We start from the raw sequence: 409,523 nt of genomic DNA, 5'->3' as shown, positions 1-409,523 counted from the left end.
GAGAGACAGATGGTAGGAAGTGACCCAGGAAAGGTAACTCTGGTGCCAGACATGGTTGACTTTCATAGGGTTCTGGGTCTGAGCCTGCTGGAGGGGCATAAGCCATATTCCAATCTTACTCCCCCTTTGATAAGAAGAGGGTGAGGACATTGCAACCTGAGAAGAAGCTAAACCTCAGGTGAGGAACTGGACTGAAAGGCCTTCCTACTGACAGGTGATATTGTGTGCACTACCCACTAGACCACCTGGCCCTCCATTACATGGAGGATTCCACTAAGCGGGACTCATTTAATTTTGAAGCATGTAAAAAGAATTAACCTCATGCAATAAGAAAAGGTATTGTAAGTAAATACCAATCTTTAGAGAAACTTACACTATGAAGTGGAATGCTAACAAAGGACTAGGAGATGTAAGATAATATCAAGGCAGGAGAATTTTACCAAACTGTTGCAAAATGTAAATATATTCCAGTGTTCACCTGCTTGTTTTGCTTAATATATTTAATTACAAGGATTTCCCTAAGGTAACAAATAGGCCTGCTTAATTTGATACTTTGAAGTCCAGTAAGTATTTTGACAATTATGTACAATCAGGACAGGCCATGGATTAACATAACATCTCTTAAAAAGAAAACCAGGTTGTTTCAGCCAAAAAGTTCTCTGCAGACTTATAACACACAATATTTAACATTTCTGCTGAACACCAGCATAAGGACATGACATCAAGTTGCTGGCATTTTTAATTATTAGAAATGATACATTTTAAAACAAAGAAAAAGTTGAAATAAGTCAAATTCGATATTTATAAACAGTAACAAAAACAAAAAGATGAAAGGACTTTGTTTCTTGCCTCATTTAGAATATTGTTAATATTGCCGGTCTCTAATCAATGTAATATTACATATCTTATCTTACTAACTGTGATCTAAGGTAATTCCAGTATGGTTTGATTTGTCCCTTAAGGACTACTGAAAATTAAGAACCAATAGCAGTGCATGTTGTGTTTGAAGCAAGATTTATAATTATTAATCCAGCCAATAACTGATTTTTTTATGATGTATGCGTTCAAGTATAAAATGGAAAATATACCTAAACAGTATGAACTGTACAATGTAGCAGTCCTATATGGCATATCCTTAGCCCTTGTCAATGCTTAATAATAAATTAATACATACGACTTTACTATGTAAAATCAGACAATTCAGTTTAAAAAAAAAATCCTTTACTTCCAGAATAGCCTAAAACAATCAAGACAAATTTTGGAATACCATTAGTTTGCACAAAACAACTAATAAAAGATAAATTCAGAAGTCCAATGTTGGCATGAGGTAAAACCATGTGCATTTATTTAATCTGCATTTTAGAATTAGTAAGCATAAAATTAAATACGTTGACTGTAATAATTCAGTCATACAAGTGCAAGTCTTCAGCTATAACGTATTTTATGGCAGATCATTTAAAAAATGTACCAGTAAATCATAAAAGAGGGAGCATGTCCATTTAACTTTTATTGAAGTATACAGGAGGTTTTCTTTAGAAATCAAATATGAGCATGAAGATATGGCCAAACGTAAAATCTATCAAATTCAGTGAAAATTTTCTGACTTTAAATAGTAGCTGTAAGAATGACCAATATATATTCTTTGTTACATCCGCCCTCACTCTACAAGTAAAAAAAAAAAAAAAAAACATTCAGTAAACATTCTTTCCTAAGGTAGTTTCCCTTATATATCAGTGATTTATCCATTTCTTGTATACATAACTTTTTAAACATACCAATCAGTGGTTCTCACAATTGAAAAATAAAAGCACAAAAAAGTTTACACTGTTGTACAGGTAAATAAAAGATCATCTTGAATTAAACTGTATATCCTTAAGGGCATAGTATAGTTTCAATTTCATTACCTATTACATAATTAGCTTCTTACATACAAATATTGACATATTTGGCTTGTGCTTCAAAGCCTCTGTATCTGTAAAGTCCATGTCAATGCCACTCATAATTTGAAATCACTGGAGATGTCTTTACTGCTGCTAGGTTTAACCTGGTCATGCAATATCGTCTCCTCAGAACTTGTTGTGGCACTGCATTTCTCAGAGGAATCATCAGAATCTGGATCCAAGCCTTCAGGGGAGGGGAGTTTTAAAAGCTCTTCCCGGAGTTGAGCTGTGTGACGCTGTGTGTACAGATATTAAGATATTGATTAAAACATCATTACTTTTCACAATTCTTCTAAGAGAGTAATTTTGATGCATATTATCAATCAAATAATATCCAGGAAAAAAATTATTATAAAAATGGTCTCCCACAAGTTGAAAACTATTTCTGTGGCTGTTGACCAGTCCAGCAACAGGTTTCAGAGTAGCACCCATGTTAGTCTGTATCTGCAAAAAGAAGAGTACTGGTGGCACCTTAGACACTATCAAGTCTCTAAGGTGCCACAAGTACTCCTTTTCTTTTAGTCCAGCAACAGTAATGGTTGCAGAAATTCACATATCCGCAGAGTTCTACTGAGAGTGGAGGAAAGGGGACAATGGGATGCCAATCTGCAGCAGCAGGGCATTTGGGGTCAGCAAGGCAGCAGTGGAAGTGTCCTGGCTTGTCCTCCTGTGCATCACAACTGTGTACTATCCATGCTCATAGTTGGTGCTGGGCACAGCAGGAAAAGTTTGGATAATTACAACTCACCATCAATAAAAAGGTTATGATAAAACACATACTACAGAGATATATAATATAAACAGTATGGAAAGGATATTCCTCTAATCCAGGGGTGGGCAAGCTTTTTGGCCTGAGGGCCACATCGGGGTTCCGAAACTGTATGGAGGGCCAGGCAGGGAAGGATGTGCCTCCCCAAACAGCCTGGCCCCTGCCCCATGACTGCCACTCTCAAAAGCCCCAACCCATCCAACCCCCACTGCTCCTTGTCCCCTGACCGCCCCTTCCTGGGACCCCACCCCTATCCAACCCCCCCGCTCTCTATCCCCTGACTGCCCCCCAGGATCCCATGCTCCTTATCCACCCCCCCCCCAGCTCCCCGCCCTCTTACCATGCCTCTCAGAGCGCCAGGACTGGAAACCACGCTGCCTGGCCTGAGCCAGCCAGCCATGCCGCTGCGCAGTCTAGAGCACCGGGGCAGGCCAGTGGCTCTCGCAGCCGCTCTGCCCAGCAGAAACTCGCAGCCCCACCACCCAGAGCGCTGGTGGCACAGCAAGCTGAGGCTGTGGGGGAGAGGGGATAGCAGGGGAGGGGCTGGGGGCTAGCCACCCCGGCTGGGAGCTCAAGGGCCGGGCAGGACAGTCCCGCGGGCCAGATGTGGCCTTCAGGCCATAGTTTGCCCACCTCCACTCTAATCTGTTCACCATAAAAAGCAGTGACCCTCATTTTAAAGCTCAGTTGCATTAAAAGAATGTCATTCTAGCAACAGAAAAAGTGTTCCCCAGCAGTAAAGCCACAAATTCTGCTCTTGTCCAAGCAAAAAACAAAGTTGTTAAGTATTATATATTTTGTTAATGAACACTGTAAAATTGCACTGGAATGTTAGATGTTAAATATACAGTTATTTGCTTATCTATGAAAGGAATTGGTTTTCTGGAAAGTTTCCCTTTAAATCTGTACTGCAGACTGGTTACAGTACAATTTTATCATATCCCATACATCCCAAAGTAACACCAAACTGCTCTAAAAGCCTTCTGAAGAAAATTAAACTCTCACACTTGCATGGGATGGAACAAACTACATAAGAAGGAAATAAATTCCATTTGTAAAATATTTCATAAACAATCGTCAAGAGATGCATTTGTGACGGTCAGTTTTACAGTTTATTTTAAAGCTTCAATCATGTTCAACTTTTTTTTTTATTAAAGATCGCTATTTTTGCTTGTACTCGTACATGCAGGATAGTTCGTTAAAGTGAACTGTTGCTTCATGTTACCTGTGATTATATTAGCATGCCTCACCTTAAGAGCTGCTGCGTGATGAGACATAGTCCTGCCTACCCGTTTGTCACTGCTGTACTGCTGTATATCTGCTATCCACTCCTCACACTGGGCCATGATTTCCACTCTCTTCAAGTAAAAATGTTTATGTATGACCTGTAAGAAAATATACAATAGAAGAAGAAAAAAAATTAATCCCTGGCTTCCAACCACCATATGCTTTTAAGAACAGCAAGGCTGTGAGTTTTGACCTAAAAATGTCAAGTAGATCAGTGGTTCTCAACCCTTTTGGGCTCGGGACTAATTTGCAAATCTTGATAGCCTATCATGACCCCAAGAGAGCCCTACCCCCAGAAGCCCGCAGACCGAGTCCTCACCCCAAACCCTCTGCAGGGTTGCAACAAGGGGGTGGGTGGCCTCAGAACAGACACTGAAGCCAGCTGTGAACAGCAGTGAGCTGAGATATTCCCCCCCAAAATACAGGGCCCCCCCTCCAGTCCATAGGGGGCAAAGTAAGGGGTGAGGTGAGATTTGGGTGCAAAGTGGTCTGGGGGAGAAATTCGGTAATTTGGGGGGTAAAGTGGAGTGGGGCTGGGCAGCAGGATGCAGTACAAAGAGAGGGTATTACATGGCGGAGGATAATTTAAGGGGCCAGTACTTACTAGAGAATCTGCCAGCACTACGATTCATTCCCTCCCAGCTCCTGTCCCATAGGGCTGGTTGGGCTTGGCATCCTGCTCTGGGCATTCTGACCTCCATGGTCACTATGGCACTCAGGTTTGGGCTGGCTGGACCAAATTTCTGAGAGTGGCATTATAACCTGGTGCATAGGGTTGCAATGCCAAGAGGGGAGGTAAGCCAGCCAGCCCCATGACCCTTTTATGCATTCTGGCTACCCAATTTTGGGTCACAGTCCACAGACTGAGAAACCCCAATGCAGATGAGAAGATTGTCATTTAGATATTTTGTGTTATATGGCTGAAGATTAAACAAAAACCTAAATACAAGACTTTCCTGGATGCTAAAATACTGACAGTTAGTAAAATGGTAGCTAAATTCCCTGACCATACAGAAATCCCAGATGTATTTGCAATACAGGGCATACATTTACACACAAATATTTTCTAATCGGGAAAAGAACAGATACAATACATGAGTTTTAAAGCCACTGCCCTTAGAGCAGAATGTGTTTGGGGTCGGATGGAAGGGGAAAGAGTAGCACTTACGTCTCCACTCAGTGCCACTTTCTGCCTGAACAGTACACAGGTAGGCAGAACTTGTATTAGCGAGTGAGTGTCTGGAAGAATGTCAGTTGTGCAGCATGTTCTTCCCCAGAGCTGGCCATGGACCATCAGCTAGTGTGGAAAGGGGCAAGGCCATAGTTACGTCCCCTTGAGGTTACCACCTTTGGTGGTACTAAAACTCCCTATAACGCTCTTGTGATTTTAGAGTTCAAGCATCAGCATTCAGGCTGTCCCCTACACTGGTGGGAGCCAGAATCTGACCCTATACCTATTTTGGTGTTCATGTACAGTTTTAGAGACCACACAAAAGTAGTCCTAACTTTTACTAATGGTATGAGACTCTTAGCACTGACTTTGTCAGAGATTTCTAAACCCTAAGTGGGGTCACAGATACGTAAAACTAGAGAACTACTCTAAAATAATTTCCTAAAGAAGTTTACTAAGCACACTGTCAATTACTTCAAGGCTGAATATTTTTGCAGTACAGCAGACATGGGGCCATATTCTCCACTGCTTGTTTCCTCTTCTCCTTGTTATTCCTCGTGGGGTAAATTAATAAACTCTACCCCGAGGGTTTTTTTCCCCCTCATTTATAGCAGACACCATGAATAAACAGTGTGTAGAGTACTTAATTCCCTCCCCTACTCCTCCCCTTCCCAACTCCTCCCCTCCCCACTAATTGTATAGGCAGCAACCTAGTAGTGCCTATTTTCCTTCTTAGGCTTCAGGTGGAACAGATGCTTGCCTTATCCAAAAGATGCTTGTTTGGTTTGACCAGACTCTAATTTATAGGGATAGCCATACTCCCTCTAAGCTAAGGGGCCAATAAGTCAAACAGTTGTTGATGCTTCTGCACTGAGAAAAACTGTGCCTGACATTTCAGCTATTCAAGAGAAGATTTTAGAAATTCTTTGTCCTTTGGGGACAGCCTGAATGTTACCTTCTTTAGCGATGACAAAGAGGATTGGGAAAGCTGCCAACATCGTCAACATTCATCCCAATGTCCTCTGAGGGATCAGGCAGTTTTTTAGGCAGTATATATAGGATAGGAGAGGGAGAAGGAACCAACCCAGGGTAGCTAATGGCTTCAGAGATAGAAAGGCTCAGACTACATCCCTAGTAGTAATGAGGTCAACTCCAGAAGTCCTTGGTTCCAAGACTTTTATTCTGAGAAAGCTCTTTGAGACAGTGTGTGTCATTCACTAAATATTTGTACGTTGCCTAAGACAAGGCCCAACCTAGTCGAGGCCTTTAAGCACTACTGAAATATAAATGACAAAATAAGCTCCCATTCAGATTACTTAGTAGGTGTCACAGAAGATAGTGCTTTGCTTAAAACAAATCACAAATAAAAAGAAGGGGTAAAGATTGCACTTCCCAGTGCATTCCCCAGATCCATGGTGATGCTTGGGAAAACTCCATCACAATGGAAGTGGGAGGCAATGAGGCATCGCCTGTGACTACTACTCATTACTGAGGACTCTCTCAAGATGGTTCCCCTTGATAATCAAGGCTCTTAACTTCTTTCTGAAATCAGAGTGGGAGCCAGGGGATAGATGGTACCCCCCTTTTTCACGCTCTCAATACTGCATAGGAAGCAGTCAGATGTGAGCTGCTAGTTCTTAGACTTCGTAAGCTTCCTGGATGCCTTTGCACCTTAAACCTTACAGAAAGAATGATCTAGTGGTTAAGGGTGCTAGCTTGGAATTTGGGACACCCAAGTTCAAGTCGCTCCTTCTATCACAAACATCCAATATGACGATGGACAAATCACTTAGTCTCAGTGTGTCTCACTCCTCATCTGTAAAATGAGGATAAAAGTACTTTCTTACCTTATAGGGGTGTTGTGAGGATAAATACTTTAATGATTGAGGTGCTTAAATACCAGAAGTACAGAACCTACTATACACAGATCAGTCCATCCCTTGCCTTGCCTTTGAGTTGGGCAGTTCAAGAGGAGATTGACACTGACTCAGCTGGAAAGTTTTTCAAAGTCTCTTTCATCAGGAAGAACTGGAATTACAATTAACACACTTTCTTCGACTACAGATTGAAATTAGCACAAACAGTGCACCTCTCAGCTAAGTGCCCAGGCACTTGCTATGTGGATCAGGAATATTTAATTCTCTGAAGAGGGTACCACCTGAATTTAGTCTATTGACTAATATATGCTGGCTAACATACATATATATATTATGTTGATACTACTACCCACAATATATATTCCAAGCATTTGAGTTTACATATTAAGCATTAATATAGCAGTTATATAGCCCAAATTGGCTTGTACTTTTATTACAAGCCTGTTAACTTATGGAAAGTATCCCATAACACCTTGCATTTGCTAAAGCAAGCATTTGGCATAAGCAGATGATAAACTTGTCAAAAGCAAGATACATTCTTTCTGAGTCTTAGTACAAGCTAGGGAAGTACCTTCATGGATCAGTACCTAGAATGCTAATATCCAAAACAAAGATAAGAACAGAACAACAAGTTAGGGAACTGGAACAAACTGATGGGTTGGATTTTAGTGATGTGTAAAGAAATGTGTAACTTGTAAAATCATATAAATCATACCATTTTGGGAAGCTCACCTTCTGCATAAGGTGAATGTAACATTGCTGCACAGGACTCCTCTTCGGATACTGGTATCATACAGAACCTTTTCCCTGTACAATTAATACACCTGACTCACTCTGGTTATTTGGTCTCAAGTATAGTTCATAACTAGTCAATTGTTTGACCACACTTTGGTTTTACAGTATCAACAAGTCGTCTTCCCAGATTGAGCCTTTGGGTTGGACTAAACCGGACCACGACAGTATTCTTGTCAGCAAGTTAAAGAAGTATGGGCTGGATGAATGCACTACAAGGTGGGTAGAAAGTTGACTAGATTGTCGGGCTCAACGGGTAGTGATCAATGGCTCCATGTCTAGTTGGCAGCTGGTGTCAAGTGGAGTGCCCCAGGGGTCGGTCCTGGGGCCGGTTTTGTTCAATATCTTCATAAATGATCTGGAGGATGGTGTGGATTGAACTCTCAGCAAATTTGCGGATGATACTAAACTGGGAGGAGTGGTAGATACGCTGGAGGGCAGGGATAGGATACAGAGGGACCTAGACAAATTGGAGGATTGGGACAAAAGAAATCTGATGAGGTTCAATAAGGATAAGTGCAGAGTCCTGCACTTAGGACGGAAGAAACCAATGCACCGCTACAGATTAGGGACCGAATGGCTGGGCAGCAGTTCTGCGGAAAAGGACCTAGGGGTGACAGTGGCCGAGAAGCTGGATATGAGTCAGCAGTGTGCCCTTGTTGCCAGGAAGGCCAATGGCATTTTGGGATGTATAAGTAGGGGCATAGCGAGCAGATCGAGGGACGTGATCGTCCCCCTCTATTCGACATTGGTGAGGCCTCATCTGGAGTACTGTGTCCAGTTTTGGGCCCCACGCTACAAGAGGGATGTGGATAAATTGGAAAGAGTCCAGCGAAGGGCAACAAAAATGATTAGGGGTCTGGAACACATGACTTATGAGGAGAGGCTGAGGGAACTGGGATTGTTTAGTCTGCAGAAGAGAAGAATGAGGGGGGATTTGATAGCTGCTTTCAACTACCTGAGAGGTGGTTCCAGAGAGGATGGTTCTAGACTATTCTCAGTGGTGGAAGAGGACAGGACAAGGAGTAATGGTCTCAAGTTGCAGTGGGGGAGGTTTAGGTTGGATATTAGGAAAAACTTTTTCACTAGGAGGGTGGTGAAACACTGGAATGCGTTGCCTAGGGAGGTGGTGGAATCTCCTTCCTTAGAAGTTTTTAAGGTCAGGCTTGACAAAGCCCTGGCTGGGATGATTTAATTGGGGATGGGTCCTGCTTTTGAGCAGGGGGTTGGACTAGATGACCTCCTGAGGTTCCTTCCAACCCTGATATTCTATGATTCTGTGATTCTAATTCCAAAGCAGGTAACCCAATGCAACACAGAACCTGATGCAACTGACCCCTTGGAACTGGGCTACAGAGTTAGTTATAATTACTAACTAACCAGAATACAATTATAATAAAATCTGAAAAACAAATGCACTGTTTACACTAAAACTGTACTTACATGGTTGATAAACTGATGCCCCGGGGGGTGGGGGCGCAGGGAGAACCAGGACCAAGGGAGTCATTTATTATGGTGGTTGGAAGAAACCTATGGGACTAGGGAAGCAGCAGTTTATATACTCCTGCACTCAATGTTGGATTTTGCATAGAAGCATGTAAGGCAGCACCAAGGTTACTCTACAGAGGGATCCAACTTTACATAGGCCCACCCAGAAGTGGGGATCTATACAGATAATACTTGGAGAATAAGAACAAAATCTATTTATCATAGTGTCTTTTAAAGGCTTTTTAGTTTAAAGAGAAAAATCTAGTGCTAGGCATGTCCTTGCTGTACTGCAAAGGGACGAAAGACATTTTCAGTGTAATATTAGCTTTTTAGTTATTCTACTGATAAATCAATGATTCAGCTCCCATTGCTCGCTCCAAAAATTATAAAATACCTTAGTCAATGTCACACCTAACATAACAAGTAAAGTGGAAGAAGAGAAAGTCATGAGGGAAAGTCAGGGCGTTCCATATGATTTTGTGAGTAGCAAAATATTTTATTCTTTTGGTGGCCCTTTGACCACAAAAGCCAGATACTTTCAATGTAAAACATATTTTTGTACAATGGTAGGATAATAAAATACTTATTTAATTCCAGAAACAATAAGTGCCCAATTTATCAAAGATAATCTATCTTTATTGTGAGTATTCTTTTCTTAGTCAATGTGTACTATCAGATGTTTCATAGAAGTCTTACAATCAGTTGAAATGTATCATTAAGCCTGCTGTTGTAAAAACCATGCATTATTCCTACCACTTCCAAGTGACAACCAGAAGCTGACATTATGACAAAACTTAGCAATTTCCTTCCTGTTTTACATAAGAAAAAGGTTCAAAGCAGGAAAAAGTAAATGAGCATAAATAATGTGTCATGGGTAGGTGGTCTAGCTGGGAGTTTAACAGAATTTTTTTAAAACCATATTCAAACTGCTAGTATGGCATTAATCACACATTCCACTTTTATTAGAAATTAGGGAAGGGATCAATTTCCACAGTTGCAAGTTACCCTTAATTTGATACACACACTTTCACAGTTTAATAGAGGTGTGAAATTGTCCAAGAAAAATTATGACAAATATCAGATTTCTTGCTTGGCTCCATAGCAAGTTTCTTAGCAAGTTTCTTAGCAACACCAAATATAAATGAAAAAAAGAGGAAGAATATCATCTGATGATACCTTCATTAAAATGTTGAATGAAGATTAAATTAAATGAATTGCCACATGCCATGGACAATGTACATTTCTTCTCATGATGAAAGACTGTCAGTGAAAATCTTATTTCCTAAGACTCTACACTCCCCCCAGATATTAGTATTTCAAGGAAAAAAGAAGCTACATTCTATTATTAAATTAAACAACTGAAACTCCATAGAACCAATTCCTGTGCCATACCATACCTCGCTTAGTTTTTTCATTCTGTATTTGTTTCATGATCAGCCTTTAGATATTGCCTAAGTAGTTTTTTCAGTTTTGAGTTGCACATGAAAGAATTTTATTTAAACTTAAAATAAGAAAATGCAAATGAGAAATGTGTCTTCTTGCAGACATGTGTATCCTTTGCAATGCGTTAAAGTGCAGCTTGCTAATTTGCACCTCACTACTCTGGATATGCAATAATTCAACTCCCCAAAATGGCAGGTTCTCTACAGTTCTTGACAAAGATCAACTAATGTTGCTGTGAAATCTCAAAAAATTCCATTAATTTTACAAAATATATTACAGAATATTACTTGTAAACTATTAAATAATTACAGCTAGCATGAACGAATAGGTACCATTAAGGTTGAAGGAGTTTCCTTTTATAAAGGGCATTTCCATTTAACTACAAGTCTGCACACTGTTCATCTTTCAGGTTCCCCAACCTTGCCAAGCTCAGCATCAGAAACAAGCTCCCTACAGATCAGGACCCACTGACTCAAAGCAGAACTAGTCTCTACCAGAACAACAGATGCAAAATCTCCACTGCTTCAATGATCAACAACTCCTGTAACAGACGTTTCAAGACCCATGAGTCCTACACATGCCTATGCCAATGTGCTATACCTCATCCAGTACATCAAACACCACAACAAGAAGTACGTGGATGAAACTAAACCATCACTATGCTCTCGAATGAACTCACCCAAAAAAATGATAAAAGACAAAACACCCCTATCACCAATGGGTGAACACTTCACGAAACTATCACTCCATATCTGACCCCTCAGTCCTCTTCCTCAAAGGAAACCTGCACAACACCTTTGAATAGGGTCACCAGATGTCCTGTTTTTTTATACGGACAGTCCCATTTTGGGGGACTTTTTCTTATATAGGTGCCTATTACCCCCCACCCCCCGTCCCATTTTTTCGAAGTTGCTATCTGGTCACCCTACCTTTGAAAGATGAGCATGGGAACTTAAATTCCTAACTTTGCTAGACACCAAAAATCATGGACTTATTAGAGGCATTACAACAATCTTCAGGTTTCAGAGTAGCAACCGTGTTAGTCTGCATTCACAAAAAGAAAAGGAGTACTTGTAGCACCTTAGAGACTAACAAATTTATTTGAACATAAGCTTTCGTGAGCTACAGCTCACTTCATCAGATGCATTCAGTGGAAAATACAGTGGGGAGAGTTATATACATAGAGAACATGAAACAATGAGTGTTACCCATACACACTGTAAGGCGAGTGATCACTTAAGATGAGCTAATATCAGCAGGAGAGCTGGGGGGTGGTGGTGGTGGTGAGAGAAAACCTTTTGTAGTGATAATCAAGGTGGGCCATTTCCATCAGTTGACAAGAACGTCTGAGGAACAGTAGGGGGTGGGGAAATAGTTTTACTTTGTGTAATGACCCATCCACTCCCAGTCTCTATTCAAGCCTAAATTAACTGTATCCAGTTTGCAAATCAATTCCAATTCAGCAATCTCTCGTTGGAGTCTGTTTTTGAAGTTTTTTTGTTGAAGAATTGTCACTTTTAGGTCTCTAATCGAGTGACCAGAGAGACTGAAGTGTTCTCCAACTGGTTTTTGAATGTTCTAATTCTTGACGTCTGATTTGTGTCCATTTATTCTTTTACGTAGAGACTGTCCAGTTTGACCAATGTACATGGCAGAGGGGCATTGCTGGCACATGATGGCATATATCACATTGGTGGATGTGCAGGTGAACGAGCCTCTGATAGTGTGGCTGATGTGATTAGGCCCTAAGATAGTGTCCCCTGAATAGATATGTGGACACGGTTGGCAACGGGCTTTGTTGCAAGGATAGGTTCCTGGGTTAGTGGTTCTGTTGTGTGGTTGCTGGTGAGTATTTGCTTCAGGCTGGGGAGCTGTCTGTAAGCAAGGACTGGCCTGTCTCCCAAGATCTGTGAGAGTGATGGGTCGTCCTTCAGGATAGGTTGTAGATCCTTGATGATGCGTTGGAGAGGTTTTAGTTAGGGGCTGAAGGTGACGGCTAGTGGCGTTCTGTTATTTTCTTTCTTGGGCCTGTCCTGTAGTAGGTGACTTCTGGCTACTCTTCTGGTTCTGTCAATCTGTTTCTTCACTTCAGCAGGTGGGTATTGTAGTTGTAAGAATGCTTGATAGAAATCTTGTAGGTGTTTGTCTCTGTCTGAGGGGTTGGAGCAAATGCGGTTGTATCATAGAGCTTGACTGTAGACGATGGATCATGTGGTGTGGTCTGGGTGAAAGCTGGAAGCATGTAGGTAGGCATAACGGTCAGTAGGTTTCCGGTATAGGGTGGTGTTTATGTGACCATCGCTTATTAGCACCGTAGTGTCCAGGAAGTGGATCTCTTGTGTGGACTGGTCCAGGCTGAGTTTGATGGTGGGATGGAAATTGTTGAAATCATGGTGGAATTCCTCAAGGGCTTCTTTTCCATGGGTCCAGATGATGAAGATGTCATCAGTGTCGCGCAAGTAGAGTAGGGGCATTAGGGGACGAGAGCTGAGGAAGTGTAATTCTAAGTCAGCCATAAAAATGTTGACATACTGTGGGGCCATGCGGGTACCCATAGCAGTGCCGTTGATTTGAAGGTATACATTGTCCCTAAATGTGCAATAGTTATGGGTGAGGACAAAGTCAAAGTTCAGCCACCAGGTTTGCCGTGACATTATCGGGGATACTGTTCCTGATGGCTTGTAGTCCATCTTTGTGTGGAATGTTGGTGTAGAGGGCGTCTACATCCATAGCGGCCAGGATGGTGTTTTCAGGAAGATCACAGATGGACTGTAGTTTCCTCAGGAAGTCAGTGGTGTCTCGAAGATAGCTGGGAGTGCTGGTAGCGTAGGGCCTGAGGAGGGAGTCTACATAGCCAGACAATCCTGCTGTCAGGGTGCCAATGCCTGAGATGATGGGGCGTCCAGGATTTCCAGGTTTATGGATCTTGGGTAGCAGATAGAATACCCCAGGTCAGGGTTCCAGGGGTGTGTCTGTGCAGATTTGTTCTTGTGCTTTTTCAGGGAGTTTCTTGAGCAAATGCTGTAGTTTCTTTTGGTAACCCTCAGTGGGATCAGAGGGTAATGGCTTGTAGAAAGTGGTGTTGGAGAGCTGCCTAGCAGCCTCTTGTTCATATTCCGACCTATTCATGATGACGACAGCACCTCCTTTGTCAGCCTTCTTGATTATGATGTCAGAGTTGTTTCTGAGGCTGTGGATGGCATTGTATTCTGCACGGCTGAGGTTATGGGGCAAGTGATGCTGCTTTTCCACAATTTCAGCCCGTGCACATCGGCAGAAGCACCGTATGTAGAAGTCTGTTGTTTCAACCTTCAGGAGGAGTCCACCCAGAATCCTTCTTTTTGTAGTCTTGGTAGGAAAGTCTCCTTGGATTAGTATGTTGTTCAGAGGAGTGTTGGAAATATTCCCACTAGCTCTCCTTTCACCTATGACTGCATAGGTGTTAAATGCCCACTTCATTTTGAATGGTTTCTTTCAACACCTCATGCTTAACAATCTGTTCCACCTTGTATTTAGCCTTGACACTGATTACCTTTCCCAGATCTGAAGAGGAGCTCTGTGGAGCTTGAAAGCTTGTCTCTTTCACCAACAGAAGTTGGTCCAATAAAAGATATTACCTCACCCACCTTGTCTCGCTCATCTTTCAGGATGACAGCTTCTAGATCTCCTCTCTCCCCAGCAGTGAAATTTTTGGGAACATTTCAGAATTAATAGTTCAGTTGTTTTAGTGTATGAAGAGGAAAAAGTGACACTTCTGTCACTCTGTCTTTTTCAGATCACTCTAATGCTTTAGTAGGGATGGGTGGAAAGGTGAAATTTGGTGGAAAAGATAGCCTCTGGGTCTGAAATGTACTTTTCAGCTATGTAGTGAAAGCCTGTTTAGATTTGGATGAGTTATGAGGATTTTAAAATGGAACTTGTGTATGCAAAATGTAATGTACGATAAGGCTTGACTTTTTTTCTCCTGCAACCTACTATGGTTTCACAGGCACTGCACACGATTGTTTTGGTTGAGTAAGGACAACCAACCTAATTCTCAATTATCGAGGGACAATCTCCACTCATTTGATATATTTTGCTTTCCACAACCAAATCTCTGTACAACTTTTCATGAGCGATGAACCCGAGAATTCGGATTCTAATATCTAAACTGTATTGTAAAATCTATTCACCTAAATTTGGGTTATTGCTGATTATGTACTCTATGTATCATATGACTTTTAGAAAACTAACTTTATATTTGTGGGTAATCTAAACACTATACCCAGATGTACAGACACTCTTTTCCCAACCTATCTATTATATAATTTTTTTAACATTAGCTTTAATAAAAATTTTAAATCTGTTTCTCTTTCTATACACTATCCCTAAACATTCTGTTGGCTGGGCACAAACAGCAAGTTATCTCAAGTGCCTATACGCAAATGCAAGAAGCCTGGGAAACAAGCAGGGAGAACTGGAAGTCCTGGCACAGTCAAGGAATTATGATGTGACTGGAGTAACAGAGACTTGGTGGGATAACTCACATGACTGGAGTACTGTCATGGATAGATATAAACTATTCAGGAAGGACAGGCAGGGCAGAAAAGGTGGGAGAGTTGCACTGTATGTAAGGGAGCAGTATGACTGCTCAGAGCTCCGGTATGAAACTGCAGAAAAACCTGAGTCTCTCTGGATTAAGTTTAGAAGTGTGAGCAACAAGGGTGATGTCATGGTGGGAGTCTGCTATAGACCACCAGACCAGGAGGAGGAGGTGGACGAGGCTTTCTTCCGGCAACTACTGGAAGTTACTAGATCGCAGGGCCTGGTTCTCATGGGAGACTTCAATCACCTGGATATCTACTGGGAGAGCAATACAGCGGTGCACAGACAATCCAGGAAGTTTTTGGGAAGTGTAGGGGACAATTTCCTGATGCAAGTGTTGGAGGAACCAACTAGGGGCAGAGCTCTTCCTGACCTGCTGCTCACAAAGAGGGAAGAATTAGTAGGGGAAACAAAAGTGGATGGGAACCTGGGAGTGACCACGAGATGATCGAGTTCAGGATCCTGACACAAGGAAGAAAGGAGAGCAGCAGAATACGGACCCTGGACTTCAGAAAAGCAGACTGACTCCCTCAGGGAACTGATGGGCAGGATCCCCTGGGAGAATAACATGAGGGGGAAAGGAGTCCAGGAGAGCTGGCTGTATTTTAAAGAATCCTTATTGAGGTTACAGGGACAAACCACCCCGATGTATAGAAAAGAAAAGTAAAAGGTGGATAGAAAGCTGGCTAGATTGGGTAGTGATCAATGGCTCCATGTCTAGTTGGTAACTGGTACCAAGTGGAGTGCCCTAAGGGTTGGTCCTGGGGCCGGTTTTGTTCAATATCTTCATTAATGATCTGCACCCTCAGCAAGTTTGCAGATGACACTAAACTGGAAGGAGAGGTAGATACGCTGGTGAGTAGGGATAGGATACAGACGGACCTAGACCAATTAGAGGATTGGACCAAAAGAAATCTGATGAGGTTCAACAAGAACAAGTGCAGAGTCCTGCACTTAGGAAGGAAGAATCCCATGCACCGCTACAGACTAGGGACCGAATGGTTAGGCTGCAGTTCTGCAGAAAAGGACCTAGGGGTTACAGTGGCCGAGAAGCTCTATATGAGTCAACAGTGTGCCCTTGTTGCCAAGAAGGCCAATGGCATTTTGGGGTGTATAAGTAGGAGCATTGCCAGCAGATCGCGGGACGTGATCGTTCCCCTCTATTGGACATTGGTGAGGCCTCATCTGGAGTACTGTGTCCTGTTTGGGCCCCACATTACAAGAAGGATGTGGAAAAATTGGAAAGAGTCCAGCGGAGGGCAACAAAAATGATTAGGAGACTGGAACACATGACTTATGAGGAGAGGCTGAGGGAACTGGGGATGTTTAGTCTACGGAAGAGAAGAATGAGGGGGGATTTGATAGCTGTTTTCAACTACCTGAAAGGGGGTTCCAAAGAGGATGGATCTAGACTGTTCTCAGTGGTAGCACATGACAGAACAAGGAGTAATGGTCTCAAGTGGCAGTGGGGGAGGTTTAGGTTGGATATTAGGAATAACTTTTTCACCAGGAGGGTGGTGAAGCACTGGAATGGGTTACCTAGGGAGGTGGTGGAATCTCCTTCCTTAGAAGTTTTTAAGGTCAGGCTTGACAAAGCCCTGGTTGGGATGATTTAGTTGGGGATCGGTCCTGCTTCGAGCAGGGGGTTGGACTAGATGATCTCCTGAGGTCCCTTCCAACCCTGATATTCTACGTTTCTATGTAGGAAAAATGATTGGAATTTCTCATCTAACATCCTATTCCACATGCATCATCTATGCATGGGTCTGTAAAAGGAATAAGTTCTTCAAATGGATCTCATAATATTTCTAAGGCATCTGGTGCACTGTATTTTGCATACCTTGCAACAAAAACTTTTAAGCCAGTAATACTTTTAACTGCACCGAAAATGTTAGAGCCTTTTTTTTTAAATGACCTTTGAGCACCTCACTTTGAGGTATACCCCAAAGAACCATGCTTAATTCACATTTTGCACACTTTATTGGATGTTTATAGAGATGGGACCTAGAGTCTAGACTATTGGAGACCAGGTTGAGGAAGAGCTGGAGGCTATTGGAGAGTTACAAGAAGAGAAAGGGACAATTGGAGGATCACAGTTTGGAAGATGGGGAGGAAGGAGAAGGGATATCTTATCCAAAACCTGAAAATAACCTTCAATTCAAAGCTCAGGCCATTTCTCTCCATTAAGGTTCAATCCACTGTTAATGAAATTACTGATGGGTGTTTCATATTATACCTCAGACTTTGTTTGCTTTTAGTGGGATGAAATCTGCCCCCAATGTTACTTTTCACTTAGTTGTTTTGTGGTTTAATGTAATTCAGGTCCAGGTACAAATCTCTAGACACTAGAAACAAAATAACAGTAATAAGTCATTATCTTCTCTCATGAATGATTGCGTCTCTACTGGATAAATCCATTTGAATGCACCTTATTCCTTCAACTTCTTAAGAAAGGGACAGGATGTAGGCTTATGTGATATCTCCCTTATAAAAGCCATTAGCAGACTCTGAGCTATACGCAAGTGTATGAAAAATACCAAAATCAAATTGTGGGTGCTTTTAATATAAAAGACAAAAGTACTAAACAGGAATCAAGGTATTTAGGAACTGAACTGAGCTTTACAGTACATCCAAATGTATAGCTTTAATTTAAAAATTATGATGGTGTAGTTTAGTATCCTTAATTTCTAGGCTTCTGTCTTTTTGAAGGGTAAGATTGTGCGTGTCTTGTAGGTTGCAGAGAACTTCACTGAGATATATATGAAAATGACTAACATTCTACCACCTTTAGTTGTTTAATTTAAATAACTACAATTTGATATTTTTCTTGGAAGAGTAAAGTTGTTACAAATACTTATAAAAAAGGATTTATTCCCAAAGATCAGAGTCACAGTGAAGGGCACTATTACCTAAACTATTACATAAAATTTCAAAAGTCAGTTTAGAGGAATATCAGGGGCTCTCTTATTATATTTATGTCTTGATTGACAGGGCCAGAATATTCTGCATATATGTTTCAGAGTAACAGCCGTGTTAGTCTGTATTCGCAAAAAGAAAAGGAGTACTTGTGGCACCTTAGAGACTAACCAACTTATTTGAGCATGAGCTTTCGTGAGCTACAGCTCACTTCATCGGATGCATACCGTGGAAACAGTTTCCACGGTATGCATCCGATGAAGTGAGCTGTAGCTCACGAAAGCTCATGCTCAGATAAATTGGTTAGTCTCTAAGGTGCCACAACTACTCCTTTTCTTTTTGCATATATGTTGCTATTCAGGTATGGATGTAATACTCTGTCCCCTCTCATGTAAATGGTTGAGTGTCTGGAATATGCACTTGTGTTTGATTACTTCTTCCATATTCATGTGAACATTAAAATTTGTTCCTGAAGACACTCAAGCTCTTTCCATTCTAAGGGTAGAGATCTATTAACATGTACTTTGAAGAAAATGATTAACTCATTCAAAGAGAGGTATAATCTAGCAATGTGAGTAATCCTATAATATGTTGATTTTAACAATATACATTTTTATGACACTTTTCAGCCAGAAAAAACACAAAATACTTTACAAACTCATGTACAAACTGTACGCAGTACTGGGAATCACTTCACCCATCACTATGGTGCAGCCATCTCTGGAATGAAGAGCTGCTGCTGTTTAACTCACAATAAAACACTTCTTTTCTATGGACTCTGGTGATTAGTTGGTCAAACAAACAACTTCACATCTTCCATTAATGTCTGTACTGATTATTTTACTTCTTTCTTTAATTTGTCATCAATTTCTTCAATTGCCACATCTAGTAACAGTGTCAATCCGTCTGAAGGAGTATAACCAGGGAGAAATATTTTCTTTAATACCTCATTCTGCAGTACACTGAAGGCAATATCATTAGCAGAAAATTATCGAGTTCAAGTTAATTGTTTTTATGTCAATTGATCTTTGCCTTTCAAAGACAGACAGTGCTCCTAAACCAAACTGGCGATGTTCAGAGCTGGAAACTGGTTTTCTGTACTTTTTGAAATGAGTACAAATCCTAGGTAGCACATTAATTAACAGCTCAAGAACATTTATAATTTGCTTTTGAATTACCTGTTTTCATTACTCTAGTCCATTCACTCACTCATTTCCTGCCACTTCCTTCGTTTAAGGATCTTGAGTTAGATAAATTAATACACTAATGTTTGGTAATCACTAAACCTTTAGTACCTATTTGCAGTATTGATCAGCAGATTTTGCATGTAATGCAGTTAGAATAAGAAACAATACATCTGATGCTGTGAAAAGTTAAAAATACAAACTAGCTAAGCTTCACAGAACCACATTTTATCATATTTCCCACTCATCTTTTTTAGAAGTTTCAAGATTCTAGCAAACTCATCTAATAAACTCAACTTCACCAAAGCATCACATTTCTTGTTGTTTTCTAATAAGTATAGCAAGAACCTTGATATTCCCATCATTTCTCTTTCAACCTTTTTATATAGTTAAAGTTCTCATTCAACAAGAAGAAAATCAGTGGGGAAACATGCTCAACATCTTAGATCTTTATAACACAAATGCAAGGAGTATGGGGAATAAACAGGAAGAAATTTAAGTATTAGTGCATAAGCTAAACATGGTGGCATAAAGCTTATGACTAGAATACTGGTACAGAGGGGACTTTGTTCAGGAAGGGCAAGCAGGGAAAAAAAGCAGGAGATGTTGCATTATACATCAGGCATATAGACACATGTTCTGAGGTCCAAGAGGTGAGAGGCAAACCACTTGAAAGTCTCTGGATAAAGGGGGAAAATCAGAGGAGTTTTGTCATGCTGCAGTCTACTATAGACCATCAAATCAGGAAGAGGAGGTGAATGAGGCATTTCTAGAACAAACAACAGAAATATCCAAAACGCAAGACCTGATAGTAATGAGGGACTTTAACTACCAAGACTTCTGTGGGAAAAGTAATATGGCAAAACACAAAATCTCCAATATGTTCTTGGAATGTATTGGGCACAACTTTTTGTTTCAGAAAGTGAAGGAAGTAACCAGAGGAACAGCCATTTTAGACTTGATTCTGACCAACAGGTAAGAATTGGATGTGAATCTGAAGGTGGAAGAGAATTTGGGTGAAAGTGATCAAGAAATGATAGATTTCATGATTCTAAGGAAAGGAAGGAGTGAGAGAAGCAGAATGGACTTTAACAAACTCAGAGAATTGATAGATTTTCTTCCCACGGGACCTGACCTAAGGGAAACGGAGTTGAGGAGAGCTGGCAGTTTCTCAAGGGGACAATATTAAAGGCACAACTGCAAACCATCCCAATGGGAAGGAAAAATAAGAAGAATAGCAAGAGGCCAATACGGCTTCCCCCGGAAATCATTAATGACCTGAAAATCAAAAAGGAATCCTACAAAGAGTGGAAACATATACAAATTGCTAAGAAGGAGTACACAAGAATAGCATAGGCATGTAGGGACAAAATCAGAAAGGCTAAGGCAGAAAATGCATTACATCTAACAAGGACATAAAAGATGATAAAAAGCAGTTCTTTAAATACATTAGGAACAAGAGAAAGAAGAAGGAAAGTGTAAGTCTTCTACTTAGCAGGAAAGGAGAGCTAATAACTGATGATATCAAGAAGACTGAGGTGTATAATGCCCATTTTGCTTCAGTCATCACTAAAAAGGTATCTAATTGTGACCAGATACCAAGCCAGGAAGTATTGCGAGCACTTTGGAATACAGGATTAGAATTCAAAATAACTTTGACAAATTAGAGAACTTGTCTGAAATCAGTAAGATAAAATCAATAAAGGAAGGAAAAATTAGATGCCCAACTACAAAATGGGGAATAACTGGCTATGTGGTAGTACTGCTGAAAAGGATCTGAGGGTTATAGTGGATCGTAGGTTGAATATGAGTCAATGATGTGATGCAACTGCGAAAAAGACTAATATTCTGTGGTATATTAACAGGAATGTATGTAAGACATGGGAGGTAACTGTCCCACTTTGCTTGACACTGGTGAGGCCTCAGCTGGAGTAGTGTTTCCAATTCTGGGCACCACAAGTTAGGAAGGATGTGGATAAATTAGAAACTCCAGAGGAGAGCAACAAAAATGATAAAAAGTTTAGAAAACCTGACCTCTGCAGTAAGGTTAAAAAAAACTGGGCACATTTAGTCATGAGTAAAGATGAGTGACTGGGGACCTGATAACAGTCTTTAAATATGTTAAAGGCAAAAGCCAGTGTTTACTTTGTTTCATAATACCTACCTCCTTAAAACATGGTGAAGGGTTTCTGATTTGTTCAAGCATAGCCCACTTGACGGTTGCCTGTCGTATATTTCCATCATATTCTCTGGAACTCTGTGTACCACTAGGAGTACCTCTAGATCTTTCATATCCCGGTTCATTAAAATAGGGTTCTGCTACCAATATGAGGGACTGGACAGACACCAACACCTGTGGAGAGAAGCAGTAAATGAGTAAATGAAAAATAATTCAGTCCATTACATAGTGACCACCACTTGTTTTTAAAATATATTATATATTACAAGCTTTGTCTTCATTGCAAGAAATATTTTATGACAAATTAATTAATGTATGCTGTAAAATATGAATATTTCATACAAGTGGGGAATTGTGTTCCATCTGAAACAATTACCATACTTATACTAAAAACCATCATCCACACAACTGTAAACCTAGTCCAAGAAAAAATAAATTAGAAAACTGTACCATCATAAATATGTAAAGACATATTACTTCCAGAGCTAAACATTTTTTGAATAAATAGGCCTGGCCCCACGTGGATTTTTAAGCCGTTTGAACAAACTAACAATGGTTTCTTTTATTACATTTAAAAACTTAACCATTGTTAGTTTGTTCAAACTGCTTAAACATCCATAATCAATGGAGGTAAAAATTCTAGCTTTCAGGTCCAAGCATAGCACAGATGCAGCACATAAATTTTGAGACTAAAAGCCAAGCACTGTAAGTATAAATTGAATATTTATAAAATGAAAGAGTATAAAAGTTACACAACACACATTAAAATTAAATAGCTGAAGTGCAACTGCTTCACTATTACCAGTCACACCCTGATTCAGGATTCTGTGGTTTTCCTGCCACATCTCCTGATATTGCCAATGCCTAAAGCACCTCTCCCTAAAGTAACTTCGCTATTAGTGCCATGGTTAATTACTACAGAAGAAACTCAGCTCTTCACAGACCAAAAGTAGCTAAAATGAACTTTCAAAGTCGTAAAAAAACCCACAGAAGTTCTATAGGAAATACAAACTCAGTGTTCAGTAAGCTGACTGCACATTCACTATTCATTTTATTGGGATTTATATACACATGAAAGATATCTAACCATATGCACTAGGTAATCCTCAAAAAAACCCTCAGAAGTACCTACATGAAACACAACACTCCAACATACCTAATGTGCAGTAACAACATTCAGTTAGACCCATGGCCAGCAATCAAATAGATATTTAATGCTAAACTCCCTCTCCAAAAATTCACCATCACCACAATTCTCCCTTATTTTCAAATACCTAAATAAATTTTGGCTGAAAAAAATGTAAATTTAACAACCAATCACAGATGCAGGATTACTGAGAAATTTCTGAACACTTTTGGCACAAGAAGCCTACTAAAACAAATTGCTGAAAATTATTACTTTAAAATTAAGAAAAACTGATAAACATTTTAATGCAGAAGTGCCTACGAACTGCAACTCTAATTATTTGTTTAAGTATCTAAGTGGCCACAATTTTATCTATAAAATAAAATTGTGCTGAGTGTTTGCCAATCACACTAAGTCAATATTAGCTGCGGGAACTCAGCACCTCTGAAAATTAGACATCTGTTTAGGTGTCCTAATATGGATTTAGGTGTTGAACTTTAGGCATGCAAGTTTAAAACTTCTGATCAATATCTAGTGCAAATTATAAGTGTATGTCTAAGTAAATGGAAGCGAGTTAGTTTCAGTGGAATTCCCTATGTAGCTTACTACCACAAAACATTATACTCCATTTGACATGGGGAAAAAAGCTTTGAAATTTAGATGCAAAGAAACCATTTAAAAGAATAAGTAGATGTCTGATCATTCTCTTTTTAAAAGAAAAAAGTATTATTTCAAAGTTTTTAGATCTACTGATATTATATTGGCTATATAATATAATGTAAATTGGTACTTTAGTTATTTATTTGTAAAGATTATGGTTAACTGAAAGGGCCCAAATATTCTTCTCAGACACACAAAACAAATATGGGGACAGAATTTGGCCTTGGCTTCCCTCTTTTCACCATCTGAACAAGAAGAAACTCAATTCTTATTTGAAACAGAAGTTTAAACAATCATTTTAAAATATTTTAATGAAGTATCAGGTGAATGAAATTAGATTTTTGTAGACCCATTCTCATGATTGTTACATCTCTGATGATCTGGAGGTCATTCTAGCATTTGATAACACAAGGAGGAGTGGGTAAACCTATTTTGATCAAAACGATTCTTGTTATTGAATTCATTTGCACCACAAAGAAATGAAGAAGGGACAGCATAGTCTAGTGCACTGGTTCCCAAACTTGTTCTGCCGCTTGTGCAGGGAAAGCCCCTGGTGGGCCAGGCCGGTTTGTTTACCTGCCGCGTCTACAGGTTCGTCCGATCGCGGCTCCCAGTGGCCACAGTTCGCTGCTCCAGGCCAATGGGAGCTGCTGGAAGCGGCAGCCAGTATGTCCCTCAGCCCACGCTGCTTCCAGCAGCTCCCATTGGCCTGGAGCAGCGAACCGCGGCCACTGGGAGCCGCGATTGGACGAACCTGCGGACGCGGCAGGTAAACAAACCAGCCCGGCCCACCAGGGGCTTTCCCTGAACAAGCGGCAGAACATGTTTGGGAACCACTGGTCTAGTGGGCTGAGCGGGGGACTGGAATCTCAGAATATCTGAGTTATAGTCTCGTTTGGCCTTTAATTCACTGAGTCATCTTGGTCATACTGCTTAAATCTTTCTGTGACTCAGTTTCTCCATCTCTCCACCTCTAACTCAGTCACGGGCTGTTTATGTATTTAGCAGTTCAAACATGTTAAATGCTATTACAACATACTGTATAATCAGAACTGCTAAACAGAACCTCTACAAAAGTTAGCTGCCATTGCTGCATATGAAATAAATACTTGTGAGCTTCCATTCAGGTACTTTTCTAATGCAGAAAATGTGTTATGTTTTCATCTCCATATCAACATCAAAAGTCATTTCTCTTTAAATAAAAATTCTTGTGCTTGTTGAATATAAGTTAGACTATATTCATCAAAAATGTAGGCTAACAAACATGGATGCCCCTCCCCTCCCCAAGGAATCAAGAGATACCAAAAAAGGGGTGTGTGTTGTTAAGATTTATTATAAGGCTGTTGTCTTGCTATCTAGTTCTTTCAGTATCAGATCTTAAACTGAGTCAGCTTGTGGTTGCCCTACCTAATGGATGTCATGTTTCATATAAAAAAAATTATTTTGGGTTCTTTTTATCTACAAAATAAAATTGTGGTTTTTCTGTTACAATAAAGAGTGGAATTTTCACAAGTGCTTACAGTCAGCCTAATGCTGCTCCCCCTGAAGTCAATGGAAGCTGAGTTTGGTCAATTCTGAAAGCGTTTGAAAAATCCCACTCCAAAATGCTACATGTCAAAACTTGTCATAAAATCAGTGTTGAACTTATAGGATTCACTATATAAAGACGACAAAAACTCTGCCATATATACAGTTCAAACATCTTACATTCCGGGTATTTTAAAATTTAGACATAGTAGACACTGAATAGATATTAGCTATTCATGGCTTTGAACATTATGCACAGTCCTAATTAATAAGCAGATTTGCTGCTGTATAATATGTTTTCAGCTACCTACCTACAATCTCTGAACTGAATTTTCCACTTTCATCTGTGTTAGAAAATGATAAACTCCTGAAACATTCTGGGTGGTCTAACAATAGTTTGATCTTTGAACCAGGAAAACATTTAGTGCCTAATTGTTTCCAAGCAATTTATTTAGTCCTGCAGCTGCTTTCCATTTAATAGCTATAAAGTATTTTTATTCCTCACAGTGAAGAAATTTTACAACAGTGTTCTCTTACTACCTTCAAAATGGAACCCTGATAAAATAAAATAACCAGCAGACCATGGATTTCAATATAAAATTACAAACTATTTCTAAACTAGGTTTCTTTGTAATAATCAAATCTAACATTCTACAGAAACATACTACTAATGATCGCCTCCCCTCTCCCAGATGTAATCTGTAATTACATAAGTGAATAAAGAAAATGTCTGTTGAACTAAATTAATCTAAACCAAACGAGGATAAAAGGCCTCTGGTGAACTCAGGGTTTCTATCATACAAGCCTTTATTCATTAAGTTTTTAGTTAACGTTTTCCAAACAAACATTCAGTTTATCCTATTTTTCGTCAATTAATGTTTACAAAGTAGTTTAAAATGCAAAGAATTATGGCCCAGATGGTCTCTATGTATGAAAAACCTAGTCTGGAGAACAATTTTGTCCAGAAAAAGCTTAAAGTACAAGACTACCTCCGATCTGATCAGGACATAGGAATAAAAGCCAAGGCCTAATGGGAAGGACCTGGGGCAGAAAACCACCCTGTACAAGCGAAAAACCACTTTGAGGTGAGGAAGAAATTAAGTAAGGGCCAGGAAACCCAAACAAGCAATTTGAGTACATGAACGGACTTTGCTATAGTTTTTATTTTGCGTGTGTGTAACAACTGGTGAATTTATACAGGCTTTGTATTAAATTTCCATAATATTCTGCCTAAGTGTCTGTTTTATGTTCGTCAACTGCAAAATCCCATGCTTCCTGGTCATTGCTGGATTATTTTTAATCCCCATTCGTTGCTGTGGCTAACATATGAGCTTTATTCAGTTGATTTATTAGCAGGTTTTGGAAGAGCTTCTTTATAGTTATGGATAGCACATACTTCATTTTCCCATCCATTTCTCACTATTTATGATACTATGAAATTTGGAGGCTGCTTTGCATTCAACATAAACACCATGATATAGATGTTAAATGATTCCTGCAAGATAAGAGCTCAATCTCCCATCTTTTACGTGCCTAGCCAAAATCAGCACTTGGGTGAAAAGCAGCTGTCTAGAGCTGAGCCAAGACAGGCTGAAATAATGTGGGTAGGAAGAGGGAAGCACTTTGAAGAATTGCCTCCTCTATAATATTTCTCACTAGAGAGAGCAATTGTCTTCAAATAGTTCAGTCAGTTTGCAGTCTGAGTGCCCTTTGGACTCCTCAGTACTACTAGATGTCCAACTACCCCCTGCAGCAACTGCTGCCAACTTTCAGGTGCAGACAAAACCGCAGTGCTCCCTGTAAGATCTCCAGGCTTGATTACTGAAACTCAAATATAGGAGTGAAGCCCCACACCCTAAAAGTTCCAGCTGGTACAAAACATCCATTCTGCTTAGCAACACAACTGATGGCAATCACCCCAGTGCTCTCCTTTCTGTGCCGACTCCCCACAGGGTGCAGAGTCCAGTTCATGGTCTGTCCAAATATGCAAAACCCTCCAATGGAATTGGCTCTCACTACCTGAGAAATTGCTTCTCCCTGAGACCATGAGCTCCCATGACAGCTAAGATGAAACTGTTGACCAACAGGGGGAGGCTTGTGAGTGCAGGAGACAGAACTTTCACAGACTCTGCTCCTTGACTATGGAACTCACCCCTACAAGAAACAAGAATGACCAGTGAGTTACCAGTTTCAGAGCTAAATGTAAAAATTTATTTCTCTGGCTTCACTTTTCCTCAGTAATGTCTTCCCTCACACACTTAGACACAATCAAACAAGCAAGCAAAGCCAACATGTATTTATTCTACAGACTTGGAAGGAAGAAATAAAAAATGCTACTCCTATTTTTTTTCAGAGTAGCAGCCATGTTAGTCTGTATCCGCAAAAAGAAAAGGAGTACTTGTGGCACCTTAGAGAGTAACAAATTTATTTGAGCATAAGCTTTTGTGAGCTACAGCTCACTTCATTGGATGCATTCAGTGGAAAATACAGTGGTGAGATTTATATACACAGAGAACATGAAACAATGGGTGTTACCATACACATTGTAACCAGAGTGACCCTGTAAGGTGAGCTATTACCAGCAGGAGAGCGGGGGGGGGGGGGGGGGGAGGAGAGAAAACCTTTTGTAGTGATAATCAAGGTGGGCCATTTCCAGCAGTTGACAAGAACTTCTGAGGAACAGTGGCGGGGGAGAGAGCGGGAGGAAGGGCGGAAGGGAATAAACATGGGGAAATAGTTTTACTTTGTGTAATGACCCATTCACTCCCAGTCTTTATTCAAGCCTAAGTTAATTGTATCCAGTTTGCAAATTAATTCCAATTCAGCAGTCTCTTGTTGGAGTCTGTTTTTGAAGTTTTTTTGTTGAAGAATTGCCACTTTTAGGTCTGTAATCAAGTGACCAAAGAGGCTGAAGTGTTCTCCAACTGGTTTTTGAATGTTATAATTCTTGACGTCTGATTTGTGTCCATTTATTCTTTTACATAGAGACTGTCCAGTTTGGCCAATGTACATGGTAGAGGGGCATTCACACTGCTATGGGTACCCGCATGGCCCCACAGTATGCCAACATTTTTATGGCTGACTTAGAACAACACTTCCTCAGCTCTCGTCCCCTAATGCCCCTACTCTACTTGCGCTATATTGATGACATCTTCATCATCTGGACCCATGGAAAAGAAGCCCTTGAGGAATTCCACCATGATTTCAACAATTTCCATCCCACCATCAACCTCAGCCTGGACCAGTCCACACAAGAGATCCACTTCCTGGACACTACGGTGCTAATAAGCGATAGTCACATAAACACCACCCTATACTGGAAACCTACTGACCGCTATGCCTACCTACATGCCTCCAGCTTTCATCCAGACCACACCACAGGATCCATCGTCTATAGCCAAGCTCTACGATACAACCGCATTTGCTCCAACCCCTCAGACAGAGACAAACACCTACAAGATCTCTATCAAGCATTCTTACAATTACAATACCCACCTGCTGAAGTGAAGAAACAGATTGACAGAGCCAGAAGAGTACCCAGAAGTCGCCTACTACAGGACAGGCCCAAGAAAGAAAATAACAGAACGCCACTAGCCGTCACCTTCAGCACCCCAACTAAAACCTCTCCAACGCATCATCAGGGATCTACAACCTATCCTGAAGGACAACCCATCACTCTCACAGATCTTGGGAGACAGGCCAGTCCTTGCTTACACACAGCCCCCCAACCTGAAGCAAACACTCACCAGCAACCACACACCACACAACAGAACCACTAACCCAGGAACCTATCCTTGCAACAAAGCCCGCTGCCAACTGTGTCCACATATCTATTCAGGGGACACTATCATAGGGCCTAATCACATCAGCCACACTATCAGAGGCTCGTTCACCTGCACATCCACCAATGTGATATATGCCATCATGTGCCAGCAATGCCCCTCTGCCATGTACATTGGCCAAACTGGACAGTCTCTACGTAAAAGAATAAATGGACACAAATCAGACGTCAAGAATTAGAACATTCAAAAACCAGTTGGAGAACACTTCAATCTCTTTGGTCACTTGATTACAGACCTAAAAGTGGCAATTCTTCAACAAAAATACTTCAGAAACAGACTCCAACGAGAGACTGCTGAATTGGAATTAATTTGCAAACTGGATACAATTAACTTAGGCTTGAATAAAGACTGGGAGTGGATGGGTCATTACACAAAGTAAAACTATTTCGCCATGTTTATTCCCCCCCTCCGCCGCCCCAAGTTCCTCAGAAGTTCTTGTCAACTGCTGGAAATGGCCCACCTTGATTATCACTACAAAAGGTGTTCTCCCTCCCCCCCCACCGCTCTCTTTACCTGATCACTCTCGTTACAGTGTGTATGGTAACACCCATTGTTTCATGTTCTCTATGTATATAAATCTCCCCACTGTATTTTCCATTGAATGCATCCGATGAAGCGAGCTGTAGCTCACGAAAGCTTATGCTCAAATAAATTTGTTAGTCTCTAAGGTGCCACAAGTCCTCCTTTTCTTTTTACTCCTATTTTTGTACAGCTGGGAGGCAATCAGATATTACCAGTGATGGGAGCCATTTAAGTACCTACATAGTGCCTCTTGTTTTGAAAGAAAAAAACAAATGACACACTGAAGAATTTCTTTACATGTAGTATTAAGTTTTACAGGTGTGTTTATTTCCTATCTCCACACTTTACATGAAAAGATTGTTATGCTTATCAGTTACGATAGTCTAGCCTCTGGTCTAGGAGGAAGATAAACTTTAGTGTAGATTTCGCACTTTACTACCAGTCCCCCTTGTGATACTGCCAGATATGTGACAATTATATGTTTTCCCACAATTATTACCATATGTCCAGTCATATTCACTCTTAAGGAGAAGGAATATTGTGAGAATCAGAAATACATTTAAAGTCAGAATGATTTTGTTGAATTACCTCCCCTATAACTTCTTATTCAACAACTACACTCCTCAGGGTGTTGTGTATTCATATTTTGATACTGTCAGAAAGAGAAACTTTCAAAAAGTCGCCATAGAATCTGGATTTCATTGACGCAGATAGTAAAACCCTATGTCTCAATAAAAATATAAACAGATTTTGTAGAATACATGGTACTGCTCTCCTGATGTTTGAGAAGAATCTCAAGCCTTAACTGTTTTAAAAAAAACAAAAAAACCCCAAAAAACTACACCCCCCCCAAACTGGACTTTTCCACTTATATATTTACAGAATGAAATTATTTTCTAAAGTTAATCGTTTATCTACTGTGCTACTTTACTGTCCAATCCCATACTCAGCAAAAAAAAATATGAAATTAAAAAACAGATTCTTGCAGAGAAGAAAATTTCATGTCATTAGCATACCAGGATGCTAAAGAAGGTAATCTGCAGCAAACATGTCCATGTTAAAAAAAACCAAAAACCCTCTTAACTGGTACTATGCTTTGCAGTCATTTCAAAATGAAAATTAGATGGCTCTGTTGAAAACTAAGCTAATCACCAAAATTGAAATTATGTATTTTCCCCCAGAACATTCCTTTTATAGGAAAGTATTTGCAAAAGTATTAAGAAAAACTTATTTACAAGCATTATTGCCCATGAATCTGGTTAACTCCCTATAGTCACAAACCAGTATTCTTTATTAAATGTCCAATTATAACAGCCTTTAGGAGTGTATTAAAATGACTTAACCACGGCTGCCTTTAGCATTCTGAAAACTAGTAACAACTGTGTGTTAGAGCATTGTGCTAATTTTTTTTTAAAACAGGAATTACCTATTCCTGTGAAATCAACCAGCTAAACTTAGATTATCTACACTGTACCAATAACAATTTGTCCTATGTCTTGTATAATTCATTCATCACACAGATTCTGCACGTCTTCCCACAATATACAAAAAAAGAGGGACCTAAACCTTTCGCTATAGATATAAATATAAAATATATGCAGGCTCACACACACATTCTCATAGTTTATGCTGCTTGTAACAGATTTTAGCATACTCATAAGTGAATGTACAATGCATACGCCACCAAAAAATAAAAGTAAAAAACAACAACTAAAAATAGAAACAAGTTCAAGAAAAAATTACCCCATTACCTCTTGGGAAGGAAATAAGTGAGACAAGGCTGGAGATCTAGGCCTTTTTCTACAACATTGAGAAGCCTAATGAGGGAAACAAGGAACCTGCCACAACACCATAGGGTGGTAAGGCACAAGATCATACCATGGGGCTTAGAAGGATTGAGACTAAAAACTCCTATGAGCACAAACCAAGAACCTCAATCCTTGTTCTAGGAGCTGTCTAGAAAGACAGGCTGCAAAGTACATCCCAGATGGCACTGTGCCCAATCAAATTGTCCCTGAAACCAAAAGCCCATAATGGGGGACAAACTAGTTTCTTGATCTATCCAGAGATAAACTGGCCCTCAAAACTGATAAATCTAGGTATTAGCACTAGAGAAGTGAGGTCAGCATCAAGAGAAGAAGCAGATGGTGTCTTCAGCATCTGCATTGGAGAGAGAGAACATTTAGAACCAAAACTTCCAGCAGCAAGGACTGGTCCCATCTCTGATTCATAGAATGATTTTTCTTTTTAGAGCACTGGATTCCCCAGGCATCAAGGAATTTTCATTTATCTGCTTTCTCTTAACTTTATGCTTTACAGCAGAGAACAGAAGTTTCCAGGGCCTCCCCCCCCAGATTTAGAAGGAACTAGAGATGGCTGATGACTTACTGCTGTTCAGAGAGGACTGAACCTCTGTAGCTTTCTCTAGTGCTGCAAGTATAATTGGTACCAACCTTTGAGGTTTCACCAGGCACAGTCACTGAAGAAGGCCCTAGCATTGAAAGAGCAGCACCAGCCAACTCCACCAACTTTGGAGCTGGAGAATGGGTCAAGAAAGGCTTTGGTGCAGCAAGAGCAGAGGACTGAGTCTCCCCTTTCTCAGAATCATAGTAGCTATAATATGCTCTATGGTCACAAAAGGCTCCCAAGGCTTATGGTGTCTCATCACAGTGGGACTATGAAGAGCCCATGCTGAAAATAATATTATTTTCATCCTGTAATCCATTTTGTCAACTCTGTAGCTAATACGCTGGATACAATTTAAGCAGTGGCTGTGTAGAATATTTCAACAGCTTTATGAACAATGCCCTTTTATTTTTTACTGTTCATGTGTTACAAAAAGAATAACGTTTCCCTGTCCTTCCTTCTGAAGTCTGAAACCCCATTTTGTATTCTCAAATCAGGGACTGTATCGGTTTCCAAGATGTGTAAAAAAAGTATTGGTCACTTTCAAATAATTTCTTCTGTCCATTTGTTTACAACTTTTGGATCTATCTTTTCTGGCTCTGCTAATACGTAGTTAATTTTATGAGGTTTTATTGAAACTTTGGCCTCCTCTGAACTGTCACCTGTATTTGCTTGCTCATAATTCCTCTTCCTGATTTTGTTTAGAATTGGAAAGGTAGTTATTTACTACTTCAGCCATCCTGGATTTCTCCATTATTTGTTCCTCTGACTCTTGAAAGAGATCTCAAAGAGAGGTCTTATTTTTAACTTAACTATACTCTAATCCGTAGGTTTCATCTGAAGTCTGTTTTTTGCTTTTGTTTTTTTTCTTTTTTGGATCTCCAAAACAAGCACCACATTTCAGCACTGGATGACCCCTAACAGACCTGTTTAAGTTAAACTTCTCTCTGAAAACTGTTTCTCCACTATTGTGACAAGTAACACTTAACATTATTGTAACTGGAACATTAGTCAGTTTACTTTGCTTTTGACAACACTTTGTACAATCATTTTTACTGGTTTCCCTGTTAATGTGAATGCTTCATATACAATAGAAATAGAAAAAATAAACGATAGGAAAATGCGGCAGGAGGAACTGAAGTACATGAAATTACTTTAGCTTAAGTTTTGAATTTGTCTTGATTTTAAGTTGACAGTTCCCCTGTAACTAGCATAATTTCATTTTTTAAAAATATATACACATACACATACTTACAGTATGTAAATTTAAGCATGTGTGCAAATCTTTGCAGGACTCGGGCCTAATTTCAGACCTCTGATCCCCGGAAGGGAAAATACCTCCATAAATCTACATGGGGGAAGTTGAGCAAATGCTTGAATATAAGTCAGCTTTCTATGCACTGAATCTCAATCATTATCAGAATGACTTTCTCCTCATACAAAAGCATTGTATGTTAAATTGTCAAAATATTCACTATGCTTTTAGCTTCTCTTATGAAGTAAAGTAGGATGTCAAACCAGGTTCCCAGAGACAAAAGCTAGCATATAAACAGTAATATTTCCACTGCCTTCCATGCTTAGTGGACAGGAGTCCTCCCTCTTCCTTTTGGTGTCCAGATATCTCCCCCTATTTCTACCTGATTTCTACCCTTCCACCCTCAAAGGCCATAACTGCCATCCTTCTTTCAGCCAAGAAATGAACTGGGACTGCTTCCAGAACCTGTCAGTAATGGGACAAGGGCTAGCTCGAGTAATAATTTTCCTTGGCTATGCTGTTCTTGCTTCTTCTGAGGCCAGGTCTACACTACAGACCTATATTGGTATAACTATGTCACTCAGAGATGTGAAAAATCCACACTCCCGAGCGACGCAGTTATACCGACCTAACCCCCCAGCCCTCTCACACGTAGACAGCACTATGTCAACGGGAGAGCTTCTCCCATGGACACAGCAACCGCCTCTCAGGGAGGTGGATTAATGATGCCAATGGGAGAAGCTCTCCTGTTGGCATAGCAGCATCTTCACTAAAGTGCTACAGGGGCACAGTCACACACATGAAAACAAGCCCTCGAAGTACACGGAATTAAAAGACTTAACTAGATCAACTAGGTTGCCAGTAATTTACATTTAACTCTTGAGCACAAGAAGTTAGGATTTCCCAAGAGTAACAAACTCTGACTGTCAAGTCCTAAGATTTATAAAACAGATACAGATTTAGATTTTTTCTTTTCCAGAGGTGCTAGCCTCATGAATATTTGAATACACAGGTATTCACATTATTAGTTACAGTGCTGTAATTCAACAAGCTACTTTCTTTTGTTATTTGCAGCTGTTAAGAGATACTAGAACAAAAGTCACAATATGGACAGCTATAAGAAGAGGATTTTAAAATTTAGGTTTTGCTAAATAATACATATTAGTATTTTATTTTGGGGACTGTAGCTGCTAGCTGGAAACTGGCTGGAAATAAGTACATAAAGATTGTTATAGTATCCCATACAGCTTCTGGGGTAATGAGTGAAAGTTTACGTAGAAGAAATCAATGATAAGGAGGTCTCACTCAGTGTGGGACATTTACAGCATATTAATTCCATTCCAAAATAATAAGAAATCTAATTGATGACCAACAGTCGTTAAATTTTCCACAGCACTTTCATTGTTCAGTGAGGGGCTCTTGGTTAGCTACAGGTTCCCACAAGCAAAATGGAAAAGTAACTAAGAAATTTCTTTTGTCCATGGTATTTTATGAAGAAAAAAAGTTGTTTAAAGTTCTAAGGTAGAAAAGCTAAGGAAAGAGCAGACATTTTTCTGATATTTATTGGTTCTTACACAACGTGTTTTGAAGAGGAAGAAGAAATGCTTACTTGCAAAAAACTTGAAGTCTGGGGATTCCACTTCTCTTCTGGTCTTCCATGCCATGTGTTAAGTATGCTTAAACAGACCTGCAGATAAAATTTTTAATAAGGTCGGGCATAAAATGCACAGGGACAAAATCTGCATAGTTAAATTAACATGACGTTTAGACTTAAAACAACATTTTTAAACTAATAGGAATTTGTAGGGCATCAAAATATATTGTGAACTATGACATATTAGATCTTTTTGAATATCAAACTTTGAAATGGTAACCAAATTAAAGTATACAAATTATAGACAAAGTTCAACTAGGACAGTATGCTAGCAAATGAGTGAAACAGAGAAATTAAAAAAAAATAAAAAATCATAGAAAAACGTCACAAACTCTGGAGGTTCCAAAACATATGCCTCACACAAATTCAATATCCCTGAGAATGTAATGACTTCTTCCCTGCCTTCCCTTAAAAATACTTTTTTTTTTTAAAAAAGGAAAAGGAAACTATTTAGCCAAACAGTATAGATGAACACGCTCTAACACACACACACACCTACCTATATCAAGAGAGCATGAACATTCTTGAATGCTTATGACTGATATGGACTCTGTTTTTCAACAGCACTTTTGTATTTAAGACAGGGGAATGTCTGAAACTAGATCTAAGACTGGAACAAAATCAAGGAAAGGGATTGAGTCGGGGTGCATGAGAGTAGGAGTTCAAGGAGATCCTGAGTGTCAGAGGTTCAGCCCAAATGAAGGCCATTCCTTAAATCCCATACACTGAAAAGGGGCCTCCCTCAAAGCGTTCTGAAATATGTCAGGTGCCACCTGAGGTGGCAGGTGACCATTGTCAACAAGGTCCCAGAAGTGTGTCTGCTTTAAGCAGCCTCTTTCAGAGTCCCTGTAGCAGCGGTGGAGGAAATTCAAGTATGACGATTATTAAAAATTACACAAAAGTACTTTATGGAGAACGAACAGTTTGCATTCCTCTTTCACACGCAATCACCACCCTGGGACCTATGCAGAAATCCCACCAGTGAGCATCCCCAGATTATTTTGAGCACCTCTCTTTAAAATTCCCACTGGAGAACGGAAGAATTAGCTGCTTGTTGGTTTCTGAGGAATATTGCTAGAGTTCTTAAGTAATCTATCTATTTACCTACTTTAGGTAATTATGTGGCCTCCATTACCAAAATATTTGAGTGTCTCAACACCCCAGTGAAGCAAAGAAGTACTACTGTCCCTATTTTACAAAATGGGCAACTGAGGCAGAGAGACTAAGGGTAAAATTTCCAAAAGCACCTGACTGACTTGGTCTAAATCCCATTTCAAAAATGACCTGGCAATTTAGGAACACAAGGCCCTTGACTTTTAATAAAGCTTATGTGGTTTTGAAAATTTTACGCAAAGATATTTAGGAGCCTACATCCCATTTTCAAAAGTGACTTGGGCTCTTTGGATACTGATAACATAACACAAGTGCTCAGCCTATGAAATCTGGTGAGGAGGATGGAAAAGATGATGACCTTCTAGTGAGGTTTGCAGTTCTCCCCCTCAGATACGTGGTTGTTTGTTTGTTTGTTTGTTTTGTTTTTTTTAAATATTTCCCAATTGTTGCAATCTGGTCCATACCATAAGGGAAAAAAGCCCCAGGGTAAGTCATCTCTGGCAGTATACAAAGAGGGGGTGAAGTCCATTAGTAATAGGGAAATCAACCCAATTTCCTTTCAGTTTGGAAGGCAAATTTTAACAAGAAGCTTCTGGGAGCCCTTGAGAACCCCCACCAACATATAATCAGTCAAGAACAGCTGATAACCTTGGCTTCTGGGAGGAAAAATAAATTAGCACTTCTGCATATATAGTGCATAAAAGAAAAAAAGAAAGTTATATTAATAATGTATGCATAGCACAATTAATGATAAACTGTACTTTTATTAAAAGTTCTCTCTCGCATGCAAAGGCAGAACACAAATTTTCTGCACAAACCTGCAAATTTCACACTTCCTTTCCTGGTTTGCTCTTCCTCTGTGCAGCTGCTGTGATTTACAGTAGAGAAATTTAAACTAACCTTCACCTCTAAAGTGCAGGTTAACCGTGGTTGAGACAGCATGAGCGAGCACAGGCACAAGCAAGATTCTTGTCCATTTCACTTTGTTCCTAGCACAACACAAAGCAGGGCAGCAGGACAGACTGACCAACTGACCGACCAAGAAGTATACTTGAATACTGAATTTCATCATGAGAACTAAGTTCAATGCACATTACCTTGCCATCATTGTAAAGATTTGGATTAAATCTCACACTATGGCCTCCAGTTGTTTCCAGATTCACAAGTGGAGGTGAATTCGGATAGTCTTGTGGAAAATATACATCAAATTCAAAGCAACCATTTGCATAAGGGGTGTCTGCTGGGCCAGTTATGAGCACCTATCATATAAAAAGAAATGTGACAAATTGCAGTTTTAAACATTTTATAATTGGTATCTTGAGAGGTTACAGGATAAACTTATTTTTCACTTCCAGTTCTACTTTGAAAATAATGCCTACATAAAAATGTCATAGTCTTACAAATCTGTCTAACCTAGTTGCATTAGTGATTAATCTAAGTTGTTAATGCCTCTCTCTCCTGGTAGCACTACCCAGCCAAAGCAGTTTGGAAGCTAAGTCTACTCCTTTTTTGTACGTCATTAATAGATTGTTTACTAAATACCAATTACAGGGTCATTCTGAGTGCGTCTACACTGCAGTTAAACACCCTTGGTTGGTGCATGTCAACTGACTCCGGCTCGCAGGGCTTGGACCACAGAGCGTTTAACTTAGATGCAGATGTTCAGGACTGGACTGGAGCACACGTTCTGGGACCCTGCGAGGGGGAAGGGTCTCAGGGCCAGCCCGAGCCCAAATGTTTACACCTCAGTTAAACAGCTGATAGCCTGAGCCCTGCAAGCCCTAGTCAGCTGACATGAGCCAGCCACAGGTGTTTAACTGCAGTGTAGATATACCCTCAGTTACATCTCTGCAAGCCAACTGAAGGCAGTGCGGTTGAACAGGAGCCACTAATGGTATACTTTGAATGTAATGGGGTTGCACGAGTATATGTAAGGGCAAATTTTGGCCTGCAGAATCTATTTCTAGTGACGAAAAGGAGGAAAGAATCTGGCTTGACTTTCAAATCCTGGGCTAAGTCTCAAGGCTAGTAATTAGAAAAGAGATGGCTTTACTTGTAAATTGAGCTTATTTTACATGGAAGTTATTGAGAAATTGATGTAGAACTGCAAGATACCATGTTTGTATCAACTTTTCAGAGCAGAACCTCACTTTAAAAAAAAATCCAAAAAATAAAATTATGCACCTATTTCTTTCATTAATCTGGCCCTTCTCTCCAGTTTTAACAGGACTTAACACACAGAGAATGGGTATGGAATATACACCAAGTTGCTAGGACTCTCGTCACCTACAGGAAGTTTATAGAAGTTACAACTGGAAACGATTAAAATGGTAAATTGAATAGTCATGTTTCTCATCAGTATTTAAAAATATTCTCCTAAATGTTTGTTCTACTGAGTACAGAGTCAGAAAGCGCCTTTGTTTCTTACCTTCATGATATCAAGCCGTTCCTCATCACAGCGTACAAAGACACTGGATGAAGATGAAAGTGGCAGTGATGTTGAAAGAGTCACAGCTTCTTGAGCAAGACGTCGAGCCCTGGCAGCACTGTTTGCATCACTTGCATTTTTCACCTGAGACATGTAGTGGTAATTTACTTTAAAAACTAGTTTTCCATCATCAACTTCAGAAACCATTTCAAATGTATCTAGAATAGTGAAAATAATATTTTTATTGCATTAGAAAAATAACGTTACTAATTGATTGATGGTGAATAAAGTGTCAAACTGATACCCATTGAAAAGTTACATTCCATGTAATCAAAACATTCTGCCCTTTCACGCCTCTTTTCTAGGCAGTTTTGTGAGTTAATATAGTGACCACAGAAAATGAAGCATAAGCAGTACTGGGTAGAAGAATCAAGTATAGTTCAGCAGGTTTATAAGCTTCCATGCACAACCATGTTAATGTACCTCAATTCTGATCTATAAAACGTCCTGTTATTCCAGACTAAGCACATTGTGGTCCTAAGGAATGAATAACAATAATTCTAGTCATGGCTCTATTTGGAGCAGACTGCCAACTATGTTTAATATGGGAAAATATTCATAAATATTAGAATGAGACCAGATTTTTTGTCATCATTTGTCATTAAATGAAATTTGATACTTGGTGCCAAAGGTGAAAAGATAGCACCAATAACTCTCCCAGCTACATTCTCTGTTTTCATTGGCAATAAGCTGAAAATAAAATTGATACTAACATAAAAGATAATGTAGCCAAAATGACAACAAGACCTCTATTTGTGACATAAACACTACTCTCAAAATAACAAATGATTTGTCAAGCCACCTTCAATCCTAGTCCTGGCTTCTTTTTCTGAACCCCCACCACCCAAACTTGTATGTTGTGTAACAGAGGAATAGCAGTGAATTCCATAATTAAGGTTATGGGAGCCTTTCGACTAGAAGACTGACTTTGATTCACCATTTAAATATTCTGAGAAAGAGAACTCTTCTGTCTGAAATTCTTCATGCTCTGAGGCAAGAGGCAAATTACTGGGGAAATGTTGAGTTTAATTTGAAAAGTGTTTTTTGAGACAAGGGACCTAGAAAGAGTGCTTTTTCACTTCTGCAAGATGTGTTGGGGGGAGGGGGTGTTTGGGGTTTTTTTTGGACAAAGCAACTTGGTCTAAATACTACAGCTTTGTTTTGAACCATGAATTACTGTACTGTTTTCTTAGGGATGGATGAAAAGCTTTGGATTTAGGATGCAAAGTTTTGAATCCTGGGAGCCTCAAGAAGGTTTCTGTGATTATTACAAGCTCCATGAAGGGTCTTGTAAATATTGGATTGGAAATTTTACAAGACCAAATATCCTACATGATTTCTAGTACTTGTTATTTGAAATACTGCAGGAACATTCTCTCATACAGTATTTTGACTCTTGGTCTTAGATGGCCAGATTTTTAGGATAGTTTTATTTTTTTCTGGAATCACATGTATTTCATGGACCTAGTCCTCCAAACCCTTAGTCACCCATGTGAATAGTCCCCACTGACATCAAATGGGCTACTTCAGATTACTCACGTGAAGATTTATAGGACTGGAACACATTAATTGATCAAATAAAAAAGAATTTTGTGTATGAGCCAGCAAGAGCACCTAGCAATAAATTATATTTAAAAAAATCTTTTTAATGCTACTCATACATTTTTTAGAAATTCAGGAAACATTTTCCCACAAAAAATCTTCACTGAAATGTTCATTAAAGTTAATAAGAATTATCTTTAAAATATTACAGAAATCCACCGAAAAGGTTTGTATGTATTTTCACTGATGAACCATGCTGGGAGACATGGAGGACAAATGCAAAGTTATGGTTGATTTTGCTAACTGAGGGTCGGATCCTGGAATGGGATCCACATGGGCAGACGGCTGTGCTAGAGTGCAGTCCTACCGAAGTCAATATGGGCCTAACCATACTGAGTCAGTTGCAGACTTTGGGACTGAGGTAAGGTTTTTGCAAAGCCTAAGGCTGTGACCTCTGACATGGACCCACGTCCCTAGTGGCTGTTGAAAGCTTGATGTGAGAATGGGATGAACTATCCACAGCCAACAATTTATGAATGCGTTTAGCCCCCTTTTCTGTTTATGAATTATCCTTGAAAGATTGATTTTTTCCCTAGTTTTTCTCTCATTATTATTAGAGTGGCTTATGTAAAAATATCTGAACCTACAGATAGCTCAGAAACTACTCACACAATGACTACTGCTATGACTATTCCCGATTCATAAAAATCGCAGAAATGCAGGACTGGAAAGTACCTCAATATGTCATCAAATCCAATCTGCTGCACTGAGGCAGGACTAAGGCCTGGTCTACACTGAAAAGTTAGGTCGAGCCAGCTACATCGCTCAGGTGTGTGTGAAAAATCCACACACCAGAGCGTTTAGTTAAGCCGACCTAACCCTCAGTGTACACAGCACTAGAGCAACGAAAGAATTCTTCCATCAACCTACCTACCGCCTCTCAGGGAAGTGGATTACTTATGCAGATGGAAGATGACCTCATGCATAGATAGTGTCTACACTGAAGTGCTACAGTAGCATTTCAAGTATAGATAAGCCCTAAGTATTATCTAGACATCCCTGACAGGTGTTAACTAACCCGTTCTTAAAATCTGCCAATGACAGACTCCACAACCTTCCTGGTTAATTTGTTCCAGTGCTTAACTACCCTTACAGTTAGGAAGTTTTTCTTCATGTCTAACCCCCCTCAGTCTTCTCTGCTCCAGACTAAACAAATTCAGTTTTTTCAATCTTTCCTCTTATGTCACGTTTTCTAGACCTTTTATAATTTTTGTTGCTCTCCTTTGGACTTTCTCTAAGTTGTCGACATCTTTCCCAAAGTGTGGTGCCCAGAACTGGACACAGTATTCCAGGTGAGGCCTTAATAGTGGTGTGTAGAGTGGAAGAATTACTTCTCATATCTTGCTTACAACGGTCCTGCTATTATATCCTGGAGTGCTGTTTGTTTTTTGGCAACATCATTACATTGTTGACTCATATTTAATTTGTGATCCCCTGTAACCCTCAGATCCTTTTCTGGAGTACTCCTTCCTACACAGTCATTTCCCGTTTTGTATTTGTGCACTTGATTATTCCATCTTAAGTATAGTACTTTACATTTGTCCTTATTGAATTTCATCCTAATGTATTTCATGCAATTATTAGTCACTTAAGTCCCATGTTATTGCTTCTTCATTCTACCAAACTCAGAGATTTTACAAGAAGGCCCACAAAAATTTCTGGTGTGAATACCCAGTAACATGAGTATTCATGACTAAGGCTGTTGATTTATCGCAGTTAACTCCGGTGCGTAACTAAAAAAAATTAATCACGGTTAATTGCAGTTTTAATTGCACTATTAAACAATAATAGAATACCAATACAAATGTATTATAAATATTTTTGGATGTTTTTCCACATTTTCAAACATATTGATTTAAATTACAACACAGAATACGAAGTGTACAGTGTTCACTTTATATTATTTTTGATTAGCATTTTCACAGTGCAAATATTTGTAAACAAAAGAAATAGTATCTTTCAATTCATCTCAGACAAATACTGTAGTGCAATCTCTTTTTCATGAAAGTGCAATTTACAAACGTAGAATTTTTGTTGTTACATAACTGCACTCAAAAACAAAAAAAAGTAAAACTTTAGAGCCTACAAGTCCACTCAGTCCTACTTCTTGTCTTAGTAATTGGCTGAACAAACACATTTCTTTATATATATGGGAGACAATGCTACTCGCTTCTTATTTACAATCTCACCTGAAAGTGAGAACAGGCATTCACATGGCCCTTTTGTAGCTGACTTTTCTTAAACATTCACATGCCTCTTCGTGCTTCGGCTACCGTTCCAGAGGACATGGTTTCATGCTGATGACGTGTTAATTAAATAATAATGTGTTCATTAAATTTGTGACTGAACTCCTTGGTGAAGAATTGTATGTCTCTGGCTCCATTTTACCCGCATTCTGCTATATATTTCTTGTTATAGCAGTCTCGGATGATGACTCACGTTGTTTGTTTTAAGAACACTTTCGCTGAAGATCTGACAAAACGCAAAGAAGGTACCAATGTGAGATTTCTAAAGATAGCTACAGCACTCGACCAAAGGTTTAGGAATCAGAAGTACCTTTCAAAATCTGAGAGGGATGGGGTGTGGAGAATGCTTTCAGAAGTCTTAAAAGAGCAACACTCTGATGCGGAAACTACAGAATCCGAACCACCATAAAAGAAAATCAACCTTCTTCTGGTGGCATCTGACTCAGATGATGAAAATGAACATGCGTCGGTTCGCACTGCTTTGGATCGTTATTGAGCAGAACCCATCATCAGCATAGACACATATGCTCTGCAATGGTGGTTGAAGCATAAAGGGACGTATGAATCTTTAGCACATCTGGCACATAATTATCTTGCGACACTGGCTACAACAGTGCCATGCAAATGCCTGTTCTCACTTTCAGGTGACAATGTAAACAAGAAGCAAGCAGCATTATCTCCTGCAAACGTAAACAAAAACTTGTTTGTCTGACCGATTGGCTGAACAAGAAGTAGGACTGAGTGGACTTGAAGGCTCTAAAGTTTTACATTGTTTTATTTTTGAATGCAGGTTTTTTTGGCACACAAATCTACATTTGTAAGTTCAATTTTCATGATAAAGAAATTGCTCTACAGTACTTGTATTAGGTGAATGGAAAAATACTATTTCTTTTATCTTTTTTACAGTGCAAATATTTGTAATCAAAAATATAAAGTAAGCACCTTACACTTTGTATTCTGTGTTGTAAATGAAATCAACGTATTTGAAAAAGTAGAAAACATCCAAAAATATTTAAATAAATAGTATTCTATTATTAACAGCACGACTAATAGTGATTATTTAATTACTTAACAGCCCTATTCATGACACACTCCAGAAATGTATCTCTGAACAAAATATTGTCTTACAATTATTCATAGAAGCAAATAAGTTGGGTTAAACAGTTGTTTTTGCAGCATTTGTAAACCCCCCCACACCAATATTTGAGAAATGATTATAAATACTATCAAAGCATCTAAGAGCCCGGTGACGGACCAAGACCCCATTATGTTAGGTACTGTACAGACGCAGATCAAAGAGACTGTTCCTGTCCTATATAGTTTACAATTTAAATACAAGACACAAGAAAACAGAAGGATATAGAAAGATAGATGGAGGAACACCAAGGAAACAAGGAGACCATGTTGGTCAGCAGTGGTCTCTGAGAACTAAAACACACACAAAGATCATTTTGTAATTTGCATTTGAAACACCCTGTACTTAATACATTTGAACATAATTTAATGCAACTTACTACAACCTGAAAATGTGGATATGGGTAACTTTCTGTATAAATTTGTTAGTCTCTAAGATGCCACAAGTACTCCTCATTCTTTTTGCTGAAACAGACTAACATGGCTACCCTTCTGAAACCTTTCGCGTGTGAACAGTTTACTGTCTGAAGTTATTCACATGTGCAAATCTTTACTGGACTGAAGCCTCATTGTATGTTTTTAGAATTCTTCTTTTTCCACAACAACATTACACAATATTAATACTTCTTAACTTACCAAACTGGAGTTTTTTCATGACAGCCACATACTTTTCTTCAAGGGACCTTAAAACAGACAAAGGCTTGGGCTTCACAGAAGCCTTTTTGGAGTATTCAGCCAACTTCTTTTCTGTTATATAAATATTTAAAAGTGATATATATTTTTCCACATAAGATTAAAATCTGATGTTCTCTCATTTACTAGTGGCTGGTTTCACAACGATACTGAACACACATTCCCCACAAGTGATAACAAAATCAGCTCTTTATTTCAGATTAAGTTGCGCTTTACAAATAATGTAACTGTAAAGCTCAAACTATCAGCTTGCATTGTGAATTTAAGATAGTTTTCTTAACTTTTTATAAAATTCCATGTTTCCCTACCCTATGGACTTGTAGAAGACCACATATATTGTAAAATCAGTGTTACCATAAGAGCTATTCATTTTTGGTTTCTTTAATTTCTGTATAGACACCAAATGTTATATGAAATTTCTTCCATTTTAATCCTTAATTTAGGTTTTCTTTGTTCTGTATTTAATTTACTAAGAATTAATTTTTTTATTCAAGAAGTTTAATTGCAACAGCAGAGTTATTACTTTGTCAGCTTTTCTCATACTCATTTTCCTCTTAATGTTAGACAAGATGTTACATAATTGTGACAAAAACTGGAAGATACAGCATTGTCCCTTACACTAACCAGTTTTGTATAATCTGACCAAGAATTTTAAAAACAAGTGCCAAAGTTTCCCAGGAAACTGCTGGGTGTTCAGCAGTTTTGAAAATCAAGCCACTTAAATCCAAAATTAAAGACTCAGGGACTAGATTCACAAAGGAACTTATGCATTGCTATGTGAAGTGTTACAGTGCCTAACTTGTAGGCACTTTGATACCAAGTGGAATCTACAGCCCTGAATTAGATACCTAGGCTCCCGATGCAGTGCAGAGGGAGCAAGATAGATGCCTAAGAATGGGATCCACAAAAGCCAGCACACTGAACTGGGAGCTGCCTAAACTAGTCAACAGGAAATTCCAAAGAGGGGGGTGAGTCCTAAGTTGTCCCCTTCAAAGGGACTTGGACATCAATCACTGCTTGGGAATCATTGCGGTGAACCCTCTTCTCGAGGTAGGCGCCTAAGCTGCTGTTGTGGTTTTTGTTTGGGCAGGCAGAGGAATGCCTACTTTGAGGATCCCGCTGGGGCATATGCATGAGATAGGCACCTAGATGCTAGACTGTGGCAGCTCACTGGATAAAACTTAGGGAAGTTTAATGGTGGAACTGCAAGGGACTAAGGACTTTAGACATCTGCAGGGTTACATGGCATCTGAGCAGAGATTTTGAGGATCTCAGTGTTGCCTAAATATTGGACTTAGGCACCTTAAATGGCAGCTGGGCATCTAAGTCCTAGGAGTCTAACTTCTAGCATCCATTTTTTAAAATCTTGGCCTCTGAATTTTATGTCAACAAGCATGCTAAAAATCTTATGTACAGTATTAATCAACATATTGACTATTTTATTTTATTTTACCTTGATTTGCTTGGCGCAAACTGGTGGTAGCAGCATAAACTATCTCAGCAGTCTTCTGGATGTCCGGTACCAAAAGCGTCAGCCCCTCTGGTTCTTGATCAGAAGCATCTGGTTTTACTCCTGCTTTAGCTTTTTCTTTTTTAGACCTGTTTGTTGAAAAGAATTGGGGGGGGGGGGGGGGGGAAGAGGTTATAGGACTGTAATCAGACACAGTATTCAGAAAGGTTTCAGAGTAGCAGCCGTGTTAGTCTGTATTCGCAAAAAGAAAAGGAGTAGTTGTGGCACCTTAGAGACTAACCAATTTATTTGAGCATAAGCTTTCACGAGCTACAGCTCACTTCATCGGATGCTGTAGCTCATGAAAGCTTATGCTCAAATAAATTTGTTAGTCTCTAAGGTGCCACAACTACTCCTTTTCTTTTTGAGTATTCAGAAAGCTGGCTATTATTGACAATGGGTAAAAACATTAGCACTAAAAACAACAAAGCCTTTTTGAAATGCAATGTGTTGCCACATCTACCATGAAATATGATAAAAACGGAATTGTTTCCTTTAAATATCACAGTCATTAGCATATGATCTTGACTGGACCAGCAAAAATGTGTGTTTTGGGTACAGCAAAATGAAGTTTGAAGAAAGGCAAAGGTAAATGACTGTCATTTTAACAAAACTTTTAATCTTGCCAACCCACCAATAGTTTACATCTGCATATAAATAGGCTCTTGAAGAGAAAGCATGAGACTGACAATGCTAAATTATTTAGTGTGTATATTTTCAAAGTTTATTTGTAAATTAAGTTCTAATATGCATATGCACTGAACCCTATGTAAACCATTACAGATTTTAATGTGGGCATTTCACAAAATCATTTTCATTTAGTTCTAGTGAGTTTTTTGCTTCTCTGTAAATCTTTGTTTTAAAAGCAACAGCTGTTCATTTTAAGACTCAAACAAGATTAACAGACAAACCACCACTTGTTTCCTGTTTTTCTATTATCACAGGCATCAGTATAACAAAAAGATGCTTATGTAAGTAGAAATTAGCAATTTAATGCTTTGATGCTCCAAACTACTACTATTTTTTTTCCTTTTTTGTGTGTGCCATCACTGAATAGTTCAGACGCTCTGTATATTTTAAAACAGGCTGAAATTGTGTTAATACTGTTTCTAAAATATTCAACACTGAGGAAATTATGGTGATATTTAAGGTCTTTGAACCTCATCAAATAAAACTATCCCTAGAGTATGTTAACAACAAAGTTAATTTATTGTAGTAACACTGATTTTTCCTTGTACCAGATTTTTTGCTCAGAATGATGCTGACCTATTGTTTTCTTAGAAGAAACACTGGATTTTCAAGAGTACTCGTGCAGAGAAAGAGGGGAGCTAAGCAACACACTCTATTAACGCCACAGGAAGATATTTTTAAATGCACAAAAGGCAGTTGGGGTGCCTAACTCCCACCATTTGTGCTTTTCAAAATCTCCACCTTAGTCTTTTGCTTGTAGAGATATAGACTAAGATTTTAAAAAATGGGAGCCTAAAGCTAGGTTCCTAAATCTGTATTTTGGTACATAAAAAAGTGGAGAGATTTTCTGAAGTGCTGAGCCTCTAATACAGGGGTGGACAAACTTTTTGGCCCGACGGCCACATCTTGATATGGAAATTGTATGGCAGACCATCAATGCTCATGAAATTGGGGGTTGGGAGGGTGTGAGGGCTGCAGCTGGAGGTGTAGGCTCCGGGGTGCGGCCAGAAATGAGGAGTTCAGGGAGTGGGAGTGGGCTCCAGGCTGGGGTTGCGGTGTGGGGAGGAGTGAGGGTTCTGAGGCGGGGCTGAGGATGAGGGGTTGGGGGTGCAGGAGGGTGCTCCGGGCTGGGACCGAGGGATTCGGAGGGCGGGAGGGGGATCGGAGTGGGGTAGGGGGTTGGGGCGTGGGAGGGAGTCATGGTGCAGGCTCTGGGGTGTGCTTACCTCAAGCAGCTCCCAGAAGCAACAGCATGTCCCTCCTCTGGCTCCTACGCGGAGGCACGGCCAGGCGACTCCACACGCTGCCCCATCCGCAGGTGCCACCCCTGCAGATCCCACTGGCCATGGTTCCTGGCCAATGGGAGCTACGGGGGCGGCACTTGGGGCAGAGGCAGCGTGCGGAGCCCCCTGGCTGCCCCTATGTGTAGGAGCCAGAAGGGGGACATGCTGCTGCTTTTGGGAGCTGTGAGGAGTGAGGCAAGGCTCTGACCCCGCTCCCCGGCTGGAGCGGGGCAAGCCCCGGAACCCACTCCCCAGTGGGAGCTCGAGGGCCGGATTAAAAAATCTGGAGGGCCGGATTCGGCCCCCGGGCCGTAGTTTGCCCACCCCTGCTCTAATAGCACCAAGTGAAGGCCACAGATTGGCTCTTGAATTCAGAATTCTCAAGCTGCTTGCAAGAAACAAAGAGAATGCACCTCAGCTTTTCAAGATTTTCAAAACCCTCGAGATTTACAAGGAAGAAAAATATGCCAAAGGCAAAGAAAATGTGGCTGGTCAAGCTACTGAAAGGGAAATTATTGTCTTAAAAATTATTTCAAAAACCCCTCTTCAAAACAGGTTAGTAGGAGCTCTATTCTCCATAATAAATCTCATATATTTTACTTTAGATTTGGAAAATCTAAACCTCTTCCTCCAATTTTAATTTTAAAGCAAGTTGTAAATAAATGTACAGGCCCTAATTCAGCAAAGCACTTAAGCACATGTTCTAAGACTAAGAAAAAGAACCAAAAACATACAGTGAACTCTAAAAACAGTTCAACACCAGTAATACTTAATTTAGCAAATGCTTTGTTAGCTAGATAATAAGTGTAAGAAAGAAAATTTAAGAAGAGGAATAATTAGACAAACAAATATGAGTTTTTAATATCAACATATTCCCTTTTTCTGCCTCCCTCCCTTTCCTGAGCGTTAAGCATCTTAACATGTAAAACTATTTGTTTCTTCACAAACAAACAATAGTGCCTTGTGATGTGGGGCTTTTATTCTGCTCAGGTGGGATAAAGGGATCTTTAAAAAATAGAAACAGACACACTGGAGAATCTTTCCACAGAACAGAATTTCCCATGTGGGTTAGGGTTGGCAGAATGACCCTATTCTGCCACCCTCAACACCACCACCCCACAACCTCTAGCTCTTCACAACTGGTGTAATGTTCATACAGGGCTGTTACAAGTTGATACATCTTAGAGCAGCTCCAAGGCTGCTGTAACTAGTGTGCCAGGGGCCAGAATTCAGGATGTGCAAAGAGCCACCTCTCACACGCTCTCCTCCTCCACCTAAATGTTTAATAAAGGTATTGATAAATGACCAGGTTGCTGCCCTGCAGATTTCCTCAGTTGAAGCATAACCTTTCTGCCCAGGATGTCACCAGAGATCTTGCAGAGTGTGCTTTGATTCCTTCAGGAATAGGTTTGCTGAATGCCTTGTATAGTTTGAAGAGGTTTGCACAATGCCTAACAATCCATCTGGTCAGGGATTGTTTGCATGCCCAAAGACTGTGGCATTTTGGGAAAAACAAAACAAACAAGGAGCACGACTGCAAGATCTTTAGAGCTATAGATATATCCAGATTGTGCGACAGCAGAATGCTGTGGATTTGGACAGAACGATTGGAGGATCACTGCCATGTGAAGCATGGAAAGATGAATTCAAATTTATGAATCTATACAAGTCTGACATATTGTTATGGGGACCAAACCGTTCACTCAGTCAGCCGGTGTGTATATATGCACAACGACATCTAACTTTAACTTTTGGCCAAGTTCAGTTTTTACTTTATCACTCTGTGATAATAGAGCTTTATATGGTGCATGTAATTTTTGGAAGTATCTCAGTTTATCCTTAATGCGTCCCAGTCTGTTAAATCTCCCAAATTCTTTTAAAATCTCTTCTGTATTCTGTTCAAAAGGAAAGTTATATATACATTTGGCAATCTGCATTTTCCAGCTGCTATTCTCCCCCAGCACATTCTCCATTATTTCAAAACTCTACTGTAGTGGTTCTCAACTGGGGGTCTGCATCCCCAAGGGGCCTCAAGCAGGAAACCAGAGCCCAAGCCTCACCACCCCACGCGGCTAAAACCCCGAGCCCTGGCACCCGCCACCATGGGCCTGAAGCTAGGAGCCCCAGCAGCCCCCACCACAGCGGTGAAGCCGGGAGCCCTTGGGGAGCAGTAACCACAGGGGACTTCTCCTGGCGCACAGCCTCTAGGTATTGCCTCCCTACACCATGAGCTACCCTCCTGCCTGCACACAGTCCCCAGCTATCCCCTCCCTGCACCCTGAGCTACCCACTGCCCGCACACAGTCCCCAGCTATCCCCTCCCTGCACCCTGAGCTACCCCATTGCCCGCACACAGCCCTGAACCATCATGTCATAAGCGAAGACTGACCTGCCCTGGAGCGGGGAGTGGAAGGCTGAAATAGAGGCCAAGTGGTCCTTAATCAATGGAGGGATAACCCTTGGAGCTTGAGGGTCAGAAGGATCGCCTGCAGCGAGGCCCGTTCAGCCCAGATACCTTGGTGTGAGGACCAGCATGTGAACCTTTTCCATTTGGCCAGATAGGTCACTTTGGTGGAAGGCTCTCTGCTACCCAACAAGACATGTTGGACCCAGGCCAAACATTCCTGCTCTTCCACATTCAGTCATGCAGTAACCAGGCTGTCAAGTGCAGCACCACCAGGTTTGGGTGCAGAAGACTGCCGTGGTTCTGGGACAGCAGATTCGGCTAACGAGACCAGCTGCAGTGGGGCGGCTACCGAAAAAATCCAGCTGTGTGCTGAACCAGTGCTGGTAAGGCCAAGCCGGGCTATCAGGATCACCTTCGCTTTGTTGTGTTTGATCTTCATAAGGACTCTGTTGATCAAGGCACTGGGGGGAAGCCATACATCAGAGCCCCCGATCATAGGAGCAAAAAGGAGTCCGACAGAGAGCCCCTGTTCACCCACCCCGAATCGAGCACCTGGGGAGTTTCCCACCTCCGGAAGATTACACCCACCACCTCCAGATGGAGCAACCACTCGTGGCAAGAAGAGAAGGTCAAGCTGAGGCCCCAGGCACTCCAATAGGGCCACTGTACCAGCCACTGGCCCTGCTGCCAGAACAGCATCATGTAGATCGACGTAGCCTCAGGTGCCCAATTGTGCTGGTGCTGCCTCGGCAAGGGGCTGAACTCCCTTTCCATGCCAAAGGAATCCCATTCCTGTGACCACCGTTGGGCCGTTGATTCCTGAGCGTGGCAACTAACCGTCACTGTGGGTGAACAATGCCTCGAATAGGTAGATGGGTGCTGAGAGCAGGGGGATCGGTACCACATCAGAGAACATTCCCACGGTGTAGGTGACGATCATCGACATTGTGCAGACAGTTGGCAGGAGAGTGACTAGTGCTGGCCATATGATGACCGATGTCTCCCTCTGGGAAAATCTCGTCAAGAGGGAGGAGACCAGAAGCGCCATGCCAGAAATCTTAAATGTCGAACCAGTGACCTGAGCTGTTGTAGAGACCTGGGGCATGGCGACAGAGAGCATTGCCTCAGCTCCGGGGACCGGCAGCATTCACTCACCTCTGGGGTGTTATTACGACTGGCTTGCCCTCGTAGGGAGCCTTTGCTGGGTCCATCGCAGTGCACAGTGCTGGCTGTGTTTGGAGAGTCCTTTGCTCTCTGGGAAGGCATCGGCCCCACTATGGGTCTGGGTTCCCTACCACTCATGGAATCAGTGGCGGATCCCTCGTGGGGGTTAGGGGCCCCCTCAGGGGTGATGGGGGGGCGTCTCCATGGAGCTCTGGGGTGGATCGGTGGCCGAAACTGGGTCCTTTACCCGATACCCCTTGGCCTTTCTTGCCTGGAACTGGGGAGTCACACTTCGACTTCTTCTTGGGCACTGGAGAAGGGGAGCGGTACTGGATAGAGCCCAGTGCCCAGGATGCACCACTCACCAAGGACGAAGTACTGGGAGTCGAGTATGGTTGGGAAGGCTCAGAGGCTGGGCGGAGAGCACCCTCCATGTGGATGGCCCTCAAAAGGATGTCGCACACTTTGTGTGTTCTGGGACGAAAGTTCTTACAGATGCAATACTTCTTCACATGTGATTCCCCCAAGCACTTCAGGCAGCTGCTATGGAACAGGGCTTAAAACCCAGAGACTGGGGCAAAGTCCCTACCATGACTCTAACTTACCAACTACAGTACTTAACACCTACTCCACTAACTGCTTTAAACAAACTATTTACAAGACACTAAAACTCAAAGAAAAGGAGAGAACCACTGAGCACTTGCTAGACAAGGGAAAAAAGGCGCTCTGACCAACCACCACAGATGGTAAGAAGGAACTGAGAGGGCCTAGGGCCGGCGGCGCCTAATATACCAATGCATAAGCACAGCACTCCAGAGGGCATCACAGCCAACCCCACAGATACCACACTAAGGGAAAAAAATCTCTGACAATTGTGCACATGGGTACACACACACTAGAATAGAATCAACATGAGCAAGCACTCAAAGAAGAACTCAATATTCTTCCTTTCCCACCCTCAGCTTAGAAAGCTGGATATCAGCAGGCTTTAGCTTCCTGTCATATTACATTTGCAGTCTTACAAAGACTGCGACATTCTATGGCTACTATTTCTGAAGTAAAAGAGCAGAAAAAAAGCTTGAAGGCTGTCTTTATAAAGGTACAGAGAAGGGTACAAAAGGTGTAAGGAGTTATAATTCTGATATTGGAATACCACGGCAAGGTAAATAAATGTACTCGGGAAACAGGCTTTTGGAAAAGTGAAAAACTTTTCACTTCTTAAATCATATTTCAGAATAGCTTGTCCAACTATCCCCAAAACGTTGAAGAAGAAAAAAAACAAAACAAAAACAAAACTTTCCTCATGCAGAATGCCACACAAGAAAATTTAGTACAATTTCTTCAGCTTTGGTTAAGTTTGAGGAAGGGATCAAAAGCAATCTTATAATGGAAATAGAGTTATACTCTTAATTTGGCTAAACTATTTTCTCTCAAAACGGAAGCAAAGCCTGGAAACCTTTTAAACTTTACTTGGCCAGTTCTATGAAGTACCGTAAAGAGTCCTTGCAAACCACCTTAAGTCTGCAGGTGCCTCTAAAAACCTTTATGTCCTAGGACTTGATCAGTTCCACTATACTTCTAATGAAGCCACTTATGTCAATGAGTTTCTCCAGGTTGAATCCATATTATGTATTATACAGTATCTCTCCTGGGTACATGTAAGTATCAAAACTATAAAGTCAGGTAAGCCAAACCTCACTTGAATCAGGGAGTTGGTTGAGGAAATGGAATAAGCTCCAATATAAAACTTTCCAAAACAGTAAACCACCACCAACTAAAAGAAACAAGACAGTCTGTTATTTTGCCTCATCACGTGGCCTGGGACCTTGTCTCCTGGAGACATTTTCTCTTCCCCAAAATGAAGGAGCAATAAAAAAAGGGGAAGCATACCTTTTGCCAGATAAACTAAAGGATTAGATATGCACTAATAACCACACTGAGATGTAACCCAAGATCATACTATGCTAGCTTTCACTCATTTACAGGATTTGTGGCTGTTACTAAAAAGAAATCTAAACAAAGCCTCTATCCTTGGACCTGGCAACGTATCCCACTAAAGCATGGAACACACACTCCTGACTTGTTTATCTGAAATTAAGGCAGACCCAAACAGAATTACAATTAATCTTGCTTTTGGTCCTCCACGAAAAGAGAAACCCCCAGCCTTTAGGGCAGCATTTCTCAATGTGGAGCACAGATGGTGTGGAAGATGTATAAATTAAGACGACGGGGCCTTTCACACTACATGGTGAGACTGAAGGAGGTTGTGATTGAGCCTCATTTCAGGAAAATGAAATCAACTTTTAAAAATTTGGCAAAAGCTGCTTTAAATTATTCCAAAACTGGGGTCTATTAATTTTCACAAAGGCAAGGTATGACAGCTCAGCAAATTATCACAAAGCTAATACCCATAACTGCTCTGCAGCTAGATTCCTTGAAGAGGAAAATTATTTAGGTGTCAAGTATTAACATGATAACCCAAAACAAACTATATTTTGGGTTTACAAGTTTTGCTAGTAATGACTAACTGCTAAATAATTAGCTCTAGCAATGTTAGATTCCTTGGTTCTGGTGATATGTGGGAAATCCAAAGCTAAAATTTAGGTCTACAGTTTAATGGATGCAGGGGATTTAGGGCCAGATCCTCAAAGGCCAAAGGGGACATAGGCCATAGATCCTTAACTGAAATAAAAGGGAATTATGCACCTAAATACCTTTTCAGGATCTGGACCTTAATATCTGCTGCTACTTCAGTAGCTAGACACTGACTGGGTACAGATGGCTAAATTTTCAATAGCGGTCTCTAATTCTGAGTGCTTTATTTTCGAAGGGTCTAATGTTAGTGGATTTTCAGAGGCATTGTGCTCAACTGTGACAATTGACAGGGCACTATAAGTGATTTTTGGGAGAGCAACAGGCGTTGGGGCAAGTACCTCAAGGAGGTACCTTTGTCTTTACTTTAATAATTTGACATTCAAATTTGGTTTACCTTCTCCATAAGAATGCCTTGCAGTAGTTATATCAAAGCAATAACCTTTTTAACCTTAAGTAAAATAATGGTTGGAGAGACTGGAGAGGAAACCACAGTTGCAGGTTAATTTATATCTCATCTAAGATCTAGGTAACAGTCCTGCTAAATATGATATCTTGTAGTTATTGTAGATTAGGATTCAGTTTTACATTCTCATACTTTGTGTCCCCTTGCCCTCTTGCTGTAAGATACAAGTATCTTTGCTCATGTTATCTATTATTTTGTGTATCATGCCCTTCTCAGTGAAGCCTTCCTATTGTTTCTCCCTCCTTTGGGCTTATTACTCATTTAAATGCCTCAGAAATCTGTCTACATGTGGATGCCATCATCATTACAAACATGATGCAAACCTTTGGATCACTGTACAATCAATGACATCTTTCAGTTACACTACCTTTGATTAAGCTTTATTGTCTTGCCTCCTTGTCTATGTACTTAGCATTATATCCAATTTTACTGATAATCTTTCAGTTTCTTTCCAATCAACATGTGGTACTTGAAATAATTCCTTTGAACTAGATGGGGAAGGGATCTGCCTCAAGGGATTCATTTCCATGGCCTGTCTTTGATCAAACATTTCTTTTGGCCTGAAATCTATTACAATTTAGAAATCTCTTCATCCCAGGACACTTCTGTCTTCCTGACTATATTGCTAGCCAATCTGAGACAGAATTTAATTCCCTTTTAGTCATTAGTTATTACATTTTGTTTTACATTTAACAAATCCACTTAATAGATGATCACAGCTTCAATCATCACACAGCCCTTTCTAAATAACCAGACCCAACTCTACCTATGGCAGGAGTCTTTGCCCATTCCCAAACACTGGCAAAAGTACACAGTTTTAAAAACAGATTCTTGCAAACTGAAGAGATCAAAGCTCTTTTGAAGGAGACCTTTGGAATCACTGACCGAAGTCTCAAACCAGTCTACGCCACATGTATCCCAAGCAACAATGGGAAGTCTCACACACATTGTGAAATTCAAACTCCTATCCCCATGCTAAAGTGGTTATTGGAAGGGCTAAAACAATACTTTGGTTCAAACCCAGTGAAAGATAAACTTAGACTTCAAATGGAGTTGGGTCACAGAAAAAATAAACACCAAAATAAGCAGGGAGGCAAGGGAGAGCAAAGGTTACAGGTTAGAATTAGGCCTCCTTGAAATCCTTTGGTCCAGCTTGGGTCCATGAAATAGGACCTTTCTAGCAATGTGAATGACATGCTGTCAATATAGAAACTTCTGCTGGTAGTTCCCTTGTAGGCAGAAAAGACTGCATATCTGAAGAAGGTTCCATTCACCAGGCTTTTATAAACACGTCAGCAGCTTTCTTTTGAGCCCAAAACTTAACTTCATGCACCTGATGTAAATTCAAAGGTAAGACAATAACCCATGTTTGAAAGAAGTGTGGTTTTACTCCACCATTTGTAAATGCACATGCCACTGGTAAGTCAAATTCATAATTGTGGAACTCCAGGTCTGCCTTTTTGTGTATGAACACTGTTTCCACACAAAGTCTGAATTCCTTTTCTCTGGATTTAGATTAGGGGGAAAATGATCTGAGAATCTCTCTAAACTCCCTCTGATACATGTGTACTTCTAGAAAAAAGGGAGGAGAAGGCCCAGCTGAAGACTGTACCACACCTATGTGGGAGAGAGGAAGCTGCTGAGAGACCTCATAAGCCCTTCTGGAGAGCCAGAGAAAGGCACATGAAGTTCTAAAATTGAAGCGGGAAAGAGAATAGATTCCCCACATTTCCACAGCCAGAGTATAAGTCTGCAGGTGGGTGCCTGCACATGCACACACTAGCAGTGATGATCAGTTTTTGAGCACTGATTATGGAGATTTAAATAGGATCATTCCATTGAAATCACCTAAAAATCAACAAGCCCAGTAACAAAATACACCAAGAATAAATTGTCATAATACTTGCAATGGGAATAAGTAATCCATATTAACATTCTCCCATTCTTTTTCTCTACTTTTACCTGGATGCTTTAAAAAACAACCACCACTAAAAAACTACACAAACAAAATCTTTATTGCTCTAAAACTCTGTTCCAAAATTCTGTTTTTAATGTGAGACAAAAATTATACTCTACCAAAGTTAGCAGATACAGTGCATGTTGTAATTTATCAAATTTTTGAGTAGATGAAAGTGCTAGAATGGCAAGGAGATGAAACTAAAAATTTAATGTAGTCTCTCAAGCTTACATTTAGAGTTACACAAATGTTGGAAAAAAAGATGACAAAATCATCTCAGCTCACATTTAAAGTACTGACAGCCGATGGAAAACTGAGCAATATTTCAATGATATATGCGCTAGACAAGATAGAGTACATGCTAATAATTTAAATTTTTAATTTAGCTTGTGCTAAAAAATGACATCCTTACCTTTCACACTGTGCTAAATGAATAATGAGTGATGATACATTCTGGAGACAACTTCAATTTTTAAAATCAATACGGAGACTTATCCAAACTGAAAATTTCAGAGACAAATTTGATCACACTGAATGGTAAATTTATCAAAAGTGTTGATACAATAAAGCCACTGCACCTTTCAGCTCTTCGGTTACAGAGTTACTAGTAATGGTAATTCTTGGAGAGAATTATATCAATATTCACATTATTGGAATAAATTTGTCCTAGGCTTGCAAGCTTGGAATCTTCCAGAGAACAATATTTGGGCCATTCACCCTCTCATGCCTCCTCGCCTTATGTATGTCTCCAAGGGTGTAAAAAGGACGTGTGGTCCCAACTGTCCTTCAGAAGATACAGGTAGGGAGTGTGACTATGTAGAAGCAACACTTTTGAAGAACTACAATAACTTGTAAGTACTTTCTCTTTCTCCCTTCGGGTGCCTCTGGTCTTAAAGTCTATGAGTTTGTGAGTCAGGGAGGAGACAGAACGGGGTCTCTTTCCATATGTTCTCTGAGCCCAACCACCAAGTTAGCCCTCCTAAGACTTGTAAACCACCTGTAAAAAGGACTGTGACCTTTTTTGTCCATGGAGTATCTGGCTACTGTATACACGAACTTCAGCCACAGTTGTAAGGGCTGAAGATTAAATCTGGCAAATGGTGTCACATACCTACATGCCAACACATGGCATAAAAGACGCATATATGTATGCACGGGAGCACAAGGCAGCATAGGGCGCATGTGTGGCCCCAATCACCACTGCTACTCAAAAAGTTCCAGTCTTGTGCACATGAAGTGCATGTACAAGTATAGCAGAATCCACAGTAACACAAATGTGCAAAAAAAAAAAATCATAATTCCCTCGATCTCACCCTGACAAGCTCCAAAGGCATTTCTTCAGTAGTGAAACTTCTGGGGAGAGCCCACTTTTAAGGTGGGTCTTTCACCTATAAGCAGCAGGCAAGGCAAGCATGTCATCTTTCTTTCAAAAGCTATTTTGAGCCAGGGGAGTTGCCCTCATTTGCTCTGTCTCTGACTGCTCCACTCCCACTTCTGAGGGACTGAGCTTATTCAGCTTGGCAGCAGGACATGCATAGACCTGTAAAAGTTAGGTTTGTCTTGTTGCAGCCCAGCAAGAATAAAGTTAGGGAAAATGGAAGGTTTAAGTCTCCAAACACTTGGTTACCACCAATCTTTCCAACCGGTGAGTAACTACTTACTAAAGCAGAACAATATCCAAACACACCAAATTATTTTGGAAATTTCAAATTTATTATTGAACTTCTGGTAAGAGGAATGTATGGTAAAACAAAATACATAAAAATAAAACCTAAATCTCAATTAAACTGATAGATTGCAGTCCATAAACCATGCTGCTAATTGGTAAAAATCAATTTAATTGAATAATGACATAAGATGTTATGAAGAGTGACGTTAAAACCTAGCAGAGGCAATAAAATGGTATATGGTTTTATCACTTTGGACTGTGGCACAGAGATATTTATCTACGCATCTTCTGTTTTTTCTAAAATTAATAACAAATGCACCAGAAAGCTCAGGAGAGATTAAAATGTTTACTGTACCTCAATCGGTTGGTGTAGGTATCCACACATGTCTTCATTTTAGCCAATAAAGTGCCAACAGAAGCTTGAGATTCCAACTGCTCTTCCTCCTCCTCTCCATTTTCTCCAGACAGAGGCAGCAACAGTGGCACCATAGAGGTGCAGGAGGCAATAGCACGGAGCAACTCTAGCAGAGCTCTGTAAAGAGGAACATGCCTGGCCATATCCAAAACTATAAGAGAGAAAATAAATATTTTATAAAGTCAACAAAAAGGTAAAAATAATATACCTTCCAATCGGACCTCAAATGGCTGAAAACAATAGTTTGATTTTTCCCCTTAGAATAGAATAGAATAATATCAGGGTTGGAAGGGACCTCAGGAGGTCATCTAGTCCAACCCCCTGCGCAAAGCAGGATCAATCCCCAGTTTTTGCCTCAGATCCCTAAATGGCCCCCTCAAGGATTGAACTCAAAACTCTGGGTTTAGCAGGCCTATCCTCTCATTCAGTGAGAGTCAACCTTTTAGATGTGTCACACTGCAAAAGAGCAGAGAGAAAGAAGGGGAAAAACCTCAAAGTAACACACAGGGCCCAAAACGGTAGACAAAGCTAAACCCCAATACAATGACTGAAAAAAGTGAACAGGAAAAAACTGTAACTAAACTATGTTTTAAAATTGCATATTACATTAGACTTCACTTACTAGTATATTTTACCAAAGCTGGCATTGTATATGATGTAAGTTTCAGTGCATGCATTTATTATAAGAGCAACTGTAGGTAGAAATAAATATTTCATTAAAAACCAAGGACTTCCAAATAATTCAAATAAATGCACACACTTTAAAAGATCTCTCCCCTCATGATATTTATTTTTCTTTTCCATTCATAAGTTCAAATATCTCATGAATGTCCTTTCTCAACTGAATTTCATATCATTATAGAAATCCTCAAAATGTAGCAATACTCAGATACTTTACTCAGCTGTTTCCTCTGTCCCCAGGACATACTATTTTTAACAACACTGAAAAGGAAAACTATGGCTCTAGTTCAGAGTATTCACAAATGAATGCGTTTATGATAAAATAAATTTCTGCTTTCTCTAGCAAAAAAAATTAACTGACAACTTGCATTAGTAAAAGGTTGAACCATATAGGAGCACTTTTATGTTTCATTTAGCACACCTTACCCTTGAAGCTAAGGCATACTACAAGTTTTCATTTCTTATTACCAGTTCCTTAACTCTAAATAGAAGATGAGACAACTAACATCCATCCAAAATCATAGAATTTTAAGTCTGAAAGGGACCCCAAATGATTATCTAGTCCATCTCTGAGGCAGGATTAAATATACCTAGGCCATCCCTGAAAGATATTTAACCTCTTCTTTAAAATCTCCAACGATGGTGTCACGTTTTGGGGTGCAATCCATTCCAGTGAGAGGTGGGAGTGCTTTCTGAAAACCAAGCTTTTGTCTCAAAATGGGCCCCCAGAATTGGAGAATCACATACAATCACTAGTCAGTTCTGAAACTCATGGTCTTCACATTTGATTTTAGAGATCTGTACACAAATGCAAGGAGTTTGGGGAATAAACAGGGAGAACTGGAAGTATTAGTATTAGTGGTGGGGGGAAGGGAGGAGGTGTTGCCTTATATATTAAAAATGTATAGACTTGGATTGAGGTTGAGATGGAAATAGGAGACAGAATTGTTGAAAGTCTCTGGGTAAGGACAAAAGGGGTAAAACACAAGAGGGATGTAAGGGTCTACTACAGACCACCTCACCAGGAAGAAGAGGTGGATGAGGCTTTTTTTAAACAGCTAACAAAATCATCCAAAGCACAGGACTTGGTGATGGGTAACTTCAACTACCCAGACATCCGTTGGGAAAATAACACAGCAGAGCACAGATTATCCAACAAGTTCTTGGAATGTATTGGAGACAAATTTTTATTTCAGAAGGTGGAGAAAGCTACTAGGGGAGAGGCTGTTCTAGATTTGCTTTTGACAAATAGGGAGGAACTGGCTGAGAATTTGAAAGTGGAAGGCAGCTTGGGGGAAAGTGATCATGAAATGGTGGAGTTCATGATTCTAAGGAATGTTAGGAGGGAGAACAGCAAAATAAAGAATGGATTTCAAGAAAGCAGACTTTAGCAAACTCAGGGAGTTGGTAGGTAAGATCCCCTGGGAAGCAAGTCTAAGGGGAAAAACAATTGAAGACAATTGGCAGTTTTTCAAAGACACATTATTAAGGGCACAAGAGCACACTATCCCACTGTGTAGGAAAGATAGGAAGTATGGCAAGAGACCACGGTGGCTTAACCAGGATATCTTCAATGATCTAAAAATCAAGTCTCCTACAAAAAGTGGAAACTAGGTCAAATTACAAAGGATGAACAAATAACACAAGTATGTAGGGATAAAATTAGGAATGCCAAGGCACAAAACAAGATCAAACTAGTTAGAGACAAAGAGTAACAAGAAAACATTCTACAAATACATTAGAAGCAAGAGGAAGACCAAGGACAGGGTAGGACTGTTACACAATGTGGGGTGGGAGAGAAATAACAAAAAATGTGGAAATGGCAGAGGTGCTTCTTTGTTTCGGTTGTCACCAAGAAGATTGGTGGTGATTGGACGTCTAACATAGTGAATGCCAGTGAAAATGAGGTAAGATCAGAGGCTAAAATACGAATATAACAAGTTAAAAATTACTCAGACAAGTTAGATGTCTTCAAGTCACCAGGGCTTGCTGAAATGCATCCTAGAGTACTCAAGGAGCTGACTGAGCCAATATCTGAGCCATTAGCAATCTTTAAAAAGTCATGGAAGACGGGAGAGATTCCAGAAGATTGGAAAAGGGCAAATATAGTGCCAGTCTATACAAAGGGAAATAAGGACATCTCGGGAAATTACAGACCAGTCAGCTCAACTTCTGTACTCGGAAAGATAATGGAGCAAATAATTAAGCAATCAATTTGCAAACATCTAGAAAATAGTAACTTGGTAAGTAACGGTCAGTTACAGTCTCGCATGACCTTCTCATAAAAAAGCTAGGAAAATACAACCTAGATGGAGCTACTATAAGGTGGGTGCAAAACTGGTTGGAAAACTGTTCCCAGAGAGTAGTTATCAGTGGTTCACAGTCATGCTGGAAGGGCATAACGAGTGGGGTCCTGCAGGGATCGGATCCGGGTCCGGTTCCGTTCAATATCTTCATTAATGATTTAGATAATGGCATAGAGAGTACACTTATAAGGTTTGTGGACAATACCAAGCTGGGAGGGGTTGCAAGTGCTTTGGAGGACAGGATTAAAATTCAAAATGATCTGTTCAAACTGGAGAAATGGTCTGAAGTAAATAGGATGAAATTCAATATGGACAAATGCAAAGTACTCCATTTAGGAAGGAACAAATCAGTTGCACACATACAAAATGGGAAATGACTGCCTAGGAAGGAGTATTGCGGAAAGGGATCTGGGGGTCATAGTGGACCACAAGCTAACTATAAGTCAACAGTTTAACACTGTTGCAAAAAAAAAAAAAAAAGCCATCATCATTCTGGGATGTATAAGCAGGAGTGTTGTAATGAAGACACCATGCTGATTAGGTCTCAACTGGAGTATTGTGTCCAGTTCTGGTCGCCACATTTCACCCAAGATGTGGACAAACTGGAGAAAGTACAGAGAAGAGCAACAAAAATGATTAAAGGTCTAGAAAACATGATCTATGAGGGAAGATTGAAAAAACTGGGTTTGTTTAGTCTGGAAAAGAAAAGACAGAGGGGACAGTTTTCAAGCACATAAAAGGTTGTTATAAGGAGGAGGGAGAAGAATTGTTCTTTTTAACCACTGAGGATTAGGACAAGAAAAAATGGGTTTAAATTGCAGCAAGGGGGGGGGGGGGGGTTTGGGTTGGACATTAGGAAAAACTTCCTGTCAGGGTGGTTAAGCACTGAAATAAACTGTCTTGGGAGGCTGCTGAATCTCCATCATTGTCTAACCTGCTCTGTAGAATCTTCAAACACCATTCAGGGATGGTCCAAATAATACTTAGTCCTGCCACGATGGTCCAAATAATACTTAGGTACTGGACTAGATGACCCCTCAAGGTCCCTTCCACTCCTATGATTCTATGTCTCCACCCCTTACTTCTTGGGGTAAGGCTCAAGAAACTGCAGTTCAAGAAGTGACTGAACTATAAAAGTGAGGGGCAAAATCAACCCACGTTCTTTTTCCTTAGCCATTTATCTCTTCCACAAGACGATGAAAGAAACAGCCTATGGACTTTGGGAGTAGATCCTGACCTGAAATTTGGTCAGCTCTGTTGCTGGGAGCATGTGGTAAGAATTTCACCTTAAACCAAGTCTAGTATGTAAAGTTTAGAACATGTTTTGTCTTTATTTTTCTTGAGACAATTTCTGACTTCAATGCCTTATATCTGTACTCATTTAAACCTATCTCCTTGTAGTTAAATAAACTTGTTATATTCTTTAATTAAAACAAATCCACTATTGTGAATTATTTGGGTAACTTCATTTAAGGCAGTCCATTGTATGTCAATCCCCTTAGAGAGGAAATGGACTAATACACCTAGACTGTTCAGGAAAGTGCTGGACAGCACAGAATACATGTTTTTTGGGGGAAATCTGGGACTGGAGTGTATTGGGGTTACTCTGCAAGTAGTAATCAAAACTGCTGGAAGTAACCAAGGCTGGTGGGGGTCAGAGTGGCTGGACCAGGGCTGTGGCTATACAAAGACACTCAAGCGTGTAACCTGCATGCTGTCTGGATATTTGTAAGGAGCCCAGGTTGGGAGCTACAGCAGCAAACCATTGTGAGGCATCCCAGGCTGCTGAGAAAAAAGAAACACTTGGATGATTAAAAAATCCAAGCGCTCTTGGACTGAAAGAGGGAGTTCCAAAACCAAGGACTCCTCATACAATGCCTAGCTAGCAGTTTCCTTTTATTTATATGGAGGGAACCAATTTCACATGATCTCTCACATAACCAAATTACTTTGTTTCCAGACTATACTATATTTTCTAATACTGACTTTAAATTTTCAAAAAGCCAAAAGAAACTATAATAATCACTAAGTCCTTTGAATGCCTGCTTGTTTTCTTCTCTGCTGCATGGCTGTCACTGATAGGACGTTTAACTTCTGGGTGATTGCTCTGTGTAGATCATTCTGCCCTCCCATCTTTCACAGGATAGTACTTTCCATTTCAAAAAGACTTACATGATTGTTATGTTGCGTTGTGGTTTCTTCTATGAAGTAAGCGCTATACCAAATTAGGTTCATTAAGATTTATATTAATCTTAATATTTTAATAATCTAGTCTTAATTTGGACCATGGAAGATCGTGTAGGGTATGACAACTGATTTCTTTTACCTCATATGTTGTCATATTTTTCTTTAGAGCAGGGAGCTACTCTGGAGTAAGTATCCCAACTGGTTTTGTTGATTAGAGTGTTTGTCTGGTTTTCATACAGAGTTTTTTTTCTTGTATATTCAGGGTTATGACCTGTACAAGTATCAACTTATCATCAAGTGAGCTAGTTAAAAATAAATAGTTTTGTGCCAAAAGCTCAGGTTCAATGTTACATCTCTCAGAAAAATTAGTTCAAGTATCTGCACTGGCTTTATACCTAGGTCAGCTGCTATATAGGATAGAAAATTAGCCAAACCTCTCTCATTCTGTTAGTATAGCTCCATCCATAACCATTACAGAACATCTCTATTTGGCCCCAGGAAACATACTTCAAATTTTCTCCCCCACCTCTACCCCGTGGACTTCAAGGGTATGACATACTGTATTCACATTAATGAATACAAATAATCCAATTACATCCATCCAGTAGGAAGTAACTATTAGAAAGCCTTAGGTTATTTTACCTACCTATAAGCATCTTGCGTCACAAATGAAAACAATCACATTATGCATTAAGGCCTATATCCAGCAACACAAATTTAGTTTAAAGTTCAGCAAAGCATGCTTAACCTTAAGCATGCGATCAAGTGCTTTGTGGAACAGGGTCCTAAATAATTGTTAAAAATCAGCTACATACATGTAGCCTTTGGATTTTAATAGCAAAATATGTTTTCCCATTGTCAAAAGTGGTTTACTTTCAATGTTAGCTCAATGAACACTTATGATGAAATCCTCACCCTATTAAAGTCAATGCGAGTTTTGCCATTGACTTAGGGAGAGCCAGGAGTTGCCCTTAAAATGCAAGTTTGACAGGCTATGAGGTAAAATGTGACCCACAGACTTTCGCTTTTTCACAAATTCTGTAGCTACTGCATGACTTCCAAGTATGAAATTCTGTGGATTTCCATATATAGTATGTTTTTAAAATTTAATAATATGGAAGAATAGGGTACAGGGATAAAGTTACCAGAAAACATTTTCTACCCCTTTCCTTTATTTACACCATAAATATACACATACATACATGACAACAGATTCCCATTAAAAATATATACAGTTGGACATATGACTATTCTCTATTTAGGGACCCTTATTTTGCCATCATTCTTAAGTACAAAGCGACAACAAAATATATATTTGATGTTGAACTATTACTGGATCATCTTTTGAGTTTCTCAAGTGTTTAAAATTCATACATTAAAGGGCAACACTCAGAAAAAGCTGGCAGTCTTGATGCACACAGCAGTGTTCAGAGAAATGACTACAGGACCGTGGATCAAAAAATTGAGGTAATCATTGCCAATGCTATGATAAGTGGTATGAGTCATCAATTGTGTTACTGGAGAACACACCCTGAACTTCCAAACTTCTCCTTGTTTCACCACAGGAGGCGGTAAAACCAGCACAAGTTCACAGTCAGATGCATGTTCTGAGACTTTATTTTGAAACCCACCTAAAAAGTGGTCTATTATGATGAAAGGTAAGTTTCTCTACAAAGGGCCAAACAGAAACAAATGTGTTTACATATTTCATACAAATGAGTACTACAACTTGAGTGATAATACTGCCTCTTAATTATGTTGGAGCACTCTTTCCTAGGTGAATATTTTAAGGTATATCAACGGCACCTCAAGCACATGGATAGGTGCGTGTACACACATGCAAATAAACAAACAAAGCATTCCTTTTAAGAAAATGGCATATCGAAAGTATCTAGCTTAATAGGGAATGATACTAACATTATTCATTATTCAGAATTGTTGGTTATTAACCAGATAGTCAAATCCTGAAATTAAATAATTACAAATGTCTGCACCAGTGAGCTGTCTCCAGCTGTTTTAACACTACTGCAATGAGTCCAAGCCTTCATGCACTGTGTGTTATTTATTTATACAAACAGCATGATTATTGCTTTTACTGACATTTGGCTCTCTCTAAAGTGTGTCTCATTTTAAAAAGGGAAAAAACATATAATCTTTAATAATACATAACAAACAACTGACATCACATCTGCTGAAAATGAAAGGCATAGCTGGTAGATAAATATAATTCTTGGAAACAGTTATCATAACTGCAGTGGCATAACGTCTCAAAGTCTTTTTTCACATCTGTACAATGTGAACTTTGAATAGTGTTGATTCAGGAAAAAAGCTTAAAGAGTTTAAAGCTTAAAGTGTTTTTATTCCATTGCTGCAATATTAGCAATTAAAACAAATTCTGATAGGAGAACTCTTCATAGACCACAAGTTTCAGAACTGACTAGTGATTGTGTCTCTCTCCAATTCTGGGAGCCCATTTTGATACCAAGACTTGATTTTCAGAAAGCACTAAGCATCCATGCTGAAAATTAGGCCCTTTTAAAGTGGTCTAAAGCAGAACAATCAAAAATTAATGCACCCAAAATCACAAGTCACTTTTAAAAATTTGGATCCTGGTTAACAGTCCCTGGATACCAAGAGTTGATTTAAAAAAAAAGGATAGTCTGAATAATTTAGAACTTATTTATGGTCTTGCAACATACCTAATTTGCATTACCAACATAGTAGTTTTTAAGTAGATCCAAAACAACGCATATATGATAGTAACCTAAATTCAAAGACCTGTGAAAAATATATTAATGGCAAGCAGTTTCTTAGAATAAAAACATCACTTTAAATGATATAAAGGAATAATATCACAAAGCTCAATAATCTAATGATTCTTTTGATTTCCTTTAATATTCTAAGATACTCAAACCAAGAACAGACAGGCCTAATGGCCCACTAAATAGATAATACTGAGCAGCACTAAATTATTTTTCCAAATCATTTAACATTCTGAATGCAGCTTAATTGGATAAGGATGAGAATACAGGACTTATATTTTACTTTTCAGTGGCAATGTATTTTAAAAATACTGCACAAAGAGAGCACATGCAAACATAATTTAAAAGACAGAAACAAAAAATATGCTGCAGTAACACCAATTCCAAAATATTCACGCCTAAAAACAAGTTAAGAAGAAACTGTCAAGAGAAAGGATGGAATATTAAATCTGAAACTATGTTGCAAGACCCCAAGGAAAGCTCTATCTTGCAAACCTTGAGGTCCACAGAAGGGAGCCTCTATCCTGCAAGCTTTAGAAGCCATGCAGCTTTTACATTATGACATATGCAGTGAGTAAACCAAAAGTTTCTTGCAGAGCCCTTGCAATATTCACTATGCTTCTTCACAAAAAGTTTATCTACATATCATTTTTGTACCAATTTAACTAGATTTTTTAACATGACATAGTTAAATCAGTGTAACACACTAGTATGGAGGCAGCTGTACTGATCCAGGGAGAACTGCCATACTAAATCAGACCCACACCTCCCAGTAGTCCAGTATCTTGTCCATGGCAGTGCTAACAGCAGCTACTTCAGAGGAAGATTCAAGAAATCCTGCAGAAGGGATTTATGAAGTAAATGGCCCACAATTCCCCAAAAATTAACAAACTGGTTTATGTACGAACTCATGACATTTATAGAACTTCTGAAACTTTGTTTAAAAAAATCTTTTATATCGACTCTGGATTTTCTTCTTATCCATAAGTGTCCAATCTTTTTCTGTATCCTGCTAATCTCTTGACTCCAATGATATCTTGTGGCAATGAATTTCACAGGCTAATTGTGCATTATGTGAAAAAACATTTCCTTTTTTGTAAGTTTTAAATTTGCCACATCTCAATTTTAATTCTCCTTGCTTTTGTATAACAAAGGGTGAACAGAAGTTCCCAGTCTACCATCTGTACACCATTAACCAGACTGTACATTTTTTATCACATTGCCTCTTATTCGTCAATTTTCAAGTAAGCAGCTCCAGTGTTTTGATAGGAGATTTTTCCCATGCCCCTAACTCATTCTCATTGACTATCTCTGAACCACTTAGTTTTTTGAGGGGTGGAGTTTTACCTCTAGATTGGGTAACCAGAACTAAACAGTATTCCAGGTGAGTGCATATCATTCATTTACCTCCCCACTGCCTCTCTCTCTCACACACACACACACACAACATTCCACAATAATGGTTGCTTTGTCTCGGAGCAGATAAGCAGCCGGCTGTCAGAAATGGAGATTTCAAAGGGCATATCCGCTTTCCTACAGCGAGTTCAAAACAATGAGAAGAGCGGCCACTTCACTTAAAGGGATTATGGGACGTTTCCGGAGGCTGATCAGAGCGCTGTAATGCAACACCTTGTTCACACTGATGCCTAGGCGTTTCAGCCGAGGCGCAACGAACGTTAATCTTCTCACCGAGGTGGAGTACCAGGAGCGCTCTAGCCATGGAGTCAGAGCGCTCTACATGCCTTGCCAGTGTGGACAGGTAGTGAGCTAAGGCGCCCGGGGCTGCTTTAATGCACTCTAACTCGCAAGTGTAGCCAAGCCCTTTGAGTACAGTCTTTCAACCAGTTGTGCACCCACCGCTTATTAATTTCACTAAGTTGTTCACTTATTTTTTTTTTTTACATCTTGTCTTAAATTCTGGGAAGGACTATGTTTTTGTTTGTGTATGTACAACAGCTAGTACAACTGCCCTCCATCCTGACTGGGACCTTTTGAGGCTACCATAAAACAATCTTCAGCTGACATTAGAAAAACCAATCCAACCACACACACTTCCTCAAGATTTACTGCAGCAATTCCAGCTCAACAACTGTATGTCAAGAATTAGTTTAAAGATATAAGGATATTAATTTTTGTTAATACAAACGTATTCATTTCGGGGGAAAAGGGTACTGTGCAGGTTTCATCAATGAGACAGTAAAACTTGAAGCATTAAAATGTAATATATCCTCACTGTCCTTTTGCTTATTAAACAGTTCAAATTCAATGTTTACTATCTCACTACTGCAATATGAACACACTTCCTAGTGGTTTTAACACCAGATCATTGTAAAACAGATCTTCAAAGCTCTCTCAAAATCAATTTTTACAGTATTTGTGGTATCTATAGAATATGTAATAACCTTAGTAATTATTGACAGGTTTCAGAGTAACAGCCGTGTTAGTCTGTATTCACAAAAAGAAAAGAAGTAAAAGGAGTATAATATAGTAATTATTGAGGGCTTCTAATTCTGATGCCATGGCATAATACTGTTCACAAGCCTGAAACCCTAAGGGTATTCAAGTTCAGAACAATTTCAAGAATCTCATTAGCACTCGGAAGAGTTTTAGAACAGCTAAGCACAGCACTGTTACGAGAAAAACAGAACAAAATATTACACAGTTTTATCTGTTTCTAACTAAAATCTTTAAACTCGTTCTTGTTGCCATAGACACTGCCAAACATTTAATGGCTTAAGAGAGTTTCCTAAAGGGCTGAGCTTTTGTTCCCACTGTTTCTAAATAATTTACAGCTGTAGGCTTTCCCCAGACCAGCTTCTTGACTGCACCTTTCCAAACATATGATCTATGAATACAGTCCATGCTGCAGGCTATAGTGTCAGTTCCAAATACTTCATGCTCTACAGATTTTTGATTTTCTATTTCAGAAACAACCTGAAGCAAGCCTCCTTTATAATATGTCTAATTAACACTCTAAATTCTGTTAAGTTTTGCGGCCAATGTTCATCCAAAGAACACTTTACATTCAAAAGCCTGTAGGAAAATCACCTAGCCTTAAGCAAAAGTGAACTATAATGCTAGCATACCATAGTCTTTATAGTTAGCCTGATTTTTCAGTTTTTCCTTATAAGGATGAACATGAGTGCTCTCGCAGTAGCGTTTTGAATATCAAAATAAAATGCATCAGAAAAGACTGTGCTCATAATTAGAATAAATGGCTCTCAAATGGCTCCGAGATTACTTGACAAGATGCTGCTGCTATTACACTCCTTAGGTTTTAGAAAATACATTTACAAAAATATAGGTTTTTTTCAGGTTAAATCTATATGGAGTTGGATTACTAAAAAGGCACCAAAAGCTACCTGCAGTGGTATATTAGGATTTTAAACTGTTAGAGTAGACGCTTAAATGAAAACAAGGACATTTATGAAAAATAGATAATCAGCTTTTGTATTTGATGTCTGAAAGGCTCTGAACATCTTAAGTTGTGGTATATGAAAAATGTAGACTACAGTACACTTGCAACATTAATTTTCTATTATGTGCTATGGGTAGGAACTCGTGCTTTCAGGGACACAAGGCTTGGGCTTAGAAAACTACCAGAGAACTCATCTTCCAATAACAAGGGACAGTCACGCGATTTTAGTGTATAAACCTGAGGCTCTTATTGTGAGCATTTTAAATTTCAGTAATGGACAATATCTCAACATTATCAGTATCTTAGATTAAAGTTAATATCTTATAATAAATCCCAATTTCCAACACCTGCCTAACTTTCCCGAAAGTAAAACCAATCCCATGTCACACCACAGCCTATGGCAGGATTTTTCAGAGAAGTCTGGAAAAAAAACCAAAGTTTAAATATATAATTGCAATGTTATACATCCAAAAGCACATTTCAATTATAGCAAAAAACAAGGATGCATAGGTAAGACTAGCTGAGCAGCGTGGTAGTGAATTAACAAGATTATATGGCAGCATGCGTCTGCTATTCTTCATTTCCAGACAATGTTTTTAAAAATGTGTCAGAATTTTTGTAAAATCAGCATACTTTTGGGGAGTTCCCTGGACTGCAATAAAACATACACACAACATTAACGCTTTAGCAAAGTTTTTTTGTTTCTCAATAACATAACTCAAACTGTACATCAATGATTGAAATGATCATTTCAATGTTTTAGTCATAAAACCTTAAATCAGAACAATGTGTCAGGAAAAGCATGAGTTCTTTATGGGATGGGAAAGTCAAATTATACAGGGAGGAAACAACAAGAGTAGGAGAACTGGAAGCACAAGCCAATAAAAATAAAAAACCACAAACTATTAGTGAGTGATAATAGTACCACTACCACTATATTCCAGACCTGGTGTATCCTGTGGTCATGGAACTTCTGCAAAAAGTCATGCCTTGCCACAGAATTGCATTGTGGCTTTTGTTTAGGAAACAAATTTAAATTTCTAGTTTTTATGCTTGTAAAGACAATGAAAATGTTATCTGAGTGTAAACTGATGGCCGCAAATGTCTACAAAGAAACAATGGGTCTGAGAGGAGTGAACTGCCTCAGTCGTCTCACTAGGAGCCCTGTGAACACACTGATTGTGCCGCCATGGAATTTGACATTTTTCTAAAGTATCACACAATTAATAGTTTTTGCTACAGAATTTGTTGTTTTACTGCAGCCATCTGCCCAACATATGTTTCTTTTCCCTGACCTGCTGGTATCTGCCTGCAATTGCCTCTTACTCTGCACTTTTCCCCACAAGGGGCAATAAACTGAATTATTGTGCACGTTCTCTTCACTGTTCTATAAAACCAAGCAGGGTGGGGTAAGGGAGCCCAAAATGCAGGTAGACCAACTAGGCTACCTAGAGAACACAGTAGTAAGTGAGGCTGGGGTAGCCCAAGCCCCGTGCACCCAAATCAGCTGGCATGGACAGCCATTGGTTGTTAATTGTGATGTAGACATACCCTCAGTCCTCACTTTGAGGGCTCTTAATGCTCTGGGCATGGAGTATTTAAGATGAAACTGAATTTTAAGATTAAGACTGCTGTAGTGAACTTGGCTTTTTTGGAACAATATAATTGTCTGCTGCAAAGATAAAGCTTGCCAGGGCAGAGGAAAACTTTCTCAGGCCTTGTTCAAGACTGAAATTCACTCATTAAACGAACAGTCATGAAATAAAAAGTACACCACGCCTCATTACACACACACACAAATTCATAGTCAGTTCCGCTCCACCCCTTGGATGGAAGAGGAATAGAGAAGACACTGTTCACAACAGATAACACTCACATCACTTAATTTATTTCTGGAATGTGCTCAGATAGGATGGTGAAGGTAAGAACTTAATAGAATAGAATATAAATCAGTATTTTTTCAAGAAAATGTAAATATGTCACTCATGCCACATAATGTGTTTGCCAATTCCTGTAATTTTTATATTTATGAGGAATTTTTTTTTATTTAAAGGGGAAAATAATACATATTCTTGTCCCCCTTTACTGCTCTTTTCTTTGAGCAGATGCACACCTGATACATGAGGATTTAAGATAAGCTAAAGGTGAACATTTCTGTGGGGAAAAACTTGGTATAATTTTGGCAAGTGCCTTTTTAGAGTCTTAGCAGGAATAGAGGATTGATCTTCCACTTGTATACTGGTTGATAAAGGTTGTGGTTTATCAATGAAAACAAGTTTGGCAAGGAAAACAAGATTAGAGTCACATAGCCAAGGATCAGAAGGTATTTTGGTTGCTGTCAGGGTTCCTTCCCCACTCTGAACTCTAGGGTACAGATGTGGGGACCCGCATGAAAGACCCCCTAAGCTTATTCTTACCAGCTTAGGTTAAAAACTTCCCCAAGGTACAAACTTTGCCTTGTCCTTGAACAGCATGCTGCCACCACCAAGCGTTTTAAACAAAGAACCGGGAAAGAGACCACTTGGAGACGTCTTCCCCCAAAATATCCCCCCAAGCTCTACACACCCCCTTTCCTGGGGAGGCTTGAAAATAATATCCTAACCAATTTGTTACAAAATCATCAAAGACCCAAACCTCTGGATCTTGGAACAATGGAAAAATCAGTCAGGTTCTTAAAAGAAGGGGTTTATTTAAAAAAGAAAGGTAAAAGTCATCTCTGTAAAATCGGGATGGAAAATACTTTACAGGGTATTCAGATTCAAAACACAGAGGATCCCCCTCTGGGCAAAACCTTAAAGTTACAGAAAACAGGAATAAACCTCCCTCTTAACACGGGGAAAATTCACATAAAACGAAAGATAAACTAATCCGCCTTGCCTGGCTTACCTATACTGGTTGCAATATTGGAGACTTAGATTAGGATGGGTTGGAGAAGATGGATTTCTGTCTGGCCTCTCTCAGTCCCAAGAGAGAACAACCACATAAACAAAGAACACAAACAAAAGCCTTTCCCCCACCCAAGATTTGAAAGTATCTTGTCCCCTTATTGGTCCTTTGGGTCAGGTGCCAGCCAGGTTAGCTGAGCTTCTTAACCCTTTACAGGTAACAGGATGTTGCCTCTGGCCAGGAGGGATTTTATAGCACTGTATACAGAAAGGCAGTTACCCTTCCCTTTATATTTATGACAGTTACACAGAGTGATTCTTGCTGGAGGCAACTGTGGCTGAGGAGAGCCTGGATGCAGTGATGAGCTGCCAAAACCTTAATAACCTGTTCCCTCCTCACCCCACAAGGGGGTCGTGGCCCACTCCCGCCCCCCGCGACTCCTGCCCCATCTAACCCCCCGCGTTCCTTGACACCACCCACCCCTGGACCTCTGCTCCATTCACCCCCCCTCCCCTGTCCCCTGACTACCCCCAGAACCGGACAGGAGGGTCTTGTGGGCCACCACAGTGGATGCCCACTGCCCCCTGCCCCTAAGAGCCAGAGGGACCTGCTGGGGGGTGAGGTGGTGAGTCCCAGCGGTGCTTACCTGGGGCGGCTCCCAGGAAACATCCAGGAGATCCCTCTGGCTCCTAGAGGCGGGGTAGCATAGCTGGGGGGGGGGAGCAGGGGGAGCGGCTGCTCCCTCCACCGATCACATCAAAAGTGGCGCCTTAGGCACTGACTCCCTGGGTGCTCCGGAGCTGGAGCACCCACGGGGAAAATTTGGTGGGTGCAGAGCACCCACCGGCAGCTCCCCACCCTGCGCCTGGCGCCAGCTCACCTCCACTCCGCCTCCTCCCCTGAACGTGCTGCTTCTCCACCCCCCACCCCCGGCTTCCCGTGGATCAGCTGTTCATGCAGGAATCCGGGGAGGGCTGAGAAGTAAGCGGCACCTTCGCACTCAGGCCCAGGTGAGCTGGGGCAGGGAGCGGTTCCCCTATGCCCCCCTCCCCTGGGTTACCTGCTGCAGCGTGGGCAGCCCTCCTCGAGCCCCCCCCGCCCCAGCTCACCTCTGCTCTGCCTCCGCAGGCCTGAGCACGAAGCTGCCGCCTGCTTCTCAGCCCTCCCAGGGTTCCCACGCGAACAGCTGATTTATGGGAAGCTGGGTGTGTGTGTGTGGGGGGAAGCAGAGTGGGGCGGCGTGTTCAGGGGAGAAGGCGGAGGCAGAGCAGAGGTGAGGTGAGCTGGGGCTCGGTGAGGACCTGCCCGTGGGTGCTCTGCACCCACCAAATTTTCCCCATGGGTGCTCCAGCCACGGAGCACCCATGGAGGTGGTGCCTAAGGCGCCACTTTTGGCTGGTTGTTAAATTTAGAAGCCCTTTTAGAACTGGTTGTCCCTCGGGCTTCTAAATTTAACAACCGGCTCCAGCTCTCCACTGCCTGGATGTGCTAGAGTCATCAAAACAGGTGTGAAGGACAAGTGAAATATTTAACGTGGCAGGCAACCGGAGATTAGAAGCATATCCCAACAGGTCACAAAAAAGAGTATTTCAGCACTCTGTGGTCTAAGGGGAAGGAAGAGAGGTCGTCGGAGGGTAGTATTGCCTCAGGTCCACTCCCAATACACTACTAATGTTGATCTATAATCAACAAGATTTGCAAGGCTCTTAGGATCAACCCCTGTTGAACTGTCTACGTTTTACTTAGAGGCTTTTAACTTTGTTTATATGGAAAGAACAGACGAATTACATTTTGGATACCTGCATCATAAAATGTGTACAACTGCATAACCTGTGCACTTAAAATAGTGATTTTTATTCTTGTTCCCTACAAAACATTCCTAAATTCACTGTCATTATTACATATACAATTTCATAACATTTTTTCTCTTGTTCTAAATGCCAGCAAATGTAAACGTATAAATCCAAACTAAATTTACGTTGCTCCTCTTTCCAGTCACATTTCAGAATTCACAAAGACACAGTCTCAGTTTCAGCACAAATGGTAAAAAGTAAAAGAACTGCTGAGAGAGCTTGTACATGGTAACAAACATACTAAGGAATTATGAGGCTCTCAAAAACTGTGGTCCGTGGACCACTAGTGGTCCGCAAGCTCCATTCAGGTGGTCCGCGGATAGTTCCTTCTAAGGTAAGAGCCTGGGCAGCCGCACACAGGAGAATAAAGGGCCACCCACCTAATTAGTGGAGCCATGCAGGTGTGGCTCCACTAATTAGGTGCCTGGACCCCGAAGATGCACATGTAAGGTGAGGTGGTGGCCTTGGGGGAATAGGTGATAGGGGGCAGTGAGGTGAGATGGGGGAAATAGTAGATAGGTGAGGGGGCAGTGGGGTGAGAAGAGGGGGTAGGGGAAATTTGGGACAGGCAGGGCTGCAGCAGCCAGAGAAAGAGGCAACTTTCTCCAGCTCCAGGGCTGTGGCTGCCGGGGAGAGAACCCCGCTCCTTCCCAGCCCCAGCTCAGGGGCTGCTGTGGCAGGGGAGAGAGAGACATCCCCCCTCCTTCCCAGCCCGGTGTGGGAGAGACTACTGATATTAAAATATGAGTTGTGTGCTTTTATTTGTAGAACAAAAAAAGGTTAATTATTATTAAGTTTTTTTTATATACCACTTTTATCTGAAGTGCTTTACAATAGTTAGCAATGGTATAAATAACATTTGGAAAGATCATTAAGTGGTCTGCCAAGACCCTCAGCAATTTTCAAGTGGTCCATGAAAAAAAAATTGAGAACCACTGTGCTAGTCATTTGCTGCTCTCTGTTGATACATCCTAATTAGCTGGTTATTTGCTCAGTAGCTGATGGATTTACTTGTCTGTCATGGTTTATACTTGGCAGTATTGCATAAAGTTCTGCTGCTGACCTTGAATCTTTTATATGGACTATGTTAAATCAGCACCGTGACTTTTTTTTAAATCCTTCCTTAACTCTAAATAAGATCTGCATATTAAAACAATTTCACTCCCCTCCACCATTGAAAAGCAAAAAAATCAACTTCTACCAGGTAAGGACAAATGTTTATACAGGCCTTTGAAAATGAAGTATTATAGGTATCCTCAAGTAGCTTGGATGATCAGAAAGCAGCATTGCACAGGTTAATCAACGTACTTCCCCTCTATCCTAGCTCTAATGTTTCAAAGGGCTTCATGATGGATGGAGAGTCTCAGGACATACAAGAGGAAAGAAACTGGAAAAAAGGGTCCTAATCTGTCAGAAGCACTTTGAGGATAAAGAAACAAGTGAAAAAGAAAAGTTATTACATAGCAGCAAAGGAACGTCTGGCCTATACTAAAAGAGAGAGCTTAGAGGCCTAACCATCAGGTGTGAAATACTGGCTTCTTCTGGAGTCACATGCTCATGTTTCGGTAGTGATGTTTTAGCCCTTTATCCTGAAAGTAAATACCATAAGTACTATGCAGTTAGTCAAAACACTGAACTAGTGGAAGTCACTGGCAAGCATCTGGAAGCAGAGTTTGTTGAAATACTAAACTAGCTTTAGATAGCAGCAGCCTCTTCTGCAGGTGCAGGGAGAATATTTTTCTTTACTTCGTTTTATTCAGTTAGTTCAGTTAAATGACTAGTTCATTCAAAATTAAACATATTGGGAAATAAGAAAGCAGCAGTTTGTTTTCTTCTTCCAATCTATACATAAAAACTAGGTGAGAGAGGATGAAATTTACTAGATCTGAAGGATAGGACCACCAGAAACAACACATTCAATTCACAAGTATTGCTTTTGCTTAAAAAAAGAGTTTTAAATACATAAGGAAACAAGTTTATCAAAACATATTTTGTATCTTGAATATGTAAAGTAGGTTTAACTAATATAAACAATTTAAAAATGCTGTTTGTGCATTTACTTGAATTCCAGTTTCCATCCAAAGAGTGATACAAATCATCACTAAAAATGTATTCTCTAGTAAATCAGAAATGTATCATTCATCATTTTCTAACGTATAAACAAATGTAAAAATTAAAAATCTGAGTAAATGTATGTTCGCTATATAATTGCTTCAATGAATATATATAGATATAGTGTATCTTCCTGGTTAGGAAAAAAAGTATCAAGTTTAGTATAAAGGCTACATTTAGGGCATAGCAACATTTTAATGGTTACCAACCAATCAGCTTCTTTTTAGGCAAATAACTAAAAAGAACAAATGTAAACCCAATTATTTAAGCCACTGATTTAAGTCAGCCAATCTCCACTGGATGCTAACGAGCCTACACTGCATTTTTCTAGAATGAAGTCTTGTCCTGGTGTCAAGGTACAATGTGTCTCAAGCACACATTTTCGTACAGCATCCTGTGTGTCTTCTGACAGCTGTACTCCACAGTGGAAGTATCTCCAGTTCTGTGTTATAATATGTATAATTTGTAAAATAGTTAAGAATGAAAAATCCTGTATTAATTACAACATCTTGAACTGGGATTTCTCTTTTATTGGGATGCCTCCCAAGAACATTATTTTGGCACAATTATAGTGAAGGATAGGTGACTACTTCTTAAAAAAAGAATAGCATTAACATGTACACTGCTTAATGGGGATTCATTTAACCGCTACCAAGTAGTTTGGTGGTATATCATCATGTGTGGGAATTCTAATTTCTAACTTTTTGATACACACATTTCCAAATAAATATCAAGCATTTTCTTGGATACTTAGGAATCAGCAGTCTTCAGTCAAGGACAGCAATGGTGAGGCATCATCAGGATAAACTTAACATGCATTAACAAAACTTTAGGATTGAGAAGTCAAGCACTCAAGTCACAAATGCAAAGTTTAAACCTTAAGTCAGCAAGCTGACACCTCTTCATTCAGTTTATTGTCTTTTTAATCACATTTGTTGATAGTTCTTTAATGTAAAAATTTCAAGAACTACTGGATATGCGCTTATTATATATCAAAATAAATGAAAATCTTATTAGAACATTTGGACTTACTAGAAGAATTAATTACAGAGGTTTGTGATTTTAACAAATCCATACCATACCATACACAAAGACTGGGGACTAGTAATGAACTCCACAAAGTACATTATAACTGGTCAGTAACCTAAAAAAGGGGGGAGCGTTTAATTCACTGGGCATTTTGTAAAATTGTTTGAAACTGTTTTAATGCAACTTCAGATTAAGGTTTATAATCAGCTAAGTTATAAATACCGTGGGGGTTTTTGTTTTGTTAAACACTCATATGGGGGGAAGGGGAGGCAAGAGGGATGTCTCCTGTTTTAATGTTCCAAAATTGCTATAGGCAAAGAACAAAAGATTGAAAATTAAGGCTCTGATCCTACATACACTTAAGCAATTTGTAATTTTGCATAGATACACTGTACACTGACTTCACTGGGACTCCTCAGGCTTAAACATATGCACCCACATGTTTGCTGAATTAGGGGATAAAATTTTGTTTTTTATTAAATACTTGCCTAAATGGCATACAGTCTTTGGCATCTTCTACACTAGGAAAATAGGTTGGTATAACTATGTCACTCTGGGGTGTGAAAAATCCACACCCCGAGCGATGCAGTTACACTGACCTAACCCCGGTGCAGACAGTGCTAGGTTGATGGGGAGATGGAGCATCTAGGCTGATGGGAGAAGCCCTCCAGTTGGCACAGGTAGTGTTTTCAACTGAAGCACAAGTGTGGCTGAGAGTATGTGTGAGACAGAATGTGTGTGCGCACACACGCCAAAATTTTCAAGGTTAGAAGCCTAAAGTTAGACATTTAAATATGGCTGTAGGAGCCTTAGGTTGGGATTTTCAGAATCACCTACATGATTTAGGAGCGTAAGTCCCACTGACATCAAACTGCAAATCCTGCTGAAGCCTGGTTAAAGCATGTTTCTGACCTGTGGAAATTCAATACTGGAACCTGGTGTTGGCTACAAATTTATCCTGGCTATTTGCTTATCAATTTTGTATCTGAGTTTGTGTTTTCTCACAGAAAGGCTACCAGTGAGGCCCTAGACTTACTTTTTTTTCCAGCCTTGATGAGCAATTATAGTGTGAAATTTCTAAGAAAAAAATCTCTATGTAAAATCTGACACAATGAGAAATTAAAGAAACAAGTAAACATGTTAGCATTTTAAGATTACAAAATGGAAAGAAAGTAAACTACCAGCAACATGTGTTTTAAATAAAAATTGATTTAAAAAAGTCAAGAGTAAAATAAAAATTACCATGCAAATGCAAGGAATGCAAATGAAAACTGGAGAAGGATAAATGCTTTTTCAGGAATTTCTATAACATGTTGCTTTAGATCAGGGAAACTCAAGTATACTGAGATTTCTAGTCACATTATTCCCACAGTATTATGATATTTACCCTTAAATTAGAATTATTTTCTTTGTATGCTGCATAAGCCTTCTGATTTTATCTATATATTTTAGTCCACAAATCAAGCTTTGTGAAAATGAACCATTTTAAAGAATTTGTTTTGGGAGAAACCTTCAAACAAATGATATTCACAGTAAAGATAAATTTGTATCCAGTCACGGAAATAGATAAACAACATCATACAAGCCAAAACACATTTACTTGGATAATCTCCTCCACATAACATGTAAGTGAATAATCAAATATTTCTGAACAGTGGCCTCTTGCAAAAAAAAACAAAAATTATTGAGGTTTTTTTCTGAATTTGTGGCAATAAGACTTCAAAGTGCTCCTAAAATGGAGCAAGCAAAAGTCACATAAGAACAGCCATACTGGGTCAGACCAGAGGTCCGTCTAATCCAGTATTCTGTCTTCCAACAGTGGCCAATGCCAGATGTTTCAGAGGGAATGAACAGAGCAGGTAATCAAGTGATCCATCCCTTTTGCCCATTCCCAGCTTCTGGCAAACAAAGGGTAGGGACACCAACCCTGCCCATCATGGCTAATAGCCATTGATGGACCTTTCTTTTTTGAACCGTGTTATAGTCTTGGCCTTCACAACACCCTCTGCCAAAGAGTTCCACAGGTTGACTGTGCATTGTGTGAATAAATACTTCCTTTTGTTTGTTTCAAACCTGCTGCCTACTAATTTCATTTGGTGATCCCTAGTTCTTAAATAACAATTCCTTATTTACTTTCTCCACACCAGTCATGATTTTAAAGACCTCTATCACATCCCACCCTCATTATATCTTTTCCAAGCTGGAAAGTGCCAGACAATTAATACATGTCTAATTCATACACCGGGATTCTAATGATTGCTTCCCATAAAAAGCTGAACAGGAACATTTTTCCACTAAACAGTCTTGATGACATACACATTGTGACCTGAATTCTTTGGGTGGGGAATAAAAAGGGGAGAGCATTAAAAGTAGTAATTACTGTTTGAAACTATAGCCTGTCAAAGCAAGCATCAAAACACAAAAGGCAGAAACACTGTTTCAGCTCGAATGCCTTAATGCAACTGTGTCATGAAGCACTTCATCAGAAAACCCTGAAGTACAGCTAACTCTTTTCCCCTCTGTACAGCAGCACAATTTCACTGTTACAGGAGTAAAATGTGCCTGGCCTGACAATGAAACAGCAGAGCCATCACATTGTTATGCAACGCACTGTCTGCAAGGGTGGTTTGTAGTTCCTTCTTTATTCAGCAAGTGCCAAGTGCATGTTTAATCAATGTCACAGCTCACTACAGTATGCAACCAAAGCCACTGTCTATCCACTTCTCAGAGCTGACTGGCTGCTAAGTTATGCAATGCTTTGAAGAATATCTTGGAATTATTTTCAGAGGCTTTGAGTGCAGGTCTATGACAGTCCGAACACTACTGCCAATAAAACAGATATTTTTCATCCTTTTTCGAAGTCTGGACTAAAATTACATAGTGTAATTGAATATACAGTTTACTGAATTTGGAGTTCTTGCGTGTCAACGTGAAAAAGCGTCTTCAGAGGGCTGGTGAGAAGCAGAGCAGATTAAAGGCTCATTTTTGAAGTGAAAGTCAAGAAAACTACATATACCTAAACAAAAGCAGGAGCTTATCTAATTTTTTTTTAATTAAACCCAAATGGCATGTATTACTTGCTTGTGAATAAAATATATATCATCTAAGGAAAAGCTCAAATTTAATTAAGATAATAATGTACAGTTTGTGTCAATATTGAAAGGGTTGTTTGTTTGTTTGTTTGAAACTATGTTTAGCTTCAATGGATTACAGAAAGATAAAGCCAGTCAATATTTTTGGAAGATCTTGTAATACCATCACTTCCACAGCTTTAACTTCTTTATCAAAAATTGTTCATGTTCATATAGGATCTCTCTCTTTCTCTCTCTCTTTAAATGAAAAGAGCAGCCCTCCATGAAGATAAAAGGTTGGTTTGTCACTGAATCGAGGACTAAAAAGCATGTCTGATGACATTTTATTCCTGATGCAATGTAGGGTAAGGAACATTTTCTTTTTTACTGTTATCTAAGCAATGTTATGTTATGGGTTGATGACTTAATTTAATTTGATTCTCAGCAGCAATGTGTTTATCTTTAATGAATAAAAACATCTTCAGAGGTAAATGTAATTATACTCTAAAATGTTATTCTGAATCTTAAGTAAGTAAATAAGGGTCATTTGGACTACTAGAAAGATTAAATCCACATTTTAGTAAGAGCAGAAATTCTTCATCAGGAATGCTAGAACATAGCAGATAAACAGCATCCAGTACCTAATCCAAAAAGGAAAGTAATCTTTTAGAAAAATGCTTGAAGAAGGTACTTGTTTGCACATACATTAAGAACATAAACAGAACTACACAGCGGGGGTTACCGGTGCCTTATATTTTACAACAAAAAATGGAAAGATTGTACATTATCATATGTAAGAAATCCTCAAATTCTTAATATTTTACAACATTATCAAAAGTATGATCTCTGGGCATAGTATAGTAAGAATATCATCTTTGAAAACTGAATCTGCATTTTTTGTTCAATATTTACTGCTGCACAAATGGCCAAAAGCTGGTAGATTAAAAAATGCCTTACCTGTAACTGCTATTTGTACGCATAGCTATAAAGGCTGCAGAATTATATTATGACATTTCTACACTACAAATCACTAAACAAATAAGTGTATCTTCAGTTGTTATTGTACCGTGACATTCAATGTTCAACAATAGCTAAGAAATCACAAATGCTATTTCAGTCATTTTCAATTATATGACCATTACTTGCTTGTGTTCAATTTTTATTTCACAAGGAATAAGATAAATAGGCTAAGGCCAAATTAAAAACAGCTTTTATGACAAAACATTAAATTGGCATGCAACAACAAACCCGAGCCATTTTACATCATGCCTAATTCCACAGCTACAAAACAAATACTACTTAAAATAAGAATATAGCCACACAAAGAAAACAAAAAATGAGCCAGACATAACAGAGCATTAAGAAAACAAAAGATCTTTAGTATACAGCTGCAGTGCACAATTTTTTTTGAAAATGTCAAAACTATTTGATCAAAAAGGGCTAGATTTATCATTTTTTCTTTTTCTAGCTAGCTGTCAGAATACCAGTGAAGATAACTGCAGAAAAAATGGGGACCTCTGCCATCACAACACTAGAAGATGTAAAAAAGCAAGAGGAGAATGAAGAAAAAGAAGAATCTATTTTAGCCATGTTGGGGATAATTGGAACAGTGCTCAATCTCTTTGTGATTGTTTTTGTGTATGTCTACACTACACTTTGATGACATTTTCCAGCATCAATTGTACAGTATACAGTGCGAAGACCTGAGATGGCAAGAATGATTTCTAAATGCAAAGCAATAGGAAACACTGCCTCAAAAGATTATCAAACACATTCCAGAGCAAAGTATCTGGCTAAGGGTTCTGCATCAATGACTGTGAAATGCATCAGTAAGCCCAGTTAGGAGTACTAAATTATGTAAATGCAGACTGACAATATTAAACTTCTCATTCATGAAGGATGAAGCTCGAACACTGGAAATACAGATAGTATTGTTTTATTACCAATGAACATTCAGGAAACAATCAGTGTAAACAAATTAAAATCCAGAGGACAATCGCACCATAGAAGTCTTCATGAAGAATGTAGATTACATATATATTTTATTTATTTCAATCCCATGCTTTCTATAGATTTGTGATGATACACCTCTGTATAGGTAAGACCAGAAAACAAAAAGTCAAGTAGGGTTTTTATTTTAAAAGCACCATTGTATGTTAAGATTTATACCAATGTATAATGAGTGTGGGGGGAAAAAGCACTGTTATACCAAAACTACCGTAAAATTATAAATAAAATTTTAACTATTGACTAAATTCTGCAACTTTTGTTATAATGTTTAGTATTTTTTTTTTAAGATTTATTAGAAGAATGATAGCAATACACATTACTAGATTTTTCCCTCCACAGTGTCATTTTGAGAATGTGTGTGACATGAACAAAATCACTTTTGGCATTTTTATATTGATGCTTAGTTTAAAATAAAATAAAAAGCATCATCACACAAGGGTAAAGAATTAACAATTAATTGAACATTTCTTACTAGCTGGATACTGACAGATTTCTAAACCGTTTGCTCTAAAGCCTCACGATCAAATTTAAGGGGTTTTTGCAGAGTTCCGGTGGGCACTGTGTTGTACAGAGGAAGACTTAATCCTTGCCTTGAGAAGTTTACTACCTAAGGCCCGGATCCCACATGGATCTTCGACTTTTTATACCACAGATATTTAATTGTACGGTTTATTATTTAGGCCCAATACTACACATATGTTTAACTTTTAAGTATGTGACCAGTCCCACTGAAATCCATGGAACTTGCACACATTTAAAGGTATGCATGTGTGTGAATCTTTGAAGGACTGGCTCTAAATCTAAGTTCAAACATATGTACACTTTTATATAAGTACACATACACACATTTTCCTATTCCATAAAGAAAACTACTTTGAGAACATTAAAGTTACAAGGTTAAGCATTCAAGGTGGGAAATGTGAAAGCTACAAGGGACACGGCACAATTAACTTTAGTTTTTATATAAAAGAGAAGTGAGATTTTAATCACCTAGTATTGCTAAAAATACCCCTGAAAATTACTACCTTCCAGGAGAAAGGGGGACAAGGAAGTAATTGTGTCTCTGACAGTGACGAGCACAATTTCTTTCCCGGGCTACTCTGGGGCAGTTTTGCAACATCCCATTCCTTAATCAAGGCTACCTGTAAATTGACAATCTAGTGCTTTTAGATAATCTACTACTGTGTACTATACTCTGTGGTGAGAAAGAAACAGAGCCCATGAAAGCCATTTAGAAATAAAATGTTCAGCAAATAAAGTAAGGACTCCACAATATCCACAGTGAATTAGGCAAAGGCTTCTGCATCTTTTCTCCAGCATATTAAACCATGAGATATTATATATTATTTATTTGAGAAGGATTGGGGGGGGAAGATGTTAAATTCTCATTTTTACTATTTTGAGCTTGATGTAAAGGGATGTCAAAAAAGTAAACAGAAATGAGACTACACTGGGGGTAGATATAACAGAGGTAGAGAAAAGATTTAGGTGTCATCCATATAGTACAGAAAATATTTAATCTTATGACATCACCATAGATATAGGAAGTAATATACTGTTTGGTAAAAAAATAACTGGAATCCACAAAGTATGTGTATGTGAAGAATAATATCAACATATTCATGCTGATTGAAGAAACTGTAGCATAGATTGGGATTTTTCTGTATATTTATAGTATTTACATATTGCACATGTATATACATATTACAGCACTGATTAACTTTATTTATAAAATTATCCTTTGGGTGAAGTTTTGGGAGAAATTACTCATACTCACATCAAAGATTAATGTGGTAATCTTGTTAAGCATTCTCTGCCTTAAGGAAATAGTTCAGATATATTTTAGTGTTTGTACAATGCAAAGTAAAATGCAGGGGGTAGCAGGATGCTGTTTTGATTCAGACAGCACTCTATCCTTTGAAATATTATTGAACCAGTGCACCAATATGATATTGATGCACTGTGCTGTCATTTTTACATTTCAGATAAGTCTGCTTTCCCAAGGCTATGACCAACTATGGTAAAGATCCCATGGCACCATTTATAAGAGTGAGGATGTTAATGCTGGTGTCCTGGTAAAATTCTTCATTTGTGTAATTACATTCTCTCTCAGTTCCCACTGCAGTTTCAGTTTACACAATGTTTTTTCACCGGCTGCCCTAAGTTATAAAGTACCATCACTGTAGGACAGTGACCCCAGTCTTATAAATTTTGTTTTAAGAAAAAGTCTATCAACTGCACCAGAGAACTATTGAACTCAACATGCCCATCTGAGACCACAGAGGCAGTTCACTAGGCAAAGAGTTTTGGAGACATAGATGCACAAACTTCAATAGATTGTTTAGAGTTTAAGCACTGGAAACTATCAAATATATTTGTGTACAGATCTCTAAAGTCAAGTGTGAAGACCAACCACCACTCAGGAACTTAGGGTAGGTTTTGATAGTTCTAATGCCAATTAGCTTCTATGTTCAGATCACCAACACTCACACACTTCCCCCACTGTCAGCTGCGGAATAAGACTCAGAACAAGTAAGACACTGTCTCCTCCAAGGGGAGAAGGAATTCTTGTTAGAAGACATTCATAAGGAGTCTCTTCTTCAGGTAAAGAAAGCCAAGGAAGACAGTAGTGCCATGTCATCAGAAGCTGTGCTGACCACAAACTTCCCCCTCACTGAGTTCTGTGGGTCTGAAACTAATGTGCAAGGAAGAAAGCAGAAAGGAAAAGCTGCCTGAAAAACACAAGGGTCCCAAAACTTTCCAGCAGCCAGCATTATGTCAGCTTCTTCTAGTAAACACAAAGACAGAATATTGTAGCTTGTGATGCAGTTACCAGCCTTTATTATAAAGAGAGACAGAGGCACCCAAACTCTTCCCCTTGTGGGCTCAGACCGGTGTAGTCAGCCTACAGTTCTCCAGACTGGTAGATCTACTGTGTTGTGTATGAGAACCAATTCACAGAGAAACCAGTACTGCTAAATTTAATTTTAAAAGTATTTTTAAACAGTGGTAATTTTAGGTAGAGCTTTCCTGTCTCAGTCCCATTGTGCTATGCACTGTATAAATACGTAACAAAAGACAGCTCATTTTCTTTTCCTTTCCTTTATGTCTTCTGTTCCCTTACTCAACTGATTCTACATAGACTCTGAGCTGCTTGGACTAAAAGGGATAATCGCTTTCTCTCTCTTTTCTGCCTTCCCTTACCTAACCTAAAAATTTTGGTTGGTACTATTTATTTCTTCACACATCTCAGAGGTCCTCTGGATCAAATAAAATACCTTTACTATTTAAATATAAAATATAAGAAACACTCAACCAGATGATGACTCTCACAAGAACTAGATGGTGACTCAAACTAGTTGCCATTCACAGCTGGGAACTACTGATGTAACAAACCAACTGTTTCACGGCAGATGTGGCTGCATTTCATCAGTAGATGAAGTCACTCCTGTATTTGAAAAATGATTAGGATTGATCTTTCTGGATGAAAGGTTCTATGTAAAAATTATGAAACAACAGTAAAAAAACGTCACTTGAAACTACAAAGATGAGATATACCTAAGTCCTCATTAAGAAAAAAATGTTCTGTTAGGTTTTTAAAAACATAAGAAAAAGTTATCAAATGAAAATAGCAGAATACAAATGTTAATGTGTATCGTGTTCTAATTCAGACATGAACAAGACATACGTATATTAAAATCTCATCATGCACTGAAGTGATGAGTTTCCTTCAATATTCTTTTATAAAAAATATTAATTGTAAATGCCATGGTAATTCTACACAAAGAATACAAATATAAATAAAAGTCGCTCAGAGTAATAGTTTCAGTAGTATTGTAACTCTGACCCTTATGAATAATGTCTGAATACCTTCGCCCTGTTCATGAAGGACTTTTCCTTCTCTGTATTACAGGGAAAAACGCAATTAGGGAAATTAATGAAAAGTGTCCAATTTACAATTTCAAGGATATCTGGATCACTTTGCTCCTCCCCAGAAAATGATGCAGGACATGACTGAGTGATCTGCTTGGGTTGCAAAGACCTGTTTCAAGATGAGGTTTCTAAATGATTAAGTGATATTTAAGTGGTCATCTGCTTATTTATTAAACATTTCACTTTTATCGGGAACACGTGATCTTCTGCGATATAGATTTTTAAAATTTTTTTTTTAAGAGCCAGTTAATCTAGAATGAACCTGCCAGAACATATTTAAACCTCAGGAAAACTTAAGATAAATTTCTAGTTGAAAGAGTTGTCATTAAATCAATACCACATGCAGCTTAATATTTGGCTATTTCACAAACAGAGGTGCCTATTAACAAGCTTTGCCAAAAAGAGACTTTACAGGCAAGACACATGCGGTACTTGTAGCTAACTGTGCTTAAGATGAGTCTACAAATAAAACATAAAATTGCAGTCATCACCAAAACACTGAAAGACTATTCTAACATCATAACAGCAGCAGCAACCTATATAATATTAATTGTAGAGGGAGCAATAGCAACTCTATATTTTCCATTATAAAAAAACCTTCCCATTATTTCCCCCTCCCCCCACCTTTTTGAAAAAGATCTCTGGATTCACCATGGTTTGCAGCAGTGGGAGAGTCCTGAGGTAAAGGTAAGCGTTGGCTGACCCCATGGCCATTCCTTCTGCTGTGGGTAAGTTATGGAGCTGCTGAAAACTGCTATTTTCTGGTAGTGTGTTGCTCAATACAACTTATTCCTGGGTGGATGTGAAAACCCCTGAACATTTTATGTGTGATTTCTAGTGTGACTAGAAGAAAGGACTTGAATTCATGGTCTCCTGGCTTCTAATCCAAACTGAGAAACTAGGGCACATGGAGCGCCCTAGTTTCTCAGTTTGGATTAGAAGCCAGGAGACCATGAATTCAAGTCCTTTCTTCTAGTCACACTGACTGGTGTTAATACTTTTGTGCCCTTTACAAACCTTATTGGATAAGGTATCTTACCCCACTGAGAGGTTACACAAGCTTGGAATAAAACCAAGATCTCTAATAGGGCAGATTCAAGTCTCATCTATTTAGATTTGGCAGATTATTTCTGAGGGGCAGTGCTGTTGAGTATGCCGCTGTCTTGTCTGTAAAATGGGGCTACTCAAACATATATAATACACTCAGTGTATTATGCATGTTTCTCTATTCACATGTCTACAAAGGATAACAGTCTACTTGCGCTCCCTACTAGGGCAATTCACCTTTTAGGTCAAGTGCTAGTGTTTGTGTTGCAGAGACTCTGGGGTTCAAGCCCTGCTGATGGAGTGGTGTGGTGGGAGGGTGTAACAGTTGCACAATATTTGTCTTTTCAAAAACCCTAGAGAAGAACTTACAAGTTACAACATTAAACATGCTAATACTGCAAATTCAAGCACTCAAATTTGGAAATACCAGATTTAGGGATTTCCATGAAACCTTTATTCTGCCTCCTAATGCAGGATGGATGGTACTCAGAAAATGAATCAAGGCGGTGTGGCGAATGAGGCTGTTTGTAGGACCTTTCCTTTTTAAAGTTGGTAGGTGTGTAGTAAATGAAGCAGGAAGAAAAAAATCTGGTTAGCACAGTTTGATACCAGGAAGAACTGGGTTCTATCCCTGGCCCCTGTGGTGCTGGGTAAAGTCACCTAAATTCAAATTTTCATAGACTACTACTAACTGTGTGCTACTCATATTCTGGGTGTGCACACTTGAGATCCCTCGGCCTTCATCTCCAGAGATGCTGAGCATTCACATTTGCAACTAAAATCAATGGAAGTGGTGAACGCTCAACACTTCTGGCAATAAGGTAGCGTGGTCTTGAAGAATGAGTACAGGATTGAGAGTTAGAAAGACCTGAGAATCCTGACTCTGCCACAGACTCACTGTGTGGCCTTGAGAAAGTCACTTTTCTTTTAGGATACTTAGTTAAGAAATACACTGTGCTTTGAGCATACCACAGGCAGGAACTGCCACCACAGCAGGGAGTCCAGCACATCCCTTGGGGCTGTCACTACCAAGTCCAGGGAGTCCCTGCCTGGGCGGTACACCTCAGTGAGCCAGGCCTGCAGAATTCTGAATCTCAGTCTGGCATGCCTGATCACATGCGTGCATGCATGCTGTCATGTGGCCCAGCAACCGCAGGCAGCACCTGGCCATTGTCATTGGAAACTGGCGCAGGGAGGCCACCGCTTGTTGGATAGCCCGGTATCGGGATACTGGAAGGCTTGCCCTGGCCTGCACCGCATCCAGGACCGCCCCTATGAATTCCACTCTCTGCATGGGCACAAGCGTGGACATGGGGACGTTGACCAGGAGCCCCACCTTGCTGAACAATCTCAGGGCCACCTCCACATGGCCCTTCACTTCCGCCTTGGATCGGCCCACCAGGAGTCAGTCGTCGAGATATGGGTACACCCGGATTCTCTGCCTCCGTAAGAAGGCCGCCACCACCGCCAAGCACTTTGTGAACACCCTTGGGGCCACGGCTAGACCAAATGGGAGAACCACAAACTGGTAATGTTCTTGGCCCACGGTGAAGCGTAGGAACCGCCGACGTGCTGGGTGGATGGTGATATGAAAGTACGCGTCCTTCATGTCAAGGGCAGCGTACCAGTCCCCCTGATCCAGGGAAGGGATGATAGTGCCCAGAGAGACCATGCGGAACATGGCCTTGACCAGGAACTTGTTGAGCCTGCGCAGGTCTAGGATGGGGCGAAGGCCCCCTTTGGCCTTGGGGATGAGGAGTACCGGGAGTTGAACCCCTTCCCCCTTAGGCTGTGCGGCACCGCCTCTATCAGTGAGCAGACTTCCTTCTCTAGGAGATGCTCGTGAGAGGGGTCCCTGAAGAGGGATGGCAAAGAGGGAGTGAAAGAGGGGGGAGGAAGGCAAATTGCAGCGAGTACCCGTTCTTGTGTGAGACCCAAGAGTCTGACATAATGGTGGACTATGCACAGGAGAAACGGGAAGGGCGGTTCAGGAAACCAAGGGACGGATCCGGTGACTGGTCTAGTACGCTGTCCTCGAGCACACCTTCAAAAGCCTGGCTTAGTGCCCGGCTAGGGTTTGTTCTGGCCCAGTGCATTATTGTTACTATTGTTGTTGCACCATAGCCAGTTATCCCTGCCTCGCCTACGGTAAGGCTCATGCCTATGGTGAGGCTGGAAGTGGCGTTGAGGGGGAGGCTGCGGCTTAAAGGGATTCCTCTGGGTCACCGGGGTGTGCATACCCATCGACTTAAACCTAACTCGCGAGTCCTTGAGGCTGTGCAGCTTTGTGTCTGTCTGGTCCAAGAAGAGCCCAGACCCTTCGAAGGGGAGGTCCTGGAGTGTATTCTGTACCTCAGGCTGCAGGCCTGACTCGTGGAGCCACGCCAACTGCCTCATGACCACCCCGACGCAATTGTTCTAGCCGCCGTATCTGCCGAATCGAGGAAAGCCTGGAGAGAGGTCTTGGCTACTGCCTTGCCCTCCCCTCGTCCACCAGGGCCGTGAACTCCTGTTGGGAGCCTTGTGGGAGGTTGTCCTTAAACTTCCCCACCGCTGCCCAGGAGTTGAAATTGTGCCTGTTGAGAATGGCCTGCTGGTTCGCAATCCTCAGCTGAAGACCCCCAGATGAGTACACCTTTCTACCAAAAAGGTCCAGGCGTTTCGCCTCCTTGGCCTTAGGAGCCAGGGCCTGCTGTTCATAGTGCTCCCTTTCATTTACTGCTGAAACCACTAGGCAGCATGGACTCGGGTGGCAGAACAGGAACTCATAGTCCTTAGAAGGGCAAAGTATTTACGTTCCACTCCCTCGGCCGCTGGAGGCCAGGGTCTGCCATATAGGCTTATAGTTGGACTGAATGGTCTTAATGAGTGGTAGCACTATTCTGGATGGAACTTGAGGCTCAAAATGTGCACCATGGGATCCTCCTGCTCAACTATCTCCTCAGCCTGCAACCCCAAGTTCTGGATGACCCTGTGCAGCAATTCCTGGTGGGCTCTATGATCTATCGGTGGAGGGCCGGACACCTCTGTACCTGCCACTGCCTCATCCGGGGAAGACGAGGAGGTTAGCTGCTGCTCGACCCCCTCTGGTTGGTCCTCCTGCTTCCCTTCTCCCATGGGAGGGGCTTCCGGCTCAGGCCAGAAGTCCATGGGATGGCACCGGATTCAGTGCCAGTCTCTCCCGTTTATCCTGGGGGAATGCTGGAGGCCTGGAAACTGTAGGCTCCAGCACCATCTGGCGTCAGTGCGGGGACCAGGACCGCTGTACCGAGTAACTTGCCTTGGACGGGGCCCCTTGGCGCTCCTGATAGGCCCAGGGGGTCCAGAAGGGCCAATGGCCTGGCGGCCCCCATTGGGATTGCCAGCCCACCTGAGGGTCCCTGCTGTCCAGGGCCCGGTGCAGGTAGCTATAGCAGCCAGAGTAGAAGTCGGCGCCGGACTGCGGCGATGCGGATCGTGAAGGCCATGGCAGTGCCAACGATCTGTGCCGGCGGGAGAACAAGTGGCTCCTGGCTGAGCGGGAGCAGTACCAGTATCCCCAGGACGAGGACCAGCACCTGGACCCCGACCAGGACCTGTGCCAGCGTTCCCTTGACCAGGACCATCTGCGGGAGTCTTCTGGCGAGGGCCGTCTCAACTCCTCCCAGTGCTGGTCTCTGGGTGGTGCCGGAGAGCGGCGTGCCCTTTCTGGTGCTTCCTCATGCCGACCCACTGCCGGTGTCGCAACCTCCTTCTGAGCCGCTGGCAAGTGTGAGTCCGCGGAGTTGGAGCTCGACCAGGACCAACTCCGGGAGCGGAGCCAGGACGGTGTCCGCGAGTTGCACACCGTTGCCAGCTTAGCCCTCGACGGCACCCAAAGCATGGGTGCCAGAGGGTTCTCCCCATATGGGAGGGGGCTCGCTGCCAATAGCTCGATGAGGTCCTTTGCAGCCTCAAAGGTACCAGGTGTAGAGGGCTGATCCGTTATGCCCTCAAGCCCATCGTCTGCACCGAGCTCACTTAGGTCTGGGCTCGTGCTGCTGGGACTGACTGTGTCAGCACCGGTACCGCGGCCTTCCCGCTCTTATCAGTGCTCGGTGCCTTGGGAAGCGCCAGCCTCCTGTGTGTGGAACGACTGCGCCTTCCTTCCGGCTGCGCTGAGGGCCGCACCAGGGAGGACGAGCGGTGCCAGGGCCTAGCAGGGCACTCTGGGGCCGACAGTTTACAGTGCTTAGCTGGTGCCGGGTCTCTCGACAGCTCTGGGGCACTACGTACCAAGGAAGCCTGAGCAGGCGTCGGGCACTCTGGGCCTGGCGTCTGCAATACAGCCTCCATCAACAGCTGCTTTAGACGAAAGTCTCTTTCTTTCCCTGTTCTTGGCTTAAATGCCTTGCAAATCCTACACCATTCAGTCTGATGTCTGTCCCCCAGGCAATGTAGACACGAGTCATGGGGGTCACTAACTGGCATAGGTTTGCGGCACGTGGCGCAAGCCTTGAAGCCGTGAGCGGGTGCTGGAAGCCTCCAAGCAGCTAATGACTTAAGTGTCCGCAATAGGTATGTTAACGAACTGATAACAGCTACTCTAAAGGCTAAGGGACTGCTCTTCTACCGGCGGGAGTGGGTGCGGGGGTGGTTGTTGTTGTTCCAACGCCGCCATGGATGGTAAGAAGGAACTGGACAGGTTTGGGCCGGCAGGGGTATATATGCATGGCGCAGTGGGGGCCCTGCCGGGAACTGCTAAGGGAAAAAGTTTCCAATGCTAGTGCATGCAGCGTGCGCACACCTAATGTGGAATGGACATGAACAAGCACTCAAAGAAGAACACCTTATACTGAATAAAAATTACAATTAAAAGTTTGTTACAAGTAGGATTCTTAACTTCTTTTTAAATTGTTAACAGTACTAAGTGCCACTCAGCAAAACTGACATTTGGACACAGGGATGGTAACTTTGCTCTAGACCACAGGAAATTTTAAAATTCATTTCCACCAGAGATACAGAGCCCTGCAAGAAATTAGACAAAGATTTTTCAAAAATGGGTGTCAAAAGCAGACACCTATATAGGGATGTAGGACCCTAACTTTAGGCACCTATTTTTGAAAATCTTGATCTGAATTATTAAATTCTAACTTAAGTCTATTCAAATAACTTATGCATAGATTCAGAAAAAAAATCTAATATGCTGTATATTACAAGAGTTAATTTACAGAAGGAATAAACCATTTTTAAAATAAGTCATTTACGGATAACATGGCCCACAGCCACAATTAACAAAACAACTTGTTCTATCAGGCAAAAATAAGTAAGTTGTTTCCATGGAACATAAAACTAGTCGGCACCATTTTAGATAAGAAGATTAACACCACAACAGGACTTCAATTAGCCACAGTGTTTGAAATTAGCTACTCTGATTTATCTTAAATTTTTCAGCTGCAAGTTTGTAAATACTTGACCAAAATGTTCTTGAAAATGAGATAATCCCATAGTGATGTGTCAAATACTCAAATATCCAGAGAAACATTCTTCACATTGTTCAAAATTTTTGTTGATTGAGGTTCTCTGAAGACATTTTTAGATTGCTTCAGCACAAAATAACACAATGCTCCACCTACCACAGAGTAGTTACAGAGAGCCAGCTAAACAGCCTTTATTTCATTCTATATGCATGGTTTTGAAAAAACACTTGTTAAAAGGTAACTCTGATCCCAAATGGTTTGTCTTATGCCTCAAGGAATGAAATACTAACATGACGCCCTGCAAGCCATTTTCAAGCTCCGGTGGGAATCCATAGAATCATGGAATATCAGGGTTGGAAGGGACCTCAGGAGGTCATCTAGTCCAACCCCCTGCTCAAAGCAGGACCGACCCCCAATTAAATCATCCCAGCCAGAGCTTTGTCAAGCCTGACTTTAAAAACTTCTAAGGAAGGAGATTCCACCACCTCCCTAGGTAACATATTCCAGTGTTTCACCACCCTCCTAGTGAAAAAGTTTTTCCTAATATCCAACCTAAATCTCCCCCACTGCAACTTGAGACCATTACTCCTTGTTCTGTCATCTGCTACCACTGAGAACAGTCTAGAGCCATCCTCTTTGGAACCCCCTTTCAGGTAGTTGAAAACAGTTATCAAATCCCCCCTCATTCTTCTCTTCCGTAGACTAAACATCCCCAGTTCCCTCAGCCTCTCCTCATAAGTCATGTGTTCCAGTCTCCTAATCATTTTTGTTGCCCTCCACTGGACTCTTTCCAATTTTTCCACATCCTTCTTGTAGTGTGGGGCCCAAAACTGGACACAGTACTCCAGATGAGGCCTCACCAGTGTCGAATAGAGGGGAACGATCACGTCCCTCGATCTGCTGGCAATGCCCCTACTTATACAGCCCAAAATGCCATTGGCCTTCTTGGTAACAAGGGCACACTGTTGACTCATATCCAGCTTCTCGTCCATTGTAACCCCTAGGTCCTTTTCTGCAGAACTGCTGCCTAACCATTCGGTCCCTAGTCTGTAGCGGTGCGTTGGATTCTTCCATCCTAAGTGCAGGACTCTGCACTTGTCCTTGTTGAACCTCATCAGATTTCTTTTGGCCCAATCCTCCAATTTGTCTAGGTCCCTCTGTATCTTATCCTTACCCTCCAGCGTATCTACCTCTCCTCCCAGTTTAGTGTCATCTGCAAACTTGCTGAGGGTGCAATCCACACCATCCTCCAGATCATTTATGAAGATATTGAACAAAACCAGCCCCAGGACCGACCCTTGGGGCACTCCACTTGCTACCGGCTGCCAACTAGATATGGAGCCATTGATCACTACCCGTTGAGCCCGACAATCTAGCCAACTTTCTATCCACCTTATAGTCCATTCATCCAGCCCATACTACTTTAACTTGCTGGCAAGAATACTGTGAGAGACTGTGTCAAAAGCTTTGCTAAAGTCAAGGAACAACACATCCACTGCTTTCCCCTCATCCACAGAACTAGTTATCTTGTCATAGAAGGCAATTAGATTAGTCAGGCATGACTTGCCCTTAGTGAATCCATGCTGACTGTTCCTGATCACTTTCCTCTCCTCTAAGTGCTTCAGAATTGATCCCTTGAGGATCTGCTCCATGATTTTTCCAAGACATCTGTGACATCACAACTGAGAGGGAGCCAGCTATTGTAGCTTCAGGAGAACTAAACCAGAATTTTTTAAACAGTACAGAATCATCCATGGCTGAATACCCACCTCAGTTCCACTTTTAGAGAGTTCAGAAGTAATGGCAGGGCTCACGCATGCCTATACACAACTGGCATGTGTATGCACACTAACATTAAGTCAACTATAAATTTCTCATTAACACCACACACTTAGGACAGAAAGATTAACTGTAGACCAAAAATCCACACTGCCACTTAAACCCTTGGTTCACAGCATGAGGAGGCACAGTGGGCAGGGGTGAACCAACAGACACTGCTACAGAACAATTTCCACTCCCAGGAGCACATGTGCACCCATAATGAATATCTTTGGGACTAGCTCTTGAAGAATAGTAAAATACAAAATTGTCAGACAGAAATGTGATTTTTCAAGGTGATAGCATCTGTAAACAGAATTTTTTTTAAAATAGTTTTAAATTTTTTAAAAAAGGATAATTTTAAACTGTGCAAGAGTTTAAAACTCTACAAAATAAAGAGAGATCACATCAACAGCCACAGCAAACAAATTTCATCTTATAAGACTTAAGTAAATCTACTATAAAGGAGTAATAATATGTCAAAAGTAACCCTGATGGAAATTTGCAGGTGCTGTCTATTTTGTTCAAGTAGCATGAAATTCTCTTGCAAATGAATCTTTACATTTACCCTGATTTTGTCAATAGCAGTTCTGCTTTTCCACCAGGCTCATTTCAGAGAAAAGTGCAATATGCTTTAAATAAATAATTAAAAAAAAAGAGAGAGAGAGAACAGCAGCACTTTACCTGAATCGTTACGGAGGTATGACGACATTGCTGGAATGAGACAAGACTGACTGAGTAGCTCTAACAGAACTGATGGAAGAGCATTGCTGTTTTGTCCTCTACCCTCGTGGCTAGTCTGGGTCTCTCCATTTGATATGCTCCCTGCAGGATTTATGTAACTAGCAAGAACCTGAAAATTAAAATATATTGAGACACTTAGTCAAAATCTGATGCATTTTAGAGGCAATAACTCAAACTGTCCATATCTACTTAATGGCTGGCTTGTTATTTTGCCTATTAAATGTCAGAAGTTACTCCTGTGAGCTCAAAGATTATTTAGATAGAATCCTATACAGAAATTACCAGATCACAGTTTATTACTATTTTTGTTAAGATCAGAATGTAAACTAAGCATTAAATAAAGCCACTTCAAATAATTACACAAAAGTTTAGATTTAAAAAACCCATTGAAAGCACTAAATTGCTAGACATATCTTTGTTATGTGACACTGGGGGAGATCGGAAACTCCTATCAGAATAGCTACCTTCTAAATACATCCTATCTCCAGTTTAATCCCATGATAAATCTAATTTGTAAATCATATGGCAAACAGTGAAGACAGTGAGAGGTATCTGCCCTCTCAATAATAAGATGCATAACCTGTTGGGTCCCTCTTGGATCTTAGATGGTCAACAACAAAGAATACCTTAATCATCAACATCTGGCAAAGAGACTGCAACTTTTACGGTTAAATGTGGACCTATCCAGTTATCCATGCTTCGGCCACTTCTGATGAGATTACTCCCTGCATGGGAATATAACTGAACACCGCCTTTGATCTTCAGTCAGTGAATAACACAGCTGTCTTCTTCCTTGTTTGTGTAGTGAATTGTCTTGCAGGGAGTATGAAGCTTGTGTTCTAATCATCACAATGACTTCAATTAGTTTCTTGGAAACTAACTGGAAACTATCATTTTTTTACCTATTACATTTTATGTGGCTCAGGCCTGAGCCACCTTAAAAATGGCCTCTCCCCTGTGCTCTATCCCAGCAGTAAAGATTAGTGAATATAGGCATATGAATAGGCATATGAGCTGACAACTCCATGAGTTAAATTTGTACTGATTGCAGATAGGATTTCTTATAAAAAGGGCCCTTGGCTCTGGAATTCACTCCCTATGTTTGTTAGCATGAGCTTGTTGAATTTCATGCCTTGCTACTAGGCTTATTTACATAGTTTGTTTTCTTTTGTTTTTTTCCCTATAAATGATGTTTGATAGGAGACAGATTCTTTTGCATATGCATGTATAATAATGGTGATCTAACAGAGTTCTTTAACTGACAATGTGGCTCTTTATGTATTTAAATTATGCGTCTTTCTTTTTCAGTACTTAAGAGTATAAATACATTTTATAAATGAAAAAAAGGCAATATTTATATCAGTTGTTAAACTATATACTTCTTTGTCAGAATATGCCATAGCCTCAGGACATTTAAACTTTTGTTCAGCTCTGAAGTAGCAATAAGCTCATTTCAGACAATCATAAATAAAACGTACATGGCTCAAGTTCAGTGGTATGCTGAACAAGCCCAGAGAATAGAGATGTGCCTGGGGGAAGATTGAATCAAGCCTTTTGAGACAACTCTCCTGTGTCTGAAAACATAACCTTCTTGGAAAATTTGGGGAAATAAGAAGGGACTTAAACAAACCAGTTACCCTTGCTAGTGATGAAAAAAGGGGAAAATCACAAAGAAGCCTATTTGGCAAACTAGAAATTAGTCTGTTCCTAGTCTCCCAGGTCTGCTTCTCTGATCAGCTGCCTTTGCTTTTGCCTAGATGCCAATAGGTCTACATGGAAGTATAAAAGCACCACAGAAATCTCCTAGAATATTCTTGGTTCAGTGAACATTCAGAGCTGTCCATGTGCTGACAGCTAAGCACATCCGCTTTTCTGTTCTGTTCTTTTTATGGATCACCATGATAGGGGTTATAAACTTATAGGTGATCCTTCTCCTAGGGGGGAAAAAAAATCTGTGTTTATCATTTAAACTTGAGCTTCTTGTGATCTCTTGCTAATTTCTGTTTGCTACATTCACTGTATTACCTGGTTGAACAGAGACATGCTCTATATACTCTCAAGTGATTCTGAAGGTCCTAAAGCATCAAACTCAGTCTATAGAAGGCAATGCTCTGCAACCTTCCTGACCTTGATAAAGTAACTGGTGTATTAAGGTAACACAGAAATACTCCCCAGCCTGAAAGGCTGGCATGTGTTCTCATTTCTGGTGGTCAGGAACAAACCCCTCTCCCAATCATATAATCACAGGGGCATCCACCTTTGCTACAAAGCTATTATGCACATCAAGCTTACAACCTCCTGTTTTCAGCAGCTTAGCTTGCAAATGTCTAACAAAACAGCTGCACAATTAATTACTTGAGGTCACAGGTGTATTGCATCTGTATTTAAGCAAATAGCTTATTGGGATTTTCTGCTCCATCTGGTTCAGTCCCACATTTTCAAACATTCACATTTGTTATAAGAAAAAAGCTAGACTTTTTTTAGCCAAACAGGAAAAATGATATTTTTTTTTAAACTATAGGCTCACAAATGGCTGATAGGTGTTTCAGCCTAATAAGTAAAACACTTTAGATACTTGAGTGAAAAAGAGGTTAAAAATACAAACTTTTTTACAGGCTTAACTATATTACCACCACATGCATAAATCCCTACACATATTATTTATACTTCACCATTCCATACCTGCAGAAGACAGGTGACATGTTCTTCTTCCAGCCTTTGTTTAGTCAAAGCTTGTTCTACATCCCATCCAGAAGCCGTGGAGCCAGTTCCAAAGCCAGTACCCTTAGCCCAGTAGAGTTGCTGTTCTTCTGTTGATGCACTGTTGTGCGTGCTCGACACCTGTGGCTAACAAAAACAAAAAGTGATTCTACATCATATTGTCCAGGTCCTTCAAAATTCTTTCTGTCCTTCAGGAAAAGGTTTTTTGTTGCTTATTTACTTATCAAAACAAACTCATGCACACTGACACTGCACCCCATATTCTTCATAGTAATTATTATGTTAGTGATTATTATGATATTATGACATAATTATGATGTATTTTGTGCAAGATAAACCATGTAAGGTGTCATTGGAAAAGTTATGATTTGCTGAACATGATTATCCTATTTGTATGCATGTAATATTTTTGTATCTGAAGTTATGAATATTGACTATGTATCTGTATTTCAAATGTAGTTACACCTGGGTAACACCCACTAGACAAGATGCTTTAAGTTTAGACAGTGGGTGGGGAAGGGCCCATTCAGGGCAACAGGCCATTAAGAAAAAACAATAGGCATTAGGAGAAGTTTATCTCCCACCTGGGGAGTCTTCCTGAAAAGGCTACAGACAGCCTCCAAGTAATGGCTGCTGTGACTCTACAAGGACATGTGATGAGATCACACATCTCCAGACTTCATCTTGGGATGTCAGTATTTTTCCAGAGATTGGTCTGGGAAATAAGCTTTGAAACAAAGGGTTCCTGGCCTATGCAAAAGCTATGCAAGTCAGGTAGTGATCATCTAAGGTTCTTCGCTCCACACACAAGACAACTCCTGGGAACACCCGAGGAACAAAGACTGAACTGGGGGAAGTGCTAGACCCAGACTAAAGGGATTTCTAGTCTGTGAATGAAACACCTAGGGATTCCAAGCTGTAAAGCAAGTGCAACTTGCCCCTTGAGAATCTGCAGCCTGCTTGTATCATCTCTTTGGATATGAATAGCAGATTCTCACCCTATTTAGCACGTTAAGTTTAGTTTGCATTTTTTGTGTATTTGCTAGGTAATCTATTTTGATCCATTTGCTATCACTTAAAATCTATCTTTTGTAGTTAATAAACTTGTTTTTGCTTTACCTAAACCAGTGAGTTGGAGTAAAGTGTATGGGAATCTTATCTCAGGGGCAAAAGGCTGTTGCATATTCCTCTCCACATTGAGGAGGGGGCGAATTTTATGAGCTTATGCTATACAGTTCCCTGTGCAGCGCAACATGGTATAATTTGGTGTTTATACTCTAGATTCGGTGCGTGTCTGTGGAGCTGGGAGTTGCCTTAACTGTAGCCTTCCTATGCAGGGGCTGGTCAGAGAGCCTGCATGTAACTGCTGCTGGGTGTGTCCCTACCTGTATGTATGCTAGTGAAAGTGCAGGCTGGAAGGCTTGACAGTTTGTCACAGCAGTACAGCGTGAGAGGAAGCCCAGGCAGGTGGGTCGGGGGGGCTCAGGGAAACCCCAGCATCCCGGGGGGAACCCATCACAGACATCCATTGGAATTCAAACGCCGGCACAGGAAAAACTCTGCAACGCATGTGGATTTCTAGTACATAACCAGGACTGTAAATCATCCCATGTGATTTTCAGCTTGCATGGGACAGTAAATCATGTTTCTGTTTACTGTAATCACATTGGCAATAATAATATTTTATAATGTACACTAATGAAGGCTAATTAGGATCATGTTAAATGATGCAGCTCTACAACTAGCACTAAAATATAGCCAAGTTTAATGAAAATTATAATTATTAGACAAATTTGGATGGAAGATAAAATGTCATTTCAAACCTTTCTGCAGGCTGCTAAGACTTGATTATGAAACTACATGGATTAACTGTGAATAAACTTGCTAAAGTAGTAAAAGAAGAATGGAATTGTTAAGGCATAAGCCTACATATCAGGGAGAAAGGTTATATTCCCAGCTCTGCCACACAATTCATATGTGGCCCAAGTCACTTAAACTCAATGGCATCTCAGTTTCTACTCCAGTAAAATGGGGATAATACTTCCTGACCTTGGAGTGTCATGAGATTTATTTCACTAACTTTTTTGAGGTGTCCAGATTGCTGATGCTTATGGTGCTCATTACTGCATTTAAATAATAAAATAAATTTAATAGCAAAATAGCATTAGATTAGCAAACTGTTTTAACATGTATTAAAATATTCTGGTGCCTATGTTAAATTTAAAAGATAGCTACCAGATCTTAGATGTGCCTAAAGTTGTGCACCTAAGCATATATTCAGCACATAAATAAGTGACCTGCTTTTCAGAAATACTGAGCACTCACAGCTCCCATTAGAATTACTGAGAGCTTTGGGTAATGAGCACTTCTGAAAAGCAGGTCACTTATGTAGGTGCCTAACATCAGGCACCCCATACTGAAAATTTTGGCCTATGCCAAAAACTGGAGAGGACTTCATTTTCTCTTCTGATTTTCACCTTTTGTGTTGTTTCAAGTACAGTAAAGAGAATGAGGAAATAAAGTTGTTAAAATTATTTGTAATAAAAAGCAAATACCACTCATGTAACATTAAAATATATAAACAGATTGAATTATAAATTAACAAATTTTGAATTGGAAAAAACCATAGAAGTCAAATAAAAATATATTTACTATGCATCTTGGAAAATCAGTAACATTTGAAATTATAACATTGTTACACTACATAAATATATCATTATGGCCTTTGCAGTAATATATTGGCAATACTTTGCATTCATGATTTTAGTTTTAAATTGGAGCCTAAAGCCACTTTAATAGTAAAACTACAACATGCCCAAATTCATGGAGATGTTACTACAGATGAATATGCTGTCTCTTTGGACTTGAGCACTTCAGGAGAGTCCTCACCTCAAGAATATAGGCTTCAGTACAGGCTCGGTGAATCTCTCATTTTTTAAAAAGTTATCTTCATTATCACAGGGAGGGGTGGGAAAGCATATGGCACATCATCTGTGTGAGGGCATCTGCGCCTACTGAAAGAGAATCCACTTCGCTGATGAAACAGTGATCTAGTTTCACATTTCTGTGATTTCCGAGAGAGATCTACTTCCAGGTGTCTGAATTGCTTGGTCACTAGTTTAAAGATTTCCTAATTCAGATGCCGTACAGATTTGTTGGTAAGATAGCTACTCAGCCAATCCTATTCATGGATTCAGGGTATGCTGTATGTGCACTGTTCTGAGTGATAAGATACTCTTCTCTGCCCAGAACAATTTCCCTTGCTTCTGAGAGGAGCTGTGAGCTTCTGATTCCACCAATTGTTCAGATACGTGACCATGGTGTTCAAATCAGACTGAAACAAAACACGCTCGCCTCCAAGGTAGTGGTGATAAAAACTTTGTAGTGCATTCATTTCTGTGAACTCTAGGAAGCGGATACTTTCTCTTTTCCATGTGGCATTCTCTACATGTGACCGTCTTGTTTTCCAGGTGTGCTCCCCACCCAGCAAGACATGTATTTGTTGCAAAAGTGGAAGGTGAAATGGTTGGACTTTCAATATGTTTTCTTGTCCTCAACACCATGCTCTGAGCATCTCTAGCCTCTGTGTGCCAGTAGCTTGAAGTGGACGACAGGGGATGATCACTTGATGATTACCTGTTCTGTTCATTCCTTCTGAAGAACCTGGCATTGGCCATTGTCATATGACAGGATGCTGGGCTAGATGAACCACTGGTCTCACCCAGCAAGTCTGTTCTTATGTTTGGTTCACCAACATTCAGAGGGAAATAAAAACACTGTCCCATTCAGTATTAGTACATGATTTTGCATTGTATCTGGTGTGTGGATTTAGAACCTAAGCAGTAATTTTTGGAGAATTCATTTACTTAGCTGCTGCTCTGGATGAAGGTTTGATAAAGATATCATCGAGAAATGGGGAGTACTTTTGGACCAGAGACTTGCTAGGATTATTACTGGATCACTGTGAAAACCCTGGTAGCTGAAGATGGATCAAAAAGACATGGTCTTGTGCTAGATGTGCAAGGTTATGCATTTCAGAAAGCTACTATGACAAGATCGTAGGTTAATGTGGAGATAGACTTCCATGTGTGTTGAGCTGGCAGATGTCTCCTGGATATAGAGCAACTACAGTTGATCCTAGGGTTACCATCCAGAATCTTGCTTTCCTTAACCATTTATTTAGTTGCTTCACATCAATGATCACTCTGATACCGTCTATGAATTTTGGATTATAAAGACTATGAAGTATACACTGGTGTACATTTATTCTGACGGAACTGGTTCTACTGCTCTCAACTCCAGGAGGTGAGCTCCCATTTTCAATATTACTTGTGCTATACCATATCTTGACACTGATGAGTGTATTAAAACGGATGAGGTGGAGCCTTGTGTGCCAGCCAGTTGTAATGGCCAGGCTGCATTATGCACTTCTGAAGTTGTGTGGAGACTTACCGCTAAAATATTCTGCTCTCTGGTCTGATATTGGGCTTATGGCCCATAACTAATGTGAGCTGGGATATTTTTGGGAGAAGGCTAATGTTAACTCTACCTGATTCATAAACATCAATTCTACTATTTCTCTCTAGAATAGGTTGTGTCCCTTCATTACTACTTCTGATTGGTGCAGAAATGGAAGAACATCTGTGCCTGTTAGGTGCCTCAGTCTCATCTCAGAATCACAAAGGGAAGGAGGGGCAGGAAGACTTAACAGACTTTTAAACTGTAGTGATTCTTGACCGTCGCCTCCACTTTTGTTTCCTTCCATACAACAGAAAACCCATGAACATGTAGGTTCAACTTTAATTTGGTCCCTTTGCGTGTATGCATGATGATACAGTCTGACTACATGATCACATACTAGTTTTCTTCCCACAGGATGCCTGCCTCATTCAAAGCACAGAATGGACAGTACTCAGGGAATTAATTGGGATTGTGCAGTGAATGAGTTAGATACTCCCCTCACCTACCTCACTTGTCCAAAGTTGGAAGGTGTGTAGTAAATACAGCCAGGGATTAGAGAAAGGATGCTTTTGTGGTTACAGTAGTTGAATACCACCCTGAAAAACTGCATTTTATCCAGACCTCTATCACAGCATTCCTGTGTGATGCTGGACAAGTCACTTTGAACTTTTTACAGATGGTCCTTAACTGTGTGTGACTCATTTTCTATTCGCCAAATTTGGGATACCTGGGCATGATTTGTGGGAGTGCTGAGCTCTCATAATTGCAACTTAAGTCAATGGGAGCTGTGCTTTGAACATATTAACTACTATAAAATACTAAATTTTCTGAAAATTCCGGCTCTAGGCCCTTTGGCTTTAATCTCACTGTGCCTCACTTCCCCATCTGTAAAACGGGGATAAAATAGCACTTTACCCTATTGAAAAGTTATGAAGATGAATTCACTAAGGTTTGTGAACCACTTATTGAAGAATGAAAACCACTTAATGAATAATTCTGCATTCAGTGTAGGGTTGGATGGTGTGGAGTATATAAGACAGAGGCACACATTGACTAGTGAGGATAAAAATATTGACCATCTTGAGCACTGAATGAGGTAGGAGTCCTGTGGAAAAAATAGTATGAGATCATGTAATTAAAGACTGCATCATAATACAGATACACAAGCAGCCCAAATTAAAGGTTACATGGAGAACTTAACTTTTTCGTGCCTGACTTTGCAATCTTTACATTCTGTTAAAGTAATTTATTTTTAAATGTAGTAAGTCTTTTAAGGTCATCACAGAGCACTGAAATATGTAAGCAGCAGTAGTTTAGCAAGGACTTTCAAATTACTTTTGCAATTCCCCTGAATTCAAGTTCTCAAGAATTCATTTTAAAGAACTACAGGACATTAGATTAAGGAAGATGTGTGATGCTACCCCAGCAACAAGACTTTCATAGTTACTCGGTCACTGGAGCTTACTGCAGCTAAGTCAGTCACTAACCAGAAGCTAAGCTTACCTCTGACTGGTTGGGACTAGAGTTGGGCACTCTCGGGGCATGGTGGCTCAGAGCAGATAAACAAGCAAGTATAAGATGCACTGCCCCAATTTCCAGTGCCATGCGCCTAAGGAGCACTCCATCATCAGTAGTCAATGGTGTGGTGCTGAACAAACTGCGCAGCACATGAAATGGAAGAGTTGGAAGCACGTTAGCCGAAGGTGACTGCAGGATATGACCTAGGTTGAGAAAGTATAAAAATATTAAATATTTCCTTTTAACGGTTCAGCACATAATGTTCAACTTTGCAATGATTTATTGAAAATATTCAGCTATATTTCTGACAATATTAAGTCTTCAGCAGAATGTATTATTTTTTGCCAGGCTTCTTTTTAGCCAAAATTCTGGTGGGAAACATGGGCAAGAGATATGAACTGGTTTCCTTTATGGACTAGGCTGAGACCAATAAATGCATATAATTTGTTATTAAAAACAAGATTTAAACCCTTATCTCCAAGGGTGAAAAGCTAGTTTATTAACAACTCTCTCACTACACTAAATTACATACTTGGTCATGTTTTTGATTGTAAGACTGGATTACTCTGTAAAGTTTAGAGAAAGTTTATACAAACAGCTGCCCTACCAGGAAGCCACTGAGAAAAACCTCTCCACTTTAAAAATATGTTGATAAATGCTAGGATAAACTTTGCTGTGACACAAACTGTAATGCTCATGAGGTGAGTACACAATGAAACAGTGTAGCGATTCAATACATTTTCACTACAGGACATTAAAACTAAAATTATGTTTTACTAGATACCCATTGTTTGAGTTTTGTACTATAATTTTATTTTTAAAGTTAGCCCTATTTTATCAAGGGTGGAGAGGAGGAGAATGATTTGTAAAATCACAGTGTAACAATATTCTTGCCTGTTAATGCGATGTACATAGTTAAAACTGTCCAATTTTATGGACTCTTCTGCCCTATTTGACTCAAAATATTTCAAAAGAAAAAAGTAGACATACTGTTTACAAGAATGAGAGAGACACTGCTAGCTCAAGTCCTGGAAATATTTTAAACATCTAACTGTCCAATAACTTTGTTTTCTCTGTGTAATAAGTAACTTGTGACTATTTGTTAATAAGTAGATTTATTCACAGTAAAGTGATTCTTGAGATTTTTACTTTAAAAAAAATCACAAAATACACAAACTTATCAAAACATCTAACTTCTTTTATTTTATTTATTTTTTTTTTTAGGAACAAAACAGACTGTTGTCTAAAAGAAGGTTTTATTACTCCATAAGAGCAAGAAGTCCCATGACCGCTGTCTATATGACAAGAAATATAAAGTATTTATTCTCATTCTCTATAGGCTCCCTAACTCTATTCATCAGCCATACCACAAGAGGATGGTAGAAAAACCAACTGAGAGAACATTGATACACTATTTGCCTCAGAGGTGTATTGAATGGTAATTATTTTGGGCCATATCAGGGATTTGTAGATATAGATCTTTACATTATATAAAAGAAGCAGGCTAAGCATGAGATTTGGATGGTCCTTCAGTCAGTTTACTACCCAAATTTGAAGGAAAATACCCAGATATCAAATTTCATTTATTTGGCTCACTTTGTCTCCCACAGTGTGCACAATCTTACCGAAAAAGCAACACAAAATTAAGAGGCAAACAAAAGCCAAAGTTCATGGGACTAGCTGAGCAAACTGGGAAGTTTATTGCCCCTCCCTCTTTTGTTTTTTGCAGAGGTTCTAAACTAGGATGGATGTTCTAGGGAGCACAGATACTCCCTTGGGGCATTTAACCAATTTATGAATGGAGGAACAGGTTCTTGTTTTGATACTAGAGGTATCTAGGGGCTTAGCCTTTGCAAAGGGATAAATGTCTGGTTAATTAAACATGGAAGGATCATGTTTCCTTCAGAAAAAAGGTGGCCAAGGTATCTGAGCTGAGAAATTTGTTTATTTGTTTTCATCAGGCTACCAGTGGGTGAAGGAGATCCAGAAAAACATTTGCTACCTCTTCTATTAATGGTTTTAAGGCCAATTTTATTAGTACTGACCACGTCCATTGTGTTACCAAAACAAACAACAAAAAAACCCTCACTGGTCTGGCCCTACACAAAATGCATAGAGTTTAAGTCCAGAATGGCCCATTAGATCACTATTATACCTTTAGATAATCTAGTCTGACCGTCTGTATATCACAGGCCCTTAAATTTTACCCAGTTCCTCCTATGTTATGCTTTAGCCAAACACAAGTTATTGGGCTCATCTTTTAGAAAGGCACTCAGTCTTGCTATACAGAATTCAAAAGATGGAGAAACTACCACTTAAATTGGTAGTATGTTCCAATGGTTAATCACCCTCAAAGTTAAAATGTTAAAAGCGTGCCTTATTTCCAGTTTGAATGTGTCAGGCTTCAGCTTCCAGCCATTGGTTTTTATTATGCATGTCTCAGCTAGACTGAAAACCCTTTTAGTACCCAGTATTTTCTCCCTGTGAAAGTATTTACGCATTGTAATCAGGTCACCTCTCAATCTTTTCTGATAAACTAAACAGACTGAACTCTAATTCTCTCACTGTAAGGCATTTTCTCCAGGCCTTGAATCATTTTTGTCTCTCTTCTGCCTCCTCTCTGATTTTTCAACATCCTTTTCGAACTGTGGACACCATAACTGTATGCAGTATTCCAGTATTGGTCTCACCAACATTGCATAGAAGTAAAAATCGCTTTTCTAACTTACTCACTATTCCCCCATACATTTTATACATAATACATTATACATTTATAGTTTATACATCCAAGCATCGCATTAGTCCTTTATGCTACAGAAGTGTATAGGGAGCTCATGCTAAGCTGCTTGTCCACTCTGACCCCAAATTCTTTTCAGAGCTACTCCTTCCCAAGATAGAGCCCTCCAGTCTGTAGTATGGCCTGAATTCCTTGCTCCTAGACATATAACTTTGCATTTGTCTGTATAAAAAATGCCCCCCTTTTTTTTTTTTAAAAATGGGCCCAGTTTACGAAGTGCTCCAGATTGCTGTGTCTGACTGACCTGTCTTCATCATTATACACCATTCTGCCAATATTTGTGTTATCCACAAAGTTTAATTAGCAGTTATTTTATATTTACTTCCAGATCATGGATGAAAATGTTGAGTAGTTTTGGGCCTGGTACTGATCCTCATGGAACCCCACTAGAAACACCCTCATTCGATGAGGATTCCCTATGACAACTATTTTAAAATCTGTCACCCCGTTTTTAAATTTTCTTATATGATCCAGGATGTGGGTAAGATTGAGTTCTTCACAAACTACACAAAGCAATTCCAACCTCCTTCTAAAGGAGGGGTGGGGGAACTATGGCCTGGGACCACATCCGGCCCTTCGGACATTTTAATCCAGCCCTCAAGCACCCACTGGGGAGCAGGGTCTGGGGTTTGACCTGCTCCGGCGCTCTAGTCAGGGAGCAGGGTCTGGGGGCTTGCCCCACTCGGCTCCTAGAAGCAGTGGCATGTTCCCGCTCCAGCTCCTACATGTAGGGGCAGCCAAGGGGATCTGCATGCTGCCCCCACCCCAAGTGCCACCCCCACAGGTCCCATTGGAACCACGGCCAATGGGAGCTGCAGGGGCGGCGCCTGTGGACAGGGCAACAACTCCGCATAGAAGACGGAAGAGGGACATGATGCTGTTTCTGGGAGCTGCTTGAGATAAGCCCCACCCCGAGCCTGCACCCGACCCCCTCCCATGTTCCAACCCCCTGCCCCAGCCCTGATCCCACTCCTGCCGTCTGAACCCCTTGGTCCCAGCCTGGAGCACACTCCTGCACCCCAAACTCTCATCCCCAGAACCCCCACCCCCAGCTGGAGCCCTCATGCCCCCCACCCCCCTCAGTCCAGAGCTCCTTCCCACACACTGAACTCCTCTTTTCTGGACCCACCATAGAGCCCACACCCCCAGTCGCAGCCCTCACCCCCTTCTGCACCCCAACGCCCAATTTTGCGAGCATTCATGGCCCGCCATACCATTTCCATACCCAGAAGTGGCCCTCGAGCCAAAAAGTTTGCCCACCCCTGTTCTAAAGCATCACATTGTAAATACACTTAAATGTAAGTTAGAACAATTTAGCAGAGTTTTACAAATAAATGTAGTAGTTACAGTACATACTTCCTTCGCCATCATCTGTAACCCCCAACACCAATCTAAGCAGACACTGGGCATGTTTCCTCTCTTTTAACAGCACCTCTGCATAGCCAGGGAGACGAAGAAATAATCCAAAGGCAGCCAAAGAATGAGCTGGTATGGGAGACATAGTTTGCACTGCTGATTTGATTGGTGGAGGCTCTGCAGCAATTGTTTCTGGGGCTTCGTAAACTAGTTCTCCTGATTGCTCAATGGTAACCCATTCAAACTGATCACTGTCCTTCTGTTTCTCTTGTGTAGTGGATGTAACTACTGGAGCACTCACCTTCAAAAACAACAAAAAAGTTAACACAATCCTTGGAAGTAGTCATCATTTAGAGTCAATTCTTGCAGCACACAATTTCATTCCAGTCAGGGGTGAAAATAAGCCGGTACAGCATACCGGTAAAAAGTGGCTGCCAGTACCGGCCCGTATCCAGCTGACTTTAAAGCGCTGACACAGCAGAGCTTTAACATCACTGCCCCTTTTGCGCCCCCCTGTTGGCGGCCCTGCCCTACTGCGGCAAAGGACCCTGGTTAAAGTGCTGCCATGACAGCGCTTTAATGTTGTTGCCCCTTTTGCTCCTGCCCCACCCCAGCCACTGATTGAGCGGGGGAGGGCAAAAGGAGCAGCTGCCCCGGGGCCAGCGATTTAAAAGGGCCTGGGGCTCTGGCTGCCGATGCATAGATCACCTGCGGCATGAAGATGAAACACGATAAAAGAATTCATTTATTATTATTTATTAGAGAGAAGCTGTTCACACACCTGTTCAAAAAAGGAAATGAACTGGCTTTATTTTAACTCTTAAAACAAGACAACCACAGCACAATGTGGAATTTTCCCCCCATTTCCTTCCTTGTACTAAGACCAGATCACGAGCAGCTGAGCCAACTGATATTACAGGTGGCAATAAATCAATGTTCACACAAAGTAGAATGTCTCAATGGTAGTGAGAGGTTAGGTCGTTTTATGGCCACACACAGTAGCCAAGAGAAATTTATAAATTAGGCAGTAGGATACTAAAAGCAATTATTCTCCACCATCAAAAAGGCTCTGCAAAGTGCTGAAAGCACCCAATACCTAAAAAGGGATGCCAGCACTTTGCAGAATCAGGCCTTGGGAAGCCGTAGCAAACATATTTCAAAGCATCATTAGGATAGAGCTAGCATGTTTCCATGTACAAACTTAAATTTTCCAGAGCACTAATTACATGAAAAGAGAAAACGTTCGCATGAAGACAAAGCAACACACTTCATTTGGAAGTCTGTATGAACAAAAATATAAAAGAAATGTGAGGTGCACATTTCCATTCCTCTACTTGCAAAGACGGGAAGGTGCCACCTCTTTAGGGGTAGAGTTAACATAGTTTCAGTGCCCTATTTAAGCACAGCCTTAACTCTGCATTTCATGGGTTTCAACTTTTTTTTAAAAAACACTAACATTCTTAAAAGGTAACTCATGCTCAAACCCCTAATTTTTGCCTGCAACTGTAACTTTACCTAAAAATTTGTTTGGAAAGTTGCTTAGGGTTTGTGTTTTTTTGTGGTGGGGGAGGAGTTTGTTTGTATATTTGTTTTTAATGGTTCCAAATTTTTCCTGTTCCTGTGAAACCCGAGAGTCTACAAATGGAGAGACCTGATTCAGCAGACAACAGAAGGCTGCAACAAAAGGACTGCCTCCTTGGTAAACTGGCTGAAAAATTGCCCGATAACCACAGTTCTCAACCACCATCCTGACTGTGTAACCTGATGCTTCAGATGTCTCAGGTTTGTAAAAATGGAGTTCTACTTCTGAAATCTCTATAGGTCTGCAGAATCATGACTCTTTGCCTATAGAAAACAAGACTCTGCTTCTGCATCAACTTCCTGAAGTCTGAAAGTCTTTATTAGGCTCCCCAGGAATCCTTCCACATCTTTAGAAGGCTCCTCTCGGCCCTAAGGGAGTCAAAAGAGGCTCTTCAGTGATTAAAGTCTTATTTAGGATCATAGGGGGAAAGGCAGGGTAGTCAGAATAGCCTTAATTAACCTAAGACTCATAGGGATGGTGGGCCTCCAATAAGCACGAGGCTCAGCAGTGTACTGCCAAAACATTCATAACCCAGAAGATCTATACAAGCACATATATGCATATACAGCACAAATCACTAGTTTCAATCCTGCACCCATTGTAGTCAATGGCAAAAGTTCCACTGACTTCAGTTGTGGCAGGATTGGGCCCCTCTGTTATACCAGCAACTATTTAAATTCTAGTTTTAGACATACAGGCCCAGATTCATGCCTGTTGTAACTACTGTGGATGTAAAAGCTTCTTGCTGTAGCTTACAATATCTTCTTATTGAAATTCTGAAGTACAGCTATTTGGAAGGAAGAGTACTACTTACTGAATCAGAATCTCAGATACCAGAGTAGCTGCCTACTATCTCCTTGGAAGATTCCCATCTGAGCAACGACAAGGTCTTACCCTGCTTAAATTATGAAATCTGAGGATATTATAGCCTGATGTAGTACTGGCCATGGGCAATATATGTAGTACAATATACTACAAAGAAACTGATTACTTGCATAGGTTTTACATAATTTTCTTACATTAGAGGAAATTTGTAAGGTTTCAAGTTTAACCCTCTCATCCCTCAGAAAGGCGCTGAACAGTTTTCCTTTCACTCTCCTTTGGTCTGATTAGGCATTTCTAATACCACTTAGGTTGGAGACCTAATCAGAAAAAAATACTAAGCTAGCATGTCCCATGCTCCTACAAATTACTACATTACCCCTTCTATATAGATTCTGTGAAGCTCATGCCTTGCTGTAGAGGTAAAATGACCCACTGTCAGCTGCTTTACAGAGAATCGTTCTTTATCACAGTTTGAGGGAAACAGTAACTCTTTCAAAAACTTTTAATAAAACTAAGTTAGACAAACTAAGGTGGTCCAGAGGGTAACGCGACTTCTTACGAAAACGTGTTACATACTTTTTCCCTATTAAAATCTTTGAGTCTATGAGCATTCCTCTCTCTATTAATTTCACCTTTACTACTGATGTCTATGGGTAAGACTTTTCTTTTCCATTATGGTTTATGAAGATTCCATTTTCTGCAGTCAAACACTTTCTTCCATTTCTTGACTGAAGTCAATGAACATTCAAAATATTCTGATATTCCTTTTAGAATGTCACACCAATGATTGCTCATGACTGTTGAAGTGTGAAGTACACAAAAATTCTCCCAAAGAGATGTTCACCTTATTCATGAGTAACAAAATAGCAAATATTTTATATTACTTCTTCAGTATGATTTAAAGGGGACTTTCAGAGGATTTTTTTAAAATGGGGTTGTGCTTTTTTTAAATGACTGAAGGCTTGTACGTTTTTATTTTTGCATTTTTTAAAACTTTTGAAATAAGGAATATCAAGTGTGTGTTTTCTTTGGCTTTGCTGGAAAAACTGTTAAAGGTGTTAGAGCACATTTATTATAAGCTCTTGCTCCTTAAACATTGGGATATTTAAGAAAACATTCAATATTTAAGAAAAATTTCCTTTCTCCAGTGTGTCAGTCATTAGTTAATAGATCAAGTCCCAGATATATTAAATAGTGAATTTTGATCTATGAACTATTGAGACAGCTTCACTCTTCTAAGACAATGCAAATCACAGAGCCCAGGACCAAGCATGAGAGAGCTGAGAACAATGCATTATCAGTCAAGGGGATCCAGCTACAGAATAAACTTCCAGAAAGACTGGGAAAAAGAAAAGGAGTACTTGTGGCACCTTAGAGACTAACCAATTTATTTGAGCATAAGACTGGGTGAATCCAGAGTCCAACCATCTTTAGGAAAATGCTAGAAAGCTTGTAGCAAAAATGACAACTTCCTACACACACACATGCATCTACCCAAACACGCTTCCCGCTTTCTCCCCCAAAAGAAACCCTGCAACAAACAAGTCAACCAAACAAAAAACAATGTTAAGACAGCAGAGTTAACTATTAGAAATAATGCAAAAGTTAAAGGTTCCTATAAGCAGTATTAGTGTAGCCACACTGTATATTCTGTAAAAGCTACAGATTAAAAACAAAAGTTTCATGAGTTAACATGAATGCTTATATTTTTTGTTAACTAAAAGATTACACTTCTACAGCGCTCAACACCCAACGGTCCCCGGTGATACAGGACCAAGCACTGAGGAAGTGGGAAAGGTGGTTTGCAAACAAAGGAAAAACAGAGTATGGCATCATGGCAACTGGTACAGTGTCCTCGAGCATCCCATCAGAATGCCTGCTTAGAACCACCTGGATGTCTAGGTTGGGTAGGCTTTGATGCAGAGACAGAAGGGGGAAGTGATCTATGCCTTTAACCCCTGTACCTTTTTGCTCTGCAGGCTCTGACTGCTAGCTGGGGCACAGTAGCGGAGGGGTTGCTGAGGCCTACAGCACTTCCTGGAAGAGGCTGGGGTGTACATCCCAAGGGACTTTAGGGTCACCCATGACTCCTTTAGCCCATGGAGCTTCATGTCTGTCTGCTCGGAAAAGACCAAGGATCCCCAAAGGGCAGGACTTGTACAGTCGGTTGGACCTCATGCAGAAGCCCAGAATACTGCAACCAGGAACTCCTACACATAGCCACTGCTGAACCTATGGACCTGGCAGTTGAGTCAGCTACATCCACAGCAGCTTGTAATGAGACCTTTGCCACCGATTTTCCCTCATCCACTAGCAAGGAGAACTCTGCATCACACAAACTGCATTTGGATCCCCAATGAGTAATTTACCATTGTATGTCCTATTCAGAACTTCTCACTCAGAAAAAAATTCCTAACTTCAAAGGGAGTAGATTTTAATGAGGATATTTAATTAGCAAAGCTGGAGAAAATGTGTCAACATTTGATCAATCAAATGCAAGGTATAATTAATAGAATAGAATCATAGAATATCAGGGTTGGAAGGGACCTCAGGAGGTCATCTAGTCCAACCCCCTGCTCAGGCCAATGCTCAAACCACTGAGCTATCCCTCATAGGATGATTTTTAACTCTTAGAAAACAAACCATACAGAAAATATTTGGAAATGACTATAGTAAGAAAAAAGCTAGCACATACTACTAGACAATCAAACTCTTTGACTTACTTGTTGAATTACATCTGGATAAAGCATAGGAAGTCTTTCTGCAATGAGGGCCAACCCACCCATTCCTGCAAACACTTGTAATGGAGACTGAATGGGACATGTTTCAAGAAAAGATTCATCTAGCACTGCATCCATACACTCGTCACCTGGAGTGACTGCTTCCTCTTCAGGACAGGACCCCAGTAAGTCTGCATGTTCTATTTAAAAAAAAAAAAAACAGAAAAAGAAAAAGAAAGGAAGACCCAAACCATTAAATGAAGTGGTATCTTAAAACATGAGAATGTTTACTTTTTCTCCTCCACTCAGAATATAAGAACATTATACTTATTTCTTCAGCAAATATTGAAGTCTTTAAGGGGGTTAAACATGTCAGTACAAGAATAGCAACAGAAAATCTAACTTTTCTTTTGGTAAAACCAAAAGAATATATTGCCAAGTCAAATCAGGTTATTTGACTGCTAGCAAAAATGATGTGGACTCATAAGATATGAACCTAAGGAAAAAGAAATTTAGCTTGTTTAGTAAGTGTTATGATCTTCCAGTCAAATGATGATCTTGGTGGTGCTGCTCCAAACTGCAAACTTCAAAAATTTCAGAATTAATCTTGGACTTATGACCTGAGCTCAAGTAATCAGGTAAAAAATCATTTATATCTTAGAAAGAGTTAAGATGCTTGCTAAATTAGTGCAAATGAAACTACAGCTATGACGCAAATAGCAGTAAGGCAAGAAACAATTATTTTACAATAGGCTATTCAGTGAGCCCGAGGCATAATACTTAGCTTGAGGCCTAGTCATAATAATAATTAGCATAAGACCTGCTATAAGTTAGCATAAGTCAGAAGATTTAGCAGTATCTTCTGATAGACTGTTAGACTTCAAAGTCTTTATTTAGCTAGACATTCTTAACCACATTATATATATAGCGAGAGAACCAACTACCTGCGTAAATGCTTACAATAGTCAGAACCCAAAAAATGGATAGCAGGAATGACAAATATGGACAAGGGGCCAAGACTTAATAAAATATGATCTTGAAGATAAGCAGGTGTAAGAAATAGTTGCACAAAAAGGAATCAACCCTGCCACTCAAGATGGCAGGACCGTGGCGACCTAAACAACACTCATCTCACCGCCCCATGGATTCGTGAGTATGTGTCATGTTGATTCTGCTGTTATCTTTGTTTATTTTGTTCTGTGATTTTTCTTATCCTGACGATGTTACTAATAAAACTCAAAGCCTTTGTGTGTCTGTCTCACCAATCGTCATCATAATTGATCTCTAGGTAGTCACCAAAGGACAAACCTATTAGTAATGAGTGCATTTTGCACACCAAAATAATCATAAGGCTAACCATGTGTTAGGAAATGAGGGCAAATTCAACCAATATCAACTCTGTGGATGGCCTGTAGTACCACAATTATAGGTGACGGTGCACAGGTTACCAGAACTGCAAAATAGTTGGATTTCTACAATCCTTGGGCTTTGTTTACAGGACAAAGTCCTTCTTGGTTTGACCTCAGGTGCAAATTTAAGCCAATTTACTAAAACCATTGCAAAACTCTGCATGGACTCCTATTTTAAGAGTGGCTTTTTTCATTTAGCTTAAGTACATTATGAACAAGTTAAACTAAACAGATAGAAGCCACTCTTTGGGCTTATCTACATGGAGAATTAGTGCACTGTACAGCACTCCAGCATGCCATGCACTAAGTCTCCATATAGACAAGGCCTTAAGCAAAATAAGTATAAAACCTTGTATGGACATGATTTAAACAAAATCTTCTTAAATTCATTCCTTAGGTTAAACCTATCCATAGTTCTCACACAGACAAGCCCTTAGATCAGTAGGTTTACCCAATTCCACAGTAGACTCCTCCAAGCATGAGGAGCAGCATGGGAGACATCATGAAGGTGTTTGTTTGAAAATTTAACATGAGGGTGATGGAGGTATGAATTGTTGGCCAATCAATGGTGAGAGCTGATATCTTGACAGTGAACAAGAAATGACAGGTAAGGAAGGGATAGGCTGTGAAATGTCTTGAAATTGAAAACACACCACTTACATTTGATGTGATAGGAAAGGGTAGCCAGTAGAGGGCTGCAAAGAGAGGGATGACATGGACAAAAATAACAAAAAAAAATTTTTTAAGTACATCGGAAACAGAAAGCCCGCTAAACAACCACTGGGGCCTCTGGACCATAGAGATGCTAAAGGAGCACTCAAGGACGATAAAGCCATTGCGGAGAAACTAAATCAATTTTTTGCATCAATCTTCACAGCTAAGGATGAGAGGGAGATTCCCATACTCTTTAGGTAACAAATCTGAGAAACTGTCCTAGATTAAGGTGTCATTAGAGGTGGTTTTGGAACAAATTTATAAACTAAACAGTAAAAATTCACCAGGACCAGATGGTATTCACCCAAGAGTTTTGAAGAAACTCAAATGTGAAATTGCAGGACTAACTGTGGTATGTAACCTATCCTTTAAATCAGCTTCTCTCCCAGATAACTGGAGGATAGCTAACATGACGCCAATTTTTAAAAAAGGATCCAGCGGCGATCCCAGCAATTACAAGCCGATAAGCCCAACTTCAATACCGGGAACACTGGTTGAAACTACAGTAAAGAACAGGACTGTCAGACAGATAGATGAATATGATTTGTTGGGAAAGAATCAACATGGTTTTAGTAAAAGAAATATCACGCATCACCAATCTACCAGAATTCTTTGAGGAGGTCAACAAGCGTGTGGACAAGGATGATCCAGTGGATATAGTGTATTTAGATTTTCAGAAAGCCTTTGACAAGGTCCCTCACCAAAGGCTCTTAAGCAAAATAAGCTGTCATGGGATAAGAGGGAAGATTCTGGTAACTGGTTAAAAGATAGGAAACAAAGGGTAGGAATAAATGGTCAGTTTTCAGAATGGTCTGTACTGGGACCCGTACTATTCAACATATTCACAAATGATCTGGAAAAAGCGGTAAACAGTGAGGTGGCAAAATTTGCAGATGATACAAAACTAATCAAGATAGTTAAGTCCCAGGCAGACTGCGAAGAGTTACAAAAGGGATCTCACAAAACTGGGAGACTGGGCAATGAAATGGCAGATGAAATTCAATGTTAATAAATGCTAAGTAAGGCACATTGGAAAACAATCTTAACTATACATATAAAATGATCTGGTCAAAATTTGCTGTTACCTCTCAAGAAAGAGATCTTGGAGTCATTGTGGATAGTTCTCTGAAAACATCCACTCAATGTGCAGCAGCAGTCAAAAAAGCTAACGGAATGTTGGGAATCATTAAGAAAAAGGGATTGATAAGAAGACAGAAAGTATCATTTGCCTCTATATAAATCCATGGTATGCCTACATCTTGAATACTGTGTACAGATATGGTCATCCCAACTCAAAAAAGATACACTGGAATTGGAAAAGGTTGAGAGAAAGGATTAAAAAATTATTAGGGATATGGAACAGCTTCCATATGAGGAGAGATTAATAAGACTGGGACTTTGCAGCTTGGAAAAGAGATGACAAAGGGGGGATATGATAGAGCTCTATAAAATCATGACTGGTGTGGAGAAAGTAAATAAGGAAGTGTTATTTAGTCCCTCTAATAACACAAGAACTAGGAGTCACCACATGAAATTAATAGGCAGCAGGTTTAAAACAAACAGAAGGAAGTATTTCTTCACACAACGCAGAGTCAACCTGTGGAACTCTTTGCCAGAGGATGTTGTGAAGGCCAATACAATAATAGGGTTAAAAAAAGAACTAGATAAATTAATGGAGAATATATCTACCAATGGCTATTAGCCAGGATGGGTAGAGATGGTGTCCCTAGCCTCTACTTGCCAGAAGCTTGGAATAGGCGACAGAAGATGGATCATTTGATGATTACCTGCTCTGTTCATTCCCTCTGAAGCATCTGGCATTGGCCACCGTTGGAAGACAGGATACTGGGCTAGATGAACCTTTGGTCTGACTCAGTATGGTCGTTCTTATGACAAACTGATGGGCTAGGAAAGCGACCACTGCAGCTGCATTCTGAATGGATATGAGCAGGGCAAGACTGCATTTGTCAAGGCCAGAGAGAGGGATGTTGCAGTAATTGAGATGCAAGATGAAATTGGAACACGAGTTTTAGTTGTGTGGTGCAGAGGAAAGGCAGTCTCTTACAGATATTATGCAGAAAGAATCAGCAAAATTTAAGCATAGCCTGGATGCAAGGACATAGAAAGAGGGCCTAGTTGAAGATGATGCCCAAGACTGGCCACCCAGGACATTACAGACCTGAGCAACGGGCAAGATGTTGGTGTTGTCCACAGTGATCTAGAAAGGAGATAGCAAGAAGAGCCTGTGGTGGAAGAGATTAAGGGGTCAGTTTTAGCCATGTTTAGATTCATCTGAAAGCTAGACATCCACAAGGAGATGTCAGAGAGGCTGACCAAGATTTTCATTTGGGCAGAACGAGACAGGTCAGTAGTAGAGAAGCAGAGTTGAAAGTTGTCAGCATAGAAATAAATGGTAGCTGAATTTGTTTGAAGATCAGATTACCCAGAGATGAGGTGTAGAGGGAGAAGAGAAGGGGACCAGGGAGAGAACCCCGAGTAAACCTTACAGAAAAATGGAGGATGGATGAGGAGGATCTACTTCAGGACACACAAAAAGAGTGGTTAGAGATAGTAGGAGAACCAAGAAAGGATAGAAACAAAGGAGGACAGGATTTCAGAAACAGCATAATGGATGGTGTCAAAGGTGGCTGACAGGTCAATGAAGAGGATGAAGTATTGGTTCTGAACTTTAGCTAGGAAGAGGTCAATAGAAACTTTGGCAAGAGTAGTGTCAGTGGAGTGCAAGCGACAGCAGCTGGACTGGAGAGGACCTAGGATGGAATTGGAGAAGACAAACTCCTCGACAGCAACTGCAGACAGCACATTAAAGAAGCTTAGAGATGAAAGGGAGAAGTGACAGTAGTTGAAGAGGCACGTGAGGTGACGAGTGGGTGTTTTTAGATGGAAGAGACTACAGAAAGCTTGTATTGTGATGGGAAAGAGCTAGGGAAGATAGAGTGGTTTAGGAGATGAGTAAGAAAGGGGATAAATAGGTGCAAAGGAGATGGGATGGAGCCACTGGGACAAGTGGAGAGTTTAGAGGAGGTGAGCAGACAAGAAACTTCCTTTGTGACAGGGAGACAGAGGAGGGAATTGTAGTGAAGGTGATGATGTACTTGTCAATTTTGTCTTGACAGAAAATCAGTGAGATCTTGTGTGGAGAAATAAGTGGAGACAGGAAGAAGGGAGGGTTTCAGGACTAAGTCAAATGTGGCAAAAAGGCAGCAGGGAGTGAAGGTATAGAATTCAACTAAACTCAGTAAGTACAAAATTTAGTAGTAGAGTTGCTTTAATTTAATTTCTGTTGTTCTCTGTATCTTATACCGTATATCTTTGGAAGTAATTTCAAAATGTTTAGTATTAAAGACCCTATGCACTATAAATCTCACCACTTCTCTCAAGCGGCATGATTTAGGCATACCAGCAAGGGAGAAATGTGAAACAGCCTGAAGTTAGGCATGTCTTGCTAAAAATAAAAAGCTGAAAATACAGCAACAGAAGTTAAACACTTACCTTTTTCTGTGTGGAGACGTTTAAAGGAGTCTGTCTTTGACAGGCTTGGGTCTGAGATCACTTTGGAGCCAAGCTTAACTGTCAAGTCTATTGATCGGTAGCCTTGAGGGAGTTTACGGTCATATAGTAGAGTCAAAAGCTGGGCAAGTGTCATTTCAGCTGGCAACGGCTGGCCTACACAATAATATAACCAGATCATTTTCCAGACAAATTTATGAAAATTATTTATGATTAGGTTACTTTATTACACCACCATAATCTTGCTCCTTCACTTATGCCACAGCTACAAAGGAGAATTTAACATCCTTGGGTCCTAACAAGCCTTTTACTTCCTGACCACTTCAGTAAAATTTGACAGTGAAGTCCGTAAATTTAAACTCATCCTGTCATTGCACAGATTCCATCAGTCTGGAATAGACTACTGGATACCCACAGACACAGCTCACTGGACAGATTAGTGCCCCAATGCTCTCCATGTATTATGGAATCACCGCTTCAGGTTCCATAATTAATACTAAGTTTTGCACTTTATTCTGTATGAAAAACAGCATATCCTCGCCCAGTTACAGCACTTGTTCTGAATAAAGAATGAATTTTATGAGAATTTACCATTAATTAGATGGTTAAAATTTTAAAATGAGTCCCTTAAGAAATTTAGCATACATAATGCCAGACCTTGTGTCCTGAATTATTTTAACAGAATAATACAGACTAAAACTGCAAAGCAACAGGATTCTTAGGAGCAATTGCTCGTTCAGAGATTGGTCTAGTCTTTCTAGCCAGAAACAAAAATTTTTAGAGGCCACTTCAGAGAGAAAGTTTGACCCCTTGTGTTTAGGAATTTGACATAATTTAAGGTAAGCGTTTGCGCTCTCATCTTTTCTTACTGGGAGGCAGCCAGTATAAGCCCACAATAATCTCCAGTTTTACGAATAAAAAAAGAATGGTCCTGTTGATCTTTTTCAGTGGAAAGAGGGTCTGAAGATCTCTTAAAGTAGAATTACTATGTAATTTATAAGCTGATTGCTAAAGTTGCAGAAAGGTACAAGGCATAAACATCTAATCTCTGTGCAACTGAGAACTCCTTTCCCCTGCCAGATGTAAAATCCCATGAGCAGACATACTAAGTGGAGACTGGTAATGGGACCACCGGGGTGAGCGTAACCAGATTGACTGAGATAGGTAACCAAATTGATAGCTTTGATTGTTACTAAGAAATTTACTCCACGAATCTCACAGAGAAGAAGCACTGTATTTGATTACATGCCCCATATATCTTACACGTTTTTTCAAGCAGGTAGTTGTCTTGTGTCAAAGCTGCTTCCACTTAAGAAGCAAGCTTTCTTTCAATGGCTTAAATTGTTTCTCCACAGGCTGCCAGGGGACCCAATGCATCTCCTTAAAGAGTAAATGAAAGGTCTCTGCTCCCTTAGACAAGAGATACGCCGCAAAATGAAGTGACAGAAAACCAAGCTTGCTGCATCTGCGAGACAGAGGCAAAGCCCTGGACTTGTAGGGCAGGTTCTGACCATACAGACAAGTCGCCATCTGGGTACCAAAAATTTAGCCAGTAAGCTGCCTCAAGTAGCAGCTGTGGGTGTAGTTGCTCAACAGTCCACTTCTGGCTGACAAACTGTCTGTGCATGAAAATATGTATTCAGTTTACTGGTAATAAAATTCTCAGGTTTTAAAAATAAGGAAGCATGGTCAAATGGTTAGAGAGGTAGCCTGGGACTTGGAGACCTGGATCCCTGCTTTGCCACAGGCTTCCTTTGTGTGGCCTTGAGCAAGTCACTTGTCCCTCTGTTCCCCAAGTCCTTTTCAAGGCAGTGCTTTCCAGAATACACCTCTAATCCTGTCAGTATCACATTTTTTCCTAGTGGGATGACCTGGCATTTGGCTGTATTAACATGCATGTTTGAATAAACCCAGTTTATCAAGCAATCCAGATCGCTTTGCCTAAATATTTTAGCATTGACTGTAACTCTGGATATTCTTGTTTGACCTCAATACCTAATCCCACTTTGAATCTTGACCTCAGCAACATCCCATGCAAGGTTCCAGTCTAATTACAAATTGTGTAAAAAAGTATTTTATTTTACCTGTTGTGAATTTGCCACCTTTCAATTTAAGTGAACATCCCCCGACCACCCTCATTCTTGTTTTAGATGGGGAGAACAGACGCTCTTCTCGAAACCATTTATAACTCTATATATTATCACAGCCCCTCTTACTTGTCTCCTTACCTAAGATAAATAATCTCTTTTCAATCTCTCTTCATATTAGAGTTTTCTGTACCTCTAATGATTCTCATTACTCTTCTCTGAACCCTTCATTCTGCAATAAGGTGACCTGTCATCTTAATTAATTTACCACTCCACCAGTCAGAGTCATCTACAAACATTCAAAATATTGAATAGCACATGGCTGCTTTACATATTTTTCATATGAAAATTTGGATAAGACATGCTATTTTAGGAAGCATAAATATTGTGGCATTCACTCAAGGACACAGATACTGGCAAATGAACTTCTCTAAAGCCCTAAAAGTTGCTATCCACTTGAATTTATCCTTCAGAGGCCAAAAACAGTGAGGAAGCTTACAAAAACTCTTGTTGCTGGGCTGCAGGGGAATCTTTTTTTAATTAAATTTGCCACTTTAAGAGCTAGAGAATGATTTTCAAGGGAAGCCAGCATGTTCATACCTCAGTCTTTACAGCCAAGCTTCATAGACACATGAGCTGCTAGAGCCTCACTTTCATTTGAAAGGCAAATCAGTGATAAAATGGTTATAACCCTGCAGTAGGTAGAGGTGAAAAAAGGAATGCAGATATCCATCAGCATTATACTTACTATTTAATATTGCATGTGTACATCATGGTTTGTTTGTTTTTTTTAACTGAAAGGAAAGTTAATTATTTCAACAATTTAAAAACAGTTCTTGAAGTTACCTGGTAGAAGTTTATGGTATAGATGAAAAACTGGAACACTAATGGTCTTGCTGGAAGATTCCCCTCCTGAGGAAGAGCTACCTACTTTATCTGCCATCATTCTGCCTCGTCTTGACGGTGGACGAGGAGGAGTCGATGAAACAGCTCTTTTTGACTGAGATTTCAAACCTAGTAAAAGAAATGAAATGTTCAAAGTAATTTTGGTTTCAAAAACCTCTCCAATTAACTCTTTAATGCAAGACATTCTCATTACTAGCAGTGCTAATAGTGGGAATGATTGCTTACTTCCTCTGTGCAGAAAAGTTATGCTAGAATTGCATATACTCCTCTACCCCAATATCACGCGGCCCTCGGGAGCCAAAAAATCTTACCGCGTTATAGATGAAACCGCGTTATATCAAACTTGCTTTGGCCTCGAGCATTTCCATTATTAATAATCACTTCCTGCCCCCTGACTGATCCCTCAGACCTCCCGACCCATCCAACCCCTCCCCACCCCCACCCCCTGTCCCCTATCCACACCCCCGCCCCCTGACAGGCCCCCCAGGACTCCCACGCCCTATCCAACGCCCCCGTTCCCCGTCCCCTAACCGCCCTGCCCCGGAACCTCTGAACAATCCAACCCCCCCCGCTCCCTGACTGCCCCCCTTTCCCCCGAGACCCTCTGCCCCTTATCCAACCCCTCGGCCCCGGCCTGGCACCCTTAACACGATGCTAAGGGCAGCGTGTCGGAGCCAGACACTGACGCGCTGATCCGCCGAAGCATGCAGCCCCACCCCCCAGAGCGCTGCTTTACCACGTTATATCCGAATTCATGTTATATCGGTTCGCGTTATATTGGGATAGAGGTGTAGGTATTTGAGATTTACGTATTTGGATTTAGAGCTGCTATTCTATAAAAGTTCTGAGGCACCTTTGATTTAATTACCAGGCTATCCATCCCCCTGAGCCAAAAAACAGAAGATATAATCACCATTTAAAATACGAAGCCAAATTGCATTATCCTAACATCACCGACAAACACCAGCTCTTATCGTTTCATTCCTACCCTTAAAGCCTGAATAAAGAGAATGGTCTAGCAGCATGCTCTGCTGTAAAAATATTCAGGTTACGTCAAATCAAAAGTGAATGGGAAAAATGTGAGGCAGCTTACAAAATATCTTGCTGTTGGGCTGGAAGGGAAACTTTTCTTAAAGTTTAAGGGCTAGAGAATGAACTTCAAGGGAAGTCAGTACACCCGTGCTGCAGTCTAGCTGCAAGATTTATAGATACATGGGCTGCTGTGAAGTTTCACTTTCAGCTGACACGGTGGATCAGTAATTCCTAACTTGAGGGTCCCACTTTACAGAACAGCCTGCCAGTAACTCCCTCTCTTTCACAGTGACAACCACATAACATCTTACTTAGTATTTATTTTGATTTCTAAAATTATACAAAACGGGTGCCTGTATCACATTTTTAATAGCGCTGGAAACCAGTCAAGAAGGACATGGGACCAAAGCGCAGTTTATGACACACAGTATTAACAACTTTAGTACCCCAGTTAATGACAAACGTCTGAATTCAAGCAAATACCACACAGCTTTTGTGCCCTCCTGATATTGCCCTGCATCCAGAGACACTTTAGTGACACTACCTGATTTTATCAGCAAGGAATATGAAACTTCTACTCAATAGCAGGGAATAATATCAGACAACATATAAAGACATCTCAGATTAACCAGGCTGTCCAGTACGCTAACAAAGTCTGCTGACAGATTTAGACAAAAATTTTTGCTTTCTGCACAGCCATTGTAAAAGGTTCCAAGAAATTCCTAACACAAATGATCCGATTCGGCATGCAGCTTCTGTCACTGGCACGTGGTCTTCCTACCACTTCAGTTGTCATAGGTTATCAGGAGACCATTGTTGATCCAGGGGGACAAAGCTACAGAACAAGACACTTTGGAGCCACTTCACTGGTAGCAAGAGATTATCAAGTCCTACCATCCACATTACAACTACAGTGGTCTGTCAGAGAAACAATATTCTCTCTTGGAGCCCTCTGGAAATGCTCAGGTTCTGTGAACCTCAGAGGGCAGACCATCAAAACAGGTCCCTTGACCAAACCTCAAATCATAGCAGACAATCATTAGCCCACGACATGCGTAAAATAGCCTTCTATCCCCCACGCCAATCCCAGCAAAACACTAGATAAGAATGTGTCCAACTATGAATTCGGTCATGTAAAACAGTCCCATGGTTTATCACAGTGGCCATGAAATCCTGAGAGTTCTCCGAAAAATCAAAATATGGAAAAAAGAAAAGGAGTACTTGTGGCACCTTAGAGACTAACCAATTTATTTGAGCATAAGCTTTCGTGAGCTCCAGCCCACTTCATCGGATGCATACTGTGGAAAGTGTAGAAGATGTTTGTTTTTATACACACAAATCATGAAAAAATGGGTGTTTATCACTACAAAAGGTTTTCTCTCCTACCCACCCCACTCTCCTGCTGGTAATAGCTTATGTAAAGTGATCACTCTCCTTACAATGTGTATGATAATCAAGGTGATGTGTATGATAATCAAGGTGGGCCATTTCCAGCACAAAGGAGAGTGATCACTTTACATAAGCTATTACCAGCAGGAGAGTGGGGTGGGGGGAGAGAAAACCTTTTGTAGTGATAAACACCCATTTTTTCATTTGTGTGTATAAAAACAAACATCTTCTACACTTTCCACAGTATGCATCTGATGAAGCGAGCTGTAGCTCACGAAAGCTTATGCTCAGATAAATTGGTTAGTCTCTAAGGTGCCACAAGTACTCCTTTTCTTTTTGCGAATATAGACTAACACAGCTGTTACTCTGAAACCTGTCAAAATATGGAAGGCATCAAGAACTATGATCATCACCGACTCTAACAGCATTCCAGTTGTGAAATTTAACAGTTAGTGCAGGAGGTTCAGCAGTGCAGCAGGGTGACATGGATGCTAACACCAGCTGCATCTTAACTCCACGCTGGGACTTGTATACAAGATGCACATACACTATTCAATCCAATTTTGTGATGGAAAACCTGCCCTTAATGTTGGATGCAAATAGCACAGATTATTGACCATCTGCATGCTGCTAAAATATTTTTATACATGGGATTCACTGTATACACAAGAACCCAGTTTCACAAGGTTGTGGAGACAGCTTCGAAGAAGTGGAGTGAGTGTAATCTCATTAGTATTATCTTCTTGAGCGTGTGAATTGATCTATTTAGTAGTAGCAAATTCTGAAATGTACACATCATCTGGTTTATTGAAGCAAAACGTGGGAAGAACATACAATAATGAACAGAGAAACAGAGGTACTCTATTGATTGAATTTATTTACATGTTTACTTAATTCTACAAAACGTTTCTTTAAAAAGTTATCTGAAGCTGCAACAGTTTCAAGTTTCCACCAGAGTCCTACAGATTCTGAGGACTTTGTAGCAGAACTGCAGCCTAGCTTGCCGTAAAGAACACCGGACCTTGCATATACTTACACAACAAGCTGCAGTTTAAATAACTTTTCATGTACACAGTATTTAAAGGTGCATTTGTGTATCTATTGTAGTGTCTGAGAAATAGTGTGTCCATGTAAGAATAAGTTACTTACCCTGAACAAAAACTAGTTTTCTTCAAGATTTGTAGTCCCTATCTGTATTTCATTGTGGGGTATACATGCACCCCAGGAGCCTCAGAGAGGAAGATTTTTGCTTGTTGGTCCTTGCCTGTGCCCTTCTCCTCCTCATGCTCTGAACCAAGCATATAAGGGATCATGTGAATTGACTGCCTCTCCAGTTCCTTCTTTACTGTAAACCATACATCAGGATCCGGAACAGAGGGAAAGGAGGGCAGGTAGTGGAATACATATAGGGACCACACATCAAGAACTCCAGTTAATATACAAGCTAAGTAACTTCTCTTTCTTCAAGTGATGGTCCCTATGGGTATTCCACTGAGTGTGGATGACAAGCAGTATTCATTGAAAAGTCGGGTGTGACGACCTCTGTGGTACTGATGACTGGGAGGCTGCAGTGCTGAAAAGATGCGTCAGCTACAGAATCTTGCACTAGGGTGCAATGTCTTGTGAAGGTATGGATCGAACTCCATCTTGCTGCTTTACAGATTTCAGTATGAGCAACATGTTGAGGAAAGACTACTAAAGCATTCTTGGCCATAGTTGAGTGGGCTCTCACACCTTGTGAAGGAGTATGCCAACTCCTAACACAGCAGAATGCAGTGTGTCATACACTTCAAAAATCTCTGGGAAGAGATAGCTTCCCCTCTCATTCATTCAGCAACAGATATTTTAAAAAAGTTTAAGTGATTTCCTAAAAGATTTTGTCCTTTGCAGGTAAAATGCCAAAGCTCGACAGACACTGAGAGGATGAAGTCTCTTGTCCTCACGGGAGACGTGTGGTTTTGGGAAGAAGACAGGTATGCGAATTGTTTGATTCAGACGGAAATCTGAAATTACTCTAGAGTAAATTTGGGGTGAAGTCTTAAAAGAAATTTTGTCCTCATAGAAGATAGTGTATGATGTATCAGTTATAGGGGCCGCTACCTCACTTACCTATCTAACTGAGGTGATGGTAACCAGAAAGGGAACCTTCATCGATAGAAAGTTAAACAGCATGAGGCCAGAGGTCTGCTTGGAGACTTTGTTAATGCTGAGAGGACCAGACTGAGGCCCCATGGTAGAGCAGACTTTGTCACAGGAGGGAAGTTTCTGATTAGACCTTTCAGAAATTATTACAGTCACAGGGTGGATGAAGATGGAATGGTTGTAAATCGAAGAATGACAGGCTGTGACAGTTGCTAAGTGTAACCATAAGGAGCTAAGGGAAAGCCCTGAAGTCTTCAAGGAAATATACTCTAACATAGTGGGGAAATCAGAACCATCTGGGGTTATCAGATGATGTTGACACCCGACAAAATATTTTCCACTTAGTTATGTAGCATTTTCTAGTAGACTCTTTCCTCCTAATGTTAAGGGTTTGAACCACTTCCAAACATGTCCTTTCTAGGTTCGATGCTCATCAAAATATTAGGCTGTCAGATGAAAAGAAATTGGATTAGGATGCCTGATCTTGCCCCATCCTTGGTCAATAGGTTAGGGAAGGACTCGATATAATGATGTATAGGAGTGCTGACATCTGAAGAATAATGGGCCCCAGAATTGCCTGGTCCACCTGAAAGAAGCCAGGAGAACCACCACTTCCCCAGAATCTGAGGTGATAATGGAATGGAAGATGTACATTAAGTGCCCTGACCAATGGATTAAAAGTGCACCTCCTCTGGAGCCCTGACCCTGAGCCCTCCTGGAACTGTACCTCATCTATTTCATGCTCTTGGGACACAAACAGGGCCTCAGATGGAGACTCACTCACCCTCTCCCCTCCCGCCCCAGCCCATCAACAAAACCTGCTCTGAACCACTGAATTGTGAAATTCCCATTCGTTGTCCTTGGAGAAGTACCTGCTGAGGCTGTCTGCTAGTGTATTGTGTATCTGCTGGAGGTGTACTGCTGATAGAGTAATCTGGCATCAAATACACCAGTTCCACAGATTGATAGCTTCTATGCAAAGAGGGATGGATCTTGCTCCCCATCCTTGACGTAGAAAACTGTCAATATGCTGTTCATCATCACTTTAGTGTTGGGATTGTATAAATGGTAGGAACTGCTTGCAGGCCTTGTGGACAGCTTGTAATTCAAGGAGGTTTATGTGCATCCTGGATTCTTGGGGAGTCCATGTCCCCCCTTGAGCTGTATGCTCTTTCAGATGGTTGTCCCAGCTTAGCAAGGAGGCATCCATGAACAAAATTCTCTTGGGTGGGGAAGGAGTGAAGGGGACCCCCACACACACATACAGTAACTCCTCACTTAACATCGTCCTGGTTAATGTTGTTTTGTCGCTGATCAATTAGAGAACATGCTTGTATAAAGTTGTGCAATGCTCCCTTATAACGTTTGGCAGCCACCTGCTTTGTCCACTGCTTGCAGGAAGAGCAGCCCGTTGGAGCTAGGAACTAGGGTGGACCGGCAGCCCTGCAACAGCTCCCCTAAGTTCCTTGTGTGGTAGCTGCCCAGCAGGCTATCAACTGCCAGACAGTTCAGCTGTCCCTCCCCTGACTGCCTTGGAGCTGCTCCTGGGAGCCTCCTGCTCGCCGGGGGGTAGGTGGGGGGAGGAGGGGTGCTAACGTCAGGGTATCACCCTTCCCCCTTCTCCTGTACCCCATCTTCCCAGAGTAGGGGGACACACGACAGGACTCAAGACGGAGGGAGTTTGCTGGCAGCAGCTGCTGTCTCAACTTGCTGATCTACTTAAAAAGGCAGCGTACTTAGAGTGGGGTCAGCTACTTAAACGGGCAATGCACATCTCTCCCTCTGCCATGCTGCGTCTCCTCCCTCCATTCCTGCTGCCTTGTAGAGTGTGAGGCTACATTAACAACGTGTTAACCCTTGAGGTCTCAGCCGAGTGCTGGTTCATCACTTAGCAGTAAGGCATTCCCTGGGAAATATCCCACTCTCTTCCACCCTTTGACTCCACCACCTCAACCAAGCTTCACAATCATCATTGCTGTGTTTAAAGTAGCATTTTTCAGGAAAATAACTACAAAGTTAAGCGAGGAGTTACTGTACTCTCTGCTCTTCCACCAAGCTCTCCTACTCTCTGGGAGGGAGCAAGACTAATTTATCCATATTATCTTTGCTTGACTCCACCACCTCAACCAAGCTTCACAATCATCATTGCTGTGTTTAAAGTAGCATTTTTCAGGAAAATAACTACAAAGTTAAGCGAGGAGTTACTGTACTCTCTGCTCTTCCACCAAGCTCTCCTACTCTCTGGGAGGGAGCAAGACTAATTTATCCATATTATCTTTGCTTGCCAAGTACACTGGTGGTAAGCAATGAAGGTGAAGTCTTGCAAATGGTGTCATATAGGCACTAGACGCGACATGACCTAGGAAGATGAGACATGAGCAGATCAGTGTCTGTCTGTGGTCTCAGTCTGATTTGCTTGACAAGGTTCTTTATGGACTGGAATCAGACAGAAGTGATGAATAGGGATGAGAAGTGATGAATAGGGATGTTTTGCCTGAGAGAGCAGGAGCAAGGTACAAGGGGAGGTAACAAGCAGATGTCATGAAACATGTAAGGTGGTATGTAAATTGTTTGTCTCAGTCTATAAATGTCAAGGTCCCCTTAACCCACTGTGTGGCTGAGGGGACAGCAGATACTCCCACTGCTGACTGAGCCATTCACTGCCACTGTGCACTCGTGTTAGTGTATCTGTAACCACGGAGCCAGGACACTACAACTGCATCTTGAGGACAATAAACCTAACCAATGGCCTTTGTTACCAAACCGAGCCTGTGGTCTTTCTTATGAGTAACACTGAGGTCTGCTGAATTAGCAGGCAGCATTATCTGCTAGTGCTGATAACACTGGAGCCTCAAGAACAGAAGTACTTAGCAGCTGTAACAGCTTAGCAGCCTGGACAACATTACTGTGGCAATGACATTTCAGCCTTCTACACTTAACATGTGCTAGTTGACTTTTTGGAAGACATCAGCAAAAAGTCCCATATAGAATAGTACTGTGAAGAGACTGCAAGTATGACTGGAATGTATGACGTGTTTGCACATTTCATTGATTTTGATGGGAAGACGAGTGTGTGAGAGAGATTTTGGATGATGAGTCAGGAGGGAGAAAGATTTTGTGGATGAGGAGATGGTATATGTGTATTTTTGTGAGGGGAGATGAATGTGTGTGTGTGCGCATGTGTCGAAAGAAGAAGATAGGTACAAGTACAGAAATTTTAGAAGCAGGGAACACGAGAGAAGAAAGATTGTAAATTTGGGGAAGAGGAAGATAACCCAACACAGGAGAAGAAAGATGAAAAAGGAGAGTACATAACATAGTAACTACTATTTAAGAGAAAAATTGAGAAAGACAAAGAGATAGATACAGAATAGTGAAAAGGAAGAGAGAAGAACACACAACTATGATAAAGAAAATTTTTAAAAGGTTTCACTTAATAGGAAGGATGAATTAAAATGATGCAATAAAGAACCAGACTTTTAAAGTCTATTTAAAAAAGGGACGGGAGATATAACATGGTGCTTGTGAGATCAGAAATGTGCTTAGGGTCAGCCCTGGCTGGCTATGCTGCCTCTCTCATAATTTTAACTTTTTAAATGTTGACCAAAACGTGTTAGGTTTTCTTGTCCACTGGTACATATGAAAGCCCGGGTTTTTGATTTTGAAAATATAGTAACACTAAGTATTAGTCACACCCATCTGTTCCTCCATCCCCACTACCTCTCCCACTGAAGCTGTTGCACTTTGTAGTCAGCTGAGTTGCAATAAACATATTTTGAGTCGTGAAACAGTGGCCCAGTTCAGCATTTTAAACACAATTTAAGAGGTTCATCTATACCTTGAAGTCCTGATAGGGGAGACAGTTTGAGAAATACCGGTTACAAAAATCAAAAGAAACCAGTGTCCCTCCCTGAGCTCATTTTCACGCCCAGGTGAAACTATGGTAGATCAGTCATCTTCAAAAGATGGTCAGCTGAAGTGTTAAGAAAATTCCATGAGATCCTTAGAAGTTCAGTCCTCAGCTCTTAAACAGCAGAACTTCAGAGCAAGATACTGCAATACCTCCTGCAGCCACCTGTTCAACTTTAAATCCCTTCTACCACTGCCAACTTCTCATGTTCCAGCTACAGAGTGTACACTCCATTCCAATTTTGCAAGAGATAAGCTTACATGACAGATTTTAGAAGGATATGAATGAGTTTTCAGAAGGTCTAGGATTTTGGAAAAATCCTCTATCTTCATGTGGAATAAAGAGTATTGGTTTTATATATACATATCTCCATCATGACACCTTTTGCCACTACAGTGCCATTTGTATTTACCATGCAAATGGTGTAAATGAAGGATCTGGGTTTAGGTGATCTTTATAAATACAACAGCTATGTGTTTTTGGACACATGCAGGAGAAACATGAACTTTTACAAATAGGACTCTTTACCACAGCATAACTCATTAGCAGTCGGAGTTGTACCAGGACCCATCCCTTGTTGCTAAAGGTCAGTAAGGTTAATTAAGGAATATCACTGTCAAACATTTTCAGTAGTACACCTTTGGTAATAACAATGGTGGGTTTATATGAGCTGACATAATTATTCTCATTTTATGTTCAGAGGGATTGATTTTACAAAACAAGTGAAAGGGGGGGAGAAAACCAAACCATACATACCAGAGGCAACAACAACACTGTAATTGTCCTGAAATCCATTTTCTGCTTTAACTTTTTCCTTCTCTTCGTAGTTCTTTTTTTCTTTATCTTCTTTCTGTTCATTAATTAGTTTAGCTGTGATACTTGGTGTATCTGCAAGAGAAAAAAAGTACGCACATATTTTATAGGTATTAATATGTCATGCTAATTTAATTACTACTTTATAATTTCTCACCCACTCACCAGATATTCATTTGGTCTCACTCAATTACCTTGCTGGCTTGGAGCCTTGAGTTCCATTCTAACTTCCATAATTATGTTAAGCTTCTTTAATAACAAAAGACCAGGCACTGACAGAGTACTGACAAGACGTCTTGCAACTAATTTCCTTGGACCATTTAAAGAAACAATACTTTGAAAACCCAGGCAGAAGTTCAAGTATTTAGTTGTTTGTATTCGGGTGATATAATTAGCAGAGTTAGAAAATATCACTGCTACCAACAGAAAAGAGGAGATTAAACAAAGAGAAATTACTATGTTTAATTGTTGACAACTGTAGATTTAGATGATTAAGACAAAATACTTGAACTTGGATATCGTGTTGTGCACTTCAGCTGCTAAGTACTCATTGTTTCCATTGAAGGCAACAGAAGCTGCTAGCACCCAGAACCTCTGAAAAATCAGACCACTTATTTTAGGTGCAGAACATTAGATATCCGTATTAATCTACTAATAGCAGTAATTAAACAATTGTTGTCATTTTTCCTCTTGGTTGCAGTGGATGATCTCACATTGGTAATGGATGTCATAGTGCATAAATGGCCAAATAGACTCCTTGTCTCTTCTTCCGATTGGGAAGGTGATCGAGAAAATATCAAAAGGGACCACATGTGATCATCCTCATCTCCCACTAGCCAAAGGAAACATGGGCCTAGGACTTAGGTGAGCAAGGAATCGCCACGTACTTACTGCAAGGACCCCTTTTATACCACAACCCAGATCATATACAGTTAAGGCACTGAAAGAGAAACAGTTTGCCTGGGGTTCTTCTCCAGACTAATGAAGCATTTTCCTTGCTTGAAGATACAAATTGGTCGATGACACCTACTCTTCCATCTGAACCAAATTCCACTTTTGATATGGAGAGAATTACAAGACCCCTGAAATGCAGAAAATCCCAGCTATTCTACAGCTCCTCCAGCATGACAGGGAGCTGGGTCTCCATCCCATTACTAACACTGGGCAAATTGTGGACACCAGCTGCATTTTATAAATCAGGATCCTTAGGTTCTCTGAATGTGCATCATTGGGTTTCTCAGAGCCAACAGGCATATTAGAAACCCCATCTGGGAGGTGTACTTGTAAAGCAAAATTTGAGACTGACTTATGTTGGTATATTCTAGGATGCACTTATATTGGGTCAGTATTATAATCCTCCTAGTTGCTGGTGTTTTAAGTGTTGAGCTGAATGTCATTTCAATCACTTAACGAGAAGGGAGTGATCAGCTGCACACACTGATTATTTTAGCAGATGCTGCTTCCCTATCTGCAGACGCTGCCAGAAGTAGACTGAGTCACTCTGAAATGGCCCAGTCCCCTCCTTTTCCAGAGAGATCCCACTGCCTCTGGCATCATAATCAATACTCTTCACAATTATGACGACTTTTGACTACTTGAAATATGAATAACCATATAGTTACTGCTAATTAGCTCCACTGTATATATAATGGTATGGTTTTACCCTTCTACAAAAACTATTCCCCTCCCCTTCAGTTCAGATGGAAGGACTCTTAAAACTGGCAGGCCAAACAACATATTTCTTACCTTCCCTTTGGTCTAAATGGGATAGAAGAATTAATTTAAAAGGCAAATGCAAAGAGAAAGAATTGAGCTCCTGCCATTTTTAACCTCTCTGTGATGCATAAAGGTAACCAAAGAGGTATTGGATATCATTATTAAAAACAAACACACACATGCTTCTGCTTCTTTATCATTAGATATTTAAACCTTGTCTACCCCAGTGTGCTAAAATACATGGTAAATAGGGAAATTATGATTTCATAAGAGATGGCAATTTGAGATGAATAGGCAGCAGGTTTAAAACAAACAAACGGAAGTACTTCTTCACACAACACATAAGCAAAGTTCAAATGTTCCGTAGGATGCATTGCATTTTTAATCACAAAGCTCCAGTGAACAAGACATTTGATTTACTGAAATTTGTCTGGTAATAGAAGTGTCACATACCAGTAATTTCATGTATTTTTCCTCCATTTATTTTAAACTGCTATACTCTGATGAAAGATGTTACATTAGTGCAATATGTTACTGGTCATCAGTATGTAAAAAGACTTTGGAAAAAATCAATTATGAAACAGTGTCAGTGCAGCACTGGCTGATCACAGAAACTGAGAAGACCAGATTCTCAGCAGATGTAAACAAGTATAGCCCCTCTGAAATGCACAAAGGCAATATAGCTACACCAGAGGATCTGACACAAAAAGTTAGAAAATATAGATGTTCCCAGAGATATTTTAACGGAGACACTCTTATATACTGTCAAAATTACAGCTAAGTATTTGCAAATTCATACAATGAGTATATATGAAAATATGTATTTGGTATGGACTCACTTATGTGCAATGTGGCACAGTTGCAACTGTTGTAGCAACTATAACTTTGAATTTCCTTTGACTCCTCTAAAATGTCGACCACAGTTTAGCAATACAGACAACCTACTAAAGATTTTGTTTTTAAAACACTGTGGTGAACTTTGTATTGTGAACGCTAACCTTAATTTCCTGAGCAAGGTCATTGAGTCTTTATTAAAGTTGCACTTCTCCAAAATGTTGAACTGGTCCTGGCAGTTAAATGGATATTTAATACAGAAAAGACTAATAGTCTGACTGAAAATCTTGGATTTTTGGATAAAATAAATGCCTCAGTCATGACCATCTTGTTTGTTTTTGTTTTTCAACGTTACTCATAACTTTCAAAATTAGTTCTCAATTTCCATTTTATAGATAGAGTATTATTTATATTGCAGGTAAATATGCATGAGCGTAAATTAGATTGAAAAGGACAGTGTAAACACTCAATGTGGACATCAGTTCTGTGATCTTTAACTTGCAATAAACGTTAGGCAAATGATCTATGTAAGGAATTATTTTTAATTGAGCATAGACAGTTAAAGGGAACTTTGAATACTGAACTCAAATATTCTAAGTTTTTGGAAGTATCTCAGGAGAAAATTTGAAAATATTTTAAATATTGAGAGACTTTAAGCATAGTATTACATTTTGTGGCCTGGCAGTTCAAGATGAACTGTTAAGTATATCTAAGATTGCCTCCTCTAAATCGATTATGTAAAGTTGAAAGAACAGTATGGCCAATCTAAAACTGCAACAGTTAGAGGAAAGCCTGTGTTATATAGTCCCAAAAAAGTAAAAAAGTTTAATCTTTGATTACTGTCTATTTTGAAACTTTTTGTTACAAGTATGCAGATGTCACACATAATAGATATGTTTCTAGCAGACACAAGTTTTCCTTAACACATTCTAGAATGAAACACACAGTACTGAAACTTGCCTGACACACGGTCAAGAACCTCTGCCAATGTTGTTGAGACAGGTAAGTGAAGAGTACGGAACTTGTGTCCTGCGCCATACATTGGATGTTGGATTACATGGCTGGTAGCATTAATTCTACCTTTGTACAGCTAAAAAGAAATGAAAACCACTTACTTTCAAGTATTCAGAAATAAGGCCAACAATCATGACAAGTTGTTAAACTATATTAAGTAAAATCACAATATTAAGCCATTCACACTCCAGATCAAAAGAAAATTGTTTGAAAGTATGACAACTTGATACGATGGTAAAATTATTCAACAAAAATTAAAACAACAAAAGAAAAACAAACCTTTTTACACAAAGAAAACTGCTGCAAAAATCTATTTTTGTTTAGCACTCAGAAAAAAAATGGTTTAAGTTCAGTACAAGACCCTCTCTTGTCGTCTTCAGTGTGCACGCACGTAACGTGTTAGGTACTTTGGGCTTTAATTTCTTTTATTTCTTAAAGTAAAAGGAAATCCCCCGCCCACTCCAATAAACTTCGCCCAGATGAGGAGGTGGTTACTACTCTTGATAAATCAATAGAAAAAAAGTTGAAGATCACATACCATTTATGAGTAAACAGAAATATAGTAGGCAAAGTAATTCTAGATTTAGCAATAGGTACTTTGCTTTTATAATACAAGAACCATTAAAGTTATTTTACTATAACTGAAAATAGCACCTCTCAACCCAGATTACCTCCCCCATTTAAATTCAGTCTTATCCGATTTCTTTAGTTAAAAAATTTTAATTGCTTTTTACCCCTCCGAGCTTTCCAAAATCCTCCCTGCCCTGCACAGGAAGAAAGGTATGATTCTGTTACTTCTTGCTCATCAACAGAATTGTTTACTAAATCCCAAATGCAGGGCCAGTTTATTCCTGTGCAATCCAATCAAAAGAAGGGTCACTGGGGCAAAATTTAGTCAGAACTCATTTTTTATGAAATCTGAGAACTCTGTAGTGTTTGAAGGGTGTGTTGCTATAGAATACTTGCTGTTCTGAAGATCTACTCTTTACAGCAAATGCCATTTCTGACCAGATTACTCCACCCACCAAGTTAGAGCTAATTTACACCCTGTTCTAGATAGTTTAGGTGAAAAGATATAAACGTGCAATCCAATCTTTTAAAAGAGTCCGTATGTTGCAAATATATTTTAACTGTTCTGTGCACATCCACATTATGTTAGGATTTTTTCTTCAGATGTTTCAGATTGAGCAAAAAGAAATAACTATGGAGTCCAAGCCAAGTGCCAAGAATGACTTGAGTTTGGATAATCATTTTGTCACCATGGAAAGGCAGGATCCTGGTTCCTGTAAGGAAGCTGAGCCCTTTCCCCTTTGAGGTTTTAGGCTTCTGAAGCATGTTGATAAAAACCTTCACGATCCAATGTCTGCCATCATTCAATGGGTAACTAGTGAGGAAACACAAAGGAACATCCACAAGAGAGCCCAAATCTTACTCCAGGGATGTATGGGAGACAGAGATAGACTCCCCATCAAGGGACCTCATTAACCTCTTGAGGGCCTAAGACGTGGAAATGTTTCTCTTAGAGGTGGATGGAATAGTCTTACGAGTAAATATTTGGAGTTATCTTGATGGGTCTCAGACTGAAGACAACTGACTTGCCCATTTGGTCCTGGACATTGAGGAGAACTGACCTACCTATGCAGTTATCTCCAGAGGAATCTTGCGCAGGTTAGGATAGGTGTGTGAGAGAAGTTCCAATAAGTCATCCAGACCCTGATCCCCTTCTTGTGGGGGAACTGAGGGTTCAGGGGCTGGGGACAACTGTGGTAGAGCACCCCTTCTGTGGCTCCTGAGAGGGTGGTCCCTCTAAGAGAGGCACCATCATCACAATTTTTGCTTCCTCTTTTTATCCAGATCCACTATACTGAGTAAAGCACGGTGGGTTGGTGGGAGAACAAAGCCAAGGTGAGAAGTTTAGTAAATAGTACCATTTTGGACAAAATTATTTTTTCTTTTTAAAAATCTCCAAATTTTGCTTAAGAGAAGGAAAAAGGAAGTGGGGAACGGCTGTGAAAATTGGCTTTAAAAGCCAAAAAATAAAGGAAAGGAAGGATAACTGAGCAACTGCTCTGTTCAGCCATATAGACACAAGAGTCTGAAGAACCATACTTTGGTTTGTGGCCAAGCCCTATGGACACTGTAAAGGCATTTGAGATGCCTCTGGCATGCTAGAAGAGATGTAACAGAATGTACCACTATGGGTGATAAATAATGGTCCAGAAACACAGATGCTGAGCTGACTATAAAACCTAGCAAAATTCTGAATTGAACTGAGGTCAATTCAGATTCTCTGAATCATTTTTCAAATTTGTTTTTGTATGCTTCCAGGTCTTTGCTATTGAGACCCAAATCATATTACCACACATTGAGACAGTAGGTGCAGCCTGTTAGGTCACATTCCTTTGAAGTCTTTTTCAATAGCTTTTGCTAAGTTAGTAACTCTCTGCAGAGTCTCTTGCTGTGTAAAATGCGTGCTTTTTATGAAGGGATCAAATTTCATACGTTTGGTAGTTGGATGGAAATGTAAACACGCACTCTTCTGATGCTCCACAAAAAGTACCTTAGGAAACTTGAGCATCAGTCCTCCTTTTAAAAAAAAGTAAATAAAATGCCATGGTGACTAGGCAAGAACCTCCGAACTTCCTCAACATACCTTAGGACTGTGTTAGATGCCCCTTTCTCAACAGGTTTAACTACAGTGTTTAACATTATGTGTTAGCAGTTTCGGATGGTTGCATTTAAGAAGCTGCTCTTCTTTATTTTCGTTTTTGTTGTTCAAACTAGTAGCAAAGATGGTCTTAATTTTTCCCTTACTTCTTCACCTGTAGCATTAAGCAGTGGACTTGCAAATTTAAATCTGTCTTAATGAGTGTATCCTGGGTGCAGTGCTTCAATTGTTTCTTTAAATTGCTAATTTTGTATTATATCAAAGAGGATGTTGGCATAAAAGAAAGCTGCAACTCTAACTAGTTCAAGTCTTTTTTTGGCAAAACATTTTTCTTGTAAATAAATTCTCTTACTAAACTCTTAATGTCTATATTTTTCTTTAGAAAAATGTATGTTTTCATTACTATCTATTGGCAGTCTCAATTGCCACCACTTCCTTCAGTATCAGGCAACCAAAATTAAATTTCTACAATGACGTTTGGTAATCAATAAACATCAATCATTTATTGACCAGGAGCTTTCAATTTACTACAGTTAGAATCTGTGAGAACCAGCTAATGAATTCAATACTCAACATTGAAAATTAAGAGCTAAATAAATTCATAAGACATGTTATCAGAAAACCCTCAAGAGGTTTTAGATTCTAGTGAACAGACCCTCTAAAAGTTTGTAACTCCACTCACTTCTCTCTCTCCAGTGATAACTGATTCAACCCACAAACGTCATCCTCCAATCAACAATGATTCCACCAATTCCCCTTCCATCCCAGGCATTCTATAACTTGTGTCAGATAGGAGTAGAATTACTTGTGGCTCTTTTAAAGGTTATTTGTAAATATATCAGAGTGATATACAGCAAATTAATAATCTAGAAAAAGCCGCTTAACCCTCTCCCCACATCCACCAAAAAAGTAGTTATCACTATACTCTGCAATAAATATAATAAAGTTGTCATTTTGTTTGCAAAAAAAGCAGAATCAACTGTGAGAATGTACAAATAAATAGTGTGCAGTCAGATCGAATTGACATTCATAATGCAGATACACAAAAAACCTACTGGACATGGGGACTGAAGAAACATTGTCACTTTTTCATCCTCCAGCATCAACTGCAAAAATAACCTTCTAATAAACCCTGAAATGTTTCCAGATGTTGGGAGGTTCCCTCGTTGAGGGGATGACTGGAACAATTCACAGAGAACCTGAAAATGCAAGATTAGATAAAAATCTTAGATTATGACTGTGCACAAACGTATAAAATAAAGCTCTGCATTACTATTAATAGCGCAGCATGGCCATTAACTTTTAAGATTTGCCGCCACTTATTTTTCAAATTAGGATTTAAATGATCTCATCTTCAATTTATCACCAGAGAGAATAAATGGTTACCTATGAACAGGTAACCAACAGCAAAACAAGTTAAAAATTAATTAGGAGTAAAAAACAAAAAAGCATGAGTCATCAATATAATAATTCAAGTTTATTTTTAAGGCAATATTCTGAAAAACAAAGGCTAGTTGACAAAAATACAGAGCGGGAAAGTCAATTTTGACTAGGTGTTGCATCAAGAATGTGAAAAGTAATTTTTCTGCTTTATGAGGAATTTCGCTACACTGGGGTGATGTTCTTCTCTGAAAATGGCCTCTTCTTACTCAGTTTATCTGATCCTAGTATGCATTCACTCTTAATTTACAGATAAAAATTAAGGCTTTTTTTTTTTTAATGTTTTCCTTCTGTTGGCACTGCAGAGCTAACAGCTAAGAGGAAGTGAACTACAGTAGATGCTTGTTTGCAGCATCACCTTGTAAGAGCAACCACTGCTTAGGATCAACATTTCCCCTGGGAACACTTTCCCTACTGTGAATTGTCAACACTCCCCATAACATCAACAGCCACTTAGGAGCAAGATAGCAAAAGGGCACCAGTATGTTGCTACTAAAAAGCATCTGCTGCAATTCCATTCTTCTCAATATGTTAACTGAATTCCAAATGCAAGGCCACATTATGCTTTCTGTTACCTGTGCAGCAATCAACTTCACTGAAAGCAATAAAGTTGCTCAACCATGTCTGTAAGCAAAGTGTTTTTATTAATGAGAGACAAAACCCACCCAGCTTTATCTTCAGATTCCAGATTAAGAGTGCACAATTTGGCAAATTTGATCTGCAAACACAGCACCAAAGTGCCATTTTTATAGTAAGTTAGCAAAACAGAAATGCACTTTAATGTAAGTGACAAAACAGAGCCCCATGCGCCATAATGAATATTGTACTAGCGGGCAGAAGAATTAATTTCTTCCATCAAACAAAGCCCAATGTGCTAATATTTCATGATGTAAAACCGTCTCTGTTAAATGGTATATTAAAGAATCAAATCTACAAATAAAAAAAATATATACTACAGAATCTACATTCACATCCCTTGATCATCCAATAAGCTATTTTTTCCTATGCAAAACTTAAGCCACGAAAGCTTAGGTTCTCAAATCTTGTACCAACTAAATTTTCACTTAAAAATAAGAAGAGTTACAGATTAAGGTTTTGCTCTTTTACCTGTGCCATCAGCCTCTGGTTATTAGGATGGCAGGAGATGCACTGTAAGAAGAATGCAACTGTTGCATTTTCAATTGCGGTCCTTTGCTGAGTGGTAAGTCCTGTTCCTGCAGTTGAAGAAAGCAAAGTAGATCTTGCACTGGTCTGTTGTGTTACCACACTGTGTCCTCCAGAAGTAGCACCAGAATGGCACAACAGAAATAAAAGTGCTGTCCACAGTGGATTGACTTCAGAACCACCCAACCAATCCTTCATGATGTGGCTGTTACCAACTTCTGTCAGAAACCTGAGTACAGGAGCAACTAGGTCTGCCGTGATGGGCATTTTATTAAAGTGCTGTGGAACATGATGTCTCCTGAGTCTATCCTGGGTAATATCCACAGATTGAGAAGTGCAGTCAGAGCTGGAAGTATGGTTAAAGCAGAAACTAGCAAGGCTTCTTACAAGGAGAGAGGGCAAACCTGAGTCCAATAATTGCTTGATAGCTTCAGGAGACTGAGATGAGGCAGCAAGGGTAGCCAAGTGAGACTCTGTTAGTGCAAGAGGTGCTTGTGCGTTTTTAGAGTCATCTGTTAAAGAAGAACTAAGGTCCTGTTTTTTGCTGTCATCCGTCATAGACAGTCTATGTTGACACTGCATTGGAGGAGGGGTAATACCCATCCAGCCCATGAGTAAGGAAAAATAATTCGGGTGGATGTGGCACATTGAGCAAAGCAAACTGTCAACTGCTTTCTTCAAAACCATGTTGCAGGGAAGAGACATAGACCAGTTAAAGAGTGACCTAGAGGAGAAGGGGAAAAAAGAAAAGAAAAAAAGTCACACCAAAACAAAAATTTGTCACTCATTTTCCCTTTTACCTTGTTAGTCAAAAGTTCATAAAAATGCTTTCCAAAGATATTATAAATGAGTTTAATTATGATACAATATTCAGAGGTTTGTAGAACTTTTTTTTAATTAACACAAATATCTGAGAATATTAGCCTACTTGAGATCACAGCATAATCTGGACACTGCATAAAAATAACTATATTTGAATTTATTTCATTAGGATATATTTAATACCGCTATTATCTAGTAGATTGAAGACGAGGTCTGTAAATCAAGAGACCCTGGTCATACAACTGTACCATTTACTTCATGCAACCTTGAACAAACTGTGACCTCAATAACTCAACGTGTAAAGATGGGGATAAGGTAACCCACCTTTGTGAAGAACTTTGCAATTAAGCGGTTTAAACATCCCAAAGTATTTTAGTAAGTTTCCAGGGCATTTTATAACTTTCTCTATTCAAGCAGCATCTAAACAACTTCTACGATAGAAGAATGAAAAATAGCGTAACGTAGACTTAGCGTAATGAAGTTCTTCTATGTACCCCTACTCTCAGTGCTCTTCTGAAGAAAATTACAACTGAAGATAGGGTACAATTTAATAAAATTAAACCTATGTAATTGCTCGGCTTAGGCGTGGTTGAATCAGATTTCTCTGAAGTGGACTTAGAGGATGACGTGCTCTTACGTTTATGAGAGTGCTCCACATCATCCCAACAAGACCCTGATTTTGGATCTGTGGGAGTAGATTCCCTTGCTCCTAAACCGGACTTTGTGGCAGGAGGCACACTCTTTGCTGAGTCAGGCTGATGTACGGGAAGAGGTGGGGCCTGGCCTGAGTCTGACTGCTGCTTCATGACGGGCTCTCTCTACGAGGTGCTTTTTGAGACAAAATTTGTGCTCTTCAAAGGTACAACTGGGCAAAAAAGATACTGCACCTTGCCGAGATACAAGCTTCATTGAGGAAGTTCAGGCAAGCATTGATGGTTTTTGCTGACTGAGAAGGAGTGTGGGCAAGCACAGATTTCGAAGGCTGGAGTCCAATACCCATAACAGGATACCAGGAAGGAGAGAGTGGGGATGGACGACTAACCCTAAAACTTAACTAAAACTATAGAGTGAAATTCTAAACTATTCACAATCTATACATACCACATATATGCAGATTGAACAATAAAGAGGAAGATGAAGCTCCGGACACTATAGAGGTTCTGACCCAGGCTTTGCAGCTGTAAGAAGGAACTCGAAAGGCGGTTGCTCTGCTCTATCTCCTCAGTTGGAGGCATGAGGAGACTGAAGGCTCATGGACAGACCAACTACTTTCAAGAATTCTCTGACTCTGTGCGCATGGAGAAAATATGCGCCCATAGTCGAATACATATATGGACCAGCACTCAAAGAATTTGTAGTTTAGAATTATTCATATATGTACCCAAAGACATACACAAATACAGATGCATTTTAAAGTCTATGAATAAGGTGTACTCATGTTCTGAGACTTATTACAGTCTCCAGAATATTAACCAATGCACTAAACCTGGCAACAAGACAGACTTTTCAGTTACTCAGTTTAAATTTTTCAAAATGTAACTTTAATTCTTTGTTTTCAAGTTCTTACGGCTGTAATTACCTAGAGCAGTGTTTCTAAACGACCAGTCCGTGGACCGGTGCTGATCCCTGAGATCTCCCTGACAAAGTTGAGGAAGGCAGCAAGGCGGTCCCTGGTATCAAAAAGGTTGAGATATACTGACCTAGAGGATAACCCCTGTGTTCTTATAAGGACCCGATTGACTAAACACGGCTACATCTATTTCCTTACATTGACTCCGTATGAAATTCTGTATTATTTCAAAAGTTTAAATAGCTACTTTTTAGCCAATAGGTGGGGTCTGGGGAAGCAGGGGGAAAACAGTATGTGGCCATGTAATTAAAGAATATCAGAGAGCATATGAACAAGGCGGCCAAATTAAACTGCACAGGCAATCATAAATCTAGCATATCCTAACTTTTGAGTACTTGACTTTGCAGCTATTTTAACATAGGGTTTTTTGTTTGGTTTTGTTTTTTTAAAGGAAAGCAGTAAACAGAATTATATGCAGCTAACACCTCCACACCCAAAATTGTGATCATCTGTAGTGCTTAAACACTGAGCCTTCAACACTGCAGGATAGCTTGAGCTACATGACTAGCTACATTACCTGGCATCTGCAGAAGGAAGAGGAGAAGATAACTGCTGGAGCCATGTGCTGGGTCTGGAGAAACCTAGTCAGGTTCTCTCTTCCTGCCTCCCATCCTAGCCATTTATTCCTCATTTTGTATTTGTACATTTGATTTTTCCTTCCTTAGTGTAGAACTTTACGCTTGTCTTATTGAATTTAACCTTACTGATTTCAGACCAATTCTCTAATTTGTCAGGGTGGTTTTGAATTGTAATCATGTCCTTCGAAGTGCATGCAATACCTCCCCAGTTTGGTGTCATCCACAAATTTTATAAGCATACTCTCCACTCCATTATCCTACTCATTAATGAAAATGATCAATACTACAAGACCGAGGACAGACCCCTGCAGGACCCCATTACATACATTTCCTCCTACTTTGACAGTGAACCACTGAGAACTACTTGGAGTATGCTTTTTCAACCAATTGTGCATCCACATTACAGTAATTTCATCTAGATTACATTTTTCTAGTTTGCTTATGAAAATGTCATATGGGACTGTGTCAGAAGCCTTACTAAAATCAAGATATGTCACATCTGCTGCTTCCCCCAAATTTACTAGGACAGTAAACCAACCAAAGGAGGAAATTAGGTTGTTTTGGAATAATTTGTTCTTGACAAATCCATGCTGGCTACTATTTATCACCCTATTATTCTGTTCAGGTATGAAAATAATAGATCATGCAAACAACCTTAACTCTGCCCTACAGAGAACTTTGGGCGGGGGGGGAGGGGGAGGGGGGAGAGAATAAGAAAAATTAATGTGCATTTAAAAATTAGTTTAATCTAATCTGGGACCAAATAAACTAAAAATCCTGAATCTTAATGGTATGGTTACTGCATGGCATCACTACAGGGCAGTTAAAGTTGTTTGACTGCCTTAACTGGGCATTTAGATACCTTAACATGTTTGCAGCAATGATTTTTTTTACCCTTAAACTACAGATATATATCCTCAGCTATAACTCCATCATAAAGTAGTTTTTAATCTGAGAATTTTATCTGAGTAATGTAAAGGTGCCAGAGTGTACTGGTGAGTTTGGCCCTTAATTTGCATGCTAGGTCATGCTGTTCAGAGGACGAAATCATTATTGCTTGAGCTCAGGCTCCTCTTTCTTTATAGATTCTGTACTAGAGAACATGTACAGATTTCCCATGAAAACTTTATTTTTACCACTCTGCATTTGAAAATTACTCAGTATTTGGTTAGTTGCCCAAATACAGTTTCCCAGATGTACTCCTGTCAGGCTGGGTCCAGTCCATGCATATGGGATAGACACACTTAGTAATTATGTTCCTCAACTGAGAAACTTCATTGCATCCAGTCCTGTTACAGCTTTTCAAACTATTGTGGCTTGCTTTCTGCTTGTACATTAACCAACATACTGTGGTTGCTAGCAGAGGTTATAACACTTATTATTTTTTAAAATTCTGATCATATTAATTAGGTTTTTAAATTTGAAGATAATCCTGAAATAAATGGTTATTGTAATCAGCAACTCAGGCATGGTCTGGCTAAACAGGTATGCTGAATTCCAACTTGATTACTTGGGCTGTCCACAAAAGAACATTTTCTAGTTTTTCCGTTTTAAAATTTCAACTATAGCAAAAATTTAGTTCACTAATCAAAAAGTAAAACTTCATTTGTTGTTTTAAATATAAGGATATGGTTCCTTGAGAAATTGAATCTTCTTAATATTGGAGATTTATTATACTGCAGTTGCACTAAAATATTTCTTCACTGTTTTACATGAACTGTGACCAGAGCAAGGGTGGTAGCTCCAGAAATGAAAACAAATGTTGGATCTTGATAATAGCTATAAAAACATATGAATAGTTTAATAAGTTTCAGAAATGCTGTATATTAAAAATAAGGCCACAAAGGCCATTTAATGATGTCATACATACTGAAAGAAAAGTAAATGGGATAAATGAATAATTTGGTCCCCTATTACAGTTACTATCAAAATATTTTAGAATATGTTATTTATAGCCATCTCTCTGGTCCTCTCTGTAATACAGTACCTCTTCATTAACCATAGTATATTAAGCACCGAATAAATTCGTATTCCACTATTACTGCACACGGAAAAAGCAAAATGCCTATCATCTTTTAATAAATGAAAAACAGAAGTTATAAACTGCATATAGTGAAATATTTTACTTGCACTACTTACTCAAAGAGCTCTCTGTTCAGCAATGCTGGTAAGTCATATTCTACAAGGAGCTCATAGCTATGCCACAAAATTGCTGCTACACAGTGCAAATGGGAAGGAGATGGCATCAAGAGACCATACTCTCTTGTTGAGCTGTTTGGGCAAATGTAACTGATCCGGACATTTTTTTTCATGGCAGCTGCTCTTGCAGAATCACTGACCCACTTCAGTAGGGCTTGAATTCTAGAAGGCAAAAGCACATAGCATATTATAACAGAAGATCAATCAGCAGTAGGAACCTATAAAACAGATCAACTAGCTGCCCCAAAATAATTTACACTAATCTATTTCTTTAAACCAATATTAAAGGTAAACTACAAATCTTATAACATTTCCCAAGGTTCATTAACTGTAGAACTTGCTTTTTTAAGTTGGGATCTCATACTGATCTGCCACAAATTGAATCCATGTTGCACTTGCTCAAATTTCACATTTCCTGCACCATTTGTAAAGCTTGGGATGTCACTAACCATTGCAGGAGAAGCAAAGACGACTTAATTCACGACTTGGCAATAATTAAAAGAACAAGTGATTTTAAAATGTATGTTTTAAATTGTAAATATTTGTAATTTTATAACACAGTGTACAGGGAAAAACCATTAAACTTTGGGAGCAGAATGTAGGGGAAGCAACAGAGCTATTGCATCCATAGCAGTATGGAAGAACAATTACCTAAAGTCCTGTAAGTAATAGCTAATATAAGCAGAAGGAAAAAAGAGGTTTCACAGATTCATAGATTCCAAGACCAGCAGAGACCACTGATCATCTAGTCTGACCTACTGAATAACACAGGCCATAGAACTTCCCCAAAATTATTCCTACAGCAGATCTTTCAGAAAAAACATTCAATCCTGGATTTAAAAAGTGTCAGTGATGGAGAATCCATCACAACCTTCGTAAAATTGTTCCAATTATTAATTACTTTCACTGTTAAAAATGTACACCTTATTTCCAGTCTGAATTTGTCTAGCTTGAACTTCAAGCTACTGGATGTGTTACACCTTTATTTGGTAGACTGAAGAGCCTATTATTACATATTTATCCCTCATGTAGATACTCAGACAGTAATCAAGTCACTTCTTAGCCTTCTCTTTGTTAAGCTAAACAGAATGAGCTCTGAGTCCATCACTATAGGGCATCTTAAATGGTTGGCACCAGAAATGGACAATGTATTCCAGCAGCAGCAGCACGAGTGCCAAATACAAAGGTAAAATAAACTCTCTAGTCCTATTCGAGATTTCACTGCATCCAAGGGTCGCATTAGTTCTTTGGCCACATCATCACGATGGGAGCTCATGTTCAGCTTATTATCCACCACGACCCCCAAATCTTTTTCCATGTCACTGCCTCCCAGGATAGAGTCTCCCATCCTATAAGTATGGCTTATATTCTTTGTTCCAAGATACATACGTTTAGCCATATTAAAAAGTATATTTTCTTGTGCCCAGTTTACTAAGCTTTCTTTGAAGAGAATGCAAAGATAGGTAAAATGCAAAACTAGAAGTTTCTTTATAGTTCTGTGCTCACAGGATATTTCAAACTGGATCTAAGAAAAGTATGTTTTAGCATAATGAGAAAACACTAAGCAATCCATTTTTAAACAATTATTTTAATACTTAAAGACATTAACAATTCAAATAATTATTTTACCTGTCCTTTGTTCCAGGGTCCTGAGTTGTTCCCAGCTGATAGAGAATGTCTATTGTAGAGTCAGAAGACAGGCCATTCAGTCTTCCAAAAAGTAAAGGGCTATTCAAATCTTGCCACACACACAAAAGGAAAAAAGTAACAGCAGAAGTACTCATTTAATTCTTTTTGTTTTTAAAAGCGCACGTGGGACACAATTACGGAGGCAAGTGTATTATAACTCGATACTAGGATTGAGTTGAGTTTTGCATTTAAAGCAAGGATTCAATCTCAATATATAAAGAATGCCACATGTCCTCCCCCATACCACCTGTGAGTATTCAGAAAACGGTTCTGAGAATTTACAAGTAAATTCATTAATTTCTCTATTAAAAATTGGTTCTTTACAATGTAGTCAGACTTTGTTCTAAGTTACCCCAAAGTGGAATACCATTCTTTAAACTTTCCCATATAGTTAAAACTCATCAAAATCTTGTGCATATCTCATATTTAATGATTTTTTAAGTAGTGATGGTAATTTCTTGTTTTTCTTCATAACAGAGTTTCTTCAGCAAATTTAATGAAGATATTCCCTCTTCCAAAATGGCTGACACATCCTATTGCTCTCAGTAATACTGAGACCACTTGCAGTCCTCAGTTAGGTACCCATTTTGAGAATATTGCTCTCCATGAGACTGAGGCCACAGGATATTCTCAGAAGAACTGCCCACCACCATAACCTGCTCCTCACAGTGCTTTTCTTCACTTCCTGACAGGATAGGTTTCAGAGTAACAGCCGTGTTAGTCTGTATTCGCAAAAAGAAAAGGAGTACTTGTGGCACCTTAGAGACTAACCAATTTATTTGAGCATGAGCTTTCGTGAGCTACAGCTCACTTCATCGATGAAGTGAGCTGTAGCTCACGAAAGCTCATGCTCAGATAAAATGGTTAGTCTCTAAGGTGCCACAAGTACTCCTTTTCTTTTTGACAGGATAGGGAACTCTGTCCTATTACCTTAAAGAAGCTTAGCTTAGCTTCACTTCTACTGGGAACAATGAGAGTTGGTGGCTATTTTGAAACAGGGCATGTTCATGAGGACAGGCTGTGACTTAAGTCCTATTCAGGATAGGAGATGGCAGCCATTTTTAAAGCAGGCTACTCCTCATGAGTTTCTCTGAAGAAAAGAAATCTATACACTAGCCTCTGCTGACAGAAACATTCAGCTAAAATATAAACAGCAAAAGTGACCATTAATACTTTTTTTTTTTTTTTTTTTAACTCTCTCTCCCACCAGACCTATTTACTTGGGGGCAAGAGGAGGAAAAAAAAAAAGACGGTTACTCACCTTTGTAACTGTTGTTCTGAGATGTGTTGCTCATATCCATTCCAATTATGTGGTGTGCGTGCACCGCGTGCATGGCCGTTGGAGAATTTTTACCCTAGCAACACCCGGTGGGTCGGCCGTGGAGCCCCCTGGAGCGGCGCCTTCATGGAGCTGGATATATACCCCAGCCGACCCAGTACCCCCTCAGTTCCTTTTTGCCGGCTACTCCAACGGAGGGGAAGGAGGGCGGGTTTGGAATGGACATGAGCAACACATCTCAAAGAACAACAGTTACAAAGGTGAGTAACCATCTTTTCTTCAAGTGCTTGCTCATATCAATTCCAATTAGGTGACTCCCAAGCTTTACCTAGGCGGTGGGGTCAGAGTGAAATACCGTGGATTGTAGGACCACTCTAACAAACATGCATAATCTCTGGCTTGTCGGACGATGGCATAGTGAGAGGTAAAAGTATGTACTGAAGACCAAGTAGCGGCTCTGCAGATCTCCTGGACTGGGACCTGGGCCAGGAAAGCCGACGACGAGGCCGCGGCCCTTGTAGAATGAGCAGTGAGGGGCAGGGTCGGAACACTGGCCAGATCACAGCAAGCACGGTTACAGGAAGTGATCCAAGAGAAGATCTGCTGGGATGAGACCGGGAGGCCCTTCATCCGTTCCGCCATCGCAACAAAGAGCTAGGCCATTTTCCTGAATGGCTTTGTATGCTCAGTGTAGAAAGCCAGGGCCCTATGAACATCTAGGGAGTATAGCTGTTGTGGCTGACGAGTAGCGTGCAGTTTGGGGTAAAAAACCGGGAGGAAAATGTCCGGGAAGAAAGGCCGGGTGAGGTCGTAGCCGCACCTTGTCCTTATAGAAGATCATGTATGGTGGTTCCGAGGTAAGAGCTCTGAGCTCGGATACATACGTGATAACAACGAGGAAAGCCGTTTTCCAAGAGAGGTATAGGAGGGAACAGGTGGCCAACGGCTCGAACGGAGCTCCCATAAGCCTGGAGAGGACCAGCTTCAGGTCCCACGTGGGGACTGGCTGTCGTACCTCTGGGTAGAGATGGTCCAGGCCCTTAAGGAACCTACTGACCAGGGGTTGGCGAAGACAGATCGGCCATTCGCTCCCGGGTGGAAAGCCAAAATGGCTGCCAGGTGAACCTTGATGGATGATATTGCCAGGCCCTGCTGTTTCAGGCTCAGGAGATAGTCCAAAATAAGAGGCACGGACACCAGGAGGTGGGGCATGCTGCAGTGAGTGCACCAGCATGAGATTCGCTTCCATTTAGCCATATATGTGGCCAGAGTGGAAGGCTTCCTGCGACCCAACAAAACCTGCTGTACCAAATGAGAACAGAGTAGCTCAGAGTGACTCACCCATGCAGCATCCACGCTGTGAGGTGGAGGGATCGTAGGTCGGGGTGACAGAGGCAGCCGTGATCCTGAGTGATCAGGTCAGGAAAAAGAGGCAGTGGAACCAGGGCGTCCACCGAGATCTCCAACAGCGTGGTGTACCACTGCTGTCTGGGCCACGCCAGGGCGACCAGAATCAGTCGTGATCTGTCCCTGCGCACCTTGAGCAGGACCTTGTGTACAAGGGGAAACAGTGGGAAGGCATAAAACTCGTCCATGGGAGTAGGAAGGCATCTGTGAGAGTGCCCAGGGAGTGGCCCTAGAGGGAGCAAAACGCTGGGCATTTCCAGTTGCTGTGTGAGGCAAACAGTCAACCTGGGGAAGATGGAGTGGATGACATTGGGATGGAGCGACAACTCGTGGGATTGGAAGGACCTGCTGAGGTGGTCCGCCAACATGTTCTGGACCCCTGGGAGAAACTATGCCAACAGGTGAATGGAGTGGGCTATGCAGAATTCCCACAGTCGAATGGCCTCTTGACGGAGAGGAGAGGAACAACCCCCGCCTTGCTTCTTGACGTAGAACATGGCCATGGTGTTGTCTGTGAGGACCGCCAGGCAACGACCATGCAACCACCCCCGGAAGGCTTGGTGCGCAAGACGCACCGCCATCAGCTCCAGTACGTTGATATGGAGAGAGAGATCGGACGGGGCCCATAGACCTTGCATCTGGATGTCCCTGAGATGGGCGCCCCATCCCAGGGCTGACGTGTCCGTGACGAGGGACAAGGAAGGCTGAGGGATGTGGAAGGGGACCCCTCCGCATATTGCCCTTGGGTCTAACCACCACTGGAGGGAGGCCAGGACCCCATCCGGAATGGCAACCACCAGGTTCAGGCTGTCTCGAGCTGGGCGGTAGACTGATGCCATCCAGGCTTGAAGAAGGTGGAGCCGTAGTCTGGCATGTCTGGTCATGTATGTGCAGCAAACTATGTGCCCTAGAAGACGCAAGCACATTCTTTCCATCGAGGTTGGGAAGCTTTGAAGGCTCCTGATGAGGCCTGACAAGGCTTGGAAGCAAGCATGTGGAAGGAGGGCTCAAGCCCGCACAGAGTCTAGGACTGCCCCAATAAATTCTATCCTCTGGGTCGGCTCTAGCATCGACTTCGCCATGTTGAGCAGGAGGCCTAACCGTTGAAACGTGTCTGCGATGAATTGACGGTGAGCCTGCACCTGCTCTTTGGTGCGCTCTCGGATGAGCCAGTTGCCGAGATACGGGTATACCTGTATCCATCGTTGATGAAGGAAGACTGCTACTACCACCATACATTTGGTTAACACTCAGGGGGCTGTGGAGAGGCCAAAGGGAAGGACTGTGAACTGATAACATTTGCAGTTGACAACAAAGCGGAGGAAGCATCTGAGATCTGGATGAATCATGATGTGGAAATACACGTCCTTCATGTGGAGGGTGGCATACCAGTCTCCAGGGAATGTATAATGGTGTCCAAGGAGACCATGCAGAACTTCAACTTTACCATGAATTTGTTGAGTCCGCGCAAGCCCAGGATAGGCCGAAGCCCACCCTTTGCCTTGGGGATTAGGAAGTAACGGGAGTAGAACCCCCCACCCCTCAGCTCCCTTGGAACCTCCTCGACCGCCCCCATGGCAAGGAGCAACTACATCTCCTGGATAGGGAGTTGCTCGTGAGAGGGGTCCCTGAAGAAGGACGGAGAGGGAGGGTGGGAAGAACGAAAATTGGAGAGAGTATCCCCTTTCCACCGTGCGAAGAACCCAACGGTCTGTGGTTATGAGGGACCAGGCACAGTGGAGATGGAATAAATTATTCAAGAATGGGGTAGGATCCTGAGTGAGGTCCGGTACACCGTCCTCAGGCGTCCCCTCAAAAGTTTTGTTTGGGACCCACCAAGGACTTGGAAGGACCTTGGGTCTGGCCGGATTGGTGGTTGGAGGGTTTTCTCCTGCCACAGCACCCCCGTCTTCTATAGAAGTCCTGCCTCAGCCGAGGAAGAGGGTAGGAGCATTGAGGCTGCAGTTTAAATGGTTTCCGCAGTGTATATGGTGTGCGAATCCCCAGCAAATGCATTATAGCCCTAGAGTCTTTGAAGCCTCAAGTCTGTCTTGTCTGAGAACAGGCCCTCTCCATCAAAGGGGAGATCCTGCAAAGTTTGCTGAAGCTCTGGTGGTAAGCAGCCAAGAAATGCACCTCATTGCTATCCCTGAAGAGAGGGTCCGAGCAGCAGAGTCCACGGTGTCCAATGAGGTCTGCAAAGCGGTTTGCGTGACCACATTGCCCTCCTCTACCAGAGCCCCAAACTTCCAAGAGTTAAAACTGTATCAGCTCAGGAGAGCTTGCTGGTTCGCAATCCGGAGCTGGAGCCCTCCGAGGAGTAGACTTTGTGCCCAAATAAATCGAGGTACTTGGCCTCTTTCGATTTAGGTGCTGGGGCTTGCTGACCATGACACTCCTTCTCATTCACTGAGGGCACCACCAGTGAATGTGGCTGTGGGTGAGTGTCAAGAAGTCATATCCCTTGGAGGGAAAGAAATACTTCTGCTCCACCCCCTTAGCAGTTGGGGGAATAGAGGCGGGTGTTTGCCAGATTGTTCTGGCCTTGGTTTGAATGGTCCAGATAATTGGTAAGGCCACCCTGGAAGGAGCCTCCACAGATAAAATGTCAACCACAGGGTCCTCCATCTCAACCACCTCCTCTGTTTGCAGGTTCATGTTCCACGCCACTCTGCGCAAGTGTTCCTGGTGGGCACGGAGGTCTATCGGGGGAGAGACCTGATATAGCAGTCCCCGCCACAGCCTCATCGGGTGAAGATGAGGAGGATGCCACAGGAGGGAGAGGATCATCCGGGACCTCTTGCTGAGCTGTGCCCCACTGCTCTGGTCCAGCGACCTCAGTGTTCAGGCCGGGAGCTGGAGTTGAAGGAAGAGGAGCTGCCGCCTGTAAGGGCGATGCCACCATCTCCATGCCTCCGGGAGCAGGACAGCTGGCAGAGGCCTCAAGCACTCATGACTCGGACAGTGCCGAGCGAGAAGCCCCAGAAGGAGCACCCTGGGCCTGGTGGTACATTCAGGGTATCCAAAAGGGCCACTGGGTGGACCCTTGAGCAGGCCCCTGTTCTTGTGCCTGCCACTGATCTGCCCCTGAGCCCAGGCAGCCATGATCCGAGTGGTGGCAGTCTGAGAAGCGTGACCCTGCCTCAAACCCTGATGAGTGAGAGGTGGAATGCGATGGCCACGGTGGTGCCAAGTGGGTCTGCGCCAAATCACGTTGACGAGACAAAGTTGATTGGTACTGCGAAGCTGGAGATCGGTGCTGAGATGGAGAAGAACGGTGCCGCGACACTGGGGAGTGGTGTCTGGACCTAGATCAGTGCCAGGACCTGGACCGGCGCCTGGATCTGGACCAGGGTCTCGACGACTATGACCAGCGTCGGGAGCAGCATCGGGACCGGGATCTACTCCTGGATGGTGACCAGAGCGGTGTCGAGACCGGTGCCGGGAGTCAGAGTGGTGCCGCGAGTACGACCGGCACCACAATGGAGAGCAGTGCCGGGACTGTGAACAGAGTCGGGAACAGCGCAGAGAGCAGGATCGGTACCAAGACTCAACTGACAGTGACGGGAGATGAATAAGAGTCGGCTTTCCCCTGGATGGTGCCATGCAGACAAGTGGCGGTGCCTTGGTCTGTTGAGAGGATGCCAATACAGTTAAGGCAATCAGATCCCTTGCCGCCACAAAGGTATCTGGTGTAAATGGCAACTGGACCTCAACCACGCTGTGAGACGGGGAGTCCAGTCGCACCGGACTCAACGGCTCCATCCTCAGTGCCGGAGTCAACAGTGCCGAGGCCATCACCTGTGTCCCTGGGCGCTCTGCTGCAGGACGAGGTTCTAAAGGTGGATCCAGAAAGGGTGGTGCCTGCTGAGGTGGGCCAGCCTTTTCCAGCTTCCAGTACCGTTTCTGACCAGGTGAGTGAGAGCGGTGCCAGACTGAAGATGTTGGTTGTAGTGCTGGGGAACCTCTGTACCGCGGTTCTCTATCCGAGTCCAACCGCAGTACCGCTCCTGTAGCTGAAGCCAGGGCACTGAGTACCGAAGCGCTCGGCACCGGGTCTTGCTGTGCCACTGGAGGCTGAGGACTAAGAGCCGCCTCCATAAGGAGCTGTCTCAAACAGAAGTCCCGCTCCTTCTTAGTCCGGGGACGAAAGCTCTTGCAAATCCTGCACTTCTCCACCTGGTGAGATTCCCCCAGACACTTCTGGCAAGAGTCGTGGGGGTCACCCGTTGGCATGGGCTTGGAGCAGGATTTGCAGGGCTTAAAGCCCGGAGCTTTGGGCATGAGCCCAATCAAGTATGGGGAGGAGGGGAAGCCCTCTTCTCCCCCACTAACATAAACTACTATTACTATAACTAGAACTACAACTATTAATCTATAACAAATACTATAACAACAAGCTATGAACAAACTGTAGAGTGAACGCTAGGGAGAGTGGAGAGTAGCAAAGCCAAGCTCCACACTTCCAACGACCATCACGGGCAGTAAGAAGGAACTGAGGGGGCGCTGGGTCGGCTGGGGTATATATCCAGCGCCATGAAGGTGCCACTCCAGGGGGCTCCACAGCCAACCCACTGGGTGTTGCTCGGTTAAAAATTCTCCGATGGCCGTGCACACGGCGCACACACACCACCTAATTGGAATCAATATGAGCAAGCACTCAAAGAACTGGGTGTACATTCTAGCTATTCTGGGTTGCTCGATCAATGCCAAGTAACTGTAAATCCAGGTTTACCAGCCCGTATACTCTCGCTGTTTTACAAGAGTGGCATAAAACAACCACAGTGTATAGGTGATTGTGACCCTGAAAGCTGATATTAAAAACTGATTTCAAGTTGATACTAAATCTTCTAACAATTAGAAATATCATGTGATAACCATCTCTTTAGGTTTATTTAACATTCATGTACATTAATGAATGAGTAATTTAAGGTAAAAACGTAAAAGGAATGTTGCAATAATTCCATAATCAAGTTTTAAATGCAGGCAATTGAGAATTAGGTTAAATTAAAAAAAAAATCCAAACATGTTAAATTAAAAAAAATCATTTCCATAAATTTAGCCATAACTCTTAATTTCCTAAGTTTAACAAGGCTTAATTATGTAATAATCACAACATTCCTGAAATTTACCTTAAATTACTCAGACATACTCTCAGCCTTAACTATTCCTTAACACAGTTTGCAACTGGGAATTTATGTACACCTGTTCTATAGCACAGTTCCTGTATCCTGAAGGATTCCAAGCGTATTTATCTGATTATTTGCTGAAATTGATGTTTAATCTGATTACATTCTTTTATTTATAATCTGGGTGTGTTTGTGCTGGTAATGCTGCTGTACCACTGAAGGATATTAAGCACTAGAGCAGTGGTTTCAAACTTTTTGTATTGGTCACCCCTTTCACACAGCAAGTTTGAGTGTGAACCCCCTTATAAATTAAAAGGGGGGGGGTTAATTTAATATAATGCGGGCTTGGGGCAGTCAGCCCCATGGAGCCTACAGCTCGCGACCGCTATGTAACTACCTTAACCCCTTGGGGGGGGTCGCAATCCCCAGTTTGAGAACCCCTGTAGTAGAGCTTCCTCATTGGCACTCAGACACACAGCACTGTATATCACAAAATTATGGTGTGATGTGCAATTTTAAAGTGCAGAATCAAAATCTTTATTTGTAAATTTCAACCAACTACCTACACATTTACATGAACCACAAAAGAAGTTGCAAGATTTAGAATGACGAATATTTTAAAAAACTAAGCAAAGCAATACATTCTCACCTGCAGGATCACTCCCAGACGCGGAACAATTTCTTAGAAGAATGTCAATCAGTTTTAGGCCTATTCTAGTGGACTGCAGCCCAATTTTTACAAGCACAGCCTCTATGTTTGGAGAATGCATACCACAGTATGGTGACATCAGTAAGGCAGCACATGTTTGCAACAGATTGGCAGTGGGTGCTGCAGCACTAGCCATCATTCCTTCTAAATCGCTTATGTGAGTGAGGCAGTGATGCAATAATCTTAACCATCCAATACTGAAATAATAAACAAAAAAGCTAGAATGAATTAATGTATGCCATAATTATGATGTATCTCAACCTTATTAAGTCAAGTAAACACCTTTATAGATGGGAAGTACAACAGGAAGAGAAGTATAAATATCTGTGATTAGACAGTACTGTAATAGGCACTGTAAAGTGAAATGAAGGATATTGTATTAGAGCAACAGTATATAAACATTATTAAAGACTGCATTGTTACAGAGTTAAAGGTATGCCCGCAACTTAATTTTTGCACTTTAAAAAAAATTCTTTTGAGTGCTTACGTGTCCAAATTTTATCATTCTCCTAATATAGTTAGCCAGAACCAGGAGGAAGTAAATTCTGAAATTTGACTGGGGAAATCTATAATAAATTAAGATAACAAGTACTATCATAGATTACAATGTGCCTTAACAGATCTGGAGCCCTACCTCATTTGCTGTACATTTTGTAACACATATTGTTTATATTTAGCCTGTTTCTTCTATTATTTTTCTTTTAAAAATATACAATGTAACATCCTATATTAAAACTGTTACAAGAATTTTTATCTTGAACAAATAACCAATTCCATTTAAAGCAATGAACTTGAAAAAGATGAGGTTGCAGACACAACTTAACTCGGCACCCTTGTTTTTTATATATATATATATATATCAGTTTTTAATTGCATTAACAGTACATGATGAACTAAAGTCACACAAAATATAACAGTAATAGCAAAATTTGGCTAGCATATTTAGCTTTTCTAAATTTACAAAAATTGCTTCACAGTTAACTGAATCACCCTTTGAACTTCGGTTATGGAAGGCTTCTCTATGAATCTAATTTAAATATAGTTTTCCTGTTTCTTCACCTAAGTCACTCTAAAATTTGAAAGACAATTCAAATCAAAACTGTATTAGAAAAAAATCCCAAGTTTCCTGGGATCATAGAGCCAATTCCTAGTTATTCATAGCCACAATGAATAGTAAGTGAGCGAGAGAAAGAGTAAGAATAACTCTATAGCCTGGTAGGTAGAACACTCACCTAGGATGAGACATCCAAGTTCAAGTACTCTTGCATCAATGCCTGACTATTTATAAAAAGTGGAACAACTTTAACAGGAGAGAATGAGATAGACCCATAAGAGAATACTTCCTAGTCCAGGGGCTGGGGCATTCTCTTGCAAGGTGGGAGACCCAAGCTCCACATCAGGTAGAGGGGGAACTGAACCCAAGTCTTCCCAGGTGAGTTCCCTAACTATTGGGCTAAAGGTTATACACCTCTTGTCATCCATGCCATTTTGTGAATCTAGTCCTCCACTGCTTTTTGACAATACACCCTAAATTTTATCAAAATAGAAAAGAAATGCTATATTTTGACCAAACAAAAAAAATTTAGACTTTTTGATTCACTAAAAATTTCAAAAACTGTCATTTTCAGTTCAAACCAAAATTAAAATTTTCCATTTTTTTTTAAATTTCCACCAAACCAAAAATTCTATTATGATGTCTCACTAATGCAGCTTAAATTTTCCAATAGAAATGATCAATCCTTTTTTCTAAAGGTTAGTAAATTCCTTATTACCAATTGACTTTAAAATGCAATACATTTAATTTCTTAAATTTAATTTTTAATCCTTGCTTGTATTAAGTTAAAACCCAAATTTTCTAAAAGAGTTAACATGAACACTATTGATGCTGATTATAGAGAAATGCTGAAAATCTGATAATTCAGTTCACTACCTGGGATTTCTGCTTTAGAGACATAAAAGACTTCATAAAGGAAGGATGAAAAGCATGGATAGCTCTCATTTCTTGCAACTATTGATAAACATACCTTGTTTTAGACACTTGATCTTCAGAAGGAAGGAACGGATTGTTAACTGTTGCAGATGATGTGTTTCCAAAGGCTGTGAGGCCTAACAATTTAATTTGAGAGAGGCCTAATGTGCTAGCATCTCGGGGGCGATGGAGTCGAAGGCAAACTGCTGAGGCCACTTCAGCTTTTACAAGCTGGATTTTTATATACGTGAGACCACTTGTGAGAACAGGAGTTGACAAAGGTAACATATTCACCCCATCTGCACTTACTTCAACAGATACTGATGAAGGGCAAGCTACAGAGAAATAAAGCAGGGTTTAACACTTTATTTAGGGCTGTAAAATGATTGAAAAAATAATCATGATGAAAAAATTAAAAATAGTCATAATTAATCATAGTTCTAATCACACTGTTAAACAATAGAATACCATTTATTTAAATATTTTTGATTCGTGGGGGGAAGTGTGTGAGAGAGAGTGTTGAGGGATGAATAGGCGTGCCAGCGCACTGTCTCTTTAAGCAGACACCCCCAACATCAGCCCCCCACTCTGTGCAGCGGAGTAGCTTGGCTAGGGGTGGCTCCATTGGGGGAGCAGGCGGCCCAGGATCAGCAGTGGAGCAGGAGGAGGGGCACCTCTGCCCTGGAGGTGCACAAACACACACCCCTCTCCCCTCCAAGCATGGCACCTGATGTGTGATTAACACTCATTTTTAAAAAAAACTAGTTAATTTGTTTTGAGTTAATAGCATGGATTAACTGCAATTAACAGCCTACTTTATTTAAAAACCATCTATCAGTTTGAGTACCCAGTTTTTAACAGACAAACCAGAATATTTTTCCCAACTTAGGCTATGTCTACACTACACTTCCGTCATTGAAACTTTTGTCGCTTGGGGGTGTGAAAAACACACCCCGCTGAATGACAAAACTTTTAACAAAAGCACCAGAGTGGACGGTGCTTTGTCAGCGGGAGATGCTCTCCCTATTATGAAGCTACTGCCCCTCACTGGGGATGGTTTTATTTTGTCGCCGGGAGAGCCCTCTCTCTGCCACAAGGAGTGGCTACACAGCTTGCTTTACAACAGCATGGCTGTAGCAGCACAGCTGCTGTGTTGCAAGGTATGCAGTGTCGCCATAGTCTAAAAGAGAGAGTTCAGAATCATTAAAATGAACAGTGTAGGCTGAGACACAGAATACGACCATAAGTTTCACATTAATTTCATATTTTTATCTATATCCAGAGTGTGATTTGGGCACTTGATTTCAAAGGTTGGGGGTTAAACGAATTAAGAATGCATAGGGTGCCCTGCCTATTCAGGCTAGGTCTACGCCAGGAGCACCTTGCTGGTATAGCTATACCTGTATTCTACAATCACAAGTGTGTATGAAGCTTGTGCTGGCAAAACTGCTTCTGCTGGTATACCTTATTCCAGCCCCACTGAGCAAATAAGCTATACTGGCAAAAAAAAATGCAGTTTTACCAGTATAAATGAATCAATATTAGGGACCTAGGGGAGAGACAGTCATCAGGTCAGTGATTATAATGCCTTAAAACTGAATGTGTCTAACATCACAAACAATAAAGCAGCCATCACGAGGGCTTTAATAGGCCCTGTAGGATGCTCCAGAGAAACCAGTCTGATGCATCAGGAGAATTAAGACTTGGGGCCAGAAACTAAGAAAATAAGCAATATGTAAACGGATTCCTTATGAAATGCAAGGACCTCTCCTACTTAACACCATCTCTCATCACAGACAAGGGAGGTAAAACTAGAAGAGCAGCAAGACATGCACTCAGGCTTTGTCTACACTACAGACTTATGTTGGTGTAACTACATTGCTCAGGGTGGGGTGTGGAAAATTGCAGTTATATCGACCTAACCCCCGGTGCAAACAGTAGGGCTTCTCCCGTTGACATAGCTACTGTCTCTCATGGAGGTGGATTAACTATGCCAATGGGAGAAGCTCTCCTATCGGCATAGTAGCATCTTCACTAAAACGCTACAGCCGTGAAGCTCCACCAGTGCAACTTTTTAAGTGCAGACCTGCCCTTAATTCAAACAGCACAAAATACAGAAAACTAAGAAATTATATGGCATTTGATTCTCAATAAGAAAAGAAAAATAAACTGCTGGGCTTTTGTTAGTGTTCTTAAATCTGTTTTTTTATGGTCAAAGAAAACGTTTTTTTTCTAAAATTATATCCTCTAAGTTTTTCAGTTCAGCACAATTGTTAATAAATCTACTCACTTGCAAGGGATGCAAGATGAGGCTGGATGTGTATCTCTTTTAGCAGCACTGCAGCAGGAAGGTGAATTGTGAGGTCACACCAGGCTTCCTCAGGTAGAAAGATGTAAGACCATGCAGCAGATCGAGCTCTTCTATGGGGAGGCGTAGCCTGAAGCAGTACTTCAGCAGGTTGGGCAGTAGGACTGCTTGATGTGATTGAACCTTCAAAGAACAATTATTATATTAATTGTTAATACCACATTCTAAACTCAGATTACTAATATTCAAATTACCAGTCACTAAAGAGTAAAATGTTTCTATTATTCATTTGTTGTAGGTTACAACACTGCAACCTGTGTAATCATTGCAATTACTAAAATTAATTTGTTGTCTTTCCATTAAAATATATTATACTTAACTTTTTTATAAAAAAGAGTTTATCAATGCACACACAACTAATGCAATTTTGCTTGTAAATATGCTAGACATCTGCTAGTCAAAAACCTCAACCTACTAGAGCCACAGACAAAATAAAAAGATGTGAGGGGAGCCTGCTAGCAAAGTCCAGGCCCAATGATCTTGTTAGATGCCAACCTCCCACCCCAGCTGCTGAGAATGGAGAAGATGCTGCGCTGAATCCAGCTTGGTATCTCTGTGTTTATCATGTCCTCCCTCTTGCCAGGGAAACCTCACCTATCAAGCACTACACATGCACAACATTTCTGTGTACACATGACTTAAAAGCAGTCTTGCACGTCTACTTCAAAATACTACAGCTTGTTCTGTGTGTCCATCTTAAGCTACTGGTAGGGTCACAAATGTTTCAAAATAGCTCCCCTCTCTCTCTCTCTCTCACATTATGGACATTGAAAGGACGTTTGGACGTATGGACGTTTCACAAAGGTTGTTGCCCTGGCCTTTCAGAGAGTACTGGAAACTAATATTAAGATTGTTGCGTGCGAGGTTTTGAACCTGGCAAGGTAGTTTTCAACCTTCGTTTGCAAGTCCCCACTCTCTGCTCCCAGCAGACTAAGAATATAGTAACGATTACTCTCCTATCTCTGCCTGGTTTAAGAATAGAGTAGGAAGAGTTGTTTGAGTGCCAAACACTACCACGTATAGCATCAGGTTGCTGCTGACAGTGAGCAGTTTGTAACAGATGTGGAGGTGATCTGTAGCATATATTACGTGCTTAGAGCAAGATCTCAGCCACTTACAAGCTCTCTGTAGTGTGAGTTTGAAGACAACTGTTCATGTCTATTCTTTAGGTAATTACTGAAAATACTAAAGTAGAAGATACATAACGGACATTCATTCTATCAACTACGCACTGTTTTGTGGGTTTTTTTTGTAATTTTAGCACCATTTTGTAATAGTTTCTTCTGATACTGTCACTCAAATTTGGAGGGACCTTTTGCCACTTCCCCACAATATCTGCAATCCTGCCCCAGTCAATATACTCATTTTAATCAAAATGGGCTTTTTCACTCTCCAATCTTGTTGGTACTCAGACTCTGGATGAGTCACCTTCTGGCGACTCTAGGCCAGCAGACAAATCATTATCACTTGATCAGCATATTCAGATTTTAAGAATAGCCTGGTATAAAGTTTATGGACTATCCTACCTCACTGACATTTTTAAAAATGTGCGTCTTGTGCAATCTAGTGTCTCCCAAAGGCCCCCCCCCCCAAAAAAATAAATAAAAAAATTTACAAACCTAATGGTGCAAAATTGTGGATTCCTTCCGCATTATCAGGCTCAGAAGCTAGTACTCTTGCTTTCAAACTGCTATCTGTTGCCTTGCTAGGACCAGAGTCAAGAAATTTCATAATAGTTGAAACCATGCTTCTTGCTGTGTTGACAATGGCTCTTGTACTGGTTACCATGTTGTTGCAAATGAGTTGAACACCTCCTAAGTAAAGTGAAGCAAGTCAAATGTACATTAAAGGTAAGTATGGAACTAAAAGAAACCAAAAGCTAGGATTTCTACTTAACACGAAGAAAGCAAAGGCATATTTGACCTACTTACATTTGCTTACCTAACATTGTTCTACTAAGCACATTTAAATGAGGGAAATCCCGCTCTCTTACCCATATCATGGAATGCTTTCAGTGCTTCGCTGGTATCCAACACTCTCAGAATGAACCATAACAGTGGCTCAGATAATTGGCAAGTAGCAAGAGAACCCTAGAAGAAATATATGAACTTCTTAGTCATGATGTATAGTGCACAGCTAAATTTCACGCAAGATTATTTAAACACAATTTATTTATTACCTGATTATTTCTTTTCTGGAATTGACCTCTCTTCCCCACCCCCAAGTGAGGATAAGTCCAAGATAAGACAGCACTTCCCAACACCTAACACAAGTGCTCAGTTCACTTTTCTACCATGAAATAGCATTAATATATTTCCCCTGGCTCCCCATCTCAGGGAAAATCTTCTTTGCCTAGGAACAGGGAAAGCTGCTCAATTAAGAGTGGGGCTAAAAATACTGAATATCCAAAACAGACAACTGCCAGTGACTTTTTTTTTTCTTTTGGTCACAGTAGAACCAGACTAGATGGAAAAGAAACCATTTCAGCCATCCTTCAAGAAGGCTGACAGCCATCAAGATCAGCAACAATTCACTGATAATTTGTGAGGACAGGGATACAAATGGATGATTTCTGCCTTGAATGCTGGCCGGCCAGTAAGGTATTCTTAATGCCTGAGGAACCAAAGGGATGAAATGCAACCCCTAAGGGAAAGGAAAGATGGAGAAAAGCCACTTCATTTCCTTGATGAGGCAGCTGAAAAGTTTGCCAACATTAGCTTCCTTAAAGAATATAATTAGGGTCTCCTCAAACAGCATGATTACACTGAAGGGATCCTGAATTAAATGCAACTACAATATAGAATTAGTATGGTCACCTGAAGCATACGAAAAAATGCAGAAAGAACTGAAGTCCTTTCAAAGGAATTCACAAGATATTGGTGTTCTCGCTTTTAGTACCAACTAAGGCAAAGGCATGGCAAACCCAGAAGAATGTAGCCTTAAACATGGCTGCACAGATGAAAGAGGCTCTAAGGCATGTTGGAGACTTCATAATCCTGTTTTAACATTTTATCTATATGCTTGTCCACTAGATTATGGGTGACAGCTCCCCTACATAAAAGTAACAGTTTCATTGAGCTGGGATACTGCTTAAGTACCTAAGCACATTTTTCATATCTGTTCTTGTATATTCTGTAATGCTTCAGCCTGTGCAGTGGGGAATCTGTTTCCAACAGGGAGAAAGGAGATTCCAAGGAAGATCTATTAAAGAGGAGAAGCTTTGGAGGTGGATGTTGACAAGCACCTCAGCCCAGGTGAAAGGCTAATGCCTAAAGGCCAGAACATTATTCAGATACATGAATACCTAAAAGTCTGATGAGAAAACAAGGAAAAGAAGAAGATCTGGACACCATGACAGTGCCCTGAAGGGTAAAGCCTGATCACACAGAGAGCTAAATAGGTGTGAGTTCATTATATAGGGGAAGGATGCAGTCCCTGAGAAGCTGGTGTGGCCCACCCCTATGTTTCACTGGAAGGGAACCAGTTACATAGGACATCTCCGAGATCTGGTCACAAATGGACAAGCTAGGCTCAAAAGAGCGGAGCAAAAAAAGCCTGGCGTGACAAAAACACTAGCAGGGCCACACTCATCAAGGGACAGGCAGCCTTGTAGGACTCCAGATCAGCAATTAGGCTAAGACAGTGGTTCTCAAACTGTTATACTGGTGACCCCTTTCACACAGCAAGCCTCTGAGTGTGACCCCTCCCCCCTTAAATACATAAACAAGTGTTTTTAATTTACACCACCATTATAAATGCTGGAGGCAAAGCAGGGTTTGGAACGGAGGCTGACTGCTCACGACCCCCTGAGAGGTCCCGACCCCCAGTTTGAGAACCCCTGGGCTAAGACATACAACTATAGTGCTCCTGACACTTTGGTAAAGTGGAGGTCCACATGGGCAAAGCTGCAAAGTACTGAGGTGATGCGTGCATATACCCATGCACACGCACACTCTGCCCCGCCACCGCGCTGTGGAGAACTGCTAGGTCTGCAATCTCCAGTCTGAAATACCTCAGGAACTTGGGTACTGCAGACAGAAAACAAGCAGATGAACCAAAGGGGAAAAAAATAAGAGGGCTAGAGCTCCTACTGCACAGGAAATAGACTGGGATGAGAGAAATCTCTCACTGCTAGCATTTGAAAGCCAGAAGCTTGATATGGATTCCATCCACTTTTGACTTGTATATGGATAAATCCAGCAGCTATAGGATTGGCATGTGTCTATTCTTTGGTGAATAAAATGTAACTCTTTACATAACCAGCATTAACTGTAATCAAAAAGGCCCTGTGACAACCCCATGCAGGGAAAATGTTGAGTTCCTCATAATTCAGGCTAGCAGAAAGAGAAATAGTCAAGATTGGAAATTTTAGAGTCTCTACTCCAGAATGTTAGACCAAAGCAGCATGTGCATATGGCCCTAACAATTACAAGCATTTCAGGACATGCAACATCTTCAATGTTGAGTCTACAGAGGCAGAGCCATGAAGGAGAAAACAAGATCCAAAGAAATAGCTGTGTCATCGCTACAAATATGTATCACTTGAAATGAATCTAATTTAATTTGTACTTAAAGCAGTGAAACTACTTGGAAACAATTTTAATGAGACTAACCACCACTAAAATTACATGTACTTTGGTAACTCAATTATGGAGTGAACTATTATTTGTGAGGACTTCCATGTTTATTAGAAAGGCTTTGAAATCTAAAAGGTTTTTTATAGGATTAATTCAGAAAATATTTAAAGCAGACTGAAGTCTCAGATACAAAACTGTAAGATTTCTATTAAAAAAACATTTCAAACTGTAACTGAATAGACTTAAGAGAACTTACTTGTCTTCCCATGTACCCACAGGCCATGTAGGTAAGAATTGGTTGAAGCATCACCTGCACTGTAGTGGCTTTTTTACTAAGTGTTGTCAATATAGTGAACAATCCATCTCCAACCGATATTGCATCTAATCCACCATGAAAGTTTTCATGTTTTGTGAGATGCAAACCACTTGCACCTAGTAAAAACAGATGAAACACACATTTTAAGGCCAAGAATATGAGGCTTAGCAGACAAACACTACCAGTTAGTGCATAAACAGAACCTAATGCTATTTAAATCTCCATTAAATTAGTATTCCCATAGCTACTGCAAAATATGAATTGGCATGTAATTAACAATGAAGTTTGCAATGAAGGGTAAATTATTATTACAGAGCCCAGACATGTGTCAGGCGCTTTATAGTACAAATAGGAAGGAATGATCCCTGGCCAAGAGAACTTACTTTAATGTTAGGTGAGACACTACAGGGGAGGTTAATTAACCAAGGGAATGGGACAGGAAGTTCAAGGGTCACAGCTGGCTCCTTCTAGCCAAAAGCAACTAAAATGTTTTTAGGATTCTTTTCAGAGGGCAATATCAATGTATGTTATAGAATATTCACAGCTCACTGTATGTCTGGTGCAGATGTATGTTACACAAGAGTTCTAAATTTATTCCCTGGCTAAATGGCAGCTCTGCTGTCACAGTACTACTCAGCTTGCTTACCTATTTATAATAGGGATAAACCTCCTAGAAAATGCATATACCTGCATATATATATATGCATATACCTGGTAGTCAGAATACACAATTAGCGTTCACTGAGACCAACAGAAATGAGACAGGAGGGATGGTTCTTATGCTCTGTGCAAGGGCCAACGCCAAGATATCCTTTTGGAAGCAGTGATGAAGTCAAGAAATAATGCTGTTTCAATTGTTCATAATTCAAGTTGATCTACTCTATTAAAAAATTATTTTAAGCAACTTCCAAAAAGTTAGATTGGAATCTCCAAAATAAAGTATGTGTTTGGTATTACTCTCTCCCTCCTTTTATCTGTACACTATATTTTTCTCTTAAGGGGAGAAAATGAATTAAGTCTTTACATTCTGAAAGAGCCGTTCCTTGCTTTTTATTTAAATGAATACTATCTACTTGCAAATACATACCGATTATCATTGCCATAGCACTGCTGTTACACTGGCCCAGAGCAGACAAAATCTGGCTCATAATTTGTTGGTTGGCTAACACCAAGTCTGCCACATATGCAGTTGATCCTTGAGTATTAGAGCTGTTTCCATTGCCATCTTTGCCTCCTGAAACTTTTTCTTCATCAGAAACACTGTCTGTAGTACTGCTAGCCACTGGAACCCGAGCACTATATTCTCGGTTACTCGAAAGTGGCAGCTGCACTAAGATATTAACCAGCTTTAACAAATCAAACATGAGTTGATCCCTTGTCATTTCTCCACAAACTGCTTTGGCATCACCTGGGCGGATAATATTGGCAAAGAGCCCTCCAAAACATGCTCGAGCACCCACTGAGCTGTCTGACCCACTGCGAGACATCACTTTGTCTGAGCATGTAATGTAATGGTGCACCAAAAAGGTGATGGACTCAATTACTGCAGAAATGGTGCTAACTGATACTACTTCAAAATTCTGTTCCAGGGTAAATTCCAAGAGCTTCACTTGTGCATCCAGAGGTCCCTGGCCTGTTTGGAAAGCACCCCTAAAAGAGAGAATCAAACAGAATATATTTAACAGGTGACAACGATTTATATATCTTTTGAAAGTTAGTCCTCTTCAAAGGACTTACTGTATTTCACTAACCAATATACTCTGAAAACCTAGCAATTTTCAAAAAAATGCATGTTGATAGCACACAGGTAATTAGTTTTCTGTTCCTCTAACAGAGGGGATAGGCATTTATTTTTCATGGAAATTTTTATAATTACATGGGGCACTACATGCCGTTTCTGGGAAGTCTCCCTTTTACCACTGTGCTGGTATCATCAGGAAGGTAAACACCTCCCATTGAAAGAGTCTGAGAACTACTGTTTCTTTGGCTATGCAGTTACTTTAGAGATATTTTTGAAATGCAGGCATCAACAATTTTGATAAAATTACTGAGTGGGAAATTCTGTAAACTTGCAGAAAGTTTTTGTATGGGGGAAAGCCCCCCAATCTTTTACCACCATTGGTGAATTTCCACTTGTTTTCTGGCAAAAAGGAATTCTTTACTCCCCATCATCAAATTTTCTGGGTTTTTAATCCTTAATGGTTTGGCTGGGTAATTATGCATCAACATCACAGGAAAGAAGTATCAAATAATTCCACTGATGACTATCACAAACACGTCAGAGTAAGTATTTGCAGGCCAATAAGCCACATGCAAAATAGATTCTAATTTAGACCGTACTCTTACTGGAGGTCTGAAAAATGGATATTTGGTGCTACTTTTGAAGTTTTACCAATGTGCACTGAATTATTTAAAAGTCTGATTTAGCTAAAAAAAATTAAATTTCAAAACTAGCAATCTGCTACTGATTTAGAACTGAATCTTTCTGTAATTTTCAACGTTACAGAATGCAAAATGAATTAGTGTTTCAGTACACGGTCTTAAGAGTGCAATTTAGAAGACAGTGAGGTTTTAGGTTGAAAGAGAAGAGAATTAAAAATAAAAGTAATGCTTCCTTCACAATCAGTCTAGTGCGTTGATGAACGATAATAGTATTTGAAGGTATATTGAAAACAATATTAAATATCTGAACCCATTTTGATGCTTTTGCTGTGTTTTGGGAGATTTAAATCCTACTTGTTTGAAAATATTTAAGACATACTTAAATGAGGCTTTAATATCAGAGGAAGAATCAACTCCTTTTTCAAAAGCTGTTTTATTTCAACTCTGAGTTTGTGTGTTGCTCAACATAAGTCAAATGTGGCATGCATACAGTAATATCCTGTAATATATAGACAAAGTGAATTAAAGTTGGAATGATTATGCCAATAAAAACATTTATTTCTCATCATGAATGTATTTAAATGTTACTATACAGCATTCTAATAATTCAAATTGCAGCTATCATCCAAGGTAAAATTATTTTTCCTTGTTGCAGTCTTCTCTACTTCCAGCCTATGATTAAGGGACAGACAATATTATGGTGCCATCTCTGGGAAGTGAGGAAGCAGAATTGAAAAAGCTCACCCCCAATTATATAAACCCTTGTCAGGACCTTCCCATCCCAGTTAAAGAACTACCAGAACTGTACAGAAAGCAACTGAATACAAGAGAAATAGGAAGCAAGAGGCAGCACACCAACCACTGAGAAGAAAGGCATGCTGCAGAATGAGAGGAGACAAGAAATGGAATTACCAGCAAGTAATTTTCTCTTTTTCAGTCTCTTCTCCTATCCTACAAAGGTAGATTAAAAGGACATGCAATGGCTCTAAGAAGCAGCAACCTCAGAAGCCAAACAGCAACAATTAAGATGTTTGTACACTAATGCGAGGAGCCTAGGTAACAAAATGGAGGAACTAGAGCTACTGGTGCAGGAAGTGAAACCAGATATTCTAGGGATACAGAACCATGGTGGAATAGTCGTCATGACTGGACTACAGCTATTGAAGGGTACGTGCTGTTTAGGAAAGACAGAAATAAAGGCAAAAGTAGTGGGGTAGCATTGTATATCAATGATGAGGTAGACTGTAAAGAAATAAGAAGTGATGGAATGGATAAGACAGAGTCTGGGCAAAAATAACATTTGGGAAGAAAGCTACCAGAGCCTCCCCTGGGATAGTGCTTGGGGTGTGCTATAGACCCCTGGGATCCGATTTGGATATGGATAGAGACCTCTTTAATGTTTTTAATGAAGTAAATACTAATGGGAATTGTGTGATCATGGGAGACTAACTTCCTAGATATAGATTGGCAGACAAGTGCTAGTAATAATAATAGGGCTCAGATTTTCCTGGATGTGATAGCTTCCTTCACCAAGTAGTTGCTGAACCAACAAGAGGGGATACCATTTTAGATTTGGTTTTGGTGAGTAGTGAGGACCTCATAGAAGACATGGTTGTAGGGGACAACCTTGGTTTGGGCGATCATGAGCTAATTCAGTTCAAACTAAATGGAAGAATAAACAAAAATAGTCTGTGACTAGGGTTTTTGATTTCAAAAGGGCTAACTTTAAAAAATTAAGGAAATTAGTTAAGGAAGTGGATTGGACTGAAGAACTTGTGGATCTAAAAGCGGAGGAGATCTTGAATTACTTCAAGTCAAAGTTGCAGAAACTATCAGAAGCCTGCATCCCAAGAAAGGGGAAAAAATTCATAGGCAGAAGGTGTAGACCAAGCTGGATGAGCAAGCATGTCAGAGAGGTCATTAGGAAAAAGCAGAAAGCCTACAAGGAGTGGAAGATGGGAGGGATTAGCAAGCAAAGCTACCTTAATGAGGTTAGAACATGTAGGGATAAAGTGAGAAAGGCCAAAAGCCATGTAGAGTTGGACCTTGCAAAGGGAATTAAAACCAATAGTAAAAGATTCTATAGCCATATAAATAAGAAGAAAACAAAGAAAGAAGAAGTGGGACAGCTAGACACTGAGGATGGAGTGGCGGTTAAGGATAATCTAGGCATGGCCCAATATCTAAACAAATACTTTGCCTCAGTCTTTAATGAGGCTAATGAGGACCTTAGGGATAATGGCAGAATGACAAATGGGAATGAGGATATGGAGGTAGATATTACCATATCCGAGGTAGAAGCCAAACTCAAACAGTTTAATGGGACTAAATTGGGGGTCCCAGATAATCTTCATCCAAGAACATTAAAGGAACTGGCACAAGAAATTGCAAGCCCATTAGCAAGAATTTTTAATGAATCTGTAAACTCAGGGGTTGTACCGTATGACTGAAGAATTGCTAACATAGTTCCTATTTTTAAGAAAGGAAAAAAAAGTGATCCGGGTAACCACAGGCCTGTTAGTTTGACATCTGTAGTATGCAAGGTCTTCAAAAAATGTTGAAGGAGAAAGTAGTTAAGGACATTGAGGTCAATGGTAACTGGGACAAAATACAACATGGTTTTACAAAAGGTAGATCATGCCGAACCAACATGATCTCCTTCTTTGAGAAAGTAACAGATTTTTTAGACAAAGGAAACACAGTGGATTTAATTTACCTTGATTTCAGTAAGGCATTTGATACGGTTCCACATGGGGAACGATAAGATAAAATTGGAAAAGATGGGGATCTATATGAAAATTGAAAGGCGGATAAGGAACTGGTTAAAGGGGAGACTACAATGGGTCATACTGAAAGGTGAACTGTGAGGCGGGAAGGAGGTTACTAGTGGAGTTCCTCAGGGATTGGTTTTCAGACCAATCTTATTTAATCTTTTTATTACTGACCTTGCCACAAAAAGTGGGAGTGTGCTAATAAAGTTTGCAGATAACACAAAGCTTGTAGGTATTGCCAATACAGAGAAGGACCGGGATATCATACAGGAAGATCTGGATGACCTCGTAAACTGGAGTAATAGTAATAGGATGAAATTTAATAGTGAAAAGTGCAAGGTCATGCATTTAGGGATTAATAACAATAATTTTTGTTATAGGCTGGGAACTCATCAGTTGGAAGTAACAGAGGAGGAGAAGGACCTCGGAGTACTGGTTGATCACAGGATGCCTATGAGCCGCCAATGTGATATGGCAGCGAAAAAAGCTAATGCGGTCTTGGGGTGCATCAGGCAAGGTGTTTCCAGTAGAGATAAGCAGGTGTTAGTACCGTTATACAAGGCACTGGGGAGATCTCATCTGGAATAGTGTGTACAGTTCTGGTCTCCCATGTTTAAGAAGGATGAATTCCAACTGTAACAGGTACTGAGGATGATCCGAGGAATGGAAAACCTGTCTTATGAAAGGAGACTCGAAGAGCTTGGCTTGTTTAGCCTAACCAAAAGAAGGCTGAAGGGAGATATGATTGCTCTCTATAAATATATCAGAGGGATAAATACCAGGGAGGGAGAGGAATTATTTAAGCTCAGTACCAATGTGAACACAAGAACAAATGGATCTAAACTGGCCATCAGGAAGTTTAGACTAGAAATTAGACGAAGGTTTTTAACCATCAGAGGAGTGAAGTTCTGGAACAGCCTTCCAAGTGGAGCAGTGGGGGCAAAAGACATATCTGGCTTCGAGACTAAGCTTGATAAGTTTATGGAGGGGATGGTAAGATGGGATAGCCTAATTGTGGCAATTAATTTATCTTTGACTATTAGCGGTAAACATGCTCAATGGCCTGTGATGGGATGTTAGATGGGGTGGGATCTGAGTTACTACAGAGAATTCTTTCCTGGGTGTCTGGCTGGTGAGTCTTGCCCACATGCTCAGGGTTTAGCTGACTGTCAAATTTGGGGTCAGGAAGAAATTTTCCTCCAGGGCACATTGGAAGAGGGCCTGGGGGGTTTTCGCCTTCCTCTGCAGCGTGGGTCACTTGCTGGAAGATTTTCTGTACCTTGAAGTCTTTAAACCACGATTTGAGGACTTCAGTAGCTCAGACATAGGTTAGGGGTTTATTACAGAAGTGGGTGGGTGAGATTCTGTGGCCTGCGTTGCGCAGGATGATCATAGTGGTCCCTTCTAACCTTAAAGTCTATGATTCTATGATAGGTGAGCTTACCTTAATTCTGCTGCTAGCTGGACCCTGCAGCCAAATGAGTCATCCAGGAAAGTGAACAGGTCCAGCTGATCGTAAAGGGAGTGAGGATCAAGCCTGCTACCTTATACACTTGGGGAAAAATACCTCACTGGAAGTGAGCACTGAAGTGGAGACTTCAAGCCCTATGGCATTTGACAAGCTCAGCACACAAGGTTTACCAGCCAGACCACATGAGAATGCAGCCTCACACCTATCTAACAGCAGCAGCCTTGCTCTTGTTGCAACGTTCAAAACTTGAGTGATTTTTTTGACTTTTGAAATTCTTGAAAATGAGAAATATAAAAGCTTAAGAACATGCTCAACATACAATAAAGGCAGCCTCTTGTCACTGATGGGGAAGATACTGGACTTGTCCCAGAGGAATTTGGTATTAACTGCAGAAACAAATTCCAGGAGAAAACAAAACAAAACTCTTCTGAAGAGAATTGAAAGCACACAGAAGGGAGGAGAGAGTTAATCTCTCTCACTTGTCTGGCCAAGGTCACTATAATAAACGAAGATCTTAAAGGAAAAGTTAGAAATAAGTTTGCTCTTATGTCTCAAATAGGGGTCTTGTCAGAACCTGCAGGATGAGGGTCACTAAATGAAGTGCCTCTTGAATTTCAACAGAAGAAAATCCAAAACCTTCTGGTGCAAAAAAATACAGGACAGTACTATCCCAATGATACATCAGGCCATGAAGATCTCAGAGATTAAAATAAATGCAAGAAGCTAGAGACATTCTATTGCTGGTCAGACGGTCTGCCTCTGCCAACAGAGGGCTTCTGTTAAGAAACCAATGCAGCAAGCTGGAGATAGTGGTTGCAGAACACAAGCCCTTGAAGAGCTGCTCCAAGATCTCAAGAAGCATCCACAGGCGGTTCAGTGCTAGACTCTTCACATCTAAAAAACAGCAGTGGCAGGATTGTCAAGGAGTCAGTAAAAATCACAACTGTGTTGTCCTGTCTGAACCTCCTCAGAACCTTGGGCAGCAAAAGGAAGCAGAGAGAAGCATGATCCCAGGTCCCCTCTCCAAATCAAAGTGAAGCATCACAAAGGGATTAGGAGTGTAAACAGATTCTGGGAAGCTTAGCTGATACTGTTCCAGAAAACCAAACCAAGATGAGGCACATTCCCAACTTTGGTAAGTATGCTTGAATCCACATAGCTCTGCTCTCGCCAAAACGTATGTGGCTGAGCTAGTGTCAGATTGCTGCTGCAATCCCCCAGATAAAGGTCCATCAGGAAGAAAAGCTGGATTCCTGTCCACATTCCCAGCAGCAGCACTTCCAAAAATGAAAGGTATGATGTGCATACCCACCCTCTTAGGAGGTGGCATAAGCCACTCATGTTCCAATTGTCACAGTGGGCAAAGATGGGGGAAATCAAGGCCCATTTGGCTCCCTTTCCTGTCTCAGTTTGAGCAAAGTCCTGAGTATTAAGAGGATTAGATGGGAAAGCAAAGAGCAGGAGTTGGGGTTAAGATATCTCCCACGCAATTGTGGCCACATCCTTCTTTGGAGCAGAAGCAGCAACATTTCACACTGGGCAAAACTGCAAAGAAATCTACCTTCAGAACTGGCAGATGGTGTGGAAAACAGAGACACTGGGCTCCCATTCATGGTCCTGATGGAAGTTCCTGCTCAGGGAGCCCGCCATTGCATTCTGAAGGCCCGGTAGGTAAATCTCACAGATTTTTGTGTGATGGGAGATGCACTGGTTCCACGGTTTTAGCGATTCTGCACATAAAGAGTGAGATCATGCTACCCCATGTAGGTTTAGATAATACACAGCTTCCCTGTTGCCTAACGTTCGTTATCTTGACAGACTGGCAACCTGTAGATGTGACCCCAATCCAAGAGAGAGACATCCGTGGAAAGGATTTCCAAAGGTGGCAGACATGAGAAAAGGGTTCATGTGAACACCTTTACTGGCTCTTTCCACCACCTGAGACGTTTACTGGTTCTTTACACTTGCGAAGGTACAGTGATTTGTTTGGAAAGACAGTCTCTTCAGAGCATATGTAAGTCCTTAGCCATGCCTGAACACATCTGAGATGCAGCCTCTCTTAAGAGAAGGGTCCCTGAAGAGGTATGGGGAACAGAAGTGAGTATATGTGGGGAGAATGGAAATTAATGGAGTACCCCATAGTGGCCACCTTAGGGTCCACTTGTCTGAGATGATGAGCTCACAGGCAGGTAGTAAGTGGGATAGGTGGTCTCCAAAAGAAGGTTGGATAGCAAAATTTTTGCAGCAGAAGATCCAGAGAAAGAGGCTGTTTGAGGCCCGTGACTAAGTTGTCAAAACGGTTGCTTAGAGAAAAGTGTAGACTGGGTGGTTGTGGGAGGATGGTGGTCCCCTTTTCTGTGGGGGCTTCGTAGATCCATTGCGGATGGAACTGAAATGATCAGGAACATTATACTGTTTGAGACTTACGGAAGACTTCTTTTTGTTGCAGGCACAAACAGTCCCAGTGACTGAAAGGGAGTGGTGGGAGGAGTCCGTGTAAAAACTAAAGACCTTGAGCCCTTCAAAATGGAAGTCTTTCGCGATATTCTGCATCTCCCTCAGGAAGCCAGAAGATTGGAACCAGGATGTTGTATAACTACTGAGGTAGCTAAGGACTGTGAAGCCACATTAGCGTTATCAAGAGCAGATTGCAGGGAAGCTCTAGTGATCAGCTGATCTTCCAAAATGCGGGCTTGAAATTGTTCCCTGTGATCTCATGGGAGTTGTTCAATAAATTGAACAAACTCTGAGTAGGAGTTAAAATCATATTTTGACATCAAGGCCTAGTAATTTGTGATTCAAAATTGAAAAGCAGCCAACAAATAGCTTTTCTTACCCAGGAGATTAATGCATTAAGATGCCTTCTCGGAAGGAGAGGGTGTGGAGCGTGCTTGACAGTTCTCTTTGTTGACTATGTCTACCACTAGGGAACTGGGGGTGGGATGGGAGTAGTAGTACTCCATTCCCTTGGGCAGAATGTTATATTTTTTATCTGATGTTTGCAAGCGGGTGGAATAATGGTCGGTGTTTTTACCATAGAGTTCATGCAGGTGAGAACAGTGCCTCATTGATGGGTAGGGCGACCTTACACTGGGAGGAGACATGTAAAATGTCACCAGACAATGCTGAGACTACTAGACCTTCCTCCAAAGCAGTGTGGAGAGATTCAGTTAGACCCTTCATTAAGTCCTGGAAGGCCCTAAAGTCATCTGCATAAGAGGGTGAGGGCGGCATTACCACCTCATCAGATGAGAACTTCTCCAAAGTTGACCCTTCTTTGTTTGGTTGGTCTTGCTCATCTTGGGTTGCCTCAGGTTCCAAAAGAACATAAAATACCAGCAAGCAGCCTTGTGGAGCCAGTGGCTGTTCAGTGAATCTAGGGCATCTGCTGGGCTGCAAAGTCCTCATCAGGGTACATTCCTAGAGGCGTGTGCTGGTACGATGCTGTGACACAGCCCTGTACAGAAACCTTAGAGTCAGAGGATATGTTATCCCTGGAGTTGAAAGGGTGGGGGACTTTGTGCATCAATGCCAGAGCCAGTAGATCAGATCCAGTTCTAGAGAGAAAGGCTTCAGACACAAGTTGTTGAAGCAGTACTGGGGAAAGGCAGTAGGAACTTAAGGCAGTACTGGGGCCTGGAACAGGGATTGATGTAGGAAAGGGATGCTTCATGTGGTACCAGAGGGGCCAACAAGATAACTGTGTGCTCAGAGAGCTGATGTCCTGAGGATGACAGTACCTGAGAGGGAGCTGGGTATCACTCTGAACCATTTCTATTGCTCTAACCAGATGACACTACTACAGCCCTCAAGTTCCTGCTTTTAGATGCATCTTGATGCCTAGAGGTATCAGGTATTACCAAGGAAAGGGCCTCTTGGTGCTGTTTAACTGAAGACCTCTCCAATTGGACTTCTTAGGCAGTACTGATGCTTTGCTACTGGCACCAGCTGGAGCCTCAGCTGTACCTATTGTGGGATAATAGTAGTCTCCCAAAAGTCAGCTCTATGTGGTGACTTAGTCATCTTTCTAGAGTCTCTGCTAGGAAATGGGGGAGCAGGGGGCTTCATCTCTAGAGCTGCACCTGAAGTCACTGGTATGGCCTGAGACTGACCTAGAGGGACAAACACAGACCCCATCGGAACTAAGGAGCATTCTATTAAGAGGAGCTTTAGCCTACCTTCTTTTACCTTTGTGGGACCTGCTTCTACTAAACCTTATGCAGACTTTACACTTCGATGGGACAGAAGTTTCTCTGAGAGACTGAAGACAGCCAGAGTGACCGTCACTACAGGGAAAAGGTTTCTGGCAGATCTGGCAAGGCCTGAACCCCAGAATCTTAAGCATAACTCAGGGGAGTATCGCAGACCACAAAGAGCAAGGCACCAATTTCAGAGGGGAGGAATCCCCAAACATAAGCTGTGCTACAACTAATAAAAATAATTAGGTAAAATAAAAACCTAACTAAATGAAATAAACAAGGGAGGTAAATAAGAAAGGCAGGAAGTAGCTGAAAGCAGTGGACACCACAGCTACTTCATCTCAAGCCACAGGCAGCTGAGAAGGAACTGGAGCGGTGGTGGGCCCATGCCTCTTTATAGGCCCTCACCTGGGAGCATGAGGCACTGCTCTACGCAAGTGTGGGTCCACAGACACCGCTATATACAATCTCCAGTTGCAAGTGCACAGGCGCGCACACATCCTGCAATGGTGCACCCAAGAAGAAGAAACAAATCTCGCAGCCACACCACTTCTTAGTTCCCAACACACCACCTCCTCATCTGCAAAATGGAGCCAATACTTTCCTAGCTCACAGTCTCATTGTGATGCCTAATTAACATTAGAAGAGTTCTCTCTGAGCCTCCAAGTCACAGTGAAAATGCAAAGCCCTATACAGATATTGTCCATAGCTAGTAGAGAAGATGCATCACAAATAAAAGCATGTAGGTCTCCAATTCTCTAGATTTGCCCTGGAAAATACTAAAAGAGAGGTTTAGGGTCAGCAAGAGTACCCCGTTACTGGTACAGAAGTTTAGGTGCCCTCCCAAAACTATGTACCCCAGATTCTGACTGTAGAACCCCAACCCTGAAGGTGGCCAGCAATTGAGAGTTTACAGAATCCAGTGGTTCTGAATAGGAAGGTGGTTCATTTATGATCTCTCCTCAATATCATATTCCCATTGACAAACGGTAGCAGGTTCTAGTAGGTGCAGAGGGATGAGAGCACTTCTAAAACTGAACTGAACTTGGCAGCAGAGGGTAGAAAGAAGCTAGAATATGCAAGACCAGGCTGTTTGTTCAGAGGCTAGACCAGCCGGCATTGAAAAGCACTAAGAGAGTTAAGGGGCCCTGAGAGGTCTCCATAGTGTTGAAACAAGGGAAAACCCCTAACACAGAAGCTAAAATGGGAGTACTATGGCAGGCAGGCCACTGAGAGCACTGCAGAAATCTCTCTGCTGAGAGAGGAAGAGTGCAATACAAAGGAAATTAGAGGTAAACCTTGCAAGGCTGAGACAAAAGCGAAGTTTCTAATGAACCAACAGAAAGCCTGAGCTCCCTAGCCAACACGGGGAAAATGAAGGGGAAAAAAAAAGTCACTCAGGAGGTAGAAGAGATTAACCCCATCCAGAGAAAACCAGAAGCTGTAGTTCCTGCAGATTACAGGTTAGCGAAGGGAGGCTAAGACCACAGAGCTATTGCAAAAGAATACGTACCTAAACAACACTAGGTATGTCTGCACTGCAGCCAAGCATGTGATTTGCAGCTTATGTACATATACCTGCACTAGCTTTAATCTTACTAGTCTGCTAAAAACAGAAGTTAAGATACGGCAGAGCAAGCTTCAGTGCAGGCTTCACAAGCCTGCCTGACCCCATTGGGCTTACACTTGCTTGTTCAGCCTGTGCCACCGCAGCTTTAAGTTTCTGTCGTTAGTGAGCTACCTAGATTAAAGCTAGTGTGGGTACGTCTACCCAAGCTGCAAATCACACCCCAGGGGCTGTGTAGGTGTACCCTATATGTAAAACCAGGTCCTTAGTTTTACATGTCATCTGAGAGACCCAGACACAGTGAACTGCAAGACATTCAGTTTAACTTCAACACTGAGTGAGCCTGGGCTGAGTTTGAACCTCTGTAGCTAGAAAGTGTAGTGATTTCAAATTTTATGCTTAAACCCTGAGTCATCTGTGCACCCAAATCTTGAAAGAAAGCCTGAGGGAGCATGGAGGCCAAAGCTGTTTATAAAAGCTTCCAGCTGAGCTTAACTAAGGCTACATCTACACTACAAGCTTGTGGTGTGATTCCTCTGCTTGTGTATAAATAGTGTAGCCGTGGTGGCACTGGTAGCAGCAAAGGAAGCACAGCTGAGCCATTCTGAATATAAATCATCATCATCATGTTCCTATTTCCTCTGGCATTTAGAGCAATGACGAAGCTCCTCCACTCCTGTCTACTTCTGGCAAGTCTTTCAACGGTTCCCCAGCTGTACCCCAGGTTTTCCAGCTCAGCTTCCACAGCTCTTCACCATGTCGTTTTCAGGCAACCTCGTTTTCACTTGCCTTCAGGTGTCTATCTTAAGTGCTACTCTGGTGATGGAATCAGTTTCCATCCAAAGCACATGACCAATCCATCTCCAGCACCTCCTGGCAATGATTGGTGTTCAGATCCTCTTGGCTCCACTGTGTCAGCAGATCTTGGTTTGAGATTGTTCTGAGCCAAAAGATAGAGGATTTTTCTGAGGCAGGTTGTATGGAATAAGGACAGTTTGGACATGTCATACTTTCTCAATCCCCAGCATTCTGCACTATAAAACAGTGTTGAAAATACGCAGTTCTGATAAATCTTGAGTTTGGTTTTGGTGTTGTATTTTGATGATTTCCAGACTGTATTTAAGCTCCTGAAGGTGTTCCTGGCTTTACTGATTTTGTTCCGGATGTCCTGGCTTGTTCCACCATCCTGGCTGATTACGTTCTCACCAATGTAGAAACATTCACATACTTGGGCAGCACAATCCTTTATCCGTACAGGTGATGGTGAGGCAATATTAAAGGTCATGATATTTGTCTTATTGCAGTTGATTTTCCAGTCCAATTTGCTGGCTGAATGCATTGAGTCGAATTGTTTTTTCTTGTATACGGTGTTGGGTATGTGTTAGGAGAGCGACAGCATCTGCGAATACAAACCACCTGAAAATGGTAGATATGCATTCAGCTTGGCTCAGCCATGCCTTTGCTATCACTGCTAGTGCTACCCCAGCCACACTGCTATTTAAACTTGCACTAGCTCAAGAGCTAGTGTGAGAGCTAGTGTGAATGTTTGCACACAAGCAAGACAATCGCACTCCCGGCTCATAATGTATACATAGCCCAGGAAAAAGAACCACTGTTGTGAGCCCTGTGTAGGAAAGGAGCCAGAAAAGTACCGGTAAGAGCAGGGCTTACCAGGGGCCAGCAGAGAAACCTCAGGCCTAGGCACCCTGATAGAACATGGCTAAGCTGAACAAGCAGCCCAATTGCTCAGGCAGTGGGTCTCTGGAGAGATGAAAGCCTGTTTCCTGCTTGGAGGTGGGGTGAAGACTAAGCTCTCTAGTATCAGACCAAGAGATAATAAATCTGTTCTTCATATTGTGGGTGGAACTACAGGAGGATGAAGGAGCACCACACAGAGGCTGAAGAGACAAAAATTTCTCCAGGAGCTGAAAGAAAAGCAAGCTGAAAGGTACTGCTTGTGGGACAGAGAGGCTGATAGGAGTCTATACAAAGGAGGGACAGAAGGAATGCCTGTTAAAGTGAGACTTACTAAAACTAGGACCATTTGAGAGACATCCAGATCCAAGATCTCCTGGACCTTACAAAGGCAGTGAAATTGCTGAAGAACTGGATAAGCCAGAGAGCAGGTACCAAGCTGTGGCACAGTTCAGATAGCAGTCAGTCAGGCAGGCAGGTAGAGTGCTAGGACCTCTTGTGCACCAGTGAAACTGCCACTCCCGGCTTGAAGATGACGTACATTTGGGCATTCTGGCATCCCCAGGAGAGTTTGGAATAGTGTCTGATTGAATGGTATGTTCTGACCAAGGATCCCACACACCTAAAAGGATGAAGTGCTGTCGCAGAACTTGGCACTCTTTCTTACATCCTCTGTCTTCCTTTGTGTCCATACCACAGAGAGACACAACGATGCATACGCACAAGGAAGGAGAGAGCAGGAAAGCAGAGGCAACCAATCTCTGCTGCTGAGGCCAGGAAGCAAAGAAAACTTGAAGGTGGTCAAAATTAGGCTTATAAAATAGGGGTGGGAGTTTCTCAAATCCTTGCATCCCAGTAAGTGGCATCATAAGACTGATGTACAGTAAAATACTTGTAGTAGCAGGGAAGAATTAAGTCTTTAACAACAGAATTTAAACACTTAAATGAGGAATTCAACCTTTTACATCTTGGCCATAGCAAGTTGCTATTTAATTTTCCACTCTGATCAACTGATTATATTTTTGATCTGAATAAAGTCAATATGATCTTTCTCTGTGGGCTAAAAAACAAATGTATTGGAAAGAAATTAGTTACCAGGTTAAACAAAAAATATTGTTGTTTGGTGATGAGATCTATTCTACAATTAACTATATTTACAAATAACCATTACAGTCAGGTTTTCTTTATACATTTTTTTAAATGATTACTAGGGAAGATATAGGGAGCGTTTAGCATTCATTTATATATAGACTATTTGAAAACATTTTTAGAGATATGAGAATTAAGTATATTATTAATTTCTATTGGTAAGACTGAAGACCTTAAAACACGCATGTTTAATAATATATTTTTGAAGGACAAGTAGCTGCAGCTGATGGCAAGGATATTATATGAAACCATGCTTCGTAAATCCCATTCTAGCCTCCTTTACCAATCCAGGTGAAATACTTTCAGAATCTACCAGCAATCCTCTTAACCCACTCCTCATGCCACACTCCAGATTATTTTATCCCCTTAGACTAGAGTCCCCGAGCAGACCTTCCTCTGGCTAATGAAAATATTAGAGGGTTTTTTGGAGGGCCTCCCAAATCAGCATCACATTAGAGTTGCTCCAACAAAGAACAAGTTCCCCAATCAAGTCCAGGAGGAGGTTGTGTCATCCAATCATCTACCACTCAATATAGTCTTCCTATTTGCAGTCCCTCATGCAAGGACTTGTGGAGAGTCCTGAGTGCACTGTTCCACTTGCTGCCAATGCAGATTTGTGGGCATGTAACTCCAGGCATTCTAGCACCTGAAGGAGGTACCACATAGGTACTGCTAAGAATTCCCCAAAATTAACTCATTTAAATATGGTTAGGTAGTATAGTATGTGTAGAGGTGCAAAATCTTTTCAGCCATGATTCATTCACAATTGGATAAATATGGAAGCGTCACATCCTAGTTACAGAAACACTTATTTGTAGTATAGACAGCCTAAAGCTATTTCTGGAAGTAAAAAAATTAACGTGGGTATTAAAGATAAAATTCAATCTTTACCTCTCTGTTGAAAGTATATGTATTAACTTTAATAAAAATTCACTGAACATCTGAGGACAAGTTGAAGAAAGGTGCACTTGTAATCGAGTAAGAAATTCTTGCATAGCTTGTGTAGCTGTTGGCCCAACCTGAAAAGAGATTTCAAAAGTTGTTTATGCTACGAGGAAGCTTTTGTTTAAAATACAATTACTGTAAAATGTTTTATAAGAAAAGCATTATGGAAACTAAGCTTGCATTCCGGAATAATTTCTGTGGAATTTCCATTGAGTGGATACAAGTCTTAACTTTTCTTATTTGCATTCTACCACCAGCGATGGGTAGTAACACCACAAAAGTTCAGTTCTTGGATGAAAACAAATAGATTATTCCCTTCATAACAGTTACCTTTTTAAGAAAATTTCTAATCTTTAATGAGTAATGTAGCCTATCCAACACAAAACCCATTAATCTGAACTGATTTTCACATAGAAACATATACATTAGAAGTAGTCAGTAAATAAATATGTAATATAGGCTGGTTAACAATATGAGGATCTTAATTTTCATATTTCCTCACTTACTTAACTACATAATCTTAAAATGGTTCATTAACAGTTCTCCTCCTAACCAATTTGATTTCAGTTAATGGGGTTTACTTGCATTATTTTACTGTATCTAAAAACAAAATTGCTATTAGGAAATCCCTCACATGGAATATCAAGTCATTGGTATACTGTGTAGTGTTTGATTCTACCATAATGCTCCAGAATAGTTCAGAAAAGAAAAAAACATATCCATGAGTTATGCTATTAAATAAAGAAACTAGCAGCATGAACAAAGGAAAAGGTTATTTACCTTACCAATAACTTGAAAAGAAAGCATAAACTCTGGCAAGTCAGGTGTAAAAGTATAATTAGGAAGGCCAAAAAATAATATGAAGAGCAACTAGCACATACAGACAAAAACAAACAGTCAGAATTTTTCTAAGTACATCAGAAGCAAGAAGCCTACCAAACAATTAGTGGGGCTACTGGATGATCGAGGTGCTAAAGGAGCACTCAAAAAAGACAAGGCCATTGCAGAGAACTTAAACAAATTCTTTGCATTGGTTTTCACTGCAGAGGATGTGAGGGAGATTCCCACACCTGAGCCATTCTTTTTAGGTGACAAATCTGAGGAACTGTCCTGGAGTGAGGTGTTAACAGAGGAAGTTTGGGGATAAATTAAACAGTAATAAGTCACCAGGACCAGATGGTATTCCCCAAGAATTGTGAAGGAACTAAAATATGAAATTGAGGAAATACTAACTGTGGTATACAACCTTTCGTTTAAATCAGCCTCTACAACAGATGACGAAGGATCGCTATTGTAACACCACTTTTTTAAAAAGGCTCCAGAGGCAATCCTGGCAATTACAGGCTGGTAAACCTAACTTCAGTACGAGGCAAATTGGTTGAAACTATAGTAAAGAAAGGAATTATCAGACACATCAATGAACATAATATGTTGGAGAAGACTCAGTGCAGTTCTTGTAAACGGAAACTATGACTTGCCAATCTGCGAGAATTCTTTGAAAAGTCAGCAAACATGTGGACACGGGGGACCCAGTGGATAGAGTATACTTGGACTTTAAAAAACAACAAACTAACAACAAAAACCTTTGACAGGGTTCCTCACAAAAGGCTCTTAAGCAAAGGCAGCAGGCACAGGATAAGAGGGAAGGTTCACACATGGATCAGTAACTGGTTAAAACATAGGTAACAAAGAGAAGGAATAAATGGTCAATTTTCACAGTGGAAAGAGGTAAATATTGAGGTCCCCCAAAGATCTGTACCAGAACCTGTGCTGTTCAATTTATTCATAAATGATCTGGAAACAGCGATAAACAGTGAGGTGACGAAGTTTGCAGATGACACAAAATTACTCAAGATAGTTAAGTTGAAAGCTGACTGTGAAGAGTTACAAAGGGACCTCACAAAACTGGCTCACTGGGCAAGCAAATGGCAGATGAAATTCAACGTTGATAAGTGCAAAGTAATGCACATTGGAAAACAAATTCCTAACTGAAAAGGAGTACTTGTGGCACCTTAGAGACTAACCAATTTATTTGAGCATGAGCTTTCGTGAGCTACAGCTCACTTCATCGGATGCATGCCGTGGAAACTGTAGCAGACTTTATATATACACAGAGAATATGAAAAAATACCTCCTCCCACCCCACTGTCCAGCTGGTAATAGCTTATCTAAAGTGATCATCAGGTGGGCCATTTCCAGCACAAATCCAGGTTTTCTCACCCTCCACCCCCCCACACAGATTCACTATCCTGCTGGTGATAGCCCATCCAAAGTGACAACTCTTTACACAATGTGCATGATAATCAAGTTGGGCCATTTCCTGCACAAATCCAGGTTCTCTCACCCCCTCACCCCCCTCCCAAAAACCACACACACAAACTCACTATCCTGCTGGTAATAGCTCATCCAAAGTGACCATTCTCCCTACAATGTGCGTAATTAAGGTGGGCCATTTCCAGCACAAATCCAGGTTTTCTCACATCCCCCCCACCCCCATACACACACAAACTCTCCTGCTGGTAAAACCCCAGTTTCCACGGCATGCATCCGATGAAGTGAGCTGTAGCTCACGAAAGCTCATGCTCAAATAAATTGGTTAGTCTCTAAGGTGCCACAAGTACTCCTTTTCTTTTTGCGAATACAGACTAACACGGCTGTTACTCTGAAACCTGTCAAAAATTCCTAACTATACATCTAAAATGATGGGGTTTAAATTAACTGCTAAAACTCAAGAAAGATCTTGGAATCACCATGAATAGTTCTCTGAAAACATCTGTTCAATATGCAGTGGCAGTCCAAAAAGCTAACAACGTTAGGAACCAATAGGAAAGGGATAGATAAGACAACAAAAGGTTTCATGCCGCCATGATATGAATCCATGGTACTACCACATCTTGAATATTGTGTGCAGTTCTGGTCACCCCAGCTCAAAAGAGATGTATTAGAATTAAAAAAATACTACAGAGAAGGGCAACAAAATTATGCAAAAAAGCCAGCTTCTATAAGAGGAGAAATTAAAAAGACTGGCATTGTTCAGTTTGAAAAGAGATGAGTAAGGGGGTGGATATGGTAGAGGTCTGTAGCATCATGAAAAGCGTGGAAAAAGTGAATAAGGATGTGTTATGTACCCCTTTACATACACACAAACCAGGGATCACCCAATAAAATTAAGAGGCAGCAGGTTTAAAACAAACATCAGGAAGTACTTTTTCCACACAATGCACAATCAGCCAGTGGAACTTGTTGCCAGAGGAGGCTGCAAAGGCCAAAAGTATAACAGGTTTCAAGAAAAGAATTAGATAAGTTCATGGAGGATAGTTCCATCAGTGGCTATTAGCCAAGATGATCAGAGATGCTACCCCATGCTCTGGGTATCCCTAAACCTCTGATTGCCAGAAGCTGGGACTAGGGATGGACCACTCGATAAATTGCCCTCTTCTGTTCACTCCCTCTGAAGCATCTGGAATCAGCCACAGTCAGAAGACAGGATACTGGGCTAGATGAACCACTGGTTTGACCCAGCATGGATGGTCTCATGTTCTTATGAGTTCTTAGAGATATTTGTCCCTGCAGGTGCTCAACCATAGGATGTGTGAGTGCCCACACACTCTTGATTGAAGACTGCAAAGTAGTGTTTGTATGCTGGTGCCTCATGCTCTGAATGAGTGCATATAGGGAAATGCAAGCCCATCACCACTCAGTTCCTTCTTAACCATGAAGCAGAACTCCAAAGGAAAGGAGAAGGAGCACCTACAGAGACAAAACATTCTGGAGAACTCAAGTTACGGTAAGATAAGTACCCTCTCCCTCTTCAAGTATATGTCCCTATAGGTACGCCACCAAAGGAGACTCCCAAGCTGTAACTCAGTGAGGAAATAAGCTGCTGATGAGGTAAGTCCAGGACAACTGGAAGGACTGCATCACCAAAGAGCCATCTCTGGAAACATGTAAGATAGTGTAACGTTTGGCTAAGATATGGAGAGAAGACTAAAACAATCCAGAAGAGTTCTGTTACGGGCTTGTTCTTCAGTAGAGCTACAAATGTGGACTCAGCTCTAGTGGAATGTGCTATTACTCAGCGAGAAGGCTGCACCCCCATATTTTCATAGCAGGTCAAGATGCAACCCCACTTCGCCTTTATGTGAAAACTGGCTGGCTCTTCATCCCATCTATAACTGATACAAATAGCCTGAGAGAGACCTAGAATGGCTTAGTCTTGTCCAGATAGAACGCAGGGGCCTTTCGGACATCCAGTGAACGAAGGCTTGATTTCTCTCTGAAGAAACGAGGTTTTGGGTAGAAAACTGGTTGGTGAATTTCCTGGTTAACGTTATGCTCCAGGAGACCTTTGGAAGGAAGTGAGGATGGGGATGTAGCATAACCTTGTTTTTGTAGAAGGTGATGTATGCTGCATTAGCCCAGCTCCCCCATTCTCCTTCCTAAGGTGATGGCAATTAGGAACAAGATGTTCAGGGAGAGGTGGAAGAGGGACTAGATTGTCATTGGTTTGAAGGTTTTCCATTAGGTATTTAAAACAAGATTGAGATCCTGCTGGGGGGCCAGGTGTCAAACAAGAGAGAACAATTCTAAGAAATCTGGTTGCTGTAGGATAGGCAAAGACTGAAGCCTTGGATGGGTGAGTGGAAGGCTGTGATGACAGCCTGATGTACTGTAATAGGTAGTAGTCCAGGATCTTGGAAAGCAGAACTTCCAAGGCTTGAGAAGGACACCAGAATTGGAAGCATTTCCATTTTTGGAGGTAAGTCTTGTGAGTAGTGGACTTTCCACTGGATAACAAAACTGACTGAAATCTATCTGAAAAGACCAGCTTCATGTCTGAGAGTGATTTAGAAGCCATGCTCTCAGATTCGGGGGCGGGGGGTTAGGATGGATGATGGTCCCTGAGTTCTGTGTCAATAGGTCCTTTGTGAAAGGCAAGCTAGGGGACATTAACTCCAAGACATGGATGAGGTTTGGGGTTACCACACCTGTCTCAGCCAAACAGGTGCTATGAGCATAGCTCTTGCTCCTTCTCAGCACAGCCTGAAAGGGTCTTAAGGATTAACAGAATAGGTGGGAAAGCATAAAGAAGGCTATTGGGCCTTGGTGTTATCAGGCATCCCCCTGATACTTGTGGCTTTAGCCTCCCTTGGAGCAGAACAGGCAATATTTCATGTTGTTTGGGGTGGCCTAGAAGTCTACCCTGGCATCCCCTAGGGGTATATACTCACGCCTCCCTATATACCCTCATGTAGAGCACTTTGCACTGCTCAGACAAGGGCTGACAGACACAACTTTGCAGTCTCTGATCGAGACTACACAAGCATACATACAGCTTATGGTAGAGCACTCATAGGGACATATACTTGAAGAAGAACAATAATTACACAGAAAAAATTATCACAATCATCTAACACCATAAAAGTGATGATGGTGCAAGCCATGGACATAATGAGGTTTTACAGCACTAGGTAAAATAATTACCTATAATTCTGAGTTACTTCTGTTTTTGTAATTAGCAGTATTACCTGTTGACTGTGTTGATTTGTTCCATGAGGATTAGTGCCTGAAAGAAATTTCACTAAAACATGAATGAGGTTGGGATCTGACACCAACAGTTGGGCAGTACTTTCCTGAGCTCCGATGGCACTGCTTGAACCAGCTAAAAACAAAAACATAAAAACAGAATTTGAACTGCAAGTACTAACAAAATTAATAAAATTTATACTTGGTACACACAATGCATTATTCATAATACATCATTATTCAAAATGGAGTAGGCTACTATAAGTTATTTACCATTCACTGAGGTTCCGAGTATACCATTTTTCCCCACCACCAAATCTAACAGATCCCCAACTGTTTAAAAAAACCACATAGATTCCAAAACCAGAAGGGGTTGTGATCATCTAGTCCAGAGGTTCTCAAACTGTGGTCCGCAAGCTCCTTTCAGGTGGTTCGTGGATAGTTCTCTCTAAGGTGGCCGCACACAAGAGAATAAAGGGCCACCCACCTAAATTAGTGGAGCTGCGCATGTGTGGCTCCACTAATTAGGTGCCTGGACAAGACACATATGTAAGGTGAGGTGGTAGCCTGGGGGGGGGGGGGGGAGGGGATAGGGAGTGAGTGGGAGGGGGCAGTGGGATGAGAAGAGGGGGTAGGGGGAATTTGGGATGTGCAGGGCTGCAGCAACCAGAGAAAGAGGTGACTTTCCCCAGCTCCAGGGTTGTGGCTGCTGGGAAGAGACAGGCCTCCTTCCCAGCCCCAGCTCAGGGGCTGCCACGGCAAGGGAGACCCGCCCCCACCTCCTTCCCAGCCCCAGCTCGGGGGCTGCCACGACAGGGGAGAGAGGGCACATCCATCACATTAGAAAGGTAATACTACTGATATTAAAATAGGAGTTGTGTGCTTTTATTTGTAGAACAAAAAATGTGAATTATGATTGGGGTTTTTTATATAGCGTTTTTATCCAAAACACTTTACTATAGTTAGCTCATGGTACAAACAACATTTGGAAAGATCATTAAGTGGTCCACAGAGACCCTCAGCAATTTGCAAGTGGTCCGCAAAAAAGAAAAGTTTGAGAACCACTGATCTAGCCTGCTCTCCTGTATAACACAGGCCATAGAACTTCTCCAAAATAATTCCTAGAGCATAACTTTTAGAAAAACATCCAGTCTTGATTTAAAAATGGTTGGTGATGAAGAATCCACCACAACCCTAGGTAAATTGTTCCAGTGGTTAATTACTCTCACCGTTAAAAATTTACACCTATTTCAAGTCTGAATTTCTCTGGCTTCAACTTCCAGCTACTGGATGTGTTATACCTTTCTTTGCAAGACTGAAGAGCCCATCATCAACTATTTGTTCCCCAGATAGGAACTTATAGACTGTAATCAAGTCACCTCTTATCTTTTTCTTTGTTAACTAAATAAATTGAGCTCTTTGAGTCCCTAACTATAAGGCATATTTTCTTATCTTTTAATCATTCTTGTGGCTTTTCTCTGAATCCCCTCCAATTTATCAACAGTCTTCTTGAACTGGTAACACCAGAACTGGACACAGTATTCCGGCAGCAGTTGCACCTGTGTCAAATACCTAGGTAAAATAACTTCACTACTCCTACTCAAGATTCCTCTGTTTATGCATCCAAAAATTGCACTCGCTCTCATCATCACACTGCGAGCTCAGGTTCTAATTATCCACCATGACCACCATATCTTTTTCAGAGTCACTGCTTCCCAGGAAAGAGTCCCTCATATGGTCAATATGGTCTACACTCTCTGTTCCTAGATGTATATGCTTACATTTAGCTGTATTAAAATGCATAATATTTATTTGCACCCAGTTTACCAAGCGATACAGACTGCTCTATATCAGTGATCTGTTCTCTTCGTCATTTACTACTCCCCCCTCCCCCCAATTTGTGTGTCCTCTGCAAACTTAATCAGGGAGGATTTTATTTTTTCTTCCAGATCATTACTAAAAATGTTAAATAGCATAGGTCCAAGAACCAATCCATGTGAGAGCTCACTGGAAACACACCCGCTTGATGACGATTCCCCATTTACAATTTCACTGAGATCTATCAGTTAGCCAATTTTTAATCCATTTAATGTGTGCCATGTTAAATTTGTATCATTCTATTTTTTAGTCAAAATGTCATGCAGTACCCAGCCAAACGTCTTACAGAAGTCGAAGTATATTAAGTCAACACTTTTACCTTTATCAACCAAGCTTGTAATCACGTTTAAAAAAAAGATATCAAGTTAGTTTAACAGGATACGGGTTCCATAAACCCATGCTGACTGGCATTAATTACAGTACTCTCTTAATTCTTCATTAATCAAGTCCCACAGTCAGTCCACTCCCTCAATTTCTGAATTTGCCCATAAAATATTCTTTAGATAGAAGCAAGTTTTAGTTTTGTGGAGGCAATATGTTCCGAGAACTCTATTTATTCTAACTTTTGATCTTCCTCAGCCCAGGTCTTTTCTATTGTTTTTTAACTGCACTCTAAGGTCTCTCAGGCAAGGACTATGTCTTCTATCTGCTCTTTAAAGCACACTTTCGGCAACTACTGTATATACTTGGAGATTTGTCAATAGGAATAAACCCTCCAAGTTTGGGGGTGAGTGCGATATTGAAATACAGGTAAAATGAGAATAGATCAGATAATCAAAATAAAGCTTAATGAATACATAGCAAACTTACTCACGTGCCTGACATATGATTAAGAAAACTCAACTACAACAAGACTTGGGAAAGTGTAGAAGCCCTACTGGAATAGATACATTTACTTACTTTCACCAAACTGCATGGCTTGAACATCTATTTAGATAGATACAGACTTCATCCCATAGATGAGATGAGGAAAAAAATATGGAGAAGTTTTACTTTCTTTGTATTTGAGAGTTTCCTTGGCATCTATTTTATCAATAACTTATCCCTTGGAAAGGATGTAGATGAGTGAAAAAGGAAAACTACTTACGAGTAATTCTGTCTTTCAGAGACTTCCTCTTCATTATACAATAGTTTCCTTATACTAACTAATCAGTCTCCACCCACCAGGAGGCAAAGTACTGTCGGTCAAGATCAGTATTAAATCCTGACAACTTCTATCTCAACTGAAAAGCTTTCAAAGCAGTGAAATAAAGTTATAATGTTGGAGAGGCTTGCCATGAAAAGAAATCCCTCGAGGGAAACAGGATGGAAGGAAAAACAATGAGGAGTCCTTGGGGCACCTTAGAGACTAACAAATGTATTTGGGCATAAGCTTTCGTGGGCTAGAACCCCCTTCATCAGACGCATGGAGTGGAAAATACAGGAGCAGGTATAAATACATGAAAAGATGGGAATTGCCTTACGAAGTGTGAGGTCAGTCTAACGAGACAATTCAGTTAACAACAGGATACCAAGGGAGGAAAAATAACTTTTGTAGTGGTAATGATAGTGGCCCATTTCAAAGAGTTGACAAGAAGGTGTGAGTAGCAGCAGGGGGAAATTAGTATGGGGGAAATTAGGTTTAGGTTTTGTAATGACCCAACCACTCCCAGTCTTTATTCAGGCCTAATTTGAGGGTGTCCAGTTTGCCAATTAATTCCAGTTCTTCAGTTTCACATTGAAGTTTTTTTGTTGAAGAATTGCCACTTTTAGGTCTGTTATTGAGTGACCAGGGAGAAGAGGAAGACAAAAAGATAAGAATTTTCACTGAGTAGTTTTCCTTTGTCATAAGTTGCCTGTCTACAACCTATAACAGATTTTTCATATTAAGTAGATATAGCAAACACATGCTGAAAAAGATTCTTACAGAGGTACAAGGAGCATATGCTTCACACTGATTTGCTAATATTGTTTTGAGTCCAATTAATTAAGCCAAGACTGATGAAGAAAACTAAACTGGGCCTCAATAAAGTAAAAAACAGGCTGAAGCAGCCTTCTCGACCTCAGAGGTAGGCAGCATCAGGCCCATGAAACAGTAAAGAAGGGATGTGCTGTAGTCCACATTTGACTATCCTAGAGGAAGGAAAGCCAGCCTTGCTTTGGTGGGAGACAAATCTGAAACAGCAGGGTAGGTGTGCAAATTGTTGAAGAGGACCAAGCTGGGAAAAATGGAACCTCTGAAAACAAACATGGTTTGCTACTCTAGGGCTCACTTTGGCAGCAACCAATACTATCATTCTGGACAAGTTTATGATTTTCTTTAACCACACACGCATCCAAAATATTTAATTAAATGAAAAAACACATTGATATTCTTCATAAACATATTTATACCAAGCATAAAAAAGGCACATTGTCCAAAATAAAGTTTAACGCTGCAAATAAAAAAATACTACAATCTCTAACTAGTTAGACTCATGACTTTTGTATCTGCTGCAAGATACATCAACTTTTTTCTTTTTAGTATGTAACCTATTATGAAGTTTCAACTAATCCAACCTGAATGTGATAAAGTCATGCTCATCTGATGCTCAGCTGCCTGCACAGCTTTTAAAAGTTCATCTGAATTCAGATGCTGTGTTGCATGATTTTATTTCTACTACTTTTCACCATTTTAATACAATGAACTGCAACAACCTCCTTTAAATGTAGATTCAGAGTAGAAACTGGTCTCCTCCTTTTTAATGCTGGAAGAGGATGAAGCAGCTCAGGATTATGCACCCATTAGCCAAATTTCAGCCTCATTCTGTTCTGGGCTCAATTTATGACCTTTATATTTAAAATCGGTCTTATTAGTTAAGTAATGGCAATGCCCCTAACTTCAATTTTTTATTTTTATTTTTTGGTTCTCTTGTGTTTTCCCCTCACTTTTTTGCTAATTATATCAAGAGAGATGTCCATGGAAAGTGACAGCAGTGTCAGCCAGTAACCTATCAAGTATCTCCAAAAAACTCATTCAATTGTTTTTGTAAATTCTGTACCTCCTTATAGAATATATTGTTGTGCTATGTTTTGATCTAAGTGTGCAATAATCAATACTTTTATAGTAGTCAGATGCAAACAGACATATAATCTTCCTGAAACATCCACTGAATGCTATTGGGAAGATTGGTCATATCACATTCAACCACCCATCTTGTAGTAATGTTAGTGGTGATTCTTTTGTTCTTCCTTAATTTTTTTCTCTTTTTCCACTTGCAACATTTAGTAGTGAAACTGCAAGTTAACTTTTTATGGAGGACTGTATTCAGGGTACAGTGTTTTAAATTGCTCATTGTGCATTACCTGGAGTTGAAGTTAGAAAAAAAGAAAACCTGCAATTTTTTTTAGTAAGCTCATCTTCATCTTTCAATATTTCTGTGACCCAAGGGCCTATAACATTCTAGGGCTCAAGGCTTACAGATGCCAAACATGTTAATTGGAGGGCAGTGCTGACCAACCACCTGTATACTGAAATTCCCAGTGGTGCTCTGCCTGAAGGGAGCAAAGACAGTTTTCAGATCTTCTTACGTTTGCTGAAGAACAGCTTCAAGTTGATCATGTCTTCATTTGCTTCCACAAGAACAGAGATGAGAGCTCCATTGCTCCGTACTTTCAGCTTTTTGGTCTTTGAAATTGTGAGACCAGGGCATCCCTTTGTCTCCAAGAGACCAGATGCTTGCTTCATGGCCTATATGTTTGAGAGAGACCCTTGAGAAGAAGCACACTCTTGCAGTCGTCTGGCCTGACTTTGTCACAGGGGCATGTTGAAGACTACGATACAGCTCCTGAAGGAAGCTGATGTAGTGCTTCTGGAAAACCTGAAACAGTGACTTAAGTTATCATTGAGGCTACATTTTGAGGCTGATAGCATAAAGTCTCACTTTCAAGATCAAAACTTGACGAACTGCTCTTTTAGTTCAACAGACAGCTTTATTCAAGGAAACATTTTATCTTAGAGTATCCAAAGAAACATTTTTTCTGCATTTTGAGATGAACAAGAATCCTTTCTATCTTGCTATTTAACAACTCCTAACAATATTCACATTTTGTTTTAGGAAAATTATTTGTTTTTCATTGTGTCAGTCCTCTTCATTTCCTACCACTTCCTTCATCTTTTGCCATATTGACACAGATATATTCATACATGTCTAGTAATCACTAACAGTCATTCGCAGTATTGATCAGCAGCTTTCCCAGTTACTAATCAGAATGTGAATCAATCCTCTAATCAGTTCAATAATGAAGGTTAATGGTGCAAATATCTGTAAGGTGCAGGTGCAGCCCCAAAGACACTGCTATTCAAAGACACTGATCTTGTACGCAATGTCAAGTGCACAGAGTGGGAGGCACATGGACAACTACTCAAAGAAGAAAGTTTTCCTGCTGGTTCTTTTGAGGATTCTCTCCTGTCTGCCTAGAGGCACTATAAGCTGGTTTTGTCATCTTTACAGCAAAGGATCTGTCCTGGCTGCCTTTCTCCTCCTCTCATGGATATACCCCCCAGCCTTTTTTCCCCTCTCATATAGGGTCTTGAAGGGCAAGTCTTCTGCAGTGTTCTGGACCTCCCTGGGAAACCCAGAAGAGAGAGCCCTGAATCCTGGCGTATCATGATAGCAGTTGCCATTGACCTTGATCCAACGTCAGCTGCATCAACCACAGACACTAGTGCAGTTCTGACCACCAGCTTGTCTTCGCTGATAAAGGCCTGAAATTAAGCCCTGTTGTGCTGGGATAATTAGTCCCAAGGAACATTGAATAATTTAGATCATACTTAGCTAACACTGCTTGATGGTTCAGTATTCAAAATTGGAGGCTAGTAGATGTAAACACCTTCCTGCCCAGCATGTTTGGCCTCCTTATCAGTGGTGACTGTTGGGTATTGCTGCCTACATCTTTCTGTGGCAGTCTAAGCAACCAGGCAGTTTGGAGGGAAGTGGGAAAAAAAACCTCTGCTTTCTCTGCCAGGACAAAGTCACATTTCTCAGATCTGTTGGGGGTAGGAGGTTGCCAGTGTATGCCATTTAACTCATGCCTCTTCCAGTATGGCTTCATTCACCAGAAGTCCTATCTGGCTGAATCCTGTGGGTTTCAGGATGTCCCAGAACTTATGCTGTGTATTCTGGACTTCATCTAAGGAGAGTTGGAGTTCTTCCACCACCGTTCATAGCAGCTCCTGGAACTGCCTGTGGCTTAACTCTCAGTGGAATACACACACGGATCAAAATGCAAAGAAGAAAGTGACTTTCCACACACTAATTGAAATGCTGTGCAACAGAATACAGAATCTTTCCTCCAGTCTGTTGGAACCGATTCAAAGAAACTGACACGCTCAGAGGTTATTCAATAACATATAAGAATGAAATGAAGTCCTCATGTTTGAGCAACCAGACCATTTGAACTCTCCAACTTGCATCAGTGTCAAACCTTAGATCATTTCTCCCTCTCTAAATGCACTGAAAAGTATACTCAGAGCCAAGACTAAATTTCCTCATTGCAATTACAAAACAAATCAAGAGGCGATCCAAAAAAGGGATAATCTCATGTTATTTCTCAAAGTTTAAATCTTTACAAGATTTGACATGACAAGCTCATATAGCCCTATAAATTTCCAGAGTATTGCTAAAACAATAGATAGAGTGTTTACAAAATTTAACATAAAAAGGATTGTGTTCCCCTAACAAGGTTTGAAATGTGTATGTCTGGTATACCCTGGATTGACTTGTGTACAGGCAAGATCTGGCCTCTTGCCTTCGTACAGAAAACAGGTACTAGCTTTCCAAACTCAAATTATGTTTATCATGAAAAGACACTCATGCTCTCCATCTGAAAAGAAAGATAGTTTGTTGTGGCTAAAAGAAAGAAAAACAAGTAAAAAGAATTTCTTCTCTTCCTATTCCATAAAAAGATGAAAAATTGAGACACTAGAAGCCTGTAGGATTGCAGGGTGAGGCCTACTCTATGGATTCCCTCTCACAAATTGTTCCAGATGCAGCACCATGAACAAAAAAAATATAACTCCATAGCTAGAGAAGTTAGGGTACTAACATCATTTTGGTCAAAAAGGAGGGAGGAAAGAGTAAAAGCCGAAAAAAAAAAGAACTAGAAGTGGAAGAACTCCATAACAGTTTGGTGTAGTGGATTTGGCACGGGACTGAGTTTGGCAGCTTGGGTTATAGTCTCAAAACAGCCATTTACTCATGAGGTACTCTCGGGAAAGTTACTTAGCCTCTTGGTTTCTCCATCCGTAAAATGGGAACAACAATGTTTACCTGCCTCAAAGAAAGAGGACTCGGTGTAAGATAGTATGGCAGGAGACCCTGAGGAAAGCCGAGAAAGCAATGGATGGATTGTATCAGAGAAGAAGGTAAGCAGGTGGACCTTAATATCACCTCAAATAGAGGAAAATGGCAGATCCTGGAACAATTACTCTACACCAGATGAAGGGATAAGGGGAAGAAGATAGCTTACATACCTCAAAGGGATGTTGCGTGGGCTCATAGGTTAATTAAAAGTTTGTAAAGAACTTCGAAAATATCAAGTGTTTTAGAAGAGATTTATTAGTGTGACATTTAGACAGGACAGCAATGGATGTCCTAGAAATACTTAATTATAGTTTCTCAATCAGCACTAACACTTTCAACAAGGGACTGACAACAAATTTATTGGAATTCCCTGTCTGCGTTTGCTGTTAAATGATGTCACCAGATATTCAGAATGACCTAAGGGATTGTCAAAAAATGGTTACAAAAATATTTATATCTTAAAGGGTTATTTTATCAAGTAGATTTAACTGCATGTGTGCTGATGAAGTATAGCTTTATGAATTAAGTTGCATTCCACTCGGCAACATCTGAATAAAAGTACATTTTGGTTCAAGCCCTACTTCATTGTAAAAATTTAGAAGAGCATACAAGGGTGTCTATTCACATGAAAGAAAAAAAAGTCAGAAATGTTAACCAAAAAAACCAGTAAGTTAAAAGCAGTTAACAAAAACAGAGGATTTACACTGAAGGTTATAGATTGATAGAAATGTAACAATTAAACTTTTTTAAAGTTCTTGTTATGCCACTGTAGTGAGGTATTATGGATATATACTATGTTGGGGGGAAAAAATCTAGCTAAATTACCTTGCATGGTTTTCTTTTCTCCCTATTTTTAATGGACAGCTCAAGGGAGTGAAAGTCAAGCTAAGTTTTCCCTTCCATCACCAGTTATAAAAATGTTGCCATCATTAAGAACCTACTGTTTACAGGGGGACATGAACAGCATAAATGATTTAGTATGCCATTCTGATGATGTACAAGAAGGAACAGAATTCAGCCCCTCTCTTTGTGCTGTTAACTCTGCAGTATTAACAGGAATAAAAAATGGAGCAAAAATGTGTGTCACTGAAGACAGTAGGTAAGCTTGAAAGGAGCAGATATGCTCAGTAAGAATATCCTCTTTTAAATAGAAGCTTGTTAGATGAACTATACTTGAAATCATCTATTTATTCCACACATGACATCACCCATAGTATGGATTAATAGTAAGTCACTACATATCCTGTGTAAAAGTCAGACACCCTGCAGGTGAATGGCACCAAATTCACTATCTGTTCCCTGAAAAAAACCCTGCATTTATTAAGAACCTTTTTATTTTACTTTATTTCATTTGTAATTTAGTTTTCAAGCATCATAACAACAACAACGTTCAGAGAAAACTTACAGTTAAGCTGCATGTTCGTCATAAGAGTTAGGCTATGAAGCACAAGGCACCATGTCCGCAGTAAGGTATTAGGATACCAGGCCAGGACTGTCAGAAAGCTAGTTACTGATGCTGTAAAGAAGAACATACTGTATTTTTTCAAAATACTGAGCCCTTAACAAAAGGTAATAATCAGGAACTTATATTAGGAATGAAAGTTCATTACATTTCTTTTGATAATAATCCTGTGCATTTAAAAGAAACTGTACATGAATTAACACAAGTAGAATTTTTCATAATGTCAATGTAAAATCCTTCCATCTTATAAACAAAGGTAGCACATGAAAAAAAATGATTTTTTCGTTTTCAAGAAATACATTATAGCATTCTACAGCTATGAAGTATGCAACTTCATTAATGTAGGCTTTAATGTTTTGAATCTTTGCTGAAGAATACTGTAGTTTTTTTAAATAAAGAAAGGCTAACCACAATTATTGACAAAAATTTGAGGTATGTCTTCATACCAGGCTGCCACTAAACTAGAGCCCCAAATTACAGAATGGAAAAAATGAGACAGTGACTGATCTGTTTCAGTGCTTCAGGAGCTAGCACGGTTAAGACTTTTCTACAACAAGGCCGCTTTTCCTGTGTGGCTCAAAATCCACTCCTCGGGATATGCTGTGGGGTTGTCATTTCAGCAGCAAAATCCCCAATAACATGTTCACTGCAGATTTCAGGTCACATGGAGGATTCACTAGTGAACGTGGCAGGAAGCAGTTACAGGCTGAATGAAGGATGCTTTGCTTATTTCTAGGGCTGTCGATTAATCGCAGTTACCTCACATGATTAACTCAAAAAAATTAACCACGATTAATAACAGTTAAACAATAGAATACCAATTCAAATGTATTAAATATTTTTGGATATTTTTCTACATTTTCAAATATATTGATTTCAACTACTACACAGAATACAAAGTGTACAGTGCTCACTTTATATTATTTTTTATTACAAATATTTGCACTGTAAAAATGATTAAATAGCATTTTCAGTTTACCTCATACAAGTACTGTAGTGCAATCTCTATCACAAAAGTGCAACTTACAAATATGTAATGCAGTGTACATAACTGCACTCAAAAGCAAAAAAAATGTAAAACTTTAGAGTCTACAAGTCCAGTGAATCCTACCTTCTTGTTCAGCCAATTGCTAAGAGAAACCAAGTTTGCTTACATTTACGGGGAGATAATGCTGCCCACTTCTAAATTACAAAAAGAAAAGGAGTACTTGTGGCACCTTAGAGACTAACCAATTACAATGTCACCTGAAAGTGAGAACTGGGGTTAGTATGGCACTGTTGTAGCTGGCATCGCAAGATATTTATGTGCCAGATGCGCTAAAGATTCATATGTCCCTTCATGCTTCAACCACCATTCCAGAGGACATGCTTCCATGCTGATGACGCTCATTAAAAAAAATAATGCATTAAATAAATTTGTGACTGAATTCCTTAGGGGAGAATTGGATGTCTGCTGCTCTGTTTTACCCACATTCTGCCAAGGTTTTACCCAAGGTTTAAGAATCTGAAGTGCCTTCCAAAATCTGAGAGGAATGAGGTGTGGAGCATGCTTTCAGGAGTCTTAAAAGAGCAACACCCTGATGCAGAAACTCCAGAACCCAAACCACCAAAAAAAGAAAATCAACCTTCTGCTGATGGCATCTGACTCAGATAATGAAAATGAACATGTGTTGGTCCACACTGCTTTGGATTGTTATTGAGCAGAACCCGTAATCAGCTACAGCAGTGCCATGCAAACATCTGTTCTCACTTTCAGGTGACATTATAAACAAGAAGCAGGCAGCATTATCTTCTGCAAATGTAAACAAACTTGTCTGTCTGAGCGATTGGCTGAACAAGGAGTAGGACTGATTGAACTTGTAGGCTCTAAAGCAGAGGTGGCCAATCTGTGGCTCTGGAGCCACATGCGGCTCTTCAGAGGTTAATATGTGGCTCCTTGCATAGGTGCCAACTCCGGGGCTGAAGCTGCAGGCGCCAACTTTCCCATGTGGTACAGGTGCTCACTGCTCAATCTCTGGCTCTGCCCAAGGCCCCTGCCCCACTCCACTCCTTCCCCCAAGGTCCCCGCTCCTTCCCCGAGTCTGTTGTGCCCTTGCGGCTCCTCCTCCTCCCCTCCCCCGCAAGGGTCCTGCACACCACAAAACAGCTGATCGCAGCGGGTGGGAGGCACAGGGATGGAGAGTTAGGTGCTGATCGGCGGTGCTGCTGGCGGGTGGGAGACACTGGGGGCGGGGGGAGCTGATAGGAGGCTGCTGACATGTTACTGTGGCTCTTTGGCAATGCACATTGGTAAATTCTGGATCCTTCTCAGGCTCGGGTTGGCCACCCCTGCTCTAAAATTTTACATTGTTTTGTTTTTGAATGCAGGTTTTTTTGTACATAATTCCACATTTGTAAGTTCAACTTTCATGATAAAGAGCTAGTACTTGTATAAAGGGAATTGAAAAATAGTATTTCTTTTGTTTTTTACAGTGCAAATATTTGTAATCAAACATATAAAGTGAGCACTGAGCACTTGAAACAGCAGAAAAAAGTTCCCGTCTCCACCTTCTTTGGACTAACCAGTTCAAAGACCTTATTTTCTCCCATGTCCTTTGATTGGAGTGAGTGGGGCAGAAGAAGGTGCCACAGAATCATATTGACTAGAGAAGGATGTCAGATATATCTCCTGCTTCTGGCAAGCAGAGCATTCCAAATAAAGTCCTCACAGAACAAACAGAAGTGATAGAACGGCAACATATTAACCACTGAAATTTAATAATACTAATTCTGAGCAGTATCCTGTGATGGTTTCTTCCACCCTTCCAGAAAAGGCCAAACTGGTAGAATGCTCTGATAAATTTTTTGAATGCTATTCAGAGGTTATGTTAAGGAAAACAAAGTCAGAGGATTCTCTGGAAAACAAGATGCAGAGAGTTTTACCATGGATTTCAATGGGAGCATTAAGCCAACACTAGCTACTTGTGAAAATCATATTCTAGCTGTTTACACACCTATTATCCCATTCTAGAATATTTTTACCTTGATTCAGAGAAATTACAGGTATCCGATTAGCATTATAAAGGAAAACGTCAGCACCATTATCTTTACTCCCAGAGGAGCTGGAATTCAGGCTTAATGTGAGCCATAACTGTAGAAGCGACTCAAGCTGAAAATAATAAAAAAAGATAAATAGCTGATATAAAATAACAAATCAGCAAAAACAGAACTGTACTTCTACACCTTGAAGTGTGAAAAACAGACTATTTTGATTTTTAAAATGTCATTTATCTTATCTACATTCTCTGCTATCACACTCTGGTGACAAGCATAACTAAGCACAATCTTCTTCAGAAGAGCTTTGAAACTTCGAATAGATGTACAGCAATTTCAATAAAATTAAACCTCACTTAACATAGTACATGAGTACTTTTACTCTAGTCTGGCAATGGCTTTTTTATTTCTATATTTTAAACACAATTAAGAATTATCTATGCTCCAAGTTTCTCTTAGAAAAGAATGGTTTACATATAGCCTGACAATCTCAATATTTAAGATATCTCAGCAGAAGTTCAGCATATAACTTTTGGAATGCGCAAAGCCAGTGACTTTCATTACTCAAAAGCAATGATGGGACTATGTTATTCAAAATCTGCTAGTGCAATAGACTTTCGATTAAATATTTAAACTGATGTGGGGAGGCACACAAATGTGCTCAGTAACTACAAATGTGCATATAAATTGAAAGGTAGGCCCCGAAGTATCCATGGGCATACTGTTGAATTTGCATGTGTGCGCGCACATGCAAGGGCAAAACATGTAAACGGGCCTCCACTTTTCCATCGTGTGGCCCTTACATAATCAGGACCATTAAATGTTAAGTAATTTTAACCTTTAGTGAAATTCATCACTAGTTGAGGTATCCAGTGTCCTACAGTGAAAGATCCAATACTGTTTTTAATTACAGAAGTGTTAAAAAAAGTTATGTTCTGTAGACAAGTATTTAGGATACCTAATAATTTATTTTATCTCTATTTGTACATGAGAACTTAAAAAGTCATCTACTTAACAGGTACTTTTCCCATTCCATTTTCAATAGTTTAAAACTTTGAATATGGGGAAATGTAACACTCCTCTCTCAATATTAGCAATAAGTACTGTATTAACCAAAGTTCTGAAAGTTCATAATTCCATACCTGAACATGATGGACTTGTAGCATGGAAAAGAGTTTGTTGAAGCACACACTCAGCATAGGTATGGAGGACAACTGTATGATCAGCTGGTTGGTCTGGTTAGCAGCATGTAATCCCCTTAGCAATGAATCATCTGTTCCACTAGGAGACTGAGTTACTAAAAAAATTAAATCAAGTTTTTTCATGAATTCTTTTGTAGGAAAAAAGTTACACTAGGCAAAAAATATTTATATTTTCTTATCCAGTACTGATTGAGTGACAGGTATAAAGCTCTTTACATTCACTATTTGGGGCATGACCCCACTGGAATGGACTTTCAAAGCTATTGGCCAACAGAAGCTCTATGGTTCTGCTGTGCACTACAGTCAAACAGACTACTGGGAATTCCCTTTGAAGCATTCCACACAGTCCCATTCCAAAGGGGAGTATTCCACTTTGTTTAATCACAGCCAACAATCAAGCTCTTGAAAACAAATGTAAAGACTTCACTGAACACGTCTTTATTCAACTAGAGTCTCCGAATGAAACCCATTCCTCTTCTTTATAGTGTTTCGCTTACAGCAGTAGAAAATGGTATATATTTCACAACTTTGTAAAATGACTCACTTATTTTTTAGTATCCCCACTTGAATGATCAATTTACAAAATTATTTGAGAATCCTGAAGTTAACCCTAACAAGAAAACAAGTTTTAAGTGAAATTCATGGTCAGTAAGTGAAGAGAAAGATTTAGCAATATATAGTTACATGTAGGCGACGTGTTTGTTAATGCTTGCAAAATGGAATCAGCCTCTAGAGTAGACATCATTTTCAGCATCAGCTCTGCTTGCTGTTCCAGTCCAACTTCTAGACGGGCATCCAAAGCTATAGAAAGCAGCATACAAGGTAACATTTGAATATCAAACAAACGTGGATTATAATGTACTTAAAGATTGAACAAAAAGACACTGCTTGATCTACTGTGAGATCAACACAGCTACACATCCAACATTAGCAACTGGCAAAACATATTTTTTTTTATTATAATTGGTGAATAGGTTCACTGCTCCTTATCATGGCGGCGAGTGTTAGACATGTATACTCAGAACAGCAGTATCAAAAATTTTGAAGTAATCTGTAAATGTGTGTTCTCAGGTAGTGATTAACAGAACACTGAAGTGCAAAAAAGTATACTTCACTTCTCACTTGGCTGCCCCTTCCACAATTACTCATGTACCGAGCATGTGTGCAAGCACCATTTTTCAGTGGGTCATAATTCTGGAATCAGAACCAGTTTCCAAAATAACAAGTGAGGTACTTCTTACTGAAGGCTCTTTTCCCTGCAACACTGTCCGCTTCTTATCTCTGGTTCAGTAAAGCACCTTTGAAAAAATTATGCCTTTTTTTTTTTTTTTAAATGTAGCAGGGATTGAGTAGGAGAGTGAAAAAAACAACTTCAGAACAGCTAGACCATTTTTGTTCAAACCTCCAAAACAAATGCATCATTCTTTGCAAATGTCAACCCAGTAGATGAAAGTTTTAGACAGTCAAAAGTGACCGAAAAAGAGTTAGAAATTGAAGTTTTTATGTTCTTAACTACAGCATGCACTTTCACTCTTTTTCTAATACACTAATTCCATCTATAATGTAAAATCTGTATAATCTTTTCTAGTTTACTGCATGAACCTCTGGTTTGCCAGCAAAAGAAACTTTGTTTATACTTCTGTGAATCTTAAAATTCTGGTGTATGAACTTTCAAACTGTGCACCTCAAAGTTAAATCACTTAATGATTTCACAAGCAGAAGGCACGTGCCAACTTCAGCATTATATTAGCCATTAATTACTATTCAGCAAAGCAAATACTTTAGAAAAATATCTAAAGATTCCACAACAGAATTGAAGTGAACCTACTGCTTGCTTACCTTGAGAGACTGACACACTCACAGTCTGTGATCCATTCTTCTCTGTGGATACTTGCGGTTTTGCAACAGGAATTCCAACACCTCCGATATACGGGTTGTAGTTGTAAGTGCCATAGTCAGCACCCCAGTAATCATACCACGTGCTGCTTATAGGCTTTACCAAATGAGAGAATAAAATGTAAATTATTCATCTTTAAGCTGTACAAATAGAAACCATCTCAGATTTTCTCCTAAATATATTTCTGATATTGGATCAGTACACAGGAAATGTAAATAGTATATTTTATCCAACATAAACTGAAAAGCTGCATTAAGATTCAAGCAAAGGTTTTCAAAGATTCATCCAATGAGAGCTACCAGGTCATCCAATGAGAGCTACCAGGTGCTTAACTTATTTGACAATCAGGCCACTTATTTCAATGCCTAAACAAAGATTAAAAAACCTAGCTTTAGGCACCCATCTTTCAGAATCTTGGCATCAACTTTTACTTTTAAGTAATAAATCTTGCAATAATTAATTAATAAGTAATTAATCTTGCACATATCTATTATACCATGCCTTCATTTTCAAATTTACAGTTTTGCACAAGAGACTCTAAAATATGATTTCTTAAAAATACAGTGCAATATCAACATTAATTTATTTGTACAACAGTATTGCCTCGAGGCTTCAGTGTAAAAGGCACTGTACAAAATAGACAAAAACCACGTCTGCCCCCTAAGAGCTTCCTATCTAATTTACGACAATAAGCAATGGTTTGTATAATAAGCAAAAGGAAGGAGGATGAGGATATAAAAATAAAAGCATGTATTAACGTAGCCGAGTTGTGCGTGTGTATAGTTTTTTTAAATCAGAAGTCCCCATAGATCATCTACCCAGGTTTTCAGCTGGCAATTTATTGTAGCTGCATAGTAGAAGTGGGTCTTGAGGATGGATATGAACAGGATGAGCTTGGAAATGTTATGGAAGAAAAAGCAGCAAGATGTAATTGTCTATTTCAACTATATTTAAAAATACACTGATTTTATACTCCAGCTAAAAAAACAAAAAAGACTTTTAGTGCATCAAATATAAACATGTTTAGCTTCCCACACTGTTACTCTGAAATAAGGTATAGTGTTTAACACTTCAGCAGCCAAACAGATTGACACAGCAACTGGTTCATTTAATACTCCAAGTAGGCAACTGTGGAATTCTAAGTAGTGCTAATGCATTTTACAGTAGGGCGAGTACATCAAATGTATATCCTAACTTTTCACGCCAATGAGGGATAAGGTTACAAATGAATTGCAAGAAGCAATCAGGAGTAGGTTTTGTTTTTTAATACTACAATCTAGAATGTGTGGGGAGATTAATTACTACCCTTCTATTGTCTTTACGACTTGTAACATAGATAATCGTGGAATATTTTGCTTTTATAACCTTATATTATGATTATATTCAGTGTTTATGCTCTTGCCTGTCAAAGCCTGCCTCAACTTCAAAATATTGTTCTTTACAGCATACAGCTAAAGCAGGTCTAATGCCATGAAATATCACTAGACATACACCAGAAAGGTAAGAGATTATATTGTTTCACACGTAGAAGTTATTATGAAAACTCACGTGGGCCATACCTTGAAGACTTTGGCTGCAAGGGGATCTTTCTCCAGATCAATATCTAAAGGATCAATATCAACTTCCATCAGGTCCTGTAGTAATTCTAGGTCAATGTCCTTATCTTTTTCCAAAGATGATAGAGGTGGAGCACCTTTGGATGATTAAAACTGCTTTAATATTGTCAAGTAACAGAGCTAAAACTATAAGACCAGGCTAAAACATGCTTACTGGCCAATTTTAGGGCTGTATATACTTAAAATATTTTGTAAAAGCAAAGATTGTTGAATGAGATCACAGTTTGCTTTGTTTTCAACACTGTAATTAGTAACAATTCATCTTTTTTGAAAACGCTATAAATCAAATAGCAATTTGACTCATGTCTCAGTGAGTGCCTTATGTAAATTCAATATCTATCACCAAAAAAACCTTTACCAATCTTTTAGTTGAAAAAACCCAAAATGCTGCCATTAGGATAGAGTAATTTTTTCACCCAGAAGTTTTTTTTAAAATTGAAAATTCTATAATTATTGGGAAGTAAGATACGCGGAGCAAGACATAGCAAGTATAGAATGTTAACGTGCAACAAATATCTCTAATACGCCTGAATCTAGAATTCATTTCTATTCCAGACATAGATAATTCCCACAGTCATGAGCCAAATTACAAGGAGAAACATTTTTGCAAACACTCTTTTTGCGTCTTTATGATGTGCCAAGAAGACCACAAAAAAATTAATTAATTTCAAAAACACTAAAGGCTATAATGCTCTTTTTAAAAAAAAAAAAAAAAAAAAAAAAAATTCAAGTTCTGGTCCAATCTGGAAGACTTATTAATCACCAGGGTGCGTCTGTGGTGGGTAGAGGGAGATATGGCGGCACTAACCCTTTTTTTTTTTTTTTCTTTGCCATTCACCTTTCATGCCACCTCAATTCAGTTGGAGGTGCAAAATTTGGATAAATTATGTGCAATAAATAGTTTCACAATACCTATTTAATTTGTTATTAGTGCAACATTCTGAAATTTTTGTTGAATAGAGAAATACGTAGTTGAAGTTCTCTTCATAAAAGATTTTTCACTGCCATATTTTTAGAGGAGTAATACAGTATTGAGTTTACACAGGAGTACTAATTCTCTACAGAGAAATTAAACCTTTTCAAGAAGAGGTGCATGAAGCAGCTTGAAAGTCAGGCTAAGCCAAATTTTTAGCTCATCCTATAAAGGCCATGATGATGCTTTGGGCAGTGCTATATTTTACTCCAATGAATATTATTGGTCTCTCTGCTTCATGGAGACCTTTAGAGTTGCTGTGTTCCTCTTGTTTCCAAGAGTCTAGAAAGAGTAAAATGTGATACCAAACTGAAGTAATGTTCTACCTCAACATCTGTTCAAAGTGTAGCACTTCCAGAGGAAGCGGCTTCTGCAACAGGGGTGGGCAAACTTTTTGGCCTGAGGGCCACATTGGGGAATAAAAATTGTACAGCGGGCCATGAATGCTCACAAAATTGGAGTTGGAGTACGGGAGGGGGTGAGGGCTCTGGGGTGGGGCTGGGGATGAGGAGTTTGGGGTGTAAGAGGGTGCTCTGGGCTGGGACCAAGGGGTTCGGAGGGGGATCGGGGCTGGTGCAGGTTCCAGCTGGTGGTACAGGCTCTGGGGTGGGGTGGGGATGAGAGGTTCGGAGTGCAGGAGGGTGCTCTGTGTTGGGATTGAGGGGTTTGGAGAGTGGGAGGGGGATCAGGGCTGGGGCAGGGGAGAGGCTCAGGGGTGCAGACTCCGAGCGGCACTTACCTCAAGCAGCTCAGAAGCAGTGGCATGTCCTTTCTCGAGCTCCTAGGCATGGAGCAGCACGTGATCCTCGGAGTGGGCCATGCTGCTGCTTCCAGTAGCCACATGATGCAGCTCCTGACCCAGTGCCCCGGCTGGAGTGGGGCCAAGCCGCATGGTGCAGGCCCGACCCAGCAGGAGCTCGCGGGCCAGCTTAAAATGGCTCACAGGCTGGATCTCGCCCATGGGCTGTAGTTTGTCCACCCCTGTGCTAGAAGCTGTTTAGACTGCCGTTTTGTTCTATAGCTCTCTAAATTCCTAGTGTATTTAGTAAGAATTAATCATTGTGTTAATGAATTCCTCGCAGGAACAGATTATTCTTCAAAATACAATGTGCTCCCCAAGTTTACAGACCTACTTACAATGAAATAGACACCACCAAGAAAGAGCGTAGACATTTAGGATGTTAAATTTCTAGTTTATCAGCTCACTATCAACGAACCACACTCCTGAATCCACATACTATACTGTCATGATTGCTATTCAAGTGAACTCAGTGAGGAAACAACATTGAGTGTGAGCTCTCAGTAGTGTGTCAACAAGTGCAGCTGAAAATATTGAGCGGCCAAGTTGAAATATTATGCTTAAGAATTAGTAAGTGCTAAAGTTAACGGATACCTCTTGCTAACTGCAACCTTTGGGACCCTGATAAATGACAACTCAAAACTCGAATGCCTTGCTAAAATTCACACAAAAGTACTTATCTAAGCTACAAAGTTACCGTGCATTACACAGTGAAAGGCTTGTGAGAGTTCAGGATTAAGCAAGCTTCAGAATGACTCAAGTACATCAAGCATTTAAAAATGTTAACTGACTAAACAGAATTTAACGTTCTATTTCCTAAACATCATTTCAATATAAATAGTACCTGAATGTTCACCTGCGATGTCATGTGTCAAAGGCTCATCTATCGTTTCCACTAACTGAACTGTAGACTGCTGAAGAGAGTCATCAGAGTCTGCAGCAGAAGCTCCTGCATCTTCTCCCATGGCTCCTTCCTCTATAGCTTCAGCTGCTATTGTTGCCAATAGTTCTCCTATACGTTACAGTAAGCAGACAACTCCTTTAGCAGTTCAGCCTGTACTCTGGCTGCAAGACTAATTAACATCTGAGCATACTCATCCAAATTTTCAAAACTGAACTGCAATTTTGGGTGCTTAATTTGAAATACCCCCATCTGAAAATCATGCCCCAAGGATATGCCCAACATCTTCTGAAAGCGAGAGCTCTGTCAAAAGTTTCAAACTGGGTATGCAAAATTTTTGAAAATGAAGGCCACAGTGTTTAAAATTATAATATCTCAATTAAATGTTTCATTTTATACTAATATCTTCAATTTGTTTCTTTGTAAAACCTACATGCTTTCATTATCATAATCACATTAGCAGACTTTTCCATGTTTCACATCAGAGAATCAAATAACGGGGGTGGGGGGAATTCCAGCTTAATGCATTTTGTTGTAAACCCACCACACCACACACCCTGAATTTTAACACACCTGCTAGAATATCTTGCAGCATACAACTCAGAGAATACTGAGCCCATGCTCCTCCCCAAGAGATATCTCCTCTATTAAAGTCAGTCCCAACCAAAAGCAGCAATAGCCTTTCTAGTTGAGTTTCATTCACAATCTCACACAAATGAATTGTTGGTCTTGTAGCATTTGCAATTCTAGCAAGAACCTGTAAAAGAATTTCAGAAATATACAATTTAACTGATTTTCCAAAAAATAAAACCCAACCAAAAAACAAAACAAACAACATGCACACAACACCCCAACAAAGTTAAATTTGTAAATGTAATGTCAAGATTTATTGTTCCAAGTTCGGGATGACAGTCATGAGTAACTATGTCTCAAATAATGAGTCTTCCCAAAAAAGTGGCAATAAACTCTATATTGCATATATCCCACTTTATTTATACCATTCATATTTCCATTTTATTGTTTGATGCATCAGATTTAGTAGTACTTCACTTTTTCACCACCATCTCCAACACACAGAGTGAAATGTTGACTAATTCTGGAAAGTCACAGTTCCCCCATTGACTATGACTTTGTTTACCCATTAATACAATGGGTTTATATACTTATCTCACAGGATGTTAGATGAAAGGTATGTAAGTGTGAGGTACTAAAAATAGATGCTACAGAAAGGGAAATGTGTTTAATGATTTCCTTTCACCTGAGTTAGACACATTTGTGCTAATGCCTTCATTCCTATAAATGCCAGAAGCAGTTCAGACTTGTTCAAGTGGCTCCAGGGTGTGGCCATGCACCTTATACTTTCAAACCAGGTGAGTACATCCAAAGTTTTATGGAAACACTCAATTCTCATTATTAGGCTCAGTATTGTTTAACAGTATTCAACTGTTTTAACTTCAGACATGGACCCAGAAGAAGCCATAGTACAAGAAATTCAAAAGAAATTTTAGGTGGAGTAGGCATGGGGAAGAGGTCCATTTATGAGAAAAGATTTCAAAGACTCCTTGCAGGTGTGAATATAACAGAAAAGAAAAAAAAAGGATTTAGATGTTATTGAGTTAGAAAATTTTCCATTCTAGTATGCCACATCTAATGAACGCAAAGTAATGAATACACAAACATAAGGAAGGAAAGGCTAAAGTAGAATAATTGTCATTTATATTCAAATAGAATAGTACACAAATTTAAATTCCATCCATATAAAGAAAATGTTTGGTATTTTAAGAAGTTTATTGGCAATCACATGGGAAGAACCTTCTAACTTTAGATTGATCTTAAGAGAAATGGAAACCTGTTTTGCAGAAACTCATAAGTATAATGAAGGGCAGCCATGATGCTGCTCTGCCAAGTTACTCAGGTGACAAAGGTCTTTTCTGTCTATAATGCCACAAATCACATAGTAGCGAGTCCTGATTCCCTCAAGAAATCATTTCCTGAGACACTAGGCAAATTAGTATGTAACCATCTTAGCATCAGCTATTTTAAGGCTCTATGGACCTGGCCATTTTGGATGTAACAAGACAGAAAAGGTAAATGAGTGGTATCTACATGCTATATTATAGGCTGACAAGGTGGGTGAGGAAAGAAGGAGAATCCAGGGAACTACAGACTGGATCAGCCTCACCTCAGTCCCTGGAAAAATCATGGAGCAGATCCTCAATGAATCAATTTTGTAGCACTTGGAGGAGAGGAAGGTGATCAGGAACAGTCAACATGGTTTCACCAAGGGCAAGTCATGCCTGACCAACCTGACTGCCTTCTATGATGAGATAACTGGCTCTGTGGATATGGGGAAAGCGGTGGACGCGATAGATCTTGCCTTTAGCAAAGCTTTAGATACGGTCTCCCACAGTATTCTTCTCAGCAAGTTAAAGAAGTATGGATTGGATGAATGGACTATAAGGTGGATAGAAAGATGGCTAGATCATCAGGCTAATGGGTAGCGATCAACAGCTCGATGTCTAGTTGGCAGCCAGTATCAAGCGGAGTGCATCAGGGGGTCAGTCCTGGGGCCGGTTTTGTTCAACATCTTCATTAAATGATCTGGATGATGGGATGGATTGCACCTCAGCAAGTTTGACACTAAGTTGGGGGGAGAGGTAGATATGCTGGAGGGTAGGGATAGGGTCCAGAGTGACCTAGACAAATTGGAGGATTGGGTCAAAAGAAATCTGATGAGGTTCAACAAGGACAAGTGCAGAGTACTGCACTTAGGACGGAAGAATCCCATGCACTGTTATGGGCTGGGGGACTGACTGGCTAAGCAGGAGTTCTGCCAAAAAGGACCTGGGGATTACAGCGGTTGAGAAGCTGGATATGAGTCAACAATGTGCCCTTGTTGCCAAGAAGGCTAACGGCATATTGGACTGCATTAGTAGAAGCACTGCCAGCAGATCGAGGGAAGTGATTATTTCCCTCTATTCAGCACTGGTCAGGCGACATCTGGAGTATTGCATCCAGTTTTGGGGCCGCCGCCACTACAGAAAGGATGCAGACAAATTGGAGAGCGTCCAGCAGACGACAACAAAAATTATGAGGGGGCTGGGGCACATGACTTATGAGGAGAGACTGAGGGACCTGGGCTTATTTAGTCTGCAGAGGAGAAGAGTGAGGGGGGATTTGACAGCAGCCTTCAACTACCTGAAAGGGAGGGGCGGAGGGGTTCCAAAGAGGATGGAGCTAGGCTGTTCTCAGTGGTGGCTGATGACAGAACAAGGAGTAATAGTCTCAAGTTGCAGTGGGGGAGGTCTAGGTTGGATATTAGGAAACACTTTCACTAGGAGGGTGGTGAAGCACTAGGAATGGGATACCTAGGGAGGTGGTGGAATCTCCATCCTTAGAGGTTTTTAAGGCCTGGCTTGACAAAGCCCTAGCTGGGATGATTTAGTTGGGATTGGTCCTGCTTTGAGCAGGGGGTTGGACTAGATGACCTCCTGAGGTCTCTTCCAATCCTAATCTTCTATGAAATATCTTTTATTGGACCAAATTCTCTCATATCCTAGGACCAACATGACTACAACAATGCTGCATACATATTATAGGCAGAACTAGCAGAACTACCCATAGTTAAGGTTGCCTACTACTTTACATTATAATAGACATCCTGTTTTCCATTGCTTGTAACGTTGTCAAACTAACAGTTTGGAATAAAATTTTCAATGCTAGACTGAGTTTTAAGAAAATTTCAACAAAAGCTGTTGGGCTATTTATGAGAAAAAGGTTACTGAAAAATGTTTTCCAGTGTTAAGTTCTTAACGTTGCTCAATGAAACAATTATAGCACTTCCAGGCTTTAAAGAAGGGATTGAAGTTTGCCAGGGGATCCCGTCAAAGACATGCCTTGTGCTGAAATATAAAAATCCACCCAAATATGGCTTAACTGTAAGAGTGTTATTACTTGACCAATGAAAGAATCAGAGGTCCTGTGGAAAAAATAGTATGTGAACCTGTAATTAAAGACTTTCATAATGAACATGCACTACAGTTACCTGTGAATCCTTAACAGAGCCTCCTAGATCAGTGATTCCCTAATTTTTAGGTGCTTGACTTTGCAACCTAAATATTCCTTAGTTTTTGTATGCAACACTTAATATAAAACTTTAGAGCTTTATGAATATCTAGTTACACCAGAATCTCTCCAGAGCACACTGAAGACTTGGACAAAGTGTCAGGAGAATTCTCTCCTAAGTAGTACAGAAAGGGGAGTTTAAGTTGGAAAGAATAACTTGGGACCTTATGTCACCATCAAAAATAAGTGTACGCAAAACCCTCTATTTAGTTGTGTTTGGAGAGAATACACCTTCCAGTGCTTTGGCTGGTTAAGATTATTTGCCTAATGGCTAGAGCACTGACTTATTCAGGTAGAACACCTTTTCCCAAGTATTTGGTTCTATTGTAAAAACTGGAGTCTAGTAAATAGCACAGGACTCAATTTATATATCTCACGAGAATTAAGGGCTCAGTGTCACCTTCTGTGATTTGAAAGAGTGGGTCCAGGCAATCTAACCATTGCATCTTTAATCATTGGGTCCCCTCTTTGGCTGGTGAGATGGTTGGATACAAATAAGCCATGCTCAATAACATTACTTATGCTGGAGAAAAAAGCATTACAGAGCCACTTCTGTCCATATGCCTATTTCTGGATGAAAACACACCTGGCGGGAGTTACTCTAACTGTTCATACTAGGGTTTGGACCTATTACCTGATCTGGGTTTCCCTGTAGCATCCCAAGTCTAGTTCTTGCCCCAGAAATAAAAGGAGATTCTTTCCCATACCATTTATAAAGAGGAAGAATGGCCTTGTTGCTACAGCACTGAGTTTAAGGACATACCTACACTACAACAGCTGCTACAGCAGCACAGTTATGGCGCTGCAGCTGTGCCGCTCTAGTGTGAGACAGGGTTGGGCCAGATGGCTATAGGAGAGTAATAGAAGGCAGATATATTAGCCCCAGGCTAAGTATGTCCCTTTTCCCTGGGTAAGGTAACAGGGAAGGTTCCAGAACAATCAGGAACCTTCTGGAGACAATTAAGACAGGCTGATTAAGACACCTGCAGCCAATTAAGAAGCTGCTAGAATCAATTAAGGCAGGCTAATCAGGGCACCTGGGTTTTAAAAAGGAGCTCACTTCAGTTTGTGGTGTGCAGGTGGGGAGCAAGAGGCACTAAGAGCTGAGAGTGAGAACACGAACTGTTGGAGGACTGAGGTGTACAAGCATTATCAGACACGAGGAGGAAGGTCCTATGGGGAGGATAAAGAAGGAGTTGGGAGGAGGCCATGGGGAAGTAGCCCAGGGAGTTGTAGCTGTTCCACAGCTGTTCCAGGAGGCACTCTAGACAGCTGCATTCCACAGGGCCCTGGGCTGGAACCCGAAGTAGAGGGCGGGCCCGGGTTCCCCCCAAATCCTTCCAACTCCTGGTCAGACACAGGAGGAGTCGACTTGAACTGTGAGCTCAGGAAAACAGCCAAGCTGAGGGCTGCCGTGAAGCTCCAAGGCAAGCAAATCCGCCAATAAGCACAAGACCCACCAAGGTAGAGCAGGAACTTTGTCACAAGTGTCATAGTGTAGATGACTTCCTACATTGATGGAAAGGATTTTTCTGTCAATGTAGGTAATCCACTTCTCTGAGAGGCAGTAAATTTTTCACAGCCCTGAGCAATGTAGCTAGGTCATCCTAAGTTTTAGGTGCAAGATCAGGCCTAAAAGAGATTTGGAATAAATACCAATCTCTAACAAAAACTCTCTTCTTTCATTTGGAAAGTCACTTAACCTTTATATATTCCTATACCCCATTTGCAAATTGAAGTTTATCCTTTTAACAACCCTGAGAAACAGGGATGCATTTGGTCTCTGAGTTAACCGGTTCTTACTGTTACACCTCCAGATTCCACGGATTCATAATGTTACAAATGATGTCGTTAGATTCTTTTGGCATTGATTTGACTTCATTGTTGTCCTGAGGGCCATGACTTTCTAGGTTGTTGCATCAGGACACTATGGTTATGGCAAAGTACACTGTTGCCAGTGAGGCTCCAAGAGCTGCTGAAGATTTTTCAAAACCTTTTAAGGATGGCTCCTATCTTCTTGCCCATGGGGTCTCATTGAAAGAAATCATCCTCAATAGGAATTGCCATGGATGCCTCTGCTTCATCAGTCTTACAGAAGATGGGGAGGGAGAAAGAGAATTTCGGATGGCTCTATGATTCTGTACTTCTTCAGAACTTGCCAAAAATGCTCTTTGTAAGAATTTTCCCACTTTTCTAGTGGTTTCTCTGAAGAAGAAACAGAAGGGAAGAGCAAACCCTTAGTTTCTGATTGGAGTTATTCTCCTTGGCTTTAGCCTGCTCAGCCTCTGTTTGCCTGGAGCTCTCTCATTAAATGTGAAGCTAAAGGTCTTGGAAAGGAGGTTAGGGTCTGGAGCAGTTTGGGGCTTTTTTCTGTGCCACTTGGGTTTCTTTTGCCTTTTAATGGGAAACTGGTCCCACAGGGACCAGCTTCTTCTTATCTAGTGTGCCCTTTTGGATCTTAGCCTATGTAGATATAGGATCCCTGAATCCCCACATTCCTCATCCCCTGAAAGTCAGCTGGAGAGAAAATACAGGTGAACATTCCAAAAGCAGCACAGATGCTCCTCTTAAGTGGAGTAAGAAGAAACCAGGACTCTGCCAATTACATTTAATTTCAAAACTCCACCTCAGGTTCTTGATTTATCCATGAGGAGTCCATGTTTGGGGAATCAGTTTGCTGAATCTCATGATCTGCCCTTGTAGAGGCAACTAGGGGACTTTGGCCTGCTGGTAGGAAGGATAGTTGGGGGCCACCTACAAGCTGTTTTGACTGAGCCTCTTTTCATTGCAGAGAAGGTGGTCCATAGGCTGGAGCAGTCACAGCAGAGCTCTCCTTCTGTTGCTCCTGAGAAGGGCTTCTTGCTCTTCCGCTTCCTCCATTTGGCCTGATCCATGATAATGAAGGAGAAGGAAACAAAGAATGGGCTTGGCAGGTAATCCCTTTCAAGGAACAAAGCACCCAATATTTCAATTTTCTTGAGTCAGGGGAAGAAAAAAGAAATATTTTGTTTACAACTACTCTAAAATCAGATTTGAAGGTTAGGATCACAATGAAGACAGCAGCACTGGATTGCTATTCTCTTTGCACATCTGCTGGCTGAGAATCTGACACAAGAACGGAAAGAGCCTGGTCAAGTCCTGGAGCCTGTGGACAAAACTAAACTGGATCTGGTATCTAAACAAACTGAGGTGCAGTCCAAAAGTTTCCAAAGGGTGGGAAGGTCAGTTTTAATTATGCAATTCTAAAAAAGTTTCAGAAAGCCTCAAGGAACAACCACAAACAGATACAATAGATTGCATCCAAGTTCTGGTTGTAAAACTGAAACAATATGCTTAACAAAAGCTAAAATGAGGCATCTGAAAGCTTCAAAAGCTCCTGGTTACTTTTGTCTGCAGTTAAAATGAAATGAGTATGTTCTTTATATGAAATCTTTATTTTAAGCCAAAACATGACCCACCTAACTGATTTTGTATGGAGAACTTTCCTACTGCAAGTGACAGTGCTCTAAAGTAGGTTATTTTAAAGGAAAATAGGCTATAACTTACTGTAATAATGTTACTAGTTGTTAATATACTAGTTAGTTATGTGTATTTGATAATACAGTTTGAAAAAAAAAAGTAACAGCTTTCTCCTTTATTATTAGTATGAACAAAGTATACCATCCATAAAGTTGTGTAGAGCTAAAATAAGTAGATAAATTGTTCCCGTCTTAGGTTTACTTGCACCAATTTATTCTAGCTAAACTGTACTAATGTAAAAGTATCTTTTAAAATGGTGCTCTGTAGGAGATACTTTGCAAACATAATTCCATTATGTAACATTCAAAAACTGGAAAACATGGGAAACAGACTACTAGGGATCACTACAAATTCAATAATAAGTATTTTTAATGTATCCTCAAGAAAAAGCTAAAAGTAGCATCTGAGAGATATTTTCATCAATACTACGCTGAAAGAATACATGCTCATACCACATACTTTAGGATAATTCTTGATAAAAAATGAACTTCACTTTAACAACCCCACTGCCTACTTTTGTAGCATTCTGTTTACCTTACAAACAAACAGCAGTAGATCTGCGTGGCAAGTGAAGTCCATTGACAAAAGAAAGAGCGCCAGCTTCTGCACTACTGAGATACAACGTTCATGTGCCAGAGTAAATGGAAGTGGCTCAATTTCTGGAGTTTCCTTTGTCGTCGATACTTCTGTGTCTAAAGTAGAACGAGGCCACTCTGCAGTCCGACGTAAGCGTATTAAATCCTTGAAATGCTGCATAATTACAAACCAATATAAAACAAGTGTTAAATTTTAAACTAAAATGCCCATTTTCTGAATGTAAGCATATCAGGAGTTGGAAAAATGTAACAGTACCTCTAGAACTTTTTAATAATAATGGAGAATCCCACACTCTCATATTGGACCTATATTAAGATTATATGGGAACGTGGCATAAATTTGGGTTGGTTGCATTGCTTTCAAGTGACAAAACCATAAGTGTGTAATGCAGTTAATCTTACACAAGGGTCAATCAACTTTCATACTATGGCATAGCTTTTTAAAAATTTATTTAGATTGAATTTAGTAATATTGTATTAAACTACCATGGGTTCAGTTCCTTTTGCTACAGTTTCAGCCTAAACAGAACCAAGCAATGACTAAGACTGTAGTCATACTCACATCCTCAAAGATATTCTAGAGTCTGACAGAGCTCTCAACACCATTGTGTATTCTGTATACTTACTTTACAGAAAAAGTGTTTTAGAAACTTGACTCTTAATTGATACTATTTTTTCATATTCCTACACCTGTTCATGGATACTTAGCTACCACAAATTCAAATGTATAGTACTCAGACACAGTAGTAATTTATAACTGAAATTTATAACCCATCAAGAATACTGACTTCTCAGTTCTTTGTTAAACCCTGGATTTGTGCTGGAAATGGCCCAACTTGATTATCATACACATTGTAAGGAGAATGATCACTTTAGATAAGCTATTACCAGCAGGAGAGTGGGGTGGGAGGAGGTATTTTTTCATGCTTTGTGTGTATATAAAAAGATCTTCTACACTTTCCACAGTATGCATCCGATGAAGTGAGCTGTAGCTCATGAAAGCTTATGCTCAAATAGATTGGTTAGTCTCTAAAGTGCCACAAGTACTCCTTTTCTTTTTTAGTTCTTTCCTAGTGGCTAAAGAATTGGAACTGCAGAGATACAGGGCCTCAACTACCCTGCACAAAGAGAAGTAAACATGTGCACGCTGGTGGCAGACAAAATACTGAAGACTCAAGCTATTTGAAAACCTACAGACATTTCTTCTTGACACGTACAATCAAGGATTCTTTGTTACACTGTATAAATCTTGTGTCACACACTTTGTACACCCTGTGGACCACCCTTCCATTGCTTAATTCCTGCCTCTCTCTTTGGGATTGATTATATGGTAATCAACAGTCTGCAGTTGTCATTTCTAGTACTAAAAAATTGCAAGTTGGATACCTTCAATTTGCCACTGTTTGGGCAGAATCCTGTGCTATTTTAACAGTACCACCCCTCATCCCCCCATCTTTTTTTCCAGAGTGAGCAAGGGTCACTGTCTTTTGGCTGCAGGGGTTTTTTTGTTTTTGTTTTTTGCGGGAGTGGAGACAGAAGGAAATCTTTGTCTGGACAGGGTTTTGTTTATTTTTAAAATAAGCATGGCAGCTGTTTGAAGCTACTACCAAGTTTGGAATGCCTTAAGTTGTCACTGATAAGCAGGTGATGTGGTCAAAATTGCATAATTTTGTAATTTATCATATACATGGTATGTACATACACACAATCGATAGGTATTAATAAAGATCATAGTAAATGTGGAAGGTTTTAATGCAACATATTTTCTACACAAGCAGGACTGCTGTAAAGTGAATCCCACACAGCTTTAACCAACAGCATATTTCAGCCAGTGCAGTAGTGCAGGTGTTTAAAACTGTGCCACTGACTTATAAAACCTGCTGCACTCCACTGTTGAGTCTTCAATTCCAGGATTGGCCAACCAGTTCACTTACCTGCTTCACAGTTGGCTCAGTGGCTGAGTTCCTTCAGCCTTTGTAAGAGTTTGCTAGCAGGCCTACTATTCCCCTCCCCTGATCACCTATGGAGTTCCTTCTGTTCCAACTGCAAAATCTTTCTGGCCCTTCCATTACTGTGCAAGGGAAAAGTGACTACATGGTAACCACTGCAAGGAGGGAAGTGGTTTATCGTTGCTGCTATAGAAGAGTCTATTTCATTTAAGAGACAACTCAAGAATAGAGCAGGAAAGTGAAATTCATGACAAAAGAGGCGTGTTAGTGAAAATGCAGCACTTGATAAAATTTGCTAGTGTTTCTTTAACCCTACTTTTTCCAATGGTAATTATAAAGTGGCATGCTTATTTCTCTTTATAACCTCTATGCATCTATGATCCCTTAAAGACTTTCAGAAGTCCTAATAGGTAACAAGATTTCCAAAGCCTAAAGATTTCCAAAGGTAAAAATCTAAATGGATATCCAAGTCTGGTATCTATGAAGTGAGTCCTAATTGTTTTATGCTCACAGGAATGTCCATACTGCCTGCGCCATTTCTGTTGGCAGACAAGGCATTGAAGTTTAACTAGACTGTTCTCCGAGCATGCCTGGGTTTGTTTTCATCCCCAGTATCCAGAGCTCATAACAAGAAGCAAGGATTTATATGTTGCAACCATACTTGTGGAAAGCTAAACTTCCTAAAAATAAGCACAAGTGTTTTCAATACAGCATTTGTTTGCTTTGGGAGGAGGAGGACTGGCATGCTTACTTTTTGGCTACTCATCCAAGACAATTTCCTTTTAAAAAAAACACCACACTCATAAGTTAGCCATATGAAGCACACTTTCAATTCTTTATAGACAAGTGCTGTCAGGTGCTTATTGTGTTTTATAGACTAGTTTGACACTACAAACGCTTCTAGGTTATTGATGATTTTGGCTATGATCAGCTAAAAGGTGGCTGGAGCAGAATCAACCAAAACATTTTTCCCAAGCCAGACATTTACAGATGGCTGCTGAATTCGACAAACAGAACAGCCTTGATAAGAGCCAGAATGAAACACTTTTTTGTATAAAGTCAACCCAGGACAAAAATGATTTTGCAGGAACAGGTCTTTTCACACAAAAGACAACAAGTGAACTGCAGTTTCAGAACATCATACCTTTGAAGTAGCCTGCTTTAGTTTTGCCTGTTCTACTAAAAGTTTGTATGATGATCCTTTGTTGCTTTGTATTTTCTCTTTTTCCATCTGTTCCACCAAAGCCTTCTGTTTTGCTTTTAATAAGTTAAGTTGCTAAAAGAAAATGTTAATAGGAAAAACAAAAAAATTAAGCAATAAGATGTGAAAAGGATCAGTATTTTCATATGATAGTAAACTTCAATTCAAATTGCAACTTGAGCCTTTTTTAGTTTAGTTTTTGTACAACTTTAAATTATACAACTTCAGTGGGCTGCCAGCAGAGTCAGAGCAGATTAGGTTTAAGAACCATCAATATTAAGAGAATTTTTAGATACGAACACAGGGTCACAGAACCTGTACAGATGTATTTCAAAGTGAACACAGTCTTATAAATGATATACTGTTGAATTACAGCTGGTCAGCCTCCAGAAGCTTGCACTCAGATGTTTGCTGATTCACCAAAAATGCAAAGTAAGTTTTACTATCAAATACGGACCACAGGGAAATATATAACAATATGCTCCACAAGACTAGAATGATTTCAGCAGATCCCATGCCCTGCAGTTTGAGATACATGTCAAGAGAGACAGACAGCTTTTAGCTACAGAACCAGGCCTTTGAGAAAGCAAGATTGAATGAGCTCCAGGCCCAAAGCTAGAATTTTAAGAAATAAGGTACATTACTATAAGCATCTTACATTAAAAGTGCCAGTACACACTGAAAGTTACCTGTTTATGATGAACAAGTTGCTTTCTGATCTTTCTGGAGTACAATCTATCTAGGCTACTATTGCCTTTAGAAGATCTGCTCAGGCTCTGGGTATGTAGGCTATTATTAATAAAACTCCATTGGTTGCCTAATGGGAAGAAACATATATCAAAATTTGAGGCTTACTTTTAACAGTTCCTAAAATAGTTGAGAGCAACAATAAGAAGTCATTCTATAAACTAAATATAAAAATGGAGCATTAAATTTAAGGCTTCTACTTAACTATCTGTCACGCAATCCTCACTTTAGGTGGCAGCATTACTGCACAGCATGAAAAGGTCAACAGTACAATTTTGCATTTACTATTTTCAAGTTCTTAAGTATGAAAGGAAAAAACAAGACTAGTTTAACTTATACAAACCAAAAGCACCCATAATGTGAGCACTTATCACTCACATTTCTCCTCTTGAAAGATACTACTTAAAAAAAAAAAACCCAAAAAAACCCACACAAACAAACAAAAAAAGACCAACCTGCAACAAAGCTAGAAATTGAAATACACTTACTCAAACACACCATTCTCCTCACACGTTAGCTACAAACAGTCACACAAACGTCAGGTTGACCACACCACACCTTAAGTACGGGCACCATTGTCCAGCTTGCTAGGGGAAGGAGTATAGCACTTTACAGGTGTGGTGTGAGAGAGACGCACAGAAGCTGCTGAAAACGTAGTGTGGGTTAGCGTGGTAATGTTGACTCATCCCCCAGGTACTGGAAGGGCCGGAGAGTTGACCAAGAGCAAGCCTGGTGGGAAAAGTCCCTTTTCTCAGGACTAGGAAGAGCAGCACTCACCCTCCTTCCCCTTGGAAATGGCAAAATACTAGGTTTGGTCTGGACCCATTGTGGGCATTGCACTAGCTACTCCTTTCTCAGGGGGCTGAGAAGGAATTTTTCCCTCACCACCAGATTGACCAAGATGATGCAGTGGGGTTTTTGCTTTCCCCATAGCAGGTTCATGGAGGCTTTGTTATGGTGAACAGGGAAAGGAGTTAAGTAATGAGTTGTGACATCACAGCCTAAGTGTGGGGTGGATGTCCAGTGCAGGTACTCCACAGGGAAGGGATACAGTGACCAGATAAATGGTTTGGTAAAGGACTTAAAAGGAGGTGTTTGTTAAGGAAGAGGAAAGGGGGTCCTATGACTGGCATGGCAGGGAGTCAACCCCCCCTTTCCTTTATAATCTATTCAGTGGGAGAGGGGCGAGAGAATACGATCAAGTCCCAGCAATGGGTTGGCTGGGGACCAGGATGGAAAAAGGGGGCTGGCAGAAACCCCTCGGTAGATACTGAAATGATCATGGAGTTATTTGAACTGTACACTTTCATCTGCCAGGTAGCCCCAGACATCTAATAATAAAGTTGCAGCTAATTAAACTATATCCAGTGTCTCCTGTCCTTTTTTTGGTTTAACAACTCTCACAATATTATTGACAGTGTCAAAATATTTTGTGTTTCTTAAAGCTCTAGCCCCTGGTATCATGGGATAACGTATCTCAACTCTTTTTTTATTATTATTTTAAGTTTATACCCATCATGGCTGTGAAAGAGTTTAAAAATGTAAACCATAAATGGTTCAAAAATCAGAAGGCTAATAAATAGATCCCAAGTTGTATTTTTAAAATCTCATGATTCTGACTCATTTTTGAACATGAGCTGGCAGTACTGAACATTTTACAAAGATCTCTAAAATCTAGACTTGAATTAGAAATATTGTAAGTGTTCCATACCTGTCAGGAATCTCTCCCTCTCTTTTCCATTCAAAGGCTTCTTGGCTGTTGCTGCTTCATCTTCAACAGTTGCCACGTAGTCTAAGAGTCTGGATACCAGCATTACAACCCAGCTGATCATGGGAATGTCCAATACCCCTTAAACAAGTAGGTTTTAGGTGACATTTGAGTGATTTAGTAAATTTTTGAAATTATAACAATCAGAAAAGCAATGCTTAAAGAATTCCCACGCGGACATTTTATGGTGTTCTAGGTAATAAGGGTTCCCATGTTTCCCTCCACAAACAGAGGAAAGGACTTGCACTCAAGAATCACTGTGTGGGGGCTCGGAGAGCACAGAAAGAAGTTGGGAGGAAGGGAATCATGAAGAGCTGAAGTAAGGTCCAAAAGCAAAGATCACAATTCTTCTTGTCAGATGAAAAAGGAAACAGAAGGATTCTCCCTCACCATTAATGTCCCCTTGATTATGAACCTTGGTAACAAAAGGCAAACAAGGCCCCACAAACAAAGGGGCAGTTATTCTTCTCAACCCGCTAACATTCCCCTGTTTTCCACAGATTGGCTCCTCAGCAAGCTAGCTCTCATTCTAAGTGAAATCTCAGCCAGTTGCTGGGAAAGCTGAGACCCTCACATTGAGGCAAGATCTAGACCTCCTGCAAATCGATAACACTAATATCATTCGCAAAAAGAAAAGGAGTACTTGTGGCACCTTAGAGACTAACAAATTTATTTGAGCATAAGCTTTCGTGAGCTACAGCTCACTGAAGTGGTACACACTGAAGTGGTACTGTAGCTCATGAAAGCTTATGCTCAAATAAATTGGTTAGTCTCTAAGGTGCCACAAGTACTCCTTTTCTTTTTGCGAATACAGACTAACACGGCTGCTACTCTGAAACTAATATCATTAGTGCCTACATTGGCCTCACACACACTAACAGGGTGGGTGGGGATTTTTGCATGCGAGTCACACAAAACCTACTTGTACATCACACAAGAAAACCTTTTGAATCAATGAGTCATTCTTCTGTCCTCAAAACAGTTATAAAACACACTAATTAGTGTGTATCAATGGCCATCAGCCTACAAAAGCAAACAGGTCACTCAATCAATGTCTTTAATTAAATTGCGTGCTTATATAGACACAACAGGCACCAACAGGCCAAAGATTATTGTGTACCACATTGCAGGCTAAAATCACATTTTCATATCTATGTGAAAGTACTATATTTAAGCAGCACATTTAATAACTGCTTAGTTTTTATACAGGACATTTTGTCCATTTATCTCAAAATGCTCTGTAAACTCACGTATCATTATTTCCAATTTACAGATAAGAAAACCAAGGCACAGAAGCGACTTGCCCAAGGTCACACACCCAGTCACTGGCAGAGCAAGCAACAGAATCCAGGCATTTTGACTTCCCCACCCGGTACTCTGTCCATTGGAACATACTGCCCCATCCTAAATAGGAACAGAAGAGACTTAATGGTAGGGCCTGGAACTGGCAATGCAGACTAGAGGGATAAGAGGTAGGATGGCTAATCTGGGTGACTCTTGTTGCAAATTAGTCCAGGTTTCAGACTTAAAAAAACAAGGAGTCTGATCTACAGTATAGGAGTCCGGTCCACAAAAAGATGCATGAAAGTTGTTTGAGTTTGGGGGGTTTTTTTGTTTTAAATGATCATACTAAGTCTTTTCCCCCTATCCAGATCAATATCTCTGTTCTTCACTCTCTCTTAATAGCTAAGTAGTTCTTAAACTCTCCTCCTTTTTTTCCCTCCATCCCAAATTTTAGCACTCCCCCTCACTTTCACTCCAAACACCTGCTTTTTCTCCCCTACTGTTGTGTCTTGTTTATTTTCTGACTCTTAGCTGAAGGACTAATGAGAGAGATCCATTAGTTTCTCACTCCTTTTCTTGCTCCCTACATTTGATGCTTCTTCTCACCCTTTCCCCTCTACTGGGAATTCTGTCACACTTGGCACTCATCACACACTTGGTAATTCCCTAGTGTTCACCTGTGCTGCCCAAGGGGAAGAAAGCTGGAAAACCAACAGAGATGAAGCTCTGAAGTCCTCAGTGAACAGGAAAAGTGATGCAAGATAAGGAAGAAATTGGCAACTGTGGGAAGAGGGCAGAAGGGGTGGAGGAATTGCAGAGGCAGATCATAAGAACTTATGCCAACCAAGTGTGAGGGTATGGCAGTGCTAGCCTTTGGTACACTGATGGGGAGCAATAAGTCTACTCCCCTCCGTCACTTACAAATCTTTGTTTGGGGGATTCAGGATAGCAGGGAGGAAGAGAGCACCAGCTGGCATTTACCAAGCTTGCAAACTCATAAATCCAAGCTGATGAGCCTTGTATAACTTTGTAAGTGTACATGAGTTAAGGGATGTTCCATGATTTAATATTTTCACAAATTTCAAAGATAATTAACTGATTTTCTTCAATTTTGTCATGATTTTAAGAAGATGTACAAAGCGAGTCTAGTTTGGAGAATATCAATTCAGTATTTTTAGAGAGCTATGAACATTTAAAGTCAGAAAATTTAGAAAAACACATATTTAGCAAGTCATGAGTTAAGGGCACTTTAGCTATGCACTTAACACAATGTTATATTCTGCAGGCTCTATTAATTTTCAAACAGCCATAATTTGGTCAAATTAAATCCAACGATATTTGGTAAACAAGCAAAGACTAGTTCCCAAAGAGAACTGTATCTGTGCCTAATTCTGAAATTCAGCTATTTTTGCTACAGCTGTCCGAAACCACAGTGGGATAATCTTTTAAACATGTAAAGGTCCTTTTCATCCTAACTGAACAAGAACAGTGAGGCAGATTTTGCTCAAAACTTCAAGGAAAAAAAGTCATGTTTGGGCAAAGACCAAGAATGTGAAATTTTAACACCCCACAAAAAAAAATCAATGTTTCCAAATAAGCAAAAAAGGGGATTTTAACTTAATCTGCTTTGATAGTAGGTGCAATCAGGCTCCTGTTATGAAAATTAGAATAAAGATCTAATCTGAAAATATAGCTCCTAAAATGAAGAACTACCTTCAGTACGCCTGTGCATAGGTAAATGAGGTTGCAGAGGTGACAGCAGGTTATCCAAGAGATTAAGCAAACTTTCTAAGACACCACTGTTGCTAAGTGACCTTTGGCCAATGCAGGAAAGCAACACGAAGACCCTAAAGATAAAATTAAAAATGTTTAACACACTGAACAGTTCTCTTCAGTTATAATTCTTATAAAAAAGCATTTAAAGCAGTAATACTTCTTGGAAAATACATCAAACAACATTTTCACATGTTCAAATCAAAGATCAAGGAAGGTAAGGGTAAAAAACGAACGCTGTAGTTCAAAAAGGTAGGCAGGGTTCTATTTGTACTATCAGAGGGACAATGTAATATTATAAAATCTGCAGTTTCTCATTTTAACTGTAAGTCATCAGCAGTAACTTACCATTAGAAGCCTGCAGAGTTCCCAATCTATGCATTTTCTTCACTGAGAATTGACCAGTTTCATTTCCTATTCTACTTGTCCCTACTTTTATATTATAATTCTGTGTATTGTAAAACAATGAACATTTGAAAGCATACACAGACTAAATTCCCCATCCACCACAATACCCATACCACATTATTCCAGTGTGGGTGCACTCCTTTTGCCTGAAGTGTAAGGTTTTTTGTAACCTTCATTTTAATAATTTACCATCATGTTTTCCCAAAGGAACAAACTCTTCTATTTAACTGACAGCAGGTCATCAGGAGGGAATAAGATGATTACTTCTTGAGGGCACCAGGCTCAAAAACAAAGTTCCGAAATAGCACTGCTTTGAGTTTGCTGGAACACCTATTCGAGCAAGAGAATTTTCCCACCTTTGACTCAAAGAATCCAGGAGGACAAGGGAGAGTTGAAGTGGCAGCAGAAGTTTTTCCTATTTGAGATAAAGTGAACAGGCTGGCCCATGTGTTATAAGCCTACAAAAGCCTGCACACCCCAATACAGCAGCCAAATATTTATGGCTGATGTTCCGAAAATTTTTATCATCTTTTTAAAGAACAGTATCAAATCTGAATAATCAAGATGACTAATGGCTAGCCTTGAGACAACGCAAGTAAGTTCATTACACTTAAGACCTGGGTTTGATTCTAAGCCCGTCTTTTGCTCTTACTCCAAAGAGGTTGGACCTGTGTTCCAGATGCTGCTGATTTTATATTTCTATGGAGCTGCTTTCAAATCACCATCTTACTTCCTAAACCACTAGTAACTGAGATCTCTGTGATGAAAACCCATCTAAGCCTTGCAAAGAAGAAAGTGGCTCATGTTGCTGTGAAGCAACCCCTGCAAATGTGGAAAGAGCATCTCCAGGAGTCCCTATCCAGTCCCTCCAAAGCACAGATATGTTGCTAGATCACTAACACCACCACCGAAAAACAAGAAAGAACTGTGATTCACACTTATATTTTGCTGTTGTATTTCCTTGTAGCCATCTTTGAAGCGAGCAGAAGGAAAGACAGACATAATGGGTACAATTCAACCACACTGGGTAAGAAAGAGACAATGTTTTTGTTAGGACAAGTGACTGAAAAAGTTTAATACTAGCATTTGAAGTGTCATCATTAAGTTTCAGAGTTAACAGTGAACTGCAAAAACCTCATCAAAACCAATCCCAATAGCCTTTGTGAGATCCCAGAAGAGATAAGCCCTATATAACTATTAAATGTAATTAGCAATGTTTGTGTAGAATTTGATACACTTGTTGCCTATTAATAATCCAAGAAATCTGAACTGCAGATCTCCTGATATGCCTGCTCATAGTATTTAATACGATGAACAGAAATGTTAAAGAATCATTACATTCCTTTCATTCATTACCATAAGGTATTAAATCCAAGGGATTAGTAATATTCAAAAAAGAAGATTATGGATAAGAATATCCATAGTTGCAGTAAGCAGAATAAAAGTGGACAATGGGATATAAACCACAATCACTCAGAAAACAGGACTACCACTAACTTGTTTGGTATTGAGGAAGCAACTTCCTTTATGGGAGTTATTTTATAAATTATGTATTATGGGGTTTGTCTAAAGCACCTATTCCAGCTAGAGCTGCATGACATTTTTGTGTCAAAAAATGTACATGCTGAAAAATTAAGTTTTGCTCAACCCAAAACTATTCATGAAATTGGGTCAAGTTTGTCAAGTAGTTACTGAACTGAAAAATTGAAATGTCTTGGAAATGCTGAAATGAAATTGTTCATTTTGACATTTTATTTTTTGGGCTGGCAGAGGAGTGGTGGTGTGGTGGCGATGGCACTACCCTCTTTATAACTTTTAGCCCAGTGGCTAGGGCACTCAGCTGGAATTTGACACACCCAGGCTCAATTCCTCCTCTGTCTGATGTGAACAAGGAAGGTGAACTACAATCTCCCGCATTATAGGTGAGCTCTCTAGCCAATGGACTATGGGATAGCCTGGTGTGGGTCACACAATTTCTCCTATTGAAGCTGTTCTACTTTTTTATAAAAATTTAAGTCATTGGACCAGGGACTTGAACTTGGGTCTCACATATCCTAGGTGAGTGCACTAACCTATGCAATAATTCTCATTTTTCCCCCCCGGCGCAATAACTGTTCATCGTCATTATGAACGTCTATGAATCGCCATTACTGCTCCCTTTTTTTTTTTTAAATGCCCAAAAATGAAATGAAAAATGTCAGGTCTCGTTGAACGAAGCATATTATTCAATCCAACGTGATTTATTTTCTGAGTTTTTTGTTTCAAAACAGAAGGTAGCAAACAAACAAACAAAAAAACCAGTATTCACCAAGCTCTAGTTCTGACAACAGCAGGGAGAGGAAACCTGATTAGTGGTCTCTCTTATGCTCATGTTGTACTTATGAAGTTATTCTGCAAAGAAAAAAAGGATTTTTATCTGCTCCAGTTACTCAGAATTCTGAGGTATTTGTTAAAATACAGCTGTAATTAGTCATCCTCCTTGGCCTCACTTCAACAACTCATGTATACTTTTTAGTCATGGGTATTTTTCGTAAAAAAAAAGTCATGGATAGGTCACATGCAATAAAAAAAAATTCACAGCCCGTGACCGGTCCATGACTTTTACTATATATCCCTAACTAAAACTTGGGAAGAAGGCCACAGGTGCTCGGGGGGCTCTGCATGTCCCTGCAGCTCCTAGGCAGCGGAGGGGCCAGAGGGCTCCACGCACTACTCCCGCCACAAGCGCTGACTGTGCAGCTCCCATTGGCCTGGAACCGCAGTAAATGGGAGCTGCGAGGTGGGACCTGCGGGCGCAGGCAGCGCACAGACACCCCCCCCCCCCCAGGCCTCTCCATCTAGTAAGAGCTGCAAGGCCATGCCAGTGGGAGCCGGGGAGCCCTGCACCCTGAGCTAAGAGCCCCCCAATCCCCTGACTCTAGCCCTGAGCCCCCTCCCACACACCGAAACTGCTGCCGCTAGCCCAGGGGTTGCCCGGTTCAGGCAACCCCTGAGCCAGCACCAGCCGCTGCAGAAGTCATGGAATCCATGACCTCCCTGACAGACTTGCAGCCTTACTGTAGTAATTACTGCAGTTACTCACTACTGTTACTCACACCTTCTTGTCAACTGTTTGAAATGGGCCACCCTTATTACCGCTACAAAAAAAGTGATTTTTCCTCCCTTGATATTCTACTGTTAATTGAATTGTCTCATTAGCACTGATCCCCCACTTGGTAAGGCAACTTCCATCTTTTCATGTACTGTATATACATACCTGCTACTGTATTTTCCACTCCATGCATCTGATGAAGTGGGTTTTAGCCCACAAAATCTTATGCCCAGATAAATTTGTTAGTCTGTAAGGTGCCACAAGGACTTCTCGTTGTTTTTGCTGATACAGACTAACACGGCTACCACTCTGAAACCTGTGACTAGCTAGGAATTTAAGGTCAGCCACTATGACACTCCCTCACCAACCCAGGCAGGGGGCCCAGTTTAGGAGGGGTCTGGCCAGAGTAGGGACACCCTAACCTCCACATTGAACTCTAACCCTGAGGTCACTGCCTCACTCCTGTATGTAGCGTGACCCTGCTCCCCTGCGAAGGCCTCTGAGATCATTGCTTTTCCCCTCCTATATAATCATAATATTTACATATGTGGACATCAGGTTTTTCACCGTTTTTTAATCAAAATCAACAGGATCCTGAACAGATGATGTTTTCAAAAAACATCATGTTACTGAGGGGTAAACATTCCATTGAATTGAGTGTAAGGCCTCACTTTGCTTGGCCCACTAGATTTCCCTGATTTTATTTGGGCTAAAGAATGACTACAGAGCTGGACAATGGTCGAGTTTAGATGAATTCACACTCCTGCTGTGGGACCTGAAAATGTCAATCACTATTTTAGAGATAAGTATGGATGTCGAGGTCAACCAGAGATCCCAGTAGGCTTTTTATCATTGATGGGAAGGGCTACTCATCTAGTTGTCTAAGTCCCTTATACTAAGGGACAGAACCATGGTTTCCCAATGCACAGACATCCACTGCGGAGATGCGAGACAAAGACACCCAAGACAAAGGAAGGTAACAGTGCACTAATGAGGCTCCTGATACAGAGAATGTCTTGCACAATGATACTGGCCCATAGTTATAGATCAAGAATTACTGAGTCATGGCACCACTTTGACCAGAAAAGTCACAGTACTTGGGAAGAGAGTTCTTCAAAGACCTGCTACATAAACATGCCAGCAAAGTGAACGTGGTACTCGACAGCTGAACTGACTCCTGACTTCTAGTGCAAGGTGTCAGGGAATAAAACTAAATCAGAGATCCTCAAGAGCAGCGTGATATGGTCCTTGACATCCAAGCTTGCATAGCATGATAACACTGTCAAGTTTCAAAGACAATGAACTTCCAAGAGGCACAAAACCTATATACCTGGCACTGACACCTCCAAACATTAGTCCCAACAGGTGGAGTTTCAGGAGACTCAAGTTTTGACATGTGCAGTTACTGGACGCACAGCACATAGCATGAATGCAACTGTAAATCTCTTAAAGGGAAAAATAGGTACAAAGTGTTCTTGGCCACCACAGAAATGACAGAAGGGCACAGCTTAAAGCGGATAAGTTATGAGAAAGATAAATTCTCTCAAGAGAAAAGACAGAGGCAGTGACTGCCATCACTGAATACCTGCTCACTGCCTCTTGAATTCACAGCAACAAGCCGGTGGATGGAGCCGTGCCCTTTTGTAAATTTTCATATCAAGATCAGCACACAATGAAAGAGGCAGAGTACTCATGTATCCCCAGACACCGCTAACCCAAAAGTTCTGAGCGTGTTCACTTATGTAGCAGAAACCCATGCAAGTAATGCTCTTAAGAACTTACAAGTGTATATACTTCCTTTACAACTCAGAAATGCTGTACTTTGACTCTGCTTTTCCATCAGAAAGCATCGGACTCACTTTTAAGTTGCATCAGACTGCCAAAATGGAGATTTCCTGTTAAGAAATTGTTCTTTAAATATAATTTTAGTGGTTGTTTTGTAATTAAATGTAGTGATCAGATCATCAGTTTATTACAAGGAACTTCTCATCTTTGTGGTGAGTTGGGTAAGTCCATTTGGCTCCAGACACACGACAACACTTCACCTCTAATTTAGGTAATCTTTTCAATAACTGCTTAAATCAAAAAGGGACCTTTTTAAAATGAAAAGCTTACCTTATATTGAAAACCAGAATCCACAGGAAATATAAAATCAGAACTAGCATTTTTTTCAAGCCTCTGGACTTCTATTGTTAGTGCTAGTAGGAAAAAAAACGCATCTGCCATCTTCCTAAATACTAGGTTAAAAACCTAACATTTTGCAACAAAATTATGTAAAATCATTCATACACAGTAAACATTACAATGTATCTCTATGCCAAAGCAAACTTACCTGTCTTGTGGGAAAATAAGAAGTTGTTCTGAGTTGTACAGTTCCTGCAAAACGTTAGAGAGAAACTGCCCCCACCATCTTTCACCTCCACACAGCTGAACAAGTAGAAGGCCAGTGTGCAACCGTATTTTTGGGGTCCCACTGATACACAGATGTTTAAATAACTCTTCACAAGCCTGAGCATGAAACGTACTTTGCAGAACCACAGGAACAGAATGCCCTTATAAGAGAAGGAAATCAAATGAAATGCATATGGACATTTAAGAGAAGAGGTGTTTGTCTTCAGATTTTAAAGAGTAGCAAGTTACTACATTCATAAGGAATGCTATAAATTGGATAAAAAAAATTTCCAATCCATGAATGCAAGTTAAAAATAAACAGTCAAATGGTATCCATATAAAAACATTATAAAAGCTTTACATTTATTTTTTGTATGCTTCATTATGTATGGCTCGTTTAAAAATTAAAAAAAAAAAAAGCATGCTCGGTTCTCCAGATTGCTAGTGAAGTAAGCTCAAAGTTACAAGGATTTTTCCTATATTGATAATTTTATGTTAGAAATTTCTAACAGTCAAAAATGTGACTATTAAAGGCGAAGACTAAAATTTTCAAAAATGCTGAAGTGACATAGGAGCTTAAGTCCCATTTCAGTGACTTTTAGCGAGACTTCAGCTCCAAAGAACTACAAGGGGATTTAACTGCTTAACTGCTACTTTAGGCATCTAAATCCAAAATTATCATAATCAAAACCTTCACTCAGCTGTCACCTAACTTTATAGTCACCTAAATTTCCGCTGATTAAGTCCCTAGGGTGCCTAAAAATCTGCTGGTGGGCATGTGCCTATTCACCTACTAAGTCCTGACACCCAACATCTAATTTATGCCTAAACCCTGGAGGGATCCTAAAACTAGGCTTTCCCCTTTGAGGCCCAATCCAGTAGGTGTACTCAGAGGCCACCTTGGAACACACCTACCTGAGTGTGCCCTGCACAAAATATGTGGTGGTGCCCCCCTTTTTACTCAGTGGCCCAGCAGTTAGATCACTCACCCAGAATGTGGGAGACCCAGATTCAAATCCCCTGGGAGCAGCAGGGATTTGAACCTAACCACCGGGCTATGGAGTATTCTAGGGTGGGTCTAAATCTCTCCTGTTGCAGCTGTTCCATTTTGTATAAAATACTCATTAGGCCAGAGACAGAGGAAAAAATGCTCTATAGGTCAGTGGTTAGAGCACTCCCTGGGAAATGGGAGATTCAGGTCCATATCTCTGATCCAATGAATTTTTAAGTATTTTATGCAAAGTGATTGCTAAATTATGTTACCCAATTTAAAGCAGGATGGACTGATTTAATTTACCAATTATAATTATGACCTAATTAAGGAAGCAAGGAGCTTGCATTACAATCAATTATTTTAAACTTGTTTTACATTCGTACGTTTTAGTTATTTTCCTAAAGAAAGGTTCAACCTCATTGGTTGGTATAACCATTACAACATGTTGATGTGCAACCAAAAACAGACTTTATACTAAATTCAGTGGTACCTTTTGCTAACCAGAAAGCTACACTAAAATCAGATGTAAGCATTTATATAGTTTAACATACATTTATTCAGATTCCTAATTTTTACTTATTATGTTAAATGAATGATGCATTTCTTATTTATTAGATAAGAAAAATTAACACTGCCTTTGGACAGAAACTTGGATTGAAATCAATGGGAAGTCGATACCTTTTTGAATGCCTGCTTAGGTGCTTTTGAAAATCCCATTCAGCACCTACCTGCATCTTTAGGTGCCTATATACTTTTGAAAATCTGGCCTCAGGCCTTTGAAGTTTTTAGAATTAGTAGACCTCACTCTCCCACTGGGTTTTTATTCATAAGTTGGAAGAGACAAGCAAACTTCCCTGCTCATTTCAACTCTCAATAGCTTTATCCACTTTGAATGCGCTAGTCCAAATCAAGAAAATATTCTGCTAGCTAAATCTGAAACCAAAAAGGAATTAAGGCAAAAGCATCCCTACATAACAAAAATGAAGTACTTACAGTTGGAAAAATGTAAATACGAGCATTCGCAGCAGTATGAAGACTTAAGACATGTTTAATGCAGTACCTGATATTGTGATATTTATAAAGCTTGAGTTATCCTCAGAAATTAAAATTTTCCCCCAATTCTGTAGATAATTAAAAAAGCAGCACCCTTTATCTCATTAAAAGTTGACGAGAGCAAATCGATGCAGCATATTTTCATTTAAATGATTTTTTAAATTATAGAAATTTAGGCCTTAATGTAGGTTGTCAACTTCAAATTTAATTTTAAACAAGTCTATTTTTAAAAGGGAAATTTAAATAAAATAATCCATTTTTTACATTTCTTTTTTTTTTTAAAATCATTTATTTTTGTCCTTCCTGATTTTATAGTAAATGTGACCTCAATACAATATAAAAAGCTTTCTATGTATTGTGTGGGTCAATAAACATGACCACTTCTAGCATATCTTCTTGCTCAAAAAGCTAACTGAAGAAATTAGCAAATTAAGCTTTTCAACGTTTCTGGAACACTGGTAAAAGTGTTATTGAATATTTTAACTGATCTATTTGCAAACATTAAAAAAACCACTAACCATTGGAGGAATGAAGTAAGCTAAGTAAAGTATCCAGTAAGTATCTGATGATGGTGCGTAACTGCTCTGTGGAGGACATCTGAATCAGCTCTTTTGGGTCAGGTTGTTCTTTTAGTGTCTTCCTGCTTGCACCTAAAGCTACTTTGAGCCTCTGTACAGCATGATGGGCCAAATTGAGTTGAAGCTGTAGCTGAATGCAGTCCTGGTAAGCAGAAAACACTCTACTGTCCTCCTCTACTGCCTTATCTGGCTTTCGCAAAAAATACTGAGCATTGTTAGCACTGTTGAGTGGAGGCAGGTCAATGCTTTGCAAAAGGATTTCCAGTCTATGGCATGCCAAGTTGTACCTATAGGGGGAAAATTCCAGCACACCTTTCAACTGAAATTCACATATAGCAACACATATTTAAGATTTAAATTGCTAGAAACTGAATATTTGTTACTTTATATACACTATTAAATAAAATACTGAAAATGGAGGGAAAGAGGATATCTATTTACTTTTTTTTAAAATCACCACTATGGAGCTTATAGCGTAACATCTGTACTACATTACAAGGCCAAGTTACACTGTCTGATATTTTTAAACAAGTCCTGGAAAGTAGCAATACAAAATTACTGACATGGTCTTTCCAGTGTTTATTTAAAACAAGTTTAACTGCATATTTGTGTACACATTTCTTCCCACCTGCACTGTATGTCTTCTTGCAATGCAATCATCATTGTTAAGTGTTGGTCAATTTCTGGCTGGTTTGCAGCTTCACCTTCTCCTCTTAGAGGATCATGCATTAACTTCAGTTCACTTTCCAATGGCAAGATATAGGTATGACCATAGTAAAACCCTAATGGGATTTTGGCTCTAGCATTTGTACTACCATATCGACCAATTACGGTGATCTGTAATGAAAGGTAATGTAACCTTTATTGTTGCATAAAGAAAATTTAACACAAATCACTTCCATTTGAAAGAGTTTAAAAGAACAAGAAATTCAAGAATCAGTATTTGTGGGAAAGCATTTTCATTTTTAGCTTATTTTTTTTTACCTTCATGAACCTGCAAACAGGTGGTGGTATTAAGTCATGTAGAATGAGTGAATGTGTGCTAATATCAGTAGCTACTACCAAACGTCTTCCATCCACCTCTTCTCCTAAAGTCCAAATGTCAATTGACAAGGAAGCCAAGTCTCCACAAGTGGGAATCAATACATCTGTCAACAGTACAGGTCTCCCAAAATCTAAGGTCACAAATCTTCTTGCTCCTATGAAAAAAGTTAGATGGGCTGAAAGCATCAGTACCATTCCAATTAACCAAAATACAAAGTCCGAAAATAGTGGTTTGATATATTGATTCAGTATAGTTCAGAAAGACTATATTTGTGAAAATTTTCAGTTTTACTGAACAAAGTAGTTTGTTAACTTGCAAACTGACTGAAGATGATCTGAATCATAGACATAACTTCACTTGCAAATAATAGTAAAAAGAGTCCAAAATATTTGACTTGGATCCACTGTACTGGTAATCAATTTATGCAGCAAAGTGTACACACACGTATGTACACATACACACAAAACTTAAATGCATAAAGGTATAAGAATAGGTGGTATACGTATACAAACTATTCTAAATCTTTTAGAAACCTATGAAGTGCTGGAAAACCTATTTGTTGCCCCTTCTTCACATGCTATACGGGCAAAACAGTTGCCTGCTTTCTCCTTAATTTCACCATTTCTATCACTAGAGTTTCATAACTTCTGCTTGCTCTAGAATAGGCAGCCATAGAGGGTAAATAAATAGCTAATATAAAGCTAGATATTTGTGCCCTTTGGCAAAAGTATTTCATTAAAGTACCTGTCTAGAGATCCCAACATACTTTCCTCTGCAGTATTTTTTCAGCAAGTGTCCTTGTACATTCAGCTTTCTTGGCATACGATGGTAACAAAGTCACACACGTTTATTTACAAAGCCAAATAGGACTGCAGCTACACTATTAATCAAAGTGTCCTAGAAAATATTCAACCTCCATCAGAAAATCCCATTACGCATAACCAAGATGTTAAGAAAGAGTTCTAGTTTTACCTGAGTGCATTCGTTCTATAATGATGGACTGATGAGGTGGAGGCTGAAGAAAATGTGAAGCATGAGATATTGCAAGAGCAAGTCCAGATCCAAGTGGATTCTGAGGAGGAAGAAACACTAGTAAAATTAAGGTCATTAAAATGTATACTATTTTGTATGTATATGAAGGTCTTGTTCATGTAAGTGTAAGAATGAAAAAAAATTCAGTCCCTTCTATTTACAAGTTTGATATTCTTGACATCACTTACACTATATTTTGCACTAGTATGCACCATGAGGAAATACTAATACTAATCAATGGATTCAAACCCACTGAATCCTTGTTCAAAGGATTAATATTACAGCTACATGGTTATGTTACCTCCTATATAAGGAATCTATTTTCTTTTAATAGAATATCTTATTATAGATATTCTTATCTTATAGATATATCTTATTTAATAGAATATCTTGCCCTGCTATAATAGGCCATATGAAAAGGAAATTTTATCTAGTAGTTAAATATTTACATCTCAACCAAAGTCGATAAACAGAATTGTTACTCATCAGTCAAGTAAAAAGTAAAACAGATAGTTAAATCCTGATTGTCTCATTTCTATTAGAAAAGTAATTACCGTTCTGGACTTGTTTGCATTTTTGTTATGTGCAGCAAGATTAACTGTTGGAGGATCAATGACTGAGCCAGGGAAAAGCTGAGCAAGCTCTGCACTGATAACAGCAGAAACTGCCTCATTTGGCGGAGTCAAAGGTGGAGTCATAAACAGAGGTGTTGTTTTTGGAGTGGGTGGAATGACATCTGAAGGATGAATGAAGAACCCTGGTGCGGCTACTGGGTTGGAAGGCACAGAGTTGTGAACAGGACCAACTGCTGATGCTGCTGCAGCTGCTGCTGCTGTTGTCTGATGTAGTTTTGCTTCCAGCTTAGCTTTCTGTAAGAAAATAAAAGCAGAGTATGTAGAGTAGACCAACACTGCCTGTAAACGTATTAGTAATATGCACTATGGACGGAGTATAAAACCTCAACCTTCATTTAAACTATGTAAAAATGTATGTTATCCAACTATCACCATTATGGTTCTATTAATTACCTAACACAAGCTGGAAAAATGGAACACTATTTAATCTGATAATGTTTATTTTATATGCCGTATTGTCGTAGCCCTATCTGTCCCAATTAGAGAGATCCAGTGGATGACATAATATTTTTTATTGGACCAACTACTGTTGTGTCTCTCACCAACATTCACTTTCAGATTTGTGTAATTATCCCAAAAATAAAATGGAGATTTATAATGCAAGAAGATTTCATTAAGGAAAAAGTAAAATTGCATACAAATCATCACTACCATATAAAATTTTTATTTTGTGTAAACTGGTACCATTATTAATGGCAACATCTCTTTCCTTTAATTCCAGTGTGGTTCCTTGACTATATTGTTCTTCTGCTTGTTAATCAAAACGATACTCTTTATGAAAGTGAATGACACTGATCAAACTCCCCACCCTCAAAACCTCACATGTACAAAAATAGAATTTGAAAGGCCAAAAAAAAAAAAAAAAAAAAATCGCATGGTAAACATTTTCATCATTTTGTTTAACGAATGTGATCCTCAGCCCAGAGCTGTTCCCTCCTCACAGGATACACTATGAAAATGGGGGAGGAAAAAAAAAGTATAGCTCTGTAACTACTTTCTCAGCTTTTGAAGTTTAGAGACAGCATGAAAAAATAGCCAAATAGCCTCCAACCTGTTGCTGAAGCTTCAAAAGCTGCTGCTGTTTCTCTTGCAGCACCTGGAGCTGTTGCTCGGCTGAGGCCATTGCATGAGAGAGAGACTGCAAAGCTACCTGGGCTGCTGAACTCAGTGCTGTCGAGGCTTCCCCAACCGTCCCAGATGAGAGGCCACCAACTGCTGGGGTAACCCCAAAGGTACTCACTGGCATGAAACAAAAGAAAAAAAAACAAACATGTATGTAGAAAAGAAGCACAAAAAGCACTTCTAAATGGCATCCTTAATTCCTTTATAGGTTAACAATAAAAGAGCAAGCTAAAAGCAAGAGAGAGAGAAAGTATCAAGTCGTAATTGTCTCACACAGCAAACTGGACAAAGTAATATTTTCTTGTGTGTTACAGAAGTTGCAGTTTATGCACTCTGTCTAAAATGTACATTCAACACATACCTAAATAAAGGTGTTACACTGGTTACCGTAACCGATTTCTTTTGCCATGTGGGGTTGTAATGCAAACACACGCTAATGTGCTATACACATTAGTTAAATTCAAACTTCTAAATTTACGTTTGAAATCTGGTTTCCTTCAGTTGTTTGTCAAATCTCTAAGAAAGTGTATGTTGCCATTTAACAACTTAAAATTTTAAACATTTACTCAACTTCTGAAATTGTTTGGGGGGGGGGAAAAAACGTGTTGGATAAGTGGCATTCAAAAATCTAGAACACACTGATTTTTGTGTTTTAACTAAGTAGAAATAATAAAAGGTTGTATATACCAGTAAACGTACTTGCATCGTCCCTTTCTATCCTAGTCCCATCACTAGTTGAAACACAGGTAAAGTGCAGAGGCTCAACCTCCAGGAGTCCAGTAAGGGAGGTAAAACTACCCTCAGCTGCTGTACCACCACTAATCTTCCCATTCCCTGTAAGAAAAAAAAATATTTTGTTCATCATTTAGTGTTCTTTTGATAGTGGTCATGAGATTTTTCAAGTATGGACTGTGTCAGCAGTTAAATATAATCTGTGCACATTCTCATCTAACATTTCAGGAGGAAACAATTTAATAAAGATACTATAATATATACATTAATTTTTATAGAAATGTGTCTTTAGGTATAGGATTTTGAACATTCTAATTGTAGCTCTAAGTGCTATCTGGTCAGAGGATCAGGAACAAACAGCAGAAATAAGCTAAGAATGAAGGCTACACTCTTTGTTTGTGGAAGGATTGGCAAAATTTTGACTTGCAAAAAGTACATTCATCAACCCTAAGTAACATTTACTGTTAAGATCCACCCACACTCATGGATGCGTTTGGGGCAAGTTCAAAGATTTTTCTAGACCACGAAAGCTCAGTATTAGAATCCTTTACATTGGCCAGGAAGCCTAAGGAGAGTACTTCCAAAATTAACACTATAACCAGCAACATTTAACAGTCATGACTTCCATCAGATTATCTTCTGGCATTTCAAACATTAAGCCACAAGCCTAACTACCGTGATTTAAAAACTCTAAGATACAGAGGAAAGAACAAGTCTGAGAAGAGGCAAGAATGCATTTTAAAAGTATAATGTATTAGATTCAGAAGTTAATCAGCAGCTAACATCTCATTAAATATGTAGTATCTGGAGTGAAGAGAAAACCAGGTGGCAGCTTTGCAAGTTTTGGAGATAGATTTCTCTGTCCAGGAGATAGGTTGTGTCTACACTACCGCAGGATCGACGCTCCTACGATTGATGCACCCAGGGTCGATTTAGTGGGTCTAGTGAAGACCCACTACATCAATGGCAGAGCACTCTCCGGTCTACCCTGGTAGTCCACCAGGAATGAGACACATAAGGTAAGTCAACTGGAGAGCGTCTCCAGTCAACCCAGTGCGGTGAAGACACCGCACGCAGTAAATTGGCCTAAGCTACATCAACTCCAGCTGCGTTATTCACATAGCTGGAGTTGCATAACTTAGGTAGACTTACTGCAGTAGTGTAGACATAGCCATAGTTACCGACCTTGTTGAATGGTCAGAGATACCTTGGGGAAATTGCTTGTTAGAAAAGATACACGCTTTCTTGGATGGTGACTCTGACCCAATGAGCAATGGCAGCTCTAATGGGTTTAACCCTGCCCTTTCTTAGGACTTCCATAGAGTAAGCAAAGATTACCAAGATTTCTAGAAAAGACTGTTTTATCTTGGAAGAACTTTAGGACTGAGGGAGGTTCAAGTTATGAAGGAGAATTCCCTTGTGATGCATAGTTATCAGACAGATGGAAAGTAACACGATGTGTCTTAACTAAAATGAAGAGTGTGACGCAAAGACAAACTACTTAGTTTAAGTAAAGCTTGAGGAATAGTTCTGCTAAAAAAGGATTAATTTTGCTTACCCTTCTGACTGTGGCAACTATGAAAAAAAGACAAATCAGATTAACAGAAAATTGGGGATCAAGCAGGAACTCACATTAAGATTGAGCTTCGGTTTGGGGGCTATAATCTGCCACCTATATCAAGACAGCCCAAATAACTAAATATTACGCGAGTGAGTCATGATAGTGCCTTGTCTTCCACTGGTTTAAGACAGCTTTGAATGCAATGATCTAGCCTTAAAAGGTAAAGTTGATCTGACATTCAAATCAGGCTACTGTGAAAAAAAAGAGAAATCCCATAAGAAACAGAGAATGGTTCAATGGCTGGAGCACTTCAACTAATTATGGTAGGGTCACTAAAATGAGGTATTACCTATGTAGTTATACATAAGTGAAGACGACCACTTGATTGGTGTCCCTAGCCTCTGTTTGCCAGAAGCTGCAATTGGGTGACAAGGCATGGATCACTTGATGATAACCTGTCTGTTCATTCCCTTTTGGGGCACCTGCCATTGGCCACTGTCAGAGAACAGGATACTGGGCTTGATGGACCTTTTGTCTGACCCAGTATGGCCATTCTTATGATTCCCTTGGTAATTTTTTCTGACATGTTTATCCTTCAACTTAAGAACAGAGGAAAGTTTATTAACTCAATGAAGAGAGGTATGAGCAGATACTATTATCAGACATGGAAGTGGTCCAATACTGCAAAGAAAATAGATTTTATAGTTCTTAGTCACTATTACTTCTTTTGGGGAACTCAAAAATAGCATCCTCAACTAAAAATATTTTTAATCAGCTGAAAAATTGAGCTATTGAGTAAAGTAAAATTCTCAGTTTCATTAAGTTTATGGCAGACTGCTGATTGATCCCCTTGCTATGTTGATTGATCAAGGATTGATCCCCTTGCTATGTTGCAGGCAAAGTAACTTTTTCAAGTTCATGAGAAACAAGAAAAGATAATCCCACTTCAATCCCTAACTTCCTTCTAGGCTGAGGGGTGAAAGACCTCTAACTGGAGTAAAATTAGCTTCCTCCAAGAATAATTTATTCCAGTGATGGGGACAAATAATGTTAATCAACTTTCCAGAGTAGTTGGAGACAAAAATAGGAAGGGGTGGGCGGGAAGGATGTCAATTCATCATCTTCAGGACTGCTATCCATTAAGTGTCTTGACTTGATTTAGTCCAACCCCCTGCTCAAAGCAGGACCAACTCCAACTAAATCATCCCAGCCAGGCCTTTGTCAAGCCAGGCCTTAAACACCTCTAAGGATGGAGATTCCACCACCTCCCTTGGTAACCTATTCCAGTATTCCTTCCTTGGAGACTGTGCTTTTTGGCAGAGTTGTCAAAAATTAAGCCTCTTGGGGTTTTTTAACTCATCTAAATATCTCTTGATGCTTGACCTCCTTACTTGTCTTTTGGGGGAAGGGGGTTTAAGAGGGAACTCAGGCTTAGTCAAGTCAGATTCTTCTGTCTTTAGGGAATTGCATGACTGATGACAGTTAAACAGGGTGTGGATGACCAGCACCAGAGTTGTAATATTGAGCTGAGAGGCAGCTCTAAAAGCTCGTGACGCCAAGATGGATTTCTTCTGGATTGGTGAATGCACTTTTAATGACAACAGTGCCATACTGTGAAACAACTCATTGCTAGAAGCATAGGAAGCATAAAAATCAGTTTTGAGATGAAAGGGGAAAAGGAAACAGAGTTGAGTGGGAAGGAAATACCAACCACAAATGTATGGGTGAAACAAACAAATTAAAAAATTAATGCCTGAACAATAGAGAGAGGGTTTTCATAATGATGCATCACACAAATTAATTAGTATCATGTAATGCCTGGGCTCCACATTTGAAAAAGCATCAAAACAAGTGTCTACTTTAAAACCATAGGAGTCATGAACATCTATGTCACCAGACTCTATGCATGGAAGCAATTATCTTTAAAAAATCATGCAAACAAGTTGAGGCAAGTCACTTTCAGAGACAGATATGTGCTCTTCAGTTCTCAGAAGAGAATGTTTTACACTTTCACAAATCTACTCAAAGGTTAAAATACAGTCACTTAAATACTACAATACTAAATGCTTATTAAACCAATAAAAGAGAGGAAGAGATATTATTCTTAAGAGTTACTATTTTAAAAAGTTTTAGATCAAGTATCATTTTTTAAAGTGTGCATACCTGAAAGAACATCAGATAAATCAATTTCATCCGATTGTACACCAATGCTGCTGTTGTATACATTCTTACAGGAAGAGCCACTCATTTCCAAATCAAAAAGAACTGGATCAAAAGGTGAACTATATAATCCATATCTGCAAACAGAATAAGACAGTTGAACACTTCTTCAAACACCAAGCTATAAATTATTGAGAATGCATAGAGACTCAAAAAGAGACAAAAAGCCAAGTAGTTCATTTAGGATATTGGTTGTATTATTTCAGTGGACTAAAACTCACATACCTGTCATTTAATCAATGTATCTTTGAGGTTACCAATTATTCATATTTCACTAAAATCCTCTAAACTGGCACACATTGGTGGACAGCCTACTATCTTGATTAAGCAACTGTCATTAGAACAGTCACGAAGACTTAATACAATATTGTCTTGAAAGTATTCTTAAACATAAGAAAGCCATAGTCCCTTAGGAATTACAATTCATATGCCCAATAGCCACCCAGCAGCACAGCAGTATACGAACACCCACACATTACTAGCTGGCTGAGTTAAAGCAATAATTTAAAGATATACCACTTTTCTCCCAAAGCTCAAAGCCATTCAATCTTCCACAAAGATGGTGTTTTCAGCATGCCCTGCATCACTCTGGCAAAGAGAGGTGGTTGGAAACGTTCTGATGGAGCATATTTTCATCAGAAAAATGGCAATTCACTGAAAGCTAAACTTTGTGCAGAAACACGTAGATTTTGACTAATCTTCCAACAGTACCTAGGCGAGATTTCAAAACTTGCCTGCCAGCTTGCCTGCCTAGCTCCTCAGCAGCCCACTTAAAGGTTTACCTTTGAGCCTGAACCCCAGAGTCCACAATTTTGGGACAGTGCTGCCATACAGACTGTAAAGGAGCTACGGACCCTCAGGCTTCCCAACTCTCACAGCCCATTACCCCAAGAGTTGGGCAAACTCAGGGAATCAGCTGGCCTGGGAGTCTGGAAATCCTGGGACAGGCTTCAAGGGTCCACAGCTGTAAGGCACCCCATCACAGGGATTGCCCCAAGTCTGGGGACCCTCAAGACTTTCAGCCTCCACGGACTGCCCATGAATCCTGGAAGCACCAGCATCCCTGATTCCAAGGCAATCAGCACAGCATCTCTGCCATGCCAGAAACTCTGGAACCCTGGCAACTGTTGACTGAAATTGACATGATTCTTACAAGTTTCATCCCTGCCCATTACTGAATATCAGTGGTGAAACTGACCAGTCTGTGCTCTGAGAGCTTCACCACATGAAGTAGGTGGTAGTGAAGGAGATATCCATACTAAACATGTTGAACTGGCTATGATCATCATACGGTCATCCACGGTCTCTACATGTACTGTTCCACATAGCCCCAAAAGTCAGACCACCATACTTTTGCATGGACAGATGTCCGCTATCAAAGAGGACATCATGAGGTCCTTTTACAATGGCACAAGTCTTTCTCCTTTGGGATGACGCTAGCATTGATAAAGTCATTGCACTGATTTGCCTAATGGAAAAAGTAGTCATCAACAGGTGTAGCATGGGAACAAAAAAAGCTGCATCTCCTGACAAGAACATTATGTTGTGGCTACATATGTGAAATGTTTTAAAATATCATTTGGTACTTTCTAATGCTTGGGAAAAGGAGACACCCCAGAAGCTAAGACCACATGATATTTAACTCTGATCTAATGCTAGGCAATGTTGAGTCATTCAGAGGATCAAAACAGCAGTGATAGTGGAGAGAGTCTGGAGTACTTTGGAGATATTGGAGAGGTTTAACAGCTCATGCAAGGTTCAGCTGAAGTAGGGTTGAGGAGATAGTTGATGGCTACCTATGTGCTACAGTCATTTCTCTCCCCCATCCCCCCATACATTCTTCAGCAGCTCAAGAGAGATATGTAACATCCACACTTCATCTATCCCTTCTCAAGCATTTACTCATGCGGCTTTTTCCCATGGCAGTAGCTAGTCACCAAAAGTGTATCTGCTCACTCACAGACAATAGGAAGCTAGCATTAATTTAAATGAACACCTGCTTCTACATGATTATCAAGTATTATGCCATCTGATGGCAGTGATGAGAAAAAACAGAGCACAGAAGTTGTAGAGACTGAATACTATCGAACATATACTCCATAAAATGCTCCTTAGTGAAAAATTTACCAGTGGTTGTCATCTTATTTATAAAAAAAAAGCATGTGGCTACACATCACACATTTTTCCTGATGATTTGACTTCAATTATTTAAGAGTGTGGGAGAGAAGGGGAGACCATGCAAACACATTAACCTCAATAATTTGAAGGGACTCCTAGAAGACTACAAAGACGACATTTCATATTTTGTTCAATTTAAATACATACCATTACACTCACCTTTACCTTTGTAAACATGCAGCATTCTACAAATAAGTCAGTAGGAAAAACCTTTTTCTAATTTTTAAATATAGAAGCAGTTATGTTTTATACACATTTCATAACATGTGAACTGTACATGATGGGTGTGAAATCTCAAAAGGAGAAAAAGGCAGGAAGTTTGCCTTGATTAATAGATAAAGTCACACAGGGAATGCCAAGGAGCAGAGTAATCAGCTCATAACAAAGGCTGTGATATCTGTACACGTGATGAGAAAGATGCTTCTGCTGTTGTTCCTTAGCTCATCTCAACTGCAGAGGTATTGGAAAGGAAGAGAGATGGTCTCAGGTAACAGGGTCCCTGGACATCTAAGGCTTTTAGGTTAAAACTAGTACCTTAAACAAACACTTATTAGAAACTAACAGGCAGCATGCACAGATCACAGAGCATCACTAGCATGGTGTTAGAAAGCTGTGTAATGACTTGTGTTAATCAAATATATATATATACTCAATAATGTTAAAGAAATGAATATTCTAGTTAAGAAAACATGAAGGAATTTTTGCTTTTGTATGTGTTTCTGCTAATACAGCATTTCAGAATTTAGCTGAAACCGTTTCAGAGTTGTGTAAACCAGGAAACATGGTCTGTGCAATTTATTTGCAAAAAACCTTGGTCTGACTAAAGAGCAGGGTAAAGCAGAGTGTCATGAAATAATTTTTAACAACTTCAGGTGCCCACGAGCCCCTCCTAAGAAAACAAGCTAAGCAATAAAAACTCAAAGCCACAAAAACAGAGTCATAAGATAAAAACAACCAGATTAAGCCAGAGATGATGACAGCAGAAAACAGATGACATAAGTAGACAGATGAAAGTAAGTTTTAGTGGGATAAGCAAAAACATATTAGTTTAGGTTAGTTACTGGGGTTTATGCATGAGAATGTTTTAGTTGGGGGGGTGGGTTAGAATAGATAGGTACACAGATGAGGTTACTGGATAAGCTGAGTCTTTGCAAAATTATGGAATAAGAGATAAAAAATAGGTGATTTACAAGAAAGCGGAGAAGACAGAGGGGAAGAACACAGCAGCGATCAGAGATTTGACAAGAGTTGCCCTGTCCCCAGGAGAGGTAACTTGATCAATTCTCTTTCTTGCCTTAGCTGTTTTTCGTATATATGTAATTCATTGGTGATAACAGCATTGTCTTAAAACATACCAAATGAAGGCTAAAAGACACTGTTTAAACCTACATTGAAGTGGATCTTGTTTTTCACCCAACAACGAGCTCTCTTCATGAAGCTCTGCCTGACATGCAGTCAGTCATGTTCTTCTCTAACTTTAATCTCCAGATGCAGCCCCAAGTATCATACATTACAGTAGTTTGATGTTGAGATGACAAGAAAAGAGAACTGATGTTTCAATGCCCCCTCCCAGTTCCTGTTAAACCACAGTAATAGAATGCTTGTAAGCACTGAGTAAGAACAGCGCCTACTTCTAAGGAACAGCTCAACTACCAGATTGAATGAGAGTCTGGAACCTTAAAGTGACAGTGTCAAACTAAAGAAGTCATTGTATTTATATTTTATCTCCTTTTGTTACAAGTTAATATCTAATATTGAAAAAAATATTTTTCTGATTTTCCAATTTACTTTCTTTGACAAAATACTGTCTAGAGAGACAAGGTGGGTGAGGTAACATCTTTTACTGGTAAAGGAGACAAGCTTTTGAAGAACACAGAGCTCTTCTTCAGCTCTGGGTAGCTTGAAAGCTAGTCTCTCACCAACAGAGACTGGTCCAATAAAAGATATTACCTCACCCACCTTGTGTGTCTAATATCCTGAGACTGACATGGCTACAACTACACTACATATGAAATACTGGTCAATTTCATTCGGGGGGGGGGGGGGGAAGAGTTGGTGAGGACCCAGATGTAGGTATAATGCCTGAAACTAATTCTGTCTTAACTGACCAGATTTCAAGGTTATATCCCTTTAAGTGCCAGCCTGGGGGATTTACAGATTTCCATCTAGAGACTCAGGATCCTCTGTAATTCCTCCTCTATTCAAACCCTTCACGTTTTTAATAAGCTTTACTAACATAGTGGTAAAACAAACCACAATTTTCACAGTCTGCAAGAAGTACCTCCAACAGTACAGGGCTCCATAGCACCAGAATGGGGTAAAGGAAAGTGCAACTTATGGAATTGCCAACACCAGTTTCCTTGATATCCCTCCCACGCTCTCCAGAAGTTGACCAGATTGGTCTGTTTAGTTCAAGAGATCGATCACTACCACAGCCTGGAATAGTATTTCTGTTTAATTTATACATGGACCCATTTTTCCAGGGAGTCAGTCCAGGAATTTGTCCTTTGGTACCAGCACTTTAAAAATATGGTGGACTCAGGAATAAATTGCAAGAGTTTGCAGGGTCCTGTGGCACTCCCCAATTTATAGCAGTATACACAGGCTGGAAGGATTCCATTTTTTAAATCGGTAAATGTCCATAAACATTGATTTCACCTTACACACATAGAAACAGATCAAAAAATATTTCCATCAATAATTGAAATTTACAGATCGGAAAAGGGGTGGGGGGAAATGATGCTTGGGAACTTAGAGTTTAAAGGGATTGACTCTGCATATTTTGACAAGCAATGATGACAATTTGCGTAAACAATTATAAAGTTTTAACTTTTTGAATCTGAATGACTACTAATTGTTGTCTGACCCCACTCTAATTTCCCCCAACTGTGAAAATGTAAATAGGTAAAAATCTTTTAAAATGCTTTAAAATAAACAAATTGATATTATCTGTTGAAATTAGAAAAATTAAAAGTCGAATTCTGTAAAGCCGAAGTATGGCTTACTTTCACACACTCAAAATAGGAAATCCTTTGGTCCGTATTGAGTTTGAGAGTTGCTGGTGAACAGATGCATTGCATAAAATATCACACAACATGTATTTGTATTTGCACACTTTAAACAGACACAATTACCTAATTCCCGTCTTGTCTCTGCACCAGTTAAATAACATTTCCCAGAACTGTGTTAATCAATGCTTGCTCATAAAACAAAATATTGCAAAATGAATCTGTTGAACAGCCATGTTCATTTCAACTTTTCAAAAACACACACAAAAATTAAGATCAGAAGAAAAAAGCCAGATCATACTTGTACCAATACTACAAATCATGGAAAGAAACAAATTTTAAAAAGTTACTTGACAGTGTCTAAGATCATTCAAAATACCATAAACTTTTTTTTTTAATTTGAGTAAACAGCATGCTTACAAGAAAATGTTCATACAAGTACATATTTTCCTCTCAATACCTTGTTTGAAGTAAAGCTTCCATAGGTGTTAGCCGGTCCTGTAACTGTCTGGACACAGCAGTTAGCAAGGATGCACAAGCTGTACTGCATCCAGCCAAATCTTCATCCTTCACATAATTCAGCAATACAAAATACCAATACACAGATCCTAAAGATGGGAACAGGAATTTCAATTCAACAGAAATATGGCTAACGTTGCATTCAAAAAAAGCTCAAAATTAATTAACAAAAATGGCAAAAATTTAAGTATCATAATATAGATAATGAAATGTAAAAACAGTCACTTCCTAAAAAATTCTAGCATTTTGTATTATTCAAGTATTTTAACCTCCAACAGAATTTTACATCAGCTCAACTTTAGAATTCAAGAAAAGGAAGTTCCCAGGAAAATGTTTGTATTAAAGTAGTTCAGTTAACATAGTAGAGTCAAAGTAATACTCATTAAATTTATAGTGTAAGTGTGTAACTATCTGTTAAACAATCCCTTTAGAAACATTCCCATACTAAAAGAAGTTAACTTTAAAAATAAGATTGCTACAGCAAGTAACATTAGTATATACAAAACACCAGTATTGCCTTAGTTAGAAACAATAACCATTAAAAAGAAATAGTATATTAAAGTTATATTACTGTTCATTAATTCACAGACATAGAAAATTAACATTTGATATAACTGACCCTTTTCTCTTTTTTGTATAACAGTTGCTCAGTTTTTCTAATTATGCCATATATATATATATATAATATATATATTACCTCGTCTCATATGTTGTATATATTATATACTATATATATTGTCTCATGATTAGTTGTATAGTATGCCATAATTAGAAAAACTATATATTCAGGACATCAGGAGAGAGAAACATACAACCATGTTTTATTTACATAGCAACACTATATATCAATGTTGTCTCTTTCTAATGCGTACATGATTTATGCTCGTGTTCTGCAACTAGGTGTGTACGATTCTTCCTTAAGAGTACTGTTTACACTGTAGAGAGAGTAAGCCAGCCACAGTTATTAAAGATAATGCTGTTTCAGCACACAAAGCATTAAGTTGTTGGGTTTTTGGTTTTTGTTGTTTTTTTGGGGGGGGAGGGGGTTGTTTCGTTTTTTACCTTAAGAACTATGTTTCTTGACAATTAACTTGGTCAAGGAGGTTAAGTTATTAGAAAATCAAATGTTAGATTTTGGTTTTTGGAACAATGTTTCATGGAATTTTATGTACATTACATTAACTTAATTCCATTCATTCCAATGCATTTTTCTTACATTAGCTATCCTCATACCTATATTTTCAAAATGTCTTTTACCTCAGCAACTAGAACAGTTACAGTTGCCAAGCTGTATGACATGGGTATGAAAAAAAGCAAAGGAAAATCTAAATTAGTTAACACATGATGAAGACTTTGACATTTTAATCTTATACACTTGGACAGAAGTAACCTTTAAGGCTTCGATTTTGTTACAAATAAATAGTTACAGTTACTGCAGTAATTCTATTTTGCCACTTAAGATATATGGCTAAAAAGCAAAAATTCAAACACATGCTTTATTTGCTAGTTATGTAATTTTAACTAAATTATTTAGTGTTAGACAGACAGGAGCAGCTAACAGGGGAGTTTTGTGAGGGACTTCTCCAGGTGAGGAGGAGAGGTTATGTGACCCTTGGGGTAAGTTTGTTGTCTGTTGTGTGAGTGTTTGTGTTTGTTGTGGTGTGCTTGCTGATGAACTGAAATACACCATGTGGTCTGTTTGTTTGGGGGACCGTGTGCTGACTGTGTGGGTGCTGAGCCTAGCGGCCTGCTAGGCAAGGCTGAGAGCTTCTTAACAAGACTTTGATCCCTAAGCCATTTAGCACCCATCAACCCTTAACCAGTGGGCGGGGCTACTCAGAAAGACCAGGGCTTTAAAAAGCCCGCTCCTAAGCAAGCAGAGGAGCTAGTGAACAGGAACGGCTAATGGGAGTTTTGCAAGGGAGTTGTGAGGGCGGTGGGGGGGTGTTACATACACTTAACATTCCTTAAACATCTTTAAACTGAAGCTAAAAAACATTCCCCGATAACAAAAAAACAACAAAGGAACCAGCTGCAGAAGTAAGAAGAGAATGCAGCAGAAGTCGAGCAATAGAGCGGGGGCTACCCAGTTTATTACACCCAATGTAGCATGGAGGATTACCTGCCCTATGGGCAGGTGGCATGTGTGTGCATTCAGTGCAAGGAGCTCCTGGCCCTCAGAGATCGTGTACAGGCTTTGGAGACCAGGGTGGCTGAACTAAAGGAGCTAAGGGAGACAGAGAGGTACACAGATGAGACTTTCCAGGACACAGTAGAATGGTCCCACCCCCGGACTGACAGCCTCTCTGCTGTTGAGGAGGATGAAAGCCTCAGGGAAAGAGAACATCCAACTGGAGCAGAGGGAAATGATCCCATAGTTGGGACCCTCCTTCCAGATGATGATGTGGTATCCTCTCGTACTGAGGATACCTCTCCAGGGGAGGGAACTCCAGTTATTAGGAAGAGACAGGTATTAGTAATGGGCAATTCGATCATTAGAAACAGATAGCTGGGTTTGTGATGACCAGGAGAATCGCATGGTGACTTGCCTGTCTGGTGCAAAGGTTGCAGGTAGTAATTCCATGCTTGAAGAAGAAGAAGAAGAATATAGCAGTAGGGATATATTACTGACCACCTGACCAGGATGGTGATAGTGAAGGTGAAATGCTCCGGGAGATTAGAAAGGCTATTAAAATAAAAAGTTCAATAATAATGGGGGATTTCAACTTCTCATATTGACTGGGTACATATCACCTCAGGACAGGATGCAGAGATAAAGTTTCTCGACACCGTAAATGACTGCTTCTTGGAGCAGCTAGTCCTGGAACCCACAAGAGGAGAGGCAATTCTTGATTTAGTCCTAAGTGGAGCAGAGGATCAGGTCCAAGAGGTGAATATAGCTGGACCACTTGGTAACAGTGACCTAACAATTAAATTTAACACCCAGGTGGCGGGAAAAACACCACAGCAGCCCAACACTGTAGCATTTAATTTCAGAAAGGGGAACTACACAAAAATGAGGAGTTTAGTTAAACAGAAATCAAAAAGGTACAGCACCAAAAGTAAAATCCCTGTAAGCTGCATGGAAACTTTTTAAAGACACCATAATAAAAGCTCAACTTAAACGTATACCCCAAATTAAAAAACATAGTAAGAGAACCAAAAAAGAGCCACCGTGGCTAAACAATAAAGTAAAAGAAGCAGTGAGGGGCAAAAAGGAATCCTTTAAAAAGTGGAAGTTAAATCCTAGTGAGGAAAATAGAAAGGAGCGTAAACTCTGGCAAATGAAGTGTAAAAATATAATTAGTCTCCAGAACCTGATGGTATTCACCCAAGAGTTCTGAAGGAACTCAAATGTGAAATTGCAGGACTACTAACTGTAGTCTGTAACCTATCATTTAAATCAGCTTCTGTACCAAATGACTGGAGGATAGCTAATGTGATGCCAGTTTTTAAAAAGGGCTCCAGAGGTGACCCCAGCAATTACAGGCCTGCAAGCCAAACGTCAGTACCCGGCAAACTGGTTGAAACTATCATAAAGAACAAAATTGTCCGACACATAGATGAACATAAATTGTTGGGGAATAGTCAACATAGTTTTTGTAAAGGGAAATCATGCCTCACCAATCTACTAGAATTCTTTGAGGGGGCCAACAAGCATATGGACAAGGGGGAATCCAGTGGACCCTCACCAAAGACTCTTAAGCAAAGTAAGCTGTCATGGTTCTCTCATGTATTGGTAACTGATTAAAATTTAGGAACCAAAGGTTAGGAATAAATGGTCCGTTTTCAGAATGGAGAGAGGTAAATAGTGGTGTCCTCCAGAGGTCTGTTCTTGGCCCAGTCCTATTTAACATATTCATAAATGATCTGGAAAAAGGGATAAACAGTGAGGTGGCAAAATCTGCAGATGATACAAAACTACTCAAGATAGTTAAGTCCCAGGCAGACCATGAAGAACTATAAAAGGATCTCTCAAAACTGGGTGACTGGGCAACTAAATGGCAGATGAAATTCAAGGTTGATAAATGCTAAGTAATGCACACTGGAAAACATAATCCTAACTATACATATAAAATGATGGGGTCTAAATTAACTGTTACCTCTCAAGAAAGATCTTGGAGTCATTGAGGACAGTTGTCGAAAACATCCACTCAATATGCAGCGGCAGTCAAAAAAGCTAACAGAATGTTGGAAATCATTAAGAAAGGGATAGATAATAAGACAGAAAATATCATATTGCCTCTACAGAAATCCATGGTACACCCACATCTTGAATACTACGTGGAGATGTGGTCACCCCATCTCAAAAAAAGATATACTGGATGTGGAAAAGGTTCAGAAAAGGGCAACAAATATTATTAGGGGTACGGCACGGATGCCATATGAGGAGAGATTAATAAGACTGGGACTTTTCATCTTGGAAAAGAGACTACTAAGGGGGGATATGATAGAGGTCCATAAAATCATGACTGGTGTGGTGAAAGTAAAGTATTATTTACTCCTTCTCATAACACAAGAAAAAGGAGCCACCAAATTAAATTAATAGGCAACAGGTTTAAAAAAAACACAAGGAAATATTTATTCACACAATGCACAATCAACCTGTAGAACTCCTTGCCAGAGGATGTTATGAAGGCCAAGACTATAACAGGGTTCAAAAAAGAATTAGATAAATTAATGGAGGATAGGTTCATCAATGGCTATTAGCCAGGATGGGCAGGGATGGTGTCCCTAGCCTCTGTTTGCCAGAACCAAGGAATGGGGGACAGGGGATGGATCACTTGATGATTACCTGTTCTGTTCATTCCCTCAGGAGCACCTGGCATTGGCCACTGTCGAAAGACGGGATTCTGGGCTAGATGGACCTTTGGTCTGACCCAGCATGGCCATTCTTCTACTTTGCTTACAGCTTTTTTGCTTGTAATTACATGAGTGTCATTAAAATTAATTTTACAGTTACAAGGGGAGCCTGTTGACCCATGAACCAACCAAAGAGTGCAAGCAACTTGTCACTGGATCTAGGACTGGTTCTCAGACTGTGGTAACTACACTCTTATGGGCTGTCTAATTAACTAGTTATCTAAATAAATCAAATCAAGCTAAGTGATCCTGAGATCTCTCTAATTATTAAATCAAACACTTGTTGGTAACACTAGGCATTCTGCTTTAGAAAACAACTTCATAAAAATCAGTCTCTAAACTAATTTAAATAGAAGAGGCATGCTTATGAAATGGAACATTAATACATGGGTATTTCACAGGCTTGGCAAAAAGCAATCGATACTAATCAAATAGAACTTGTTCTTCTATCAAACAGGAGTGAGGGAAAACATATCTAGTATAAGTATACAATATGCCTATGACAGCAAAAATATTTTATACATACCACCAGTTGCAGCAGCAGGTAGAAAAGATATATTGCCAAGCAAAGCCTTCAGAAGAACAGATCCAAATCCCTGCTGACTTGGGTCACATTTGCCATTACTATCAAAGAAAACAAACAAACAAACAAACGATCTATGAAAGTTCATATTTCATTCTTCTTGTAGTCCCTAAGCATTATGATACCACTGCATTAAATGTTCTAAGGAGTTAGTGATCAATCATAGAATCATAGAATATCAGGGTTGGAAGGGACCTCAGGAACCTCTAGTCCACCCCCCTGCTCAAAGCAGGACCAATCCCCAATTTTTGCCCCAGATCCCTAAATGGCCCCCTCAACGACTGAACTTACAACCCTGGGTTTAGCAGGCCAATGCTCAAACCACTGAGCTATCCCTCCCCCCAGTTGTAAACATGTTTCCACTAGGGGAAAATAAAATTAGTTGAGAGAGGCTTACTTCCCTTGTAAACATACCTGAGCATATGTATTCCCATGTGAATGGCTAGTATATTAACTTTTCTAACTCCCACCACATAAAATTATTTTGCACATTTAACTACAAGGAATAACAAGTAAACTCTAAATAGAATTAGCCTCAGAACATGTGTTTCACCAACCTTATGCATAGTGCTAGAAACCGTGCACATTTGTGGGCTATGCTCCGACCTGCTTCAAAGAAGCACACACGTACTATATCAGAAAGACATTTACGTGTTTTAGAAAGTAGGCTCTCATTCCCATCCTTTGAGCTGTTAAAAAAAAAAAGTACTTTGGAGAATTATATAAGCTTTTATATTTAGAAAATTTGATACTGAAGAATAACTACATGCATTTAATTGAAATCTCTCTTCTACCTGCCAGGTCCATTTGACTGCACTCCTGCCAGCCAACACAAGGTGTCTAACACAAGGCTTTGAGCGTGTTCTGTGGTCAGACCATCATCTGTCTTTTTGCAAAGTGTGCTAAGAAGTTTTTCATGGAACTCTGAAAACTGTAACATGGCACAGCGTTGAACTCTAAAGAAGAAGAGATTAGTAACAGAAAAAAAGTTCAACTGTTCAAGTAAAACTGATACTCTTAGTGCCAATGCTAAGTTTTGTTTAAAAACTGGGCAACCTATGAGCTAAGAATGGGGAAAGATTTTTCCTCAAAAAGTGAAGTCTGATTCATTTCAATCATCTAGTTTACAGCACTGCAACACAAATCCCTGCTAGTTACATTTGCATTTGAAGGCCAGAAAAATTTCTCACTACCAGAATATGTTTAAGCATACACATTTATGGTATTCTTTAAGTGAAAATATCAATTTTTGATATCCATTACAATTTACACAGTATGAAGATTTAAGACCCATATATGACCATTTTAAATTTTTTAATCATTTTCCTGTCAACTAAATTTAGCAACAAATACCAACTTTCAGATTATAATTTGCCATAAATAATGAAGTTAAAAACCTAAACATTTAAGTAAAACATGTTTACAGAGAGACAGGACTAACCTTTCCTTTGAAACAGAAGTTTTTTTAAATCTTCGAATAGTTACAGAGACCTCTTGAAGTAAGTCGCAGCCTCTCAGATTGTCTGATTTTCTTGAAGAATTGCTGGCTTCAATTTTATTGGATGACTTTTCCTGACAGGTCAGAAAAAAACCAAAAACATTGGTTTCAAGAGTTACAGCACTCATGATTCTTTCATTTATGCATCTTGTTCAGATGAAAGTGCTGGGTAATCTAAATTCTGAAATATCTATTACTTGTTAATGGTACTGTATAGACAATAAGTGTATTCTAGCTTTATTTTTAAGCTAATAACTAAGCTAAACAAGTTTCATTTGTGCCCTAAAGATCCCTAGACTCAAAGTGTGACAGACTATAAAGAGGAGTAAGTTCCAAAAGTAAAAACCCTCAGTTGAAAAAGCTCTGGCTTTTCGGTGATTGTGGAATGTTTCAGTTTGGGAACCAAAGGAAGGAGATTCCTAGCTTATTTTAACTGCTGTATTGGGGTAAAAGTTGAGGGGTAATTTCAAGTAGCTTATTTACTGAGGGCCATGCATGTCATTGGCACTGTAAGATTGACAATGGCCCCCCTGCCCAAAAAAAAAAAATCTAAGCTAGACAACAGTTCAGACAGACTGAATACTTGAACAACGTATGAGAATCTGGTCAGATCTCAGAGCAATTTGATTATATATTATAGGTGGAGCTGACAGCCTTGCTTATTATTAAATCTGCCTGAAATTTCCCATTGTGAGACACCACTGCCAACTGCTTATAACTGCCAAACTTTAATCATCTGTGTTAAAGTTTTCCATGTTAGGTGTTTGCTTCAGGGTGCGTTTTTTTGAAAAAATTCAGCCAAGACTAATCAGCTGTTTCCTGAGAATGAGATGAGGGAAGAATATGTTGCTTTGCCCATGTTAAATTCTAGCATCATCAACTTTTTCAAGCTCTAGTGCCCTCATGCTTTGGAGCAGGGGCTTGAAATTCGACAAGAGATGGCCTTCTGACTCTTGCTGTCCCTGTGAAAACCCCACTTCATCCAGGGGCTAAGGCAGACTTTCCCTGCAACTGCAGCTCTGGACTTGGGCTGGCTGTGCCAGGTCTGGGCACCTGAACTGACAGCATGCAGATCTGTCTCTCCTGTGCTCTCCATGGCCTGGCAGCATGGACGATGAAGCTACCTAATTCAAACACAGAGGAATCAAGAGCCAGACCTGCAAAGGGGTAAAGACAGAATAAGCTGGGACAAAAAGCCATGAGGAAAAGGAATTGATGCTGTGACAGGAAAAGGAGGAGGAGAAGGAGGAAATGGGACTGGGATTTGCAGTTAGGAGAGAAAGACTGTCTGGGCAAGGAGACTGGGAACCAGAAAGAATGACTTTAACCTGACAAAAACTGGGATAAGGAGCAGGGGTTTCCGGGGGGGGGGGGGGGGGGGGAGAAACACCACACTAGAAAGTGGCCCAGGAGCACATGGGAACCCGGAATGTGGGCAGGGTGGAGGAGAAACCAACAGATCAGTTAAGGAGTCATAGGGAGAGGAACTGGGATTATATGGGCAAGTAGACTGGGAAGAGAAACCTGAGGACTAGAAATTGGGGCTGGCTAGGTGAAGACAATAGGACTAGGACAAGGCACCAGGGATGGGGAAGATAGGAACAAGCTAGAGGGATGGAACAGAAAGGGGCGATGTTTGGAGCGGAATGGGCAGAAGAATCTGTGCCCCCTATAGAACACTCCCCTACAAAGCCTGGAATGGGCTCCAAGATTCCTCCAAGACTCACCAGACCTCTGCTTTCAGGAAATACCTGTGAAACCCACTGGTTTATCCCTATCCCTCTCTCGTGCTGATCTAAATGAAGGATGACAACCTATCAGTTACTCCATCACCGTGTGGTGGATCTAAAGGTTCCTACCCTAATGATGCCCTTGTGAGGGTGAACATGGGTCAACATGATGAAATTTTTTTTAATCTAGGCAATTAAACAAAAATCCTACATTAAAACAACCTTAAAGGTTGCAAAGTCAAGTTAGGAAAATATAGCATGTGGTCATATAACTAAAGACTATCATAATGCCGGTACAAGGGAGCTCAAAAAAGGTTGTGCAGGCAACCTAAATTCTGGTATTTCTTATCTTTTTAGTGCTTGAGGTTGTAGCCTTAATAACCATCTTTTAATGTAGGACTTTTTTTTTTTATACCTAAACTACAGTTCTGGTAGGTATAAAGCTTAGATAGTTAATCAAAATTTCACTAGGATTTGTTTTAACTCTCTTATGGAACTGTAGAGAGAGACCTTTCATTTCCAAAATGGGGGTTTATACAACTGATTCTGAAGCTTTAATATATATAAAATATAGCTGCAACTATGTTAATTATTCAATACCTTGCCTGCTGCAACTTTGGCCAACAGTGACGCAAGAGAATTCCCTTTACTACTTTGAGGTTTTAGAGATGGTATTCTTACAACAGGCCGGATTCCACCATTACAAATTTCTTCTGTTCCTCTGTCATTCACTGCTTTAACATGGATTAAAAATGAACGGTACTTGCCCCCAGCCATACCTAGAAAAAAACAAAAAGGAGGAAAGAGCTTTTACACCTGTACTATATCAAACTGAAGAGATTTTAATTTGATGGCTAACATTCACAACCATCTGAGTTAAGTAAGTATTTTTTTGGTAATTCAGTATAAATTCTAGGCATTAAAGAACAATCATTTAAACATATAGTAACTCCTCACTTAAAGTTGTTCAAGTTAATGTTGTTACATTGCAGATCAATTAGAGAACATGCTCATTTAAAGTTGTGCAAGACTCCCCTATAACTTTGTTTGGCAGCCGCCTGCTTTGTCCATTGCTTGCAGAAAGAGCAGCCCATTGGATCTAGCTGGTGGGGGCTTGGAACCATGGTGGACCAGCCTATATCAGCTCCCTGATCCCCTAAATTCCCTGTACAGCAGCCACCCAGCAGGCTATCAACTGCTGGGCAGTTCAGGTGTCCCTCCCCTGACTGCCATGTGCTGCTCCTGCCCTCTGCTTTGGAGCTGCTCCCGGGAGGCTCCTGCTCACTGTGCAGGGGCAGTAGAGGGGGGCAAATGTCAGGATAATCCCCTCCCCCCACTTCTGTACAGCAGCTTCTGTCTCAGCTTGCTGATCTACTTGAAAAGGCAGGTCACTTAGAGTGGGGTCAGCATACTTAAAGGGGCAATACACATCTCTCTCTTCCCCCTCCCTCCCTGCTGCCTTGTAGAGTGTTAGGCTACATTAACAATGTGTTAACCCTTGAGGGCTCAACCAAGTGCTAGTTCATCATTTAGCAGTAAGGCATTCCCTGGGAAATATCCCACCCTCTAACTTCACCACCTCAACCAAGCTTCACAATCATCATCATTGCTGTGTACAGTATTGTTTGTTTAGAACTTCGTGTATGTGTAGTCTTTTGTCTAGCAAAAAAAATTTCCCTGGAACCTAACCCCCCCTATTTACATTAATTCTTATGGGGAAATTGGACTTGCTTAACATTTTTTCACTTAAAGTTGCATTTTTCAGGAACATAACTACGTTAAATGAGGAGTTACTGTAGATTTATATTATGTAAGTGTTCCATAATTAACATGGTCTTATGGGAAATTAATCTGATAAATCCTAACCAAGATTGCTCAACTCAGAATTATTGGGTATACTCTAGTAATTCACATTTTAGAGAGACAATGTAATACATTAATTTACCTTTAACAAGCTTTGGACTTGTTAATGTCAACATTCCAGCATGTCCTGACAGATCCAGTCCAGTAGCCAGCCATACTGGACCACATAGTATGTCTTCTTTATGATCCTCTAAAAATGGACACAACCTAAGACCTTAAAAACACAACATAATTTAAGTAGAATTGATATGGACTCATCAAATAAGACAAGGTTACAAAGTAAGTTATTAATTTTCATAAATTAAATGGATATATATTAAACTTCAATTTAGACTGTAGAAGTTAGGTGAGCTGACACCTTTTAAGAAATAACTAAGCCATGTTCTAGTCAAATTATGTACTTTTAATTTTCAGAAAGTTCTTAAAGTACAGTTTTCAGATATACTGTACATGTAACACAGCTGATGCTCTGGAAAGATCAATATTCTGCACAAGTTTATGGCCTGTAGAATGGTGAACTGATATAGTTGTTTGAGCCACAACTATCACAGGTCCTAGTTAAAAAAAAACAAGCTCATGTTAGATTTCATTGGCAGCAGATGAAAATGTCAATTTAAATAAGCCAAAATGAGGGAGATGGGATCACTCCAATGCAAATACTTAGAGCCCTGCGCAGATACCAAATTTATATCTGCCGAGGAGCTGCAGGGCTCTATTGGGAATGGCAGCAGTGAAAGCAGCGGCATTTCCATCCGCTGTTCACAGGAGCCAGCACCCCACGCAGACAGCTCCTCCAGCATGGCTGCACCGTCCCTACTCCCACCCACTGGGGCAGGCACCAGGCTCAGCAGCAGCTGTCCCTGGGCACACAAGTCTGAGAGCATGCAAGCTGCTGAGCCTGGTGCGCACCCCAGTGGGTGGGACTGGGGGCTGTTCAGCCATGCTGGAATTGCTGCCTGTGCAGAGCGCTGGCTCCTGCAAGCAGCTGCCAGACATGCAGCTACTTTCGCCACTGCTTGTTCCTGGTAGACCCTTGCAGCTCCTCGGATACTCACTTTATATCCATGGATATAAATGTGGTATCCACGCAGGGCTCTAAAAATACTAAAACCATTATTGACGTTAGAGTCAGTCAACATCCGCACTGCAAATCCTCATTTTTCAGTTGTCATATTACAAACAACAAACTTTGGAAAAAGAAGAACAAAAGGTGATATTAGCAGTGAGACAACAGAAGAGCTTCAGAGAAGAATGACGTAAGCACTTTTATACAATGAAGTTGAGAGACTCATTTCTTAGGGAGGAAAAAAATCACGTTTGTATGCATTTGCATAGCACCTAGCACAATAGGGCACTTTGAACCTTATTAGGACGTTCAAGTGGAATCTCAGTATAAATAGTATTGCAGTTACTAAACTTTTTACACACATTACCACCACCTGAAGTATAAAACGGTTTTAAAAGAGGTAATCATGGAATAAGCATATGTAATCTAAGTTGTATTCTAATTGCTGCCTCATATAAGAGTATAGAATATTTATTTTATTTTTACCAGTTGAGGCGGAAAATACCAGTGTCAGCCACAAGCGAGGCCAAAAAAAACCCTGATATTTATTGAAACAATCAGATCACGGGTGACAAGAATACTTGAGACCATTACTCCTTGTTCTGTCATCAGCTACCACTGAGAACAATCTAGAGCCATCCTCTTTGGAACCCCCTTTCAGGTAGTTGAAAGCAGCTATCAAATCCCCCCTCATTCTTCTCTTCCGCAGACTAAACAATCCCAGTTCCCTCAGACTCTCCTCATAAGTCATGTGTTCCAGTCCCCTAATCATTTTTGTTGCCCTCCGCTGGACTCTCTCCAATTTTTCCACATCCTTCTTGTAGTGTGGGGCCCAAAACTGGACACAGTACTCCAGATGAGGCCTCACCAATGTCAAATAGAGGGGAACGATCACGTCCCTCGATCTGCTGGCAATGCCCCTACTTATACAGCCCAAAATGCCATTGGCCTTCTTGGTAACAAGGGCACACTGTTGACTCATATCCAGCTTCTTGTCCACTGTTACCCCTAGGTCCTTTTCTGCAGAACTGCTGCCGAGCCATTCGGTCCCTAGTCTGTAGCAGTGCATGGGATTCTTCCATCGTAAGTGCAGGACTCTGCACTTGTCCTTGTTGAACCTCATCAGATTTCTTTTGGCCCAATCCTCTAATTTGTCTAGGTCCCTCTGTATCCTATCCATACCCTCCAGCGTATCTACCTCTCCTCCCAGTTTAGTGTCATCTGCAAACTTGCTGAGGGTGCAATCCACACCATCCTCCAGATCATTTATGAAGATATTGAACAAAACCGGCCTGAGGACCGACCCTTGGGGCCCTCCACTTGATACCAGCTGCCAACTAGACATGGAGCCTTTGATCGCTACCCGTTGAGCCTGACAATCTAACGAACTTTCTATCCATCAATGAATGAGAGGTGATTGAAAAATTGAAGCGGGGCATTAGAATTAACACAGAAAATAGAATGACGGGCTGGGATAAATAGCAAGGACACAAGTACAGAGGTAAATATTTTTTCCCATCCTGATTTAACAAACAAACCTCAATTTTCAAAAGGAGGGGGCAGCAGGAAAAGGGTAAGAGGGGTGGGTAGTTGGATAAGAAGAGAATAGGACAAACTTCGGAATCTTTTTCTCTCCTTCCATGTACTGAAATTCTCATCTGCTCACCTCTGTGCGTGCCTCCTCCCCACCACCCAAACTCTCCTCTCCAAAACTTTCCCCTTATCTCAAACACACCTTGCAATAGTATCCTGGTTTTCTCTTTGAAAACCTGGTCACCAAATGAAGCAAAGAAAGAAGGAAAGTAAGACTTAGCTTGAAGGAGTAAGTGACAGAAGTTTGGAGTTTTTGATATTTATTCAGCCGCAACACTTACTTTTAGGCACTAGTCACTCCTACACAGATATAATTTGATACCTTTCTAGACACTTTCTCTCACATGTTTTGAGGGGAAAGCTGCTGTAATGAGCTAGATGAGGAAAGGACTGAGTGAGTTTGATAAGGCTGTAAAGTTAGTGTGTTAGTTAAAAGAACGAGGAGATTATATATATATATCTTCCTACTGTATTTTCCACTGCATACATCTGATGGAGTGGGCTTTAGCCCATGAAAGCTTATGCTCAAATAAATGTGTTAGTCTCTAAGGTGCCACAAGTACTCCTTGTTCTTTCTGCTGATACAGACTAACACAGCTAGCACTCTGAAACCTGTGACTAGCTAGGAATTTTGAACTGGATATTTTAAGTTTTGAAGGTATTGATGCTAAAACTAAGGAAAATTAGATATGCAGTGAAAAAAAAGTCAGTTTCCTTGAAAACTAGCTAACTCAAGCAACACTTAAAACCATGTTGCAGTGGAAGACATGACAGACCAGCTTGAGAGCTGCTAAAATGACCTATAGCTCCATTTCTAAATTAAAATAAAACCTTGATTTAACAATACCAAAAATCAAAGTCCCCAACAGTTAATTTTTGCTTTCAACAGCAAAGTATAGTCTCCACTGAAAGGAACAACTGCCAAATGTACTGAATAGGGTTGACCAGCATAAACGTAAAGAATGTGCTTTTTTTTTAATTTTAATTACTTGAAAATATTTACATAGAAGTTCCAATGTGATCTCTGAAGATTTTTCATATCATAGTTTCTCCATAGGGAAATAACCATATTAAACTCACATTGCGATTCCTCTACATCCATGTTCTGCATTTCTTCATTCAACTCAACCAGTGTTGGTTTTCCATTTCTTTCCATTTCAATACTATGAGCTGGAGATAAAGGAAAGGTGATCTGTCTATCTACTGCTGCTTCTGGAAAATAAAAAAATATTAGCAATGTTTGGTAAACATTGTGTAGTATTAATGAAAACCAGAAACATTAACTTCCATAGCAGATTTATTATTTAAGTTTTTGCTCAAAATTCACTGAAACCATTATCTCTACTAAAAAATCCTACAGCTGCTGACAAACTCCCTCATACTAAAATTAGAATAGAACTCAATTTATTAAATGAAGTTAGCCTTTGTCCTCAGCTTGTTTGTGAGCAGTTTATCAGTCTGAGTGTTATTTTTGAAAAATAATTTCTACCAATAATACATTGCTCTCAAGCAATTATTTGTTTTTGAGATTGAAAATCAGAGCTGCGTTTGTTAGTTTGATTGGACATACAGGTATTGTTTCTGTTCCCTAAGTATAACTCTTAAAAAATGGTTTCCATTGCAGATATTCTATTTCATAAACTCAAATTTTTACTGCTGCAAATATTCTGTAGCATGAGCTTCTGACCCAGTTTAAAAAAAAGAAACACACATAGAATACTAGCACAAAAGAGTAACACAACTGAATCTAATTCAATTTTTTATTTAAATAAACGTTATTGTAACATTGAGTTATTTGCCCAGCTCTAGTTAAACCCTATTTAGCTCTCCAGTTTTACTATTTGTATAACAAATTAAAAAAAAAAAAAGCCACAGAAGATGGCCCACAAGTAATAAGACCTAAACTTGCTGGGATAAATGAGACTGAATTATAAGGTCAAAGAGTAGCTTCATTTTCAGCCAAACCAGCAAAGAGTGGGGAATTTTCCCCATCTCTGGATGTGGTCACCAAGCATGCTTCAGTATCTTATAACTAATACTTCATATTGAGTCTTAAAGAACACAGGTCAAATGTAGGAGCATTTGTTTCCCTCTGTCCTGTGTCCATAGTTAAGCTGTATGTTGAAATTCTTAGTCATATTGTACTCTTAGAAAATATATTTTCCCCACTGAGACACTGCTACTCAAATACTGTTCCCTTGGATACACAGCAGCTTTTATGTGCTATTCTGAAAAATTAAATAAAAGACTCAGCAGTACTTCTTTATACCATTATTGAAAGCTATGACATAAGGAGTGGGATTTTTCTGAGAATGACTCTAAATTTGTTTTCTCTTAAATTCACAGTCATGCAACCTTTATTTCAATGGAATTCTAGTTTCTAGATTTTTTCTTCTCATAAGGGCACTCAGATGCCCTATAGCAGGGGCAGGCAAACTTTTTGGCCTGAGGGCCACATCGGGTTTCCGAAATTGTACAGAGTCCCAGCCCCCACCCCCTGACAGCTCCCCCCAGAACTCCCACCCCATCCAAACCCCCTTCCCCAAAGGCCCCCATAGGACTCCTGCCCCATCCAACCCCCTGCTCCCGGTCTCCTGACTGCCCCCCACCGTCCCATCCAACCCCTCCTTTCATTCCTGACTGCACCCCTGGGACCCCTGCCCCATCCACCCCCGCTCCCTGTCCCCTGACCACCTCCAAAACCCCCTGCCCCTGACTACCCCCCTCTGCTTCCTGTCTGCCCCCATTCAACCCCCCGTTCCCTGCCCTCTGACCGCCCCGCCCCTTAGCCACACCTCCACCTTCTGAGCACCTCCCTGAACTCCCCTGCCCTCTATCCAACCCTGCCCTGCTCCTTGCTCCCTTACTGCACTGCCCGGAGCAGCGGTGGCTACTGGCGCTACAGCCGCGCAGCCCAGAGCCCCGGGTCAGGCAGCCACGCCACCGCGCAGCCCAGAGCCCCGGGTCAGGCAGCCACGCCACCGCGCAGCCCAGAGCCCCGGGTCAGGCAGCCACGCCACCGCGCAGCCCAGAGCCCCGGGTCAGGCAGCCACGCCACCGCGCAGCCCAGAGCCCCGGGTCAGGCTGCGGCTCTGCAGCTGCACTGCCGCCCAGAGCACTGCACTGCCAGTGGTGCAGTGAGCTGCAGGGGAGGGGGAACAGTTGAGGAGGGACCGGGGGGGGCTAGCCTCCCGGGCCAGGAGCTCAGGGGCCGGGCAGGAGGGTCCCAGATGTGGCCTGCAGGCCGTAGTTTGCCCACCTCTGCTCTATAGTCATGGACACCTGCAAACTGAATTTCTAAATATGACTTGGAAGAATTATCTATTTTTTTTTAAATCCTTTGATTTAGAAAATAAAAATGTTATACACCTCAGAAGCTCTGTCATTTATGTCTGACACTGCAACTTTCTTTGAATGCATCATCAGATTCTAGTAGTAGGACAACATGCAAGTTCAGCTCAAACTGTTGTTGCTTTAGCTATACTTCTTTATAGAATACTGAGGTTTTAAAATCTGTGCTTATCTTTGACTATTTTAATGTTTCTCTCATTTTTGCTCCCCAATCTTTAATAAATGTTCATGTGTGCAAAGAAAGTTAAAATGCAAGATATTACTAAGTAAATGTAAAGTTGAGATATCTACAAATCTTTACTTCATCGCTAATTAAATCAGTAAAATACCAGACCTAAAAAGTAACAAGTCTGAGAAAAGAAGATGATCTCCTTTCTTACCGTTGACTTTTCCTAGCCCTGGAGCTTTATTTTTCAGTAAAGTCACTTGAAGCTGTGGAATGTTTGTTATGTTTGAGTTCAAAACAAATTTGAAATCCACGTGTCCAACCATACAGGCTTTTGGCAAAACCAGTTCAAAGACATGTTCATCCCAGCTGTTGCTGTTGGGGAAAAAATATTAGGTATTTAGTAACACCATGTCTACAAGTACACTACAGCCAAACAAGCAGCAGCATCCAGTTTATTTTCTGCATATACTTCTCTAGTGTACTGAGAAAAGATGTAGTTTTACATTAGTTAGTCTAAGCTTTCTTCATAGTCCCTCAATATCCACATGAATCTCTGAAGCAAAAATCAAGTATTTTAAACTGCAGTTAACCATGTCCATTTTATGTAGAAAACATTGAAAGCCAACTGATAAGATGCTGAATCAATGTGTTTGGCAATAAGTAACGGCGAAAAAGCACAGAACCGCCTACTACCTGCATTACAATACTGCCTCCATAAAACTTAAAATTTCTTTTGAGGCTTAAGTCAGTATTTAAAACAATGAAAATACTTTCTTAAACATCAATTGTCTTCCAATGGTTAAACGGTACCAAAGCACGATAGGATCTGGTTGGCATTCTTCACTGATGGTGTCAAACATTGTCACTTTTCAACAGTACCATGGCCACCTGCAGGAGGCTCAAAATACTAATTTCAATTCAAAATTTTGAAATACATTTGACAATTTATACAGGACGAGAAGTGCTTCTTACCAGGTGCACACTCAGAAGCCTGCACTGAGCAAAATGGGTGCAGCTTTCTTTTAATGAGTCATATTTTTCCTTTTGAGGCCAACTTGTTTTATACTGGAAGTGTAAACTTGAGACAATAAGTACCCCTCAAATGATTAAAGTTTCATAGTTTGACACACTAAGGTTTGCAAAAGTAGCTCAAATTGAAGAAAAAGCAATTAACATAAAATTAATCATGTTTCCAAGTGTTACATTACACACATTTTTAAAAGTAAGAGGAGGTTACTTACCTATAACTGGAGGTTCTTCAAGATGAATGGCTCCTATCTGTATTCTACTGAGGGGTTATGCACATGCTCCATATGCCTGGAGCCAGAACTTTTAAAAGTAGTAGTGTCCGTTGGTCCGCGCATGTGCCCTGCCACCGTCTTATGGTTTTGACTGAGGCAATAAAGGGCAGGGCAGACTAACTGCACCCTCAATTCCTTCTCCACCACAAATCTACCAGATCCGCAGCCGAAAGGAAAGGAGGGTGGGACCGGAATACAGATAGGGACCACACATCTCGAAGAGCCTCCACTTCTTCGAATGATGGTCCCTATTGTATTTCACCGAGGGTGATTAACAAGCAGCACCTACTGAGGAGCAGGGTACAAGAAAGATGGCACCATGGAACAGAGGACCACTATACAGAACAAGGCATCCGTTGCAGAGTCATGCACCAGTGCATAATAGGAAGAGAAGATGTGTACCGAACTCCACATGGCTGACTTACATATGTCCATAAGAGACACATTGTGAAGTGCAGTCGTAGTTAATGCTTGCAGTGTCGTGGTGTGGGCCCATATCCCACAGGATGGAGACAGCCCTGATAAAGCATAATGCACCCAAAAACCCACTTTGAAACTCTGAGTGGAGATGGCCTGCGCCTTAATTTTTTCCACGATGGCAACAAATAGCCTCAGAGGCTTCCGGAACAGCCTCTTCCTCTGCAGATAAAAGGCTAGGACACTGAGGGAGTGAAAACATCATTCCTCCTCTGAAGCATGTGGCTTTGGAAAGAAGGCAGATAAATGTATGGGGTGGTTGAGGTGAAAGCAGGAAGACACTTTCAGAAGAAATCTAGGATGTAAATGCAGGGAAACTTTGTCCTTATGGAACATGGTGAAAGGGCGGTTTGTCAGTTCAGGAGACTCGGGGGAAGATTCGTGCCTCCCCAGAGTCAACGGCGCACAGTACATGGACAGAACTGGAAGTTGCCTCAGAATCAATGATTAACAGGACTTTGGCAGAACCGGTGCAGAAGGGGCATGCCGCTCAGGAGATGGGCCAGCAGATTCAGCGTGCAGTGCAACATTTTGTCATGCTTGTGGGCTTTGGAACATCACTTCTCTATGGCTGGAACTTATGGCCAATGCAGTGTCTTTCTTGGTCCTTGAGGAAGACTTACTGCCATGCTTATGCACATACTTCAGGGGTGGGCCAACTTTTTGGCCTGAGGGCCACATCTGGGTACGGAAATTGTATGGCGGGCCATGAATGCTCACAAAATTGGGGGTTGGGGTGCAGAAGAGTATGAGGGCTCCAGCTGGGGATGCAGGCTCTGGGGTAGGGCCAGAAATTAGGCTTTCAGGGTGCAGGAGGGGACTCCGGGATGGGGTAGGGGGTTGGAGATGAGGGGTTGGGGGTGCAGGAGGGTCTTCAGGTTGGGACCGAGGTGTTTGGTGGGTGGGAGGGGAATCAGGGCTGGGGCGGGGGTGGGTTCAGGCTCCAGGCAGCACTTACCACAAGCAGCTCCCAGAAGCAGTGGCATGTACCCCTCTGGCTCCTACGTGGTGGTGTGGCCTGTTCGCAGGCACCGCCCCTGCAGCTCCCATTGGCTGTGGTTCCCAGACAATGGGAATTATAGGGGCAGCGGCAATGTGCAGAGCCCCTTAGCTGCCCCTACACATAGGAGCAGCACAGAGGAGGGCAAGCTGCCAACCCTGCTTCCCAGTTGGAGTGCCAGAGCGGGGCAAGCCCCAGATCCTGCTCCCTGGCGGAAGTTCGAGGGCCAAATTAAAATATCTGGAGGGCCAGATGTGGCCCCCAGGCCGTAGTTTGCCCACCTGACATGCTTCCTTGTCTCATGGCTAGGGCCCAGCACAGGGTCCGTAGCGCTGGTACTGGCGTAACCAGACTTGAGCTCCATGGCAAGAGGTGCACACTTGGATTACTCAGGGCAATGTCCGGGGGCAAAGGGAGTTCCCCAGCCTGGATCCAACTGTGTCCTCATGGTGACCTCCATGAGGTATTTCTAAGGCTAAGATCTTGAACCCCAGCATCTTTGGCATAATCCAGTCCCCAGGCATGGGTGCAAGGGAGAGAGAAGGGTTGGCAAGAAAACTGCCAAAACGGCACCCCAAAGTCCTTAAATCCTAAGAAAACTAACAACAATAAAATGCTAACTATGTACAAGAATAAATCAGGCTCTCTCACTACATTTGAAAGTGCGTCACAAGGGATGAGAGAACAGCAGAAGCTCCAACTCTGACCAGGCAACAGTGAGAAGGAACTGAGGGCGCGGTCGGTCCGCCTGCCTGCCCTTTATCACCTCAGTCAAAATCATGAGGCAGTACAAGGGCACATGCGTGAATCAATGGACACTACTACTTTTAAAAGCTCCAGCTCTAGGTGCATGTGCATAACCCCTCAGTGGAATACAATAAGGATCATCACTTGAAGAAGAAATGCACTTCCTAACTGTTTTCAGTCCATGTGTAAGGGACATTTATAAATATATTATTTAGAACTAAGCTTTTTTCACTATACTATATATCACTGTCTTCTGCACAATTTCTTCGCAATTTATTAAGTGTTAATATAACTATTTTCTAACATATCTTTTTATTAAATTTTTGAAGTATTAAACTTCAGGGTCAGATCTCTCTCGGGCAGTGGTAATGCACCATTAAACTGCAGAACCTAGGAATATATAACCAGTAGTTAAGGTTCATTGCTTGTTGTCTATTTGACCATTAGCTCTGTTCCTCGCATGGGTGGAAGTCTTTTGTGCAGCATTTTCCATTGACAAGGAAAAAAAAATTTTTTTTGTAAAGCACCCATATTCCCATTGGCTGTCAAATGAGCAGTAACTTGTGATAGACAAAGAAAAAGGATCTAAATAATAAAATTACTTTATGTTCGCTCCTTGTTATAATAAAAAAAATAGGAAAAAACATCTCCTTGAAGAAACTTTTTCAGCTGACCTCAAAGCATTTTTCATCTTTTCTTTTAATTCTACCATAAGTATCTAACTTTCAGTACTGTCTCCCTTTTCTTCTCGTTAACAGTGTTTAAACCAAGAACAAACAAAGAAGCTCTCTTGGAAAATTATCTGGGGATGAAAAAAGAACCTGTTTCCTTTCAGAGAAGCAAAGAAGTTCCTAAAGCAAATCTACACAGTACGATAGCAAAGAATTTTGTGGAAGCCTATTAAGAGACACTCCAGGATGTCAGATAGGTAAAAAAATCTAGACCTTTCCTGCTACAGCAAACTAAGCCAGCCTTCCAAGATCTTCTTGACTGCTATGGAATTTAGGATTACTTACACAGTTTCAGAAAGCAGTCCACAATCTCTCTACAACAAACTGAACAAAATTACAACCTGATGGGGGGGGGAAGATGACTAGACACCACAGGATTGGCAAGCAAGTGAGTGATTATCATTATAATGGTGCTACCACTAAGGCTAAAAGGCTAACCATGGAAAATGTTAGGCCAAGAAGAATTGAGGAAGTTATGAGCAAAGGAAGACTGGAGTCTTTAAAACAGCATTCCAAACTCAGCTTTAGCACACAGGTAGTTAATACACTCATGAAGGATCCTAAAGTTCTTTACAAACTGAACACACAGAAATGCCATTTCTGGGACTGAATATGGCAGCTATTCAGCCTCAGAAATACTGCACAACTGATTTTGTTTCAGGATTTGGGGAAAAGAAGGGGGAAGAAAGATTATTTTGGTTTAGATTTGTTTAAGGACGCACAGTGAAAAATTCTTTACAACTGAAAAATAGAACAGGGATGTAAGTATGCAAAATATAATTCCTCATGATGAAAGTTTGCCCAGGACACCATGGTTCCTGAAGAACTACTGAATATTTAGTCTAAGCTTAGACGAAGGATCACAGTTCTCTGTCCTATATAGCACCTAACACACTTCTGGCCCTATATAAATGAAGAAGATGCTGCTATGACATGGACATATAACTATTAATCATTCAAAACATTATATACCGTGGATGAGGCCAATCCATTCTAAAAGGGCCAGTGTGCTGAAGTATTAAGGACTGACCAGCTCAGAGGTTCAAGTTACTGACCTGACAGGAGGAGAGTGAGTTTGTGTGTGTATGGGGGTGGGGGAGGGGGTGAGAAAACCTGGATTTGTGCTGGAAATGGCCCACCTTGATTATCATGCACATTGTAGGGAGAGTGGTCACTTTGGATGAGCTATTACCAGCAGGATAGTGAGTTTGTGTGTGTGGTTTTTGGGAGGGGGGTGAGGGGGTGAGAGAACCTGGATTTGTGCAGGAAATGGCCCAACTTGATTATCATGCACACTGTGTAAAGAGTTGTCACTTTGGATGGGCTATCACCAGCAGGAGAGTGAATTTGTGTGGGGGGTGGAGGGTGAGAAAACCTGGATTTGTGCTGGAAATGGCCCAACCTGATGATCACTTTAGATAAGCTATTACCAGCAGGACAGTGGGGTGGGAGGAGGTATTGTTTCATATTCTCTGTGTGTATATAAAGTCTGCTGCAGTTTCCACGGTATGCATCCGATGAAGTGAGCTGTAGCTCACGAAAGCTCATGCTCAAATAAATTGGTTAGTCTCTAAGGTGCCACGAGTACTCCTTTTCTTTTTGCGAATACAGACTAACACGGCTGTTACTCTGAAACCTGACCTGACACAGATACAGAGGTAAGCAGTAAACCAGCTTGTGCACAGTAGCGTATTACATAGGAGCACTGGAATTGTCACACTGAATCAGACCCCTGATTCATCTAGCTCAGTGGTTTACAAACCATGGGTCGCGACCCAGAACTAGGCTGCGGAATGGAAGGGACTGGGCCGCGCAGCTCTGGTCAGCACCGTCAACCGGGCTGTTAGAAGTCCTGTTGGTGGTACTGCCCAGCTAAGGCAGGCTAGTCCCTTCCCGTTCCGACACCACGCTGCGCCCCAGTAGCGGCCAGCAGCAGATCTGGCTCGTAGACAGGGGGTGAGGGCAGTCACAAGGCTCTGCCCTGAACATCAACTCCTCACTCCCATTGGTCGGAAACTGGACAATGGGAGCGCGGGGGGGGGGGGGGGGGTTTGTCGGTGCCTGCAGGCGAGAGCCATGCTTGCATGCCTCTGCCTAGGAGCCGGACCTGCTGCTGGCCACTTCCGGGGTGCAGCGCAGTCTGCGGTGCCAGAACAGGCAGGAAGCCTGCCTTTGCACTCCAGCTCCACCACTGACCGGGAGCTGCCAGAGGTAAGCCTTGCACCCCAATCCCCTGCCCCAGCCCTGAGCCCCCCCAAAACCAGAGCCCCTTCCTGCACCCCAAATCCCTCATCCCCAGCCCCACCCCAGAGCCCTGACCCCCTCATTCCCAGACCCACCCCACAGCCCGCACTCCAACCCTGAGTCCCCCCTCATCCCCAGCTCCGCTGGGTGGCGGGCATCAACAATTTTCTTCAACTGGGTTGCCAGAAAAAAGTTTGAAAACCACTGAACTAGCTGACAGTGGCTAGTAGCAGATGCCTCAGAGGAAGGTTTAAGAATCCCACAACAGAAAAGTGAGATCTGCCTTCATGAAGGTCTTATACTAGTCCTACAGAGAGGTTTGCTTAAACCCTGAAGCATGAGGGTTTTGTTTTGTTTTGTTTGGGGCGGGGGGTTAAATCTCTTCCAAAACTTTGTTTGCATCAACAGGTCATACATAACTCTGGATATTCTTAAGTGCACAGTCTGCTAGTTTTGATTACTAGGTAAATTGTTGGCTTCAGTGACATAATGGAGAAGTAAGTTCCACCGTTTGATTAAGGAAAATAAATACCTTTTCATTCAACATGTAATCAATTTCAACACTCCCACCTTGCCGTTTCTTTGAACATCCCTCTTGTTCTTGTGTTATGACATTCGTATAACAAACTCCCAATCTATTTTCTCTATACCATTTGTTCTTTTATATACACATGTCCTTTCTATTCATCATCTTTTTAAGGTAAAAAAATCCAAGTCTTTTCAGTTTCTCTTCACATGAGTTTTTCCCATGCCCACAATCATTTTCATTATCCTTCTCTGATGCTCCTCTAATTCTGTAATATTGTATTTATTTATATGACTACATATTTTCCATACTATTCTGCATTCCATTCCTTGTGCCTCCTATGACCTTTTTTGTTTTTTTTTCCCCACCATAGCTGCACATTGAGCTGTCCACAGCAATTCGCAGGTCATTTTCCCAAGTTGATTCAGAACTGGGCAAGATGTATGAACAGTGCAAAGTTTTCTCCCAGCACTTTTCATATATCTTATGCATGCATGGAGAATTTTTTTTTTCCCCCTCCATTTAAACTAGCTAAATTTAAGTTTGAGAAAAGCTTGGAGTAGAGAAGTCAGGGAAACTAGACTCTTCAAGCAATGAGCTAACAAGAAGCCACATGTAGAATATCTGGTTGGTCCAGTAAATTTACATGATATGAGATTTTGGAAAATCTATGCGATTTAGAGAACATAAGAACATCAGAGCTGCCTTACCGAGTCACACCAGAGTCTAGTTTACCCAGTAACCTGTCTCCAGCTGTGGTCCTTGCTAGAACTTCAAGGGGAGTGTAGGGAACAGAGCAATTATGGAGTGATCCAGCCCTGTCTTCCACTCCCGCTCTGGTAGTCAGAGGTTTAGGGTCGCTCAGAGTATGGTGCTGCCATCTTGGCTAAGAGCCATTGAACTTATCCTATTCTTTTTTGAACCCACTTATACTTTTGTCCATCACAACATCCCATGCCAATGAGTCTCTCAGGTTATTTGTGCACTGTGAAAAAAAGTACTTCCTCTTGTTTGTATTAAGACTGCTGCCTATTAATTTCACTGGGTGACGAAGTGTTTTTGTCTTTTTCCATACATTCATGATTTCATCGACATATATATCATATCTCCCCTTACTAGTCTTTTTTTGAGATGACTAGTCCTAATCTTTTTAGTGTCTCCTCACATGGAAGTTATTCTGTACCCTTGATCATCTTTGTTGCTCTTCTCTGAACCTTTTCCAGTTCCACTATATCCTTTTTGAGATGGGGCAACCAGAACTGGACTCAGTATTCAAGGTGTGGGAGTACCATGGATTTATATAGTGGCATTATGATATTTTCCGGTCTTATTTTCTATCCCTTTCCTAATAATTCTTCACATACCTTTCATCTTTTTGCCTACAGCTGTGCACGTAGCAGAAGTTTTCAGAGAACTATTCATGTTGACTCTTTCTTAGGTGGTAACAGCTAATTTAGGACCTATCATTTTGTATGCATAGTTGGGATTTTTCCCTACGTGTAGATTACTTTGCACTTATAAACAAACAATTAATTTCATCTGTCATTTTCTTGCCCAGTCACCCAGTTTTGTGAGATCCCTCCAACTGCCCACAGTCAGCTTTGGACTTAACCATCTTAAATAGTTTTGTACCACCTTCAAACTTTGCCACTTCACTGTTCAAGCCCCTTTTCCGGGTCATTAATGAATATGCTGAACAGTACAGATCCTTAGAGGATCCTGATGCTGTTCACCTCTGTCCACTGTGAAAACTGACCATTTATTTATTCCTACCCTTTGTTTCCCATCTTCAACCAGCTCCTGATCCAAGACCTTCCCTCTTAACCCCTGGCTACTTAGGCCTAGTCTACACTAGGAAATTAAGTCAGTATAACTACAGTATGACTATGTCACTGAAGGATTTAAAAAATCCACACCCTTGAGCAATGCAGTTAAACCTACCTAACCCCCAGTGTAGACAGCACTAGTAGACAGGAAAATTCTCCCGGCCGCATAGTGACTGCCTCTCTGGGAGATGGATTGTCTACACCAACAGGACAAGCACTCCCATCGGAGTAGGCAGCATCTTCACTGAAGACACTGTGCTGCTGAAGCATTTTAAGTGTAGACAAGCCCTCTGTTTCCTTAAGAGCCTTTGGTGAGGGACCCTGTCAAAAGCTTTCTGAAAAATGCAAGTACACTACATCAACTAGATCACTCTTAACCACATGCATATGACTCCCACAAAGCACTGTAATAGGTTGATGAGGCACCTGACTCTTCCCCAACAAATCAAATAGTTTCCAGGTCCACTGAGACAAATACGGAAACCTCAAGCAGGGGAGTCAATGCAAAAGATCAAGAATGAAGAGTTATATTAACATTTTAGTTTTTTGTTTTTAATTCACACACTTGTCTTTGCAACTATTTAAAAAATAAATTAGAAGCAAGCTTATACTACTACACCAACTGCATCATAAATTAGTCACACACACACCCACCCCCGTCCTTTTTGGACTATTACTCTACTTACCTATCTGTCTGCAGCTTCCAAGTCCGAGTATGCTGAGCTGCATCTCCATGGTGTTGCTGATGTAAATGTTGAGGATGCCGCCTTTGCTGCTGCTCCTGTTGGACTTCCACCCAGCATGGAGGTACAGTGGCTGAAAATCGTGGGGTCAAAGTCTCAAAACGGGTTAATTCCACCAAGGATGTCAATGTTTCAAGGGAAAATGGTTGGTCCACCAAAAGATCGACTCCTAATATTTGTTGAAGGAGACAAAAACCAACAGGTTTACTACATATACTTTCCTCTCCAAAACATCCTAGACCAAATTTCAAAATTATCCAAGCTATTCTAACACTAGAAATGTTTGTATGAAGATTTTTTTGAAAAAGGCATGGAAAAAAAATAGCTAGTTTTGAAGTCAGCATACCTAAAAGCAAACTTGCTCAAAAACTTTGATTTTTGCACTTCAGAACGTTTCTTTTTAATATCTATTGACCCACTTCATGACAAAAATCTTTCCATTCAGAGAAAACTGTTGTGATGGATGTGGAATTGCTATGTAATAATCTAAAGACACTGAGGTATAATAATTTTAACACTGTTCTCTACATGAAATACCCCAGCTGCAGTCTCTCGATGATCTAAAGCTATTGTTAAGTAGAACTAGTTTGTATAGTGTAATCTTGATGAGACCAAGCAATGGATAATCATAGCAAGGTCAGCTTCCATGAAAAAACTGAATACACCCATTTCACCAAGCACAGAATAAAAAAAGGCTAATTCACACATCACCTGATGATGCAGGGTTACCCTAGTTCTAAAAAGCTCCCTAAGATGCAAACGTGCGTGTACGGTGGCTCTACTCTGAAAAGTGATTATTCAGAGATTTCAATTTACATCACAGATCTGCTTCTTGTATACTCAGTCTTTGTTTTGTGACGAAAGTTATTTTAACTCGTTAGCACTACAGAGCCAACATAGGGGAGAGTAGAATTCTATTCCTTCTTGTGTATAAGAAATCGTTTTAGTAAAACGATCATTTACACCTGTGTCAACCCCAGTTATGGCAGTGAGATACACAAGTGTAATTTGACCTGCTAAACATTTAATAATTGATAAGGATATATGAAAAGGTAAAAATCCAGGTAGTTGTCAACTTACACAGCTGACCACAAACTATAGGCTTGTCTTCACTGTATTAGCTTAAAGTGAAAAATGAGGGGTGCCCCCTAACCGGACTCCCATCCACACACAACAGCCTCTAGTTTGAGTTAAGGTGGAGGTTTAAACTCAAGCTAAGTGATCTGTTCAGAGTATATGGTTTGACATATGTGAGATTCAGATGCTTAAGCTCCTAATGCAGTAGAGATGTAGATATGGCCTACAGCTGAAGCTAGCTCATTTCAGATGCTAATCTGATCACATTACCAGTGTAGTTATGCTGTGCAGTTTATCAAATCACTGTGCATCTCCAGTGTTTCACAGTCCAGATGCTCACTCAAGCTAAGCTACAGTGAAGTAAGTCAACTGTATTATCTTGAACTAACTGCTACAGTGAAAACAAGCCTTAGATATGATGTTTGAGGTGAACTGGATATTGGAGAGGTAGAGCCAGCTGCTTCCTTCGGTCTGGGGAAAGGAGTAAACCTTTCCAGCTAGCAACCCAATATCTGAATGAAGCTGCAGCTTGGAACAAGGTTAAATCCCAATAAAGTTGGGAGAAAAACTTACAGGAAGAGGGAAACAATCAGAAGAGTTTGCAGAGGCTATACTAATAACCCTAGCTGAGGGAACGCACCTACCATTTGTTAAAGTCCAGGTCTGTTCTGAAAAAATGACTAAAAATGACATTGAATTCATTGTTTAGCAGATCAATAATTCTACATGAAAACATCTTCAGTTTACAATTAAAAATACTTTAAAAACTCCCAGAGAGATGACCATAACTTTATTCTAGAAAGCCAGGAATCTGTACAGAATAAATAATCTCCATTCTCTTTTTTGCCTAATAAATTTCATAATTTGAAATATTTTCACACCACAAAAAGGCTTCTAAAATACACTAGAAACTCTAGGACCTGAAGAATACCAAGTCAACTCCAGTATTCAGGCTGCTATATATGATTTGTCTACCCAATTTTATTTTTAAAATGTTATGTTTATGTTAGACTGAAGTATTATATAGCATCTGTATCATAAATTCTGCCATGACAACAGTTAGAGATTGAACAGATGATATTAATTCGACATAATGAGCTTACAGGCTTATTTAAGGGGTGTAGAAAGTTTAGCTTCGGCAGTGATAAAACACTGTCACTTCCACATTTATCCCCCACCCCACTTCAAAGAACAAGCAAAGATAAAATTAACTGGGAAAAATACTGAGTTAGGGTATTTTTGCAGCCAGCATTATGAAACCGTGAACAAGACTAGACTACTGATGACTACTTGACATGCTTAAAAAAAAAAAAAAAAACCACACACCACAATATATTTTGTTATGTTTAAATGTGAATGGTTTACCTGTAATGCCTGGACTAGAAGGATTAGATAAGGGCTTCATGCCTTCCGATGATTGCTCTACCCCTTTAGAAAGGGATCCATCCACAAGTATATCAGCTTCATCTATATCATCACAGGTTCCTCCAATTTGAAGGAAATGAAGCTCTCCACCTAAAATGTGGTTGACATTAACAGAAATAGTTTGAAACAAGTTTATGTCAAACAAGCATATATTTCCTCAAACTCACTTTTAGTTAATGAGTACATTATTTGGTCATTACATACAGTAGTTGCGAAGCATCTCAAGGCTCTTTGTATATTTAACTTTACCAGAAAAAGTAAAGCAACATAACCATGCAAATGTTCATTCCATCTGCTAATGGTTATGAATGAAAGATCAGCCAGAGAAGTTCCTTCAACACCCAAAAAGACAGCTCAGTACCCATGAAAAAAGCCAAAAACTCTTCAGATTAGCCTTTTCGTAAGTATCATACAATTCAAATCTTGCCATAATACATTGATACAACAACATTTCAACTGGAAACCCATTCAAAACAACTCAATATATTCTCTATAAAATACCACTTCCTCAACTTCTTATAGTCAGGGCTATAATCCAGGAAAAATCCACTTGTCCACTAAATTCTAGGTGTGTAGTAATCTTGCCTTGGCAAGAAGAACCTAGAGATGAGTTTCTGCAGATTTTTAAGCTTTTATTAATAAACTTAAATGCCCAACAGCTATAGGATCTCTCTGCTAAGTACCAGAAAAGTTAACATAATTCCCATTGGTTTGCTGCTGGTATTTGGAACTTTTGGGTAGCTCTTGCGAACCACGTATTTCTCACTGTTCTTTCTTTGGAAAATATAAAGTTACCTTCCTTATCTGTAGTTTTATGTTCTCTTAAGTCAGAATTTAAGATGTGAGAAGAAATTTCTTTCTTACTCCCATGCCATGGAGAAAGTTTCCCCCAATCCCAACACACCTTGCTTCTATCTGCTCCCTCAACAGGCACATATGGAACACTGCACCAATATCCATCTCTACCAGCCTAAAAATTTCTCATCCAGGGACGCTGGAACAATTTGTATAGTGGGGGTGGTTCAATGGCTCACAGCAAGCTGTAAACCCTGTATATGATGGAAACCACTTCAAGCCAGGGGGTGCAGCAGTACCCCCAGTACCACTAGTTCCAGTACCTATGTTCTCATCTGTGGCAGCAGGCAAGAGTGCCACCCATTAAGATTGCCTGACACTTCCCACTGTAAGATCCTGTTTTCAGCTGCTTAGAATTTTAGCAAAGCTTAGCTGCTTGGTCTGAAATGATCTATACTGGATGTCTGCCTCAGGATGAAGTCCTTAGACATTTTCATCCTTTTTGTTCAGGCCTATAGGTACACCTGACTTGTTCCAGAGTAGAGCTCATACAACAAAAGTTTCACTGCCCAGACCACATCTAAGCTGAGTAGGTCTCTTCCAGATGCAGAGGTTTATAGTTCAGAAAAGGGTAAGAACAGACCGATTCAAATGAAAAACATTATTCCATTTGGGGCCAAGTTCTGAAAACTTCATGGGCACCGCTTTAACTGGAAAATTGTATATGCAAGTTTCTTGTCATCTCCAGCTCCCCAATGCCCCTACCTAATGCGATTGCTGAAAAGGAAAGCCTTTTTATAACATAGGAAGTATGTGATGATGCCCCTTCCCATTGGTTCAAAACAAGGGGGTTGGTAAGAACTTGTAGAATCAACTTAAGGGATCATTGTTAATTTGGCCTTTGAACCAGTTGTCCTTCACACATCCCTGTATATTATCAGAAAGTCTATACATTATGCCTTGTTTGAAGGTTTTTTCATTCCCATCTTTAAGTTTCCACCACTTAGGTCGCTCCGGTACTCAGATGCTTCCGAGACCTCTGTGTTCTGAAGTTCAACAAGAAGTCTGTGCCATCACACAGTGCATTCATCAGGTATTACCTTACAATTGATTATTCGTGATCTCTTATCCTTAAGAAAGGAAAGATTTTGGGACTTGTTTCCTCCACTGGTTTAAGTTATGAGAGAGCTTTCTCTTTTCTAAAGCCATGTGTTCACAATCACCAAATTCAGTGCCAGACAAGTCTGTATCCCCATTGAAGTTTCTGGTTCCAACATTATAGCCTTCCTGCACTGTTTCATATCCAGCCTTCACATGTCCAACATGTGCATTTAGATTTTGTAACCCTTCACCAGCACCTTGACTTTGCAAGCTTTCCATTTGGTCTCTTATACATGTACCACATTTACTCTGCTCTAAGTATCTGGCATGGCTCCAAACTTCTTCCAGTCAGCGTTCCTATATCGCAACTTGCAGATCTCAGCTTACTCGCTCATTTCCGTAACTTTAGCTACCCTTGCTCCCCTCCCCTAACACCATTCCTAGTCAATTTTCAATGCCACTTCACTCCCCCACTATTGACTTTGTCCCCCAGCCCAAACATACAAACTCTGGGCTCTTGCCCAATGATGAGTTCTGTGCTCCTTTCACTACTCTGTCAATTAATTCAAGCTCTGGTATAATGTTTGAACAATGTGAGTGTAATGGGAAACACAGCCTTCCTGTGAACACTGGTGTGAAATTGGATGACATCCTAGAAGCCCCTGAAGTTAAGACCTAAACCCAAAAGAATGCTTTAATTTGTTACCGAGTTACTGAATTTAACTGCACTACTGTTCATTACTAACACAGTTAATATTATTTGCCACCACTAAGAAAGGTTAATCATCAGGGTTTGTCTTCACTACCTGCCAGATCAATCCAGCGGGGGTCCATTTATTGCGTCTAGTCGAGACACAATAAATCGACCGCCAAGCGCTTTCCTGTCGACTCTAGTACTCCACCAGAGCAAGAGGCACAGGCGGAGTCGACGGGGGAGTGTCAACTGTCAACTCATTGCACCTCGGTGAGTGAAGACACCTCGGTGAGTAGATCTAAGTACGTCAGCTTCAGCTACGTTATTCACGTAGCTGAAGTTGTGTAACTTTGATGGATCCCTCCAGTGTAGGCCAGGCCTCAATTTACTGTAAGCTTGCAGGATTCCGTTTGGTCACTATCATAAAAATACGTCTCATTCATAAGCAGGATATATGGCTTGAGCACAAGGCACAGAATAATGGAGACAGATGCAAACACTTAACTTCTCACACATGTAACTACAATGGGATGCATACATTCTAATTATGAATGCAAATTAACAGACTATTTCTGTACTTACTGGCAGTTTTGAAATGGAATAAAGAAAATTAGCTTTTACCCTGTTGTTCTGTTGGCTCTTGGCAAGTTGACCTGACAATTTCGACAGCTTGCCACCTGGGAGTTTGAAAGTTTCACAATTCATGAGTTATCCATATTTAGGAAAGGTTCTGGGTTTTTGAATATGAAACTTGTAATTTCCTCCCTCATTACTCAAAAAAATCAGGGAACTGATCTTGATCAAGTTTCCCCCAAAAAATATTCATTTTTGAGCTTAGGCCAAGTCAAAATTGAGTTTTCCATACAAAAGGAGTAAACAAAACAAAAAAAAACATTAAATGAAATTTCCAATAAAACATTAGAATAATATTTACCAACAATCCAACACTAATATATGGTTACAGAAATCATTACAAACCATTTCTGAAACCACAGAGTATCACGAATTTTACACTCTATATGGACTACTAATGCATTCTGCTCAATCTAGATTAATAGCATTAAATCTGTTAGCAGTTTTCAAAACAGTCAACATTTTCAAAATGCATTCTACCACAAAAAAACTTCAATCATTTTCCTCCACCTATGCATTCTGTATTAAGTAAGTAGCTTTATTTTCAGGTTTCAGATGGATTCCTCCAGCCTCCCTGCTTTCTAGCCTGGTGGAGAGCGCATCTGCAAGCTTTGTCATCTGTTCAATGTGCCAGGAAGAAGGTTTCTAAGCTACCTTTCAGCTACATATTACAAGTAGAAACATTAAAAATAGTACCAGTGCGACTGGAAGCACCAATTATTATTGGATAGCTCAGTTAAGATCAGCATCAACTTGGTATCATGGTGACCCCAGAGAACAACAGAACTTAAATAGCAATTTAATGCATTGATTTTTTTTTTACCTGAAAGATTTAGACCAACACAAGAGGGAAACAACACTTCAGATACAGAATTTGATACAAACACAAGACCCCCCCCCCCCGACTTCCCTTACCACTCACATGTGTCAGAAACAATCCAGAAATTCAACTAGGGCTATCTAATCCAAAATATGTAACGTATGGGAGTGGAAATTTAAAAAAATAAAAACAACAACACACTTCGTTCCACAATGACAAAATTATGTAAACTAACACCAAATAACTCAATTCTTAGTTGTGATTTCCTTGCAAGTAAACCATTTCATCAAAATCTTTTGCAAGACCCTTAATGAAGACAGAAACACTAATTATGGCAAAGGCCACCTGAAAGGGCCTACTCTCCTCATGGTATAATGAATTGTTACTAATAAATTTAGGCAATAAGACTGTCACCACTTTGGAACAACAGGAAAAATATATGAAGAAAAGCCAAAAACCTCATCAATAACTTTAATCAGTCGGATCTCTCTCCACTTAAGGAAAATATAAAAAGGGGAGTCAAGCATTGGAGAGTATGTAGAGGAACAGGGACCTCTCTGCATATATACTGGGAATGATCTGTTTTGAAGGAAAACAGAATTTTTCAGATAAATAAAGTTAGGTGACCGACCCGAAGAACTCAGTGATTCTATTAGTTTACAGTCCAAAGGAGGTTACTGACTCAGGAAAATGACATAACACAATTACTATTAGCAGCCAGATGTGCAACAGCTCATTTTTGGAAAAGGACAGCTCTCCCAACATTAATGGCATAAAGAAGTAGAGCAGAGTATGAGAAATTCTTTCAATGAAAAATGTGTCAGACTTTACACATCCAGATCAGGTACATTTTGTAATGGTTGCTATTTCTGGAATTTGAACAGAATACATGGACAAGAAGTTGACCAAACACAAGTGGGTATTTTTAAAGGTAATAAATACAGATTATGAATAAAATTCCTTAATACTGGTATGGTAAACTCATGTATATTAAGAATGACAAAATAAAGTTTAAAGAACTGTAAAAAAAAAAAAAGTGATTATCCAGACTTACAATCTGGCCAGAATATTGTGGTTAATAACCCTAACTCTTAAAAAACTGGCATGGAATCTTTAACCACAACACTTCTGTTATATCCTTCAAAAAGACAGCACCAATATCAGCAAAATATATCCTAACATCATGCAGAGGCACAGATTTAGTGCCAATTCAGAGACTGAAACAAAATACTTTCTCCTCAGAATGACAGATTTTCTTGAAACGCCCATCTACAAATTGACCAAAACCAATCCCTTTTAGATTTCATGATATCAAGATCATTGCCAGACATGCTTATGAACAGGAAGCCATCAAGGCCTTATTCACAAAATGCATTTTTTCCCTTTATAAAATGTTTTGAGACAAAGTTAAGAACTATTTGTAAATGTTAAATGAATTCAGTCTTAATGAAGCTTCAAAAGGACTCATTTCACAAAGCTTAGGAAAGTTATGAGAAAAATCTACCAAGAAAAAAAATGGAGAGAGAAAAATGTAAATAAAATAGAGTACTTAAAGCATAGATGGTCAAAAAGCCATGATTCCACAATCAAGAAAGAGGATAACTTTGCCTAAAAGCCAACCCTGATTCAGTGGCAAAGTGAAAGCAGCAATTAGAAATAACAAAACAATGGGAAAAAAGGGAAACTGATAGCAAATCAAAATAAATTAGAAGTTATGAAATACAGAAAATTGATATGGGAAGCTAAAGACATAGGGGGAAACCCATGGCTAGCAGAGCTAAGGACAATATGGATATTAGCAACAAAAGAAATTCTAGCAATTGTATAAGCCTAGATGGAGGTGGTAAAATTATTGTTAATGATGAAGAAAAAGCAGGAGTTGTCAATAATTATTTATGTTCCGTGTTTGGAAAGATGCATGATATCCTTTTATTACATGAGGATGTGTATTACTTTCTAGTACATTAGCAACTGAGGAGGATGTTAAACAATGCCTGCAAGGGATAAACATTTTTAAATCAACAGACTCAGATACCTTGCACCCAAAGAGTCCTAAAATAGCTGGCTGAAGAGATCTATGGCCTGCTGTGTTTTGTTTATAAATCTTGGAGTACAGGGAAAATCCAGAAGACTAGGACAACAGAATTATCAATACACTGCGTGCACCTAAAAAAATACATTCCAGTTTTAGAGATATCACCTAAACTTTAAATGTGGAATAGTGCTAGAACCAGGGGTGAACTTGAGAACATCCTCAATATATGACCCTCAAGACCACTTTTGTAGTTCTGAAACACAGTCAACATTCTACCACATTTAACATTTGTCATTTTATTATAGCGTTTATCACTTTTTGAAAAAGTTTCTTACCTTTGGTGCAAGCACACAGTCTGTCTGTGCCCGAGCAGTATATCACAGAGACAAACATATCTGGTTCCTCATTGCCCTCCTTTTTAGGTGGCTCCACTTTGGCCAGAATTTCAAAGTTCGAAAGATCTAAAATTTTTACAAATCCTCCCTGAGTAGTTATTACCAGGTGCCCAAGAGTAGAGATCTCAGATTTTTTCTCTCTCCCATTACCATTCTTAGGAGTTACATGTATTTCTTCTACAGGCTCCTCACACTCATCATCTCGATTATCCAGTATATCTGGTGGGAGCAAAATTAGTGAGGTAATTGTGTCCTGTGGGTCTTTGATATGCTGGATTTTTATTGGTTCCTCCTCTAGAGTCACTATTCTAGTGGCATAGTTCATTTTGTAAAGCACTAGATATCCACCACTAACATTTCTCTGCTCAGGCTGAATTATTAAAGGAGTTTGTACATCTGCTGGTGACTCGTGCTGGATCACACTGATATTTGTGCCATTCACAACAGCAAGACTCGACTCTAATTCACTCTTCCTTCTGTTACATAGTGCCGAATTTAATTTATTTAAATTATTCAAGGCCTCTACTTGATTTATTGCACTCAGGGATTCAACAGGGCATGTCCGTAGTCCTACTAACAAATGAACTCCATCTGCACAAGGAGTGATTGAATCTACACAAAGGTTCTCCTCCTCTGCAAACTTAGGCAGTCGCAGGCACTGAACCAATGTCCCAGGCTTTGGAACCACAGAGTTCCACTTATCAGAGTCCGGAGAAGTTAGATTGGCTGCTGCATCTGCGAATTGTTGAATGTAAGTCACAGGTGGATCCTGCAACAGCAACTGTTCCTGACTGTCCAGCTCCATCTCAATGATCTGTGGAACTGTAAAACCATCATCATGTAAACTTTTACTCATAATATTGTTCATCTGTGAAAAGATTTTTCCTGCTTTTTCATCAGACTCCTTAATGCTGTAAAGAAGCAATATTGGTAAAGTCCTCCTTACCAGAGGGGAATTCAGTTCTGAATTAGTGCAGGATTCGTTGTCAGTTGATCCCTGCTCTGATACACTCTCACCTCGAGTCCTGCTTAAACCATCCAGTGATCTCTGAGAGTTAATACTAACGGGGGAGGTAGCAGGTGATTTGTATGTTAATAAACCCCCAGCTAATAAACAAGGAAAGGGAATGTTGTGTTGTTCCAGATGCTTTTCCTTCATCTTTTCACTCTTACAGTTAGCTAGACAGGGATTTGCCCCAAGTTCTTCTAGATCCTTAACTGTGTCTTCAAGCACATTTGCAACGATTTCCCACTGAAGTTTCTCAGGCTGCTGAAGAATGCTCAGGGCTGTTACATCAAGGCTCACCTCCATGGTTTCTTTTTGTGATGTATGCCCTTTAGAACAAACAATGCATTAGTAGATATCTATATAGCTATACAGAGAGATATTCACCATAACCTAAACCAAATAAATATACATTATAGACTAATTCTATTAACTAACCATTTAGTCATTTCTCTACGTACCTTCAAATACAGAGGATACAAAAATGTGACATTTCCATACCCGGGAAAAACCTAGAAACATTTATTCCCTAAAAGTTAACCACTGTCCTTTAAATAATTAACAAAATTCAAATCAGAATGATAGAGGAAAAGAAACTGAAGACTTTCCCAACAAGCCAAACTTACCTTCCTTAGTGGCTGTCCATACTTAAACTCATAAGCCACTCAAGTGGCTCTGCTGTACACACACCAATACCCTCTCCGGCTACCTAGACAGCCCAGTATGACCCCCTCAGAAGGGCAGATTCAACTCCCACTCCTAGCTGATAAACCCAGCTACACTACCGCCATATTTTACAGTTCGCATCAGCTGACAAACCATCCAGCAAAACACCCCTGCAGTATTCCTAACGACCAATCATAAAATATGAAAGAACCACCACCAACACTGAAATATGACCTGGTCTAATTAAACTGGAACAATGCAAGGATAAAATTTAAAAAGGGACTCCGAGAAGTCACAGAATCTTTGCATTATTTAGTAAACATGAATGATTGCAAACAAAGGTCCTAGGTTGATACCAAACCAGGAAGAAGAGCTGAAGGAAAATAAATCCTGAGCGTCTTCTTTTCCAGCATTTAAACTTGAAGATCCAGATTTCTTCACCTCAAGTCTACTCCCTTGTACTTATGCATTATGATATATTTAATTACATGATCACAGTTTTCCTGCAAGAACCCTATCTCATTCAGAGTGCAAACTGGAGAATGTAGAGCGAGTGAGGCAGTTCTAATCTCCCTCCCCACCCCATCCTTTGACATTTCAGTGAGGACCCCAACCTTATTCCCTTTGCACAGAAAATGAAGAGGTCTTGCAAAGAGCAGCTGTGATCATGTCATTAGCTAGCAAAATACATCTATACAAGCAAATAGAATTAAGATTTAGGGGACTATCTTTGTCACTTCCTGACTTTCAAGTGTTTCCCTTCTAAAGCTTTAAACAAGTTTTATTTAATATAAAAAACTGATAATTTTTTTTTTTTGCAAGATTTCTACTTCTCAACAGTACAAACCTTGTTAGAAATAAGCTGAAGCTTTCCTTTGCCTCAGTTTGAGAGGTTATTTTATTGATAGTCATGTAATCAATTTGTGGTATCCAATAAAGATTATATTAGATAACTAAGTCAGATAAACAAAAAGGAATATTCAAGTCACATTTTTGTAAAGTTGAATTTAACTACTGGTATTCCCCTTAACTACAAAAATTCAGCTGCAGTAAGTTGATCATGGCACCCTTTTTGCTGCTCACCCCACTACTCTGCTTCAGACGGATACCATTCCCAGATATTACAATTATACATTTAGTTCACCTCTCAGTCTTAAAAGGTGGTCCCTCTAGAATGAAATCAGGTTTAAACTGCAGTTTTTATATACTCCTTTTTAAGGACAGAGAAATTTAGCCTTCAGAGATATGAATGTGGTACATTTCACAAACACTGTTCAATCCAAAAACTCTTGGAAATTCAAGGTTGCTGTGAGTATCTCACTTCTGAATTTCCTGACTTTAGACTTTTTAAGTTTGCTCCTCACTCCCGTCCTACTTATTCTCAATTTACCAACACAACTGAGAATGAGCACAGCAGTGAGTTTACTCGTCCCCTCTTCTCTACCTCCTTCCTTGCTTTGTCTATAAAACATCATGCAAAATGGCATGATATAAATAAGTCAAAATCTGAAAGACAGCAAAGTTATCTCACTGTATTTTATTCTTTTCAAATAAAAGGCACTAAAGAGTATTTTTTAAAAGGTATAGTTTTACATCTCAATCTTCACTGTTGCAATACCACAGGGGGGAAGAAATGTCAACTACAGTCAATAGTCTTTTCAAATTCCTGTTGTCCTTGTCCAGCAACTGTTCATTTAACCAGTGATGTGTAAAAGTTATAATAAAATTAAATGAAAACAGATAATGCAGACAAGCATGACAAGAATAAAAACAACAAATCCTGTACAGACTCCAGTTAGGTAAATAAACATGAAGGTTTATACCTACTGGTGAGAAACAGCAAAAAACAAACCCAAGAATCTTTATAATTCAATATAGCATTTGGGTCCTTAGTAATTTTGTCACTACGGAAAAAGATTTACACAACTGAAAGTTATTGTACAACTGCTAAAGTTGACTTCTCACATTTTTATTTTAAGTCTCCCACAGAACTATGTATTTCCTCAGTTCCAGAAATGGGACAATCCAGACCCAAACGCAAACTATCAATATTTTGCTTTCTTTTTTACTTTAGCTTTGAACTTTATGTGCTTTTTTGGTTACATGAGCTATTCAGATACTGCATTAAACACTTTTCAGACACTACTTTCATACAGGACTGCACATTCTTCCCCAATGACAATTTTTCCCCCCATTAACACAGTTTGAGAAGAACTTGAATGCTATTTTGAAATTTAACATCCTTCTAGTATCATCTAACATACAATTTCACTAGCTGAATGATAATTTCTAATTTTCAAATGCCTATATCTAACTTCATTTACTTTTACATTACTTCATGGTCATAAACCCCAGTTGATTATGCTGCAGTTCTAATGCTTCATGCTATTTAAAATGCAAACACATTTGTATGCCACTATTACTTTTACTATTAGTTCTTTCCACTACAAAAGGTATGTAATGTGATTTTAACCCCTTGCCGTGGGATTTTAAGTAAGTAAAGTGTATTTTGCCATTTTACATTTTCCCAAAAAGCTTTAGCTTGTCACAGACTAAAGTGTGGGCATGTAGCGTAGCTGTAAATGTGATCCAAGACTATCTTTTCATATGTACATGCAAGAAAGCAGAGTTCAAATTAACTTCATTTCCTAACCCACAAATACTTAAATTCCTAACAGATTTTTGCATATAGTGTTCAAAAAATATACCCACCTGTCACAGATTCTGATCTGGAATGCTCTTCACTGTCTGAATCCTCCAGCAGATCATCACTAAAAGCGCAACACAGCTCAGTGAGATTCTAAAACATGGCAACTGCAACATTTTCAATCATGGATTACATACTTTGCATTTACTCAGCCTCTATCCATCAAAGATTGTACAAAACAATGTTTGAGATACAATAGGTTTTATGCCTATTTTAAAAACAGAAACTGGGGAATGAGCAGGCTGACAAACTTGCCCAATGTCATGGGCTAGAATTAGAATTCAGCGTTCTCAATTCCTAATCTTATACAGACTATACACTCCCTTCAGAGTAACAGAAGTCATTCAATGACATTTAGGTAGCAAAGTGTTCATACTACCTCCCTATTAACTAAGTATTACGCTGTACCATGTCCAGAGGGCAAGACTGGGATGCTCTTATCTGAATTCTCTTAGAGATCTCTCCTAGTACTGATGGAGTGGCCTCTGAGGAGCCAGTCATCCAAATACGGAAAGATTGCAATACTCGACTGATGCCGCTACTGCTGACAGGGCCTTAATAAAGGCCCTTCGAGCCACAGAGATTCCCAAAGAGGACGACACTGTATTGGTAATGCTCTGAGCCTATGACAGACCACAGAAGACTCTTGAGGGAGGGATGAACAATGACATGAAAGCAGGTATCTTGGAAGTCAAGAGCAAAAAGCCAGTCCTCTGGATCTAGGGATAGGATTATGGTAGCTTGAAGTGCTGCAATAGGACATAGGTGTTCTAGTTCCTGAGATCAAATATCGGCCTCCAACCACCAGGGAACATTAAGACTCCTCGACTTGCTCTAATGGAATCTGGAGGGATTCTGCCAGATGCTTTCTGAAGTCCTGGAAAGCCCTAAAGTTATCTATATCAGAGAGCAGTTGTGGCATCACTGGCTCAGCAGGGGAGGAAGAGGACTTGACCAAAAGGGGCAACACTTCATTTTGTGGCTCTTCCTCCTTGTGGATCTCCTCACATACCAGAGAATCATACAGTATGGGTGAGCGGTCTTGTGGTGCCAGTGGCTGTTGTGTTGGTGGTGTTTCTTGCAGGCTGATATCCTATAAAATTGGTCACTAAAGCATCCAGGGGTTCCAGCAAGCCCAACAGTATTCGTGCCCAAGGAACACAGGGCCATGTGCTGGACTCTGGAAAGTCCTCTTCAGGGTGCGTACCTAGAAGTGCAGGGTGGTACAGAGCTGAGACAGAGCCTGGACGGAAATCTGTCTGAGGAGGTGTCATCGCCCACGCTGAATGGGAGGCTTTTGGGCACTGGTGCTAGTACCAGAGATGGCATGTCAAGTCCTGTTCAGATGAGTAAGGGTTCAATCATGAACTGCCAAAGTGGCACCTAGGAACAGCTCTTACAGTGCTCCTTAGGAAAAGGGACTCTGGTTCCTCCAAGATGTGGAAATTCTCAAATGAAAGAAATCTGGACGGTGCTGGAGGACTATGACAGTGAGAGCTGGAGGGCTAGAATGGTACCAGGGCCCATAATGGGGATGGCTGCAGGTCTGGAGATGCAGGCGGTATCTCAGATTGTTTCTGTCCAGAGGAGGATGGTACCAGGGATGGAGTAAGTTGTTGGTTTGAGATGTCTCTGTAGCTCTGAAAGGATGTCAGTATCGATGTCCTTGAGGTGGTCTTCGATGCATCTTAGTACCTAGAAGTGTCAGACATTGAGGAAGGTGCCTCTCAGTATTGAGAAAGGTGCCTCTCGGTGATGCTTAGTTGAGGATTTCTCCAATTGAGACTTCATCTTAGGTGGTACCAAAACCTTGGTACCAGTGTCAGCTGGAGCCTTGACTGTACCCATTGTGGGATGCAAGATCTCTAGAGAGTCAGCTTTAAGAGATGATTTACCCTTCTTTCAAGAGTTGCTGACAAGGAAAAAGTGTTTTCTTCTCTTAGAAGGTTTCATCTCTGAAATCACCCCTGGAGCGCTGGAAGTCACCGGTACAACCTAAGAGGTTAAGGACAACGTATGGAGGGGGGAAAATCTGACCCTGCCAGTGCTAAGGAGTATTCCAGGAGGAGAAACTCTCACGTAGCTTCTCTATCTTTGCAGGACATGCCCTTAAACCCAGTACAGACTTTGCACTTGGACAGGACGTGAGATGGGGAATAAAGTGGACCTGGGAAATTATAGACTAGTGCATTTAATTTTGATACCCAGAAAGATACTGGAACAAATTAACAATCAATTTGTAAATACCTAGAGGATAACAGGGTGATAAGTAATAACCAACGCAGATTTGTCAAGAACAAATCATGTCAAAACAACCTAATTTCCTTCTTTGACAGGGTTACTAGCCTACTGGATAGGGGGAAAGCTGCAGACATGATAACTTGAGTTTAGTAAGGTTTCTGACAGTCCCAACATGACATTTTCACAAGCAAACTAGGGGAATATGATCCAGACAAAATTACTATAAAGTGAGTGTTTAACTGGTTGAAAGACCATATTCAAAGAGTAGTTTTCAATAGTTTGCTGTCAAACTGGGGGAGCATATCTAGTGGGGTCCCACAGGGGACTGGTACCTACTCTGTATTTTCATTTATGATTTGGGTAAAGGAGTGGAGAGTGCTTATAAAATTCACAGATGACACCAAGCTGGGAGAGGTGGTTAGCACTTTGGAAGACAGTATTAGAATACAAAAATGACAATCCTGACAAATTGTAGAACTGGTCTGAAATTAACAAGATGAAATTCAATAAAGACAAGTATTATACTTAGGAAGGAAAAACCAAATGCACAACTACAAAATGGGGAATAACCGGAGAGGCAGTAGCACTGAAGAAAAGAAACTGGGTGCTATAATGGATCACATATGATTGACTTATATTCAATGTACTCCAGTTGCCAAAAAAGCTACTATCATTCTGGGGTGTATTAACGGGAGTGCTGTATTTAAGACATAGGAGATAACTATCCTGCTCTACTCAGCACTGGTGAGGCTTCAGCTGGGAACTAATTCTGGGCACAACACTTCAGAAAAGAGGTGGACAAACGGGAGAGAGTCCAGAAGAGAGCAACAAAAATGATAAAAGGTTTAGAAAATCTGACCTCTGGTCACGTTTAGTCTTGAGGGGAAAAAAGCCTGAAGGGGTGGGGGGGCTGATAACAGTCATCCAATATGTTAAGGGCTGTTAAATTGTTCTCCATATCCACTTAATATAGGACAAGTAGTGATGGGTATAATCTGCAGCAAGGGAGATTTAGATTAGGTAAGAGGAAAAACCTTGTAAGTATAAGGATAATTAAAAGCACTGCAATAGGCTTCCAAAGGAGGTTCTCCATCATTGGAGGTTTTTAAGAATAGATTAGATAAGCACCTGTCAAAGATGGTCTTGGTATACTTGGCCCTACCTTAGCGTAGGGGACTGAACTAGATGACCTCCTGAGGTCCCTTTCAGCCCTACACTTCCAAGATGCTTCAAGGCACCGGAGACAGCTGGAGTGCCCACTGCCACAGGGAAGAGACCTGTGGCAAGTCTGGCAGGGTTTAAACCTGAGGACTTGGGAAAAGCCATAGACCACAAAAGTTGAGGAGTTAAATTCAATAGGGGGGACCCCTCCATGCACAAAATGAACTAAAAAAAACATACTAAATAGAGTAAATAAAGCTAAAAAGTAAGAAAGGTGGGGAAACAGCTAGGAAGCAGTGGACACTGCAGCTGCTCCATGTCAAGCTTCAGGCAGTAGAGAAGGAACTTAAGCAGTGGCAGGTCTGTGCCTCCCTACTGCGACACCTGGGAGCACACAGTGCTGCACTGGGCAGCCACAGACACAGTTGTTTATAATCTGCTGTTGAGAGTACACAGGCACACACACATATCCTATGGTGGAACACCAACAGGGATGTATACTTGAAGATGAATTTCAGTTAAAAAGAAAAATAAATTTCTGCTTCCATGCAGACTAGCTATTACTTTCTGGATCCCCTGAAGTTTAGTAAAAATGTTTAGAAAGGAGACAGAAAATTTTGTCACATCACCCTTCAACACTGACTTCCCCAGGAGTTTTCCATCAATGATTGTTTTATGGGCATGAGAGAAAGAAAATCTACATTAAATTTATTATGCTCAGATATAGTAATAAGATCTCACAGAATACAGAGACGTATTCGTTGTGAATATACACACGGTGTTTTTTGGCAACTGCCATCCTTCCCTTTGCCTGATATCATCTCTTCAGTCTGCATCAAGTCATAGCTAACAGATTGAAATGCCTCAGGACAGGGTTTGTATTCTCTTTGTAAAAGGCCTTGCAAACATACGATTCTATAAACACACATTTCATAACCAAGGTAAGCAGTAAGGAAAGAATTATAGTTCTTAGTACTTCCATAGTAATTTGTACTTTAAAAGCAGTGTACAAACAACCAATTAATAAGACATGGAAAAGACAAGATCTGGCAACTCTTAAATAATTTTACTTGATTTCAAAAGCATAATGATTAGAAACTACACTTTCCAAAAGCTTTAGAACACTTGCATTTAACTACTATCCCGTGTGATTAAAATGAAGATCTATTCTTGACACTTAAGTTCCCCTACATTATTTCTAGCTTCCTGCATCACAATATTTCAAGCAAACTCTGATAATGTATCCCTTCTACCTGCAAGTTGAAAACTGCACACATTAAGACAGATGAGGAAAGTATTTTTAAATATAGCTGGGGTAAAACAGAAGCTTTGAAAGAAAAATGATCATCATTCACCAGACGGGACTTCAGTGACATTTTTACATCACGTAGTAGTACATAAGCATCACCACTCCACATTCCACTCCCATCTCCATGAATAAGCAAATGATGAATTTCTGCTTTCTAACTAAGTGTGAATAAGTTTAATGGCATTTCTAATACATTATCCAAGATGGATCATTTTAAAAAGATATTTTTAAATCTGGAAGGTTAGCATACCTGTCTCCTTCCAATTTTGGTATATCTGAGCAGCTAGAGGAATCTTCTAGCCATGCTAATGTTGGTCTCCTTGAGTCAACCCCTGAGCTCTGTTCTCCTGACAACACAAGCTGTTGAACAATTGCTGGATCATATGCATTGATCTCAAACTTTAAGTGAACCTGAACAAATAAAAATGTAGAGGTGTACATTGATTTAAATTGACAAAAAAAACAATTACTACTGAATTCTTAAATAAGATGTACCTTCATAAGTTTGGAAACATCCCATATGCAGATCTTTCCTCGTTTTGTTGCTGCAGCTAGAAAGTGAGGGCAGCTTCCTGATCCAAAGCAGGCTATCCTGTCAGTGCCATCTGTGCAGGGAAACTGTGCTGGACTTGTTGCAAGTGTGACTGAGAGGGGTACGTTCTGTGTGTGCTCACCTTTGACAAATGGGCAGTTTGGGGAATGTCGCTCATGTTCAGACCTTTGTGCATTAAAAAAAATATATATATCAAAACACTGGCTTCTCAGAGCAGCAATTTTGTATTAGAATACCCTCTACTAACTATTAAGATCAATTTCCATGTTTGTGAAGACACTACATACATAATGCAGAAGTAATATCTCAACCTGTAATAGAGTTGAATCATACAATGAAATTGTTTTAACCAGAGTATAAGAATACCATACTGTTATTGATCCTTAGTTTGTGGTTATTTCTCAATAACCATATTGTATGAAATGCTTAAAGGACTTCCACATATCCAACTGCAGGGGATTTGCATACACCATTAAGAGAAATAACCATGAAGTTATCATGACAACTGCTGGGCTCCGACTGGCTACTAATGTCAAAAGAGCAAGCAGTAAGATGCTGTAACAAGAGAGAAAATTTAACTCAAGAGTATATACAGTATCATCACTTGTAATACCAGACTTCATCTTTAATGTAGCTTTAGTAATAAGTGAAGTACTGTTTAGATCTACATTTCTCCCTACAGAAAGGGACACTGAGATATGTAGAGTCTTAACCAATAAAAATAAAAAAAAACTAGTAAGACAAGTGTGAAAGATTTCTGAATTAAATTTGTGCAGTCGGTGGAGATACTGAAAAGAATCATAATTCTTTACTAACACCTGAAGGATAGTATCAAAGAAGAGAAAATCATCAAATGTAGTAAAAGGGGTAAAGAAGAAGCAAAGGGCTAAAATTAAAAGAAAAAAAAAAATTCAGGCCAGCCAGAATGTAATTTAGCAAATGTTCAATTTAAGACATGTATTTAAGACAAAGTTAGATCAGGCACCTAGAAGCAGGTAAAGAAATGCACTCATGCATACATTTAACAAGTCATTTGAAAACTAGTGATCCCTTTATTTAAAGGAGGTAAGATCCAAATCCGTTTCTCTTTTCACACTTTATATCAGTAACCTCATCAACTGTCACACCTAAAACAGAATCCTGAACTCAAGTATTTACAAGTGAAGAGATTTTAGGTAAACCTAGCATGTCAGAAGACAGACCATTAAAATTTAAAATTATTCCAAATGAGAGAGAGAGAGAGAGAGAGAGAGAGAGAGAGAGAGAGAGAGAGAGAGAGAGAGAGAGAGAGAGAGAGAGAGAGAAACACCAAGAGCTTTCACCAAGTGCAGTTTCATTCTTTTCCTGTTTTATAGGTAGTGCAATATTGTGCTACTTAAAATGGCAGGACAGTTTGCATTTAACACTGGTATTTTTGGAAATCCATTGCTTCAAAACTTTCTAAATACAAATGCGTAAGAAGAACTCAGGGAAGGTATGTCTACCAAAGTGCTCCACTTAATTTTTTTCACCTAATATATTTTTATATTATACAGAAAGCAAAATAGGTCTCACATTCCACAAACACTTAGGGCATGTCTACACTTACCTCCAGAGCAATCGAGCCAGCAAGGGCCAATTTATCGCATCTAGTGAAGACGCGATAAATCGATCGCCAAGCACTCTCCAGTCGACTCCGGTACTTCACTGGAGCGAGAAACGTAGGTGGAGTCGACGGGGGAGAGTCAACAATCGACCTACTGCAGTGAAGACACCGCGGTAAGTAGATCTAAGTATGTCAACTTCAGCTACGTTATTCACGTAGCTGAAGTTGAGTAACTTAGATTGATCCCCGCGCAGTGTAGACCAGGCCTTAGACTCACCAAGGTTCATCTGTAGGCTCCCAGCATACCAAACACACACTGCAGGTAAAACACATGGCTCTGTCATCTCCTGATGAAGCAGGCTATAAAAAGAGAAGGAAGTAGCTGTGCATCAATGATGTCAACATATCAGTTTTAAAAGAAACAATTTAACTAATTATTTTATTCTTTTTTTTATACTGTATACTTTATTTCTGACAGCAAGATTTAAGCATTACATCCATATGCTGCACATAAGTTTAGACAGCAAGAGGCAGTATTTTAAGTTGAAAAAGTACAACACTACGCTACTACGTAAAAGACAGACGGAGCACTGAAAACTTCTCTGGCCAAGCCACTGGAGATGAAGGAATATCAGAGGTCTCAAACAAGAAAGAAGAGTAATTACTTTAAGTAATTTTTGTTGAAAAAAGTCACACAACTGTATGATACAAAACAGCTGATAAATAATGCTCAGATTTTGTTAACATATCTGCAAATTTTTAAATACCACCTAAAAGATTGAAGAATGCTAAACTATCTGCTAATCTGTTAGAGTGCAAATATTCCATTCCATTTTGTCTCTCATACAAGAGCTTAACATCCATACTTAGCATTTTTCCCTTTGTTCCCCAAGTCATTAAAGTACAGTATATCTAGGAAACATTTAAATGCAACTCTGATATTTCTCATGATACTGCATTTGTTCTTGGTTGAAAATTGCTAGCAAGCATGTAGGGTCTAACAAAAAAAATTCTTTACTAAGTATCACTAGTTATTTTTAGGCTGCCTTGCAAAAAAGGCTCACCTTTTAAATGCATTTAACAGGCTTAGCAGTTGGCAAATAATGCTGATTTCAGTGGATGTAAGCTAGCCTTACAATAAACTAAAAGACCTACTGTACCATATATGGATTTACATAGTGAAGGCTAACTTAAGGGAGCTAATGAAAAGCATGGGGAAACAACATTAGAAAAAGATTTGTGATTATATTTAACTGATTATTCAACTAGCCCTAGATGTGTTTTGAACCTTCACCACATTAAGGACAATTTAAAATGTTATTTCAATAAGTCCCATTAAGTCAGTCTAATTTAGTGAACAAAGAATTCAGATCAAACTTTTTGCTTTTTCTGCCTTATGTAAGCTCTCTCTTCATAAAGGAGAAAGCTTTCAGTTACACAGAAATTGTTCAGTAATCTAGTGAGGTGAAAATAAATTAATGTAATGTTGATGATTAACAGAATCGGAGTAATTATTTTTGGTCAGAAATACAGATTTAAAAAAGAGTGCTACATATATGGGAACTCAAATCATTATCCTCCACTGACCATGGTCAAAAAAGAACTGACCTTGGAATTATTCTGGGGATAGCCTCAATGCACTTAAAGCACGAGACATCTCCTAGCTAGAAAGGGCTCAGTTACTTCAGAATTCTTGAGTTAAGAATTTCTGCCTGATCTTGTGCTACAAACAGATAGGAACCCATTGAGAAGTTTATCTTTGAAGAGCATTCATACGCTTTCCTCTGTATCTCTTTTAGTGTAAAATACGGCAATAATGTATTTATATCTAAAACTCATCATCTTTTTACCTGATGATAGAACCCAGCTTGAGCCATGGGATCTGGCTGCGCCCATCTATACCCTACATGAGGCCATGAGGTGAATGTCTCCCGTCTGTTAGCCTCACTATACATCAAGGACCTATAAAGAGACATTTTATGTTATCCAAAGTGTCATTTAGAAGAATATTAAATGACTACAGGCTGCACAAACATCTAAGAAAGCAAATGCCATCAGTAAACAGATAAAATTAAAATCAAACTAAAATTAGCCATTTTTGCAACTATCAGGAAAACTATGGGAAAGAATGGTTTATCAACACTTGGATTTCAGAAAATTTCTTCAAATAATTTAAATATAAGGCAATAAATACGTGATCAATTTCACATGCAGGAATAAAGTTTGAATGTACTGTAATCCACTATGCACTCTTCAGCCAGATGGAAAAGAATAAGCATTAAACACTATCAAAATTATTCTCCTTGTCTGATATTCAAAACCTATCTAACCCCTAAAAATGAGGCATACAACTATCTGAAAATCCCACTGAATAATCTTTGCTACCAAAACCAGACTAGGATGCCAGAGATGGAGATACATACTTTGCTGTATCCAAAAGGTCATTATTTTAGCGCAAACTTAACTGAAATTATGCCAAGTCCATGTAAGACAATATGCTACATCATAAATACATTGTAAGCTAAATTCTGAATTATGCAGCTGAGGTTACATAAACCTTTATTAATGTTAAAGTAATGAAGCCTGTATCTTTTCTAGTTTCCACAACTGTTTATCTTTTCAGTATGTTCCACACATGGGTCTTAGGGGATTGAGAACTGTATAAAACAGTGGTCCTAAACTTTTTGGACCACTCACTAAGTGACCCAATCTCATCCCATAGTGCATCATATCCCAGACACCTTTGCAGGTGAAAAGAATTGTACTATGGTGGGAGCTGGTGCTGTTGAACAGAGGAATGCCCCCACCTCATCACCTCTCATTCTTTAGAGTTTCAGGTGAGAAAACACAGCACTTCTGAACAAAGTTTCAGCTCCCCACTGCCTCTCCCCTGACAGTCTATTCTGCTGCCAGAGCCTTTCACTGCAGCAGGGAAAAGCTCTGGCAGTGGAACACAATACTGCTAACAATATCAGTGTAGATGTTGGAGGCACTGCTTGGGCAGGTAGTGAGCCTGTGTAAGGTACATATTGGGGGTTCAGGCATGTAGGGCACTATACTCACCTAAGCAGTGCCTCATTGTCTACACTGCTGTTTATACCCATGCTAAATAGGTGTGCAGTGTCGGTACTGTAAATGTAGATGTACCCTTTTGCTTAACATGCTTGAAAGAAGTAATTATGAAACTGGGAATTCAAGGTAGTTTTATTCCCCATCTCCAAGATCAGTCCAAGGAGTTTTCTGCTGCCAAGTGAAGACACTGTAAATAGCTCTTTATTTGGGACACTGTAGTATAAAAACAGTGTTGCACTATTGTTGTGCATAAGAATTAAGTTTGGTGGTCTATACTAGGTATATGAGTGAATGTATGTGTTATGATGTCTATCAAAACAGACATAAATGACTCTCACAACACACCGACAGCCACTACATCAAATTGTGGTCATATCAACTCAAGCTGTGAACTTGGGAGATCCAACATTAAAAGCAGGGCCTGGGTAAGTTAAACCTTGCAGAGAAGTCTAAGGAAAAATATGTGTGCTGCAGGAAGTGGTTTTGACACTTTGCTCCAAATAAATATCAGTACAGAAACATGCCAAAAGTTATTAAGCAATGGCCTAAAAATATACAACTATAGCAACCTAACTAGCAAGCAGGTATCATTTATTATCTTAACCTTAACAAGGTATTGCTGGAATCAGGAAAAGATCAAGCAATAGCAAGACAAGTGCAGTTTTCTCCTTTTGCTGCTGAAAAGGAAGTGATTGAAAGGAAGCATTTATACTCTGCAGAGGATGGCACAAATTTAAGAGGTAGGGGAATTCAACCAGTCTTCCACTAAGGAAGTAACACCCAGGAGTTATAAATCCACAGAGGTAGTATCTTTGGAGAAACAGTAGTTTTATTTAATAATGCCAAAATTTGTAAAAATCATTTACACTAAACCTTTACACATTAACCAGTTTCTGAACTCCCCATTTTCTTTTCCCGCAGATGGATAAATCCAATTTCTCCTTATTGAAGAAATCAGAATGATCCACAATCTACTTTGATCCAGACAAAAGGTAAAATTCACCATTAACATTTTTTTAATATACCTGTCCACAGATCGACCAGGTCCCACGCCAAGTTCTGGTCGCGCACTGGGTAAGAGGTAAGATAACCTATCCATCACAGAGGAGGCTACAGGTAAGGCAGCAATATTTTGATTTATCTTCTTAAGTTCATTTACAATGGCGTTGGCGACAGACTTCAATACATGATGAGGAAGATGGAACGTAACTGTTGCCCACTGAATTAAGAAAAAACATTCAATTTGATATTCAAAAAGTTATTACAAGAAATTACAATACAAATATTTCACCTGGAAATCAGAAACAAGAATCAAGAAATACTAATGTCCAGTCTTGTGTTTAATAAGTGTGTCATTGATGCTAGCATCAGAATACTAATACAACACAAACATTTGTTCAATTTTTTAAAACTGCAGCTCATGAAAACTGAGTGCATTTATTACAGTTAGTAATCTCATTTGATTATACCACTCAATGCTGCACATGGCGGCCAAATTCAGCAATGTGAGCTCTAAAAATGCCTCAATTAAGATTTTTTTTTTGGTGAATTATAGTAAAAAAGTTGAGTCATTTGAGTTATAAAAGCAGGAAAAACATGAGATACCTTAAAACTTAATAGCCTTTTTTTATATCCCAATTTAGTTCTCAATCAGAAGTGTCTTTAATGTCTGAAGAAATTTTTTTTTTTTTTTTTACAAATAAAAGTCCTGAAGTCATACCGTTGCTCTGTAGAGTTTTAGTGGGGATTTTTAAATAACCACTTGTTTGCAAGTCTTTGGAGGTTAAGTTTGATGCCTACTCAGAAAAGAGTTTGGAAATAGAGATCTGATATTTAAACGTTTTATAAACTTTTTTTTTTAAAAAGTTAAAGAGGCAGATCATTCTTTATTCAAAACTTCAGCATTTCATACAGTATTCCATTTTGCAGAGAAATCAGAAAGGTTGTTAGAGGACTAAACATGTGTCCACTTTTAAATGGAAATTGGTATGCAAAACAATATGGTTTCTGGTATTATGATTTATTATGAATTTCAGCAAAAGTAACTAACAGGTACACCGAGTTTCCATAAATTCAAAGATTACTCAAAATGCATCAATTTTAGGAGAGTCCAGAGGTCCTTTGGACACTTCACTTTTAAATGTACTCTTGTGCTACTTTACCTAGTTGCCGTGTGCGCCACATACTTGCAATTAAGTGTAAATTAACCAATCAGGGTCTTTTTACTATGTTATTAAACAATTAAGTTAACAACTTGCACTGAAGTATTAACTTATTTCTTGTGAGGATACACACACACACAAATATTTACCCTGTCATTCTGTTTTAATATGAATATATAGTACTATAGCCAGCTATTACTGTAGCTCTTTTGGGTAATGTTGATTGCTAATTTGGCTCCTCAACCACGGAGGTCTGAGTATCACTGCAATAGAGCATTTCATACTGAAGCAATAGCCCCACCAGTCAATCCCTGAGAATAGCATGTTAATGGCCACAAATCCCCAGATTAAGAGTGAAACACACTACAGACCAGCCCCTTGTCAAAACAACTTAGGCAAAAGCATTTAAATTACATTTTAAAAGTTGAAAAGTGTTGCATTGCTTTACCCATTCTGTTATCTGTATGTTCTGTATTTTGACTGTAAACTTTGGGGTCTTTCTTACTGCTCGTAAAGAGCCTAACCTATGGATGCTACATAAATATTTATTTTATGTTGATGCGAAGAGTTAGGCAAAGATTTTAAAGTTGGTTAACTGTTTTCAATTACATTTTGTTGCTGAGGAATTGGAGGGTTTTTTTCTTTTAGGCCAAATCCTGTTACACTGTAGACAAGGAAGTTTACAATTCAAACTCATGTCTCACAGGAACAGAAAGAACGAATTTTATACTTGTTAGGAAAGGTAAGCCATTCTAGGAAGACTAGTGAAGCTGCTCAGACCAACTGTACTATTAGATTAGAATAGATTTACAGTAACTCCTCGCTTAATGTTGTCGTTATGTTCCTGAAAAATGCTACATTAAGCGAAATGATGTTAAGTGAATCCAATTTCCCCATAAGAATTAATGTAAATGGGTGGGGTTATATTTCAGGGAAATTTTTTTCACCAGACAAAAGACTATATTACATACGTATACACATACACACACACTGCAAGTTTTAAAAACAAACAATTTAATACTGTACACAGCAATGATGATTGTGAAGCTTGGTTGAGGTGGTGAAGTTATAGGATGGAAGAGGGTGGGATAGTTCCCAGGGAATGCCTTGCTCCTAAACGATGAACTAGCACTCAGCTGAGCCCTCAAGTGTTAACATATTGTTGTTAATGTAGTCTCACACTCTACAAGGCAGCACAAATGGAGGGAGGAGACACAACATGGCAGTGGCTGCAAAATATTCCCTGGGGAAACTGAAGGTGATGATGAACCCACTCTATCACACTGGAGCGCACCACTCCCTCCACTTTCCAAAGTGCAGAAAGGGGGGATGTGCATGAGTGAGTGACACACCCTCACACAGTGCAGGGTGTGTGGGTGTGTGTGTGTGTGTGTGTGTGTGTGTGTGTGTGTGTGTGTGAGTGTGTGTGTGTGTGTGTGTGTGAGAGAGAGAGACACGTGCATTGCCCCTTTAAATACGCTGACCCCACTCTAAGTATACTGCCTTTTTAAGCAGATCAGCAAGTTGAGACAGCAGGTGTGACAGGAAGCTCCCTCTATCTTGAGCCCTGTCCTGTCCCCCCCTGTTCTGTGGAGATGGGTTACAGGAGCAGGGGGGCAGGCAGACACCCTGACATCAGCACCCCTCTTCCCCCCCATCCCCTGCACAGCAAGCAGGAGGCTCCTGGGAGCGGCTCCAAAGCAGAGGGCAGGAGCAGCACACGGCAGTCGGGGGAGGGATACCTGAACTGCCCAGCAATTGATAGCCTCCTGGGCGGCTGCTGCACAGGGAACTTAGGGCAGCTGACAGGGGGCTGCTGGTCCACCCTGGTTCCAAGCCCCCACCAGCTTGCTCCAATGGGCTGCTCTTTCTGCAAGCAGTGGACAAAGCAGACAGCTACCAAACAACGTTATAAGGGAGCATTGTGTAACTTTAAACGAGCGTGTTCTCTAACTGATCAGCGACGTAACAACGAGAAAACGTTAAGTTAGGAGTTACTGTACTATGTGTACAGAACTAAGGAATGATGAATAAACTAAAACTGGTCAAGGCTATGTTTAACCCCCGGAAATACTCTATATCCACACACTAGAAAAAGTTGCCAATGTTTAGCTGCATTATTCATCGTGGCTTTCAATGAGGTTAAATTAATGTTACCAAGAATTCTTGAACTCAATTCATATAGCAATTCAAAAATGACCTACAAAACCCTTAAAACATACAATGGAAATGAACTTTTTTTTTTTTTAAAGAAAAAAAGAAAAAAGTGTTAGAGAATTTTGGAGACACTTTCTTCACCTTTGCAACTTTATGGTTTGCTGCTGTCTCATGTGAGGTATTTTTTAAGCCGTCTTTCAGTTGTGTGATGAACAAGTCATATCCCTCTGTGCTGGAGACATCTACCTTCTCTATGCAAGCACATAACAGTTGCTGAGCCTAAAAACATGTGGAAAGAAACAAAATTAGTGTCTAGACACAGAAGCTACTATCCTGGAAAATTTAAGACCTGATGGATTCAGCAGCTAGATTGACTTCCGCAAAGATTTTAAGAAGTGATCCAGGTGGCATATACGGTTATTTCTGTACTTTTTTTTTTTAAATAAACTGCTGTGTGCTGAATGTCCCAAATAACTCGAGATAAGAATGAGATAGCAAATGTGTATTTCACTTGATTCTAAGGTCACACTAAAATCAGATCCAAATGACAACTTACATGATGCATTATGTATTCTGATGAAAACTAAAGATGAGCAATGATTAGCAACCTGATCCCAGTCACTTTTCCTTAGCAGCCCATTCCATGGATAAATCTCTACAGTAAAGCTTTTGCTGGAAGTAACCAGTTGCAAGCTGCCTGAGGAAGTATGACTGAAGACTAACAACATGTGGCGGACTAGCCACAAAAATAATTACAGCAACATGGCGCACCCAAAGTGGAAAGTTTTTGAAGACTAGCTCAATCACACCAGTCCTATCACCTGGATCTCCAGCCATATTCACCATCACCCCCCAAGCTTGAATCAGAAGTGCAAAAGGCAGCAGCCAAGAGCAGGCAACTATGTGCCTTTACAGCCATAGAAGCTTCTTTAGCCTTTGAGATCAGTGACAAACTGAACTGCTAATTTGGAGACGGAAGGGTAAATTAGTCACAAAAAAAAATCAATGATATTTTGAGAAGAAATAGACAAAGTGCTGGGCAATATGAGGCTCAAAACAATATGCTAGAAAGACTGCTCATGATTAACATTGCAATATTTTAAGAGTAGCAATACCACCAAGAAATGCACACAAATTTGAACAGCATAACCTTATTTTATCTCATTCTCCCTTGCTCCTAGTTCTCACCATTGTTACCTGCAGGTCTACAACTAGGTTTCCAGATATCAGAGGCAGGAAATGTATTTTTATTTGCAAAGCACATTGCACAATTCCTACAGTATGCTAACAGGCCACCTTCTGAGGAAGCGATTTTGTCAGATCTTTCATAGTTTGGAATTGGGAAAAACAAATATACTTCCCAATGCCATGTGCTAGCTTGCAGGCTGGTAGGTAACTGAAGATGATCATTTAAAAGGCGCACTCGTTCCCAATGGCACACACTGTGCCACCCACCTGGGGTGACTCCTGAGTTGCTGCCTACCAACCATTATTATGTACATTGTTTTCACTCCCCATAGAGCAGTAGACAACGGAAGCAAACCAATAAGAGTCTCCCAAGCTAAGGCTGCTCCTCAGAGGAAGAGCAAATTAAAATCCGCATGGCTCCTCACACTTCCTGAATCCTTCAGGAGACGAAAACTTAGTGTATTTCTCTAAACTCATCACAATGATGAGTTTAGAGAAAGAATATTTGGGAGAAAAGAAAGAGCAAAAAGCCTCATAATGTTGTCACATGCCTATTAGAGATGGGTACAAGATATAGAACCTGATTTGTAGACGTATCATACCAAAAGTTAATAAATGTAGAGTGCGAGACTGGTGAAAGTCTTGGACAACAATGGAATACGGAGCCAGGCATGGATGAAGGGACTCTTCCACCTGATCCAGTGCACTCTTCGGAACACCTGTTTAAAATTTCCTGGGACTCTCGGGGGATGGTGTTACCACCTCTAATAATGAAAGGTAACTATACCAGACTGTTGTTGCATTAAAATAGCATTCCCTGCTTTTTTCCTAGCAATAAGGCCCTAGACTACCTGAAGCTGTTCCTCCTGATCTCCAATTCCTTCCCAGACAATAGTCTTTAAAGAGAAGAGTCACTATCCAGACCAAAGAAAAGTATCCACTACCCACTGTTTTAGGTACAGGGATCTTCTTGCTGAAACTGACATGGCCATGGAACTGAATACTGTTTGTATCACATCATAGGTGACACAGCAAACAAGCAGAACCCAGGAAAGTAAGTGTGTTGGGCTAGTTAGAGTCCTCATATGTGGCCTTGACACCCGCCAACCTTTTGTAGTCACCCAGAAGGCATATAAGCTGCATATAATTGGCAATGGTAGCGGTAAGCCTGAAGACTTGGAAAGCTCTTTTCAGAGCTAACTATCAGCATGGGCTTTTTCCTGAGTAAAAATTATGGTCTTATGTTAACATGTTATCTAACATGTGCTAACATATTTTGCAAGAGTCTGGCTTTCCTCAACCAGCTTAGTATATGTTAGAAGTACACTGCATTGTCTACAATGGACTCTCTTAAAATAGGTTAGCTAACATGCAAACATCACACCTTAACTCCTAGTCTAGACAAGACCCCAGGAATCATACTTCCATCATGAGCTAGATGGGCAAGCTTCCTTCAAGTGATATGCAATTACCAGGTGGTGTTTACAACCACCTCTCAGGTAGGGAAAAATTAGTTGATTAATGGAGGCAACATGTTAGCCATTCATCCCTCTTTCCTTGTTTTTGAAATCCTAGAAGGCACATGATCTAAGGGCTCCATAGTCTGGGCAGTGGTTTCTGGAACGGGTAGCAGGAGCTGCTGCTTGGTTGACTACAACAGAGCAGGAAATGAGTCCCATTGTCTAGTGATTGGTGGACAGGTTTCTCTTCTGAAATGCCTCAGCTGGATAGCAGAAGCAGGACTGGCTATGTGCCCTTTTTGTTCCCAGATTTTAGCTTGGACTATACCCCATCAAGTTCTGGTGGAGGGTAATTACTGCTTTATGGTGATTTACATGATCCCATTAGGCATACAATCCTTTAATATTAAATTAACAACTCAGGACGGTTTCATTATCTCTAGTGTAGAGTCAGTATATACTAACAATTTAGAACTTACCTCTGTAACCGGCAATTCAAGTTGAACCACATCATCTTGCTTTGAAACAGGTGTTTGCAGAGCTGTGTCTAGCAGCAAGATGCCATTGAGGTCTTTCCTACATCCAACTGCATAATCATCCACAAAGATAACTTTATCCACAGCAGAAATATATTGACATTTCACCCGTCCACCTGGTTTAGCTGCATGGGAAAATACAGAAGAAAATGCTATTAAAAGAAGTAGAATTATTTATCACAATCCAGTCAAATGTTTTTTGGGACATGAGATAACTTACTGATTATTTAGCTAATTTTTTAATGTTGAAGGGGCAGTCCAGGACTAGTTTTTTTAATAGTTATATGATCAGATATCTTGAAGGCTATTGTGCCTTCTGGCAAAAGTCACTTTAAGATTAATGACATTGTTCATGTATTCTTGCCAAACAATTATCTATGACCATTTTAAGAGCTATAGTAAAAGCAGTCAATCAAGTCCGACTTTCAGTAAAAGTCTTAGTTTAGTTTTGCATGTATGTGGCAAACAGTTTGCATTCATTCCTTTAAGATGATGAGTACCTCTTCTTAACTGCAGGTCAAGTTAATAGTAGGAATTAAGCTGTATAGTGAACAGATAGATCAAGCTAAAAACCCAACAGCTGCTCAGTACTGCGGAGATGGGTGAAGCCTCTCCAAGGCCAAAGGGGACCACCAGATCACTAGTCTAACCTCTTGTATATCACACTTCACCAACAAAACCCAGCACCTGTACACCAAACTGAACAACCAAAATATGACTGCACACAGGAGACTACACTATTATGTTCCACAGGCACAGAATAGGTGCACCAATGCCTGAGGCCCCTGCAATGGCAGGGAATTAATTGAGATACACCCAGAAAATCCTAACTAGTGACCTACAGTCCATGCTGCAGAGAAAGGTGGAAAAAAAAAACCCACAGTCACTGCCAGCCTGACCTGGGGGAAATTTCCTTCCTGACCCCACATATGGTGATCAGTTAGATTTTGAGCAAGAACCAGCCAGCTAAGCACATGAGAGAGAATGCTCCATGCCCCCTCAGAGACCTGGTCCTCAATGTCCCATCTCCAGCTGTGGCCATCCCTGATGCGTTAGAGGAAGGAGACAAAAAATACAGTAGGGGGGACCCCTTCCTGACCCCCTCCTTTCCATCTAGAAGGAAAGGCAAGGGACTAAAGCCAATCTAATTAGTCCCAGTTAGACAAGATACCATAATCTGTACTCATGTATAGTCATCCTGATATTTTCTTCCAAGAGAGGAAAAATTTCAAATGAGGACTTAAACGTACCACTTCTAAAACATTTAAAGACATTTCAACAACAAAGGTGTGCAAGACAGTAAAACTGCCATCTCTACAGCGCTCTCTTTTCATGTGTAACAGAACAATTAGAAGCCATTCAGCCTCAGCAGAACTTGATAGTCCAGATCCCATCAACTTCTGAGTAGTTTCAATTATTTTTACCAATACGTATCATTTTACATTTATGCAAGGTAACGTATATTGCCCCCATCTTCTTACACTTCAGATTAATTTTAAATATCTCACAGTCCTCCAGAGTTTTCAGTAACGGTCATCCACCACAACTTCAGAACCTCCTGTATACTTCCTCCTCCAAATAATAAATGAGCTAATCCATTACTAACCTGAAAACTAGGGCTTTGGAGCTGTACTCCGGCTCTGCTCCAGGCAAAAACCTGCTGCTCCACGCTCCAGCTCCGGGCTCCGCTCAAAAGCCCTGCTGAAAACTACCCTTCTATTTATAATCTGACTATGGCTTCACCTTCGCACCTATGGTTTCTCCCTCAAACGCCAAGTGATCTACATAAAACCTACAGTTCTGAAGTCATACATAGTCTGAAATAGTTGTGACCGGTGCCCTCATCCACTAAAATTTTGGTATCAAGGACCCCTACACTCCCTGGTTTCCTTAGAGAAGTTTGTCAGTCAAAGTACTGCCTTTGCAGATCCTTGCTGAGAGGGGCATGTGCCCCACCTCAGGAAGCACTGAATCATATAGGAGTTATAAAGCCTTAGTTCTAGCTGACCTAAAAAGGAGAGGACACTTTAAATGGAAAATCAAACATTTGCAAACTATACTCTTAACAACATGCTTGAGTTCCTCAGAGAGAAATGTCTATGGACAAATACAACTGCAGCCAAAGAAAATAAATCATTCTATAGAAAAAACTCATTTCTACGGACAGTAGCAAAAGTATTAAAATGTAAATTCCACTTATTTAAGCTTATAATTCATTGTCTCAAGGACTCATTGAAAATCATTTATCATGTTCAAAATTGACAAGTATTTGACATCTTCAAAATTATGCCATAAACTGCAAATATAGTTGTCTCCTCCATAGACTAACATGTACTATATAGTACTAGAGCAGGGGTGGGCAAACTTTTTGGCCGGATGGCCACATTGGGGTGCAAACTGTGTGGAGGGCCGGGTAGGGAAGGCTGTGCCCAGGGATGAGCCGCCAAAAACTTAACTGGTTCCCTCCTCACCCCACGAGGGGGTTGTGGCCCGCCTCTGCCCCCCGGGACCCCTGCCTCATCCAACCCCCAGCGTTCCTTGATGCCCCCCCCGGAACCCCTGCCCCCTCCACGCTCCTCCCCTGACTGCCCCCAGAACAGGGTAGGAGGGTCTTGTGGGCCACCGCAGTGGATGCCCACTCGCCCCTAAGAGCCAGAGGGTCCTGCCGGGGGGCGAGGTGGGGAGTCCCAGCGGTGCTTACCTGGGGCAGCTCCCGGGAAGCATCCAGCAGGTCCCTCTGGCTCCTAGGGGTGGGGTAGCGTAGCTGGGGGGCAGGGGGGAGCAGCCACTCCCCCCACTGATCACATCAAAAGTGATGCCTTAGGCACCAACTCTGTGGGTGCTCCGGGGCTGGAGCCCCATGGGGAAAATTTGGTGGGTGCAGAGCCCCCACCAGCAGCTCCTGGCCCCAGCTCACCTCCGCTCCGCCTCCTCCCCTGAACATGCTGCCCCGCCCTACTTCTCCACACCACCACCCCCACCCCCCACACCCCCCCCCCGGCTACCTGCAAATCAGCTTTTAGTGCGGGAAGCCAGGAAGAGCTGAGAAGCAGGCGGTGGCTTTGTGCTCAGGCCCAGGGAGGCAGAGGTGAGCTGGGGCGGGGAGCAGTTCCCCTGCGTGCCCCCCGGGTTACCTGCTGCAGCACGGGCGGCCCTCCTCACGCCCCCGCCCCCCCCCCTGAACATGCCACCTCGCTCTGCTTCTCAGCCCTCCCCGGCTTCCCACGCAAACAGCTGATTTGCAGGAAGCAGAGCTGGGGGGCCGCGTTCAGGGGCAGAGGTAGAGCGGAGGCTGGGCTTGGAGCTGCTGATGGATGCTCTGCACCCACCAAATTTTCCCCATGGGTGCTCCAGCCCTGGAGCACCCATGGAGTCGGCGCCTAAGGTGCCACGTTTGGCCAGTTGTTAAACTTAGAAGCCTTTTTAGAACTGGTTGTAGTGGTTCTAAAAGGACTTTAAATTTAACAACCGGTTCTAGCTCACCACTGGCTGTGCCTCCCCAAACAGCCTGGCCCCTGCCCCCATTCACCCCCCTCCCATTTCCCACCCCTTGACTGCCCCCCTCAGAACCCCCCACCCATCTGACCGCCCCCTATCATACAACCCCTGCTCCTGCTCCCCATCCCCTGACCGCCCCAAACCTCCTCCCCATCCAACTGCCCAGAGTGCTGCCCACGCGGCAGCATGGCTGCAGGGGAGGGGGAACAGCCCCACGGGCTGCATGTGGCCTGCGAGCCATAGTTTGCACACCTCTGTACTAGAGTCTTTTAGTTTAATAAAATAGTCTGGGCTAGAGACTTTTTCTATGAGATTATCAAGAGACTGTTTCCTTTATATTTGGATTCCTTCAATTTACTTTTGCAGAAAAGCTTTTGCTGTCAAAGGATGATCACCAAAAAACTCTACAAGGATATTTATGATTGCCACTTGGACTCTGTTTAATGTTTACAAACAGGAAAACTAGCCTACTTTCAGTTCCTAGAATTTGAATGAAATGGTTAAACAATGTCCCATATTCTACCTACACCTACAGAAGCAGATACTGCAATCAAAGACTGCTGAAGTTGCAAACCCAACTCTTAACAGCTGACTAATAACTTCCAATAGTTCAAAGGTTCAGCTCCAAGTTCTGAAGTGGACTGTGGTCTATATATGCTCTTGTGATAGCAGGACAGTCTAAAAATCAAGAATTTCAGTTTACAAATCACGGGTCCAGAAACAGGGTTTGGAAAAGTTTTAATTATCCTGGAATCATTTGAACTGGATCCTCCAAAATATTTCTAACCTTGGCAAATCATGGAACATGGAACACTACGAGCACTCATTCTAATTACCACCCTCCATTCCACCCCCAATCACTAGTAGTTCATGGAACACTTTCTTTATGCTCTTGGCATTGACATGGCTCATTTTTTCCTACACATCCCTGGCTTACAAGAGTAGGCAAAACAAGAATCAAGCCTTCGTTCTACAGTCGTTAGGCAAACTGGTGTTCTGCTGGCAGAGTGATAGTCCAAACCAACAGTACTTGTACTCCCAAGAAATATAGAAAAATTGAATCCAGTTACAGATCCATTCCCAAATCAACAGTAAATTGGGGATGACAGGAGAAAGTATTGCAGCACGTGTGCAGCAGAGGGGAAAGCAAAACCCACTCCAGCAGCCAAAGAATGGAAAACGCACAGCGCCTTCCATATGAGAAGTGAAGCATACTGAAAAGAGCAGTGTCCAAACTGAGGGGCAGATTTTGTTGTCTGTGGTTGAATCTCTTCTCCTGTACAGAGGAGGGTGGTCCCTGCTTATGGTCAACATCGGACTTAAGATGACCAAGAGCAAACTTTTTGCCTGTGGCAAGCATCAGAGAGCAAATAGCGTGTAGATTCATCATGCAATTCTGTCCCCTTAGAGATTAACTCATCCCTCCCGCCCCCCCCCAAGACTCCTACTTCAATCAAAGTCTAGGTTAGACAGTAAAAAGTGATTTCAGTATTTTTATTTTTGTTGTTCTGTAAGCAGATCTGTGCCACATTCACTTTCCTTCCTGACTAAAATATGCTGCTTCAATTGTTGTAAAATTGGAGTGTCAATATCGGAATTTCCATACTGGATCAAAACAGTGATCCATCTAATAGAGTATTCTGTCACCCATAGCAGCCAGTACCAGTGAATCAGAGGAAGGTCCAAAAACCCCAGTGAGTAAATAAGGAGTAACCTGTTCATAAGGGAAGTTTTTTACAAACCCTCTCACTTACAGGACAGTTTATAACCATTCCACTTTTTAAAAATGTTATCTAATGCTCTTGTTGTCATTACAGAGAAGTGAGATCCTCTTTGAAATTGCACTTGTTTCTAGCTGAATTTTGCACCCTGTTCAACATCCCAAAACGAGTCAGACCAGCTTGAAAATTGGTAGGTCAAGTCAGAGTCCAGGGTGGAGCCTGTGGCAAAAACCTGAAGTTATTTTAACAAAAAGTGCTAGAGATAGAGTACTCTAAAAACTGAACTGTTTTCAAAAATTACACAAGTTTAATACTTCTATTCACACCAAGGAAACACATGAATCTTAATAGTGAATGCTCTTTGCCAAGATCTAGTGCAGTGGTACCTAAACTTTTCCCACTGTGCCCCTCCTTACCAGTAACGGAATCTGTCCACACCCCCCACTCCACTACTGCACAATTGGCTCAGCAGAGGAGCTTGCGCTGAAGGCAAAGCTGGGGGCAGAAATGGGGATGGGGGAAAGCTGGGCTTAGAGGTAGAGCTGGCCTGGAGGCAAAGCAGGGGTCTGGCTGGGACTGCAGCTGGGCTTGGGGGCAGGGTGAGGCTAGGTGGCACTCTCTCCCCTCCCCATGAGGGCTAGCTTGGGCCTTGCCACATGCCCCTGCAAACACTGCTCCATACCCTCCTAGAGGGGCACACCCCACAGTTTGGGGACCACTGATCTAGTGCATGGTAAGTACCAAAACAATGCCCATAACTTCAAATATAGATGTTATTAGGCCTTTAATTTGGAACTGCAAAGTAACATTACAAAATGCTAGAAATCTTTTCAAATCACTGGCACAACTCCCCTTTCAGAACAGGAAGGCATGGTGAAAACAGGCAAAATATAGTTGCTTGCTTCAAAATACCCTTTAACCTATGGTAGTTGCATTATGCTGGAAGCCCACAAGCTTCAGCTATTCCATTGACTAGTGTTCATAAAGTTGTGCATGTCAATGGAGTTATTCACAGGGGAGAAAGCCCCAGACCTAAGGAAGGGTTCAAATGCAGAGAGCCTTCCTCTCAAAGCTGCCAAGAAGCTGGAGGATAGAAACAAACATTCCTTCCCCCTTCCAACTGCCAAGTATGAGTGGGGAGCTTCAAATTTAAGAGACATTATTATTGGGAGACTGCCCCCGTGTTAGGGAACAGAGCAACGAAAGACTAAGGAACTAAGCTGTGCACTAAGCTGTGCGGATCTACAATAAGCAGAACTAGGTCCAGAACTTCAGGATGAGAAAGGAGGCTTTTCTGTACCTCTATGGGAAGCTAGCTGACATTGCAATACCAAACCATGAAACTGAGTGTTCCCCTCAACAGGGACAACCCATTTGGGGTCAGGAAGCCCAGAGAGTGCGCTGTTGTGGTGTAGGTTTGCAGGTCATCGTATGGTGTATATGATTAAGATAGCAAGTGTGCCAGAGATCATACAGCTGAGCTGCCCAAACCGAGAGCCATTGATGGAACCACATCCCCATTCTGGGCCTCTCATTTGGTCACAATTTTGGATCCCACCCAGTCATACTCAGACAGCTTCTGTGGATGACATGCTGAGCACTTCCAGCTTGACTGGCAGCAGTGTCTCATGAACCTGAGGGAATGAAAAGTCCTGGCTGTTATTAGGGAGACTGACCAGGCAATGGGCTTTGCAAATGCCACTAGTGGAACAAGTGCTGGCAGAGTAGAGGAACTAGTGGACAATTCTGCCCTCATGTGAGGCTATATCCAGCCCTTTACAAATGCTAACTGTGATATTTGTAAGAACCTGCAAAACTCTCTCTGCCCACAAATCTGTACATTATGTTTCACAATAAAGAGCTGAAGACCTACTGCAAACGATCCCTTACACACACTCCCTCCTCCTGCTAAAATGGACAGGCTGCCATGTCCCCTGCTAGTTAGGATAATGGATATCTATTAGGGCTGTCAAGCAATTAAAAAAATTAAGCGCTATTAATCACACTGTTAAACAATAATAGAAAACAGTTTAAATATTTTTGGGTGTTTTCTATATTTTTAAATATATTGATTTCCATTACAACACAGAATACAAAGTTTACAGTGCTCACTTTATATTTATTTGTTACAAATATTTGTGCTATAAAGAAACAAAGGAAATCGTATTTTTCAGTTCACCTCAAACATATACTGTAGTTCTAGCTCTTTATCATGAAAGTTGAATTTACAAATGTAGAATTATGTACAAAAAAACTGCACTCAAACAATGTAAAACTTTAGAGCCTACAAACAAGTCCACTCAGTCCTACTTCTTGTTCAGTCAGACAAAAGTTTGTTTACATTTGCAGGAGATAATGCTGCCCACTTCTTGTTTACAATGTTACCTAAAGTGAGAACAGGTGTTCACATGGCACTGTTGTAGCTGGCACTGCAAGATATTTATGTGCCAGATGTGTTAAAGATTCATATTTCCTTTCGCTTCAACCACCATTCTAGAGGACATGCGTCCATGCTAATGAGGGGATTCTACTCAACAATCCAAAGCAGTGCAGACCAACGCATGTTCACTTTCATCATCTGAATCAGACGCCACCAGCAGAAAGTTGATCCTCTTTTTTGTTTTTTTCTAGTTCGGGTTCTGTAGTTTCCACATTGGACTGTTGCTCTTTTAAGACTTCTGAAAGTATCCTCCACACCTCATCCCTCTCAGATTTTGGAAGGTACTTCAGATTCTTCAACCTTAGGTCAAGTGCTGTAGCTATCTTTAGCCATCTCACAATGGTACCTTCTTTGCATTTTGTCAAATCTGCAGTGAAAGTCTTCTTAAAACGAACATGTGCTAGGCCATCATCTGAGACTGCTATAACATGAAATAGATAGCAGAATGCAGATAAAACAGAACAGGAAACATACTCTACAGGAATTCAGTCACAAATTTAATTAACACATTTTTTTAACAAGCGTCATCAGTATGGAAGCATGTCCTCTGGAACGGTGGCTGAAGCATAAAGGGGCATACGAATGTTTAGCATAAATGGCACGTAAATACCTTGCCATGCTGGCTACAAAAACGCCATGAGAACGCCTGTTCTCACTTTCAGGTGGCATTGTAAATAAGTAGTCAGCAGCATTATCTCCCATAAATGTAAACAAATGTTTGTCTTAGTGATTGGCTGAATGAGAAGTAGGACTGAGTGGACTTGTAGGCTCTAAAGTTTTAAACGGTTTTGTTTTTGAGTGTAGTTACATACAGAGTGGATAAAAATAAATTGTTTTTTAAAAAAATATATTGGATTTTTTTATTTAAATCGGATTTTTTTGATAAAAACGCTTTGAGGAAAAAACCCTCTCTCATCATAGAATAGGGATTATAAATTCTATAGTATGAGACAATAGATTCATGTAATGTTTAAAAAAAGTTCTGTAAATGAGTTCCAATAGTTCATGGATTAGGGACCCAATCTTATGGGGTTCCAGGGGCTTCTGTACAGATTATTTAGGTTAAACTTTCTATCTACCCAATGGGACTCAGTACTCAGTCTAGAAGATACCATCAGAGATGCTTAGTTTTGCAGTTCTCAAACTGTGGATTTGTGTCTCCGGAGGTATCATGCTTGTTAACAGCAAAAATGTTTTTAAATAGATAAAAATAAACAAATATATAGAGGTGAGAAACAACAGACCTCAACCCTATTGTCCCTCTGCAGATTTGTGTACAAGAAGTCAATCCCTTACCTCTCTCTAAAAGTGCAAAGTTTCAAAAAGTTCAATGAATAATAGATTGTTGGGGGCGAAACAGATCTGGACAAGGAGAAAAAGTCTGAGATAAATGTGAGAAGGGAGGGACAGGCAGTAGAAACAAAAGTGAAACTGTTTGAGCAGCATATTCCAGAAGTCTGAAGCTCTGAGTGTAGCCTTCATTGATTTGAGATCTACAATACCATTCTCTCACTATAAGGGAAAACCTATAATGGTGGCAGGCCGTAGGAGAAACCCAATTTGGGAATAAGAACCATTCAAGAAATAATATGTTTGAAAGAAAGTCACACCAGTGAACCGGGTGGAAGTCACTTAAGCACTTGGATTCAGAGACTGTTGAAGTGATAATCTCACTTTTAACAGCAGTAGCTTCTTCTGCTGGTGTAGAAAGAATATTTTCTTCCTTTGGACTAATTCATTCAAAATTGAGAAATCGTTTGGGACCTGAAAAAGCAGGAAAGCTTGTTTTTCTTTTCCAGATTATGAACACACAGGAAAATGAAGGTGAAGACAACCGAGTTAGCTGCATAAGCCAATATTTTAAGTTTCTCATATTGACCTGGCTGACAGTCTATTTAATTTTTGTTTTTTTAATATTTCATTTAATTATTTTAGTTAAAACAATTTAAACAAAAACAAACCTGATTTTAAAAAACTTGAATGTTTAACTAAAAATTCATATGCTTGTTTTGTTAAATTATATGTTTGCTACTGAAGAAAAAAATCCAGAATACATAACGTTGTTGTTTTAGTTAAACAAAACAATTTAAAATGTCTGTCTGGTGATGTACTTCTCCTAATACAGCATGGCAAGAAAATCCTCCAAATACGAACGATTAACCTGTTGAACTGGAGATAGTTCACCTCCCAATGACTTCATAAACATCTGCTTCAATTACCTTTGGTAAATGAAATCAAACAATCATTCATTTTTTGATATAGCTGTAAAACTAGTCTGAAAAGTTTTCAGAATAAATCACTTTAAAAATATATAGTGTGTACCTTCTAAAAATGAAACCTACATCAATCTCTGAGTTGTGAGTAATATGTATTAAGGTTATAACAACCAACAAGAATGCACTTTTATGTAGAAATCCATGATTAAATTGAGTCTTCCTAACTAGTGATTTAAATCAAATCCACCTTGGTTACGTTAAAAAAAAAATTTTTTAAAAAAAAAATCTACATTTGTAACTTGCACTTTCACGATAAAGAGACTGCATGACGGTATTGTATGAGGTGAATTGAAAAATACTATTTCTTTTATTTCTCATTTTTACAGTGCAAATATTTGTAATAAAAATATTATAAGGTGAGCACTGCACACTTTGTATTCTGAATTGTAATTAAAATCAATATATTTGAAAAATGTAGAAAAACACCCAAAAATATTTAATAAATTTCAATTGGTATTCTATTATTTAACAGTGCAATTAAAACTGCGATTAATCCCAATTAATTTTTAATCGCGATTAATTTGACAGTTAATCGCATGAGTTAACTGCGATCAATCAGCAGCCCTAATATCTATCCTAAAGGGATCCTGAAATCCCAGCAACAGATTGGGCATCTCGTTTGCCTCCTTGTAAACCCCATGATCCACCTAGCAGATGGAGATGCTGCTTTCCTTTTATCACCACCCCTTAGCCATCCTCTCTTCACCCCCATCAGTTACATCACAAGCAGCCTCCATGTCATGTAGCGCAGCAAGTGCACAGGATTTGGTCCAGTCCCTTAATGATTAAATTTTACACCTGAAAATAGACCCATGTTTTTTCTTTGCCTTTTTGCACAGAATCTTTAGTGGGATTTTCAAAAAGTACCTAAAGGCACTTAGGTGCACAAGTTCCACTGATACTCAATGGGGCTTATGCAACTAAATCCTTAAGTGATTTTGAAAAATATCCCATTAAGTCCTTACCTTGTCAAGGCATGGCTTGGCAGTCCTGAATATGGTTACTCACATACCTGGGTTTTGCATATGCTCCAGTTCAACTGGCCCTGGATCTTTTCCTCTGCCCAAATCGAACCATGAGTCAAACATCAGCTTGAGACCAGCTGACAACATGATGGTTTATGTCTAGACATGTCACCAAGTTAAGGCTGCAACACAAGTGGTGAAAGATGTGGCATCAGAAGATCTTGTTCACTGTAGGTATAGCTTGCAAGTGAGCTATTGGGGCTATTACACCAGCAGTCTCGACCCATATTAGAGACTAAGGTGCACGTGGTGGTTAGCCTTACTTGAAATAAATCTAATCCAAACAATGGTTGTAATGCATGTGCAACACTAGAAGTATGAGCGGACATGAGGAGTGTTATAGGCATTTTAGAGGGACTACAGTCATTACATTTAGGGGAAGATACCAAATGTCTCTAGTGTAGATAAGGCCAGAAAAACATTTTTGATTTACATTTGGTTCACATAGGCAAGGTTGGTCTCCAAAACCATGCGAATTAGATACTTTTGCCTCCAATGAAAACTCAACGTGAAGCACCATTTTGTTGCTTAGACACTATCCCTTGCCCAAGTTACACATTGGTTTTTGCCAGTATCACAGCTACAGCTACCTCTTTAGAAGAGCTTTTAACAAAAGTAAGAGGTGTTAAACCTTGCGTAAAGGCCAGATACACGTTTCATTAACTTGTTTTGGACCTACCTAAATTCTCTAGAGTGGCTGTAACTGGGGAAAGTATTTACCCATTTTTCCCCTAGTTTAAGTTGAGAGCACAGAATAGCTACCTTCATTTAGAAGCATGACAGTGTTTAACTGGAGGATAAATGAACTCAGAGTTTTGAGAGTGTTTTTGAATCCTTCAGAATGAAAGGCAAATCAGAAGTACATCATTTATTTGCTACATTTTGTTTCAAGTTAAGGTAGTTCTCTGTACAAAAATATTATAATATGTTGACTGTCGTGGTTTAATTTAATTCCAGTTACATGGTCCTAAATGTATTTACTTTAACAGTGGCATAATGGAGTTGTAAGTTTATTTTACCAGTTAAATATAAATAATATCCTTTTCATTTAATTTTTTAAACTTCCAACTAAACACATGTAAATTAGGCAAGCAAAGTTCTATTCCTTCTTGTGCATCATCCTTGTCAGCCATAAAAAATAATAATTTACCTTGCAATAACTGTGGTTCTTCGAGATGGTTGTCCATATGGATTCCACTTTTGATGCAGACATACCCCCAGGCATGCAAGATCTAGCCCTCTTTCCAGCTAGCAGTGTCGATTAGAATCACATCTGTGCCCTGGACATCCTCTTGGCTCACACAACCCCCAAAGGCATAAAGGGAAGAGCAGGGACAACTGTCCCTCAGTTTCTTTGAGTGTACAAAATCCTGTTGCTATGGGACTCCATTGACGCAAGGAAGGATGGCACGTTGGGGATTCCATATGGACAACACATCTCAGAGATCCACAATCCCTGGAAGGTAAGTAACTGTTTCTCCTTCTTGGTATGATTGTCCATGTGGATTCCACTTCTGGTGACTAGCAAGCAGTGACCTGAGTCAGGAAGTGACTGCTAGGAGTGCTATTTAAAACAAGGATTGCAGGGCAGCTCTATTTAAGTGAGCATCTGTTCTTCAAGCCTCAACTGAGGAATAGTGGTGGGTAAAGTGTGGACTGATCACCATTTAACGCTGTCCTGCTAATTTCTGGAGTAGAGATGACACTTAGAGAAGGCATAGAAACTTCCTGAGCCCAAGTGGAATGGGCTCTAAGGAGCAAATGTGAATGCAAAATAGCTCTCTTGTAACAGGATCTATAGTTAGATACCTATTTGGACAACTTTTACCCTATCTGCAAAGGCTAAAAACAGCCTTGGGAAACTTCTGGAGGGCCTTGTCTCATCCAGGATATGCAGTTTGGCTTTCCCTCTGATTTGAGTGGGGCTTGGAAAGAAAACTGGGAGGCTGATCAACTGATTCAAATGAAAATTGTTCACATTTTAGTCAGGAAATGGGGGGGGGGGTCCTAAAAGTCACCTTATCTTTATGGAATACCCCATAGAGTGAACCAACCATAATGTCCCCTACCTGCTAAGCTGATGTTCTGACCACTAAAATGGCGTTCTTTTTACTCGTCTATGAAGACTGGGGGCTCAAAATTAGGTCCCATTAGGTCACTTAACACCATGTTGAGGCCCCAAAAAAGAAAGGGATCCCAGACAGAGGGAAACGTGGTTGATTCCTTGAGGGTCTCATTCAAGAGTAGCATGCGAAAATATAGTAGGACTGACTTGGAGAATGATGTGAAGATACTACACGCAAGCTTACACTTACAGAGCTGATGGATAGTCTGAAAGGTTTTACAATAGCAGATAATCCTGAACAGCAGAAATAGGGGTTCCAAAGAAGACAGGTGATGCTTTGCTGCTCAAATAGAAAACCTCTTCTATTCTGCTGCACAAGTCAGTCTAGTAGAGGTTTTTCTGCTACATGCTAAAACATTCTGCACTTCAGCAAAAACAATTTATTTCAACGGCAGTTAACCAGCCACCACCCAGTCTGTCAGACATAATACTGAAACTGGGTGCAATATCCGACCTCTATTGTGCTAAACCAGGTCCGGTAGAACAAGTAATGTGATCAAAGACTGTGTTGACAGGTTCACCAGATCCAAATGCCAGAACTGTCTGGCCCCAGAGATGCTTGGCCAGTTCCAACAATCCCTCACTAATAGGCATGGAGGAGTGCAAAATTTGTAATTTGTGCAATTTTTCTTGCAGTATTTCCACCAAAATCTCCAAAACATCTATCATGCCTCATGAGATGGAAGATCAATTGACCTTCCATCTCCTACTAGTGTTCTTGCTCACCCTCATGCTCCTGCTGGTGCAGACTGAAAGACAGTACCAAATGACCCTCAGAAACAGACGTATGATGTCTTATAGTGGAGGCAAGTGAAGAGTGGTGGAGGAAGTTTTCCTAACTGGTTGCACATTAAGTTCAATACAGTCAATAGGGCAATCTCTGGATTCTCTTCCAGACCAAAACAGTTAACAATAGGGTGAGTGAGGGGCAGCAGACACCTCCCTGATATGTTCATAAGGAGAAGAAGAAAATGAAAATACTTCTTCCAGGGGAGTGGGGAGAGCTATCCTATCTGTTGTCAAAGGGCATTCTCAAATCCTACCCACAATCTGAACAGGATCACTCACTGGGACCAAGGCAACAGCACTTCTAAAAAGGACAGGTTAGAACAGTGGACGAGAAGAGCAATGGGGACTCTGGTTGTGTGGTCACAAAGATCCCTCAGTACTGAGAACACCTTGGGTACTGAAAAAGTCCATGCACGAGATCAGCATCATAGGCACAGAGGTTATCAATACCAAGAGCACTGGTACCAGGGGAAATGAAGACCGCAGTTTCTGGTGATACTGTGTGTGCTTGGTAACCAGCCAGTGCTGATGCATCAAAAGGACCTGCTCTGGGCAGTGAACTGCCTTTCAGAAGAGGAGAATAAGCAGAAACAGAGACATGATGGATCTTGTGTCTCATTCTACTAGACGCCAGAGAGGGTGACCTATGCCTACACTCATGCTGGAACCAACATACCTTCCGACACTTCTTTGATGACAACAGAGGGCGGGGGTGAGCTCTGCCATGGTCAGTAGTCAAGGGGTTCAATCTCCTGAAAAGCGAACCTGGTAGTTGATGGTAGAGTTCTAGTTCACAGGAGCACTAGTCAAAAGTGACTGTTCAGGCTTGGCAGAATCTTTTGCCTCAGGCTCTGAAAAGGGACGCACCTTGCTTTGTGCGTCCTCTTGGAGAAGGAGAGATATATCCAGTACCTTTCAGGGATGGGTCCCTTTGCAAGGCAAAGAACGCACCTAGAGTGCCCAGCACCGTGTGGGATAGTAACCCCACAAAAGGGGCAAGTTTTAAATCCCAAGGATTTTGTTTCAGCCACTATGGCTGAGGTCCTGATATAATATATTTAGGAGATCTCTCTTCTAAGAGCTTTTTGTCAAACTTTTGTCAGAGCTTTTTGTTGTAAACAACAAATATTGTTAATTTATATTACCATAGCACCTATGGACCCTAGTAATAGGCCAAGATCGCACCATGCTAGGTGCTATACAAACAGAGCAAAAAACATTTACCACTACCTATCCTAACAAGATTTTTACAGTGCACGTAGTAAGGGGACACTGCAGAGGTTCCATCTCTCTGTTATAGGAAGTAAGAAGGAACTAAGGCCATTTGGGTCCACTCTATCCTTTATACCCCCAGGCAAGGTGGCACAAGGACATCCAAGGAATAGGTGCATTCCCAACAGGCAGTGTTAGCCAAAAAGAATCTGCTCTCAGATATATGCATGCCGGAAATGGAATACATGTTGACAATTATTCAAAAAAGAACAAAGGTTCTCCAGGCCAAACTAAGCACTCAGTGGAAACTTTGCAATTGTGTTGCCACTGATGGATCATCATAGATGAAACTTTGATACTTAGTAAATGAGAGACTTCAGAATGGAGACCATTTCAGAATTATATATTTTAACGTATGAAAGAAAATTGTGTACAGATTTCTAACCTTTGCTCACTTGCAAAGTTCAATCTCATAATTTAACTGCTAATATTCAATGAGAAAGTGTATTTATTACCCAAGCCTAACTGGCAAAATTTGTGAGAAATCAGCACAGGCCCTGACTTTACTAAGCTATATCCTGTGTACTGCCATCAATACTTCCTTCTTTTGAGATTTTGGTGACCACTACCAATGGAAGTCCTCTTAATAAAGTCCAGCTACATAATATTAAAATCAATAGAGAAAGCAGGAGTATAGTAACATATTAGAATTAGATTTTTGTATATTAAAGATTTTCCCCAAACTATGAAATCCTGTCAGAATATTCTATTCTACTGGTGTTTGAAAGATAATTCATGAACTGGGAAATTGATCTAATCCTCATACATGGAACTTATTTTCCAACTATCAGTTTCCTAATCAGGACAGAAGAAAAAGTGGATAATTATTACAGTAAGTGTTGAACTCTTATGCCCACAGATGCAGTGAATAGCAAGAACTTTTTAACATAACAGTAAAAACATTATTGTTGTCACCAATGAGAATCAAGGAGCACAGAAGCCCTCAGGAAAACCTCAGAAGGGTTTTTGAATCTGAAGTCATTTGATATTAAAGTTGATTTGGAACAGAAGTCAAACATTACCTCTCAACCTAAAATAAATTTCAATCAACATGATCTATATCATAAACTTAATATCTGGATTTATAAAGTTTAGATCAAGACTCAATTAGCACCACACAGTAACTGGCATCTTCATCAGTAAAGATTAAAGTAAAGCCCTATACAGTCTAGCGGGTTGGTACTAATAACTGGCAACCTTCACTGTGCACTACTATTACTTACAAAGCAACAACTAAATTAGTATAAAAACAAAATCAAGGCCACTCCAACACATAATCCACTTTGTTTCGCAACTGTTTAGCTTTATTCCTTGAATAACTCTAATACAGATGCTCCACTGGCACCTCATCAGTTATCGGTCTGTATTTTATTTTTCAAGAACAAGGAAGTCTTAGTGCTGGCCACGGCGCTGCCCCTGCCCATAAGCCTCTGAGGAAAGCAACAATTTATCAGGTTTGATCAACAGAGGCAGGAAAGCTCAGGAGAGCCCCAAAAGACCGAAAACACCGAGCGGAGCCCAGCCCCGCCTGCCCGCCCACGCGCAACCCCCTCACCCCCGTTCTCACCGGTTTTTAACCGGGCAGCGGCCCGTCTCGGCGGGGATCCCCAGGCTCCTCAGATACGGGAGCAAGACCAGGACCGGTCCTGAGGAGGCGTCTCCCAGCCGCAAACCCGGGTTACCCCCAGGCACAGGGGAACCGGGGCCCTAGGAATCAACCGAAACAGGCGCCGCACCACCCCCGCCCCTCAGCCGGGCGGCGGAGCAACCAGGGGGAAAAAAAAAAGATGCCGGCAGCCGGCCCATCACAGCGCCCTGCCCATCTGCCACCGGGCCCGACTCCCCAGCCCAGCGCCAGCTGTTCCACGGCCACCTCCCGCCCCAGACTCTTCCCAGCAGGGCCTGGCTCTCACGGAGCCCCTACCCCACGAGCCGGAGCCCGGGCCGGCTCCTCCGCCGTCGCCACCCCACGGGCCGGGCCTTACCGCTGAGCGCCGAGGCCTGCAGCGTGGCCCCCGAGGTACCGTCGATGACTTTGATGGCGCCGCGGGCGGTCACGGCCAGGATGGCGTTGAGAGCCGGGTGGTAGCAGAGGCTACAGAGCCCGTCGGCGTCGCAGCGCAGGCAGCCGTCCCGCAGCAGCAGCCACTCGCAGGGGCCCGGCGCAGCGGAGACCGATCCAGGGCCAGCGGCCGCCGCCGAGGAGCATGAGGCCCCCGCAGCCGCCGCAGCAGCCATCTTCCCGGCTGCTGCCACCGCTCAGGACAACAGGCCCGGGGAGCCGCTCAGTGACAGTCCCAGCGGCCGCCACCAGTCACCATCCGGGTCCGGGGAGAGGGGGAAAGAGAGAGCGCCGGCGCGAGCAGGAAGTGACGCGTCCCACGCCGGATACGGAACTGACGGCCCGGGTGAGAGCCCTGAGGTGAAAGAGGAAAAAGCAAGAGCGCAGTTGCCAACGGCTAAGGAAGCGGGGGGGAGGGGCCCGGCGTGCGTCACCGCCCTGTTGCTGGGGAGACTCCGCCCCCGACCGGCAATTCCCCTTCGCGGCAGCCTCCGCCATGCCGGCTCCTGGAGGGCTGTGGCCGAAGTGCGAAGGGGACAGGTCACCCGCCACTTCTGTGGCTGATGTCACAGATAGGGGCGTCCGTCCCCCTGACGGGGAGGGGCGGCTACCTGGGCCTGCTTTATTGTCCCCGCCTCTCACACGGCGCGTGCTGGGCGGGGCGGAAGCGGGGAATCCCCGCCTATGAGTTGGCTGGGTCACCCCCCCCCCCCCCGCGCCAGGTGTTGAATGGAGCCTACAACGGGTTGCCAAAACCGGAGTGTGGCGCAGCCACTAGCTGGCAGCCTGTGTAACGTTTCTTACCTGAGCTGGTAACAGCCATAGCTGGTAGTGCAGTAAAGTACCTTAAAGAGAACTCATCTGGTCTCTCTTATGATGGAAGCCGTGTAGCCGCTAGTCCATATCTGGTACAGGCGCCTCACCTAGTAGCAGCCTTGCAACCTGTCATGTACAAGGAGTACAGGACATAGTGTCAGAAGTAAAATAACCAGACTGGCAGTGGAGGAGAACAGAAACAGAAGGAAAACAGGAAGAAAGGTGGCAAACAGAGGCAGGAAGGGAAGCAACCCAGGTTCTGGAATCAATCGCATCAGCATGCCAATCTTTGATGCCCCCTGAGAACTTCAGTTTTGACAAACCTTTAGAGCAGACAGAGTGGAAGCAGTGCTTTGCAAGATTCACGTTGCTACTAAACTCTTCCAGGGAACTGATTGGGGGACTGTAAAACATGAACATATCAACAATAGACCAGGTACTGGGCTTACAGACAAAAGCTTCTCACTGCAGCTGCAATTAAAGACTGATTTAACCCTACACACAGTTACCTAGAAAACAAAGCAGAGTGAGCTAGTGAAGCACCAAAACACAAGGCAGGAATACCTTAAAAAACCAGAAACCAGCTTAGAAGCTGTAAAGAGACACAATGTGATTACTACAAGTAATTATCATAAAACCCTTAAGGCAATGAGCAAAAAGTGCCAGACTAACTATAAAGCCGTTCAGACTAAATGCACAAGATGTGGAAAATTTCATAACCCAAGAGATGTGTGTCTAGCTGAAGGCGCAGGATGTCGTAAGTGCACACAATATGAACATTTTGCAACCATTTGCCAGACTAAAGCAGTCAGTGAACTGACTACTACAGACTTATGATGACAAAAAGCTTGCCTGAAGAGTGAAACTGAATATTTATGGAAAGACTATTAACTGTAAAATTAACTTAGGACCAGACATAACCATCATATCAGAAGGGACATATAATTAACTTTATCCCCTTCCAGAGCTGAAATCACCTGACAGCCCTGACTAGCAATGGAGGTATTCTGAACTGCATGGGCCAGTTCACACCACAAATAATTTACAAAACCAAAAATGTTGCATTCAGAGTGTATGTGATCAAAAGATCAAAGACCAGCAACCATCTCGGCCACAGCATGGCAGCCATGATGGACCAAGTGACAAAAGTAGAAGAACTTGATGTAGTATTTGGTGATATTGGACTTTTTAAAGGAGATCCAGGACAAATAACCTTAAGAGACAATGCTGAAATGTACAATGTACATACACTTTATAGGATTCCTATCACATTGGTTCATAAAGTGGAAGCTGAATTAAAGAGAATGGAACAGACTAGTGTAATTGAGGAAATATCTGAGCCAACAGCATGGTGTGCCCCAAATGGTACTGGTTATAAAGAAAAATGGAAAAATACAAATGTGTGGATCTTAAAAGACTTAATGAAGCAGTAGGGAGAGAAAAATATATCCTCCCAACACTGGATGACTTCCTCCCCAGTGTGATAGGAGCTACAGTATTTTCCCAAGCTGTGTGCCTTTTATAGATTCTGGTAAATTCCTTTACCCAAAGAGAGTGCTAAACTAACTATATTTATCACATGCTTTGGGAGAGTTTGCTTTTGAAGATTAGCTTTTGGAATTACCAGTGCATGTGAAGTTTTCCACAGAAAGATAGCAGATCTGTTACTAAACACAAATGAAGTTGAAATTTTCATGGACAGTATTTTGATATGTGGGTCATCGATGAAAGAACACAACAAAACCTTCAATGAAGTTCTAAGCTTAATCAGTCAGTCTGGACTGAAGGTAAACAAGGAAAAGTGTGTTTTCCACCTACATCAAATCAAGTTTTTGGGACACAGTAAAGAAAGATGAAATCAGTCCCAGCCTTGATAAAGTAAAAGCAATTCGAGAATTGAATGCACAAATGAGTATACCACTGAGACACATACAAGTTATGTTGGTTGATACCCACAAGAACTTTCTACACTAATGAAAACACTGGATGAACTGTTAGAGTCCAACACATATTGACAGTGGGGGGCCAAATCAAGAAATTACTTTAAAAAATGTTTAAAAAAATCTCAACATTCCAGTTTCTCAAGTACCACAGATGAACAAACCCACAGTGGTCAGCGTGGATGCAAGCAGCTATGGCCTAGTTGTATTGTTGCAACGACGTGGATCCGAATGCAAATCAGCTGCATTTTGCTCTCACACACTCACATAAGCAGGAAAACAATATGCACAGATCGAAAAGAAGTGCCTGGGAAACATATTTGTCATGTGAGAACTTTTACAGATATCAGTGCAGATTGAATTCTTTTACACTGATAACAGACCACTTGTAACCCATATCAGTGAAAGAGACCTGGATCAAGCACTGCTGAGATGCCATATTTTGGTAAGGTTAATGCAATTTAACCAAGTTTGTAAATATGTTCCTGGGAAAAATCTGATAGTAGCTGACACACTGTCAGAGCAATCCGCATTGCACTCAACTACCCGTGAGCACAAAGATGATGTAAAGGTGTATGTGGATGCTATGGACACATACAGGCCAATGTCAGAAAACAGACTATACCAGCTACAAAAAGTAACCTTGACAGACACACAACTTCAAGTTGCCCTTTTACATTATATACCCATTTACATTAGGGCAGCTAGCTCAAGTATCCAAAGGACACTAAAGAAGCGACAAAAGCCAATGTGGCCAATTAAGCGAGAAAAAACTATGTGGCCAATTAAGTGAGTCAAATGGACTAATAAAGGTGACTGCATCATCATTCCAAATGCAGAGAAACAAGAAATCCTATATCTCATCCATGAAGGAGAGAGAAGACTAACTAAAGGCCATGAACAAGCCAACCAGTCAGGGTGGTGTCCAGGCATCAGCAAGGACATAAAGAATAAAATGCCTGCATGTGAACATTACAGAACTAACAAATCAATACAACACAAGGAACCTTTAACAACAACACCTCTACCAGACAGACCTTAAATCTGCAGCTAGTCTCTTCCATGTGAATGTAGAGGACATCATTACCTGGTCATAGTGGACTGTTTTTCCAGGTATGTAGAAATAAGATACTTGAAAGACATAACATGATAGTTTTCAGAGTGGTAGCCGTGTTAGTCTGTATCAGCATAAATAACAAGGAGTCCTTGTGGCACCTTATGTCTACACTACGAAATTAGGTCGATTTTATAGAAGTCAGTTTTTAGAAACCGATTTTATACAGTCGATTGCATATGTCCACACTAAGCGCATTAAGTCGGCAGAGTACATCCTCACTGCCGTGGCTAGCATCAACTTACAGAGCAGTGCACTGTGGGTAGCTATCCCACAGTTCCCGCAGTCTCCGCTGCCCATTGGAATTCTGGGTTAAGCTCCCAATGCCTGATGGGTCAAAAACATTGTCGCGGGTAGTTTTGGGTACATGTCGTCAGGCCCCCTCCCTCCGTGAAAGCAATGGCAGACAATTGTTTTGCGCCTTTTTTCCTGGGATATCCATGCAAACGCCATACCATGGCAAGCATGGAGCCCGCTCAGCTCACCGTCACTGTACGTCTTCTGGGTGCTGCTGGCAGACACGGTACTGCATTGGTACACAGCAGCAGCTCCTTGCCTTTGCGGCAGACAGTGTAGTAGGACTGATAGCCATCGTACATCTCCTGGGTGCTCATGGCAGACCTCGGTGAGGTCATTCGGGGCGCCTGGACAGACATGGCTATTCTCCTCTTAGAGCACTGAATGGGAGCCAGAGACTCCAGGTCATGCTCTTCTTTAAGTTTCGTCTCATGGAGATTCAGTCCTGTCTGGAATACCATGCAAGCTGGAGGCTTCTGCCTTAGGCTGCTCTCCCAGTTGGCAGCACCGCGCGGTAGCACCTAACTCAGCCTACCCCTTGCTCCCATGGCTTATGAAGCCTGGACAGTAGTGAGGAGCAGTTCAACTATAGGCTGAGCAAATGCAGAATGGTGGTAGAATGTGCCTTTGGATGTTTAAAAGCTCACTGGCGCCGTTTGCTGACTAGGTCAGAGCTCAGTGCAAACCAACATTCCCGTTGTTATTGCAGCTTGCTGTGTACTCCATAATATCTGTGAGAGTAAGGGGGAGACATTTATGGTGGGGTGGGAGGTTGAGGCAAATCGCCTGGCGTCCGATTTTGAGCAGCCAGACACCAGGGCGATTAGAAGAGCACAGCAAGGCGTGCTGCGCATCAGAGAGGCTTTGAAAACCAGTTTCATGACTGGCCAGGCGTCAGTGTGACAGTTGTGTGTGTTTCTTCGTGATGCAAACCTGTCCCCTTCGTAAAGTAACTATTGTTTTGAAACCATGCATTCTTTATTAATTTTAAAAAAAATGAGAAACGGACTAGGTAGCCGGGGTGGGGTGGGGGAAGAGGGAAGGAGAAGGCCACATTGCTTATTGTAGCCATACTAAAAATCAAACTGTTTGAATAACAGCCTTCTGTTGCTTGGGCCGTCCCCTAGAGTGGAGTGGCTGGGTGCCTGGAGCCTCCCCCCCACCACGTTCTTGGGCGTCTGGGTGAGGAGGCTATGGAGCATGGGGAGGAGGGTAGGTGGTTATACAGTGGATGCAGCGGGGGGGTCTGTGCTCTTGTTGGCTTTCCTGCAGCTCCAACAGACACTTCATCATGTCCGTTTGCTCCCCCAACAGACGCTTCATCATGTCCTTTTGCTCCCCCATTAGCCTCAGCATCGTGTCCTGTCTCTGCTCTTCGCGCTCACTTACTTATTTCCTGGCCTCTGTCACTGAATGCCTCCATGCATTAAGCTGTGCCCTATCAGTGCGGGAGGACTGCATGAACTCGTAAAACATGTCATCGCGAGTGCATTTTTTTGCCTTCTAATCTGCAAAACCTCAGGAACAATGATGATAGGGGGAGCGTAGACACATTCTACGTTCTACAATTCTGGGGGCCACCTTTGCTGCTGAGTTTGCCACACTGACCAAACAGGAAATGAAATTCAAAAGTTCCCGAGGCTTTTCCTGTGTACCTGGCTAGTGCATTGGAGTTCGAAGTGCTGTCCAGAGCGGTCACAATGGAGCACTCTGGGATAGCTCCTGGAGGCCAATACCGTCGATTTGTGTCCGCACTACTTCAAGTCCGCACTACCTCAAAAACAGCAAGGTCGATTTTAGTGCTACTTCCCTCGTCGGGGAGGAGTACAGAAGTCGATTTTAAGAGCCCTTTAGGTCAATGGAATGAGGTTGGTTGTGTGGACGCAGTCATTTTTAAATTGACCTAACACAGCTAAATTTGACCTAAGCCCATAGTGTAGACCAAGCCTTAGAGACTAACAAATGTATTTGGGCATAAGCTTTCGTGGGTTAGAACCCACTTCATCAGATGCATGGAGTGAAAATACAGGAGCAGGTATAAATACATGAAAGGATGGGGGTTGCTTTACCAAGTGTGAGGTCAGTCTAACAAGATAAATCAATTAACAGCAGAATACCAAGGGAGGAAAAATAACTTCTGAAGTGGTAAGAGAGTGGCCCATTACAGACAGTTGACAAGAAGGTGTGAGTAACAGTAGGGAGAAATTAGTATTGGGGAAATTAAGTTTAGATTTTGTAATGACCCATTGTGTTAGGTGCTATACAAACACAGAACAAAAGACTGCCCTTGCCCTAAAAACTTTATAATAGAGACAAGAGACAGGGGGAGTACAAGGAAACAATGAGACAATATTGGTTGATATGTAGAAACTCTCCTCAGCACCAAATAGGGCTAGATCCACAAAGAGAACTTAGGCTCAGCATTGCAACGCTTAACTTTTCAGTGCCCTGGTGCTGCATGAACTCCTCAACCGTGAGTTAGGTGCCCATGCACCCTACACAATGCATGAGGAGAGATAAGTGCCTAAGAAAGGAATTCACAGAAACCAGCAAGCTGGGAGTGGAACCATCTAAGCTAGCCAGTAGGCCCCACCCCTCGCTTTAACATTTCCTATATCCCTTCAAAAGATAGTTGGATGCCTAACTGCAAGGCAGAAAAAAGCACCTCTCTCCGCTAAGGATTCTCAGCTGTGACCCTTCCTGGAGTTACATGCCTAGGCAAGGTCAGTCCTGTTTCAAGAAAAACCAGAGAGAGAGGAGGATTGAGAAAGAGAGACAGTACCCCATTATAACCAATAGATTAGTGGTTATGGTACTCACTTGGAATGTGGGAAATCTGTTTCAACTCCCTGCTCTACCTGATTTGGAGCAGGGCCTGATCTTTGGTCTCCCATATCGCAGGTGAGTGCTCTGATCACAAGATTACAGACTCTATTTCTGTCTGGCCTAATTAATATTTAATTATTATAGAAAGTAGAACAGCTTCAACAGGAGAGATTGAGCACTACCCACCTCAGAATACCTCATAGTTTGAGGATTAGGGCACCCAATTGGGAGGTGAGAGACTGGGGTTCAAGTCCCTACTCTAAATCAAGAATTCCTAAGTTTCAAACACAGGCAGAATGGGAATTTGAGAAAAGGTTTCCCACATCCCAGATGAGTCCCCTGCCCACAGGGCTATTGGACACACTCACACAGAGCCTGCTAGCCATAAAAATTACTAATCTGGCTGGTTTTTATGTGGTCAGAGCATACCTACTAGGGTCATTGGGCAAGATATGCAGGAAAATGTCTATTTTGAGAATTGCACTAGGGCACTGAGCAGCTCAATGGCATCAGGACTAGCCATTTTACACATACCCACCTGCAGAAACATAGGTGCTATGGTAGCTTTACTGGCAGAAACTTAGGCAATTTAGGCACTTAGTGTTAGGTGACAGCTGACCAGGGTGTTTCACAGAAGTAAGTGGCAGTTAGGCAGCTAAGTACCTTTGTGGATCTAGCCCTGAGTGCCTGAGGTAATTATGGAGGTGATGGTTGTGGCCCTCTACTTAAAATTGTGTTCCAGTTTCCATTTAAAATAAGAATAAACTCCCCATTAAACAAGGAAGGTGTAGCCCACCTAACAATTTCAGTTCCTTTTTCTCTTGGGCTGAGAGTATAGGAACTTCAGTTGTTGCCTGCAGTCTGGCTCCTTCGACTTCTAGCTACCCCTTTTCTCTCTTAGTTGATTTTTAGTAATATAAATTATTGATTTATACTAAGTGTAGCTATGATATTTGTACACTTTTTGCCAGCCCCACAAAAAAATCCTTATTAGAAGTGTGTGAGATTAATAAGACTCCACCAATCACTAGAGCCTGTAGCATCAAATGCATGCATCTAAAGTGATTGCCTTCTAAGTTATGATATCAAGTATCATAGGGGTAGCCGTGTTAGTCTGTATCCACAAAAACAACAAGGAGTCTGGTGGTACCTTAAAGACTAACAGATTTATTTGGGCACAAGCTTTCATGGGTAAAAAACCCACTTCTTTTGAGTTATATGTAATTCACACTACCAAATATTTTTAAAGGATTTGTATACCACAACAATCAAATTAGGCTAAAATTATGAAAATATTGGGCTATATGAACATTTTATTATTTGTTAGCTATCTAAATATTCATGCATAAGGAATAGTATGTATGAATAAAACTGAACTTTAAAAAAATCAAAGATTTCAATTAATTATTCAGATGTATTCTTCTTCAGCTCTACATTCTATAAAATTTTTGTTTGTTATCAAAAGCCTTGTATTGGAAACCAGTGTTCTTATCCAACCCATGAAAGGGCTGAGAGAGCAAGTTTTATTTGCTATATCTCATTTTTACAACACTGGCCTACATTTCTGACAGTTGGAATATGTCTACTCAGGGTTAGTAAAAGTCATGTTAGCAGACCCCAGGTTTGTTAACGTAGCGCTTGAGGTAATTTATAACCCCAGGTAGGAATTGTTCAATGCTGGATCCTAACCTGGGACTTTAGTGTCTGCACTGCATTATGAAAAGGAGTACTTGTGGCACCTTAGAGACTAACCAATTTATTTGAGCATGAGCTTTCGTGAGCTACAGCTCACTTCATCGGATTCATTGCATCCGATGAAGTGAGCTGTGGCTCACGAAAGCTTATGCTCAAATAAATTGGTTAGTCTCTAAGGTGCCACAAGTACTCCTTTTCTTTTTGCGAATACAGACTAACACGGCTGTTACTCTGAAACCTGCACTGCATTATGTGGGCCCGATTTCAGTCACCCATAGCCCAGACTTCCTAGTGCCCTCCCAAAATGTGGCTGCTCTAGCCCTTTCTTCATGGTGCAGTGTGGGAAAAACTGACTGTCCACCAGACTTGACTGTCCAGAGGACAAAGAAAGTCAGACTGTGAGATTGTGGACTACTTTTGGAAGACTCTGAAGAGCGTAAGTCCAGTAGTGCTGTGTCTACACTGCAAAGCACTAGGGCTTGAACCCTGGGTCCCGGCTTGACTCAGGGTGGGACCCTCCAACCCCATAGCGTCCTGGATCCAAGCCCTGGGTTAGCGAAATTTGTGTTTTGTTGGAGTGTCTTCAGCCTAAGTTCAAATGTTGGGCTTACATTGTAGTGTGGATATGCCCTCATACACATAATGTATATGCAATTTTATGCTTATTGTCAACATGCTATTTCTAGGATTTTGCATATAATGAGCAGTGAGAAGCAGAATTCCTATTGAGGTAAGCAATTACCCTATTTACATGCAGCTGTAGATACAAGAGTGACCAAATAGTAAATCCTAGAGGTCTATTGATCTAAATAATCAAAAGTGACTGCTAAACTTCTGTCATAACCATACAGCTAAGGGTAGCCGAAGAATTCCTCCTTACCTGTAAGGGGTGAAGAAGCTAAAATAACCTAGTTAACACCTGACCAAAAGGACCAATGGGGAAAGAAGATATTTTCAAATCGAGGGGGAGGCATTGTTTGTGCTCTTTGTTTTGTGTGTGTTCTCTTGGGAAGCAGCGAAGCACTATGTCAGAAAACTCCTCTTCCTATAAACCATCCTAAATTAAATCTCAATATTGCAGAAAGAGTAAGTAAATAAGGCAGGGCGGGTTAGATTACCTTTTGTTTTCCACTTGTGAATTTTCCCTCTGCTAAGAGGGAGGTTTATCCCTCTTTTTCATAACTTTAAAGTTTTGCCTAGAAGGGAATCCTCTGTGTTTTGAATCTGATTACCCTGTAAAGTTACCTTCCATCCTGCTTTTACAGAGGTGCTTCTTTTACTATTTTTTTCTTTATAATAAAGTTGTTTTTTAAGAATCTGGTTTACCTATTTGGTTGGTATATTATTCTCAAGCCTTCCCAGGAAGGGGGTATAGGGCTTGGGGGGATATTTTGGGGGAATAGGAATTCCAAATGGTCCTTTCCCTGATTCTTTGTCTAAATCACTTGGTGGTGGCAGCATGCCCTTCAAGGAGAAAGGATTTGTGCCTTGGGGAAAAAGTTTTAACCTAAGCTGGTAGAAATAAGCTTTGGGGGCTTTCATGGGGGTCCCCACATCTGTACCCTAGAGTTCAGAGTGGGGAGGGAACTCTGACAACTTTATTTTCCAAGAATATACTATTTTAAGAATGCCTTATTGATCTTTAAGGATGGTGTGAGGACAATGCTATTCATGAATCTACTGGGATGAAAGAAGACAGTCTCTACTCCAAAGTGTGAGGAAATGACAATTCAGCTGAGATGTTTAAAGAGCTCAGCTCCCATTTATGCACCTGAGGGAAGCAGCTAGATATGGAAAAATGCTCTGTGTGCAGCAGCAACCACTGAGAACAATGCTGATCTCTTCTGAAAATCTGTTTCTACCGGTACATCTACACAGGGATAGAAGACCTGCGGCATAGCCGTGACTGGCCTGAGTCAACTGAACGAAGCTCATGGAGCTAAGAGTGCGAGGCTAAAAGTTGCTGTGTAGATGTTTGGGCTCAGGCTGGAGCCTGAGCTCTGGGACCCTGCACCTATGCAGGGTCCAAGCTTGAATGCCTACAGAGCAATTTTTGGAACCCAGTGAGATGGAGTCAGCTGACCATGGCCAGCCACAGGTTTCTCTCTGTGTACACATACCCATAATCAAGTCCACCGTCTAAAGCCCATTGCAGTCATACTCTCACTCGCTTCAGGCAGCTTTGCGTAAGGCCCTAAAAGCTTCAAGACGAAGCTTGTCCAATGCTGAAGAAATAGCTGTGCTCTTCAAATTCTAATTACTCTACAACTCAAGTTGTTTTATAAATACTCCTTTTCAATATAAAAAAAATAGCTTACAATACTGAATTATTGAGATCTGATGGACTAAGCTTTGTAGTCAACTGTCTTCATAACAGGATCCTCCCTTACTTTTTCCAAACTCGAACAATTTCCAGCAGCAGGAGCTAGCAGTTTTAGCTTGCATAGATACACAATACAAACAAAAAGAAAAGGAGGACTTTGGCACCTTAGAGACTAACAAATTTATTTGAGCTTTTGTGAGCTGTAGCTCACAAAAGCTTATGCTCAAATAAATTTGTTAGTCTCTTAAGGTGCCACTAATCCTCCTTTTCTTTTTGCGGATACAGACTAACACGGCTGCTACTCCGAAACAATACAAACAGGCACTTTTGGATCATCTATAGTTGAAGATGGACATGCGACATTTAAAAATATACTTCAAGTTGCCCTAGTCTAGACACGATAAATCGATCCCTAAGCGCTCTCCCATCAACTCCTGTACTTCAGTGCCGCAAGAGGCAGAGGCAGAGTCGACGGGGGAGCAGCAGCGGTCGACTCACCGCGGTGGAGGCACCACAGTAAGTCGATCTAAGTACATAGACTTCAGCTATGTGAATAACGTAGTTGAAGTTGTGTAACTTAGATCAATCCCTCCCCAAGTGTACACCAGGGCTAGATGTAGTATGAAGACTGGATGTAGGACAGTGAAAAGAGAAGCCAGAAAAGTGTGCTTTAAGGGCCAACTGATAGTAACTTTTAGGCAACCTCTCATTATTTCAATGGAGTATGAAAAAATTCAGGTGTGTAATTTTCAAATAGAACTTAGAGAAAAGGTAGGAAAATACTTCTTTGTACATGCCTGTTCACTATGCACACAAGTTTTTCAGAACACAATTTTCACTGTGCACATGCAAGTCCCATACTGTTGCATCCATGCCTTTGGAAATAAGCTTAGCTGGAAAGTAGTTGCTTCAGCTTAGAAGTTGCACTAATGACAGGAAATCTGCATTACATTTTCAAGTATGAAACAGAAGTTTGTATACTTCATTATCCTAAAAAGTTTATTTACAATTTTAGAACATGGAACTGATTACATATATAGGAATGTGGATGTATGTGTTTTGATTCAGTGAAAATAAATAAGCTTTATACAGTCTCTAAACAAGTTTAATTCAAAATCTTTATAAAATACATCTTATGCTGTATTTACATACATACCTGGTCTAAAATATGAGTTAATGAGAAGTTATAAAAAACTATTGGAACCATTTGAGAACTGTTTAAGTATGTTTCTTTGAATAGCATATGCAAAACGTGAAACTAAATATATTGACTTTAAAGGTGCAATTCTGCAGTTGTCTATAAAAGACTTGCTATGTTATATGCATATATACACTGGATATTATACACACACACACCCCTAGTTTGAAGGGCACTGTTAAAACAGCAACTATAGTTTTAAGAGAATATTAGCACAAAAGAAACTAAGATTTTTAAAGAAATGTCATCATAGTCCCATATGAAAAGGAAGCTGGGTGTGTTGAAAGAGTGATTTTAAACTGTCTCAGAAAGTACCCAAGTTCATATGGTCATTGCAGATCCATGAACATGTTATGAAGTTGTCTACAATGCAACTTGGAAAGGGCAGACAAGAAATGGTAAAAACTCATTAAATACCTACCAACCTTTAAGTGTGTTAACCCCTAGTGTTTATGATGCAGTTAACTACATTCATTCACACTGACTTGGTTTCTTTAAAGTTTAAAATACTAATTGGATCTTCTCGTTAACCACTATAATATAGCCATAAAATGATAAAGATGGGAAGCACATTATTCTGACTTCCAGAATCACATCTGATAGAGCTTCACTGCTAATGCGTATACTATTTTAAAACAGTACAAATACTTTCAAAACATGCTGGGATATGAATTTCATTTACTATAGATTATTATGCAGCAAGGTACTGTAATTGGTAAAATACACTAATATAGGTTAAGGTTCTGTGATAAATATAAAGGGAAGGGTAAACCCCTTTAAAATCCCTCCTGGCCAGAGAAAAAGATCCTCTCACCTGTAAAGGGTTAAGAAGCTAAAGGTAACCTCACTGGCACCTGACCAAAATGACCAATGAGGAGACAAGATACTTTCAAAAGCTGGGAGGAGGGAGAGAAACAAAGGGTCTGCATGTCTGTCTATATTCTGTCTTTGCCGGGGATAGACCAGGAATGGAGTCTTAGAACTTTTAGTAAGTAATCTAGCTAGGTACGTGTTAGAGTATGATTTCTTTAAATGGCTGAGAAAAGAACTGTGCTGAATAGAATAACTATTTCTGTCTGTGTATCTTTTTTGTAACTTAAGGTTTTGCCTAGAGGGGTTCTCTATGTTTTGAATCTAATTACCTTGTAAGGTATCTACCATCCTGATTTTACAGGGGGGATTTCTTTATTTCTATTTACTTCTATTTTTATTAAAAGTCTTCTTGTAAGAAAACTGAATGCTTTTTCATTGTTCTCAGATCCAAGGGTTTGGGTCTGTGGTCACCTATACAAATTGGTAAGGCTTTTTATCCAACATTTCCCAGGAAAGGGGGGGTGCAAGTGTTGGGAGGATTGTTCATTGTTCTTAAGATCCAAGGGTCTGGGTCTGTAGTCACCTAGGCAAATTGGTGAGGCTTTTTACTAAACCTTGTCCAGGAAGTGGGGTGCAAGGTTTTGGGAAGTATTTTGGGGGGGAAAGACGTGTCCAAACAGCTCTTCCCCAGGAACCAGTATTAGTTTGGTGGTGGTAGTGGCCAATCCAAGGACAAAGGGTGGAATATTTTGTACCTTGGGGAAGTTTTGACCTAAGCTGGTAAAGATAAGCTTAGGAGGTTTTTCATGCAGGTCCCCACATCTGTACCCTAGAGTTCAGAGTGGGGGAGGAACCTTGACATGGTGGCAGAGTGGTGGGATTAACCTGAAATCATTTTGAGATCCAGTTGAGATTTTTTGAACTAGAAATACAGATTTTAAAAAGGAAATTTTTTTTTCCTTTGGAAAGGAAGTCCAGAAGCAGCTGAAACTGAAAGCAGCTTGTTTTCTCTCTGGTTTGGAGCCAGAGCTGAGACAAAAGGGGATTATCTTTGTGAATTGCAGGTTTTCTTTGCCTGGAGGCAGGGTACTTAGCCTCCTGCAGGGAAATTCACAGTCTTGGTAAACCAGAATTTTTTTTTTTTTCTAAAAGTAAACGGGGGGGGGGGTGTTCTACCCATTTGCCTGGAGACAAAAGTGGCAGGGTTTTTTTTTAGGATTTTGATTTTTTTGTTTTACAAGGAGCACAGGTTTGAAAAGGAATTTTTTTTTTCCTTTGGGCTGCTGGTAAGCAGGTTTCCAAGTAGTTGGAGGTTTTTTGCTTTGATTTGAGCCCAGGGCAGAGACAAGGGAATTGTCTTTTTCTGTAGGCTGACAATCACTATCAGAGAATAGGTATTCTATTCCAGCACAGCAAAATTTTACAGCCTAGTTTTGTTTGTTTATTTCTAAACCTTGGGTGTAAAGTTAGTTAAAAACAGGGTTAGAATGACAAAATCCACGGCTCGACAAAAGCTGGAATTAGGCAGATTTCAGGCTGCGGAAAAACAAAGGGAACATGAAAGACAGATAGAACTCATGCGGCTGAAAATGGAAGCAAGGGCCAAAGAACTGGAGGAGAAGGAAAAAGAGAGGAAGCATGTGGAGAAGATAAAGGCTCAGCGGAATATCCCAACAAACCCTAGCGATCCTTCTCCAAGTACCACTTCCCATCCCAGAAAGTTCCCCACCTACAAGGCAGGTGATGATACTGAGGCCTTCTTAGAAAACTTCGAAAGGGCCTGCCTTGGGTACAGCATCTCTACCAACCAATACACGGTAGAGCTGAGGCCACAGCTCAGTGGACCCTTAGCTGAGGTGGCAGCTGAAATGCCTAAAGAACACATGAACAAGTATGAACTGTTTAAATCCAAGGCGAGAGTCAGAATGGGGATAACACCCGAGCATTCTCGTCGGAGGTTTAGAGCCCTAAGGTGGAAACCAGACGTGTCATTTACCCGACATGCCTACCATGTTGTGAAACATTGGGATGCCTGGATATCAGGAGCAAGTGGTGAGTCTCCAGTAAATGTGCCCTTCCTAATGCAAATGGAACAATTCTTAGAGGGTGTTCCTGAGGAAATAGAAAGATACATCCTAGATGGGAAACCCAAAACTGTAATTGAGGCAGGAGAGATTGGAGCCAGATGGGTGGAGGTGGCAGAGAAGAAGAAAACTGGTCGCAGTTGGAGTGGAGACCAGAAGGGACAACCCCAGACTACACCCTATTACCGGGGGCTGCCCAAAGCCCCACCTACCTCCCAAAGAACCCTCCAGACCCCTTATCGTCCCACCACCCTGTTCTCCAGCAACCCACCTCGCCCCAGTGACCCGTCAGCTGGACGATGTTTTAAATGTAACGAGCTGGGGCATGTAAAGGCCAACTGCCCCAAGAACCCCAACAGATTACAGTTCATTGCACCAGAATCACACCAGAGGTCCACAGGCCCAGATACCTCCCAGATACCCTTGGAGCGGAGGGAAACTGTGAGAGTGGGCGGGAAGAAGGTCACCGCGTGGAGGGACACCGGAGCACAAGTGTCAGCTATCCATGTTTCCTTAGTGGACCCCAATTTAATCAACCCAGAGATCCAAGTGACGATTCAACCCTTCAAGTCCAACTCTTTCGATTTGCCTACAGCCAAGTTGCCTGTCCAGTATAAGGGCTGGTCAGGAACGTGGACTTTTGCAGTCTATGATGATTATCCCATCCCCATGCTGTTGGGGGAAGACTTGGCCAATCATGTGAAGCAGGCCAAGAGGGTGGGAACCGTCTCCCGCAACCAGGCTAAACAAGCAGTGAGGCCTAGCTCTGTTCTGGAAACTTCTATCAGGACCCGGTCAGAGGTGATGGACCCAGACCCCAGGCCAATGTCTGCAACAGCAGTAGTGGATCCGGTCCCAGAGACCCAGATGGAACCAGTCCCAGAACCGGAACCAGCGGAACAACCAGCACCAGACCATTTGCCAGCACTGAATCCAGTACTTGCAACCTCAACACCAGAGGGCCCCACCGAACCTGAACCAGCAGCAGCCGATAACCCTACACAAGAGGCTCAGCCAGAGCCTGAACCCCAACATAGTGTCCCAGCGGAGAGCGGTTCACAGTCAACGGAAACAGCCCCATCCCCTACATCGCTTCCAGAGGGACCAAGCATAGGTCCACAATCCAATGAGGAACTGATGTCTCCAGCATCAAGGGAACAGTTCCAGACCGAACAGGAAGCAGATGAAAGCCTCCAGAGAGCCTGGACGGCAGCACAGAGCAACCCACCGCCTCTCAGCTCTTCAAATCGATCCAGGTTTGTTGTAGAAAGAGGGCTTTTATACAAGGAAACTCTTTCTGGTGAACACCAGGAAGACTGGCATCCTCAGAGACAGTTGATAGTTCCAACTAAATACTGGGCCAAGCTCTTGAGCTTAGCCCGTGATCACCCTAGTGGCCATGCTGGGGTGAACAGGACCAAAGACCATTTGGGGGGGTCATTCCACTGGGAGGGAATGGGCAAGGATGTTTCTACCTATGTCCGGTGTTGTGAGGTGTGCCAAAGAGTGGGAAAACCCCAAGACTAGGTCAAAGCCCCTCTCCAGCCACTCCCCATCATTGAAGTTCCATTTCAGCGAGTAGCTGTGGATATTCTGGGTCCTTTTCCGAAAAAGACACCCAGAGGAAAGCAGTACATACTGACTTTCATGGATTTTGCCACCTGATGGCCGGAAGCAGTAGCTCTAAGCAACACCAGGGCTAAAAGTGTGTGCCAGGCACTAGCAGACATTTTTGCCAGGGTAGGTTGGCCCTCCGACATCCTCACAGATGCAGGGACTAATTTCCTGGCAGGAACTATGGAAAACCTTTGGGAAGCTCATGGGGTAAATCACTTGGTTGCCACTCCTTACCACCATCAAACAAATGGCATGGTGGAGAAGTTTAATGGAACTTTGGGGACCATGATACGTAAATTCGTAAATGAGCACTCCAATGATTGGGACCTAGTGTTGCAGCAGTTGCTCTTTGCCTACAGAGCTGTACCACATCCAGTTTAGGGTTTTCCCCATTTGAACTTGTATATGGCCGTGAGGTTAAGGGGCCATTGCAATTGATGAAGCAGCAATAGGAGGGATTTACACCTTCTCCAGGAACTAACATTCTGGACTTTGTAACCAACCTACAAAACACCCTCCGAACCTCTTTAGCCCTTGCTAAAGAAAACTTACAGGATGCTGAAAAAGAGCAAAAAGCCTGGTATGATAAACACGCCAGAGAGCGTTCCTTCAAAGTAGGGGACCAGGTCATGCTCTTAAAGGCGCTCCAGGCCCATAAAATGGAAGCATCTTGGGAAGGGCCATTCACGGTCCAGGAGCGCCTGGGAGCTGTTAATTATCTCATAGCATTCCCCACCTCCAACCGAAAGCCTAAGGTGTACCATATTAATTCTCTAAAGCCCTTTTATTCCAGAGAATTAAAGGTTTGTCAGTTTACAGCCCAGGGAGGAGACGACGCTGAGTGGCCCGAAGGTGTCTACTACGAAGGGAAAAGTGCTGGTGGTGCGGAAGAGGTGAACCTCTCCATGACCCTTGGGCGTATGCAGCGATAGCAGATCAAGGAGCTGTGCACTAGCTACGCGCCAACATTCTCAGCCATCCCAGGACTGACTGAACGGGCATACCACTCCATTGACACAGGTAATGCTCACCCAATTAGGGTCCAACCTTACCGGGTGTCTCCTGAAGCTAAAACTGCTATAGAACGGGAGATCCAGGATATGTTACAGATGGGGGTAATCCGCCCCTCTGGCAGTGCATGGGCATCTCCAGTGGTTCTAGTTCCCAAACCAGATGGGGAAATACGTTTTTGCGTAGACTACCATAAGCTAAATGCTGTAACTCGCCCAGACAACTATCCAATGCCACGCACAGATGAACTATTAGAGAAACTGGGACGGGCCCAGTTCATCTCTACCTTGGACTTAACCAAGGGGTACTGGCAGGTACCACTAGATGAATCTGCCAAGGAAAGGTCAGCCTTCCCCATACATCTCGGGCTGTATTACTTTAATGTACTCCCTTCCGGGCTGCGAAATGCACCCGCCACCTTCCAAAGACTTGTAGATGGTCTCCTAGCGGGATTAGGAGAATATGCAGTCACCTACCTTGACGATGTGGCCATATTCTCGGATTCCTGGGCAGACCACCTGGAACATCTACAAAAAGTCCTTGAGCGCATAAGGGAGACAGGACTAACTGTTAAGGCTAAGAAGTGTCAAATAGGCCTAAACAGAGTGACTTACCTTGGACACCAGGTGGGTCAAGGAACTATCAGCCCCCTACAGGCCAAAGTGGATGCTATCCAAAAGTGGCCTGTCCCAAAGTCAAAGAAACAGGTTCAATCCTTCTTAGGCTTGGCCGGTTATTACAGACTATTTGTACTGCAATACAGCCAAATCGCCGCCCCACTGACAGACCTAACCAAAAAGAAACAGCCAAATGCTGTTCAGTGGACCGAAAAGTGTCAGAAGGCCTTTAACAAGCTTAAAGCGACACTCATGTCTGACCCTGTACTAACAAACAAACCGTTCCTTCCCTTTATATTTATGACAGGTTCACTAAGCTGTAGATATGTAATCTATTTTTAGAAACCATACTACTTGTTTAGAACAACATCTTGCAGTTCTTATTCAACCAAAACTTCCGCTGATTAGTTTAAAAGTTGATGATACCAAAGTTATTTTTATGTTTACAGTACTGTGAGACTTAGCATAGCTGGGATTTGCTATCACAACATTTGTCCAGCATCAACTTTAAGTAGTTTAATTTAAAACTACCAGGTACCCATGTAGTGAAGCAATTTATAGAAACTAAAGTTTCTTTTGGAGGCTGAGAATTTAACTTTAAATTTTAATTAATAATTATTATTATAAATTACATACAATTAATCATTAAAGTTTCAAGTTATATGGATAGTTTTATTACAAATATTGTAGAATTGAAGCTAAAATCACAGTAGTTTGACTACTACAGAGCACAGGCAGCTCCTCATATCACCTTGTAATGGCTGATAGATTTTTTATTTGCAGTAAGGATCTCTGGTTGTACTATTATTTTTAAGAGACAAAAGTTTGCAAAAGAAATTTTTGGCAAGTCAGTCAAAACCTATTTCCAAATGTTACCTACTAAAGATCGCAAACAACTTTACTTCAATAAAGTAAATATCATGCTAAGTTACCTTCAATACATTTTTTTCTTTCCATAATTTCCATCATCATCATCAACATGGACCATTACATAAACAATGTATATAGTATACCCAGGAAGTATTTAATATGTTATCACAATATTACCTAATTTGATAGTCAAAATTAGTGTGAAAATTTGTTGCTAAATTCCTAATTCTGCCTTCCTTACTCAATGGAGGCAGAATAAGGCTTTTAAGAATTTTAATACTTCATTTTGCAAAAGATGAACAGTATATTAGAAAAAAACTCCTGACTCGTTAAATTACATACCATTAAAAGCAATACAGAACAAGGTGTTACAAAACACATACAAGGTTAGAGAAGTAGTCTGTTTATTTTGTCATTTTAAAACATTGCTCAAGGTCACAAATTTGATATATTATCTTCGTTCTCCCAGACCTTATTCCAATGCTGCAGTTGAAAGTTGTTTTTGTGTGACTTCAAGTTCAGAACTTGTTAAATATAAAATAATTTGATTCTGCAAATAAACCATTTAATGAATTAATGTCTTGCTCCATTTGGCAGAGATATAAATGCAACTCTTAATTCAAATGCTTGGGTCTTCAAGTGTTGAAGACCCAATGTACATCCTTAAACAAGGAGTATATATGCTACACACAAGCAAGAGATACAAAATACACATGTACACTTTTCTTCCCAAAGTAAATTAGAATTTATAAAAATCTCAAAAGCCAAATAAAAGAAATCTGGGGCTCTAACATAAAACATACTAATATCGTCATGTCTCAATTATAGAGCCTATTCTGTGAGCCATCAGGACTGTTTCATAAATATATACAGAATTTGCTGTGCTAAAAAAGCCAGCTGTATTTAACAGAAAATAAAAATTGCACTTTGAGACCATTACCAATATTTTTTCATATTCCCATTCAATGTAATATAGTAATCTGGTCCTGGTGCTTATGGCACAGGTATCAAGCTGTATTTTGCTACACAATCTTATAAAACACAAAGTTCTTATATTTAGTTCATGAAAATCTAAAGAATCTTAAACCTAGAACTCTGATACAAATCCACATAGCTATAATTGCTTAATTAAATAATATACACAGATGTGTGTTTAAGTCTTAAAACCTTTCAACAACTGGATACAAAACAGTCACTCCTATTTTCTCCAGCCTCCTTAATCTTATGTTTTACCAGTCTGCATGTGAATAAAATATTGTTTCTGGCCACATCCAACACTTCAGGTCACACCCCAGTGTATAAGGACAAGAAGTAGATGTATAATAAAAAGATTGGATAAATCAGAAGGGGCTTCTTAGTCTTAAATTCTTCTCCAACGAGTAATGAAGCAGCACTGTATGCAGCCCAAAAGACTCCAAACAGCTTAAAAAGAAAAAAGGTATAATGTTAGCTGACAGTACAAGAAAATCTGTCCAAAGACCAATACAAAAAATCAGAACTTTTCTTGAACGTCACTAGGAAAGAAACCTTTCATTTTTTCCTGAGTGTTATATTGAGAACACATAGTATGGTGGGTTTTTTTTTTTTTTTTTTTTTTTGCGTTCAGAGAGATATGCACCATGTTGGTCTTGAAGTATTTTCATTCATGGATATCTGAGTGATTTTACCTACATGTATTCATACTAATAATCTACATACATATCCTATGTATTGGCTTTCCTCAACAAATCTCAAAGCACGTTACAATGAAGGTCATTATGTGGCGACAAGCATCTGCAAGTTCACTCCTTTGAATTTAAAAGTCTATAGTTACAATTCAGCAAACAGTAAGGGTACATATTCGGATAGCATAAACCTTTATTCCAGGGGAGCACTCTAACAACTCTTCATTCTGTTTTAGTCCTCTTCAACTTGAGCTTTTTTCATGATTATTACCTGTAATTCTGCTTCTCTGAATGTCATCTTGCAAGATTCTTACTCTTGGGTCTTGTACCTCCAAAGCAAATCATCGGAAAAACTAAAAAAATTTGGCCTCGTTAAGGACCTGTTGACTGGTGACTTTACTGAGCATTCTCCTACCTCAAGGACTCTGGAACACACTAACCAATTTTTTTCAACAACAGGAAGCAACAGCTTCCCTTAGCCATAGACATAAAAAGAATATTTAAAAAAAAATTCTGTAGATAACATCTCAGAGGTAACAGCAACATATACATGATTACCTACAGCAGAGGTGGGCAAACATTTTGGCCCGAGGGCCACATCTGGGAATAGAAATTGTATGGCAGGCCATGAATGCTCACAAAATTGGGGTTGGGGGTGCGGGAGGGGGTAAAGGCTCTTGTTGGGGGTGTGGGCTCTGGGGTGGGGGCAGAAGTGAGGAGTTCAGGGTGCGGGAGGGAGCTCTGGGCTGGGGCAGGGGAGTGGGGTGCGGGACGGGGTGCAGGCTGTGGCTGGGGGTGTGGGCTCTGGGATGGGGCTGGGGATGAGGAGTTTGGGGTATAGGAGGATGCTCTGGGCTGGGACCAAGGGGTTCAGAGAGTGGGAGGGGGATCAGGGCTGGGGCATGGGGAGAGGCTCAGGAGTGCAGGTTCCAGGCAGCGCTTACCTCAAGCAGCTCCCGGAAGCAGCAGCCATGTCCCCACTCCAGCTCCTACATGGAGCCGCAGCCAGGTGACTCTGCGCACTACCCCGTCTGCAGGCGCTGCCCCTGCAGCTCCCATTGGCTGCAGTTCGCGGCCAATGGGAGCTGCGGGGGCAGTGCTTGAGGCAGGGGCAGTGTGCAGAGCAGAGCCCCCTGACTGCCCCTCTGAATAGGGGCCGGAGCAACGCCATGTTGCTGCTTCGAGGAGCCACGTGGAGCGGCCTCTGACCCTGCTCCCTGGCTGGAACACCGGAGCAGGGCCGTGCTGCTGCTTCCGGGAGCCATGTGGAGTGGCCTGAGTCAACTGGCCTGGGTCAGCCACATATTTTTAATTGCAGGGTAGACATATCTTCAGGAAACTTTTGCCATACTAGTACAGTTCATTAAAGTTCTCTACTGCCACAGGCCTGGTAGGTAAAGCTGAGCAAATAAAAGATTTTCTTGGTTGACCGGCAATTCAAAAAAGAAGAATTGGTTTGGTGCGAACCAAAAAAAAAAAAAAAAAACCCTAAACTTTTTGGAACTGTTCAGCAAACTCAAAAGTTGAAAAAATGTTTTGTTTCAGTTTTGAGTGTTTACGTTTAAAAAAAGTAGTTTGAAAAGCCATTTTAAATTGAAAAATCAAAATGTTGTTTCATTTAGGGCTGTCAAATGATTTTTTAAAAATCGCAATTGATTGTGAGAAAAAAAAAGTCACGATTAATCACAGTTTTAATCACACTGTTAAACAATAATAGGATATCAATTTAAATTCACCAAGGAAGCATGTTCTCTGGAATGGTGGTCAAAGCACAAAGGGGCATACAATGTTTAGCGCATCTGGCACATAAATACTAAAACTGGCTACAACGGTGCCATGCAAACACCTGTTCTCACTTGCAGGTGACACTGTAAATAAGAAGCAGACAGCGCTATCTCCTGCAAATGTAAACAATGTTTATCTGAGCGATTGGCTGAACAAGGAGTAGGACTGACCGAATGAACTTGTGGGCTCTAAAATTTTACATTGTTTTGTTTTTGAGTGCAGTTATGTAAAAATAAAAATCTACATTTGTAAGTTGCACTTTCACAATAAAGAGATTGCAGCATGTATGAGGTGAATTGAAAAATACTATTTGTTTATCTTTTTTACAGTGCAAATATTTGTAACAAAAATAATAATAATATAAAGTGAGCACAGTACACTTTGTATTCTGTTGTAATTGAAATCAATATATTTGAAATGATAGAAAAACATCCAAAATATTTATAATACATTTCAAATTGGTATTCTATTATTGTTTTACAATGTGATAAAAACTGCGATTCATTGTACCTTTTTTTAACCTAGTTAATGTATTTTACGTTAACCGCTTGAATTAACAGTGATTGACAGCCCTAGTTTCATTTCAGAGGTGTCAAAATGAAACATTTCTACTTTTCCTGAAATTTTTTGGACACAAATTTGGCAAAACCAACACAAATTTGTGAAACATTTCAGTGTTACCAAATCTGCATTTTGTTGCTAAAAAAAGTTTTGTTTGAAAAATTTTGCCCAGCTCTACTGGCAGTTGACTTTGGGCTGGTCAGTTTTGGCACTCCGTCTCAGTTTTCCATCTGTTTAATGGCTAACAATACTTACCTTCTTTGTAGAAGTGTTTTGAGATTACTACTTCTACTACCAGGAGGTCTCTGAAATGACTGATGTTACTATTCACGTTCCAATAACTAAACATATCATATACTGAATTATGGGGAAGACAAAGTGACTTCCTGACCTCTGTTTCTGGACAAGAGGGTCACAAGAATTCAAGCAGTACTTTTAAAATTTTATCACAAGTTACTAAAATTATTACTTTGTTCAGGGCAACATAATATTTTGAAGCATAGTGACAAACAAACATTACTGAACTCACTTTTATTAGTGTAGATACAACTTCAAATGATCCAGCCACCAAGAGGATAGGTGCTATTACAATGAGTGGAAGTAGAGAATATCCTATCACACCAAGAACTTGCCCATATGCAACCTAAAAATTATAAATCAATCCGTAAAGAATAAAACAATTTCCTCCATCTAGCTTGTAAGTTTTGTCAACAGAGAAAACACTTATATTTTGTCATGATGGAATTAGTAGCTATTCTAGTAAGTGTAGTGCTGAGTACATGCATCTGTCTTGTGGCTCAGAATTAAAGTTATTAAAATGTGCAAAGTGAATTTTTAATATTACTGTCATTAAATGTAAATTCACAGGGTAATATATTTATGCAAATTATACAATTGGTTACTTCCAGTCTTTTTAATGCCAAGGCTCTTTACTGGTAATGACAGAGTAACGCATTTCAAATAAGTATTACATAATTACTGCAGCATTTAGAAATTAGCATGGTATGTATGAAATACACTATCAGATTTCAAATTAACAAATCAACTCGACAGTGGTCATTAAGTCAGAATATCTGCAATTAACTGCCACAAAAAAATAACTCTCCCACTGGGATGCCTAAATTAATGATAGAAGTTCATGTTAGCAGCGAAAATTGTAGTAAGCATGCTCTAGACGTCTAGTAGTATTTTTGATATATTTCTGGTTCTGGCCAAGTTGTAAGTAAATGTGCAGTTTAAATAACTGCATGTGAAATTGACCAAATTTTGTTTTCTAAATCCAGTTACATGAACAAATGAATGTGTTAGAATTTAAGGCAAAGATTTGGATACGTTCTTATTTTTAATTAAAACCTGTTCACTAGCTAGCACCTATCTGACTAGATCTGACTAACTCTAAGAATTTACCTGGAATCTCAATTTCAACAGACATCAATGTGTTCCGCACTGTGCTATAATTCATGTCTAAATATGGGAGGTCAAGATTTTTGAAAAAGTAACTAGGTGACTTTAAAGTGCTGCAAGTTGGGCATCCAAAAAACCAAGTCATTTCTGAATATTTTATATATCAGTCACACTTTCACATTGCTACTTACTTCTCCTCCAAGAACTCTGGCCAATAAAAAAATTGTCAAGGATCCAAATATCCATATAGTTATAATCCAAGAAACCACCTTAAAAGAGAGAGAACAATTAATTCTTATCAATCAATTTTCATTATAATTCAGAATTCATTTTGGTTTAATAAGAAAGTAAACTGCAGCAAACCTTGTATTATTCAGTATTACAATGGAATTTAGAAATAAAATTCAGATGACAAGTTTGCTATGTGTTTGGAATGCTTAATAAGAAAATATGGTAAAACCAGTATTTTACCCGTAGTGTGGTTTTGTTATCACAACAGGAAGGTGTCAGTAAAAATTTTGGAATTAAAAGAAGTCTGGCTAAATCATGTTTGTTTTCATTCTACTTTGAAACACAAAAGGAAATCAATCTCTCTTCAGACCCAATGAAAAGCATGCCCAGACAACATTGACCAGTTGGCTTAAAGTAACAAAAAAAAAAAAGAAAAATCAATGTTCAGCTTGTATCTTCTTTCTTGGTTGATTAACATTGTATCTAGGGATGGCAGAATACTGTGTGTCACCCTTAAAACGACAAAATCAAAAGAACAGAGATCTAACTTTTTCTGCACCTCAACAGTACTTCTAGTTTAGGCTGTAGTCTTCCTCTCAGGTTTCCTCCTCTCCTCAGTTCTTAATATGAATATGAAACTGGCTTAAATTATCACACAATTCAGGTCCCTAGCCTACACTTAAATTAAATCACAGCCCAGCTGATCTGGAGGGCAGCTGCTAAGCAGAATAAGGAAAAATAATGCTTTCCCTTTGAAAACAGCACTTCTACAGTGGGAACCCACACACCTAGGACAGCCTTTGAGCTTCAAAGTGTGGTTGCATTTAAAACTCAAGTTTAGGCTTCAAACCTAAACTGGGTACTGATTTAAGGTTTCATATGCACTGTAAAAATAAAAAGGGAAGGTGAAAAGAGGATGAAGCTGGTGTCACTGTAGATTTTGTCTCTTCAGTTAAATTCTGTAATAATTTTTAAAAGAACACATCATAAAACCATTGTTTCACTGGGGAAAGAAACACTGCATACCTTTCTTTCTTTCCCTGCACCTTTCTCCCATCCAAAAGAACAAATCACATTAATGTGTCTCTTATAAAATTAGTCAACTATACTCATAGAAATAAGCCATTCAAGAGTGAGTGTTAGTCAGCTTTTAGTGCACACCTTATGGAGGTTGAAGGAACTCCCTTTCAGGCTCATATCTCAAAATTAATTACCTTGACTAATAGCATTCTATAATACCACACATCCCGGTATGGCTTATTGCTCAGACTGCAAGTCTGTCACAGAGGTCACAGACATCACTGATTTCATGACTTTCTGTGACCTCCATGTCTTCAATGGCTAGTGCGGCTGGCCCGGAGGCCGCCTGAGCAGCTCTGGCAGACCCTGAGCCAGGCGCACCGGCCACAGCCGGGGCAGTCTCGGGCCACTGTGCCCCCCCAGCAGCAGCAGCAGTTTTGGTGTGGGAGGGGGCTCTGGGCTAAGGCAAGGAGTTGGGAGTTCAGAAGGGGGGGGGAGGGCTCTGGGCAGCACTTCCCGGGGGGAGGGAGGGGGGGGTCCACAGAAATGGCAACATGTATCTGTCTCAGCTCCTAGGCAGAGGCGTGGCCAAGCAGCTCTCCACACTGCCTCCACCCACAGGCAGCGCCCCCAAAGCTCCCATTGGTCAGGAACTGCAGCCAATGGGAGCCAATGGAGTGGACATTCAGGGTGGGGACAGCACATGGAGCCCTCCTGGCCGCACCTCCACTTAGGAGCCGAGGGACGTCACCATTTCTGGGGAGCCATGTGGAGCCAGGTAAGGAGCCTGCCAGTCATGCCAAATCCCCCAGCTCCTTAGCACCCGTGGGGGCTCCTGGGCTGCCCCCCACCCCCGAGTACCCAAGTTTTAGTTACGGGTATATAGTACAAGTCATGGACAGGTCATGGGCTGTGAATTTTTGTTTGCTGCCCGTGACCGGTCCATGTCTTTTACTAAAAATACCCGTGACTAAAACACAGCCTTACTTATTGCTATATTTAAAGATAGAGCTAAAGGTGTTTACTCATTATTGTAAGTGGAGATTGCAGAGGGTCTCACTTAGGTGCTACCAAGAGAAGACCGAGATTCATATCTAAGTTCTGTCACTTTTTAAAGGTGGCAGTGATTAGAAGCACTACGAGGGATGTTCTGCTTGGGCAGTACTGGAAAAGTGGAAGAAAGGCCAAGCATCTCTATACTATAATTCTTGCTGGCCAATCAAAAGCTGCATTCCCTGAGTTCTCAAGGAATCATAGGAGAAGTCAAGTGACAAGACGCAGAGGTATTAAGGAGACAGAAGTTATTCAATTATGGGGGTGGGAGGAAGAGAAGGAAAAGATATCTGAGAGGACAAAAAAGGTACCAGACAGAAGTTGTGGCATTATTTGTAACCACAATAAATTCAAAATCTTTACACAAAGGTTTTCTGGTAATAAAACCAGTAAATAAGTTTAAAATGATCTGAAAAATAGTCTACTAGTATGACTATAACGTAGAAGGTTCAACCAGCAAGTATCTAACTGCCAACTGAATACGCCACTTTTGAATTAGAATTCTTAGTTAACATAACTTATTACTAATATGTCTGAACAAAGAGCTAATTTTTCCCCTCTCTAGAAGAGATATCCTTACTAAAGATGTTTGCAAGAGTATGTTCCTGGGTAATGTGGCCGGGGGGTGGGGTGGGGGAGTCTTCTAATGGTTTCCTGTCCCAAACTTTTTTGTGAAGCATGTAGGAAAGCCAACTACCTTTTTCATTGTGCAATGCAAAAAAGAGGACGGTGGTAGGGGGAACTGAAATATTACAACGTTAATAGTACAATCAATGTAAACTGTATTTGAGAACTAAATTAAAGATGGGAGAAGATTTCAGAGGAGGGAATGTGTTCATACAGACATTCTACTCTATGATTGTGCACCAACTACAGAAATTTAAGTGACATTAACTTTCATCACTGATCCCTAAGGGGCCCTCAATTTCAGTCACAGTTTACATTTTATTTAACATAGATGAACCAGCATTGTAAAGGTGCCATCTTTTGCTTCAGCACTATAATGAAATATACCTATTGTGTAGGTTTTATGTTTTTAGTCATCCCAGTTAGTATACAGCTGAGAATCTGACAGATTGCATATCATTACAAGCCTCCAGAAAACCCACGCTTCCTTCATTTCCATTTCAGAGACAAGAACCTGACATTTTTATTCTAATGAACCTTAGAGATGTACTACAAGGAACGTTTAGTATAGTATTACAAGTTTTTTTAATATGCAGAAAGACTAACCCATGAAATAAATATATTTGGAACTAGATGTTCCATTCTTCTCACTATACTAACGGCAAAAGGAGAAGAGGCTTTCTTCGTCTCTATAAATATGATAGACTGTTTAGCATTCAAGTCCCAATATTTAGTTTAAAGTTCTCTTTAGATAAAAGGTTTATACCTACCTTGAACTGTCCATATAATGAAACCATTGAGAAGAAGAGGACAACTGCCAGAGGGCCCCAAAAATCAGGGTTGTCTCTCACTACCTGTCTGTTAAACCCAAGAGATGGCATAGGCATCAACACACATCGAATTTTGTAGTAAATATCCTTCAGATCAATGTCCAGTTCCTCCCTACAATTGTAAAACAAAAGCTTTACTACATATTTTGGTACTGGAACAGTTTGCGTAAAGAGAATAATTCATCTGTGAGAGCAGGTTAATTAAGCAGTGAGAGTCTGTAGTTTGTTCATTATCACCATGCTTTCAGATGCAGTGAGACACAAGATGTGGAATACTTCCAAATATACCAGCAGCATAAAATTAAATCTCAACATCCTAGTGAGATAAAAATGATTTTTACCATTTAAATATTTCTTCAAGAAACGCTTGTTAAATTTCTAACAACCTTATTCAACATTAATGCAATTTCATCATTAACTATACTGAAATAAATACTGTGGTTGGGAACACAAAAGAAGGGTAAAATACCCTACAGTCTGAATTAAAGTAAAGCTTCTGTCCTCCAACATCTAGACACATGTATGCCATATTCATCTGTCAAGGTTTTTTTTTATTGTCATGCTATTTTAAAGATTATATACATGGAAATATGCAACCACATACACACATTACATTTATTTGTAATGCAACTAAAGATAATACATGCTCCCAACAGGGAACAAAAGCTTAGGATTAATTAATCCTCAAAGTATTTTAAAAAAGCATACCAACAAGCTGAAGCTGATGGTCTTTTAATTAAAGGAAAGGTGTCAGTTGCTTCAACTGGGTAGTTTCCCCCAGGCCAGTTTATGCCAATAGTTCAACTGGCTGGTTTCCCGTGTGAGTAAACAACAATAACTAAGGGCTTATCAAATCAATAAAAGATGTTCTATCAGCAGATCTTGCTACTCTCCAACTTCCCACCCCCACTTCAAGGCCACAAATTAGCCTTAAAACAGACAGGGATGGCCAGTGAAGAGTTGCCCTCTGCAGAACTCTCCATTGGTATAGATCTGGCAGAGTTTAGTTCTGCTGCTCCCCTCAACCATGGCATAAGGGAAAGGAGGGGGCATTCCAGGGGCAGAGTACAGATATGACAGAGGGGGTGAGGCAAAGCAGAACTCTGCTGTATCTGATCCTCTATTGGTGTAAGGTTGCTGATGGACTGTAGTGTAAGTTAGGGCTGCCCCTGTGCAGTTGGAACTAGGCGGCTCTGAAGTAAGGAGCTTCAAGAGACTTCCTGCAGCTGCCCATCTTAGCACAGGTCTGAAAGTACAGAATCAGGACCATGATATTAGAAAGCACAGATCTGGGTTCAATTCCCAGCTCTGCCACTGATTTGCTAGGTGATCTTGGGCATATCCCTCTCCTGCTGTGCCTCAACTTCCACCTCTATAAAATGAGGGTAATGATACTAGCCTCCTTTGTAAAGGATTTGGAGTTCTACAGATGAAAATCACTACAGAGTACTAATCTACTTATGATTAGAATAAGTTATTGCCTGATTTGTGTCCCATGATGCTCAGTTACAATGTACTAGGAAATGCAGATTGAGTTTTAATATCTCCAGAAATATCTGTTGTCTCCCAGCACTTTCTGTTTGAGGATCTCCAAGTGCTTTACAAAAAATGGCAAGTATTATCCTTATTTTTCAGAGAGGAAACTGCAGGACAGCGATTAAGCATCTTGCCAAGGCCACACAGCAAATTAGTGACAGAACTAGGAATAGAACCCAGATCACCTGCTTCAAAGTGCACTATCCATTAGATCACAAAGCCCAACCGTACCTCTTTACACAGGGGGAAACGTAGGTTTAATCAGCATTATGGTAATTTTTGGCTTTAAACAGATCGCGTGCCTTCGACGTAAAATGAAAGGATGTGGGAAAAGAGCTGTGCTTCATTTATAATACTTTTAAAACTGAGTTTCAGTGAAAAATCCTAGTATACAAGACTACAGTGCAGGAATTTTTTTCCTCTAGCATTTAAAAGCCCTGATGAAGTCAGTTTATATCAGAGGATTATAATCCAATTAAATATAATCTAATTAAATCCAAATCTTTGTCCACTTACTTCAAGACTGTGATGATGACCACCACTATTTGCAATACCTTTATTTCAGATAGTAACTGCTACTGTTCACTTGAAATTTTTGTAAGTCAGTGTTGTTGATTGTTTAACAGTGCTAAACAAACTCATCTTAATGGCAGCACAACAGAGGAGGATTGTGTCTTTTCTATCTAAGGGCTTGTCTACACTACAAAATTAGGTCAACTTAATTAGATCATCCTATAGCCACTGCAGTAATTCAATTGGCTGTTGATGTCCACACTACCCTCCTCCTGCCGATAAGCATGTTCTCGCCAGGATCACTTCCATCGACTGAAGTGGGGCATCGTGGGGCACTGACAGCCGAGTGTGGGGCACAGATAGCCACACGGGGCTTACAGCTGGAGCCCCCAATCTGCCCCAGGGTGAAAGCCCCAGCTGTGAGTCTCACATGGGCTCCATTTCACAGCACAGAGCCTACCAGCAGTGAAATAGACATTCTTGGCAATTTCACATTGCTATTGTCTCTGTTCAGAGCAGCTGCACTCTGACAGATCTGGGAGCACCAGGGGTAGCTGGGAGCCCAGGCTCTCGATACCCGTACCTGGGCTCGGAGTGGGACCGCAGGCAGTAGCCCGCTGGAAGCAGGTAGCCAGGAGCCTGCAGGGGAGCTGGGTTCTAGCTGGAGCCCCACACCCACCCAGGGATGACAGCCCAAGCTGTAAGCCTGGGACAGAGTTCATAGCAGGGAACTTAACAGCCTTTCTTGTCAATTTTATGGCTCCAACAGGGAGCCATGAAATTGACAAGAATTGTAGCCAACAGCTGATGTAAGTAATACAGAATCTACAGGGACGGTGTCGCCTAACTACACTGACATAAGCCCTACGCCTCTTGTGGAGATGGAGTTACGATGTCAGTGTAGTAGGGCACTTACATCAGCGAGAGCAAGGCTGCAGTGTAGACGCTGACATACGTCAATATAAGGCAGCTTACGTCGACCTAACTCTGTAGTGTAGACCAAGCCTAAGATTTGATTTTTTGTTAATCATTAAAAGAACAAAAGTTTAAAAGAAGCAGTGAGAAAACAACTTTCTGTGGTACTCTATATGAGCAAAGGCCAATTATACTCAAGTTTTACCTCATCCTTTCTACCTTACCCTAAAGCAAGGCAAGCAACATGTTTTAGCTTCTTCCCCACAATACAAAAAAAAAAAAAAATCTGAATAAAGATAATGATGTACAATGTTACAAATACAACGACAGAGTTAAAGTTAAGCCATTTATCACTGTGGAATCCTAGTCACAGCAAAAAGACTTACTGCTCGCCAATGTTCAGGAAAACAAACAAAAAAAGTTATTAATCAGAAAAATGAAGATAGATATCAAAGAGCAACTGTGACATACAGGAGTGGCTTGTTATCTTCTGGGTCATCATCTTCTACTTCCAGAAGCCAGCCATATCCTCTCTGTCTCAAGAATGTTGTTGCAGTAGATTCTTTGATGAACTCTCCTCCTCCTCCTTCTCCTCCTCCAAGATTTAGCTTAACATCTGGAGATGCTATAGAGCCACTAAGATCTTGGAACAAAAAGGAGAGAAAAACAGGTTTATACCTTCACAAAAGTCAGTTTGAACTGCTATTCCTATTTTTTCTGTATTCCAGTATGTCTACCCTACACAGGTTAATACTGAGAAATATTCAAACTTATGGAATAAAATTGTACACTATAAGAGATGAATAATTTGAAAGTGATAAAATATTTTATATAGACAGAAAATGTTGATAAAGATATATCAATTATTGCTTTAGGGCCAAAACTGTCCAACTTCAGTGTCGAAAGTTACCCCATTCATTTAAATGTCTAACTGTAGACATTATGGTTTGACAGTTTTGGACTTACTTTGTGTTATATTATGGATGTTAGTTAAATGACATTGTTATCGTATACCACAATAGTAGCAATTTGCTTAGTACTTCAAGTGCACTAAATGCAACCTATTTGCATTCCAGCACCTTTCTATTCCACCCCATTTTCCCCTTGTATGCGTGACTGGTTACAGCAGGAAAACCTTTCATAGACACATTTCAATTTGTCACCTGGATTTTACACAGACATTTTAAAAAAGAAAACTACCAGAACTCCATACGCCCTGCTTTTATTTATTCAGAGCTATCGTGAGGAGAGATTCTCAGACTTCTCTGACATAGAATGATCTAGTCCTGCCACCACACTAAAAGAAACAAAAAAGGAGCAAAGCAAGGAAGCTTTCCGCCTGTTTATGCATACATGCCACAAAAGGCAAACTAAAATGTATTGGCATGTTTCACTTAGTTTGCAATGAGGTACACACAAACCAGAATGACAGAGTAGCAGAGTAATAACTGAAAACAGAACAAAGGCAGGGAAGAAGTAGGAAATTATGGGAGAGAAAGGTCACAAAAGAGGGGATGCTATCCTAGGCTACAGTTTGTGTTAAAAAGTTAATGAGAATACACTGTGGAGAAGTATCAATTTCAAAGAACAGAGTCTCAATCACTATTTGTTACTAGAAAAAGCACAACTTTTGTAGAAAGCTTGTGCTGAGTAGACTGGTGTAGAACATTGCAAGCAAGAACTCTGATCTCATTTTGTTGGCTTCAACTTCTTTAATGAAACTCCCCCATTTGCCTCCATTTTCCTGCTCCCACCTTCCTGCCTTGTCCATACCGTCCCTTCCCCATGAAATTCTCTCTATATACACACTTGTTCACCAAGAAACCAATCTCTCAGCAGTCAAGTCTATCTGAAAGGCACTTCTTGATTTGGTTTAGATTCTACTGCTGGGCACTGCAGTTGTTTAAAACAAAACAAAAACAATTTAAAGTATTTCTATTCCCAGGTGTCTTTCCCCTCCTTTTGTCAGATTGTGACATCTTTTGTATAGAAACTCTTCTTTTTGAGAGCTTTACAGCAGTAAGCATAGTTGACACAGAGTATAGACAGATCACAGTGGCATTTCTGCAAATATTTACAATATGGAACCTGGAAGCACCTCCAGTCTTTAAGAATCTTGCCCTGCCAATGCGAGAGGAAAAGTCATTCTCTGTGCCTGCGGGCCTTTCACACAGCAAAAGAAAGGGGGTGGGGAGCAGGAAAGATAGGAAAAGTGTCTATGAACCATATAATTGACAGCAAACCTGGGTGCAGACATAGTATCTAGGGATTTTTTAAGATTGACAATGTCTATTGTCATTATATTTTTATGTGAATGATAGAGTAAAAAACTTTGCAAATACAACTAAGTTTTTAAAAAGTCAGGATGCAACCTATAATGATGGTATAACAACTTAGTCTATTCTGTTTGTATGCATAAAGTTTTCACTTAACACCCAATGTTAAGACCAATTTAGAATTCTGCCTTAAACTCAGTTAGCTAAATGATTCACTCTTGGAACTTCAGTTTTCCCTGTGTCTGCTGTTCAGCCATTTTTAAATTACAAAAGGAAATTACTGATTGTAATTTTGTTTCTGGCAATATCACTGTGAGCCAGGAAACCCCCCCAATGCTAGCTAACAGAGGAGATACCATACCACAACTCAATCACACCTGACACACTTATTACCCCAACCCACTGTTATAATCTGTATCTAAAAGGTGCCATGTTAGGTACCATATGCAAACTGACGACATGCTGGTGATGTGATGTGAGTGTGTGTGCTTGGAAATATGTTCTTAGAAGGTGTTTTCGACCATAAGCACAGCCTATCCTAGGCAAAGGAATGTTGTTTCACTTGTCTTCCTATGTTTCTAATGTAAACTGAGCCAGGTAATATCTCAGAAGACAAAGAAAAGTACACCTACTTATACAGTACACACAGTCTTCAAGCAAAACAAGTGGGGGAGGAAGGGAGACCACTTAACTATCACAATAGGGAATGAAGCCTGCTCCACCACAAAGCCTTCCTGGCTCTGGCATCACACACAACAGACTTCGGAAAATACAAGCAGAAACAGAATGCCATTTTGGCATCCATCACTAGGCAGGCAAAAGGGCCCAGAGCTCCTGGAATCTGAGAAAGGTGGATCCTTCAACCAAAGAGGCTGAAGTCTTTGGGAACTGACTATAGATGAGAAACCTATTTAGACAGAAATAACTTGCAGAAGTTAATTTTAGTCACTAGGAAGTGTGTTTTGTTTCATTTCTAACCTTTCCTATCTCTTTCACTCACGTGAAAACACATAACCCTATATTCTTTGTTAATAAACTTATTCTTGTTTTATTACAAAACCATCTCAATGTTGTGTATTAACAGGCTAGTGTGTGTTGTCTCTTTGGAGGCAGCAAACTTAATACCTTCTCCGAGGGTCCAGTCAGAGGGTTTAGATGCAGCAGAAAGACATCTCTAGGGAACCTGGGAACTGGGGTTCACTGACTGTCACCTGCAAGACAACATGTGGACTGGCAGAGTCTTGAAGGTTGCTGGCAAGGCAGACAAGCTGGTATGCTCACAGAAAATTGACAGTTTTGCTACTGCTAAGCTCTCTCTTACTGAGGTGGAGCAGTAACACTGTGGGTCATAGTTCTGGGTAACCTGAGCAAGACATCACACTCACCTGTGCAGGACTTTTATTCTCAGTTTTCAGCAATTTAGAACTAGTCTGACAGAACTCCCCTAGCTCTTGACAGCATCAGCTTGAGCAGTAGAGGGGTGCAAGTGCAAGCAAGGCCTCCTATTCAGTATCATTTCTGAAGGAGAAAAGGAACGGGAGAGGCATTTGGAACTTTATAACTGAAAGTTGTCTCTGGACTGGCACCTGGAGAGCACCTCAGAGATTGTCCTCACCCATCATTGGCAATTTTTAAATTGAGTTTGTATGTTTTTCTAACAGTTATGCACTAGGACTTATTTTGGGGAAGTTCTATAGCCTGTAGTACACCAGAAGTCAGACTAGATGATCACACTGGTCCCTTCTGACATTTGAATCTCTGAATCCGTTACTACCAGCGCTCTTGTATTGCATACAGATGTTGGGTTCCAGTAGAATATCATTATCTACAAAGTTAGTCTCATGGAGAGGTATACTTGGTATTATGAATACAGTTATTGCCATCAAACCCAACATTTGTATAGCATAACAAGCAGTCACCTGCTTAACATTTCTACCAGACTGGTAAGATCTTGGCTCCTGTCTTAGGGCTGAAAGACTTACAGTCAAATCATATTTAGTAGGACTACTTTATATCAGTTGTCTGTTACTGACAAGCTGTGACTTTGAATAGTTCATCATGAATCCTACACGCCTGACCGTGTAGTCCCACTGAACCATGTTCAGAGTGTTAGAAAGGACATGGGGCCACAGGGAATCAAAAGTCACCAGTCTGCCTCCAAAAATGGTATGATGCTATGGAACCTTTCAAAAACTCGTGTTTGTGGTGCTGGTTAAAAGGTTCCTGATGTCACTGAGGCAAAGCATCCTGTGCAAGTGGTACTGAGCTCTTTTGCAGTCAACTTGAAAGCTGGCTTTCAAGGCAGAATCTTCTCTCCCCATGTCTTGAAGCAGCAATACAATGGATGGGAGAACAATGTAGTTCTTGTATCCTTTGCCCAATCAGAAGAGGCGTCCTCCAAAATACATAAGAAGTCAGAGACAAGGAAGATAGACAAATAAAGGAGTGGGAAAAAAGCATAATCTTTACACCAGACAGCAATTTTTGCCAGTGACAATACATCTACATTGGGGAAAATTTGTAACCAACTTATCTATACAAGGTTGGCTCCATCAACGGAAGTTGTGGTGTGGACATGATGCAGGTTTTGAAACCTCTCATGTTGTGTAATCCTATGTAATCCTATGTTGTGTAATCCATGTAATGTGTAAACCTCTCATGTTGCTTCTTAGTTATACTAATACTGACACACAAAAAAGAAAACACATACACAGCTTTTTGTAATCCTACAGGTTCTTTTAGTTAGAGATTAAGAATGGCCATATTGGGTCAGACCAATGGTCCACGCAGCCCAGTATTGTGTCTTCCAAGGGTGATCAATGCCAAATGGTTTAAAGGGAACGAACAGAACAGGGAAATCATCAAGTGATCCATCCTCCATTGTCTAGTCCCAGCATCTGGAAATCAAATTCTTAGGGACACCCAGAGCATGAGGCTTTGTCCCTGATCATATTGGTTAATAGCCATTGATGGATTTATCTTCCATGAACTCACCTAATTCTTTTCTGAACCCAGTATACTTTTGGCTCTCACAACATCTCCCAGCAACAAGTTCCACAGGTTGATTGTGCATTGTGTGAAGTAGTACTTCCTTTTAAAAAAAACAAAAACTGCTGCCTATTTATTTCACTGGGCGACCCCTGGTTCGTGTGTCATGTGAAGGGGTTAATAGCACTCCCTCATTCACTTTCTCCACACCATTCATGATTTTATGGACCTCTGTCCTAAGCCCCCCACATCATCTCTTTTTTTAAGCTAAACAGTCCTAGTCTTTTTAGTCTCTCCTCAGATGGAAACTGTTCCATATCCTTAAATCATTTTTATTGCCCTTCTCTGAACTATTTCCATTTCAAATGGATCTTTTTTGAGTTGGGGTGAGTAGAACTGCACGCAGTATTCAAGATGTGGGTGTACCATGGATTTATACAGCAGAAGTATATTTACTGTCTTATTATCTATCCCTTTCCTAATGGTTCCCAACATTGTTAACTTTTTTTTTTTTTTTTTGACTGCCACTGCACATTGAGCAGGTATTTTCAGAGAACCATGCACAAAAGACTCCAAGATCTCTTTCTTGAGTAGTAACAGCTAATTTTAGACCCCATCATTTTGTATACAGTTGGGATGATGTTTGCCAATGTGCATTACTTTGAATTTATGAACTTTGAATTTCATCTGCCATTTATGAGGTCCCTTTGTAACTCTTCATAGTCTGCTTTGGACTTAACTATCTTGAGTAATTTTGTATCATCTTCAAACTCTGCCACTTCACTGTTTTACCTCGCTTTTCCAAATCATTTCTGAATATGTAGAACAGCAATGGTCCCAGTACAGATCCTTGGACACCGCTATTTACTTCTGTCCATTCTGAAAAATGATCATTTATTCCTATCCTTTGTTTCCTGTCTTTTAACCAGTTACTGATCCACGAGAGGATCTTCACTCTTATCCCATGACTGCTTACTTTGCTTAAGAGCCTTTAGTGAGGAACCCTGTCAAAGAGTTTTTTTGAAGTCCAAGTACACTCTTGTGCACAGTCACCTTTGTTGACTCCCTCAAAGAGCACTAACAGATTGGTGAGGCATGCTTTCCCTTTACAAAAGCTGTGTCAACTCTTCCCCAACAAGTTGTGTTCATCTACATGTTTGATAAATCTGTTCTTTACTATAGTTTCAACCGATTTGCCTGGTCTGGCAGTTAGGGTTACAGGCCTGTAATTGCCAGAATTGCCTCTGATGTCTTTTTTTAAGAACTGGCATCACATTAGTTATCCTTCAGTCATCTGGTACAGAAGCTGATTTAAGTGCTGGTTACATACCACAGTTAGTAGTCCTGCAATTTCATATAAGAGTTCCTTCAGAACTCTTGGGTGAATACCATCTGATCCACTGGATTCTTACTATTAAATTTACCAATTTGTTCCAAACTCCTCTATTGATACCTCAATCTGGGACAGTCTTTTCAGGTGACAGATTTGAGGGAATGACTCCACTGTGAGAATCTCCTTCACATCCTCTGCAACTAAGACAGATGCAAAGACTTCATTTAGTCTTTCCCACTCCTGGGGGAATTCTGCGCCAAAAATTAAAAATTCTGCGCACAATTTTAAAATTCTGCATATTTCATTTGTCAAAACAACAATATAATCATGCCAGTTTAAATTATTTTGGTAATTTATTTCAACATACCTATCAGCAGATATGTCTGTAACACTACAGACAACAAAAAAGATTCAGGAAATGTTTGGCAGATAAAGTTCTGTATTATTATGCATAGTAAGGAGTAAGTAATAATTGAACTACAATACAGAAAATAACCTCACACTAACTATTCAGCATTTCCTAAACACATATAGGCAGAGCTACTGTTAGTCTCTCAACCAGAGTTTGCAATATAAGTGTACTGTGTATATGGATTAAAGCAATATAGCTTCCAGGAACAAATAGTGGCTCCTTGGCACTCACTGAACAAGACATTGTTGAAATAGTTCAGAAACATTTTATGTTAGCATAAGCTACACATTTCTGCATAGAGAAGTCAGAAACACTGGCAATATAGTTCAGAGAAGATTTATATGTAAAAGGATGCATTAGGAACAGGTTGCACATTCAAAACAGGCCATGAATGTCAAAATAAGAGGCATACACTGGAGCTTTTATACTCGGCAAGCTAAATAATGAGACCTTTATAAAATCAGTTTTTTAAAAAAATATTAAATTTATATATAAATAAAAAAACTTAAGAAAAATACTCCCCATGGCTCCTGATTTTTAAATGGTGCAAAACGGTGTATTTTAGAATTACATTTCTGCTCAGACTGGCTAATTTAAACAAATTCTTAAAAGAAAAATACTGAGTATGTTTATATTAAAGCAGATATGTTTTCCTAAATGAATGGTCAGTGGATCACCACATTAGAGGAAGGTGTATTTGATCCTTAGCACAAGGTAGGGCAAGAATGTAAGCAGGCTCATCTTGGTGTCCATCTCAAAATCAGAAGGGAGCAGGGAAGCTTTCCTGGAGGAGAAAGGGAGTCATGCAATCAGCAAGTATTCACTCTGGAGACATGCAAGAATTGCACACAGGAGGAAGGAATCAAGACAGTGAGATCTAATAATAGAAACCAAGAAATAAAGCAACGCCAATTAATGTCCCCTGGCTGATTCCCAGGTGCCCTAGATTAGAAAGGCATTGGGAGTATAGGCTCCAGCACAGCAGTGGGGTGCACAGGCCATTGGTTGCACAAAGGTGAAGGAATCATCCTGCAGTCCCCCTCACCTTCCCTGGCCATGGACTTGGTGGCAAGGCTGCACCCAACCCTGACACAGCGCAAGAGCTTGACCCACCCCATGCCTGCCCCAGAAACATCCCAGTGTCCTGCCCCTCTGTGCTGGGCACACCGCAATAGCAAGCAAGAGGGACAGAGTCTTGCATACACACACGGGCAGTCCCCTGGCAGCGATTTACATCTCCCCTGTCTGCTCCTGATGCATGAACAGATGTGCCCGCTTGTGACCGCTGCCTGGAAGGGGTGTATTACACTCCTCTCATGGCTTCCCTTCGCCTCCCCATCAGAATCGATTATTCTTTGGGGGCTGGGGAGGAAAATCTGCAGAGGACATTTATTCTGCACTTGTGCAGTGGCATAGAATTCCCTCTGGAGTATTCTCCACCATGGCCTTGTCTTCCTTGAGTGCTCCTTTAGCACCTCACTCAATCAGTGGTGCTACTGATTGTTTGGCAGGCTTTCTGTTTCTGATGTATTTAAAATAATTTTTTGCTGCTAGTTTTTTAGTCTTTTTCTAGTTGCTCTTCAAATTCTTTTTTGGCCTGCCTAATTCTACTTTTACACTTGACTCACCAGAGTTTATGCTCATGAATAAATGAATAAGCACACTCCCTTTAATCTTCAGTTTTCTAGTAGATTTCCATGCTGGTTCTACTTTCAGGATGGGCTGTATGTAAGTCCTGAATTATGTCTGAATACACATGTTCTCAGAGCCACCAGTTTGTGTTTATACACATGCAATGATAATTCATAGTCCTAAGGTATGTCCTAAGACAATTGCTTGTGGGGGGGAAGACTGCAGCTGCTAGTCGAACTACAGGTGGCATAATACTGCTTTACTAAACACGAGTGCATACCTTGAAATGTTAAGACAGCATTCTCCCGATGCACATTTTGATACTACTGCGTGAGTGGCTATAATGTGTTAGCCTACTCGCCACACTATAACATAGTGTGCTGGCCGCACACCCCGCACTATACTCGCTTTCAGCTACCTCCTGCTCAGCGCCGAGTTACTGAGCCTTGGAGACTGGGTCCCCGAGCTACCCACAGCACAAGGCGCTCTGTGGACGACTCTCCGAGGCACCGCCCAAGCAGCAAACCCAGGCATGCAGGGGGGGGGGGGGCGGGGGGACGACGACCCAGCCGCCACACTCACGGATGTGTCACGGCGCGGCGCAGGCCTGGCTAGCACCGCGGCCGGGGAAGGAGACCCGCCCCACAGGCAGGTGCCTGTGCCACGCAGACGGAGCCGCAGGCCGGGGCCGTAGCTGGGATTTCGCAGGGAGGTTGTTACGCTTTATTCCCACCCACCTCAAGCGCCTAGACGGAGAGACGCCCCCGACACCCACAAACTTAGCGGGGCAGGGGCCACCTCTTCCGCCACAGGCAGAGGCGCCCCCGGGCCGCCTGCTCGGCCGCTCCCGGGCCGGGAGCCGCGAACCTGCCCAGCCCCGCTCTCACCTTCCGCCTCGGCCGAGGAGACGAAGGTGAAGTCCCCGTTGCTGGGCGCATAGAGGGGCGGCTGCTGGGGGCCTGGAGGCTGCATCGCCCCGCCCGCTGCGGCGGCGAAGGCGCGACCCAGAGGAAGGGGCGCGGGCCTCCCCAAGACTCTCACTCAGTAGCAGCGGGCTGGGCGAGCTGCTCCACGGCGCAACCCCCTGTGACAGGACAACAACAATGCCACTGCCCTTCCGATTGGCTGTTTGTAAGGCGCCGTCTGATTGGTTGCTCGAGCGCCCAGTCCGATTGTCTCTCCGGCTGCGTTTCAGGGCGGTGACTCATTGACCTGACTGTAAAAGACCTTGTGATTGGCGGAAACAACCAGGGCGGGGTGGGAAGAGGAAATAACTCTGTAGCGGGGGTTATTTTTTTCTAGATCACCCCATCCACATACATCCCTTTGGTTTCTTCCATAAGGGCAGTCGGTGCCTGCAGCTGTCACCCAACACAGCTCACTGCTTCCCCCAGCGAGCCACACCCTCCTGCCACCCCCAACCATCACCAACACCTCCTCCTCCCATTTATAGAATATCAAGGGTTGGAAGGGACCTCAGGAGGTCATCTAGTCCAACCCCCTGCTCAAAGCAGGACCAATCCCCAATTAAATCATCCCACCGATTTTTGCCCCATATCCTTAAACCCCCTCAATCCCTCAAGGATTGAGCTCACAACCCTGGGTTTAGCAGGCCAATGCCTGCAGATTACATAGGGAGACAATATCAAAGAGTTTATGATCTAACAAGATTAAATAAAAAAGTGGTGTAAGATTTTTTTTAACCTCTCCAACATCAGGTGTAGCCACTGTCTCAGTTTCCCCCTCTTCTGTGCCTTAGTTTCTCTTTTCTAACAGGGTAGGTTAGTCCACCAGCCCAACTAAAAGTCTCCCCTATAAAAAGGCAAAGAAGTCCCTGAAAAAAATCACAAGTCTAAGGTTCACCCCTCAGTCCAAGGCACCACAGAGAGCTTCATCCTTCCTCCAGGATGTGTGAGACCGTGACCTTCTCCATTAGCTACAGGGGTCTCAGGACACCATCCTAAGACAGCACTCTAAGACATAGAGGAGCCCTCCTACCACAGGCTCCAGCCCTGAAGCTCTAACCAATGAAACAGCCATCTGCTCCAAGCTCAACTGTTTGATTCAGTCTTTCCTCAGGGCTACTTCTTGCCCTTGATTGCCTCAGACCTCAACACTGGCCCTTCCATACATTTCTTCAGCACAGCTCAGCCATTCCCTCTCAGCAGAGAGCCCACCACAACTCTTGACCAGTCCCCAGTTACCAAAGAGCCCTTAGAAGCAGTTATTCTCTACAAGTTTCTCCCCATTCTAACAAAAGTGACTTGCATTTATAGCACTTCCTTTCCCAGCAGACCTTGCTCTCTGGCCTACAACTTCAGTGGTCCCTGGACTACAAATTCCAGATTCCCTTGTTCTGGGAGGAAATCTGACATAATCTTCTTTCACAGATGCTACTTTTAAAATAATTAAATAAATAAATCTTTATTTACTCCAGATCCTTTTTCTTCCCAGAGTACAAGTAAAGCATTGTGTACTTAATACTCAAGATAGAAAAAGGCTTGAAAGACTTTTTCAGTAGTGGAAGCCATAATGTCCCAATATTAAGACTATAAAGGCTGAATGGAACTCTTAAAAGTGATATGGAGGATAGAGATGGCTATATGTCTAAATGGGAAAAACATTGGAAGAGACCTCTTTGAAGCACTGGTCCCAAATTTAGAACAGAGCAGCTACTTCCTCTATATGTGTTCTATTAAACAAATCACCAGAAGTTCTTTCTCAAATACATATGCTACAGAGAGTGTGGTGGGAAAGGTAGTTTAAAAATCATGTCCAACAGGATGTCCAAATATAGCCAATTTTTGACATCTGCCCTCCATTTAATCTTTTAAAGTTTAAACCATTGGACTCAAATTCATTTTGTGGGCCTCTGAATGCTACTTTCTGTAAAAGGCAAGTGGCTGCTGAAAAAATCTAAGTTTATTTCTAATCTACTGGCAGCAGCAAAATGCTCCTTAATTCTGTGATGGCAAAAAAGAAGGAACCTCCAGATACAATTATTTGGTTTAAAAGGATATGGGATATATTTCCTATTGAAAAAATTATTGTTAGCACAAAAATGGCTCCTAGTGATTTTGGTACAATTCAGTGCCCCTTTTTAGAATTTAAAGTGAAGAACTCTGAAAAAATAATGAAGAATCCTGATAAATATAACTGCTTTTTAACATTATGATATGGATATGGGCCTTGTGTTGTTTTTAAACCCTTGTTATACATTTAGGCCTGCTTTTTCTTTCTGGTACCTCGTCCTCTGGCTCTGTCATTACCATGCTTACATTCACTATTTTTATGATTGTGCTGTTTTGTCTCTCATATGTCTTTTTGTTGTACTATTTTATTTTAGTTCTTAAAAAATTCAGAAACAAAAAAATGTAACATACATAATTGTATTGTTATGCTTGTTTTGCCTATTGGTGTTCGCACATGTTCTTGAACTAATAAAAACTTTTTACTAAAAAAAGATAATTATGTCCAGAGTACTAATTGAAAAAGCAGTCTGCTCCCATTACTGGCATCCAGGGACTACACAGATCTGGGCAAGGGAAGAGGTCTAAAGCAAGGACTGTCCCTGTCCCACTGCTGTTCCCTGCAGTTGTTGGGAAAGTCCCTGCTTTTTCTGGGGGTGGGCTCCACTCTCAGGAGGTCAAGCTCTGCTTCTTCTAGCTCATGGAAATCACATTTAACACCTGGCCAAGTCAAATTACCTGCTCAGTATCTCAGTTTTCCTAACCGTAAAATGGGGATAACAACTCAGGGCTACCATGCTCTTTTTGCTTAATGCAAAGCTGGCACTTGATTTACTGGCATTCTCATTTGATGACTTAGGGCCCAATCTTTCAGTGAGTTTTATCAAGTCCCCTGACAAGATCTCCCAAGACAGAGTTCGTTGCAGGACTTGAGACGTAGAGGGTGCGTGGGAAAAATAACACACCTGTCAAAAAACATGAGGAGCAGTTATCAGTTCATTGATGTTATATGTGTGAGCTCACATATTGAATCATCTTTGAGAAGGAAACTTGGACAATGTGAGGACCAGGGGTGTTAGTGATACAGAGGTATCCAGCCGGATGGCACACAGAAATCACATGCATCTTATCATCAGTTGCACAAGCTAAGGGATGTGGTAGATGTGTGGATAATCAACTGTTCTCTCTCCCTTAGATGCATGATCTCAACAATAGGGTCAGTGTTGTGAATGTCCTGTATGGATTTCATAAACTAATCCAGATAGGTTAAGTGAGGTAGCCTGGGGAGCGTGTGGTCTTAGTTACACACCTAGCAGTCAGGGGACCTGGTTGTAACTACTGATGTTTGAAAATTTCCATCAGAAAGGGTTTTTTTTTAATTAAAAACGGGATACATTTTAGTGACAATTTTGACAATTTTTTAAAAAATTTCTTATGAGCTGTAGTTCTGACAATGATTTACTGTGTGGACTAGGATAAGTCACTTAACTTCTCTATACTTCCATAACTCCATTTAAAAAAAGATTAATTCACGTTCCCTACATTCTTTGTTGAAAAGGGCTCTCAACGATAAAAAAACTTTTTTCTTCTTCCTCTTCATAGGCAGTCTTTTTGCCAGTGTAGACCCAGTTAAGCTGACACACATAGCTATTAGGAGAGAAGGAAGAAAGACCTCCTATCCATGCTTATATTGAGCAGGAAAGCAGTGGATTTTCTGACTAGGCAGCCTTTACTCTATAAATGCCTTTTGATGCCATATCATGTAAGAGATATGAAGGAGGGACTTTGCCTTTCCTCCAGCATTTGCATTGATCAAAATCACTCTCTCAAACTTTCTCCTCTTTTGTTTTCTGTTGATCACGTTTGGGACCTGATTTTCTCTTTTTCGTTTAAGCCACCAGAGAGCACCATAGTACTACTTTTGCTACACCAAAGCTTGCCAGTGGATCAACACACAACCACCATCCCAGGGGTACATGCCATCATGTGCCAGCAATGCCCCTCTGCCATTTACATTGGCCAAACTGGACAGTCTCTATGCAAAAGAATAAATGGACACAAATCAGACATCAAGAATTGTAACATTCAAAAACCAATAGGCGAACACTTCAATCTCCCTGGATACTCAATAACAGACTTTAAAGTGGCAATTGTTCAACAAAAAAACTTAAAAAACAGACTCCAACAAGAAACTGCAGAACTGAAATTAATTTGCAAACTGGACACCATCAAATTAGGCCTGAATAAAGAATGGGAGTGGACTGGTCACTACAAAAAGTAATTTTCCCTCTGCTGATACTCACACTTTCTTGTCAACTGTTGGAAATGGGCCACCCTGATTGCATTGGCCTCGTTAGCACTACAAAAGTAATTTTCCCTCCCTTGGTATTCACCCCTTCTTGTCAACTGTTGAGAATAGGCCACTTCCACCTTAATGGAATTGGCTCGTTAGCACTGACCCCCCACTTGGTAAGGCAACTCCCATCTTTTCATGTGCTATGATACATATTCTGCTTACTATATTTTTCACTCCATGCATCTGATGGAGTGGGTTTTAGCCCACAAAAGCTTATGCCAAAATACATTTGTTAGTCTCTAAATTGTCACAAGGACTACTCACTGTTTTTAGTGTTTACAAGTGTTGGTTTCAATGCCTGGGACAATGTATTTGTCTCAGCTCTGGCTGAAATGTGCAGCAACCTACATGGAACTTGGAGGGAAGAGCATAAGTGGCAGGAGGGAAGAATTTGGAGAGGCACCAAGAAGCCTGTCTGTGTACATGTGACTTGAATGCTAGCTGCAGTGCAGCATCTCTGTAAATAGTTCTCTTAATAAAGACCCAGTTGAGTTTTAGAAACATTGAGGCCTCTCATGTTATTACCCAGGATGCAGTACGGGAAACAAACCAGAACATTCTGCACTGCTTTCTCCACAATGTGGCTGGGAAGTCACAAGCATTGGTGCTCAGCTCCTGTTCTTCTCCCTAGAGGGAAGTCTGGAACCAGCTGGTATCTCATATATCTATAGACAAACACCTGTCAGGGAGAGCCTAGATAATACTTAGTCCTGCCATGAGTGCAGAGGACTGGACTATGACCTCTCGAGGTCCTTTCCAGTCCTATGATTCTGTATGAGGTATCTACAGAAAACCTGTAAATTGTCACGATTCATAATCATTGTGAGATTTATATATGGGTAATATTTAAGAAATAATATATTTCTGTAGAAAGTGTGTTTTATGGACTTGGAGTAAAAGGATGTTTTGGTAATGGCCCATATGAGCAAGGAGGAGTTGTCACCCTGCCCTGGCTGGCTGATGATGCCATGCAAGGCTTAAATGTTTAGCCTTGCACAATACTAAGACTTTAAATGGGAAATCATCAGAGGCAATGACAAATAATTAAAACATCTTAGAGGTACAAAGTGAAAGGTAATGCATTTAGGGACTAACAACAAGAGTTTTTGCTATTACCAGCAGGACAGTGGGGTGGGAGGAGGTATTGTTTCATATTCTCTGTGTATATATAAAGTCTGCTGCAGTTTCCACGGTATGCATCCGATGAAGTGAGCTGTAGCTCACGAAAGCTCATGCTCAAATAAATTGGTTAGTCTCTAAGGTGCCACAAGTACTCCTTTTCTTTTTGCGAATACAGACTAACACGGCTGTTACTCTGAAACCTGCTATTAGCTGGGGATTTCTCAGTTGGAAGCAACAGCGGAGGAGAGAGACCTGGGTGTATTGGTTGACCACAGGATGCCCATGAGCCATCAGCCATGATGCAGCCGTGAAAAAGGCTAAATGTCATCCTAGGATGCATCAGGCAAGGTATTTCCAACAGAGACGGGGAAGTGTTAGTACCATTATACAAGGCACTGGTGAAACCTCATCCGGAATACTGTGTGCAATGCTGATAAAAAGAATTATCATGTTTAAGAAAGATGATTTCAAAATGGAACAGCTGCTGAGAAGGGCTACTAGGATGATCCATGGAATGAAAAACCTAGCTTATGAGAGGAGACTCAGAGCTTGACTTGTTTAGCCTAACCAAAATAAAGTTATGGGGAGGTATGATTGCTCTCTATAAATACATCAGAGAGATAAATACCAGGGAAGGAGAAGAGTTAAGTGCCATGGGTGGTGGGTGAACTGCAGGTTTGGGGAGGCTAGCCCCTGGCATGCCCGCCCCTTCTGCCCGGGGCCCTGGCTCCAGCCACCCGGAGTCTCTGGCTGCAGGCCCACCCCCACTAGCCCCAGCCCGGGGCAAAGGCGCCAGAGCCCTCCCAAAAGCAGGGGGGGAGAGGGCCCCTTGCCTGAGGTGGAGGTGAAAGCAGTCTCCTGCCCGTGTCCCAGGCCCCCCGGCCCAGGCAGGTGGAGAACCCAGGCTCCCCACAGCTGCCCGGACAGCTCTCCCCATCCCGGCTCCAGCGAGGGGAGGAGCCTCAGAGCCGCAGGCTGGCCATGATAAGAACCAAGCAGTCAGCCCGTGGGGAGCCAGGGGAGACCCTCTATCTGCTCGCAGTGCGGGGTGGGCAAGCAGCCCCTGGCCCATGTCCCTGTCCCCTGCCGGCCCAGAGCAGATGGAGGGTCCGCAATTCCACGCCGACTCCCCATAGCTGCCCGCGCGGCTCTTACTGTGGCTGGGCTGCGTCTCCAAGGCCCTCACTCCTAGCCGGAGCCAGGTCAGGGAGAGCCGCGCGGACAGCTGTGGGGAGTGGGCGTGGAGTCGTGGACCCTCCTCCTGCCCCATTCGGTCGGGGAGCCAAGGACCGGGCCGGGGGCTGCTCTCAGGTCCCCCCTCACCCCGGGCAGGTGGAGGGTCCACTGCGACTCCCCATAGCTGCCTAAGCAGCTCTCCCTAAGCTGGCTCCAGCGGTGGGGTGGGCCTCGGAGCTGCGGCCTGGCCATGATAAGAAACAAGCAGTCAGCTGTGGGGAACCGCAATGGCAGACCCTCTACCTGCCCACAGTGTGGGGGACCCGAGCAACCCCTGGCCCATGTACCCACATGGCTCTCCCAGCTGCCCACATGGCTCTCCCTGACCTGGCTGCAGTCAGGGGCTCTTACCATGGCCAGGCTGTGGCTCTGAGGCCCTCCTCCCCAGCTGGAGCCGGGTCGGGGAGAGCCGTGCAGGCGTGCTGTGGGGAGCTGGCGTGGAATCGCAGACCTTCCTCCTGCCCCAGGCGGCAGGGAGTGGGGACACAGGCCGGGGGCTACTCTCACCGTCCCCCCACCCCCGCATGCCGAACAGTTGGAGGGTCTGTCATGGCTCCCCACAGCTGCCCGGGCTCCCCAGCTGGGCTCCATGCTGGCCTGGCCAGGGGGTAGGGCCTCTGGGGGAACAGGAAAAGGGGAAGGGGGCGGGATCCACCCCGGTGAAAAGTGGATGGGTCAGGCTTCAAGACTGAGTTAAATAATTTTATGGAGGGGGTGGTATGATGGGACTGCCTACAATGGCACGTGGCCCATCAGCGACTGCCAGTAGCAAAAATCCCCAACGGCCAGAGATGGGACACTAGATGGCGAGGGTTCTGAGTTATTACAGAGAATTCTTTCCCAGGTATCCACCTAGTGTGTCTTGCCCACATGCTCAGGGTTGCCATATATATAAAACTGATTGCCATATTTGGGGTCAGGAAGGTATTTTCCCCCGCATCAGATTGGCAGAGACCCTGGGGGATGTTCGCCTTCCTCTGCAGCTTTTTGGGGCACTGATCATTTGCACATTTAAACTAGTATACTTGGTGAATTCTCTGTAACTTGAAGCCCTTAAGCCATGATTTGAGGACTTCAGTAACTCAGCCAGAGATTAAGGATCTATTTCAGGAGTGGGTGGGTGAGGTTCTGTGGCCTGCAATGTGCAGGAGGTCAGACTAGATGATCACAATGGTCCCTTCTGACCTTAAAGTCTATGAGGAACATTACAACAGACAGAGCTTTGCCCTGGCTGGGAATAGAAACCAAAGACTGTTTTCAGTATAACAGAGGATGTGGGAAAAACCCTCTGGATCCATTCACTGAGAAACCTCCTTAAAGAACATAGGGCATTCATGAACACTTGGATCCTGATTTGTCTGAAACCAGACAACTCTGCAAAAGACTGACTTTGGGAGAAATCGACTATATTTGCTAGGAAGACTAACCACTGATAAAGGTAGACCCGGATTCACGTTTTACGATTTTGTTTTGTATTGTAACCAGTTGTTTCCATCATTCTCTCTTGTTTCTAGTTAAATTTTTATTCTTACTGAAATCTTTTTTTGTTTTACTATTAGTTCACATGTGCTGTGAGGCTCACAGAAGGGGTGGTTTAAAGTAAAACTGGTAAATTGGGTTACACTGCACCTTTGGGTTCCGAGAATCAGGGATTTCTGTGAGTAGCCGGTCTCAGGGGCTGGATATCACAGAAGTGTGATTCAAAGGGACTCAGGGATTGGGGTGCACCTATTGTTAACCTTCAAGGCAAAATTCATACTGACACAGTCCAGAAGAGTGTGCTTGAGTGGGTGAAGGGAGAGAGCAGACACCCAGCTACCATAAAAAAGACTCTTGCTGGGGGCAGTGGACAACAAGGTGGCTGTCATTCGTGGGTATCCAGAGAACCATCATAGCACATCCTTGTCACAGGCTGCACTCACTGCAGGTGGCACCTGGGAATTAGCTCTGGCTAGATGTTGCAGTCTCCTCTGGCAGTGTCCCTCTCAACATCATCTCATCCTGCAGCTCCTTTCGCTCCAGGAACTGCAGCCTTTTCTTCATGACTCCAGCCAGATCACTACATGGTTTCCCCTTCTGGGGGTTACCTAAGGGCAGTCTTCTCTAATACTTCCCCAGTGGTCACCAGGGGAACCCCGGTCTTCCCACTACTCTGGGTTCTGGTTTAGGGACCCTTAACCCAGCAGTTTTAGCCTTTCCTCTCCCAGCCCTCACTGCAGTTGTCTCACATATTCTGCTTGCTGTCCTGTCTCCTATTGCTGGCTTCCAACCAGCATAGCCAGCTTCCTCACACGGCTCTCAGCTTCCTTGCTACAGCTTCCAGGTGGCTTGTCACCCTGATGCCCAGCCCTCTGGTCTCTCTCCTGACTCCCCATGTCCTCACCCTTCATGTTCTTGTTCACTTAGCACCACAGACCCTACTCACATTTAGAGGCTGAAGTAGTGCTAGGTACAAATTCTATTTATGATTAAATGTTTCTCTAGGAGAGAGTTTCTCATTACATATGTTATGTAAAACCTCCGCTCAATCCAGTAGAATGCTATTGTACGATTTGTACCTTTTCAGTCATTGATAGTATGATCATTAAGTTCTGTAACCTTTTGCAAACTTTGTAACTTTAGTTATTGTTAGCATAGCCTTTTAAGTTTTGTAACTTTTGCAAGCTTTGTAACCTTTTCAGTTACCATTTGTATGAACCTCCAAGCTTTGCAATATTCCATCACTTGATCAGAGAGTGTGAACAAGGGAGTGTGTGTGGGAGATAAGGGAGTGTGAACAAGGGAGTGTATGTGGGATGGGGTGGAGAGGAACTGCAAGCAGAAAAGAGCCAGAAGACAGGTGTGTCTGATGTAATCTGCCCTGAGAAGGCAATCATGGGGTGCTGTAAAGAAAAGAAGAACCTGGTATGCATGAAAGGAACAAGGTCTAGGAATGCTTCTCAATGACAGTCACAGAAGGAAAACTCAGTGTACGTGACAGGAGCCACCCACTTCCAGCAAAAGGAAGAAGGCATGCCCCCTGCTTCTTGACCTGCTCGCTGGCCTGGATCCGTGACCGCAGGCGGACACACAAGATCTACTATGCTTTGGCTTGTCAGCTTCCTCTGCTGTCTCCAGTAACTCTCCGCCTGCATGAGTGTGCGGGTGTATGAGGGTATGAATGTATTGAATGTGTGTGTGCATGAATAAGATCCATCCCTTTTCTTTGATCCAATAGCGGCATTTAATAAAACCAATATAAGTGTAACCCTGGGTTGGAAATTGAGGTAACAACATATGAATTAGTGGCGAGGAAGCATAAAAGATTCAGACTTTTGTTTTGAAAGTTCAGAGGGTCAGCAGAGAGCCTAGGTCAAGTCTTTCACCCTCTGTGAATGATTAACTGCAAGCAGGGGATGAGGGTAAAGAGGAAGCAGCAGGGGGGACTACACAGAAGGTTAAATCCTTCACCCAGTGAAGTCAATAGGACTGGGCCCTAAAAGTCAGACACACACAACAGCATAGCCATGGAAGGTTGGTTCCAAGTCAGCAGAGCAGACAGCACAATCTGCTGTGTGTCTGATAATGTGCTGATACAGCACATTTGACCTGTCCCATGCATCCCTCTTTAAATCAAAAAGTAACAATGGCCTCAGGCTCAGAGAAATACAAATCCACCTTTGCACCCTTTCCCTCCTCATTTGCTTCAAGTTTTGCTCCACAAGGTCATGGATGTAGTTTGGTTATCAGCTTCATGATGCTTGTTGAAGACAAAAATACTGAGGTGTCTCAGTGTTCGTGGAAACGTTATTAACATTTTTTAGAATTGCATTTTACTGTGTACCCCCCTTTTTCCTAGGACCTTAACAGCTGACAACCTGTGTTACAATTCTATTGCAGCACAGTGCCAATTTGTAAGGTGAACAGATCCTGATGAAATACTTAAAATGTCAAAACAAATGCATAAAAAGGTGCAAGCTGCAGAATACATAAGATCATGGTTTGTCTTTACACTAAATTATGGTGTGAGTCTTCACTGATTTATGTTCAATCATGTCATGCACCTTCCCAGACTTAGGGCCTGAATTAGGCCCCGATATATTTGATTAACTTGGAGTCCATCAGTCATAAAATACTGCTTTTGCTTATGAATAAGTAGCTTTTTAGTTAGTTTTATTTGGACTATTTCCCACAAGTGGTATAAATGTGTCCTTAATGCTTCTTAGAGGCTGGATAATAAGATTAGGAGGGATGACTGTAATATTTGTCAATGACTATCCAATAGATGGCTAATCCATGATGGGGGTTCATGCACAAACTGGCTTTGAGCATAAATCTCAGACAGTAGTACTTGTTAACTTTCAGCAGTTTATGGATTTTATTGTGCTTATTGTTAATTAAAATTCTTACACAGAAAGCTTGCTTCACCCTGGGCTTGACCTCCCTCATATGATGCACTGAGGTGGCAGCTGCTTTGAATTAGGGGAGCCTGGGCATGTGACAAGTATCCTCTGATCACTTTCTTCACTTTGAGGCTCTAATGACCAGCTAGCACGCAAGAAGATCATTAACCTCCTCTCTGAATTAACCCTGTTGTATGCAAACCTAACGCATTCTAGTGGAAGAAAAGTATATTTTAAAAAGTGAAAAAAAGTTTTCTCCTCCCAGAAATAATTCTCCACCCCTACTTGTTGCTGTTCTCTTTCCTTTTTCCTCTAATCTTAAGAGCCTTTAATTAAACACACAGGGCCAAATTTCCATTGGTGCTGAGCATCTGTCATTCCCAATGATTTCAGTGCAGATACTCAAATCTTCTTGGCATTTGACCCAGGACAATCATGTGTGCTTTACAGTCAAATCATGCCACTTCCCCACCATCCCCCAAAAAACCTCTGGTGAAATCTGACAACTCTCAATTTTAAAACTCAGATTTTTTTTTTCCAAATCACCCAGTTGGTAAGATAAATGGGTAGTGGTTATAGCTGACATACATAAGGAAATCCCACAGATTTGGGGACATCTGCAGAAACCCACACATTCCCCATGGCAGCAAGGTTCCCTCAAGAGCTATGCTTTCGCTGATTTCCCATCCACAGTTAGGCTACCAGGGCCTGCCAGATGAGGTCTGAGAATGTTTACACTGCTATTTTTAGCCCCCATGAACCTGAGTCAATTGGCCCAGGCTCTGAGACTCAGTGACATGGGTTTTTCTTTGCAGCGTAGACATACCCATTTAAGTTAATGGGAATTTTGTCATGGACATCCATGGAGGCAGGATTTCATCCCCCAATTTCTGAGTTTCTCAACCTTAACATAGTATTAAAACTAGCTTTGTGCACGTAATATGCAGTCACACCTAACTTTTGCAGTGCTATAAGGCACTGACATATGTTACAGTGTAACAACACCTGTGGTGAACTTTTAGCAGGGTTTAAATCTAGGACCTTCAGACCCAAAGCATAGATCACTTGAGCTAAGGAATAACTCAATTAGCTGGCACGAGTGGACAGAATGTTGTCCTTTATACAGACTAGCCTCTAGAGAAGTACACAATACATACCTTAAAAGTATATTGCAACAGTAATTAAAAATGTTTCCTGTCCGAAGTGAAGTGAATTACAATGCTTTCCCTCTTCTGAAATCATCATCTGCTCTCTTGATAGAAAGAGAGCTTAGCTTTTAGCCAGCAAACCTTGTAATTCACTTCATTTCAAGCAGGAATTTTTTTTATGGTTTCATTTTGGAGTTAATAGTTAAGGTTGCCACTGAGTTTCCCTTATAAGTCTGATTTTGCCACAATAAACCCCCTATATTGCCTCAAAATTGGGGCAGGGGCAGAATTTTTCTAGAAAATATAGTTTCAGCTGATGACACCCTAAGAAATAGAGCAAAACAGAAAGTCGACATGATGAAATTCAAAGTTATGAGTTTATGTTTCTTTTGCTGATGAATGAGTGGCTTAAGTGGGACTTTGTTAGCAAGCATCAGAAAAGAGAATGACCTAATTCAAATTTGATTGGACCAAGATGCATGGCTCTAAAGAGATTTATCCAAAAATCTCAGAGGCAGGCACTGCAAGTCAGAATGAGAGCAATTCATAAACCATAAGACTGAAGGGTAAGGGTGTGAGGCCTAGCCTTTCAGGTCAACAAGCCACCTGAGGAAAATCTGACCTTCCAGAACCAACAAGACCAACCATCTTGGGAAGAGGAAGTCATGACATCAACAAACAGGCCTCTGTAACTAACTTCCACTTATCAAAAATGTTCTGATAACATTTGCGTTATAAGGATTAGCCATCCCATTTCAAGTCTTAAACAGAAGTTTTATAACTGGCTCTGAGGTTGTGGCTCAGAGATTAGAAAATTTGGTTTTAGTATTAAATTGACCCAGTTTCAAGTTATAGATTTGACTGACTTTGGTTAAAGTTCTTTAGTTGGGCTTTATAATCAAACAGATAGCCTTCTTAGAATGTATATGAAGATTTAACTCCAATCAAATATTAAGAATAACTGGTTTGATTTTATTTTAATGTGGTAGGGTGTTTTATTCTTACGTATACTTAGATCACCTAGCTCTGGTTGTATGTCTTCTCAGTTTTATTATAGTTTAAGGGATTTAATAAAATGTATAAGATAGAAATGTGACTCAGCATCAGTTTCTTTCAATAAGCAGTGTGGATCCAGAACCTTTGAGGATCTGGCTAACAGGGCTTGGATGGCCAAGAGCTTAGTGATTAGATCAGCTGACTCTCAGCTCCCTGCTGGCTGAGTGGCCTCAGCTGTTGAGGCCAGGGGGAAGGGTAAGAGAAAGGATGGAGACCTGGGCCCAGCCTAGAGCCCTGTGTATGTCAATCTCTCAACAGGAGGGTTTGGCATCCCTCTCAGTAGGGAGTCAGAATTCACTGCCCTGTGTTACTTCCTACCAGCCCATTCAGTTTGGGGCATGGACCCTCTAGTTCAATCTACCAGGCAGCTTGCTTCCCACAGGATTCCCTCTGGTGGGGCAGCTGCAAGCTGGTGAGGGTGAGCTCCACAGTCTCTGTGGTTCACTCAGTTCCTTCCAGTGCTGCAGTTCCTTCACACTCTCCCTTGGTGGCTTTCTTCCAGGTGACTGCTCAGGCTGGTAAGTCCATCCCTTCAGGCAGGGAGATAGCTAGGCTCCTGCCTCTTCACCACTCAGCCCTGAACTAAGCCAGGCTTCCTTCTTTTATCCCCTCTCCAGGCCTGGCTGCAGGTAGAGCAGGGCAGGGCTAGGCTAGCTGGGCCCAAAGACTTTCTTTAACCCATGCTGTGTTGGGCGGGCAGTTTCTTTGCTTCATCACAACCTGGAGCAGATACCTGTCAATCTAAAAGCCTGACCTGTTCCCCCTAACAAATGTATGTGTAACGGTGACAGACCCCAGTCACCAGAATCTACCGCATGAGCTAAAAGCCAACTGGCTGTTAGCTAAGGCTGTAGAGCAGACTCATTTTAACTTTCTCTAAGTTGTCTCAGTGCCACTAGATGGGATGGAACACAACACCCAGATGGTGTGTAGGTTACATATGGCTCTCATAGCATCATGGAAGGACAGACAATCCTATTCATAGTTGTTCTGGAATCTGTGGCTTGAAGGCTAAGTTTCCTGTGGAAAATTTGAGGACTATATCTCCTGTCCTGTCTGCAAGGTCACAGATCCCTTTTCTGTAAAAGGAACATGTACCTGAAACTGAAAATTCACATTCACATGCTGCTTTCTGTTTAAAAGTAATGTCCCCCACTCATGGGATTTTCTGTGGGAGGGGAGCACATGACCCACAATTTTCCTGCTGTAAGGGGAATTTTGTTAGCACGGTATTTTACTCAGATTGAAAAACACAAACAATTGATGCCAGATTTAAATTTTGACCTTTAAGTGGAAATAGAGATATTGGGCTGATTCTGAACTCATATTGGTTTTACAGCAGCACAACCTGATCCTTCCATTAACATAGTTTTCATACTTGACCAGCTATAGGCAATTATGACATACTATTGGGATATTAAGAGAATAGGCAATCCTCTGTCATACAGCCCTGACCCATTTAGAATCTAATAATTACATTTGTGATTAATTTTACCAGCCACTGGATGTCACTGTTTCTCCATAGGTGCAGCTAAAAGGGATTGGTTTGTCAGGTTTCAGAGTAACAGCCGTGTTGGTCTGTATTCGCAAAAAGAAAAGGAGTACTTGTGGCACCTTAGAGACTAACCAATTTATTTGAGCATAAGCTTTTGTGAGTTACAGCTCACTTCATCGGATGCATAAAGTGGAAAATACAGTAAGGATTTTTTATACACACAGGTTTCAGAGTAACAGCCGTGTTAGTCTGTATTCGCAAAAAGAAAAGGAGGACTTGTGGCACCTTAGAGACTAACCAATTTATTAGAGCATAAGCTTTCGTGAGCTACATCTGAAGAAGTGAGCTGTAGCTCACGAAAGCTTATGCTCTAATAAATTGGTTAGTCTCTAAGGTGCCACAAGTCCTCCTTTTCTTTATACACACAGACCATGAAAAAATGGGTGTTTATCACTACAAAAGGTTTTCTCTCCCCCCACCCCACTCTCCTGCTGGTAATAGCTTATCTAAAGTGATCACTCTCCTTACAATGTGTATGATAATCAAGGTGGGAAAAATACTTTCTTGTGTTTGTTTTAAACCTACTACCTATTAATTTTATTTGGTGGCCCCTTGTTCTTGTATTATGAGAAGGAGTAAGTAACACTTCCTTATTTACTTTCTCTATACCACTCATGATTTTATAGACCTCTCTCATATCACCCCTTAGTCGCCTCTTTTCCAAGCTGAAAAGTCCCAGTCTGATTAATCTCTCCTCATACGAAGCTGTTCTATACCTCTAATAATTTTTGTTGCCCTTTTCTGAACCTTTTCCAATTCCAAAATATCTTTTTTGAGGTGGGGTGACCACATCTGCATGCAGTATTCAAAGTGGGGGCATACCATGGATTTATATAGAGGCAATATGACATTTTCTGTCTTATTATCTATCCCTTTCTTGATGATTCCCAACATTCTGTTCGCTTTTTTGACTGCTACTGCACAGTGAGTGGATGATTTCAGAGAACTATCCACAATGACTCCAAGATCTCTTTCTTGAGTGGTAACAGCTACTTTAGACCCCATTGTTGTATATGTATAGTTAGGATTATGTTTTCCAATGTGCATTACTTTGCATTTATTAACATTAAATTTCATCTGCCATTTTGTTGCCCAGTCACCCAGTTTTGTGAGATCCTTTTGCAGCTCTTCGCAGTCTGCCTGGGACTTAACTACTGTATCTTGAGTAATTTTGTATCGTCTGCAAATTTTGCCACCTCACTGTTTAACCCTTTTTCCAGATCGTTTATGAATATGTTAAATAGGGCTGGTCCCAGTACAGATCCCTGGGGGACACCACTATTTACCTCTCTCCATTCTAAAAACTGACCATTTATTCCTACCCTTTGGTTCCTATCTTTTAACCAGTTACCAATCCATGAGAGAACCTTCCCTCTTATCCCATGACTGCTTATTTTGCTTAAGAGCCTTTGGTGAGGGACCTTGTCAAAGGCTTTCTGAAAATCTAAATACACTGTATCCAATGGATCTCCATTGTCCACATGCTTGTTGACCCCCTCAAAGAATTCTAGTAGATTGGTGAGGTATGATTTCCCTTTACAAAAACCATGTTGACTATTTCCCAACAAATTATGTTCATCTATGTGTCCGACAATTTTGTTCTTTACGATAGTTTCAACCAATTTACCCAGTACTGAAGTGAGGCTTACTGGCCTGTAGTTGCCAGGGTCACCTCTGGAGCCCTTTTTAAAAACTGGCATCACATTAGCTATCCTCCAGTCATTTGGTACAGAAGCTGATTTAAATGATAGGTTACAGATGACAGTTAGTAGTCCTGCAATTTCATATTTGAGTTCCTTCAGAACTCTTGGGTGAATACCATCAGGTTCTGGAGACTTATTACTGTTTAGTTTATCAATTTGTTCCAAAACCTCCTCTAATGACACCTCAATTTTGGACAGTTCCTCAGATGTGTCATCCAAAAGAATGGCTCAGGTTTGGGAATCTCCCTCACATCCTCAACTGTGAAGACTGATGCAAATAATTCATTTAGTTTCTCCACAATGGCCTTATTGTCTTTGAGTGCTCCTTTAGCATCTCGATTGTCCAGTGGCCCTACTGATTGTTTAGCAGGCTTTCTGCTTCTGATGTATTTACAAAATTTTTTGCTATTCCTTTTGAAGTCTTTGGCTAGCTGTTCTTCAAATTCTTCTTTGGTCTTTCTAATTATACTTTTACACTATAGTGTAATTATATTAATTACACTATAGTGTAAATTACAAAATTATAGATTTTGTATTATAAATTACAAAATTATAAATTACACTAATTATAGTTTTACACATTTGCCAGAGTTTATGCTCTTTTCTATTTTCCTCATTAGGATTTATCTTCCACTTTTTAAAGGATGCCTTTTTGCCTCTCACTGCTTCTTTTACTTTGTTATTTAATCACAGTGGCTCTTTTTTGGTTCTCTCTGTTTTTTAAATTGGGGTATACATTTAAGTTGAGCCTCTATTATGGTGTCTTTAAAAAGTTTCCACACAGCCTGCAGGGATTATACTTTTGGTACTGTACCTTTTAATTTCTGTTTCATTAACCACCTCATTTTTGTGTAGTTCCCCTTTCTGAAATTAAATGCTACAGTGTTGGGCTGCTGTGAAGTTTTCCCCGCCACAGGGATGTTAAATGTAATTATATTATGATCACTATTACCAAGTGGTCCAGCTATATTCACCTCTTGGACCTGATCCTGTGCTCCACTTAGGACTAAATCAAGAATTGCCTCTCCTCTTGTGGGTTCCAGGACTAGCTGCTCCAAGAAGCAGTCATTTAAGGTGTCAAGAAACTTTATCTCAGCATCCTGTCCTGAGGTACCTGTTGAGTTTTTTATTTTAATAGCCTCTCTAATCTCCCGGAGCATTTCAGAGTCACTAACACCATCCTGGTCAGGTGGTCTGTAATATAGCCCTACTAGGGCCAGACCACAACATTTTGGCACCTGAGGCGGGGAGCTCAAATGATGCCCCCATGCCACCTCGCTTGGGCCAAAACTTTGAAAGGTTCACTTCTACCTTCTTCCTGTCCTACTCTTCTCATGGTACTGTTCTGCTAAATACCCCAATAAAGGAGAACTAACAACTTAAAATGCCTTGTTCAAAAATTTTAAGTAACACTTAACTTTCAAACGCCTGAACAAATGTAACTTTTCTTGTCTGCATAGTAAACACTGGCATTTTTATCTGTTTGAATAATCAAAGTGGTGCTTTCCATGCCTTCTTGGTTGCAAAGATTTGAACTGTTTCCTGCTGAAGGTCCACAGACTGAGCCAGCTCATGCTCTATTGAGATGGTTGCAAGGCCGACCAGCCTCTCCTGTGTCATTGTGGAGCATAGATGTGTTTTTATTAACTTCACCTTGGAGAAGCTGCGTTCTCCACTGGCAACTGTTACAGGAAGTGTTAGAAGTATGTGCTGAGCAACAAAAGCATTTGGAAAGAGGGTGGTCATCTTATTTGTGCATGTATATTCCAGAACAGCCTTTGGAGTTGATCCTGCTGAAATGTATCTTGAAAGGGCTTTCAGTTCATCACCTAAATCACTCGCATCAATACTGCACATGCCATCATGTGTCAACACTGTCTCTAGTGCCCTGCATTGCTGGTGTAGGTCTTCTTCAGGTATAGTGAGGAGTTTTAGAATATCACACAACATCCCAAATATACTGCTGTGTTCCTTGAGCTGCATGAAACGTTCTTCAACTGACTGTATTGCACAATCTAGCACGTAGTTAAAGGATTCAACTTTGAATTGTTGTTTGGGGTCTCTTATGGGATTATCCCGTAAACGTCTTCTTCAGTGACTCTTGTATTCTTGAATGGGTGGGAAAATACCTTCAGTGTGAAGTTCCTCTGCCAACTTCTGTGCACTCTTCAGAACGTTTTGAAATCCCTCATCTGACTGGTAAGACTGTAGGTATGACTTTGCTTTGTCCAGTTGTTCCATTGCTCCAGATATATCAAGGTCAACACCTTGGAGTCTCTTGCTTACAACATTTATTTCAAACAGTATGTCACGCCACAACACTAAGCCACACAGAAATTTGAAGTTATGTATGTTTCTGGTGATTCCATTTCCCTCTGCCACTGTTCTCAAACGAACAGTTCCTGTCATATCATTACCCTCCATAATGGCAACTATGGCAACATCTATCTTCCCAATTTGGTGTTTGATAGGCTTTATCGCCTCCACTTGACTTTCCCATCGTGTGGCATTCAGTGGTTTCAGTGTCAGAGAGGATGTTCCCAGATGTTGCTTCAAAATTTTCCATCGATGAGTTGATGCAAAGAAAAATACATAGATGCTTTGAATTACATTAAAAAATTCAGCAGCCTCACTAGAAGCTGATGCTGCATCACTGACCACCAAGTTCAATGAATGAGAACTGCATGGGACAAAAAAAACTCAAGGGTTTAACTCTCAGATCCGTGTCTGCACTCCTCTGTTCTTTCCTCTCATGTTGGCACCTTTATCATAGCCCTGACCTCTCATGTCAGCTATCGCAATTCCCGTATCCTCCAGCTTTTTAAGAAGCACATTTGTCATACCAGCTCCTGTAGTATCATCAATGTCAATAAATTCTAGAAAATGATCTCTGACAGTCACCATTGCAGGGACATTTTCACTTGGTTCTGTTGTTATTACAAAACGCACCATTAAAGTAATTTGTTCTGTATGGCTGATGTCAGGTGTGCAGTCCAGAATAACAGAGGAATATCTTGCTGACTTCAGATCTGCCACAATCTTCTGTTTGACTTTTGTTGCCAGTAACTGTATGATCTCATTTTAAATTGTTTTTCCAAGGTAGTGGTGTGTGTACATTTCTTGGGTGGTGACTCTTCTTAGATGCTCCTGGAGTACAGCATCAAACTCAGCTCCACAATTTTAAGGAAGTTTCCATTGTTTGGCACATACAGCTGATCTGAAGTGCCACGCAGTGCCAGGCTTTGGGTAGCAAGCATTCTCACAGTGGCAATGAGCCTTTTCAGAACATTTTGCCAGTAAAGAGACCCTGATGGAATCTTCTCTTGATGCTGATCATCTACGGTGGCCTTTAACCTAAGACTCATCTCAAGCTCTTTCCATCTATGGAATACTCTCTGGTGATTTGCTGCCTTCTCCTGGCATGCCTGATTTCTAGCCAGATCTTTCCAGTCCTTTGTTCCTGTAGAACCCAATGTGGCCAGAACATTAGACTGGAAGAGTTTGCAACAAAAACAGTATGCAGCATTCTGGGTTTTTGAGTACATAAGCCATGGCCTCTCCACTTTGTCACCATTGGGGATTTCACGCCTGTAATGTGTTAGATGGAAACTTCTATTTTCATTGTCTTTGGGGAACGTGAAGTTTTTCACTTGCTGTGGCCCATGCAGTACAAGGAAGTCCCTCAGGCTACCGCTCAAGTGGGTCCACAGTCCTGGATCATCTAGACTTAAGGAACTAAACTCGGCAGCAGCTGTTTCTTGCGCCTCCACCACACTCTTCTCTGATCTACACTTTTTTTCAGGAATGTGCATGGTTACATCCATTTGAGATGGAAATATGGCTGCTGCAGTAGCTGCCAGGTCACCTGCACAAAGTGGAAGATCAGGCATCTCCTCACCACTCACATCCTCACTGGGGCCGGAAGGCTCACCGTGAACATTTGTGTCTATGTATCTCAGGAGAGCTCCTTCCTGCTTAGATAGAAAAGCTTCCTTTGCTTGCTTTCTTTTTCTGAATGCTGCCCCAGAGGGGCATTCTCTTCTTTCACTCATGATTGCTGTTCTGTGCCAGCTATAGTGGCTCTCAACACTCAATTGAAGGGGACAAATAAGCAGGCTGGTAGCAGGACCTGAGTCAGGGAAGATATCAGCGTCTTAAGGGCCTAACTGGCTCCTACTACTTCAGTTGAACCCAAACCTAAACCTAATTCAGAGCCAGTCCCAAACCCTATCTCTTCAGCCCATTCACAATCAGCACTAAAAACAATACAACTGCAAAAGTTTACATTTTGCAACAAGTGAAACTTTTTGAACACTATGTACATTTATTCATTTTTAAACAATAAATAGAATGCACACAGAATAATTTAGTGTAAATTAGGAAAAATATATTAATTCAAAATTCCCACATTTACTGTACGTGAAACAAGCTGTATCTGGTATGAGGCACATTAGGTTACCTCTGGATGTTTTAGTTTAATGGTACTTGCAGATACCCTGGGAGGCTGATTATTCTGATCTAGCCCTCAATCAGAATTAAGGTTACAGAAATGACTTAGAAGACCTTTCTTTCTCCTGTTTGGAGGGTATATTTACAAGACTTGTTCTGCACTTTACTTTTATACTTGGACCTGTCTGCTACCTTTGAGACACAAAGTAGGCCTATCAGCTCCTTTACTAGTCTCTTAGGAGTCGGCAGCATACATAGTTAGCATGTAAGGACCTTATTTCTTAAGTTTTATTGGATCAATGCAAATAATAAAACTATTTAAATAATGAAAATATCCCTTGATCCCTATAAGCCTGGCAGCCTTACAGAGACAGTGAAAACGGCACACAAACTAGGAGTATTATTAAAACTGATTAATCTTGATGCCGTTTTACCCTGAGTGGCTCACAGCTGGTTTATATCAAGGTTACTGTGGCTGCAACATCCCGATGAAACCATTTTAAACTTCCCTTGTCCATTTTTCTACTGTGTGTGTTTGTAGTTGTCATCAATGCAAAGACCCAGTGCTGACCCCACAGCACATATTTGAAAAATAAAGATAAACCTAGGCTTTGAGGTTATGATTAAAGCTACAAAACCTGCCTCCTCTTGGGTAATGGGGCTAAGTCTTCAATTAAATTCTATGGATCCGAAATATAACACTGCCATAGAAGCAAATGCAGATCTATAATGTTTGAAGGGAATGGATAAACCACAGGGGTGAGCTAGTTAAATAACTTAGAACACGAGTTAGGGTATGGATGACTGCTTAACTCCTGAGCGCAAGCAGCAGCTTGTTGTATTTATAGTGCAGTTTCCTTTCTCTGGGTATGATTTTAATAATTTATTTGTTCATTAACAGTATCCAGTGAAGTCAGGAGCCCATCACAGTGCTTCACACTTTTACGTAGGAGAGTCAAGTTTAGGGGACTCTTGCTTTCGAGTTCAGTTGAACTGGGTACATTGCAGAGATGCTCAAATTGGGCAGCTTGGGGTTAGAGGTGATAAGTGATGTTTGCAAGAGCACTTTCGCTGTGCTCCTCCTGACTTTGACTGATGTATCCAGTGTAGTGTACAGACACCATGGTGATAGTTAAATGACTAATAGAGTCAACAGAGGATGGTGTTCCAAAAGGAGGCCACATATTCCCAGCTGGGAATAAAGCACTGAAATAGCACTTGCATGAGAGAATTTGAATAGTTGCTAGTAAGGAATGAGTGGAAACATTTCCCTGGAATAAAATGTAGGTGCAAATCAGTGAATCTTTGGGTCAGGTGTGAATTTTTGTGTCAGATTTTTGAGAGGGGGCACAGAAGAAAAAAGACCAAACCAAACCACAGGACTGGATCCTTAGTTGAGGTAAATCAGTCTAGATCCAGTGATTTCAATATATCTGCACTGATTTAAACCAGTTGAGCATCTGGCCCATTGTTTTTTTAATTTTCATTTACCTTTTGACATGTCACACGTGACCACTATAGTTACATGCAGTCTTCAAATTCTTTTGAAGCTTAGGGGTTTGGGCCCGGATACACAAAGATACTTAGGTCCCTAGGTCCCAGTTTTAGGAACCACTGTGATCCACAAACTCCCTGCTTAGCTGCTGCCTTATAACTTTTAGCCCACTGGTAAGATCATTACCCCGGATGTGGGCAACCTCCACCCCTCCCCAGGTTCAATTGTCTTCTCAGCCTGTTGGGGAGAAAGTATTTGAAGGGCCTCCCCTCTGTAAGAGAGATGCCTAACCTCTGGGCTAGGGGATATTCCGATGTAGGGCTCCTTCAGCCTCTCCTGTTGAAGCTGTTCCACTTTGGATTAAATAATTAAAGAGTCATTTGGCCAGAGAAAGAGAATTACACTATAGCTTGGTGGTTGGGGCATTCACCCAGGTGACAGAAGACCCAGTTCTATTCCTCCAGCTCTATACATTGGCATAAGTATTTTTAAAGAGAAAACAATGCCCATTAAAAGTGCTGGGTTTGAATATGTCGGGAATGAATTCCTCTGTTTATCCACAGAAAAGGTGCAGAGCATAAGTAGCAGCACTTGCATCCCCCACATCACATTGCCAGTGAGTCTCACATATGTTCTGGAACACTAGTAGAGATGAATGAGTCATTTGGCCTCTAAACCTGCTTTAAGCTTTTTGCTATCCACAGTAGTCAAACTCTCTTCAGCAACAGGCAACTTAAACTCTACATAACCTCATGGTTTGGATTGTATACTTGCATCCCTAAGCTATGAGGGAATCTTGTTCAAGAGGTCCACAGCTGCAAACTTACTATACTTATTGTTAATGAACCATGAAAATTAATAGCTATAGACTAAAATTCATAACTACAGACTGGTTAGTCTGACATCAATCCAGGGCAAAATCATGGAAAGGCTGATATAGGATGTAATCAATAAAGAATTAAAGGTTGCTAGCATAATTAGTGCCAGGTAACATGGTTTTATGGAAGATAAGTCAACTTGATATACTTTTTTGAGATCACAAGTTTGGTTTAAAAATGTAAACCTGTTGACAATATATATTTAGATTTCTGTAAGACATTTGACTTGATCCCACATGATATTCTGGTAAAAATTTCCTCCATACAAAACCGGTGTGGCTCATGTCTAATGGATTAAAAATAGTTATTAGTTAACTAATAGAGCTCAAAGAAGAATTGTAAAAGGGGAATTTCATCATCCAATGGAGTTGCTTCCAGTGAGGCCCCAGAGGGATCTATTCTTGGCCCGGTGCTATTCAATATGTTTATCTGTGATCTGTAAGAAAACAAAATCATTACTCATCAAATTTGCAGATGACACAGACATTGGTGGAGTCAGGGGAACAGGTAAGTTCTACAGAGCAATCTGGCTCATTTGGTAAGATGGACTCATTTGAACCAAATGCCGTTTAATACAGTCAAATGCAAGGTCATGAACAAAGAATGTAGGTCACTCTTACAAGATGGTGGACTGCAGTGACATTGAACAGGACTTCGGGGTCATGGTAGATAACCAGTTGAAATGACACCCCCCCCTTGTGATACTGTAACTAAGATGGTGAATGTGATCCTTGGATGTACAAATGGGGGGATAACAAGTAGGAGTAGAGAAGTGGTATTATCCCTGTATTCCACAGTCCTGAGGCCATTACTGGACTACTGTATCCAGTTCTGCTGTCCACACTTTTAAAAATATTGAAAAATTGGAAATGGTCAGGAAAGAATGATCTGAGGTCTGGAAAGCCTGCCTTACAGTGAGACATTTAAGAAGTTCAATCTATTTAGTTTGCCTAAGAGAAAGCTAAGAGGTGACAAATATGGTCTATAAAGTACCTACCATTGGGAGGTATTTCTGATAGTAGATGGTTTTTAATTTATCAGAAAAGGGCATAATACGATCCAGTGCTTAGAAGCCGAAAATGGACAATTTCAGACTAGAAATAAAATGCAAATTTTTAATAGTGAGGGTAGGTATCCACTGGAACATTTTGCCTAGGGATGCAATGGATTCTCCATCACCTGAAGTCTTTGAATCAAGACAGAATATCTTTCTTAAAAAAAATATGCTATAGCTCAAACAGACATTATGGGCTTTATGCAGAAGTTGCTAGGCGAGGTTCTTTGGCCTATGTAGGAGGTCAGACTAAGTGATTATAATGGTGCCTTCTGGCCTTAATATCTATGGAGTTTAATGTGTCCCCAGCCATCAGGTTTTCTAGCTCAGTATGTAGGGTTTCAGATCTAGACTACTATAGCTGTGATATTATGGTACTTGTCATAAACAGCCTTACATTGAGAGTACACAGGGTGAGGACACTAAACAGGGTTACAGAAACAGAGTTAAGGTTATTTAGGGGATCTTAACTGATTTTCCATACTTTGCAACATATTTTTTAAAGATTAATTCACATTTTTCAGCTTCTACATATTGTTTGTTTCATTTGTTTTTGTTTAAACTTCAGGGTTCTTTTAAAGTTTATTTGGCCTTAAGTTGTTATATATTTCAACCCTAAGTATAGTTTAATTAAATGCATTTTTATCATTAATGGAACAATGGGGGAAATTAATAATGCAGTTTTCCGCAGTGTTTGATCAGGAGTGTGTGTGAGAGAGAAGTGAAGAGACTCATTTCTGTCCCTGAAAAATCTGTTTTCCATTTTAAAGAAAAGTGTTTAGTTTTTTTTCCCCCCTGTGATTATAGTCTTCCAAATGTAAAGTGTTCGCTAGGAAGGAAAGTTTGCCAAGATAGTATTTCCTAAAAATCCTGGGTCACTTATAGTCTTTATTAAAGCTGCGTAAGGCTGCCACTGGCATCCCACTTTTTCAAAAGCAGATTCCATCTGGATTTTAATTAAATTTTGGAAGCTGGACCACTTAAGGCACTGCTCACTGTGTGATTGGCTTCTTCCTTGTGCCATCCAGCTGAGCCTGTTTCATCATTTATGGTAGCCACAACCACTCTGGCATCCTGACATAAGAAGGGGCAGCTCAGTGGAAGGATTTATTTGGGTGCAGGCAAAATGAAGCAGAAGAGGGGACTCTAAACCTCAGCAGCAAGGGGGAGGGGGCAGAACAGATGCCATTTAGGGACTATAATACTGGGGAGCTCTGGACTCTTCCGCACTCAGCAAAGGCAGTAACAACCCAGCGGGGTGTGAGTAGAGGAGGCAACACAAGAAAAAGAGGCCTGGCCAACAGCAGCTTCCCTCAGTGGGTGGAAGAAATAGTAACTTTATAGAGGAGTGAGATAAAGAAGGCACCATCAAGGGGACCTCATTCAAAGACAGGAACAGACAGATCTCAGGGGCTGGAGAGAGACCTTGGGAAGGGAAAGAATGCTAGTGGCATTAATTGAATGGCTAAGATTTAAAGTGGAATAATGGCCAGATGACCACTGATGTGGCTGACATCACCATAATATAATGGTTTTCCTCTTCATTTTCCCCCCTGTGTTCATTGCCTCTTGAGCTCTCTGTGCTGCTACAATGAATGACTGGTACAGGAAACAGTGGAGGGAAAAATAACTTCTTCTGACTGTTTCATTAGATATATAATTCAGTTTAAAACGATGCATCAAGGGGCATGGATTTCTGGAATATTTCCTTTGGATCCTTGGGGGCATACACTGCTGGCCTGTCCCCTCAGCCCAGAAAGGAGTGACGCTATGTTCAGGGTCTGGTTAAGCTTTATTTCTTCCACATGAAACTAGTGCTGAATATCAATTATCCCTTCCCCCCTATTCACTACAGATTTCCACTCTACAGACCACTTGTCTGAAAAAGTCCTATCCTACTCCAGGACCTCCCACCAGAACAAGCCAACCAACTTCCGGTAGCTTCTCTCCCCTAGCAGCTCTCTATCCCCAAGTAAGCCACTTGCTGGCTTTTATAATCACCTGATTCCTAGCTGATCCATCTCAGCTGGGAGGTAGCTGATCAATCATAGGTGATCTGGGGCCCAACTCCCTGGAAGTTCCAGCCACTCTCTGACAGGGTGGAATTCTATTTTTTTCCATACGGAAAATGGATCTAATTCCCCTTCTGATTATGTTCTGAGTTTGTGTTGCTAAAGATTTCTATCTAAATAGATTGAAAAACATTCTTCAAAATGTACAGGCGGCCAGGATGGAGCCGCCATAATAGGAGCATCCTAAGAAAAGTGAAATTATCAAATATACTTAGTCACCACTGACATGAAGCACCAATTGTACCAGTAAACCACACATCACAATATAGAAAACATCTCCTTGAAGATAGAACAGTATTAGATTACAGAGTGTATTACACCATTTTTCCACATTCTAGTTTTACATTTGCATGAGTTCTTTCTTGCAGATGTAACATTTCTACTGACACCTACTGCATTTCATGAACTGGGCTTCAAGCAGTAGGCAAAAGTGACAGGGCATTTAAATAAAATGTTCTCAAAAGCACAACCATGATCTGAAATCACATAAAAATTATTACAATTTATTTGTAGTGGCTCAGTTAAAGATTTAAATTCAGCCCAAGGACACAAGGCAGTGTGACCTATAATCTTAAATAGCATTCCACTTGAAATAAAGTGAAACAAAGGAAAAATACCACGGTAATAACATATGAAAGAGCTGCTGAACGTTAAAATAAACACTGGGTTCTATTTAGCTGGATTTTGGTCCATGGAGAAAGCTAAATAATTTGTAGATGCTGGAATGGTCAGATTCCCGAGCATCTTTAGGATCACTTCACTTTTATATAAGGGAATTTAGTGGGGAGACAAGCAATCAAAACCATGTGTCTTTTTTTATTGGTGTGAGATCCAGTGCTGAATAAATAATTTCCCTTTCCTCTTCCCAATGGATGTCAGTCCCACCTCAAGAATTCCAGTCATGCTTAATTTTAACTGAATTTATGAAATATGCACTATTGTACATATATTAAAGGTCCTTTTTGTACATTTGCATATTTAAAAAAATATTTTATATGCGAACTAGTTTTGGTTAAACAAATGCCTTTTAAAGAATCTATGACTATTCTGTACCAGCTACTGGGGGGACTGGCTTGGTATTGCTATAAAATCCACTTAAAGACGTGACTGATGGATTTGGGATATACTTAGTGTAGCAATGCACATGCTGCTTGAGAATTTGCTATGAACCATCCTGGTCCCCTTTTACCTTTCCCACCAATACAACTGAGGCAGGTTTTTGCCTAGTTACAGAACACACTTAAGATCCTGACTGCTCTGCACCTCAGATTATTAGTATACAATGGTTGGTAGTGCCCTTACAATTAAGGTTGCCCAACACTTCCAATTATATGAACCTGTTAGGCTGATTGTGAGAGAGAGAGAGAGAGAGGTTAGGAAAGAATACAATGTTTTGTCCGTGTTATAAAAATTCTTACAAGCGTTTCTCTTAGAAGCTTTTTTGCCTTCAGGCTTTAGAGCCAGGGCTTGAAATTTGGCAGGGGAGTGGACTGTATCAGGGATGTGTCTTTTGCTTTTTCCCAGGACAAAATAATCTGCAAATAACTAGGGGGGGTTGAGGTCTGAAGCAGTGGTTTTGGAGTTTAGCATAGCTGGACTGCAAAGTCTCATGTCACAAAGAGGGGCTCAGATAAGAAGTCTGAGCCTGGGAGCGTGCCCTAGAATTCCAGAGCTAGAAACAGAGTTGATGCTCTGCCCAGGCCTAGTTGCCTTCAAAGCACGTGGAACCCAGTGTTTGGGTCCACCTGCAACAGACTTGTGTTCGTACAGTGTAGTACTGGGCCAGTTGTGACATACAGTTTTAAACAATTCATTTCAAATGCATATTTGCAGGGGCAAATATAAGTGGCTCTTCCAGTTTTTCTGGGTCTCAGTCCAATGACTTAATCACAAGACTCTCCTTTCACTTCTTTGTGCCTCATTCACTACACGCTTACCAAAATCCCCTTTGGACAGCCTGATTCATTACACAAACTTGCCTCATTCGCTGTCCATACTGTACAACACTGAACAGGACTGGTGTCTGGACAAAGTGATAGATAAGACTCTGAAAGATTCAGCACAGTGCTTAGCAGCAGTAAGAAAAACAAATATGATATACAAATAGAAATGTTGGCTATCATTTGACAGAAATAATTCTAGCACTGTTTTGTGTAAACGGTGATAAGCCAATGTGAGTAATATACACAGACATTAATAATAGAAATGGAAAAGCACAAGGGAGAAGAACTACTAGATTGATGCCAAATCAAATGTTATAGGTTAAAGAAACTATTAGTCTATTTTTCAGAAGTGCTAAACGCCCATTGAAAAAGTTGCACAGAGTCATTTTTTTTTAAAAAAAGAAAAGATGCCCCATTAACTAAACTGGAAACAAAGAGGAATAGCATTAGCATTGAAGGCCTGATCCAAAAGCTCTTTAAGTCAAGTGAAACACTTCAGTGGGCTTTGGATCAGGCCCTGAACATACGGATCAAGAAGAGAAATAGGAATAATCAGAATAAACATTTTAAAGGTGCACAGTTGGAGCTAAACAAAATTATGGGGATACAATTATGAACGAGGGGCAGTGGCACCACAGGGTTCGTTGGCCTCTTTACATCCTACAATTCTGTAGGTTTCCTATTAGAATTGTATCTCTGATCTGGAACAGCAAAGTCAGCAGGGGAAACATACAGTAAGAAAAAACACTCATCCAACAGTTCAAAGCCCCAAGTAAAAATGGTAATGCTTAAATCAGTCCACAGTAGGCTCTAGCAATAGACTGTGTGGGTGGGACCCTCAGTGCAAGTCTTGGCTGTGTGCTCATTTTACGAAGCTTCAGTAAAGGTATTTATTGTTGGAAGAAAATAGGTCAGTTATTTCCTATGGTAACTGGAAAATAAACACACAAACTGGCAGCAAAACATCTCTCTCCTGTTTAAAAAAAGAGCACGTAAAAGGTTACTTTGTAATCTTCATCACTATACTGTTTATTCAGTTGAATTCCACATTAGCTTTTCTCAGACATACACATCTCGATCCAACCCCTGATGAAGTCAATGGAATGAGTCCCGCTAACTACAGTGGAAGATGGGGCAGGCCCACAGAACGACATTTTTATTATAGTGCAGTGAAACCTAGAAGCACAGTTTCTGTGACTCTTAACAGAAGCTGTGTGCCTACTTGGACTGTACCCAAATAATCGTCAGTACATTCTTATTTGCTGCAGAATTCTGTTAGAGCTACCCCTTACTCCTTACACCTTTGTCCCATGCCACATCCTTGTAATAAATAATCACAGTTATTTTTAACATAGACCATAATTGTTGTGGCATGAGATATCTGCTCTATTTTTTATCCATTGTGGGTCAGAATCAAAACTCAGATACGCTGATATAAATTTGGACTAACTCCACAATGGAGTTACTCTGGATTTACACCATTTTAACTAACAGAATCCAGTTGGCACTATTCTTAGAGGAGAGGGAGAGCTCAGATTTATTATAGAAGAAGGTGGGACTAAAATAATGATCCATAGATGAAGTCTGGTTTAAATTAAGCAATGGTGTTTATTAGCGCCATCAAAATATGACAGACGATAAACAGGGCCGTCAACTGAGAGGACTCGCTGCTGGCGCACCATCCTCTTGGCTGGGTGTGGCACAGTAGGCTCTCCTCCTTTAGCACCCCTTACCAAAAGCTGCCCTGGCACTGCAGTTGTCCGCCTTTTTGCGAGTTGGCCCTCCGGTCAGGTCACATTTAGTTCCTCCCCATCTGGAGCAAGCCAAGAATCCAATAAACTAAACACAAATAAACATAACTCTTCACCCCTTCCCAGGCTCTGCAGGGTTGTCCTCCCACTCTTGTTCAGAGTGACTGCTCCTATGGCTTTCTCCCAGGAGACCTGGTCCTTCTCTTCCTTGTGTCAGGGTGTTTCTGCACTACCTTTTGCAGTGGACCAATAAAGAAAACTAGGCCCTTCCTCTCTTCAGGTTTCCAGTCCAGGGACCCTGTGGCAAGCTGCTAAAGTCCGCTCCTACACACTCCTTGCTGCCTTCCTGGACTTCTTTACCTTAGCCTCCGTCAAGCCTTTTCCCACAGCCCTCCCTGGTCTTACCATACATTTGCCTCTCTTCTTCCCCCACTCTCTAGCAACCACAGAACAACTACAGGGTTCTTCTCTTTGCAGCCTCTTTCTCATTTGGGATTTCTCCTTTTACATTCACCATCCAGCTCTTCCCTCGGTTGGTCTTCATTTTCCGTTGGGCCTGGCCCACCATCCAGGTGCAACCAGCTGCACTAGTTACTCTGTGTCTCCACTTAAATCTTTCAGTACCAATATGGGGTACATAACCACCACAGCACTACTGCAGTGCAAGGTAAATGAAATACACAGTTACACACACATGAACATTCGCTTAAAAATAGCTGAGCGTTCTCCGTCAATTAGGAGGGAGTTTATTCAGAGAAACATGCTGATAGTAATCCCATCATATTCTCCCCACCCCAGCCCTTTACCACCCCAAAACTAGAGTTCCAGAAGAGGTTGGGCTGGAGATGTCTCCTCCACTTCATTACAGGGCAGAAAGTTCCCTCCATGCTCTCATTATGCAGTTGCAATAAGATTTCCCAGCTGTAATTATCTGAAGGTGTGGTTGTGGGGTAAGAACCCCCAAAAGGAAGGGAGCAATGAGATTATATGTGGTGGAGAGGATGCAGCTTAAATCTGAGGTTGCTTGACAAGCTTATGGAGGTAATTTTTGAAAGGGAGAAAAGAGCTTGTGACCAGCCTGCCTCTGTGTGAGGCAGGGTTATTGCTAAGATGTGTAGTTCCAGTGAGAAAGTGGCAGCCTTCTGCTCCTGTTCCTCCTTGGGGTCCTTTACTAACATTGATTGGGGTGGGGATGGAGGGGACAGGGTGAAGGGTGCTCCTATTTAGATCCACAGAACCTATACTTAAGGCCCCTATTATCATAATATCAGAACTCCCCACAATCTATAATCTATTTATCCTCTCAGCTGCTGTGTGAGGTATAAGTGCTATTATTCATATGAAGAATTGAAGCAGAAATATAAAGGCTTGGATTAACAAAGAGAGTAAGGAGCTGTGACCACAAGTATTGCAATGCTTAACTTTTAGGTGCCTGGAAAAAATCACAGGAAAAACATTGTGATCCACAAAAGCCTGAATTAGGGGACTAAACTACCTATACAATGACTGGGGGTGGGGGAGAGGAGCCTAAGAATGCAATCGACAAAAGCCAGCACCCTCTGTGGGGCACTGCCTCAGCTTGCCCATGGAGATGGCAATGAGAGTGGTGTGTCCTAAGCTCTGCCCTTTTCATGGAGATAGGTACCTATCTCTACTTGGGATCCACAACTGGGAACCCCTCTCCTGCAATCAAATGGGAATCTGTAATACACTATCAACCCCCTCAACTGCTTTTCCTTCACCCGTCCTTTGTTCTCTATGACTGGAGGAGTCAGAGAGAGGAATGGGCCACTTCATCTTGAATGGTCCCTGGAAATATGCATTAACGACTTATGCTAAACAATCTGGTCAAACGTATTTAGCAGTGACACTGAGGGCATGTCTTCACTAGCAACGCTTTAACGTGGCTGTGCAGTCGCGGCACCAGTGCTGGGAGAGAAGTCTCCTAGCGTTGTAAAAAAAACCACCCCCATGAGGGGAGTAGCTCCCAGCACCAGTGCACTGTCTATACTGCCACTATACAGCACTGAAACTTGCAGCACTCGGGGGGGGGGGGGTGTTTTTTCACACCCCAAACAAGAAAGTTGCAGTGCTGTAAAGTAGCAGTGTAGACAAGGCCTTAGTTTCCCAGACCTGAAGAAGAGCGCTGTGTAACCTTGTCCTTCTCAGCAACAGAAGTTGGTTCAATAAAAGATATTACCTCACCCACCTTGCCTCTCTAATATCCTGGGACCAATATGACTACTACAACACTGTGTACTTACAATGGGTGTAAGTTACATTTATGTCCACCCACACGTACATCAGGGAATTAAGACTCAAATAACCTTTGACTCAGGCTCTCCATGGGCAAAATAGAGATCATAACCTACTTACCCATCTGGGCTGTTGTCAGGCTTAAGTAGATAATGTTTGTGAAAGACCTTTGAATGTGAAAGACAGTGTAGTGGATAAACTAAGTATGGAATCTAATTAGAGTTGGAGAATTGGGCTCTGAACCGATTCTCTCTCACACTCTTTCTAGGCTGGATTTAAAAACGTATGAAACTGAATACATCTTATCTGTCTGCTTTTGCCTTTGTGCCTGAAGTTCTCTAGTGCTCAGTTTTATGCACTTCAATATCTTCCAGTCAGGTTAACAGGAAGGGCCTGTAATGATGCAGCACTGAACCTGTCAGTTGAAACTGGCTTAAAGTACAATAGACAGGATAGAAAAAGTAAGGAGAGAGATATATACTTCTAAATTGATGTCATGAGAGTGGGGGATAACTTATTTTATCAATTAAAAATATAGCTGCGATTTAAAATGGAGACAAGAGAATGAGAGGAAACTCTGGACTGAGTGTTTCAGAGGCTACGGTATCTGTATTGTCCTCTATGTATCAGAGTGTACACTTACTGCAGAAGAATAATCTGACAGTGTTATGTTTGAATTGGCTGTACTGAGTTTCCAGTTGTTACTCCTGGGGGGAATTCTGCACCACGGTGTAGGCGCAGAATTTGTGTCTCCCACGGATTTCTTTGCTTCCCAGCAGAAAAATGACTTTCTGATGGGGAAGCAAAAAGGAAGCCACAAGAGCAGTCATGCGACCCTCCCCAGCAGTATGTTTTGGGTGCCCAGGGCAGCTGGCAGAGAGGTAAATCACTGTGGGGCAGGGGGCATGACTGGGGAAGACCCGGCTGGTGGCTCCTACCCTGCGCCAGGCTCAGCTGCTAATCCTGGCTGGGCTGGGGAGGATAAGACTTCCTCTTCCCCTGCACAGCATCTGGGGCTGTGTCAGACACCTCTCCCCCCTCCACCCCCCGACCCCAGATTTCTCTCCTGGCTGTAGAAAGCTCTGAAAACTCCTCCCTCCCCCACCCTGCCCCACAAGCTTCCTGCACCCATTGTTCCTCTGCTTCAGGGAGAGGGATCACTGTACAGGGAGCTGCTCCCCGATATGCCCAGCCCCCATGCATCCAGACCCCCTCATATACAGACCCTCCTGCCAAGCCTCACCCCCCTGCACCCAGAACCCCCCCCCAACAACCCCACTCCTGCTTTACCTGAACCACCCAGATGAGCCACCTGCACCTGGATTCCCACCATACCGAGCCCCAACAAGCTGCACCTGGACCCCACCACTGAGCCCCCCCACACCCAGACCTCCCTGCTGAGCTCTATCCCCCCCACTCCAGACACTCCTACTGCTGGGCCCTAACTATCCTCACCTGGACCCTCCTGCAGTGTCCCATTACTGTTGCACCCAGAACCCCCCAAGTCCCTGTGCATCCAGATCCCCCCGCACCTGAATCCCCCACTGCGCTGCCCACACCCAGATTGCCCCACACAGAACCCTCTCAACCCACACCTGGATCCCCCCATACTAATCCCCTCCACACTTGGATCCTGCCTTGCTGAGCCTGTCTGCCCACAACCAATGTGCCTGGCACAGAGGGGTAGGGCCCTGGAGTTTTCCAAGGGCAGGCCCAGTCCTTATGCTGTGTCAGGGTTGGGTGCAGCCTCACCGCTGAGTCTGTGTCCTGGGGGTGGAGGGGGAATCTCCCACCTCAGTGCCACCAGTGGCCTGTGCTCCCCAATGCCATGCAGGAGCCTCCACAATTATCTGACAAATAAAATTTGCAGAATTTTAAAATATTATGCACAGAATTTTTATTTTTTCGGTGCAGGATGCCCTCAGGAGTAAACAGTTGTGTACTTATGACTGTGGCTACATGGCACTTAAATTTGTGAAGCTCCTTGAATCGAACATTTTTATAGCAAACAACCATTCCTCCATCCCCTTAAAATCTTACTGTCCCCTCTATTACCTCCCCAAATACCTGGAATAAATAATAGGCTGCACAACACGCCAAGATGGTTATTAAATCCAGGTGCTAATAGACAAAATTGGGGAGCAAGATCCATAGATGAGGACCAATCAATGAAGAAAGCCTAACCAGCAGCTCCCCGTGATTTAAATGGAGAAAGAGGCAGCTGAAGTGCCTTTTCTGATTGCAGCTATAGCAGTACCTCATAGGGAGAAAAGCCATTTTGCAGGTAACCAGATCCCAAACTTTTTCAGGCCATATAGTTTAAAAACAAATCTTGGATGCCAACTGGAAATTTAGTGTTATTCAGTGCGGGGGAGAGAAAAGGGGTGTGTGTGTGCGTGCGCATTTCATATATAGGAGGACTCTGAACTATAAAATCATACCTAGAAACACAGTGATGTTAGAAAAAGGTTTTAAAGAGGTGTGGCTGAACATCAGTATGATTTTTTCCTTGAGTAAAGACTGCATGAATAGGCCCAATTAGTGCTCAACTGACTCTTTTCCTAAACTAATTCACCCATACATGAGAGCTCTGAACTGGAGAGAAGACTAATCAATATGTTTAGTTTGAACATCTATATCTTTATGAGATTAATGGGATAATTACAATTATTTTCATATTTTAATGGCTCTGAAACAGCATCAAAACATAATTTAGAGTTTCTATATGCATGGATTTCTTCAGGATCATTATGATCCGTTCTGAAACTAACCAGTATTTGAATTTGCTACTGTAATTAGAATACTAGTCACTGAGGAGGCTAAAATGTTGAGGTGCATAATTAGATTCAGCAAGCAAAGAAACAGAGGAAATATTAAAAGGAAGACCTAAAAGAATCAACTTTGACCGTAATGCAGAAAAGTTCAAACATGAGAAAGGACCTAGTAATGGCTACAAGCATCCACATGGAAAAAACACCACCACATTCCTTCTTCTAACTATTGCTATTGTAGCTGAATAGAAAACCACAAAATATTGTGGCCAAGTTTTTGAAAATGCCATGCAAGAACACACAGAAAAATGAGACGATGAAGGGCTTTACTATTTGCTCAGAAAATAATAATAAAAGAAAAAGGAGATTCTCAGGTGCAATCATCATCCTAAACTTTTGACCTCTGGGTGCTCAGCCACCTATTTAAGCATAATTGAGAAAGAAGCAACATCTCCAATAGTCATAAAACACACTGTGGAAGTTACAAAACAAAATTCTTCTACATCCCTCATGGTTGGTTGAATGAACGAGGAGAATTGATGTTCCAGCTTCCAAGTGACACACAGTGGAATTCAAGAAGAATGATCTCTTCACTTGCATCCAACTACCATACATATATAAAATATTTTCCTGAGCACCGGGATGACTTTGCTGATCACACAGGGACATTTTACACACAAACAATGGACCCTACAGAGAGGTACTCCATTGTCAAAGGCACTTGAAGGAGGAATGGAAGATTATGGGCCAATGATGCTGATGTCACAGTTTCAGTGAAAAACTGGCTTGATATAATTAACAAAGGACAAACCACACAAATACAAAACTGAAAAATGGGAGAAAAGTTATGGAATCTTTCCATTAGTTAATGAATGTGTCTGACTCCAAATATAAAGTCTGATGCTGAATACAGAATTGGAAGAAGAAAAGTATGTTCTTTGGGGACTCTGAACTTTTCTTCTCTTCTGACATTTAAAATGGGAGTCAGATTTCTATCCCATCTGTTTGTGACAGAGGTTATTGTGGTTTGTATCAAAATGGTGAAAAATTGTGGAAGTAAACATAAAGGTAGACAGGAATTCAAAATGTTTTCAATTTTTAAAACAATCTGCTGGCTCAGCATCCATTATATTTAACATATTCCAGTTGATTTGATCAAACCGTCTTAATAAGCTAAGTGTGGGAAAAGCAAATGAGTTGGCAAAAATGGGGCAGGTATAAAACTGTTAAACCTATATCTAGTAAGTAGACTGTGGGACTTGATTGTGTGTTCTTGGGTTTTACGTACAGAACTGCAAACTTTTTATTTTGGAAAAAGTGTAAATATACTTACAAAGTAGGTGCTTGTGCATTTCATAAGCCACCAGTGCATTTTCACAGTAGTCTCTTCTTTGGGGGGGAAGGGAAGGAGAGGGAGGGGTGTGTGTGTGTGTTTTCCAGGTTTGGAAAGTCACAACAACCCTGACATCAACTAAATTCAAACTTGTATCCCCAAAGGTTCTGCCAGTGATTAAACACATCAGTATCACTGGCACTTCTTTGTCTTGATCAGTCATCAAACCCATCACTCATGATGAAAAAGCTTTTGTTAATATGAAGATACTGACAAGACATTTGGGAAGCAGATGGTCTAAATCGGAGCCTAAGTGGTCTGCTGAAGTCCTCCTGCATAATTTAATACTGTATTTTCTTCTGCATGAGGTTGCAGAGGCTTTCTGTACTTTCACACTGTGATACACTTGGCCTTTATTCAGCTGTTAAAAAAAAGGCTAACATGGTCACAGGAAACCTGAAAGAAGATCATGGGGAAAAGATGATAAATGGTCTAAGAGAATGAGAGGCCAAAAAAGTGTCTGAACAAAAATCCATCAGTTGCATTTGCTTTTTTTCTCTTTGATTACTGACAAAATGAAATGCTCTATATGCAGTCTCTGTGGGTTTCTGTTCAAGCTGGTTTTACTATGTCGGCGTAATGGGGCACTTACATCGGTAGGAGACAAAATTTAAGTGTAGACACATGAAAAACTAGGTCAATGCAAGGTGCTTTACGCTGACCAAAACTATATAGTGTAGACCAGGCCTTGGGCTTGACTACACTTAAAAACACTACAGCGGCACAGCTGCACCATTGTAGCGCTTCAGTATAGACACTACCTACGCTGTCAGGAGGAATTCTTCTATCAGCATAGTTAATCCATCTCCCTGAAAAGTTGTAGGTAGGTCCAGGGAATAATTCTTCCCATGACGTAGCGCTGTCATGGGGACATAAGTCAGCTTAACTATACTGTTCAGGGGTGTGGATTTTCCACAACCTCTGACTCACACACAGTCACCCCTAACTGACCTAATTTCCTAGTGTAGCCCAGGCCTGAATATGGGAGAGGAGCATGTTCTAATGAGCTTAAAACCATATTACAGTGTTATGGTATACAAATCATTATGATTTATTAAAGCAACTTACCTGGGTTTGTTTGATGTGGTCTTTTGTCAGTGTTCCAATTAATCCTTATGTTTTTCCTCCTCATTATATACATATAAAATTGAGATGGGCACAATTTAATAAACATTGCATGTTAATGTAACAAACAGTGAATATATCGACAATTCTTCCACCAAGGTATAATTTTCAGTCACATGTCATAATGCATAGAGGACAGATGTTATTAGAGCTAATGTCTGTCTATGGAATTTATAAAGTATATATTTCATTATAAAACTATATTAAAACATTAAAGTTTGAGGATCTTCGATATCAGCCATGCACCCTTAATTCAGCTGTTTTATGCATTTGGATAATATAGTCTAATTGGAAGATGGCTCTTCTCCCCCCCCCCCCCCCCCGTAGGACTCCTGCCTCACTCAGCATTCTGCATCATTAGATTTGTCAGTGGCATGTCTCAAGATCTTACTGGATCCTTGCCCATGTATTTGGTAGCCCTGTGCCTCTGGAAAGGGAGCTCATTCTTGCTGATTGCCACAGCAACAGTTTGAAAACTCTCCAGTGAATTGGGATTTTTAAAAGCCAGAGTGGGACCAAAATACTCTGCTGGGAGTCTTCAAATTTGCATCCAATTAATTCAGTGTATGAGTTAACTTTACTTTGGTCTGCCACACATTCCATGCTCTTTCATATATCTCATTCAGTGCTGAATTCACTGCTGGGCTATGACTACCATCTGCAATAAATTGCTCCCTCACTGGAATGTGATACCAGAAGAGGTGGAACATTACTCCCAGCACTGCTTATAGCCGCTGTGCTATAAGACGCTGTCAGATTGAATGCCATTTCTATCGTGGGTGCCTCCTTTTTCACTGCTTCTCTTTTTGCTGTCATCTGCATTGTTGTGATCAGTTGTCAGCAGTGCTAGAGCTGTCATTTTTGGTAGGGTCTTATATTAGCCCTCAGCACCATAGTGTGAGTGCCTCCCACCTAGTTAGATTGAAGGAAAAAAAAAAAGGAGGTGGTCCCTTATTGATTCTTCAGATCTGAAAGCTAACAGTAAGAATTCAGCTAACTTGGAAAGAGTAACTGTGGGACAAATGGTCACCATTGCTCCTAACTTTCAAAATTTCATTATGAAGCTCACAATATTTGGCATTTTCTTTAAGGCCCAGCTGCTGGAATGAGAGTAAGTTTCTAGCCCTCATGGCTGCAGAGAGAAGATTGATTCACATTTCCGAACATTTTGACACCAGGAGAGACACAAAATGAAACCCATTTTTTAAAATGTCATGAGTTTGGGGGCCTGAGTCAGGATTTTTGAGCATTCAGGTTGGCATATACGGGTCACATATATATGCAATTATTAATCACTCAAAAAATGGAAAATAGTGAGAAACATCTTTGCTACTAGCCAAAATGATTTAGGATAGAATTACATTTTCAAAACATTGTCATCTTGCTGTGTGCATACAGACACATCAGCCTCTCCTTAAGATACTTGAACACAACTTATTAACAAATACATGATAGGCTTTGTTATGAGAACCACTTTAGTATCATATTTGTAAAATGTATTTCAGGGCAAGAGTGAATAAGATCATAGTTTTCTTTCCAGGGATAGTGTATGTCAGAATTAGATCCAGTTAATTTTCTAGCCAGTGTATTTACTTCAAGCGGCTTTCCCTGTAACATTCTGAGACAGTTAGTGAATACATATTCTTCTGGTACGTATTTACCAGCAGGATCCCAGAAAAGCATTGTGAAGTACTCTGTTTGTACAGCAAAGTCAGAGGCATGAGTCAAGAGGCAACTGGCCTACATACCATGTAATTTCTGCTCTCTGGCACGCTCAGTACCTGTCAAATGCTGTTGACAGAGCAACTGAATTGTCTCATTGAATAGCATTTCTGTTGTGAAGCACATGTCCCCAAGGGAAGATCTACAGTGATTATTTTCAAGTGGCTAATTTGAAGGTAACTTGTCTCTTTTGGCTCCACACCATGAAAATGCCTTAATTTAACATGCTTAAGTACACTTGAGTGTGCTGGGATCATTTGATGCTTACGATTCTCCCTTAGTCAATATAGCAATGAGCTAAAAAGAATATGCATTAGTAGGCTATAAGGGCAATTCAGTTCCTTTCTCCACAGACACAAAAGACCCTTTGCAGCATAAGCCATGTATCTCTGCTACAAGACAGGGTAAAAAGAATGTATGAAGAGGGCCACCCCCTGAATCCATATCAGCACCCTGTGGGGCCACACAGGAATAACCAAGAGTAGGCAGAAGATCATCCAATGTGTAGAACACGAAGATCAATAGGCTCAAACAGCCATTTCAGCTCGGGGGGCTGCAGGGACCGATTGTATTTGGCTACCCGGTGGGAACCAGAGGGACAAGACTTCTTGCCTCCTTCCCCTTTGTACACCTGCACAGAAGTGGATCGCAGCCTGGGCCATAATAGGCAAGGAATTCCATTTCCTAGCTGGAGAAAGTATTCAATAAAATAGCTGACTCCTGTCTGCAAACACAAGGTCTTATTCATGAAATAAGAATGTTCTTCATCTGGTAGTCTATTTATTTATTCAAGTTGGATTTTTCTTCCTGGGGTTCAACTTTAAGCTGAAATTCATCAAGAAAAATGTCAGGTTTTATTCAGGGGAACTAGGAGAACAGGAACACACACAGGAGTTGAGTTATAGCACCGGCACAGCTAAATGATAGGTTGGTATTTGAACATGAAATTTGCCATTCTGAGACCGTGTAAGATGCACACAATCCCTACAGTGCCAAGTATAAAGAGAGCTTTTGGCACTGGGTACTTTAATAGACTTCTTGCAGGAAAATGGGATTGCATTGGAGAGCAGATGCAACTGAGCAGAACATCAAAGGCAGCAAGAACAGTGAAAGGGAGGGAGCTTATTTACTTACCTTAAAAAATGATATTTGTTGCTTACAAATGTTACTCATAACTACAGCTGAAACAGAGATGGCTGGTCAAAGATGAAGGAAGGAGTGGATGGATTAGAAAGCGAACATTCACATTCGGTTCCTAAATTGTTTGCCAAGATCTCAGTCTCGCAAGGTATTGAACATTCTGGCCCTGATCCAGAAAAGCATTGAGGCACATGCTTAGTCTTACTGACTTCAGTGGGGCGACTCATATACTTTAAATTAAATCTGTTCTTAAGGGCTTTGCTGGATCAAAGTCAGACTGTTCAACACCTGGCAGAATCAAGCCTCAAAGCCTATCTAGGGTACCTCTTGTTCTCGGAAAACTTGATTCCAGTTTTCTATTTATTTCTGCAGCCACCTTACCCCTTCATGCGGTTATATTTTTAGCTCAGACAAGCTAAGTAGGCTCAATACTTGGATAGGAAACCTTCAAAGAAAACCTAGAAGTTTCATCCAAAGCCCTATCATAGAATAAGCCATCAGTTGATCTATTTCAGATGAGACAAATCTGAAGCCCTGACCACAGTGATCAAACAATTTTAATCGGACTTGTTTGAACTCTGGAGGTCTTGACTCCTCTGTTTTGACCAAATTACTATTTGTGTATCTACATTCTATCTAAATTCCTCTTGCAGTTTTAAAAGAATACAGTATTCTTCATTTTCTTGATGCAGGGTCTGAAAACACTTACTATTAAGCATAGTGGTTACTACCCTGAAGCCAATGGGTCTACTCAAGGTTGACTCAAGAGTGTTTGCAGAACTGGGCTTTTAAGATCTTTTGTGCAGTGTTTCAATCCACTGGCAAACAACAGTTTCTTTCCACTCACAGATGGCTGCACGCCAGTGGTTTGGAAGTGCTTTGGTATACTTCAAGAATAAAGTGTCATGTTAACTGTCTATTTAAGAAAGTCAGTCTCTACCTTTTTAAGAATATCCATAGTTTTCCTCCCTCTGCCTGCTACACTGCTCCTATTCCAACATATTTTCCAAGAGTTAAAAGGTGGTTCCTTGTTTTAATTCTTCTCAATTGTTTATATTTATATAGTTTTTAGGAATGTACCATGAAAGGCTCAACGTTGATTTGATTTTGTTTTTTAAAAATCACCCTTCATGTTGTCTTCAGAGTTCAGGTATATAAAATAATGAGCCCAATTCTCGTCTTACATTGGTGTAAATCACGAGCTAGTCATTAAAGTCAGTGAAGTTACAGTGATGTAAACCTGAGACAACATTATCAGCTGAATTAAAATCAGTGTAGCCTCATTGAAGTAAATGGAATTGAGGGGAGCTGTTGCGTGCTCTGTACTTTTGGGTTTAAATAAATATGGATTTAAGAGCCTAGCATTAGGCACCCATTTGCTTTTTTGAAAACACCTTAGCTCTATTGTGAAAGGAGAATTGAACCCAATATTGTCACCACTGTCACTAGTGTTTAGTGTTCCCTTTACTTTATAAAAAATATACACAAAAACAATAACTACCAAAGCTTAAAGATCTTAAGAAGAATTATTTTTAACATAAATACCTATACATAAATTATTAAGAGGAAAAGATGATCACAGAGTACTATAAGAATTGTACAGCCATCTAATGCTTTGTAAAGGTGAGTAGTACTACTCCTTTCCCTCCATGATGACTAGAGTTCTGATTTTTGGATTACAATTTTTTACTTCCCTACATGAACTTCATTGCCTTGTTGTTCAGTTTTGCAAAGAACTCTCTATTTGGCTAGGTATCACCAAAAATAAGAAAATCTAAGTATTCAGTTCATCTGATCCATATTACATGTCCACTCTGAACTTGCTTTCTTTCTCAGTTGAAAGATCCTTTATTGATTATTTAAAATAAAATCGATCTACCTCATAATTACATTGCCAGATACTTATATAGCCTTGTCACATCAGATCCCTTATTAATATCCTACTCAATCATCTTGGAATGTGACAAAACCCAGTATTTTTTTCCATATAATGTAACTTCATGTAAACTGGCAGAAAGAGAGAGAGAGAGAGAGAGAGAGAGAGAGAGAATACCAAAGCATTTCTTTACTGATAATTATTTCATCATGGATCTATTATCCATTTTCATTTGGATCTTCTCCAAAAGGTGCACATATGGTATACATTTTAAATATCGATTTTCTTGTTAATATTGTGGTAGGCAGCATAAAGTGATAAACTAGGTTATTAATACAGACCAGACCGACTTTAGACATGGCAAGAATCTAGTAGGTAAGATCCACAGACTAAAGAGGACTATAGGCCTGACAACTCATTTCCCAAATGCCCTAATATTTATACAGTCTCTAGATTTCTCATTTAGAGGGGTTGCCCCTCTTACACATTCAAGGAATTTTACAGTCTTTAAGGTTGTTTCTACATGTATGTTTTGGAGACCGGATGTTGTCCTTCACAGAATATACTGTTCATACATAGCTATTAAAGTTGAGGGTTCATTACATTTATGTTGTTTTGGGTTGGGTTAAGCCTCATAGAAACTGGTAGGTGTAACAGCCAGGCTTAATTGTTGATAAATATAAGTAAGTCTCTAAGGTGCCACAAGTACTCCTTTTCTTTTTATGGAACCAGTTAGCTGAAACTAATACCAGCCACCACCTAAAACAGAAGCACATGTGGGTGCAGGAATGTTGCTGGGTATTGTTTGGTGGAGTTGTGTGTTTGTGCAATATATAGAAGAAACAGCAGAGAAGCTGAAAGAGAAGCAGCAGAAATCCAAGTACATAGCCAAAATAAGCACTAGGAACATGTCACTGGGGAAAGCCTGGAGACAGAGCTTTGGGCTAAGTACAGGCTGGAAAGAGGCTTGGAACTGTGAGCAAAGAAACTGTCTCCTGGTGTTTGATTCCTGCTGTGTTCTGGGAAACAGGACTTTGTACATTCTTTGTAAGTAAACAGGATTACATCAAAAAATACTTGACTCCAAAAATCAATTTCTCCTCCTAACTGAAACAATGCACTATACCCCAAATTTCGGCTAACTAATTAGGTCAAAAAGATGTAAAAAATATTTACCCTGCCCCCACTTCACTCCCTCATACTGAGATCCGGAATCAATTTTTGCACAGACAGAACAGAACAGAATTTCAGAAATGGTACCCACTGTCTGCAAATAAAGAACATTTTTTGATTGCCACAACTGCTTCAGTCAAATGGCATGGAGGTATCAATCACACACAAAAAGAAACTTCTGCACATTGATTTTCCCTTTTGGAGGTGATGAGAGTCAGCCACTGCACAATCTCCCGCTACCTCTAACACTGTGATGGTTCTTCTGTAGGTGCAGGGACGCAAGGGAGGAAAGGACAGATGGAAGGGGAATGTTCACTATCACTCCTGAACACCAGCAGTTAATGTCTCTGGCTTTCGCATGGTGCCTTACCCTCACTAGCAAGCAATGATTCTTCTCCAGGTGAGATCTTAGAGAGTGCTGGTGCAGGAAGCCCTGTCAGTGCCAGGGAGCCAGAGGAGGGCAGGCAGGAATCCCCCAGAGTCTGTGCAGAGACACTGGGCCTCTAGCAGATCCCTTGAGATAGGTCCAGAGCTTGGCCTCATTGAAGTCAATGGGAGTTTGCCTGGTGACTTCAATGGGCTCAGGATTTCACTTCTCCCACGTTTAGGGACTGAACTGATGCTCATTGTGTGAGAAGGGAGAAAAACTCCACAAGAGAAACTTCACCCAAATCTTTCTCCATGAAGAACTCCTTGTGAGGTTTTTACTGCAACAGAGGGCAGTATTCCCCCCACTCCTCATCACTCAACCTTCCTCCTAGATGAGGTTGAAATAAGGGATCTTGCTGTCGCTACTCTTTGCTGTCGAACCTATTTATATTATTTCCACACACACTAAGGTATTTTCTATCTTTAAAACTAGTTTGACAGCGAGGATGTGAGCAGAGTCAGGGGCTGAAGCAACCCTTTCCCAGCAGGTCATCACGCACCATTTGCTGTTATTAGTTATTACTTCTGGATGCTCTTTCACTTTAAACAATATATATATGCTAGCACTGTAATATTTTTTGTAATTGAAAACACAAAAGGATAAGGGTTTCCTGTAAGATCTTAATCATAAATTAATTGTCTTGGACAGGACTAATCACTTGGCATTAAGCGAAGGTAGAGGCCCTTTCCTTTCAGTTCAGGCTGCTTTAGAACATTTCAAAGGCTACGATAAACACACTCTCTCTGATTTACACTCCATGTATTTTAATTTTGCTGCAGTATTTCCAAAACAATTTTGAGGGATGTTATTTTGTGTGACGCGAGGAACAAAAGTGTCTTGTTAAACTTTTGAACTATGTATCTATTTTCTTGGCAAAAGCCTAACTTTCCTGCACCAAGTAAAGAGATTTTACTGGAGAAGAACAAATTTTGTTACAAAACCCAAACCCATTAAAATGGGGTTCAAACATAGAAATAAAATTAGGGGGGCCTGACATTTCTATGGATGTTCCACAGAGATTCTGCAGTCTGTGGTGAAGACTCCCTCAGACTGGTTAGCTTCCCTTCCCCAGGAATGGGCGGGGAGCCAATCAGAGCTGTTGTATATTGCAAACAGAGCCTTCCACTGATTCTTAAGAGCCAACAGAAGCTTTTGGATAGGGAATAGGAAGCAGTTGATACCATTTTCACAGGGGGTGTGGGGGGGCTTGAGAAGGTAACAAAGAACCCAGCAGCTTAGGGTAGCTTTGCTGCCTCTATCCCCTCATAGAGTGTTAGGAAGAAGAAAGAACTTTCCACCCCTGTAGACCCAGGCCTGGAAATAGGGTCAAGAGCCCTGCTAGAACTTCTACCTCAGGTCTGGGAACAGTAAGATGAGGTCCCTTCTGGAGCTACTTCCTAGGTCTGGGGGGCGGGGAAGGAAGAAAAGAACCCCTAAGTCTGATCTTAACTGGGTATGTCTGTGTAGCAGCTGGGAGTTGTAATTCCCAGCTTCCTAGATGCACATATGATAGCTATTTTTAGATAGGAGCTGGAGCAGAGCTATCACATGTCCATCTACCCGCACTGGGAATTACACTCCCAGCCACTGTGTAGATATCGCCTTTGCGTAGAAGAATGCTCCAGAGCTGCAGGGGGAGCATAAAATGTTCTGGGGGCAAAAGGGAAAATGTGGGGGCATGCACTATTAGTATGGGGTTTGGGGCATCTAGAATTAATAGGTGAAGCCTCCAAGCCATCAGGCAGCACTTCATGCAAATTTGTGCAATTTTATCACCTTGATCAATTGGTCCTTCAGCCCTCATATAGACTACGCTGATCACAACACGTCTTCCATTCTTCTCTTATCTTGGTCTTACTTCTCCATGTGTGGCCACGCCTTTTTTTTTTCAAAAATCATGAAATCTTCCCATCTCTTTGGAGGTCAGCCAACTGGTCATTTCAGTTCCTGGGGGTACCACACGGCGACAGCTGTAGTCCACTGATTCTCGGTGAGCCTAGCTATATTCCCGGCCCATCGCATTTTCTGTAACGGCTTTCAACAATGATGTCCTGCACTCCATTCTGCTGTCTGATCACTTCACTGGGGACTCATCTGTGGATTGAAATCCCCAGAATTCTTCTTTCCATCGCCCTCTCCATGACAGACAGTTGTTGCTCCTCTATCTTAGTCAGTGCCCATTTTTCACTGCCATACAACATTGCTGGCAGTACTGTTGAGTTGAAGAGATTGGCACATGTTGCCTTGTTGATTTTTCCTTGGAGGACATCCTTGATAGGATTGAATGCGTGCCAATCAGCTTTCTTTCTTCACGAGAGTTCGCCTTCCTGATCGTGGCGCATGTTAATTTCTTGGCCCAAATAGACGTATTATTCAACTTATTTGTTCTCCCTTGACGATTATTTGGGCTTTTGGCAACGCATCAGACTGCATAAATTTCATTTTAGAGTGGTTCATTTTCAGCATGACATGGTTGCTTTTTGTGTCGAGTTCTCGCAGCATTTTCTGTACTTTGATAGTGTTTTCTGCAATCAACACGATATTGTCCGTGAATCTGAGGTGGTTTAAATGCTCATCGTTGATGCTGATTCCACCCTTCCAGTTCATCCACCTCATCCACCTCATTACCATTTCAAGGCAGGCTGTGAAGAGTTTGTGAAACTGTGTCTCCTTGCTCCTTTTTGACTGGGATGTGAAGGGGAGTGTCGAACAGAGTTATATCCATAGCACAGTCAGAGTTTGCTTCCTTTAGTAGTTTGAGTCGATGCCCTGCTCTGCAAGAACTTTCAGCACTGCATTGATCTCTATGCTGTTGAATGCTTTTTCATAATCGATGAAGGCAATGCATAAAAGGAACTGGTCTTCCCTTGAGCACTCCAATAGCTGGTTTATAGTAAAGATATGGTCCAATGTATTGAAATTCCTCTGAAAACCTGCCTGCCCTCTCAGCTGCTGCTCAGACTCGTCATTTGGTTATTATTTTGGTAGCTAGCTTGTAGACATGTGAGAGCAGGCATATTGGAGGATAGTTCTTTAGATCTTCACAATTGCCTTTCTTGTACAGCAAAATGGGGTTTGACTCCTTCCAAATGAATGGTATCTTCTGCATTTCCAAGTAACGGCTAAATCTCTGAGCAAGGGTTTTCCAGAGGTCATGGCCTCCAGCTTTTACCATTTTGGTTGTCAGTCCACCTTTTCCTGGAGCTTCCCCTTCCTTCATTTGGTAAATTGCATGTCGAACTTTGCTGATGAGGACCGGGAGTGCGCGCTTGTTGGTCTGTTGAAGTGTTGGTAATGGAACATTTATTAGAGATGTGAACAGTTTGGTGTAGAAATCTTTGCAGATCACTTCCACCCCTGTTCTGTCAGTTACTGCTTTTCCATCCCTGTTCTTCAGCACTGTTATTGTCTACCTGTACAGTGTCAATTCCCGTTTGCATTTTTTGAGGCTTCTGTGATCTTCAGCCGTCATTAAGAGCCTTTCATTTCGGTACTTCTCTAAGTCCTCCTTTAGTCTTATCGGCTTGCAGAGAAGGAGTACTCGAGTTTGTCACCATCGTTTCGCTTCATATTCCTCCGCTTCTCTAGCAAATTCCTCGTTTCCTCCAAGATTCTTCCCTTCACTCTTTTCAGTCTCTCTTTCTTGGCTAATTTCACACATTGCTGATAAGTTGAGGCAAAGTTTTCACAGTCCTCGTCAGTTATCTATGAGATTCCAGTCTTCCTTGGAAATGTTGGCGTTCAGGATTGCCTTGTCGAACATTTTTGGCCACTGTCTCTGATTTGCCATCTGTAGCGCTATCTTCTCCATCTTTACGTTGAAGTTAATCTTTGCTCTGAGCAAGTAATGGTCACTACCAGTGTTGAATGATGGCACGACTGAGATGTCTTGTACAATGCACCACTTGTCAATCAGAATATAGTCATTCATCTTCTCTTGGCCTTTTTCTTAAGCCACATGTTACCAATGACCATTTCTTTTGTCTCTGCCAGAGTTGCAAGTCACTCTCCTTGTGAATTCCATTTGCCAATGCCATACCTTCCAATGAACTTTTTGCCTTCTTTCCCTCTTCCAACTTTGGTGT

At 40.8% G+C, this 409,523-nt stretch overlaps 2 protein-coding genes and 2 long non-coding RNA genes across 12 annotated transcripts; 2 read left to right on the top strand and 2 right to left on the bottom strand.

The window, feature by feature from the left end:
- Positions 1-501: 501 nt before the first annotated feature.
- Positions 502-320,641, bottom strand: BIRC6 (baculoviral IAP repeat containing 6). Its single transcript, XM_073338417.1, is given in 76 exon segments — positions 502-2,176; positions 3,960-4,094; positions 21,616-21,804; positions 34,578-34,655; positions 36,833-36,994; positions 38,164-38,381; positions 43,842-43,952; positions 45,352-45,497; positions 57,992-58,202; positions 95,287-95,455; positions 98,029-98,193; positions 104,032-104,249; positions 108,200-108,500; positions 113,330-113,526; positions 118,963-119,136; positions 121,914-122,081; positions 131,203-131,334; positions 134,770-134,899; positions 138,547-138,690; positions 140,039-140,819; positions 145,265-145,486; positions 146,954-147,062; positions 155,478-155,734; positions 157,562-157,841; positions 159,797-159,997; positions 161,494-161,688; positions 161,868-161,964; positions 164,708-164,883; positions 165,855-166,417; positions 180,893-181,020; positions 186,475-186,608; positions 196,079-196,189; positions 199,157-199,283; positions 200,311-200,465; positions 201,055-201,171; positions 202,210-202,363; positions 203,827-203,960; positions 206,512-206,667; positions 207,130-207,313; positions 214,735-214,950; positions 217,890-218,021; positions 218,636-218,763; positions 220,405-220,542; positions 223,459-223,592; positions 229,350-229,569; positions 231,974-232,320; positions 232,662-232,870; positions 233,018-233,232; positions 234,051-234,150; positions 234,665-234,979; positions 235,797-235,984; positions 236,567-236,701; positions 240,324-240,457; positions 246,027-246,174; positions 251,475-251,572; positions 252,089-252,220; positions 252,326-252,487; positions 252,973-253,103; positions 255,360-255,538; positions 256,705-256,836; positions 260,362-260,493; positions 263,013-263,173; positions 272,340-272,565; positions 274,839-274,988; positions 281,312-282,706; positions 285,756-285,814; positions 290,712-290,872; positions 290,957-291,179; positions 292,877-292,959; positions 294,450-294,561; positions 296,697-296,890; positions 300,132-300,269; positions 303,118-303,299; positions 320,306-320,567; positions 320,569-320,623; positions 320,625-320,641. Coding segments are annotated over 76 exon segments (14,652 nt in total). The 3' UTR covers positions 502-1,996.
- Positions 7,838-15,112, top strand: LOC140909345 (uncharacterized). The gene is made up of 2 exons (XR_012158186.1): positions 7,838-8,055; positions 11,177-15,112. It is a non-coding gene; the product is annotated as an uncharacterized lncRNA (long non-coding RNA).
- LOC140909343 (uncharacterized) lies at positions 79,917-82,689 on the top strand. Of its 3 annotated transcripts, none has more exons than XR_012158183.1 (3): positions 79,917-80,239; positions 80,629-80,721; positions 81,825-82,689. It is a non-coding gene; the product is annotated as an uncharacterized lncRNA (long non-coding RNA). The 3 variants fall into 3 exon arrangements; XR_012158185.1 differs by having other exon boundaries at positions 79,917-80,351; positions 80,634-80,721; XR_012158184.1 differs by having other exon boundaries at positions 79,917-80,351.
- A 19,349-nt stretch (positions 320,642-339,990) lies between the features above and the next one.
- On the bottom strand, positions 339,991-399,111 carry YIPF4 (Yip1 domain family member 4). Of its 7 annotated transcripts, none has more exons than XM_073338412.1 (8): positions 361,271-361,513; positions 352,214-352,385; positions 348,719-348,890; positions 345,209-345,286; positions 344,143-344,256; positions 341,539-341,596; positions 340,771-341,025; positions 339,991-340,153 (listed from the first exon to the last, which is right to left on the bottom strand). In XM_073338412.1, the coding sequence occupies exons 1-7, from the start codon at positions 361,353-361,355 to the stop codon at positions 340,964-340,966; spliced, it is 741 nt and encodes a 246-aa protein (XP_073194513.1). In that variant the 5' UTR covers positions 361,356-361,513; the 3' UTR covers positions 339,991-340,153; positions 340,771-340,963. The 7 variants fall into 7 exon arrangements, with proteins under 7 accessions (XP_073194513.1, XP_073194512.1, XP_073194514.1 ...); XM_073338411.1 differs by lacking the exon at positions 341,539-341,596 and adding an exon at positions 357,013-359,535 and having other exon boundaries at positions 361,271-361,359; XM_073338413.1 differs by lacking the exons at positions 341,539-341,596; positions 361,271-361,513 and adding an exon at positions 399,041-399,111.
- Between the last annotated feature and the right edge of the window lie 10,412 nt (positions 399,112-409,523).

The sequence above is a fragment of the Lepidochelys kempii genome, chromosome 3 (genome assembly GCF_965140265.1).
Source record: "Lepidochelys kempii isolate rLepKem1 chromosome 3, rLepKem1.hap2, whole genome shotgun sequence".
Lineage (NCBI taxonomy): Eukaryota > Metazoa > Chordata > Testudines > Cheloniidae > Lepidochelys > Lepidochelys kempii.
This window is presented reverse-complemented; position numbering and strand designations above follow the sequence as displayed.

Bases quoted from the DNA above. Each gene is read 5' to 3' on its own strand.
- YIPF4 (XM_073338409.1), bottom strand. From the start codon at position 361,355: ATGCAGCCTCCAGGCCCCCAGCAGCCGCCCCTCTATGCGCCCAGCAAC. The intron at 352,386-361,270 runs GTGAGAGCGGGG...TTTTGTTCCAAG, and splicing joins CTCCTCGGCCGAGGCGGAAG to ATCTTAGTGGCTCTATAGCA. The intron at 348,891-352,213 runs GTATGTCACAGT...TTACAATTGTAG, and splicing joins GAAGATAACAAGCCACTCCT to GGAGGAACTGGACATTGATC.